Here is a 536,000-nt window from a genome sequence, read left to right on the forward strand (position 1 = left end):
TGTCAGGTTGGATGGTAAACGTTGGTGGACAGCCATTTTCAGGGGCCTGTACCATGAAGCCGGTTTAGGTGGCTAGCCAGCTATGTTTCAGTTTAGTTTCTGCCAACCCTGGGTTTTAGGTACTATGAAAGTAGCTTGGATTTAATCGGAGTTCGTTGCCATGGTATCTTACGCTGCACGGCTAACCTGCTCCAGGGCAGGTTATGTTCTGGATTCAAGATCTCAGACTGAAGTTTGACCAATCAGCTGAGAGCAAAGAAACATATAGGTGACGTAACTTATTCCCAGTGTCTGTTGCAATGACTTCACCTTTTCTTCCAAATTCTGTGACATCTCAGCGCAAATTGTTAGACGAGCACTTCGTAGAGAAAGAGTTTTTAGCATGACAAAATCCCCTTGCCTTTCCTGATAGTTATTTGTATGAAAGATACAGATTTTCCGCGGAAGCAATGTCTTATCTTTGCGAACTTCTTGAGCCGTACATAAATAATTTAACACGTCGAATTCATGCACTTACTGTATCGCAAATATTGCGTTGCGTTTTTTTTTTTTTTTTGCAAGTGGTACACGGTGGGTGACGCTCAGAAGTTCGGGGAAAACACGGTTTGTCGAACCATTCGCAAGGTCGCTCTGCAGGAGTACATGAATAGTTTCATTAATAGTGTTCCCCAGACATTTATCGACCATGTTCATAAAAGAGGGCTTTTATAAAATTGCCGGTAAGATATATTGATAGGGTGACATCACATGAACACATTTTTTTTTTTTTTTTAAGAAAGCAAATTTCACAAATGTACTATAAAATACATGTATTGTATACAACACAATATATATGTATTAAGTAATATGTATATTAAGAATTATTTTAAATCTTTTTTTATTATTATTCTGTTAATCTTATGATAGGATTCCCTAGAGTCATTGCAACATGTATGCAGTCTATTGCTCCAATCTCCACTGCTCTAGGGGAACATGAGGCAGATTATGTTAATAGGAAGTCCTATCACAGCCTTAATGTTCAGGTAGAGATGATGTGAATATGTGAGATGATTATTTTCTGTGATATGAATCTTTAAATTAATAGTAACATAACAGATTTAACAATGATCTACTAAACATTTCATCTGCAGACGACTTGTGGTGGTCATGAACGTATGATCACAAGTTTGGATGCCAAATGGCCTGGCTCCAGTGCTTGACTCAATTTTCCGTGAGTCTTTGTTGTGTCAGCGCTTTGAGGAAAGCAAGTTAAATTTGGTACAGTACAAAACACTTAATTTGAACTGAGATAGAAAAACCTACACAATAACCCCCTATCATGACCCTCAGACAGGGCCACAGCACCGCTTCAATGTGGCCCTCAGTAAAACCAGAGTGAAGATAGAGATGACCTTTGACATCCTAAAGACACATTTCAACTGTTCGGCGCTTCAGAGTTACCAGAGCGGACCACTCAGCTGGTGCAGATGTAGATGCAATCACCATACAATATTACACTTAATAAAAGCACATTGAAACTGCAGATAGGTCTCAAACTGTTTTATTGGTTTTGTGGGATGGGAGGGAGAAAGAGAGCAAGACAAAGTTGCATTCATAAATATTCATACTAAAGTGTTACTTGGTTAAATAAGTTCACATACTGAGATCAGTTTTATCCAGCTGTTTGATCTCCAATTTTTTTTTTTTTTTTTTTTTTTGAGCCTCCTCAGCTCAGTCCAGCTCCTTTAGTGAACAGTCTAGTTCAAGTCTCTTTTAGTGTGCAGTCTAGTTCAAGTCTCCTTTTGTACAGGGCCCTGACTGAGTCTGTTTCCACCTGAAACATAATTCCACCACAAACATGATCATTACAAGTTTTCTGGAGGCTCATCAAATCACAAAAAGTTCCTTGACTTCCTACAAACACAGGACTGACTGTAATTTATGTCAAGGGTTTTAAATCCTTACACATTTCTTCTGAAGCCCATTGAGGTAGAGGCCTCAGTTTCTGGGGCAGGTTGTGAAAAATCCTACAATAAAAGAGATGTGTAAGGGCCAGTCCCTTTTTTTATGCCACACATTCAAATGTTTGCCATAATAAAAAGTCCAGTGCATTCACATCAGCAGTTCTGTCTGAGAACACACAGACAGAGTGTCTTCATTTCCTCCACCCTAATAAATAATAGACTCTGTGTATGTGTGCTGGCTTCAACAGGGACACTGTATTTCCCTCTACTGCAGAACATACAGTCAGCCATATTTAAAACTTTTAAAAAGTAGTAATGTATTGTACATACTTACTTGCTTAGAGGAGCCAGCACCAGGGTCAGATTGTACAGCACCTGTAATCCCATCCATAATCGGCCGTCCCTTATTCCTACTCGGAGCCAACTCCTCCACCACAGTGTATTCTGGTTTACTGAATTTAACTCTTTATTTCTGTTTGCTGCAAACAAGTGTTTGTGATAAAATGTTCACAAAAGTAATAAAAGGTTGTTGTAAATATCACCACTTTGAATTATATTTTTATATTTTGTCTTTATCTGCTGCCAATAACATTTGGATTTGGGGTTGCATCTAAAAATCAATGAATATTAATCTTTCTTACATACATGCACATTTTTTATATATATTATAAAAATAGGCTATAGGCTATATTACACATATAGGCTACACATTTATTTATATATATATATATATATATATATATTATAGGTGGGCATAGATAAATTTTTTTAATCTAGATTAATTTTGAAATTAATCTAGATTAATCTAGATTAAAATGGCTCATTTGAATTCTGCCGAAGGCATTCAGAATATGTGTGCTACCCAAATAATGACTATAAAAGTAAGTCTTTGAGAACGGGTTTCTCAAGCCAGGTGGCGCATTAGACCAGGGGCTCATCTCCTGTTTCCAAAATGCATCACAAACTGCTTGAGAAAGCTGTTCAACTCATAGACTGTAAAAGGTTACTACTGTACTGTTACCGTCCGTAGGCAACATTAGGTAGGCCTATGTTATTATCAACTACTATAGGCTATCAATTAGGGATGGGCGATATGGCCTAAAATCTATATTGTGATATACATTGCAGCCTCTTGCGATAACGATATACAGTATATTATAATAAAACCATTTCAGAACAGATTACACAGACCCATGCTAAACAACTGCTAAATGTATTTTTTTTAAAGGGTGTATGTAGTTTTGAGAACATATATTGAGCAAAACTGTAAGTATACAACATAATTTTGCAGATAAATAAAATGTAAGTACACTAGCTGCAGAGACTTAAGTAGGTCTAATGTTTATTATGGCTTGGAGCTTATGAAACCCTAAATTTAAAATTAGAATATTGTCTAACTGATGTCTTTTCAGTTAAAAAGAAACACAACAACGATTCTTAAAATCGAGATTATGGGCTACACCACTAAGATATATTGGAATGGGAATAATACGCGCGCGCTGGTATTCAGTGATATCATGTTTCGTTTTGAATTTGAGGTGGTCGAACGGATTAGTCGTGTGTTAACTTACCGAACTGTTACCCCACACACTCTGTATATAGTTTGCTGCTGCTCGTCTGACGGCTTAAACCCGAACCAAGTGCAAATAATGGATGTTGCACCGATCTTTTTCACCGTCTTTCACTTTCAGCCGTGTTTACTTAAGATGACGACGAATATGCGTTGCAGCCGGGTTTACCTCGCGGCCGCGGGTAGATTGCGTCATCATAGCTTGTGTAGTATAGAGCCATCTCCCAACCCAACTTGGAGAATAGATTAACGGCGATATTTTTTTTATCGCGCGATAAGAGTCTCGCGTTAACGCAGCACGTTAACGCCGATAACGGCCCACCACTTATATATATACATAATTTTACATAAATATAGAACGTATTTGTTTAACTTACACATTAACAATCAGCAATCTTTCTCCAACAGTCTTCTCTTGCTTTGGCAGCAGAGACCATATTGGTTTGAGCTTGAATACATATTTAAATTCATCGTAATTATGAATGATTATCTCTTGCTCCTCCGCGGAAAAATATATCGCTCTCGCTCTACCCGCGATTGGTTGTTCAGCGTCGACGTCACTCTTTTATGTGCACGCGCGTGTGGAGTAATCATAGCTTTAGGATCAAAGCCTGAGTTGACAGAGAAAGTTGATGAGCTGCATCATGGTACCAATAAAGCCTGATTGCATCGGTTTGGTTTTGTCAACTCAAAACCAATCCTGTAACCCCGAGTTTGTTCAGCTACCTTCATGGTACAGGCCCCAGGTCTCTCCAGAGATGCTCAATTGGGTTTAAGTCAGGGCTCTGGCTGGGCCATTCAAGAACAGTCACGGAGTTGTTGTGAAGCCACTCCTTCGTTATTTTAGCTGTGTGCTTAGGGTCATTGTCTTGTTGGAAGGTGAACCTTCGGCCCAGTCTGAGGTCCAGAGCACTCTGGAGAAGGTTTTCGTCCAGGATATCCCTGTACTTGGCCGCATTCATCTTTCCTTCGATTGCAACCAGTCGTCCTGTCCCTGCAGCTGAAAAACACCCCCACCACCTTGCTTCAGGCCAAAAAGTTCTATCTTGGTCTCATCAGACCAGAGAATCTTATTTATCACCATCTTGGAGTCCTTCAGGTGTGCTTTCATGTGTCTTGCACTGAGGAGAGGCTTCCATCGGTCCACTCTGCCATAAAGCCCCGACTGGTGGATGGCTGCAGTGATGGTTGACTTACTACAACTTTCTCCCATCTCCCGACTGCATCTCTGGAGCTCAGCCACAGTGATCTTTGGGTTCTTCTTTACCTCTCTCACCAAGGCTCTTCTCCCCCGATAGCTCAGTTTGGCCGGACGGCCAGCTCTAGGAAGGGTTCTGGTCGTCCCAAACGTCTGCCATTTAAGGATTATGGAGGCCACTGTGCTCTTAGGAACCTTAAGTGCAGCAGAAATTTTTTTGTAACCTTGGCCAGATCTGTGCCTTGCCACAATTCTGTCTCTGAGCTCTTCAGGCAGTTCCTTTGACCTCATGATTCTCATTTGCTCTGACATGCACTGTGAGCTGTAAGGTCTTATATAGACAGGTGTGTGACTTTCCTAATCAAGTCCAATCATTATAATCAAACACAGCTGGACTCAAATGAAGGTGTAGAACCATCTTAAGGATGATCAGAAGAAATGGAATATAACAAAGAGTGAAAAATGTAAGGGGGTCTGAATACTTTCCGTACCCACTGTGTATGTATATGTGTGTATCTATATATATATATATATATATATATATATATATATATATATATATATATATATATATATCTATATCTATATATATATATATATATATATATATATATATATATATATATATATACATGCATACATACATACACCTAAAGGATTATTAGGAACACCTGTTCAATTTCTCATTAATGCAATTATCTAATCAACCAATCACATGGCAGTTGCTTCAATTTGCAGGAGCTCACCAAAATTGGACAGTTGAAGACTGGAAAAATGTTGCCTGGTGTGATGAGTCTCGATTTCTGTGAGACATTCAGATGGTAGAGTCAGAATTTGGCGTAAACAGAATGAGAATATGGATCCATCATGCCTTGTTACCACTGTGCAGGCTGGTGGTGGTGGTGTAATGGTGTGGGGGATGTTTTCTTGGCACACTTTAGGCCCCTTAGTGCCAATTGGGCATCGTTTAAATGCCACGGCGTACCTGAGCATTGTTTCTGACCATGTCCATCCCTTTATGACCACCATGTACCCATCCTCTGATGGCTACTTCCAGCAGGATAATGCACCATGTCACAAAGCTCGAATCATTTCAAATTGGTTTCTTGAACATGACAATGAGTTCACTGTACTAAAATGGCCCCCACAGTCACCAGATCTCAACCCAATAGAGCATCTTTGGGATGTGGTGGAACGGGAGCTTCGTGCCCTGGATGTGCATCCCACAAATCTCCATCAACTGCAAGATGCTATCCTATCAATATGGGCCAACATTTCTAAAGAATGCTTTCAGCACCTTGTTGAATCAATGCCACGTAGAATTAAGGCAGTTCTGAAGGCGAAAGGGGGTCAAACACAGTATTAGTATGGTGTTCCTAATAATCCTTTAGGTGAGTGTGTATATATGTGTGTATATATATATGTATATGTATGTATGTATGTATGTACACACACATTTACACATACATGACAATAATAATCGCTTAAATACATTAATTGAGCGAATGTCACTCCTGAATCTTTGTGTACATGGCCACTGGTATTCAAAATTCTGAAATTCTGATTTTGCTTAGAAATCCTGCAAAGAGCGATCCCTTTATAATCACTAAAAAGCTGTCACTCCTCTGACACGATCTCAAAAACATTGAAGCTGTCTACACTGCACAATGAATCTCTTTTTTACATAATGCCTACTTTGTTATAATGAGAGGATTCGCAAGCATGCAGAACTCAAGGAAAATTAATACCACAATCATCTAACCTGTTTGGCCAGTGAACACTATCATTTTTTTATTAATTCTAAGAATTAAATGTTATTGTCCGGGGTAGGGTAAATAATTTTCTTACTGTACAGTACTACTCAGAACATGTAGCCAAAATCTGCATGATTTGGGACTCCAGTAAATGAGCATGAACCACAAACAACTGTACATGAGACACAAAGACTTTATTAACTAGACTAAAGACTAATCTAACATATACACACACACATACATACAGTTTAGCAATGGAGAGAGAGCTGAAGCAGAATACAGGAAAGAAAGAAGTTCTAGCATTGTTTTAAATTCAGCAGATCAACAGCCTTGAGCAAACCATCAGTTATCTAACACGCCCTTCTTAAAAGGGGTAGAGAACTGATGAGAGAGAACCAATTTGAGTCAGAAGATCTTTGGTGAATTGAAGACAAGGCTGCAGCCTGGCACAAACTTAGGGTCAGCTTCATCTTCACATCAGACTTTCTCAGAATCAGGCAAAAACTGGGGGATCTTGTGATAAGTGATCTTTTAAAGTGTGATGTCACACCCTCTGGAGCTGAGTGAGCCAATAAGAAGTTGCTTCTTTGGAGGGTAACTTTATGACTCTTTGTTTGTTCTCTAGCAGGACATTAGCATAAGGAATTTTATTGGGTGTTTAAGAGTGTAATAACTTCAGACCAACAACTGTGCAAAGTACAAACGTCTCTCTTTACTGCTTACATGCTATCATGGAAAGTTACAAACCCACACTCGACAGCACAGCACCCTGGGAAACCACTACAAAGACAAGAATCTTCAAGATTCTTATAATACTAATGTGTTAGCAAAATGTAATGTAAATGATCAAATAGGGAACAAAAATTGGAGTTCATAGATACCAAACTTGCTACACATGTGATTTTAGTTAACTGTTTTTAAAGCATTTAAAAAAAAATAAGTTGCCATGTTGTATGAATATCTTAGCATATATATCAAAAGTCCCTCTGTTTTTAAACAAAATTTCATGCATAATTTTTTTAATCAACATTTGAATGTGGGTAAGTTTCATAAAAAAAGCAACATTTTGATAGCCTGACGTCGTCATACTCAGATTTTAGTCAGAATATGAGTCTGATACTGCTCCATTGGGCTGTGATTATGAGGCGTGTTTCAAATGAACCTGGATAGACCTACAACCAATCAGAGCAACGGAGTAAGTGTCGTATGTTCTTCATTCATCTTTCCGATCGACAAATGCCTTGATTGCGGTTCTCTGTTCCAATGTTAAAATTAATGTGCAGTCGATATCTTCTATAACAGACGTGATGGCGGAATCTACACATGATGTTTCATAAACAAAGTTCGGGAGGAGCACGTTCAAATAATCAATCCAATCAACTTGTCATCAAACAATTACCATGTCTACCCTATCTGCATGAGAGGAAGCATATATTTATTCACTCTGTCAACTCACCTAACATTCCTTGACAGTTTTAAGCATCCCTCCACTCACTCTTGGCTTGTTCTTCCACAGCCAGGAATACGGGGGGAGTATTCGGGCCGAATACCGAGCCCGGAGCCCTCTCTTCGGTTAGCACGCCAAATATGCATTTATTCTATCTGACTTATTTGTAAGTGTGAACTCGTGAAATCTCAATTCTCCACCGGCAGTCATATGGAAGAAAAATAGTGTCAAATGTTTTTGAAATAAAAAGCCTGTTGAATTGCACTACTTGAAAAAAAATAGGCATTACATTAACCATGCTTGCATTTTAATGCATTGTATTTTTAGGGCTTGCATTTTTATGGGCTGAAATTCAACATGGTTGAATATTTAAGCTGTGAATATTTCAATTAAAAACATTTCAAACACATTTTCATTATTAAAAAATTCAATAATCCATATTCACATTTAATATTTCACTTCCAAAATATTCAAACTGTTTAAAAATACAACCTATAATATTCAACAGGCATTTTTCGGTCCATTTTATTTTGCTTTGCAAATTCGCTTCTACAAATTCAGTGGTTCAAATTCGACAGTAAATTCAACATAGACATCCAGGAACTGCAGGAAAAGCAGTAGATTGCCGAGCATACTCTCCATCTGCTGTTAGTCGACCTCACCTGCAGGGGGTGCAAAAGCGCGTGTTGTTGACGAAGACCAGCAACAGTTAGAGCAAGCCATTCATTCATAAAACTCATTTACAGCAATGTAAGTGTATTTGTGAAGGCGGTTTTATGTTAAATTCAGTGTCTTCACGGTTACTTTTCCTGTGTAGCCTACATGCATCTTTCTCTACCATGAACGAGATTATAATGTTATTCCCCTATGCGGATGTACAGATCCAATGTTACATTTTTGAAGTTGACATATATTTCTCTTGGTTTTTTAGTTGCCTTAACTTTATATTGTGGCAATGTGCTGCATGCAGGCTATTAGGGTTTCCCTCAATACTTAAGGATTCCCCTGCTGGACATACAAAACTCTTAACGTAGCTAATATAACTAATACAGTGATATTAAAAACCAAACGCAAGTCCAGCTCCAGATGGACTCAGAATAACGCGCAAAGCTTAATGCTGAGCGTTTCCCAGTGATAGACTGGCATAAAGTTGGCTTGACGTTGGACATTCGCACATTTAGGGACCGTCTCAAAAGTGTATACGACTTTGGTATACACGTTTCTAACTTCGATAGCATTTGAATAGAATGACTTACAGTCATAAAACCAACTGTAAAGTGTTCATGTAGTGTCAGGCATAATGCGCACCCTTTGGATTTTTGATTCAAATAAATTAAAGTTTGCTATTGAAGTTAGAAACGTGTATAATGTTGTATGCAACTTTGGAGACGGTACCTAAATGTGCGAATGTCAAGCCAATTTTAAATTTATTAGGCTACATTTAGTCATTTAGCAGACGCTTTTATCCAAAGCGATTTACAGTTCAACTAACAATAGGAGGACAACAATATGCAAGTGCTATGACCCTTCTCAGTTTAAACTAATGCAATACACGTAGGCATAGCTTACTATATACTATACTATATATATATATAGAGAGAGAGAGAAGAGAAAAATAAAGTGTTAGTATTAATTGATCAAGTGTTGATTTTATGCCAGTATATCATGAAACGCACTGCATGAAACTTTGCACGTTAAGTTCATATTCTTATTCCATCTGCTTGCCTGTAGCCTACAGCCTACATCTCCAATAAGGTGCGAGTTTGGTCTTTTATATCACTGTATTAGTCCATAAAGCTACGTTAAAGGTGGTATCAGTGATTTCAGGCCCAAAAATTTTTTTATCACATTCATCTAATCTTTCCTAACGATCCGCTAGCTGCCCGCCCCATAAGCATGCCGTCAAAAAAACGCGTCTCTCTAGGCAGCCTAGGCTCTGAGATCTGCACACAAAAACAAATGGTTTAGCCAAACACTCAAAACCAAAACAAATAGTGTTCCAACCAATCACCGACAGGGGGAGGGTGTTGTGAGGTTTTGTGCTCGTGCACGGCTGCACGCGAAGTCAGAGCTGAAGAAAAAGCTGGCTTATCGTAAACAGTCTTATCAGTCTTCATGTGTCCTGTAACCGGACACCTTTTCTGCCTGTGTGTTAGTTGTGGTTAACTCTAGTTTTCTTGTTGGGTGAGGGATATTATAGATTTTTTGTTAAATATAACAAATAATTGTGTCTGATCTGTCTCAGTCGCTACAGGTTTCACCAGTATGCTGTTATTATAGAGAAAACTGATCCTAGACCAGCAGTTATGATCAGCTCTTTGTTTTAAAAGCAATCAGAAACAGCAGCAGTGGTTTAAGTGAGAAAATCCCTCAAGTCTGTGGCCAGGCCTTGCCCAGATTTACCTTTGTTTTATTGTTCTTTGTTATGTTTTTGCAATACTTCACAGCAGAACAGATGAGAGCAACCAGCTAGCATCAACTTAACTTGTTTTCTTTATTTTTCTCTTCTTCACTGTTCTTACCAACATCCAGTACAATGTATTGTGAACTACATCGCCCTCTACAGGTTAAGCCGTAACTCAATACACAACATATTTCCCCTCTTGTTTAGGAAGCTTACCAGGTAAAGTAAGATTAATATGCCGTCTCTTAAATCTCTTAGACCTCGGCTGTAATATAATGCAAACTTAAATGTTTCCTTATTTATACTTAACATTAGCATCCTTTACTTTCCAATAATTGTATCAATTTAACAGTTATAGCATGCAACATTATGTTGAACTCACTTCTAACAGAAGTGTTAAACTTAAGCGGAATTAAACAACCAATTTCACAAGCAAAACAGCATTCCAATTATAGTTTTCTTCCAGTCACATTTTTCAATGTCACATTTTTTTCTTTTTTTAACTTACATTGTCACTCCCTCTTATTTCCCCCCCAAAGGCCATGAGAAGGATTAATGTACATAATTACTAAGCCATGCAGGCTTCTTCCTGACCCTGGCAGACATCCGCACGTCACCATCCAGCCGTTGTGCAGGTCCCAACTTAGGTACTGGAACATCCAGCATTTGGGCAAGTTCCAGCACAGGTACCGGTACAGAATTGTCAATGGTGTCTGTTACCCTGTCAGGGACCAGAGAGAGATGAGTAGCATTCCAGGTGCGTCCATCTTCCAGTACATACGCATTTGCACCAGCTCTCCGTACCACCCTGGCAGGTCTATGGAACTTTGACAGTCCTTTCTTGACATGGAAGGGTTTCCGTATTCCTACTAGACTTCCCTCTCTGATCTTTGGTACTTGTGCACCTCTCCTCACATCTGTGTAAGCTTTAGATGCATTTTGTTTAGAGATGACACGGTTGCGCAGTTGCTTCTCTGTCAGCAGAGTAGATTTGCTTACTGGACCTTTGTGCGCATTTTCCTGTTGAACATGAGTTCATAAGGTGACACTCCTGTTGTACTGTGTGGAGTTGCACAGTAACTGAGCAAGAAGTCCTGTGTGAATGGTTTCCATGATTTCCTCTCCTGCTCGGCAGTAAGAAGTGTCTCTTTGAGAACGCGGTTCCAGCGTTCAATGGCTCCGTTTGCTTGTGGGTAATACAAAGACACTTTCCTGTGTGTAATGTCCCTCACTGACAGGAATTCTGCGAACTCGCTCGAGGTAAACTGTGTCCCATTATCACTAATGAGTTCTGTGGGTTTGCCGAAGCGGGCAAACACAGTAGACAGGAAGGTGGTGACAGCCGTGGTTGTGATTGAGTGTGTAAAAGCCACCTCCACCTTTGTACACTTTGTATAATAGTCAAACAGTGTCACTGCATAGCGGCAGTCCCAGTTCGCTGACTCGAACGATCCGACGATGTCAACTCCTACTTTCTGCCATGGACCGTCTGGCAGTGAAACTGGCTGAAGTGGAGCAGCGTGCGTCTTAGCACTTTTATCATTCATCTGGCAGGTCACACATGCACTAATGCTGTCCTGTACCCACATGTCCATGCCGGGCCACCAGTATAAGTCACGCAGCCTCTGCTTGGTGCGCACAACACCCTGGTGAGTTTCATGTGCCAGGTCCACCAGCTGTTTTCTCAGGGCCACAGGCACTAGCCGTCGGTGAGGGCCCCTGTATATTGTGTAACATCTTGAACTGAGAGTTCATCTCTCGTAGCAAAGTAGGGTTTGAGCACTGCAGATAGAGACTTTGCTGTTTTAGGCCACCCCTTTTTCATCTGTGCCCTGATGGCAGTAAGCTCTGGGCATGTCTCACATGCCACAGCGAAGTCCTTCACTGAGAGAGCTTTCAGTTCTGTGTCCAGCAGAACTACAAGTTCAGGCTCAGTCACTGGCTCTGCATTCTCTTCTGATGGTAGAGGCAAACGGGAGAGACAGTCAGCAGCATAGTTTTGTGCTCCTGCACGATACACCATGTGATACGTGAAGCAAAGAAGTCTGGCTGACCACCGGGCAATACGCATTCCTGCGCGCCCAAGTCCTTTTGTGTGTAGCAGTGTGGTCAGAGCCTGGTGATCTGTACGCAGTGTAAATCTTGTCTCCCATAAGAAAGTCCTCCACTTTTCCGCTGCCCACACACAGGCTAACGCCTCCTTTTCTACAATGGAATATTTCCGTTCCGCAGGGGTAAGTGAACATGAGGCAAAAGCAACTGTGCGCTCCGTGTTATCAGAGTGCATTTGTGTCAGTATGGCACCCAGACCATAATCAGAAAGCGTCTGTCAACACACTTGTAGGGAGGCTGGGGTCAAAGATGGATAGCGCTGAACTGGTTACAATGCGAGTCTTGACCGTGTCAAAGCTTGACTGTGCTGCTGCCGTCCACTGGAATGTGTCGTCACGCAGGCAGTCTCGCATGGGCTCCGCCAGAGATGCGTAGTTTTGCACAAATTTTGCATACCATGCTGTGAGCCCCAGGAATGAGCACAGTGTGGTGGCGTCGCTAGGTGCTGGAGCAGCTGTAATAGCCTTGAGGTGATCTTTGTCTGGCAGCAAACCCTGGGCTGAGATGGTGTGTCCAAGGAACCGTAGGCTGGTCTGGTTGAAGTGGCATTTTTCATTGTTGAGCTGGAGGCCAGCTTACTTTAGCACAGGAAGCACCATCTGCAGGTTACGATCAAGCTCCTCCTTTCCCGTGCCATAGACTATGACGTCATCCAGATAGTTCTGGACCCCCTTGAGATCTTTCAGCACCAGAGACATCATTTTGGTGAACGCACTTGGGGCTGAACACAGTCCATATGGAACCCGACGAAACCTGAAGAGCCCTTCGTGAGTTATAAATGCAGTCATATCTCTGCTTTCCTCTGCCAGTAACACCTGATGATAAGCATTTGCCAAATCAATGGTGGAGAACACAGTGGCTCCACACATTTCAGAGAAGAGATCATCCATATGGGGAAGTGGGTGACTGTCCATCACTACAGCCTTGTTTGGTTCACGTAAGTTCACGCACATTCTCACTGAACCATTCTTTTGTCGTGTGACAACGATGGGTGATACCCATGGAGATGCGTCAATCCCCTCTGTCACATCCATTTCTAACAGTCTCTCCAATTCAGCAGAGACAGCTTGTTTAACAGAGAGTGGGAGTCTCCGCAGCTTTTGTTGAACAGGCTGGACGTCTTCCCTGACTTTTACACGGTGAATGAAACCTTTAGCAAGACCTAGCTTCTCCCCAGTCACTGATCCGGCTTTGATCTCTCTGATCTCTGTCACTGGGTCCGCAGGTGAGAGCACGATGTTGTTATCAATAGAAAGTCTCAGTGCCCTGAATAAGTCCATTCCCAGCAGAGCTGTGCCTGTCTTCACAACGTACAATGTAGCTGGTACTGTAATGGTCGCATACTGCACTGTAGCTGGCAGGCAACCCAGCACTGGAACATCAGATTTGGTGTAAGTCACTAACCTTTTTTCTGGCTCAGCAAGCGGCACACCACTGAAGTGCGCTCTGTAGAGGTGCTCAGGTATGATTGACACAGCCGATCCCGTATCCACCACTAGCTCCACAGTACGGGAAGTTGCCTTTGCATTTATGGCTACTGTGCATGTAATTTTGTCATCTAGCTGTCCATTTTCTATCATTCGCACCGTATTCATTTCCAGAATAACTACTTCTCCTACCTTGGGCGTGGTTTGCTTGGACTTACATACACGGGCAAAGTGTCCGACCTTATTGCAGTTTCGGCAAGTCACTTTCCTTGCAGGGCAGTCCTGAGCATTTGCCAGGTGAACTGCTGATCCACATCTAAAACAGCTTTGATCCTGTTTCAGTACTGCTGCAGGCTCTGCGGAGTACAGACCCTTTCCAAAAAATAATTCCATTCAAAACGTTAAACTTCCATAGATTATAGATTCAGGGCCCACAACTTAAATGATTTCAAGTATTTAGTTGTTTATTTGCACATAATTTGGGCTTCCAGCTCATAAAACCCACGAAAACAGGATTTCAAAAAATTTGAATATTACATGAAATCACACAGTAATTACACAGTAATGGCGCTTTTCCACTACACAGTACCAGCTCGCCTCAGCTCGCCTCGACTCGGCTCTGTTTGGTTTTCCACTGTGTAAAAGTTGTACCTGTACCTGCTTCCAGGTACTTTTTTTCGTACCACCTCCGGCGAGGTTCTGAGCGAGCTGAGGCGATACTAAAATGTGACGTGAAAACACGGCAGACTGCTATGACGACCAGGTACTATTGTGGAGGTACTATCTGCAATGGAAAACGGAGCGAAAAGCGAGCCGAGCCGAGACGAGTCGAGTTGAGCTGGTACTGGTAATGGAAAAGCGCCATTATACCATGGTCATTGAACCAGGTTTTGGTTCTTTTGGCAGTGTGGGCAGGTGCAAATCCTGCTGGAAAATGAAGGAAGCATGAAGTGCTCTGAAAATGTCCTGGTAGACGGCTGCGTTGACTCTGGATTTAATAAAGCACAGTGGACCAAAGTCCTCTTTTCTGATGAGAGCAAATTTTGCATCTCATTTGGAAACCAAGGTCCCGGGGTCTGGAGGAGGAATGGAGAGGCACACAATCCAAGATGCTTGAAGTCCAGTGTGAAGTTTCCACAGTCTGTGTTGGTTTGGGGAGCCAAGTCATCGGCTGGTCCACTGTGCTGTCCACTCAACGCAGCCGTCTAACAGGACATTTTCAGAACACTTCATGCTTCCTTCAGCAGACAAGCTTTATGGAGATGCTGACTTCATTTTCCAGCAGGATTTGCACCTGCCCACACTGCCAAAAGAACCAAAACCTGGTTTAATGACCATGGTATTACTGTGTGATTTCATGTAATATTCAATTTTTTTTAAATCCTGTTTTCGTGGGTTTTATGAGCTGGAAGCCCAAATTATGTACAAATTAAAAAACGAAATACTTGAAATCGTTTAAGTTGTGGGCCCTGAATCTATAATCTATGGAAGTTTAACGTTTTGAATGGAATTATGGAAATAAATAAACTTTTCCATGATATTCTAATTTTTTGGAAAGGGTCTGTAACTGTTCTTTGCTCTGGTTCTGAATGGGCATTTCGGTCTCGCCTTCACCACGTGCACTGGAGCGTGCGGCTCCGAAGCTAGAGTCTGGGCATGTCCGATGGCTGCTTCCACTTGACACGCCAACTTTACTGCTGTGTCCAGAGTGAGATCTGCCTCAGTTTGTATTAACAGTCTTTCACGTATTTTTACACAGCTAGCATGCTCTATAAGTTGGTCCCGAATCATTTCATCTGTGTTCCCAGCAAACCCGCACGTTGTAGCTAACTCACATAGCGCGCCCACATACTCAGCTACAGTCTCATGCGGTCTCTGTACTCTTTGTCTAAACTTGTGTCGTTCCACCACGACATTTATTGCTGGACTGAAATGTGCACGCAGTGCATCCACTGCTGAATCATAGGTTGTACCTACATTCATGAGTGTATAAAATACACGTTGGCCTTCGGTGCCCAGGCAGTGTAGGAGAATTGCACGTTTCCTCGTGTCGGGCCAGTTGTCCCCCTCCGCGTGAATAGCAAGCAGGTAATTCCCGAACATTTTCATCCACATATCCAACGGAATAGTAGGTTGTCCACTGCATGGCAGGAACAACGCAGGGAGAGGCACACCGGCAGTCGCCATCCTCGTCGCCAAATTTGTTGTTTTTGCAATAATTCACAGCAGAACAGACTAGCATCAACTTAACTTGTTTTCTTTATTTTTCTCTTATTCACTGTTCTTACCAACATCCAGTACAATGTATTGTGAACTACATCGCCCTCTACAGGTTAAGCCGTAACTCAATACACAACATTCTTGTTCTGTTCACTGGTTATTTTATAAATGGATTTTGTTTTCATAAAACTTGGCGGACAATAAATCACATTTAACTGATCTTAATTGTCAAATTGTTTTTATCTCATGCACTGATATAATGATGTAATTTGGGAGTAGGCATTGGTCCACTTATTTTGCCAAGGTCTACTCACTTTAAAATGTAAGGCCTCACCACTGTTGCATACATTGCAAATAAATATCTTCCTCAGTATTTTTGTCCTGTTTTCCAATACAAATTTCTAATCATCTTTACAGTTTTCTTGATTTTTTTTATAACGGTCTTAACATTCTCTAAACGTTAAGTGCAATTGTTTCAACTGTTTTCTGGAACATCAGAACTCTATTGCATGTCTGCAAAATGTATGGAAGTAAAATAATGTCAAATGTTTTTGAAATAAAAAGCCTGTTGAATTGCACTACTTGAAAAAAAAAGGCATTGCATTAACCATGCTTGCATTTTAATGCATTGTATTTTTAGGGCTTGCATTTTTATGGGCTGAAATTCAACATGGTTGAATATTTAAGCTGTGAATATTTCAATTAAAAACATTTCAAACACCTTTTCATTATTAAAAATTCAATAATCCAGATTCACCTTTCATATTTCACTTCCTCAAGGCTATTACAGCTGCTCCAGCACCTAGCGACGCCACCACACTGTGCTCATTCCTGGGGCTCACAGCATGGTATGCAAAATTTGTGCAAAACTACGCATCTCTGGCGGAGCCCATGCGAGACTGCCTGCGTGACGACACATTCCAGTGGACGGCAGCAGCACAGTCAAGCTTTGACACGGTCAAGACTCGCATTGTAACCAGTTCAGCGCTATCCATCTTTGACCCCAGCCTCCCTACAAGTGTGTCGACAGACGCTTTCTGATTATGGTCTGGGTGCCATACTGACACAAATGCACTCTGATAACACGGAGCGCACAGTTGCTTTTGCCTCATGTTCAAAAATACTGTTTAAAAATACAACCAATAATATTCAACAGGCAATTTTCGGTCCATTTTATTTCGCTTTTTCAAATTCGCTTCCACAAATTCAGTGGTTCAAATTCGACAGTAAATTCAACATTGACGTCCAGGAACTGCAGGAAAAGCAGTAGATTGCCGAACATACTCTCCATCTGCTGTTAGTCGACCTCACCATCAGATGGTGCAAAAGCGCTTGTTGTTGACGAAGACATTCATTCATAAAATGAAAATGATTATCTTTCAGTATATGCGGAAAAGATGATAAACACACAAAATCTGTATGTTTCATTCAATAACTTCATTGTTACTTTCCCTGTGTATTCTACATGTCATCAGCTTTCTCTACCATGAACAGGATTATAATCGGTTTCCCTCAATACCTCATACTCGAGGATCCCCCTTCCGTCGGGACAAAACGCTTAACGTAGCTTAATGGACTAATACAGTGATATGAAAGACCAATCTTGCACCTTATTGGGGATGTAGGCTGTAGGCTACTATATAGGCTACAGGCAAGCAGATGGACTCAGAATATAAACTTAACGCGCAAAGTTTCATGCTGAGCGTTTCGTGATATACTGGCATAACAATTTCTCTTCTCTTCTCTTCTCTTCTCTTCTCTTCTCTCTCTCTCTCTCTCTCTCTCTCTATATATATATATATATATATATATAGTATGCCTACGTGTATTGCATTAGCTTAAACTGTCATAGCATTTGCATATTGTTGTCCTATTGTTAGTTTAACTGTAAATCGCTTTGGATAAAAGCGTCTGCTAAATGACTAAATGTAAAATTGGCTTAATTGACATTCGCACATTTAGGGACCGTCTCTAAAGTTGCATACAACATTGGCATACACATTTCTAACTTCAATAGCAAACTTAAATTTATTTGAATAAATATCAAAAATCCAAAGGGTGCGCATTATGCCTGACACTACATGAACACTTTACAGTTGGTTTTATGACTGTAAGTCGTTCTCTTCAAATGCTATCGGAGTTAGAAACGTGTATACCAAAGTCGTATACACTAGTAGAGACGGTCCCTAAATGTGCGATTGTCCAACATCAAGCCATCTTTATGCCAGTCTATCACTGGGAAACGCTCAACAATATAAAGTTAAGGCAACTAAACAACCAAGAGAAAATAATATATGTCAACCTCAAAAATGTAACATTGGATCTGTATATCCGCATCGGGGAATAACATTATAATCTCGTTCACGGTAGAGAAAGATGCATGTAGGTTACACAGGAAAAGTAACCGTGAAGGCACTGAATTTAACATAAAACAGCCATCATAATAATCACAAATACACTTACATTGCTGTAAATGAGTTTTATGAATGAATGACTTGTTCTAACTGTTGCTGGTCTTCGTCAACAACACGCGCTTTTGCACCCCCTGCTGGTGAGGATGACTAACAGCAGATGGAGAGTATGCTCGGCAATCTACTGCTTTTCCTGCAGTTCCTGGACGTCAATGTTGAATTTACTGTCGAATTTGAACCACTGAATTTGTGGACGCGAATTTGCAAAGCGAAATAAAATGGACCGAAAATTGCCTGTTGAATATTATAGGTTGTATTTTTAAACAGTTTGAATATTTTGGAAGTGAAATCTGAAAGGTGAATATGGATTATTGAATTTTTAATAATGAAAAGGTGTTTGAAATGTTTTTTATTGAAATATTCACAGCTTAAATATTCAACCTTGTTGAATTTCAGCCCATAAAAATGCAAGCCCTAAAAATACAATGCATTAAAATGCAAACATGGTTAATGCAATGCCTATTTTTTTTCAAGTAGTGCAATTCAACAGGCTTTTTATTTCAAAAACATTTGACATTATTTTACTTCCATTAAAATGTAGTAACTCACCCAAAACATTTCATTCATGCTTCAAAAAAAACCTAACATGCGTTACTAAATAACAATCTCTGGCACTAAAAAAAAAAAAGAAAAAAAAAAAAAAAAAAAAAAATATATATATATATATATATATATATATATATATATATATATATATATATATATATATATATACAAAAGAAAAAAGAATGGGAGAGAAGTGAGAGACCTCTCACTACAAGTCACAGGTCTTTATACTAACACCTATGGTGAGTTAATTAGGGATTGAATGCACCTGTTGCCCAACTAACATTTGCACTGTGTAGCAGAGCCAGCGGGGGGTAAACAGGCAGGCGTACCTCCCCCACAAAATGTATTCCTCTAAGAAAAAAAAAAAAAAAAAAATGCATTTTCCACCATTGATCCCACTCCACTTGGTTCCTGGTTCCTGCTTCCTGGGCCCTAGGAAACAGGATAGAAAGAGAAGAGAAAAGGGAAAAAGAGGGAGATAACAAAATATACATCCTCATGCTCGGGATAGTATGACATTTTCACTGCCCCGGATGTGGACAGCAATGACATTTTCACTGCCCCGGATGTGTTTAATGTCAAGGGAAAATGGTTGTTAGAAGAGACTCCACCGCATTATCCTCTGATTACGAGCCTTCATTCGGTGTAAAAACACCAAAGGACTATAGTCGGTATAAACCACAATTGAACTTGCAGATGATCCCAGATAGACTTCGAAGTGTTGGATAGCCAAAACAAGAGCAAGCGCCTCCTTTTCCACAACAGAGTAAACTCGCTGATGGACATTGAATTTTTTTGAAAAATAACAGACTGGATGTTCTACTCCATCCTGACTTTTCTGTAGGAGAACAGCTCCAGTGTCACTGGCATCAACAGCTAAACAAAAAGGTTGAGAAAAATCTGGTGCAACAAGCACAGGAGCACTAGCCAACAGTGCTGTGACTCCATGAAATGCCTGTTGAGAAACAGTGGTCCAGTTAAAAGATACTTTTGTACTTATAAGATCGGTCAAGGGTGCTACAATAGATGCTAAGTTTGGGCAAAACCCACGACAATACCCAGCCATTCCCAGAAACCTACGCAATACTTTGCGATTGTAGGCACTGGAAAAGCACAGATGGACTCAAACTTAGCTTCAGTGGGGCGGACATGTCCATTTCCTACTATTTTACCTAAATAGGTGACGGTAGCTTTCCCAAATTTGCATTTTGCCAAATTTAAAGTTAAAGAGGCCTCAGTCAAACGAACAAATAACTCCCTTATTTGGACTAGGTGATCTGACCAAGATGAACTATACAAAACTACATCGTCCAAATAAGCCTCACAGTCAGATAATCCAGACAACACCTTGTTTATAAGCCGCATTTCAAACCCCAAACGGCATAACACGGTATTGGAGAAGTCGTCAGGTGTCACGAATGCAGACAGTTCCCTCTCTCTAGCAGTCAGTGGAACCTGCCAGTACCCTTTTAAAAGGTAAAATTTGCTCACAAACTTTGCAGACCCCACTCTATCCACACAATCATCTATGTGGGGTAAAGGATAGCAGTCGGGCTTAGTGATGGAATTAAGTTTGCGATTGTCTCTACAAAATCTGTAGGATCCATCGGGCTTATTTACAAGGAGACAAGGTGAACTCCAAGCACTAAAGCTGGGCTCAGCCAAGTTGTGAACTAATAAGTAAGTCACCTCAACAAGTCCCGTTTCATAAGGTTTACCCTATTCGCATGCTTCTTAATTGGTAAAGCAGAACCCACATAAATGTCATGTTCAATCACTGTAGTGCAACTAGGCACATCAGAAAACAAGTGAGGAAAAGACTCCACTAACTGAAGAATGTCATTTTTCTCAGACTGAGATAGATGGGGTAAATGATGGGCCAATTTTGGATACATCTCAGAGCTATTCAATCGTCCTTCAATAACCCCTCGAGAAGGAAAGTGAACGCAATCATCCCCCATGCAATTCAAGGAGGAACTCTCTGAAAAGGAAGTCCCCTCCCCACTCAAATGTGAAGAATCATCTAACACAGTGATTACTAACCCCACAGAAGATGCAGGAGGAAAATAAGGCTTTAAAAGATTTATATGGCAAACCTGTACTCCCGTTCTGGGGTTTTCAAAAGATAATTCTGGACCTGCAAAACGGGCTTGAAAAGGATTACTTACCAGTGGCAACAAAGCTAATACTTGGTTTCCAACCTGAAGTTTCCGAGCCACTGCTCGTTTGTTAAACAACCTCTCCATCTTACACTGTGACTTCCCCAGTTTTCTCTGAGCAATTGCTCGAGCCTCATACAGCCGATATCGAAAATTACTCACAAAATCCAAAACATTTTGGGAGGGTTCAGAAGGAATCCAGTTGTCAGCTAGAACCGCAGTAGGACCACGAACTTCATGACCAAATACCAAATAATTTGGACTAAATCCAATGCTCTCCTGAGTAACCTCTCTAACTCCCATAAGCAACCAAGGCAGCCCCTCCTCCCAATCGGACCCAAGCTCTACACAGTATGACCGTAGCAATGACTTCAGGGTCTGATGAAATCTTTCGAGGGCCCCTTGACTCTGAGGGTGATATGCACTGGAAATGTTATGACTGATTTTCAATTGTCGCAAAGCCTTAGCAAACTGACGGCTCATAAAATTAGAGCCCTGGTCAGACTGGATAACTCTAGGAATGCCAAATATTGACATAAAGGAGGTTAAAGCTTTGGGAATAGATTTTGTAGTAATGGGCCTGACAGGGTACGCAGCTGGTAGATAGACACATAACTGTGACTAGATACAAATGACCAGTCTTTGATCTAGGTAAAGGACCTACGCAATCAACTAGCAAATACTCAAATGGTTTTGATATAGCTGGAATAGGTTGGAGAGGAGCCACAGGGATTTTCTGGTTTGGCTTACCAGTGAGTTGGAACACATAACAAGTTCTAATAAACTTTGCCACGTCTCTTTTTAAACCAGGTCAAAAGAACTTGCGTTGCAATCAATCGTATGTTTTCCTCACTCCCAAATGTCCAGCCACACTCTATCATGAGCTAACCCGACCACAGACGGTCTGAATTTAAGAGGAACTACGACTTGAACATAAACCTTAATAATGGGTTCAGATTCACTGAACCACCGTCTAAGCAACATCTCATCTTTTAGGAAGTAGCAAGAGGGTAGCTGAGTCTCAATATCTCCCTCAATACAAACCATTGAGAAGAAAGGTTTAAGAGTTACAACTCCTTTCTCCCGATAGACAGACTCCTCAGAAAAGAAATCAGATGAATCTGAAATGATGTTATCTGCCAAGGTCATACCAAGTGGTTCCCCTTCAACTGTCTCACCATCAACCTGATTTGACACTGTGTTCGATGTACTCACTGGAGGCGTCCACCGATTCCGAAATAACTTTCTACTCTGTTCGCTTGAACCTCTATCAGGACAAGAAACTCTGTGAGTCAGAACAAATTCATCAGCCAACACAGCTGCATTAGCTAATGTAAGAGCCTTCTGCTCATTCAAATAAATAGACACAGACCCTGGTACACAGTTTTTAAATTCTTCCACAAGAATTAACTCCCTTAACTGGTTCAAGGTTTCTACTTTCTGAGACTGACACAACCTTGTAAACGTAATCTCTTTTTCCCGAGCGAATTCAACATATCTTTGTCTTTCAGGTTTTTTATAACTACAAAATCGTTGGCGATAAGCCTCTGGTACTAACTCATACGCTCTCAAAATGGCTATTTTGACTTGTTTAAAATCTACACTCTCTTCTTCAGAAAGAGAAGAAAATACCTCCTGAGCCTTCCCCATCAGAACACACTGCAGAAGTAGAGTCCAGACTTCTTCTGGCCATTTTAGAGAAGAAGCAACTCTTTCAAAATGGGCAAAAATACTTGTCCACATCATGTTCACAAAATGGGGGAACCATCTTAATGTTTCAACCAACATCAAAAGAAGAATGCACAACCTGAACAGATTTTGAAGCTTCAGCTTTTTTTACTTCCAGTTCAAGTTCTAGCTTCCTCATCTCATACTGCCTATGTTCACGTTCACTCTCACGTGCATACTCTAACTTCCTCAACTCAAATTGTGTACGTTCACGCTCCTGTTCAAGCTCAAATTTTTTTAACTGAAAACGTTTTTCCCATTCCCTATCTTCTAATGCTTGAGTACCTTCACACGATAGTCTCTCTGTTTCAAACTGTGTTTCTCTATGGACATTAAATCTCTCTCAACAAGTGGATACACTACCTTACCAAGACTAGCTTCATCTTCTACAACCAGAATTCCCTTGGCTATCAACTGGCTTTTAACAGCCCTTAACAAATCCTCCTTGTGCTTCTTATCATTGCTAGTCAAAATGATAGGATGACTCTCTGCGATTTCTAAAAGTTGTTCTTTGGTGCACCTATCTAGAAACTTCTCAGAAAGTTCTACATTCAATCCCTGAATGTAAGTCATTTTGGACTAGCAAAAAGTTAATAAATTTACCAATATAAATCCAAATAATTCTAATAAACATACCATTTCGTACAGCCTAGCTCAATCACACTAGAAACTCATAAAGATCAAGTGAATTAATAAGCCCAAGACAAAAATCCTGATTTTATTATTCAAATTAATCACACAGACCTTAAAGTCAAATCAACAATTTCAGTATTATAACGAGGAGGATAAATCAATGCACAATTATAATAGGAATATAAAACCCTGTATAACCACTCAATGCAGTGCTAATTTACTCACAGTAAACAACAATCGGTCATACTCAATAGGCTACAACAGCTGTTTCAAACTTATTTGCTAATCATCTATCAGCTCTATTGTCCCCAACACAAGATCTTTGTGTAAACAAATCAAATTTGATATATTAACCGGTCTACACAAACATTCACTTCCTAAATAAATTGGCAAAACTTAGCACATAACCACACACGAAAACATGCGTGTGGTTACTAAATAACAATCTCTGGCACTAAAAATAAATATGGGAAAGAAAAGATTTAGGAGAAAAAAAGAATTCCTGTAATTCCTATTTCATTACAATGGCAGGACATTTTCCAATTTAGGAGACATTACATGTCATAAATGTTTATAGAATATACATGCGTGTGTGCTAGATTTTGATAATTGGATCATTTTGCATGTGATGGCTCACACGATGAAATAATGTTTAAAAGTTGTGAAGAGTTTGACAATTTCACTGAGAATCAACTCCTCAGTTTTGATAAACAAACCATGTGCTTTTAGAGATTGTGCAATGCAGAGTACTTACTCTTTTGCACATGTGCCAAAAACACATGCAATTGCTTAAAGATCCTATGACATGCTGCTTTTTGTAATGCTTTTATATAGGCCTTAGTGGTCCCCTAATACTGTATCTGAAGTCTCTTTCCCGAATTTCAGCTTTGGTGCAGAATTACAGCCACTACGAGCCAGTCCCACAAGCTTTCCTTAGGAAGTGCCATTTCTGTGTCTGTAGCTTTAAATGCTAATGAGGAAGAGAGAGTGGGGCAAGGTGGAGAAGTGGGGGTGTGGCCTTGACCCGCTTGCGGCCACGGTACCATGGGCTAATGTTTACAGTGGATGTATCGCAATGGCTCGTAGACACGCAGTCGTTCAAGTTTTCCAGCTTGACCCAGAATCTGATCCGGATGGAGAAGCACCTGAAGAAGTTACAACTCAGCAGCTACAGCAGGACGTCTCCGAATGGTTAGTTTAAAATATTGTGTCTGGATATGGTTCTTTAGTTGGTTTGTTTATGTATGCTGTTACAGTTATTATCATGTAGCTAACGCTAGCCTACGTTGTTGGCTTTTCATGTTGCTCTGATTTGCTATCGTTCTAAAGCTGTATTAGCATCTATATCAGTAATCTTTGTAGTTTAGAGAAACTCTACTCTGGCTCGTTTTTTTCCAGAGAAAATAAAATTAACCCACTGGTTCTTCAGAGGCTCGGATGAAGGAGCTAAAAAAAGCTCCTAGCGAAGAGTGACTGAGGCTGCATTTACACTTGCCATTAACATGCGATCACCGTGATCCGATCAAGCAGATCTGATCATAAGCTAATCAGGACATGGTGTGTTTACACCTGTCCACATCAAGTAGCTTCTGTATCTGGATAACATATCGGATCTCGCATTCCAAATAAAAAGGATGGCTCCGGTGCAAATTCCACTAGATATTGGAGTTAGACGCCCTCGATGTCTGGAATCCATGAGGTCTCGTACAAGAAAGACCACCTCACCTTCCACCAGGATCGCCTAGCGGGTTTGAGCAGTGAAACATGAAAAGTATTTTGCCTTCTCACTGCTCATTGGAGGAAGACATGAGGTTGAAATCCCAGAGTGCATTGGAAAGGTGTAAGGCCAGTGGCAGGTTTGCGGAGTGAGTTTTGAGCGTATTCAGCCCAGACTACATGCTGGCTCCAGTCAGTTTGATTCTGATGGCAGTACATCCTTAGAAAACATGTGATTTCCTGATTCAAGCTTTCGGTTTGGCCATTGGATTCTGGATGGTACCCTGAAGTGAGGCTTATGGTAACATTGAGTTGTTGGAAGAACGCTTTCCAGACCGAGAAGTGAATTGGGCACCTGGTCAAAGACGATGTCCTCAGGCAGGCCGTAGAAATGAAATACTGTTCAGGAGGAGCAGTCTCTAAGGCTTTGGGTAGCATGGTTAATGGGATAAGTTGACTTGCTTTAGAAAAGGTATCAACCACAGTTAAGATGGTGGTATTGAAAGTGAAAAAAAAAGGTGAAAGTGACATGTGAAGGCCAAGTATGGTAACCTATACGTGGAATTAGTCCTCTGCATTTAACCACACACATTAGGAGCAGAGTAGTGAGTAGTGAACACACACACACTGCAAACCATGACACACCCGGAGCAGTTGGCTGCCATTATACTGTGGGGCCCGTGGAGCATCACTCAAGGGCATCTCAGTCATTTCCTGCCGGTACTAAAACTGAACCAGCAACCTTTGGGTTACTAGTTGGACTTGCTAACCAGTAGGCCACGACTGCCCTGTGATATTGGGAGGTCAGTGATAAAGTCAGTGGCAATGTGAGACCATGGTCATCAGGTCAGGGTATGGGTAATGGTTGAAGGAGTCCGGCAGGTAGTTGTCTGGAGAGCTTGGTTACAGCGCAGGTGTGACAATTATTTATTTATCTGTCTTGGCATACAGTTAGTATGTTCAGTGAGGGAATTTAAGTAAATTAGAATGTCCTCAATGTAAACAATTACCCATCAATTCAACATGTCTCTGAATACGTCACTGATGAAGGATTGGAAGACTGACGGACTGTTGTTCCCATCCGAACGGATTGAACAAATATTCATAGTGCCCACTTCTGGTGGAGAACACCGTCTTCCATTTTTCCCCCTGCAAAACAAAGGCGAAACATACACTACAGATGTTCACATGTTGATTGTTTTTATCATTTTTTTGGGACCAGCTGGAAAGCTTGATGAAATTCTCTGCATTATTTTTCTGTTCTCTCTTGCTTTGTGTGCTTGTTACATGTATCTCTGTAGGTTATTTTATTCCTAGTAGCAACAAAGTGTATACATTTGGTGGTTTTGTGGAATAGGAATATTTCTGGAACCTTTTTTTTTTCTAACTCAGCAGTTGGAGCAGTAAATAAAATATTAATCTAAGTCATAATGGTCCCTCAAGTCTCTAGTTTAGATTTGTCTTTAAATAAGTAAATTAGTTATTATTTATGTAATAGCTGATCCTTTTGTCATTCCCTTATCTGTTAAAAGAGTTAATGATATATCCGCACCTACCTGCTATTCAAGAGATTTTAACACCATTACCTGCCCAGTTTCCTGTATGCTATTTTAAGGCAGAGGTTTCAAAGTCTTTAGTAAATTTGAACTTAAGCATCTTATAATTTGCTGGCACATGTTTATTTAAGTCACCAAGTGCTGAATTAAGTAAATGTATTGCTCTGTGTGCATTATGTATTGAAAAGAGATTGTTTTGTTAATTTAATTATTTGTGTTTTGTTCATTATTACTGTAATTGTTCATTAATATTGAAAAGGCACTTTCCATCCACAGTGCTCCAGATGTTCAAGGGCTGCCATATGAAGTCCAGAGGGCCAAGGAAATCAATCAGATGTTCGGGCCCAAAGGAAGCTCAGATGCATATGATGTCATCTTTGACCTTCACAACACAACCTCAAACATGGGCTCCACGCTCATTCTGGAAAGCTCAACAGACCTCTTCAACCTTCAGATGGTGCATTATATCAAAGTAAGAAAGTAGTTACAATTATACTGTACAATGTTATTAAAACAATTTAGCATTCTATTTTCATAGTAAAAAAAAAAAAAAAGAAAATAAGAGTTTTATTCAGCAAGGACAAAAGTGGCAGTAAAGACGTTTATAATGTTACAAAAGATTTTTATTTTAAATGCTGTCCTTTTGAACTTTCAATTCATCAAAGAATCGTGAAAATTCAGCTTTTTGCCATCACAGGGATAAATTACATTTTAAAATATATTAAAATGTAAAATAGTTATTTTAAATTGTATTATTTTGCAATATTTCTGTTTTTACTGTATGTTTGATCAGATAAATGCAGCCTTGGTGAGAATAAGTGATTACTTTAAAAAAAATCAATCTTACCAACCCAAAACATTTGTTGCATGTATCCTATACTGAGCATTAAATAATTTACCAAAACATACCAATACCAAGATTTTGCTTAATGTCATAAAATAAGAAATTAAGCAAATCATCTTTACACAGACAAGAACTCTTTACTCTTTACAGACATCTTTACTCTTCCCCCCTTACAGAAAACAATGGCCCCCCACACCTGTTCAGTACTGTTAAATGAACACCCACAGCTGAAGTATTCAACCACACGCTCTGTGGCCAAACACCCAATTGGTGAGTACAAAGTCCTGGGATATTCAGCAGCCCAAAATGGACTGTTACCAATATAATTTTATCAACATCAACAAATAGTCATCTTTACACTGCAAAGATGGAAACTACATCTTATGGCGCTTTTCCATTACCAGTACCAGCTCAACTCGACTTGACTCGACTCGCCTCTGCTCGGCTCGCTTTTCGCTCTGTTTTCCATTGCAGATAGTACCTCCACAATAGTACCTGGTCGTCATAGGGACGCCGCAGGAAACTGCCGTGACTTAATCTTCTACGCGAGACACACCCGCTACCCACACACACAGGACAATGGAGGAAATCGAGTGTATGCTGTTTTTGTTTTTGTTTTTGCAGTTTTTTATTCAGGATACTCCGTCTGGCGCGTGCAATGATGACGCAGTGAATAGTGACGATTCTCTCTGACAAATCAGCAGTCTGCCGTGTTTTCACGTCACATTTTAGTATCGCCTCAGCTCGCTCAGAACCTCGCCGGAGGTGGTATGAAAAAAAGTACCTGGAAGCAGGTACAGGTACAACTTTTACACAGTGGAAAACCAAACAAAGCCGAGTCGAGGCGAGGCGAGCTGGTACTGTGTAGTGGAAAAGCGCCATTACATGGAATCTTTATTTGCAAAGATATCATTATGTTATGACTTGTTGAGGCACATGACTATTAACTCATTATTAAGTAAGTAATATGTCATTTTGGTTTTGACATCCACGCTAAGCCATGGATTTCAATATCAAGCAGTTTACAACAAGGATTCCTATGTACATGGGGATGTCAAAATCCATAAACCTAATGCCATTTTACTTAATAATGAGTTAATAGTCATAAAGTCATAACATTATGATATCTTTGCAAATCATTAGCTAATGATTAATTAAAGCAGACAACTAAAAGTTAAAATGCATGGCTTTGACCCATTATGGTTAACACATTAATTTACACTTAGTTAATACTATATGTTGTTAAGGAATAATATATGATTAAATGTTTAATTAATAGCAATTCATATATTACTTTATCTTTATCAGATAGACTCTTTATTTGTGTCTGATGCGGTAATCATTAGTGAATGGTTTTGTTCTTCATGAATCATACATAAACTCATAATTATCTGTGCATTAGTTAAGCATGAATTAATGCTTATTAGTGCACCCTTCTTGTAAAGTGTTACCGTAACAGTTGCACCTCATTTAACATGGTTTTACACTGCTGTCTGTTATCCTATCAGAATAGACCTGTGACCCTTTGTTGGGTTATGACCCATCAGTTGAGAACCACTGACTTATATAGTTGTGTTTCTATTGCAGGTCTTGAGGTAGGCCCTCAGCCACAGGGTGTTTTGAGAAGCAATGTATTTGAGTCCATGAGGACGATACTGAAGCATGCTCTGGACTTCATCGAGCTTTTCAATAGTGGTGAGATCAATGGAAGTTAAGCAGAGATCAGCATGCTATAAAGGGATTTCAAAGGCAACCAGGCTACAATAGGATTATTTCCTATATTTATTATACAATAGTATTATTCTCTAATATAAACCTATAGTAATCATGTGCAATCAGTGACAGTATGGAACCATAATGTTGTGTTTTTCAGATGTGTCACACAATTAGACGAGATATAGCACATTTGAATAATGTGTTTTTCATATCGTTTATAGATGCTTTATGTTTACGTAACTTTCTTTCCCCCATGGCCATCTGTTTCTCTGCCTGTGTGTGGCATTTCAAGACAAACGGTTATACTCTCAGGTCATTGAGTCAGCCAGCACTGATTTAAATATGAACTGACTGACCTCAGCATTTAAAGTCCCCCCAGTCAATCATTTTATCCCTTAAAGGTGCTCTAAGCGATCCCGGGAGTCGTAACTTCTTGTTGACATTCGAATTGTTGTCAAACAAAACGGAGGCTAGCTAGACCCTCCCTCCTCCTCATCCCGTCTCCTCCCTCCCCCCCTTCCGGCATAAAGGAAAGTCAAAATAGTCACTACAAACAAAGTTAAGTTTTACTGATACTTCATTCAATGTGTAATGTCGCCAAGTTAGATAAATGCTTTTATATATTGCAGTACAGAATGCAGAAAAAGAGAAACATTATCTTAATCGTTTCGCCACCTGAGGTTATAACTATAGCTCCCATAAAAGGACGCAATAATAGCAAGATAACGTTAGCTTCGCGTTTCCCAGTGAGCATAAACAACGGCGGCGTAAACAAATTTAGTCAAAGTTGTCAATAGCCTATAAATGAACATTCAAAATCATAACAAACCGTGGGTGAAAACAGTCATTCACACAAATTGTCGCCCTACTGTGAATTTGCTTGATCATTTACAATAGAGATTGATCGCTAGCTGAAACATATATGTTGTATTCACCAAAGTTAACGCTGACTGCATAGTTCTAGCTAATTACATCCTTGTGTTGGTTTTGCGAACATGAACGTCAGTTTAGAAATAAAAATGGATTTACCTGTCCAGCAAAAACAGAGCAACTATGTTGGATTGGAAGCCCTTCTGCCGGCGGAGTTCTCGCCACCTTTCGAAGGTTTTTCCGATGTAAATTCGGGACTTCACGCGTTCCTTATCCTTGTCCCTCTTCTTTGCAATTTGTTCATCGAAACGTCGTCTCTTTGGTCGTGTGTCGGCCATAATTCAAACTTCCCTCTTCATGTTTATCTCTCCTCCACACCCCCTTCATGTGTACGTGCATAAACCCCTCCAATGCTTCTTGTCGGTGATTGGCTGGAGCACTGTTTGTTGTGTTTCGTGGTGTGGGTGAGCCCAGTTTGTTTTTGTTGCCGTTTGTGGAGCCTGTGGTGTCTAGAGAGACCGCGTTTTTTTACAGTGTGTTCGGGGGACAGGCAGCTAGCAGATAGTGAGGAGATGTTTGCTGTATGTGACAAAAAATGTTTGGGCCTAAAAAACACGTCGCATCACTTAGACTAGAGCACCTTTAAAACTCACCTTTGATCACCAAAAGGACATATTTTAAAAAAAAGTATTCCTTGAAAAAAAAAATCGTCATGCCTAATGAAATGAAATTTCATAACTTACTCACACCAGCTCAGAGATTCACTCGTTAATGATCACACGTTGACATGATTGGTTACAAGGTAGTTTGTGGTGGCAGAAACACCAGCAATTTCAAATCACGTTAGACTGTCTTTGGTTCACTGCAGTTTTATGGAGAAAATAATAAATGGTGTTGACTTATGAATTTGCACATGGTTGGTCTCAAAGCATATTTAACACACCACTTATAAACAACATTAAAAGCTTGATTTTCAACACCAGGGGTCTTTAAGCTAGTTTGAAATACAGACTCCTTCTTTAAGCGTTTATCTTCCTCCTTTTTTTCCCTCAACTGTGGAAACATTTAAACAAGGTAATCACATGTACTTTCAGTGTACTGACATGAATACACTTTCTCTGTCTCGCATTAAGCAGGAACATGTTGGGCTAGGCAAGCACAGCTAGTTTCTCTTCTGGTTTCAGAGTTTTTTTTACTTAAATACTTGCTTGCTAGTTGGTTAGTTTCCATGTCAATAGTAGCTTGCTGCCTGGGTTATGTAACATGCTGTGTAAAGGCCACATCGTTGTGGATGAATGTCTCATTGTGAGCTCTCAAACGTGCTTTCCGTTTGCCAGTGTAGATCTGTGTTTGGCCCACTTAAACATAAGCAAAAGAGGAGATCTGCATTATGGAAACTATTAATTAGGGGACTCAGGGATTTGACTGACGCAGGGGCCATCTGTTATGAACACAAGCTAACAGCTAAATGATCCAACTGTTTGAAAAATACATTGTGTTTCTCATATTATACTTTAAGATATTTGGAAAAACTTCAGAATGCACATGGCATTTTCCCACATGGTCATGAGTTTTATCAGCCCATTTTTTTTAGTTTAGACCTGAAAATGACATTTTCAACTTAACCAAGATACTGTATAGTATAAGCCCTATAAATCTATCATATTAGATTGAATGTGACAGTTTTTAAATCTGTACCATACATTGTGCTTTAACCACATAATATGTTCCCCTTTTTTATGTAAAATAGCTTAAAGGGTAACTAAACCAACTTTTTTTAGTTAATGATCTGTAAGACTGGGGCTTTATTAGTGCTGTTCATTGATTCAAGTAGTTTTTTTGACATTTGTGTTTAAAGTGTTTTAATTTTACAAAATATGGTGTAAAAACGTCTGAGTGCTGCCCTCTTCAGGTTGAACAGTGGCTACTGCAGTTGAATTTTCCTATTGGAAGTTTTGGTACCCTCTGACATCAGAGGGTACCACTACCAACTAACCATGCCCTTGCCTGCAGAGAGATACGTCACAGATGCACGCCCCCTCTCCACTGGGCTCTGCCTACTTTTCCAGCATTTTTCAAATATTGCCAGTGGGTGGTGTCAGGCTCTGACCAGGGGTTTAGTTACCCTTTAATAATAATAATTTTGCATCTCTGCGCCACAATGAAAATTATTATTTTCTTAAAGTATCAAGTTTTAGTGTAAATTTCTTCTCTAATGAGAGTAATTTTTTTTCTTTCTTTCTCTTTACATTTTTTTTTATAAATGGCTATATTTATCATTTTGGAATCCCTATCTAATTATATTTGAAATATGTATAATTTATCCTTCAATATTGATTTTAAACATATGGTTTATCCTCACTGTAAGAACCAGTGCTTCACAGTCAAAACAGTAATGTTTAAAATAACTTTTCACAACATTGGTCATTCATGACTGCTCTTTTAAATTAAACTACTTGAAATATGTTTGTTTTTTTTCTTCTTCTGGATATTGAGAAAGTGAAGGGAAATAAAATGGCAACACATAGTCTATCATAATTCCAAAACTCTTTGTTCCAACTTGGAAAGTGCTATTTTTAGTGACCGCATATGTGTCTCCAAAACCTGACAGCCTTACAATGCTGAATGTTCATCGCATGAGTGTAAAATAATACATATTAATATTGACATTTCATGAAGACAGTAAGACAAGATGGAAAAATGTGCTACTCTGAATTTCTCAACAAGTGGACAGAGCAAAACTGGCAAATAGTCTGGCTTATTTACAGAACATTTTTGCTTTTATAACATTTTTAGACCAGCTGGATCCCACTCCCAGCTGAAGGAACCAAAGCTGAAAAAATACACATGACCTAAGCATAATACACGTTTCTAGCTTACATAAGATAGCTACATAAGCCACTGATTAGTAATTAATGGGATAGTTCACCAAAAGTTGTACATTTGGTTACACTTTATTTGAAGGTGTCCTTGTTACAGTATAACTATGCATTTAAGTACTGAGTAATAGTAATTAATTATAGCTGAATTGTTAGGTGAGCATATGGATTACACACTCCTATAGAAGACCTGTCAGTTAATACCTGCAGGCACCTGGTTTTCTTGCAACTGTCGCCTCTGGTTTGCTTAGTTGGGGACACATAATATTCAGCAATATTATTGATTTAACTGTACTGACACTATTGGATGAGAACTGAGCAGGACAATGACATCACTATTTTCCATAGAGCTTCTTTATAGCTGAATTCAACTCATTTTATATTAAAAACACAGTAACTAAACTGAACTGAATGAACACCGAACTGACCTCAGCTGATCACTGACACTTATTTTCTTTTTAAAGCTGCTTTACAGCAGAATTAAATTCTGTTTGCGTTATTTAATGATTATTTTTCAGTTTATCCCTGTAAAGCAGCTTTGGAGATAGATTTTAGCATACCAACAAACTCCTGGACCCAGGCAGCTCAAAACCAAGCCGAATGGAGGGCTGATCTATACAAAGGAAAGGCTCAAGACCATGCCAGCAACCTCCAGTGGCTAAAGGAATGTTAGCTATGCCAGCTAATATATGTTTATATAATCTATTGTGAATTGCATTGTCGCTCGCGACAGAAGTGCCAGGTGTGTGGCTGTAATGAAGCGTTCAACGCTGTAGAGTCCAAGAAACAAAATAGTCTTTAAATTTAAATTCGGAAACTTGGAAATACTCAGAAAATTACAGGAAAAAGCAAAAAAACACAACCACTTTAAACACGACTCATTACAAGGAACAGAGGAAACTAATGGTATAATGGTATAATCCAATCTAATCCAATCTAATTCAATCAGAAACCATAGAAACTAACTAGCAAACAGAAGTCAGGAAAAGCAGCACAGGGAACAGAATGAAAACGAAACCAAAACAGAAGTTGCATGTAGGCTGCATGTAACAAGGACACTGTAAAATAGTGTTACCGAAAATTCTCTCATCATTTACTCACCCTCATACCATGCCCGATGTATTTGACCTTCTTTCTTCAGATACAGTGGGGAGAACAAGTATTTGATACGCTCCAGAAAAATCCAGAAAATCACATTGTATGATTTTTTAAGTAATTCATTTGCATTTTATTGTATGACATAAGTATTTGATACATCAGAAAAGCAGAACTTAATATTTGGTACAGAAACTTTTGTTTGCAATTACAGAGTTCATACGTTTCCTGTAGTTCTTGACCAGGTTTGCACACACTGCAGCAGGGATTTTGCCCCACTCCTCCATACAGACCTTCTCCAGATCCTTCAGGTTTCGGGGCTGTCGCTGGGCAATACGGACTTTCAGCTCCCTCCAAAGATTTTCTATTGGGTTCAGGTCTGGAGACTGGCTAGGCCACTCCAGGACCTTGAGATGCTTCTTACGGAGCCACTCCTTAGTTGCCCTGGCTGTGTGTTTCGGGTCGTTGTCATGCTGAAAGACCCAGCCACGACCCATCTTCAATGCTCTTACTGAGGGAAGGAGGTTGTTGGCCAAGATCTCGTGATACATGGCCCCATCCATCCTCCCCTCAATACGGTGCAGTCGTCCTGTCCCCTTTGCAGAAAAGCATCCCCAAAGAATGATGTTTCCACCTCCATGCTTCACGGTTGGGATGGTGTTCTTGGGGTTGTACTCATCCTTCTTCTTCCTCCAAACACGGCGAGTGGAGTTTAGACCAAAAAGCTCTATTTTTGCCTCATCAGACCACATGACCTTCTCCCATTCCTCCTCTGGATCATCCAGATGGTCATTGGCAAACTTCAGACGGGCCTGGTCATGCGCTGGCTTGAGCAGGGGGACCTTGCGTGCGCTGCAGGATTTTAATCCATGACGGCGTAGTGTGTTACTTGTGGTTTTCTTTGAAACTGTGGTCCCAGCTCTCTTCAGGTCATTGACCAGGTCCTGCCGTGTAGTTCTGGGCTGATACCTTACCTTCCTCATGATCATTGATGCCCCACGAGGTGAGATCTTGCATGGTGCCCCAGACCGAGGGAGATTGACCATCATCTTGAACTTCTTCCATTTTCTAATAATTGCGCCAACAGTTGTTGCCTTCTCACCAAGCTGCTTGCCTATTATCCTGTAGCTCATCCCAGCCTTGTGCAGGTCTACAATTTTATCCCTGATGTCCTTACAAAGCTCTCTGGTCTTGGCCATTGTGGAGAGGTTGGAGTCTGTTTGATTGAGTGTGTGGACAGGTGTCTTTTATACAGGTAACAAGTTCAAACAGGTGCCGTTAATACAGGTAATGAGTGGAGAACAGGAGGGCTTCTTAAAGAAAAAATAAACAGGTCTGTGAGAGCCGGAATTCTTACTGGTCGGTTGGTGATCAAATACTTATGTCATGCAATAAAATGCGAATTAATTATTTAAAAATCATACAATGTGATTTTTGGGATTTTTGTTTTCAGATCCGGTCTCTCACAGTTGAAGTGTACCTATGATAAAAAAAATACAGACCTCTAAATGCTTTGTAAGTAGGAAAACCTGCAAAATCGGCAGTGTATCAAATATTTGTTCTCCCCACTGGTAAACACAAACAAAGATTTTTAGGAAAATCCATCTTTGAGTCCATAAAATGCTACTTAATGCCTGGCTGCTGCCCATTTGACACTTTCAAAACCACACACAGCGATTGTGATGGTAATCCATACAAATCCAGTGGATGAATTATTGTCTTCTGAAGCGAAACACAATTTTTTTTTAAACTTTTAAAAATATAAATCAATGCTTCCGGTCTACTGTCATACAGGCAATCAAGAGGGGGACATTGTGACGCAACATAAATGCAAGTTTGCGTGAGAAGTAACGCGGAAACACAGAGGACCACAATCTATCGCGAACCTCATAACACACTTAGATCACTTGTCACAACGCCACGATAAGTTTTGGTCTTTCATTATATGGACAAAAAAAACTAAACACTTTCAGACATTTTTTTAAATGTTTGTGTTCCACACACTGTAAGAAAGTAAGTCATGGCAGTTTGGAATGACTGCATTTTCCCCAAAGAGTGATGTCTCTTTTTCCTTTTTCCAAGGAGAATCATTTCATTTTCCATGATTTTTTAACCTGTCATAGGTGTGGAGTTTCCTCCATGTACAGTGGAAGTTTTCAGAGTCCAGGAGAGAATGGACTACCCCAGGGACACCAATGGCAACATCACAGCTATGGTGCATCCTCATCTACAGGTATTCTAAATGGACCATCTAGTAAAATACATGCCCTTGAGCGATGTATAAAAGAGTTGCTCTTTATGACAGGGACAGAGAGAGGGGAAACACGTGTAAGAAAATGTGTCCTATGACTCAGATGTTTGCTGTGCTTGTTTTGACTTCCAGTCTTCACTTGTTTTCCACAGTAATGGTCCTGTTCCTTTTCCTTTTTCTTTTTCTTTCTGTGTAGGACTGTGATTGGGAGCCTTTGAACCAGGGTGACCCTATGTTCCTAACTTTCGATGGGAGAACAATCCTTTATGAAGGTGCCAGCACAGTATACCCCACGTTTATTAATGAGGCTGCCTATTATGAGAAACAGCAGGCGTTCATGACCACTTGCGGAGAAATACTGGCTGCCAATGCAATCAGAAAAGCTTTCAAGTAATGTTTTCTCCTAAAAATGCACTGTGAACAACATTTCTTATTTTTGAATAATTATAATACAGTTTTATAACATTTGGTAACACTTTATAATAACGTTCAGTTGTAAGTCATTTATAAGTGGTTAGTTAATGATGAACTAATCATTTACAGAACATTCATAAATGAGTAGCAAGTGATATACTAACATTTTATGTATGTTTTGTAAATTCCGTTACAAGTCATTTACTAGTGATTAGTAAATGATTAACTAATTATTTACGAAACATGACTATGCGTTCATAAATGATTAATAAGTGATATGTTAATTATTGTATGTATGTTTTGTAGATTCAGTTATAAGTCATTTACAATTGATTAGTAAATGATTAACTAATCATTTACAAAACATGAATATGCGTTTCATAAATGTTTAATAAATAATGTTTTTTTTTTTTTTGTAGCAATTAGAGGGTGCAGAAAGTGTTGTAAATGCCTTGAATACACATACAGATAATTTGTAGGTAAGTGTAACATATTTAAAAATGATGAATAGTTTACACTTTAGATTAGGGGATGCAGAAAGTGTTGTAAATGATTTATAACACTTTCTGCATCCCCTAATCTAAAGTGTAAACTATTCATCACTTGTAAATGTGTTAACTATACATTCGTAGATAACATTCATAGACCTTATGCCTTTTTGATTCTTGAAGTGGTAATCTACAAATGATGTGTAACACATTTACAAGTGATGACTAGTTTACACTTTAGATTAGGGGATGCAGAAAGTGTTGTAAATGATTTATTCATGCGTTTACTCATCTATAACAGGTTTTGAACACTGTAGTGTGCACTGCAGTGTAAGTGCTGACTGGTGAGGGTATAGACAGCTGTCTTCTCTGAAACACATGGAGTCTTTAAACACTGTGCACCTGATGTGAGCAAAACATAAAAAAAAATAAAAAAATAACATCATTTATTAAACATTTATGAAACGCATAGTCATGTTTTGTAAATGATTAGTTAGTCATTAACTAATCAATTGTAAATTACTTATAACTGAATCTACAAAACATAGCCTACATAAAATAATGATCATATCACTAATTAATCATTTATGAATGCATAGTCATGTTTTGTAAATGATTAGTTAATCATTAACTAATCAATTGTAAATGACTTGTAACACAGCTTACAAAACATACATAAAATGTTAGTATATCACTTGCTAATCATTTATGAATGTTTTGTAAATGATTAGTTCATCATTAACTAACCACTTATAAATGACTTACAACTGAATGTTATTATAAAGTGTTACCGGGGTGGTAACACTTTTATACAGAAAGGACACATAAAAAACCCAGTTATTTTTAAAATAAATGCAGTTCTTATTATTTGAACTTTCTATTCATCTAAGAAAATGTTTCGTCCTAAACAATGTATCAGGTTTTCCACAAAAATATTACGAAAATGCTGCAAAAGCTGACAATTCAGCTTTGCCATCAAAATAATAAATTACATTTTAAAAGTATTTTAGTAAATCAATCAAAAGTGGGGAGAAAATCACATTATAAAATAAATGTTTTTCTCCAATGCATGTTGGCCGCAATTATTAGCACCCCTAGAAATTCTTATGAGTAAAATATCTCTGAAGTATAGTCCCATTTATATTTTTACCACACCAGGGTGACTAAAACATGAAATTGTCCAGCCATGACTTCCTGTTTCACAGGAGTATAAATTTGAGGTGGCACAAAGGCCAAATTCCCTTAATCATCCATCACAATGTGTAAAACCAAAGAATATAGTTCTGATGTGCAGCAAAAGATTGATGAGTGTCACAAAATAGAAAGTGGCTGTAAGAAAATAGCTAAAGCATTGACAACTCTCATTTTCAACATCAGGGCTATCATTAAAAATTCCAACAGAAGTGGACATGTCTATATTGTGTCTTAATACAGGATAGTTAGAGTGACAAAAGACCCTTCAGGGAGAATCGCTGGAGATCACAGCTGGAGAATGACAGAATTTAGTTGAGTCTTGTGGTCAGACAGCCTCAAAAAAGCCCCTACACCATCACAAGTGGTTTGGGAGGGTTTTAAGAAAAAAATTAAAACTCAAGTATATTCAGTATATATCCAGACACTACTGGAACTTCAAATGGGACCAGGCTCTGTGTTTTTTGGCAGCAAACACAAGATGGGTTTGGTGCACTCAGGGGACAGTTAAAAATACTGCTGATGTGGACCTATTTTTCTGTCAGAGGTCCTGGACATCTTGTTCAGATACATGTCATCATGTATTCTATCAAATACCAACAGATAAAAAATCTAAACCTGACTGCCTCTGCTGGAAATCTTATAATGGGCCATGGCTGGATCTTTCATCAGGACAATGATCCAAAACAAACATAAAAATCAACACAAAAATGGGTTCTAATGAGTGGGGTAAACTGAAGATTAGAGTGCACCAACATGGACCTCGGAATTTGAAGGATGAGTGATTCTGTATGGAAGAATGGTCTCTGATCTTCTGTCAGGTGTTCTTCAACTTCATCAGGGATTATAGGAGAAGATTTAAGAGCTGTTAAATTGGCAAATGGAGGTTGCAAAAAGTATTAAATAAAACAGGGCCAATAAATGTGGCCATGTATTGGAGAAAAACATTTATTTCTTAATGAGATAAAGTGTGTATATATATATACATATATAAAATATAGGCCTATTTGCGTTCTCTCACAAAGATATTTGTATATATAACTATATAAAGATAAAAAAGTTTCTCGGGGAAATGCAAAAGTTCTGTGAGAGAACGCAAAAGCTTTGAAAAATATTTTTCCCTCCCATCCTACACTGTAAAAAAATTCTAACCCTCCCAAATCAAAAATTTCAAGTGACCGATAACATCTAAATTTTTCAATTGGCCCAAGTGCAATTCTTGTTGCAATAGTCTGTTAACATTGGCTCAATGAGAAATAATACGTCAGACTAATTGAAACATTTAGATGTTATCGGTCAGTTGAAATTTTTGACTTGGGGATGTAATTTTTTTTTACAGTGTATATTTTTTCCACCGCCATGTCCCTATAGGGCTCCATACAAATGTATGAATGCAAAGAGCAAATTTGTTTTTTATTTGTAGTCTGAAGATTAAGAGTGATTTTTATTTTTTTTAAAGTGTATTTTCTAACACTTTTAATGATTTTCAAATATAGTGTGTTTTGTACTGAAATTGTTTGATGAAATCCACAGTATGTAGTGATGAATTTATATTCCTAGATTTTTAAAATACTATATAGGTCTACCTCTAGTATATATGTCTGCACAATTCAGATCCTGGTGTAGTATATGTGGAATGCACAAGCTCAGGAAAAGTCTTCACTGCCCTCTAGCCTCTGATCCAACACACTGTTGACTCAAATACTGACCTGAAACAGCCTTAAAACAACCACAAAATAACCTCATAATAAAATTAAAATAAAAGCACTGTGCTTTTACATCATGCATCATGGGGAATTAATATCGAAACGGTGTATTTTGTGCTGTTTGTGATTCAAAAGTCTGTTGTAGTTTAAGTTTTGTAGTTCCTTACTTCATCCTCATTTCAGTGGTGCAACCCAAGTATTGCCTTAATTGAACAGAGTCTGAAAGAAAGAGTTACAGTAGGAACATACAGTTGGAATTGGGGTTTTATATTATATAGAAAGTAGACTGGATTGCTGGATATGTTATAAAATGCTCAGCAGGCATTGGAAGGCTTTGTTTGGCAGAAGTATGATTTCAGAGAAATATGTATTCTGTTTTCACTATGATTTTGTTTTGTGATGTATATGGCCTGTTGAAATTGTTGAAAGGCTCATTGTTGTGCGTTATATTTTGAAATGTGTTTTAAAACATAATATCCTACCTATCTATGCAAGAAATAATATATTCACTTAATTTATCCCAAATTGAAGAAGAATCTTGATTATTTTTAACACATTTACCAATTATTCCATACATTTGATCGCATACTGTCTTCTGTGGTGTCATTAGGTCCTGGTATTAAGTAATGCTTGATGAAGTTCAGTGTTGTCAAAATGTGGAATATAATGTATTTTAATGTAAGCAGTCACAAATGTATTTGTATAGCATGAAGTCTTTTCAGTCTTAATGAGATGTATTGATATGGAGTAAAACATTACAATATACAACCAGAGATTTCAATTTTTTCTCACACAGATCTTCCCAGAAAGAATAATACAGAAAAAAAGTTAAAGGTCTTTATTAAATCTACATGAATGACATTAATGTGATGACAATTACATCTTTTTTTGTTTAGGGTGAACTATCCCTTTAAGGTCCTACAGCTGTGGCCAAAAGTAGGCACTTTGGCAGAGACATAAATGTTGTGTTTTGCAATGTTTGCTGCTTTATTTGTGGTGTTGATTCACATTGTTTTATTGTGCAGAATGATCAGATGCATTTTAAATAATTGCAGAAAGCTTCATTGGCCAAAAAGAGAACTTTATCACAAAAAAAAAAAAAAAAAAAAAAAAAAAAAAGTTTTTGGGCCCTAGCACAAAATAACCAGGTAACATGATTTCACTAATCATATCAACAGAACACGGGAAAGTGTGAACAAGTACTAGTCAAGTGAAGTGGCTAATGAATGTAAGATCATTACATTGACATTTTGGATCCGTGGCCAGGCAACTCCACAGATCTTAATCCAATAGAGAACCTGTTCAATCCCCAAAAGGTGAGTGGACAAGCAAATTGTGATCAACTCTGTGCACTAGTCATCAGCCAGGATTTGGACCATAAGCTGATATCCAGTATGCCAGAGTGAATTGCAGAGGTTATGAAGAAGGGTCAACATTGTAAATGTTGACTCTTTGCATACTGGATGTTTTTGCCATTAAAAGTCTTTAAAACTTATTAAATACTTATCAATGTTTTCCAGTATACCACATAAACATTTGAAAAAATATATCTACAAATTATGAAGCAGCAAAATTTGCAAAACAAGATCTACATCACTGCCAATACTTTTGGCCACAGCTGTACATGTTCTGCTTTTGTTAGATTGACCACTAGAGGGCAGAAGTTCATCATCATCAAATCTCACATGCATAAACTGAAAAATAAAGATGGTGTAGAAACAAATTTCTCTCAAAAATTGCTCGTAAATTTCACAAATAATTACAAACAAACAGCAATTAACAATGATTTAAACAACATTTTGAAGTAGAATCACTGAAACTGTTTTTTTGTTTGTTTTTTTGTAAAACCGACAAGAATAATCTTTGTATATTTACTTTGAAAAATCCTTTTTTACAGTGACTTTTGCCCTCATACTAACCTAAATGATCTGTGGGATGGGCAAATATATGTACTAACATAAAATGGCCATCTAAATCTTTGTTAAATCACCAAATACCAAGCGATTTTATCTCAGATGGGTATTAAAGGGATAGTTCACCCAAAAATGAAAATTCTATCATTGTTTACTCACCCTCAAGTTGTTCCAAACCTGTATGAGTTTCTTTGTTCTGCTGAACACAAAGGAAGATATTTGGAAGAATGTTTGTAACCAAACAGATCTCGGTCCCCATTGACTACCATAGTATATATTTTTTCCTACTATGGAAGTCAATGGGGACCGAGATCTGTTGATTACAAACATTCTTCCAAATATCTTCCTTTGTGTTCAGCAGAACAAAGAAACTCATACAGGTTTGGAACAACTTGAGGGTGAGTAAATGATGACAGAATTTTCATTTTTGGGTGAACTATCCCTTTAAGGTTCATCATGCATGTCACTGTGCCCTTCCTTTTTCAGAAATACCATTCATCAGTTTGCTAGAAAATGTGGAGTGATTTTAATGTGTCAATCACCATGGTAACTGAAGCAAGTTATGTATCATGCATTTACAAGTCACTGTTGATCGGCAAAAGATGAACAGGCTTTTAGTAAAGATGACCTTGGGATTCTGGGATGGAGTAAAATGGAACTGGAACAAACAAACAATGCCTTCTAAAGGTTTCTCTCTTCACCAAATGAAAGCTATAGTGCTGACCTTCCATTGAATAATGGTATGAGCTACTAAAACAATCCTGAATTTACAGGAAGACTTTCTCTCTTTGGCTGCTATTCAAGCAGTAGTTAAATGCATTGATGCATATCAAATAAAAGATGACCTAATCGGGTCTTCAGTTTCTGACACTGTCTGTTGTGATGCTCGATGGCTTTGGTGTAACTACAATAATTGGTGAATAATTGTTAAGAATGCTAACAATTATACCAGATCAAGATGGTTCAGACAGACTGAATCTTTTGCATCAGCTGAAGATGTTATGAGACGAGCCCTCAACTTTTCAGAGGTATGACTGCATTAGCCTTTTTGAATGTTTCTAATGTAACAGACCATTCTTCCTCTGTCCTCCCACCAACTGTCTCATAATTATCATCTTACTCCCAGTTTTTTCCTCCCACACCAAAAACAAGTAATTTTCCTTTTCCCCCAATTATTATTAGTTTTTTATAATGTAGTTTTTCTTTTTCACTCTTTCTTTTTTTTTCATTTCATGTTTCCCTTCATGTGTTACAAACAAATATACAAGCAGTAGTTCAACCAAACATTTTTGTAAAATTATTTACTCACCCTCATGTCATTTTAAACATGCATGACATTCTTTCTTCTGTTGAACTCAACATTGGACCCCTTTGACCTTCATTGGTCCAAAAATATCTTATTTTGTTTTGGACCCGATTGACTTTCTCTGTAAGGACTAAACAATTTAAACATTCTTCAAAATATCTTTTAGCAGAAGAACGAAAGTCAGGTTTGGAATGATAATGAGGGTGAGGAAATGATGACAGAATTTTCATTTTTGGGAGAACTATCCCTTTAAATCCCTTTTGGTTGTTAACCTGTTAAAATGAATAATTATTCAGCGCTTCCGAGTTTTATAATGGCAGTGGATTGCAACCATCAGTTTGAAGCTCAAAATAGTTCATCCATCCATCATAAAAGAACTCCACACGGCTCCAGGGCGTTAATAAAGGCCTTCAGAAGCAAAGCGATGAGTTTGTGCAAAAAAATATTAATATTTAACACGTTACAAAGTAAAATTATAGCTTCTGGCCAGACTGAAATATATCAAACCGATTATTGAGAGCTAGAAATGACTGCAAGTGAGTGGCGACAACCCTTTCCATTAATTTTTTTTTAAGGATAGGAGAAACAGCAGCCATCTTTAGTAAAACTAGAAACAGAGGCAGAAGAAACATATTTTCAAGATGTGAGATAGGAGCAGACATGACAGAAGTACAGTGTTTCAAAAGGAAAGTAGGTGCAGGATCTAATACGCATGAAGAAGAATTAGATTTCTGTATCATTTCACTAATTAAGATGGGGTTGGTCAAAGTTAAGCTATTAGGCCTAAGCGTTTGGATAGACTGAGCTTGCTCACAAATAGAGGTGATCGGTTCATCACCAAAAGTCCCACATAAAGCACCCAGCTTTCCCTGAAAGTGGTGCAAAAAAGAACAGCATAAGTCATCAGATTCTTGTTGACTGCATTATGGGTGCAGTGATTAGCTTGTTTACTACGTTAAATAGTGATTTAGGTCTGTTGTTCGCATTATTAATAATTTTGGAAATATAAGAAGAGGGAGCTGCATTCAAGGCTGTTTTATAATGTTTAACATAGGAATAAATATACAGTTAAACCGGTTTTCCTGAGGAGTTCAAGTTGTCTGCCTCTAGCCTCTTCTTACATGAATGAATGAATGAATGAATGAGGCATTTATATAGCGCTTTCATATGTACTACTGTACACCCAAAGCGCTTTACAATCATATCAGGGGATCTCTCCTCAACCACCACCAGTGTGCAGCATCCACTTGGATGATGCGACGGCAGCCACAGTACAACGGCGCCAGTGCGCTCACCACACACCAGCTATAGGTGGAGAGAGGAGAGAGAGTGATAGCGCCAATTCAATGGAATACATACTGTCTAACTCTTGATGGCTGCTCTGTCAAGTCTTCGTCGTCGGTTAGGAACCTGGGTGTGCTCTCTGATACCAATCTTTCATTTGAAAGTCCCGTTTCTATTATCTGTAAAACCGTATTTTTTCATCTTAAAAATATATCTAAATTACATCATATTCTCTCAATGACAAATGCGGAACAATTTGTTAATGCGTTCATGACATCAAGGCTAGATTATTATGCTATAATGCTATTATGGGTGGTTACCCTGCACGCTTAATTAACAAACTACAGCTGGTCCAAAATGCAGCAGCTAGAGTTCTTACCAGAACCAGGAAATATGACCATATTAGCCCAGTTCTGGCTCCCAATTAAACATTGTATACATTTTAGAATATTGCTGATTACTTACAAAGCACTAAATGATTTAGCTCCCCAGTACTTGAACAAGCTCTTAACACATTAAAGTCCTTCACGTCTATTGTGATCTCAAAATTCCGGCCTGTTGATAATACCTAGAATATCAAAATCGACTGCTGGTGGTAGATCCTTTTCCTATTTAGCACCAAAACTTTGGAACAGTCTTCCTAACATTGTCCGGGAAGCAGACACACTGTCAGTTCAAATATGGACTAAAAACACATCTCTTTGACCTAGCATACACATTATAAACTTCTATAATTCAATGTTAGGCTGCATAGATTAGGTCAGCCGGAACCAGGAACACTTTATTTTTAATTTTTTTTTATAAATGACTCAAAAACATTGATTCCAGTATATCAGCATACAACAACAATGCTTCACAAGACAAATATCACACCTTTAGACAAATTAACAAGTCATAAAAAAATTATTATAATAATAATAAAAAAAAATAAAAAAAGTAAAATAACCTAAAAGATTTCCTCCTTTTTCCTATTTAGACAATTTAATATTCGTATAATTTAGTAAAGATAGTGGGGACATTACAATGGAACCGGGAACACTTCCCATAAATCCTGATGTACTCGTTACATCATAACAAGGATGTCGTCTACGCTAATATTAGTCCCTCTGTTTATCCTGAGGTTCACCGCAGTCTGACGGATCCGGGCCGTATCCAGATCTGATGAAGGACCTGCGCTGCCCTGGACACGACGACAGCACAGTCCTGAAGTGTCGACTAATCTCTCCCCTGTGAAGGCCTCCTTCCCTTCCCTTTACCTCAGTACAGATAAAACGTTGTCAAAATTATTCCAGTTCACATGGCTACGGAAGCGATAAATAATTCTGTATTATACATTTTTAAGGCCAGACAAGTAATTTGTTGAGGTCAATTTGTAAAGAAAGACTACACGCCTGCGCACATATATATTCAAACGTGCATACCTATATACTAAACACGTAGCCTAATATGCATGTGCGTCAGCGTTTTCACAGGTTTGTGTTTTTGAAGTTTGTGCAGAGATAACCTTTTTTTCCCCAAAAATGTTTGGTGTTGTGTCTAAGTTAATAACTAATGATCTTTGCAACGGAAGTGAATCAGTCACAACTAACTTAAGCTGGACAATAACTTTATTCTAGAGCTGCTGTAAAGCCAAACAATCTCTGTCACTGTAATTTCCTATTATCACTGTAAAGCTGCTTTGAAACAATCTATATTGACTTTCACAGCACGTAGCTCAGCATTAAACCACGGAGAGGAGTGGGACAAGGGAACAGACCTAGTCCTAATTAGAGCATGCTCGTCTAAAACGTCGAGTGATTTTAGTGATACAAATCAAATATCTTAGATGGACAGATGAAATCAAAAACATCAGAAATAGCAGACGAAGCCATAAAAGCAACAAACGTATTAGCATTGATTGCACTTTATATGCTTAATATACTGTATACATTACACTATATATATATATATATATATATATATATATATATATATATATGTACAGTATATATAATACTACAATATATAATTATAATATATAATACAATATATATATATATATTGTATATAAATATATATATATATAAATATAAATATATATAATAGTGCTTAACTTCAGAATGTCCAACACAAATACATTTTTCAAGGCATGAAGTTGATAGTCATAGAATGGGACCAAAGGATGCAAAATCTCATGAATTATTCAAATGGATTCCTGTACAGTCTAGCTGAAACTGCGTTTGAATGTCCGGTGCTAATGCATGAGCACACATATTAAACATGTATTCATGGTGTGCTAGTTGCAAGTAAATTGCTAGTAGTATTTTAAATTAAAAAAAATAATAAAAAACAAGTAGCACCTCAAGCTCCTCAAACACTATCTAAAGTGGATTGATCCATGCAGTAGAGCCCTGTGCCCCTACCCGTCTCCGATGGGACGTACGGCTATCAGGACACACATCTCTCATCTTCAGTTTCTCATAGAACTGCTGGAACCCGGCCAATCCAGTTCTCCAGTGACACTATGATACCCATATCAAATTTGTCCTGCACTTCTCTGCTACTGGTATTGACATCGGGGTGAGAAGGGGAATCTGAATGACAAATAGGCTCTGAACAGAAAATGGACCATTAATTAGACTCAACTGGGACATAAATGTCTGACCATCCACAAACTACCTTTAAAGTAATGCATGCAAAGCAGAATATAGGATAATGTCCATTAATTATTAAGATGCAATACACATCTTACAATTGCAAAAACATATGTTTTGTGCAAAAAGGTTTTTCAGAATTTTTTAATATCTTCACTTTAAGAAATAAATGGTTCTTCCAAGAACTTTTCACTAAAAGGTTATTTTGGGGAATCCAAAATGGTTCTTAGGCACTGCGGTGAAAACCCCCTTAATTTTTAAGATTGTAAACTGGAATGATGACACAATTCGAATACAGGCTGTTTTCTTGCAGACTGCATGAAATAAATGCAAAAAAGTGAATCGCTTGTAAAACAATGAAACCCATCTTGCGATCCACACAAAGATTTCTGTGTATGTCTTTCGACTGTCTTTATTACGAAACTTTTGCTCATCATTACTATTGCTCCAACTCCAACATTTATACTTATATGATCATATCATTTCTCATATAGGCCTATTTAGTTAGTGTTATGTTAACAATATTATTATGTTAAATATTATGATTAAGTTGTTCATTTCATTTTGTAATATTTACACTTGCACTTTATGTGTACTATTACTTGTTTACTCAATGTGCACTGTTATTTTACTTATATTGCTTAGTAGCGTAGCCAGAAAAGAGACTTTGGGTGTGCATATGAAAATCTGGGTGTGCCACATTTATTGTCAGATTACTGTGCAAAATTATTAACCATAACCATATACCCATGGCCCACATAACCATAAAACTATATAAAATATAACTATACATTACACCCAGGATCACCAATAACATAGTCATAACATAGTGCCTGTTAGCTGCTTAAAGGGCGAGACGGCGTGGCCTGGCCTTGAAAGCCTCAATTATATCATCCAGGTCCAGTGTCTCTGCAAGTTCTCGTTCAAATGTCAGCAACGAGAGGCTATTTAGTCTTTCTGTGAGCATGGTCGCTCTGTTGCTGGATTTGATTTGGTTCACTGCTGAAAACAAGCGCTCCACAGAACAGCTTGTAACAGGAAATGTGATCAAAACACGCAGTAAACTGTTCATGTTGGGGAAAACGTCCTTCTCACATGAGTCTAAGACTTCAATTAAGGATGGGTACGGGTGACCCCCATCCACCTTTCGTTTGAGCAGTTGCACAAAAACTGTAAATTCAGGAATTTCCACTCTAAGTCCATAGTGCTTGCTTGGTGCCTGTAATATTTCCATCTGGCCAAACGCGTAAGATCCGGGCAGCAAGGAGGCAGCAGCCTTCATTATTCCGTAGGAGTCACTCTGAAAACGGTTGTTTAGTTCCATTAGCTGTCTGTCAAGAATGGAAATCCACAAGGATTTCAAATCTCAGTCACTCCTAATGGGCGCACACCTGCCCACTGTAGAGGTCACATGCGAGTCGGAAAGCCTGGCAGGTAATTTTTTGTTACGTGCACCCACTGTCCCAGTTGTGCACATCGTTCTTCTTCATGACGTCATCAGTAAGCCCAATGATTCTTTCAAATTCCCCATCTGAGTTATTCCTAAATGTAGTAAAAGTTTCTTTTAAACCCTCAATCATGTGGACAGAGTCAGTAACAGAAACAGATAGGGACTGTAGGCCTTTTGTCGCAAATTCACTTGCACTAAACAGCTTAGAAAATGCAACAAGGAGAAAGATGAATCTCTTGGTCTGTATTTGTTGCAAAAGAGACTCTGCATCTATTTTGGTCTGGCCTGAACCTTCTGCAAACTTTCCAATATGACGTCGTACAACTTCAAGACTCGACTCACAGACTCAGATTTTGAACTCCATCTAATATCCGTGGAGCGCACAAGCTCCAGACAGGGTTTGTCGGGGTGTAGCTCTTTTTGGATCTGTAGAAACCGTGCGTGTCTGTTGGCTCCGGTCATGAAATGGTGCAGTGAATTTATAACATCAAAAAAGGTGACCACAGTAGGAGACACTTTTGAGGCAGTTGAAAGAACAAGATTCAGGCGGTGCGAGTGGCAGTGTACATACACTGCATGGGGGAAAGTTTTTTTGAGGAGCACCTGCACCCCAGCTCTCCCACCTGACATGACTGCCGCTCCGTCAAAACTGAAACCCACACACAATTCAGGATCCAACTGCAGCGGTTCTAGTACTTCCAAAATTTTGCCAGCGATGCCAGAGGATGTCATATCATCTGTTGCCACAAATCCGACAGCTCTCTCTCTTAGATTGCCATTAAATATATACCTCACACAGACAGCAATTAGTTCCTTCTTTGAGAGGTCCTTGTACTCATCAGCTAAAATGGCATAATAGGTGTCAGCCTGTGCATGCAATTCTGCTCTGATTTTTCGTTTGAGAAGTGATGCTGCAGTTTCAAGGAGGTCGTTTTGAATATCTGGGCTCATCATTTTTGCATTAGCTGGAAGCTCATCAAGGCGTTGTTTTATCTCAGGGTCATATTTACAAAGCACTTTAAACAACTCCAAAAAGTTTCCTCTGTTAAGACTTTCTGTGTCTTCCTTGTGACCACGCAGTGCAATCCCTTGTTTCGCACAAAAAAGTCAAATGTCAATGATAACTTTGACATGTGCCCGGTTTCTTTCAATCAGGTCAGTAAAATGCTCATGTGTGTCTTTTGTTACCTGATGAATGATGTCACCTTTTCCAGCCCTTTTTATCTCCATGAAACCTTTGTGTCGGGCCACAGCAGCAGCATGAGCTTTACTGGCTTCATGTTTTATACAAAACTGACCAAGATGCCCCCAGTCTCTCAGTCCTGCTTTGCTGAATCTGTCCTCCTTGGCATCAGTGTTAAAGTGGCGACAGGAATGGCAAAAAACAGCATCCATTGTGATACTGTACTCTAACCAAGTGTACCGGTCATACCACTTAGCATAAAAATTCCTCCTCTTTCCACTGACTGTTTGTGTGACTGGAAAAGCACACATTTTTGGCTGACATGCAGGCTCATCTGCTGCAGAAAGGTTTGTAGGCTTAAGCTCTGAGATGGAAGCCATTTCGGTGTCTTCTGATTCAACAGTTTTTTCCGTAGCCAGGAGTGCAGGAGGAGTCACATCTGTTGATGTTGGGCCCGGGGAGGGAGAAACATCCTCATCAGGGGCATGTTCAAGTTCAAAACGGTGCGCAACGTTTTGCTACGGTTTCCGGGTTGAACGTCATGTTTCCTGGAAACGGCGTGCACCGGTGTGCAACGGGGTTTGAGATACGTTTTCTCTTGTTTGGTGGGTGTGTCAGAACTGCAGTCCAATCAGCAGCAACATGTATATAAAACACGGGGTATTAAAGTGAACTTGCACAATGGGTTCAAGGAAAGTAATTTACAAATGTGTTCGATGCAGCTCGGTATACGCAACAACTGAGGATATTAGAAGACATGTTTGTCGTAAGTTTTATTGTAAAAATATAGGATATCAACATAATGATGTAGTTGTTTATATTTTTAGCTTCATTGCAAGTGTATGACATTTGGTATAGAAATAAACAATGGTAATTAAGTGCTTTTCCTAAAAATAAGAAAGAAAATACAGGGTATTAAAACAGTATGACCTACAAATAAAGTCAGTATGTGAGGCTAAATAGATGTATTTTAGTCTGAATTAGGTAAGATGTGTGCTTCCATTTCAGTTTCAGCAATCCCTTCACTCGATTGGGATGTTCTCTTTTGTTCTGGGCGGCAAGTGCAGTAACTGTAACATCGAGCATATTTTGTAGTATTAAACACATATTTATACCGACTTCATCAGGCTCAGAAAATTCTTCACAAAGAACACAAAGAATGAGCCTTCTCAGCTGCCATAGTTGCAACTCTTGCGTCATCAGAACAGTGTGTTCAACCAGGTTCAACGCATCACCGTTTCTGTTTAAAAAACGTTGTGCAACGTTTTGCCGGGGCTGAACGCAGCCCAGGTGTAACGTTAGGCCTTGTGTCCGGCTGTCCATCAAGCCGAGGTTTTTTGCTAAAAAAATTAAGCAGGGAGCTCTGCGACATATTGCTAGCTGTGCAATCAAAAATTCTCTGTTTATATGCGCGGCAAAACATCTCTGGGGAGCTGCTGGGGTCACAGCTGTTTTCTGATTGGTTGGCAGTCCAAATGTCGGCAGATATTTTTTTAACGAAAATAATTTAAAATGTAAATTATATTTTAACATTTTGAGCGTTATGGCACCATATATTGGATTCTTATTTCTGTGCCTCTGAGAGTATGAATTAGAATGTTCAGTGACATCACAGAACTGCCAGATTCAAACTGTGCTTTCGCGCGTTGGCTGGCACTGAGCCAGAGACGGACGCGCTCAGCGCTTGTCATATCACAACTAATATGCAGTGTTTTCAACCACATAATGTTTATTTTATGTTTCAGAGTAATTTAAATACACATAAGTACTAGTAAAACAATACATTTGTAGTTTGTAAAATACACACTGATGTCAGCAAAAAAACTGATCAATCTATTCAAATGTAATGTGCCGACGTTTCATTCATATATCAGACACACATAGCGGAACTATAAAGTTTACTCTATTCTTCTGCCAGTTTAACAGCCACTTACTTTCATGTATTTCGGGAGAAACTGGGGAATTCAGGTGCTGTAAATCCGGCTGACAGGACTCTCTGAACTGCAGCGCTCATCTCGTTATAGATCAAGATAATTTATAAAGGTTTTTAAACGAAGAATCTGAATATGAGATAGTTGACATGGTAAGCAAGTTTGTGAGTATTTTTAATAAAAAAGGAAAAACTAAATAAAACGAATAGCGATACATCTGTTAGTTATTGTGGCGGCGTTGTGTCACGTGACAATCATGACGCGTCGTCATGGAAACAAGGGGTCAGTTAAAATATTTGTAACTTACGCGTGAAAGGGTTGATTTAAAAAAAATATATTTTCTAAGTAAACAACAATAGCCCAAGAAATAAAACATTTTTTATTGAGACTATAAAAAAATTATTCTGCATCCATTTTTAGGTGTGCCAGCCGCCAATGTGGGCTGCACACCCGTGGCTACGCCCAAGCATCTAAACTACATAGGCTACATTTATTTATTTACATTTTAAAAAGTACAACCTGAACCTTGTTTGTCAACCTGAACTGAATTGTTTTTCAATAAGCGAACGCTTATTTACTCAACAGGTGTGGCTTTAATGTTGTGTAAAAAAGCAACCACAGGCTGGGATTTTGCACTTCTTAAATGTAAACGGCCAATGGATCTGATTGGCTCCGTGTCCAGCTGACGTCAAGACTTTTCAATGTAGCGGAAGCTGAAAGTTTTTTCAGTTGTAAACTGATCAGTGGTGTGTGTGTGTGTGTGTGTGTGTGTGTGTGTGAGCGAGAAAGGGAAAATGAGCAGGCGCTACTTCACAACGGGTGTTTGAGGCAGTGAACCCAAGTTGTTTTAGCAGGAACAAGCCATATTCAAGGACTTTCCCTCCCCCTACTCTTTTTGGACAATGTGGGAACAGGCGGAATTTGAGAAGCACTGGAGGAATGAGTTTCCCGACGGGGAAGTGCCCGTGATGAATCTCCACTCGGTGGAGGACATTGAAGCAGAGCTGGAGAAATGCAAAGCCAATCTTAAGGTGTTACAGCAGGCTCTGTCGGAGGAGAAGTTCAAGGTGATTTACCTTCAGACCACCATCGCGCAGAAGAAGAAACGTTATGACATTGAGAAATGTTGGAACAAGGCAGATTCAAAGAAGAACAATACTTGCGGGACAGACAGCAGAGATGAAGTAGAGCCTTTCGCCCGGGACATACTCCGGGTCGGCAAGACAGGTAAGCCCATCCCCCTCCCTCCTCGGAAAAAGCTCGATGTTCAGCAAGAACACCCATCTCCTCGTGACATCTCTCTGTGCGTTGCCGAGCAACGGGACAGCGCTCAGGACAGTGACCACGAGTTCGAGGACGTGGAGCTCAACGTAAACTTCCTGCAAAAAAACATTCTCAACCCAAAGAGTAACATCCGGGACAGTCAACGGCTGAATCCTCGGGTCCGCATGAGTCGAGATCTGGACTCGGATGACGGCAGACTGTCTCCTTCACTGGCGCTCCGCGGCTCTCACGGGTCTGGACGCAGCACACCTGACGGATACCCGAGCTCCGACCATGACGACGACTCCTCTGCAGGTAGGCAAGCAAGCTTAACAACTAAAAATCACCTCTTATCACCTGCAAAGCACCAATTAAGATGCCTTGGAATGTGAAGGAATGTGAACTGCCACTGTTTATCACTTATCATAATTTCAGGCCGGTTTACACTGAATGCCTAAGCAGAGCGAATGCAGTGCAGGTATGACGTCACTTTGTAGGCTAAAGCATGGAAATGAGTTAGCATTTTAGCACTTCCAGTTCCATTGCACCACTCAATTAGCAACACAGTGCATGAGTGTGAATCCTGCGATAACCACCTTTGATCTCGTTAGGTGTCTTATCCACTACGAGAAGAGAGAACTGTCCGTCTTGGCTGCACTTCCTCCCCTCACTGTAACCGCCTACTCTCGCCTACATTTTAGACGAGCAGAAGTGCATCGCAAACGAGCATATTAGAGCATTCGCACTGCATGCCGAGGCAGTCGTTTCGGCGCAGATAAAACAAAACAAATTTCACTATAAAGTCATGAGGTGTTTCACAATCACCATATGACATTCACCACTGTGAAAAAATAATAATAATACACGAAAACACTTCTTTGCTAGGAGTTTTTGCCCAAACTTCAAAGGCCTTTTCAAATAATAAAAACTAGAGGAATATCTCAAACTTTTAAGGGACAGTTCACCCAAAAATTTGAATAACCTCATGATTTACTGACCTTCAAGCCTTCCTAGGTGTATATGACTTTTTTCTTCAGATGAATACAATAGGAGTTATATAAAAAAATCTCCAAGCTTTATAATGGCAGTGAATAAAGGATGATAGCTAAAAAAAAAAGCCCCCATCCATGATAAAAGTCATTCATATGGCTCCATGTAGTTAATAAAGGCCCTCTGAAGCGAAGCGATGCGTTTCTGTAAGAAAAATATCCATATTTATAACTTTATAAACTAAAATAACTAGCTTACAGCAGACGGCCTACGCAAGTCGACTTGTACCAAAAGAGTAACATTTGACGCGATGTAGGAGTAGTGTAAGCTTTGATTCCTCTCGCAGTTCAAACAGATAGGGTTTGGCAACAGACTCAAGCTCCTCTGACGTTTCTCTTTAAAAATTCTCATTTTAGATTTCTAATTCTTGACTGGTGTTTTGTTTTGCTATATCCTCTGCGCTTCCGCGTTCGTCAATGCATCATGTGTCAGGTCAAGGGTTACTCTTGATGCCTACGGCCGTCTGTCGGAAGCTAGTTATTTTAGTTGACAAAGTTTTAAATATGGATATTTAGGCCACATCCACATGAAGCCAGAGCTTTCCCTATCCGATTTTTTTTTTTTTCGTTCAAAAAAAAAATTCCGTAAACACGGCGTCGTCTCAAGAAATATCTGCGTACACACGAAACCACTGAAACTGACTCAAAACGATGTAGTATACATGCCAGACCAGTATGTGGCGCTGTAATTCTGCCACAGACATACACTAAAAACGGAGAAGAAGACTTAAAGCATGCGCATAAACCTTGCGCGCTGTATACTATGGCTGTATACAACAATAATATTAGGCACAGTAGCTTCTTTTTTTCTTTTCTTTTTTCTTTTTTAATCAAGAACTTTGTTGAACAATATGACAAACCATAAATGTAGTTGCTGTGACTTAACGGTGTCTGACTAGTTGACACTTGGTGTGATGACATCATCGTTTCACAAAATGTACGGATTGGCCATACACACGAAAACGCAAGGGCGGCGTTTTCAGATTTATCTACCTTGGGACCCGGTTTCAAAAAATAGCGGTTTCAGTCTCCGAAAACGCCGGATCCGTGTGGACGAAACGCCAATACGATAAAAATGTATACGTATACAGCGAAACGCGTCTCCGTGTGGACGGGCCCTTAATAACCCCCCTTTATTAAACCCCCGTAGCCGTGTGGAGTACTTTTATGAGGGATGGGTGCACTTTTCTTGGCCTTCAAAATCATATCCTCCATTCACTGCCATTATAAAGCTTGGAAGAGCCAGGACATTTTTTGATTTAACTCCGATTCAATTTTTCTGAAAGAAGAAAATCATATACACCTAGGATGGCTTGAGTAAATCATGGGGTAATTAAAATTTTTGGGTGAACTATCCATTTAAGATGACTTTTTTAGGCTTATATACAGCATGTTATCTGTGAGACCGTAGGAGGGGAACACGATCGCATTGCAGCAGAGTATGCTGCCCATCATAAGTCAAAGCACGTGACAGACCGTGGTCAGAGGAGAATACCCGAAAAACATGACAGAATGAATAATACTCGTCCGTAGAGCCAGACCAATATGGATTTTTGGGGACCGATACCGATATTTGGGAATAAAAAAGGTCTGATATCGAACCAAACTAGTTTGCATTGCATGTTCTGTTCTATATTATATTTTAAATACTGTAGCTTAATCTTCACTAATGACTTAATCTTTTTATTTATAACGTTATATAAAAAATTGCTTGATGTGATAAGTGTCACTGGCAAAACCTTATTATCTTCTATTATTAGTCTTATTTCCTCTAGTCTACCAGTGATGGAAGAAGTACTCAGATCTTTTACTAAAGTAAAATTAATAATACCGTAATGAAAATAGGCCTATGTACTTTTACTTAAATACGATTTTAAATATGTAATTGAACATAAGTAGTCAGCAAAATGTACTAAACGTGAAAGTACTCATTATGCAAAATGGCTCTATATAAAGTGTTATAATCTATCTATAAATGACAGAAACGTCTGTCTGAATGTCTGTCTGTATGTCTGTTATTCACATATCTCTCGAACCGTTAGTCCGATTGATTTCAAACTTGACAGGTGTCTTGCATGCGCTTCGTAAGCATGAGTAAGTGGAGTGCCAAGTTTGACGTTGTTTGGATTAGAAATGCGAAATATATCGGTAAATATATCGGTAAAAGAAGCACTTAGAAGCTTGTGGTTTAAAAAATAAACATTCTGACATTAGAGGGTTGTAGCTGAAAGAGTGTTTAAAAATAAACATTCTGACATAAACACTATGGGGCGGTTTCCCGGACAGGGTTTAAATTAAGCCAGGAGTAGGCCTTAATCAAGAATAGTTAATCGTGTCTTAAAAAATTGCTTTCTGTAACACAGATTAAGTACGGATTAGTTACACCTGGACTATGGAGTCCTGAACTAAAATAAACCAGATTAATTTAAAACCAACTGTGCTAACCTGAATTAGCATGATAGAGGTTGCCTGTAAAACATGGAATGAACCAAGAAAAGCTTAAAATTGCATGGAACTGAGAAGCAAATCCAAGGAAACAATGGAATCAGAAAAAGACTGCAATCAAAAAACAATTACTAAACAAGAGAAAATTATTTTAAGCAAGCTAAATAAACTGCACACACCAGCTATGGAATAAAAGAAAATAAATGCTGGAAGTCTGTTTGTAATATATACAAACTACCGTTCAAACGTTTGGGGTCAGTAAGATTGTTAATGTTTTTAAAAGAAGTATCTTCTGCTCACCAAGGCTGCATTTATTTGATAAAAAACAATAAAAAAAACAGTAATATTGTGAAATATTATGACAATTTAAAATGACTGTTTTCTATTTTAATATATATTTAAACTGTAATTTATTCCTGTGATCAAAGCTGAATTTTCAGCATCATTACTCCAGTCTTCAGTGTCACATGATCCTTCAGAAATCATTCTAATATGATTTGATGCTCAAGAAACATTCATTATTATTATCAATGTTGAAAACAGTTGTGTACAAATTTTCAAAATTATAAAAAAAAAATGAATAGAAAGTTCAAAAGAACAGCATTTATTTAAAATAGAATATTTTCTAACATTATAAATGTCTTTACTGTAACTTTTGATCAGTTTAACTCATCCTTGATGAATAAAAGTATTGATTTATTTGTATTTCTTTCCCCCAAAAATAAAAATTAAATTAAAATTCCTACTGACCCCAAACTTTTGAATGGTAGTGTTTAATGTTACAAAAGCTTTAGATTTTAGATAAATACTGTTCTTTTGAACTTTCTATTCATCAAAGAATTTTGAAAAAAATGTGTACACAACTGTTTTCAACATTGCTAATTATAATGAATGTTTCTTGAGCATCAAATCATCATATTAGAGTGATTTGTGAAGGATCATGTGACACTGAATACTGGAGTAATGATGCTGAAAATTCAGCTTTGATCACAGGAATAAATTACATTTTACTGTATATTCACATAGAAAACAGCTGTTTTAAATTGGAATAATATTTCACAATATTACTTTATTACTTTTTTTTTTTTTATCAAATAAATGCAGCCTTGGTGAGCAGAAGAGACTTCTTTTAAAAACATTAAAAATTTTACTGACCCCAAACATTTGAACGGTATATGAAGAGTTCAAATGCAAAAGCCTCTAAGTGCCATCTGAAATTTTCTTCTAGAATGATCATTTTTATCAAGCTTGTATATTTAATTTCAGTAATTTCACTTAAATTACATTTAATAGGTAATTTTCACTGCCATTTAGGTGAAATTACTGAACTTAAATATACGAGCTTGAAAAAAATGATCATTCTAAAAGAAAATTTCAGATGGCACTTAGAGGCTGCTTTTGCATTTGAACTCTTTATATATATATACATATATACATATACACACACACACACACACACACACACACACACACACACACACACACACACACACACACACACACACACACACACACACACACACACACACACACACACACACATTAAATTGTGTGTGTGTGTATCCAAGTAATACACGTGTCCACTTTGAAACACAATGTTAATCTGAAGTTAAACATGCCTCCTGGTAGGTTTAATTTAAGCCTCAATTTTGTCCTGGAGTAACTCTAGTCTTCCTCCAGGAAATCAGCTTATTAAACTCTGGACTAAAATAAATCTAGGACTATTTAAAGCCTTGACTGAGAAAGCAGATTTCTGTTAATCTGGTTTAAAGGGCAATTTTAGTCTAGGATTAGGCTTAATCTCGGTCCGGGAAACCGCCCCTTTGTCAGCTAAACATTAAGTCAGCTACACGCTTTACTTCTTAATATTATATTTTATTCACGGCCATCATTTGTAGTAGCCTATTCACAAACTGTTTGCTCAAGCGTAGCGTTTTTTTGTAGTTCACTGTGTCGCGCTTATTCATTTGTGGAAGTTATGTGAATCTGTAAGTCAGCTACACTGTTTACTTCTGAATATTATATCTTTCTATAAATTACGGGAACGTCTTTCTGTCTGTGTGTGTGTCGGTAAAAGCAGCACACATTGGCTTTTGCCGCTCAAGCCGCTGGCCACTCCCCCTCTCAAAATCGTCAGACCGATAAATCGGTTGGGCTCTACTCATCTGTATTTGCAGTACCAACAAATGCTGTATGAAAGCACAATGTGCGCGTGCTTTTCCCGCTCTGCATACCCACAGCTTCTTCGCTGCCTCCGCTCTGCTTGCGCATCCAGTGTGAAACAGGCTGTGGAAGCGCATGTTGGGTATGTGTGTCAGAGGACATTGCTCAATGAACAGTCATTGCTGAATCTTTCCAAATGGATATCAGGTTACATGTTCTGCTGTTGAACATTTTGATCATAATGTTGGAGATTGAGAGGCATGTTTACTATGGCCTCTGAAATTTTGTGGCAAAATCTATATCTCTGTTTCTCTCGCTTTCGGAGCAGGTTTCGTTCACTAGTGAGGAAATGGAAAACCTGGAGTCAAGAAGTGATTACAGAACTCTATAAATAGGAGAGGGGAAATCTTTGCTACACTGTTGAACTAAATGGCCAAAATTTGTCTGAAACTTTACTCAATATTATTTAGGCCACTTGTTTATAGAACAGTTCTATAAAATTAAAATATCACACTGTCATACTGAATATCAACAAGGGTGTAATAACCAGTGGCCTAGTTCCTAACCAAATCAACACTCTTGCTCTTGTAATATTGTTGTTCTAAAAATCATGTCTAAAAAAAATCGCATCATTGTCATTTGTTGTCCGTATACTGTCACCTGCAATGCACAAGATTTTCTCTTGGACAGTTTAATCATATTCAGAATGTATCAAAATCATCAAGTCTTATGTAATTATCTCACAATAAGGTCAGTTGAGCATCCATAATTTGCTCTCACAACACCTCTGCGGCAAAGAGGAAGAGGCCCCAAATCTGTGATGGATCAGCACGCGGTGCTTTATGAGACAAACTCACATGCTGCTAGTCTTTTACTGGCATTGACCCATCTACGTAAAATTTTATGCATAACTTTTATGTAGGGCTGGGCGATAAAACGATAACGATAATTATCGCGATATAATTTTTCTCGATAAAACGATATCAAGAGTTCGATAAAAGTTCGATAATGTTTATGCGCCAAAAGCGGAACGAAACTCATTTGAACCGCGCGCCACACGGACCATCTATCCGCTCGGCTCAAAGTCTAAACGGCAGTGCAGTGCGAGCTCACTAGATCCGATGCGTTTACTCTGATCGCTCTCGTCACGAGATCCAGTGAGAAGCGCTTGAATTCAGCAAAGAACACAAATGTCTCAGTGATTTAAACCAGTTTAAAGGCAGATGAAACAGCACTGACAAACAGGAGAAACACTGTGCACAACGATACAGTCAGAAGGCTTTTCCGTCTACAAATTCCCATCATTTACCATGGATTTACTGTAACGTTAGCCTAGTAATATTAACTGCACCATGAAATGTGGGATATACATATTGAATTGTATTATGTTATTAATGTAGACAATGTAAATGACTAATGGAATATAATTACAGTATTTAATAATGTATTTAGGCTCCTGTTTTTCATACAAAAACCATAGAAACTATAAAGTTACATTTTGCCATGATGGTGAGGTGCTGTAGGCTATGCCTGGTTTCATCTGTGGTTATCATGATCTAAATGCATGATACTGGATGACCAATGGTTAAGTTTAATAAAACTCAAACAGTCAGAATTACATTTTACCAAATAAAAATTAGCACATGCAGAAACTAAGAAATTAATTGTCCAATAAAGATATTTATTTTGTTAAGGAAAAATGACAAATGTTTGGCTGTTCCACCTCAGATTTGTGAAATGTTCACCTGTTTGGCAAGTGTTTGTCATGATATGTTCACAATTAACGCTCTGGTTTCTACAACTTTCACTTAGGAGCAAAAATCTGCCTTTAAACTTGAAAGAAATAAAGATTTGACTTTTATCGTGATAATTATCGATATCGACTGATATATATATATATTTTTTTTTAATATAAATTACAATTAATTGGGGGAGCATCACAATAAAGAGTTAGCAGATATTAAGCAGACAGTTTACTAATACTCTAATGAGAGTTAGTTGACATGTAGTTGTTGCATGCAAAGTTACTTATAGTTAACAGAATGTTCAAAAGGGACCATTAAAATAAACTGTTACCGATTATTTTTATTATTTGCATTTCACATTTTTCTCTGCTATCCAAGACCACATCAGAACAGACCTGCAACCCATTTTTTTAACATCAACCACTGCCTTTGAGTGTTCATTCTAAAGTGGATTGATAAGAAGCATCCAGGCAAAAACAAATCTGTTTCCGCAGTTTAGTTGATTCAAGTTATACAATCATAACAATGCCATGTTTATTCAGTGTCGCTACATTTATTACATTTAGCATGCACATCACTTGCACAGCTCTGTTAGACTTTGTTCATGATATTTTGGTGGAGGGATCTGGTTCATTTAATATAGGATAATCAGGGACTGGGATTGTGTTGCAGTGGGTCAGAAGGCAAAGAACATCTGGGCCTTTGGAGAGGATGTGTGGAAGAGAGATAGAGATGAAGATAAATGTTAATAATAATAATAATAATATAATAATAATAATAATAGGGAGTGTTGGAGAACCAGTGAAAAATGACCTATTGGAGTGTAATATTGTGCATAAAATTGATATATTGTATCATATATTGTGTCACAATATAGGGCTGCACGATTATGACAAAAATCATAATTGTCGATTATTCCCTTGAAATTGTAATTGCAATTATTAACTACGATTATCATAATTTACATTTGAATGGTGTTTTGAATAGCTTTATGCCATTGTTTGAAGCGACTGCATGCCATTTTGTTATATCAAAATACAAGCTGAAAACACTCTTCCTGAAAAACTTTTTTTTCGCTTTTCTACAGCATTAAGCTTCAAATGTCAAATATATTAATTTATTTATTTAAAGAAACCTTATTTAAAAAACCTTAAGATAAGCTGTAGAAAGAAAAAACACCTCTTAAAGTGTAACTTGCAGGTAAAAATTTTCTCGAAGAAAATGCAATAAACATAAAGATAAGAACCGCCCACCACTGTTTTGTATGTTTTTCATACCAAAATGCTGAATATAATATGAAAAGTTGGTACTTTTTAGTGGTTTTAAGCACTCCCGCTCCCTTCCACTAGGCTGGGCGTGACGTCATAAAAGGAACTCCAAGCCTAGAGTTACTGTAGTCTAATGGCAAGTAGGCTAGCAGTTATATTGAAATAACTCAATTGTAAACTTAATCGTGTGTGCTGGCTTCAAGAGGACCGTGATCCTGCCAGAAATGAGAGTAAGCTATTCGAAAAACAAACGGGTTCAGGCAGCATGCACGCAAAATTAAACCGAACTTTTATTTTGACGGGTTGCCGTGAAGACCTTTGAGTTTCTGTGCGTGTATGATACGACGATAGTTTTTCTCAAATGAAACGGTAAAATGACTCAGAGTGGCTCTTGAGATGAATTTCATCATGTCATCATATCGTGACTGGCAGCAGCTAGACTGAAAACAGCGCGAGCATCACTCGTGCTTCAGTGTGTGTGTGTGAGGTAAATGACACGCGCGTCTGCGCCATTCATTCACACAGAGACAAACAGAACATGCAAGGTTAATATTTAAATAGTATTTCTGCAGTTTAATATACACAGACACTATATCGTGGTATATATCGGCTACAGTGCTCATAGTAATGAAAGTTAGTCTGGAGCCCCGTGCTTAGATAAACATGGAAGCGACTTAACGCAGCTGCCTATTACTGGGTACCGAATATACCCGGTACTACAGAAATGCTGGTACCGTCACATTTTCAGTACCGAAGTACCGGTACTTTGACAACACTAGTTTCCCACCTCCTCAGTCTCCCAGTCGTTCTCTATAATCAAGCCACAAACAGTAGGAGTCTAGCAGAGTATGGTTGCAACTTCCTTTTATGACGTCATCACCCAGTTGCTGTAAAAAACACGCTACCTTTGAAGAAACCCCAATAAATGTTATTTTAACGCATTTTAAGACAGAAATTTTTACATATATACATATTGAGCACTTTAATTTACACATTAATTGGTTGTGGTGGTTAACCTGCAAGTTACACTTTAAGCACACAGAATATTGTAAGTGAACTTGTTGTAATTGCGCCTTTAAACGATTACATAATTGTGGAATCCGTAATTGTATAGGCTATATTACAAAAAAGAAATGGGATGATATGTCATGTCAAGTCACGTCACCTTAATTTATATAGCACTTTTTACAATACAGATTGTTTCAAAGCAGCTTTACAGTGATAGGAAATGAATGCAACAAAGATTGTTTTGGCTGTACAACAGCTCAAGAAGAAAGTCATTGTCTAGCTTAAGTAAGTTTTCAATTGATTCATTTCCGTTGTAAAAATCATTAGTTATTAACTTAGGGGCTGCTTACACAACACCTGTTTTCAACTGAAAACAGAAAACTTTCAATGCGTTTAAGACTGTTATGAAAATGAATGTTGACAAATAAAAATATGACATGAAAACATGTCTATGAAAACATGAACATATGACTAGAAAATATAACACTGCTAGATTATGATGCATCAATGTTCACATCTAAGAAACATCTAAAAGGAATAGCTGCTTGAGATAAAGCTTTAAGTAAATGGTCTCCAGTAAACTGAAGGCCGTTCAATGACATCCTATGAGATTAATAATCAGATATCCTAGATACATAACATAAATTTAACATTACAACTTGCATATGCACAAAAGGACGTGAATGCGCATGTGAACTTGAGCGTGCTTGTTTTTTTTACAGTTTTTACATGGTTTAAAAAGGGAACTCTGGATGCGCTCTTCCCTACAGCACGCTGATACAAAGGCAAATAAAGCACAGAGAATATAAAACATTCTATCACCATCCTGTTCTCGTTATAATGCTATATATGGCGTGTAAATTAGCGCTGCACATCTTGCACTTAATTTTATTTTTCATAATAGAAAGTAATTACAGTCATCACTGCATTTTTGAAGTCATAACGAGAAACAACTTTAAATAAAACAGGTTTACTATTAAAAATGAGAACAAAATAACATTGCTGCATTATTAAAGGCCCACTGAAGTGCCTTGAAACGCCTAGCTTTGTATGATGCGTTAACGTAATATCCACTGAAACAGGAAGCTAAGCGGGACATATTGAATATCCCCTCCCCCTTTTCAAATAGCCAATAGCGTTTAGGTTACCTCACAGACTGCAAGTCGTACTTGACAGCACCATGGAAGGGAATCCGAGCGCTGATGATACGTTGGATTCAATAGTAGGTGTTAATAAATTCTAGCTATTTCATTCTTAAAGGACAAGATCGGTATTTTACACTTAAAGCCCTGTTTTCAGATCGTTTCTTTTTTTTTTTTTTTTATCAAATTTTTATTGAGTTACAGAGTGTTATTATACAGGAACAAAGAGTGTAAATAAGCATCACTCTGAATATATCTCTTTCCCCCCCCCCTCCCACATTCCCAGGGCGACCATAACCCCCCCTCCCCATCTCCCAAATATACAATCAAAGCATACTCGGTTAAAATCAAAATACAAATACAATGAGTAAAAATAAAACATGAAATATAAAAATTATTAAAGAAGCTCCTTAATTTTTATAATGAGATCTGACCAAGATGAAATAGTCCTTTGAGAGGCTCCATGTAATCTTGCCACTGAGAGCTCCATGCTCGCAATGTCCAAAAAGGAATGCATCCAGTGAGTCCACGTTAATGAGTGCGGAGGTTTCCATCGTAAGGCAAGCATTTTCTTAGCCGCAGTAAGTCCACAAAAAAGTGATTTTTTCTGAGTTAAAGAAAAGGTATATGAGGAGTCATCATTTAGAAGCAAAAGTTTCTGGCAGCATGGTATCTCCAATTCCAAAATGTCCTTCAACGTAACGGAAATCTGTCTCCAGAACTCAATGACTTCAGGGCAATCCCAAAACATGTGCATATATGTCCCTATGCATCCAGTAGAGCACAAGTCACACTTAGGAGAGGTGGAAAGCTTCATTAAATGACGCTTCCTGGGAGTAAGATACATCCTGTGAGTCATCTTGAAATGAATCAATTGATGATTAGGATTTTTAGAGACAAGTTTGAGGTTAGCCCATATTGAGACCCAACATATGTCAATACTGTCCTCTGAGTCAGCCCCACAAATATCCCTGTGCCAAATGTCCATCACAGGTAACCTTTTATAAGAAGCTTCTAAAAACTGAAGATACAATGATGAAACTATCCCCCTTGTGTTAGTATATGAAGTAAACAACTTATGCAGAGTGAGACTGGGAATACTAGGGCCCCAAGGAACCCCATATGCGCGCATGGAAGATCTCAAGCGCAGATAAAAGAAAAATGAAGTACCTGGTAGATTATATTCTGCACGTAGCTCATTGAACATGCGTAACCCACTGTCCCCCCACACATCAGCCAAAATATTAATCCCTCTATCACTCCAGTCTGGGAAAACAAAAGGTTTATTGTCCGATAGAAGGCTATGATTATGAAATAATGGAGATTGAGAGTGCCATTTATGATCATTGCCGGAGATCTTTGAAGCCGCCCGCCAGGTAGAAAGAAGATATGCTATTATTGGACCAAAATGTTGTTTTGCGCTCTTTAATGGAATGTTGCAATAAATCAAATCCTGTAATCTATAAGGTAAAGCCAGATTAAGTTCAATTGATTGCCAAGATACAACCGAGCCAGGAGTCAGCCAAACTGTGAGAGGACGTAGTATAAAAGCCCAATGATAAAGCTTAAAGTCCGGTAATGCAAGTCCGCCGGCATCCTTACAACGCTGTAGTGTTAAATACTTTATACGGGGGGACTTGCCATTCCATATAAATTTCTAAACTGATTTTTGCAATTTAGACCAAAAATCTAAGGGTGGTGACAGTGGTATCATAGCAGAAAAAAAATTTATGCGAGGCAAAATGTCCATTTTGATGACAGAAATTCGAGCTTGTAAAGATAGTGGAAGTGATGACCAACGAGTCAGGTCCATCTCTACACGACTATATATACCCTGTAAATTTTTCAGGGCTGTTGTGTGCAGAGATGGAAATATGTCCACACCCAAATATCTAAAGCTAGTTACTATCGGTATAAAAGATGGTAAAACAGAATTGGAGGACGAATTATTTAAATGCATCAAAGAAGATTTGTTCCAATTAATCTTATACCCAGAAAATTTACTAAAACTGTTAAATACTGACAAAATATGATGAATAGACTCAGCAGTATCACTAACATATAAAAGAATGTCATCTGCATATAATGAGATTCTATGAGAGGTATTACTGAAAACTGAAAATTACTGAAAAAGTTATCGCACAGAGTCTCACTGAAAACTAAATCTGGCCTATATAAATTCTGATAGAACTTTTTAAACTCTTGATTAATACCATTGGGTTCACTTATGAGGCCATTAGAAGATTGAATTGCCATAATATTTGAATATCTTTCACTATTTTTTAATCTGAGCGCTAAAAGGTGACTTGGTTTAGCTCCATTGAAATAATAAGTTCTTCTAACTTTGTGCATTATAAACTCAGCTCTGTGCCGTAACAGTGATAAGAGTTCTGTACGCATCACCTTTATTTCGTTCTGAACATCCTCATTGTGAGAGATTTTTTGACAATTCTCCAGCCTATTTATTTTTGTCTCAAGGATGCCTATTTCCTTCAATCTAGATTGATTTAATTGGGAAGCAAAAGAAATAGACAAAGACCGTATGCAACCCTTAATAGCGTCCCAAAGAAAGCGGGGATCATCCACTGAGCCAGTATTTATCTCTATAAACCATCTCAACTCTTTTTTGAGCATTGCACAGAAATCTTTATTTTGTAGCAGTGTGGTATTAAAGCGCCACCGGGATGCTCTAGTAGGTGCAGAAACAAGAGAAATTTAGCTGAAACCACATTATGATCAGATAACGGACATGACTTTATATCAACACTGTGTGCTACTACTGAGTGTGCAGCATTAGATATAAGAATATAATCCAATCTAGAATAGCTTTTATGTCTGGCCGAGTAGAAGGTATACTGTCTTTTTGTAGGATAAAAAATGCGGTATACATCAATTAAATTAAGATCAGACATAAATTTACATAAATCAATAGATGATAAAGATGATGCTGGATAATTCTGTACGCAAGAACGATCAAGAGAGACATCCACTACCGCATTCATATCTGCACCGATGATAAGAAAGCAATCTTGAACGCGCAGTAATGTTGTAGTGAGGACATAAAAAAAATTTGCGTCAAAATGAGGAGGAGCATAAATTGAAATAAAAGCAATTTTTTTACCCGCGATAATTGTTTTAATATATGCTACTCTACCCTCATCACAGCTATATCTTTCTAGAATATTAAATGATATCTGACGTCTTAACACAACCAAAGCCCCCCTAGATTTACTATCCAATGAAGACGAGGCGGCTACAAAATAAAATTTGTTAGAGAACCTCTGAACATCTGATTTTCTTAAATGTGATTCTTGAATAAATGCCAGATCAACCTGCTGTCTATGTAAGTAATCTAAACATGCGGTACGTTTAATGGGACCATTCAACCCATTTACATTCCAGGAGACTATATGAAGTATTTCTGCAGCCATAAATTAACTATAGAATAACAAAGAGACCAAGAATACAATTAACTGGGCATAGAAAAATAACGAGAATGCATCACAGTAATATATACATTTTAAAGGGAGAAATACCCACCCACCCTGGTCGCCACAACCCACAAGAACACACAATTTCCCCAAATATAACAAATAACGCTCTAACAGAGCATCAACTAAAAAAATAAAATAATAAAAAAATAAAAAAACAATCGAGTGAAACATTAACCACCTTATGAACAACGTGACCCCGAGAAAGACGGCAGACAAAATGTCCCCGCTCCCCACTCATTATTAACGGTTAACAAACTAAATGTACTAATATATTTGCGCTCAACAATCATTATGAACAAACAAATGCAGAAAAAGACAGAGGAAACCCCCGAGAGTAGTATAAAGTAATGCCTCTTTACCCTTCCACATTCTCCTGTGAGTCCAAACCATTCAGAAAGTCCTCAACCTCCAAAGGGGACTTGAAAACGTGCTGAGTCGAACCTCGCATTAACTTCAGTTGCGCGGGATACAACAAAAAGGTCTGAAAGCCCATCTTCTGAGACTTATTAGTTACCTCCATGAAAGAACGGCGCCGATTCATAGTGAACGCACTGTAGTCTGCGGCAAACCTGACATCTTTCCCATCCACCTTGATTGGAGATTTCCTAAACGCACGGAGAATTGAATCACGATCCGTATAACGTAGCATCTTCATAATGACCGTGCGTGGTCTGCCGGAGTTGTTGGGAGGGCCGATGCGATGAGCTCTCATGATCTCCGGTTTAACATCGCTCAACGAAGGGAACCAAACAGGTAGAGATCCCGTGATATATGTCGTGAGATTCGCGGCTTCCACGCCTTCAGGGAGATTCATAATACGAACATTATCCCTGCGGCTCCGGTCCTCCAAATCAGCTATCTTTTCCTCCAAGGTCGTCAATCTGGTGGCAGATTTGTCGTAGTTTTTCTCCACTTTGCCGACCCGGCTGTTCAGACTGGAAAATCGATCACGTAGTTCTCTAACCCCATTAGAGCAGGTGGAAAGCTCCGATTGAATAGTCTCCAGCCTGTCCTGCAACGTTTTAAACTGCGACTCTATGAATTGCTGCTGTTTTTCCATAGCCGAGGCAATCATGGCCGCGAGCGAGTCCTCCGTCTTCTCTGCCTCATGCGCCTGATCACGCTGCGTTTGCTTGCCAGCCGATTTTCCTTGACGAGAAGACATACTGCCGATGCCCAAAGTCAAAACATAAAACAAAATGTCGAGCAAATAGCGAATAAACGTGAATATATAAATGAAAATGAGTAGGGTTTGCGGAGTCTAAACACTATGCTGCCATCATGCTCACAGGTCACGTGGCCTCCCCGTTTTCAGATCGTTTCTGATGAAATACAATGGTTAAGATTGAAATGCTGCTGGCCTGAGAATTTTCGGTTTCTGTGGTAGCACCCCCCCACCCCCACAATGGTTGCATAGGTGCACTGGAACAATCCTTCCTAAAATGCATTAAACTTTCGTTTACAAAGACGTGAAACTCACCGAGTGGTCAGGGGTGTTCACTGATATGCTCACACAAAAATCGCTGCAAAAGATGCTTTCCAACAGGTTTTATCGTAGTTTTTGTCCAACTCCACTGACTTGTATAACTCCAAAAACTACGATAAAACCTGTTGGAAAGCATCTTTTGCAGCGGTTTTTGTGTGAGCATATCAGTGAACAGGAAGGATTGTTCCAGTGCACCTATGCAACCATTGTGGAGGTGGGGGGGTGCTACCACAGAAACCGAAAATTCTCGGGCCAGCAGCATTTGTCCAAATTTCAATCTTAAAGGTAGCCTGGTTAAAACCAGACCCTTCTCAGTTGAAACTGAGTGAAGGGTCTGGCGAAGCTATGTAGACAAATCATTTCCAAAGGGGCGTCACCACCCGACGTAGCTCAAGTTCCTTTGGGCGCAATTGGATAGTCATAAAACCAATCAGATCGATGAAGGAGATGACGTATGCTTCGAGTGTTGTTCTTTGCTCCGGTTTTAACGAAAACGGTAAGTTTAAATCGCTCAAAACAGACGCGATAACTGATTCGTTTATATACTGTCTATTATTCGAACAAGTGATGTTCCACGGCGGCATCCATCTTTGTAATGAAATCTCCTTCAGCGTCGCTGCGCTGTCGTCATCATGTAAATCCCTCCCCAAATGTTTCTGATTGGTGCCGCGATTTCGGCGGCACAGAAATGAGTTTGAATGGGCTCTTCTCCAGACTATCCTGGAGAGAGAATTAAAATTTGCCGGAAGTAGTCTGGGTTTTCCCAGGCTATCTTAAAGGGATAGTTCACTTTGAAATAAAATTTTGGTATGTTTTAGCTTACCTCAAGGGCATCCAAGATGTAGGTGTCTTTTTTTCCGCAGTAGTTTCAATTTTGATATTTTTAGGTCAAACCGTTCTTGTCTGTCAGTCAAATAATGCAGGTCTATGGTCACCACCTCAAAGAGCAAGCACAGAGTCCAAATTAAAACAATTCCACATCGTCCAAATTAAACAATTCCCTCAGATCATTTGGACGCGGCTGTGTTCAAGAGATAACAACGATATAAATACTGTTCGTTTTCTCACACAAACCGCTCGTTTCGTGTCTTAGGCCATCAATGTGTACTTATGATGGGGAATTGTTTAATTTGGACGATGTGGAATTGTTTAAATTTGGACTCTGTGCTTGCTCTTTGAGGTGGTGACCATAGACCTGCATTATTTGACTGACAGACAAGAACGGTTTGACCTAAAAATATCAAAATTGAAACTACTGCGGAAAAAAAGACACCTACATCTTGGATGCCCTTGAGGTAAGCTAAAACATACCAACATTTTATTTCAAAGTGAACTATCCCTTTAAAGCCACACTAAGTAGAAATTGTGTTTTTGTCAAACAGCGACCCCTGGAGTCGCTGTGGAATACTTGCACTGTCGTAAATATATTATATTATAACGTTTTTACATGATTGCATCTAAATCACAAGTAAATAGTCTATAGTCTAGGCCTACTGTATAATTTAATTTGTGTTGTTTTTATTGGAATGTAAACATTACAAAATGCCAGATAACATCAATTAAGTTAAATGTACGTCGCATTATTTCATAACATTGGCCGTTATGATGTCATTAGACATGATTATTGCAATTTATCATAATAGTTTGCAAATTGTGCTCGTTTACACCATTTACAACCTCTACGTTAGGCTTATTTATGTCCTGATAATTATGTGAGATATTGAAAGCTGTTCTCATGATAATCGCAGGAATCAACATCAAACGGCGTTGTCTGATATCCGTCAGGACTACGTGATAAATACACCTCACAACACCTGAGTTCAGCTGGCAAACTAATTCGTGAGGCATAGCTATCTGATTTATCAAAACGATTCCATTTACACCTGGTCACATAAATGTATTTTTGCGAAACGGATTTAAATCCGATCTTCAATTCTCGCGCTATATGCAGATTTAATGGAGTGCACGTTACCGAAAGCAACAGACATGAGCTGCATTTTATAGATCATCAGCTAAAATTTCAAAATCAAAGACCGCAATAAGAGACAGCCCTGGTAAGATCATTTCGTTTCAACAACCATATGCATTTACACTTGTCCAGTTTCGTCTGGAATGCGTCTCAGATCTCCTCCTGAAGTGGTTTGAGCGGTCAGATTCAAATCCGTCTCAAATGCGTTTCGGAGGGCATTTAAACCTGGACTTTTCACGATCGGATAGCTATCCGATCTGAGAAAACGCATTAAGTGGCCAGGTGTAAACAACCCCCATGACAAAAACATATGCACGAAAGCCGAAAACAAACGCTGGTTGGCCTCTCACGTCCAAATTTGACGAAGTGGTGGGGGAAGTGACGTATGCCGTAAAGCAGTCGAATTTTGTAGTTCTTTTTGTGCTCTGGTTACTACCCGAACCCCGAAGTTACATAGTGCCAGTAAAAGCGATACAGACCCTGTCAGGCTATGGGAGACGTGTCATTCAACCTATTGTAAGTCGATGTACCATCACAAGGATCTTGGAAATATATTATGAAGGTTGAAAAGTTACATAGTGTTGCTTTAAAGCTCTGTTTTCAGATCGTTTCTGATGAAATACAATGGTTAAGTTGGAAAACGGAATAAAACTTGAGCGTTTGAGCAATCGAACTCACATCTCCAACCCATATTGCTCCGTGATGTGTCAACGGTAGTGATGTCCGGTTCGTGAACGAATCGTTCTTTTTAACCGGTTCTTTTTAGTGAACCGGTCCAACCAGTTTGAACTGAATTGTTCAAAACAGTTCGCCTCTTGAGTCAGTGCTAATCCGCAGTTTTCTAAAGTTACTCGCTTTCGACGTGCCTGACAGTCCCTCCGACTCGAAATAAACCAATATCCCGGAGTTTGTTACTCCAGTAACTCCAACAGTTCACTGAACTGAGACATTTTGTGCTGAGAGAACTGATGAGCTGACACTGAACATGGGTTGACCGAACATACAGGTACAGCCACAGTCGCTTTGGCCAGGTGGTATTTATAGCATAGGGGGCGGGACACTTTAGATTCTAGAGAGCATTTGATTGGAAAGAAGATGTGATGAGAAGCTGAAATCCGTGGTGATGTCAAAAATCTGTGATCCATTTTAGCGGAAATGAAAGACAGTAAGTTATGAATGCTCAAATTTCCCAAATGCAAATTTTTTCATTGTTTTGGAACACAAGCTTATTCATAACCTTAAGGCTAACATATTCATACTAAGAGTCTATTCAAAAGAATATTGTGGTCGATAGTATCAAATGCAGCACTAAGATCCAGTAACACTAATAGAGAGATACAACCACGATCGGATGATAAAAACAAATCAATTGTTACTCTAATGAGAGCAGTCTCAGTACTATGATACAGTCTAAATCCTGACTGGAAATCCTTGCAGAAAAAGGAACATAGTTGTGAGGATACTGCCTTTTCTAGTAGCCTATCTTTGACAGAAAAGGTAGATTCGAGATCGGCCTGTAATTAATACAATTCTTTAGGATCAAGTTGTGTATTTTAATAAGTTTACACTACTAGCAGTTTGTCTGCTGTCTGTTAGCCGTCACGTCACCTCAGCTAATCCTACCTCTTTGCCAATTTTCGGTTATCCGGGAGAGACGCGCTGCCAAGATGTAAACGGCCTGCTCCGCCCACTTTGGGCTTCAAAAATGCTCTTCAGAAACCTACAGGTGACGTCACGGACACTACGTCCATTGTTACAGTCTATGATATAAACACACACAAAAAAAAAAAACTCCTTAGAGGTGAACTACGTGAATAGCCTATTTCAATGTCAGAATGGAAAGGCGATGAGTTTTCTGGTGTACAGTGAAGAAAGTCTTTCAGTCGTCTGTGGTCCCTAAAATTTGCAAATCCAAAATACTTCCACTCTACACCCACATGACGTTGTTGTCTGTGTCAGTTTCTGGCTGCCGTTGATAAAAGTACCGCTAGGTTGCTACATCACGATTCACGATTTACAGTTTAAAAGAGCTTGTGCAGTTTGAAAGAAATGTGTTAGGACAGTTGACAGAGATTGCTTGTAGATGTGGCTACCATATGAGAGTGTCAAAATAAAGGTGCTTTAAAAAATATATATATATCGATTTTTCATACGCTGTTAGTCATTTGATCGATGCATCAATCCATATCAATGTATCGTTACACCCCTATAAGATTTTTGTCATCCTCCAAAATAAAAAGGAAGGTTTTGTTTTTATGAAGCCTGAGAGATTTCTGTCCCTCCATTTGAAGTCAGTTTCCCTAAAACTTAAAGGATCCAAAAAAAGGTCATAAAGGCATCGTACAAATAATCAATCGAGCGGTTTAATCCAAGTCTTCTGAAGAGACACGATTGCTTTATATGATGAACAGATTTGCTAATCATTATTTGTGTAGATTTGTGTGTGTGGCACGCAAGAACAACATGGTTGAGTAAATTTTCATTTTTGGGTGAACAAAAATTTGTTTTGTTTTGTAAAAATTTCCCTTTTACTTTTTGGAATCGTCATTTTGACCTGCTTTGTGATTAGAACTATGGTAGATTGCATTGATCATCTGAATATGCGCTGGAATGGCGCAAAGTGCGGGTGTACTGCATGAGAATTTTTTTTTAAGATTACAGAGTTTCAGTGACGGTAGAGTAAAGCCTAGTTCACACGGCAGGATAATTAAGCCGATTTTAGCCCCGATTCACCCCTTCCGACAATCTTAAGGATGCTCCGATTATCGTAAAATAATCTGATCAAATATTCCTGCCGTGTGTGGTGTGTTAAGACTGCTCTCGTCTGCTCGGAAGGACGTCGAGACCGCTCCGATCTCAAATCGGGGATATCCAACATGTTGGATTTATTTGGCCCGATTTCTTCTCGTGTGTGGTGTCCCCCGAGCACGCAGCCTGTGGACTGTGGAGTGTAGCCAATCAGAAAGCAAGGTGACGAGGCGGCGAGGAAACACCGGGAAATATAATCAAAACAGCCGGCGGCATCGCGCACCAGAAAGTCCGGTGGACGTCAGAGATCATCGCCTTTTCTTTTGATAACGTTTTTTTTTTCGGTTAAAAACAAACTACAAACTATTGCCACTGCATCCTCTTCGTCCGCCATGATTGTTTACTCTGAAGTCACGTTTGATCTCGAGGTATTTTGCGCGATTTCCCGTCTGATCTGGGAATGCTCGGGAGTCAAATCGGTTCGTGTGTGATGTGTTGATTTTGCCGTGTGGCTGTGCACCACACACTGTACGACCAAAACTGTTAGACCTGTGATTTTTTTATCCCCGTGTGTGGGGTCTCTCAGGTTTGGAAAATCGGCCGACAATTTTAAAATCGTCCCGTGTGAACCAGCCTTAAACTACTATAATGCTGAATATAATGTATTGTTTAATGGGGGTGCAATGGGGGAGTATTTGTTGGTCCTGATAATGCCAATTTCTGATTATACCAGTAAAAAGAGGCCTACATTACTTTAAATATATGTAGTCAGTGACAGGGTGCAAGCATATTTGTCTAATAGGGATGTCAGTTTACACAAATTCCCATGATCGATCGTCGTTCAAATTAACGATCAATTAATCGATTAATCGTTAGCCTTTATGCTGCAATATGCGTCTACTGCCAACAACATGAGGGTGTGCAAACCCAAATCATTCACAATGTTTTATTACAATATTGTTCTCTTGTTGAGCAGCACGCACGTGCATGAACCTGCTTAGTTTTATCGATTAAATGTATTATCGACAATGAATCGATTGTTGATTAATCGTTAAAACCCCTAGTGTCTAACAATATTCTGTATTTTAATCATGAATATTTCTATTCTGGTGTCACCATTGCTAAGTCCAAGCCTATTCAAGTCCACCCCAATGTAATACCAAATGTACAATTTTAGTCAACACTACATTTATCGTATCATGAGTTCAGTATTGTGCAATCATGTATTGTACCAAATCGTGATTCGTGACATGAGTGTATGTTTACACCCATACATATGTCATGTTGTGTTATTAGTACACACAACTTTTAGTTTAACCAAGCCCATGTACATTTCTGAGGTTCTTCACTCAGCAATAGCACAGACTGTTCAGTGAATATTTGGTTTGGGAGTTGGTGTCTAGTATCTTTTTTCCAGTCACACCAATACTAAATGTTCTCTGACTTGAATTTTAGGTAGTTTACCATGGGTGTATATGAGCTGTTTAAGGGAAATACCATTTTATAGAGCCACTATTAATCCGATGAAAATCAAGACTTTAGCTACTTATATTAAGTGAGGTTGATTTACCTTGGAAACTGCTGTCTCTATGATGCTTTGAAACAGTCTATTATTAGCCTCAAATTATCGCAATTGGTACAAATGTTTCTGACCTAATTATCAGTCAATTTTATAAAGCCTCAAAGGCTTTTAAAAGGCTGTGTGTAGTTTCAGTTTTGAATAAGATCAGATTCATTCTGTGAAGTTCTTTTATGTCTCAAGTTTGCACCAGTTTTTGTGTGTGTAATGACTCAGTTATAAAGTAGCCAAAAATCTTACAACACAATTTGGTTATTGACATAAACTTAATCAACTTAGTCTATAATTTCTTTGCACTGCTGCCCGGGCAGGATGCAGCTGGATCAGAAAAGAAAATTAGCAAAAAAAAAAAAAAAAAAAAAAAAAATTGTGGTTAGGGTTTGCATAGCCCCCCTTCAGTCTGATTTCCTGTAATGTTTCACTTCCGAGGTCTCACTATCTCTTCACATGAAGACCCCTGCCTGCCTCACAAGTTTAGAGTCTAATATAGATATTATATCATGAAGCTCAGCACATTGCTCTTTTGATGTACATTTTCATTGGCTCATTATAGTGTGATACAGATGACCTCGAGTTTGGTTCCCAACTTGAGGTCCTTTCCCGTTCCTTTGTAATTTTGCTGTTTGAGCATGAAAAAGGTCTGTAAAGTTACAAAGCACAAAGTCCATTCCAAAGGGAGTAATTCTCTATTACCCCTTTTCCACCAGCATGAACCGGGTGCTAGTTCAGAGCTATTGCCAGTTTGGAGTTGGTTCGACTGATGAGCCTTCTAAGAACCAGTTTGCCTTTCCACAGGCTACAGAGCCGCTACAGAGCCAGATCTTACGTCATGAGTATACATCTCATGTTGACCAGCAACGCTAGCGCGATAGCGCCAAGTTCTTACTTCTAGACCAGCAATGTTTTGGTGCTACTTAAGAACTACTTTTCCTGGTTCAGAGCTGGTGCTTTGGGTGTCGAAAGACAAAGAACTGATTTGAAACTAGGCTCTGGAATCAAGATTCGATTCTGCGATTCATGTCCCCCATATTATTCAAAGGCATTACAAAAAATTAGGAAAATAAGACTGCTCAACTCACTTCAAATGTCACATTTAATAACATTTTATTAAAAATTAAATTACATTATCTTCTACACATTAACTGAAGTGCAAAAACTTAGGAGGGTAATGCAAAAACTTTGTCCTTGAACATTCAGGACACAGGACCTCATTACAGGACAGGATGTAATTATTCTCTGAATAGGAGACCTCTCACATGAATGGTGAGCTCCCAGAAATTTACCCACACTTTCAATTTGAAAGAAGATGGAGCGTCGTGTACAACCGGTTGTGATGGTGAAGCCATTTTCACTTGAATTTGCTGTTGAACGCACGACAACAAAGCACCGCAACAAGCGCCACCTTGTGGATGTAATACTCAAATGTAAATTATCAGAGTAATTCAACTTCGAGAAAACCAGTGGAGAAAACCCAAAGGTAAAACAGATAATTTTATAATTAAATAGTGCAATACTTCGCGTTACTGTATCGATATAATTGCGTGCGCAAAATATTGCGATACTGAACAGAATAGATTTTTTCCCCCCACCACTAGTACTGACTTCAACGAGGGGGGTAATAATTCGAAATTCGGCACAACACCAGTACACAAAAAAAAGTGAGGGTACGCTACAGATTAAAAAGTAGAAGTGCCAGTACCGGTACTGGCCCACTTCGAGCACTGGATAAAACATATATAGAAAATAGTAGAGGACACAGAATAAGCTGCTGCGGGAAAGGTGCACGACCCAAGTCCGAAACATGAGAATAGGCCTACTTTGAGTGCTTCAAACAAAAGCAAGCGTTTACCACGACCTGCTTTGATTGATGCGTGTGCTGTTTAATGCTTTTGAGACATGTTTTGCTCAATGCATGACTTACATTTTATGGTTATATCCTCATCTGTGAGTATTAGAAAGTCCTGCGGATATTTCCATTTTGCATAGCCTGACAAAAAGCGTGATATTTTTTCTACTGGCCCAGTCAGGCCAGTGGTTCAAATTTGTACTTGCCCCACAACAAAAAAAGTAATAAATAAAAAAATAAAAGAAAATAGGTCTAAGTATTGTTTCAGTTGTTTTTGATCCATGTAATACACAAGGTTATGACACCAAAAACTACTAGTCTCAAATTTGTAATATTGTTACAGGCAGTCAGTAATAAAATAAGAACAAATAATCAAATTACGAGCAATAGCACAAATAAATCCAACAGATCAAACACAAATGAAACAAACAGTTCTTTTTAGGTTTTTCATGTAGATTTTCAGGTTGGGTACATAAATAGTTATCAAATGTAAAATATCACTGCATAGTCTTCACTGTATAATAGATGAACCCTTATTACAGTTAATCAGTAAAGATCAGTGAGCGAATATTTTCTGTCTTATTTTTTTTTTTTTTTTTACTGAGTACCAAACAGAGATGCGGGTACTTTTGCGTCTACGTGCGCTTGAATATTTAAATTGGCAAGGCTTAAAAATGCGCTAATTATCAATTCCGATCAGGAAAGTGATAGTTCCGTCAACTGGCCCGAGTGTCTTTCACGCTGGTTAGTCCTTATTGTCGAGCCCTCAGTGGCCTATGTAATATAATTACTATGATAAGATGAGTGAATGTTTTCCTCATACCTTATACAAGTTAACATTTTGTGTTTTTATCTTTTTTAATTTCATCATTTTAACTTCTACTTTAAAATTTAAAGTGCAATTTTTCAATGATTCTCAGATGACTCGTCGGATGAATCAGTCTCTCTAAATCCCTCCTTTCCGCGAGCTTACTGTGCTCTGATTGGCTAGATGGCTAGAAATATATACATCAATATTTATTCATACAGACAGGTTGTGATTCTGAGGAGCAAGCAGTACTCTGGGCACTGACCCATCTTTCTAGAGCAAGTGTTTTGCGAATTCCATGTTGAACTACGAGATTTGAGAAGCAGTCATCAGAAAAATAACGTGTATGAGGACGGGTCAAGTTAACATAACGCAGTAGCGGCTCCTGGCTAATGTGTATTTTGAACATTCAAGCACGAAAACCTATTCTAGTAGACCCCAAAAGCAAAATCAAGACTTTGTAAAACGGCATAATATGTAGAAAATGGGATTTCTTTTCATTTAATTGAGTGTAACAATAAGACCTGTTTTAGTCTGTTTTGTAAAAAATGCCTCAGTGAAATACATGATTTTCCCTTCATTTTCCATGTCATATTTTCCTTATGTTAAATGCTTTGCTTGTTGAGGCGTGTTACACAGCTGGTTGAGGAAGAGAATACTCTACACTGCCTGCCAAGCCTGTGCATGAACTTGTGTTTCTCTGTGTGTGAGAGAAAGACATTGGGGGATATGACAGCAACTATAATCAGTGTCTTGTTGTTTACGCAGACAAAAGTCTGTCAAAACAAAACTTGATTTTAAATTGATGTTGAAAAAACACCCGATATTTAAATAAATAAAATACAAAAATAGAAAAGATATTTAACAGATCAACCCACAGTTCAGTTTACAACAAGACATCTTTACCCTCAAACATCTTTTAGATATGCTGTCAAATACTTTGCAAATATTATTTTGCTTTTTTCGCAGTAATATTTCTAATCAAACATAGTTCAGATATAATGGAAGGCAACTGAGATTTTTAAATGCAGCTACAAGAACTACAAGAACAATCAAGCATGAAAGCATATTTATGGAAGTAAAATAATGTCAAATGTTTTTGAAATAAAAAGCTGTTGAATTGCACTACTTGAAAAAAAATAGGCATTGCATTAACCATGCTTGCATTTTAATGCATTGTATTTTTAGTGCTTACATTTTTATGGGCTGAAACTCAACATGGTTGAATATTTAAGCTGTGAATATTTCAATTAAATACATTTCAAACACCTTTTCATTATTAAAAATTCAATAATCCATATTTACCTTTCATATTTCACTTCCAAAATATTCAAACTGTTTAAAAATACAACCAATAATATTCAACAGGCAATTTTCGGTCCATTTTATTTCGCTTTGCAAATTCGCTTCCACAAATTCAGTGGTTCAAATTCGACAGTAATTTCAACAATGACGTCCAGGAACTGCAGGAAAAGCAGTAGATTGCCGAGCATACTCTCCATCTGCTGTTAGTCTACCTCACCAGCAGATGGTGCAAAAGCGCGTGTTGAAGACCAGCAACAGTTAGAACAAGTCATTCATTCATAAAACTCATTTACAGCAATGTAAGTGTATTTGTGATTATTATGACGGCTGTTTTATGTTAAATTCAGTGTCTTCACGGTTACTTTTCCTGTGTAGCCTACATGCATCTTTCTCTACCGTGAACGAGATTATAATGTTATTCCCCGATGCGGATGTACAGATCCAATGTTACATTTTTGAGGTTGACATATATTTCTCTTAGTTGTTTAGTTGCCTTAACTTTATATTGTGGCGATGTGCTGCATGCAGGCTATTAGGGTTTCCCTCAATACTTAAGGATTCCCCTGCTGGACATATACAACGCTTAACGTAGCTTAATGGACTACAGTGATGTAAAAGACCAAACTCGCAGGCAAGCAGATGGACTCAGAATAACGCGCAAAGCTTAATGCTGAGCGTTTCCCAGTGATAGATTGGCATACAGATGGCTTGATGTTGGACATTCGCACATTTAGGGACCGTCTCTAAAGTGTATACGACTTTGGTATACACGTTTCTAACTCCGATAGCATTTGAATAGAACGACTTAGTCATAAAACCAACTGTAAAGTGTTCATTTAGTGTCAGGCATAATGCGCACCCTTTGGATTTTTGATATTTATTCAAATAAATTGAAGTTTGCTATTGAAGTTAGAAACCTGTATGCCAATGTTGTATGCAACTTTAGAGACGGTCCCTAAATGTGCTAATGTCCAATATCAAGCCAATTTTTACATTTAGTCATTTAGCAGACGCTTTTATCCAAAGCGATTTACAGTTAAACTAACAATAGGAGGACAATATGCAAGTGCTGTGACAGTTTAAGCTAATGCAATACACGTATGCATACTATATATATATGAAGAGTTCAGATGCAAAAGCCTCTAAATGCCATCTGAAATTTTCTTATAGAATGATAATTTTTTTATCAAGCTTGTTATTTAAGTTCAGTAATTTCACTTAAATGACAATTAATAGGTAATCTTCATTGCCATTTAAGTGAAATTATTGAATTTAAATATACGAGCTTGATAAAAATGATCATTCTATAAGAAAATTTCAGATGGCATTTAGAGGTTTTTGCATCTGAACTCTTCATATATATATATATATATGTATGTGTTGATTTTATGCCAGTATGTCACGAAACGCTCAGCATGAAACTTTGCGAGTTAAGTTCATATTCTGAGTCCATCTTCTTGCCTGTAGCCTATATAATAGCCTACAGCCTACTTCCCTAATAAGGTGCAAGATTGGTCTTTCATATCACTGTATCAACGGAAGGGAAATCCTTGAGTATGAGGTATTGAGGGAAACCGATTATAATCCTGTTCATGGTAGAGAAAGATGATGACATGTAGAATACACAGGGAAAGTAACAATGAAGTTATTGAATGAAACATAAACACAGCTTTTGTGTGTTTATCATCTTTTCCGCATATACTGACACGGATAATCATTTTCATTTTATGAATGAATGTCTTCGTCAGCAACAAGCGCTTTTGCACCATCTGATGGTGAGGTCGACTAACAGCAGATGGAGAGTATGCTCGGCAATCTACTGCTTTTCCTGCAGTTCCTGGACGTCAATGTTGAATTTACTGTCGAATTTGAACCACTGAATTTGTGGAAGCGAATTTGCAAAGCGAAATAAAATGGACCGAAAATTGCCTGTTGAATATTATTGGTTGTATTTTTAAACAGTTTGAATATTTTGGAAGTGAAATATGAAAGGTAAATATGGATTATTGAATTTTTAATAGTGAAAAGGTGTTTGAAATGTTTTTAATTGAAATATTCACAGCTTAAATATTCAACCATGTTGAATTTCAGCCCATAAAAATGTAAGCACTAAAAATACAATGCATTAAAATGCAAGCATGGTTAATGCAATGCCTATTTTCTTTCAAGTAGTGCAATTCAACAGGCTTTTTATTTCAAAAACATTTGACATTATTCTACTTTCATACATATTCTAGTACAGCCCAAAAACAAAATCAAGACCTCATAATAGGACCCCTTTAAAGAAATAAAAATCATACAAAAAATAAGGTTTGCTAAAAAACAATAAAATTATTCAATATATGAAAATAAAGAATAAACAATTCAATAGAGAAAATTACAGCTCCATATATAAGCAGAGTAATTTTGAATGTTGAACCAATGTGATTTCACTGTGGGCATGGCTACCTAGTGCAAAATGACAGCAATAAGACCAATTGAATGACAAAATGTTGTGTTGCTTGTTAGGAAAAAAAACTCAAATGAACTTGTAAGAGAGACAAGTATTGCTTGTTGTTTTTGTCTTGCATAGTTAGGAGGATGCAATGTAGTTGCATCACAAGACAAGTATATATTAACTACTGCAAAAGTAAATCTAATTCAAACAATCTAGAAAAACTAGTAATCTAGTCAGCCATCCTGATCCACTTGAACCCTAACTGAACCCTTAAACTGATGACCCAAACTAACATGTTTAAGAAAGTTTATTTTTTTTGTCTTGGCGTTTTTAATGTTGACAAATAGTGGTGAATCTAGCTGATGGAATAACTTTCAGGTGTTACCATGGTAATCAGGCTGTCATAAGGAAAGGATATTGAAACTTCTCTTAAGTCCTCTTATGCATGGTGTATGCTGTGTACAGTATGTGAACTGGTGAAGATGGAGTCTGCATTGCAGACCATCTTCACCAGTTCACATACTTTACACACCATACATTATGGTGTGTATGGTGTGTGTATGCATTAGCTTCACTTTGCAGCTCTGCAACTGCAACTAAACCAAAGCAAGTTTAAGATGCATCTCATTTCCTGCTGTGTCATGCCATTGATATACACCATCATCCACACCTCAGTGCAGTTTCTGTGGTATTAAAATGTCTTTTTCTCAGAGGCTCGTCCTCCCTAAACACAGAGAGAACATTGTTATCTCCAGGCCAACACACCACCGGTTAAAAGTAATTCAATGCCTGTTGGATTGTGATAAGCATTCCAAGGAAACACGTTCTGTTGAAATAGGAACCAGATTTATTGATTTAGTGCAGGTTTTCTGTGCATCTGTCACAGCTCTTAGCTATAGTTATCTAAGCTGAATCCTGTTCTATTCACTAGCACTATAAAGGTTGTTTTATTTGCTTTTCCTGCAGTTTTAGTGCTCATTTAATTTAACCCTGTAGTTAGGATAGTAATGTAGCACAAATACAGTAATTGTTACTTTATACAATAGATTGCCTTAAAGCAAGCAGCTCCACAGTATTAAATATAAAAAAAGTGTCATGCAGTCATGTTAAAAACTTTAGAATATAAACTGCTATACTGTGAACCTTAAAAACATCCATAAATACATCCATACATATGTAAGCCCGCCTAAATCGGTCCAATGGCGGTATCCGATAGAACGGGTGAAGGTCTCTGCGCGCATACTGCAGTATACTGTCTTTTCCACGTAGCAAAGTAATTTAGTTCCAATTAAACTTATCTGACTCTGTTTTATCACGACCTCAAATTTGATTAGGCTATTCTTTTCAACTCTTTACTTATATTTTACCAGTGTCGCTTTGAGGTCCTCTCGCCTTGTTTAACGCGTCTCACGATCACAAACTCGCCAGCTTCGGTCACTAAACAGAGGTAATATACCTGAGATGGTCGCATTCACGCTTACACAATCAAAGATACTTTGTTATAGCCCCCGTGGTTTTTGTATACACTTGGATTTAAATTAACGTTTACTTCAGGCACAGGTATTATTATTATTAAGAAGTCGACCAACATTACTTCTCTTATAATAGTTTTGGATTGGCCATGCCGTGGTTTCCCACGTACACTTATCTAAAGTAACATTAAATTAAAACAGAGGCAAGACACACCCAAATTTAGGTTGGTCAAGCAGCATTTTGTTGTCCTAAATGGAAATTCCCTTCTTGTCTTTACAAGACCACGTACACTTGAATTAGTGCCAAATATTAGTCGTCACTAATCTGACACAGATTTTGCGGTAACATACGAATCTGTTTAGTCTTCTTGGGAAAACAATTTCAGAGCAAGTCAGAATGAAATCAAATGTAACAATATATTATGTCGGGTAAATTTATCATGCCAATTTCATAATCAGTTCAAAGATAATAAATACAAAACATAAAATGCTCTGGAATAAAGAGAAAAGATGCAAACCTGACATTAGAAAATACATAATGCTGAGTGTCTTGCCCACACTCTGCATCACTGGCTAATTTGAGCTACAAATCGCCCTGAGCCTCCTGTTGCATTTCTTATAGACAGAAACTTCTTTCACATGGAAACATTTGCTAACAATGGGAATTTTCATTCAGAGTTTACACCTTTTGGGAGCAGAATGCCATTTCCCTGGAAGACACACCCTCTGTGTGCAAGTTATGCTCTAAACTCTTAAGAACTTTATTACCTTTATTACTTCTTTGGGAATGAGACATTTGTACCAGTCGCACTGAGACATTTCAAATGATACCAAACATGTATAATACTGTATGATATTTATTCACATTAAACCATATCCATTTTTGGGTGAATTTTGGTGATCTCAGCATAGCACAGCGCGGGTGAGTTCTCTTTCGCTTGAATGCTTAAATTGGCAAGGCTTGAAAATGCTTGCAAATGATAAACTACTTGCAAAGGCGGGCATTTTGAGATAAATTTGTGTGAATTTGTCCGTTCAAGGGCAAGGAGACGTGAAAGAGAATTAATTTAATAATTTGAACGCTGTCTGAGACGCTGTGAGCTTTCCTGTAGCTCAGTGGTAAGAGCATTGCGTTAACAACGCAAGGTTGTGGGTTCGATCCCAGGGGATTGCACATACCTATGTATAAATGTATAGGATAACGCAATGTAAGTCGCTTTGGATAAAAGCGTCTGCCAAATGCATAAATGTAAATGTAAATGTAAATGAACGGTAGGCGAGGTGCTAGTTTATGATCGGATCCGAAAAAAAATGCACAAGTGTGGTTTCTCGAGAGAGAAATTGCAGGTCATAAGCAAAAGACGCTGCGAAGACATTATACGTCACATCCTGATGTCATGTGTCTTACCGGGATTGTGTGTGAACGCCCGCAAAGATTCCAGAAAATCATTGGCAGTGTGAATGAGCCAAAAACAAACATTCCCGGGAATTTTTTTCCACGGGACACATTATCAGTGTATTTTCGTGAATCTCTGTGTGAAAGGGGCTCATGTTACCTGTACCCAGACCCTATTTATTTGTCAGCAAAGGTCTGCTGGATGACGTGTTTTGACAGCTACATGGCTTTTGCTAAACTATAGATCATACTTCCATAATTCCAGATTAAAAAAGTTCACCTTTCTACTGCATAGCAGTTTAATTAGTTTACATGGTTATAAAAATAAAACCTAAAAATAACAGGTAACGTTCTGGGACTGTTCTCTTTAGGTTATAAAATAAAACCCCAAAATAACGTGCTGAGAACGTTCCCAGAAAACATCTTTGTTTGACCGGTTGTGAACACGTGCAGCAAACACGGCTAGAATTTGGCTTGGTTATAAAAATGAAACCCAAAAATATTTTATTATTATTATTTATTTTTGGTAAATTGTTCAATATTATATTGAGAGCACTTCTTGTTAAACTGTTTACTTTTGTGAGGAAGAAAATACTTCCAAGTAGGCTACAGTATGTCTACCAGTTGTGAAGTTGTGTGAAGTTTTATCATTTTAATTTGCACTACAAAGAGTGTATGTACATTTTATTATTATTATTTATTCATTTTTTGTACATTTCTTAAGAAGCATAATTTACTTTTAGACTTATTGATTGGCCAGTTGTGGCCTGTGCAATAATTATTAAAAGTTCTAAACCATCTATTGTGTTTTATTGTTCCACTATAGTAATGATAATATTTACAATAATGTGTTGAATTGAATAGGTGTCTCTGACATTGTCCCACAGCAACATTAAAATAGTGTAGATTAGTGTGCAATGTTTTATAATAATAATTTATTCTATTTAGTGTCCATTTCATTAATTTAACATATTTAACATTGGGGTTTTATAAAAAACACTTTTATAATGATGTAATTCAGTTACAAACTATTTGTGAGAAGTAACTAGTAACTATAACTAATTACTTTACATTCCCAACACTGGGTAACAGTTTTGCTTATTAAAATAATTTTCAACATCCCCAATATTACATGTGTGGAGTTGTTTTGAAAACGTCCTATGTTGAAAAATATCTTGTTACATATAGTTGAAACTAGAGGTCGACCGATAGTGGATTTTACCGATAACGATAATTAGGTTGGGCCATGCTGGCCGATAACTGATTAATCAACTAAGTTTTTAAAATAGATACTGAAAACAAACATAACACATGAAATAGTGCTGAAGTTTATAAAAAAAATGTGTCTTTTTTTTTTTTTTATGTAACTGTACTTTGTACTTTTTAAATATAAAAAATATTATCATAGTATACCTTGATCATTCACGTTAGTTCATAGTGCATTAATGTTAAGAGATACATTTTAAGAGATTTAAAATGTAAAAATGTATTAGTAAATGTTGAAATTAACAATGAACAATACTGTTATTATCCTTATAGTTATAAAAAAAATGGACTCTTATTGTAGTGTTACCATTTCATATAAAAAGTCTTGCTTAAAGATGACCATCTTTAAATATATTTTCACAGTGTTCCCCTCTTCATCAGTCTCACTTCTGTCTCGAACCAGGTGAAATGGAGAAGTGCTGGACATTTCTGCAAGGCTTGCATCCTGTGTGCTCTAAACAGATGCATTTAACAAAACGCATTGTCTCCCTGTGACCCTGGCATTAGTCTATCAGAGCAGAATTGTTGTTAAAGGGATAGTTCACCCAAAAAAGAAAATTCTGTTATCATTTACTCACCCTCATGTCATTTCAGACCTGTATGTCGGTTGTGATATTTCACTATGTAAGTTGAGGCCATTTGGCCCTCAAAAGTATAGTTAAACAAAAAAACACACACACACACACACACACACACACACACACACACACATGCACACACACACACACACACACACACACACACACACACACACACACACACACACACACACACACACACACACACACACACACACACACACACACACACACACACACACACACACACACACACACACTTTTTTAAAGACATTTTAATTACAAGGACTCAGGAAATGTCCTCATAAACCGAGTTTGAAGGGTTTAAATCGGGCGTGAAGTGTGGTTAGCATTTCCATGCATCTGTTAGTCGAGTTGTCACCCATGAACTGTTTAGATGATAAGTAAGGTCAACTAATTTTTTTATTTTTAGTAGGGGTGCTTCAATTAGCTAAATTAATTTATGAATCACATTTTTTAATTATATAATATTTCCTGAGTTGCACTTATAATTTAGAATTTCCTTGATTTCACCAGTCATCCATCACCACACCTGCTGCTGATCATCACCTCATTTAAACACACACACATAAACCCTCACATTGCCTACTACACTCAGTCTCGTTTTGCACTACCCTGTTTGAACTTACCTGACTACTTACCTTTGATACTTACCTGTGGATCATCCTGTTTTCAAGCCATATTCTGTCTTCATTGTTTCCTGTTGTACCTGCCTGCACCTGCATCAGAAAAGGACTATTGTTATTCAAGATAAGTTGTTTGCAATTCTCAAAAATCGATTGCTCACTGTTGCAATCGTTTATGCACCGTTTTACCTACCAATAAACAACTGTTTTGGAAATTTGTTTCCAAATGTTGTCCTCATTCATTGTTCAGACATTCACATAGTTGAAAATAAACAGCCACTTTCCTAACATTTAGGAAATTTAGGATCATTTAGGATCATTTGGAAGGCAGCTATAGTAATTTTAGTCAAGTAATCCTGTTGTAGTTGTTCTTCTGTCTATTTTTATCTAACGCACTAGAGGGCGTGTCAAAAAGACAATGATGAGGTTGGTATTGATCTGTGTCTGTGCAGGCAGTCTTCTGCTGATGTATTCATCTCTAGCCGCGTTTCCCTTCAAATTGCACAAATTAAAATTGCGAATTGAAAATACACCCAATGGAAACATCAATTTCGCAAAAACTCCCATTTACTGCAAAAAAAGTTTTTACGCTCGCATGAGATGGTTTTTCAGGCAAATCGAAAAATAAATATTTAGCAAAACTGCATTGGAAACAGTTTTTGCGCATTTACAGGCCACCTGATGTAGATGACGCTGTATGTTTGGACATAATACGAGACGGAGTTCTTTATTAAATTCATAAGACAAAAAGAATGACAGGAATACTGGATTCTAAACCTCAAATAAATGCCACAATCAAGACCTCGAAGCGATTTTGGTGTATTTGGCCGAGCAGTGGTTTGGGTGGCTCCAATGTATTCGATTTCTCCAGTACATAAAATAAGTAAGCTTGACCAGAGTTCTTGTGGGGAGAAGAATTTATTGAAGGTTTGTAGTGTAGCAGTCCTTCAGCTGTGATGTTAGCATGTTGCCCTTCAACAATCTTAACCCAAAGTTCTGTCTGTGTGACTGAACTTTATACATGAAGACAAAAGGGCTACAAACAAAGGAAAACTTTTAGGACCTCCCACAGGAGATCGATCTACATTGCAATCTACCCTGAGCAATGTTGTTTCACACCTATCAGTTTCTACGGGCCATATGTCTGTATGGGCCATTTGGTTCACACCTTTACAGACACTGTTTTCAGGTGATTAAATCTAAGTCACAATGTAGATGAATCTGATGACTGAAAATACAAAAACTTTCAGGGAGAAACAGCCAGAAACACCAGCTGCTCCAAGTATAAGGGTCTTTCCTTACCATTAATGCTTGGATAACACGCATACGTCTCCTTCGATTAATAATAATGGCCAGTGCAGTGGCTGGTATATACACCTTCCAACATCTGTCGCCATGATTTTGAGATTTTTAGGGAAATTGGGGTTTTTAAAGAGGTAATGAACTGAAAAATTTAATGGAATCTTTCATCTTAAATCTTTAATCTTTCAATTTTCCCCATGTAGAGCAGCGCCACTTTGGATGACTTCAGCAGTTGTGTCATTATTTATGTTTTTGAGCATCTTGCAATTGAGTGTTGCATTTTATTCAAGTTAACTTAAAAAACGCTTTTAAGACCCATGTGTTCTGTTCATTTAACCATTTTATCCCCAAAAAGGACTGAATGGCACAATAAAACTTAAAAGCCAAGTACAAGCCATTACCATTCAAAATGAATGTATAGAATGCAAATATCTGTATTTATGCTCTTTTGTTCTCAGGCTCAGATTATGTGGGTTTAAATAACAGGAAAAGTAACATTCATTTAAAAAAGTTTCCCATTGCCAAATATAGTGATACTAATGGACTTTTATACATGATTGATTGGACACATTTACATTTACAAATTAAAATGCTGAAATTGTTCTGTTAGGGTGTGGGTTTATTTATAACTAGCTGTATGTAAGAACTATAGAATTTTAGAGAATGTCCCAATTTAGAATTTTAGAGAATGTCCCAATTTAGCTAAGTAAATGTGTGCTTAGGTGAAGTTTTTTGTCATATTTTGTTCACCAGCACTGCAATCCTAATGATGTTTTTGCACTGAGATTCTGCAGAGAATAAATCTTCTAAACAGGAAGAGGGTGGTGTGTGTTTTAGGGACATTATTTACATTGTCTGCAGGCAGGCAAAGCCCACCATCATTTCCTCTTGATTTAGAAAACCTGTACTGATGCTGTAAACTTAAAAAAAAAAAAAAAAAAAAAAAAATCTCAACCTGCCTAATCTGACATTATGAGCAGTTGATATTTATATGCTGTTAGTTATGAATATTGTAACCACTGAAGTTAGAGCTGCCCTCATGAACATGGAAAGATTTTATCTTTTTGAACGCTGTTTGTCTCTCTTTAACCCCTTAAACCCTAAGCGTCCCGCCGGCGGGACGCCACCCCATGAAAAATATTCATAATCAAATTACTAAGCAACCACTGAATGGAACAACACAAAATAGGTATCATTTTAAAGCTTAGAATCTCAGCTTTTTAATGCATCTAATTACTTCGATCAACTCCTAATGATTGCAGAGTTATTCCACTAAATACGAGTGTACCAGTGATGCGCGGGTTGATCCGAAATGAGCGGGTGCCTGCGGTCACCCGCGGTTACCCGCGGTTACGAGTCATCCAAAAATATTTTTAATGATATTCGGGTCGCGGTCGGTCGGGTCGTTTGAAATAAAGATGCCAATTAAACCTTTGTAATTTATATAGTAGTATAGAGAGCATAAGCGGAGTGGAGCGGTGAGAATCTTCGCTCATCGCTCACGGAACTGTCCACCCCTCCGCTCCCCCGCTCAAAGCTACATCAGGCCGCTCCGCTCATTATCGCTCGATCAGCGCTCAACGCAGTTTGATCCGCGCTCCACTCAAATCGCCCCCCGCTCGCTCCAAAAAGGGGAAAAAAAATCTACATGTAGCCTATATCACTGTAGCTTAGACCACAGCCTTACCTCCTAAAGAACTAATGAGCAACAACAACATTTTTCAAATAGAAATGTTTTATTTCAAATGACAAATTAGGCCTATGTAAGAAGGAATATAGCCTACACCAAGTCCTGTAAAATTAAACGAATGAATGGGCCTAATAATATGAATAACAATTATATAAACAAAAATATAGCCTACATAAAAATTTTAAAAGTAAATTTACTATTAGGCCAGAATTTTGATAAGTTAACTTTTGTGCAACGCGCACGATTAAAATTTAAATGCGCTTATATCCATTGTACACACAAACTGCTGTAAAATAAAACGAATAAATGGGCCTAATAATATAAATAAAATTTATATAAACAAAAATATAAAATAAATATACATAAACGTTTTAAAAGTAGGCCTAGGCTAAATGAACTATTAGGACAACATTCTTATAACTGAACTTGTGCGCAGCGCGCAGGATTAAAATTTAAATGGGCTTGTATCAATTGTTTGCATTTTACGCTGTATTTAATTTAGGCTACACTTTAAGTTACCGTATTCAATTTGCTAACCTTTTGCTTTCTTCCCAGCGTGTTCACATATCACACTGCATGTTTTCGAGAGATGTGTCTTTTTAGATTCCAAAATTAATCTTTAGGCCTACTGACTGAAACGATGTCGTTTTCTTCTACCACATAATAGTTAGTTTTACACCTGTATGACTTCTTATTTTCCTTTTTGAAGTAGCCTACTTTTTGAACTCCATTATTGAGCCGAGTTTTGACTGAAAATAGAATCCATCTTGCAGTCATCAACAGTAGACTGAGTCAGGCTTGACTGAGCATGCTTCAGAATCTTGGTGTGCGCGGAGCGGGAAATAGGGCGACGCTCCATCCTTTTAAAAATGCCGCTCTGCGTTCTGTCCAAGATCCGCCCGCTTGCTCCCGCTCCACTCCGCTCACATGCAATTTTCTATGAAATACATAGGCCTACACTTTATTGGCTGAATAACTGGCGCGAAGATGACGCACGAGCTCAGTCTGCAGGTAGAGATGGAGGCGGCAAGAGAAAAGGTGAAGACTGGGGAGTGGAAGCTCCGCAAATACACAAACAGAAAGAGCAAAGTTGCCGAAATAATGAAAGATAATGACCAAAGTGCTGGCTTTGTCATGTGTATTTCTTGCTATGCATTTACTAGCCTACTTTTAAAAAATGCGGGTCAGGAAGCGGGTCGGGTACAATATTTTCTTTCTTTTTTTTTTCGGTCCGAGTTGCGGGCGGGTTAGTTGAAAACGTCGGTCGGGTCCGGGTTGTTTATACATTGACCCGCGCATCACTGGAGTGTACCCGCCGTTGGCGCCACCTAGCTGCAAAATTAATAATCATAATTTTTTTCAAAAATATTACCTGGATCAACTTAAAATAGATGTCATATGAAAGCTTAGAGTCTGAAATTTACAATGAATGTAGCCAATTTGATAAACTCCAATGTAGTGCTGAGTTATTTGCTGATAAATAGAAAAAAAATGTTTTCATAATTTATAAACTACTTTTTTGTACCACATACTGCAATATGTCAAAAACATCATACAGCTCAGATAGTCCTGTGTCATATGTCATTTGAAAGGTCTCAATGAGTAGAATACAACAAGCATAATTGTTCCAGGGTTTTTAATAAACTTGAGCAAGGTTTTTGTAAAATAACCCCTTAAGAGACCCATGTGTAAACCATATATGGATGCTGCATTTTAGACACATTTCCGCTTGTAACTTCATGAAACATGCTCCAATTGTGGAAAATGACACATCATTATTTACAGCAGATGCTTACAATTAAAAAGAGTCCAAACTCACATAATCCATCACTCAGAACTAAAGATATTCCTCATGGAGTTCTAAAACACAAAAAAAACACTGATTCACGTAGCCTAGCAAGGTAGCTTAGACTTGGCCTTTTTACTCGTATCTTCATGAAATATACGCCGATCATGAAAAATTATACATCGTTATTTACAGCAGGAGCTCACGATTACAAAGAGCCCAAACTTAATATATTCCATCAATCAGATCTAAAGATATTTCCTCATGGCGTTCTAAAACAAACAATACCTCAGACGCGCCTATCCTAGTATACACTCATGAAGCACTCGCGTTTGGTTTTCAATTATAACTTCACAAAGCATGCACAGATCGTAGAAAACTGCACATCATTATTTTCAGCAGACTCTCACGATTAAAAAGAGCCCAAACTCATCAAAATCCATCACTCAGATCTAAAGATATTCCTCGTGGGAGTTGTAACACACGAACCACCACCGGCGCGCATAGAGCATTTATTATAGATGTAGCACTTGTCGCGTTTTAACTCATAACTCAATGAAGCATGCATCAATTGTGGAAAATGGCACATCATTATTTACAGCAGATTGTTAAGATTAAAAAGAGCCCAAACTCATCATAATCCATCACTCAGATCTAAAGATATTCCTTATGGCGTTCTAACACAAAAAATAGCACAGGCGGATCTATGAAGTAGCAATAGCAGTGATGCGATGTTGTTTTGCTGTGACGTTTCAGCTCATAACTCAATGAAACATGCATGGATTGTGAAAAATCACACATCTTTATTGACAGCAGATTCTCACGATTACAAAGAGCCCAAACACAACATAATCCATTGCTTTGATCACGAGATATTTCTCACGAAGTGATGCATACTTGGCTAAAAAACAAGTCTCTCATCCTCCCGGGGTGCAAAGTGTTTTCCAGTTTTCCCGGAACCATCCGTGCTCGATTTCAAACGTGGAATAACACAAAATATGTATCATATTAAAGCTTAGAATCTCAGCTTTTTAATGCATCCAACCACTTCGATCAACTCTGAACGAGTGCTGACTAGTCTCTCTCAACCGGAGTGTACCGCCCGCAGACGCCCCACAGACGCCACCTAGCTGCGAAAATATTAATTATCATATTTTTCAAAAATATTGCCTTGATTCAAACAAAATTGGTGTCATTTGAAAGCTTAGAGTCTGAACTTTACAGTGAATGTAGCCAATTCGAAAAACTCCTAAGTACTGCTGAGTTATTTGTTGATAAATATAAAAAAAAAAATCATAATCTATAAAATAGTTTTTTGTACTATGTACTGCAATGTGTCAAAAAACTCATACATCTCATGAAACATTCAAAAATCGTTGAAAATTGCACTTCATTTTTTACAGCATATTAATACAATTAAAATGAGCCCAAAATTAACTTAATCTATTGCTTTTATGACAAGATATTCTTCATGGTGAAACAATTTTAAAAATGCCCATGAGGGGGCGTCAAGGTCTCAACAAAAAGGCTATCTTGGTTCCAAATGCTATAACTTTTGATTGCTTTATCCAATCACCACAAAATTTTATCCAGATGCAGCTCATATGTAGAGGGACTTTCCCAAAAAAGAATTTTCCTTCTACCTTATTTCCTTCCTGAGTTATTCCATGTCAAATAAGAAAGATATGCATTATCATTATAAAAATTATATATATTTTTTGTCTTTTATCAGCAGTTTCTCGGCAGGAGAATGTCCAAATGTAATGTAATGTATATTTTCAAAAAATTTGAAAAGTGTTCTTTCAAACGATACCTACCTTTAGAATCTCCTTGCTATAGTTTTGAAGTTATGAGTCTTTAGTTTTGTGTATGTCACTAAGAAAACTCATTTTTTTTATTGCCTTCCAAATGTGTGAGGACTAAACAAAAAGGCTCCCTTTGTTCCAAGTGCTGTAACTTTGGATTACTTTATGCTATCATCATAAAATAACGATCCAGACGCAGACCACACATAGGGGAACATCACAAAAAAAGAATTATTTTGCCACCGTATTTCCTTCCTGAATTATTGCATTTCAAATAAGAAAGATATGTAAATTATTAAAAAATAATATTTTTATCAGCATTTTCTCAGCATTAGATTGTCCAAAAGTAATAAAAATGTATATTTTCTAAAAATATAAAAAGTTTCCTAACAAATGATATCTACCTTTTGACTCTCCTCTCTATAGTTTTGAAGTTATGAGTCTTTACTTTTTTGTGTGTCACTCAGACAAAAAACTCCAAAAATGGCCTCAGGGTTTAAGGGGTTAAACAACTTTTCAAGGAGATATGAGATTGTATGTGAGGGAGTGGAATGCTGACAGTGCTGTTTGTTCACAGTTACTGTATGTTTGTGTGTTTGCTTGAGTGTTTGTACTCATGAAACTCATTCAAAGTGACGCATATATTGAGGAATAAAATCAATTACTAAATTGCGAATTTTAATATTTAATTTGCATGATATATTTAACATAATACACAACACTGCTAATCTAATGGGAATGGTAAAGGGGATGGTGATTTTACAGAGGGGATGCTTTTTGTAATTTTTTGCAATCCCCCACATCCCCTCCTCAAATCGAGCCCTGAGTATAATTGTTAAAAATGAACATCAATGTACAATACACAAATATCAATGTTCAGGCCAACTGTTAACCTTATTTTATATATCTGGGACTATATTTGCTGCTGGAGGGATGCCACACAATGAATTTACTTTATAAACATGAATGGTTACACTTTATTTTAAGGTGTCATTGTTACAGTGTAATTATATATTTAAGTACTGAATACTGTTAAGCAACTACATGTACTTGCTATAGGGATAGGGTAGGATTAGGATTTGGTTGAGGGTTAGTTGCATGTAATTATGCATAATTAGGGCCCAAGCACCGATGGTGTGAGGACCCTATTGGAATTGTGCCGTTTATTTACTGTTATTACTATGGTAATTACATGTAACATATAACAAGGACACTGTATATATAATATATTATACTATATTTTATAAAAGCAGTAATGCACTCAAGGCCATGTTGCATTTTGATGGCTAATGTGTTTGCTAATAATAGCCTTTAGCTTTGACTAGATTCACAGTTCAGCACATCTTTGAGTGTGCATTTTAGATATAGAAATAGAGCCACAGTGTTGTTTTTCAGATGTCTGGCCTATGATTGGCTTTCTCATCGCTTGATAGGAGGAAGTATTACAACAAGGACATAGTTCACCTTTAAATATTACCAGAATGCTAACACAGTGGCATCACTAGATGGCAGCAGAGTGTTTGTGTGGTCATTGTGCGGTCAGCAGGCTTTGAGTGCATCTGTATAAACTAATGGATTTTAGTTTGTCAGAGAACAGTGTTTGCCCAGCCCCCAGGCAAGGTATGATATTTTGGAAAAATACCAAGTGCTCAGATAGAGCTACCTTGCTCTCCATCTCTCTCTTTATCAGTGTCTGTTACTTTCTCCTTAATAAAAATACACCTTGCATAGTGCAATTTACAAACAAAGGGTTTTTAACTAAACTGTTAGTGTGAAAGCACCCTTAGTCACCCTAATGATATTCATGTTTGATCACTACACTGTGAGATGCTCTATGCACACAAACAGATATCCAACCACCGTATCCACTAGCCAATCAGAGCACAATGCTGTGACCTCAATAGATCAAACTGATTTTGTTTTTTGTACTGAATGTGTGCCAGCACATCCACTCAGAAGGACATGAGTCTTTGTCTCATTCTTTTGAATGAGAAGCCCTCCCGAACTGATCTAGGAACAGCTCTCCTTTCCCACCTGCAGACTGAAGCCTGTCAACATAGCACATGCACTGTAAAATAAATCCAGTATTTAATGTCAAAACATGTCTAGATTACTAGCCCACAATGTGTCATCAGCATATACATTATTTATTTAATGGTTTTGAACTTGTCATGGCTATGTGTTTCAGGAAATGAGAGGCAATTTCTGAGCTCTGTTTACAGTATAGTGATAGAAAGAGATATAAATATATTCAAATAGAAAAAAGTTATTTTAAATTGTCATAATATTTAACAATATTACTGTTTAAAAACGCGTTCTGTGTGGATGGCTCCTTGAATGATCAGATATATTTTATTTTATTTTAATATAGCACAGTTAGCCAGCTATACAGAGAAACTAGTAGCCAGGCAAAACTCTGTCTCTCTCTCCCGGTGCAGACCCCGCTGAACCACGCCCCCCTCGCCACACTTACCGTTCTTATGGTGTGCTCACACCAAAAGCGAAGCGAAAATTCGCATGGATTTCTCGCTTTAGATAACTCGCAGGATTTTTCTTGTTTTTCGTGTCACTCACGCCGTCACCAATAAAAACATTGTGCGATTAGGAGTGTCACGCACATCAACAACAACATTTCTTTCTGCCATTTTTTCCGTCATCAACCATGTTGGAGATAATTACTCTTGCTACACTGTACCTGTTGTGGAACTCCAAAACACAGAGGTGTCTGGGTTAAATGCACTATCCAGAGGCGCACACAACTCCTGCGCCTGGATGACAGCCGTTTCCAGCACTACTTGAGGACTTATCAAAAAGCTTTTAACTGATTGGCTTGCAAGACAACGCATCATGTGAATTTTACGCTCGAGTTGACATTTTCGAGTTGAAATCCGCCCGGCGTGAATTTGCGTCTATTCGTGTCTTTGCATTGACTTTGTATGTAATCTACTTGGGCAAATAATTAAATTCGCGTTTGGTGTGAACACAGCATAAGTCAAAGGAAGTACAGTTCTGAGAAGTGTACAGACCCCCATTCCATACCATACCATTTTTGTTTAAAAGATCTATGGGTGTCCCGTCAGTCATTGGGGCAGAGGGCGACCGACTTTCCCCAGACTGCAGTGCGTTACTGAACTACGAGATCCAGCTCCTTTCAGTGCTCATGAGAGCAGTCTGAAGCTCTCAACACGGAGCAAGTTAATGACTTTGACCACTCAGCAGAATCAAGAGAATCAAATTTTTATTGGCCATTTGTGATTCAACAGGAAGAGGACAAATGTTGCATATGTGTGTGCCCTGTGGTGTGTGTTTGATCTACTATCTACATGCCGTCTATACACTCTGTGAAGTGGGTGTCTGTGTTTTAGTGTTTCACAGGGCCGTTACAACCACAGTGTGCCTCACACAGTATTTAGGTTAGTGGTTAATCAGTTAGTGACTCATTCTTAAAGGGACTGTTCTGCTGCCCCTTTCATCATTCTACATTTTTACATTCAGTAAATGTACATTTCAGTACATCTTGATTATTTGATTTTTTTCCCCCATCATTATGGCCGCACAATATTATGGTACCATATCAGTTATCGGACAATATTGGAAATGTTTTATTTGATCAGTATTGGCCAGTATCGATACTTAAATGTGCACATGGTCATTTCCTCCTTTTTATACATTTAGATTATCTTTACTGTCATCCAATGCTCAATAAAGACAATTTTTTATAAACACTAATATTTTAATAACTAGTGATGCACTGAAATAAATTTTGTGCCGAAACTGAAACTGAAATTAAAGGTTCTATTTAGACAACTGAATACGAATTAATAATTAATTAATTAGTTGAATACAAACATTTAAATGGGCAGCAAAAATGAAATTTTCTTTATTATTTTTTATTTAATAATAAAATGTAAAGATTTTGAAACGCTGGAACTTCAAAAGTATCAATGCACAAAACTTATTGTGGTAGGCACGATACAAATAATATTTAGTGAAGTTTCGTTCACGGAGCATTGCCTAAAAGTTTGATCTTGGTATTTAAAGGGGTCATGGCATGGCTTAAATATGTTTTTATTTTATGTTTTTATATGTTATATGTTTTATATGTTCACTTATAATGTTTATAAAGCTCATTTAAGGCTTGTCAGTAAATAGCCACTGTTATGATTGGCTAATGCCATTGAATAGAAAACGGAATCAACGCCCACTCATGTTTTGAAAACATTATCCATCCATTTACGGACAAAGCATTATGAAATAATTAACTTACGTTTCTTTGCGAACTCTCCATTACACTGTGCCTTGCTGATAAAAAAAAAATGCTCCGAACAAACATGTAATTCTTCAAAGGATTACAGGATGGCATTAAAATAAACCATCCACTTGTTTTCAATGCTGGGATCCTTGAAGTCTGTACAGAGGCTCAAACAAGCTGTTTAAACTGGACACGTCAAAGTGAACGTGCACTTTTTTAGCCTTCTGTTTGTCCTTTTAACAGACTCATGTGCGTGGAGTATCTGTACGTGTACTGTAGGGTAGACAGCATCAGTGATAATGAATTCTATTTGCTTTTTTTGTGACGCTCACAACCAGTGTAGACAAATGTCAGCCTTTGTTGAGATCAGTGATTGAAGTGGAGAAATAATGTGCCGGTACTTCTCTATCAGTAAACTTCTCTCTTTCTTTTTATAAATTTTAACAAAATTTTAAGGCAACCAGGTAGGCAACTTTGTTAAACCAACAAATAAGTTTTACAGTGTGATTGTGTCTTTAATTTCTGTGCATGATGTTAATCTAAAACCACATCCACAATAATACGTTTTAATTTAAAAATGTAATTTTCCAATGAAAACATTTTCTAAAGTGTCTTCACGTTCTCTGTTTTCGCTGGAGGAAAGCTAGTGTGATGTGAACGCAGCGAAAACCTTACAGTGGATGGGAAACTGTCTCGTATTGCTCCTTGCATCACACTACATTATATTGCCAAAAGCTTTCTCATTATAGGGAGATGAGAGCGTCCGTATCTCTTACTATTGGAGAAAGTGTAATGGCTAACTTGGATTACATGAGGCACCTCATATGGTGTAATGGCAGTGACGTCAGTGCCCGCTGTTCAAAGTTTTATGACAGTCAGTTACAGTTTACGTTAATCAGTTTCTTGTGGATTAGCGCGTTGGTTTTGTGAATACATTTTCTATATGTGGTGTTATATCGCTAGTAAACGTACAGTAGGACTGCATTGTTTGTGGAATGTGCTTTACTGCGGGGAAAAAAAGCACACATTTCTTTATTGGTTGCAAGTGCTAGTCACTACAGAGTGCATAAAACTACATTTAAAAGTACACTAAAAACTTAATTGTAATTTAATTAGGGCTGCCCTCGACTACAGATTTTTCTAGTCGACTATTAGTCGTTCATTTAAGTGATTAGTTGACTAAGCGCACGTGTATATTAATAAGCCAAATCATAATAATGAGCTTTAAAAGGGGACCCATTATGCAAAATTCACTTTTACATGTTGTTTGAACATAAATGTGTGTTGGCAGTGTGTGGCACAATCACCCTATAATGATAAAAATCCACCCAGTGCTTAAAAAAAAAAAAAAAAAAAACATAAATCAAAAGAACTGTCTCAGAACAAGCTGTTCGCAGATTCTGGGCAAACTGACGTCACTTTGCACAGGCCCCTCCCACGACTGTTGATGCTACACAGTCTGCCATTGTTTCGACGCTGGAGCAGCTGTAGACAAGAATGTGTCCTAAGCGATTGAGGTGTTTTGTTGTTGGATGTAAGAATGAATATAGCAGTCGTCATTTACTCCCGACATCTGAGCTGCTGAAGACGCAGTGGATTACTTTTGTTTTTGAAGGGAATGCCCCCCCCGTCGACTAAGCCCTAAATTTGCTGGGGCGGCAGTGGCTCAGTGGTTCATGTAGGTTGTCTACAAACCGAAAGGTTGGTGGTTCAATCCCCGGTTCCACCTGACCAAGTGTCGAGGTGTCCATGAGCAAGACACCTAACCCCAGCTGCTCCCGACGAGCTGAATGGCGCCTTGTATGGCTGACACCGCCGTCGGTGTATGAATGAGTGAGTGAATGGGTGAATGTGAGGCTATGTAAAGCGCTTTGGTGGCCATAGGTCTGTGAAAGCGCTATATAAATGCAGTCCATTTACCATTTACCCTTTAAATTTAATACATAATTAATTCATTAAAATTATATGTATTTTTTACCTTAATTCATTAAAAAGCGTTATATCATCATTTAGACTCATCATTCATAAATCATTACAATACAAGTCTAACCTGGCAGCGATAGAAAGAACATTTTTTTATTTTCACTAAGCAACATACAATATGACACAATATTTATAATTAAATTTTCATTTTCTCTTTATTCATTAAAATGCATAGCCTATGCATGCATGCAGTTATAATAGTTATTACAATTCAAGTCTAATCATAACTGGTAAAACCTGAAAGCCAAAGAAAGAAAACATCAGTTTTTACTTTCTTTAGACAATATAGCCTACAATGTCACTCAGTATTACTATTAAATACAATGGTAATGCCGTAAATGAGTCTTAACTGTCTGCCTTCTCTTATAAAATAACCTTTTATCATAGTAAAATCTTCATATCGTTCCCAACAAAAGTATTGTTTAGCGTAAAACATGTTGAAGATTAGTGGACAGGCGTTAAATGATTCATTAAATAAGCTATTTCTTCAAGAAAGCGGTTTATTCAGTGTAGTGAAGCTTCTTCTCCACTGACATCCATTAAAAAAAAACAGCCTGTGGTCTTCACGCAAAACGGTTCCTGCGTACCGCCACAGCCGAGCGTTAAGATCAGCCGTTATGCTTTTTTGGCTTATGCTTAATGAGTGAGTCATTGATTCATTTATGCAAACGATTCGTTCATTCAGAGGCCGTGTGTTGCTCAGATACGCAAAACATTCCTGTGGCTTTGTTTGGAACTATTTTCGTTAGCAATATTGTGTCTAAATTGTAAGTCCTTAAATATTAACTTCTTGTTTATTGAACGATTGTATAAAATCATTATCACATTTGTAATCATGCTGATATTTGCAAAAAAATTGCACTATTCGTGTAATATTGATTTAACTATTAAATTATATAAATATTAAAAACATCTAGAGGTATTTTTGCAGCTTAACTTGAATATTGAGGCCATTCTAAATGCATTTTAATCGATTAAATCACGCAGAGAAAGCGTGTGCTCTAAATGCGCCAGCACACTAGTCTAACCTACTAGACTACATCACGTAGTGTATCTGTGCAACTCTCTGTGTGTTTTTGCAGTGTGAGGGACGCAGCCTACTCAATAATTTCAGATCGCACATCATTAAAACAACAATCACGATATTATCACACCCCTACACTAATCAGATTAATTCAAGTTTCTTTTTTTTCATTAGTCTAGTGTGCAAACTTATTGTTCTTTGTCAAGTCAAGTCAAGTATATTTGTATAGCGCTTTTCACAATACAGATTGTATCAAAGTAGCTTCACAGTATTAAATTAAAATAATACAACAAGGTTTGTTTCAAGTGGAATTTATTGATTGATAAAATTTAATTAAATATCCCCAAAATATCCCCTTTGTAAAGCCCATCTCTATCACAAGCCCCCGTTGTGTTGACGTCCTGGTGGCCTTCATCCAGAAACAAAGAGTTGTGTGTATGTCAGATCCATATTTAATGAACTGCTGCTTATCTCTGCCACGAGTGGCCTCACACACACACACACACACACACACACACACACACACACACACACACACACACACACACACACACACACACACACACACACACACACACACACACACACACACACACACACACACACACACACACACACTTGGCATGAGACAGCACTTTAATTTGGGGTCTTTGGGGGCCTTTCTAAAAGTCTGACTTCAAACGACCTCTGGCGAGACATTAGTGTTTATGAGTTTGTGCACATATAGATCTTGAGTGTTTAAGTGGATACTCTGAGATTCACTGTTTAGTGTTTATGAATCTGTATTGAGCGAGTATACTGTACGTGTATGTGTGTGGATTGTGTTCTTTGTCTTGGGTTTAGCGCTGGCAGCTTGCTGTGAGAGGTTGGGGGGAATCCTCCCAGGACGCCTTTGTGTCCTAATTGAAGTTGTTCAGTCTGGCTTATCACCACCCTTGCCTCTGTGTGTGTATGTGGGGGTGGGGTTTGGGGGGAACAGGGATGTCTTTTTAGGGGTTTGTTATGGGGGTTCCTTGTTGCCCAAGGCATGATGTATTAAGTCTCTCTCTCTCTCTCACTCACTCACTCACTCACTCACTCACTCACTCACTCACTCTCTCTCTCTCTCTCTCTCTCACTCTCTCACTCTCTCACTCTCTCACTCTCTCACTCTCTCACTCTCTCACTCTCTCACTCTCTCACTCTCTCTCTCTCTCTCTCTCACAGAAATTGCTGGTAATAAAACTGAACACTATTTAGATATTATACTACCGTTCTAAAGGTTGGGGGCAGTAAGATATATTTTTTTCAAAGAAATTATTACTTTTCAGCAAGAATGCATTAAATGCAAGATTGCATTAAATCAAAAGTGACAGTAAAGAATTGTACATTGTTACAAAAAAAATTCATCTTCACGTAAATGCTGCTGTTTTGAACTTTATATTCCTCAAATAATCCTGAAAAAATGTTAAGCAGATCATCTGTTTTTAAAATGAATAATAATGATAATAAATATAGCTGCAAGCAGCAATTATCGGGGCCAAGCACAAAGAACATAAGTCATGCCAACATTGCTGGGATCATCAGACCCACTGCAACAATGAGCAATTAAAGACATTTAAAGGGGACATATCATATCACATACACGCAAACTCTACACACACGAGACGCGCGGAACTCTCCGCGCACATACTCATATGAGACGCGCGCGTACACAAACTGTCCACGCACATACTCATATGAGATGCGAGCACACACACACACACACACACACACAAACTCGCGCACATACTCAATGAGACGCGAGCACACACACACACAAACTCTCCGCGCATATACTCATATGAGACGCGAGCACACACACAATACCCTAAAGATGTGGAAAAGTCGATCAAAAGTGTGGCTATAGGCTACATTTCTCCAGGCTCGATGCCAACAGCGCGGGATGCAGTATTTGCGGTAAAATAGCTGCAAACGAAGACCGGTACCACGACAGATATGATGAAGCTCTTGACAGAGCACGGAGTAAACATAAGAGCAGAAAGTTGCTCCGTCTTTGACTGGTAAATGAAGATATACCTTGTTAATCACTCTGACAGTGTTTATATTGCAATAATAACCTACTGAATGTACACTGCCGTTCAAAAATGTGTTGGTTAGTCAGAATTTTTTTTCAGTAAGGATGCATTAAAGTGATCAAAAATGACCTTAAAACATGTGTAATGTTACAAAAGATTTCTGTTTCAAATAAATGCTGTTCTTTTGAAATTTGTATTCATCAAAGAATCATGAAAAAAATTTATCATAGTTTCCAAAATATTAAGCAGCAAACTGTTTTCATATTTCTGAAGGATCATTTGACACTGAAGTAATGATTTTGAAAATTCAGCTTTGACGTCACAGGAATAAATTACATTCTGAAATATATTCAAATAAGATTTTAAATTGTAATACTATTTCACAATGTTACAAGTTCTACTGTAATTTTGATCAAACAAATTCAGCTTTGGTGAGCATGAGCTCTTTATAAAAAAAAATTGTTCCTTTGTGCACTGGTAAGGAGCATGAGTCAAACTGAAAAAATAAAACCAAAGTTTTTCTGAGGTAATGTGTTATGTAATCTTGTTAAAATGGATTTCATAAAATTGGTATCGAAAAAAATGTATCGTTCAGGAACCGGTATCGAAATCAAGGTATCGGTATTGGTATCGACATTTTTTGAACGATACCCAGCCCTAGTAACCAGTTCTAATGCAATGGCAAAAGTTCGAGCAAAGCATGCAAACTGTTCTGTCGTTGGCTGAACAGACGAGCACAACACTATATGACCAAAAAATGGCACAGCTGTCTTGTAAAGACCTCAGGGAACTGTCAACTTGTGTAAAAGTTAAACATGACAGTACATGTAAGTGGATGAGATGAATCAATGTAACTCCACAACAACTACATAAATGATCCACTAACCATTCAGAAATATCCAGGTGCGTCTCAAAGTTGCAACCTCTTCCTGAGTCTCTCTGTAAAGCTGCACTCCAATACTGGTTATTTATGAGATTTTGGATTTGTGAGATTCTCATGTTTTACTCAAAATAAACAAAAATCGGCACGCTGCCACTTCTGCTCTCAAGAATTTATTAAAAAGAACAACGTTTCGCCCCAAAAGGTCTTCGTCAGGCAAGCAACAGTCATAGAAACAATTTATATCAGTGTGAACCATCACACCTGACCTCAGTAGTGAACTAATAATTACCCAATCATCCAATGCAGTAATGACCTGGGGGGGAGTAGCAGCTCATTTGCATTTAAAGGGACACACACAAAAAGGGGAGTGTTTTGCTCACACCCAAATAGGGAAAATTTGACAAGCTATAATAAATGATCTGGGGGGTATTTTGAGCTGAAATTTCATTCTGGGGACACAATAGATTTATATTACATCTTGTGAAAAGGGGCATAATATGTTACCTTTAAGATCATTTTAGGCAAAATACCTGAAAGATCATTAGTAATGTGATTTAATGGTTTAACACTTTTGACCAATAGGTGACGCTGTGACCAAATTGATGTGGTGGGGTCAGAGTAAGGTGAAAATGCATTCGTAAAATATAGCCTTTTATGACAAAATGTATTACTTTTGGTTTGCACAGTGTAATTCACAGAACTCCTGAACTTGAATTTGTTCTCGCGTTATTCGAGAACGGTTTGACAAATCAGCTTTTTCATCAACAATTTCATAACTTTTTGTCGGCATGGTCTGAAGATGATCTGGTTCAACCTTCGGTGCTTGGCCCCTAATAATAATTAATGATTTCTGAAGGGTCACATGACACTAAAGACTGGAGTAATGGCTGCTGCAAATTCAGCTCTGCCTTCACAGGAATAAATTACATTTCAAAATATATTAAAATGGAAAACATTTATGTAATTATACTTCACGATATTACTCTTTTTATTGTTTGACCAAATAAATGCAGCCTTGGTTAGAACAAGAGACTTGTTTCAAAAACATAGACATTTTTACTGACTCCAAACTTTTGAATGGTAGTTTACATACATTAATTAAATTAGTGTTTTAGTGCAGAGGAGAAAATAGCCCATTACCAAAATGGTTAAAATCTTCCAAAATTTTTTTATAAATTTAAACATATAAACACACAATGAGCAGTGTTTTGAATGTTCAGAATATATTTGCAATGATTTGGCGACAAAGTTACTAATAAGAAACATTATAAATATTGCATTAATCAATGTGCTATGCCCCGTAGGTTTTCCTACAGAGTAAAACATCAGACCAGATTCCAGGCTCGTAATAGTGATAGACAGAGATGTTTTTTTTTTTTTTTTTTTTTACTTTTCAATTTTACTTTCTTTTCATTTAATGATACATGTTTAATAGATCTATGAAAAAGTGGAATTAGAGTTGTTAACTTTGATTTATTTAATTTCCATGACTCAATTCAAACTGGCTTGTTTCAGTGAATTGATTCAATGCTCTGATGCAGCGATTTGTTTGTCATCACTCAAGATTTTACACAAGGTCTCTGTGTGGATATATTAAAATGCTTTAGTACAAATATACATGGTTGATGTTTGTTAGTTTGTATTGTCATATTTGTGCATATAAACAAAATGAACAGGTTTTTCTTTATGTATTTTAAAGTAGTTATTTTTAACTTGCTTAAAAAAATGCATAAAGAATGAGATTGAGGATCATCCAAAGGCAAAAAAATAAATAAATGGTATAATTGTTAAATTGCCCAACCCTAACACACACCCAGTGTTTTCTGGAGAGCAGGGAGTTGTTAACACATCAACCCAAATCCCTGTGGAGGAGTTTGGGGTTTAACGAGGAGTTCGAATGAACGGTGTCATCTGTGGTTGCTAGGAAGGTCTTGGTGTTTGCTAGGTATTTGCGTACAGCCCACTCTTAAAGGGATAGTTCACCCAAAAAGCAATATTCTGTCATAATTTACTCAACCTCATGTTGTTCCAAACCTGTAAATCTTTTTTCTTTTGCAGAACAAAAAAAGCTTATTTTCTTCATGTTTTTTTTTTTTTCATTGTTCATCAAATAAAAGTCAGTGGTAACCAAAATGGTTTGGTTACCAACATTCTTCAAAATATTTTTATTTAGTGAAAGAAACCAGAAGAAAGTAAGTCATACAGGTTTGGAACCACATGAGTGTGAGTAAATTATGACAGAATTTTCATTCTTGGGTGAATTATCACTTTAAGTCTTTATGATATTCTGGTCACCAGACATGACTTAAGGCCCCAATATACTCACTGGAGTTCTTTTTCATTCTTCTATGCATTTTCCTCTCAATAACAATATAAACACATAACAAAATGTCAGCGGTGAGAAAACAATTAAGAAAACATCTAATCATAGCAATGTGGACATGTTTGCACAAGCTCTGCAATTCAGCACTTCTGTCAAGTCGCGTCACGTTTATTTATATAGCACTTTATACAATAGATTGCTTTAGACCAAGCAACTTTACAGTATTAAACATGAAAAAAAAAAGTTGCTTTCCATTGAAAATCACAGGTTCAGTTTCTACTTTTAAAGGCCCTGATTTCAAGCGAAATTGAAGAACAAACTGGTGTGATGTCATTTCGAACAGTTCGATTTGTGTTCCTTTTGGGAGTTCAAAACAGATTGCCAAAGCGAACTTTCCGGAAAAGTTTGCTCTAGCTGGTAACCCCCCTTCAAACTACCTTTGGTCCGTGGCGATTATGTAATAGGTAGGTGTGCTCTGAGGCTCCACCTTCTTTGGAGTGGAAATCTTCTCCAGTTAATTTCTTCTGTTCAGTCTCTCGAGGTGAGACATCCGCTTTGACCAACAGAAAAGTGCTTGATTTGACACTAATTTCTGTGTAAGCTTTATATATCGCTACACTGATGACAATATACAATGGACCTTTTTTGCCCATGAATATTTGACAAAATTTAAACTTAAGGCTAACCTTAGTTTAAATTTTTTCTCAAAAAGGTGAAAATCCCCCAAAAAAGGCTGTTTTATGTGAAAATCAAAATCACAAAAAGTTGGGCATTGAGTTACATACTAAATTTATGGTTGTGTGTGTTATGGGAACGTTCATAACCCTGATTATAAACAATAGTAGAATTGTACTTGTCTTAGCAACCACTGTACTATTTAGAGATAAGAGTGAATGAAATTACAAAATTGAGGCAGTGGACTGAAGAAAAGGGGATTGAACGAGCGAGAGAGAGAGATAGAGAAGGGGGAGGAGTGTCTCTCCTTCCCATAGCAACCGTTGGCAGCGAGCGGCTCCAGCCTGTATTACATGTGAGGAGCAGTAGTACGAACTGACACACACTGACAAGTCGATCTCTCCTCAGCAACACATAGCGGCTCTGTATCTCAAACTCAGATATGTCCATTTCCCTCCATAATCACTAAGGAGATCAGACGAATTGTGGTAAAGAGAGAGATAGTGTAAGGGAAGAGATCGGAGCTCTGGAGGAGACGGCAGGCGGGGGGATGGAGCACCTGAGCACTCGCGAGCTGCCCAGGCTCTCCTGGATAGACACTCTCTACAGCAGTATGTATCATTCCTCTTCATTCCAGCATCTCTGCTCGCATGTGAGAGTTGTGCTGAATTTGCCTCTGCTAATAATGTTATCTTTTGCTGTATGTGAATGAGCCTCTCGAGCATGTTGTGTTTGTTGTTTAGTAACTGTTTGTTCTGTGACGTCTGTCAGCCCTTTTTAAACAAGTACAATGATACATGAATATGGTAGTTAAATAGTACCACGGTATCAAAGTACTGTTCAGTGCTGTTCTTATCTTAATAGGTCACTGTGGTATAATACCACTTATGTACTTTTATTTTAAGTAAAAAGTCTCTCTCCGCCATCTTTTTCCCTAGCCATCCCTGTTTTCTCTTGTTTTCTACCTTTTCTTTTTCTTTTCGCATCCTTGTCTTATGTCTTATCTTTCTATGTCTTATCTTTCTATATCATCTCTTTTCCCTTTCTTCCTAATTTCATCCCAGTCTTCCTTCTCTTTTCCCTCTCTTTCCATTTTCTTTTTTCTAGGTTTCCTTTTTATTCCTTTCTTCTTTTACTTTTTCTAGCTTCTCTTTTCCTCCTCTTACCTCTTTTCCTTTCTTCGTTCTCTCATCCCTGTTTTCTCATCATTCTCTACCTTTTGGTTTTCTTCTCTCATCCCTGTCTTCCTTCTTTCCTCACTCTCATCTTTTCCATGCACTTATAAAAAATATACCAAATTTTCATGGTGAACAGTGATTTTATTCCAAATTTGTCTGTGTGAGACCCAAAGTACATGCTCTTCTCATGAATATTCAAATGTTGTGTTGATGGGCTCCTTATCTCTGGGTGGAAGTCATGTAGGCAGAAGCTGTCAGCAGGGGTTTGTGGGTAATGCTAGGCTGAGGAGATGCACTTGTTGTGGTTCAGTCTGCCGTTCATTTGCTCCGGCAGTAAGGTTGAGTTACATAAAGGGCTTTCAGAGAACGTTAAATGGAGGAAAGACTGGCAGAAACGCGCAGATCACACTAGAGAGAGAGGGGAGGGAAGGGAGGGTAAGGGAGGAGAGGGGAGGGAAGGGAGGGAAGGGAGGGTAAGGGAGTGGGAGGGGGGGGGGGGGGTCTGGTGAGGTAGAGCTTGTTTCATTCAATAAAGAGAATGCATTGAGCAGTTAACCAGGAAAAGACTAATCCTCCACAAACACCCCCCACCCCATCATTTCACACTAAATGATATGAGATGTGTAGGCGTTTGTGCATGAATGATGGTGTTTGTTGTTCTGTGTGATAATTTTTTTAATTGTCAATTCGGGAAAAAGGGGCAATCGCCCCACAAGATGTTATTAGTTTCTCCCCTCATCCTCCCCTATTTACACTCTCACATGTTTGTGTGTGTGTGTGTGTGTGTGTTCGTTCTTTGGGCAACTCAGTATTACCATGTCAGTGCTCATATGCTTCAGGACTGAGGGAACTTTTACTTACCATGAATGATTAGTTATATAAAATTAGGTATCTGCATGTTTTGAAAATCATAGTAGAGGTAAAACACTGATTATTGCAATTATACTAAATAGATTATTATAATTATTGACATACCTTTTTTTCATTTTTATTTAGCTTTATTACTTTTCCTTGCACACTGTTGTCCGAAATCGTCTGAAATTTTCGCACATTAAAAAATAAATACGACCTCACGTTGTCAATCAAATTTACACACTGCCTCCGAAACCTTCGTCCGTCATAAAAACATTTGGATCGGGTTCGATTTTTTGCGTTTTTCACATCCATAGCAAGCATTTTGAGAGGTGTCTTGACAATTCAGAGCCACCGAATGACGAATACGAAAAAACTTATTTGAAAATTTCGGACTCAGTGTGCAAGGACCTTTACTCTGCACTTTTGAGTATACTGTGTATAATTATTTTGTATATATAAATACACACATATATGCATGTATATGTATATGTATATATTTAAGAAATATTTGCATGTATATACTGTATATATATTTATACATAATTTATATTATATATATAAATAACAAATCTTAAATATATACTTGCATGTGTGTGTATTTATATATACAAAATAATTATACACAGAACACACACATATATTATGTAAACAAAAACTTTTATTTTGGATGTGATTTAATCGTGATTAATCGTTGCCCAGCACTAATTTCTTTTTAAATTATATTTTAATAAATATGAAATATTTTTATAAATATCATTTGCTTTTGTGCTTTATTTCTTGTTTTGTTTTGTTTCATTTAATACTATTGTTTTTTTCCTCTTGTGAATATAAAACAAATTTTATTCCATTTGCATTTTTATTATTTTACTCTATTTCACTTATTTTTCTCTGCTTTTTTAACTTATTTTTCTCTACTTTGGTAAAACAAATTCATTTTTCTGGTCATGCTTTAAGCACACTTCACCTAATTCAAATAGTGCTCTCTTGCTCTTTTGTTCTCTTAAAATCTCTGAGCCATTTCAGCCCCTGATATGTAGATATTTTCTGTTCAGTCTCTAACAAATTCATTGACAAAGTAACAAGCCTCATTAACCGCTTCTATAACAATAACAGTGTTTCTGGGTTAGCTTTTGACTGATACGGTTTTCATTGTTCCTTGAACCTTTTTTGCTCAGTGCTGAAGGTACGGCCTTATAGTACAGCCAATAAATAATTTATGGGTGTTATTAAACATTAAAAAGCTTTTTGCTTAATAAAAGATGTGCATTTCAAATGACGTGATCTCTCCGTAGGGGCTAATATCAATGTTAGTGAGATTACATTAACAGTGGTATATATTGTATTTGATGTTTTCATAACATGCGAATGGAGGATTCACTTTGCTAGCATTTTTTCTTCCGAAAACATAAAACTCTCTTCATCAGTTTGTTTATCTATTCATTTCAGTCTCTGGAAAGTAAATGGATTCAATCTGGTTATTAAAGCCATATATTCAGTTCATCTCTGGATCTCTCTTCCACCTCCTCACAGCATTTTCTCCAGTTGCCTCGCTGATATCATCTCCTGCCTGCTCTACTGCTCTGTTGTCATGGTTTCCTCTTTTCAGAGTGGTTGAGAGGCAGTAAACTTAGTCAGACATTGATGTGAAGTGTGTGTGTGTTCAGATCCAGCAGCTGTGGTCAAACTCTCTTTGTTAGACTGAATTCGGCTGGTAGAACATGCGTCTCGTGGGATTATTCTCCCTCACTGAGATGATCCCTCCTCCTGTCACTTCCTGTAAATCTGCATCTCTTTTTGAAGTCCTGTTTTGTGTCAGATTCCAGACACACACACACACACACACACACACACACACACACACACACACACACACACACACACACACACACACACACACACACACACACACACACACACACACACACACACACACACACACTATATAGTCCACCTAAAAATATAAATTCTGAATCATTTACTCACCCTCATGTCATTCATTAACCTGCATGACTGACTTTCTTCTGTAAAACATAAAAGAAGATACTTATGTACATAGCTGGATGCCGTCGGTGTGTGTACACAAAATAATGTGTTCAAATGTTGAAGAACTGAACTGAAATCAGATGTGTTTCTGATTTGTTCATATGTTTCTGTAGGCTGCATGAACATTTCAATTTGCTTTCTCACGTCACTAGCTTTAAATATACAACTTCGCTGGCTAACGAATGCATGAAAGTGACCAGCTGGATATAAATTAATGCACACATTTGGGTCAGACTTGCGTGTATTTTTACACACACATTCACATTCTGTCACATTGTTTTAACTGCTTGAGGTACTTATGTTAGCATCCTCTCACCCTTGTTGCCAAACAAACTGCTGTTTTCCACTAGTACAGCATCGACTTGCATTAACTAGTGCAGCATTAACTTGTCTGTTTTAAATCCACATCTGAAGTGTCCCGCTCTGTGCAGCAGTGTCAAATAAAATTCTCTAAAACCAATCAGTATGTCGATCTCTAATCCAAATTCTTCAAAAATATTTTCTTTTGTGTTCAACAGAAGAAAAAATGCATATAGGTTTAGAACAACATGATGGTGAGTAAATGACAGAATTAACATTTTTGGGTGAACTATCCCTTTAAGTCTCTAAGATATTCTGGTCATTGGATGTGGCTCAGGCCAGAGCCATAGAGAGAAAGAGTTGCGACACTCTTTGATGTCGCCACATTGGCTGTCACGTGGTTCATGTAAGCCCCAATAGTTCCAAAACATACACTGGCTGTCATGTTCTTCTATGGGACAGACAGTAGCGATTGCATTATTGAACGGTAAATATCAAATAAAACACACACCCAAGTACTTTTTCAGCTGTTATTGCATTATTGCATTTTGTTAATGTCAGTTTTGCATTTGGAGATAAGTTTTAGGCTATATTTTTGGAGGGAAAAGCTTAGTGTTCATGTTCGCATGGGTAGTAGCACTGGCTTTAGCGGCTCTAACTTAACTTTTCCATATCATTCATCTGATGATGGACGTCTCATGATATTTATTTTAGCACAACTGGGCTGTATTAGGCTATTGATTCCCGTGATTTTTCTTATAAATTCCGATTCAGCCATTAGCCTACCTTCGTGATCACGCAAAGAGGTCTGCCAGTGCCGTGGCGGTCCGTTCAGAATTCGCTTAGAAGCTAGCTCACTTCTTCTGATGAAAGTGGCTACCCCCAGGACCACAATGTGAAACATGATCATGTTAAGACTAAGAATATAATTTTAAGATTAAGCCATACACATATTATCATAACTGTAACAGATTAAAAACGAATTTACGCTTTTATGTTTGGGTCTATAGGTAAGTGCAGAGTGAAGATTTTTCTCTGGGTTAGTGTACAGAGTAGGCTAAGAGTAAGGGTAGCTGTAACTCAATCCAAGTAACTTAAACAATTAACTAACAAAACACTTGTAACTTCTGTTACAGCTATTGAGACATCAATTAAGCATGGCTGATACAAATGAAGGTTTTCAAATAAAATATTTTTTATTAAACAATGACAGAAAACAACGTGTGCTTGTGTGAGTGTGTGTGAACAAGAAAAACAAAAACCAGGGGCAGGTGATCCATGAAACAGACAGGACTGGTGATGGCCATAACAATCCTAGACAACAACCAACATAAAATATAAATAATTACGCTGTGCATGTACAAATGAAGACCAGTATAAGCATCGCAAAGGGCCTCTGATACAATATAGACAGTTGACAATTCAAAAGAGGTCGATATTTCAGAAACTTACGTTACCTCTGGAACAACTCGACGTGCAGCATTCACCACTCAAACTCAGCCAACACGTCACATAATGAAAAGTTAGTATATCCCAAAAATTCAATTAAATAAAAGTTGCTATAAAGGTGGTAGCGGTTCATTACCGAACTAATTAGATGCTACCTTCACAGCTGGCGAAGTCGCGCTAGCTAACTAGCAAGCAGGCAATGCTAGAAAATTGGTTGAAACAACCAAGATAAAATATAAATAATTACGCTGTGCATATACAAATGAAGACCAGTATAAGCATCGCAAAGGGCCTCTGATACAATATAGACAGTTGACAATTCAAAAGAGGTCAATATTTCAGCAACTTACCTCTGGAACAACTCGACGCGCAGCAATGTAAGTGAATGGGGTCCAACGCCCAAATGACAGTGTTTGGAACTAATCCGATCTTCAAATCCCGGAAGTAGGCGGTTAAAAGCGCCGCCATTTTTTACAACGGAGGTCTATGGGAGTGTCGCAACTCTTTCTTTCTATGGCTCTGGCTCAGGCCCCTTCAATTTTATCACTTGGCGGGCAAAAATCGCAATTTTGTGTAGTAACACCTCTTGTAAAAAAGACACATACTTTTAGGTATCATTCAAGCCCATATAATAATCTGAGTAAGATGCACTATATAGCCATCTTTATCAGCCTTTAGGGCATTTTCATATTGTTTGCTTTGTTCTGAAACATGGATTAAAATTGTTGCTATGTTGCAATTTCTTCTTTGTTTAGTTTACTTTTTTCAAGGCAGCATTTCTAAATAGTCCACAATTTGTCATTGTGACAAAGTCACATGCAAGTAATCTCATTGGTCAGAGTGCACTCGTTTATGTTTCGAGATTCCGCGCCTCATGATATCACTCATCTGTCAGAATGGGTAAACAACAGCTTTGCAGGCTTATTGTGGATTTCTTTGTAGCTGTCGTTATATTACTTTATCATTTTGAGCATGAATCAAGCTTTTGTTGGTATTTATGTGTTTTGGACAATATGTTTGTCCGACCAAATTTCAATTAGGCATTTCACTTCGCCTTTAACAAATTTGTTTCAGAGGCACACAGATCTATTGAGCACAGCTGCTCTCGTGACTGTGCATGAGCATTAGACTAGCATGAGAGAGAGGGAACATATCTACTACTACAGGAGGGACATCAGTACATTGACATTTATGTTTTCTCAGCAAACCAGCTTATAAGAGAGTGCACATACTGTGCTAGTGCCATTTACCAAAGCATCTAGTTAAGTGCAGTTCTAAGGATGGATGTCAGGTGTTTGACGAGCACTAGAGTCTGTAATCCTCCAGACTGGAAAGGCTCTTGACAGAAGTTTAAAAGGTGCGCAGGGGTCAAGGGTATAAAAACGTGCATTTAAGCCGAGTTTTTTATAGGCTTGACATGAAACAGATATATAAAATATAACAGTATTAATTTTATTACAGTAGGCTATTAATTTTATTACAGTATTTAACATTTCAAAGACATGAAGACTATGACTATTTTCTATTTGAATATATTTTAATATGCAATTTATTCCTGTGATGGAAAAGCTAAATTTCCAGCAGCCATTTCTCCAGTCTTCAGTGTCACATGATCCTTCAGAATGTGTCAGTTGTGCTGATCTGGTGCTCAAAGAACATTTCTTATTATTAATGTTGAGAACATTTGAAAACAGCACTGCCTCAGTGTTTAGTCGGTGTACTTTGGCCACGTCAGCCTTCATTTTGTTTAAGCTCCGTTTTCATGGATGCCTGTGTGCAGTAAAGTCTTTATAAGAAATGGCTTTCCTTGGTTTTATGTAGAGCTGTAAAGTGGATTGTTGAAGCTGGGAGGGAGTTGCTCTTATGCTCACTCATTCTGCAGAAGAACAAGACACACCATTTCCAGCCAAACATAGTTTTTTAAGAGAGGCATTCATGTATGATGTTTGAGATCAGTGGCACTGGTGTGACTCTCTTGCTGCCCTGATGAGATCTTCAGTTAAGCTCTTCAGGTAAATAAATAAGTTTGCAGTAAACATTCCCCAAAAATGCAGTAGAAGAGTACAGCTATAGATATAAAGATGCAGATATAAATTTGCTCATTAATAAAAACAGTTACATCTGTAAAATAATTGTAACAACTTCATACAAACAATAAAACCACGTATTGCACCTCACTACCAAGTAACTATATTGCTTCTATAGTATTTGTAATGAAAAACAATCACCTAAAGTAATTTAGTGTAAACAAGGGCTCAAAAAATACTATAGCTTAAAAAAAAATAAAAAAATACTGTAATTATATTCCATAACTCTTTTAATACATTTAATGTCTATATTAATAATATAAAAGAAAATGGATATGAATATTCCACATTCCTGCCACAATATCATATTTTCAGTTAGTGTTACTACAGTAAATCGTGGTAAATGTTGGAAACTTTTGGATTGAAAAGCCTTCTTACTGTATTATTGTGGCTAAATGTTTCTCCTGTTTTCCTCGCCAGTGTTGGTGAGAATGTCAGCGCTGTTTTATCTGGCTTTGAACAAATCATTTGATTTGTGTTTGGGAGAACCGAACTAGACCGATTTTCACTGGATCTCACAGCGCTGTTTAGTGGTTGCATGTTTGAGATGGTCAGAGAGGAAATGCATTCGGTCTAAGCTCACACTGTGGTGTGTTTTTAGCCGAGCTGATAAATGTTTCGTGTGGCGTGCAGTGCAAACGAACAGCTCTGTTTAGTTCCACTTTTGCCACGCTTTGCTGTTTAATGTTTCTCATACCACCTACATAGTATGTATTTCATATATGATATTTCTCATATGTATACACATACGCCTATCATCAGTCAGGCAAATTGGCACTGGCACCAGTACAACACGCAATGCTCAGCATTAATTACTTGCTGCATAAACAGTGTATCGAAAACGTATCAAACTTTTGTCATAATTTTATTGTGGAAAATTATATTGTGATGAATATTTTTATCGTTTAAACGCTCAGCCCTACTTAGAGGTAAAAAAAGTTTGAAATATGGAGCCTGCGATATACTATTAGTGAACATCTCGATGCAGCCCACACTGCTGAAAGTGGTATTTAGAGGAGTATGTAAATATTAACTGTGAGGTTTCCTCTCAATAACAAAATAAACGCACAACGAAAATAACAGCAGTGAGCATCTGATCATAGAAACGTTTTTATGTTTGCACAAGCTTTTATTTATATAGCACTTTTACAGTAGATTGCTTTAAAGCAAGCAAGTTTACAGTATTAAACATGAAAAAATAGTGTCAGTTTCACTTTCAATTACAATTATAACTTTTTATTTATTTTTTATAACAATTTTTGATATAAACGTATTTCCATATCAAAGAAAGCAAGGCCTCAGAGCCACACCAACCACATCACCACAGAGCATTGATAGTTCGAAAGTTGTTTAATAGAACTTTTACATAAAGTTTGCTATGGCAAGCTGTTATGAACTCCTGAAGTTAATTCCTAACTAACTTCATTTTGGCCTTTTGTTCGAAATGACGTCACAAGACTTGGAGTGTAGCACACTCGGGGCCCTATCTTGCACCCAGCGCAAGTGACTTTGTACACCGACGCATGTATCATTCCTATTTTGCACCCGCGCAAAGCGGACTTTTCCCTCCACAGAAGCACGTCGGTTAACTAAGAAATACACTTGCGCTCCCGGGGGCGGTTCAGCGCAAAGAGGAGGCGTGTTCCGGCGCAAACGTTCCTTCTTGCTATTTTGCAGGTTTAGAAAACAATTGCGCCACTAACTAGGAAAAAATTGTTTAAAGTCAGTGGCGCGTTGCGCATGTTATTCATAGGCTATTTTAAGGGCGCATGCTTGGCCATAATCAATGTAGCGTGTGCACAACGCGCACTTTGATTCTCTCATCTACACAGAAGCAGCAGTTTTCATTTTTGCAAATCATACATTATTACGATAGATAGATAGATAGATAGATAAACAATTTATTATAAAAGCATACATCTAGCTTACACATTTACCCAAATTAACCGAAGTTAATTTGGGTGGGTTTCTCCATTTCAATGTAACTTCTCTCTTTTACGGCCGTGACGAGAGCGTTGCTCTCCTTGGCTGTGAACCGCTGCTGGCGCGCGCCTGACAAATCCGCCGTTACAATAGCAATCCGCTATGGAAAAAGCGCATCTGCTCTTAAAGGGAATGTGAGATGACGCTCTGATTGGTTTATTTCACGTTACGCCCAAACCACACCTATGAATAATGAAGCTACTTCAGACCAACCCATTTTAGATTTGCGCCTGGCGCAAGAGTCATTTATCCCGCCGGGAAAATAGCAACAGCGCCGAGACCCGCCCACAAAGTTACTTGCGCTTTGCGCTTTGACACTTGCGTTTCAGATCGTTAAAATAGGGCCCAAATGTATGAGCTACTTTAATGATATTTTTACCTCCCCAACCTATTTAATTAATTATTCATAAACAATTAATGTTTTGGGCCTCTAAGACAGAGAGAGAGAGATGATACAGCAATCTAAGAGCTGTTCAGAGGTTAGTGGAGACAGTTGCTCTTACATAATGCTGCAGTGATTTGATAGTGGTGTACTTCCCCTTGAGTATCTTGCTCTGGTCCTGTCCTGCTTTAAATGGGTTAGCGAGTGCAACAGATCCAGCACCTGTTTGGTTTCTGGAAACGCATGAATCCATGGAAAACTATGTTAAGCTTGACACAAAGATATTTACATAATCTTAACTAGGGTTGGGCATCGTTTTGATTTGAACGATTCTGATTCCGATTCCGATTCTTCATTTCGATTTCGGTTCTTTTCGATTCTCGATTCCGATTCTTTGAGGGGTGGAGTCAAAACCTGTCACAGGCTCATTTCACAGAGGAAAATTTTATTTTGATTTAGTTTTAGTTTTGGGAGCTGCAGCCCACGTGGGAGAAAATTAGGAATGCCTCTGCACCAGACCAAAAAACAGATTTATGCAGAACTTGCACCCTGGTCTGGACTCTCTGGACATAACTAACTCAATGTATAAAAGCTCACTTTAAAACACCATTGATTTGTATCATATTCCGGTCGCGGTTTAAAATGGTTTTAAGTAAAAAAAAAAAAGATGTTGAAATATGTTATATTTAGCATTTTATATGCATTTTATAATAGCTACCTTGCTTAGCACGTATACTATAAACATTCTCTATTCATTTTAAAAAAATACCTCATATCACGTTGGTCCACGTGAGATGATTGACAGCTGTACAGCGAATGAGAGAGCACTGATATCATAAACTGACGCGAATCATTTTACAAACATGTGATGATAAATCATTATTTCTCCAAATATGCGCACCATTGGATTAAGAGCCCTGGCGGATGCTGTTTATTGCATGTATGTGAACACAAATAAACCGGAGAAGACGTGAATGACGCTTTATGAGTGATGATTTCTATTCAAAATAACAAACATTACAGATTAATTATTTTGCACTCGATCCTGGCAACGTTACTAACGTTGGTCGCGCAGGGTTGCCTGAGGAGGACGAGACAGTGGACCAGCGCTCAGAGACAGTGGACATATGTCGAACACGCTACACTCCTTGTAAATTTTGTACACCATGCAGGCGTAACGTTAGGTGTTTAGTCATATTTGTAGTGCATCCGCCCGTGCAAGAAATAAGTTTGTCACATGTGTTGCACTCTGCCGACCCAGGCTTTTTTAAGGTGAAATAAAGCCACACTTTTGAGCGCCGCTTACCGTGCTCCATGCCTGCAACAGAACAAGCGGGCGCGGCAAGCACTTCCGGAAATCCAGTGGCCACTATGGAAACCAAAACTTGCGCGTTTGGAACCGATGATCGGAATCGAAAACAAATTTTCTAAACGATTCCAATGGCATCGTTATTTTTTAAAGGGGTGGTATAATGCCCTTTTCACAAGATGTAAAATAAGTCCCTGATGTCCCCCAGAGTGTGTGTGTGAAGTTTTAGCTCAAAATACCCCACAGATATTTTTATAAAGCATGTTAAAATTGTCACTTTTTGAGGGTGAGCAAAAACACACTGTTTTTGTGTCTGTTCCTTTAAATGCAAATGAGCTGCTGCTCCCGGCACAGGGGGCGGAGCTTCAACAGCTTGTGTCCTGAACATTTCAAAAACTTTTAGCCTTTTATGTTCAAACTGGAGTCAGACAATGATGGAGAGACTGAAGAAGTGGTGACAACATGTAGACAACATTTCTGAAAGGTTAGTTGATGAATTTATGTATGTATAGTTATCTTCTAGTCATTGATTAGCATATTCTGTCATGATAATCTATAAATCGTGTTCCGGAGGCGGGGCTTATGTAAATTCTAGGGTTGGTGATGTCACTAACCCGGGAGGAATGTGGTGTAGTCTCTACCAGCCGTTTGTTGTAGTCCTTAAAAAGCAATTTCTTTAAAAGCAAATATCTCCCTTTGCTTTGAACTTTGAGCGTTGTAAGTTTGCAGATGTTGTTTATGATCAAACAGCAACATTACACACTAACTAAAGCTAGAAAAGTCAAATCATAATCAACCACCCCTTTAAACGGTTCCCAGTTGGAACCGGTTCTCGATGCCCAACCCTAATCTTAACATCCTTCTCATTCATTCATGATGTTTCTTTTTCTAATGCAAAATCAAGATTCTGCACAATATTAAAGAAAAATGCAATATGCGATTAACTAGTTAAATAATGGGATATGAGATATTGAATATGATAATGGTTAAATCCATTTGAATTATATTTAAAAATGGAAAATGATACAACAACAGACATTTTTAATGTTCTTTCTGGAAAAAAAAGCATATTGAAGAATTTTGCCAAATGTGTTTGAAACAAAAAGGATGTTGAATTGCACTAATTGAAAAAAATATGCATTGCATTAACTGTGCTGGCATTTTAATGCAAATAAACTGTCAAATCATGTGTAAATATTGCTATTTTTTCTCTACCGCATGAGCTCATATTTATTTTAATATATATTAACAATCTAAAAGCTGTGCATCCTACCTGACAGCTACATGAACACTTTACAGTTGGTGTATAGTTATGACTATAAGTCATTCTCTTCAAATGCTATAGAGCTTGGAACAAAGTATGGTATTTTTTGTGTATACAGGAAATAAAATACTTATTTCTTATATTTACACATGATTTGACAGTTTATTTTATTAAATATCAAGATTCTAAAAGGTGCACTGTGCATTATGCCTGATACCTACCTGAACACTACAGTTGGTTTTATGATTGTATGTCATTCTCTTCAAATGCTATTGAAGTAGAAACGTGTATACCAATGTAACTTTAGAGACGGTTCGCAAATTTGCGAATATCGAAAGTCCAATGTCAAGCCAACTTTATGCCAGTATGTCACTGGTAAACACTTAGCATACAACTTTGCCCGCTATTTTCATGTTCTGAGTCCATCTGCTTGGCTGTAGCCAATTTAATATAGCCTACATCCACTATAGGATGCGAGTTTGGTATTTCATATCACTGTATTAATCCTTTTAGATACTTTAAACATTTTATATGTCCCCACTGCATGGGGGAATCCTGGAGTGTGATGCATTGAGGGAACCCCCACTACTGCAGCACAGTGATAATGGTTGATTATCACAGTGATAGTGATATAAAGTTAAGGAAACTAAACAACCAAGAGAAATATATGTCTACCTCGGATGTAATGTTTGATCTGTACATCAGCATAGGGAATTATAATCTAGTTCACGGTAGAGAAAGCTGCACATATACTCAGGAAAAATGACCATGAAGACATTTAATTAAACGCAAAAACAACTTTTGTGTCTTTATCAGCCTTTCCGCATATATACTGGCCCTAATAATCATCACAAATATTTACCGCTTGCTCCATTTCTGTAAATCAGTTTTTGTGAATGAATGAGCCTCTCTACCCGTTGCTCTGGTCTTTGTCAACACGCACATACACCTACCAGCAGATGGAGATCATACATGGGCACTCTACTGGTATTGCTGCAGTTCCTGGATTTTTGTAGAATTTGAACCACTGAATTTGTGGAAGCAAGTTTGTAAAGTTAAATAAAATGGACCGAAAATTCCCTGTTGAATATAATAGGTTGTATTTTTAAACAGACCAAATATTTTGGAAGTGAAATCTGAAAGGTGAATATGGATTATTGAATTGTTAATAATGAAATTGTGTGTGAAATATTTTTTATTGAAATATTCACAGCTTAAATATACGACTAGGTTGGGACAGGGTTAATGCAATGCATATTTTTTTCAATTAGTGCAATTCAACAAGCTTTTTTGTTTCAAACACATTTAGCATTAATATTCATCCATAAAAGCATGCAGCCCTATCCACAATATTTATCATCATATCATCCAGTCCAATTACCGACCATTAAACATGAACTTGTTTCATGAACACATACAAAATAAACATATACAAGAACGAACGCATACAATATAAAAACACATACAAAATAAACATATACAAGAACGAACACATACAAATAAAAACACATTATTTTCAATATTCACTCTCTCAATACTGTCCTATACAAAGCATACTAAGAACAGCAAATCCCTGCCCAGTTTATGCAATTTTAAATGAACATCAATGAAAATTATTCATGTAGTCCCAATGGAAATGTATTAAATAAAATTGTAAAAATATAAATGGAAGGTAAAATAATTTTTGACTGAAAAGACTCAAAGTGGCTGTTATTTGTGCAGTTCTGAGATTGATTTATTTTAATATGAAATGCATAATTAGATCTCTGAGGTCACTCAGCCCTGGCTCATACACTCTGCCTTTTGGTTCTTTGTCCACCAAGGAGCTTGTGTGTGCATGTGTAGTGTGTGTGTTATCATGGCTGAAGACATGCCCTGCCCTGCCCTTCCCAGCTGGTAACTGAGGGCGCATCTTAACTCTGCTCTCAGATTGTTAACCAATCAGAGCACAGCATTACAGACCACACACCAAACGGCTCAGCCAATTGGACCTCCGGTCTGTCTTTACTCCACCGGGGCATGATGAATGATTCAGGCCAGTCAAGAGGAAGAGAGGAGGATGGAGGGGTGGGGAGGATCTGAGAGCAGCAATGTGGAGTGCTCTCAACGCAGGGGTTATCCTCTCTCTTCTCTTACCTCCTGATCATTCAAGCTTTATATAAGTAATATGTCAGCTCTCTGTTGAGCATACCTAAAAATAATACCTCAAACAAACAGACAAACATAAAAAATATCAAGTACATGGTCTCTTTTGATAGAAAACCTTTCAAATTTTGAAGAAAACAGATTTTGATCATGTTGTTCTTATGTTTCGACACTGCTGAGAAAACCCCAGAAAAAGTGATATAATTTATTGATGCATTTTGTTATTATTCATGCTTGACATGATGACTGTTAGAAAGTAATGTTGTCACAATACTGGAATTTTTAAATTCGATATGATACCTTGAAAAATATTGATATTAGATACCACAAGGAAAACTGCCATGTAGATATTTTTATTATTATTGTATTATTATTTATATCTTTTTGAGCATTTTGGTGCAATATCTTACACACAGCACAGAAAGGGTTTATTTGAAACTTTGAACTAAAGTAAACCGTCAGTAATAAAATAAGAACAAATGAACAAATTGCATATGATAGCACAAATAAATACAATAGAATAAAGAGACATAGGAAATACATTTTAATTTTTTTGTCTTTTGTTCTTTGATTAACATAAAAGGCAGCAGCAAGTATATTAGTGCTATTTACAGAGCATTTCTGTAGGTCTATTTGGTTTTGTTGTGAGTATTTGCAGCTCACGTGCTTTTAAACTGATGAAGCTGTTTTCTTAATTTGTTTTTTCTATTTTCATTTGTTTTCTTCAGTTGCAACGTGTTGAGCTCTCTCGGCCACCATGTAAAAGGAGTATAGGAATAGTTTCAGATATTTCACTATCAATATGTATCTAAATATTTATATTTTTGACAACACTATTAAAAAGTGTTTATGACAGGTCATAAAATCAAGTTTGGGCTTGTTCAGAATCATGTCAACTGGATCAGGGCCAAATTTAGTGTTGATATCTCAAAGCAATCAAAAGTTATGGCATTTGGAACCATGGTAGCCTTTTTATCCAAATTCCAAAAACTTCTCCAAACAAGTGTTTTACATGTAAATGCCACAAAGCATAAAAATATTTATAATTACCTAGAATAAGTAACCAGTATTTAGCTAAGTCTCCGTCAAACATAAAATATCCAGGCTCTGAATATTAAAAAAAGTCACTTAAAGGTACAATATGTAAGAATTTTGCATTAAAATATCCCAAAATCTCAAGGCCAGTGTTATATATTTTGTTAAGTTGATTACTTACAATATCCCAAATGTTTCCAACTATTTTTAAATCGTGAGAAAATTGCGATTTTAACCAAGGAAACGGGGCGTTAGAGCAGGGGGGAGCTGGGAGTTGCCAGTCAATTGCGTCATATCCGCGTCACCCTCGGTTTCCGCTCGTACTGCGTGGAGTCCTGGACAAATGCGGAAGTTGTAGTTGTAGCGTCTATCAAGCTACAAACTTTAGCTTGTTTCTTGCAGTCGTTATGGGACACAATTATTCTTTACCGATTGCAGCTGGTTCTGTCGACAAAGCATGCTTAATTTTATATTTTCCAAATGTAGCATTCGGTAATAGTTATGTTTATGTAAGGAAAGTATTATTGCTTTAGATTTGTGTTTAGTTTATTGACATTGTTTATCACGTCTGGTGTTTATGGCCATGTAAATAAACATAGCATGTGTTATACATAAAGATTAATCAGTATTTTGGCAAATGATGTGGGCATGTTCGAATGTACTTTTACAACAATTGTTTAGAACATGTAAAACTGCGCAGCGTTATCACAACAATGAATTCAACAAATACAGTAACATCTATGAAGTATTAAACCTTACTTTTCTTGCGGTTAATTCATTTTAATGAAATAAAAGTGTGATGAGGTTTAAGAGTCAGGAAGGAAGAAGACGCGTCGTCGTGACTGGGACTCGTACTTTATTAAAATAAAGCAAAACAAACAAAAGCCGTGCACAACGCGCATTCACTGTGGCAACCGCGACGGCACAAAACAGTTAAAAAATGAGAGCTTGGATCCACCGGTTTTCTTCCTCTGCGTCCAATTTTCTCTCCAGTTCCAGCGCGGCTTATAAGCGGTCTCTCCACGCCGATCACTGCAATAAGACACAGGTGCATTTGCACTTGACCTACTTGCTCGTCTCTTTTCTCTCCCATCACAGACCGCGCTGAACCACGCCCCCCTCGCCACAAAAAGCATGTCATTAAACGCAACATTTATAAAAATAGAACTTAGCCTCATCCATGAACATGATTTTTCGATTCCCGTCTGACTGATTTACATCCACGGTGGAGTTTAAAACGACAGTTCCCATCATTCCACGCTCCTTCACATCGTCATCAAGCTACGCCGTTGTTGTTGTTTGGAATGTAGCGCCCTCTAGCGGCAAAAATTCTTGCATATTGTACCTTTAAAATAAATGTTTATTAATGACAAATACGCCAAGGAAGAGACGGCAAGCCACATACATCGGCGCCATCTTCAGATGATGAAGTCATCTTCCGTGATATGTCATGTCACTCCGGGAGGATTTTCTCAAGATCTACGCATCATGTTGTGTTGTGTGTGGGCTCGTTTGAATGAGACAACCTGCTCTAAATAAACCTGTGCGATTTACAATGGTTTACTAATGTTTCATAAAAGTTACAAAGTAGAATGTGGCGCAAAAGCCTGATCTGCATACTGCTTACATACGCATCTGCAGCGACTTTATATGCTTTTACATCATTAAATTGCGATCGGTTCGTGAGATGGGCCAAATTTAGTGACAACCAATCAAGTCATAGAATCTGATTATCGGCCGATACCGATCTGCGGCTGATCGATCGGAGCATCCCTATCCCATACTTGTCATGAGAAGCGTTTATCTCCAAAACAGATGCTTTAAGGCCATTCATGTGGGTTTCTCATGAAAATTTTTTATGGTTTAAGTTAGAAATTGAAGAAATTAGGACCATCTCATTCTTTTTCATCGTCACCTCATTCTTCTTTCTTCTTCTTCACCTTCTCATTCTTCTTCTAATTCTTCTTCACATTTGCATTCTTCTTCTACTTCTTCCTCTTATTCACCCTCACCTTTTCGTTCTTTGTCGTCTTCTTCACCATCTTCTTCTTCTTCTTCTTTATTGGTTAAGCAGCTCTGATGTGTTATTTTATTTATGCAGCAACAGAGCCTAAAACTCATACTTAAACATTTATTCTGCTGCCTTGCAAGATCTGATATTTCCTTCTGGAAATGCAAATCTAGTTTTTCTCCCACCTCCTTTTAATATTTTGAAATTTTGATCTTTCTCGCTTTCTCTGTCATGAACACATACACAAGCAAACACTGTCTTTTCATTGCTGATACAGTTTAGTCATGTTTTAATCATGAGATGTACATTTTAATACATTTAAATTTAGCACTTCTGTTGACTTTATAGAGCTTTTGTGTGCAGATAGTACATCCACATTTCTGTCAGGTTATGCCTTGTTTTTTGAGAGTGGAATGATTGAGCGTTGAATATTTTCGTTTACGCAACTTGTGCTTTTAAGGAGCTCCAGGAAGCACAAATAACAGGGAGTTTGGACGTTTCTGCAGTTTGATTGACTCTGTTCAAGAAGGTCTGTGTGCGGGTCTACATCCATCCACTGCACCCTCATCACTCAGACTGACAGAGATTGATTGACATGTCTGTGTTTTGTACCCAGCTGATATGAAACAAGATTTTATAGCTAAGCAAAATTTATTCTTTTCAGAAAAAAAAATGTGTATGCAGGCGACGTACAGACATTGATTTAATGTGTTCTTCACCATATATAGCAAATGAGAGACGATTCAAACACAATCACTTTGCTTGCACATGAAAAATTCCCACACTCTGTGTGTGTGTGTACAGCTACTGTCAGAAAGACACTCACAGCCTTCACAACACACTAAAACATCCCTGAATTTCCCCTTGGTGAACTGTGTGAAGATGTATTCACTCTTATTAGAATTGCAAACTATCCATTACACTGGGTTCACCGGATGATATTTTGAGGTTTTGGATGAAATTCATGACCGTATTAAATGCCGCTTGTGGAAGAGCTGTCAGCCAGTGACTCCTTAACGTTTATTTTTTGGGAAAAATGCAGGCGGCCTATTACTATAAATCATTAAAGATTAATCGCAATATTAAATAAATAAAAAATCCCATTATAATCGCATCATGAGGATGCATGTAAACGCAATCCTATGAAACATCGTTTATTATGTTTCACATTATAAACATCTACGTTTGAGCAGATATCCACGAACACAGTATTTCACAGTAAACACTCAAACACTGGTCTAAACATTCTAATATTAATCATCTTACAGTGTAAACACTCATACTACTTTTATATCGTACTGTTTATTACAGAGCATAAAAACATCCTCGTGTCGTACATGTATATTTATTTAGCATTGAAATGTTGCCTACCTGTCTATATTTCATATTTCAACATGTTTCCGTCGATTTCACACATTTTAGTCTGGCAATTCAACTAGTACAATGTGAAGTTTATGCAACAATAACACGTTAACTAATGTAAGTAAATTCCTTGTGAATGTAAGTGAATGTAAATGTAAGCTTATTCCTCACAGCGCGCCTTCCAAACTCGATGAAAGGAATGATGAAGCTGATGCTTTGTTTGCTGAGGTAATGGGGAAGTTTACAGGTTTGCTTGCCTCACACATGGACAATTTGCGTGTCAAAGACTGTGCAGCGTGTGGGTGTGGTCACATTAGAAATAATGAGCAAAACTTGAGAAACTGAACCTTGCGTTGGTTTCATACGGATTACATAAACAGAATATTTATTTTTGATATGAATTACTTCATTTAAAAGTAGACACTTCAAGTTTTCTAAGGACTGTGTGGCAAGTATTCGCTGAGTTACAGTTCATTTTCAGACGCATTTCAGAATGGACTTCACTGAGACAGAGACAGCAGAACGTGCATCATGTTTGTTTTCTTTATTTTATGAAAAGCACAACATTTAGTTTTTATTGTGAGTGTACACAAAAGTAGACACTTAACAGTTTCGAATGACAAAAATTTACTAAATTATTTGAGTCTATTTCGCACAAAGAAAAAAAACGAGGCCCGTGGGGGTTAATCATTTTCAATCATTTTCATTGACTTGAACTGTATCCTTCTAAATTGAACTGTATCCTTCTGTATCCTTTTAAATATTCTTCGGTTCCAATTGCAATTCCACTTTGCAAAATAAGTGGCAATCAATATGCTTGTTTTTTGTGTGTGTGTTTTCTTGACCTAACACTGCTTGAAATGTCTTTTTAAACCTCACTCTCAGAAAAAAAGGTACAAAAGCTGTCACTGTGGCGGTACCTTTTCAAAAGGTACACTTTTGTACCTATAGAGTACATATTAGTCCCAAGAATTTCACTTGGGCAAATTGAAAAATGTAGATGTTATCGGTCACTTGAAATTTTTGATTTGGGAGGGTTAGAATTTTTTTACAGTGTAGCATGCACGCGTTTCCCGCGCCTGATTCTTACTGTAAGAAACTGTTCCAGCGGGTGGAGTTTACTGGTAGGCTATACTGAATATTACCTGTCTATACTCCATGACTGATGACACCCAACCCCGAGCGTGAGCCTCTGCGTCATCGTTTCTAAAGTCCTCCGTTTTGACCCGTCTTCACTAAAACGCCCTCCGGAGATTCAAAACGCAAAACGGGGTCGGTAGCGTTTCTAAACTTCTCCGTTTTAGGTCTTCGTTTTTGCCGTTTTAGTCTGGACGGGAGGTGCAAACGTAGCAAAAGGTCTCCGTTTCTGAAACACAGTAGTGTGGATGGGGCCTTAGGCCCTGTTTACACGAGAACGCTCACGGGTGAAAACGTAAAAATATTTTATCAGATGTGCCTTTCGTTTAGACGGCGACGGCGTTTTTGGGGCTTAAAACGCAAAAAAGTTAAACCACCTTCCAGAATGGAAATCTTAAAAACGCTCCACCGTCGCGTTTCCGTCTAAACGGTAAAAACGCAAAAGTCTGCTAGACAGTGAAGGCACCGATCAGTGCTTCACATTGCCACCTAGCCGCCTGGAGTGCATACTACATTGAATTTCACACACTTTTGCGACACCGTATGCACGCAGATTTCCCCCCCCCCCCCATAACACTCGTCTAAACGCAGAATAGAAAGTGATCACTTTTGCGTTTTCTCTTCAGATCGTTTCCGTGTAAACGTAGACCGGCGGCAGAAAACACCCTCTCCGATGGGACAGAAGTCCCGGGAATACACAGGTAACGTCTCGCTAGAGACGTGTGTGGTTGCGCGTGTCGACGCGCTCCGTGAGTTAATAAATATAAGCTATATAGCCTAGTATTTTATTTTTAAACCATGCAGCAAAAAAAATAAAATAAAAAAGCTTGAAAAGAAAAACGTTTTAAACCGTTTAACTGATAGTATTAATCGGTCAATTTTTACTTTCGGTTAACGGTTAAACGGTCAATATGAGCATCCCTATTTGGAAGGTAAAGTTATTTTTAGTCCAGTGATCCTGTATTGCTCTTCTCTCCTCGTCATCTCACTAACACGCAAGTGGGTGGGGCCAAAGACTAACAAGTAAGATTTCCGTTCTGGAACTTACAGGATATCACATAAAAACAATGGTTTAGATTATTCATAAACAGATTTTTTTTTCTTCTTTTTATCTCAGCAGAGAACAAAAATATTGTTACAGTAAACAATATTGATGCATTTCATTCAACTTTTGCTAAAGAAAAAAAACTAAAACAATCAAAAAACCCGAACAAGTGTGTAGCAAGGTTAGATGTTAGGGGAAGAAGGAGGCGGGTACCGGTTCGGCGAACATTCAACAAACTTTAATGATAAAAATAAAACAAATACAAAACGAAAGTAAAGTAAAAGACAGCAGCCCCTCACGGACTACTGCTGTCACATCATATAAAACAAACATCAAATAAAATCCAGGCCTGGCCTCTCTCACTGCTCACTGTCGTCGCTCCTCCTTTTATGCTTCCGCTCCTCCGTGAGAGATATGAGACCTGTGCGTCGCGCAGGTGTCGCTCATTAGCATTCACTGGCCTTGCGCCGTTCTCCCGCGGCCCTCAGCCTCGTCCTGCTCGCCACAAAGTGGTATTGCTGTAAGTGATAGTTTGTTTATGAGACAAACAGTAGTATTATTTAACTTATTTTCTACCTTTATGTGCATTCAAGAATAATGTTTAACATATTTTATGTTAGTGATGTACCAAAATAAATGAAAATATAAGAAATACCAAAACTAAAGTTTATTTAATAAATCAATCAATTAATTATTTAAATTTAGTTTTATATCAAATTGAACTGTATAAAAAAAACTTAAATTGCACAAAAGGCAATTTTTTATAAAATTTGAGTGTTTATAACATTTCAAAAGTCTTGAAATTTTTTCAAATTGAGAATTCAATGTTAATCCAATCCTTGCATCCACACAACTGACATGTTTACTTGTAGCTTATCCATGTTGTGTGCACAAAATAGACACTGACACAGTCAAAACGTGCCATTAGAGAAGCACTTATTAAATGTCACTGTTTCAGTCAAAACTGAAAATTTTAAGTACATGAATTATACAATTTTAAGTAAATTCTATACAACAACCTTAGACTTTAATATATAAGCAAAAATAATACTAAGAGAAAATGTTCACCTTCAGTGCGTTTGTGTAACACTTACATTCATCCTCGGCTCTCTCCACTCCTTTACTCTCATGGGGTTCAGGTGTTTAACGATGCCGTCTGGAGTGCAGTAGAGACACAAGCAGCCAGATGACCTTTCAGATCTTCTCAAATCTTTCTGCATGAGGATCAGCCTCCTCTGCTTGTTTTGTGCAAGCTTGCCAGACCCTGACAGGGTTGCCAAATGCATTAATATTACGAAACGTTTTTTTTTTTCTTTTTTTATATAAATGGCTTTATTATTCTGGTAGTACAGATCAGAAGATCACATGCACAGCATCTTCTTTTGTGTTTGGTTTCAAGTGTGTCACACACGAAGCCTAAACATTTTGATTGCCCCCTGGTGGCTAGCTGCAGTATAGGTCATAACCCCCCACTCTTTCCATATAATCGAATGGGAAGCTCGCCAAACAAAAATTAAAAATAAATTACACTGCCATGATTGACTGCTGTGCTTGCGATTTGAGTTTGCGAGAGCAGGAGAATGGGCAGGACCTTGATGTCGCGGCTCCACCTCAGGATCACTAATGATGTAATCGGCAACGAATCTGTTTTGGCTTCATTTTTTCCTTTTTTTTTTTTTCACGTTGTCCATCTTTTTTACAGTCTATGGCTTGTTTAGTTTAGCCCAACTTTGTGTGCTTGTTACTTCAGGACCACATAAGGGGTAATTAAATTATATTAGAGGTTAATTATAGCAATTAATTGAAGGAATAAGCTAAACTAAAGATTTATTAAGTGGTGATTGCCTGCACAAAACTTAATGCCATGATTTTAGGGTGTTGGCCAAGGCATTGCTATGTCAGAGCTTAGTTTCAGTAGTCATGTCAAAGCAATAACTAAATCAGCATACTATCATCTGAAAAATATTGCAAGAATTAGATGCTTTGTTTCCAGACAAGACTTAGAGAAACTTGTGCATGCTTTCATCACCAGCAGGGTGGATTATTGTAATGGACTCCTCACTGGCCTTCCCAAAAAGACCATAAGACAGTTGCAGCTCATACAGAACGCTGCCGCTAGGATTCTGAGCAGAACCAGAAAATATGAACATATCACACCAGTCCTCAGGTCTTTACACTGGCTCCCAGTTAAACTTAGGATTGATTTTAAAGTATTATTACTGGTATATAAATCATTCAATGGCCTAGGACCTCAATACATTGCAGATATGCTCACTGAATATAAACCCAACAGATCACTCAGATCATTAGGATCATATCAGCTAGAAATACCAAGGGTTCACTCTAAACATGGTGAGTCTGCTTTTAGCTATTATGCCAGCCACAGCTGGAACCAGCTTCCAGAAGAGATCAGATGTGCTCCTACTGTAGTCACATTCAAATCCAGACTCAAAACACATCTGTTTAACTATGCATTTACTGAATGAGCACTGTGCCAATGTTCGTCCGACTGTTTGTACTGTATTTTATTTTTTATTTTTCTAAACTGTTTTAATTATTCTTATTTCTTTTTATTATTTTAATTTCTTCTATGTAAAGCACTTTGAATTGCCATTGTGTATGAAATGTGCTATATAAATAAACTTGCCTTGCCTTGCCTTGCCTATGTGGTTGCTAAGGGGTTCTGAGTGGATGACAACTCTTAGCCAATCTGAGCTGGAAGTTTTACAGCTATTATGTAACTCTGAATGCTATTCATAAACTTCATGAATACCTTTTTTTCTGTAAAACGATGGCGTGTGGTGTGAAACATTACTCATTTGTACAATCACAAGTCACTCTCACAATTTCAAACAGAACCTTGTTAATATCAGCCAGTTAGATAATGTTACCTTGAGGACATGTTTACATCAGCACTATTCAAAACAGACAACCACATGATTTAGGCATAGAAACATATTTACATTATCAAGAATATAAGATTGTTAGAACTTACACTACCTTTCAAAGGTGTGGGGTCGTTAAGAGTTTTTTTTTAAAATGTTTTTTGAAAGAGGTTTCTTATGCTCACCAAGCAATAAAGTAAAAACAATAATATTGTGAAATATCATTGCAATTTAAAATGATAATTTTCAGCAGCCATTACCACAGTCTTCAGTGTCACATGATCCTTAAGAAATAATTCTAATAGGCTGATTTTCTGGTCACGAAACATTTCTTATTAATATCAATGTTCAAAACAGTTGTGCTGCTTAATAGTTTTGTGGAATCTAATAATTTTTAGGTTTATTTGATGAATAGAAAGTTTAAAAGAACAGCATTTATATAAAAAAAAAATACATTATAATTGTCTTCACTGTAACTTTTGATCAATTTAATTTAATCAATTTAATTTAATCAATTTAATGCATTCTTGATGAATATATTGAATTTCTTGAAAAAGATATTGAATATATATAAAAAAAAAAATAAAAAAAACGTATTGACCCCAAACTTTTGAATGGTATAAGATCAGTTCTGTCAACTGGCCTGATAACTATTATTGTTCCATGATTCAATGGAAAGACAAAACGACTAAGATTGAAGGTAGAAATAAAGAGAAAGTGAATGAAATGATGATGTGAGAAAGAGGTTGCTGCTGATTACTCTGTGGAAAATAGATGTCTGTTCTACTAAACAGCTTCTGGCTGCTCATAAGATGCTTCCATGGAGAAGAATTCCAATTTAACGCTGAGATGGTGACACTGATTGGAATTTTCCCTGCCACTAGTGTTGTATCGGGGAGTGTGTGTGTTTTGGCCATTGGCACTGAGTGCTCTCAATACAGTGTTTGTATTGATTACTAAAGTTGTAAATGCATTGATATTTGTGCTCTGCATGGTGTGTGTGTGTGTGTGTGTGTGTATGTGTGTTATGGTTTCATCTTTACAGAAGAGAACAGATGGCAAAACTGTCAGTCGTAAGCCCAGCACTCCGCTTTTTTCTCTCAACCCCTGCTCTCATTTTGTTCCTCTTTTCATAGGCAAGCATCACTATTATGTTTTTTTTATACTGAGGTTTATGGATTTGAACAAACTTTCTTGCAATGTTTCGCTACGGACAGAGAGTTTTACTTAGTTTTCACATACCACACATACACTTAAATCACCATGCAGAGTTTTGTTTTGCTTTTAAGTGATTGGATTTGAGATTTTTGCCTGGTGGAAAATGTAGAGATCTTGTTTTTATCTTCACTCTATTATCTTTATACTGTGGTCCCTTCTCTTTTTTACATCATCCCTCTCTTTTTCTCATTATCTCCTCATTCTTTTCCTAATGATGTCCCCAATGAGACACTGTTATCCCCCTTGTGCCCTCAGTAACCCCTACCAGATGAGACTCTCTGACATACATGCACACACTGATATTAGTCTTGCCTCTTTTTCCACTGGGCTCAAAACAAGAAATTCAGAAAGACAGAGCGAGTGAGAGAGGGTTGCCAAAGATTACATAACGTAATTCTACTGAACAGTTGCACAGAAGTGTTGAGGAAGGATCCTATGATTTTTCTGCTCTCTTTTTTCCCTTCTGACTATATTTTTATCGTGTGTTTTTTGCATACAAAATAACAGGGATAGAAGTATCAGCTGTCAGAAAAATAAAAATAAAAATCACATGCTATCCGTTTTAAGTAGTATTTGATATTAGAATTGTTTTGTCCCAAATTATGTATAGTATGTTGAAAAGAGTTAACCCAAAGGTACCCAAGATGATCTATAATTTTCCGTGGATATCAGAAGTGCAGATCCAGATCCAACAAAAATGAATAAGTGTTAAAAAAACTACGAACATAGTTTACAAACGTCTTTCTACAATGCAGTTGGAAGAATTGTAGCGTAAATTAAATTAACTGAAATGTGGAGTGTGAATATGAGGATGTTAACTCTGACAAGATGATTTCCAGGCCAGTTTTCGGTGACAAGATGCACATAACTATATGCGACCGCGTGTTCTGTTCAAAACGCAAATATAGTATGGCATGTCCCAAAACTTGAAGCTCATACTTGTAGTGTAAGTAGGTAAATTGTGACAAAACAAAATGCAAAACAAAACCTAAATAAAATGCTAAATAAAAATACAAAATTAAAACATATTATAATATTTAAAATACACTTAAATAAATTAAACATTAAGTTAGACTCAAGAGGGCTTGTTCAGAAGGGAACTCTACATAAGGATATCATGAATTAGTTACAATCTGGCAAAAGTATGATCTCAGATCCCATCTGAATTGTGCTGTGGGCTTTACAGCAGTGGGACTAATCATAACTCTGCACTCAGCAAATTAGATTACAGTATTTCTTCAAACACAGCAGAGCCCTGCTGCTGAGATCCATCTATCTTGAGCTCTGTTTAACACATAAGCATAATACAAACAGCAGCAGCCCAACACTGTGTGTGAGGTCGTATAATACGTTACATTTAATTTTGTTCTCTAAAACAAATTTCCTACAAAATTACTTTTAAGTTTGCCACTTTAACATGGGCGCTGTGCATGTGTGTGTTTGTTCCTCATCAATCATAATGTCCGGGCGAAGTCGACTAGGTGGGATGCACGCGTGAGCCAGACACAGATCCTCTCTATCTCTCTCATCACAGTGGAGTAATGAGCCACCGCTCAACATCAGGCTCTAGTTCAGGTTCAGATGCATAAGCCCTAGAGAGGAATCAGGAAACATTTACTTTGAGATATTTAAAGCCGATGTATGGCAGTTATTATATTAAAATACTTTCTAATGTGCAGATGTCTTTCCTTTTAATCTCTTCACTATAGCGTCTTCCCCATTTTCATCTTTAAATATAGTATTACGTTCTACTCTGTTGATGAAAATTTGCTCATGTGGATAATATATTTGTCTCTCTCGTGCTGTCTCTTTCCCTTCCTCCAGAAGACATTTAGCAATTAGTCCTTATGATTACATAAGTAATCATCTTCCTGTCATAATGTCTCTCTTCAGCAGATATGATGGGTGTAGAGCAGGAAGGTAGTCAAAATTATTGAATTCATGACACTAGATTGGAAGATGGGTAGTCTTTTGGAGCATTTAATGTCAAATGAGGGTGTGTTTGTATTCTGTAATTGCTTGAAAGTTAAGATCCTGCATGGGAAAATGGATTTTGGTGTTTGCTAACATTGTTTAGGAGTTTTGGTCTGCAAGATTTTTATATGTCATGATATTTATATCACAAATATTTGTTGTCCTTTTTCCTAGAAAAGAAAGACTATATTTAAATATATACACTACTGTTTAAAGGTTTCAGTTAAGTAAGATTTTTAAAAAAGAAGAAGAAATTATTACTTTTAAACAGCAGGACACACTAAATTGACACTTTATTGTCAGTAAAAACATTTATAATGTTACAAAAGATGCTTCTACTCCGAACCTTCTATTCATTGAAGAAAAAAAAAGAATCAAGGTTTCCACAAAAATATTAAGCAGCACTGTTTTCAACATTGATCATAAGATAGGTTTCTTGAGCATCAAATCAACATATTATTATATCTGAAGGATCATGTGTCACTGAAGACGGAAAATTCAGCTTTGCCATCACAGGAGTAAATGTAATTTTAAAATATATATACAAATATATCAACAGTTATTTTAAATTGTAAAAAATAATAATGTTTCACAATATTACTGTTTACTGTATTTTTGATCAAATTAATACAACCTTGCAGAGCATCTTGAGAGAAAAAAGTAGTGCTTCTGCAAATTTTTTTATGAATTCTGCATTTATGAGTTCAATGAGGCTTATTTTCTTGGCAGCTTTGGGGATGACTAGGTGCCTGTTGGTGAAAGATTTCTAAGGGTTGATTCTATTTTAGGTGCTAGTGCTCATTCAACTCAGTTCTGGCTGGGGGCAGACTTTTGTTTGTTGGCAAGTTTTGTGTACATTGTAGCCTATTCTGCCCAAGGACTGTCCACTTAGATAGCAAGTGAATCTAAAATCAATACTCCCACAGCAGACTGGGGTGCAACAAAGTGGTGTCTCATTCAGATGATGACATAGCTGTCTTTGTGAATGTTGTATAGACAAAAATAAACAAATGACGACTATTTTGCATAGATCTTTTATCAGTAAATTATACGTACTGATGTTTTCATTGCCATTTTAGTGTGCAGTATGTATCAGAGGCTGTGTGAATGGATCGTGGCAGTCTGTTGGTGTGCCATCTGATGCCAGTGTGCCGCTAAAGTTAATTCTGTCTCGGTTTGTTGACAGTAATTTCAGAATATTATGCCTTTATCTTACTCATATTTTCACCACGGAAAATATTCTTTCTGCTTTTCATGAATTTGTACCAGAAATATTGTGTTCCTGTAATTGAAATCAAATGGGTACATTTGATGGAAAGGAACAAAAAGCATATACAAGTAATAACATGACAAGTATGTTTAGTATTAAAAAGTTGTAGTTTTTAGGTTTTGATCAGGTGTTAGAAGTCACTTACACTGGTGTTCCCCAAATAATATTTAAAAGTTGTGTGAAGTAATTTTCACTTGCAAAGTAAAGAGCCCTGAATTAGGAGTCAAGTTGTAATAAATGCTTTAAACTCAATTTAATAAGGAACTATTTTTAGACACCAACACACTCTGACCTAATTAAATACTTATTTTGCAAATTAAGTATTTTTCCACATAATTAGATGTCAGGAATAATAAGAGGTTTATTTACTCTCCATACCGGCTTACAGCGGTCTGAAGTATAGTATGACGTGTACACTGTTAATTATTTGACTGTAAATTTACAGTAAATTACTGGTCACCAGTTGCATAACTTTCACAGTGAGTCACTGTATCATTTTTACAGTAAATAATTGTGAAATGACAGCTGTATACTGTGACTTCACAGTAAATTATGCCGCCTTATTACTGTGTATTTAACTGTGAAATTACAGTTCGTGTCTATCGTATTACTGTAATTTAGCAGTAGGCTGCTACTGTATATAGTTTCTTGGGATGTTTACAGTGTTTTACTCTGTCTATTATAGCGGCCATCTTTAAACCCTCTTGCATGCCTATAAATAGAGCTTTTTTTTTTAGAGCATTCTCATTCAACCAGTGACTGCATTGAAGAATCTCAAGTTGTCACGGCAGCCTGGGCACTCACCATGGAAACAAGCTGTTGATTGACACTGACAGGCTAAACTAACGGGTAGCTGGCTGTCCATCAGGAGGGATCCGTGTGCCTTTGTGTTCGTGCAGTGATCAGGGAAAGGGGAATGTACAAATACTGTGAGGTCATTAGAAGTTTTATCCATGTCATCATGAACATCATAACTCATTACAAAACATGGTGTGTAAAAGTTCTTCAAACCTTGTCCTTTATACTTTACAATAGTTCAAAGGGTTAACATTTATGTATCAACTAACAATGAACTTATACAGCATTTATTAATCTAGGTTGATTTTAATTTATATATTTACTTAAACATTTTAACATCAAGTTGTACAAATGAACGTTTATTAATGAATGAATGATGAACAAACATTAATTAACAATAAACAATAAAAAATTGTTTTTCATTGTTTGTTTATAATACCTAATACATGAACTAATGTTAATTAACCTATTTTATAAATGTTTCTGAGAAAATGACAGTGGAAGAACTTAGGGCCAGATTTAAAAATTTTTGCCAGCGCAAACCCTCTTTTGTTGTTTCTCAGGATTTACAAAAGACATGTAGTGAAAAAGTAGCGCTGAAAAGGTGTGGACACATTTATTTTTGCGACTGGCCTTATTGCATATGTATTTGTAGGGGTTTCCCTTTTTAGATTCAAAATGTATGGGAGGAGAGTATTTAAATGAATCATGCAAGGTGATTTACTAAGGTTTGCGCCAGTCAATTTATTGTTTTTTTTTTAGATTATTTAACGGCCCAAAAAGAAAGTCTTAAACAAGATGCTAATTTGTGCTGCTCTTGATAGATTGCCTTGGTCATTATGGACATGATCCTGCTGTGTCTGCATTCTTTAATCTGCTCGTCGTCAGTAGATTTCACGCTAATTTGCCCTGTTTAGTAAATCTGGCCCTTAATGTGTAGACTTAATTGCATTCTAATACAATACCGTTTAAAGATTTGGGGTCAGGGAAAAAAAAATTCTCGAAAGAATGTCATATTTAGGAATCAGGATGCATTACATTTATGTCAAAAGAGACGGTAAAGGCACTTATATTTTAATAACATATACATTGAGGCTAAGCAGGATGGCTGATATAAAGCTGATATCTGCATATCATCACACTATTTGTGGTGTTCAGGACATTTTTGTCCGGAGAAAATTTTCTTTTTCCCGAAAATACTAGTTAATGTTATGGCATTGGACTGAAAATTAGTGACTTTGTTCACACAGACTATAACAACTTGTCCAAATTTTTTGTCATTTTTTTTCCACTTTTTATGTGTTATTTTTTTCACCTTGTTACACCTGTGGTGTTCCCGGTCAAAAATGACCGGCCTACAAAAAATTGCTTATAACTCACTTGTTATGCTTTTAGAGATGCACCGATTGATCGGCTGGTGACCGGAATTGGCCGATTTTATGCCGGTCAAATGCACTCGGGCGCCGCATGATTAACATCGCGCAACACCAGCATCACACGTGCACGCGGAACACACATGTAGGAAACCTCGTGAATTACGTCCGTTCAGACCGCAAGCGCGTATTTTTTTTCGGCGTGCATGTTAATCACAACGGGAGCAGGAGCAGCGCGTGAGCGTCAAGCAGGAGCGTCGCGAGCAGTGAAGCGCGTGTTTCGGCGCAGAGTCTATTTGCTGCACTGTTCACGCTCAATTAAAGGGAAAGCACACTCTTGATGGACAAAATAGCCTAAATAGGGTTTCACAAAAAAGTACCCAAAATGCACAGAATGTGCGTGTTTTAACAAGAACTGGAGTAGGCTATGTCAGAAAAGAAAACGAAGAACAATATTTATAGAAAATGTACCCATTTAAACTTGTTTTATTATTCAGTTTGTACAAGTGATTGCAATAGGCCTGTGTGTGTGTGCTTTGAGAAATATCTTTATACTGCAAGGCTATATTTATTTAATTTTTTATTTATATATTATTTTATCGCCATTCCCTGTTTTCATACAGACGTTTAGTTTGCTAAATACATGTATAAAAAAAATATTGGATATTGAATGTGAAAAGGAAATGGTTCTTCCATAACACTGCACTTTAGATGTGTGTGAATTACCCACACCTGGAGTAATTTATATAGTTATATTTTATAGCATTTATCTGTTCAAAAAAATATGTACTATGCAAATTGTAAAATGTTCTATTACAGAAAAGATATAAAATAAATATTTGTGTGTGCTGTAAAGTGGTCATAAAAAATAAAATCGGGTATCGGCAGGTCAAACTTAATGAAAAATCGGAAATCGGAATCGGCCCAGAAAATTGTAATCGGTGCATCTCTATATGCTATATTATCACCCAATATTGGATTCAATCTTTTTGTCAACTTGTTCTCTTTCAAGTAGGACTGGTTTTATATTTCTATTTGCATCCGATTTATCGTGGGCCTCATTTATCTGAGAGTAGGCATCTCATTCTTTGAGTAAAAAAAACGTTATTTATGAATAATTTTGGGAATATATTTATTTATTTATTTTTGAAAACTGGTACTGTTGATCACACTAGTGTACTTTAATGTTTCACCAGGAATTTTGTTTTGAAAAAGTTTTATTTTGTAAAAAAATGGCACATAGTCACACTTGTGGTGTTCCCGGTCAAAAAAAATAGCTTACAAAAAATAGCTTATAAATCACTTGTTATGCAATATTATCACCCTATATTGGATTCAATCTTTTTGTCAGCTTGTTCTCTTTCAATTAGGACTGATTTTATATTTCCATTTGCATCTGATTATTCTTATTACTCATTGATCTGAGAGTTGGCATGGTCAAAAATGGTCACAATGGCCGACCATTGAAAGTGAATGGGAGAGACTGAAAATAATAGAACAATTTAGTTTTCAGGAGCATGTTCATTATGTTCATGTACACATATGTGCATGTGTGCTTGCAAACCTCGAGCCATTGGACCTGTGCATGTCGATACATTTATTCACACGATACCCCCCCCCCCCCCCCCCACACACACACACACACACAAAAACACAAACACACACACACACACAAACTGGTTTTAGTCTGCAGTGACCCTGTTTCAAAAGAATCTTTCATGTTATGAAACAAAATGTCATAATATTTTGTCTGAAAACTGTGATGAAACAACGAACATGAAAGAAAGATTCTTTTGACTAAAACCAGTTTGCGTGTGTGTGTGTGTGTGTGTGTGCGTATGTGTGTGTGGTAATGTCAGATGGATAAATGTATATTAGATGCAGTTCAGGGTAGGATCAGGTTTCTGTGAAAAAGAATGCATGTAATACTCAAAATAGTTTGTGTGATGAAACAACGAACATGAAAGAAAGATTCTTTTGACTAAAACCAGTTTGCGTGTGTGTGTGTGTGTGTGCGTATGTGTGTGTGGTAATGTCAGATGGATAAATGTATATTAGATGCAGTTCAGGGTAGGATCAGGTTTCTGTGAAAAAGAATGCATGTAATACTCAAAATAGTTTGTGTGTTTAACCTGTGTGTGTGTGTGTGTTTGGGTATCGTCTGAATAAATGTATCGACATGCACAGGTCCAAGGGCTCGATGTTTGCAAGCACACATGCACATACGTATACATGAACATAATGAACATGCTCCTGAAAGCTAAATTGTTCTGTTATTTTCAGTCTCTCCTATTCACTTTCAATGGTCGGCCATTGTGACCATTTTTGACCATGCCTACTCTCAGATAAATGTGCCATTTTTTACAAAATAAAAGTCTTTCAAAAGTATTTCCAAAACAAACATCCTGGTGAAACATTAAAGTAGACTAGTGTGATTAACAGTACCAATTTCTTAAAAAATGTTTTTTATGTTTCCAAAATTATTCAAAATTAATGCTTTTTTTACTCAAAAAATGAGATGCCTACTCTCAGATCAATGAGGCCCACGATTAATCAGATGCAAATATAAATATAAAACCAGTCCTAATTGAAAGAAATCAAGTTGACAAAAAGATTGAATCCAAGATTGGGTGAAAATATTGCATAACAAGTGGTTTATAAGCTATTATTTATAGGCCGGTCATTTTTGACCGGGAACACCACAAGTGTGACTTTGTGCCATTTTTTTTTACAAAATAAAAGTTTTTCAAAAGTTTTTCAAAACCAACTTCCTGGTAAAACATTTAAGTAGACTAGTGTGATTAACAGTACCAATTTTTTTTTCCTTTTTTTTTTCTTTTTTTCCCCCCCAAAATTATTCAAAAATAATGCTTTTTTTATTAAAAAAATGTGATGCCATTGCCTACTCTCAGATAAATGAGGCCCATGATTAATCAGATGCAAATACAAATATAAAACCAGTCCTAATTGAAAGAAAACAAGTTGACAAAAATATTGAATCCAAGATTGGGTGAAAATATGGTATAATGAGTGATTTATAAGCTATTTTTTTAGACCAGCCATTTTTGGCTGGGAACATCACAGGTGTTATAGGATTTTGAACACCACATGAGGGTTAAGGATATTAAATGACAGATGTATAACATTATGCAAATAGATTTACTTTTATTTCACATAATATTTACTAAAAAAACAGAAATTAATAAGTCGAAAAATTAATTTGACTCAATCTAAAATCAACTCAATCAACAACAAAAAACCAAAATAAACAGATTCTTCAGATACTTTAGATAGAAAATCGTTTAAAAAAATATAAATAAACTCTATTAATATATTGTATAGTGTGAAAAAAAACTATATATGAGAAAAGTGCCATGCTTTATTGAAACATTAGCCTGTTTCGCTCGTAATGGAGTGATCTTGCAGTAGAGATGTTGGACAAAACAATGACAGTCTAAAAAACTTAATGTTAAGGACTGCAAAAATTATAATTTTTTGATTCAGACCAACTGGCTTATGAGTGATTCATGCTGATTTTTGAACCTGACTCAGGTTGAAAAAGTTACTTTGACTTGTGAGGAACTTTTAGCCAACACAAAAGCATTAAAACATTGATTGTGGTAACCATGCATTTGTAATGCATGGCCTCTCACGACTTTAAAAGCATATTATTTTGTGAGGTCATAGGGAACATAGGGAACATAGTGTGACAGTATGTGTGTTATGTGTGTATATGTGTGTTTAATTTCATGCAGTAGTAATCAGCGTTGATGTGGTGTGTTTTAACAGGGCTGTTCAGTGGTAAGAAAGCTTTCATACACAAAGCCTGGACCGCTGACCTTTCCAACCAGCTGTTATTATGGAAAGCAGAACAGTAAATAACTATTACAGACTTTTTGCCATTTACCCATGAACACTTTTGTCTGTTGGAAAATGGCTTACAATCAAATTTTACAGATACACTTCTGACCACTCAAGAAACAGGTGCTGCACTCTACATAATTTCCAAGACATTACAGATGTTGCCTAGAAATCTGTGGATTTTTGTAGCACCTTTTACTTTTAGTGGACAGTTAAAATTTAAACACTAGCATCCACAGAATAGCAGCTACCAAGAACAGCATAACAACTAAGTTTTTGCTGTGGTATTGAAATTTGCCATGTATAGTACACACTGTAAATTTGTGAATCCCCTAGTAAATTTTCATTCTGTGTGTGTACAGAGCACATTCTCGTGTGCTTGGTATGTACTATTTTGCCCAAAGTAATATTATAGCAACCAAAGACTCCTTATGTTCTGTTGTGTATATGCTTGGAAGGCCGCTTCATAAAGCATGCTCTTGCAGTGTTGCCATGTCCTCTTATTATAAGCGTATTTGGGCTTGGCTCATAAAATGAAAAGTTAATGGAATAAAGTACACTATGTAAACATAAAACCATTTGTGAACATAAAACCAACCTTTGCATTTGTGATCGTCGAAACGACAAACAAGCGCTGGAAAAAGTCCTCCGAAAAATGCGCAGCACACAGTTGAATATTTTGGCTGTACTGTTCTGCAACAGTGTTGTAAATAAAGCTTAACCACTGTTTTCTAATTGTGTCCTCTTTTGGAAGGCCAAACAAAGTAGTTTGGCTTTCGCAACCAAAAACACAGCGTCTCCACGACGTGGCGGCACCGGCGGCAACAATAATACAGCCAGAATAAAAGTTACGCCTTCTTTCTTTGCGTATGCATTTGGGTGGGGTTATGAAACTCTGCTCAAATGTAGATTTGTGGGGGCGTGTTTGAATGAAGCGTTTTTGGAAGGCGTGGCTGAGCCTTAACTTTTACAAAGAATATCTCTTTGGCTTTGAGATTGAGCTTTGTAACTCTGCAGATCTTATACATGCACAAACAGCTACATAACACACTAAAGAAAAAGGAAAACAAGAAATCGCATCATATGACCCCTTTAAACCGCACATGCAGAGGAGATCTCTGATGTGCTTTTAAATACGTCATTAACAAATAATGTGGTGTTTGGTTCCATAGACACTGCATAGAATTTTTGTAAATGTGGCTGTCACTACCTGCATTTTTCTGATAATTTGGTTGTAGAATGCGTTCGTTCGTCACTCCCGTAAATTGACTGACCTGAGTGTGAATACAGAACGGGATAATGAATGTGAAAATGGAGCTTTGCAGCACCCTTCTTGGGTGTGGTTAGAGTCCGAGATGTAAAAAGACAAAAGATGGCTGGGCTCGTAACTGCACTACAGTGCAAAGTTGTTATTTATTTACAGTAAGGAGAAAATGAACAAATGCAGCGGTGCAAATATATATTTACAGTGAATACTATTTACAAAAACAAAACAAACAAAAATAAAAAAAAATCCACAATACACAATATAAACAATAAACACAATATAATCAATAAATAGACATATACAGTACATTTACAACGAACAATGGTTTCCGGTTTGCGCCATGCATGGGAAGCATGGTAGCAACGCTATAAAGTTGTACAACAAACAGCATTTGGGCTTGCTGCTACATTCCCGGAAACCATACATCAGATAAAACCGGTAAGACCAACAAAACAGGCAGTAATATGTAAATATATGCGTGTGTGCAATCGTGTGAGTTATGGCAGGAAGATGGATGGGTGGAGGATTGCTACTGAGGGAATGTAAGCGAGTGTAGTGTGTGTGACCAGTGCCGTTCAGCCCTCAGAGCTAGGCCCCACATCAACAGTGGCCATTGGATTTGAGAATTGTTGAATTTCACTGGTATCTGAAATTTTGCTATCGAAACAACCTAATTTATTAGAATACAAAGTTACATGGGCCAAAAACAATGAAAACAAACAAAAAATGTCATGGTGAAAAACAAATGTACTGCCTAATTTGCTGTCAGTAACTAAGTATGAACCACTCTTCATATGCACCTTGGCCTCTTGTTTACCTTGAGTTGTATTTCCATGAATTTAAATAAAACGTTTTCAAAGGTTCCTAGTTGTTACATCCCCCATGTGCGTGTGTGTGCATGTGTTGTTCCTCTGATAAGATGAGGTCTGGTTGGTACTGTGTTCAGTGTACCATGTAAGGTTTAGAATAGCATCCGCATGGCTTTCTTCTTCGAGGCTGTATGTGTCCTGCGATCAATCATTTCACCCCACGGTAAGACGGATAAAGTGTATGATACTGTGCGTGTGTGTGTGTTTAGTACTGTGTTTTTTACATGTCTAAATATGGGCAATTGCATCCATTTGACTCCATTAAATAAGAGTATTTACATTTATAGACTCAATATCCCTTGTTGTTTAGGTTAAATGCTTTAACGGTTTGCCCCCACACTATGTGGGATCTTTGTAAATCTCTTTAAAACATCCTTCATACCATCAAATTTATATTGGATTCTTCTTCCCCATGGATCTGTACCAGTTGGTAAAATCCCATAGTGCAGTCAGTATATGTATAAGGAACCACATGCGACTGCAGTATCTCTCCGCCAAAGCCGCACTTCAGGTTTGCCGATGTACCAATTGATTCTTCTTCTAAGCACATTAACCAGGCGTCAAGGCCAAACAGGATAGTGTGCTGTGTTTTCTGCTTCATGAGTGTAATAATGAGTTTTTGAAAGACGGAAGTATAGATTAAACCTTGATTTGGTGTTTAGTTATATCTAGTAGTATTTGTGCTTTTTTCTTTTGGGAACTATAATATCAAAGGGATTTTGAGACACACCACAAGTAGTATTTTGTAAGTATTTGTTTATTTAGAGTAATTTTTTGTTGTTGTTTATGCTTTAATTGATTTATTTCTTTTTATTTTTTGAATTTCGTGTATATATATATATTCTTTTTGGATATGTATTTTTTTAAATGTGCATTTAGTTTTTAATTTTATTTATTTGTTTTTAGAATTTATTTGTTTTTTTTATTTAGATTTATTATTTAATTAGATTTAATATTGTGACAATTTCAGGACAATCGACTCAATGTATTTTTTTTCATTATTATCAATGTTCTCATTACATTTTCCTTTTTGTTTTAACTCATTACATTTTTTTTACTGTATTTCAGTTAATAAAAGCTATAATATTTTGTTTTGTTTTGTGAATGTGCGTAAAGTAAAGGTATATAATCACAGCAAATACTGCCATTTATTTATACTAATGAGAACAACAGGGAAAACTCTGTTTAACTGTCATGAAAATAATGTCACAATGTAGAAAATGTTAGTGGTCCTAAAATAGACTTTATTTGCTTTAAGTAAGATATGTTTTTCTTCATTTTTTTTACTCCTGAGACACATTTTTGACATTTCATACATATCCCTGTTGCGTAACTGGTAAAGTCTCATGGTCATGGGTTCAATTCAATGAAATGTCATAGAAATATATTTTAGGGTACCTAAATATGAATCATAACTATATAAAATTTGAAGCAAGCAAGATGGCAGTAACATTGGGGCTTTGCATGCACCTCACACAAGATGATTGTGACCTGCTGCAACAGCGGTGAATGGTGGAGTGATTGGCTCTGGGCAGCACAGGTCATTTTGACCCTGTGTGAATGTGCTGTAGGCAAAGTGGATGTGAGAGCCTGTTCAACCCATTTCCTGCTCAGCAGTTAAACCGAGCAGTTATTTCCTCTGCTGTCTTATGACCAGCCCCTAAAAAATTCTCGACACGCATAGACATAAAAGAATTAGAATGTATAACCAACATTTGTTTTGTAGTGTTAATATGAAAGATGAGGTGAAATAAATAAAACAAACACAAATTTCGTGGTGCCTTACGGTATTTGCTTTGTTACTTCGAGTTATTGAAAGACAGACAGTCACTTTGATGTGCCACACAATGTGTGTGTTTTCAAGTGAAAGGAACATGCCATTGTGACCGAGTTGTTACAATTGGTCTGTTCCTCATTTGGTTTTGATTGGGTATCACAAAAACAACCTTAGGGAATGCCATGGTGACAGACGGGCTGGCCCCGCCCCTCGGGGTTGAGTTGTCAAGCAGGTCTTTTGTTTATGTGCCAATGTCTGGCCATGTGGGAGTTTGTGTCATTTTCCATTTTAATGAAGACAAGTCTCCTGTGAATACTACTGAACTCATAAACACTTTAACAGGAGATTTTTGGTTCTCTACGTGAGCCACTTTGTATTTTTTTAAGGTCAGTTTAAGAGGGAATATTCTGGGTTAATATCAATGTAATTTCTTTGAAATTCTATCATGTGTATTCAAAAACTAGATAAACAAACTTTCAAGACAAACTTTAATGTTAGCTTAAAATAACCTGGTCAGAAATTTGTAAGTAGTTTTAAAAGCTTTGCAACCAGATGGATAGACACAGGGATTAAAGTTCTCCGTCGCTACGACGGATTTTCGTTAATTGCAGCAAGTCTATGACGGATTTCCGTCAATTGCAGGGTGCAGTCTGTCCTTAATGTCTTAAATTCACTTTTCATAAATTTAAGGCCGTAAATAGGCTTTCATTTCTCAAATAGTGTAATAAATGTCTTAATTTTAGTTTGAATAGGTCTTAAATTAAGGAAAGACGAGGTGTATTCACCCTGCTGAGCGGGATGTGATCAAAGCCTGGAGTGGAGCAAAAGCACGTTCCTCTCTCCACTCGTGCCGTACCGAACGTAGTACCCCAGAGTGCAGTCTGGACGATGGGGCGGGGCGACACTTTTAGGCGAGGCGACACGTGTCGCTCCGCCCACACCCAATTTAATTGGTTTCTAATACCGCAATCTTATTGGTGTAGACGATTCAGGTCTGAGCATGCGCATTCCTTTAAGTACGATTTTATGAATGATTTGGCCGTATTAAAGAAATATTAAATGCTAACTTTAATCGTAGGCTATATGTCTATCTTGTCGGTTTACCATGGTAATTTTAGTTAAGATCTATTGGCTAATGTTTTATTGTACTTAAGAAACAGAATGGATGAAGTTATTGTTTAAAAACGAACCCAGGCCTACTTCAAGGAGATGTTTTACAAACTCTGGATTTTACGCAAAGGATGATAATTCACTGTAAGAATGTAAAAGCAGCTGATTTAAATTTTTAAAGCACGACCGTTTTTTGTTGTCATTTTTTTAACGAGATGTTGTCCAATGCGTGCATTATTTGGTAGGCTACAAAGTGCAAATAAAATGTTTAATGGCAAACTCACGTTTCTTTGTTAATAAAATGAGGGCCTGTTGGTTCTGTAAATCACTATGTTATAGTTTTAAAGATTCATGTTTTCTATAAGTGTCAACCGTAGGCTACTTCGACTATCTGTTACTGTGACATCAAGCCATTGGGTTTTGTGCGTTGGCTACAATAGAATTAAAACCGTGTAGTGCTGAAATGTGAAAATAAATAAATAAATAAATATGTATTTACTAAAACAGATTTATTATATCGATCTGGGCTTGTATACTATTTGGTAGGCTAGCCTATTATTGTCTTATTTGTCACTGTGGTTTTGCTTTAAAATAAAATAAAACACACTTCGGATTTATCCGATGCTTTACTGATATACAGTGAATTATCATAATTTGTGTAAAATCCCGAGTTTGTGTTTATTCACTGATCCTAATGGAAAAACGAAGAAGCATTTACGAATGATTTGAAATTCCGGAGCCCTGCATGACATGCGGAAAAATATTGTCTAGCCTATATATTTATATATATTAGATATATATCAGCCTATAGAAATGATCTCTCCTTTGATAGCCTATGCTATGCCAGTTATTTCATGCTGTCATGATCATTGCTCACTAAAAGTGGCACTGACTTATCTGCAGGGTAAATTAATAAATATAAGAGTAGGCTATCTAGGCTAAATCTCAAACAGTAATTTATCAGCAACATATTTCGTGATATTGCCTAGCCCTGCTCAATATTAGCCTAAAGCTTACAATATGATTTTTTGTAAAGCTGCTTTGAGACGATGTGAATTGAGCGCTATACGAATACATTCTGACAGTAACTTCATCTAACTTGATTCGTAAATTCAGCAAAATATTATCCAATTGATCATTAGGCTACTGAAATCGGAAATCCCCATGGTTATCATCACTTAATATTTCTGTAGTATGGCCAAACAGCGTCGTAGTTGTAGATCATTCATAAACTCCTACCATAGATTCGTACATAAAGGAATGTGCATGCTCATGCCTCAAGCGTCTACGCCAATAAGATTGCTGTATTATAAACCAATAAAATCGGGTGTGGGCGGAGCGACACGTGTCGCCCCGCCTAAAAGTGTCGCCCCGCCCTGCACTCTGGGGTTACTCCATAGATATCATATAAAGGCTAGATGTCTTAAGGCGGAGTCACTTCCGGCATCACCGGCGGCCATCTTAGGACAGGGCTCTGTGAATTAAGGTGAGTGAGCAGCACGCACACAAATCCTCTTATCTCGCTGAAATCTGGACGGATTTACAAACGGTTTGGTTTTTTACAAACGTTATTAACGTGGCTATAATTCTGAATGCTTAAACATTTTGAACATAATTATTCATATGTATGCAGTATAATAGCTACATCTCTGACATTTATAACAAACCAAACCGTTTGAAAATCGGTAGAAAATTGAGCAAGTTATGGTTATTTAAAAGTACATGCACCATGTTATGAGTGAGCGAGCACCCTGTCTTAAGATGGCCGCCGTGTGCGGATGTCGAGCTCCATTGGCCAGCAGCGCGGACGAGACATCTAGCCTTTATATGATATCTATGGGTTACTCTACCGAACCGAGCCGTACCGTACCATGCAGTGGAAAAGCGCCATAAGCATTCTGTAATCACTTCGCTTACGGTCCACTCCGGGTTTTCAAATACCGCTCACGGAAAGTGCATGTCAGGCTACAGTTGAGCGCTGAGGTAGAGAACTTTCACTCAGGTAGGGCTGGGCGATATAACGATATATTTTTGAAATGCGATATGGAATTAGACCATATCGCCAAGGCCGCCTTAATGCACGGGCTTACCTGGGCTGAAGCCCAGGGGCCTCCCAAGTTCAGGGGCCTCCCATGTTCAGGTTCATGATGAGCTGAAAAGGTCATATTGTTTTAACTTGTCAGATTTTGTCGCTGTATGTCGCTAGTCGCTTGTGGGCGTTGGTAGTGCTGTCGCTCTAATGTTATTGTTATGGTGCGTTCACACCAAACGCGAATAGAGCGTCTGGCGCGAGTGATTTCAGTGTTGTAAAGACGCGTTTACGCGCGTCTAGAGGTCCCGCGGCGCGAATGAGGCGAGACTGCTCGTCTGGCCACATCTATACAAAACACCACCACAAGTGATATTATACAACTATATCATTTTAATTTGACTAGGAATTAGGCTCAAAAGAAACAGTATGCTGTTGGGAGAGTGTTTTTATATCTACCACACAGCAGTGTTCAGGGATTAAATCATTTACTAGATTAACGATCGATCAATCTACAAATTAAACTCACTCATACTGTCATCAATTACTAAAACGTCATCCGAATTTGACAAATAGGCTAATACATTTTCTTGTCCCTAATAGTCAACATAATGCACTGTAAAATGAACTGCAGCAGTGCTAAACTTGCATCATAAAACTACAACACTCGAACTATAAATGTATGAATTAAACTCACTGAGACTGTCGACAGTTTCTTTTCCATGCATCATTTTATTATATCCATGTTTGTGGTTAGTTACAGTCAAATCATATAAAACAGTGAAATCGCCCTTGAACTCTTCGGTCTTGCCGATTCACATGCAATTTCACTCGAGACGGTGACGGGAGCTGAGCTCCACTGAAAGGCTTCTTTCCTATTGGTCGTCGCTCGCGCAAATCGCTTCTCATTTGCATAAAGTTGAAATTTAGTTGCTGTGTGTGGTTGTTAAATAAAGTGTCTTGTGTTTATGTGCTCAGTGATATGTTAATAACAATATTAAAATGAAAAACAATATTAAAAAAAAACACTGTTGTAGGTCTCGAAAGAAACTAATGCATTTTGTGATGTAGATTACCTATAGATAGGCTATTACACTTTTTTTTAAATGAGACTCTTTAAATTGAGGGGATGGGGGGCCTACAAAACCTCTCAGCCCCGGGGCCTAACATTAGGTTAAGGCGGCTCTGCATATCGCATATATCGATATAGTTCAAATTTACGCTGTGATCCTTGCTCCCCGCGCCCCTCTCCCCCGCTCCTCCTTTTCCACTCTGCGTGCGTGTTTAGAGCATGTTATGTTATGAGAGGCGAATAATGAGGTGTAGTCTACGTGATACGCAGGTATACGCCGTATACCCACTAGAAAAGGCCAAGGATTTCCGTATACCCACTTAAAAAAAGCGTGAGGATACGTAAAAACTTCGTTTTGTGTCAGAACTTTCACACTTTCATTCATAAATTCACCCCGTCTGTCTGTGTTTGCGAAGCGACACGGATCGAATCGCGGAATCCAGTCACGGAATTTGGCTACTTTTGAATGAATAAATCAAAAGTAGGTCTGTACAATAAATCAAATCTCGATATGGACTAGTGTCTGTGAATATTAAAGTTAAAAGAGACTGCAATTGTTCTACGCGTCTCTGGGAATGAGCGCTCAATGTGTGCTGTGCTCCACTACACAGTACACACACACACACACACTGAAGCACGCGTGACTCACGCTCGTGGTGTTTTCAGCGTTTCACTGTATTGAGACATGATGTAGGCTACATGTGCACTTCATCGCAGAGCTGCTATGAAAGTCACTTCACGAGAATTTCACCATTTCATTTAATAAAACTATCGTCATTCATTCGTTTCATATACACAGGAACTGTAATGTCTTTACCGACAACCTGTCAAAATAAAAGTTCGGTATAACTTGAAGAAATTATAACAGAAATATATTACTATTGCACAGTAGAGTATACTTCAAGTAGGCCTAATAATAATAATAATACTAGTTTATTAAAACACACAGAAACTCAAATGTGTACAACCCACCAAAATAAAAGTTCGGTCCAACTCAAAGAAATTAGAAAGAAATTGCACAGTAAAATGTATTTTAAAATAATAATAATACAATCTATTAAAACGTTATTTTAAGGGAATATCACACACATTTTTTCAACAGTAAACTTGCCAAAACAATAACACCATTTTTTTTTTTAAATTACAGTATACTCACTACAAAAAACTAGACTACACCACTGATAATGACTATACTTCAGAAAACCCAGCACAATAGGAACTGCCAGGCAGTGACATAAGTGTACGCTGAAATAAAGTTTTTCACCTCAGAAAGACGGACTTTCTTGTCCTGTCAGCCGTTATCCTGTTCTCGTAACGCACACTCTTCAATTGCACGCGCAAATGCGGCTGCGCGCGCTGTTTATCGGCTAAAAGTGTATATAAAGTGCAAAAGAAACTACGAGCATGCAACGCCGTTACGTTGTAAATTACACGAAATAAAAGTAATGCAGGTATGATTTTCATTCTATTCACCAGGAGCAGTTTCCATGTTTCATTAACAGTTATTGTTAATATTGTGTATTCACCATGGTAACTGTCGTTTCCATATTAACCCCAAAATGCCACTATTTTTCTTTGTGTTATTTTTTATATTTTTAAATGACTGTAGTGGCTCATACCAACATTGTATTAACAAAAACTAGTTTGGAACTGCTATTTAATTGCTTTAGCATAATGTTTATTTATTAGTAGGCTACTAGTCTTTACTATTAGTCATATTCTTACAATTTATGTTAAATAAAGGGGAAAAGTACTTGTGTGTGTTAACAAATTTTGTGTAAGCATGTTATAATTTGCCTATATAATATATACGTGTATACGTATGTATATGTATATATATATATATATAGGCAAATCAGAACATGTTTAAACAAAATTTGTTTATATATATATTCAATGTAAACTTTGATAATCATAATTAATAAATCGCAATTACAATTCGAAGGGAATAATCGGCAATTAGGCCTATGATTTTTGTAATAATCGTGCAGCCCTAACTTAGGTGAAGAAACCTGTTTATTATTTATTCATTTGATTTCGCAACTGTTCACTGATACGCCTACTGGCAATATTAAAGCAGTTTAAAACGTATCCCCTTAAAACGCTATTGGTCTTGACTATTTAAAAAGGTATATGACTTGGCCTAAAAAAAAATTTCAGTCAGAAGAATTTTTTTCACTTTAATCCCTGTAGACAGATAGACAGATAGATAGATAGATACTAGATAGATAGATAGATAGATAGATAGATACTAGATAGATAGATAGATACTAGATAGATAGATAGATACACTAGAATGTTTTAGTGTTTTGTTAGGTGTTACTAGCATTTTAAGCATGAAGCTAACATTTTAATACATTGTTAGCAAGTTTTAACATAATACAGTATTACTAGGTGTCGTTATCATGTTTTGGCATGTGGTATGATTTGTCACTATCACTTATGTCACCCCACATTGCAAACTTGCAATACAAATAAATTATTTCTAGTTTTTTTTGTTTTTGTTGCTTCAAAACACTTTTAGTTTGAAAGATCCTTACCAATGGAAGGCTAGCAGGGTTTAAATGCATTATTGTAAACAGTGTGATAATAGCATATTTTAAATGTCTTTGAAATGTATTTCCCATTTAATTTGGAATACATCAACCTGGTTCAGTTAATTCTGTTTTGTGTAACATTTTTGTTAAACGATTATTTAATTTTGTAAACCAAGTAATCAAAAAAGGTGTGCATTAGTTAGCCGTTCAAATTGTTTCTCTGTTTGTTTTTGCTTTGGCTCTTTGCTATTGGCAGAGTTTTAATCAATCACTTTCCCGCCCACCACAGTAGCCTGCGTAATGGTGCATTACAGCATCTCTAAAATGCCCACTCATTTCCCACTATCCCTTTCCATCTTGTCCTACAGAGCCTGTCAATTATACTCAGAAAACATCCTCCATGTTTGGCACAGACAACTAATTGCCACATTTCTATTTTATTTTATTGATTTTCCCAGTAATGTAAACAGTGGCACTTTTAACATCGGTAATGTTCGTTTGAGCAGCCCAACATGGCGACATTAACCAGTGGTGTGAGTTTAGGTGGGACTACCTGTTTTCCGACGATGGAAACCCTATTGTCAAACAATCATTTTTATTTTTGCAGTTCTGATTGGTGCCACTAGTGAAGCAGATATCTTGTTTGACCTTTTAAAGTTGGCATGAAATGAATTTTCTAAATGCATGTTATAGATCTTATTGTAAACAATTCATCCGTGCTTTTATTTAAAAATCAAATAAAAATGTTTTGCCCCTTGTAATGTTTAATAAAAAATATCATAATTAGACCTTCTAGTGAAACGATAGTCTTCTCTCTGGTGACTTATGGAGGATGTCTCCAATCATTTAACCCTTGCAAACTCGCATTTTCATCTTGCCTCCACTTTTGAGTACAAATTACATGTCAAAATCCAATCAACAACTGATGCATAGAACCAAGTCCCCACCCTACATTTTCTCTTTTTCAATAATCTGTTTCACTCGGAATTACGTCACAATATGGAAGAAATGATCGGTCACTACTTCCATTTCATCGTGACTTTACCCATATTAAGTTGTTTTTGTTTCTCTACTTTACACCTCTTCTGTTTTTCCCCACAGACTTCAACTACAACACTGATGGCTATGAGGGAGATACTGCAGAGGACAGGAAGTCTCAGGATGGCTCAGAGACCATGCCCTTTATAGACGAGTCTCCCACCATGTCCCCTCATCTCTGTGCACGGGGACAGGACGGAGAGGCCATCTCACCCACACCACCTGAAGGGCTACTGCCTGGGGTATGACCGTATGTTTGACTGTGTGTGTGTGTTTGTGTTTAGGATTAGAAGAAACAGCCGTTAAACAGTTGGTTAAAAGGATGCCGCTAACATGCTGCCAAAAACCTCTTCAGCGTCTTAAGCAGATTTTTTGTAATAACCGGCTTACTGGTGTTATTGTAAACAAACTTAATGCCAATTAGTGAAATCTATGTTATTTCTATTCATATATTGGATTAAAGACATTAGGTGTCGTGTAAATCTGTCTGTTCAACACACTTTCAAGGCAATTCGGAACTTTTTCATATTTTGGCTGATTGTGCGATCTCATTCATACATTTCCATATGATCTGCTTACACCCCAGTAATGGTTGTTTAGGTGTGGACCTTCATGCTTACTTTTTCTAAAAGTAAGTTTTCTTAACGAAATTCATACAAAATCCTTATGAAATATGGAGCTTTGTATGTGTTCGTGTTCAGCTGTAATGACTGTAGTTTCCATTGATGCTCTTAAGTGATAGTTTATCCAAAAATGTACTCTACCTTTCAAAAGTTTGAGGTCTATACTTTTTAAAAAATCTTTTTGATGGAAGACTCCGATGGCTACCAAGGCTTTGCTTATTTGATCAAAAATATAGGAAATAATATTGTATCGCAATAATATCGCAGTGCAATGTCTGAATCACACACACATTACTTGCTCACAGTGATCAACGAAAGCAGTGCATTAATATAGAACAGTGTTTAAACTGACCAGCCTTTGTTGTAAATGTCAGCTCACAATCAGCCAGCATCACTCTCTTCATTGCTTTCACTCATTGCTGGCTTATTGACATGACAAATAATGGTGTGGTTGTTTTGCCAAATCACTTTCATAGCTTCAGGCAATGAAATAAATGCTTTGTTGAATCCATTCTCACCTGGTGTATCTCAGCATAGCATACTGATTGTAATGCAGTGCCTTAATGTCTAAAACAATAAGAAGCCATGGTTAATGGAACATATCCATGCAAAAAAACTGAATGAAACTACAAGAATACAGAATTATCATTACTATGAAGTCTGCTAATGCTAAAGCTAATTTTTCAATTATAAAATTCCAAATAAAACATGCTAAAAAAAAAGAGACTATTTTAAATATTTTATTCATTTGCCTGCATGTGTAACATAAGAGAACCGTGGAAATGTGAATTTTATTTCATCATTGAAATATTCATTTAAAATCTCAGGGGGTACTTCATGTAGTAAATATTTTACATCAAAGGTGTTTGGCTGACGGAAAAAGAAGTTTAGATAATAAAGATAAAAAATACCCAACCAACTGTCATTTATTTTACACAATGATAGCACAAACACTATTTCTAATCCAAGGGTTAAATATTCAAATATATTCCAATCAGATGGACATGGAGTGGCTATTTCTATAGACTAAATTAATCATTCTGTAATGATGAATGTGTTTGGCCATTTTACAATGTGCAGTTCAGAGATTAAATTGACATTGAGGTGTATGAGTTTGTCACACGTATTTATGCCCATTTTGAACATGCATGACTATTACCATTGTGTGACAGATAATTAGTGTTAAAGTGTTGAAATTGATAGTGATGTGTGTGTGTGACCAGGCTCAAATTTTTACAACAGCATCTCCATCTAGTGGTAGAGCAGATTAAGTGCTTACAGTGTTTTTGCCTTTATAGTTCTGCTCCATTTCTGAACAAATATAGGCTGTGAAACCTGATATAGGAATATCACATATTTGAAAGTTTATTCTATATTGCAATGAAACAAATGCATTGCATGATGAAAACCAGATTATGAAATAAAATATATAATAAATAATACCTAAATTAAATCATTTTGATATTAATCAAATTAAATAAAGTATAAACATTCTATTTTATCTGTTTGACAGTAAAAAATAAAATAAAAAATCCAGCAAACAAGCAAAATAATAAATAAATAAATATAGCCTTAAATTTACTCTAGCATGCCTCAGTAACTATCTATACATGATATAGAAAACAAAGCAGTCACCTGCACCTGTGAGCTTGACTGCAGGTGAAGTCAAGTGTGGAGAAGGACATAGGCAAATGGCTTATTAGAAATGTGCTGTGTTTTTTCTGCCTCCACTCTCGCTTTCATTAGAGCCTCTCAAAGGGTCTGATCATGTGGGCAGTGTTGTGAGGAGCACTGAGAGCCTTATATAACCACTGCACAGAGACATCATCAGAGGCCTGTTTCTACAGACTCGCCTCACAACATCAAATGAATGATAGATGAACTAGTGTACCATTCATTTATATCAGTTCCCATTGATGGTAATGTTTTGTCAACCAGTGTATACAGGTTCTGTGAGAAAAAGAGAAGCCAAAGTATTATGCCATCATTTGCCATCTTGCTTGGTTCTAGTTCCTCTTTTGAGCTCTAGATAAAATCATCAGGGATTCCCTACTGACTTTTGTTCAAGGATTATCATGAATTTTTCAAATGTAAATCCATGATGATGATGATGATTCTTATGCTCATGCAACGTTAACTGAGTTTGTCAGGAAGGTTGATAAATAGTTTGACATGTTGATGAGTGTGATGTGCTTGGGTGTGATCAGTCAAAAATATGGGTGGACAAATTTAAGTCAACCAGACTTTGACCTCACTCTGCTCACACACTGCAAAATGTGTGTGTGCACTGCAAGTAGTCGATCCTAATAGAGTATCACCCAATAAGAGTTACATTTAAATTTAGTCATTTAGCAGACACCTTTGTCCTAAGCGACTTACAAATGAGGACTAAATTAACCGAGTCATCGTGAAGAGGCAAAAACAATGCAAGCAGTGCTCAAAATACAAAGTTCAGGCATTGCTCAGAGTAGCATAAACCAGACAAGGGAGGATTAAAGAAAAAGGGAATATTATTTTTTATATTATTTTTTATGAGGTTAAGTGTTCACGGAAGAGATGAGTTTTCAGCTGTCTTTTGAAAGTTGTCAGGGATTCTGCATTCCGGATGAGGGTGAGATCATCATTCCACCAGCATGGAAGCGTGAATGAGAATGTTTTGGAGAGTGATTTTGTGGCTCTTTGTGATAGCACCACGAGACGTCGCTCGTTGACCGATCGTAGGCTTCTGGTAGGGATGTAGACTCGTAGGAGCGAGTGAAAGTAGGAGGGAGCTGAGCCTGTGGTAGATCTGTAAGCAAGCGCCAATGCCTTGAACTTGATACGAGCAGCGAGTGGTAGCCAGTGCAGAGAGATGAACAGGGGAGTGACGGGGGGCCTTTTGGACTCGTTGAAGACAAGATGAGCTGCAGCATTTTAAATCATTTGTAGAGGTTTAGTTGCACATGATGGAAGTCCAGCCAGAAGAGCATTGCAGTAATCAAGCCTAGAAATGACCAGGGCCTGGACGAGAAGTTGTGTTGCATGCTCAGTTAGGAAAGGCCTGATCTTCCTGATGTTGTGCAGTGCAAACCTGCATGATCGAGCTGTCTTTGTAATTCGGTCTTTGAAGGTCAGCTGGTCATCAAATATTACTCCAAGATTTCTGACTAACCTTGATGGGGTGATTGATGACGAATCTAGCTGGATAGTGAAGTTGTGCTGTAGAGATGGATTGGCAGGGAGGCAGAGAAGCTCAGTCTTTGCCAGGTTGAGCTGCAGGTGATGTTCCTTCATCCATGCCGAGATGTTAGCCAGACAGCTTGTGATACGTGCAGCTACTGTGGGATCATCTGGTTGAAATGAGAGGAAGAGCTGTGTGTCATCAGCATATCAATGGTAAGATAAACCATGTGCCTGTATGATGTGTCCCAGTGATGTGGTGTTAATGGAGAAGAGGAGGGGTCCAAGAACTGAACCCTGAGGAACCCCTGTGGTCAGTTGATGTGCTTTAGATACCTCACCTCTCCATGTGACCCTGAAGGATCTATCTGTGAGATAGGACTCGAACCAGTGGAGTGGAATACCTGTGATGCCCAGTGATGAGAGGGTGGACAGAAGGATCTGATGATTCAGTGTTGAAGGCAGCAGACAGATCCAGGAGAATAAGAACTGATGATTTGGAAGCAGCTTTTGCGATCCGTAGGGCTTCTGTGACCGACAGTAATGCAGTCTCAGTTGAATGCCCTTTCTTGAAGCCAGACTGGTTGACATCTAGCTGGTTGTTCAGGTACAGGAAGGATGATACAAAATAAAAGTTTTAACTTGATTAAATGAACAAATCTATAATTCCATCTCCCCTTAAATATCACATGTGGAAGTGTTGGTGATGGAAACGTGAATTGAGTGTATTTCATTGATGCACTGAGTTTTATTGCTGGGAGTACAGGAGAGCTTTATATCCATTAAAGGAGGAGTTGTGGACCTTTTCTGATCAAGGAAACCCCCTAAAATAAATTTTAATAACTTTTATTAATAACTTTAACAACCATTATTAACTACCTTTGGCCATATCCTAGATTCATCGTGCCGCTGTATTGTTTGATAGAGAGACATTACATAGAGAGATAGATAGATAAATAGATAGATAGATAGATAGATAGAGAGTCTTTATAGCAAAAACATTAACAAAAAATTATATTCTTTAAAAAATATGGTTATGTTCATAAGTTTACATACCCCTTGCCGAATCTGAAAGAAAAAAAATGGTTTAGTACTGCCCTGATCAAGAAAGAAAAAAAATGGTTTAGTACTGCTCTGATCAAGAAAGAAAAAAATTGTTTAGTACTGCCCTGATCAAGAAAAGATATTTACACAAAGTACCACTTGTAACAAAAGATTTCTGTTTCAAATAAATGCTGTTTCTTTGAAGTTTCTATTCATCAAAGAATCCTGGAAAAAAAGCATCATGGTTTCCAAAAAAATATTATAAGCAGCTCACCTACTTTTAACATTGATGATGATAATAACAGATGTTTCTTGAGCACCAAACCAGCATATTATTAACATGATTTCTAAAGGATCATGTGACAATAAAGACTGGAGTAATGGCTGCTTGAAATTCAGCTTTGCCATCACAGGAATAAATTATATTTTTAAATGTATAAAAATAGAATTTTTTTTATTTTAAATGTAGTTATATTTCACAATATTACAGGTTTTACTGTATTTTTGATCAAATAAATACAGCCTGGATGAACATAACAGAATTCTTTCAAAAACATAAAAAAAATCTTAATGACCCAAAACTTTTGAACAGAAGTGTATATTCCAAATGAAAAAATAATAACACACAAAGTATAATGTTCAAAAGATGACATTCTCAATACTGGTGGTGCATGGAGGATTCAGAGTGATTTGTTAGTTAATAGACTTTTGAGTCTGGTTGAGATGGCTAGTAAGTTAATAAGTGCTCCTCTGCCGCCATCTACTGGTTATAGTTGTAATTTCATGGCTTTTTAAATAAGTGTTAGTTTTCCTACATCTATAAACTTTTAGTTTTACAAATCATCATTAAAATAACATTAAAATTGGATAACATTTAGACCTTTGAAGTGCTGGAAAAAGTGTGAAGCACTTTAAAGCCCTTAAAAAGTGCTTGAATTTCACTCTCAAAAGGTTGTACGAATAATAATGTGTATAAATACATGTGAATAATATACATTATTCTATCGTTTATTCTAATATTCATTATTTTCCCAGCGCTATGTAGTAATGGTGTCGCATACTCAAGATCGGCCCAAGAGTACCTGTTCTGAGCTTGCGCTGTGCTGTCTAATATTGGTCCGAGCTTATAAATGGTCCGTGCAGTACAGCTTAAAGGAGTAGCGCAGTTTTGTTTCACTTTCTTTTCATTTGCCATTTTATGTTTCTCATATGCAACAGAAATAGCGGTTCTTATCAGTTGGGCAACGTGGTGGTGTCACCAGTGCGACCTCTAACAAAATTTAGACGCATCGGGGACCATGCACCATTAGGTCGCAGTCTGGAGCCCTGTTTGGGGAACCCAAAATGGTTCTTAGGCATCGCTGTGAAAACCCAGTTTTGGAACCTTTATTTTTAAGAGTGTAGGTTGGCCCTATAGTCTTGAGATTAATCAGTGATTTAACCTGCTATTAAACTCATTCAGGTTTAAGTCATTGTATAATACTTGAATTCAACAGGAACAACCACACAAAAAGTGGTAACAGTATTTTACAGTGTGTAAAACAGTGTGTAGTTACTGTAGTAATAACAATAAATTATGCATAATTACATGCAACTAACCCTAAACCAAACCGCAATCCTAGCCCTAACCCTAACCCTATAGCATATGCATGTTGTTAATTATTATTACACAGTACTTAAATGCATAACACTGTAACACGGATACCATAAAATAAAGTGTAACCCAAAAAGTTCACACTTTATAAAAGGTGTCTTAACTACTATGTACTTGCATAAAAAAGAATGATAAATGTTAGGTACAATGTACTTAAGTATTTGTATTGCAAAACAGTTTTGTAGCTATTGTGGTGGGATAGGGGTAAGGTTAGGGACAGGTTTCGTGGTATGGTTAGGTTTAAAGGTGCCACAAGCGACTTGTCTTTGCACAGCCCTGGTTAACAGTGTAATTATAGATACCTACAGAAATGAATTACATCTGTAATCACATGCAGCTATTTTTTTTTTTTAAATACATGCCTGTACGCAATAATTTCTTTGTATCAAATTATTTATTTAAATGTTAGTACATTTGTAGTTAAAGACACATAAAATAAAGTGGGCATAATAAAGAGAGTTAGAAAATAAGAAAGAGACCTGTTAAGGCCAGAAAGGAAAATGGTGGACAGTCTCTTAACCCAGGGCACCCGGAATTGACACACACCAGGAAGACAGAACTGCGGTCAGGGGGAGGGACGTGATCAGCTCAAGCCTGTGTGTGTGTGTGTGAGAGTGCAGAGGCGGGCCATTCGATGTGTGTGTGTATACGAGAGAGAGGAAGCAAGTAACTCTTTCTGTGTTTGTGTGAGAGGGAGGACATGTTACCGTTTCGGTGAGAGAGAGAAAAAAAACCCTCAGTGGGCAGAAGAGGTAGAATTCCAGTGGAGGCATTGATCTGTCATAGGCGGCTTGTCAAAACTTGAAAGGAAGGAAAGCAGTGAGTGAAACGCAGGAAGAGGAGAAAGAGGGATCAGCCGCCAGCATGGAGGAGGATGAGGATGAGGTGCTTGGTCTTTTGGACAAAGTTCTGGAGGATGAAGATTTGTTTGACAATGAGATGGACTTGGACTGTCCATTTACCCCAATGGAACTCCAGCCGTTTAAGGTGAGAGAGAGACAGGCTGAGCGGTGAAGAGACAAGACAGCACTTTTCTCTTCCTCTGCTGGCTTTTGCTCTGTCTCAATGGCTAAAAATAGTAAGGTGGAAAAGTATTAAAACATTTCACGACGTGGCTTTAGTGTTTGTTCAGTTCCCTTTTGCTTAGTTTGTACCAGTCATATGTAGCAACGGTGAGTCTGTATGGTCTTAATGATCTTTATCCTGTTCTAACACAATTGTCGAGGCAGAAATCACTAAGATTTAGGCAGAAACTGGGCCAGTTTTTTGCACAAATACAGATTTTTATACACCAACTGTTGCTGTGATTTTGACTCTTTGGCATTTAATTTGCTATAGTTTGTTTGATTTGGGATGTTTAGTGTTTCTATAAGAGCATCCATGCTTCCTCAGACTCCACCAGCAGTTACTTCACTTTGTGGCTATCATTAGCACAATCTCATATTCTCTATAGTTGGACACTCACATTCAGGGCACACAGGCCATAAACACACCATTCTCGTAAAGGCACAGTTACCCTAAAATAAAAATTCTGTTAATATTTTCTCACCATCATGCCATTCCAAACCTGTCTGACCTTTTCTTGTTGTTGTTTTTTTTGTTTTTGTTTTTTTACATACGAGAGTGAGTGAGAGTACATTTTGATAGAATTTTCATTAGTTTGGGTGAACTATCCCTTTATAACATTTCTCTCACAATACATTTGGTGCACAGTCAAAAAAATTGTGTAAGTCTGTGCTTCTAAACGGGTTTAGTTTAAGACTGACCTGAATCATGTGAGTTTGAGTTACTGTTGTCCATGTACACAGAAGATGGACAGTATAATGAGTAGGGCTGGACCCGAATATTCGTTCGGTGGGTTGGTATTCGATTTGAAAATTTGACATTCGAATTTTTTTTTTTTCTTTTTTTTTTTTGCACACCTGGCATCCCCCTCGAAACGTAACTTTTAACTTAATTTCGTTTTTCTTTATTTAAATTTCGTTTTTTCTTTATTTAAATTTTTTAATTTTTTTTTGATTTAAATCTACCCTTTACTGTGTCAGTAATTTGTTAGTCAGAAAAATATTAGACTACCTTATTAAAAGTATTGCTTAAGCTAACAGGCTTCCCGCTCGCGTTGTTCTGTAGTTTATTAAACGTTTATTAATTCTGAACGTGTCGCGTCTCGCGTGTCTATCTTGCACCCTTGTGAAGTCAATTGGATGAACGGTTCTCGAAATAATCAAAATGCAAACGGACAGACAGACAGACACATAGAGAATACTGCCTTTATTAGAGAGAAGAATATGTTCAGCCCCCTCTCTCCGAAGCTTCGAATATTCGATGTTCATTACTACCGAAGCTTAAAAAATTTAATTTTTGACCAGCCCTAATAATGAGCTGAAAAAGAAAAAGACATTTTAGCTGTTAAGCAGCACATGTTTTGAATGAGGACCAGGATAAAGAGGAGCAGTTCTTAGTTTACTACATTGTTTATTTTTTAAATTTTGACAATGTTAAGTTGTCAGAATATCCCCCCAAAAAAGCCCACCCCTCAATCTCTCTGATATTTTGGTATATCCATAGATCTCTGCCTCTCTCTCTCTCTCTCTCTTTGTCTCTCTTACATGAACGTTTAAAAGTTTGGGGTCAGTAAGAATGTTTTGGTTACACTTTATTTTAAGGTGACATAGTTACGTTGTACTCAAGTAAGTACTGAGTAATATTAATTAAATTCATGTACTTACTATAGATTTATGGTTACGTTTAGGGTTTGATTTAGGGCATAATAACATAATTAGTTACTTGTAATTATGCATAATGTACTGTTATTACTATAGCAAGTACATGTAGTAAATTGTTACCGATTTTTTTTTTAAATATTTTTTTTTTATACTCACCAAGGCTGCATTTATTTGATCAAAAATACAGTAAAACAGTAATACAGTAAACTACCGTTTAAAATATCTGTTTTTCTGTAAATTACAGAAAATGTAATTTATTCCTTTGATGATAAAGCTGAATTTTCAGCAGCCATTATTCCAGTCTTCAGTGTCACATGATCATTCAGAAATCATTCTAATATGCTGATTTGGTGCTCAAGATTTTTTAAAATTATAATTAATGTTGAAAACAGTTGTTCTGCTTAATATATATATTAGATTCTTTTATTAATGTAAAATTCAAAAGAACATAATTTATTATTAATGTAAAATTCAAAAGAACATAATTTATTTAAAATATAAATTTTATAACAGTGTCTTTACTGTAACTTTTGAACGGACCCAAACTTTTGAACGGTAGTGTATAAAATTGATATTTTATACTTCCCTTTAAGTGGAAGTCAATATTTTATTTTCTCGCATCTTATCAATCTTATTAAAAAGCAAGTTTTTTGTTGTTGTTTTTTTGTTTTGTTTTTTAAAAAGCAAGCACCACTAATACATAGTGTTTCACCTTAATGAAAACTAATCACAACTGCTAATTTTAAATTAACCTTCTATTAGCATTCTATTAGTGTAATAAATGGTGGGCCAAAATGTCAGTGGATCATTACTAATAAAATCCCTAAATTCAGAGGCTGACTTTAGCTTGTTTGTTTCTAGTTTCAGGATATCTTGCAGACTCAAACCTGCATCATATTTGATCACCAAAGCTCAACGTGTGAAGAGCATGTGCATATCCATTGTGTCACAGCTCTCACCAGTTACAGATATTTTGATGTGTTCAGTCAAAATCAGATGATTTTCTCACAGATGAAATTAAGGCTTGCAAATACTTTTTCACAACAATTTTCCATTTCAAATAGGAAAATAAGTGACACTTAGAAGAACTTTCCCAGACTCACTTCAGTCCAACATGGACTTTCATTAATATTGACAATATATTCTGGTAGACGAATGCATTTCTTGGTCTAGCTGTACATTGTCTGTTTAGACAGTCTTGGAACTTCTCAGTCTCTGTAACTTCCTCTTCTGTCATGTTTGCCCATTCTTTGTCTTTCACTAATGACACTAACTGTGTTTATAAATAATTTTCTTCCTGTGTCGTCATTCCTTATCAATATCTTATCGCTATCAGCACTGGGCACCGTAGTCACTGCTATTCATTAAGTAAAAGCTGCTGTGCAACACACACATTCTGAAACTCAACACACATGAATTTAAATCTCTCATTTTAATTTTTTGTTTTTGTTTTTTTGGTCTCCCTAAAATGAAATTTAATGGTCACCAAAATTTGGTAACAACATTCAGTAACACTTTATTTTACAGTGTCCTTGTTATATATGTTACATGTACTTACCATAGTAATAACAGTAAATGATGCATAATTACATGCAACTAAACCCTCAACCAAATAGTAACCCTAAGCCTATAGTAAGTATATGTAGTTGCTTAATATTACTCAATACTTAAATATATAATTACACTGTAACAATGACACAAATAAAGTGTAACCCAACATTATTTTAAAAATATCTGTCATGTTCCACAGAAGAAAGTAAGTTTTGGAACAACGTGAGTGAATAAATGATAACAGAATATACATTTTTGGGTGAACTATCCCCTTTGAGGGTCTTTTAAAGGGTTCTTCAGGGTTTTCACAATCTGATTCAAAAGTAATCCTTTTTTATTCTTTACACGTCCAGTATTATCATCTTCACACAGGATATTCATAACTGTCATAACGAGTCCTGGCCTAACTTTAGTCTGAAACGTGTTCATTTTTCCCCTTCAAGAGAGTCACAGAATAAATAGTGCTCTGGACAAAGGAGGGTTTGTGAGTGAATTATAAGGGCAATGGTGGGGATATTTGGACGCTTTCTTTATGCAGTTAGTCATAAGGGTGGTACTTCCTGTCTTTTCAGATAGAACTGCTGTTTATTCCTTTATGTAATCAAATTTCATGGGTTTCAAGCAGACCCAGTCATGTTTTGATTTATCCTCATATATTTGTGGTGGTTTTGGTGGACAGACATGGTGGGAGAATTTACACATACAGTAATTGTTGCAAAATATTTTTTATGAACTCATAAGCAAGAGCTGCTGTAAATGGAAAGTTCAAAGGGGGATTTGGTTTAAAGGCTTATTTGGAGCAAAAACATGGAAGCAGACATTTGAAAGTTGGATTACACTTGAAGGCTCCTTAAGTTTTCCTCTTTCACTCATATTCACAGGTGTTTGTTCAAATGGCTGGGTTTAGATAGCATGTCTGTGTCTTTGTTTGAACACACAAACACAGAAACAGTTTGAACTTTGTACCTGGATGGGTAAATTCGCAGGGTGTGTCTCTGCCTGAGAAATTTCACGCCAGAGAGAGAAATAAAATCAGAACAGACTAGTAGTAGGAAAAGCTGAACACATGGCTTGATTAACTACAGGTGGTGCAAATTTCTTGAATATCACAACAAAAATTTACCTATGCATATGATTCACTACAGTTCCCAGCTGAAATGAACACTAAAGGCAGTAAAACACAAACAACTTTTATTCCTTTTTACACAAATTATGATTACAGATTCATAATTTGGTTGAAGCCTACAACTGCAGATAAGTACCTGTTTAGGATTCTGTTAAAGTCAGATTTGAGGTTTCCAGACCTAGGTACATGTGTAAGAAATCAAAAGGGATATTAGTTTGAAAAATATTCACTAAGAATCTGTGTACCTCTTGCCAAAAGGGTACAGCCTTTCGGTAGGCCCAGAATAAGTGATAATGTCCAGCACCCTGTTCCTATGTTTTGGTATGTTTTCTGAACAGGGGTAATAAAAAATCTCATTAAGTTTTCCCATCCAAATGCTCTCCAAGTTAACGAGTAAAGGTGGGCATACACTGTGCGATGTCTGTGCGATTTCAGCAAGGTACCCACTGAACGAGTAGATCGCATGCGATGTAAAGCCAAAGCTCAGGATTTATGTGCTCACACTATACGGTCCGTACGTCGAGCTGCGACTTGACTGCTCACACTATACGTGTGAAATATATGCGAATCAGCGCGATAAACCCTCGTGCCGGGTTGCGCCTATAGACCAATATCATGTATCCAGAGATATTTCCAAAACAAGCTATCAATATCAAGATGATTTAGCATTTCCAATTTATGTATTAAATTATTACACTGTAAAAAATGTCTAACCCTCCCAAATCAAAAATTTCAAGTGACCGATAACATCTAAATTTTTCAGTTGGCCCAAGTGAAATGTTTGTTGCAATAGTCTGTTAACATTGGCTCAATGAGAAATAATACGTCAGACTAATTGAAAAATTTAGATGTTATCGGTCACTTGAAATTTTTGACTTGGGGATGTAATTTTTTTTTTTACAGTGTATTAGTATTATTGTATTATTATTATTATTATTATTATTATTATTAGGGAAGGCTACTTTTATTGTTAAAGTGATAGGCTGTTAATTAAATTGCCACGCAATAATTTCATAGCGCATCACCCCATAACCAACGCGCTGTGAGGATAATAAAATATTACATAGAAGCTTACTCCTCCTCATTGAAAATTGTCTAAAACATTTAAGTCGATAACAATGAATTATAGAAATATAATTAATTATTAACCATATATAATATGTCCGAACACTGCAATAATTCATCAATGAAAATTAAAAACAGCTTTATTTCAAAAACATTGTTTAACAAATTAATACAAAGTGTACATCGCAGGTGGCTTGGAAGAAGTGGGTAATGGTTAATCAATTTTGCATCACGAACTGGAGGTAAGCAACAGTAATTTGTAGCTAGTTTGAACTACAGAACTTAAAGATCTCCCTTTTTTTTTCTTTTTTCTTTTTTTTGCTGCAGATGAAACTTCTGTTTTCGCGCAGGCGCAGTGAGTTTAGTGCAGTCTGCTTCAACTGTGCAATGGAGTCACGAGGAGTCACCAAAATTTTAACATGCCAGAAATTCATCCGACCATCCGATTGCCGGTCGGGAGAGGTTAATCGCCTCTCGTTTCCCCCTGTACACTGCACAAACACTGCACGACAAACGACACACGACAAAGCTGAAAATCGGCCCGACCTGAAAAAGAGTTTGACTCGCACGAGTCAGAATTTAGCTCAAAATCGGACGAAAATCGCAGTGTATGCCCGCCTTAAGTTGTCTTCCACTGCATTTTACACATTACTTCCCAGTCATTCTTGTCTATTGCTGTGCCTATTTCCAGATTTGTGTTATTTATTTATCTCTTCTGTCTGCGCCCCCCCTTGTAATTTCATCATATCTATTTCTCATTTGTAGATAACGATAGAAGTCTTGATTTACCAGACTATGTTTCACCTTGAGAGTTTGAAAGTCTGTTAGTTGTCCGTTATGTGTAAATGTAAAGTAAGAGGTGAGGCCTTTCTCTGCCCACTCATTGGATCTTTTGTCATGTCTATTGGGTACAAATTCCGCCACACCATCTTAACATCGCCACTACCTTGGTTAGTTTATTATTTTTTACAAACTTGATGCCAGATCTTAAAAGTTAGTTTTATCCACATATTATCTTTTATCTACCAGGTGAGCCAGTAGTCTCTTATCTGCTACCATGGCTTGTATTGGAGGGCCATTAGTAATGAATTGATTTTCAGTACCAAATCACCTCAAAACACCTTTACCATAGTGTATGATTTGAAAACTAATACATTTTGACATTTGCGTCACATAGCTTTCTCCATCTTTATTGCTTTTCCGCTGTGTAAACTTGCTTGGTAGCTCACCTGGTGAAGCATTGCTCTTGCGATGCAGAGCTCTTTGGTTCAAGTTCTGGGTAACATGGTTCACCAAAATAGCTTGAAGTCATGTACTGTAAAAACAAGGTTAAATGGCTTGGTTGCTTCAGAAAATGTGTTTTTGTCTCACATTTTCTTTCTTAACACTGTCGGTTGCATTAAGTGTAGGGTGGTATGTTATTTTCAAACATAATAGAGCATTAACCTTTTAGCTCCACTTAACGGACATTTCATTTGATTCGAACTGCCGTGATATGTGCATGAACCATCCTAAAATATTTATCTGTTTTGAAGTCAAATTAACACACTTATTAGGGCCACTTGATTTTGAAACTGCCGTAAAATGTGCAAGAGTGAATTAGGTAATCCTAAAATGAAAATTCTCTCATCATTTTCTTACCCTCATGTTGTTCCACACTTGTATTACTTTCTTTCTACTGTGGTGCATAAAATGTAAATTTTTGAAGAATATCCTGTCTAAACTTGTTGCTGCCAAGTTCCAAAATGACAAAATGTTCTTATTACTTACGCACTATTTTACCAATCTTCTAAAGCTATATAGATGAATTGTATGATAACAGGCTGCAATTTAAGTTATTCACTGACAGTCAAAAACAGGTCCACTGTCAATAGTGTAGCAATTAATAAAGCACCACTCACACAGAAATCACTTTTATACCAAGCAGCTTTCTGTTTTCACTGCAGTGCAGTGAATGTCAGGTATAAATACAATAGCATAAGTCATTTGGACCATAATGATTTTGCATCAGTTTTGAAACTTGATAGCCCCAGTGCGTGTTATATGTTTTTAGATTCGCCTGATTCATTTGTATTGTATGTGTTTCTGTTTCAGGGAGACATGGAAAAAGGTCTGGAAATGAAGAAACTGGTTCTGTCTGGTTTCTTGGCCAGTGAAGAAATCTATATTAACCAGCTGGAGGCATTGCTGCTAGTGAGTACTACTGCCACAAATATTGTCACTCACACTTTATGATAATCTTGATGTAGGAACGTCTCAGTTCTTGGTGTGTGGAGTGTTTTAAGTAAGCAATATAACATACTTGAGGTTTGCTGTTGAAGCACAGCCCCTTTAGCTGTGACTGTATTCACAATGCAGCATGCCTAGAGTACCTTATTGCTTTTATAAAATGGTTACCACAATTAAAATGTTAAAGACGAAAATATATGTATTAATGTTACTTTTTTAAATTAAAAATCTTTAAATTCCATCCTTCCAGAAAAAAATGTCTCTGACAGTGACAGTAAACGACAAGAAAATGTTCCTAGATGTAATACCTTATCTGATGGATGACTAGAAACTATTCTCATCTGCACAATATAGGATATTTCCTCACACACATACATATGCTTATTTCTCTGCATGAGAAAACGTTCATTTTGCATCATTTATTTGAAACCAGACCTGTTTGCGGTTCAGCGCAACATAAGAAGTGAAGGTTGCCCAGTATAAACACAGTATAACAGACTACAGTTCTACCTGAAACAGAAAACTTTAAAATACAATTATTTCCTCTGCACTTCGGAAACTGTGGGCTGCTTCCACATATACATACCTACATGTGAAAACATTCCTTGAGAGGGAAGCGTGTGGCCTCAAAAGTAAATGTGAATGTCGCAGACATAATGCCAGCAGAGGTCGGTCTTTAATAAATAAATAAATAAATAAATAAATAAACAGTTGCTTTTGTCGAAATCATATTACATGGAACAGATTTCACAGTATATTGATTGTTTATGTTGCTAATGGTGGTTGCTAAGGGTGTCACGCAGTGACACAGATCTGTTGGGTGAAGCAATCATAGACGTGCTTTATTGTAAATAAAACACACCTATTTACCAATCAGCATCAATTACCCTTGCTGTTTGCAATCTTGTACCTTTAAGACTTTTTTATGTAAATATAGTTATGATTTGCTATCATAAGGAGGAAGGAATTTACCTTTCATAAGAGCAAGGAAAAGTTAGTTTTCCACAATATGGCTGCTTAGAGTGCAGTAAAAAGAGCATGCGTACAGTACACTAAGCCAATCAGGAAGCAGCATTTCCTATTTATAGTAAAAGCTGAAATCTGAAGTCTAGCAGTACTTTGTTCCTCTGCTGTTTGAATGTGTCATTTCCTGTCTTTTTTTATCTGCTGTCCAGTGTATTCTGTGCAACAATGTATTACAGCAGTCAAATATTCAATCAGTTGTGCCAGTGTCTCTCTTGCCATTATTTCTAATCACAATCCACAATCTAATGGGAGTTGAATCAACTGCGGATTTCTAGATTGTTCATTGAATTTGATAAGAGAGGATCCAGAGCAAAAATGAAACCCCCATGATAAACAATGATTTCCTCTCTAAAACCATTAGGAACACACACACACACACACACACACACACACACACACACACACACACACACACACACACACACACACACACACACACACACACACACACACAACACAAACACAAACACAAACAAACAAACAAACAAACAAACAAACAAACACACACACATCCCCTGAAAACCAATGTGAGTATTTGTAGTGTGCTAATTATGCTGGACACACACTGTGCCACCTACTGTTACAGTCTTTTAGGAACACCTGGATATCTCCTGTCTTAGTTTAAGTAAACCTGCTGATGAATTAATTACAACAGATCTGGGGTTTTATGTACTTCTGCTCTCTGCTGCACACTTCCCGTCCAAACATTACACAGTACTTTGGACCCACAAGCGAAATAGCTACAAATACTTTGGCAGAGCATACTGTATATAAATGATCAAGCACACATTTATTTATCTTCTCCAATCATTCCTTGAAATGACAGAGGGGGACATGATTCCTGTCATGCTGATGGCATCCAAATTTGTAATTCATCCAAAATATGTTTGGTGGGGCGGTGGGCATGCTGACTGGCACAGATTGTACAGCTGACCATTTAATTTGAGCAGTGTAACTTTCATACTTGGTTGACTGCATTTTGGTTTGATGATGAACTCGCTGAAATGTCAAGTTAGCAACAGTAGAACATATATGTTGTGTGTGAGCACACGTGTAAGGTACCTGTGCGATCAGTTAGATTTAATAAAATAAAGAAATAAAGAAAACAGATACGAAAGCGTATGCTTTCTGCTGTCTCAGTTTCCGTGAACTTGTTCGTGGAGCATGTTGTTTATGCTGCTAATTATGAATGTATACTTTGTGAATATAAAGGTAAGAATGAAAAGAATGCAAGTAAGAATGTCTCTTTTAAATTCTAATTGTCGTGTTTTCTGTCACCATTTTACATTTTTCCCCTGAAACGCTGAAACTAGTGCTTATATAACATGCCTTGTTTCTGTCACCGTCCAAAGGACTTGAATATGACCTGAGGCATGCTATTGGTTGCCAAGTATAGTCATAACATTCTAACACCGTATTGTTTCACACTGCACACGTTTGGCACTACAAAAGTGGAGCTAACCCCAGGTAAAAAGTGGTGCAAACCGCTTCTAGTGCTTTAATTTGAAATATCTTAATTTATGTTTCTAAGATGAATGAAAGTCATACAGGTTTGGAACGACACGACGGAGAGTAATTGACAGAATTTTTATTTTTGCGTGAACTGTCCCTTTAACAGCATTCTTTCGAATTAAAATGTTTATTGCATCAAATTTTTCAATATTCATCCTGGTGTGAACAGGCTTTAAATCTTTATTCAGAAGGTTGTTAAGAACATGAGAACATAAATCCAGTCAAGTGTGTCCAAACCTTTAACTGGTAGTGTAGCAAGTAGGCATGTGACAGTATCAAATTTTCATGTAACGATAATTGCTATAACTGCAAAGCTTTTATCAGGGTATATATTATATTATCAAGAAGATTATCAAAATTATCAAGAACTTAATTGAATTAAGTTACCAAAAAGTGTTGTCCTCCTAACAGGTTTAATAACTTTTTCATATAACAAAAAGAACATTTAAATACAATAAAAATATACACAAACTTGTATAAAGTAAACAAATGTTTCAGACTGATTAAAGTGCAAAAGAACTATAGAGAACAATAGGTAACACTTTACAGTGAGGCCCTTTAGATTAACATTAGTTAATAACAATGAGCGATATCTACATTTGTTCCAATAGTAGTTATTCTGTGTTTATTATACGTCTGTGTCATACATGATTCTGATTGGTCAATCGCTCCATCCAGCAGTATGTTATCCCCCCATAACAACCGTTAAAAACGAATAACACAGGCTCATCCGGCTAACTGTCACTGAAGTCCGTGCTTTACTCTTGCTAGGAATTTTTTTCCCTTGTCGATGTTTTGCGTTTAGTGAGCTATTAAAATATTAAAACTCAATTCAATATTTTGTGTACAGTTATTTAATTGTCATCCGCTATCGCGGACTCACTCTCTCTTGTTTCATACAAATGCAGCTGCTGCCATTTTGCTACGATTGTTTTGTAATGGATTATAAGATAAAAAACAGGTTTGATTTTAAACAAAAGCAAAAGTTTTGATTAAAACAGTTTCATCTTAAATTAATATGTCTTATCCCCATAATTATTTATGTGGTGAAATTCCATGTTAAAAGTGGTATGACTGCACCATATCCCTTAAATGTCAGTCTAGTTTGAACTTGCCGCTTGCTAGCAACTGCTCTGTCCTTGGAAACTTTGCGTTTAAAGAGTTAATAAAAGATTTAGATTCAGATCTATTTTTCATGTCTAATTATTTAGTTATGTGGCAAGTAGCCGTGTAATAAACGAGATAATGTACATCCAGCCATTTTTTATTGCAGAATAAACCTCTTCAGGGTGATTCAAGCCCCTTTCGCTGATCACCCTGTCAGGGTTTATTCAGGGGACGGAGGAAGATTAATTATAAAAACTAATTATAGTCTTATTAAATAAGCCTAAAATAAAGAACCAATTAAAGGTACAATATGTAAGAATTTTGCATTAAAATATCCCAAAATCTCAAGGCCAGTGTTATATATTTTGTTAAGTTGATTACTTACAATATCCCAAATGTTTCCAACTATTTTTAAATCGTGAGAAAATTGCGATTTTAACCAAGGAAACGGGGCGTTAGAGCAGGGGGGAGCTGGGAGTCGCCAGTCAATTGCGTCATATCCGCGTCACCCTCGGTTTCCGCTCGTACTGCGTGGAGTCCTGGACAAATGCGAAAGTTGTAGTTGTAGCGTCTATCAAGCTACAAACTTTAGCTTGTTTCTTGCAGTCGTTATGGGACACAATTATTCTTTACCGATTGCAGCTGGTTCTGTCGACAAAGCATGCTTAATTTTATATTTTCCAAATGTAGCATTCGGTAATAGTTATGTTTATGTAAGGAAAGTATTATTGCTTTAGATTTGTGTTTAGTTTATTGACATTGTTTATCACGTCTGGTGTTTATGGCCATGTAAATAAACATAGCATGTGTTATACATAAAGATTAATCAGTATTTTGGCAAATGATGTGGGCATGTTCGAATGTACTTTTACAACAATTGTTTAGAACAGTGGTTTTCAAACTGTGGGTCGCGACCCACTTGTGGGTCACACAGTGAGAAAAGGTGGGTCGCACAAAGGCACATAGCTGCAGCTAAATTTACGTTACGATGAGTGAAACAAAACCAGTCCGATTAATGACCAAACGACTATTTTAGCGGCCGCCAAAGTGTTATTTGATCGCTGAGTAATGTAGATGAACTGCTGCGCTTGTGACAGAGTCACAGTGCACATTTAACTGAAAGAACGAGGAGAGATAGTACTCGGTCGCGCGCGCGCTCTCTCTCTCTTCGGAGCCAGGCGAAAGTGTAAAAAATACTTCACCGTCTCCAAACTAAGCGCTGTATTGCTCTCTCTCCCTCGCACATATTAATCAAAATAAATCGACACGGTGGTAAAAGGTCGGAAGACCAAAGTTTCATGTGGAGCATTCGGAGATTTTTTTTTTCTTCCTCAATTACCGCTGGGTGTGAATTGTGCTAAATAAGTTGTTGCCTTATCTTCTCTGAAAAGCGTCCCAGACATTCAGCTGACATAAAACAACACTTCAATTAAACGAAAAAAAACTATCCAGTGATGAAATGTTTTCTGTGTTGACACAAATCTTGGATGTCTATGTCCTAACTGCTGGGATAATCACACAACGCGCACGACATGTCCAATTCGCGAACTAATTACTCATTTGAACGATTCATTTTAATGAATGGACAACTGATCTTTCCAACAGTGAACTCAGGAGACGTCTGAATCAGTAACACTTTACAATAAAGTTCTATTTATTACATAAATTACATAAAAAGTACAGTTTGCTTACTCAAACTTAAGCTTTAAAATAAATAAAACCCCTTGTTTTGTTTTTTTTAAAGCATATGACTACATTTTTCCACACAGTGCTATCAAGAATCGATAAAGAGAATCGTTAAAGAATCGGATCGATAATCAGAATCGTCAGTGGCATTATTATTATTGATAAAATCTTATCATTTCCCATCCCTATGTGAAGACGGTAAAATTATAATCAAACATTAAAGAACATGTTTTTAAAAGTTTTTTTTAAGAGTTAAAAGTTTAAAATATTTTGCTAACATGAAGGCTTGTCACTGTCAGTCTTTTTTTTACATCAGTGCAAAACTAGGGAATGCAGATTAAGACCATCAGCATGCATTGATTAATCCCATGGCATGTAGCAAAAAAAAAGAAAAAAACAAAAATGTGCGACCAAATCATGCTGGTGCGACCAACTGAGAAAGTTGGTAGCACCAGTGCAAGTGGGTCTTGAGATTGATTATACTTGTCTAGGTGGGTCCTAGAACGAAAAAGTTTGGGAACCCCTGGTTTAGAACATGTAAAACTGCGCAGCGTTATCACAACAATGAATTCAACAAATACAGTAACATCTATGAAGTATTAAACCTTACTTTTCTTGCGGTTAATTCATTTTAATGAAATAAAAGTGTGATGAGGTTTAAGAGTCAGGAAGGAAGAAGACGCGTCGTCGTGACTGGGACTCGTACTTTATTAAAATAAAGCAAAACAAACAAAAGCCGCGCACAACGCGCATTCACTGTGGCAACCGCGACGGCACAAAACAGTTCAAAAATGAGAGCTCGGATCCACCGGTTTTCTTCCTCTGCGTCCAATTTTCTCTCCAGTCTCTCTCTCGTTCCAGCGCGGCTTATAAGCGGTCTCTCCACGCCGATCACTGCAATAAGACACAGGTGCATTTGCACTTGACCTACTTGCTCGTCTCTTTTCTCTCCCATCACAGACCGCGCTGAACCACGCCCCCCTCACCACAAAAAGCATGTCATTAAACGCAACATTTATAAAAACAGAACTTAGCCTCATCCATGAACATGATTTTTCGATTCCCGTCTGACTGATTTACATCCACGGTGGAGTTTAAAACGACAGTTCCCATCATTCCACGCTCCTTCACATCGTCATCAAGCTACGCCGTTGTTGTTGTTTGGAATGTAGCGCCCTCTAGCGGCAAAAATTATTGCATATTGTACCTTTAACACACTGACAGCAAAACACAAGACCTGAAATACAAACATGAATAAAAACAAGCTCAAAACGTGACAGTACCCAGCCCTCCCAGAAGTTGCATCCTCGCGCCGTAAAACATCCACAGGGGTGGAAGGGTGGGCACCCTGGAGGCTGACGAGGGGTGGCTTAACAGAACAGGAAGCCTCTAGGGAGGTGCAGGCAGCTCAGGGGCCCAGGGAGGCGCTGGAAGTTGCAGGATCTGACTCTGTTGCCTTGACCCGGTAGCTTGGCCACTATGGCCAGAGACGTATAGCACCCCACACAATTTTCTTGGGAGGAGCTATGGGGTTATAAACTGGAGTGGGCTCTTGGGCTGGAACGGGCTTTTTTAGCTGGAGCGAACTCTGAAGCTGGGTCAGGTGTTGGAGCCATCACTGGACTCTGGTTAGGGGCTGGAGCCATCATTGGACTCGGCTCAGGGACCTGGAGCGGATGAGTGTGTAGCCCAGACACACAATGCCAGAGCCATTATGGTCAGTGCTGCACTCTTTGGGCTTAGCTCTGGAATTTAACTCACTGGAAAAGACTTGGGGATTTCTCTTACTGGAACAGACTCCGGAATTTCTCTCACTGGAACAGACTCAGGAATTTCTCTCACTGGAACAGACTCTGTGGCTGGCATGCTGGTTTCCTCCTCGCTCTCGCCGATGGTAAAAGGGAACCATTGCAGAGGAGTACCCAGTTCACGCACATTCCTCAAATATCCCTCAAGGTCTGTCTCCGGGCAAGCCTCAACGCAGAGACCAGAGCGCGTACAAAAACACACACAAGCTGTCGTCATTGTAATGGACAAGATGTTGCAACTCTAGGAAGGCCTGTGTGTGTCTCTCGAGGGACTGGTTTTAACGGTGCATTATTCTGTCATGGTTGGTTGCAATGAAGTATGAATGCAGTCTCTAAACGCAAGCAGTTTTAGTATTTATTCGCACAGAACCCAGGAACAATAAACAGAGCAGAACAACCTAACCTAACACGACATAGAACTAGGGTTGAGTATCGGTTATTTTTTTTCCAATACCGGTGCCAAATCGATACTTTTAAAACGGTACCGGTGACTGAACCGATACTTTAAAAAAAGAGCCTTAAAATGATGGTAAATGACATTAAAGAGTGGCTTTTTTATTGAAAATAAATTAAATAAAAAGTTCTTAATTTTATATATTACAATTTTAAAGTAAATATATAAATATAAGTAATCTAAATTCAAAACACAACAAATTTACATAACAAATTCACAATAAAACCTAAGCCACCTAACCCAAATATAATAATTTAACACTAAATAACACTAAAGTACTAATTACAGCAAAGTAGTCTGTATTCTTGGTATGCTACAAACCAGCTTTAAATTTCAGCAATTCTTTTCAAATTTTTTTGCCTTCTCTGGCAAAATACGACACCTCTCCTGACTTATTGCATGTCCTGCACAAGGTGAGCATTATTTTAGCATCACCTTAAATGCCGTGATGCTAAACCCCTCATGGAAGAAGAACGCCGTCATGTTAACAACTGTGGCAATGAGCGCTCATCAGGATCAACTGAAGGCTGGATTTTCAAAAGTATGTGAAGTTTGCGGCTCTAGTAAACTTGCACAATGTTCTTGAATGATTAATTTATTAGACGTACGCTGGTCTGTTATTGTAATGACATCGACTTTACATTTTCACACTAAACATGACGCAGAACAAAACAAACTGTGATTGGCTGTGTTACATGTCAGTCAGTCTTTGGCTGATATTTTTATTCTTAAATACATTTAGCCTAAGTGAATGTGTTTTGTCATTTAAGAAACCTTTATAATGATCATGATTCATGTTAGTTCATTGTAGGGGTGGGCGATATGGCAAAAATATCATATCACAATTTTTTTCAGGAAAATCACGATTCACGATTTTAATCACGATTCTTTTTTATGTTGGTTTTACTATTTTGTGACTGAGCATTACAGCCAAACTAATGCCCATATTTTAAAAACAAAGCCTTAGGTAACAAAATATAAAATAAAAAAGAATGGCAGACAGGGGCGAAGATAAAAATATTTGTCATTATTTTCTTTGTTATTAAATATTAAGATCAAAGATACACATTACACATACACAACTTAATATACAAATTAAATAAACAGTGATTTATGTTTTCAGCTACAGTAGGTGTATTTAACAGTAGCATTGAAGAAAGTAATTAAATGAACAAATATGAAAATAAAACAAAACATAGACTTCACTGTATAAATTATACATTGATACTTATTAAAGCTACTATTAAAGTTATCAGTCAAGAAGAGCAGTGAGTGATTTTCTCTTTGCATTTTGTTGTTTTATTAACATTAAAGGGATAGTTCTCCTAAAAATTCAAATTGTCATAATTTACTCTCTCAAGTTGTTTTAAACTCGAATAAGTTTCTTTCTTCTGTTGAAAATAAAAGTTATTTGGAAGAATGTGGGTAACCAAACAGTTGATGTACCCCAGTGACTTCCATAGTATATTTTTCTCCTATGGAAGTCAATGGGGACCAGCTACTGTTTGGATAGCCACATTCTTCAACATATTAATATTAGAAAAATATTAGAAGGAAATTAATACAGGTTTGGAAAAACATTAGAGTGCGTAAATAATGAGATTCTTTTTATTTTTGGGTGAACTATCCCTTTAACCCTCTGGGGACCAAGCTGTTTTTGGGGCCCTTGAGATGTTCTGACATGCTCTGACATTTGTGCTTTTTTCAGTTATTTATAAACATGTTAATGGCAAAGGTGTAAATTCACTCTATATAGCACAAACAGGCCTACCATAATATGCGAGCAACATGTATGTAGATGTTTGTATTTTTAAGAGAATAATGTTTATGCGTGGTTATTTAAAAAAATAAAAATGAAAGTTGCTGAAATAAGACCACAAAACTCATACAAAATATGTGCCCACAAGACTTTTGACTAATGGATGTTTTCTCTTGGAGTTCTAGCTTCAAAATTATGTGAAAATAGTCTTGCTTTATCGTTCACAAAAAAAAAATACATTGATTTAAATGGTGTAAAACAGGTTTTGCTTGGAAAGCCAATATGCGAGGGGGAGGAGTAGTTTACACCTTAGATTACCCAGTCCCACCCACTCTGCATAATGACTCTGCATAATTAGCCATTCATTCAGGTGTGACACTGACTGAGCCACAATGCAAGGACAAAATAGCCTATATATTTAGAAGAAGACTTATATTGACCATTTAAGATTTTGCTTACATCTATCTTGTAAATATGTTTTGCTATTTTATTAAAAAGGTTACAATTACAACAATAATTACAATTTCAGCAATATTTCTGCAAAAAAAGTACTCTTTCTTTGTAAAAATAAAAAAAAAAGATTATAGGCCTACATTTTATCATATGTATTCATTAGTTTGAATATAGCCAACATTGGAACATCTTAGTCTATGACTTTATTTTTGACAAAATAGTATTTTATATATATGAGCAGAAAAGCTTATTTGATGTGACAGTATATTCTACAGTAAAAACTGTACCCAAATCTAGTCAACAAAATGTTGTCTTTCATACTTCGCCTGACTGTAACGCAGTAACTGTAACTGTAAAAGCAGTTTATTCTTTCACACACAGACGCGCGATTCATATTTAGGCTAAACAGTCTTTACAAATATGTACCCTTCATTCATCTCACAGAAACGCTATTCATATTATAGAAACGCGATTCATCTTTTTGTTTACATAAGCCTACAACGTTATTCCATAACGTTATTCCACATTAACACTTGAGAAAGGATAACTTAGCCTACCTCACTCCTCAGCGGGATCTGCTCCTCATATCAGCACGGAAAATTTTCTCCATAAGGTAGGCTATATTATGCCTCTTTGTTTACAGCTGATGTGGGGGCGTTTCACAGACTGAAATGGTTCTCAGAATTTGCGTTTGAATAGCACGCGCTCTCCGGGGCGTGGTCAAATTACTTTTGAATGGCTCCTAATGAGCTCGACTGGAGTCGCTCTCTTTTTATACAGATTACAGAAGCTGATAATATTTGTTTTTTATATAAATTACTTCATTTAAAAGCTGCGATCTCAAGCTTTATGCCCGTGGGTCTGTTTGCCTGTTTGACTGAATTTTCGCGGAGTTATAGATCATTTTCGAACGCGTTTCAAATGGGAGTTTACTGACAGAGAGAAGGCAGAAATAGCATCATGTTAGTTTTTCTTTATTTGTCAAAAAGCAAAACACTTTATTTGTATTGTGAGTATACAGAAAAAAAATAGAAACTGAACAGGATCGATTGATGTATTACACGAAAATGAAAGATCAAAATTAACAGAGCATTTTGTGTTTATTTTTCATTGCTAAAAAAAAAAACGAGCAAAACACGCGGGCGCGTTTTTGGTCCCCAGAGGGTTAAGGACAAGCGGCAGCGTGTTAACTATTACTACTGTCTCTTTAAGAGCTGCGCGCGACGCGTCTAATATACACGCATTTGACAAGCAGATTTTCTCTCAATTTTCTCAAGTTTGCTTTCACTTTAGACATAACCGACTTTGTTTATGTAAACCTTGTGTGTATTTGACAGTATTAGCACAATAAGACCAGTATCCAGGCGTTGGTAGACAGGCTTTTAGTGCATGTGAGCTTAACATGTACGCACTGAGAAACGCACACATTAGAACAGCGCATCAGCACGCAAATTAATTGTTTAACCGACAAGGCATTAAAGCACATGCAAATGATGAACTTTTGTGAACTGCAGTGTCCCGTTCCGCTGCGTTAACATTTTATGTGAATATACGTCGCGTTGTTCTGTATGTTGGGACAGAGGCGCCAGAACAGCAACTGATAGAATGCACGATACTACGATATTTCTTCAAAAGCAGATCGTGGAGACATTTTAATCGTTCACGATCAAAAATCGTCATATCGCACACCCCTAGTTCATTGTTAATCTATAACGCACAATAGGCGCCATGTTAGTAGGCACCGAAGTTCAGAGAATTGTATTTGTCCGATTTAGGCCTACAACACGTCAATTCATCCACTTCTCCCGAAATACATTACAGTTAGTGGCTGGTGAAGTGTGAGAAGAAAAGAGTAAATTTAACAGTAACCTACACAATGTGTATCTAAACATGTCATCAATTTATAATTGAAAGGATTGTTATTGCCGCTTCCATAGACATCAGTGTATTACAAACTATAAATGTTGTTTTGCTAATACTTATGTGTATTTAAATGTCTGAAACCTAAAATAAACCTTATCTGGTGGAAAACACAGAATAGTTGTGAGATATGACAGTGCTGAGCGCATCTGTCTCTGGCTCAGCGCCAGCCAACACACTAACGCAAATTTGAATTTAGAAGTTGATGATCACACGATCTGAACGTTCTAATCACACTGGTGTGAATGATCGTACACGTCAAAGGGTTAACTAGCAATCACATGCAGTGATGATACTTCTTACGTGTAGCGAGTTAGCTCTATGAAATATTAATAATCAATAATAACTGGTTATAATTGATTATTAATATTTGGATCAGTTAATATAATTAACTTAATGTTGTAAATTAATATTACAATCAATTAACCTGTTTGTCCCGTGAACACTCAGGGCCCTATGTTAACGATCTGAAACGCAAGTATCAAGTGCGAAACGCAAGTAACTTTGTGGGCGGGTCTTGGGCGCTGTTGCTATTATACCGGCGGGATAAATGACTCTTGCGCCCGACGCAAATCTAAAATGGGTTGGTCTGAAGTAGCTTCATTATTTATAGGTGTGGTTTAGCGTAACGTGAAATAAACCAATCAGAGCGATATCTCACATTCCCTTTAAGAGCAGGCGCGCTTGTTCTAAAGTGGATTCCTATTATAACGGCGGATTTGCCAGTCGCGCGCAAGCAGCGGTTCACAGCCGAGGAGACCGACGTTCTCGTCAGGGCCGTAAAACACAGAGAAGTGACACTGGGGATGGGAGAAACCCACCCAAATTAGCTTCGGTTAAACAGGCGTATGATAATTTGGGTAAATGTATAAGCTGTATGCTTTTATAATTATCTATCTATCCATCTATCCATCTATCATCTATCTATCATCTATCTATCTATCGTAATATCGTATGATTTGCAAAAATGAAAACTGCTGCTTCTGTGTAGATGACAGAATCAAAGTGTATGCGCGTTGTGCACACACTACATTGATTATGGCCAAGCATACGCCCTTAAAATAGCATATGAATATCATTCGCAACGCGCCACTGACTTTAGACTAGGTTTTTCTTGGCCAGTGGCGGAATTGTTTTCTAAACCTGCAAAATAGCATCAGGGAACGTTTGCGCCGGAACACGCCGCCTCTTTGCGCTGAACCGCCCCGGGGAGCGCAAGTGTATTTCCTAGTTTACCGATGCGCGTCTGTGGAGGGAAAAGTCAGCTGTGCGCGGGTGAAAAATAGGAATGATACATGCGTCAGTGTACAAAGTCAATTGCGCTGGGTGCAAGATAGGGCCCTCAGTGTTAATTGTTTATTAATTCTAAGAAATGTACACTTCCGGGGCATGGAAAATGTCTTTATTACTTTACAGTACTACTAAGAGCACGTAGTCAAGATCTATGATTAGGGACTCCAGATATGAGCTTGAGACACGGACAACTTTACATGTGACATGAACAAGACTTTATTAACTAGACTAAACACGTAAACTACTCTAACATACACATACAAACAGTTTACCAAGGGAAAGAGAGCTGAAACAGATTACAGGAAAGCAAGTTATAGCATTGTTTGAAATTCAGCAGATCAACAGCCTTTGAGCAAACCAGTTTAGTTCTAACACGCCCTTCTTTAAAGCAGGGCTCAGTAGTTTCGGGATTTCTTCGCTGTATTCTCGCTTTTTGCTCGCAGATTTCTCTCTAGAGCTCCCCCCACAGCTTCAGAATAGATATTTGACAACACTGTTGTAAAAACTCGTTGGCGATTCTCAGACACCAGAGGCTAGTAGATCAACGACATCAAAGCAGATGGGACATTCTTTAAAACGTCTTGTTCATTCGGGTTCGAACAGCGTGAGGGAGCGCAATAATGACAGCATTTTAGCAGATTTCTTTTGGCCGTAAAGCAATTGTTTACATCGCGGGACCTGATATCACGCGATACTTCCTGACGCGGCGGCCGGTGGCCCGCCGGCTCAAAGTTGCAAGTGCGGATTTTCTGCTCACTGGCACCAGGGGGGTGCGAAACGACCACCATTCAACCCGAAATAAGTAATATAACCATTCCAATGACTCCGAAGCTGTTCAGTTAATGTAAAAAAGTTACTTAGTTCACCTTTAAAGGGGGTAAGGATACTTAATGTATCAAATAATGAAACTAAGTTTGATACTTGCATGTCTCGCCCATTTGAATTAAACTGTTCTGATGCAATTTGTTGAGGCTCCAGTTGATATTTGCTGATGTGGTCTTGATGAGAGAGAACCATTGGTAGTCAGAGGATCTTTGGTGCATGGAAAGACAAGGCCGCAGCCTGGCACAAGCTTGGGGGTCCTTAGAAACTTCTAGTTCAGCATCATCTTCACATCAGGATTCCAGAAGAGAGTAAGAGAGAGTAAGAGGGCTGTAGTGTTGTCACGATACCAAAATTATTGTTTCGATACCGATACCAAGTCAAGTATTGCGATTTCGATACTTTTTCGATACTTTTCCTGAAAAGGGAGAAACACTCTCAAATATCATTGCTGTGCTTTATTTTAAAACCGGGACAACATTCTAATCATATAACACACTAATAAATTAACATATGAACAGCAGATATATTAAACATTTGAACAAAATATGAAATATAAAAATATAAAAAATAAATTAGAGCAATGACATTCAAGGTAAAAAAAATATATAAATTTAGCAGCATTATCTCATTTATCATAAGAAACATAAGAGCTTTATCTTGATTCTGAACTTTGAATAAAAATATGAACAGCGATTATATTAAACAATGTTTAATATTGGTAACATATGATAAGCCTCATTGGTGATATAGCCTATTTGACATGTGGGGAGAGAGAGATGTGTGGAAGGCCTATACTTCATGTTAAACATAAATATATAGCAGCAAAGACAACGTCGGCAGTGTTGACGGCAAAATAGGCTACAGAATAATTCGTTCTGTATTTGAGAGGTGCAATATTTGAAAATCGATAATATTTTTTTTTAAATGACATTTATTGTATTTATGTCAAAACGTTCAAACATCAAAATGTCATTTATTAATATGTATTCGTGTCAAAATGACATAGAAACATCTTTTCCTACTCTATTTTGCCTGGAAACGCTTCCAACACGCTTGCGTGTCGCGTGAAAAATAGGCGTCGGTTCTATTTGTAGCATGCACACGTTTTCCGCGCGTCTCGAGCTGCGCCCAGACGCGTGTGTCACGCAGGCAGTTAACATGGGAGCCGAAATAAAAACGGACACGACAAGCAGCCAGTGTGTCGCCGGCCTTACAAATCTGGAACGCAGTCATTCTTAGAAGTATCGATCCTAATAAATTAAGGAATCGTGACGTTTTTAATTTCCGATTTACTTTTGAAGTATCGGTGCACCGTGCAACAGAGCAAGGTAGGCAACGTACTTCCATATGTCACTCCTCGCGTCATCTTTTTCTACGAGTCGTGGACCACTAGTGCTCGCACATGCAGCCATCTCGCTGTAGTGTTTTGTCCATGGTTTTGTCACATGACACTGACAGCGGCAGGTTCTTTGCTGCGTGCGTCAGGAAAAAAACACAGACGTCCATAGGGAGGCGTTTTTTTTTTTTTTTTTTAAGTATCGATACTGAAAAATTTAGGTATCGTGACGTTTTTAATTTCCGAGTATCGCGATACTTTTGAAGTATCGGTACACCGTGCAACACTAGAGGGCTGATCTTGTGATCAGTGATTTTTCAAATGTGAAGATGTCACACCCTCTGGAGGTGTGTGAGCCAATAAGAAGATTTCCCTTTGGAGGGAAATTTTACGACCCATTGTGTTCTAGCAGGGCATGAAAATGTAATTTCATTGGTTGTTTAAGGAAAGAATCTTCAAGATTCTTATAATACTAATGTTAGCAAAATACACAAAGTTAGCAAAATGTAATGTAAATTAACAAATGGGGGACGAAGATTGGAGTTTATAGAGACCAAACATGCCACACATGATTTTGGTATACCATATTATGCAAAGTCTGAAACATTAACCCCAATAGAGTTTACAAGAATACATAGGCCAAACCACATAAAAGGAAAATCATGAGATGGGAAAATTAGATACATGCAGTAGCGTAGCCAGGAATCACAATGTAGGTGGGCCCAGAGAAAATCAGGTGGGCACAGCCTAAAAATGCATCTGTTATCAAAATAGTCCAACACAACTAACAACACCTGCTTGAATACACCACAGTTTAATCAGAGCACAAGCATGTATGTCATCATAAGCAGTGTTAACATAACGATAAGAACAGCATTTCCACTGCGCGCGGCCACACCACACACGCGCGCGCATCTGACAGATGCAAAACAACACCATCATCAAATCAGCAGGACAGTAGTGGACAGTGTGTAAAAACAATGCTTGATCATAGTCTGGCTCAGCGGCCACATAAACCACGTTAAATAAACAACATTGACTAGGAAACTGCATAGTAAACGTAGATTGGTTTACTTTTGATGACTAGCTTATAACAGCAGACGACGGGGCTTAGAGTTGAACACTGCAATGATTTCGTTATAGTCCAACGATTCAGTCAATTCTCTTTCAAATGAGAGCAGGGACAAAGAGTCTTTTTGACACGAACTTTAGTAAGTTGCTCTGTTTCATTTTAGTTTAAAATACTTAACTAAACTTCAGTGTCCCTCTGTGAAATGTGCTCGTCGTTGTGAAGGGGGGATGGGCTGTTCGCAATCTGACTGCGAAATGCGATACACGGGCATTTCGTCATCACCATGACAACCAAACAAGAATCAAGAAACATTAAGATTTATTTTTATAGTTTCAAGTATTGTGATAATCGCAACAGAATTCCCTCCTTAGTGTGAACGGGCCTTAAGGCTACCTTGTGAGGCCACTGACTGGATGGGCCTGACTGACAGGTGGGTGGGCCCAGGCCCATCCAGGCCCACCCGTAGCTACGCGAGTGGATACATGTTTACATTTCTCAAGTGGTTATATATAGAATATAAATGATTAACAGGGTTTATTTCTCCTTCTCAGCAAGAATTAAGTGAGCGTCACAGCTCTCTGGAAATTCCTTTTGGGGTCGTAAAACTCTTATCAGTCTCAATGTGTCCTGTAACAGGACACCTGGTTCTGCCAGTGTGTTAGCTTCATTTGTGATGTTAGTTTTGGTGGAAGTTTCATAGGCCTTTGTTGGGAGAGTGAGTTTGCTGGATTATTCATCAAATATAATGAATAATTTGTGTGTGTCTGATTGGTCCAGATCAGGGGTCTCCAACCTTTTTTCATTTGAGAGCTACTTTTTAAAAATGAAGGTGGCCGAGAGCTACTCATGTAATACAATACTTAAATCTCTTAAATAATGTCTCATAACTCTCATATTAACAACTATCCAAACTGTTTTAGACCTAAAAGAGATTTTGTAGGCCTATATATGTCACCCTTAAAGGGTAACTAAACCCTAAACCAACTTTTTTTAGTTAATGATCTGTAAGAATGGGGCTTTATTAGTGCTGTTCATTGATTCAAGTAACTTTTTTGACATTTGGGTATAAAGTGTTTTAATTTTACAATATATGGTGTAAAAACGTCTGAGTGCTGCCCTCTTAAGGTTGAACGGTGGCTACTGCAGTTGAATTTTCCTATTGGATGTTTGCGGTGGCAAGTGACGTAAGCGGTGGCAGGTGACGTAAGCAGGTTCCAGCTCACCACGCCCCTGGTACGAGCTCACCACGCCCTTGGTACGAGCTAGCGTAGATTTATCTGTATTGTACAGTGGGCAGGAGGGTACGTAGGTGTAGTGTTGCTGGTTGCAACAGCACTGCTGGACTGCATAGCTTTCCAGCAGACTTGGAAATTAGGCGCCAGTGTTTGCATGCACTTGGTCTGGAAGACCGTGAGTGTGAAACCTGCATTTTACGCGGGATTGCTTCTCCAACGCAGAAATGGGTTTCTCCACACAGCTCGCGCTGAAAAGCAACACAGTGCCAAACGCTGCTCCTCCTGCATGGACTCCACCACCGCAGCGGCGTCTTGATGTGAGTGATCATATATATTTTAATCACAATTTATGGTTAGGAGAAAGTTAATCCTCTGGGGTCGACAAACGCGTTGGCGCATTTTGCTGGATTTTTTCACATAGCGGCAAAATATGAATATGCCTACAGAGAGCACGCGCTATTGACATCAACTCGATAAAACTCATCAGATGCATGTACTTTTGTCATCTTGCGACCCTGTGAGCAAACTCTCCATTTTAGAGAGTCTGACAGCAGGTCTCAGGTGCACGCCTCCCCGCTCACGGTTCGTCCCCTCTATCTCCGCTGGGGTCTGCCCACTTTTCTAGCATTTTTCAAATATTGCCAGTGGGTGGAGTTGGGCTCTGACCAGGGGTTTAGTTACCCTTTAAATGTCAGAGAAAAGAACAGAATCAGAGATAAAAAAAAAAAAAATATAGAAAATTGTACTTTGCATATTATACTGTAAAAACACATCATTATAGTTGATTTTATGTGCATGATAACTAGAGATGAAATGGCATGAAAATTTCATTTCATGATTATAGTGACCAAAATGATCACGGTTATCACAGAATCCTGTTCAGAAAGTACTAATACTACACAATTAAATCTCAAAAAGATCATAAAGTTTTATGTTGAAAACCAGCAAATAACAAATAAACTTAGCATCAATATGCACTTTTTGTTTACATAAACATTAAAATAATAACATTAAAAATGATGACCAGATTTTAAAGGAGTGTCTTGCAACATGTTATCTACTAACATGTACAAGTTCAAATAATGTTTTGCCAAAAACTTTTTATAAAAAGATAATCCTCGCATATTTCAGCCTTTTAATCAGTTTTATAAAAAGAATGAGTCAAAGATAAATTACTGACATTTACAATGCACATTAGCTTATCTTTAATTATTAATAGTAAAATTCGGTCCGATTTTCCCGTGGCGTCTGTCGTTGCTATGCAACCATGCACTGCGCTCTCCACAACAACAAAGTTTTAGTAGCTAATGGATTTCCACCGCCGAAAAAATTGTTTATTTACGGAGGAGAAAAAAAACACTCGTAGTGTTTGGGTACACTCCCATCCTTCATGTTGACTCGCTGCGCCTGGAAAAAATGAGCGCGTCGCTTCAATTATTTGAAATAACGAACTTGAGCGCGCAAAAGACACGATATGTGAACGGCCCTTGGCGAGCTACCTCCAATCAGGCCACGAGCTACTGGTAGCTCACGAGCGACGTGTTGGAGACCCCTGGTCCAGATGCTACATGTCTGTTTCGGAGAACCAGAGGGCAAATATTTCAACCAACAGCTGAGTGGCACCGAAATGAGGTTTTTGCGTTTTGATTCTGTCCGGTTACATATCAGCAGAATAGTAGAACTGACAATGAACTTAAAGAAAAATAGGGTTTAAATACACAGCAAACAAGAGGGGTCTAATTAACTAGACACACCTGAACAGAACTAAATCAATCAGTAACTATTAGGGATGTAACGATATTCAAACCAAACCGAAAAACCATGATACACCCCCCGCGGTACGTATTGCGATACTCTCATGGCGTACCAAACGCGCCCCACCCCCTGCTGCCCCGCCCAGCCCTAGCCCATTGTTGAGGATGACCTCACTTTACCTTATGTCACAAAACTAATTTTTCTTTCTCAAAAAGCTCTGCTTTTTTTTTTTTTTTTTTTTGATAATAAACAAAGTGTCATTTTCAAATAATGTCCATTTTATCTCGAAATTCAAACAATAAATGCTGCTTTGATGCTCTTTAATGTGATGTGACAGATCGCTATATAGGCGTCTCAGCTTAAGCAGCAGCGTGCACTGAGTGAACCCGATCCTCTTTTCCTAATAAACATGAATGAACATCTGAAGGTGTGTTGAAAGTTACAGTACAACTTACTGAAACATATGATATCTCGTGTAATCAATCAACCAGTGTTTCAATGATGGAAATACATCAGTAAATCAGTTTGTTAACAATATCCCATGTAGCATTACATTTACCTCAGGTAAGTCATTCAGTGTCCACAGCTTGTTAGTCTGCAAGATAAATGAACTTTCGCTAAATATATGCACTATATTAGCCTATATATTCATTATATTTTACTTAACCTGTTAGTGATGTCTTGATTATTTAATGCATGTTTAAAATATCTGTCATGAAAATGATAGCCAATGTGTAAATGATTATATTTAAACAACGAATTGGAGTAAAAACATATAATTACATTTAGAAGTTAATGAAAAACTGCTGTGTAGTTTACATGTTTGCATACAATTTGTTATTTTATTGTTGATTATTATACCTAAAAATAAACAGCAACTGAATTTAGGCTAATAGTTTGGGCTCTGTTGTTAACCTTTAATATTATAGTAATGTGCAAGTAAGGGCTCCCTATATAGTTTTCAGCATTAGCAGAGATTTTTACTCTCTCTTTTAATTATAACTGAATTAATTTAAAGACAGAGACACAATTTGTTTAGTAAACCACTGTTTAATAATAATAATAATAATAAAAAAAAATATTTATCTGTATGTGTGTGTGTTAAGGTACATAAAATTACCGAACCGTACCATACTGTATACTGAACCGTGACGTCAAAACCGAGGTATGTACCTAACCGTCAGTTTTGTGTACCGTTACACCCCTAGTAACCATGGAGACATACAGGCCGGGGACGGAGGAAGACTGAACTAATTAACTCACTGACAGCAAAACACTAGACCAGAAATACAAACATGAATGAAAACAAGCTCAAAACGTGACACCGGCTGGATGTACATTATCCCCTTTCATGTTAGTTAATAAAAATACAACTGTTCATTGTTAGTTCATATTAGTTTAGGTCCATTAAATATAATATTAACAGAGACAATTTTTGATTTTAATAATATATTAGTAAATGTTAAAATTAACATAAACTAAGATTACTAAATGTTAACTAATAAATTAACTAATGTTAACAAATGAAACCTTATTGTAAAATGTTACCGAACAACAATAAAGAATCAGAACATTTTTCAAACAATAGGCTATGGCATGTTTTAGTCCAGACAGTAAAAATGTTTAAGTTTGAAAATAAATAGCCTTTATGTACGTCTTTAAGTATTGAGTATTTAAGTATTTGGCGTTGTGATGAACACCATAACAAATACAAAAGTCTGAATGTATGTTTGAAACATTTACGTAGTGTTCTGAAACCGAAAGTAGCACAGTCTGCTTTGTTTACGTGTTGCCAGGGTAACTGCTGCATTTCTACTGTTCCATAAGCGCCAACTACAGTACTATCAAAGGGTAAATTTGTTTTTGTTTTATTCAGAATCAGCATGTCTCCTTCACTTGTTACGCCATACTTCTAATGCATATTGTTGTTTACATCAGAATGTGCATGTCTCTTTGACGCAGCATACAGGCAGTGTTGTAAATTTTAACTGGTTTATAGAAAAGTATTCTTAAATGCATATTAAAAAAATCGGAATAATTCCTAATAAGGAATTATTCATGGTATTTTGAAATGCCAATGATAACATATCATTTATGTTCACTACAGAACAAGAGCAGAAGTGCTGGCTGTCAGTAAGTTCAGTGCTCCCTGAAGAGTATTGAATCCTTCTGCTCTGGTGACGGCAGACATCATTCCTTTTGATTAGAATTGCAGATACAATGATTTCAAGGCCACTGTAGTAATGATGACATCTCAGTTGATCAAGTGACAGTAAAGACTTTTACTTTTGTTACCAAAGATCTCTATTGAATTTTCTATTCATCAAAAATGTATTATATTTATCATGAAAAAAATTATGATTTCCACTTAAACATTAAGCAGCACAACTGTTTTTAATGTTAATAATTATTAGAAATATTTCTTGAGCACCAAATCAGCATATTTTAATGATTTCTGGAGAATCATGTGACACTGAAGACTGGAGTAATGGGTGCTGAAAATTCAGTTTTGCCATAACAGGAAAAAAGTGCATTTTAAAATATATTAAAATACAAAACACAATTTTTTAATTGTGATAATATTTCACAATATTACTGTTTTTACTTTATTTTTGATCAAATAAATGCAGAATTGGTGAGCATAAGAAGCAAAAGTCCAGAATATTATGAGTATTTTGTTTTGTTCAATTAAATGCTCTCTAGAGTGAGAATGTGCACATTACTTGTATTAACAAGCTGGAAATCATGGTTTGTGTCTGTGACAAAACTAAAGGCTATTGGCAATTTCAAGAGGCGAGCTCTTCGACATGCCCCAACCAAACTTCCTGCTTCAGTCAGAAATGCATCAATACAGGAATACAAAGCTGCAAACATAAAGCAGTTTCATAAGGCAGAGAAGAGCAGCAACTTATAATGAGTCATTCTGATCTGAAAATAACCGTCCTGCACTTTAACACGGTGTTATCAGCCCTGAAGAAAGAAATGAAGGCAAACACTCATGAATACCTGTGTGTGAAATGTTTCTTCTTCTCTCATTTACACTTCATGGTCATGTGCTTTCTTTTTTTAAATTTAGAAAAACACAGAGGGATTGAACCCTGTTCAGTCTGGACAGCATTACCAAAAGCAAAATAAACAAATGTAAATCAACCTATCAATTTACAGGAAGTGGAGAGAGAAATTGACCCACCTGCCAATGTGTACCACTGGATACTACATAGAATCTAAATGCAGTGAAAATAATCCACAATCTAACTTGTGATGCAGTCTCTAATTAAACCACACCATGTTCGTTTGTCTGGCCAGAGGATGACTGGCCCCCTGACTGAGCCTGGTTTCTCCCGAGGATGGAGTTTGGGTTCTTCACTGTCACCTTTTGGCTTGCTTAGTTAGGCACACTTAATATTCTATATTCAATATTCAATACACTGTACTGGATAAGATCTGAACTGAGCTGGACGATGACATCACTGTTTTCTCCACAGCTGCTTTATAGATGAACTGAACTCATTCCATAATTGATGAACTTTACACAGTTATTGAACCAACCTGAGTCAACACTGAAGAGATTTCAACTGAAAAATGACTGTTTACTATTGTCTCTTTAGAGTTGTTTGCATCATTGATCATTATTTTCTTGTTTATCACTGTAAAGCTGCTTTGAAACAATCTGTAATGTATAAAACTGTATATAAATTAAGGTGACTTGACTTGAAAATTAAATTTGGGGGTTTATGGCAATTTAGTACTTCATATGTAAATACATGCAACATGTAGTGAACGTGTATTAATTCAACTCTCTATCTTTCATTCTCTCTCAGCCCATGAAGCCACTTAAAGCTACAGCTACTACATCAAAGCCAGTGCTGACAATGGAGCAGATTGACACTATTTTCTTCATGATCCAAGACATCTTTGAGGTTCATAAGGCGTTTTATGATGCTCTTTTCCCCAACATTCAGCAGTGGGATGAGAAGGTCACTGTTGGACATCTCTTCCAGAAACTGGTGAGTCCACTTGCCAAACACCGTTCAAAGGCCCTAGATGTTATTTCTAAATCGTACAATGACCCATGTAGTTTACACTACCATTTAAAAGTAGCAAGGATGCCTTAAATTGATCAAGTGTGACAATAAAGGCATTTGTAATTTTAGAAAAGATTTCTATTTCTAATAGTCATTTTAACGTTTTATTCTCAAAGAATCCTGAAAAAAATTATCAAGGTTTCCACAAAAATATTAAGCAGCAGAACTGTTTTCAACATTGATAATAATAATACATGTTTCTTAAGCTCCAAATCAGCATATTAGAATGATTTCTGAAGGATCATGTGACACTGAAGACTGGAGTAATGGATACTGAAAATTCAGCTTTGCCATCATAGGAATAAATTACATATTGTCATGTCATTTCGCCTTCGTCGCTTTGTGGTGGTTGGCTGCATAGATGAGAAAGAAATGACCAGTCTTCTGTCTCGTATGGCATGAAACAGGCCAGCTCCTGACAGACCAGTCCATGCTGTGATATTGTTCAACCAGCAAATTCTTGGTCTTCCACGACTTCTAAAACCTTCCACTAACCCTATAATGAGGCTGCATTCAATGGTATCGCCTAGCTGTCTCATTACATGACCAAAATAGTGTAACTTGCGGGATTTAATGTGATTCAGTAGTTCAATCGTTTTTCTAGCCAATTTGTATACCTGCTCAGTTGTGTATCAGTTTTGTCCATTGAAATTGAATTCGTAACAACTTTCTAATGCACTTGTTTTCAAAAGCCTGGATGCACCTTTCTTCCTCCTTCTAATTTAGATTGTATTTGATCCAAAATTACTTAAACAGAACCTTGCTAGTATGTGAAGCCAGTGCAGTAGTTCGATAATTGCCGCACTGAGTCAAATCACCTTTTTTAGGTAGCGGAATGAAACTGATTGTGCATTCTTGTCCATTTTTCTGGCCAAATCCCATGGTCCCACACCTCTGTACAGATCTGTTGCAATCGATAAAGTGTCACATCTTCTCCAAACTTTAAAAGCACTGCTTCTACTTCATCTGGACCCGTTGCTTTCTGGTTAGATAATTGCAGCAGGGCAAGACGGATCTCGACCTTCAAAGGAGGTGGCTCTATTTCTTCAACATTAGTTTTTAAATTAACCTCTTTATCATCGTACAATCCCTCACAATATGCGTTCCATTGCTGAAACACCTTCTCTGGTTCAGTTTGTTTGATGCCATTGACATCTTTGATGGCTACAGTGCGGGGCTGAAAAATCCTGGTAAGTTTTTTCACTGTTTGGAAAACTGATCTGCTGTTGTCCCTCATTGAATTCTCCTCCAGTTCATTGCACAGTGTTTCCAATTCTGCCTGTTTATCCTTTCTCGTTTCCACAATTCATCTTGTATATGTTATTTGGCAAGTTTTTATAGTGCATCAAATCTGTTTTTTACTTCAAGTTGATATTGCTGCTTGAACTCCTCGTTGTTGAGTTTCCTCCGATCAAGAAGTAGTGGTTTTCTACCTGTTTTCTTTCGAAACCTTAATTTGATCACTAGGTTATGGTCAGAGTCACAGTCTGCACTAAGATATGTACATGCATATCATACAACTGACTGTTTCCACTGTTCACTGATCAAAATGTAGTCATTCTGGGCTCTGGTGACCCTATCCGGGCTTCTTCATGTGTATCTGTGTTTATTATGTAGACAGAACAGGGTGTTGGTGATCACCAGATGGTGCTCTGCACTGAAGTTTACCAATACCTGACCCCGTTCATTTCTGTCGCCATGCCCTTACTTTCCTAGAACCTTTTCTTCTGCATTTTCTCCAACTCTGGCATTGAAGTCACCTGTAACTACCAATATATTCTGTTTGGGAGTCTCTACAAGTAATTGCTCTGTCTCATTATAAAACTGTTCATCGTCCTCATCAGGTTTGTCAGCTGTTGCTACTGTATTACTGTTACATTTCTTGGTTTCGAGGGAAATGTAGCAGAGATTAATCTGCTACTCACTGGGTTATAAGATGTCAAACACGGGGTAGTGGAATTATAGACCCATATGGCAACTCCATGATGCTCTCGTTTGTCTGCACCTGCAAACACCACTGCATGTCCATCTACCGTTGTCAAGTGTCCAGAACCTTACCATTTAGTTTATGACAAACCACAGATACTGATGCCCAGTCCAAGCTCTTTTCTGAGTAATGCTAGTAGGGGTGCACCGAAATTTCGGCCGCCGAAAATGGCATTATCGAAAATGAATGTCACCCGCCCCTCCCATCCGTGCGCAAGCGCTTAGGTTTCACTCACGGTCGAGCTGTTATCACGGTTCTGCCTATCAAAGAATGTCAGAGGGCTGTCACTTATTGCTGTCACGCAGCAACTGCAGGTTCTGACACACACACACACACACACACACACACACACACACACACACACACACACACACACACACACACACACACACACACACACACACACACACACACACACACACACACACAGCCTATTTCTGCATAATATAGTGCATAATATGTAGCCTTCAGTAATGTTTTTCATTGATGTTATGGCAGTCCACATTGCTGACTTGTGCGCGTCTCAAGCGCCCTCTTTACGTTCGTCCTACTGCCTGTTTAGTTGTCCGTGGATTTGCCTATATTTGGCGTTGAAAACGGATCAACGCCAAATATAGGCAATTTACTAACGATTCAATGAACACTTATGTCTCAAAAATCAAACAGGATTTTTTCACAAAAGTGACAGGCCTATACGAGAGGACACCAAAGTTGCAATATGTAACATTTGTTCTGCAAAAATCTCCAAAATTGTGGATTTTTTTTGCACAACTTTTAAAAAACTATTTTATTTGATGCAACATAAAACTTGAAGAATAATATTATTTGGTATTATTATTTATATTTTTTGTTAAAAATATTTTATGTTTTGTTATGTAACTGTTAATAAAAGTTTGATTATTATATTGTGATTTTTCATTTCAGATCCATTAAATTCAAGCAATATATATATATATATATATATATACGTTTTTAAAAGAAGCCATTTTCGGCTTCAGTTTCGGTTTTCGGCCAAGTGCATCCTAAATTTTCGGTTTCGGTCTCGGCCCAGAATTTTCATTTCAGTGCATCACTAATTGCTAGTTTGCCAAGCTTGTTGAGACCTCTCACATTCCACAGCCCAATTTAAATACGCTGTCTGCCATTCAATTGGTGTTTGATGTCATCTGGAATTGTTGTTGGTGAGCCAGTAGCACACTATAAATTACATATTAAATGATATTAAAATAGAAAACAGTAATTTTTCTTTTTAATTGAGTAAATTGTAATCATATTTTACAATATTACTGTTTTTACTGTATTTTAATGTAAAAAAGGCTGTGAAGAGCAAAACAAACCTATGCCAAAAAACGTATAAAAGCTTACCTACCCAAAACTTTTACTTGATTGCTGGGGTTTTTTCTTTATACCCTCCTTGAGAATGTACAGCATTATGTATTGATCTATCTTTATATGGGTATATACTGTATGTGGGCTCATATCAAGAAGACAAAATACATCTTGCAGTACTTTGCTAGACTATATAAATACATCTGATAAGAATCATCTTCCTCTGAGACTGAGACAGAGGAGCATCTGTTGAACTTGAGACTGAAATAAACAGTTTAGCAGAGAGGAGATGCCGAGAGGTACTGGCAGAAGAAAATAACAGCTATATTCAGGCTTGTGTGCGAAACCCCCCCAAAAAACCCAGATGTTTCACATGTCTGTTATGGCCATAAATCCTATCAAGGTAGATAGCTGACTAGGTGTGTGTGGAGGATGTGTGTAGTACTGTGTGTCTCATTAACGAACTCAAGATGGGGAGCAGCTCTGTGAGTTCAGACTGCTTCGTTTCTAGGTGTTCTGGTGCAACAAACGTTTAATTGTAATTAAACTTTGTATTCAGTTTAATTTTGTTAATGGATGTTATGCAAATTTATTGTGTGCTTTTGTGAATCTAGGGGCATTTTCTGTGCTGCGTTTAGTGCGTTATGGAAAAATCTAGATTTAAAATACAATACAATTTAAAACTTTGGTGTATGGATGAATAATAATAATTATTATTATTATTATTTTTTTTTTTTTATTTTTTTTTTTTTGAAAGAAGTGTCTTATGCTGACTAAAGCTGCATTTATTTGATCAAAAATACAGTAAAACAATAACATTTGCAAAATAGTATTACAATTTATATTTATCTGTTTTCTTTTTTGATATATGTTAAAATGTAATTGATTCCTGTGATGACAAAGCTGCATTTTCAGCAGCCTTTACTAACATTTCAACATGTTTCTGTCCATGTGTATATATATATATATATATATTAGGGGTGTAACGATTCGTTTTAACAACGATTCGATTCGCGATTCATGGTTGTCGATACGATTCAAGGACGATATTGGTTCATTTAGAACGATACGATCCGAAACGATTCAGTGACTTGAAATCGATTCAGTGACTTTTTAGCCAAAAATTCTTGTAAGGAATCAGGTATCAATTAATTATGGATATAAACAAACAAGTAAACAACAATTAATGTCAAATGCATTCACATTTTATTTTAATAAGTAGGACTGAACGATTATGACAAAAATGATAATTGTCGATTATTCCCTTGATATTGTAATTGTGATTATTAATTACGATTATCACAACATTTAAAGATGTTTTGAATAGTTTGGTCTTGGGACCTATTATAATACATTTGTTTACACAAACATTGTTGACACACAAGTTCTGTACCCCTTTACTTAACATACAAATTTTTTTTTTTAAGAATATGACAAATACTGATAAACAGTAGGCACTTCGAGGTTAAGCTATTAAATAGCAGTCCCAAACTAGTTTTTGTTAATACAATCTTGGTATGAGCCACCACAGTCATATAAAAATATACAAAATAACCAGTAAGTGGCATTTTGTTATGGAAACAAACAACAGTTAGGCTTAGAAGAAGTGGTAAAGAAACATGGAAACTGCTCCTGATAAATAGCAACACACATGACGTACCAATAACGTAATTTATTGGTATTTTACTTTTATTTCTTAACTTACTCATTTACGACGTTGCATTCTCGTACAGTATGTCTTTTGCACTTTAGTGAAGTGATACAGCGCGTGCCGGCGCATTTGCGCGTGCAATTGAAGAGTGCGCACTACTGCAGTATAGCGGCTGAGAGGACAGGAAAGTCCGTTTTTCTGAGGTGAGAGACTTTGCGCTGCTTGACTGTTGTCGCGCTGCTGCTGGCGCGTCACGCATGGCGACGACGTCACAGATAGGCAGACTGAATCGAGTAACGTTTAACGCCTTTATCATTAAAAGTGCAGAGAAAAAACATCCATATAAAGTCTAACGTGCTTAAATCCAATGCGCTATTTCCTAGTATCGATACAATCGATTCATTACCTTTCAAAACGATGTTAGATCGATATATGTCGTAGGAATATAAATCGATACATCGATGTAGTTGATGAATCGTTACATCCCTAATATATATATATATATATATATATATATATATATATATATATATATATATTAGGGCTGGGTATTGACACAAATTTCACAATTCGATTAGATATCGATTAGGATTCGATTCAATATTGATTATTTTGGATATCAGGTACAATACATGGCAAATTTTCTCAAGGGAAACAAATCTCTTAACTATTATTGTAAACTATGGGTGTCAGTTGTAGCCTATGGGCTTCATTAGCCTACCATAATATTGAAGGTAAAAATGAACTGATTTGTATACAAACACTTAAAATAAACTTTTATTTATTTTTATAATAATAAAGTTATATGAAATTATATAAACATTTAAATGGTGGATGTCATAAAAAACGTTCCAGATTTATTCAAACATGCATTAAATATTGAAGAACATTAAAAATTATAATGAATATGTAATATGGTGCTCTATAACCATATTATAATGGACTCTATAACTGTCCCAGCTACTTAGAACTGATAAGTTACAAAAAGAATAAAAGGGGGGGAATATGTAACAGTCATAGCCTGTTACAAGGCAGTTTATCTTTTGTCTGGGGGCTATGTTCATCCTAGCCACTAGGGGTCACTAGTTGCACTCCATGTGTAGAGTTAAAAGGGGAAGTAGCAGAAGGAGAATTATGCCCAATGTGATTTGCCACATGCTGTTGGCCGCTGTCTTTGAAGAATCCTGATTTGGGAAACTGTTTGTTTGCTGCCCAAATGTAAGTAAGGTTATATCATGTTTTGTTTTGTTTTCTTTTGTTTTCTTTGATTTAGTTGGAGACCTGTTTCTTTTAAATAGATTGTTTGTTTATGGATGAGGAGGTGATTTGTTGTATTTCTTTTTCTTGTAGAGGATTTTTGTGCAACGCAAGCAACGCAACGGATTGAAGCGCGCGTCGAGTGAAGACAATGCAGTCAGCGTGCGCGCGAGCCACACAGCCCCGTTCACTGTATCTGCGATCGCCGCGGCAACGAGCACTTTGATCACTTGATTTAAAAAAACACATTTCAGCGCTAGTATCTTATTTAAAAAATGAACTAAATGAATGCTCTGCCAGTTAACTGGAGATGTTTTATTTAGAGAATTGGTAGAATTGGTACATTCAGCGGGGAGGGGGAGACGGGGGAGCTTTACAGGGGGTATGACTTATCTTAATGAGATGTAAATGAGCCCTATTGTCACTCCCAGCAGGAGAGAGAGGTGAGAACAATTGCCAATCTTTAGAAGCAGATTTCTACCATTTCAGGTTTTTTTGAGTGCCTACCTTCAAATGGCCACAACTTCTCCAAATATTATCAGATTTCCATGTGTTACACATCGTTGGAAAGCTTGAATACTACACTTTCAGAATATGTGAATAACTCAAAATGCCCCAGAACCGACTTGTGTCCCTACTTTCCGTGACTGGTCACATATGTCCAGGTTCCACCACAGGAGTCGACTGCATATGACCGGCTAACTTGGAAATGGAGGGTTTGTATTGTTGACAAACCTGACATTCTTTACAATACTTCCAGACGTCTGAGCGTAGTGTAGGCCAATAACAGATATCAACTAACCTCAGTAGAGTCTTAAGTCTACCAAGATGGCCACTTAATGGGTTGTCATGCGCATATTTGAGGAAGTCTTTTCGTAGGCAAGCAGGAATGACTAGCTGTAACTTGGGCCCTTTCTGTCCATCTGGCATACTGCGGAAAAGAAAGTCATTCTTTAACAGGTAATGTATACGTAATGGATTGGGATCTGTGAGTGACCTGGCTTTGTTAGTGAGTTCTTGCATTTCTGGATCATCATTTTGGGATTTGGCAATGTCAGACCATTCTATTGGAAAACTGGAAAAAGTGGTAGATGAGTCCTGCGATTTGACATGGGCTAATAGAGGAAGTGAAGAGACATCCAAGTGACTACGTGAGAGAGTATCGGGCACAATGTTGCAGTGACCTTTTCGATATTTGACACTGAAGTCAAATTCTTGTAGTCGGATGGCCCATCGGGTCAATCTGGAAGACGGCTTCGGGTGGTTAAACACCCACGTGAGAGCCGCATGATCAGTGATTATTTCAAAAGGTCTACCTTCAAGATAGGGCCTCCATTTCTCAACAGCCCATATGACGGCACAACACTCCTTCTCTGAAACTGAATAGGACTTCTCAGCTCCTTGTAGCAGGCGTGAAGCGTAGGCTATTATATGTTCTGCTCCTTCTAACTCTTGCGTGAGGACAGCTCCTAAACCCACTTCGCTAGCATCAGTCTGGACTTTGAAAGGCTTTGTCAAATCAGGGGCCATCAAGACAGGTGCATTGGTCAGATCTTGTTTGATCAATTCAAAAGATTTCTGACATTCCTCAGTCCAAGACCATGTTGCTCCTTTTCTCTTTAAAGCATGCAGTGGTGCAGCCTTCTCAGAAAACCTATTAATAAATCTTTGGTACCATCCTGCAAGACCTAGGAACCGTTGTACCTCCTTCAAGCATTGAGGTATGGGAAATTTAGTAACAGCTTCCACTTTTGCAGGGTCTGTTTGTATTCCGTCACTAGATACCACATGTCCTAAAAACATCAAAGACTTTTGCATGAGGTTACACTTCTGGAGATTGATAGTGAGCCCCGCTTTGTAGAGACAATGAAATATTGCTTGCAGGTGTGTCAAATGCTCTTCTTCCGTCTTCTTCCGAGTACACCACAATGTCATCGATGTACACAAAACAACACTTCCCCCTAAAATCCTTAAGCACTAACTCCATCAATCGTTGAAATGAAGCAGCAGCATTTTTGAGCCCAAAAGGTAAACGGAGAAATTCAAATAAGCCTGACGATGTGACGAAAGCAGTCTTGGAGATGCTTTCAGGTTCCATTTCCACCTGCCAATACCCACTTTTAAGATCTAGGGTACTGAAGATTCCCGCTCCATGGAGAGACTCAAGAATATCCTGTATTTGTGGCATAGGATATGCATCTAAGAAGGTCTTTGAATTCAACCCTCTAAAGTCAACACAGAATCTTTGTCCTCCTCCTTTCTTGGGTACAAGGACAATTGGAGCAGCCCAGGGAGACGTCGAGGGCCGAATCATTTTCTTATCAAGCATCCCCTTTATCTCTTGATCGATGAAAAGCTGTTTTTCAGGAGATACTCTATAGGCTTTCCGGCGGATGGGTACTTCATTAGTGGTTATGATTTGATGTTTCACTATATTTGTGTGACCTATTTCATTGGTACACAGTGTGGGCCAATCTTTCATGAGCTGCTCAAGTCGTGACTTCAATCCTGAAGATGTGTCTGCATTGTCCACTAGTTGATGGATAAGAGAGCGGGTTTCAGATGACTCTTCTGGTATGGGTAAGGCTAGATAGAAGGACAACAAAGCATTGGGAGAATGGACAGGGGTGAATGAAAATACTTCTTCTTGGCATCCATTTGTGGCAGGCAGGGTATATTGGGCTTTATGAAAATCCAGACAAATTCCAGATGACATAAGAAAATCCATTCCTAAGATTATTGGCACAGTAAGATCAACATCCCTCATTATATACAAGGACAGAGCAAACTTTCTCTGCTGTAACTCACCATCACATCTCCACAAACCCAAGGCACTTAAAACTTGTCCATTGGCCTGTTGGAAAGTCTGTCCCCGACTAGAATCCAACTGTTCTCTGTGCTTCAACTGATTCCAACAAGATTCTTGCATTAGAGTCAGTGAACTCCCTGTGTCGATCATGGCCTGGAAATATCTCCCACGGATCACCATCGGTAGGGTCACCATCTTCAAGTTAATCTGAGCAGGGATGTGAACAGGTTGAATAACACGTGTGTTTGAGGGATTTGACTTTGTGTGAATGTCTCTTTCAGTTTGGGTTTTCCGTTTCTGTATATCTGCGTTGGCCTGACTCCAATATTTCTTAGCTTCTTCCAGGTCTCTTTCAATTTGAGTTCCAATCCTCACCAACTCACCTACTTCCTTGACAGTTCCTCTCAGGAGACTGGCGAGGCGAGGGTTGCAATTTCTTAAAATGGACTGGACTATCTCTTTCTCTGTCATCTCCTTTTTCCATCGTAGACACAGGGCTCTGTAATGATAGGCAAAATCACGTATAGACTCTTTGGGGCCTTGCTTCCTCTCCAACAACCGTTTAGCAGCTTCGGTTTCATAGTCGTCGTTTAAGAAAGCTTGAAGAAAAGTTTGCTTGAACTGGTTCCACGTGAAGATGAATCGTCGTTCTGCTAGCCACCAATCCTTAGCTGTACCCTTTAAAACTGAGGTGAGAGAAGCTAAAATCTCATAATCAGTAAGAGGTCTAAGAGCAAGATAATCTTCACAATGTTCAATAAATGAAATGGGGTCATTTTCTTCATCAGAGCCAAACTGTGGGAATTCAACTCTAACAGGAGGACGATATTGAGGAACATGACCATTATCTGGTTTGGCAGGTATAGGAGGTTGAATTTGAGCACTGAAAGGTCTGTGGCGTGGTAAGGTAGGAGTAAACATTGGAGGCACAATAGGAGTAGATCTAAAGGGAGATTGAGATTTTAATTTGGCATCAATTTGCTTATCTCTCCTCTTCAAACAATCCACTACTGACTTGCCCAAATCCTGAATACTCAACTCAAGAATGTTTTTGACTCTTTCACACTCTCGTTCTATTTTATAGTTTAATCTTTCCTCCAAAAAACGGCACTGATCATTACACTCTGCATTTAGGCAGCATAAACTCACTTTTTGTACACAGTCGTGAAGCTCTTCTTCCAGGGTTGTAATACGACGAGTTATTTCATCCATTGACTGAGCCGAGAATTGAGGATCAACTACATCAGGAGGTGGTGGTGGAGGAAGTGAAATGTCCAGCGGGGCCTCAGAGTCGTTATCCTCTTCGGAGTTGATGTACAGTTCACTAAAAGTAGTAATGAGCTCTCGTACAGGATGTGGATCTCTTCGTGTAACAAAAGGTCCAGCAGTGAAATCTGGATTGGGCTCACACTCATCCTCAATAACATCTGAAGAAACTGACATTTTACAGTATAATTTCCTAAATAAAATGTACAAAATATTCTTGAAATTCTTAACTTGCAAAGAGTCCCTGTTCGGGCGCCACTCTATAACTGTCCCAGCTACTTAGAACTGATAAGTTACAAAAAGAATAAAAGGGGGGATCATATTTGCAAAATACCCAAGGAAGGATATAATGTATTTCAAGAAATCAAACAAAGAATAATGGAAAAAAACTGCCAAAAGATCAAACTCATTTCAAACATATATTGAGGCATAGAAAATATTTACATAAGCACATGCTAAACAATCACCAGCCAAGCAAATTGTCCAAATAGCAACCGTAGGTGATCAGAAGAGAATACTGAATCATAAGAGTTAATGATAGATAAGCAGGATGTCAAAAGTCAATTTCCTCAGGATGAGACCAGACTAGTCTGTAGAGTTTAAGTGGTGGTCACATAGATGTCCTTCCTTGGCTAATGGCATTTCTGCCTCCAAAGGGAATCAATGAAATAGGTAATCTGGTAAGTAATCCAGTAGTACCATAATAGCACAAAAATCCTATTTGGCCAGCAAACAAACAGTTTCCCAAATCAGGATTCTTCAAAGACAGCGGCCAACAGCATGTGGCAAATCACATTGGGCATAATTCTCCTTCTGCTACTTCCCCTTTTAACTCTACACATGGAGTGCAACTAGTGACCCCTAGTGGCTAGGATGAACATAGCCCCCAGACAAAAGATAAACTGCCTTGTAACAGGCTATGACTGTTACAATATATTTAACAAAATGCTCCTCTCTAGAGTAAATCTTTCTAGCTGAGTTTATGGTCACTGGATATGTTTTTTTCTGAGGTCAATGTGACGTAACATGACATTGTTTACTAACGTCTTTCCACGGTTGAAACACTGATTGAGCGATTCCATGTGACATGATACGGACTTCGATAAGTTGTACTCTATCTTTTAACATACTTTCAGATGCTCATTCATGTTTATTTTGCGCTGTAACTGGTATTATTAAGGCGGAAGAGAAGATCATGTGCTTCTCTTGAGCTGAGCTGTGCCAGAGCGATCTCACGCCACAGCGCCAAAACGGTAAATGTTTTTGAATTTCATAAGAAAATGGGCGTAATTTGAAGTCTGAGACTTTGTTTCATATCAATAGTAACAAAGCACAAAGATTATTGCGATTTATTGGATGGGATGCAAGCTACAATGTTCCATTTATTCATCAACTGAAAACAGGATGACTAATCGATTCTTGGGATTTAAGAATCGATATCGTTTCGTAAAAATGAGAATCGATCAAAATCGAGAAATCGATATTTTTTACCCAGCCCTATATATATATATATAGACAGAAACATGTTGAAATGGGTTCACATTGTATATATAATATAATATAATATAATATAATATATATATACAGTGCTTGAAGTGGGGGAAAAAAGGTGCCGTACTCTCTTGCATTGGCAAGTAATCATGACATTTGAGATTTCTACTGTGAAAAACAAAACTTGGAGATATTGCTGGTACAACAACAATTTATTGATATTTATTAACAACATAAATGTATTTAAACAAGTTGTGTGTGCGTGTGTGCGTGTGTGCGTGTGTGCGTGCGTGCGTGCGTGCGTGCGTGCGTGCGTGCGTGCGTGCGTGCGTGCGTGCGTGTGTGTGTGTGTGTGAAAACGGAACTACTCCAAGTCTGCAAGTCCAAAAATCCATTTATGGTGAGATTATTATATTTTCATGTCATATTCTGTGTTAATTTTGACCACGAACCATGCACTGTCACTTTAATTCAGCGCGTGCAGCACAGTGAAAATAGACTCGGTGCAGAAATGATCATTGGACTGCTGTATACGCACCGCTCCTGGAACGCATTGCCGGACCGCATCCGAGTGCAGTGTGAAAGCTCTAACCTGTTAACCCTCTGAGGTCTGAGGGGTTTTTGGGGTCCTTGAGATGTTCTGACATGCCCTGACATTTGTGCTTTTTTCAGTTGCTTATAAACATATTAATGGCAAAAAAAAATTACACACTATTTAGCACAAACAGGGCTACCATAATATGTGAGCAACAAGAATGTACATGTCTGCATTTTTGAGAGAATAATGTTTATGCGTGGTTATTGAAAAAACTAAAAACTAAAGTTTCTGAAATAAGGCCATAAAACACATGCTAAATATGTGCCAATAAGACTTTTGTCTAATAGATGTCATTGCCTAGTGTTTTTTCTTCAAAATGATGTGAAAATCATCCTGCCCTTATCATTCACATAACACAATACATTGATTTGAATTTTGCAAAGCACTTTCTGTTTGGAAAGGCAATATGCGGAGTGGGCGTCAACGATCATGCATATTTAGTGGTTCACACCTGAGGAGACAATGGGGCCCGCATACTTAATGACCCTTTCATTCAGGTGAGTCACTGAGCCACAAGAATGCAAGAGCAACAGTTGGAAGCATCTCAATTCTTTTTTATTTTTCCACATATTGTGCTTGCAATTTGGCCTATAATATCCAAGGAAAACATGTCTAGTAATTGTGCAGTTAATTCTCATACTGTATTTTCAGGTTTTGGAATATGTATCCTCTCCCCAAATTTGTCACTAATAAAACACAATAAAAATTATTTAAAGAAAAGGCTTATATTTACCTTTTAATAGTTTGTTTACATCTACCTTGTAAATATATTTTTTTATTAAAAAGGTTACAATTACAACAACAATTCAAGTGTAATCTTTCTTTGTAAAAACTAAAGTATACATTTTATCATACATATTTCAAAGTTAAAAAGGTTACAACAACAATAATTACAATTTCAACAATATTTCAAGTGTACTCTTTCTTTGTAAAAAAAAAGATTATAGGCCTACATTTTATCTATGTATTCATTACTTTGAATATAGCCAACATTGGAACAGCTAACATCTTAGTTGATGACTTTATTTTTGACAAAAATAGTAGGCTATTTTATATATAGAAATTGCTAAACAAAAGCTTATTTGATGTGGCAGTATATTCTACAGTAAAAACTGTACCCAAATCTACTAAACAAAATGTTGTCTTTCATATTTCGCCTGACTGTAACGTTGTGAACGCACCGGAGAAATGCACATTTATTAGGCTACATAGTTTTTTTGTTTTGGATGGTTTTGTTTAGAACCAGCTTTCTGTAAATATATTAAATTTTTTTTAGACATGTGAGGCGAGTAGGCTACGGGTTCATGATGATCTCCAGTTCAGACCTTATGTTGTGATTGCTAGCCTATATTTACTTTAAATCCAGGAAATTTGTTAATGAAAAAATTATTAAAATTAAGATACAATTGATACAAAACGAAATTCGTTTTAAAGAAAGGATTTGTACTTTCTGTTTTGAGGTCTCTGTGAATGTTTGAAAGTATTTTAGTGCTTAGAGCGCTCGCGTCCATAATGGAGAACTGTCACGTAATATTGTTTTTTTCCTCATAAATGCGAACACGAAAAATAAAAGACAAAAGACTTTTAAGTAAAACTTACTCCGAAATTGTGTCCTCGGCGGAATTCGCTCTTCAATATGCTGCCGTTCGTCGTCTGTTACAATCTTCCTCTGAGGAAACAACCCGGTATCGTGCATTCTTCCTCGCTGTCCAGAATCATCTGAAGGGCGTCTTTATTACCGGAGAAGCGTGCCATACTCAAAACGCGATGAACTATCAGTAAGTCTGATAGAAACTGTGTTTTTATGGCATTGATCGGGGGGCGTATACTAGATCACCTAAACTATTTACATGTGAATCGCGCCGGGGGCGGGGCGCCCGCAGCTGATTATAAAGATAATGAGGCAGAAGGAAAAACGGTACCTCTCCTTGCTTTCAAACGGATTACATGAGTTGAAAACATTTGTGTTTTATATAAATTACTTCATTTAAAAGAAGAGATTTCAAGCTTCATAAAGACATAACTCACATGCCTGTGTGAGAAGTATTCGCTGAGTTATGATTCATTTTCGGACGCGTTTCGGAATGGACTACACGGACAGAGAGAAGGCAGAACCTAGCTTCGTGTTTATTTTTCTTTATTTGGCAAAAAGCACCACACTTTGTTTTTATTGTGAGTATACACAAAAATAATACACATTTAACAGAATCGATTGATGTATGAAACTTGCTTGTAATATCAAAGTCAACAGAGCAAAATTAATTTCTTTTGAACTGAACTGAAAAAAATCCAGCAAAACGCGTGGGCGCGTTTCTCGACCTCAGAGGGTTAATATGGGTCCGGGGAAAAGATACGCACCGCATACGCATTGCAAACGGAGTGTATGTGAAATGGGCGTGACACTGACGCTTTTTTGTCAGTGGTAGAGTACCGGCTACATGCGAGAAGTAGCGGTACGCAAGAAAAAGTGCAGGTACGCTTTGGAGTAAAATGCAGAAGTGCGTACCGGTGAGTACCGCCCCACTTCGAGCACTGTATATATATATATATATATATATATATATATATACAGTGAGGAAAATAAGTATTTGAACACCCTGCTATTTTGCAAGTTCTCCCACTTAGAAATCATGAAGGGGTCTGAAATTGTCATCGGAGGTGCATGTCCACTGTGAGAGACATAATCTAAAAAAAAAAATCCAGAAATCACAATGTATGATTTTTTTAACTATTTATTTGTATGATACAGCTGCAAATAAGTATTTGAACACCTGAGAAAATCAATGTTAATATTTGGTACAGTAGCCTTTGTTTGCAATTACAGAGGTCAAACGTTTCCTGTAGTTTTTCACCAGGTTTGCACACACTGCAGGAGGGATTTTGGCCCACTCCTCCACACAGATCTTCTCTAGATCAGTCAGGTTTCTGGGCTGTCGCTGAGAAACACGGAGTTTGAGCTCCCTCCAAAGATTCTCTATTGGGTTTAGGTCTGGAGACTGGCTAGGCCACGCCAGAACCTTGATATGCTTCTTACAGAGCCACTCCTTGGTTATCCTGGCTGTGTGCTTCGGGTCATTGTCATGTTGGAAGACCCAGCCTCGACCCATCTTCAATGCTCTAACTGAGGGAAGGAGGTTGTTCCCCAAAATCTCACAATACATGGCCCCGGTCATCCTCTCCTTAATACAGTGCAGTCGCCCTGTCCCATGTGCAGAAAAACACCCCCAAAGCATGATGCTACCACCCCCTTGCTTCACAGTAGGGATGGTGTTCTTGGGATGGTACTCATCATTCTTCTTCCTCCAAACACGGTTAGTGGAATTATGACCAAAAAGTTCTATTTTGGTCTCATCTGACCACATGACTTTCTCCCATGACTCCTCTGGATCATCCAAATGGTCATTGGCAAACTTAAGACGGGCCTTGACATGTGCTGGTTTAAGCAGGGGAACCTTCCGTGCCATGCATGATTTCAAACCATGACGTCTTAGTGTATTACCAACAGTAACCTTGGAAACGGTGGTCCCAGCTCTTTTCAGGTCATTGACCAGCTCCTCCCGTGTAGTTCTGGGCTGATTTCTCTTTCTTAGGATCATTGAGACCCCACGAGGTGAGATCTTGCATGGAGCCCCAGTCCGAGGGAGATTGACAGTCATGTTTAGCTTCTTCCATTTTCTTATGATTGCTCCAACAGTGGACCTTTTTTCACCAAGCTGCTTGGCAATTTCCCCGTAGCCCTTTCCAGCCTTGTGGAGGTGTACAATTTTGTCTCTAGTGTCTTTGGACAGCTCTTTGGTCTTGGCCATGTTAGTAATTGGATTCTTACTGATTGTATGGGGTGGACAGGTGTCTTTATGCAGCTAACGACCTCAAACAGGTGCATCTAATTTAGGATAATAAATGGAGTGGAGGTGGACATTTTAAAGGCAGACTAACAGGTCTTTGAGGGTCAGAATTCTTGCTTATAGACAGGTGTTCAAATACTTATTTGCAGCTGTATCATACAAATAAATAGTTAAAAAATCATATATTGTGATTTCTGGATTTTTTTTTTTTAGATTATGTCTCTCACAGTGGACATGCACCTACGATGACAATTTCAGACCCCTCCATGATTTCCAAGTGGGAGAACTTGCAAAATAGCAGGGTGTTCAAATACTTATTTTCCTCACTGTATATAGACAGAAACATGTTGAAATGTGAACTATAGACAGGTAGGCAACCTTTCAATGCTAAATTTATATACATGTACGACATTAGGCTTCATGTTTTTACTTTTTAACGTACATTTTAGACTGGCACCAGTTTGACTAGTTGCTACAATGTAAAGTTTATACAACAGTAACATGCTTACTACTATAATGAGTGGAAATGTCTTACCTTAAAAATCTTTCTCATCTTCAAATCGCATTCTTCTAATTCTTCTGAGGTAAATCCAAGGTAAACAGCACAGCACAGACACAACGTGTCTTCCAAACTCAATGAAAAGCAGAGGAGTACTGAAGTCTCTGATTCTTTGTTTTTGATGTGATGGGGCATTTACAGATTCACGTGGACGAAATGCATGTCAATTGCTCTTGCGCGTGGGTGTGGTCACATTAGAGTTAATGAGGACGAGCTTGAGAAACTGTACCTCTCGTTGCTTTCATACGGATTACTTAAACATGAATGATGTATGACACTTATATGTAAGATCAAAATCAACAGAGTATTTTGAGTCTCTTTTGCACTGATAAGAAAAAAAGCGAGCTGGTCATGCCGGCGCGACCGCCGACCCCAGAGGTTTAAATATGATTCTGAATCATTGTATTGATTTCCTTTACAACAGTCAATCACTGTTTGCAGATACCATTCAAATAAAATAAAATGGAAATAAAAACAAAATTCTCTTTGACTTCTCTCATAATTGCCATGAGTTTACCTGCACGTAGCAATAAAGACGCTAGGGCACTTTTTGGCCAACAGTCTTGGACATGCAACATTTATGAGAACAGGTTGGAAAAAGTAGCCTCTTAATTGTCTCCTATAGGGCTCTGCCGGAGCGTTGATCGGTCGCATAGCAGACGGGAAGCGCCGGTCCGCGCCTCGGACATCTCATAGGCAGGCTTATGCACACCGGTCGTGTCACTCTGTACTCGCATTCTCAAGTTCATTGTGGCTGTCCAAAATGGTGAATCTAATAATAATACAGGTTCACTTCAAGAATGAACAAAGTGCTGTCAATAAGTTTGAATAAAGGTATTAAAAAAAAAAAAAAAACTGCGCAAACGGAGATAAAAAAGTGTGACCTATATTGTTTCTCTAGGCCTATATGAGTCACAAAAACAAACCTGTTACTGAAAAATGCATAATACACAATCACCTGTGGTGATGTTGGTAGGCTACGTTCTTGTGTTCGAATTTTAAAGATGTGGCGCTGCACTCCGTTTCTCTCAGTGTGCGACCCTCTTTATGCATTGTTTTGCTAATATTTGAGGCTCCTTTTAGGGGAAGGGCTGTAATAGCATTGCCATGCAAAGTGATAGAACATAATTTATGAATCATAACCCGCCAAATTGAATAGTGTGTTGATATGCATTACTCACCATAGTGGATTTTCACCTGCATTTGGCGGGTTGGCAGTTGTTTTAATTTCAATGACACATCTGAGTTTTCTCCACACACACACACACACACACACACACACACACACACACACACACACACACACACACACGTGCGTGTGATTAGAAAAACATTGTGAGAGTGGTTCAGTTAACAGGCTCTCTATTGTTCTAGAAACTCAGCGAAAGAGGAAAAGAAGCACGAAAGACAAAGCATAAAAGAAAGGAAAAACAAAACAAGGAAAAAGTTTTGTTTTTGAACAGAAGGAAAGGTTTAGGATGAGCAAATTCAGATGGAGTGGATTGGAGGCATAGTTTCTCTCTATTAGTCACCCTTCTCTCTTTCTTTCTCTGTTACTCACTCTCTCTGGCCATCTCTTCACACAAATGCTTCTCTCTTCACATGAAATGTTCCTCTTTTTGCGTCTTGGTGACGTGTATGCGCGTATCAGCTCTTGTCTGTGTTTCACTTGATGAAAAGAGTGCTTGATGCAGGGTTGCTAGGCGACGATGGCACGTCCGTGTGATGTGTTGTGTTCCAGACTTCTCCCGAGCAGTGGGAGAGAGGAGCATGCTGGGATGGAGATTGAGAACATAGGCTCTCATCATGCAGTTCTTTACTCAGGACACAAATATACAGCAATCCATAACTTTACAGAAGTCATGAATCACAACAGAGAAGATGGATCATAAAAGACAATGGGAAGAAGAAAGAGAGAGCAGAGATCAAAGCACAGTTTGAATGACAGTGCTTTAGATCTTTTTGCTTTGTTAAATCTGAAATAGTGGTCAGCCAATATATCGCCATGGCCAGAATATTTAATTCCACAGCTAAACATTTAATTCCACAAACCTTGCAAAGCATTTATGTCATATTCACGGTGAACTGTATGAAAAATTAGTGTTCCCTGGTCTTTATTTAAGAATATATGATTCTGATTTAAAAGATTGCACAGACTTACTGTGTTTAGCACTTTTTATAATTCTATAATTTTATACAGTATAAAATTAAAATTATAAAATTATAATTTTATAAAAAAAATATAAGGCCATAATAGCATTACAGAATTAGTTTTGGTAACGCTTTACAATAAGGTCTCATTTGTTAAATCAAGTAAAGTCATCTTTATTTATATAGCGCTTTTTACAATACAGATTGTTTCAAAGCAGCTTTATAGTGATAACAGGAAAATAATGCAACAAAGTCTGTTTCGGCTGTACAGCAGATCTAGAAGAAAATAGTGTCATAGTCCAGCTTAAGTAAGTTCTGTGATGGTTCATTTTTGTTGTAAAAAAAGTTATTCATTTAGTTCATTTATCAATACAGGAGAAAGGAGAAAACAGTGATGTCATCATCCAGCTCAGTTCAGTTCTCATTTAATGGTGTCAATGCAGGCAGATCAATAATATTGTTGAATATTAAGTGTCCCCAATTAAAGGTACAATATGCAAGAATTTTGCATTAAAATATCCCAAAATCTCAAGGCCAGTGTTATATATTTTGTTAAGTTGATTACTTGCAATATCCCAAATTTTTCCAATTATTTTTAAATCGTGAGAAAATTGCGATTTTAACCAAGGAAACGGGGCGTTAGAGCTGGGGTGAGCTGGGAGTCGCCAGTCAATTGCGTCATATCCGCGTTACCCTCGGTTTCCGCTCGTACTGCGTGGAGTCCTGGACAAATGCGGAAGTTGTAGTTGTAGCGTCTATCAAGCAACAAACGTTAGCTTGTTTCGTGCAGTCGTTATGGAACACAATTATTCTTTACAGACTGCAGATGGTTCTGTCGACAAAGCATGCTTAATTTTATATTTTCCAAATGTAGCATTCGGTAATAGTTATGTTTATGTAAGGAAAGTATTGTGGAGTATTGGGTTTTATTATGAAAAGGGGGTTTTATTATGAAGCGTCTTAACAGGAAGTACCGGAACTACTAGGTGCTCGGGGTCATGTGATTGAATGTGAGTTGGAAAAATGACGCAATAATAAATGCTGTTCAGTTGCTCTACAATGTGTCGCTTGAATCTATGCCCAATAACACGACAAGTATTATTGCTTTAGATTTGTGTTTAGTTTATTGACATTGTTTATCACGTCTGGTGTTTATGGCCATGTAAATAAATATAGCATGTGTTATACATAAAGATTAATCAGTATTTTAGCAAATGATGTGGGTATGTTCGAATGTACTTTTACAATTGTTTAGAACACGTAAAACTGCGCAGCGTTATCACAACAATGAATTCGACATACAATAACATCTATGATAACCAATGTAAGTTAGTATTAAACCTTACTTTTCTTGCGGTTAATTCATTTTAATGAAATAAAAGTGTGATGAGGTTCAAGAGTCAGGAAGGAAGAAGACAGGGGTTAGCGTGACTGGGACTCGTACTTTATTAAAATAAAACAAAACAAAACAAAACAAACAAAAGTCGCGCACAACGCGCATTCACCGTGGCAACCGCGACGGCACAAACGGTTCAAAAATGAGAGCTCGGATCCACCGGTTTTCTTTCTCGGCGTCCAATTTTCTCTCCAGTCTCTCTCTCTCTCGTTCCAGTGCGGCTTATAAGCGGTCTCTCCACGCCGATTACTGCAATAAGACACAGGTGTTCGTCATTTGCACTTGACCTACTCGCTCGTCTCGTCTCGTTTCTCTCTCTCTCCCGTTACAGACCGCGCTGAACGACGCCCCCTCACCACAAAAAGCATGTCATTAAACGCAGCATTTATAAAAATAGAACTTTACCTCATCCATGAACATGATTTTTCGATTCCCGTCTGACTGATTTACATCCAGGGTGGAGTTTAAAACAACAGTTCCCATCATTCCACGCTCCTTCACATCGTCATCAAGCTACGCCGTTGTTGTTGTTTGGAATGTAGCGCCCTCTAGCGGCCAAAAAATCGTGCATATTGTACCTTTAAGCAAGCCAAAAGCCAAAGGCGACAACAGGCGACATTGGCAAGGAACCAAAACTCCATCAGGTGACAGAATAGAGAAAAAACCTTGGGAGAAACCAAGCTGAGTCGGGGGGCCAGTTCTCATTTGGCCAACAAAACAATCTGTGTATGATTATGGTTCAGACAGCCTTACAGGTCAGAAGTCAGATTGGATCAGAACATTCAGAATATTATCCAGTCCCATCTGGTTGAAGGTCGGAGTCATCATGCCGGTATGGAGACGAATTTGTAGAGGATAAGTGCCTATGGCTGTCATGTTGATGAAGCCTTCACAGGGGAGAGTCTAGTTGACACAATTTCTGCTGACACCTTAGGGATGCGTTGTGTTTGTGTCTAGGCGCAGGTTCACCATCTGATCCGGATACGGTCTGGATCCGGCTAACTACATCATATGCGTTGTGGTCGTGTCTAGGCACAGGTCCACCATCTGATCTGAATACGGCCCGGATCTGGATGACTACAGGAAACCTCGGGATAAATGGAGAGACTAATATTAGCCTAGATGCCATTCTTCTTATGATGTAACAAGTACATCGGATGTTATAGGAAGTGTTCCCAGTTCCGGCTGACCTAGTTTATGCAGCCTAACACTCATTAAACTGATTTGAATAATAGAAATTTATAATGTTCTATGTGTGTGCCAGGTTTAAAGAGATGTGTTTTTAGTCTTGATTTAAACTGACAAGAGTGTGTCTGCTTCTCGAATAATGCTAGGAAGACTATTCCAAAGATTAGGTGCTAAATAGGAAAAATTGATTTTGATATTCTAGGTATACATTTTGAGATCGCAGTAGATGTGAAGGACTATAATGCGTTAAGAGCTTGTTTAAGTACTGGGGAGTAGGGATGCGCGGTATACCGGTACTGCAAAAATACCGGTATATATTATATTTCAAACGGTACAATATCATAATTTTGCTCAATTCGGTATTTGATGCGCTGCTGTTTCGAAGTTCACCGCTAGGCGGCAGTGCGCTACCCAAACTGACGCGGGTCACGCAAAACCGGCAAACGTGACAACGGAGGAACACGATGGATCAAACAGATGAAGCTCATTCTACACATACTGTCTATGATTCTACACGCCCGAAATTAATAAATAAAGAGAGCAGTAGGAGTGAAATATAGCATTACTTTGCTTACAAAAGTAATGAGAAAGGTGAAGCAACAGACCTCAATGCACCACTCTACAAACGCTGCTTTAAATTAGCCACGGGAGGCAACACAGTCTGGCTAAGCACTTGTCACTTGCTCATCCTGACTTGTTCAAAGAGTTCAGAGATCGACAGGTGAGCATCATTCAACTGATTTAATTTAGACTTCTATTCACAACACTGATCAGCGCACATACATAAGAGCTTATCAATTAAATATGATACGGTAAACACGAAAGCTCAAATGTGCTTGCATGACACGCTAGAACCAATGAAGTTTAGGTCTCATAATTTTTGCACATTCAAACAATCATATATTAATTGAATTTGAATGAATAAAGAGATTAGTAATATTCATTTTAGTATTAGTGCTAGTAAAATTGCTAGTGTGGCGACCCCTAGGAATCAGCCGAGAGAGAAAGAGTAATAGTAGTAATATGGATATTACTAATATGAATGTTAGAATAACACTTTACAATTAAGCTACATTTGTCAACATTCATTAGGTAACCTGACCTAACTGTATTATAACATGTATTAATCTAGATCAATCAGTAATTATTATTTAAATATACTAATACATGTTTAGCATGTTAACATTAGCCTACTTTATGCAATGCATTAAACTAATATGAACCCAAACAGTACTCAAACCAAGATGAATAAATGCTATAAATGTTGATAATTCTCTGTTGACAGCTAATGGTTAACATGTCATTTCATTATTCTATTATTATTCTATATTAATTTATTATTATAGATATTAACCTATTTTAATTGTATCATTTCAGGTTTTTTCTTTTCTTTCCAAAATCAAAATTTAACCTAGGCTACTGTATGTTCCCTGACTGTTTTTTTTTTTTTTATTTTTTTTTTTTTACATTTTGATACTTTTTGTTTGCATATTCGGTACTGCAGAGTTTCAAGCAGTGTTTTTTAATAAAATAGTTTCAATTCACTTAAATTTTGAGGCCGGTTATTTGTCACCTGTGGTATCGATTTAGTATCGATACCGAGGTATTAGGTTCTGGTATCGTACCGAAACCCAAATTGTGGTATCGAGCCATCCCTACTGGGGAGCTAAACCATTTAGTGCTTTGTAAGTAATCAGCAAGATTTAAAAATGTATACAATGTTTAATTGGGAGCCAATGCGGTGTTGACAGAACCGGGCTAATATAGTCATACTTCCTGGTTCTAGTAAGAACTCTAGCTCCTGCATTTTGGACCAGCTGGAGTTTTGTTTATTAATGGTGCAGGGCATCCACCCAGTAGAGCATTACAATAATCTAGCCTTGAGGTCATGAACGCATGAACTAACTGTTCCGCATTTTCCATTAAAATCATATGTCGTAATTTAGATATATTTTTAAGATGGAAGAATGCGGTTTTACAGATGCTAAAAACGTGGATTTCAAATGAAAGATTGGTACCAAAGAGCACACCCAGGTTCTTAACTGACGACAAAGACTTGACAGAGCAGCCATCAAGTGTTAGACCGTATTCTGGGTTAATACGTGCAGAGGTTTTTAATTTTTTTTATTTAGTAGTAGGAAATTACTAGTCATCCAATTTTTTATATCAGCTATACATTCCGTTAATATTGGAAATTGGAAATTTTAGTTAGGGCACGGACAAATATAGATCTATTTATAGATAGAGTATCATCAGCACAACAGTAAGAAATAATGCCATGCCTCCTAATTCCTAATTTCATGTTATCCCAAGGGTAGCATGCACAGGGTCCTAGTACTGAGCCTTGCGGTACTTCATTCTGAACTTGTGATCGATATGATTGTAACGCAGGATGTTGTTGTGGGAAGAAAGAGGTGGGAACCAGCGAACGTTTAAAGACTTTCAATAAATAAATAAACAAATACAAAACAAAAGGCCGCTCATGGATGACTGCTGCCACATATAATAAAACAGAAACATTTCAGATAGTTCAAAATAGTTCAGGCCTGTCCTCTCTCGACCTTCACTGTCGTTGCTTTAAGTCTATTCAAAAGAATGTTGTGGTCGATGGTATCAAATGCAGCACTAACATCCAGTAACACTAATAGAGAGATACAAACACGATCGGATGATAGAACAAATCATTTGTAACTCTAATGAGAGCAGTCTCAGTACTATGATATGGTCTAAATGCTTACTGGATATCCTCACAGATACTATTTCTTTCTAAAAAGGAACTTAGTTGAGAGGAAACTGCCTTTTCTAGTATTTTTGACAGAAAGGTTAGATTTGAGATCGACCTGTAATTGACTAATTCTCTACGATCAAGTTTTTTTTTAAAGAGGTTTAATAATAGCCAGCTTAAAAGTTTTTGGTACATCCTAATGACAAAGATGAATTAATGATTTTAAGAAAAGGATCTAAGAAGAGAAGTGGTTAATGTATTAATTAACATGAACTAACCATGAGCAATTCATCTGTTACACTATTTATTAATCTTTGTTAATGATAGTTAATAAAAATCTAGTTGTTCATTGTTAGTTCACCGTGCATTAACTAATGTTAACAAATAAAAATTATTTATTTTAGTAATGTATTAGTACATGTTGACATTAACATTAACAATGATTAATAAATGCTGTAGAAATATTGTTCATTCTTGTTCATCTCATGTGAACTAAAGTAGTTAACTAATGAAACCTTATGCAAAGTGTTACCTTAGTTTTGGTTCATTTGGCAGATTTCATGATTTCAATATATATATATTTGGTCTGTGCCTACTTTCGTCTAGCCTACTGACTTTGCTCTCAACAGCGACGACACTGCAACTTAGGGACTGTTCGTTTTTTATTTAAGGGGCCACCGGAGGAGTTTTGAGATCTGTTGTCAAAAAAGACATGACCCTCCCTTTGCCAGCAATACATTTTTCTATGACCCTCCAAAATTATTGTGAAAAAAGGCATGACCCTCCCCGATAATTTATTGATTAGCCTACTTCTGTACAGGTTTGCGCTTGGCAAAGATGTTCAGATAGCCATTGTTTGTTTGTTTTTAAACCATAAACTCTTGCTTTCTCATCTTACTAGGGCTGTACCGATAGACCAAACCTACGATTCGGTTCGTATCACGATTTTTGATTTTAGATTTGAAAAAAATCATGTTTTCGGTGCTGATGCGGTGTGACTCGTTGAACATGTGGGTTGCGCTGCCAACAATGCATCTAAAAGCTGTCACAAAGAACCGGCAAAAGTAATGATTATTAATATGTCAAATATAGCAAGGAGACATTTTAATTGTTTATTAATAAACAAGTGTCGACTGCAAAGATGAAGTTGACGATGCGTCGCGATCTTCTCAGAACGAGCCAGAGAGAAATGCACATTTCATAAGCAGAAAGCAGTCTGTTTTCCTTCGTTTTGAATTGTTCTGTTTAAAAGTAGACATTTCAAGCTTTCTATATATTTCTCAGGTCTCTGAGGCAAGTAGCCTACCTTACGCTGAGTTTCGGTTCATTTATGAGACAAGAGTCCAGTTCACTCGCCCGCGCCTCCGTGTCATGATTATCTATTTTCTACTATATTTACTTATTATTTATTAAATCCAGATGAAACATTGATTAAAATTAAGATACAATTAATAAAAAAACGAAATTCACTTTAAAGAAAGGCTTTGTGCTTTCTGTTTGAGGTCTCTGTGAAATTTCGCTTTCAGAGCAGTCATGTCCGTAATGGAGAACTGACGCCCCATAACATTGTTTTTTTTTTTTTACATAAATGCGAACACGAAAAATAAAATAAAAATAATATTTTATGTTCTGTGGAGGCCGATCTTTATTCATCCGGTGGGTATATATCTTTTGGTTTGCACAGTGTAATTTATAGAATTACTAAAAAATATTTTGCCACATAAAAGTTAAAGATTTTTTTGTGTCACGTCACATGTGTAGGCTATTTACCTCATATTAAATATAAAACGCATGTGTAGACTGATATTTTTCGAATGTCTTGACTCCTTTCAGACGTTTCAAAATATTGGTATTAAATGCATTTTCTGAGAATTTATATTTCAAGTTTTGACTGCAAATGTCACGTCCATAACACTGGAATCGCCCAATTTTAACGAATTTATCCTCAACTAGTTTTTGTGGTGTAGCCTAGGTCTACGTATTTTATTATGTTAACTTAAATAATACTAATAGTAATTTAAAGATGTGGTAGCCCTACATCTTACACATCGTGGAAACAAAATAAGAATGGAAACTAAAATATGGTAGTATCGCGCTACAGCGCACATTCTATCAGCTGCAGTTCTGGCCCCTCAGTCGCAATACTGTAAAACTCGACGTTCACATCACATGTTAATGCAGTGGTAGAGTTACACTCACAGGACACTGTGCACTTATTCGCAATCACAAAAGTTCATTATTTGCTCGTGCTTTAAAGCTTTGCCAGGTAAACATTTATTTGGCATTCTGTTCTGACATGATGCACTTTTTCTAAGCGCAAACTGAAGTGCGCGCGCACTGTCAAACAGCCCAAACTGGATTTTTGTTGGGTCAGACCCATCTGATATCGAAGGGGGGCTGATAACGCGAGATCAACATGGAGCTAAATGGAAACAAATAGCACCAAACAAGCCACTTTGAAATGTTGCTGTTTTCATGAATATAAAAGTTGGGTGACCCTCCCCCTAGACTAAAAAAAGTTGGATGACCCTCCCCTCAACAAAGAATAAAAAGACATGACCCTCCCCTATTTTCCTCCGGTGGCCCCTTCCATAAATACCGAACGGTCCCTTATGACATGGACTTATGCAACTTATGACATGTCTGATAACACTAAGAAACGACCTGCTCCCAGCACAACACAACACAGACTCCAACACAAACTCCACATATTGATAAAAAAACAATAAAACGTTTTTTTTCTGCTGAAGCTCGTATTAAAGGCCAGACGTGAATCAGATGAACTTCGGGTGAAAAAACACGGATCAACATCGGCAGGACATTTGAATCATGGAGAAACCTTATCTACAAACCTAGAATGTACATTTCCTGAAGAAAATGTGAAGTAGTGCTTGCAGTGGCAAAATTCGGCACGGTTGCTAGGGTTCCATACTTATCATGGTACGAGCATGGAGCATTAGTTCAACATCAAGCTGATAAAAGTAGCCTATTATTGAAACGTTGAAACGAGTTTTCAGCATGTTGTGGGATGCTTTCTCCGGTGCGTGACGCGTCTCAGTCTGGCAGGTACCCAAAGTGCTTGCTCATAAATTCGAGCACGCACAAGAGCACGCGCTTGTCAACTTATTGGTTGCAATCTGAAACATCACCGCTAGAGGCCGCTGAAAACTACATACAGCTCCTTTAATGATAAAAAAAAAAGAAAAAGAAAAGAAATCCTCATCTAATTGCGTACAATTATTTAATCACATCACAAATTCAGTTACTTTTTAAGGAAAGAAAACAGGCGGTGCTAACCCTGCTTCTAAATTACAAATGTGAAATGTTCCTTTACCTGGGGTTAAAAGCACTAGTTAAGCACAGTGTGAAAAGCCCTTTTGTGTGTGTACTGCATTTACCACCTTTTTTCCTCTGCTTATTTCTCAGGCCAGTCAGCTCGGTGTGTACAAAGCTTTTGTGGACAATTATAAAGTCGCAGTGGAGACGGCAGAGAAATGCAGCCAGGCCAACATCCAATTTCAGAAGATTTCTGAGGTGAGGTCATCTACCTCCGACCATCCTACACTAGTGTTGTCACGATACTGGAATTTCCAACTTTGAAACGATACCTTGAAAATTATCGATATTCCTAACCATTTTCTAATACCACAGGGAAAACTGCCTCATATACCGCCATACATATAATTTGTTAATTTTGTTATCATTTTTTGATAATTTGGGTCATTGTGTTGCAATTGTTTACACACAGAACAGGGAGGCTTTATTTGAATCGTTGAACTAAATGTTAAAAAAAGAAGAAAAGTAAACAGTAATAAAATATGAGCAAATAAGCAAATTGCAAACGATAGCACAAATAAATACAATAGAAATAAAGAGACAAATGAAATAAACATGGCTTTAAGTTTTTCAGGTGGGTCTAACAGTAGTATTCTGGTAAGAAATAATACAGAAATTAAAGTAATCAAATGTAAAATAACACTGGATAGTCTTCATTGGAAAAATGAAATACAGATTAATGCTTTCAATTAAAGCTACAAAAGTTATTCCGCCAAGAGCAGCAAATGATTTTCTGTTTGTCTTTTGTTCTTTGATTAACATGACAGACAGCAGAAGGTTTATCAGGCTGCTGTGAATTTAAGTACACAGATCCAATATTCTGTTACACAATGCGTTTTCTCTCAACTATTTGCATTCCAAGGGCCCTATACATGGGTTTCTCCCATCCACATGCAATGTCACTTCTCTGTCTTTTACGGCCCTGACGAGAACGTTGGTCTCCTCGGCTGTGAACCTCTCCTGGCGTGCGCCTGGCAAATCTGCCGTAATAGAGCTGGTAAGTCCCGCCCATCCGTAAAACCCCAAGTGGACCTCTAGGTTGAAAAATCGTCAATGCAAGTGAATGGGAGAAAATAATTATTTTCTGGTCCCGTTTGAATTCTGCCATGAATGTGAACATATGTTGTGTGTGAATTTTTTATATAATTTTTCATGTTACGAGTTTGACAGTATATGGTATGATTCTTCGGCTAGCAGTTGTGGAAAAGACATAACGAGAAAGACTACATGTCGCCTATGTGACGTCACCCCATAAAGTTGACTTACCCGTGGTTTTCGCCAACCTCAACGATTTTGTCCTCTCCCTCAAAGAAGGCGGTGAAGTGCACCAAAGACGCAGCCATGTTTAGCGGGATCCGTGAGCTAGTGTCCGTGTGCGAGTGGTGGTGACGTTTCAAACGCGTCGAAAGCAGCGAAGAGTTGTAGTCCACAAAGTGCTCTCACACAAAGTCTAACCGTATCAAACTTCTACCCGCTAAATTGTAGCATTCTTTACACGAAAAATTATATAAAAAATTCACAGACAACATATGTTCAAATTCATGGCACAATTCAAACGGGACCAGAAAATTATTATTTTCTCCCATTCACTTGCATTGTCGATTTTTCAACCTAGAGGTCCAGAGGGGTTAGCGGAAGGGGCGGGACTTACCAGCTCTATAATAGCAATCCGCCATGGAACAAGCGTGCCTGCTTTTAAAGGGAATGTGAGATGACACTCTGATTGGTTTATTGCACATTACGCCCAAACCACACCTATGAGTAATGTAGCTACTTCAGACCAACCCATTTTAGATTTGAGCCGAGATCCGCCCACAAAGTTACTTGCGTTTTGCGTTTGATACTTGCGTTTCAGATCGTTAAAATAGGGCCCCAAATCTCACTGTATTTATCTGAATAATCTGCAAGATGGGCATTTTGACAATTTGGCATGTATTTGACCGTTTAAGTGCAATAAGCCATGAAAAAGGACTTTTTGTACTCTCAAGCTGTTTGAGAGGCTGCTTTATGAGAGTGGTGCACGCGCTTTTGGTGTGAGCACGAAATCTGTGGGAATTACTAAAATTATAATTTGAACAAACATTTAGCAAAAAACACTTAGTTCTTTCAAAAATATATGTGCTCATTAATGTATATTTACTTCTTTCAAGTAATAAAGTATTCTCGTAAGTTTATAATCTGCCATTGAAAGTACATACAGGTGAGGGGTTCGAATGCCGGTCGCCATGTTGCCCCTCCATCTTGAAACTACATTAGCCAAAGAGGGACATACCTGTAAATTCAAGCTTCGCCTTTCGCGCTTTACACTCAGTGACACAGAGACGAATTCGAGGGGGAGATTACTCGCGACTGCCGGCAGATTTGAAAGATTGCTGATGGAGGATCACGCCTGTTTCTGAGGACATGTAGCAGAGTCGCCAAGGAAGCGAAAGAGAGAATTAAAACGTCAATGCGACAGGCAAATCAGCAAGACCAAAGTCAATACTGGAGTAACTTTTCCCAGATGGAAAGAGCTCATGAGGAGCAAAGATTTTAAAACGGACTCCGAAGTTGCCTGCTTTCTTCTCGACAGGTAATTCAGCCTATTTGTGTAAATTCGAAGTTTTATAGTTGCTTGTCTAACCATAGCATGGTTGTGCATAACGCCAGAACGACCTCTAGTATAACTTGCGTTACTTTTCCTCACGTCAATGGTGAAAAAGTATTGTTTACCTTGTAACATAAATCTGTGCTGCGACGGATCACAGGTGATAGTTTTAAAGGCGCAATTGGACGAAGTCGAACTGGAAACCATGTTAATCTTGGAATAATACGGCCACCGTAGGAGTTAAAATGCCCTCGAAATTGAAAGGAACAAACTAATATTCACTGGGTAGTCATATACAATTTCACCGCTAGATGGGGGAAAATATCACACAGTTTAGCTTTAACCCTAAGAATTAGACATGCAAAGTATTACCGTATTTTCCGGACTATAAGTCGCTCCGGAGTATAAGTCGCATCAGTCCAAAAATGCGTCATGACGAGGAAAAAAACATACATAAGTCGCACTGGACTATAAGTCGCATTTATTTAGAAATGGATTTAACAAAATCCAAGACCAATAACAAGTTATTTAAACAAATGTCTGTCTGTTTTAATAACTTAATGTCTAAGTTATTCAGCTACCGGTACACAATAGCACACAGAAAAACAGGCTGAATAGGTGTATGTTAACGTAACACATTAACAGTTAGCTACACAATAGCAGAACATACCCGGGAGGCTGAATAGGCTAAATTAACATAACAAGCCAGCGAGTCCAACAGTTATCGGTAAAGCAAGTTCACCAAGCTCCCGCGATCTCATTCCACGTCACTGAATCCGTTGAATTCTTCATCCTCTGTGTCGCTTCTGAACAACTCCGCCAATTCCGGAGGAAGATGAAGCGCCGTCTCCTCTTCTGCGGGGCTGTCGTCAGACTCGGCATCAGTTCCAGTTATTCCTGCCTTTCTGAATCCCGACAGGATGGTTTCGGTTGTCACTGAAGTCCATGCTGTGTCGATCCATCCAAGGACTTGCTGGAAAGTTGCATGGCGCATCCTCCCGGTTGCCGTGAAGCTGTGCTCTCCATCCACCATCCACTCCTCCCACAGGCGACGCAAGACTGCCTTAAAGCTCCGGTTCACAGAGATGTCGAGTGGCTGGAGTACTTTGGTTAAGCCTCCAGGGATGATGACAGGAATGGAGTTGCAAGCTTTTATTTTATCTTTGAATTGTGGCGTTATGTGCGCTCGCATACTGTCCATCACAAGCAGAGCTTTGCGTGTTTTAAAGAAGCCATCAGGACGCTTAGTGTAGCACTTTGTAAGCCAAATGTTCATCATTTCTTGATTCATCCACCCTTTCTCATTCACGGCCACGACAACTGTGGGGGGAGATTCGTCTTTGGGCATGGTTTTCCGTTTGAAAATGACCATCGGTGGCAATTTCGATCCATCTCCACAACATGCCAGCACCACTGTGAAATGTGATTTCTCATGACCAGTTGTCACTATATTCACACTTTTCTGCCCTTTCTCTGCGACACTTCGGCCCATGGGGATGTCAAATGTGAGGGGGACCTCGTCCATGTTGATAATATGATCCGGTGACACGTTGTGTTCAGTTACCTGCTTTTTAACAAACTCACGGAAACTGTCGACCTTAGCTTGGAAGTCTGCTGGCAGTTTCTGACACAACGTTGTCCGTGCTCTGATAGAGAGGCGGTTGCGTTGCATGAAGCGGTAACACCAAGAAGGTCCGCCTGCAAAGTCATTTATATTCATCTCCTTGGCAACTACCAGGGCGTGGAGACGCAACTGCACCGTTGACAAGCCTCTCCCGGCAGCGCGTTGTTCAAGAACCCATCTGTGGACTCGTTCCTCCAGCTCTGGCCATCTTGCTTTCAGCCCGCGATTAGCTTTCTTTGTTTTCTTCATTACAGTTAAAGTAGCCTCTGCTTTTCGCCAGTCCCTCACAAGTTTCTCACTCACTCCAAACTTTCTTTCTGCTGCTCGATTGCCGTTTTCGGCTGCATATTTTACTACCTGCAGTTTGTAATCTGCAGAATAGGATTTTCTTTTTGGGGGCATTTTGTTTGCGTTCTGTCTTTCTTAGTTGTCTTTAAGTTAATATTTCACTTAACAGTTTTTCAGTTGTTTTCATTTATTTTTTTCAGGGGTAAAACTAGCTGTAGCCTAGAGCGCATAGAGCGCTCTCTCGTGGCTGTAGACGGTAATGTCACCCCCAATTTCGGCAAGTGAGCGATCCTGTGACGAGTAAATCTTGGTAATGTTGATATATAAGTCGCACCTGACTATAAGTCGCAGGACCAGCCAAGGTATGAAAAAAAGTGCGACTTATAGTCCGGAAAATACGGTAAACATCTAGTTTTTCATCTAGATTTTGCTTTGGTATAACAGGCAAAATTAGATAAACTTAAATTGTAAAAGCCTTGCCATATCTAAAGACCCCAAAATACAATTGGGGCTGGACTCTTTTGACCTAGCAACTGCATAGCAACAGGCTTAAACCAAATATCAGCACTATTGCAATGCAAGTGCCCACAACATTGTGGTGGCATGTTCACATCACATCTAGCTATCATCCTCAGCTTGATGGATTTACTCATACACACACATACACAAGCAGCCTTCTGCATCAAATTTCTCTTCATTATTCCATTCAGGATGTATACGTCACATTCTGCTTTCTGAGCCAGACGCGAGCTCTGTATATATGTGCACTTGTGTTGGTGTGTGCTTATAGTAGGCATCTTTTCTGTTGACAGAATCTGAAAGTTAAAGGTCCAAAAGAATCCAAGGACTGCACCACAACCGCCACCATGGAGGGTAAGAGTGTATCTATTGATCTGTGATGTGTGTGTGTGACATGCATGAGCGAACCGTATTTACAGTATGTGAAAGCCTGAATCTGTTTGTATGTGATTTGATGTGCTGATTGATGGTTCATTGCGAGAGTGAATTGTCATGTATGCGTAAGTGAGCTGTGAGCAGTGTCTCTTAAGAATGAGTTCAGCTCTGCATCTTTCTACTTGTGTATGCAGCATCCACAACTCAAGTGTGTGTGTGTGTGTGTGAGGAAGAGTGTGTGCTTGCTCATTCTGAGTGTTTTGGAGTGTGGGAGAGCAGGAGTGTATGAGTCTCTCTCTCTCTCTCTTGCTGTCTTGGCCGTGTTTGTGAGGGATGGATAAAAGGGGCTGCAGAACGAGAAGGAAGTAGTGAGAGAGCATTTAGAGAAGACTGCAGGATCAGTGGAAGTTTGTCATGGAGATTCTTCTAGTTCTCCGGCTGTGTTGTAACTGCACCTATGGTAACTGTATTGCATTTTAATGCTTTGACAAGCTGATGATCTGGATGACTCTCAATTCATGATTGTTGTGTGGTTTGTTTTGTGACTTTTGTTTTAATTGTGTCCATGCTATCTGATCAGAAGGTTAAACGGTTTTAGAGCCTAATTCTGCCGGAGAATGTTATCTAATTTCAGTGCAGCAGGATGTCTGGTAATCGTGCATATACTTTGATATTTGGAGCCTTTACTACAAAAGTTCTTTATTATGTAAAATTATATATTTAGATTAGTAAAATATTCTTTCATACTAAGAGAAAAATGTTTCTTTTAAAATCTGCTCAATGAAAGGTTCTTTTGGGAACCCAAGTTGATCCTTTTATGACATTGCTGTGATGACTCCCTTTTGGAACCTTTATTTTTAAGAATGTTGAAAGATCTTAAGAACAATGGTACTTATAAAACAAATAGTTCCGATTATGACTTCTCGATACAGCATACAGCATTCCAGTCATGCTAAAATACACAATGTAGTAACAACTAAACACACTTTCGCATAGCGACTGTATACCATATACAAGGGGTGTGACGATACAACTTAGCTCACAAGACGATACAGAGGGTATCAACTTATGTACATTATGTATTGTAACAAATACCTGCAGATAGCACCAACTGATTGTTGTTGTTACACTTTACAGCATGATCAAATCCTTGTTTAATATTGGCCAAACAACATTTAATTCAAGTGTCCACCTAATCTTCAATATTTGGCAATTTCTTTACGATAGAAATGCTACAGCCACTGTAATTTCTTTAACAAGAACATGTGGACATCAAAACATGCAAACTCGAGGGTTCAAACTTTTATTTTGAAATTGTGATGAACAACAGTTTGCATATTTAAAAAGATACTGATGTATTCTGTGTTAGTGTAGGTTTATAAATGAGAGCACTACGCTATGCTGGATTATGATTTTTAAAATTGCAATCCGTGGAATGCTCCACTTCCTTGTATTTAATTTAACCAGAATTGAATCGAGGTCTTGTCAAAGCCCTACACTAATTGTCTTGTAATGAATGTTACATAAAGAGATAGTTCACCCAAAAATAAAAAGGTCCCACTTTATATTGTGGCCCTAATACCTGTGAACTTACATGGTAACTACATGTGTACAGAGCATGTAACTACAGTGTAAGTACACATTGGTACATAGTATCTACAGCTGTAATATTTGTGTAACTACACATATGTAACAACCCACAGAATGGTATGTGTAACAGGACATTGGTAACAACACTTTTTCACTTCAGTAAGTACACACGTGTAACAGGAATTATGTAACTACAATTTTGTAACAACAATTTGTATTTACACAAGTTGTTCCACTTCCACATGCAATCTTAAATACTCCAGTTATCAGTTTGGATATAAATGTATTTAATTTCAACCATGTCAGTATGTTAAAAGCAGATTTAGTTTCACAGTGGCAGAGTTTTTTTATTTTTTATTTAAAGGACCAGGGTGTTCTAGTGTTAACCCAGCTGCAGGTACACTAAAGTTTTACTAAAGAATCTGTTACACTGTTGAGTGTAATGTGTATCAATAAACATTGTTTAGCTTTACTGCTTTTTTCTCTTTTTGCAGTCCTCTATACTTTATTTACTGAGAAGTGATCAATGTTTAATACTGGGTAATTTCACCTATGCAATTGTTAAATTACTTTTAAGAGTGAAGTTTCTATGAAATTATAATGCAATGACACTGATGGTACACAGCAATTACCTTAATAATTACACTTTATATTAAGTGGACAGTTCCTGCAGAGTTACCATGTAAGTACACTGTTATTATTGTGTTACACAGATGTTTAGGTTTTGCATATTACACAGTAAGTTGTGACCGTTGTACACTTTATATTAAGTGGACAGTTCCTGAGAAGTTACCATGCAAGTACACTGGTATTGTTACGAACCGCTCCGAGACACAAAGGTTGAGATCCAAATGCAGCTTTATTGTATGGGGCAATCCAGAATCGTAATCAGATGTACAGGCAAGAGTCATACACAGACAGGCAGTCAAAACAAAGAAACAAACAGGCAGGGACCAGAGGCAAGAGAGTAATCCAGGGAACAGGGCAAGATATCCAAAACCAAGAGACAAGAAAACCAGGAGAATGCTCAGAAATGCAGTGTAACACAAACAAGACTTCGCAGGGAATGAATGAATGAATGTACAAGGTATAAATAGGCTGAGACTAACAGGGTAATAAGATACAGGTGAATGCAATCAATGATAATGAGTCCGGGCAGTGAGTTCTGGGAAATGTAGTGTGAGTGAAATATGATAGTCTGGTGTGGAGTGCCCTCTGGTGGCACTCAAGGGCACTCCAGCTGGTGACCGTTACAGGTATCACAAGGGGAAACTGTAGTTCAACATTAGTCCTGCCAGTCATAAATACATGGTATACACATAGGAATCATCATGGTTTCCATAAAGTTTCAGTGTATTCCACACTGGTTACTGCAGAATTTAAGATCGCTTGTGGAAGTGGAACAACTTGTGTAAATACATATTGTTGTTACATATGTGTAGTTACACAAATATTACAGCTGTAGATACTATGTACCAGTGTGTACTTACACTGTAGTTACATACTATGTACTCATGTAGTTACCATGTAAGTTCACTGGTATTAGGGCCACTTAATATAATGTAGGACCAATACAAATTCTGTCATTAATTACTCACCCTTATGTCTTTACAAACCTGTAAGACTTTTGGAAGGACAGAGTCCTTTCTGTCCTTCCATTGACAGCAACGCAACTATCACTTCAAAGCACTTCAAAGAGTTCAGAAAGAGTTCGCAAAACTGACCCATTTGAATTGAGTAGTTTAGTCCAAATTTTCTGAAGATACACGATCGCTTTTTATGATGAACAGATTGAATTTAGGCTTTTATTCACATAAACATCAACTCTCACATCAGTTGTGGTAAACAGAAGCTCAAGTATGCTTGCGAGAACCAATGAGGTTCATTCTCATGTGTTAATGTTATGATCAGGCACACTGGCCACAACATACAATTACCGCAAAGTCAGTTGAACTCATTTGTCTAGGGAATTTATTAAACAATTAAGTAAATTACAAACAAAACAGAAGATAGGAGATTAACTACAACAGAAAAAACACAGGAAGATAAATCACAGGCGTGGTAGCTGAAACACAAGTCTTCCCTCTGCACGGAGTGCCTGATATTTGAAAGGGTGTCTCTCCGCCCACTCGTTACCGATCACACCTGCACACAATAACGAAGGAAAACATACTGCAGAGCAGCCAAACATTAGAAAAGGAAACAGAGCCACCACATGTAGTGGAGGGACGTAACATACCCTCACACCAAAATGGTGACTCCAGTCTCCATAATCATAATATAAGTGACAATACACATAATACCATACACAAACACCCCACCAATAGAGATGTGTGTGACAATCTCAAAACTCAAACCGGTGTTGGACTTCTCCTTGGGCTGGCAGACCTGGAATGACAGTCTTTCTTATGACTGATCGAACGAGACCGAGATCTGGACACACTACGTTCCCTCTGTCTGGAACCAGATCATAAACTGAAGTGACACTCTCCCCACACTGGTAACAGCGGTTGTTGGGTTCAAATTGCCTGCAGCTGGGACGGCCATAACAGGACTTTCTTGACATACCCGTAGACATCTCAACTCTGACAGGGGCTCCACAAAGCACCTTTCCATCCATCCCCTTCATGGCATCCTCTGCATCTCTGGCATCCTCATACTCTACGAAGGCGAAACCTGGAGGTTTCAGGGCGACCCATACACTCCGCAATGGTCCGTAGTAACTAAAGGCCCGTGCCAGCTCACCTTTGGCTGCACCATTGCCAAGGCCACCTACATAGACCTTACAGTTGGTGGCACGAGAGGAACTTCGGGATGAATAAGACATCTTGCACTGTGTGACTCGACGTCCTCGGTTCCACACATTACCATCTGCTAAATCATTGCCCAAAATAAAGGACACGCCAGGAATGGGCAGAGATTCACGAACACCAACTGCAACGCGGCCTGTGACTACACTAGATTTTAAAATAATTTGGTGAAGTGGAACAACAGTAAAGCCCATCTAAAAAGCCACGAACTAATACACTGGTGCCTTTTTTCGTTGTTTCAGACAAAGGCAAAACCCCTTTCAAAATGAATGATTGTGCAGCACCGGTGTCACGCAAAATGCGTACGGGAATGAGAGTATCATCATCAGACAACGACACAAAACCATCACTAAGGAAAGGTTCATAGCCAGTCTTCACGTCGCTTGAAAATTCAAGACAGGGCGAAACAAAATGTGGAGACGCTTTAATCAACCCAAAGCCTTTCGCAGCTTGTTTTTCTTTCAGCACTGGACAGTCTGCCACCAAGTGCCCAGGCTTCTTACAATAGAAACAAGCCTGCTCTGGACTACTGGAAGAATGGACCGCAGCATAACTGGGCTTTGGAGATGAACCTACAGGCTTATATCTATCTTTGAAGATACGGTGGGTCAAAACAAATTCATCTGCCAGGACAGCAGCTTCATGCAAAGAATCGACTTTATGTTCATTAAGGTAAGTAGCTACGACATCGGGCAAGCAGTTTTTAAATTCCTCCACAAGAATTAAAGCTCGCAACTTTGCCTGGCTGTCTACCTCAATTGACGAACACCATCGATCAAACAAAGCCTCTTTCTCACGAGCAAACTCGATATTTGATTTGATTTGATTCAACTTTATTGTCATTACACAAGTACAGGTACAAGGCAACGAAATGCAATTTAGGACCAACCTGAAGTTATTAAGAGATACAGCATAACATGAGGAGAGTTGAGGAGAAAAAAAAAGGCAACCCCCAGACTATGTTCCAATAGGGAGTACAGTTTGGGGACAGTAAAACACCTCAGCACATTTGCACATAATCAGTACACAACATGAACACACAAGACTTGCAACAGGGGAGGGGACAGGGAGGTTGGAGGTAACCCAGCACAGGCAAGCAGCCATCCGGTCCTGCAGCCATTTCGGCGCTGGTCACAGACCCGCCTGTCAGACTGGTGGTAAAAAGCGTCGAAGGCGTGGGATGGGGGCTGGGGGTTGGTGATTGCATATCTGTATCTATGTAAGAGTTTCTGTATGTGTAGGCCTGAAGAGTCGCTACGCCTGGCATCCCAATCTAGGTGCCTCAGTCCGCAGGATGTCATAGCGAAACACAGCAGTTGCCATGGAGACAACCTTGATCAGGTCCCAGACAGAGTCAATAATCAGCAGGTGTCAGTGTGGAGTCGGGGAAGGAACGCAAGAGCGTCTCTTTGCAGTGCTCTCTCCAGAGGGGGTTGTTGTTCCAGCAGCGGCCTCGGCCAAGGCCAGTGCTGATAGAGTGGGGCCGAAAGCAGATAAGATTGTGGTTGTTTGGTCTGGGGACGAGTAGCCGCATTCCAATTTACACAGCTCCTGGTCCGTTTGGGTCTCCGAAACGATCCATTTGCCTTTGCAAAGCTGTGAGCTTCTCCATGATGTTACCCATATTGTGGTTCATAGTCACAGTCTGAGTGCCGACAGCTCTGCCCACTGCTTCAATCATAACGGGCAGCCTTGTGGGGCTTTGGACAGCTGTCACCGTCTTCTTAATTCCTCGATAAACCAGGGCAGTGCCTAATCCAAACAGCAGAAAACCTGTTATCATGGTTCCGAATAGGTAGATATCTTCAACGTCCTCCACGGAAAGAGCCGCCAGACACACGACCCGCCACTTCCCCCACGCGTCCATCGTGTAGCCAGCTGCAAACGTTCCGGCAGGGCAGTCAGGTTCCCCCGAACCCAAGCTTCTCGTCGAGAAGATGGTGTCAATTGCACTGAGAGACCAGTTGATCAATTCCATAATTTCTTAGTTTGGAGAGCAGTGCGGAGAGAGTCTCTCAAAGTACAAGACAGTAACGAGACGAGAGGAGCAAAGCAGGGAAGATAAGGGAGAGGAGGGTAAGAAAATGCGACCGCCTTCGTTGAGAGCCAAAGAGAAGAGGCGATATAAGTCTGATGCTCGGTTTTCTCACATCGGCGAAAGCGCTGTCGGTAAGCTTCTGGGACTAGTTGGTAACATCTAAGAATAGCTGCCTTAACCACACCGTAATCTTTACTTTGCTCAAGTGAAAGTGAAGAATACACTTCTTGTGCCCTACCAGTTAAAACTGACTGAATTTACAAAGTCCATACTTCTTTCGGCCAACTTAAAGTTGACGCAATCTTCTCAAAATGCGGAAAATATTTTTCCACGTCTTTCTCAAGGAACGGTGGTACAAGCCTAATGTTTTTGCACACGTCAAAAGACCCGGTGTGAGTGAGATCAATATTTTCCTGTCTAGCTTTTAAATCTAAGCGTTTCATTTCCAACTCGTTCTCGGAGACTCTTAAACGCAACACTTCTCTTTCATTGTCTAACTCTCTCTCCCGAATAGAAAGCTCTTTCAACCGGATAAAATATCTCATATCAATGGGAGGCAGAACCCTCTTCTCTACCAAAACTGGTAGCAGAGCAGTTTTAATGCTGTGTTTGAGGCGTTTTTTGGAAGCGGACAACTCAATTTCATGATAAGTAGCCAATTCCAAAAGTTGCTCTTTTTTAAGATTATTAAATGCCTCTACAGAAGGGTCTTCAGCAAACTCCTGAGCTATAGACATGATTAATATAACAATCCAAAACAAAACAATACTACAGGCTGCTACACAACTACAAAAAAAACAAAGTGATCAAAATCCCCTAAAATGACGACAAAACTAACATAACACAACCACGCCACAATACTGACAAGTTGAGGAAAAGTTAGAAACACGAATGGGCTAAAACCCCAAAAATCTCTGCAGCCAATAAAAGTCTAAACTCGACCTCAGCCTGTCTAAACACTACTTTATGCAGTGCACTATTAACTCACTAAAGCGACATACAAAATAAGCGAGTACCAAAAGACTGGGAGATTCACTGCTACCCCAACCCCTACTTACCTACCCAAAAAAACTAAACTTAGCCTCACTAGTCTTCAGTGGATCCCCTACCCGGTGTACATTAAACGTTAAGCTCGTGAGGACGTAGCAGACCAATTACGCAGTCTACCACAACCCCCGAAACGTACCGACTAAGGATACCACCAAAAATAACGAAACTAAAATAATAAAGTGGCAGACTCAATGTCTGCCCGGCGACTTACTTATTGAGGTGCACGCTCCTCTACCCAGAAAAAATGATGGTACTCACCAACAAGTCACTCACAACTTCCTACCCGATTCAAAAACGGACGAGCGCCCAAATGTTATGATCAGGCACACTGGCCACAACATACAATTACCGCAAAGTCAGTTGGACTCATTTGTCTAGGGAATTTATTAAACAATTAAGTAAATTACAAACAAAACAGAAGATAGGAGATTAACTACAACAGATTAAAAACAACACAGGAATATAAATCACTGGCGTGGTAGCTGGAACACAAGTCTTCCCTCTGCACGGAGTGCCTGAGATTTTAAAGGGTGTCTCTCCGCCCACTCGTTACGATCACACCTGCACACAATAACGAAGGAAAACATACTGCAGAGCAGCCAAACATTAGAAAAGGAAACAGAGCCACCACATGTAGTGGAGGGACGTAACAGTTACACAGCACGTTTGAGCTTCTGCAAGAACCAATACGGGTTGTTCTCGCGATTCAAGCAGGTTCGGTTGAGCTTCTTGTTTATGTTTTCTGATCAATGTTTAAATGTGAATAAAAAACTAAATTAAAACTGTTCATCATATAAAGTGATCAAGTCTCTTCAGAAAATTTTGACTAAACCACTTACCATATGGATATTAGCTTTACGATCTTTTTGAAGCGTTAAAGTGGTTGTTGCGTAGCTGTCAATGGAGAGTACAGAGTCTCAGATTTCATCAAAAAGATCTACATTTGTGTTCTGAAAGATGAACAAGAGTCTTATTGGTTTGGAACGACAGGCGGGTGAGTAATTAATGACAGAATTTTCATTTTTGGGTGAACTAACCCTTCAAGTTCTATTTTCCGAGTGTGAAAAGGTGGCACGAGATCTCGCCACACTCCTACCATATACTGCTTGCTTGGAGATCAACTAGGGCTGGGCTATGTGGCAAAAAATATGATCACAATATTTGTTCATATTGATCGATATACCAGATTGAAGAGTATCCCGATGATGACTTAAGCCTGGAGAAACCAGAGTTCATTCATTCAATTTTAGAATAGCCTATATTTTATTAACAAAAATAGAATAACATAACTTTTAACTGTTCAAACATGCTTTTTCTTCCTTAAAACATTAGAATTTAGGTTGCCTTGTAACTTGGCAGCAAACATCTCAAATATTTCAAGAGGTACAAACTATACAAAAAAAAAAGAAAGTTCAGTGTTAGATGATAAAAAAAAAAAGAAACTATGGTATTTCACTGGTAGAAATTTTAGCAAAAAGTGCAAAATATAAACCAGACATTTTGCTATTAACACAGATTAACAACAAGACCGTATTTTCATTTTCTCTGTGTCGTCGCTGGGATGGTATCTTTTCAGATGATGGAAAATCTTCTCCAGATGATGGAATTTAGCATCCTTGTCACTGTCACCTTTGGCTTTCTTTGGTGTTCAGGACATTTTTGTCCGGAGAAAATTTTATTTTTCCCGAAAATACTAGTTAATGTTATCGCATTGGACTGAAAATTAGTGACTTTGTTCACACAGACTATAAAACTTTTTTTGTGTTATTTTTTTCACCTTGTTACACCTGTGGTGTTCCCGGTCAAAAATGATCGGCCTACAAAAAATTGCTTATAACTCACTTGTTATGCTATATTATCACCCAATATTGGATTCAATCTTTTTGTCAACTTGTTCTCTTTCAAGTAGGACTGGTTTTATATTTCTATTTGCATCCGATTAATCGTGGGCCTCATTTATCTGAGAGTAGGCATCTCATTCTTTGAGTAAAAAAAACGTTATTTATGAATAATTTTGGGAATTATTTATTTATTTATTTATTTATTTTTGAAAACTGGCACTGTTGATCACACTAGTGTACTTTAATGTTTCACCAGGAATTGTGTTTTGAAAAAGTTTTATTTTGTAAAAAAATGGCACATAGTCACACTTGTGGTGTTCCCGGTGAAAAATGACCAGCCTACAAAAAATAGCTTATAAATCACTTGTTATGCAATATTATCACCCTATATTGGATTCAATCTTTTTGTCAGCTTGTTCTCTTTCAATTAGGACTGATTTTATATTTCCATTTGCATCTGATTATTCTTATTACTCATTGATCTGAGAGTAGGCATGGTCAAAAATGGTCACAATGGCCGACCATTGAAAGTGAATGGGAGAGACTGAAAATAATAGAACAATTTAGTTTTCAGGAGCATGTTCATTATGTTCATGTACACATATGTGCATGTGTGCTTGCAAACCTCGAGCCCTTGGACCTGTGCATGTCGATACATTTATTCACACGACAATCTGTGTTGTATAAAGCGCTCTATAAGTAAATATGACTTGACCTAAATTTGCACTTCAGTTTGTAAAAGCTCAGTGGAAAGATCCTGGGGTCTCATTTATAAAACTGCGTACGATCCTTACTAAAAGTGTGCGTGCGTCGGAATAGTTAAAAGTTAAAAGTTTGAATTCTGACTCAGAACTTGGCTAGTCTGAAAAACTTTTCAGTTCCCTCATTTATGACAGTTGCATCTGAACTGGAGCTATATTTTGTGTTAAAGAGAAGCACTCCAATTCTGCTTTACAGTAGTAGCCAAAAGTGATGTCCTGCCAATCTTCACCCTTTATTCAATTATTAAAAGTGTGTTAAAGAATTTGTAAGCATATTGATTAGTTTGTGCCAGGCTGTAATACAAAGAAAATATGAACTCATGAAAAAACAAGTGAGAACGTCCAAATATGTATAACTTATGTTGTACTCAGTGTATTCTTTTTCCTGTAAGCTTTTTGTTTTTCAACACATTTTTGCATAGTGAAATAAAACCTGTTGCTGTAGTTTACCTTTTTTGCCAAATCATTTTGTCAGATAAATACCTTAACCAAGTTTAGTTTAGTTCTTCCATCATATTTAAAATATAAAATATATATTGAGTATGTGTATATGAAGAGTTCAGATGCAAAAGCCTCTAAGTGCCATCTGAAATTTTCTTCTAAAATGATCATTTTATCAAGCTCGTATATTTAAGTTCAGTAATTTCACTTAAATGTGAATGAAAATTACCTATTAATTGTCATTTAAGTGAAATTACTGAACTTAAATATACGAGCTTGATAAAAATGATCATTTTAGAAGAAAATTTCAGATGGCACTTAGTAGGCTTGGGCGGTATTCGAATTTTGAAACCGTCAAACCGCCTCCCTATTTTACCGGGGTATACGGTATTACCGTGACTAATTAAAAATGACATAATGGGCTCAGACGGCGTCACCAAACTGTTGGCTTGTGCCTACACCGTTCAGAAACTGAATGCCAGATCGGGCAAAAAAACAACAACAAAAAAAATCAAGCCCAACCCCTGCACGTTGTGTCTGAGTCAGGCCGACGGCATTAACTGTTATTATGAGCCGGAGCCCACCATTATTCAACATTATATCTGTGTGCAAAGCCGCCTTAACCTAATGGGAGGCCCTGGGGCTGAGAGGTTTTGTAGGCCCCCCAAATCCCCCCGCCATCCACTCAATTTAGTCTCGTTTTAAAATGGTGTAATCTACATCATAAAATGCATTAGTTTCTTTCAAGACCTGGCAACAACAGTGAGTTTTCCTTCTTTGAGCCAGAAAACACCATAATATTGTTATTAAAATATCACTGAGCCCTCTTGAGCATAAACACAAGACACTTTATTTATCAACAAAGCAACTTTCGTTGACGAAAACCAAAATGTGTGATTTTAAACACTATTATGAAAAACATCATCAACAACCATCACCTGTCTCTGTCTGCACAAACATACTCAATCTGTCTGAACTGATATAACTGATAACTGCAAGAACAGCAACAGATAAATGTAGGAGCCTCTTCTCTGACCTCAGCGGGCCTTTTGAACCAATCACATGACCAGGGTTGGGGAGTAACGGAATACATGTAACCGCGTTATGTAATCAGGATACAAAAATCCAGTAACTGTAATCCGTTACAGTTACGTCAAAAAACGTAGTAATCAGATTATAGTTACATTTTGAAAAAAGAGGGAATACTTTCAGGATTACAATGGTTTCATTTAAAACTAAATAAATAAGTATTTTGGCATAATAACACTATATGAAGCGCTGCTTGATTATACAGTAGTTCCTGATTCTGTTGACAGTAATGACTCACGTGTGCGACCCGGTCGCTGGTGCATGTGCAAATAACAGCTTTCTATAATCTCCTCAGACGCAGATTGAATCACTGCTGCTAGTAGAAACGATGCTGCCAGCGGGTAAAATTGCTTTTAATTCATGGAAATTCCGCTGCTATTTTGGAGAGTAGCTTTTTTAGTACCCAAAATGTCCTTTCTTATCTTTTCTCACGTAACGGGAAGTTCGCTGTCTAGGTAACGTAGGGGAACTCCCACTGCCGACGCCCCAAGTTCAGTCAGACAAATTAAGAAAGATCACGGCTTTAGGCAACATGTAGGCCTATTTTAAAATAAACTAATATGTAGATCGTGTAAAATTTTTAAATGTTGTGTTTTTATTTTTTAGTTAAAAAAGTTAAAAAATAAAACAAAATAATCTGTAATACCATACATTAGCCACTAGATGTCTATAAACTATAAATTACGATAAATTTGTCTGTGTGTGTATTTTGAAAATATTGTACACTGGACCAAATTCTTAATAAATAAAAGGTTTTTTAATATTTTTTTTATAATATTTCTTCTTGCTTGACTTTATTTAATATACGTGACCTTGAAGTAATCCAAAAGTAATCAGTTACATTACTTTCATACTATAGTACTTGGATTACGTTACTGAATACTTTTTTTATGAAGTAATTTGTAACTGTAACGGAATACATTTTTAAAGTAACCCTCCCAAGCCTGCACATGACATGCACCTGCACAGACACAAACACACTCATTTCAGCACCGCCAAATAGTTTGCATGCAAAACAAAACACACTACCTGCTGATGGTGAATAACAGAGCCAATCTCTGGGCACAAACTCTCCATTACTGAGTTTGCGTTTGAAATGCATTTTTGAGAAAAATCTTCTCTGCTGTTTATATTTGCGTTCCGATGCTGACACGTCCGCATTTTTATTTTGACAGACCTTCGGTCCCATTTTTGCCCAATAAGCCCGCACTTGTGGGTCAATATTATTTCCCCAGCGGCCCGGGTCACTGTTATATATGGGTCATCATCTGACTGGTTTGCGGCCTGGTCCTCTCTCTGAGACTCACCCGCACCCCGCTTCTCCTCCCCTCTATTGATGCTGCTGGTGCTGGCAGTCCCCTGCTGTTCCTCGTCCACCTGCGCGGCGGTCGCGGCCTGCACCTCCTCCGCTCCCTCCGGTGTGTGAAGCGATGTTTCTCCAGTGCTGGATGCATCTTCAGTAGCACTAGAAGCTGGTTTAAAAAATCCGGTGAGCTTTGGGATGCTCTTTAGCAGACATTTTTCGCGCAACTCCTTCTTAATAAGGTTTTTTCTTTTCTGGGCACCGCTCTCAAACTTCCGACTCATTTTTTCTTTTCTGATCACCGCTCTCAAACTTCCGACTAAATTAATGACACGGACACACCCAGTAGCGCAGGAAAGGGAGACCACCCCTGGTGGTGGGCTGTCACTTCACCTGTCACGGGGGAGCTGTCTGTCAGTCTGACTGTCTGACTAACATTGTAAGCAACTATATAGACATTCAGATAATAGCTTTAGAGCCTTGAACACGAGAGAAAAAAAACAAAAAAAAAACACCGACCATTGGAGGCCCCTAAACTTGCGAGGCCCCTGGGCTTCAGCCCAGGTAAGCCCGTGCATTAAGGCGGCCTTGTCTGTGTGCGTGCAACAAGCAAGAAGTGCCTTTGTAATCAGGTGACGCGTGTCCATTGATTTTTATTAATAAAACTTTTCTGCAAAGATGGAAGTTGACGATCGCCATCTCTGTAGTGAACGCGCCTATAGAGAGAAATGCACATCATTACACAATCAGAGAGTGGCCTTTTTCTTTTCGTTTTGAATTGTTTCGTTTAAAGAAATTGACGATCGGCATCTGAACGCTATAGAGAGACATGCACATCATGGATTACAGAGAGGTAGGCTAGTCTATTTCTTTTCGTTTTGAATGGTTTCGTTTACTGAAATTGACGATCGCATCTCCGTATGAACGCGCCTAGAGAGAAATGCACATCGTGGATTACTTAGCCTAATCAGTGAGTAGCCTATTGCTTTCGTTTTGAATTGTTTCGTTTAAAGAAACTGACGATCGCCATCTCCGTATGAACGCGCCTAGAGAGAAATGCACACCATTGATTAATCAGACTATATTTCTTTTCGTTTTGAATGGTTTCGTTTACTGAAATTGACGATCGCATCTCCGTATGAACGCGCCTAGAGAGAAATGCACATCGTGGATTACTTAGCCTAATCAGTGAGTAGCCTATTTCTTTCGTTTTGAATTGTTTCGTTTAAAGAAACTGACGATCGCCATCTCCGTATGAACGCGCCTAGAGAGAAATGCACACCATTGATTAATCAGACTATATTTCTTTTCGTTTTGAATGGTTTCGTTTACTGAAATTGACGATCGCATCTCCGTATGAACGCGCCTAGAGAGAAATGCACATCGTGGATTAGCCTACTTAGCCTAATCAGTGAGTAGCATATTTCTTTCGTTTTGAATTGTTTCGTTTAAAGAAATTGACGATCGCCATCTCCGTATGAACGCGCCTAGAGAGAAATGCACACCATTGATTAATCAGACTATATTTCTTTTCGTTTTGAATTGTTTCTTTTAATGAAATTGACGATCGCATCTCTGTATGAACGAGAGAAATGCACATCATGGATTACTTAGCCTAATCAGTGAGTTGCCTATTTCTTTCGTTTTTAATTGTTTCGTTTAAAGAAATTTCAAGCTTTATTTATTTGTCATGTCTGTGAGGCATAGCCTTTTTTATGAGATTTCAATGCAAGTGACAGCGGCATGCTCATCATGTCATGATTATATTAAATCCAGGCGTTTGGTTGATGAAAATTTTATAAAAATTTAGATACAATTTATACAAAACGAAATTCGTTTTAAAGAGGCCTTTTACAAAACTAAATTTATTGAAGTGGTCAAATCGTCTGACACCCGATGCATCCCATCTTATTTGTGCTGTTCACTTTTCATAATCAACAAAGATGGAAAAAATAACATTATAATATTTTAACAAATACGAAACTTAAAGGGACACTTCACCCATTTGCATTAAGCTTTGTATTGTTAGAAACCCAGTCATATATTATAATAAACATGGATTTTTCATTAATTTTTCCCTGAGATGGGAGAAATAAGGATTTAAGTGTTTTACTTCCTGCTTATTATGACGCAAAAATCATCATTTTGCGTCATAATAAGCAGGAAGTCACATTTCATTGAAAAGTGTAGAGACTACAAACACTAGCTCCTCATTATTCCAGGGGGCGGGACCCGCTCATGCTACAGGCCTATTACAGATCAGTGGGTGGGACTTCACTTTCTGAAACTAAAAGCAAAATCCTCCATCTTGTTTGGAAGCTAAGCTAACAGGCACTGTGGAGTCAGCTGTGAAGATATGACAATAGCGGAGGGTAACGTTACTCAATATGATGTAGAAGAAGAGGATTTCAGAAGTCTGATGCTCGAATCAGGTGTTTGTGGCTACCTTTACAAGCCGCATTATAGCGAAGAGCAGCCGAGGCAGAAGACCTGCCTGCCGCGGACGAGAAGCCCAGACTCGCTCGAGTTGGGGCGGACTGGTGGCGCCGGTGATCTTACTATGCAACTACGAACACAGAGATAGAGTCCGTCTGCTGCAAAGAATTTAAACGATGCCAATTTCTCCTGGACGAAATCTCTGAATCAGACGAGGACACGGACGTTTGTGTTGTGAACCACCCTAGTTTCGCACCGCATCTGACTGAACATCCCGGTAACGTTACCATGCAATAATTCACCACTTCGAAAGAAATACAAATGAGGAGTAATTCACTAATGAGTTCGCCAACTAACTAACGTTAGACATTTTGTGTGAAATGAATTTCAAGCTCCGGTGGTAGCTAGCCTTATAGACGGATGAGTGATTCATATGCTGTTCTGGATTAGTGGGAGTGGCTTGCGCAGCTGTGCAATGTGGTGCATTGTGGGAGTTGTTGTCTTTCATACAAATGCGTCCTGAAGTTACTTTCTTTCTTTCCTCGGTCAAGAAGGCACCAAATTCAAAATTTATTTTACATTTCGACTACATATATGACCCACTTTCAATAAAGATCAATGTTCCCATGGGTGAAATGCTCCTTTAATGCGCTTATGTATCCTGGCAGCAGTGAGTGGTCGGTTGTTTCGGAGATGCGACGTTAGAGGTGTTTACATCTCTCGCGGTATTGCCTCGTCAGTATTTACCGCCTCTCCCTTCTCATTTGGTTGGAACCAGAAATATTGCCAAACTGCAACCACACATAAGCATTTTTTAGGCAATAAATAAATTATATATATATATATTATAGGCTATATAAGTGCCGGTAATGACGGTATTGAAACTGATACCGGTGCTATTTTAAGATCCCGCGGTATCCGATATTACCGTAATACCGCCCAACCCTAGCACTTAGAGGCTTTTGCATCTGAACTCTTCATATATACAGTGGTGTGAAAAAGTGTTTGCCCCCTTGGTAAATATGATCAAATATGGCTGTAAAAAATACTTTCGATATTTTATTAAAAAAATTTGCAAAAATCTAACCTTTCATTGAAGTAAAATAATTGAAAGTGGGGGAAACACTTTTTCACACCACTGTATATTAGATGGTTTAATTGAACGTGTAGGGTCATTAAAAACACAAATACCCTCCGGACATCACTTTTGGCCACTACTGTATATTGTTTATACCCAAACAGTTTGTTTTAATGTATATAAGATATGAGATTTATTGTGTGTCGCCATAAATAGAAAGTCCTTGTAATGATATGTGTGCATTTCTCACAATTTCTCCAGTCATCTTTTCCTCAATCCAGCGGGATGGCTATATGGGAAATCAGTAGCTCTCTCAATCTAGAGGGGTTTCTTCTGGGACTGTGTGTGAAGGGCGTCTTGGACTCATTTTGAATGCAAGCCTCTGTGCTGAGATGTGCTTCAAGGTTGTGATTGGATGTCATAACCTATAGGGACTATGTTTCTCAAAAGCATCCCAAAATCACCATAGAAAATGCTGTTAAAGCCCTGCAAACAGTAATGCAAATGAACACTAGCAAATATGAGTAAAGATTGGTTATTTAATTGATAAATGACACTGTAGTTTTCCCTTATAAATCTACTAGTACACCTCACATCTCTCTCCTCCTCCTCAAACATTTCTGTGACCACACTCTATCCACTGTAATCCTTCAGCCTTGCAGAGGCACATGGGAAATATGCCCTGTCAGAGAGCTTCGTTCTTTTGCGTTGTGAAATATAATCTATAATTAGATAAATTGAGTATGAGTGAGTACGGACTGGTGGGAAACATCATCCATTAGAATGAAAGAAAGCAGGACCACCGCAGGAACCCATCATAACCCTGTCAGAAGATGAAGATGTGACCGCAGAGGAGAATGTGGAGAAGTCTCTCACTAGTGCTGTCAAAGAAATGAGAGACAAAGCTCTTTTTCCTGAAGATTGCTCATAGGAGACCCTTATCGGAGTGTGTATGTCAGTATACTTTCCAAAACTGTGTGGAACAGTGCTCCTTGTACCTGACTGGTACTTCTTGGAAGACAATAGTCTGACTTTGATTAGCTGTGTTTTTTTTTAATGAGGTCAACAGAAATTACTGTGTTGAAGTTTTGGCTCAGTGGTTAGTGCAGGGCCATAACCACAATACCTTATTCAGAATATCCAGTATTTTTCAATTAAAGGCTCTTAAAATTGTACCTTAGTGCAATATTGAATTCTGGTTGCATATTGGTGCAAAGCAGTATTGTATTGATTATTTCTTGATAGAAAAAATCTAAACCCCTCATTAAAGTTAGCAAATTTTCCTTTGACTTGCAATCGAATGTTTGTGAAAAATGGATTCATTTGTCCTGGATGCTCATGTTTGTAACAGTGCTCAGAGATGCTATTATCCCTAGTATTTGGCTGCTCAGTCAGCTGTGTAATAGTTTGGGAAAGAGTATTTCTTCTCTCTCTCTCTCTCTCTCTCTCTCTCTCTCTCTCTCTCTCTCTCTCTCTGGGTGTGTTTGAAATTTTGAGCATTTTTATGATTGAAAGTATGATTGTTTTTTAGTTAAAATCTATTAATATCTTATCTTGAAAAATAATATTCCATAACTTGTCACTCTCTAATTAATTCTTTAATGTTTGTCTTTACAGCTCTCCTTTACAAGCCTATTGACCGTGTCACTCGTAGCACTCTTGTCCTGCATGTGAGTTGTTCTCTCTAAAAATATAAACCTCTATTGATTGTACAGTTAGGTTTAAAATCGTAAGGTCACCTCTACTAAGGCAAATGCACAGGCTCGTATTTTTCTGGAGTCACACATGCACACTCAGATGCAATCAGCTGTGACTTTAGGCCTACCATTATTTTAAGCATGATGGAGCTTGCAGTGATTCTAATAAATCTCTATTTGTATTTGTATAAGAATCTATTGAGTCTTATAGTTTAATCAGGTTAATATGAGTTCACTTTCATTGTAAACTCTGTAGAGATTTAACTGCAGTCAGTTTGAAAGAATGTGCACTTTTGATTTCTTACCTTGAAAGGTTGTCTTTAGATGTTCTGAGTATTTGCATATTGTCTGTGATGACATTTTGGAGTTGTGGCGTTTATCTGTAAACCATAGTAAAGTGTGCCATAAAGAGACACTCCAACACTACTAAATTGTACTGTTTAAAGATCATCATATCCATTAAGATTCGAGTATCAACATGTCAGACCTGATTTTTTTATCACGGATCTTAAGGCAAAGGATTACAAATCCAGATGTCAGTAGGAGGTGGTTCAAACCAAAAAATATCTCAACGAGATATATAAAACCTCAACGTGAGGTACTATAACTTTTGATAATGGATAAAAATTCCACCAGTATCTTAGTCCAAAATGTGACTTCCTCATATACACAGCCATTCAAAAGTTTTGTGGTCCGCAAGATTAAAAAAATAAAATACAATCAGGACACATTAATTTGATCACAAGTGACAGTAAAGATTATTTATTGATTATTTTATAATGTTACAAACAATTTATATTTCAAATAAATGCCTTTATTTTGATTAATCAAAGAATCCTATAAAAAATGTATGATGGTTTCCATAAAAATATTAAGTAGAATAACTGTTTTCATCATTGATATACATTTTTTTTTTAATTATTGAACAGCAAATCAGCAAATTATAATGTTTTCTAAAGGATCATGTGACACTGAAGACTGGAGTAATGGCTGCTGAAAATTCAGCTTTGCCATCACAGGCATAAATGACATTTTAAAATATATTAAAATAGAAAACAGTTCTTTTAAATTGCAATAATATTTCACAGTATTCCGGTTCTTACTTTACTTTTTGATCAAATAAATTCAGTCTTTCAAAAAATTTTTAAAGTCTCACCAACCCCAAACTTTTGAACTGTAGTGTAGGTTTATAACTTTTAGCACTTTTATCAATTAGTAGAGGATTATCACTTTAAGAATACACATAAAACTCATGTATGTTGTCTTTTTGTTTTATTATATAAGGACTTGTTGAAACACACCCCTAAAGATCATCCAGACTTCCCATTACTGCAGGATGCTCTGAGAATATCCCAGAACTTCCTTTCCAGCATCAATGAAGAGATTGACCCGCGCAGGACTGCCGTGACCACACCGAAGGGAGAGGTGTGTGACGTTGTGTGTTTGTGCAACTTTGTGTGACACAAGAGAGTATGAAGTATAATGCATTTTGCATATACAGTCCTTTGCTGTAAGTAACGCTTTAAGACGGGTGAGATATCAATGCCTTTTGTAAGAGTGTTTTCAGACCTACTTTATTAATAGCATTTTATTCAGAACCTGGTATGTTTTTTTCTTTTCTTAGTGTTTTGCAAACTGTGGTAAAAGTAAACTCTTTCTGTCATATTTTGACTAATTATTTATCACAACTAACTGTGTGATCCACAGTATATTACTATATTACACAACTAACTGCGTGATCACAACTAACTGTGTTATCACAACTATAATGTAATAATATAATAATATAATATTATTATTATGCAGCTGGGGTACAGGGTACTCCTTAAATTAAAAGAAAAGCAAGTTTTTGTTTGTTTTTTTACCTAAAAAATTTCTCCCTGGCAGTTTAAAGGCATAGTTTACCCAAACATTAATGTAATTTACTCACCTTCATTTCATTCCAGTCTCGTACAAAAGGAGATGTTAGACAGAAAGACTCATTTTCTTTATTGTTTGGAAAAAATATGTAATGAAAGCGACTAGTGACTGAGCCTGTCATTCTGCCCAACATCTCCTATTGCGTTCCACAGAAGTCAGATATACAGGTTTGGAACTATATGAGGGTCAATAAATGACAGAATTTTACAGATGACAGAGACTCACTAGGAATACCAAGTGGGCATATTAGGATGAGCCAGTGTTAGACAACCCTTTTCCTAGAGACACACCAACAGTACAGTGTCTTGGATATCTCACTTATCTTACACACCCATTTTAAGTCTTCGTCTAGCAAGCAGCGTATGAGTTGAATTTAAAACATGTACTGTTTATGTGTCTCAAGGAACATCATTGGAAAACACAGGGTAACCATTAATCATTTATCTCATTCTTCTCAAAATTCACTTAAACTTACCACTGTTCTGGGTTTGTGCCAGCTAAGCAGAGAATGTGCTGTCTGGTACAGTAGTGTGGTTACACAGTGCTGTGCCAGCAACACAAGAATAGCTAAGCTGGGGACAGTATGACAGGGTTGGAGTCCTTTAACACAATCTCTAAAGATAATTAAACAATGACAAAAAAATAATAAATGATTGACCCCAAATTATAGGATATATGCATAAACAACAAGATTACTGTCTTTCCTTTTAAAGTGCTAAACTTTTCTACTGAATAAATTTGTTATTCATTATTTCATTTGTGGCATGGTTGTTGGTGACATGGATGTTTTAGAAACTGCTTATCTACTGGGATTTTCACGCACAACCATCTCTAGGGTTAACAGAGAATTTTCAGAAAAAGGGAAAATATCCAGTGAGCTGTTGATCTGTGGGCAAAAATTCCTTGTTGTTGATGCCAGAGGTCAGAAGAAAATAGCCAGACTGGTTTGAGCTGATAGAAATTCAACAGTAACTCAAATAGCCACTTGTTACAACCGAGGTATGCAGAAGAGCATCTTTGAATACACAACATATAACTTTGACACAGATGGGCTACAGCAGCAGAAGACACACCGGGTGCCACTCCTGTCAGCTAAGAACAGGAAACTGAGGCTTCAATTCACACGAGCTCACCAAAACGTTGCCTGTTCTGATGAGTCTTGATTTCTGGTGCAACATTCAGATGGTATGGTCAGAATATGGCATAAACAACATGAAAACATGGATCCATCCTGCCTTGTATGAATGGCACAGGCTGCTGTTGGTGGTGTAATGGTGTGGGGGATATTTTCTTGGCACACTTTGGGCCCCTTGGTACCAATTGAGCATTATTTAAACGCCACAGCCTACCTGAGTATTGTTGTTGACCATGTCCATCCCTTTATAAGCACAATAATGAGCCATGTCACAAAGCTCCAATCATTTCAAACTGCTTTCACTTTACTCAAATGGCCTCCACAGTCATCAAAATTTCAATCCAATAGAGCACCTTTGGGATGTGGTAGAACGGGAGATTTGCATCATGGATGTGCAGGCGACAAATCTTCATCAACTGCGTGATTCAATTATGTCAAATTCTTGCTCAAGAGAATGATCTATTTAAGTCCACATGTCATTCTAACAGGAAACTGTTCTTATAACCACAGGTCAAGAGCTGTAGTTCCACCCACACAAATTGTAATGCTATTTGCGACTATTTGTTGGAACTGTTTTCTGGAAACACTGAATCGTTGAACTACTTGCGACCATAGTCAGCTATGTCTGCCAACAATGCTTGTAGGAAACGTACCCCTAACAAATAAGAAGATACTCAAAACACAAATGTAGGGAGGCGGAAAGATAGTTTGTAATCATAACTGTATAAAAGCATATAAAAATGTGCTATACCACAACCTACTATGTTCAAGTGTCAAAAAGATTTCTGCCACTGAATTAATTGTGTTTAGTATTAACATGATATCAATATTTCATTTTTTAAATATCACAGGCTCGTCAGCTGGTGAAGGATGGCTTCCTGGTGGAGGTGTCGGAGGGGACACGTAAACTCCGTCATGTCTTCCTCTTCACAGACCTTCTGCTCTGTGCCAAGATGAAAAAGACAGCAGTTGGGTATGAACATGGACAGTTCAAATTGGTGTAGGATTCAGAATTTTCACTCAAAAATGCTCTTAAATTTCACTAAATAATTACAAAGAAATGGCAAGTAACACTTTAAATAAAACAACATTTTGAAGTAGAAATACTGAAATAGTATTTTATTGTAAAATGTATTCCAGTAATCTTTGATTTATTTACAACTTTGAAACCAAATTTTTACAGTTTACACAAACTCACTTTCTCTCTCAGTTATGTATTACCACTACATGCATACATCACACTACAAGCAGTTGTGTGTTTGGTGCTTGTAGATTAAAGGCTGTTTCTCAAAACCAAGAATGCAAAGAACGGACTTGTGTTCTTGGGGAGAACGTTCTTGCTAGTTGTTCTTGGAAGAATGAACTCACAAGGTGATGAGCACACAGAACGCTGCTGACAGTTTGAGACGATGTGTTCTTGCTGGTATTGCGCAATAATACCCCCGCACAGACGCCGTCTCCAGTACCCAAACATAACGCGATTTAAATAACGGTTTAAACGGGTTAAATAACGGGTTTAAATAACCCAAACATAACTCATTCCTCGAATGCCGAAATGAATGCTGGGATATTTCTGCCGTCAAGTTCACACAAGTTACCAACCGCTGCATCCTCGGTAAAATGGACGTGTCAAGAACACTTCCGGGATTTTTAACCGTTCTTGCCAAAATGCAAACTTGTGTATTGGGACAGTACTTGGGCAGCGAATGATGACGTTTCACAAGTTCACAAGAACACAAGTACAGACAAGAACGCATATTGAGAAACGGCCTAAGTGTTTATTTACAAAGGTGCAATATCATTTGTCACTCTGTTGTTGTCATGGTCACTATACAACAACAAAGCTGAACCACACACACACACTATAGGCTGTGCATTTGCACATGAAGATACCTCATGAAACTGATTTCGAACAGGCTTCTGAGACAGCGTAATGGTTTAATGATCTACAACAAAATAGAGCAAGATTTGGGACTAAGCGAATATAAATGTACATTTACACAGAAACTGACGACCAACCACAACTTTCAGATGTCATATATATATATATATATACAGTGATGGGTAGGGGTGGCACGGTTCACAAAACCCACGGTTCGGTTCGTATCACGGTTTTAGGGTCACGGTTTTCGGTTCTGTACGGTTCTTGTTGTTGTTTTTTCTTTTAATCTTTAACACTCCAAAAATTTACTTCAGCATATGATATATAGCTGAATTATCTAATTATTAATTAATTTATTTCATAAATGGGGTGTGTTTGCAAAACGCAGCTTCTCATTTCCCGTGGGCTGTGTCGGACAGTTATTTGTCACCACTTTTTGCCAGGGTTGATATTATGTCCCAGCACGGATGTACCAATACAAATAAATAAAACATTTCCAGTTAACTAGCAAAGTATTCGTTTCGTTCGTTTGTTAAATAAGAAGCAATCTAGCGCTGAAATGTGTTTTTTTTAATCAAGTGATCAAAGTGCTCGTTGCCGTTGCGATCAGTGGCGCTGATACAGTGTTCTCGTGGCTCGCGCACACACCGCAGCGGCCGCACATTCTTCACTCAGACGCGCGCTTCAGTCCGTTGAGGAGACTCTAGGCTACTCTATTCGTTCCGATGAAATCACAAAACAAAATTCATACAAATCTGTCCCTGCTTGATATACAACCGCTGATAAACATAATCGGTTTTGATGAAAAAGAAAAATATATACGAGTGCAGATTAGAACTCAGAACCTTTGACACGCTTGGCAAGTTCTGCCACTGGACCATTAAAGTACATACCGGTACGTGGAACAGTCGATCTATGTAGCCTATTTATTCACGTGAAAAAAACAACATATAGCCTAGTGGAGTTGATCTCATTAAATGTCTAAGTAAACCCAGTGTACTATTTAAATCGATTGCTGGACATTGTAATGTTATTCTACATTTGTCTGATTTATGATTTAGCATTGTATTAGCAGTAGCACGGGCACAAGGCTACATTGCGCATGCGTCGAACCGTGCGAACCGCGCGACGCACACACGCACCGAACCGAGACAAGCGAACCGAACGGTTCGGATGTTTTTTCATGTACCGTGCCACCCCTAGTGATGGGAATTACACTTATAAATAAACGGCGTTACTAACGGCGTTATTTTTTTCAGTAACGAGAAATCAAACTAATTACTGCTTCCTTCATTACAACGCCATTACCGTTACTGTCAATAAAAATGCGGCGTTACTATAATTGAGCTCACTGAAGCGGTTTTCATCCGAGTTGGCTCTCTCTCAGACATAGGAGCTGCAAAGTTTTTTCTCTGGTGTGTGAGTGTGTATGAGGCGCAGACTGGACAAAAGCGAGGCGAATGCCGCGAGCACGCTCGACAGTGCGCGAGAGAGACCGAGTGTGTCCGAGAACGCGCTCGACAGTGCGCGACAGAGACCGAATGTGTCCAAGCATAAATACTTTATTTATAAATAAATTACACATTTCAGCATTAGAATAATCTCTGTAGCATATTGGTATCATATGCAATGTTTTAATTAGTTTATATAACATAAACTCCAAAATAACCTGCAGGGAACGTTCAAACATATTTGTTTGACGGTTGTGAACACGTGCGGCAAACACGACTAGAATTTGGCTAAAATAAATAACATCTGATGATGACGTCCTCTGTAGGTTATAAAAATAAACCACGAAAAGATTATATTGTATTATTATTATTTATGTTGATACATTGTTCAGTATTATATTGAGAGCACTTTTTGTTAAACTTACTATTGTGAGGAAGAAAATACTTCAAGTAGGCTATAGGCTGCAGAATGTCTACCCAGTTGTAAAGGTGTGTCAGTTTTATCATTTTAATTTTATGCACTAGTGTATGTGTATGTATATTTTTATTAGGCTACTATTTATTTATTTTTGGTACATTTCTTAAGAAGCATGATTTATTTTTAGACTTATTTGTTGGCCAGTTGTGGTCTGTGCAATAAATATTAAAAGTTCTAAACCACCTATTGTTTTGTTGTCCCACTATAGTAATGATAATATTTTAATATTTAAGTTAATAGGTGTCTCTCACATTGTCCCACAGCAACATTAAAATAGTGTAGATTAGTGAACAATGTTTTATAATAATAAGATTTTTTACTTTTTTTTAAAGTAACGCAATAGTTACTTTCCCTGGTAATTAGTTACTTTTGTAATGATGTAATTCAGTTACTAACGCAGTTACTTTTTGTGAGAAGTAACTAGTAACTATAACTAATTACTTTTTTAAAGTAACTTACCCAACACTGTATATATATATATATTTTAGCTCAACTGTCATGGAATGGAACACACAGGATTGTGGAATATCATAGGCAGTGAAGGATATATCTATGCTACCTTCAAAAATCGATCAGATATTCAGAAGGTATCTCAGGAGACAGGAAGTGAAGCTAACATTAATTTGGAATTAACCTGGGAATGCATCCTCCGAGGGCAGCATTTTTAAGTTTCAGACGCAGCCATAATCTACTTTGCCTCATATGCTCGGCATTATGGGACATTCAGTTCTGGGTTTTGTTCTCAGCACTGGCAGAGACTGTAAAGTATTCAGCATGTTTTTTCAGACTGAATTAAGCAGGAGATGATTTTAATTGGCATGATGATGAACAGATTATATGCTGCTGCAGAGCCATGTGACAGACAGAGCAGCTGCAGAGCATCACAATCATCTCACAATAAGTGTGCATTATCAAGCTTTTCTGCAGTGGAAACACATTTTGATTCCTGAAGCGTGCGTGTGTGTACTGTATATATTCTCCATAGTATATATTCTCCATAGTGAATGCTTAGATTAATAGCTTACATAAATCTCAACAGAGCCAGGAAGAAAATTATATCATGAAGCACTTAATACACTCAAATTATATACTTAATATGTAAATACATTAAGGTAAATTAATTTAGTTAAAGCAATAAAAAATAACATAATAAATCATGCTTTTATTTTACATTTAAGTATGCTTCTCTCTTTGTGTGTTTGTCAGGAGGCATCAGCAGTATGAGTGTAAATGGTACATCCCTCTGGCTGATCTGAGCTTCCAGACTCTGGATGACACGGACTCTCTCCCTCACGTCCAGACACTCTCTGAGCACGAGATCGAGGAGATGAAGATCAAGATCTCCACCATCAAAAGCGAGATCCAGAAAGAGAAGGTACAATCTAAATGAGGATTTATGATAAAACCTAAGCTAAATATTAAGCTAAATATTAGTGGTGCTTGTTAAGACCTTGCCTATACTTAGGGTTGGAAATTTAGCAAACCCTGTATATATTTACAGTACATACATAATTATTAGGCAAGTTGATATTCTGATCAAATATTTTTTACAATCACATTTTACCAATTGAAAACCACATCATTCTTAATAATTACTATTAAGATTGTATATAATCATTAATCGGCAATGTGTAATTGTTGATGAGGGCTTAAAGTGAAAAACTATGGAGCTAGAATTGTGTCTTTATTACATGCGATCAAATAAATGATCTGAGAGAAAAAAAAAAGTTTGAGAGAAAAAGTTATCGCACTGATAGCAAAAAAGCATTTCATGAGAGAAAAAATGTTCATACCAATAGCAAAAAATAATAATATTTGAGACTAAAAAAAGTTTTGAGAGAAATATTTTCTAATAGAACATAAAAAATAGAACATAAAAAATATATAAATTATTTCTGAGAAAAAAAATCTCTCTCAAAATACTTTGAAAAAACTCTCAAATATATATTTTTTGCTATCAGTGTGAAAACGTTTTCTCAAAAAAAAAAAAAGTGTTCCTCTCAAAACGCTTTTCTTTGCTCTCGATGCAATTTCTTGCTCTCGTGTCAGGATTTTGCTTTTGCTGTGAAAATTGTGTCATGGGCGGGGCCACGTTCCTATTGGCCAGTCGGGTGAGCATCGTCTTGTCTTGGGAGTCGAACTGAATCATTACACCATTGTTCGGTTCACCGGCATAGATGCCGCCTCTGCCTTAGTTGAGCATAATACACATTCATTCATGAATATGAGTGCTATTTTGTTAATGTTTAATCTTCAGTGATGCTGAATTTGCTCAGTCAGCTACCCATCGAGTTGTGTGTGTCATCATCTTACCCATACGCGTAGGTGCTTCAAAATCTAAGTTTTGTCCCCCCCACTATTTCCCAATGTAAGATTTTGTTTTGCATTGCCTGCCTATCTCTGCCCTTTTCGGAGTCTCCAAATGAATCCATTCTGCAACTTTTAAATACATAATTACATTTTTAAAAACGAAATTATAGGCTTAAGTGCAGGGTCCGAAAGTTGGTCGTTTTGTTGCTATGGTTACACACACACACACACACACACACACACACACACACACACACACACCGTTGGCGGTGCGCTCAAAGTCATCTGTCAGTTGTGCAGTTACCCAAAATCTCCTGAATGAAGTTAAAACCCATCATGTCACTGGATGAAATCAAATCGACTAGCAAAAATACAGCAGGCCGCCTTATAAGGATATTATATAGGATATTGTCATTTCGCCGTAAGGTTTTTTATTTTTTAAATAAGAGACGATCTAGGGCTGAAATGTGTTTTTTTTAAATCAGTGATCAAAGTGCTCGTTGCCGCTGCGATCAGTGGCGCGATACAGTGTTTTCTCGTGTGGCTTGCGCACACGCCGCACTGTCTTCACTCGGACGCGCGCTTCAATCCGTTGCGGATACTCTCTATTCGTTCTGGTGAAATAACAAAACATAATGCACACAAACGTGTCCCTGCTTGAAATACAACCACTGATGAACATAATCGGTTTTGATGAGTGAAAAAAACTATACGAGAAAAAAATATATACAAGTGCGGACTTGAACCCAGAACCTCTGACACGCTTGGCGAAAGTTCTACTACTGGACCATTAAGATATACGTTAGTTAGTCACACGAAAATTCTTGGCACTGACAACATATAGTAGGCTACATCCAGTGGTGTAGTCTAGTTTTTTGTAGTGAGTATACTGTAATTCCCCCCACCCCCACCCCGCCTCAACTCAGCCAGTTAAGAGCTACATTTAGCCTTAGATGTTACATGAATATGGTCCCTGAACCACAGGTTTTATCAGCTGACAATTAAAAAAAACAAAACAAATTAAAACATTATACAAATACAAATTTGCTTTTAGAAATGGTTTTCTAATCGTTTTAATAGATTGTATTATTATTATTATTATTATTTTAAAATACATTATACTGTGCAATTTTTTTCTAATTTCTTTGAGTTGGACCGAACTTTTATTTTGGTGGGTTGTACACATTTGAGTTTCAGTGTGTTTTAATAAACTATTATTATTATTAGGCCTACTTGAAGTATACTCTACTGTGCAATAGTAATATATTTCTGTTATAATTTCTTCAAGTTATACCGAACTTATAGTTTTATTAAATGAAATGGTGAAATTCTCGTGAAGTGACTTTCATACCAGCTCTGCGATGAAGTGCACATATGTAGCCTACATCATGTCTCAATACAGTGAAACGCTGAAAGCACCACGAGCGTGAGTCACGCGTGCTTCAGTTTGTGTGTGTGTGTGTGTGTGTGTGTGTGTGTGTGTGTGTGTGTGTGTGTGTGTGTGTGTGTGTGTGTGTGTGTGTGTGTGTGTGTGTGTGTGTGTGTGTGTGTGTGTGTGTGTGTGTGTGTGGAGCACACATTGAGCGCGTAGAACAATTGCAGTCTCTTTTAACTTTAATATTCACAGACATTATAGTCCATATCGAGATTTGATTCATTGTACAGCCCTACTTTTGATTTATTCATTCAAAAATAGCCAAATTCCGTGACAGGATTCCACGATTCTATCCGTGTCGCTTCGCAAACACAGACGGGGTGAATTTATGAATGAAACTGTGTGAAAGTTCTGACACAAAACTAAGTTGTTACGTATCCTCACGCTTTTTTTAAGTGGGTATACGGAAATCCTTGGCCTTTTCTAGTGGGTATACGGCGTATACCTGCGTATCACGTAGACTACACCACTAGCTACATCTCATTAAACGACAACTTAATCCCCATGTAGCCTACTATTTAAATCGATTGCTGGACATTGTAATGTTATTGTACACAGTGGCGTAGACAGGGGAGGGGCCATGGGGGCACTGGCCCCTCCTGAAAACTGATTGGCCCCCCAATGTGCCCCCACCCTTCTACTTGTCTGTCACTTAAAATTTCAAATTATATCTTTCGGCTTGCTTTTGAATAATTAACGGTTCGGCAATGCTATAGTAGTTGTAGAACACAGATTAGTGAGCTTCAGTTTTCCAACTAAAAAAAAGCACATGGTAAGTTGAGCTAATTTATATTCCTTTTTTTTTTAATTAGCGAGTTGTTGCAGCGCTAGGTTTTTGTACCGTCTCCAAAAAGTGAAGAACAGTGTTCGATGTCATTACAATGCTCTGTGGCTGAATGAATGTAAACCATCAGGGTTTTCCTGTGTAGTGATTTTTTTCGGCCGATACGCAACTGATATTGTAAACTATATGCCGAAGCAAATCGTCAGCTATTATGTTTATCTCACGCTTTAAAAATGTATCTTCCACAATTTAAAGCTGTAAATATCAGACGTGGAGGTCAACTTGAGTTACGTGACTGCACGCGAATTTAATGATTTCTAATAAATGAAGAAAATTACTTGACTTTGAATTGAGAACGAATACTCTAAATTAAATCAGTGTCGTACCCACTGATCTATATAATGACATTGTCATTCTATGTCATTCTATATAGATCAGTGGTCGTACCGCATGACTCGATAATGACTTTATAAGAATTGTAATTAAACTTAAAGTTAATAAAAAATGATTGCGACATTAAAATGATTGCGACATTAGCTAATATACAAACTGCAAGCGATGGAAACAGCGGCGCTGGCGCCTCTGATCAGAGTCTACGAGCTGCAGGACGCCGTGCAATCACAAAACAATACAGGAGTAGAGGAGAATCTACGAATATTGTGTGTTTGGATTTAAACTCTTCGAAATGGACCATATTAATAAAAATTATTTTGTTATGCACAATTTGCAACCCAGACATGGTATGTAACGGTCTCTTATGGATAATTTCTCATAATATCTAGATTATGAAGATATTTGATGTTGAGTTTTCTTGCTGTCTGAAACATAAAATAGATGGTGTTTTTCTTCAAATATCTTGTAGTTTTGCAATGTTGTATGGCACAATCTGGCTATTTTTTTGTGTCAAGCAAAGTGAACAATATATAAGATTCATTTAATTTGCATGTAGTTAAACTATACCCTTTTGAAAAAGTAGCTATACCTCTAACAGAAAGTATGGATATATGATAGTATACAATCATATATGCACAAGGCTAATTAGCCTTGGCATATTTAGATTTTGTCTATTCATCAATGCAAATTTACTGCAAATGCTGCTATGCAAATTTAATAGGATGTGGATACAAGTTATTATTGTTGTATTTAACTATTAAAGTTATATTAATTAATTGTGTATTTATTATATGAATAATATACTTATGCATTTGTATAAATTAGGCTGTTCTATTTATTTATTTTTGCCCAAGCATTTAAGGTTGTGAGGATTTGTGTAAAGTTTATATAACCTAATGTTGAGTTTTATTATTTTTGTGAGTTGTACTCTATTCACAGATTGGATTCTTGTATTTATTACAGTTTTTCACTTCTGAAAAGTGAAAAGTGAATACAAACTGAATTTGACTGTTTTTATTTATCGCATTGAATAAATGCCATACAAAAATAAATTAAAAAAAGCTATCACTGTTTATTGAGGATTTTAAAGCTTACTGAACTTTAAATGATTTGGATATAATCTACAGTTTTACATATAAACACAACATAAGATTGGCCCCTCTGTATTAATTGTGGCCCCTCTTGTGCCCCCCAGTTGAAAAAATCCTAGAATCGCCCCTGATTGTACATATATCTGATATTGATATTGCCCCTCTGTATATTCACCAGGCCCACCTATTAATGACGTTCTGTATCCGCCAAAGGAAACATGGAAGTTAAAATACTGAAATAAATACTGATAACATATTTTGAGCATTTAAGTGCTTATATATATATATATATATATATATATATATATATATATATATATATATATATATTCCCTCGAAACCCCCTAGCATTTACTGATTTCCGGCCTAGGAAAATGTACATCACCCTTTATTCAAATGTTATTTTATATGCTTGGAGGAGTCAATTGTTTTATTTGTGATAACGCAATAAAACATGCCAAATTGTGGCTTTTTTTGTTTGTTTTTTGGCCAGGTTGTCATACAAAGAAATGATGTATAACACAAAAAAAAAAAAAAAAAAAAAAACTCTGGGCAGTGGACTTTTATTTTGATGGTGCTGAGAACAGGTTAGCCAGATCCTGAACACACAGCGCTCCTATTCTCTGTCTACATTAATTAACGATCTGTTTAACAGTCCTATCTAATAAAGTAAACGGTATATGAAAAAGGTATGGTGTGATTGCCGAATTGAGTTCTCTTTTGCGTCGTCTTGCGCTTGAAAATGGTTTGATATCACATTAAATGCGCACACAGGAATTGGTTGATAAGCACTTAAAGGGATGCTTCACCTCTGGAAAGATGAATGTGTATTTAAAATGGGTCATTTATTTAGAAGAAATGTGAAATTATTTTTGAATTTAGAGCTTTCTAGACTGAGAAAAGCCAGAATATATATTTTTGGCTTATGTGGATGAAAGACAACAACTCACAGAATGCACTTGCTTCGCTGCCCTAGGAGGCCACTCCCAAGCCATGCCTACCGGTAAGAGAGCGCAGTTTAAAACAACAAGGCTAGGCTACTAGTGGGTCTCCGTGAAGAGTCTGCCCGGGATTTCGAGATCGCCCAAAATGTCCGGGATTCGACTTTTGCGTTCTACAGTCACCATTCATTATGTTTACTGTGGCGAGAAGGATGAGGCTGAGGGCCGTGGGAGAATGATGAGAGGTCGGTGGCGTGATTACTGACACGCACCGTTCTCGTATCTCTCACAGAAGGAGCGGGAATTTTCTTAGCAATGTTAAAATGCACATCAACCGATCACTTCATGTAAACACTACATTCAGATTCACCAATCGGAATGAATTCAGTTAGATTGAAACAAAAGGTGTGCATGTAAACAATGAATGGCGACTGCAGAAAGCAAAAGCCAAATCCTGGACATTTTGGACGATCTCGACGGCCGGACCTGTCCGGGAAAAAGAGGATGGTAACCCCTACTACTCAGCTTTCTCCTACTACTCAGCTTTCTCCACAGAACAAGAGCCTGCTAGCTTAGCTTCCAAAAAAAGATGGCTGACACTATGTGTACATTCTGTGAGTGAGATCCCACCCTCTATGGGCGGGTTGAAAACATGCAGAACAGCCCCTACTACTGGCTGTAGTCTCTAAGCCTCTGGCCAAAAGATACTCAGATGACGCAAAGGAAAGGTGACACCCCGACTCTTAGCCTCGGTAATGTGGCTTACTCCACTGTATGAACGGATTTGTTTATGCTAGCTGTCAATTAGAGAATCGAACGAGTTCCCCTCCAAGAGCGCTCACTTCTGGGATTGTCGGATCTTCTCATCTGGGATTTCCTTCAGCTCTGAGCGATTACTGCACCACAGAGTCATGTAGTCCATAACATTGTCAAGATATAATATAACATCAGCACATTAACGACTGAGGAGTGGAGCTCTGGAGTCTTTAATTAGCTGTGGAAACCTGATAACATAATTTCCACTAAAGCTCATATACACACATTGAGAGGATGATAGCATCGGCCATAATGGAAACTTTCACAGACACAAAAATGCTAATACTAAACATAAAATAGCATTTCCAGAATATCAGCAATATTGCAAAAGTGATATTGATTTTGTACAACATTTCAATAAACTTAATATTAAGTGACATGTTAGGCATATTATTGTCAATACTGACAGTTTTTGCTTTATTTCTCCAATGAAAATTGTTCCAAACAAAGCCACAGCAAAAGAGTTAAGTGTCTCTGAGCAACTCTGTGTTTCATTTCTGAACGATTCGGTTCAGTGATTTAATGACCCATGCATAAGCACAGTCAGTAAGCACTTGCTTTGTTACTGAATGAATCAGCCATTTTGAACGAATCAGCTGAGCGAATGCTTCGACTCAATTTTAGAGAGTAGGGCTGTGTTAGAAATCTCCCCAAACCCTTAGGGCACTATTTAAGGGAACAGCCATTTGTAGTGGTGTCTGAAACCATAGTGGACGTTATCCAGTGCACTCATTCAATTCAATAATGAATCACAATAATGAGTGTACAATCGATGTACACTCAATGGCTAGAGAATACCCACAATGCACTGTGAGGGTCCAAATGTGGGTATAGCATAAAATCATAGAGGTATAAATTCCTTTTAAATTGATTATTAAATTGTTTAATTAAATTTAATAATTGTTCATTTTCTATTGTATTTTTTATAATTATATATTCGCATACAGCTTCAAATAATGTGTTGGACATTAGGGGGATTTGGAAACCTAATGATTCTTTAAAATGATGCTGAAAATGTCCTACCTTTCTATGGACATCCTGAATGTTCAACACTACATGTGTAGCAGTGTTATTTTAGTATTAGTTATGTACTAATATCATTTTTATTAATATGTTTTATTATTCATTTTTTATTATTATTTATGTTTAATTTTTTTTAGTAATGTTATGTTTTTTAAAATATTATTATTATTTAAATTACATTTATTTTTTTATTTTAGTTTATTTCCACTTAGTGCTTCAACTTAAAGTTTAGGATATTTGCCAAGGCAACATTTATAATTTTCCTTTAGTGTGTATGATTCATCTAATAAGGTTGTATACATAGTTTCCATGACTGAGAACTTTTCATTACTATTGGAGCTGCCAGTTTGCTAACTTTCAAATGATTATTAAACAGCAAGCACAAACTATGCAAAAGCGACAGCCCTTCTGTCACGCTCAGTGTCCTAATTCGCTCACTCATTTTCATTCTCTCCTTCAGGTGTGCTATATTAGTGGACTAATGTAAGAAATAGTGAATGAGGGTATAAGGGGCGATTTCGAACACAGCCTGGGTGTGTTTGACCTGAAGGGGCGCTGCGCAGCACCTATTGCTGAATGACATCATAAGTACAGCGAGGATACAGAGCCGTCTGCTCTCTAATCACCATACTTTGATGTCATACGGTCTGCACAGCGCTGCCTCAAGTCAAACACACCTAGGACTTGCTACATCCTATTTCATAATTAAAAGTATCCATCCATCCATCTTCTTCCGCTTATCCGGGGCCGGGTCGCGGGGGCAGCAGTCTAAGGTGGGATGCCCAGACTTCCCTCTCCCTAGACACTTCCTCCAGCTCTTCCGGGGTGACACCGAGGCGCTCCCAGGCCAGCCGGGAGACATGGTCCCTCCAGCGTGTCCTAGGTCTTCCCCGGGGTCTCTTCCCGGTGGGACATGCCCGGAACACCTTCCTGGGAAGGCGTCCAGGAGGCATCTGGAAAAGATGCCCGAGCCACCTCAGCTGGCCCCTCTCGATGTGGAGGAGCAGCGGCTCTACTCTGAGCTCCTCCCGAGTGACCGAGCTTCTCACCCTATCTCTAAGGGATCGCCCAGCCACCCTGCGGAGAAAGCTAATTTCGGCCGCCTGTATCCGGGATCTTGTCCTTTCGGCCATGACCCACAGCTCATGACCATAGGTGAGAGTAGGAACGTAGATTGACCAGTAAATCGAGAGCTTCGCCTTGCGGCTCAGCTCCTTCACCACGACAGACCGGTACAGCGACCGCATTACTGCAGAAGTTCCACCGATCCGTCTGTCAATCTTCCGTTCCATCCTTCCCTCACTCGTGAACAAGACCCCAAGATACTTGAACTCCTCCACTTGAGGCAGGAACTCTCAACCAACCTGAAGCGGGCAAACCACCCTTTTCCGACTGAGAACCATGGCTTCTTATTTGGAGGTGCCGATTCTCATCCCGGCCGCTTCACACTCGGCTGCAAACCGTCTCAGTGCATGCCAAAGGTCCTGGTCTGATGGGGCCAGCACGACAACATCATCCGCAAAGAGCAGAGATGAAATCGTGTGGTCCCCAAACCTGACACCCTCCCGCCCCTGGCTGCGCCTAGAAATTCTGTCCATAGAAATTATGAACAGAACCGGCGACAAAGGGCAGCCCTGCCGGAGTCCAACATGCACCGGGAACAAGTTTGACTTACTGCCGGCAATGCGGACCAAGCTCCTGCTCCGGTTGTACAGGGACCGGAAACCCCTTAGCAAAGGGCCCCGAACCCCATACTCCCAGAGCACCCTCCACAAGATGCTGCGAGGGACACAGTCGAATGCCTTCTCCAAATCCACAAAGCACATGTCGATTGGTTGGGCAAACTCCCATGAACCCTCCAGCACCCTGGAGAGGGTATAGAGCTGGTCCAGTGTTCCACGACTGGGACGAAAACCACACTGTTCCTCCTGAATCCGAGGTTCTACTATCGGCCGTATTCTCCTCTCCAGTACCCTGGCATAGACTTTCCCGGGGAGGCTGAGAAGTGTGATCCCCCTATAGTTGGAGCACATCCTCTGGTCCCCCTTCTGCCAGTGCAAAGGTACTGTCCCCGACTGCCACGCGAGGCTGCAGAGGTGTGTCAGCCAAGACAGCCCCACAACATCCAGAGATTTGAGGTACTCGGGGCGGATCTCATCCACCCCCGGTGCCTTGCCACCGAGGAGTTTCTTGACTACCTCTGTGACTTAAGCCCGGGTGATGGACGAGTCCACCTCCGAGCCCTCAGCCTCAGCTTCCTCAATGGAAGACGTGACGGTGGGATTGAGGAGATCCTCGGAGTATTCCTTCCACCGTCCGATGACATCCCCAGTCGAGGTCAACAGCTGCCCACCTCCACTGTAAACAGCGTTAGTAGGGCACTGCTTCCCCCTCCTGAGGCGCCGGACGGTTTGCCAGAATCTCTTCGAGGCCGACCGGTAGTCCTTCTCCATGGCCTCACCGAACTCCTCCCAAGCCCCGATTTTTTTTTTTGCCTCCCCAACCACCCGGGCTGTAGTTTGCTTGGCCTGTCGGTACCCGTCAGCTGCCTCAGGAGTCCCACAAGCCAGCCAGGCCCGATAGGACCTCCTTCTTCAGCTTTACGGCATCCCTTACTTCCAGTGTCCACCACCGGGTTCGGGGATTGCCGCCTCGACAGGCACTGGAGACCTTACGGCCACAGCTCAGAGTGGCCGCGTTGACAATGGAGGTGGAGAACATGGTCCACTCGGACTCAATATCTCCAGACTCCCTCGGGATCTGGTCGAAGCTCTGCCGGAGGTGGAAGTTGAAGATCTCTCTGACAGGGGATTCGGCCAAACGTTCCCAACAGACCCTCACAGTACGTTTGGGTCTGCCGAGTCTGTCCAGCTTCCTCCCCCGCCATCAGATCCAACTCACCACCAGGTGGTGATCAGTTGACAGCTCCGCCCCTCTCTTCGCCCAAGTGTCCAAGACATACGGCCGGAGGTCAGATGAAACAACCACAAAGTCGATCATCGACCTCCGACCAAGGGTGTCCTGGTGCCATGTGCACTGATGGACACTCTTATGCTTGAACATGGTGTTCGTTTTGGACAAGCTGTAACTAGCACAGAAGTCCAATAACAGAACACCATTCGGGTTCAGATCAGGGGGGCCGTTCCTCCCAATCACGCCCCTCCAGTTGTCACTTTCGCTGCCCACGTGGGCGTTGAAGTCCCCCAGTAGAACGACGGAGTCCCCAGTCGGAGCACTTTCCAGCACCCCTCCCAGAGTCCCCAAGAAGGCCGGGTACTCTACACTGTCGTTTGCGCCTATGGGCCAAAGACCTATCCCGACCCAAAGGCGCAGGGAAGCGACCCTCTCGTTCACCGGGGTGAACTCCAAAACATGGCGGCTGAGAAGCCGTGCGTGAAGGTGATCCCAACTATCTCTAGTCAGAATCTCTGAACCTCACGCACAATCTCAGGCTCCTTCCCTGCCAGAGAGGTGACGTTCCATGTCCCTAGAGCTAGATTCCGTGTCCAGGGATCGGGTTGTCGAGGCCCCCACCTTCGACTACCGCCCGATCCACTAAGCACCGGCCCCTGACGGTCCCTCCTGCAGGTGGTGGGTCCACGGAAGGGCGGCCCCACGTCGCTCCTTCGGGCTGAGCCCGGCCAGAACCCATGGGGGGAGGCCCGACCACCAGGCGCTCGCATACGAGCCCCAACCCCGGGCCTGGCTCCAGGGTGGGGTCCCGGCTGCACCATTCCGGGCGACGTCACGGTCCTCGAATTTATTGGCATCATAAAGGGTTTTTGAACCGCTCTTAGTCTGACCCGTCACCTAGGACCTGTTTGCCTTGGGAGACCCTACCAGGGGCATATAGCCCCAGACAACATAGCTCCTAGGGTCATTCGGGTACTCAAACCCCTCCACCACGGTAAGGTGGCAGTTAAGGAGGAATGATTAAAAGTATCATTTCATATTTTTTTATTAAAACATTGAAACATCATTTCATATTTCTCTATTCAAACTTTTGTTTAAACAGTAGTCTTTTGTAACATTTTTATGCAGTTGTAATTGCAGTGTAAATGCATTTCTTAGCATTACACATTTAGAGCGTGTAAAAAGACCAGAAATCATTCAATTGACTCTGCTGCAAGCAGAGAATCAAAATCAAATATGTATTGTGCACAAGTTTTATTAACTAAATCACGAACACAACTGATCTAAACAAACACACACACACACACACACACACACAATCACACATACATGGGTAAAATGGTAAGTGACAATGAAATCGGAAACGTAAACATGAGGCTATGGAAAAGATTAATTTAACCATGAAATGAACCATCATCTTTTTATTTTCAAAGCCTTGTAAAAGGGTTCACAGCTTCTGACTAAACCGCTGTTTAGTCAGTTATTTGTACAATACTTGCATTGCCGTTGCAGTTGAAGCAGTTTCATAAAGTTCCTTTTCGTAAAGAGTCGATGGCGATTCACCTCTTTTTCCTCTCTTTTAAATCGCTAATTCAAAAGTGAAAGTAAAATGCGCATGTTACTTTTGCTTTAGAATTAGCGCCAATTCAGGTGTGGCAATTGCTTGAATGGTGGGTTCATTATCATTCTTAATGAAAAACACAACAACAAAACGGTACAATGAAAAACTTGCTTAAATAGGCGCTTTTATATTTCGCCTCGAAACCAAATCTTCCCCCATCGTCTTGTCAGTCAAGAGGGAGGCAAAATGGGCGAAGTGAGGTAAAATCTGACTGTTTCTGCTGATCTGTGTTGCGACTCTTGTTCGACTAACGCTGAATTGAGCAGACACATTCAGTTTTTAATTGTAGTGTCTGTTCTCTAACCGAATTAAATGATTTTTTTTTAAAAGGTGGGGGCGGTGCCGCGGTGGGCAAGTGATGTAACGGGTAACATTGGCGACACCGACTCGCAGCAAGCCTACTGTGAAGTTTGCTCTAAAGTTCCACAGAGGTCACACCTTTGGAGTTTTGGCTTGGGAGATCCAGCAGTGTATTTTACTGTGGGCATGGGGTACTTTGTATCCCTGTTTGCACCAAACCCATTTGGTGGGTTTGCTTCCAAAAAGCTATTTTTTTGTTTGTTTCATCTGACCATAGAATCCGGTGCCTTTTGAAGTTCCAATCATGTCTGACAAACAAATATTCTGGAGTTTGTTTTTGGATGAGTGAGAATGAATTTTCTTGAAACCCTCCCAAACAACATGTGGTGATGTGGGTTTTTTGTTTTGTTTTTGTTTTTTTGTTTGTTTTTTGTTTCAACTCCTGTGAAACAAGAAGTCATTGCTATACAATTTCATGTTCCAGGTCACTCTGGTGTGCTTAAAAAAAAGTAGTAGTAAATATTAATGGAAATATACTTCAGAGTTATTTTACTCATAAAAAATTGTGGCCAATGTGTTTTGGGGAAAAATAATGTGATTTATCCCCCACTTTCAATTCTTTTACTTTAATGAAAGGTTAGATTTTTGCACAAAAAAAAAAAAGAAAGATCAAAGGGATAAACAATGCAGATTTAGTTTTACAGCCATCTTTGACCATATTTACCAGGGGTGCCAATAATTCTGACCACAACTGTAAGCGCATGTTTAATGTACTAATATCAGATTGATTTGTGTGTGAACAGAAAGCACAGAAAGGTCAGAGTCGTAACGTGGATCGTCTAAGGAAGAAGATGAATGAGCAGGAGTCGTGTCTGCTGATACACTCCCCCACCATCCCATTCCGCATCCACAACAAACACGGCAAGGTACCGCATCGCACAACCATTTGATTTACAACACTGTTATTTGTGAAAAGATATATTTTTAACACTTGTTACACATGACACATACATGTTTTCTGTTTAAATGTTGTTCTGCTTCTGTTGTTTATAGCTTTCCAATAGGGGGAGCCATTGTTATTCTACTCACTGTCTTTTTCTCTCTCCAGAGCTACCTGTTCCTGCTGTCCTCAGATTATGAGAGGTCAGAATGGAGGGAAAGCATTCAGAAACTGATGAAGAAAGGTAAGAAAATTTGTTATTTTAAAAGAACAGATTAATTCTCCCTTACAATATCAAATCATCATTAAAAAATTACACAATCCATAATTTCTGTATTAGTCTCGCTGTCACTCCAATAATGCTCTCTAAGGTTTAAAACTATTTAAAACTAATAGGTCCACTATAGGGCCTTAGCAAAAATAGCAAGAAGGCAGCAAGATTATTTATTTATAATTATTTACAATAGGTTATAATAAAAATGTATAACTTAAAATTAAATGCAGTGGTGAGATCTCACTTACAATGAGTTTATTTTAGATCCTGTTCCTGCAATCCTCCATTTTTCTGTGTTCACAAAGTGTTCACAAAGCTGTTTACTTTTTTAATAATTATTCTTTTTTTAACACCAGAAAGACCAGTTGCATATAGTAATCTTTTTTGTATGTTTTTTTTTTTTTTCATTAAGAGCCACAAAACATATGTTTCATTTTATGTTTAAATTATTTACCAAAAGTCAATCATTTTCGTCTTTGTCATCCAAGATGTAAGTAATGTGTTGGACATTAGGGGGATTTGGAGTCATAATGATTCTTGAAAATGATCCTGAAAATGTCCTACTTTTCTGTGGACATCCTGAACGTTCAACAATGCATGTGAAGCAGTGCTATTTTAGTATTATTTATATACTAATATAGTTTTTAATCATTTATTTATATATTATTATTATTTATATGTTTAGTTTTAATTTTTATTTTGTTTTAGGAATGTTATGTGCTTGTCATTTTTCGTTTTACTTTATTTCCATTTAGTAATTTTAGTCAGGGATGTGATTTTTCCGGATTTTCCGACCTGAAAATGTGACCTACGTGAATCATGCAGATCTGTATAAAAAAATGGGGGGATGGGGGGGGAGCTTTTACCAGCTGTTACCAGCTGTCACCATGGTAACCCGGGACGGAACCACAATCGCCGTCCCTGCGCAACAGGGCCACACCGGGCGGCACGTCACCATGGTTACAGATGGCAAAGAGATGCATTTTTCCTTCCTTTCCAAGTATCAACAAGGACGTATTTGCGTTCAGCTTGTTCACCTGCTCAATTTCACTGCTGCGCAGTGTGTAACAAAGGTCACTCTCGCGCTACAGTGGTATCGTGACAAGAACATCGCCGGATCGGATGATCTGGTTAACGTTATGTATTATTGCTTGTGTTGTGTCTATATATAACCTGTAAGTTACTAATTTGACTTTGTTGTCGATTGATTAGATGATCGATTTTGATTGATTTTCCACTATGCCAGGATGTTTAAGCTGCATTAACATTAACTTACTTGTATTTGCTAGCTATATTATAATAAGATAGCTAAGTTACTACTAGCCACCCTTCAGGGATGCAAACAGCGTGCTTTTCGGCGCCTCCCGCCTTTTTCAAGTCAGTTTGGGAGACAAATTCATCTGAAGCCTATTTCATAGCTTAATGTGAGGGACAGAAGTCTATTTACATCATTAAAGTTTACGAAAACTCGTTTTCCCTCCTCTGCGGTTGTCAATCATTCTCGAGACAGAGCGTATTTAGGCCACGCCCACACCCAGGGGGAAAACAATCCAACCGTCTCAATTGACTTTGCATTGCGAGAGGCTGCCTCCTTGTCATTTCTTGCTTCTAACAAAAGACAGACAAATGCCTAAAAGCTGCTGTGTGACAAGGTGTACAGCAAACAAGCTAAAAAAAAAAACAGAAATACGTTTTTATTAGCTCTCGACCTCAAAAAACGAGTGTTTAGTACATAAAAGTGGATACAGGCAGTTGAGACAGAGCGTCACGTGTCTCATTACTCTGAGAACTAACCATAGACTGTAAAAAATATGGACAAAGCGTCTGTGACGTCACCCATAGACTTTCTGAAGAACGGGTTTGAAGCCGTTTATGGGGGGTATGGGCGGCGCCATCTTGGAAAATCTTGGGAAATCCTAACCCCGCCCACCTGCTACTCCGGTTATCTCTGTGTATATTTTAGGCAACGAAATATGTTATAAAACACCATACTAACTCTTTTCGTTTTCATTTAAAGAAATCTTAAACATTATAGCCACACAAATGTGGTTCAGGCAACGCATATTGATTATATTCAACTGCACATAACGTTTGCCTATTTATGAAAAATATAATATAAAAATATTAAACATTTTATGGTCCAGGCAATATGTGCATTTGTACTAAACAATAGATTTTGCAGTAAACAACATTACAGATCATCTTCGTTGTATTAAAATGACAAAACTCAACCCAGTCTCTTTTTGTTAAATTTCAGTTTTATCAATATTAGCCATTATAAAAGTATAAGTAAAAGGTATAAGAAGCTATACAAATAAAGCAAACAATTCAGTCAAACATACAAAGTCAGCGCTCTAGTCTAACCATACATCGGTAAAGTTAAATAGCTTATAAAACTATGAAACTTCCCCTCAGCCAAAACGATTGCCCAGGGAAAAAATTATAGATTCACGAGACCAAAAATCGCCCATTAGATATACACAAGACGAATTATATCTCATGTTTAACCACTACAGAGACGCCAGAGTCCGCGGCATTGGCGGCAAACCTCAGAACGACTAGCCGAGGAAAGGCTGCTCCAGGCGGGTACATGAACGCCGAGCGCCCGGTCATCGCTGGATCAACTGGATAACATTTTCATAAATCTTTAAATAAACCACAGATTTGAGCTTTAAACAACTACATTCTCGCCTGAAAAACTCTTAAAACTACATTTCATGATACAGAAACAGTAGTACACCTTGTCACATAGCAGCTTTTAGGCATTATTCTGTATTTTGTTAGAAGCAAGAAATGACAAGGAGGCAGCCTCTCGCAATGTGAAGTCAATGGAGACAGTTGGTTTGTTTTCCCCCTTGGTGGGCGTGGTCTTCAGATTATGACGCGTTGCGCTCTGTCTCGATTCAGTATTCAAACAGCGCGCGCGCCTCTTCCGGTTACAGCAGCGTACATGCACGGTAAAACTCTCTCCAATATGATATTCACATTATAATGCTTGATCTGTAGAGAAAAGGCTGTGGATTTGCATAAAATGACTTTATTTTGTTGGAGTTTGTTGCTGTTTTTAAACGACTCGCTACCGTGTGCCTGTTAGATCACACATCACAAGGACTAAGAATCGGCATCAAACGCACAGTAACTGGAATTTAAAACTGTGAATAAACAAATGATCAATAAACTGTTGGACAGATAGACACTAGGATTTGTGCGCTCGACATTTCTTCGCTTTGTGCCGTGAACTTTTAAATGCGCATTGCGCATACGCGCTTTGTGTGCTCTGTTTTGAAGCGTTTCATATTTTCATGGTTTTGCGCACCGAAAGATTATTAAAAGCCTATATTTTTGTATACCTAGCCTGCACAATACATTTAAAATAAGCATAATTTAATTGTATGTTATTTCTGTGTAGTGTAGTGTAGGCTATATAAAGAGAGAGGTGGTGATGGAGCAGTGGACAAGACACTTGCTTTTGATTACCACTGTTACACATCCACCAAATAAGTTGTTATGTGTCATACTCATGACATAATAAGTTGGATGTTGCACATTAAGCAGTTTAAGTTTGGTTTAAAAAAAAAAGTTAAAAGGTATATTTTATTTTTTAAATTCAAATAAGTTGTTGTCATGTGTCATAAAAAGTTGGATGTTGCACATTTAGCAGTATAGGTTTGGTAAAAAGATATTATTTTTTAAAATTCAAATAAGTTATTGTCATTGTTGTTATAATTATTATTACTACTATCATTATAGAATGGTGTTGATGGCGCAGTCAGTGGATTAGACACTTGGCTTTGATTTCCACTGCGACACATCCACCAAATAAGTTGTCATTTGTCATACTGTACAAAAAAAGTTGCATGTTGCACATCTAGCTATAAAATAAATAAAAAATTATTTTTTTGTTCAAATAAGTTGTTATGGGTCCTGCTTTACTATCCATATAGATCCGCCACCAGTTTGATCGGCGTGTGGGGGGGGTCTCAGTATATTTTCCTGCTTTTTTGTCCTTAGCCAATCACATGCCTGTTTAGTGCTTTAACTGTAGAGCTCTTAACTTTAGAGTTCACTGTGTGTATGTGTGTTTTTAGACCTGCAGGCATGTGTGTTGAGTTCAGTAGAGCTGCAAGTGTTAACCGGCTCCTGCTTCAAACTCAGAACTGTCCACAACATTCCCGTCACCAGCACCAAAGATGGTAAGTGACACATATTTTCACGTTTTTTTCTCTGCTCTCTGATATAGTTATTTCTAGAGGGGTCAAATGTAAATGTTGTCTGAATCTGGGGAGACTAGGGTAAAATATGTCAGTGAAATCAATTTCAGTTTATATCAGATGTCCTGAGATACATTTAGTTTAGTTAGTATTAGTTTTTCATACATCTCATTTGTCTTTGACTTGAGGAGAACTTCAGTACAAAGCTTATTCTCCATTCCAGTGTTTCTTTCCCTTTTGTTTCCAGTTGAATGCCTTCAGCTCTCATCCCAATAGTTTTTATTTATACTCACTTTAAATCACCATTATCACTCACCATTTTCTTCATTCCTCTCTTTCTCTTTCCATCACAGTGCAAAAGTCCAAATGGGATTTTCAGAAATCTAGGTTACAGTTTGGTTCTACTCCACTGATAACCTGTGCAATGTAGATGCTGCTACATTGGCTGGGCAGGGCAGAGTTTCTGAACTTGGTTGTTTGTATTTGTGTGGACTTTTTTTCGATTTGGATGACATTAAATCCATCTGCCATATCAGGCATTTGAGATTTGCTATATAGTATATATTGCCTTATTTGAGTGTATTGTCTATATGCGAATAAAGTTGGAAATAATAAATCCAACTTTATATATAGAGCTGTATTATAATACAGTTTAAATTTTTGTGACGATATAAACAATCATGCACCCAAGATTTGATATATATATCAGGGCCTGAATTTCATTTTGGAAAATGGGGGGGAAATCCCCCCTTAGGTGATTCTTATGGGGGGGGATTTTTAATTTGAGGGGGGAGTCAATGTAATAATAAAAAAAATATATATTTTTTTATTATTACATTTATCTCGCCTAAATGTATGCTCACTCATTGCATTTTTACAATGGGGTAATTTTGTTCTTAAGAATTTACACAACTCAAGGAAGCTTGATTTTAATCTTTGAATTAAATTGAAAAAAGTAGCACAAATAAATACAATAGAATAAAGATACAAATAAAGAGAAATAAAGAGAAAAGTTTTTGCTTAGGTCTAACACTAGTATTCAGAAATACTACAGAGACTGAATAAAGTAATCAAATGTAAAATAACACTGGGTAGTATTTTAGTCCTGACTAAATTAAATACATAGGCTATTAATCCTGATTCCTTAAAATGAAAGCTATGTTTTGTTGTTTTTTGGCAACCAAATTAATGACAGACACATATGGCTGCTGTCACTGTAAGAGCTAGTGCAAGGATCCTGTGTTCATTATATGGTCACGTGTGATTTATGCTTATTTAAGACATAACCAATAAGACAGAGAAGTTTTGCAAGCAAAAGATCGGGACGCAAGAGAGGACGCTGGCGTGAATGTCGCCGCTTCTCACGTCCACGTTCCCCGTTTATAAATTCGCTGATTTAATCCTGTGTTTCTGCAACCGTCAGTTACCTTGTTAACAAGTTGCCTCTATTTAATCTGTTGGCTCCGCAAGTAGCCATCAACTTCAACTTTACTGTGCGATTAGCAGCTAGTCTCCATCAACGTTACCTGGACCATCTCAGCTGACTACTACTACTGGACAAACTGTGGTCTTACCTTTGGACAGGCTACACCGGCTTCACCTCCAGTCCATCTCCGTCGTTACTGCTGACTCTACCTGGAGCGCAGCTTGCGGCTCTGCTAACGTCACTTAGCCAAGCTGGGCGCGCTCCTGGCATGGCTTTCCTTAAATACTCCACAACGGAACTGAAGAAACTCTACTCCTTCATCTCCCCGAGTTGTCTGGATGTCATAAAGTTTCTCCATATTCTGCGTCGTCCTCGTTATGTGCACAGGGCCACCCGACATAAGTTTGTCCACTCGAGTACAACTCCAGCTGTGTCGGGTGTTCGGTGCCACACTTCCGTGTTGCGACGTCATCAGAGCAATCGTCACGCAGAGCTAATCAACCTGTGTCCTCTGGCCTCTGTTGACTCGACTGCTCCCCCTGTTGCTACTTTCAACAACCAGATTGCAACTTTCATGCTCCTGAACACCCGTTCACTGAATAATAAGGCTGGATTAATACACGACATTATCATTGATAAGAAATTGGAGTTCATGTGCCTGACAGAGACATGGCAAGCTCAGCAGGATTTCCTATCACTCAACCATGCCACACCCCCAGGCTATGTTTACATCCAAAAGCCTCGCTGTCAGGGCCGTGGTGGTGGGTTGGCTGTTATTCACCGCTCTGACATCCTTGTTAAGGAGCTCCCCACAAACTCAGCAACTTTTGAATATATTCATTTTGTGTTGGCTGGGGCTGCACAGCTCCAGGTAGTCCTTGTCTACCGCCCTCCAAAAGCTTCCAACACTTTCCTCTCTGAGTTTTCTGAGTTACTCACAGCTGTCTGCCCCATGTCCCCGTCCACCACCATTATGGGAGATTTTAACATCCATGTGGACTCTAGCAGTTGCCCTTTTGCTGCTGAGTTCCTGTCTCTCCTGGACTGTTTCAATGTGTCACAGCATGTGCAGGGTCCCACACATGTCAAAGGGCATACCTTGGACCTGGTGTGTACCTTTGGCTTAACCCCTGTTCACCTCGAGTGCCTTGACCTCGCTGTGTCGGACCACCATGCCGTCCAGTTCTCTGTACCGATGCCACAACCTAAGCACCGTGCTAAACGAACAATCACATTCAGGAACATCAGGCGCGTGTCCATACCCACGCTGTCAAACATGCTTGCAACACACCTTGCCTCGCATCCTACCTGCCATACTGCAGATGGCCTTGTGGAGCACTACAATACCGCCCTCTCTCTGAGCCTGGATGCAGTAGCCCCTCTGAAGACCCGGTCCATCTCCTTCACCCAGCCAGCTCCTTGGTTCACCCCTGAGCTCCGCCTCATGAAAGCGGCTGGGCGGCGGCTTGAAAGACTGCACAAAAAATCTGGCCTTGTTGTCCATCACGAGATCTTCAAAGACCATGTCAGGGACTACAAAAAAGCTCTCTCTCAGGCAAAAACATCATACTACTCCACTCTCATCAATAATCAACAGAACCATCCCAAGCGTCTCTTCTCAACGATTAACCGTCTTCTCCGCCCCCCAGATGCCCCCCAACCCTCTGATGCTGCTGAACTCTGCTCAGAATTCAGCAGGTTTTTTCAGGAAAAGGTGGACACCATTTATCAGCAGCTTCACCAGACAGGAATTCCGTCCATTCCTGCCCATCAACCGCTGGACTTAAACTCAACTGCCTCAGTCCACCCACCACAGTGCTCTCTCTCCTCCTTTGCCGCCCTGGAACACAACCAAGTCATGGACCTGGTGTCTAAAGCTAAGTCCACCTTCTGCAAGCTGGACCCCATGCCTACTACCTTGGTAAAGGCATGTTTGCCTACTCTGTGCCCTGCCATGGCTAGTATCATCAACATCTCGCTGGTACTAGGGGTGGTCCCCACCAGCTTCAAAACTGCTGTGGTGATCCCCACACTGAAAAAGCCTGGCTTGGACCCGGATGATCCCAGCAACCACCGCCCTATATCCAACCTTCCCTTCCTCAGTAAAATTCTGGAAAGAGCTGTGGCGGTTCAGCTACAGCAACACATGTCCCACCATGAGCTTTGTGAACCCTTCCAATCTGGCTTCAGACCCCACCATAGCACCGAGACCGCCCTCATCAAAATCATGAATGACCTCCTTACAGCTGCCGATAATGGCCTCATCAGTCTCCTCATCCTCCTGGACCTCTCTGCGGCTTTTGATACTGTCTCCCACGCCATCCTCCTCAACCGCCTTCATGAATACTTAGGACTCACTGACTCTGCTCTTTCCTGGTTTCAGTCTTACCTCTCCGGTAGGAAACAATACATCACCATCAAAGACTCAAACTCAACCCCTGCTCCAGTCAATCATGGTGTGCCCCAGGGATCGGTACTTGGCCCCCTTCTGTTCACCATTTACATGCTCCCCCTTGGTCAAATCATTCGTCACCATGGACTCAGTTTCCACTGCTATGCTGACGATACACAGCTCTACATAAGCACCAAACCCTCGGCTCAGCTTCCTCCCATATCCCTTGTCGACTGCCTGCATAAAATAAAAACTTGGATGACTGCCAACCTACTCAAACTTAATAATAAGAAGACGGAGCTCTTGGTGGTGGCCCCCCCATCACTGGCTAAGAAGGTTGGTGATCTTTTCCTGGTTGTGGATGGCTATACCATCAGGCCATCCCCAGAGGTACGCAACCTTGGTGTCATCCTGGACCCCATACTCTCACTCCAGGCCCATATCATAACCACCACCAAGTCGGCGTTCTTTCACCTCAAAAACATCTCCAGACTCCGGCCATCACTCTCTGACTCTGTGACTGAAACACTCATCCATGCCTTCATCACATCCCGCTTGGACTACTGCAATGGTGTACTGTATGGACTGCCCAGTAAGACCCTGGATAGACTGCAGTATGTCCAAAACTCAGCTGCCAGGGTCCTGACACGATCGAAGCCATGGCAGCACATCACCCCTACACTCAAGAAGCTTCACTGGCTCCCTGTCAAATCCCGCATTTCATACAAAATTCTGCTCCTAACCTACAAATCACTCCATGGACTTGCACCCCAGTACCTCGCAGATCTCCTCCACCGTTGCTCACAGCCAAGGTCCCTGCGATCCTCTGACAAGGACCAGCTTGCCACTCCTCGCACCAGGCTACGGACCTTTGGTGATAGAGCATTCTGTGTTTCTGCCCCCACCCTCTGGAACAAACTACCTCTCCACATACGTCATGCCCCCACACTGTTGTCCTTCAAAAAGCACCTCAAGGCATACTTGTTCACAGAGGCCTTTGGTCTCTAACTTCCCCCCCCAACCAGTTCCCACCCCTTGTAAAGCGGCCTTGGGTTTCTTGAAAGGCGCTATAAAAGTCAAAGTTATTATTATTATTATTGTAACCGACTGTGTTTAGAGGATACTCACCGAGACCGAAATTGACATAATTTTCACATGTTTTTGACTGTTAAAGCGATATAATCCACGAAAAATAACTTTTGTTACCCACAAGCTGTTTGTGAGGTGACTTTACTCTATGTATGTGTGCAGAGAGAAAAAAACATCTCTCAGACAGCGCGCAAGTACCGAATAGTTTAAAATCACGTGAATGTTTACACTGGTAAGACTTAAAAAGACATGCAAATGGTCGGATTCTGCAAGTGACAATTCCGTCTATCCCGACTCCCGAAACGCGAGTGTATTATCGCCGCCTGCAGCGCTTAACGATTGCCTTGTGCAACACATTTTGAGAGACGAGGGATAGAAGACGCAGCACCGCTGAATCACTCACGCTGTTTGAGAAATTGCGTCTCGCAGACAGTTTTAAAATGACTGATTTGATTTTATAATCTGTGTGGATTCATTTACTAATACAACCTACATGCTTAAGTGAATCAATGTTTGCGGGAATTTCCCGCATTATAAATGGGAGACCTGCGGGAATGATTAAAATTATGCTCAATACCCGCAATCCCGCGCCGAAATTCGAGCCCTGTATATATATTGCTTAATGTGAATATACTGTATATGCAGGTAAAGTAATATATATCCAGCTTTTAATATAATGCTGGGCGAAAAGTAAGGGATAATGTACATCCAGCCGGTTGTTACTGCAGAATAAACCCCGACAGGGTGATCAGGGCTATCAGGTCTTATGTCACACTAAAGGGATTTATTTTATTCTGCGATAACAACTGGCTGGATGTACATTATCCCACTTATTACATGGCTACTTGCCACACACTGTAAGTAAATAATTAGACACGGAGTATTGACTTGAGTTGAAATATTTTATTAGGGCTTTTTAACGCAAAGCTTCCGCGAAGAAAGCAGTTGCTAGCAAGCGGCAAGTTCAAACTAGATGGAGATTTAAGGGATATGGTACAGTCATACCCCTTATCACATGATATTTCACCTCATAAATAATTATGTGGATGAGAGATATTGATTTGAAAATCTTATCTTTCTTATCTTATAATCCATTATATATATATATGTATGTATGTATGTATGTATGTATGTATGTATGTATGTATCTATAATAACTATTTAACTTGAAGAACATCTACAGAAGCACAAACCACTGTGGATTTAAAGCTAAAATGAATGTGTTTACTGTATGTGTGACACAGAAAGACCCCCTCTGATCATCCCCTGAACCCCACAACATCCCTCCTGCTACGAAATTTAAGATGCAGGGAATGAGGTGAAATGAGGAGCATCTGGTGAAGGAATGTAAACCCTGCCACATACACACCCCCATGAACCCCATATACACTCAAAAATACTCTCATTCCTCTGGATACCAGTAGTTTGAGCTGACAAATCAGGATTGTAAGAAGTGTTTGTCTTCATTATGAAAGGAACGGTGACACTGTGAGCCCTTAAAAGGAGGGAACAGTAATCAAATGATGGCTGGCTGCTGTTCAGTGCTTGAGCTTAGAACAGAAAAAGTCCTAGTTATTGCTTTGATGCATCAAAAAAGGACTGGTTAAATGTGGGTTCATGAAACACTATGTTTCGGGATGCTTGTTGTGAATTTAAATTAATTGAGGATGTGAGATACCAACACTAAAATTAATAATTATGAGGCCTTTAAGATCTCTTTATGTTTTTAAACATTTGTTGCTTTTTACTCCAGGTTTGGCAAAATTCTGAATTTAAGAATTGACTCTTAAGTCATGAGTTCAATTTGTACTGAATTGGCTACAACACACGTTGAATTTGAATTGTAATTAAAGGAAGTAGAATTGATTGCATAAAAGTTCAGTAGTGAATACATTATAGGCTAAAGCCTAAAACTTTCAAACTTTGAGCAATAGTTTAAGCTATAAAAATTCGTCTTGACAAACTTTTCTTTTATTGCCTTAAACTTTCTAAAAATTTCAGTTCATTTTAATTTAATTTAATTTCATTAAATAATTTAATAAATATTATGATTAGAATTGCATTTCTACATCCTGTTTGCTCTATTACCTATATTACATTTATAGGTTCAATAATTGACTTGGAATTTAAAACTAAATTAAAATTCAAGAAACCAAGTGGTGCACAACTATGTTTTACTGTAAAGGCCACTTCACATTGCACAGATAGACGGCAACCAACACAGATTACAGTATGACACTTTTCAGACATTCCACAACCCGGCAAATGCTGATCGAACACGTTCAATCGGTGAAATCAAGCATCGACTAACGTCAACAGATGGTAACACACTAATCTGACAAAACCAGATACAGTGTCTGTTGTTATTGGTACAGTCATACCCCTTATTACCTGATATTTCACCTCATAAATAATTATGTGGATGAGAGATATTGATTTGAGATTAAACTTTTTTTTTAAATCTTACCTGTTTCTTATCTTATAATCCATTACAATACTTGCTTTTAAAACACACTTTTTGTGTGAAATCATATTTATTTTGTCCATCAAAAGTGTGGACAAAATAAATTTCACTATTTCTAATTTCATACTCAATTTCTAATGCAGTGCAGCAAATATAGACTCAGTGCCAAAACCCCCTTCACTGCTTCTCACGCGACGCTCCTGCTTGGCGCTCACTTGCTGCTCAGTTTGCCCAGTGTGAATGCACTCATTGGTTAACATGCACGGCATGCCGAAAGAAATTTGCGCCGCTCACGCGTGTGGCCGTAAAGATGACTAAAAAAACATTGATCAACAACATAGAGCACATCAAATGGTAAATGTGAATTTCAAACATTCTTGCTTAACATGCAAGAACAAAACTGTCTTTACACGCTGTAAAGTTGACTCGTCTTTAAAGGTAGATGAGGGGTTTGTGTAGGAAAGGTGTTTCAAAACAGCATTTTTTTGCAATGATGTAGTGATACTATTGGAGCAGAGATGATTTAACTTTTTCTTTAAGGTGAGTCTGAGTTTAATCAAACTGAATGATGAGATTACATTTGATTCTTACTTTTGGACTGGATTATGATCTCATGTCCACAAACACCATCAGGTCCATGATTGTTTACACTCTCTTGTGTTGTTCTGATGAGGCGGTGTAGGTTCAAAGAGCTCTGATACTTCACTTCCTGCTAAATAAACGTAGAGAAAGAGAGACTGCAACTTGAGCACTGCCACCCACTGCTTCTAATATTGATACAATATGACACTCTGTGTGTGTGAGAGAGATTCGGTCAAGGCCACCCTGAAGTGGTCACTGGTTCTGTGATCCTGGAGACCCCTCACGTGTAGCAGGTTTCCTCTCAGGACAAGAGCCTTTAAGTCCATAAGAATTCTCACATTTTCTGGGGCTTATCATAAATATTGTTTTCATTAATCATGTTTTTTTTATTTTTTTTATCCAGTTCACATGATGTTAAACTCTTTTGGAATGGATATCCAAACTCACGGTTTTAGTTAAGGCAGCTGTAGACTCTCAGTTATGTGACACTGTTTTCATTTTCTCTGACATCTGCATTCTTTCCACCAGCACTAATTTGCAGAGTTCTTCATCAATGTTTCCAGTGCAGACCAGCAGACCAGCCTAAGTCAGGGGGCTGTGACTCTTGACTTGATCTGATCTGTATGTAATAGATCTTGCAACTAGTGCATGACATCACAATTATAAAAGCACTGCCCTTCGAAACTTTTAGTCAGTCATATTTCTAGTCAATCTGACTTTACATTACTGACTGATTGGCTTTTTCAGTACTGATAACAATGCTTGTCAGATAGCCTGATATTTACTATCACTAGTCCAGCAGAGAAATGGATCACACAGACAGAAGATATACTATTAGAATAGAACTGTTAAAATTATAACAGACATAAACTCAATTACCAGCTGCTCACATTCTTACTGATGAGCACAGAGAGGGAAACAGAGATTACTAGATACTAGTGCTTTGGGATACACCAGGTGTCGTCTTTCCCTTTGAGAACTGTTGTTCAAAGATGACTAAAGCAAAGAGTTGCACACTTCATAAATTCCCTCTCATTTCCCTCTCAGACACACATACTCTTACTGAGTGTTTCTTGTTTCTTCCAGACGAAGAATCTCCTGGTCTATATGGCTTCCTGCATGTGATCGTCCATAAAGCCATGGGCTTGAAAGAATCTGCCAGTAAGTTAAAGTGTCTTATCCATTTTACATGCCATTAGCAGACTGTGTGTTTTGCTTTTTTCTATTGTGTTGTTTTGTAGAATGTAAGACTAGAACAAACATTTATCCTGCCTAATAGCTCAATAATGTCAATTTCAGTTTCTTATAAAAATAAATTAAAAAAACCTACATTTTACATTTACATTTATGCATTTGGCAGACGCTTTTATCCAAAGCGACTTACATTGTGTTATCCTATACATTTATACATAGGTATAACCTACCTTAGATGTTTTAAAGGAAAATACTGTAGTTCATTTTAATAATAGTTCATTTTAATAGTTAATAAAATAAGAGTATAGTTAACAGCTTTATAAATCAGCATATGTATTATTTTTATTATGAGCATATGTATTATTTTTATTATGCAGAGAACAAGTAATTAGCTGTAGACTGTAACGAGGTATGTTGTGATGGAAAGGAGGAGGCGGGAACCGGCGAACATTTAAACATATTTAATGATAAAAATAAAAATAAAACAAATACAAAACGAAAGTAAAAGACAGCAGCCCCTCACGGACGACTGCTGTCACAATAAAACAGAAACAAAACACAACATAAGTCCAGGCCTGTTCCTCTCTCGCTCACCACTGTCGTCGCTCCTCCTTTTATGCTTCCGCTCCTCCGTGAGAGATGCGAGACCGGTGCGTCGCGCACGTGTCGCTCATTATCAATCACGCCACCGTCCTCGCGCCGTCCTCCCACGGCCCTCGACCTCGTCATGCTCGCCACATAGACATTGTAGTTTTGGCATGTTGGGATGAAAGAGGAAGAGTGTTACTGAGAAACAAATTTTTTTTTCATGTGTTCACATAAGAAGAACTTCCCATCATTTAGCTGTAAACACTATTGCGTATAACTGTAATAATAATAATTAGTTACATTTATATAGCACTTTTCTGGGTACTCAAAGCACTTTACATAGAAGGGGGGAATCTCTCCTCAACCACCACCAATGTGCAGTATCCACCTGGATGATGCGACGGCAGCCATATTGCGCCAGGACGCCCACCACACACCAGCTTACTGGTGGAGAGGAGACAGTGATGAAGCCAATCAGTATATATGGGGATGATTAGGAGGCCATGATGGACAGAGGCCAATGGGCAAATTTGGCCAGGATGCCGGGGTTATACCCCTACTCTTTTTCGAAAGACATTCTGGTATTTTTAATGACCACTGAGAGTCAGAACCTCGGTTTAACGTCTCATGCTTTTTGATAGTATAGTGTCTCTGTCACTATTCTGGGGCATTAGGACCCACACAGACCCCCCCAAGGATTTGTGAAGGATCTTATTGTATTATCAACACAAGGAAGACACAAGTGTAATAAATGGGTTTTATTAACAAAAGGATAGACACGAGTAACTAACAACTACTGAATGGATAAAGTGAAAAACAAAGATTGATAAATGCAAGTGACTGAGTCGGATGTTACTATGGCAGTTATTCTGATTCCGATTCTGCTGATCAAATCCGGTTCTTATCGATTCTTGTTTCCGATTCCAATATTTTTTGGAGAGAAAAAAAAAAGATCTGCCTAGGAAATCGCCTAGTGTTAATCTGCATCACTATTTGTACTTGTTGTGAATACGCAGGCCACAAGAAGTAATTAGGTGGTTTTTTTATATTTTTTATATCACTTTTACTCAGGACATGCTAGCTGGCAACAAAGGATTCCATTCATTGTGCTAAGCTAAGCTGGCGCCGACCCTGTCAAACTAAAACAATGCATGCACTGAGACAAAAATGCATTTGCCCACCTATCTAAATGTAGGAAAGAAAGTGAATAAGCCCTATTTCAAAAAACGGTGGAGTGTTCCTTTAAGAACCACTTTTACTGGTTCAGAGCTGGTGCTTTGGGGGTCGAAAAACGAAGAACCGATTTGAAACTAGGCTCTGGCTCCTTAGAGCTTAGCACATCTTGGAACTGGAACCTTTAACCCTCTGAGGTCTGAGGTGTTTTTGGGGCCCTGGAGGTGTTCTGACATGCTCTGACATTTGTTTTTTTTTTCAGTTATTTATAAACATGTTAATGGCAAAAGTGTAAATTCACTCTATATAACACAAACAGGGCTAGCATAATATCTGATCAACATGCTTGTAAATCTTTGTATTTTTAAGAGAATAATGTTTATGCGTGGTTATTTAAAAAAAATGTCAGCAACTTTCTTTTTTTAAGAACACAAAACACATTCTAAATATGTGCCCACAAGACTCTTGACTAATATATGTTGTCGTTTCTAGTTCTGGCTTCAAAATGATGTGAAATTCATACTGCCTGATCGTTCTCTTAAAACAATACATTGATTTAAACATTGTAAAACAGTTTTTTTTTGTCAGAAGAGGTTTATGCGTGGGAGGGGTAATCGCTCATCAATATTAATGAGATTCAGACCAGGGGTGTGACATAGACACTCCCCCAATGACTAATGGGCCATCAAGAGAGGCAGCCTGAACAAAGAGGAGATTCAAAGGTTTTGTTTTTCACTGTTTTATTGTAATTCCTCTATGAGGAGGAACTAAATGTTTTAAATTTGCAATGTTTTAAACTCAGCTGTGGTCCAGGTTCCCGTGCAGGCAGGAATCTCAGAGTCTGTGGAACCATATCAATGTCAGTCTCTGTTTTCCATGACAGAGTAGACTGCTTGTTGCTTGTCTGAATGTTTGTCTTGGCCCTCTTTGCAACAGGTGTCTGATGATCACCATCACCTTTATAGCTGTAAAACAAACAAACAACTGTGAGCATGTTTATTACACAAAATATAACAACTGCATTTCAATCATGATAAGTAACATTGGCCAGATGCAAAGCCATACAGACACATAATGTTTGTATGGACTATGTAAAACCAGAATATGTAAACAGAATTATACTAATATCTGAAAGAAAGGGAATAAGTGTACTTACTTTTCAGTTGTTCTCAAAACTGAACGACACCTGTCGCGTGCCCTCCCAGTGCGAGTTGCAGGTGAGGGTGAGAGTGATGCTACCACATTCCTATAAAAATAATAATATTAATATTAATAAAGGTTGAACAAAGTACTATGCCAGCACATGCATAACTGATGGACAGTCAGCATTTTGGTAAAACAACAAAAATAAGCTCTTTTATACTAACATTACCAATCACTAATTGTAATATTGTGCATACATAACACCACAATTTTTGCAATTGTGTCTGGTAATTGTGTTTTGCAATTGTGTCTGGCAATCCACACAGGCAGGCACATGTACATTTGTAGCATCACTAAGTATATAAACAAAATTGGTCTAACATCTGTAAAATAGTGGGTAAATATGTACTTACTCCTTCTGATTTCTGTCTGTGTTGCTGCGTGCCCTCTTATTGCGAGTTGCAGTGAGAGGTGAGAGTGAGCAACCTACATCATTCCTTTCAAAAAAAGTTGAAAACTATTATTATCATATAGAGTACTAGTGTTGTCACGGTACCAAAATTTCAGTATTCGGTACCGATACCAGTGAAAATCCACGGTTCTCGGTACCAATTTCGGTACCAAAGCTTAATTTAGATTAAATTTACATAATTATATTAAAGTGTATATCACAAAGATGGAAACTGTAGTATTAAAAACACTTTACAATAAGATTCCATTTGTTAGATAACATTAGATAAAATGACCTAACAAAAAAAACAATAGTTATATACTGTCGCAATTATTCTCCTTTAGGGGTTAATTTAAAAATACATTTTTTAAATCAAAAGTTAACATAATTTCTGTTAACATTATTTAATGCACAATGAATGAAGCGAACAAACATGACCAATCAAGTGTTTTGTATTAAATAACATTCACAAACTTTAATTAATGTTGTAAAAATATATTGTTCACTCAATGTGAATAACGCATTAAGTGATGTTAATGAATGGTATCTTATTGTAGCATTACCAAACTATACAGGAGATAAAATGTTTTATTTGACTTGACTATACTTTTATTTAATCCAAAACTGTATTCATATCTAACTTTAAAAGGGCTTTTTAAACCTGCTAAGAGTTATCCAGCCAAGAATAAGACTAGAACTGCTTTTCTGACGGACTGATATTAATGACGGCTTTTTATTTCTCATCTCCATTAATATATCTAGTAGTAAAGCTAATGCAAGGGCTAGAAATCAATTAATAGGCCTATGTCACACTTCCTCGTCGTCATGGAGAGCGCAGTTCGCACAAGCGTTTGTACTCCCGTGGCGTCTGTCGTTGCTATGCATCCATGAACGCACATGGAAAAGCGAGCGCGCCGCTTCTATTATGAGCGCGCTTTGCCGCGCGCCATTTGAAATAACCATAGACAGTATAAGAAATAACGTATCTGCACGCGCAAAAACATCAGCACCACATCAGCAGCAGCACCGCCGATCGCCATCAGCGCTTTTATGAAGAGGACGCAACTGCACGCGCTTCGGGCATGCACGCGCATCAAGTACCGGGTTTGAGAAAACCTGGTACCGTGACGTTAAAAAAAAATTTGTACCGACTTGGTACCGAAGTACCGGGTCTTTTGACAACACTATAGAGTACTATTCCAGCACATGCACAACTGATGGGCATTAGCATGCTGATAAGATAGCACAAAGAAAAAATATGTAACATTATCAACCAACCTCCAAAAATAAATAAACTCATACAGGCTCATATTGTAATAAGTATATAAACAAAATTGCACAAACATTGGTAAATATGTACTTACTCTTTCTGACGTTCAGCTGTGTTGCTGCGCGCCCTCCGAGTTGCAGATGAAGGGGATGCAGCATTCCTGTTTTAAAAAAAAGTTGAAAACTATTATAACATAAATATTTCAAAGTATATTACCATTAGTCTATATGAATAACTGATGCAAATAATTGTAGACACGTGCTGTAGGCATATATTGTGTGTAATGGGCCATTACGGAGATAGCACAACGCAAACATTAACACATTTGCAATTCATCAGCTGGGCATATTTACACATTTCAGCACATACACACATTTGCAATAGATATTTGCAAGCACTCTTCATTTAAATATAAATTACTCTGAATGGAAAGTATGGAAATGGTCCAACCAGTAAAATCTGTAGCCTACGTTTATTTAAAATAGCTTGTCAACTAATTTCTCTGTACTGTAGGCTAATTGGCCTACGTGTTGTAGCCTAGTCATTAAAATTAAATAAAACAATTTAGTTCATATTTAGGTTTAAATAAAATCATTTTTTTTTTTTTTTTTCATTTATGTTGATTATATGAAAAGTGAAAAGCATGAGTCAGATCATGCGCAATCGCGAGACAAATGGAGTGGGCAGAGAAGATTTTGACCATTTCATTAAGTTTATTTTTTGTATAAAGCCTTTCTTTAAAGTGAATTTCGTTTTGTATTAATTGTATCTTAATTTTAATAGTTGTTTCATCAACCAAATGCCTGTATTTAAAACATAAGAATTAAAAATAGCAGGAACTGGAGGCCTCATAAATGAACCCAAACTCATAAGCTTTGCCTAAAATACCAGAGAAATATATAGAAAGCTCGAAATGTGTTATTTTAAACAAAACTATTAAAAACGAAAGAAAACAGACTGCATGAAGCCTCTCTCCTACTTTATAAAGCATAGCCTAGACAATTTAAATATAATTACTCTGAATGACAAGTATGGAAATGGTCCAACCAGTAAAATATGTAGCCTACGTTTATACAAAATAGCTTGTCAACTAATGCAAGTAAATTTAAAAAGACTTACTCATCCGAAATATCCACGGCTGGATCAAGTCGCTCTGCAAAAATACAAACGTTCGTTGTCAGAGTCCTGTTCTTCTTCTGAGGAAAAAGTGAACTCTTCATTGCTATCCAGGACGAGCTGAAGGGCTGTGTGTCATCTTCCAACGGCGCAGGAAAGTGAGTGAATGAAACTTGCTGGTTTTAAAGCATTTCAGGGGGCTTTTTACCTTATTTTGCATATCACCTCAGCACATTATCTTATGAATAGCGCCCGCTCTGCGAGAGGGCGTGAACTAATTACAGATAATTAGATGAGACGGGAGAAACTGTACTTCTCTTTAGTTTCATACAGATTACATTGCAGGAGAATATTTGTTTTGAATGTGAACTGTTTTATTTTAAAGTAGAAATTTAAAGCTTTCTTTAGACGCATGTTTCATGGTTGTGTGATAAGTATTCGCTGAGTTTTCCAGACTTGTTTCAGAAAGATTTTTGCGGAGACAGAGTGAGCTGAAAGCGCACCCTGTTTATTTTATTTATTTAAAAATAAAAACAAGGTTTTGATGTTAATGTGAGTGTACACAAAAAAAAGAAGACCCTCTATAGTTTATAATCATGTATTTATTTTATTTATATGACCATAAATGACGGATTTTTTTAAGTTTATGTTGCTGCTATGTGAAAAAAATCCAGCAAAACGCGTGGGCGCGTTTCTCGACCTCAGAGGGTTAACAAGAACTACTCTTTGTCTTAGAACCTTTATAAACTCTCCTGAGAAGGAGGTATTTGCAGATTGGCGGCTCTCAGATTCAGCGTTTGATTGGCTGATGCTGTCAGAGGTGGCCACCGTATTGGCCCCTCTTTGGCATGAGGTTCATTTGCATAGCTTAACGTTTACGTTTAGAACAATGTCTTTAAAGTTTTTCCTATGCATAATTCACTGTCAAAACCAATTCCAGATTAACCGAGACATTGTGCTGAAAACATAAAGAACAAACATCATTGGGTAATATTGAACTTTTACCCATGCATTGATGTATACCTTAATAGGTAACTTTGTATATTTTGCATGTACACACACAGCTGGGCTGGGCATACAAGTGGGGCACACTATATCTAGCTGGGAACCTCCCACACTAACTTTGGCTCCTTCCCCACCAGAGAGGTCACATCAATAGTTTCTCCATTGTTTTTAATTTGGTTGTCGTTCGCAATGCTTCATGGATTGTAGTTATTTTCCCTCATTACAGCTGTTAAGTACATGGTCTTGTACCTTTGTCTTTTTATCAGATTTTCGAAGACCTTTTTTCTTCAAATCAAAGTTTCTAATGTTGTGATTCACCTTGTAGCTGGCTGGTTTGGTTCTTTCTGTATATGACTTTAAGACTCTTTAAGATGAAGACTTTTTAAAAATATCTTTGGGGAAAAGGGAATGATAAAATACTTCTGGAACCTAGGCCACTGACAAATTGGGCCAGAACTCGACCTTCCGTTTCGATCCACACCTGCTGAATTTAACATGCATGTAATTAGATCATGTCACTTTTATTCACTAATAAATAATTAACTTAATATAATTAACATTTTAACTTACTTTACTGTTTAAAATGTTTAGCATTGTCTATTGTCTCACGCAATATTTTTAATTTGTTTTAATCTTAAGAATTTTATTAAAAAAAATTGTTTCAATGTATTTCCTCTTTTACTACCAAATAAACTTAATTGTGTAAGTAAAAAGAGTTGTGAAAACAGTTTCATGTTGATTGTAAATCAAGCAGACAAATGCCTCTGCAAAAGATAAAATAAGTACACTGAGGGATTCTTGCACATGGAAACTCCTCTGTTACATAAGTTTCTTCTTAGTATAGATGAAAGTGGCAGAGATGAATCTGTATCTGAAAACTCTCCAATCTCAAGTCCAGTCGGCTCCGTCACACAGGACAAATTACTAAATGTATTGTGTAAAAAAAATTACTCATAACACAAGTCAGCACTGTGGTCACTATGGCTGCCAGGACATAATTGGATAATTTGTCCTGTGGGGGTTTCACTCATGAATATTTGCATATATATTTACACATTATGTCTCTTTGCTTTATGAGGTCAGGGCTCGAATGAAATCGTGTCTATGTAAAGTATGCTAATGTGAATTTGCATAATGGACACATATGGCCAGCAGAGACCATAGATCAGCTCAGATAACAATCAGATGTCTGTTTTAAAGCCCCAATGAATCACACAATGTACTTCCTCAAGACTGATTCAAAAGATACATTGTGTTAGACTGTTTTGAAGTTTTTGGATGCTTGCTTCATTTTTGTTTTTGTTTTTGGTGTTGTGTTGTGGTCATCATGAATATGACAGTGAGAGCAAATGTGTTTTTCAGAAGGATATGCAGATGTTTGAATATCTTTTTTATACCAGGATGTACTTTCTCATTCTCAGCTGCTGATTGAATCCTCCTTTTGGAGTCTTATTAAAGGCCTTTATCCACTCTGACAGGAAACACAGCCAAATCCTCGCTCTGGGCCATTAATGCGAACTGGGTCATTGACATTGGCCTCCTGATACAAAGAGTTTTAGGGGGTAAATACTGACCCAGAATACCAACCACAATTTTAAGTAACACTTAGAGTAAATTAAATATCTTTGCCTTTCTGCAAGTTTCCAACCTCTATTTCTTTTGTTTTCATGGCATCTCCATCTTATAATTTGCATATACTGTTAGGAAACTGGAGTAATGGATGCTGAAAATTCAGCTTTACCATCACAAGATGGCGGCACACAGAAGTGCAGCAGCTTCTCAAGCTCCCTGTTCAACTTTTGTTTCTCATAGAAAAAGTGTGGAAGCAAGTGTATGAGCTAGAGTTCTCAACGGGTCTGGTCAGCCCGACAAACCCGACGGGACCCACGGGTTCGGGTCGAAAATATAAGCAAATGGTTCGGGTCAGACCTCGGCCTTAATCTTTTCAGTGAAAAACAATTTATTAATCATCGCTGCTGTTCACCGTAAAGAAAGTCTGGCTGCTGCGTGCAACGTGCATCATGGAGAGGGGCGGGGGCAGACCTGACGCCGCTGCGTGCACGCCTTTAGCCTGGAGAAGAAGATGGAGTTGGTGAAAAGTAAACTTGCCGCAGGTGAATTCACCATCGCTACTACAGGAGTGGGAAAATCAGAGGACTGGAAAGTGTTTGGAGTGGTGCTGGATTCTGATGGAAATTCTACAGGTTATGTGCAATGCTCAAAATGCAAGGTGCTGATGAAATATGACAGCAAAAAAACTGGGTCTTTTTATTTATTATTGTGTGAAGATTTTTATTTAAGGCATATTTATATAGCCTATTTATATATTTAAAGTTTATTGTTTCAGTTGTTTGTATTGTTTGTATTGTTAAAAGGCGTGAACATTAAAGGTTGATTTGAATTCCCGTCTGCTGGTCATGATAATACGTGTATGAGAAAAAAAAATTCGTTGGCGGCGGCGTCGGGCCGCGGGCCGGGTTCGGGCAGATAATTCATGTTGATGTGTCGGGTTACATCGGGTCTGGGTTTTAAAAGCCACGGGCCGGGTCGGGTCGGGTTGTAATTTTCAGGCCCGTTGAGAACTCTAGTATGAGCTATATTAGTAAGAGCGTGAATGATGTTACCGCTACGAGAATAATTAGTATCCATCTGAATCAGAAACCTTGGATGAATGCTGAGGTTAGAACTCTCTTGAGAGCCTGGGATTCTGCATTCAGGTCTGGTGATACAGCAGCGCTCAGAGCAGCAAGAAGGAAATATACTGCAAGTATTAAAAGAGCCAAGACTGCATATGCTGCAAAGATACAGGGTCATTTTTCTACTAACGACCCTCTGAGAATCAAGGATATGACAGCAGAGACACTGAATGCCCTAGGGATCCATCTCTTCCTGATGCTATCAATAACTTTTATGCTCGTTTTGAAGCCCTTAATACTTCCCCTAGCACCAGACTTGCATTCTCATTGGATGTGCTGCTTCCTAGTGTAACCATAGTGGATGTCAGGAGGTCCCTCCTGAAAGTCAAGCCCTGCAAGGAAGCTGGCCCAGACAGCATTCACGGCCAGGTTCTGAAAGACTTTGCGTTACAGCTATCTGAGGTACTAACTGACATATTTAACATCTCACTCTTTCAAACCAAGGTACCATCATGCTTTAAATCTGCCACCATTATCCCTGTTCCAAAGATTTCAACAGTTTCGTGCCTAAATGACTACAGCCTAGTACAGGGGTCTCCAACCTTTTTTCATTTGAGAGCTACTTTTAAAAAATGAAAGTGGTCGAGAGCTACTCATGTAATACAACACTTAAATATCTTAAATAATGTCTCATAACTCTCATATTAACAACTATCCAAACTGTTTTAGACCTAAAAGAGTTTTTGTTGGCCTATATGTCACCCTTAAATGTCAGTGAAAAGAACAGAATCAGAGATAAAAAAATAAAAAAATAATAGAAAATTGTACTTTGCATATTATACTGTAAAAACACATAATTATAGTTGATTTTATAGTACATGATAACTAGAGATGAAATGGCATGAAAATTTAATTTCATGATTATAGTGACCAAAATGATCACGGTTATCACAGAATCCTGTTCAAAAAGTACTAATATCAATTCACCAAGTTTTATGTCGAAAATCAGCAAATAACAAATAAACTTATATGCACTTTTTGTTTACATAAACATTAAAATAATAAATTAAAAATGATGGCCAGATTTTAAAGGAGTGTTTTGCAACATGTTATCTACTAACATGTAGGCTACAAGTTCAAATAAAGTTTTGACAGAAAAAGGTTTTATAAAAAGAATGAGTCAAAAAAGATAAATCACTGACATTTACAATGCACATTAGCTTATCTTTTATTATTAATAGTAAAATTCGGTCCGATTTTCCTGTTGCGTCTGTCGTTGCTATGCAACCGTGCACTGCGCTCTCCACAATGACAAAGTTTTAGTAGCTAATGGATTTCCACCGCCGAAAAAAATATTTATTCACGGAGAAGAATAAAAACACCCGTAATGTTTGGGTGCACTCCCATCCTTCATGTTAACTCGCTGCGCCTGGAAAAATGAGCGCGTCGTTTCAACTATTTGAAATAACGAACTTGAGCGCGCAAAAGACGCGATATGTGAACAGCCCTTGGCGAGCTACCTCCAATCAGGCCACGAGCTACTGGTAGCTCGCGAGCGACGTGTTGGAGACCCCTGGCCTAGTAGCACTAACTCCGATAGTCATGAAGTGCTTTGAGTGGTTGGTCATGGAACAAATAAAAAAAGGAATCGACTTCAGCATTGACCCCCACCAGTATGCATATAGGGGGAACAGATGTACTGCGGATGCCGTCTCGTATGTTGTACATATGGCCCTCACCCACCTGGAAAATTGGGACTCTTATGTGAGACTGCTTTTTCTTGATTTTAGCTCTGCTTTTAACACAATCATACCACAAAAACTGGTGCACAAGTTGGAGGCACTCGGAATGAGTCCAGCATTATTCAACTGGGTATTGGTCTTCTTTACAAATGGGAGACAGACTCTTAGAATCCACAGTATCACTTCCTCTTCCATTATCCTCAACACTGGCTCTCCCCAGGGGTGTGTATTGAGTCCCCTGCTTTACTCTCTGCTGACCTATGACTGCTCAGCTACGTTTCAAGCAACCACATTGTGAAATTTGTAGATGATATAGCAGTGGACTATGACCTAACTTGGCATACTAATGCCATTAGTATAATAAAGGCGGCCAATCAATGGTTGCACTTCTTGAGGAGGCTCAAGCGGGCTGGTCTGGGCATTACAGTCCTTACATCCTTCTATATGTGTAGGTGGAGAGTCACATCACAATTGAGGATATTTACAGTAGCTGATGCAGGGACAGGGCGGCCAGTATTATCAAGGACTCTTCCCACCCTGCCTATGGACTGTTTGCCCCGCTTCCCTCAGGAAGAAGGTTGCGCTCAATTCTTGTTCTTCTACTTTGCGTGCAACAACATAGATACTTGCATGTGTAATACAGTTTCAATGTTTTTTAAATAACAGTACTATTTAGACTTTTTATGAACAATAATGTCTACTTTATAGATTTTTTAGGTGCAATACTATTTGATTATTTATGTTCTTGTTTATTACTAATTATTGCACTAATTATTGTCTTATTTTTGCATTGTTTATTCTAGTTTTTTTATCGCTTATTATGCTATTTATTGATGACGCTGCTTAAACATACACCTTAGATTCTAATGTTTTTACATTGGTTAAACATTGGTTAATGTTTCATCTTGTGTTTTGACCGGGACCTTAGTAACTTAGTTTCGTTCCTTCATGTAACCGTGAATGGAATGACAATAAAAAATCCTTGAATCCTTGAATAAATTACTTTTTAAAATATTTAAATAAAAAAAACTTTATTTAAAAAAATATATAGTTCACAATATAACTGTTTGTACTGTATTTTTGATCAAATAAATGCAGCCTTGCTGAGTATAATAGACTTCTTTTTTAAAAAAACATTAAAAAAGTCTTACCCCAAACTTTTGAGCAGTAGAGTACTATATGTATAATGTATAATATAGTCAAAAGAATTAACATTAATGTAACAAGAACTGCAAGTAGTTATACGGGGCCAAGCCAGCAACGCAACTTTCTCACCTTCTCTGCCTTCCCTACCTGCCTGCATGCCTTGTCTTGTCTACCCAGATGCAGAAGTTCCATAGTTCAAGTCAAAATCAACTCAAAATGAAGAATTTGTATATAAATGCACCGCATGTTACATTTAATAAGTACGGTTGAGATCATTCTCAGAAAGACACTATGTCTGGAACAGAAGCAACTTTAGAACCACTACCTCTTGCGGTCTGGGCATGTGGCAAACAGGATAGGAACTCACAATCTAAAAGTTTCGGGGGACAAGGAATTTCAGATTGCGCCACTCAGTTGACACTGATTCAGCAGGCTGCCAAGGAGAGCTTTCAGTGTGAGAATGAGCACACAAAAGCATTACTTAGCATGTTAACCAGATTAGCATGCTAAGCTAACTTCATGTTAATTTAGCTTATGGTTAACCTGATAGCTGAAGAGCCACATTAAAGAATGGCAACTGGTTAGCTTGCTAACTAGCATAAGGACACAAACACAGACAGGGGCAAATTTGGAGAGATATTTCTCAGGAACGGTAGTGAGTATCAAAAATCTGTTCAGTCATTTCAGTGCGGCTCAGTCCAAAGATCATCTGAGCTGATTTTGGACAAAATTTAGCAAAATTTGTGGTAGAAGTAGCTTTTTTATTTTATTTTTATTTTTATTTTTTTTAATATGTTGGACAGTCACATTGTTATAAAAATAACAAATGATATATCAAATATGATAAATCAAATTTTGAACAAGGTTTTCCAAAGTTATAACCGTTTTTTTGCAAAAATGAAAACGTACATCTCTGGAACACCATGTGGCGTTGTCTTCAAACGTCTCAGGAACCTTCAGGACATGCGGTCGATGATCCCTACCAAATTTTGTGAAGATATGTCAAATTGTTTAAAAGATATTGCAATTTAATGCAAATTTCAAAATGGCGGACACGTGGTTCGTCCAAACCTGGCAGAATCAGTATCCACGGATTCGGCATGACGCAAAGAATCCATAGACACCTAGATTCTGATTCTGATAAATTGTTCAAAAGTTATTAGCAAAATTAGCCATTTTTCAGATGAGCCATTTTTTCATGACCTGTAGGTGGCGCTATTCCCAAATTTGGCATGGACCCTCAGATGAAGCCAATTTTCTTTTCGATTGATCAAAGTTTGACCGAGATGCAGCCTCTGAACCAATTTTGTGTTGACCTCGTTAAGTTTGCGACGACATAACTTTTGAACGAAGAGGAATAAAAAAAAAATCTGTTTTGTCATGGCTTTGTGGCTCAGTCCAAAGGTCATCTAACTCAATTTTCGTAACAATTGGAGACGATTTGAAGGAGGAGTAGCAAAAAACCTGTACTTAAAAAAAAAATGGCCGGTACTGTAATGAGCGGATTCTTAATGTAAGATGTTGAATGGGATCAGCATGAAGAGCAGAATCAGGTGAACAAATTTTTTATGATGGATCCATTAAAAATAATGGATACAATATCCTAAATATAACAGCATATCTCTATCCCTACATATCCCTCTATAAATGTTCCTAATCTGTACAAAAGAAACTCATCTGCAAGTATACAGTGTTCCTAATCTCTAATCTGTACAAAAGAAACTCATCTGCAAGTATACAGTGTGTGTATACTTGCAGGACCAGCTGCCATATGGCTTTCATCACCAGCTCATTTCATCTGGGAACATCAGCCAGATGATGTGGTTCCTCCCCCAGATTACGGCACTTCCCATTTACCTTTGTGTGGGGCAACCATGAACATTTGGGTCAAATTTAAAACCCTTAACAGTTACACTCTTTGTATAATACAGAAGCATCAGTAGTTATTGTCTTTCTACATGTGCACCATAGTGCCAAACCTCTTAGTTTTATTACTCTGAGATTATTTATTCTTCACTTGTTTTGTCTAATGGAACCTTTCAATGACAACCTCTTGAAGAAGCTTCTCATTCTTCATGGCTGAAGGAATGATGGTGCACTATATCAGTCTTTAAGAGCCCACCTTTATGCCTGAACCCTTTTAAAATCACTGCACGGAAGCACCACTCTCATTGAGGTTCGATGTGGTCACTCAGTGGTCACCGTCTGCAAACCTGAGCACCTTCCCTTACCAATCGTTTCCATTTTTTTTTTATCCTGATTCATGTTTCTTGGATATTTATATGTTTTTATAAATACATTTCCTGTTCTCTGAAAACTAGGTTTCTGTGCCTAGTGCTACTAAAAACTAAAGCCTCATCTGACCATGAGGAGAGATATAGCTGCCCTTATTTCATGTTTTTAGTATTGAGAGCGAGGGCAGTAGGGCTGCAGGAAATGGGCCATTTGTGAAGGATGGTTCTGGTAAAGGTCTTTTCATTTAGGAATTCATCATTTAAGAATGGATTTTTTACTTACTTTTTATTTACACATAATATAAAATCAAAGCTGAGAAAAATATAACAGCAAGAAGGAAGGACGTTCCTACTTGAGTTCAAAAGCTCACAAAAAAGTATTTTGGCCTTAATATAACAAAATGTTAGACAAATATTGTGCATTAGGTGTGTAATTCATGCTTCACATTTATTTTGTTTTATATTTGTGCTGCCCCAGAGAATGATGTGAAATTAAGTAGGCCCATTATAAACTTGTTAAATGTTTTTTTTTTTTTTTTTTTTTGGTAAGCTTTAGCGTTTAACCCATTAACTTATAAATGCATGAACAAAAACAACACTGACACATTTTCAGAATAGCTTTTTATGTTCTGTGGAAGAAAGTAATTCTCAAAATTTTGGAATGACAAGGGTGAGAAACTAAAGGGTTTTACTAAGTATGTTTTAAATCATGTTTTAATAATTATATGGCTTCCGCTAAAGAAAATAGTCCATTCCGCGTCCATAGCAACGCTCTGTTTTTCAAGGTAACGGTGTGTTATACTTCGCAGCGGTCTGTTATCAAGAAATAACAGACCGCATTCTACATTGGAATTCAACTAAGCCAAGTAAAAAATATATATATTTTAACGCAACGCATCAGAAAAAAACAAGGTTAGGAAACAGTAACTGTACGTTCACAACGCCGCCGACTTGAGCTGCAAAGAAGCTCTGGCCGCCCTGTCAAGGACGCTTGTCAAAATGTACGGGGAAGCTTGTTGACGCTTGTTGACAATGACAACGGTTGTTGATAGTGAGTGCGCGCGCGCGCATATCTATTGTAACAGTATACAGTGCACAGTGATATTATTGTGAAAGCCGTGGCAAGAGACAAGCAGCTTCTTACTGTCTATACCTGTGTGCTGCCTATTACAACTTCTGCTTAAACAGGTGGTTCCTATCATTATTGGATTAATTGCACAGTTTAACCATCATAGAGTGAAAGTTTATCATTTGCATGTCAGTTTAACAAGGGCGCGCTTGACAGGGCATATATGAGGGCATATATGCGCGCACTCACTATTAATAATAATAATAATAGTTATTCTCGTCGTCAGAGTCAGACCGATAGCACTCCTTTCACTGGTGACTTTGTGTGTGAGGCCACATAAATGTTACAACGCTGTCATTAAGTTGAAGTTATCACATTATAAAGTACAGTAGGCCTACTCGCTCCAGCCCTGCTCACTCGCTCTGTTTGGTTTCATTACAGTGTGCTCCTTAGCACTGGGAGCTCCCTCTGCTGTCCATAAGGTGCCTCTGCGCACCAGCCATTTCAAACCCAGCCTCCAGTATTTGGGCCACGCCTCCTTATTTGCATACACTCCTCAATCCTCAAATGCCCAATCCTAAATCCCCAAATTCCCAATCCTAAATCCCCAAATCCCCAATCCTAAATCCTAAATGGCTAAATGATTAAATGCCAAATCCTAAATACCAAATTCCCAATCCTAAATCCCTAAATGCCCAATCCTAAATCCTAAATGGCTAAATGACCAAATGCCCAATCCTAAATACAAAATGCCCTATCCTAAATACCAAATGCCCAATCCTAAATACCAAATTAATTTTCGACTTAGACTTTTAGTTTTCGACTGTTAGTTTCAAATTTAGACTTTTAGTTTTCGTTAGACAAATATTGTGCATTAGGTGTGTAATTCATGCTTCACATTTATTTTGTTTTATATTTGTGCTGCCCCAGAGAATGATGTGAAATTAAGTAGGCCCATTATAAACTTGTTAAATGTTTTTTTTTTTGTTTTTTTTTGTTTTTTTTTTGGTAAGCTTTAGCGTTTAACCCATTAACTTATAAATGCATGAACAAAAACAACACTGACACATTTTCAGAATAGCTTTTTATGTTCTGTGGAAGAAAGTAATTCTCAAAATTTTGGAATGACAAGGGTGAGAAACTAAAGGGTTTTACTAAGTATGTTTTAAATCATGTTTTAATAATCTTTTGTTGTGCTTTAAAGTAGTACAATAATTTTGATGTGTTGATTAACATACTAAAGCACATGTAAAGTACTTGTTTACAATTTTAACTGTAGGTATTCAATATTACATTTACAGTGAAAATGTTTTAAATGTACTAAACTTCATAACAAATATGCAATTATGATTATATTTAAAAATGTGACAAAAGTATATTTTAGTTTATCGTAAATGCATATCAGTACATTCATCAGTACACTTTAATCAGATTTTAAAGAAAATAGAAGTAATTATGAAATTACATAAACGTGTACTTAATATCTACCTAAGTGGATTATCTAATCCAGTAGATTAGGTACCTAATCTACCTTTTAGACCAAAAGCCCTCTAAAGTTCTGCTAATTGTGTTTAATATAAATGTTAACTATAATACAAGGGTCTTCAACTGGGGTTCTGCAGTGGTACTGCAGGGGGTCTGCCAATTAATGTTTGATCACAAATAATATTTTGTTAAAAAAATTAAAGCATGGGTAAAAAAACAAACATCCCAAAGTCAAATTTAAATATAAGCACTCTGAAACGAAAGCAAGCACACCCTCAGTTGATACTGTAATAATATAATATTATTTGCAAAACAGATTTGGCAAACACTCACAATTTTTGAATTTGCGCTCTTTCTAGCTTTCGAGGCTAAGTAGAATTAACCATTGAATAAAAGTATTGTTTTTCATGCTGCTAAGAGGACCGATGGCCAATTACACGCTGCAAAGTTTTGGAAATGACATTGACACACAAATATAGGATTCACTCTCGAAATTGCAATTAACAGTGATACTTGCATGGGACAAAAATATGGTATGTCAAAATAGATATGCGTAATGTAGGCTAAATGCAGACTAATAGATTGCTAGAAAAATATTCTTATTAATGTATTTTTGAAATTCTATTCTAATTATTTGTAAAAGTAATGACTTAAATGTCTCACTGTACATTGCTATTGCTATATCAGCACATTACTAGAAAACCCTCACTCGTTTCACATACTCATTCATTGCTTCCATTCTTAATTGTCCATCTCACAGCAAAGTAAAAATGTTAAGGTTTAGTAAACTTTAAGCTAAAGTTCAAGTAAATTTTAAATTGCCCATCTGACTAGTAAAATTAAAATGTGAATTTTTAATAAACTAGCAACTAAAGTTCAGGTAAATATTTAATTGTCCATCTGATTAATTAAAAATGTATGACTCTGCAAAACAACTAATGAATTGTGATTTCGCAACATGTTATTTTATTTATTATGATGCATACATCTCAATTTTAATAATGAAAAGTAATATACAGAGATGCATGTGCAACAACAATAATGTGCATAGTTCTGATCTACTGTCTTAACATAATATAACTTATTCTTAATCACAATATAGTTAGTTTCTATTAATATCGAAGGCTATATGCCTAATATGTTACTCTGTTTGACACATTTTTTTATCGCGGGTCCCTGCTCCATGTCTCTTTCGCCTAAGCCCTGATAAAGACCCCTGCTATAATACATTTTCATTTAATATCAATTAACATGCAATTAAGTGTCCGGAAACATTACATTCAGTTCACACTTAAATATATTATTTACTCTTTTTAAAAATATTCTAAAGTGTACTTATTTTGCACTAGGGGCTAAATTTTTTCCACCATGATTTTATTAACTGAATTGACCCCAAATCAAAAAGCCAGTCTCAAAGAAACCCCTGAAATTCCCACTGATGACATTGTGGTGTCATCTCATTAAACAATCATTCCGGCCATTCTGTGCCAATAAAGCTGGTGTGTTTGCATGCTCATACAGTTTCATTATAAAGAAACACACCCACCCCACATTTTGTAACATACACATTACACACCAGACTATCAATTACCAAAATCGGCACGAATATCTTGTTGTCTGTACCCAGCATAACAGAGGCACAGCTACAATCACAGCGTCCTCCATCCTCCAGTTGTTGACTTTGTTGAATGCCACGCTTAAATTACGTTGCTGTTGGCCGGCTTACGTCACTTCAGACTTTCTACTGGCGGTGCGAATGCAACCAGCAAAAATTTTATTCTTGGGGGACAGCCCTGATGGCTAGTTCCTATAACTACCCAGTGCGAAAGCACCTCATGTGAGCATGTTGCTGTAAAGCCAGGGACACACCAAGCCGACAGTCGGCCGTCGGGCAACGTCAGGGCGTTTTTGAGTGTCGTTGGCTCCAGTCGGATGCTGACTGTTTTTTTTGGGCTGATTCAACATGTAGAATCGGCTTCAGGCAATCGGTGAGAGAGAATCGGTGAGAGAGGTATGAGGTGTTTAATGCCTAAAACCCCCTAAACTGTCTAACAATCTGTAGTGCATGGACTTATTGTGTTAATAGCAATATATTATTAATAATAGCAATATACTGTAATAGAAGTTACACTACCGTTCAAAACGTTGGGGTCAATACGATTTTTTAAACAAGTCTCTTGTACTCACCATGGCTGCATTTTATTTGATAAAAAATACTAATATTAGTATAAAAAAATACTAGTAATGCTGTGAAATATTATTACAATTTAAAAATATATATATATTATTGGATTATAAAATGTAATTTATTCATGTGATGGCAATGCTGATTTTCAACAGCCATTTCTTAGTCACATCATTCTAATATGTTGATTTGCTGCTCAAGAAAAAAATCTTATTATTATCTATGTTGAACACAGTTGTGCTGCTTAATTTATTTTTATTTTTTTAATTTTTTTGGAAACTGATGCATATTTTCTTTGATGAATAGAAAGTTCAAAAGAACAGCTTTGTGTGAAATAGACATTTTAAATGTCTTTACTGTCTCTTTTAATCAGTTTAATGCATCCTTGCTGTATAAAAGTATTTTTAAAATTTTATTTTAGTAGTATTAGTAATTTTAGTTTAAAATATGAATAAAAATAAACATATATGACACTAAACATTATATAATATTAAATAAAATAAAATAAATATAAAATAATTTATATATAAAAAAAAATTCTCCTGCCAAGTAATATAGATTGTTACTCTTACTGTACGGCTGTTTATGGGTATCAAACCTCGGACATCAAATAATATAGAATTCAACTCTTTTGTTTTTGCAGGTGTGTGTATGTAACAACAGCTTTCGAATTACCTTTTTTTATGAATGTTTTTTTTTTTTTTCTCATGAGGTCATTATTATTGTGTTCTCTCTGTAGATATGTACTGTACGCTGGAGGTAGACTCTTTCGGTTACTTCGTCAGTAAGGCCAAAACGCGCGTGTTCAGGGACACAACAGAACCAACGTGGAACGAGGTGAGCTTTGTCATGATAATAAATAAGATTCACCTGACCAATTATTACCATCATGTATCTGTCAATTCATTTATTTGTTTTCCTACAGGAGTTTGAAATAGAGCTGGAGGGCTCTCAGTGTCTGCGGATCCTGTGCTATGAGAAGTGTTACGACAAATCAAAGATCAATAAGGACGATAATGAGATTGTGGACAAGATCATGGGCAAGGGCCAAGTACAGGTAGGACAAAGAGACAAACACATTGTTAAACACGACATGTGTGCAACAGTAAACACTCAGGTCTGAGTAAGACTCCACCAGACTGGTTTAGACCACAAAAGGACATATTTAAATTGTGGTGGTTTCCTGATGTGAGTCATTTCTATTGTTGTCTGGTTAGCGTGTGCTCTGCAGATGGTGTGTTGTGGTGCTTTATTTTTGACATTTGCAGCTTTACTGCCTGAGAACCCATGGCTTACATTTCTTTTTCCTCACATACATGGGAAATGCCCCAATAACACATTAGTGAGTATGTATGTGTTGAGATCAGTGTGTTCACATGCGTTTTGCGGTATGCAGCTTACGTTAGAAATCGTCATAGAATTCCTTTCAAGACGAATTTTTTTGCAGATCCATGACAAAAAAGTTCGTAAACATGCCCTTTTTATTTTACTGGAATAAAGCCTTCATTGATCTTCATTGTTGTGGTAACACTTTGACGACCATGTGAGTCGCTGATGCTACTTTTTTTACTGTCATTATCAAGCCATTTGACCTGTTTTGCTAAGCTTTATGCTTAAACCTCCGTCAAATTCTTCTTCTTAAAGTATTGCATTCTTCTTTTAAATCTGGGGCAGCTTATGTGGGGACTAAAAATGAGGTGGATTTAATTGCACAGGAGGTTTGTTTCTGTTTTCTGTTTGTGTTATTCTCTTGGGATCATAGCCAGAGCTGAATTAACAGCAAAAGAGATGATTTTGTTTTCACAGAGAATGTGGTGTGTATGTCACTCCCATTAGTATGTACAGATATACACGTTACCACCACAAGCTAAACACGCACACACAGCATTACTTCTGCAGACAGAAATACTGATAGTAATGCTATTTTGGGAATAAAGACATTGCAGAGATGCTTGCAAACAAACTCCACAGAATGAGGGAGAAATAATGATTCATAATAATAAAATGACTTTTATTCCCCATATAAAGTATCTAAGGAACAGATGTTTAAAAGCATTGAATATTATTATGGTACTAGCAAAAACAAAATGGGGTGCTCATTGCACAGTTCTTTTGCGGCTATATAGACTGTTGGTCCGTTCCTGGCTGGATTATGGGAGCATAGTTTATAGCTCTGCTAGAAAATCATATTTGCAAATGCTAGATACTGTTCACCATCAAGGATTGAGACTTGCCTTAGGAGTCTTCAGGACTATGGAGGGATTATTGGGTCAGATTTAAAACTAAAAGTCTAAAACGAAAACTAAAAGTCTAAATTTGAAACTAACAGTCGAAAACTAAAAGTCTAAGTCGAAAATTAATTTGGTATTTAGGATTGGGCATTTGGTATTTAGGATAGGGCATTTTGTATTTAGGATTGGGCATTTGGTCATTTAGCCATTTAGGATTTAGGATTTAGGATTGGGCATTTAGGGATTTAGGATTGGGAATTTGGTATTTAGGATTTGGCATTTAATCATTTAGCCATTTAGGATTTAGGATTGGGGATTTGGGGATTTAGGATTGGGAATTTGGGGATTTAGGATTGGGCATTTGAGGATTGAGGAGTGTATGCAAATAAGGAGGCGTGACCCAAATACTGGAGGCTGGGTTTGAAATGGCTGGTGCGCAGAGGCACCTTATGGACAGCAGAGGGAGCTCCCAGTGCTAAGGAGCACACTGTAATGAAACCAAACAGAGCGAGTGAGCAGGGCTGGAGCGAGTAGGCCTACTGTACTTTATAATGTGATAACTTCAACTTAATGACAGCGTTGTAACATTTATGTGGCCTCACACACAAAGTCACCAGTGAAAGGAGTGCTATCGGTCTGACTCTGACGACGAGAATAACTATTATTATTATTATTAATAGTGAGTGCGCGCATATATGCCCTCATATATGCCCTGTCAAGCGCGCCCTTGTTAAACTGACATGCAAATGATAAACTTTCACTCTATGATGGTTAAACTGTGCAATTAATCCAATAATGATAGGAACCACCTGTTTAAGCAGAAGTTGTAATAGGCAGCACACAGGTATAGACAGTAAGAAGCTGCTTGTCTCTTGCCACGGCTTTCACAATAATATCACTGTGCACTGTATACTGTTACAATAGATATGCGCGCGCGCACACTCACTATCAACAACCGTTGTCATTGTCAACAAGCGTCAACAAGCTTCCCCGTACATTTTGACAAGCGTCCTTGACAGGGCGGCCAGAGCTTCTTTGCAGCTCAAGTCGGCGGCGTTGTGAACGTACAGTTACTGTTTCCTAACCTTGTTTTTTTCTGATGCGTTGCGTTAAAATATATATATTTTTTACTTGGCTTAGTTGAATTCCAATGTAGAATGCGGTCTGTTATTTCTTGATAACAGACCGCTGCGAAGTATAACACACTGTTACCTTGAAAAACAGAGCGTTGCTATGGACGCGGAATGGACTATTTTCTTTAGCGGAAGCCATATAATTGTTTTTCAATTAAATTAAACTCCTTTTTAAATCAATATTTTGTGTCAAATTATTTATTTATTTTGTAGGTAGTAAATATATACTATATATTTATATATAGTATATATAAATACTATATTATATGCTTCGCGTCGGGGTCCCGTTCAGCCTGTCGGGGTTGTTATTCGCTATAACAACCGCCTCGCTATACATTATCCCTTACATAAAGTACAGTACTCGCTCCAGCCCTGCTCACTCGCTCTGTTTGGTTTCATTACAGTGTGCTCCTTAGCACTGGGAGCTCCCTCTGCTGTCCATAAGGTGCCTCTGCGCACCAGCAATTTCAAACCCAGCCTCCAGTATTTGGGCCCCGCCTCTTTATTTGCATACACTCCTCAATCCTCAATCCTCAAATGCCCAATCCTAAATCCCCAAATTCCCAATCCTAAATCCTAAATGGCTAAATGATTAAATGCCCAATCCTAAATACCAAATTCCCAATCCTAAATCCCTAAATGCCCAATCCTAAATCCTAAATGCCCAATCCTAAATACCAAATGCCCAATCCTAAATACCAAATTAGTTTTCGACTTAGACTTTTAGTTTCAAATTTAGACTTTTAGTTTTCGTTTAAGACTTTTAGTTTTAGACTTTTAGTTTTCAATCTGACCCAATAATCCCTCCATACAGGACCTCTCAAATGTTTATGAATGACCTCTCAAATCAGTATGAATGAAATTTGGCTGAATGACATCAGCCAGGTTGTCATTGTCAGTTGTGTAGCTTTCTTGCCATTCATTTTATTCTTTTAAATACAACTCCTCTCCTGTGGCCTCATAGGTCCATTGGACGCACACGTCATAATCTCGCCGGAAGTAGTAAGTCATCCAGGTATTTTTTGCCTGCTGTTTTATAAAAACTTTGAATTCAGACATACTACTCTGTAGTGTTAATTTTGTTAACAAAAATTATGATATAAAATGTTCATCGACAACATTTCTTTCCTGACTAAGACGAGACGATGACAAGACAACTTCAACATCATTAAACGATAATTGTTACTATATCAACTTGCAATTGAAAAAAGATGAGATTAAAATGTAGTTCAAAATATCTTTACCAGATTCTTCTTTTGTTTTTGTCAGAGAAAAAGCAAAACAGTGACAAAATATTACAGATAGGGGCTGCGTCCGAAATCGCATACTCTGAGTAGGTACTTATTTAAATAAGTAATTACTTCACTGCCGCTAAAAAAAATGTCTATATAGTATGAATGTACAACATGTGCCATGTTGTCATTATCATGTGACTTAAGGTCCTTTCACACTGGACGCGATTTTGACGCACGAATCATTCGCGCGATGGTTTTATTTTTCGATCAGCTGTTTGAGTAATGAGTGCTTCCACACCGAACGCGAATGCGCAGCGGCGAAAAAACGACTTTTATTTTATTCGCTTCGATGTCGATTTTTTTTTTACTTTTGCGGACAAAATAGGCTTCAGCCAATCACATACTACAAGGACAACGATTTGAAAGACAATGTGTGGCGTAGCATTGCCAACCAACTTGGTTATCTTGACTGAGTTTGTTGTGTGATAGTTTTAGTCATATAGTCCTGTGCTGTGTAGGCTAGCAGGCCAAACTACATTTGGGATAGAAAGCTAACACTATTATCGTCAAAGATAGAGACAGAGACCGTGTTTACTTTGAACACGTAACAAAATGTAGTGAGACTATTTAGGGCTGCTTTTAGTATACTATACATTCTTTGTGTGATATCTACAGTTTCTAGTCGAATGATTTTTAACTTACTTACTTCGAAGTGTCCATGTTTTCTCAGCTGTCGGCGCGATTCGCGCGAAAGTTTGGGAATGTTGAAGCTCTCTGAACGTCACAGACGTCGCAAATTCGCGTCGCGGCTGATGTGAATGGTTTTGATGCGAACTATTCGCACACGAACTATTCGCTTTTTCGTTTCGCTTTTTCGTTACGCATCCGGTGTGAAAGGGCCTTTAAAGGGGTCATATAATGGTACATGCACTTTTACAAGTTGATTGTACTGAAATGTGTGTTGGCAGTGCCTGTACACAACCATCATAAAATGATAAAAATCCATCCAGTGTTTTTTTTTTTTTATCTTCTTATATGTTTTCCCCTCTCTCAAATCAAGCCGGTCGAACGCCCCTCGCACGATTGTTGATTGACAGCAGTGTTTCAACACAGACCCGCCCTCGCTTGTGAGCGAGCTGTCAATCATAGTCCGCGCGTCATTGTTGATACGCTGGAGCACTGTCTATAAGCAGAATGGCGTCTATGCGATTGTGGTGTTCTGTTCTTGGGTGTAATAAGGAACACAGCAGTCATTTTGATGTTCCTAAATCTGAACCGCTAAAGACGCAGTGGCTGAGTTTTGTTTTCGAAGGGAATATTCCCCACGATCAACGTCAATGCTATCATGTTTGCGTGAATCATTTCACACACCAGACTGCTTTATAAACGAGGCTCAGTATAAAGCTGGTTTTGCTAAGAAGCTGCTCCTGAAAAAAGGATCGGTACCAACTATTTGTGTTCCTGCTGCACCTCCAGAAGAAGAAGTGAGTGTAACGTTTTATTAACCTTTATATTAATCTTTATATTAATCTTTGCAAATCGCTAGCACGCTTCACGATGAATGCGGCTAAGGTTTACACTCAGGGTACATTACGGCATGTTTTCTATGTACGACGTTCTCAATATAATTCATAATCCCACGTTTATAATGAACAACGCGTTATGGTTATTGTATTATTGTGTTACAAACGGTGCACGCACAGAACAGAGGGGCGGGGTGAGCAAAGCTCATTATCATTTAAAGACACATGCACTTAAACGGCGTGCTGAAAACAGAGCTGTTTTTGACCAGGTAAAATGAGTGTTTTCTTACAATACTAATGAGAATTTTTAATTAAAGTATATTACAAACTTTTAATTTAGACCCTAAAGAATCATATTAGCTTGTACAAAAATGTAGTAAAGTAAAGTGTAAAGTGTCCATCGTATGCACACTTCAGAATCTCGCCGAAAGAAGTATAAGCATAAGTACTTTTGTGATATATATTAGTACATTCTATATAGTAGGGAAGTATGCAATTTCAGATGCAGCCTGTTTTAACCAGTCTCTACAAGCTTTCATGGTTGCGGTTGCCAGTTGTCAATTGTTTAAATGCCCAATATCAAAGCATTCCTGTTAAAAGGAAATGATTTCTGCCCCATGTCTTACTTAATCTTTGCAATCTGGCAACCATGCGCATGCGCTCTCTCTACACTGAAGAAAAAGTGCAGGTTATCTGAAAACTCAAACAAAGCTGGAGTTTAGCAATCTCATTTGAGGTATTCTTCTCAAATGAAAGTGTCACACAGCCAGTCTGTGTTCCTTCATGAGCCGCTTGTGCTGTTTGCTGCTACTAAATCTGCTATAAAACCTTTTCAATGATGAATTGTAAATCCAAAAATCTCGACTATATTGTTTGCAATTGTGGTTGCCGAATAAATACACTTACAGTATGCAACCTACAATCCAAATCAAGTCTTTTTTGCTGAAGTTTTAATAGAAAAGGTAACACAATTTGGGATTGGAATTGCTATTTAAAGTTTTGAGAGACGTGTCATGTTTTACCAGTTTTCATAATGTAGAGAGTGTTCATTTATATGATAAATAGCCTATTATAAATCAGGAAACTAGATGAAATAAAATCATGTGTATGAGTTGACATTCTATTAATTTGTGAAGAGAAAGTGCAATAATTATGATCAAATGTAAAAATTAATTTCTCAAATGACAACAATTGTTACGATTATAATTATAATTTTGAGCAAAATAATTGTGATTATCACTTTAACCATTATGCAGCATGACGAAAATGTGACTTAAGTTTTCACCGACTAAAACGAGACTAAAATTCCCAGAAGCTTGTTCGAATAAAACTTGACTAAACAAAAACAGGACAAGGTTGACTAAATATGGTAATAAGTAGTACATTTGATACAGGACTAAATAAAAAAATAGCTGACAAAATTATCACTACTACTCAGCTCACATATTGTTTTTTGCCTACTATATAGTGAGTCGCCATATTCGGACATAGGGCTTGTGTTGTGAACCAATACTTTTATACTAAATGAATGTTATAATACTGTGTTACTCAATATAAAAGTAATGAATTATTAACAAACCCCACCCCAGAGTTGATTCTAAAGATGAACATGTCAATCACAGTGCTGATTGCCTACATAACGTTAAAAAACAAATACTAAAACCTTAACCTTAGTATAGCATTGGTAGTACATCTACGCAATCAGATCCATCCATGATATTTCTGACCTCTGAATTGAATCCATGAAGTTTTCTTGACAGCTGCTGCGTGATTACAGAGTTGAGTACAGATTTGAGTTCTTCAGATTGAGTTGCGTCTAATCGTGCTTGAATGGTCCAATGATCGTGCGATGATTGGCACTTGAATGAATGATAGCGTGATCATATACTGTAGTGCAGCCTAAGGATAAAAAAAAAATAAAAAAAGATGCTTTATTAATTGCATTAGATCTTTTTGACGTGTTAAACAAAAAAAAAAACAAAAAAAAAAAGATTGTCAAATTAACGCATTAATTTTGATAGATCTAGTTGGAACAAATGATTGTTTGCGATTCACAATGTGTCATACACTGTAGATTTACTTTGTAGGCCTACCCTATGTTATGGGGAAATGTTTTGGTCCCCATGAGAAAAACGGCTTACAAATCATTCTTGGTGTTTTTTGACAATCTGAAAATGCAGAAAGTGCTCTGTGATGGATAAGTTTAGGGTTAGGATATAGAACATGCAGTTTGTACAGTATAAAACTCATTATGTCTACCCATAAAAAGTGTTTGCGTGCGCGCGCCAAACAACCATCTTATGTTCTCTAGTAAAAGAAAACAAGTCAAGAACCTCTTCAAAGTGAGAAGGTACAGCTGCTCTTATAGAGGTGCACTTCACACTCACCCTTTAGTATATGTGACCTATGGCCCACTTAACTCTCTCCTGGTGTAAAGTATATATTTTTGCTTGGCAAATAAAATATATATTTGATTGCTTGGCCTTCTAGTAGTTAATACCTTCCTTCCTGGACTGGAAGACAAGCCACTTCTGAAACTAAAGCCACTCCTTTCTATACATGTGAGAGGCCTTGTTCATATTTAAGAGCGTGTTGAAACTGGTGGTTAGAAGAGACTTTGTGCAACATACAGGTTGGTACTGAAGCTATTTTAGATTATTTTGAGAGGTTATAACTGAGATATTCCAGTAATATTTCTGTCAATGTGTGACCATGAAACTTTTCGAATTCATTTCCTTTAATTATTTGGGTATGCTAAAGAATTGTATGTCTGAAGTTCAGGACTTCTTTTTAAGCATCTAACACCATGAGTTACACATTTGTAAAACACTTGACATGAATGCATCTGTGGAATGATAATCTGTGCTGGGGATATAATGATGGCACATGCACATACAATGCAGTGTGAGAGGGGTAATGAGTGTGGAGTAGGCTACTTTACACAGCTGTACTCTGGGAAATATACATCACTCAGAGAGAATGAGATACTATTATGACTTCATCAGGTTTATTTAAAGTCAAACTGCACATGTCCGCTAGCCTTATCATATCCCTCTAATGTGATAATGGTATGGTATGGAAATGTGTAGTAGTGAAATATAGAACCATTTTAGTTTAGATTTGCTGTGGGTTTGCACCAAAAAGGATCATCAGCATCAAGTGTCTTCAAGTATGATATCTTTTTGACGTGTAACATGTGACGCAACATTACTCTGCGTTAGCTCAGTGGCTGGTATGAGATACTTGTTATACATTGCAGTAAGCTAGATCGATATTAGAATATCATATTAATGAAAGCTTAGATGACTTTTGTTGGTAAATGGCATGCAATTCATTTTAAAATGTATTGTATGGTAGAGAAAATACTGTATTACTGTTACTACTAATAAAGCTCTTTCTGCTGTGTCTTAGCCACTTGACAAAATATTGTTGTCTCTGAGACATGGTACAAACATGTTACTCGCTGTAAATCAAAAAACAAGAGAGTGTCTTTGGTGTTTCCATGGTTTCTCAAAAGAATAAACCTGGAAATCGAGGGTAATGGGCCGTCACACTGGTTAAAATTTATTTGGAATTAAAGTCCTCATGAAATCAAAATTGACCGTATTTACTTTAACACACAATACTGGTCTTAGGGTGAACAATTAATCCGTGCAAATTAATACACAGAAAAAACTACAGTAGTCAACTTTTTAAGTGGATCAAAAAAGTTTATCAAAGTTGTCCTAAGACAAGAACGGGTATTGTTAAAAATTCATGTATAACTTTGATGAAAGGTTTTGATCCACTTCAATGTTGACTACTGTAGTTTGTCGTGGTACTCTTTAATCAAAATCTGAAAAGTTACTTGCGGTCTGGAATGTTGTCCTTTTCCGATGACGTCAGTTTGACGGCTTGGGATGAAAACGCTTAACCACTCACCTCCAACCATTAGTCTGCTATGAGCGAGAGATGGAGAGGAGTTGTGCTAAAGTAAGACCCCGCCGTTTCACTTGGAAATACATCACAGCATTACAGTAAAATCAGTTGCAACTTCCGGTTCACAGGGACTTTAAACACTGTTGGAAACATTTTGGATAATGTTAAGTCCACAAAGTCAACAAAATATATAACATTGTTAACAGTAAGATTATTTTATGTTTTTGCACCAGGGATGCATTTGTTTAATCAAAAATACAGTAAAACAGTAATATTGTGAAAAATTATTCAAATTTAAAATAATTTTAATATATTTAAAAATGTAATGTCTTTTTTTCTTTTTATTGTAATTCATTTCTGTTATGCCATTACCTTGCCATTTTATTGTAATTCTTTTGTGATGCCATTACTCATTTAAAAAAATCTTACTGAACCCAAACTTGAACAGTGAACAATTTTTTTATTATTATTAAAGCAGTTTTATTTTAAGGCTAGGGATGGACTGTAGAACTTATTTGTTTTATTGAAAAACAATAGAGGTCTATTGCATGACTCCATTTAAAAAAGTAAATGTGTGTGTGCACATTTGTCTGCTCACATTCACTTTCAGTCGACGACACTAGCCACATCAACATGACATTTTCAGCAGCAAATAGAAAACAATTAATCTCTCACATATTCATAACAAACAGTAAATACATATCACATATTGCTGTCTGATTTGATTTGTGAAACTAAGACAACTGCTTTAGTATTTATTAACTGTCATTCATGTGTTAAAGATAGTATTAGATTCTTGCCAGGCACTTTATGTTACAATATACTGTCTTTCTTTCCCGTGATCAGTGATATTGAGGGCTAGGTCAACATCTGGACCAACTTATACTCTAAAAAACACAATCCTCCACACTAATCAGTCTCTTTCATTTAGATTATGTAATGCTGTGATTGTGTTGTCGTCATAAGTATCTGAGCTTGATCTTCTGTTTGAATCTTTCGCTCTGGGCGTCTGTTTTCTTAACTGCTCTGGCTGAGGTGAACTGAGCCAAAATGTTTCCCTTCCCTCCCTGGAGAGGTCCTGATTTATTTAACAATTTTCTGGCCCTAACATGTAAAAATCCTTAAATGGTCACATTGTAGCAACTCCCATCTGATTTTAATGGACCATGTTACTGCAGCCATGTTTTATAGGGAGACGGGAAAGCTTATATTCATCTATATTCTATTCACGTCCACAAGTCAAGTCAAGTCACCTTTATTTATATAGCGTTTTTTACAATACAGATTGCATCAAATCAGCTTCACAGTGATAACATGAAAATAATACAACAAAGTTTGTTTCTAGAAGAAAATTGCATCATCGTCCACCTTAAGTAAGGCAGATCAATAATATTGTTGAATATTAAATGTCCCCAACTAAGCAAGCTAAAAGCCAAGGCAACAGTGGCAAGGAACCAAAACTCCATCAGGTGACAGAATGGAGTAAAAAACCTTGGGAGAACCCAGGCTCAGTCGGGGGCCAGTTCTCATCTGACCAACAAGCGAACAGTGTATGATTATGATCCAGGCAGCATTACAGGTCAGAAGTCAGATTGGATCAGAACATTCAGAATATTTATCCAGTTCCATCTGGTTGGAAGTCGGAGTCATCATGCCGGTATGGAGACGGTGATTGGAGACATGATCATGTTTCTTGCATCAAGTAATTTTTCTACCCACACTAAAAACCACAATACTGTGCAAATCAACAAAATTACAGCCAATCACAACAAGCTCAATGAAAGTGTTTGTTGCTGTCAGCATGATCTCTCCCTGGCACTTGTCGTGGTTAGGACATGGTGTTAGTCCCAGGATTGAGTCCGAAGAAATCATCCATTTATATCACTGAGGCCATTTATTTCAGTACATCTATTTGGCATTGAACCGCTGGGAGTTGATCTTTGACCTCTGGGGTTTTTGTCTGTTATTGTCCATTAAAGAGATTTTTAGTGCTGTTACCCTTTTGTAGAGAGTGAACCAGTCAGCTCTTCTTATTGAAAACTAATCAGTATCTGTCACTGTATGACCAATCAAATGCGAACACTCACATGTTGACATGTCCTGTCCTGTCAAATTGGGGAGCTTATTGAAAAGACACATTACTTAATGTGAACATTTAATGTAACTCCTGCACTTTACACGAATAAGGTGTTATCTATATGTCTATCCATCAGTCTGTCCATCTATCCATCTAAAAATTTGATGTTGAAAGATTTCACTCAGAAATTGCTAGTAAATTTCACAAACAATTAAAATGAAATTACAAGTAACATATTGAATGCTGTCTGTCTGTATATTACTATCTTCTATCTAATAACGTTATTATTAGTATTATGTTAGTTTATCTAATAGATGTTATCTAATTTCTAATAGTACTCTTGGAAAATAAAAACTTGTATTTGTGTCTTTAATGCTTTATAAAAGTTATTGGACACCAATTTGTACGTTATTCCAAAGTACCAGTATGAAAGTTTGTTTTGAGAACAAATTTTGAGGCAAAAAAGGCAAAATGAGCCATCGTCTAACTTTCTAAACCCTTTCATCATATTAAACACAGTGACCTGAGAGTGTTACATCGATGTAGATAGCGATATGATGCTTTGCTGCTTTCTGTAGTGGCTTGTTATATAATGCCACCAATGACAGCCAAAACATTCCACAGGGAGGAAGTGTGTAAGATTGCTTTTATGCATTACTCTTTTGAGAACTCTCCTCACCAGCCTCTTTCTCTCTCCCTCAGGGACTCGTCCTCCTCTTCATCCCTCGCTTTTTATCTATCTCTCCCTAGTCACTATCTTATGGTCTTTTCATGTCTTTTCAGCTTTTTGGCTGTAAAATGTTGTTGAGTGTCCTTGTGGAAACTCTATAATGATCTCTCTGGGTGGGGTTGTATCCCCTGTACTCTCTGTTTTGTCAAACACAATACACTCTGCCCTACATATATGATTTAAAGGGAGCCATATCTTTCTTTAGTAGCATTTTAGCCTTCCCTGATGTCCAATGATGTTATGCTCACTTAAGACATAACCTACTATGATTGCTAGGATACTTTTAATAGCTGTTATTTCATACTTCATAAGATTTTAAACCAATATAAGTTAGCCTTACAAACCTTTTATATATAAAACATAAAATATTTACTTCAAAAGATTGTTTTGGTAAATGAGATCCATTTTTGTGGTTTGTAGGACTGCAGGACACAGACAGACCTATCTCGTTTAAACACAGAAGGCAAAGTGTGTCTTGGTCTTACCCACTTGGTCTTAGTGGGCTTGCGCACTATCAAACACCCGGGTGATGATGGCGTAAATGACTGGTCATATTAGAGCATACGGCATTTGCATCGAACAAAGTTTACAAAGAGTGACTGTTTTCCCCACATTTTATAACCATCGCTGTTGTAACGTATTGGGAAGCCAGAATGTTCCCACACAGGAGATTTATGCAGTGGCTCTATCAGCATCTTGTCTCCTTCGCTTGGCATGCTGAACTGCAACACACTAATACGTGAGGTACTGTGATGTCAGAAATAGATTTACATACTAACAGTTGATTGGACAGCTACTCTCACGTGAAACGCATGCTGAGCGTATCCATTGACAGAAACATACTGTACTGTATATTAGCGGAACTCTGCCTGTCTGTTTTACGTGTTGTTGTTTTTTCTTTTAAACAAACCATATTATAGATTATGAGATTAACCAAGGTGCAAGTAGTGTATTCATAGGTATAATTTACGGATGGGAAATGTCCTCACAACTTTTTGCCAAGGTAGATTTTGTTCCCACCACTTTTTTGAAGCATCTCGCAGCACGGATGTACCTAGTGCAAATTAAACATATTCTGTTTGACTATTGCAGATCATTGATTTCATTCGTTTGTGTTAAGCATCAAGAGACAACCTCACGGGATGTCTGGTGTTATTTTAGACTTTTTAATAGCTCTGGATCTGGTTTATTACAAAATAAATAATAAAAAAAATCTATTACGCATGATTTCTTGGTTTTGCCATCTTCGGGTTGTCTTTGTGGATTTGGTGAGCGTGGATGCACCGTTATTGTTTTTCAGTGGCTATGCTTGCATGCATGGAGCGTGTTGTAATCTGAATACTACAGACAGTCATTAATCATGACCACTCCGTCCATCAAGTTTTTTTGTAATATGTCATGTCTCCTTTGGTTCTCTCATTCTCTCTCAAACATCCTACAATCCCCAGAGGCCCCAGAATCTATCAACACTAACAGATGGGTGTTTTATGGTGCAAGGAGATACATACAGTACGCATACACACACAAACTTTCTGTAGGATGCACATACTAACAAATCGCTGGGACAGATTTGTTTGCATATAAATGGCATCAGTTAGTCTACATGCTATTGTATGTGTTTGAGTCCAATAAAAGAAGCATCACTACTTAGGATTTTCTCCATAATCAAATCTTCCACCTTGTGTATGCCGTACTGATGTTTATGCTCTTTTTTGTCTTTTACATTCTGTCCTCTAGCTTAAGATCTTTTCTGCCTCTTCAGCTGTACAGGTACTGATTGTCTGGTTGTCTCTGCTGGTAAAGAACAATAATAAGTGTGTTCCATTGTCAAATTTTTGCTCTTCGCATCACCAAACTACACTTTGCTATTAGTGTATCCACAGAGACAGCAGCCAATGAACCTGAGGATTCTCTCTAACGTATAGTGAAACACTGGTTCATGTCATTTCAACATGGTGAAATACTACATTGAGGGGGTTGAGCCACACCATATATAATTAAAACACTTTCTATAGAAATCGTCTCTTTGCAAAACATGGATGAAACCACTCAAATGTATTCCTGAAGTGTTATGACAGAAACAACAGCTGGCAGTTTTTATCAACAGAAAGAGCACAAGAACATGAGAACAAAGAAAGAGTGATGGCAGGTGGTTCAATAAAACAATATGTCCCCGTGTTGAAAACATAAATCAGAGAGAGGGCAATGTACCTGCCACCCGCAACCCTGCCCCCACACACTACTCTGGAGACCCCCAGGGAACACACCTCATCTCATACACATCCTTCATCCACACCAAACATTCTCTCACCCTTTCAGTAATGATTTATATACATTCGGGCTCAAAATTACATTTTCGACTAAATTGAGAGAATTTTCAAGCAGTATATATTATACTGCTGTATACTGGTGTGTTTTACATTATTTTCTTATTTTTCTAAAATATATTGTCCCTTTGACAAATAAATAATTTAGATGCTTTCCTCTTGTGGATTTGTGGCAAACAGAACAGGCCACTGTGTCACACAGCATATATCAGATCAAATACACAGTATATACAGAAATACACACACAATCCCTTTCAAAACTTGTCAGTAAGATGGTTTAAATTTTGTTTTTAGTTTTTTTAAAGAAATTAATGCTTTTATACTGCAAGGAAGTATTAAATATATAAAAAAAGTCAGTTAAAAAAACAAACATAATTTTACAACAAATTTCGGTCTCCAATAAATGCTGTTTTTTAACTTTCATCCTGAACATTTTTTTAAACGTTTCCACAAACTATTAAGCAGCACAACTGTTTTCAACATGGATAATAATAAGAAATGTTTCTTGAGCACCAAATCAGCATATTAGAAGTATTTTTGAAGGATCATGTGACACTGAAGACTATAATGGTTGCTGAAAATGTAGCTTAGCCGTCACAGGAATGAATTACATTTTAGTTTACAGAAAACATCTTTTGATGCACAACCTTGGACACATCATCAGTGTTGTTTCCAGGAGTCACTGGGTGTTTCGGGTCTTACAACAGACACCCTCGTCCAGGCGACCCGACCGAGGCTGATCAGACCCCGGCCTGTGTCCAAGTGGCATTCTACTGCCCCCACTGCTCTCCCCTCTTTAACCAGAGCCATCTGGATGCTTTTTCTGCTGCCTCCACATTGTTACCTATGGCTCTTCTTCGGCTAGCACCTATAATGCCCAGCGTACCGTAGGCCTTGCTCAGGGAGTAACTGGCAAATCCCCTACTGCCCACCTCTACTGGCATACACCTGGTCCTCCATCCGTTCCTCTGACAATCCTCCACCAGTTCTTGGTATTTCTCCCTCTTTCTCTCTTGAGCTTCCTCCATCCTCTCCTCCCAGGGCACTGTCAGCTCTAACAAGATTAGATGTTTTGTGGCCTCAGAGACCAAGATGATGTCAGGTCTCAATTTGGACTGGGTGATGTGTGTTGGAATTCTCAGTTGCCTTTCAAGGTCAACTGTCATCACCCAGTCTCGGGCCGTGGAGAGCAAACCTACAGAGCAGTTTTTAAATGTTCTTTCTGGCTTTTGTCCTTCCTTGATGAAGTGAATGGCCTTGGCTGTAGCTTGGGTGTATCGGCTGTCCTTGATCCCCTTACTGATTGCCTCAGCGATGGATTTGAGGACCTGGTCGTGCCTCCATCGATACCGACCCTCACCCAGCACCTTGGAGCAGCTGCTCAGGATGTGTTCTAATGTCCCTGTCTTGGAACAAAGAGGGCATGCAGGTGTTTCTATTCTGCCCCATGTGCACAGGTTGGATGGACTTGGGAGGACATCATAGACCCCCTGAATCAAGAACTTAATTCTCTGGGGGTTCCACTTCCAGATTTCCTTCCAGGTGACACTCCGCTCCATCGCCTGCTCCCACTTCATCCAGGCGCCTTGCTGCCGCATGGCCACTGCTCTGCTGGTTCGCTCTTCCTCGACTGAAGCTCGCACCTCCTCCTGTACCAGCCTCTGCCTCTCCTTTCCGCTGGCAGAGTCATATCGGGTCGCTGTTAGACTCCCAAGTCCGGCTCTGCCTTGCGCAACTGTTCCAAGGATGGCCTTGTGCTTCAGCCGCGTCTCTGCCTGCTGGACTGCCTCGGCTGCCCTCCACTTTCTCCCTGTCCTCACAACAATGCCTGCGCCGGACACTTTGGCATCTCTGGATCCAGAGTACTGCAGGTGTTCCCTTGTCCGTGCAACGATGAACTCCTCCCTGACTGAGCTAAAAGGGAGCCTGAGCTTGTTGGTATTCCCATATAGCCCAATGTTACTAAGGCTACGCGGCAAGCCCAGCCATCTACGCAGATAGCTGCTCACCTTTTGCTCAAAACCTTCCACCACTGTCATGGGGACCTCATAGATAAGCAGAGGCCAGAGGATTCTTGGGAGGATTCCATGCTGGTATACCCAGGCCTTGAATCTTCCAGGGAGCCCAGACTTATCCACTGTTCTTAACCATCCTTCCAGGTCAGCACCGGTTGCCTTGATGGAGTCTCTGTCATTCAGGCTGCAGTTGAAGACCTTTCCAAGGCTCTTCACTGGTCTCTCAGTGACTGACGGGATCTGGTATTCTCCCAGCCTGAAACGGAATCTGTCTGTAACCTTCCCCTTCTTTAGGACCAGAGACCTGGACTTTGCAGGTTTGAAGCTCATGCGTGCCCATGACATGAGTCTCTCCAACCCCTGGAGGATCCACCTTGCTCCTGGTACTGCCGTTGTTGTCACTGTGAGGTCGTCCATGAATGCTCTTATGGGAGGTTGCCTTACTCCAGCCTTGCTGAGGGGGCCTCTGCACTCTGTTTCAGCTGCCTTGACCAGCATATTCATGGCCAACGAAAAGAGGGTCACTGAAATGGTACAGCCAGTGATTATCCCCACCTCCAGCTGGTGCCAGTCAGATGTTAGCTGGCCAGTGGAGACTCTCAAGCTGAACTTGCTGTAATAGTCCAGGATGAGATCTTTCACCTTCTGCGGTACATGGTGTTTCTCCAGTGCGACCTCCACCAGCTTGTGGGGTATTGAGCCATATGCATTGGTGAGGTCCAGCCACAGTACAGCCAGATCCCCTCTGCCTTCTCTTGCTTCTCTGATGAGCTGGGTTACCACGCCCGTGTGTTCCAGACACCCAGGAACTCCTGGTATTCCTCCCTTTTGCACAGACGTATCGATGTACTTATTGCTCAACAGGAAGTTGGAGAGCCTCTTAGCCACGATACTGAAGAAGATTTTACTCTCCACACTGAGCAAGGAGATGACCCGGAACTGGTCGATGTTCTCAGACTTCTCCTCTTTTGGTACGCACACTCCCTCCGCATACCTCCATGGCTGGGCGATCTTCCCTCTCCTCCAGATCACCTTCAGTGCCCTCCAAAGCCGATGTAATAGCTTTGGGCAGTTCTTGTACACCTTATAGGGCACTCCACTTGGGCCTGGTGCTGAGCTTGATCTTGCTCTCCTCACCACTTCCTCCACTTCCCTTAGGCGGGGCTCCTTCAGGTCGAAGTCTGATGAAGGCTCTGGTGGTGTTATCAGCGCATTGCATGGACCCAGCGTTTGTTGTCTGATGGAGTCACTATAGGTGGCCTTGAGGTGGTCGTTTATGGCGTCCTTGGAGCAGGTGAGGTGGCCAGCCCTCTTCTGGCCAAGGAGCTGCTTGGTCAGCTTAAATGGGTTGGCCAAGAATGCTGCCCTCTTCCTGGCTCTCTCCTTCCGCCTCCTTCTGTGGAACTCTGCCCTCCGTAAGGTCAAGAGTTGCTTCCTTAGGATTGCTCCCAGGTCCGCTAGACCGGCTCTCTCGACTTCCCCCGCTAATTTATATTGCCTCTTCAGCAGCCTGAGTTCGTCCCGAAGGCGCTGAATTTTCTTTACTCTGTGGCTTGGAGCATATGCAGATGGAGCTGTCTTGGGTGCCTCAGTTCCAAATCTCTCAGCTGCGATATTCACTATGAGGGTGGTCATCATTCTCAATCGGTTGTCCACGTCACCCTAGGCTGTCCCTTCCAGGACCTGGCTTACATCTTCATCAAATTGTTGCCACTCAACTCTCTTGTGGGATTTGGGCCACTGGATCTTTGGTTGGACCACAGGGGCACAGCCAGTTGTTGTGGCTGCAGTTTGCTGGCTTTGGAGGCCATGTGCATTGTCGGGAGATACTGTCTCTTGGGTTATAGTGGCAGGTGAGCTGCTAGCAGCAGGTATTGGCGACACTAGGAGGCTCTGGGCACTGTGGGTTGCCTCCGGGCCTGGCTCCTCCTGCGTCTTATCAGAAGTCACTTCTGTGCGTTGTGTCGTCGTTGCCGCTGTCAAGCATCTCATCCTGCCTTGATGGATTTTTAAACCCCTCTCGTTCTTGCAGATCCTACCGCAGATGCACTGTATTGACGATGTCGTTATTCCATTATTCTGTGTCGTTGTCCTTGAGTCCGTCCTGTTGGGGTGCTCATCCTCCCCCCCTCTCGGGCACCCCTGGGGGTATCTTTCTTTTGCGGGTTTTGTAGCTTGCTTTTGGGTTCTTCCTTACGGAAGAAGTGGTTTGGGCTGCCAACCCTCTCCACCCCGGGTTGCCGTCTCTCCGGCCGTCATCTGTCTCTCCAGATGTCACCACACTCTTCGCGGTTGTCACCCAGTCTGTTCCTGGTTGTCACTGGTGCTCCCAGAGTATTTCAGTTTACAGAAAACATCTTTTGATGCACAACCTTGGACACATCATCAGTGTTGTTTCCAGGAGTCACTGGGTGTTTCGGGTCTTACAACAGACACCCTCGTCCAGGCGACCCGACCGAGGCTGATCAGACCCCGGCCTGTGTCCAAGTGGCATTCTACTGCCCCCACTGCTCTCCCCTCTTTAACCAGAGCCATCTGGATGCTTTTTCTGCTGCCTCCACATTGTTACCTATGGCTCTTCTTCGGCTAGCACCTATAATGCCTATAATAAAATATATAAAAATATAAAACAGATATTTTTTTAATTGTAATAATATTTCAGAATAATGATGTTTTACTATATTTGTATCAAACAAATGCAGCCTTGGTGAACATAAGAATCGTCTTTCAAACACATTGAAATGTCTTGTTAACACCAAACTTTTGAAATATTGTATTGTATGTTCAGTATAAGTATTATGCCATCTTACTGAGTGAATTTTGGACCTTTCTTTTGAGGAAACGTAGAGCCCAGGGTTATTGAACATGTATTTGTGTATTTTTATTTCACCTTTTTAAATTAAAATAAATTGATTTTATCTTCTTTCTGCTGTCTCCTTCGGACAGTTTGTTCGTGGTATTTCCTGTTTCAAAGTGGAGTTGCTGCATATAAGTGGTGACTGGCACATTCATCCTATATGTGAAGGTTGAGTAACACTGCTTTTTACACGGATGGTGGTTTTCTTGTTGACCCACAAGTCCCAGCTCCCCCTTTTTTCTCTTTTATGTTCTGCTTTCGTTTCAAATAATATTTTAGATCAAATCAAGATATTTGATATTCCAGTCTGAAATGGTTCACCCAAAGGGGGTGTTTTATCATGTATGGATTGTGTTTATGTACACAAAGGCTAAGAAAAGAGTGGGACGTCTGTGTGTGTCCAAACCCCTTTGTATGGCTTTCTACAGGAAACACAGGGCCCTTGAGAGCGCATTTGGACTAAATGTTGTTCTGAATACCAGGGATGGTTGATGCAGAACTGACACGATGAAGCCAAATAGCATTCCTGTCCTTCTCTCTCTTCATGAATAGCAGATGATATTGGTATGAAGGCTTGGTGAATAAAAGCAGTTGTTCTCTCCTGTTTGTGTCACAAAGACTCTCAATTCATATCAGTACTCACGAGAGCAAAAACAATCCATGTACCAAGTGCGCTTCCACTATTGTTTTTGCACCTGTACACTATTTTATGGATATACTTTAAACTTGTAAAGTTGTGAATGCGATTTTCCCAAATTTTCTTCATGCTTATTTGGATTATCAGTTTAATTTTTGGTATTTTAAATCAATGCACATGATTATTGCTAATTTTTTTTTTAGTGCCGAACAAGAGTATCATGCTTTCATCCATCATCTTCTGGAACATTATTTTATGTGGTAGTCGGTGCTACGCTGCATCTTCGTTGTCTTATTTTTTATGTTTTTTGATGGGTGGCAATCAGCGTTAAGATGCAATATTGCCACCTACAGTGTTGGAGTGTCAACTAGATAGTTAGTGCCACTGGATTATCTGCAATATTATGTTGTGTGGTATTAACATATGATTTTTTTTTTTTATATTTATATTTTGTATTACAGTTATCATCAATACCAGTATATTGACACCCACAATTTATATAATTGATATAGAAGACACAGCGTCTTGCATGTGAAGTTGAATTTGTTTTGTTCCTTTTCACATTCTTGCTGGCCTCTGTTAGTTTTTCATGAATATATAGTGAGTTCATACACACATGGCCCTGGGCTGCCATTTCTATTTGCCAACCAGCTAATCAGATTTCCCATTATTAATCGTGCCAGATTTTTGCCCTCAGTGTTATCTGTCTTTTCTCTTTTTGTCCCTTGAGGAACCAGGACAGAACATTTTGAGTCCCTTGCTTTTCCCACTCTTGGGGATCTTGGAGATCCCTTTCTTTTTCTTTTTCTTCTTTCAGCTATTCTTTTCCTTTTCCAATACTTCACTTTCTGGTCAGGCCCTCTGAGCATTTCCTATCTCCTACTCCTAATTTCCTGCTGATACTCTTTTCTATCTCAGTATCTCAGTTTCTCTCTGCATTGGTCAGGCCTGATGTTCTTTGTAGTTATCACCAGAAAGAACCATCACAGAAGATTGTGACCAGACACCCACAACCTTAAAATTAAGCTTAGGTGGGTGGTGTGATGTAGTGGCTAAAATGTATGCTGTTTTCAGGGCATGCTGTAGAAGTAACAATCCTCAGTATTTTAAAGAGAGTGATAAGAGTTTCCATTAAATGTCTGTGGCATTAAAAATGATATGTCGTTATTCCACTTGCTGTCTGTAAACGGGCCAACTTTGAGTAACTTGCTCAGCAAGATTCTCTTCAAACTGACCCTCCACCATGATACAGTACGGGCTTTCGCACCGGAGGAACCTTTTCATAGTTTCTAGAACTATTGGTGGAAGCTCCCGGTTTTTGGCGCGAAATATTAAACGATTTTAATATTTAATGTGATTTTAATTAGAAATGACTGAAATGTTGAACTCAGACTCATAGATAAATGTAAACTAATAGAAGTAAATGGATGTATTGCTCGTAACTAAATCAAATACGTTTGAATCCTTTGACAAATAAAATAATATGAATAAAACACAAATAAACAATAAACAATTAAGTTCACAATAGATACTTAAATTCAAATTAAGGATATAAAATTCAGAATCACAATAGAGCACACGCACTTCAAGAGTTCAAAACCCGGCCAAGGAAAAATAAGATGAAACAGGAAAATAAAGCAAAGTATCTCTTGATTTGGTCTTAATCCAGTTTGTTTACATATTTTTCTTTGACTGCTTTTATTTCCTTAAAGTGTGAGCTTCTAAGGTTATCTTTCACTTAAATTTTTTTTGGGATTATATGAATCTAAATTGTATTTTTAAGAGCTTATGAACACAAAATCAATGTCTCGCGTCGCTCTGAATCTTGTTCTCCCACACACTCTGCTCTCTCTCGTTCTTTCATGCTCTACCTTTGACTTCTTTTGGAGGCTAAGCTAACCTCTGACCTCAACCAATCAAAATTCACTTTGACCAATTCCTTTTTCCAAATGTAACTTTATAATACTACTAGATAAGGTGACTTTAAATCAACATTCTTTTCCTATTAATACTAAAGCAAAATTTATAAAAAAGAAACTACTAGTGACCTAGTCAGTGACCTGGGTTGCATTTTGTTAATTTCTTGGTTTCTATTTTTTCTCTGACTGGCAAACTGGAATTTTCAGATCTGATTTTTAGCTTCATATGTCTAAAACTTTTGCGTCCTAGACTGTATGCAACCACCCAACCGACCGGATGTGATATATTGTGCCTTTTTTTTAATCATGATGATCTTCACAAATGAACACAACTTTTATGAATACTGAAGTCTAAATACTACCCACAGAAGTAAACAACAAAACAAAGACTATAAATAAACTATACAATGGTCACATGGCTTCAACGTCACAGTCACTAAGCTTCCAACAACTCTTGCAGTCTTTATTTAAAAAAAAAAAAAAAAAAACATTTTCCCTGAAAGTTTAAATTAGAAGAGTTTGCAAGAATGTGCTGTGAGGCTGTGAAAGTGGACTAGTGAGTAGATGAGTTTTCCTGTTTGGTGTGATGATGTTTTATGTCCCCAACAACCTCTGTTGTCCCAATTAATCACTTGTTAGCTACTGTCGTTTTCAAAACAGGTAAAAGCTTTGAAAATTACTTGTGTTTTACGGCATTGAATAAAACACATCTTAAACAAAATATCTTGAGCTTGTGTTCACCGCAGACCTTATTTCAGGCAATCAACCAAAAACCCACTGACTTCAGGACGATGGAATCGGAAGTGCTAAAATGCTAACTCGTTTTCAGGTTTTGGCCTACAAAAATGTAATTCCTGCGGTAGTCTTCTGTTTTGTGTGGATATATTAATTTGTTCATTATTAATTTATTTTACCATTGTAATGATGCTTCTTGACCAATTTGAATGTTCTATGTATTATGAGAATATAGAATATAGTGTTGTTTGACCTCGGATGCATGTAAGCCTATTGTAGGAGACCTCCAAAACTAAATTAGGAACCTTTTAAATAGCATAACAGGGACACTTTAATATAATACAGCAGAAGATATCTTTGTTCCTGCAGATGACTGTAATGTGTTTTTTTTATTTTAATGTTACCATTGTGTTAAACTGTGGCTGTTGTCCACATGTGTCTGATCAATGCTGTATGCTCCTCTGAGAACCATCAAACAATCACTTACTTCTGCTACCTCAGCACCAATAGTTGATTTTTAGTGTCAGTAGAGACGTGATTTCAGATGTCAGTATTATTATAGGATTCAAGGAATACACATACATTTTTGTAGATAATAATGTGTGTGTGTGTGTGTGTGTGTGTGTGTGTGTGTGTGTGTGTGTGTGTGTGTGTGTGTGTGTGTGTGTGTGTGTGTGTGTGTGTGTGTGTGTGTGTGTGTGTGTGTGTGTTGCTTGAATTTTTATGTGATTCTCCTGGTCAGTATTCCAGTACACGACTGCGTCAAACTGACAACATCAAACAGTAGTCGAGTCAGCATTTTCATACATGCACTTTCTAATTCATGCATTTCCTGATGCTTATTTATTCAGATGTGCACAGACTGAGTGAGAAGTAGTTTATAGCTCAGCTTCTGGACGGCTTTAGCTGGGCTTTAACTGCCTCTTATCTGTAGCTACAGCCCCAGTGGATGAGTGGGTTAACTATTTAGCCATGAGGCTATTGCTTTAAATCACTTACACAACACATACACACATGCTCAGCCCATAAGATAAGGGCTTAACACAACTGTTAAGACAATGCCCTTTCAAGAAAATGGCGCACACACATGCAGCAGTGTTTTTAGACCTGCCATTTTCCCTCAAGTTTCCCTCTAAGATCAGCTTATTTGGTTGTGTTACACACTCAAATGTAATTTCCTGAGTTAAACCAGCAGGCTGACTGAAAGTTACATTTTGGCTCAGCAGTCTTCTGTAGTTTGAGGTTGATTTGGGTGAATCTCAAATGTCTTGATGATATTTTAACATCGAAAGAAAAAAAAAAAATCATATAAAATGTGTATATACTGTGTATGTGTGTGTATATATATATATATATATATATATATATATATATATATATTTTTTTTTTCAGCTTTTCAACTTTTTCTCTGTTCTTTTTAAGGTATGTGGTGTGTTATGATGAGAATGTTTGTGTGTGATAAGGGTTTGATATGGTGAAGGCTGTTCTCTTCAGATATAAAGACACTCCGTAATGAATCCAGGATTTCAGTCTTGGTGTCGCATGTACATTGCATCGGATGTCACAAAAGTGTATGTCATCCAGAGATATCCAGGGCTTGTTTTCAGTACAGGCGTCTCAAAGCATTTTATTTGTGTGTGTGTGTGCGTGCGCGTGCGTGCGTGTGTAAATATCTTTACTATATGTAGAATTCAGAAACCATTGTTAGCGACACATGAAAATGTAAATGTGCTAAACATTTTCCTCTCAATAGCAATAAACACAACAATAATGACAGCTGTGAGAAAGCAGCAGTTGAGATATGTAGATATGTTTGCACAAGCTCTGCAATTCACTGGCATCATGGCAACAGAAGAGGTAATTAAAATTACACTAGTATGATAGTTTGATTATAAAGCATATTTTAAGTCAAGTCACCTTTTTTTATATAGCGCTTTTTACAATGCAGTTTGTTTCAAAGCAGCTTTACAGTGATAACAGGAAAATAATGCAACAAAGTTTGTTTCTGTTCAGTAATGGTACATTTTTGTTTTAAAAAAGTTTTAAATTTTGTTCATTTATATAAATAGCCACTCTGGAGAAAACAGTGATGTCATCGTCCAGCTCAGTTCAGTTCTTATATAATGGTGGTTTCAATGCAGGTATATCAATAATGTTGAATATTAAATGTCCCCCAACTAAAGCCTGGTTCACACGGGACGATTTTAAAATTGTCGGCCGATTTTCCAAACCTGAGAGACCCCACACACGGGGATAAAAAACCACGGGTCTAACAGTTTTGGTCGTACAGTGTGTGGTGCGCAGCCACACGGCAAAATCACCACATCACACACGAACCGATTTGACTCCCGAGCATTCCCAGATCAGATGGGAAATCGCGCAAAATACCTCGAGATCAAACGTGACTTCAGAGTAAACAATCATGGCGGACGAAGAGGATGCAGTGGCAATAGTTTGTAGTTTGTTTTTAACCGAAAAAAAAAGCAGGAATATCTGATCAGATTATTTTACGATAATCGGAGCATCCTTAAGATTGTCGGAAGGGGTGAATCGGGGCTAAAATCGGCCTAATTATCCTGCCGTGTGAACCAGGCTTAAGCAAGCCAAAAGCCAAAGGCAACAAGTGGCAAGGAACCAAAACTCCATCAGGTGACAGAATGGAGAAAAAAGAAAAGAAGATCTGGCTATGTGATACTATATTTTGATTTAATCCCTTTTCTTTACATGACACATTGACATTACAGTACAGAATAGCTCCTTCAGCATTATCCTTACCCTTTTATAATCATTTGTTTCATGTGTCACAAGAACAGAAGAGAGGCTCTTGGAAGTGCGCGTAAATGTCACATGCTTTTGATTTTCCTGACAAGAATGTCCCCTAAACATAAAAATCAGTCTACAGGCTTTCATAGACAACCTAGGAAGTCAGGGAAGGTCTCCTTTTTTAAAATTTTGTTACAAGCTGTTTTCACATTGGCAATAAAAACAGTGATTAATACATGAAAATACTTACACATAGACCCTTAAAGATATATATTATTTTACAAATTATATATACATATTAAAATATGCATGTACATTTTACTATTATTATTATTTTGTTATTCTTTGCTGTATTGCATGCACTGACACTTTTGTTTCTTGTCTGTGTTTTTGGACATGTGGACCTCTGCAAATGAGTGTATGTTGAATGTTCCTCTAAATGCTGGAAGGGTTGGATTGGTCTCTTTTTGCGCTCAGAAACTCTGATCCAAATGGGTCAAGACCCAAATAAACACTCTGGAGGCACCACAAGACAATCTGTTTAATCAGCTGACTGTAATCTCTCAGGCCTACTACAGAGAACCAAAAACAGAATCAATACACCTTATTATTCCAACATATCACCTAGATCTTGTTATCAGAGACCTTGTGATAATCTCTTGCCATGTGTCAACAACCAGATCTTATAGTAAGTGATGTCATTGTCCAGCTCAGTTCAGTTCTCATACAACAACGTCTGTGCAGTCAGGTCAATAATATTGTTGAATATTAAATAAAAAGGTGATATGAATCGTGATAATGAACCATAAAACATCTCTTTTTTTACACAACTTTGTGAGATATATAAATCTGTTTTATGTGTTTATCTGCATTTTTATGTGTAAATATGTGTAGCAGTGGTGCTATAACAATATTTTAGTGTTGATTTTTAAAGGGGTGTTGGGTGTTTAGTCTGACTAGAATTAGAATATTTTAAAGCATCAATAAAGAGGCTTCTCGGCAGACTGTTTTAGCTATCAAAACATAGCCATTAAAATATAGTTAGTCTCTAGCTAAATATCCAGAGAATTAAGGATGCTAAAACCATCTCTGAGAAGTTGCATCACTAAATTCATCCCTGGTAAAGCACCAGCACTACAAGCATCAAAGTAGAACTTCTATAACAAATTCACTGACTTCAACAGTAAATGTCAAGGACTATTACTGTAGGCTTTCACATTGTCTACTGTGACCTTGTATTGTAATGATCTTGTTACAATACAATCTGTAAATCTATTTTTTGTTTTTGTTTTGTGCTATAAAATTGTGTGCTATTAGGCTACATCTACACTAATCCGGATACATTTGAAAACACATCTTCTTCTCTACATTTTGGCCTTCCATTCAAACTGAGATGACATTTTTTTTCCTGCAAAAAAATAGCTTTTTGAAGACGCTCTTACAAATTCTTTTTCATTCTTTGCTTAGAAGTTGGAAATACCTTTGCAGCGATACACTGTTAACGAACATCTAGACGCCATCCGCGCTGCTGAGAGCAACGTTTAGATGAATATGTACTGTAAATGTACTATACACTTTCCTCTCAATAACAATAAACGCACAACAAAAATGAAAGCTGTGAGAAAGCAGCAGTTGAGAAAGCATCTGATCATATGTGTATGTTTGCACAAGCTCTGCAATTCATTGGCATCATGTCGAAAATTTTGCTTTTTGAAGATTCTCTCCCAAGTGGATATTAGTGTGGACTGTGAAAACATAGGTATTTGAAAACAATGATGCATGTTTAGTCATGTGATGCATATTGTGCCCATAGATATCTGTTTACTGGTATGTGCTATTCACTTTCAGTGTTGCTAAAGATACATGTTACTTTGTACAATCTTAATTTTATATTCCTGCAAAGATGACAGAAAATGTACTTGCAATTGCTGTCCTGCGGCATCAGGACAATTGCATTTTAGACCATAAATGCAGTGGCGATTTAGTGTGACCTGAACGCACATGTAAGTGTGAGATATTTTGCTAATGAAATGATTGTGTCAGAAGAATTGCGTGAGTGCTTTATGTCTGGTCTCTCAGTATCATCTCAGTGAGCTTTTATTACATTTTGCGTTTACGTTTACATTTTACATTTTATTACATAATACGATTTAAGCATCTTCCGATGTTTTAGTGTTAATGAGAAACTTTTGGGAAAACGCAAGTGTGGCCTCAGAGCTTATTAAAATGATGATTTCAAAATTGATTGTATCCGGATTAATGTAGATGTAGTTTTAGTCCATTAAAAAAATATATATATTTATCAGTCATTCTATTGTAGTGCTGTGCTAATAGCATCCATATATTGCTAAAAAAAAATTCTAACATTTGTCTGATGGACCCAAAACCAGCCAACTATACAGGTTTTTCCTTTCCTTTTTTTGTAAAAATTTTTTTTATACAGATTTTCAGATCATTCTTGCATTCTAACTGTGTGACCTCAATGTTATGGACATATCTAATTTCTGTGGAACCCCATGACACAGTCGAGGTCATCTCGGCACACATTCCATTCACACTGCTTATCTTATTAGACTTATTTTGAATGCTGATGTACTCAGCTTGAAATTGAAGCTAAACTTTATCATCTCTACAGATGTTTTATTGTAAAGTAAGAAGTAATTGTTCGTATTACTTGTGGCTGTAAGAAATAATTTATAGTTCCCTGTATTTTACTTCAAAACCCTTGAAACCCTGTTTTCGAGTGGTATATAAGAGTGGTTTTCAACCAGGGGGCAGGGGCCCATTAATGGGCCCCAGCAAACTTTCAACGGGGCCGCAGGATGACTTAAAATAATTTAAATAATTGAATAATTTAATGTTTAATGTTAATGTTTTAATATTAATTAAATTATTAATATTAAAACAATCTAGCTCTAATTTAAAGGGGACATATCTGATAGAAAATCTGATTTTTTTCATTTAAGTGCTGTAATCGGGTCCCCTGTGCATCTACCAACCCAGAAAACGTGAAAAGTGACAACCCAGTAACTGTTTTAGTAAGCCTTTCTCTGCAAGCATGTCAAAAAATAAGACGATCAGATTTCGCTCTCCTTCTCTCTGGGCCTCGTAGTGTTTTTGCGCTGCGCGTCTGTGTTACACGTCACCACGTAGGCTCACTATTGGCCGACGCTGGTCATGTGTGTGATGCGTGATGACGTATAACACAGACGTGCAGCGCAAAAACACTACGAGGTCCAGAGAGAAGGAAATGAATAGTGGAATAAAGTCGTTATTTTTGTTTGTTTTTGCGCACAAAAAGTATTCTCGTCGCTTGATATACTTAAGATTGAGCCACTGTAGTCACTTGGACGATATTAACGATCTCTTTAATAACTTTTCTGGGCCAGCAAGTTTGGGCCACCTAGCAGCCTATGGAGAGTTGATCAGCTCTCAGATTTCATCAAAAATATCTTAATTTGTGTTCCGAAGATGAACGAAGGTCTTACGCGGTTGGAACAACATGAGGGTGAGTAATTACTGACAGAATTTTCATTTTTGGGTGAACTAACCCTTTAACAGAGATTAAGCCAGTAAGTGGCTGGTAATCACACATATTCACATAGAGTTATTGTTGTCCACTGCACACCCACTGTGTAGACACAGAAGCACAGTATATGTTTCATACTTTAGTCTTCTCTTTTCCCGTCCCTTTTTTTTTATTTCTCTCTGCACATCAGTATGTTTCAGACAGAGCATCTGTCAGCCTCCGTACAAACCCCAACCCACAGCTTCGTATATAGATTTCACCTGCAGACATCCCGTTTCAGCATTCATGTCTGTTATTATTAAAGTGCAGGACAGATCGGGCACAGGGGGTCGTTCTTATAAAGTCTTTCTAAATCACTGTTGTCTGTGTCTTTCTCATGAGGGTGAAGGTGGAATTACTCTGTCTAAATGTTGCATCTCATGATGTGTGAGTGGCTTCTTTTTAAAGTTGTTTCCTGGAAGTTTGGGCTCAAGTGATACTTTTGCTATCATTTTTTAAATAATTTGTTATGAAAGCTCATTTCTACCACTGATTAATAACAAAACAAAAGGCAAAATATTTTTCTCACAATTGTGAGATATAAACTTGCAATTGCGAGTTATAAAGACAGAATTTCAGAACATAAAGTTGCAATTGCTAGAAAAAAGGTCAGAATTGCAAGTTTATATCTCATTTCGGAGAAAAAAAAGTCCGAATTGTGAGATAAAAAGTTGCAAATACCTTTTTATTTTTTATTTAGTGGCAGAAACAAGCTTATATACTAAATTTATTTCAAATGAATGCTGTTCTTTTGAACAGCAGTACAGTTTCCACAAAAATATTAACTTTTTAACATTGATAAATAATAATAAATGTTTCTTGTGCAGAAAATTTGCATGTTATAATTATTTCTGAAGGATCACTTGACACTGGAGTAATGGCTGCTGAAAATTCAGTTTTCTATTACAGGAATAAACCGTTTTTTAAACTATGAAAATATATCACAATATTACTGTATTTTTTAGCAAATAAATGCACCCTTGGTGAGCATAAGAGACTTCTTTCAAAAACATTTTAAAAATCTTAACCCTAAAGAGTAGTTGTGTATTTTTGTTTAAATTATCACATTATTATTAATTCACACACACACAAACACACACACACACACACACACATATATATATATATATATATCATTCAACTAATGTGCACATTGTTCTGCACATTATTATCTATACTTTACCTCAAATAGCACTAGCCGCCGTGACTGAAATCTCTCCTCAGTGTAATCATTCAACAGCATGACTTAAGTGTGTTTATATGAGAGAGATAGATAAACACGCAGAATGTGTATAACAATGGTATATGTGTGCTGTGTGCCTGAGGATGGTTCTCTCTCCTCAGCACTTCTGTAATGATGTTAGCGCCATCTGCGGCTCCGTGGAGAAGCTCATTATGTGAATGTATGGCTTGGGTTTTCAGGCTTCATATTGATTGTGTTTAGATGAGCTTTCACATGCTAATGGCTGTGTTTGCTCACTGTGATCACAGATAATGCTTGCTCTCTGTCTGTATCCCACTGTCTGCTGCTCTGCTTCAAATTCTAGTGAGCTGCCTACCTAGACCAGAGGTCGCATTTACTGAATATTTTACGTCATTGAGTTTTTTAGCAGTGACAGAAAAATCTGAAAGCCATCCGTTGTTTTGACAGATAACACTTGGTGATCTATTGTAATTTGTAACTATAATTCCCACCCCTGTCCAGTTGGTGGCGAGTGCACACCAGTATGACAGCAGAGCACGGGTTCAACTTCTCGGACAAAATTAAACCTGCCACGAGAAGTCGTCTATCTGAGGCAAAGTAGCAAAAGCTAATCACAATTGCCTCTGCGTCAGTCTCCCTTGATGCGTTGGATTACGCACAGACGAGCACCCAGTTTAAGTTGATGGAAGGAGGAAGATTTGAGTTCATGCAGATACAGAGCATCAATTGAGTTTAGTTTAGTTAATTTTTTACGGTTTGTTCATATTATAATCGGAATGGTATTTTTTTATTTAATGCATATGTTTGTTTAATAATAAAGTGTTAGGTTAGGTGTAGGGGTAGGGTGTAGGTTTTATTGTCCCAATAATGCGGCATCCATTTATTAATTTTAATAAATATCGCTAAGAAAATACGCTATTTTCACAAGGAAGTAATTTTGTCATTTATGGTGACCAGCGGATACTTGTGATTCATTTTAAAGCTAGATGGCAGGAGAGTTCAAGCTAACTTAACAGAGCAATTCAAGTTGTTTTGTTTTGTTTTGTTTTGTTCGTGATATATATATATATATATATATATATATATATATATCTTATTTTAAAAATAAGGGGACCTCACTAGATTTTGAAACAGAGCCTTTAATTCTCTGCTTCTCTTTCTCTCAGTGGCAGGCAGTTCATGTGCCTGTTCTTTGGAGTGAGACTGAATTATTAATTTCTGAAAAACCTCTGAACTCTGTTTACTGTCTCCATCTGTCTAGAAATAGGTCACCGCACACACACACACGCACCTGTCACATCAACGTCCACTCTTACACACACTCGAGTCACCCCACAGTCAATGTAAAGCATGTCAGAACCAGCACACATCCCCTGAGACCATCTGAGAGGTGCCCGACATGACATGACGTGACATGAACCCCTGCTGTGTACAGTGATCCGTATAGTAGAATTCAACTGATCCGAGATCAGCTGTAAGCTCACATCTCCTCGTATACTTACTGTACCAAACACATGCTCATGGGCTCTTTATTTCCGTTCATACCTCCATCCCTTTGGCAAGAGGTTTACCTCTTCCTGCCTCATCTCGAGGGTTATTGGATTTACTGTGAGAGAAAGAGAGAATGTGAGAGAGTTTCTCCTTTCATTACTCTAGACATAGGGAAGGATGGGAGAAGATGCCCCCTGAAGAACAATGTGGATTTACTTTTAAACTGTAACATATTTAGATATAGGTTTAGCATATGGTGGATGATGATGCATCAGTCAATGTGTTACTATAGGAAATTAATAGAAACATTTAACTTTAGTTGTTATAGCACAAAATGTCACATATTAAAAGAGGTTAAGACGGCGCCCTACCTGGGGTAAGAAGCCCACACCCCACCCCCTGGATAAACTTGCCCAGAGGGTCATCTTCCCCCGACCTACCTTAAAGTGCTGCAGTTAGACACACTGACTGGGTGAGAGTCTGTCAATGGGGGTCTACGATTCTTGGTACTGTTAAACTAGATTGTTAATTGAAAATGCTAAAATAAAATACAAATATTAGATGAAAAACTTGAAATCTTGCCTTGGCAACCAACTGAAATTAAATACGTTAAAATTACTTAAACTAAAACTGAATAAATGAAATCTAAACAGAACAAACAATAAAAATGATAAAATCACATAAAATAACAAAAAAATTTACTAAAACTAAAAGTCATTTTTATATTTAAAAACTTAAATTCAAATAACTAAAAGCTAATTCATATATGAAAAAATACTTCAATATAATAATAAAATAGCTGGTCATTAATGCATGTTTGAATAGATATTGAACAACCCATGGAAATCTCACATGACACAGAATTTTCTTTTTTTCGGACTACAGGAAAAAAATCTGTAGAAAAATGGAAAAGGTACTGAAAAATGTTCACTAAGTTTACAGACATTTTCCTTAATCCTGTAACACAACAGAATACATAATTCAAAATATGGTGAAAACACCTGTGAATAAATCAATATGGAAAATTCATAATAACAGTACATTAGGCCCTTTTTTTACAGACTTTTTTAGAGTGCATGAATGTCTTTTTTTTATGTTATAATTTTTTTTTATATGCTGTTGTATGATATGTGTGTGGATTTTGTCTCTGCTATTAATATTACACATATTCATCATATTGTCAGTGCTGTTATGTGAACAGAAGATTATATTATATTTATCCATTTGTACATTTTAATTCATGCTAAAATATCTCCTAAAATATGCCTCATTTTCTTAATGAAAAAAAAATAATTTCTTTTTTCTTTTTTTTATTATTTATTCTTTCTATTATTTTTTTATTATTATTTTTATTTATTATTTAATTTGATTTTGCGCTTAAGTTTGACCCAGATATTTCTTTATGAGAAGAAATCACAGAGAATCCCCGTACAGAATATTAGGATTCTTAATCATTGCTGTGGAATATCAAATGATACAATATCATCCACATGACGCTCAAATGAGATAAAACTGGGACAATCTGTCGAGTTCAGCGAAAACACTCTCTCACACACACACACAAGACACTACAGTGACATTTCAAAGAATGTGAAAACTGCTTTTGTGTGTCTTCAGATGTGGAGAGTGTGCATTTTGTGTTGTTGTTGTTATTAAGGTCATTGTTAGTCTCTAAAATGATTGCTGCATATCTGATGATGCTTGCATCAGAGCTGTTATTAACCCTCTGAGGTCTGAGGGGTTTTTGGGGTCCTTGAGATGTTCTGACATGCCCTGACATTTGTGCTTTTTTCAGTTGCTTATAAACATATTAATGGCAAAGGTATAATTACACTCTATTTAGCACAAACAGGGCTACCATAATATGTGAGCAACATGCATGTACATGTTTGTATTTTTGAGAGAATAATGTTTATGCATGGTTATTGAAAAAAAAATAAAATAAAGTTACTGAAATAAGGCCACAAAACACATACTAAATATGTGACAATAAGACTTTTGACTAATTGATGTCGTTGCCTAGAGTTTTTTCTTCAAAATGATGTGAAAATCATCCTGCCCTTATCATTCACATAACACAATACATTGATTTAAATCTTGTAAAACACTTTTTGTTTGTAAAGGCAATATGCGCAAGGGGCGTCAACCATTCAACAGCATCATGCATATGTAGTGGTTCACACCTGAGGAGACAATGGGGCCCGCATACTTAATGAGCCATTCATTCAGGTGTGTCACCTATAGCGACAAGAAAGAATGCAAGAGCAATATATATATATATATATATATATATATATATATATATATATATATATATATATATTCTACCAAATTGGTTCACAGTTGGAAACATGTCAATTTTTTTTTTTTTTTTTTTTTTTTCACAAATTTTGCTTGCAAATTGTATAATATCCAAGGAAAACATGTCTAGTAATTGTGCAGTTAATTCTCATACTGTATTTTCAGTTTTGGAATATGTATCCTCTCCCCAATTTTGTCAATAATAAAACACAATAAAAATTATTTAAAGAAAAGGCTTATATTTACCTTTTAAAATTTGTTTACATCTACCTTGTAAATATATATTTTTTTATTAAAAAGGTTACAATTACAACAACAATTGAAGTGTAATCTTTCTTTGTAAAAACTAAAGTATACATTTTATCATACATATTTCAAAGTTAAGGATTCATTACTTCGAATATAGCCTACATTGACAAAACATACTATATTTAACATATTAGCAAAAATTGGCAAACAAAAGCTTATTTGAGGTGGCAGATATTTTACAGTAAAAATGTGTAATCTATCCAAAACTAATCAACGAAATGTTGTCTTTCATTTGTCTGTAACATAGGTCTTTCGTTTTTATTATAAGGAATATAAATGTTAATTTGCAGTTTAATACGTTGCTTATACAAATACATTTTATTTCAACATATTTCAGTCGATTTTTACTCAGTATAGCAAAATAGTTTGCTAAAAGCAGATCATTCATTCACACACAGAAACGCAATTCAAATTTAAACTGTCTTTTTGCGAGTTGTGGTAAACAGCGCATCTCTGCCGTTCATTCATTCACACAGAAACGCGATTTACTTGAGAATGAAAAAAAACTTACTACAGTATTCCATCCGTTGCTCCTCGAAATACCAGCACTTCTGAGGTACGTTTTCCATTAGTATTATTCCTCACAGCGCTGCGAGACAGTGTAGACAAGTAATGATCTGAATAAACTTGATGTGTTTTCTCGAGCTGATATGTGGGCGTTCACAGTTTGTATGGGATCATCTCAGTCATTTGCGTTTGAATAGCGCGCGCTCTCCGTGGGCGGGGCCGATTAAAACGTAATGAGCTGTAATGAGCTCGACTGGAATCGCTCTCTTTTAATTCAGATTTCACAAGATGAGAATATTTGTTTTTTATATAAATTACTTCATTTAAAAGAAGAGAATTCAAGCTTCATGCCTGTGTGTCTGTATGCCTGTTTGACTGAGTATTCATTGAGTTATTGTTCATTTTCGGACGCGTTTCAGAATGGACTTCACTGGCAGAGAGAAGGCAGAACTCGCTTCGTGTTTATTTTTCTTTATTTGGCAAAAAGCACAACACTTTGTTTTTATTGTGAGTATACACAAAAATAATACACATTTAACAGAATCGATTGATGTATGAAACTCCTATGGAAAATCAAAGTCAACAGAGTATTTATGAGTTTCTTTTACACTGATAAAAAAAAAGCGAGCTGGTATCGCCGGCGATACAGCCGACCTCAGGGGGTTAAATAAAAAATATCCACTTGCAGCACGTCAGAGTACGGCTGTTCTGAAAATTGATTTGGTTAAAATGGTTATAGTAGCGCAAACAGTTACCGTGGCAACCTAGCATCATCTAGGGATCTGTCATGGTGCTCTAATACTTTTTCTGCCCCTCAGGTGCTGCACACACACACACATACACACACATATGCAGAAAGAGTTAATGAATGATAACTGTGGGACTGCTTTTGATCTTAAATGGGACATCGGATGCCCCTTTTACAAGATGTAAAATAAGTCTCCAGAGTGTGTATGTGAAGTTTTAGCTCAAAACACACAGATAATACTTTATAGCATGTTAAAATTGCTTTTTTGGGGGGTGAGCAAAAACACTGTGTTTGTGTGTGTCTCTTTAAATGCAAATGAACTGGTACCCCCGGCCCCATTTCTAGAAGAGGGCGGAGCTTCAAGAGCTCATCAAAACAGGACAATCTCGAGCACTGAAAATGTCAAAAACGGTCTGTAGCACTGTTAAGTTAGAACCGGAGTTGGTCAGTCGGACAGTAATGCCTACAGAACCAGAGAATATAACAGGTATAGTTTAGTTTAATTACAGTTATAAACTATGTTGTCATCTTTCTTTAATCCACTATTAGTACAAGCCTGTTGTAGCGGACCCCGTCCGAATGATGGTCGAAACTTTACTGATGAAGTTTATTGTACATCACACAAAAGATTAGCCTAGAAATCTACACGCACCCTAGCGGCAGCAACATTTATTTTGCAGCCAGTGTGGTCTAGCAACTCCCCGTTGACTTTGGAGCTGGAAAAACCAAATTCAGGTCAGGCCAATCACATCATGTATAGCAGGGGTCGGCAAGTAACTTTGGCCGCGGGCCAATATTTTTTTTAGCCAGTAGATGGCGGGCCAGCTACACGGAGTAGGCCTATGGATACAAATTAAATACTCTTATATAGGCCTATAATTGTGGAATATGATTTGTCCGTCACCGTCCGTGGATCATTCATTCAATCTTTTTTTTTCAAATTAAAACCAAAAATAAAAAGATGAAAAACGACTTGTTTTTCCATTATTTATTTCCTGAACTGAAATGAAAAAAACGAATTAGGACGGGTTTTCTGATTTTCTGATTGTGCTCAGATCAAAAATAGAAAAAATGAATTACTGGATTAGACACATTTTTATTTTAATTTTTAATTTTTAATTTAACACCTTATGCATATATCAAGGAAATCATTTTAAACAGATCAAGTACTATTGTGGTAACAGATTACAGCCATTTTAATAAAGGTGTGAATAGCAATCATGCCTCATTCCGTACAGTCCGACTTTTGAATTTTATTCCTTTTTTTTTATTATTACTTATTCGGGGACACACACATACACACCTAAGGTTTAAGGAGGTCTGCGCGGGACTGTTTTTTTTTCTGTCCCGCTCCCACAAGGTTCGCAACCGCTTAAAATATACTCGGTGTTCACCCGCTTTATTTCCCGACCTGACAGGTCCACAAAATTTAGATCTCGTTTCCATAATCTCACATTCAAATGTCTCTAACGGAAAGAAGGAGATTAAGTAGCCTATAATAATTATAAATGCTATACAAAAATTGTGTTCGTGTCAATATAAATAGTAGGCTATTTTAACATTGTACTGTCAGCAGAGAAAAAAAAATGCCACAGAAAAAAAAGAAATATAAATAACATAAATTAAATAGGACAAAGCCTATCACTCAAATTTCTAAGCAACATAAACGAAAATCATATTGCCCTACTGACGAAATGAAGTAGGCTATTTTCTGCCGAACTATTTCAAACATCCTTGCAAAAAAAGAATGTTGTTGACTGACAATGGTTTCAGTACCAAACAGCTCCTCAGAGCTAGGTGTACAGGTGGTCAGAATTAAGTGCGGATACGCGCTGTCAAAAGATGTCGGGAGTGCGAGTGGGCTATTGTCAGTCAGACCGCCCGCTCCGTCCAAAGTACACCAGAGTTCTGACCGCCTTACGTCTTTTGACGCGCGAATGGACACAAAGTGGTCAAGCGTATAACTAGACGCGGCAGGCGCGAATTTGACGCGCTATTCGCGTCCGGTATGAACGCACAGTTATACTTTAAAATGTAATCCCGCGCCGCATGATTCCCTATGGGTGTTTCACACAGTATGCGGCGGTGAAATCGCAGCGCGACTACGGCTTTTCTCAAGTAGTGGAAGAGTTTTGTGGAGCATTTAGGACTACCAAAATAATCCGGCGGGCCAGAAAATATTGCTGGCGGGCCAGTTTTGGCCCGCGGGCCGCCAGTTGCCGTTCCCTGATGTATAGAGTAGGCGGGGCGGGCTTAACATAATGATGACAGAGTTGCAACGGTTCCCTGCTACTTGAAAACAAAGAATGGCTGCTGCTGCTGGCGAACAGCGGTCTTTCGAATCGGCTTTGGCCGCGACTCTGGAGGACTTGGAGTTAAGCTTTTCTTTGAGAAAAGAGCAAAGAACAGCACTTAAGTCATTTTTAAAAAAGGAAGATGTGTTCGGAGTTTTGCCGACTGGATACGGCAACAGTTTAATATACCAACTAGCCTTCTTCTCTGCTCTGATTGGTTGTAGCGCTATCCTATTGCGTGCAGAGGGATTTTGAGAGACAACCGTTTATCCCGCCCCTCAGATTGAGCCGTGCCAATGGTGAGTTGCCAGACCTAACATCTTGATGTAGGTCTGGCTTGCCAGGCTAACAAAAGATAAATAAACTGGTAAACTTTATGTCCATAAAACAAGTCTGATAAACTGTAATAAACTGCGTGCTCTCCCTTTCATTACTGTCGTAACCAGTATCACTCCGGAAACTTTAACCTGGATCACGAACAGTCGGTACTGATCCATCCTTGAGTAACAACTTTTTAGCAAAACCTGTTTTGTATTGTCACTTTGTATTGACCCTCGTTTACAAAGCAGTCTGGTGTAAAAGTATTTGCGTAGACATAAACTAAAATAAAACGAATCATCATGAATAAAACGTCTTCTGCGCCTCTGATGTCAGGAGTATATGAAGACTGTTATGCTCACTCTTACATCAAACAACAAAAACACCTGAGTTGCTTACGAGACATTCTTGTCACCACTCGCTACAGCTGCCTGGAGAAAATGGTGGACTGTATACAACTCGCTCAGGGCGGGGTCTATGCTAATCTATCTAGTCTATGCGGCAGAATCCGTCAGCAGTCGTGGGTGGTCTTATTCAAATAACTAGCTACCTACAGTACGTAGAAACCGGCTGCAAATTGAAACAGCTTGCTAGATGACACGGTTTCAGATTCAGACAGCCCACAACAAACTGGCTACGTGTTTTCTTTCCAGCTTTCCTGAGCTGGCAGACAAATCAGATACCTAACTAAATGCAAAGAAAGCTTTAAAAAAAAAAGTGAAAATTTCATCCGATGTCCCCTTTAAAAACCATCATTAGAGTTTGTTTGATGTAGGACGGGCTCTGCACTCCACACATGAAAGCAGGGTCTGCTAATGCACTCAGAGCCCCCCTCATTCCCTCAGGACACACCTCACAAACCCAACCCTCAGCTCCTCACATGAAAGGCCGGAACCCCTATCCTGCTCTCTGTCCTTGGTTCCTCCTCCCCCTCTCCATCCATTCCGCATCTTTGTGATTCAGACACAGTGTTTCTGTGCAGTAGCAGATCCATGTCCTGATGACTTTTGTGTTACATCTGATGGAATTGATCTGATGGAACAGTGATGATAATATTTTTGTATTTGATGTATACCAAAGTAATGAGTAATCGCTGTATTCATTTATGGTATTTTGCTTAGAATGCTTTAGGCTATTTTAAAGGATACAATGGTATTACCTTTATTGTAGTGCCCCAAATGGTAATTCTTATTTTCTGTGTGACTATTAGCTTATAAAGCATCCAGTACATCCTCACACACCTCACACCCCTTAACCAGCCCCATCCTCTTCTTTCCACATCACCACCATTACACACATCTGTGCAGTTCTACTTGTCATGTTTTCTGCTCTCTTTGTTTGTTCTTATTCCAGTGGCATACGGGTGGCACCTAACCAAAATATTCATATCATCCCACAAAAATAATAGCACAACAGCCTGCTTAATAAGAAGTATTTTATTGTTAAACATGGAAAACACATGGAAATATATGTGAATGTTTAAGGAATATTTGCAATGTTACGCTGTTTTAAAGGGTGAAGACTTGGTTAAATATACTACTATTTAAATCTTTGGAGTAGGGCTGCACGATGTGTCGTTTAAGCATCGATATCACGATGTACGAATCCACTATAGTCACATCGCAGGATGTGCGATGTAGGCTGTCGTAGTTGATCCATTAACCGTACGGGCCAGCTGCTCCCCGGCCCTTTGACGCATGATTCGCGGATTAATTGCACAGCTTAACCATCATAGAGTGAAAGTTTATCATTTGCATGTGTTTTTAAGTACTGTCAGTTTAACAGGGCGCATATAAGAACGAGCAGAGAGAGAGAGCGAGAGAGCCCCGGCCGCACGCGCACGGGCCGCCGGCCTCGCCGTCAGGAAGTATCGCGTAATATCAGGTCTCGCGATGTAACGAATTGCTTGACAGCACTGCACACGTACATGCCCCCATTCAAGCACTGGCTAGCTATAAGCAAAGGGCAACGATAGATTGAGTTATGGCTGAGCCTGTAAAAAAGAAGCAGAAAGCTAGGAAATCTTTGTCGGAGGACCAACGAAAGAGGAAATGGAAGTCAGACTCGAGTAAATATCGGACCGGCTTTTTCAGAATGGGGATAACTGAGAGAAACAGAAGCCTGCAAAACGGATGCTGACCTGGCTGCTGTTGCAAGTATCTTTGGAATAAACTGTGTTTAATATTTAAATTTCAAGTAATTGCTATTGTCTGTAAAGGTTTTTATCATGATCGCTGTCTGTTACGGGCTTACGCTAGATACTATAACTTTGATGTTAGCATTGTCATTAGCAAACACGTTTGATTTCTGTAACGTTAGTTGTTTGGCCGTTCCTCTGTCGGTTTTATTTGTGTAACTTACACTTTTATTTTATGTCACTAAGTCAACGCGTCTGATAATAGGCAATAAACATGTTGCACATATCATGATCGAGCTAGAAAAAACGTTCTGATGTTTTCTTAGACAAGCAAAGGTAAACCATCATTCTACCAGATCTTGCTAATAGACCTTGCTAATTTAACTTTAGACAAATATTAGCCTCCGATATATATATTTTTTATGCTCATGCCCACTCTCCCAAAAACAAACAAATGCGAAAGCAGTAGTTTGCCTCGTTCATATCGTTCGTTCCCGGTAAAAATACTAGTATGCATGACAACACGTTAAAAAAAAAAATCGCCATGAGTTGGAAAGAAAATATTGCTTTACTTGCCTCGGTAGACATAACTGGTTTTGAAATAGCCGGTTCCTCTGCTCAGCTGGGTTGCTCGTGGCGAGGGGGGAGGGACAACAGTTCGTTTTTACGACAGAGTGTTTGAAAGCATTTACTACCAGACACTAGGGGGAGCTTCATAGAGAAAAAACACTCAGACTTGCCTGGTGTCCCTTTAATCAAAATCAATTGACACGATGGTGTTGAACAAAAAAAACTATCCAGTAATAATATGTTTTCTGTGTTGACAAATCTTGTGCGATATCCTAAACTGCCGAGATAATTACACAACGCATCCGTAGACTACACGTCCGATACACGAACTAATGATTCTTTTGAACCGATTCAATTTAATGAATGGTTTAAACAACTGACCTGTCCAACACTGAACTCACGAGACGTCTGAATTGATGTATAAAAAAATCTGTAACACTTTACAATAATGTTCTATTTATTAAACTATTTAACTACATTAGTTAACATTTACTATTAGTAAACTGCACTTCTACAACATTGTTAATTTCAACATTTAGCTATAGCCTACATTATTGAAATCAAAAGTTGTACAGTTTTTGTTAACATAGTTAATGCACTGTGAAGTAACATTACCAAACAATGAACAGCTGTATTTTATAAACTAGGATAAACAAAGATGAATAAATACAGTAACAAAAGTATTGCTTATGGTAAGTTCATGTTAGTTAGTTAAATAATGTTAACAATTCAAACCATATCCTAAAGTTACAAACAAATAATTTACTCTAATTTAAATAATACTCTGATGTTTAAATCATTTAAAATGAGAACGTAAGTGTGCTTACCCCATTTTTGTTTGTTAGAAAAAATTAGATTAGATTTTATATCGAAATATATATCGCAGAAAAATAAAATATCGCAATGTCATTTTTTCCCAATATCGTGCAGCCCTACTTTGGAGTCAAATGTTCCTTGAGCATATTAGAATGATTTGTGAAGGATCATGTAGCACTGAAGACTGAAAAATTAAGATTTACAATTACAGGAATAAATGAAATTTTTAAAACACATTAAACAAGAAAGCAGGCATTTTAAATTGTTATAATGTTGTATTTCACAATATTACTGATTTTACAGTCTTTTTGATCAAATAAGTGCAGCCTTGGTGAGCATTTCTTTGTAAGAGACATTTTTAAATAAACACCATTTTAAATATAATGTCAACTGTTGATGTCTTGTAATTGCTACTACAGTATGTCTGGTAATTGCTATACAGTATGTTTTTGGATGCATGTAAAGCACCATTGTATACAAACATTATTATCTCGTAGAGTTGAGTTCTGTGATTATGAAAACAGTAAGTCAAGTCACCTTTATTTACTGTATATAGCACTTTTAACAATATGAATTGTTTCAAAGCAGCTTTACAGTGATAATAGGAAATTACAGTAACAGAGATTGTTTTGGCTTTACAGCAGCTCTAGGATAAAGTTATTGTCTAGCTAAAGATAGTTTTGATTGATTGATTGATTGATTGGTTGGTTGATTGGTTGATTGATTGATTGATTGATTGATTGATTGATTGATTGATTGATTGATTGATTGATTTATTGATTGATTTATTGATTGATTAGTAAAAGAAGTATGTTTTGGATTACTGTGAAGTGGCATCTGAAAATGGACCAATGTGGTTTAGACATTCGTATTAGACAAGCGTATGTTTACCAGGCCGCCCGTTATGTGTGTGGCTCTGGTCAGAATGCCTCATGCCTCAGAATGACTCAGATGTAGTCACTGACTACGTTTACATGCAGCCAATAACCCGTTCAAAACCGGGATATTAGCAATAACCCGGTCGCGCACGGCCATGTAAACACCGGCAAAAACCCGGATATGCTCATATCCCGGTTTTTAAAAACCCGGATATTATACCTGGGGTACCCCCTTTCTAACCCGAATATTTGGTCATGTAAACGCGTATCGGCATATCCCCATCAAAAGGGACATTGATTTGTGTTCTGCGCATGTTCTATTCGCAAGGAATCTTGGTCTTTTGAGTAGGGACGGTGCATACAGAAACCCGCGTGCAGTATACCGGAAGTAAACAAGAAGTAGAGGTAAACATGGCGAGACGCAGCACAGCACCACACTTTTGGAGCGAGGAGGAAAGCGCAAACAAAGGCGATCGCTATCTGCCCCGAACTTTTCATTATCCGCGTGCTGCTGCTGTTGTTGTTGTCTTTGGATACAGGAAAAAGAATCGGAAATTACGCATATTGCGTCTTAAGGAAGTCCGTACGTCCAGACGCTAACCGTGCGTCGCCGTTTACATCGGGATATTGTAAATTCCATGTATACAGGAGTAACTCTCTCTGCTCACGCATGTAAACGCGTTATTCCGAATGTTTCAGAAACCCAAATAGTGACTCTAACCCGACCATAACCCGGATATTGGCTGCATGTAAACGTAGTCAATGAGTCCATGAATAACTAGTGAGACAAGGTTGTGGACTGAGGTTATGATTGTACCTCTGGTTTAAGTTTATTCGTTGTCACTTATAATAATAGTTTAGGTCATGAGACACTGACGTCATTGTGAGCTTTGCTTTATCCACTGCTGAACATCCACCTGTGGTTATCTCAGCGACAACCTATATAGAATTGTGGGATGCTGAAGCCAATCACCCTCAACCAGTGTAATGGAAAACCACATAGAGCAGGATGTTATCACAATCATGAAAAGAAAGAAAAACGGCTGTGAGATGAAAATCGTTCCCCTCCCTCATGCATTGTTGTTGTAAGTTTCCAGTCTCTGAGAGAGAAGAAAGAGCAAAGCAAGAGAATAGAGTGTCTTCCCTCATCCTAACTCCCTATTTCAGCCTTTAGCTTCACCTGTTTAATGAGCATCACTGTCACTTGTTTCTGAAAAGATGAAAGAGAGAACCCTTCTGAAGCATTTACCACCCCCTTTATATGCTAAAGTCGACTCAATTTATTTATTTATATATTTATTTTGCTCTACTTTCCTGGAGAAGAACAAGGGCATCCTGCACCTACTTTTTATTTTTTGGAGGGTTCACCAGTTTCAGTCCTGGCTCACTTGGTACTATAGGCAAGATAAGACATGAAATATATATATATATATATATATATATATATATATATATATATATATATATATATGGTATATTAGCACGTTAGTATTTTCTCCCCCCCAAAAATTTTAAGCCAGTTATTTATATCTTTTGCTGTAGTGTGTCAGTAGGAAATATCAGTTTACATTTTCAAACATTTCTTTTACCATTAATTAAAATGATTCAGTGAGATTTTTGTATGCACACGGAGTCTGGCAACAGCCGGTATGCTCCACATGGAGATCTGATCTCACCATCATCGAGTCTGTCTGTAATTAGGAGTCTGTCTGTAATTTGCAGGTCGGTTTCTTCAAGCATAATGTTGTTGCTGCAGTTCTTCTAGATTTAGTCTGTCTCAGTTTTTTTCTGTTTCTTCATGTAATCCCAGATGGACATGATGATGATGAGATTAGATCTCTGTTGAGCATACTGGACTTAGGGTGTTTCACACCTGACTTGTTTGGTTCGATTGAATCGAACTCAAGTTCGTTTCCCCCCTTGGTCTTTTGATCTTTTGTGCAGGTGTGAATGCAGCAATCGCACTCGGGTGCGGACCAAACAACCATACCGAGACCCGGCTGAAGAGGTGGTCTCGGTCCGGTTCCAAACAAACTCTGGTACGGTTCGTTTAAGGTGTGACCATGAACCGACCCAATTGCAAAAAGCACTCCGCCTTTTTTGACAGGGTCAGATTTTTACTATGTAATTTGGGGTAATGAAAAGCCTAAAGGGTACATTAATCTGTGATCCGTCCGGACCAGCTGCCACACGGTTCGGCACGCATGTGATTCGCGGATTAACTACTAAATTTAACCATCATAGAGTGAAAGTTTATCATTTGGACATGTTCAAACAATTTTAAACACAAAAGAGTTTAATCTTTTGTGACAGACAGCGCTCGAACACCGAATTGATTCCCCTTTTGCGTTTCCTTGCCCTTGAACGGACGCACATGCACACAAAATTATGTTAGAAACATCCGTCTCGGCAAGTATTTTTTCGGTTATGTCATAGTTGATGTTTGTAATTTTTTTCGGTCCATGCATTCGGTCTTAAAGTGACAGCAGACACCCAATATTCCTACTGTTGTCTGTGTCATTATTAATATTAATAAAATAACAAAATACAACTTTAAGAAAGATGAAACTATATTTAATTTCTTCAGTGAACAAATAGTGTTATTTTACATTTAGGCTTAATCATTCTGTAGCCTACCTAAATACTACTGTTAGACTTTGTAACTTTGTTATTTAGTATTAATCTCTGCTTGTAATTTGTGTATTTGCTCTTATTTTATTACTGACTGTTCCCTTCTTTGTAATAATGTTTGAACTAATAATGTAGAACCGTCTTGCAGCACTTCTTCGTCTTCGCAAAATCCTAATTACAACATCGTATAGATGACATTGTATCATATGATGCTCATTAGTTTCTTCATATTGTGTTTGTAGAGAATAACACCAAATCAGTAAAGGAACAAATATTGCATTACGAAATGTCTCCATGCTGAGCCTGTTTTTCTCCTGCTTGAGAATTCCTGTCCAATGAATGGACGACCTTAGCACACGTGTGGTTTTGTTTACACATTTTGGTTCACTTGCAAAAAGAGCAGTGTGAAAGCGAACCATACCAAAAATCAACATTGTATTTGGTCCGGATCAAAGCAAGTGAACTATCGGACTTTCCTGGTGTGAATGCACCCTTAGACTCAGAGTTGTCAGACAAAAACTACAGCAAAAGATATAAATAACAGGCCAGGCTTAAAACTTTTTTTGGGTGAAAATACTAACGTGCCTAAGAGTTTTGCACAGTACTGTATACTGTTCTAAAGTTTGGGGTTAAGATTTTTCTTGCGTCTTTGAATGAAGATTCTTATGCTCATTAAAGGGATGGTTCAACATCCTTATGCATCGCTTTCTGCCAGGACTTTTACGTGCTTTTCCCAAACCCCTGAAGTGATGTCGACATCTGGGTTAGCAGTAGCATGAGCTGCCAGGCAAGTGTTATTTAAATAAACTCCTGATGTACTTATAAAATTTCCAATGCCTCGTTTTATGAGTACAGAACCTATTTGTACTACTGTATAAGTTTGGTACCATTCTGGGCATTATTAGTGGGGTAATTTATGAGATACATCCTTGGATCTGTTAGCGCCTGCACTAAGCCATCCGGCTGATTTAATAATGTTCAGCCAAGGGAAAAGCTTCTGGGAGGATGTTTGGCTCGAGGTCATGATGCAAAGGACCCTAGGTTGATTTTACTCCGAACCATCCCTTTAAGGCTGTATTCATCTGATCAAAAAAGTCATATTGTGAAATATTATAACAATTTAAAATAATGTTCTTCTATTTTAATTTTTTTTTTTTTTATGTAATTTATTCCTGTAATGGCAAAGATGAATTTTAAGTAGCCATTAAACTAGTCTTTAACCCCCTGAGGTCGGCTGTATCGCCGGCGATACCAGCTCGCTTTTTTTTTTATCAGTGTAAAAGAAACTCATAAATACTCTGTTGACTTTTATTTTCCATAGGAGTTTCATACATCAATCGATTCTGTTAAATGTGTATTATTTTTGTGTATACTCACAATAAAAACAAAGTGTTGTGCTTTTTGCCAAATAAAGAAAAATAAACACGAAGCGAGTTCTGCCTTCTCTCTGCCAGTGAAGTCCATTCTGAAACGCGTCCGAAAATGAACAATAACTCAGCGAATACTCAGTCAAACAGGCATACAGACACACAGGCATGAAGCTTGAATTCTCTTCTTTTAAATGAAGTAATTTATATAAAAAAACAAATATTCTCATCTTGTGAAATCTGTATTAAAAGAGAGCGATTCCAGTCGAGCTCATCTCAGCTCATTACGTTTTAATCGGCCCCGCCCACGGAGAGCGCGCGCTATTCAAACGCAAATGACTGAGACGATCCCATACAAACTGTGAACGCCCACATATCAGCTCGAGAAAACACATCAAGTTTATTCAGATGATCAGTGTACTTGTCTACACTGTCTCGCAGCGCTGTGAGGAATAATACTAATGGAAAACGTACCTCAGAAGTGCTGGTATTTCGAGGAGCAACGGATGGAATACTGTAGTAAGTTTTTTTTCATTCTCAAGTAAATCGCGTTTCTGTGTGAATGAATGAACGGCAGAGATGCGCTGTTTACCACAACTCGCAAAAAGACGGTTTACATTTTAATTGCGTTTCTGTGTGTGAATGAATGATCTGCTTTTAGCAAACTATTTTGCTATACTGAGTAAAAATCGACTGAAATATGTTGAAATAAAATATATTTGTATAAGCAACGTATTAAACTGCAAATTAACATTTATATTCCTTATAATAAAAACGAAAGACCTATGTTACAGACAAATGAAAGACAACATTTCGTTGATTAGTTTTGGATAGATTACACATTTTTACTGTAAAATATCTGCCACCTCAAATAAGCTTTTGTTTGCCAATTTTTGCTAATATGTTAAATATAGTATGTTTTGTCAATGTAGGCTATATTCGAAGTAATGAATCCTTAACTTTGAAATATGTATGATAAAATGTATACTTTAGTTTTTACAAAGAAAGATTACACTTCAATTGTTGTTGTAATTGTAACCTTTTTAATAAAAAAATATATATTTACAAGGTAGATGTAAACAAATTTTAAAAGGTAAATATAAGCCTTTTCTTTAAATAATTTTTATTGTGTTTTATTATTGACAAATTTGGGGAGAGGATACATATTCCAAAACTGAAAATACAGTATGAGAATTAACTGCACAATTACTAGACATGTTTTCCTTGGATATTATACAATTTGCAAGCAAAATTTGTGAAAAAAAAAAAAAAAAAAAAAATTGACATGCTTCCAACTGTGAACCAATTTGGTAGAATATATATATATATATATATATATATATATATATATATATATATATATATTGCTCTTGCATTCTTTCTTGTGGCTATAGATGACACACCTGAATGAATGGCTCATTAAGTATGCGGGCCCCATTGTCTCCTCAGGTGTGAATCACTAAATATGCATGATGCTGTTGAATTGTTGACGCCCCTTGTGCATATTGCCTTTACAAACAAAAAGTGTTTTACAAGATTTAAATCAATGTATTGTGTTATGTGAATGATAAGGGCAGGATGATTTTCACATCATTTTGAAGAAAAAACTCTAGGCAACGACATCAATTAGTCAAAAGTCTCATTGACACATATTTAGTATGTGTTTTGTGGCCTTAGTTCAGAAACTTTAGTTTTTAGTTTTTTCAATAACCATGCATAAACATTATTCTCTCAAAAATACAAACATGTACATGCATGTTGCTCACATATTATGGTAGCCCTGTTTGTGCTAAATATAGTGTAATTATACCTTTGCCATTAATATGTTTATAAGCAACTGAAAAAAGCACAAATGTCAGGGCATGTAAGAACATCTCAAGGACCCCAAAAACCCCTCAGACCCCAGAGGGTTAAAAAGACTTCAGAAATCATTCTAATATGCTAATTTGGTGACCAAGAACAGTTGCTTAATATTTTTTATTTTTGCAGGATTCAGCATTTTTGTGAAGTAGAAATCTTTTGTAAAATAAATCTGTCACTTTTGATCACTTTAATAGGTCCCTGCTGTACTATTTTCCCTGTTTTTTATTTCTATGGAAAAGAGCAGTTTGATAATTAGTCAAAATTCAAAATTGACAATAGGTAGATGATGGCAAAATATTCAGTTTACAGCAAAAGATGGCTAAGCTGTGACTCAAATGAACCGGCTAAATTTGTCATTTCAGGTTACCATGCAAATAATTATTTTTATAGTACTTACATTTTTTTTTTTTTTTTTTTAAGTTTCTTTCAAAATCATTTGGCACTAGTCAAGTCAAGTCATCTTCATTTATATAGCGCTTTTAACAATGTAGATTGTTTCAAAGCAGCTTTACAGAGACAAGCGTATAATTTAAGGTAACAGAGATTGTTTTGGCTTTATAGCGGTTCTTTAATGAAGTTATTTTCAAGCTAAATTTATTTTTGATTGATTTGCTTCCGTCGCAACGATCATTTGTTATTAAAATTTAGGGGCCGCTAAGACGACACCATTCTCTCTACACAGACTTTAAACGCGAACCTGTGAGAAACGCTGATGACATGCGTATTTAGAATCGGTTCTATAGTTATGTGCGTTTGAATATATGTGCGCAGGTTTGGAATTCCCTACAGACCAAGCCTAAACAAAGTACTGGGCTTTCCTTATAAATTTTGATAGAGAATTTTATTTTATTTTGTCACTTCGGGTAGGAACGCGAAACGAAATTTCCCGACAACGCCTTATCTGTAGAGTGGTAAAGGGATCCTCCATAGGGAGAGACTAGTTGGCACTTCAGCACTGCGTTGTCATCGGGTCCAGGTGAAGGTCCTTCATCAGATCTGGATACGGCCTGGATCCGGGAGGCTGCGGGAAAACCTCGAGATAAAAAAGACAGACACTAAAATTAGCGTAGATGCCATTCTTCTCATGATGTAACGAGTACATCAGGATTTATGGGAAGTGTTCCCGGTTCCGGCTGACCTAATCTATGCAGCCTAACATTGAATTATAGAAGTCTATAATGTATTATGTGAATGCTAGGTCAAAGAGATGTGTCTTTAATCTGGCTTTGAACTGACAGAGTGTGTCTGCTTCCCGGACAATGGTAGGAAGACTGTTCCAAAGTTTTGGTGCTAAATATGAGAAGGATCTACCGCCAGCAGTCGATTTTGATATTCTAGGTATTATTAACTGGCCGGAATTTTGAGATCGCAATAGACGTGAAGGATTATAATGCGTTAAGAGCTCGCTCAAGTACTGCAGAGCTAAACCATTTAGTGCTTTGTAAGTAATCAGCAATATTTTTTAATTTATGCGATGTTTAATAGGCAGCCAATGCAGTTTTGACAGAACCGGGCTAATATGGTCATGCTTCCTGGTTCTGGTAAGAACTTGAGCTGCTGCGTTTTGGACCAGCTGTAGTTTGTTAATTAAGCGTGCAGGGCAACCACCCAGTAGAGCATTACAATAATCTAGTCTTGAGGTCATGAACGTATGAACTAATTGTTCCGCATTTGTCAATGAGAGTATATGGCGTAATTTAGATATATTTTTAAGATGGAAAAATGCGGTTTTACAGATACTAGACACGTGACTTTCAAATGAAAGATTGGTATCAAAGAGCACACCCAGGTTCCTAACCGACGACCAGAGCCGCCTTAACCTAATGTTAGGCCCCGGGGCTGAGAGGTTTTGTAGGCCCCCCATCCACTCGATTTATAGAGTCTCATTTTAAAAAAAGTGTAATATCTAGGTAATCTACATCACAAAATGCATTAGTTTCTTTCGAGACCTACAACAGTGAGTTTTCCCTCTTTGAGCCAGAAAACACCATAATATTGTGATTAACATATCACTGAGCCCACTTGAGCATAAACACAAGACACTTTATTTAACAATCACACACAGCAACTAAATTTCAACTTTATGCAAATGAGAAGCGATTTTTGCGAGCGACAACCAATAGGAAAGAAGCCTTTCAGTGGCGCTCAGCTCCCGTCACCGTCTCGAGTGCGCACTGCAAGACAGAAGAGTTCAAGGGCGATTTCACTGTTTTATATGATTTGACTGTAACTTACCACAAACATGGATATAATAAAATGATGCATGGAAAAGAAACTGTCGACAGTCTCAGTGAGTTTCATTCATACATTTATAGATCGAGTGTTGTAGTTTTACGATGCAAGTTTAGCACTGCTGCAGTTCATTTTACAGTTTCCCCTGCATTATGTTGACTATTAGGGACAAGAAAATGTATTATTTGTCAAATTCGGATGACGTTTTAGTAATTTATGACTTTAATTTATAGATTGATCGATCGTTAATCTAGTAAATTATTTAATCCACTGAACACTGCTGTGTGGTAATATAAAAACACTCTCCCGAACAGCATACTGTTTCTTTCGAGCCTAATTCCTAGTCAAATTAAAATAATATAGTTAAAATATGTTTTGTATAGATGTGGCCAGACGAGCAGTCTACCAATAACATTAGAGCGACAGCACTACCAACGCCCACAAGCGACTTCACAGTATAGAGACTAGCGACATACAGCGACAAAATCGGACAAGTTACAAAACAATATGAACTTTTCAGCTCATCATGAACCTGAACATGGGAGGCCCCTGAACTTGGGAGGCCCCTGGGCTTCAGCCCAGGTAAGCCCGTGCATTAAGGCGGCCTTACCGACGACGAAGACTTAACAGAGTCTTAACAGAGTCATCATGCCCCCACTAAGGGGGCATGATGCTTCTGGAGAAGAGATGTACAACAGAGGAAACATTTCTGCTCTTCAAGGTGCTCTCTAAAAAGCATTTGGTAGCATAAAAAAAAAAGAAGAAGAAATAATTAGGGGAAAAATGTAAAAAACAATATTTATGAGTCATATAATTTTTTATAGTATGAGTAATACTAACTTTTAATTTTCTCTAAACCTTTGTGAAATTGTACTTGCATGCCACAAACCTCTGGAGACAGAGAAAAAGAGAGGTGGAAAGCTCAAGCTGCCGAGAACAGCCAATGCATCTTAATTGGTAATTATATCACTGACGTCGCAGCCGTTTCAATCCTCCGGTCTCCTTTCGGCCCATTAAATCTTCTTCCAAGAAGCCCTGAGGCCAAAGCCGTGCCCTCAGATTGTAGGCTATTTAGTATGCTGTACATTGGTCTTTATCTCAAATTCCAATGAAATTTCTAAGTGTTACCTGTTTTTTGTCAGGTCCATGGCTGGTTAACACACCTCTGACATACTGAGTTGTGGTGCTCAAATGGGAAATTCAAGTTTGAATTTGGTGTGTGTTATTTCCCTTTCCCTGTCTTTTTTGTTGCTGCGCTGCTCTCAATAAAATGTGGTAAATGCCAAACCTAAAAATATATGATCTTCAATATCCAAGGACACACAGATGTTTACTGCTCACTATCTGCCTTTAATTCACTCTTTTGTCTTGTGTTAGATTAGATAATACTAAAATCTAAGGCTTTAGCATGAACACATTTCTGTATGCTCATGTCATGATCCTGCTAATGGTGTCTGGTTTTACAGATTACCCATACGTAATGGTCTTTAGCTTTTGCTAGATCAGGTTTTTTAAGCTAAAGACCCCCACAATGTAATGATGACGTAAAATATACAAATATACATTATGTATATTACAGTTAACTTTGTTAATTTGCAGTTAACTTTGACAGCCCAAAAAAAAATTTGAATAAGAAAATCTTTCAAAATAAAATCTTTGCTAACACTTTACATTAAGGTCATATTAGTTAATGCATAAACTAACATTAACTAACAATGAGCAATATATTTGTTACAGTATTTATTTATCTTTGTTAGTTATATTTAATAAAAATACAGCTGTTCATTGTTAGTTCATGTTAGCTCAGGTACAATAAAGCTAGGCTGTGCAGTTTCGTAGAGGCTAGCAATAGCAAGCTAGCTTTGAAAGCATAAAAAGGAAAAAGATCCCACCATCCCTTCAAGAGCTCTTTCCAAAGCCACACCTCTTCCAAAACACATGAACGCGAACAGCCAGAGCAGAGTCTGCAAAGCATCACCAGAGATTGTGTTGGTCGAGGGAGGAACACATCACTTTCAAATTACCTCAAGTCTCAAAGCACAAAACTTCACAATAGTAAAGAACGTAAACAACATATTTACGGTTATTGTTATAACTCAAAGCAGTTTTGTAAAGGTGCGTTCACTCGTCAGAATTAGCGTAATTACAAGATTCTGACTTGAAAAGCGCTGATGACGTGTGATGTCTGCGTGAGTAGGGTGCAGGATATGCAAATATATAGGACGACAGGCAGGTAGGCCATCCTATTATTGTATTCAGACCGAATACAATGATAGGACAAAAACGTTTTGCTCCTGAGACTTCCACAGAAGTCTTTTTAACCCTCTGGGGTCTGAGGGGTTTTTGGGGTCCTTGAGATGTCCTGACATGCCCTGACATTTGTGCTTTGTTGCTTATAAACATATTAATGGCAAAGGTATAATTACACTCTATTTAGCACAAACAGGGCTACCATAATATGTGAGCAACATGCATGTACATGTTTGTATTTTTGAGAGAATAATGTTTATGCATGGTTATTGAAAAAACTAAAAACTAAAGTTTCTGAACTAAGGCCACAAAACACATACTAAATATGTGACAATAAGACTTTTGACTAATGGATGTCGTTGCCTAGAGTTTTTTCTTCAAAATGATGTGAAAATCATCCTGCCCTCATCATTTACATAACACAATACATTGATTTAAATCTTGTAAAACACTTTTTGTTTGTAAAGGCAATATGCGCAAGGGGCGTCAACCATTCAACAGCATCATGCATATGTAGTGGTTCACACCTGAGACGACAATGGGGCCCGCATACTTAATGAGCCATTCATTCAGGTGTGTCACCTATAGCCACAAGAAAGAATGCAAGAGATATATATATATATATATTCTACCAAATTGGTTCACAGTTGGAAGCATGTCAATTTTTTTTTTTTTTTCACAAATTTTGCTTGCAAATTGTATAATATCCAAGGAAAACATGTCTAGTAATTGTGCAGTTAATTCTCATTCTGTATTTTCAGTTTTGGAATATGTATCCTCTCCCCAAATTTGTCAATAATAAAACACAATAATTATAATTATATTTACCTTTTAAAATTTGTTTACATCTACCTTGTAAATATATATTTTTTTATTAAAAAGGTTAAAATTACAACAACAATTGAAGTGTAATCTTTCTTTGTAAAAACTAAAGTATACATTTTATCATACATATTTCAAAGTTAAGGATTCATTATTTCGAATATAGCCTACATTGACAAAACATACTATATTTAACATATTAGCAAAAGCTTATTTGAGGTGGCAGATATTTTACAGTAAAAATGTGTAATCTATCCAAAACTAATAAACGAAATGTTGTCTTTCATTTGTCTGTAACATAGGTCTTTCATTTTTATTATAAGGAATATAAATGTTAATTTGCAGTTTAATACGTTGCTTATACAAATACATTTTATTTCAACATATTTCAGTCGATTTTTACTCAGTATAGCAAAATAGTTTGCTAAAAGCAGATCATTTATTCACACACAGAAACGCAATTCAAATTTAAACCGTCTTTTTGCGAGTTGTGGTAAACAGCGCATCTCTGCCGTTCATTCATTCACACAGAAACGCGATTTACTTGAGAATGAAAAAAAAACTTACTACAGTATTCCATCCGTTGCTCCTCGAAATACCAGCCCTTCTGAGGTACATTTTCCATTATTATTATTCCTCACAGCGCTGCGAGACAGTGTAAACAAGTACACTGATCTGAATAAACTTGATGTGTTTTCTCAAGCTGATATGTGGGCGTTCACCGTTTTTGTGGGATCGTCTCAGTCATTTGCGTTTGAATAGCGCGCGCTCTCCGTGGGCGGGGCAGATTAAAACGTAATGAGCTGAGATGAGAACGACTGACATCTCTCTCTTTTCATAAAGATAACATAAACAGAGAATATTTTTTTAAAATATAAATTACTTCATTTAAAAGAAGAGAATTCAAGCTTCATGCCTGTGTGTCTGTATGCCTGTTTGACTGAGTATTCGCTAAGTTATGGTTCATTTTCGGACGCGTTTCAGAATGGACTTCACTGACAGAGAGAAGGCAGAACTCGCTTCGTGTTTATTTTTCTTTATTTGGCGAAAAGCACAACACTTTGTTTTTATTGTGAGTATACACATAAATAATACACATTTAACAGAATCGATTGATGTATGAAACGTGTTTGTAATATCAAAGTCAACAGAGCAAAATTAATCTCTTTTGAACTGATAAAAAAAAAAGCGAGCTGGTATCGCCGGCGATACAGCCGACCCCAGGGGGTTAATATTTAGACCACTTGTATAATTGATTGCTTATCAGGATGTGAAGTTTCAAACAGTATAACAAGTAACAAAATGTGTTTATGAAAAAAACATTGCCTACTCTGGCTTTAAATAATATTGACAGATACAACTTTTGATTTTAATAATGTTTTACTAAATATTAACTTTAACTAAGATTAATAAATGTTTTAGGAGAATTCAGCATTGTTAGTTTATGTTAACTAATGTACTTATCTAGTGTTAAAGTCCCCCTGTAGTCAGTCATTTTTATCCCTTAAAACTCATCTTTGATCGCCAATATCAAATATGAAAAAGTTTTTTCCTGTGAATTTTTTTTTCTTCATGCCTTAAAATAGCTTAAATGTAACTCGACACCCTTGCTTCATTTAATATATGTGGATCCATGAATATGGTGATTAGCCCCGCCTCCACTCGCTCACACCAGCTCAGAGATTCACTCGGCCAACTTACTGATGTTAACGCTGCACAATGATTTCGCTCTTTACAACATCGGACACATAACGGTAATTAATATGATTAGCCTTTTGTTTGACTATGTTATCAAACAGCTATCTGTTTGATGTTATCTCTCCCCTGGCTGTTAATGATATGCTAAAGCCCGCCGGCATGTTGACGTGATTGGTTACAGAAACACCAGCGATTTCAAACTGCGTTTTTGAGACTGTCATTGGTTCACCACAGTTTTAAAGAGAAATTGACTTATGAATATGCACATGGTTTGTCTTAAAGCATATTAAAAACACCACAGACATATAAAAAACATTAAAAACTTGATTTTCACCACACAGGGACTTTAACAAATGAAACCTTGTTGTAAATTTTTGCCAAACCAACAAGAGCTTGATCATTTTAAATGTCTTTGAATGTTGACTTCAGTCTTGATGTCTCAGCTGGGATAATCCCAAGCCAGATGGACTCTGTACACTTTCTGTGCTAAACAGTTTCTACACTGATTTAATTCAAATTAGCCAAAATATAAAAAAAAAAAAAAAATTACTTGCACACAGCAAGCAGGGAATACATGGAACTTTGTGCAATTTTTGTGTTTGAATTGTGCCGCCGGGTTTTGTGGATGCTGATTCCATGGGGGCCTGAAAAGTATGTTCAGATGACTTCTGGGTAACTGGATGTGCTTATGTGCATGGTGCAGCACTAGTACCATTTTTTTTATTTTTTTTATTTTTTTAAGTACACCCTTTTGATCTTTGCGTACACCAGGCACAGTTCCTGCAGTGCCTGTGAGGCTTTCACAAAGAACTAGTAATACAGTCTTTTTTCCGGTCTTATGCAAGATTTGGATGGAGGAAAGGTGGTATGAGGACAAATGGAAAGAAAGAGAAGAAAAATTACCTGGTAGACACCAATGTGTGCAGCTCCACAGACTAAGCACAAGGACAGAATATGTAGAACAATCCCACACCTGCTTACATAACCAACATATATACTGTGCACCAACACCCACAAGACGCAGCCGCCCCAGGCCAATGAGACACACTGCTGAGATTACAGAAGCAGAGATTGTGCTCTGTAAGAATAGTGTCAGATTATGAAATATGTTTGTCTTCACTGACACACAAACTTCGAGTATTTTTGTCTTTAACTTTGTGTTTATGAATTAGAGAATATGGTGGGTCAGGTCTCAGATGACAGTCACTGACAGGGTTTTTGGGCAAGTGTGAGGAAAACCTGTCCAGGTCATATTTCATGCCAAAGTTAAAACAGAAATCTGAGAATAAATATTTGCCGTATATTTTAGGGCCATACATTTTTTTTTTTTTTTGCATTATTTACACTATTTTATGACAAGACAAGTAAGTATGTTTTCCATCAAATTATTTGTAGTTTTCATTTTTTTAATTTTGATTCTTACTCCCTTTTTTTTTTCTTCTCAGTGATGATTCTCATTACTGTAAATAAAGTACAGTAAAAAAGTATTTAATACAATGATTTTTTATTAAATCAACACTTTAAAGACTGTATAAAAGTTACAATTATGTAGAAATATGAATATAAAATAAATAATTAGATTTTTATTTATTGTCCTCCATTAAAAAATGTGGGGTTGGTAAGATTTTTTAAATTGTTTTTGAAAGAAGTTGTAACAGTAAAAACAGTAATATTGTGAAATATTATTTCAATTTAAAATAACTGTTTTCTATTTTATTACTGTGATGGCAAAAGCTGAATTTTCAGCAGCCATTACTACACATCACGTCACATGATCCTTTAGATATCATTCTAATATGATATTTGGTGCTCAAGAAACATTTCTTATTGTCAGTGTTGAAAACAATTGTTCTGCTTGATAATTCTTTGGAAACCATACATTTAAAGGAAGTGCATTTACTCGAAATAAAATATTTTGTATATTTATCTGATCTGATTGTGGGAGATGTGCTTATTTGTTATAAAAAATAATTCTACAAATAGGCTTTATTTTCTTTATGCAAAAAATAATTTCTTTAAATAAAAGTTCTTTCTTTTGATTTGGGATAAAATGTTCTGATGATACTGGGGTAACTCAGCACACAAAGAACGTAACTCCTTTATGGCTCTGGCTTCCTCTCCCTCCGTCGCGCATCTGGAGACTTAAAAACTGCTTTGTGATAGAATCAGCTCACCCCCTCCCTCTCTCCTTTTCTCCTCCCACTCTTTCTTCCTCTCACTCTCTGTTTTCTGGGGATCAGATGTTGAGGAGAGCGCAGCAGGAGAGAGATGCAGGAGAGCGTTACTTTAACATACACTGAAGGATCTATAGTTCAATTATTAAGCTTGAGAAAAGGCAAAAACATGGCAATGTTTACTTTCCTCCAGAAATGAGCCCTTTATTTCACAGGGTTCATTTTTCTGCTGATTTTTTATTATTTTGTTAATCACTCTGTCCTCAGAGGGCACTTAACACAAGAAGTGAAAATTGTGATCTCCAAGTAAAGGCACAAGGAAAAAAGCGTTTTATTTTATTGTTTATTTTTTTAGAAAAGTGTTTTTTATCCTTTTGCTGTGGAGAATTTGGGAAGAGTTTGATTTTACCTTGGGAATTGTTGTACTGGTGTTCCGGGGGTCAGCACCCCCCTCTCTTTCTCTGTGCGTGGCTGCGAGAGGAACAAAGTCAGGATGACAGAGATCGTGGTGACGGACTGTAATCTGAACTCAGTGTGTGAGCGCGTGGAGCAGCACTGCTGTGTGGACGATCCTTCAGCCATCAAAAAACACACCAACAGCGGCGCCAAACTGTGGGGCCGTGTGCGCAGTAAACTGCTCCGGCAAAAGGTCACTTGCTATTTCATTCTTTCTCCGACTGTTACATCCTCTCTCTGCAGCTTCTGGTCTCATTCTTTTCATCAGTTTTCTGTCTGTTTCCTGGCCTTTAACTCACTGAAAGTCACTGAATTTGACTTTGAATCTGCACTTTGTCATGCTGAATGTCTCAATGCAGAAAGTTGATCCTATAAGTAGTTGGTCTCACTTTATTTGAATTCTTTAACAACTATATACTAACATTTAAATTAATGTGTTAAGTGTGTGTGTATGTGTGTATATATATATAGATATAGATATATGATATATGATATGTGATATAGATATATAGAATAGTAAGTGTTAGTATTAATGGGTCAAATGTTGGAGAAAAGCTCGGGTTGAGTTGGGCAGGTCTTTCCACCAGCTTGGAACAGTCAAGGTAAAGGTCCGTGAAAGTGATTGTGAATATGTGTCTGTGAAAATGAAATTTTTTGTCATTTACATTTATTAATTTCGAGTATTTAGTAATTTATTTGTGATAAACACTTGAAGTGGGCTATTAAAAAAGTGTTATTTATATGTTGAATTATGTTCTTTAAAACATACGCGCAGAAAGCAAGTTGTCTAAGGTAGACCGTTTTTTTGTGTGTTCATTTTTATGTCCTGTTGCCCTTCAGGCTCTTTTATTGTATATGACAGTGTAAACCGCTCAATAACCCTTTTATTTAATGGCTTAATTTATGTCACATAGACCTGTCCGTTGAATTACGATTGCAAGCAGTATCAATAATGTCAAAAATGCAGTCAAATGTTCCAGTCTGTATGCTGTTTAAACGAGTGCCCCCCCCCTCCCACAAAAACAACAACACAGCACCCCCAACCTAAAACATCTTCCTGTGTGCCCCTGTCTTCATCGGACCTGTATTAAATTTCAGAAGATTAATTAAACATTAAATATACATGTTTTTGTGTGTGTGTGTGTGTGTGTGTGTGTGTGTGTGTGTGTGTGTGTGTGTGTGTGTGTGTGTGTGTGTGTGTGTGTGTGTGTGTGTGTGTGTGTGTGTGTGTGTGTGTGTGTGTTTTTCTGGCTGCAGTTAGAGGTTAATTATCACTTTAACCTGCTGTCCTCAGAGCCCCTGGCAGGTATCACCCACCCACTGATGAAGATCAGTTAATCACACATTTACTCTCACACTCACCATTGTATAATCTTTTATTAATAATTACAACACCAGCTATTCTCATGCATTTGCAAAGGCTCTTATAGCTGAGATCCAGAGCATGATTTATAAATAAATCTATGAATCTTTATTCACTGATCCAGAATCAAAATCCATTTTTTTTTCAGACAATGGGAGGTTTTGATGAACACTTATTATAGGTGTACCGTAGTGATTCAGGATAAGACAAAAACACAATGTACTCGATTATTATATAAATTTTATACATTTTGAACAAAACAAAAAAGTTACGGACTGCAGCTCTTTAACTGTCCCTTTTGATTAGTTTAATGCATCCTTGCTGAGTAAGTATTGATTTATTTAATAAATCTTACTGACCTGCTTTAGAGGGAAGGAATGTGTGTCGTTTTGATTATAACTACAGTATTATAACATTGATGGGATTGCACTGGAGAATGGCACATGATCCAATTAATTCTAGCTCAGCATTCACTGCTGCTGAATGATCGTCCTGCTGTGATGAGATCAGTGCCTTCAGACTCTGCTTGGAACATGTGGGAGTAGGTGTGTGTGTGTGTGTGTGTGTGTGTGTGTGTGTGTGTGTGTGCATGTGTGTGAGAGAGAAATTTAGGTGTCTCCACATGGGGTATCTGCCCTGCCAGCACTTTGAGCAGTAATTTATGTGCATAGTTTTTCTGGCTGTAAAAACAAAGCTTTTTAGCCTCTGCTGTACTTATGTGTATCTTCTGCCCAGTCGGGGTTAATCCTCTTCCTGATCCACTGACCCAGGACTGACCGTAGAGACAGACAGATTACAGACAAAGACCCCTTGGCTATGATCCTGTAGCTGTAACACATCATTTTCACTCTACACTCTTAAAAATAAAGGTTTGTTATTGGCATATATGGTTCCATGAAGAACCGTTAACATCCATGTAACCTTTCCTTTAGTTTTTAAGACTAAGAAAAATGGTTCTTCTATGGCATCAATGCAAAACATTTTTTTGTAGCCTTCATTTTTAAGAGTGTAGGATAGAGAATCGCTTTTGGTAGTAATATACAACAAAGCAGGACACTTGTCTTTCCATGTGCTGAGCCCATGCTCTTTTGAAGTGCTCTACCTCTTTTCTTTTTTTCCTCTCCTGTCTGTCTTTCTCTGACTTCCTCTTCTTCTGTTGTTTCAACATCATTCTGTATTGTTTTGTTCTAGTTGCAAATTATATAAAGGAATTCTGCCTGTAAATCACATACATGTACTGTAGGCACCCCCTGCCTTTGTGTTCCCACAGGTACTGACACATAAAGACTGTGTGTCAAAGGTAGACAAAGACATTTACTCATATATATACTCATAATCAGACACAGGTGTAATAGATACACACATAATTGCCACTTACTGCCAATTACATTTATAAACAAACCTCATTTTGCAGCACTTGGAAACGCACTTGTGAATTCTCTCACAGATGGCCAGTCTCATTGACTGAATATTGAATGAGTCTTTGTGGCCAAGAGAGTGTGTGTGTTTATCTGTGTGTGCGTTTCTTTGATATGGTCATGAAGGATCCTAGTGTTGTCTCATGACCTTCTCATAATGTCTGACCTCCAAAAATGTGCTTTTATTAGATAAACATAAACCTTATCAGAACACGCTGCCACTTTAACCCCTCAGACCAGAAACAGGCTGTGTCTGAAAGCACCCCCTATACGCTTATATAAGTGCACTATTTTGGGACAACCATTTGTAGAGGTGTCCGAACCACAGTGGACATTATTGAGTGTGCTCTTTCAATCCCATAATGCTCTACAATAACGAGTGTACAACATATACTCTCAACTGCGCTGAATGAATTCCCAAGTCTCGTCAGATGACGTCCGCAGAACTTCTGACGCACTCAGTGTCTGAATTCGCTCACTATTTTTTATTCACTACTTATGCAATGAAGTAATGTAGGAATGGTGCATTTAAAGGGTGTATGAAGTGATTTCAGATAAAGCCATACTCAATACAGCAAAGGTTCTGAACTGAATGGATTGCAGGTTTGTGGGTCTGTTTGGGGAAGCATGGGTAAAAAAGTGTTAAATGCTAATAATGAAATGAAAATAACAGTATAATCATATATAGTTAGGACAATAATATAAATATGCTCATCACCTTGCTCATGAATATTTGGTTGTCAATATGAAAGGTGACCGTATTTTGGTGCAAATTCATCTGTCACTAGTCAAATTATATAGATGATTGACTGAAAAGAACTTTTGTATTACTGTTCATATTTTTGCTACTGTGTTGGGTCACCACTCGAGGTCCAATGTAAAATCTTAGTCCTGAAGCAAAACCAGTCGAGTATCACTGCTCTTTATGCAAGCACAGATGCGAATACTTTGCTAACCTAATGCTTGTCTGATTCATTTGTACAGTATTTTATGAGCACTTTTTTTCCTTACTGTGACATTAAAGGGATAGTCCACCCAGAATTAAACATTCAGTCATTTACTATATGACTTTCTCTGCAAAACAAAAAAGTGTGGGTCCGAACAACATTGGACCCCATTGACTTTCATTGACTTCTTTTATATTCCACAGAAGAAAGTCTATACAGTTTTGGAACAAATTGGGGGTGAGTAAATTATGACAGAATATTTGTTTTGGGGTGAACTCTTCCTTTAACAAACCTCAGTACTCAAGGAGTGTGTGCTATTGTACTGAATTTGCTAAATTGTTGCCACATGAAAGAGAAAACTGACTGTAGAAGAACACAGTTTACACTAATGCTTGTTATAGTGGCCCTTGTGGCAATTGTTCCTCTTTTGAAAAGAAAGAAAGAACAGAAGGAGGGAGGGTCTGTGTGAAAGAGATGTATTATGCACGAGAAGAAGAATATGTCCCCAGAGATGAACCCATCCTCTGTAACTTCTCTCCAGCCTATACGGCCTCACAAATGGTGCTCCAGGTCTTAACATGCTAATGACTGAAGCACTGATGAACCTTGCTCCTCTTTAAATGCCAGCTATATGCTAATAGATGCTTTTATCACCCACATAAATCTTCTGCTGCCAATGTGAGGGCACCAGAAACCTTTGAGGGGCTACTGAACCCCCACAAGGCCTTGCTTATTGGGCTAATGAAGTGGAGGAGGGTGATGTGATGGTGGTGTCTGAGACTGGACACAACAAATGTTGACCTGCTTGTATTTCTTTTTAGAATAAAGTGCTTTGGCAGTACTGTGGTTCAGTGATGAGCATGGTACTTTGATAAATATCATGGCACTGGATGATTCGGTAACACTTTATTTCATTGTCCTTGTTACATTGTTTTTACATGTGCCTTTCTATAGTAATAAGTAGACTTAAGTAATTAATGCATAATTACAAGCCTTAACCCTATATTAAGTACATGTTGTTAATTAACACCTTACATTAAAGTTCTTATATTCCTATGCAGTGGCATTTACTGTGCATGGTACATGAAACATTTCTACTGTAGCATGTTAAAAATACATAGTAATGCTGGTAGAACACTTTATTTTATAGTTCTGTTCCCCATGTGCATACTATGTACTTATTATAGTAATTACAATAACTGGGTAATAACGAGGTACTATCCCTGAACCTTAGGTAAGTACCCTGTAATTGCATGTACTGTAAAATAAAGAGCGACCGTGATGCTTTTTGGAATTCTTTAACATTGGTATAATTTAAACCTTCTTTCATGTTTTGTATTATGATTTGTGCATTTTACAGAATGGGTCCATGAGGAGTTGTTAAAATTATTCATGGTTCTCTTTTAGCAGATGTTTAGCTTGATTTATGATGCTGTCCTCTTTTAGTTTAACTGGTTTGCATTTATTAGCAACAGAGACATTAGCATCTAATGGTAACTGCCGTAATAAACGTCTGTTTAAAATATATCTTATGCTCCATAACTATCAGGGTATTTACGATAGTTGGGTTTCTCGACTCCTGGGGTTGTTGTTTTTAGTTACTTTAGTTCTATTTTTAGTAGTCACACAAACAAAAACTATTTAATCATGTTTTTTGGACTTCTAGAATCGTGTTCTTTGAAGAACCTTCCCATATATAAAAACGAACTCTGGCAGTACCATGGTAATATATGGTACTTTTATATTCATGAACCATGGTACTTAAATGGTACTCCAAGGTACTTCCAATAATACCATATGACGTTCAAAGAAATAAAAGTAACAGTGCTTTTAACCATTTTGTTTTACCGTTACCATATATGATAATCATTCAATACCATGGTATATATCAAAGTTCTATAGTGATCTGATACTGTCACTGTACCATGGTACTACCACAGTAAATTTTTAAGTATGGTCAAGTGTTGTGTTTACCTTATATGGAAGAGCTTTAAATATGCTATACAATAAAATGTGTATGATGATTGTGAAAGATGTGAGGATGTCATTGATGACCATTGGTTATGAGTCAGCAGATTATTGGCATTTCCTGTGTGATTAAGTTACGTTTACTGAAAGGCCCAGCAGGCCAAGTCTGTGACATCAGCACAGTGAATCAGAACACTAAAGCAAACATCAGCCTGACCTCCACGCCAAACTCTGAATACCACAGTAATTACAGCTTTTCCCACACCACACACTGAACAAACACACACTCCCCTGCAAATGCCAAGATGTTTCCAAAGTGAGAGTTGTAACTACTGGTCTCATGCTACAGAGAGATGTGTGTAGGGTAACTTTGGGTGTCTGGCTTGAGCATGTCATCTGATATTGATGAATAGGATGGTCAGGACATTATGAAACAGTGTGATATTTTACTAAGAGCTTGTTGAACAAAGCTATTTGTGGTTTATTTTAGCATATTTGCTCATTTAGATTCACAATTTAATTGACAATTTAGGGTATATATTTATTTAGCATTGAAAGGTTGCCTGCCTGCCTATATTTCATATTTCAACATGTTTCCGTCTACACATTTTAGTCCGGCACTAGTTCAACTAGTAAAATGTGTACAAGTTTATGTAACAATAACACGTTAACTAATGTAAGTGGGAATAAATTACTTGCCTCCGCTGGATCAATCGAGTTCTTCTTCTACTTCTGAGGTAAATTCCAGGCTTATTCCTCACAGTGCGTCTTCCAAACTCAATGAAAAGCAGAAGAATGATGAAGCTTGATGCTTTGTTTAGAAGTGATGGGGGCATTTATTGGTTAGCGCGGTTCACATGGACAATTAGCATGTAAAAGGCTGTGCAGATTGTGGGTGTGGTCACATTAAAGATAATAAGCAGACCCTTTAGAAACTGTACCTCTCGTTGGTTTCATACGGATTATATAAACAGAGAATATTTGTTTTCGATATGACTTCGTTTTAAAAGTGGCAAGTATTCTCTGAGTTTCAGTAAATTTTTTTAACACGTTTCACAGAGACTGAGATGGCAGAAAGCGCACCCTGTTTGTTTGCTTTATTTTACAAAAGCACAAAGTTTTGTTGCTATTGTGAGTGTACACAAATAAAAGTAGACCCTTAACAACAGTTTCGAATGATGTTTAACATATCTGTATGACAAAAATTGACATACAGTATTTTGAGTCTCTTTCGCACTAAGAAAAAAAACCCGAGGTGGTCAGGGTAACACCCAGGGTGTTAACGCTGGTCCTAAAGCTCTTGCCTGATCATAACCCTTCTTTTTACAGTGATACTCCTCTGACCTTTTTTTATGTTGTAATGTCTCTCAGCCATCTCTTTTTCTACAGTCTTTCTTCAAATCTCCCTCTAGCTCACTTTCTCTCCTTCCCCATCATGAGTGTAGATACGCCCCCTACTGCTTCAAGTGTGTTGTGGTGCTCGGGCTGATCCACTTTGAACAGCGTTTCTCAGAAATTGCTTACTGCACCTTTAAATGTAAATTTAAAATATAGGTCTTGATAGTGTTGTCTGCACTGTTACTGAATCTACAGTACTATGACAAAAAAAAAAGTTTTATTAGTTGTGAGCTTGCCGTCCTGTCTCATAGTTTTATTTTATTGTCCGAACGTACAGAATGAATTTGCGTGAAGTCGGGTACATGAACAACTGACTCAGTATGGATATATAGTATACTGTGTGAATGTGAATATATATATATATATGTATGTGTATATATATATATATACATATACATATACACACACATATATATGGGGCGGCAGTGGTTCAGTGGTTCATGTAGATTGTCTACAAACCGGAAGGTTGGTGGTTCAATCCCCGGTTCCACCTGACCAAGTGTCGAGGTGTCCTTGAGCAAGACACCTAACCCCAGCTGCTCCCGACGAGCTGGATCGCCTTGCATGGCTGACACCTCCGTCGGTGTATGAATGAGTGAGTGAATGGGTGAATGTGAGGCAATATTGTAAAGCGCTTTGGTGGCCATTGGGTCTGTGAAAGCGCTATATAAATGCAGTCCATTTACCATTTACCATGTATGTATGTGTGTGTGTGTGTGTGTGTGTGTGTGTGTGTGTGTGTGTGTGTGTGTATAAAGTTTTTAAAAGAAGTCTCCTATGCTCACCAAGGCTGCATTTCTTTGATAAACAAATACAGTAAAAACAGTAATATTGTGATATTTATCACATTTTAAAATAACTGTTTTCTGTTTTGTGACTCTGGACCACAAAACCACATTTACATTCTGGACATTTTCTGATTTCATTTCATACATCATCTGAAAGCTGAATGAATAACCTTTCCATTGATGTATGGTTAGTTAGGATATGACAATATTTGGACGAGATACAACTATTTGAAAATCTGGAATCTGAGGGTGCCAAAAAATCGAAACATTGAGAAAATCGCCTTTAAAGTTGTCCATTTATGTTCGCGATTGTGCTGCATTCACTTACAAAAATAAATGTTTTATATGTTTACGGTAGGAAATTTACAAAATATCTTCATGGAACATGATCTTTACTTTTTTTGGCATAAAAGAAAAATCGATAATTTTGACCCACACAATGTATTGTTGGCTATTGCCACAAATATACCAGTGCGACTTGTGACTGGTTTTGTGACCCAGGGTCACATATTTTACGTAATTTATTCCTTTGATGGCAAAGCTGGATTTTGAGCAGCCATTACTGTCACATGATCTTTCAGAAATCATTCTAATGTGCTGATTTGGTGTAAAAAATTGTTAGGAATAGAAATAGGGAATGGAAGAGAAGAAAGGGATGGTGACAGGGTTTTAAACTCTACTTAAGGAATGTGAGTTAAATATTTGATTTTACTTTGATCAAACAGAGTTGTGTTTTTGCAACTGAGAAGGTAGACTGAGTATGTTTATTTGAGTGAGTGAGTTTATTACCTAAACAGTCTGGTTGATGTATTTAAAGAATTCTCTTTCTATTCTAGAGAGAGCAGCATAATTGGCCAGTGAGGTCAGTTTTGCTAAACCATGTGCAGTCTGTCAGTCAGCCACTCTTCTCAAAGCTAAAACCAGTGTGTGTGTGTGTGGCTCTACACTGAGGAATAGTATATACACGTATGTAATCAGAGGAGTAGTGAGGCTTTATAGCAATCTTAACAAGGCCTTGTGTGTGCAGCATGCACCTGCTGTATTTGTAACAAATGAACTGATATCATGATCTTCCTCCCTTTGTTCTCTGTAAGGATCCTCCGTGCAGAGTCTCTTTGAGTGTAGAGAGAGCAGAGAGGAGCCGCTCAGAGAACACTGTGTTCCTGCTCTGTACAGCAGCAGGCTGGCAGTACAGAGGGACAAGGGGTGGGCAGGGGGAGGGACACACTGAATGAGAGAGAACGAGAGGAAAGAAGAGAACAGAATGGGGATCTGTATCTCCAAAGTTCAGTCTATGCGCTCTATATTAGTTGTCATAATGTTGTTTTTATATTTATTTTTTGGTAATACTATGGTTGCTGGATATTTACTACGGTAATATCATGTTTATGTCCTGTGGTAATATCATGTTTTTTGACATGTACTATGGTATTATGTTGTTTTTATATTTATCTTGATGATACTATGTTTTCTGGACATTTACCATGGTAATGCCATGTTGTTTTGCACATGGATCATGTTGGTACCTTGGATGTTTGCACCATTGCCATTACCATCATCATTTTAAATAATGTAAATACCATGGTGTTCTCTTCTGATACCATCACTGTACCTACCACAGTACTTTTTTTGGTTACACTTTATTTTAATGTGTTCTTGTTACAGTGTAATTACATAAATAAAAAGTATATTAATTCAAAACATGTACTTACTGTAGGATTAGGTTTAGGGTTTGGTTTATAGTTAGTTGCTTGTAATTATGCATACTTTACTATTAGTACTATAATAAGTATGTGTAACGTAACAAGAACACTGTTAAATAATGTTTTACCTTTTTTTCTTACCGTAAATTTCTGTAATCACTCCCATATTCAAGATAAATCTCCATGTGACTGATATTAGAGGGATTGTTCGAAGTTGTGATGGACCAGAGCTCCTCAGAAACTCATTGATCAGGAAACATAAACCTCATGTTCATGTCAGCAAAGGTCTGTCTTAAATTTAAACCAATTCAGAGCTGAGAAGCTCCCATCTTTGTTTTGTATGTATAATCCCTGAGCGATTAAATGAGGACATTGAAGATACTACTGACTGGTGTATTATCTTGAAGATAGTTGCTCCATGCAGAGAGTGATGAGAACAAAAGTTTTCACTCTGACCTTTACCCCACCTCCATCTTGGTATCCAGGCTGGCTTATAGGGAATCAATTGTGTATGCTGTTGAAATAATCCCATAGCATAGATATTCAGCTTGGACTCTTTCATCCCAAAATTTCCCAGAGGAAAGTGAAAAGTGGTGTTGGTGTGGTGATCCCCCGGGACCTTTAGTAAGAGTTTGGAGGAAAGCACTTGGGAAGATGAGGCGAGTCTTTAAGCCGTTTAGCTGTATTTAGCTGAAGTTTTTTCTAGACATATCATGGAAAATTTGATTCCATATATTTTAATAAAGTACTGTAGGAGATGCCAGAAGGTTAGAGAAAGGCTCAAATAAGGTCATGTGTAGCATGTGAATTTGGGTGCTAAGAGGCTACATTCACAGAAGAATACGGCTTTCAGAAATGTTTGGATTGATAAATATGGTTATGTTCATTAAAAGTTCATGAAGCAGAGTGACATCCGCATGTAACTGAAGTGTTTATCAGTGGGGCAGTGAGATGACTCTCACCTTTTTGTCCTGATAAATTAAGTTATTACAAAAATATACTTAAAATGCAGTTTATACTGGGTTTTGAATATTTTCGAATTCGAATTCAAATAATTACTTTTTTGAGAATTTTCAAATTTTTGTCCATCAAATCAAACGGATGTAGTTCAGAAATTTACTGGGTAAAATAAATAAATGAGTAACAGGGAATGATATCAGAGAGGATCCATGCAGACCATCATGATTGCGTGTCATGGTCAATATGTCTCTAAAATATGAGATAATTTGAGCTAGCTGTGTCCTCCCTATGTTGCCACTGTTGGTCTCAAGCTATCCATTTATTACCCTGCTAATTTAATTGGTGTATACATGTCATATTGGTTTAGTAGGATAATAACAAGGCTCCAACATTCCATAAATATCCAATAAGAATCTCATTATAGCCCTAATATGTGTATATAAACAGCATCAGTAATGATGATTGCCCACTAATTGCATTGAGAGAATTGATTTTAGTGATACAAGCTAATGCAGTTTTATGTGCTTGACAGACCTCATTAGACATTAAATTGTCATTTATGGGAGTTTTGTCAGCATTTGTGCTATTTGTGTTCCCTTATGTTCTTACTTCATGTTGGTTGTTAGTGAAGTTTAATTAAATGCAATACGATTTATAACAGTGATCAGTGGTAGAGAACTGGTTTGAGACATGGTTAAGACTGTCAGGTTGTTTATTATTGTGACTTTCACTTTTGTGCTTGATTGACAGGTTAGTTTAAGAGTTGGGAGGTTCTTCCCTAAAGAGCTCTTCCCATCATCCATCTTGTCTGTGGCATGTAGCTTGGGAAACGTTTGTGTGTGTGTGTGTGAGAGAGAGAGAGAGAGAGAGAGAGAGAGAGAGAGAGAGAGAGAGAGAGTGAGAGTGTGTGACTAAGTTTCTTCTCCTCAGAGAATTGTTTGTTAATGGAAACAGCACAGATATTGCCCAGAGTAGTTCTCCTTATATGTTCAGTAAAGCACCTAAATATCGTAGTGTGAGTTCTTGTGAATTATGCGTAATAGTAAACACTATATATATGACATTAGTGGCTTAATCTTGTAATATAACTGTTTTGTGACTGTTACAAGTTTATTGCGGTAGTGACTCTTATTTCTTGCTTTGTTGATTCATATTGTGTTTATAGTGCTGTGTTACTGTGAAGACCATGTTCATTATAGAGTGTTCAGGTTTGATTCATCCATGCTGGACTCTTATTCAGCAGTGTAGTAGAGTTAACTTTATCACATTTACGGTCTGTATATATTATAACTAGGGGAAAAACTACTGTCCTTTTCCCAGGGTTTTTTTATAGTAAGGACTTCCTGGGAAATTTTTGATGATTTTTCTTTATCAAAAAAAAAAACCCTTAAAGAAAGAGAGAGAGGAAATAGATTAGGAAAAAATAAGGCTCTGTTGTTGGTTTAAAATGGTTGCCTGAAGAGTATGGGTATAGAAACAGACTACTTCTAAATGCAACTACACGGCATGAAGATATTAAGTTATTATAAACATTAACATCATGATTTTCTGGAAAGCTGCTTTGAAACAATGTGTATTGTGAAAACTTCTATACAAATAAATACATTTGAATTTTGACAGTGCAGATGTTTACTGATATATCGCTTAAAAATGTGTAAACCTGAAATACCCTCATTCCCTGATAAACCACATTTGTCCTGAAAGACTAAAAACTGGGGCTGTCTGAGCCTCGGGACAGTTTCCCTTAGGAGGCGATTTATTGGTATTCATTGTTAAAATATTTTTCTGATTTCTTTCACCGACCTTAAAGTGATAGTCCACCCAAAAATGAAAACACTTTAATCATTTACTCACCTTCATGTCATTCAAAACCTGAATGAATTTCTTTCTTCTGATGAACACAAAAGAAGACCGTCCTTTGGATGAGACGTTAAACCAAGGTCCTGACTCTCTGTGGTCACAAAAAATCCCAGGATGTCTAATATAATATATATATATATATATATATATATATATATATATATACCGGTATATATATATACTGTATATACATACATACATATACAGTATATACATATACACAGGGGCGCCACCATCAATTTTGGGCCCTATGAAAGAATATGAGGTTGGGCCCCCTACCGCACCCATTCCATTAATAAAATCGATCTCTGGGGCCCCCAAAAGTGCCTGGGCCCTTAGAATCGTCCTAACTCAAACATTGGTGGTTCAGGAGATTCCCCCTTCTATGTAAAGCGCTTTGAGTGCTGAGAAAAGCGCTATATAAATGTAATGAATTATTATTATTATTATTATTATTAATGGGAACCAAAACTGTTTGGTTACCAACAATCTTCAAAAATATCTTCTTTTTCTCTTTTTCCTTTTATAATGACAGAAAGTCATACACGTGTGGAACAACATGAGGGTGAATAAATGATGAAAGTATTTTCATTTTTGGGTGGACTTTGCATTTAATTTAATAATCCATCAGCACTCATGGTCCGCTGTGGTCTCTTCAGCATTAACATTTGACCTATGACAGTATTCTGTGAGGCCATTGTGTTGAGCAGCAATAATTGCATCAAACATTTTTGGTGCTTAATGATGAAGCAATCCTCACTCTCATTTCTCTTTGTCTCTTTACAGCTGGACCCACAGACCGTGCAGTCCAAAAACTGGCATATGGACGTCATAGAAATGAATGGGGTACTAATATATTTCTCATTAAACATATTGATACTTTTTGCATTATTGCATTACACAAAGTTTCCTGTGACTTATGTGGGATTTATCTCATTACTCATTCCTTCTTAGATTAAAGTGGAGTTTTCCATGAAGTTTACAAGTCGGGACTTAAGTTTGAAGCGGACACCATCAAAGAAACAGAGTGGTGTGTTTGGGGTCAAAATCAGCGTGGTAACAAAGTGAGTGAAATTTGCATAAGCTTCCAAGCTTTAAGGTGATGATACATGTAGTCAATGGCAATGTTGCCGTCAACAGGTAACCAGGTGAGACAACAGGGCCCATGACCGATCTAAAGTATCCAGATAGAAAATGTGTTGCCCAAACTCAATGGGAAAGTGCCAAAGCAACAATTTTCCTGGCAACATTGCTCAAAAAAGTTGTATCATCACCTTTAAAGTCGGAATGAAATGAAAATTCACCCTATCTGTTTTCTAAATGAATGGTGTTGATCTCATTGTGAGTGATTTGTCTGTACATTTGTTTTATTTTTTAATTTACATTTTTTTTATAAAAATTTCATAACTGGACCTTTCTGTGAAAATGACAGACTTCTCTTTGGTGACGTAAGCAGGACTTCTCCAATTATTAGTGCACTTAAACTTCAACCCTGCAAGATCTGACTTCATTTTTGTAGAGACCCGGATTTCTTACTGAACTGCAGGCATACTGGCTATCGGGAGCACCAAAACTTTCCCAGTGGGCCGGTCGAGTAGTGGGCCCATCGCCAAAGCGAGGGAGATATCCCCCATATTAGGTGCTGTGTGTAAAGTGCCCCTATTATGCTATTTTAGAAACTCCTAATTTTGTTTTGGAGGTCTCCTACAACAGGTTTACATGCATCAAAGGTCAAAAAACATTTTTTCTTTTATAATGTACATTGCATATCACCACATTTTTCAGTGATTCTCAAACGACTCGATGGATGAATCAGTCTCTCTAATCCCTCCTTTTCACGAGCTGCTCTGATTGGCCAGATGGCCCAGTCTGTAGTGATTGGTCTACTGCTTAGTGTATTTCGGAAGCTAAAACGCCCATTACCATAATTAAACTTAAGTTCCGTCCTGAGGCTTCCTAAAGCTCACTGATTGTACACACTATAAAGACAGTAATGATGACGTTGATTTTACCATCTCAATCTAAGCATAAGTCTAATGATGAAACATTTGTTAATGTTAGTTATTTAACTCGAACCTCACCATCGCAAGGACGACTTGAGCAGGATGTTTCTCAGTGATACACTACTCAGTTTGAGGTACATTATCAGCTGTTGCAACTGTAATTCCTCATTATCAGCATTACAAGTGCATGTCTGTCAACAAACCGATATGTATATTTCTAATTTATTGAGGTGCACATGCAGGAACTGTATCAATAACAGTGCATACGTTAGCCGAGCACTAACGTGAATGACTGATGTAACAAACATTAGTAAAACTAATTTTATCTTTATCTTTACTCAAAGTTGTAAGAACGACAGACAATCTGCACATTTTGAGGTAATAGTGGCCCACAGCTGATTAGCAGAAGTATTTCAGTAAGACAGTAATAACGTGAGTTAGCTGGTTAGTCGGAAACTTACACAATATAAAACACAAAACTACGATCAGGAACACCCGGTAGAAAATATATAAATCAATAATTATTCATACTTACAGGTTGTGATTCTGAGGAGCAAGCTGGTCCAAATAAACTGGGTACTGTTGAACTCCGTGTTGAACTCAAGTTGTTCGTGGGCAGACAACACATGAGCATTATGCAAATGTATTTTCTAGTGACGTAGAACTGTCACGCATTGGAATTCTAAATATAAACGACTCATTTAGGCGGTTCAGAGTCGATATTTTTTTGGGGGAGACAATGGGCCCTATCATACACCCGCAATGCAGTGCCAGGTGTGACGCAAGTGTGCTTTTCTAGTTTCAGCCTGACGCAGTTATCATTTCCACGTCCTGCGCCACTTTGTTTAAATAGCAAATGCATTTTGCGCCCATTTGTGCGCCCATGGGCGTGCTGGTCTAAAAATGAGGTGTGTTCAGGCGCTTTGTTGGCTCGTTGCTACTTTGAGGCAACTGAAATAGATTTTTTTTTCTTATTTAAAGAGCGCGTTAGTAATGTGCGCCTATAGGCGGGTCCACAACGTGCATACACTCTGCTTATTACACACACACAGGGACAGCAGCACACAAACTTGCCAAATATCAACAGGATTACAATGTAAATGGTGGAATCCGGCTTGTCCGGTAGATGGTTTGCTTGCGCGCTTTAACCTTGCGCACGAGCAGATTCACTTGCGCTCTGGAGATGCGTTCAGTCTTTCTGCTTGCAAATTCCGTCATGTAAATAGCAATTCACCATGGTGCGAGCTTAACTGGCTTTTAAAGGGAATGGGAGATGTGACTCTGGTTGGTTTGTTTCAAGTTACGCCCAAAACACACACCTTACTCATTTAGAGAATAGAGACAGCCCTTTTAGACCATGCGCAGTGCGCGCAGACAGTTTTTCCCATCATTAAACTAGCAAAAGTGGATTCGGACTCGCCCTAATTGCACTTGTGCCCTGCGCTTTAGACCATGCGCTTAGATCGTTAAAATAGGGCCCAATAACTTAATTTATTGTTTAACTTTGCAGAACGTTTACACTCACAGACAGCTATATTACACACTGCATGAAAGGGAGTATTCAAAAAACCATAATAGTGGCACTTTAAATTACAGCGCATACGAAACTGCAAAAAGCAAATACTCCAATAGTGTGACGAAGTGCAAAAGTGACCTGATGCAAAAGTATGATCGAATTTTCGCTTCAAACCTGAATGAATTTCTTTCTTCTGTGAAGCATAAATGAAGATAATTTGAGGATTGTCTGGGTGTTTGTTTGTTTGTTTGTTTGTTTGTTTGTTTGTTTGTTTGTTTGTTTTTGTCCATTCATTAGTAGTCAAGGGTAACCAAAATGGATTCTTCAAAATATTTTCTTTTGTGTTTCACAGAAGAAAGTAAGTCATACAGGTTTGGAATGACATGAGGGAGAGTAAATGATGACAGAATTTAATAGCAGTAAATTTGCTTCATCCTAGCTCAAAATCAATGTTTTACAGTCAAATTAATTTCTATGTGACAAAAATGCAATATTAAGTTTGTTAACTGCATTTACCATGTATTCAATAATATATATCATTTGTTTCTGTTCTTTTTTATTTATTGATTTATTTACTCCAATTTAAGGCCCTATAACCCAGCAAAACATTCACATGGTAACTTGTGGGCCAGATGGGCTGGATTTGTCCAGGGCTGAATTTTATCCCCAGTCCAGCCCTGCTGAACAGCAATATTTGGCATATGGACGTCATTCATAAAAATGCCTGCACAGTTGTTCTCTGTATGTTTAGATTGTTTACATCATGTACATTGATTTTGCCTGTTGTTGTTCCACAGGCGCGAACGATCCAAGGTGCCTTACATTGTGCGGCAGTGCATTGAGGAGGTGGAGAAGAGGGGTATTGATGAAGTTGGCATTTACAGGATCTCTGGAGTGGCCACAGACATCCAGGCTCTCAAAGCTGCGTTTGATGCCAGTAAGAGATTCTTAGCCAATCACACTTCAAACGCTCAAACTAGGATATGACAACTACTATAAATGCAGAAGTACAAAATGAGCCTTAAAATCTAGTTTTTAATGTTGTTTATATGTCTATGGGGTGTTTTCAAGGTACATATTTTACATTCTTATCAGTTCTCCGTTCTTGCTTTCCCTGGGAATCGAACCCATGACTTTGGAGTTGCAAGTGCCAACGCTTTACTATTTGAGCTACAGGAAAGCAGCATGTGTAAGCACAAAACACGTGCAAATTCATCAGTCAACACCATTGCTGTGTACTTTCTTCTTAAGACTGCAGTTTACCAAAGACAGTCTCAAAGACAGCCTCATACCGTCACAAACGTTACCAATCCCGTGAACATGCGGGGCGGGCTTTAGCATGATTAACTATGCTGCGAAGCGGGGGGGGTCTCAAGAGAATCCAGATTCTCCTGGTACATTTGGCAATATAGCGGGTGAATTGTATGTATATAATCTATATTTACGATGTTATGATGAACTATATATTTTAAGTTGTTCAAAGCGTTTCTTAGGATGTTGATTTTTAGAATGCAGCAGTCTGACACTGAGATGCCGAATGGGAATATGGTTTGTGTAAAATTAGCAACACATTATTAACTGTTTGTTAATGTAGTGAAGCCAAATGCTAATCATATCAATTAACATTGTGGGCCCTATCTTGCACCCAGCGCAATTGACTTTGTACACCGACGCATGTATCATTCCTATTTTGCACCCGCGCAAAGCGGACTTTTCCCTCCACAGACGCACGACGGTAAGTTAGGAAATACACTTGCGCTCCCCAGGGCGGTTCAGCGCAAAGAGGAGGCGTGTTCCGGCGCAAACATTCCTTCATGCTATTTTGCAGGTTTAGAAAACAATTGCGCCACTAACCAGGAAAAAATAGTTTAAAGTCAGTGGCGCGTTGCGCATGTTATTCATATGCTATTTTAAGGGTGCATTCTTGGCCATAATCAATGTAGTGTGTGCACAACGCGCACTTTGATTCTCTCATATACACAGAAGCAGCAGTTTTCATTTTTGCAAATCATACATTATTACGATAGATAGATAGATAGATAGATAGATAGATAGATAGATAGATAGATAGATAGATAGATAGATAGATGGATAGATAGATAGATAGATAGATAGACAATTTATTATAAAAGCATACATCTAGCTTACACATTTACCCAAATTATCATACGCCTGTTTAACCGAAGTTAATTTGGGTGGGTTTCTCCATCCCCAATGTCTCTGACGAGAGCGTCGGTCTCCTCGGCTGTGAACCGCTCCTGGCAAATCCGCCGTTATAATAGAAATCCGCTTTAGAACAAGCGCGCCTGCTCTTAAAGGGAATGTGAGATGTCGCTCTGATTGGTTTATTTCACGTTACGCCCAAACCACACCTATGAATAATGAAGCTACTTCAGACCAACCCCTTTTAGATTTGCGCCGGGCGCAAGAGGCATTTATCCCGCCGGGAAAATAGCAACAGCGCCCAAGACCCGCCCACAAAGTTACTTGCGCTTTGCACTTGACACTTGCGTTTCAGATCGTTAAAATAGGGCCCTGTGTGTCCGACGTTGTAGAGAGCGATACATAAAATGCAATAATTCGCTCTTCCACTTCTTCTGAATCAGTTTCTGGTTCAAACATATATGGCTGAATTAAACCAGTATTTCCACTTGCTATTGTGTAGAGTTTACTACAGTAAATATGACAGAGTGAATCAGGTATTCTGAGCTTGTGCGATTGAGTGGAGGCGGGGACTAATATGCATATTCGTGGGTCCATGTATACTAAATGAATCAAGGGTGTAGAGTTACATTCAAGTTATTTTAAGGCATGAAGAAATTCTTTTCATATGAATTTTTGACAAAAACTATTGACTACAGGAGGACTTTAATTTTTCATTTTGTAATGTGGATATGGTGGTATCTTGCAATCTGATTGGTTCTGGGTTGGGGATGGCATGGCAGTTTTCATCAGCATCGCACAGAGTGGCTTTTAATCTGGTGCAAAAAAAAACCCAGATCCCTTCCCTTATTTTTCTCCATTTGCTTTTGCTTTGACTTTTCTTGATGATTTCCCATCAGTCACTTTTTGGTTTCTGTTTACTCTCTCTTTGGTTTTGTGAGGTCTGTGTATTGAGTCTAAAAGCAGCAACAGTGTTGTGGGAAAGGCCATGCAGAGGTCTGACCCCCTCCAGCTGTCAGCTGGCTCAATAAACACACACAGAGTCTGCAGGAAGTATCCAGAGCTGTACCTTCAGCTAACATACATGTGTTACTCACTATTATGTCATATGACATGCCTGGAGCTTATTACTCAGCCTGCATTTGTTATGGTGGCAAATCATTTACATGATTTACTCATGTAATCTCTCTCTCTCTCTCTCTCTCTCTCTCTCTCTCTCTCTCTCTCTCTCTCTCTCTCTCTCTCTCTCTCTCTCTCTCTCTCAGATACCAAAGATATCCTGATGATGTTAAGTGATATGGACATTAATGCTATAGCAGGGACACTGAAATTGTATTTCAGAGAGCTGCCAGAACCTCTTCTCACAGACCGGCTGTACCCGGCCTTCATGGAGGGCATTGGTATGGCTTTTCATCTTCACATTTATTGTTTCGACATCTTAAGAGTATTAAAACACAATTACAGTGTGTGATATGTAGCAAATAGGGTCATTTCGAATGCATATGATTGAGGTGTAATAACATCATCACACTCCTCTTCTTCACAGCTCTATCAGATCCTGCAGCAAAAGAAAACTGCATGATGCATCTGCTGCGGTCACTACCAGACCCAAATCTCATCACTTTCCTCTCCCTACTGGAACACCTGAAGAGGTAAGAGCACACATACAGTGTTTCTTGAGCAGCAGATAAGCATATTAGAATGATTTCTGAAGTGACACTGAATTACAGCTTTGGCACCACAAAATATAGTAAAATAGAGAATTTTTTATATTTTTATTTTTTATTGTAATAATATTTGTGACCCTGGATCACAAGTAGCATGGGTATATTTGTGGCAATAGCCAACAATATATTGTATGGGTCAAAATTATAGATTTTTCTTTTATACCAAAATTAAGATATTAAGTAAAGATCATGTTCCATGAAGATGTTTAGTAAATTTCCTACCGTAAATATATAAAACTTTCATTTTTGTGAGTGAATGCAGCACATCGCAAACATGAATGTAGAACTTTAAAGACGATATTCTCAATGTTTCTAATTTTTTGCACCCTCAGATTCCAGATTTTCGAACAGATTTTCAAATCCTATCCTAAAAAAGCTTATTTATTCAGCTTTCAGATGATGTATAAATCTCAATTTAAAAAAATTGACCCATGTGACTGGTTTTGTGGTTTAGGTCATATTTCCCAATATTACTGTTTTTAACAAATACAGATGATACTCAACCAGATTGCTTTTTTGGCCGCCACGGGTACTGCCGTGGTTGCAGCGGGAAAAATATTCTTAATATGTATTATGTTATTTTCTCCTTGTAATAAAATAAAAAAAATATAGTAATGTGAATTATATAGGCTACACATTTGGAGTATTAAGAGTGATAGCGTAGTTTTCAAATAGGCTACATGATTAGTCTGCATGGAAGTATTAACAGTGATAAGGCATGCCACAGGCGATCTGAGTTCAAGTCCCAGGCTCGAGGTTCAGGCTCTTGGAAATACATCATTATTTTGTGTCAAGTTTAATATTTGTCACAAATGAAAATATACTAATTTATTGATTCGAAACGCTTTCTTAACCTTTATTCATTGTATGTCATTTTTTAGTAAGCTCTGTTTATTTTTAATTGATACTTAATGACAACAACATTTTAAATATTTCCCCTTCAACGATGTTTGCCGACAGCAATAGATTAATAAAATTGTCTAACAGCATTAATTAAGAGCAGAAGTTTTTCTTTGCCTCTCTCTCGGACGCGCTGAATCTCTTTCAGCAAGTTTCTTTGTCTCCTTCGCTGACGTGCTCCCTCTCTCATGTAGGTAATGAAATGAAATGTTTCAGGGAAGAAAGAAACACTTCATATTATATTGTATATAATTATACTGTATATGCCGCTGCGCATCATCCACACCAATTACAAAAACAAACTGTAACAAATGATTTAGCCTTTGTTCCTTAAAAGCCCACGTTCCTCAACAGTTCATGTTAGGTAATGCCAGATTGTTGACAATCATAACACACAGCTGAAACATTCTAAGCCCTTCAAAACCAATTGAAACGCTTAATAAGATTGGATACAATGAGGCATTTATCCTGAAACGAACTTTGCCTTTGCCTGCTCTGTAAGTTAACCCTCTGGGGTCTGAGCTGTTTTCTGGCCCTGGAGGTGTTCTGACATGCTCTGACATTTGTGCTTATTTCTGTTACTTGTGACATTGTCATGGCTAAAGTCTTATTACACTGTATTTAGCACAAACTCTGCTACAATAATATATCAGCAGCATGTGTGTAAAAGTTTGTAGTTTTGAGATAATGACATTTATGCGTGATTTGTGAAAATACAAAAAAAAATTCTCACTGAAATAAGGCCATGAAACCCATACTGATTATTTCTTCACAAGACTTTTGAAAATTGTATCACGTAGCCTAGAATATTTGCTCCAAAACTATGTGAAAATCACCCTGACCGCTCATTCAGATAAGACAATATATTGATTTAAAATTTCGAAGACGTGTTTTGTGTGAAAAAGCCTTATGCGAAGAGGCGTGATCATCTCATTAATATGTAAGGCTTTAACACCTGAGAAAGACAAAGACACTCCCCTAACGGCCTTATTAGGAGCGATCAGGCCCTGTCATTCAGAGCAACCTTGCACAAAGAATGAGGAGATTTAAAAAAGAATGGCTTTTAGATTGTTTGGATTTATTTACAACACAACATAATCCAAAGATACACAACAAATGACAAAAGAGCACATTGAAAACAATGATCCAAAGACAGAGACCTTTGTGCCATTCCTAAAAACATTGTACATACCTTTCATTTCCAAGGTGTTTGATTTTCACTTTACCATGTTCATGTACAGAGACTCATGTGAATGTTGAAGTCAGCAGGACTCAGTTGCATCTGGTCCCTGAAAGAAAAGAAAAAAAGTGAACATACTGGGATCAAGAGAAACTAGGCCTGCACGATTTTGGGAATAAATTTTAGATTTTTCTGGTTAAAATTGCTTTTTAAAATTCACAGAATACACACACACACACACAAATGTTTCCAACAATATATAATATAATGAACTCCATGTTTGTTGTGCCTTGTAGGCACAAGCTATGTGCAGTACTTCATAAAATAATAATAACAATAACCTATAGCAGCCTATAAATCTTCCAAAAGATTTCAGTAACAATGCTAGAGAAAAATATATTGATTATCTTATGTTACTTCAAATGTTTCCATTCGTTATGATGATATGAAATGAGATAATAGTAAAAACATAAAGCCTAATGTTTGGTGCATTTTTCCTTTCAAACGCGATCGCGCTCCAAAATGTGCACAATGTGTATAAAGGTATATGGCTCATAAATGTGTGACAAGTATTCGCTGAGTTTTGTTTCAGTTTATAGACGTGCTCAAGAAAAAAAAGTTTACCGCGATGGAGAGTCAGAACGCACACCCTGTTTATTTTCTTTATTTTACAAAATTACAATGTTTTGATTTGATTGTAAGTGGACACATACAAAAGTAGAAATATCACATTCTTTTTTTTTTATTTCTTTGTTCTGTATGACCATAAATGACGGAGTAATTTAAGTTTATTGTGCTACAATGTGAAGAAAATTCAGCAAAACGCGGGGGGCGCGTTTGCCGACCTCAGAGGGTTAAAACACATCATCAGGCTGGCTATCCGACACTTTTTTACACCTTTGGATTGTCCTACACCACCCCTCCAAATCCCCCATATCTATTAGGAGCGTCTGAGGCTGACTAAAAACAAAGAGAAGTCACGCAAGAACATTTCAGGGTGTCCTGAACCGTGCCCAAGCACGTTTGACCCCAAAATTCTGGTTCGTTTGACTAGTGTGATCACTCCATACTGTGCACAGGCGCGGTTCGCGATTCAGTTGGGCTTGGGTGCGGTACGCTTGTAGTGTGGCCCAACTCTGCTGAGACCCTCAGAGTCAGAGAGCAGTAAGGCCCACATCACGCTGGCCTCCGACATCTGGTCACATGATGTCATTGCATAGATCAGTCCTGACTTACACAGTGAATCCTCATTGTCAAGAGTTTTACAGTGTATGGAAAGGACTCGTGGAGTCTTGCTCAGCATGGATAGATTGTATATTTCTATAATGTGTTGTGGTTTGGTGTGTTTAACAGTTTGAAGATGCACATCAGTGCTCTGCTTATAGCTTTCAGTGTATCATTATTACAGTGAAACTGATGTGGTCTGTGTGCATGCGTGACCTCTTGAAATTCATCAGTGAATTAGGCTTAATTAGCTTAAATGTAGTTTTGAAAGTTTTATATTTAAATAATTTAGTCACACTAATTTGGTCACAATATTTACAAAGTAAATAAATCCACGTGTTAGAAAACTATAGCTCTGTTCCACCTAAAAATCCACCTTTTCTGTCGTTTTATTTATTTAATGGCATAATGCAAACCTCGTGTAATAATCTAAAATACTGGCTAGTACTGTACAGTAAAATGTAAGCACACTTCATGCACTGCGGTCACTTTAATATTTCACTGAAACAGGAGTCAAACAACTGGAACATTAAGCACTTATATGATAAATAATTAGCCAAGTTTAAATATTATAATACTATATTACTATTATTATTATTATTACGAGTAATTTATTTCATTATTTTATCTTCCTTTACAAGTCACCTAAAAATGTCACAATTACACAGAGCAATGTTGCAAAACGTCCCTTTGTGCCACCTGGTGGTGATTTCACGAACAAGTGTTACATGTGACTGGGTTGTATTTAACGCTGTGAATAGGCATTATGTTTGACTACCTACTGTAAATGCAGTCTGGGTGAGTATAAGAGAATTATTTCAAAAACATTAAAGAATCTTACCGACCCCAAACTTCTTATCACAGTGCATTAAACACAGCTATATTCAACTAATTTACTACATGAGGTCAAACCTAAGAGAGGTCTGGATTAAATGTTGTTTACATTGACTCTTTAAAGCCAGACACCTTATATCAACATCAGTTCAGTCACCATCATAAATTCACAGAGTTCTATTTTATTTTAGTACGTGTGAAACTGCTGTCGCAATTCACACAAATCTCTCTGAAACGTCAGGAATTAGCAAGCAAGGCCTCGGGTTTATAAACACTGTCACAAATAATCTCTTTAGAGATGTTATTGCCAACTGTAACTGCCGCCAATTAACACATCACAATCACTGCACATTATGAACACTGCTCATTGTAGACACCTGCTGGCCAACTCTGTACATCACACTTGAGCTACAGTGCATGTGTTGAGTCATCATAAACTGTGAAACATTCAACTTAATGATTGTTTAATGAGATGTGACAGTATTGATGTTTGGTTTCCTCTCATTTTAGGGTGGCAGAGAAGGAGCCGGTTAATAAGATGTCTCTGCATAATTTGGCCACAGTGTTTGGCCCAACTCTGCTGAGACCCTCAGAGTCAGAGAGCAGTAAGGCCCACATCACGCTGGCCTCCGACATCTGGTCACATGATGTCATGGCACAGGTCAGTCCTGACTTACACAGTGAATCCCAGGCACTTTGACTGTTTTGCCCTTTGGTTTGTGCATGACATATTTTAAACTGAACAATCTGCATGAGCCAAAGTCTTAACCAGCCCTGACAGGAGAAGTTTCCATCCTGCAAAAACCTTGCAGGAACCAAATTTTTGTTATATTAACCTCAAATTTTAAACATAACTTCTTAAGACTTGTCGCTTTGTGCCCATCATATTTCTAGCGGTCGCAAGCATCCTTATTATTATCATATTTTAATGATAAAAATAAGTTATGCAAAAAAACATTTTCATTCCATTATACTTTTATTTTTACTTGTATTAATAATGAAACTTTGAGAATAAAGCTCCCCATTTGTCGTCTTTCAAATGATACCACAACTATGCTCATACTCCAAAGGATATAGGGAAGACAACCATTTGAGTTCAGACATGTCATTTTCCTGTTTGGGGCTCAAAGGGGGGTGTGCATCAAGAGGTTAATTAGAAACGTATAAGAAGTTTATGCCCTCTTTCTATTTGCTCTTTAATGCACTGAAAGTTCTAGGGCTTTGTTAATGTTCCCATGTGCTACACTTTATTTTTACCATTTTGTTTTATTAATATATTTTTCTTCATCTATTTACTTTTTATTTTATTTAAAAGATAATAAAGATATTGTTTGATAAGTGAGATCTCTGATTGTAGTCCTTGAAAACCATTATTGTTTTTTGTGCCTGGTTGGAACATATTATTGTGCTCATTCCCTCTTCTTCAGTCAGTACGGGTACTAAACTGATTCTAAACAGATCTAGCATGTTTTTTACTAAAAAGTAGTAGTTTCCAGTTTTTATCAGTTTATTTTAGAATAAACTCACAGTGGTGTTCATGCAGGAGTTGGAGTACCATCTAGTGGTACAGGTGAATAATGCTGACAGTTTTACATAAGTTCATTGTTCATATTATGGTTGAGATTGTTAGAGTCAGGATAGTATAATCTTTGCATCACTGTAGTCATCCTCTCTCTTCCTCCTCTGTCACAGGTTCAGGTATTGCTGTACTACCTGCAGCATCCACCAATATCCTTCGCTGAGCTGAAGAAGAATACACTCTATTTCTCAACTGACGTCTAACCCACAACTTCTGTGCAAAGCCAATGGTCCAGCGGGGGGACACTGAGAGACTGTGCCCGCTCTCCCCTGCATTTGTTGTCTCCAGTCATGTTCATGTGTAAAGGGGGCTTAAGCTTCACTCCAGCACGGAGAAGAACTGCAGCGAGAGGAGGGTGGTCTGGAGCGAGCCCAGGATTCGGTATCACCTTACAGAAATGTACTTATCACACAGGAGCCCTGACAAATACAAACACACTTCCTACCACATTAAATACCCTGTTTACCGTCCCATCTGAAGATTAGTGTCCTGGGATGTTGGTTAGTCAGAGTTGCAGATGCATGCTAGGATGTTGCATCTGTTGTGACGGCTCCTCTAAAGCCCAGTTCAGTGATCCCAAGGCTGGAAGTGAATTGCAATTGCTCTCTTCCCCAAGAGACATTCCAATAAACATCAGCATTTCCATGTTTTATAAATATTATTTGTTTTTGTTTAGTTTCATAAGGTTTTGTGCATGTGATACAAGGGCAGTGAACTGTGTGTGTGTGAGAGAGAGAGCAAATGCATTTGTTCAAAATAAAATCTGCTGCAAGTTTTTCCATATGGGCAAAACACTGAAAATCCCAGACCTTCCTTGTCCAAGTACATCCAGGCCAAAAATTGCCATATTTATTATGAATATATACTGTTAATTGTGCCTGTACAGTCTAGTACACTTCGAGACTCTATAGAGTCCTTCATTTGCGATTTTTGGCCAATTTTGGTTTAATTTTAACTGTCGATATAGACTTGATTATACTTTAGAAGAGAGAAAATAACAGTTAAATGAGCCAGCTTTTGGGACAAGTCATGATATGCAATGTAGTAAGATTATACTTGGAAAATTCTAAACTTTGTCTTGATTTGAGGAAACATTGTCAGGTAACAATGTTAATGTCACCTTTGCAATTTGAAGTGTCTGGTGATGCTTCAGTGTATTCTGTAGAAAGATCTGTGTTAATGCCCTTTATTTGCATGTTCAGCTTGTCAGATAAAAAGTGGGCAGGAAAACACAAAGGTTCATTTTTGTATTATGATTTTATTTAATTATTATTATTATTATTATTATTTTACTCCACTGCTGAAAGCCACTGGCAGAGCAGAGGGAAAAACAAAAAAATCTGGTGACGTACTTCATAAGCACTGTTAGATTGCAAACTATCTGATATTTTAATATAAGATTAAAAGGAAATTAAAAACTGGTGTATTGTATTTCTGTTGGAAAGATATTGAGTATACTGTATTAACAAGGGTAAATGTTGATGTGACTTTCCCCCCGTTTTTAGTCAAATAAATAAAATTGTACCTTGAGCACAGCATGTCTTTTGTTTTATTAAAATACTTGAAAACAGAAATTTAAGTTTAAACTTTGTTACTTTCTGAACTTAAATATGAACTCTTTAGTACCAGGTGGGCATTTTTTGTGGTTGTTTGCACTTTTTGAGGAAAGTGAGTTGAACGGGTATACTCTTGGTTCATTCAGTTACTTCGTTTTTTTAATAATTTTTTATTATATTGTTCATTGTTTATGTCATTAATATCTTTTAACGCCAGAGGGCTCAGGGATAGTGTCAAACGGAAAGCTCTTTTTTTGTTTGCTAAAAAACATAAGTCAGATTTTTGTTTCCTTCCTGTCATTCTACTAAAGATGACTACAAATGGTGGAAATCTCAGTAGGGTAATGATATTTGGAGTTCATATGGCACTGAACACTCTGCTGGAGTAAGCATTTTGAGAAATACATTTGATGGGGACATATTAGGATCAGATTCAGATAGTTTGGGCCACTTTCATTTATTAGTGATTTCACTTAACCAACAAACAATAATTCTGGGAAATATATATGGGTACAATACTTCTCCGGATAATAACTTTTTCTTTGACAAGTTAAATGAGAAACTCACACATTAGTCGAATAAATTCCCTAATGCTTTTTTCATACTAGGAGGAGACTTTAATGTATCAAGTCATAATTATTTGGATAGATATCTGCCAAAGGGGACTGCGTGTCTTAGCCCTGCACTGTTAGGACTAATAAATAAGTGTGAATTGGTGGACAACATTTTGGAGTTTACCTGGGCCAACAAAAATGGCTCAAGGCAATCTCAAATTGATATCAAAATGTATGTCCAATTTTGATTTAAATGTTGGCATTCAATATACCCCTTTGACTGACCATATAACTATCTTTATTGATACCCCTTTAACAGCAAATTATGCACCAGGCCATAGCAAAGCCTCTTTGTGGAAACTTAACAGTTCACTCTTAGAATCACCAGATGTAAACTATAAAATTAAAGAATGAATTGCTAATTATTGGAAAGCAGCCACAATTCAAAATAATTTTTGTACCAATTGGGAGCTTCTAAAATTTGAGATCGGAGTTTATTTAAGGAAAGTTGGAGTAAACTTATCCAAAAAGAGAAGAGTTCTTGAGGACAGCCTGATCATGAAATTATCTCAAACGCATAACTTTAGTTGTCTGTCTTTGGAGGAGAAATCTGAACTTGCAGCTTTGCAAACTAATTTAGATGATTTATACTTATCGAATTGGCTAGGGGTGCTTATAAGATCCAGGAAAAGATGGCTTGAAGAAGGAAAACTTAATTCTGCATATGTCTTTAAGCTTGAAAAACGAAATTTTACCCTTTCAACAATTGAGAAATTATGTGTTGATGGCAAAATTGTAAATGATCCAAAGGATATAGACAATTCCAGTGCCAATTTTTATAAAAATCTTTATAGCTCAAAATGTACAGAGCAGATATCGACTTTGTTTCTGGATACAGTTATTAATGTTAAAGCTATCTCTGAAAGTGATAGAATGTGTTGTGATGGAGTTGTTACTCATGAGGAAGTACAAAGCGCAGTTAAGAGCTTGAAAACAATAAATCCCCAGGATGTGATGGACTTACAGCTGAGCTGTACAAATTATTTGCTGATGAACTTTCTCCTTTTTTAACAAATGTTTTTAAAGAGAGTATTGATAAAGAAGCTTTACCTCCTACGTCAACGCAGGGTATCATCACACTAATTCCTAAACCAAAGAAAGATCTTACCAATTTGGACAATTGGTGACCCATCACACTCCTTAACTACTACAGCTATAACATTTTTGCCATAATATTTGCTAAAAGACTTAAAGAATGTTTGGATATAGATTAGACTCAGTCTGGATTTATGAGAGACCAACACATTATGAATAACATTAGATTAGTTTTAGATTTATTTGATTATAGCAATTTGGTGGAACATAATAGTTTTATTCTTTTCCTGGATTTTTATAAAGCTTTTGATTCAGTAGAACATTTTTTTAAATCAGTGCAAAAGTTTGGTGAATATTTTTGTAAGGCGGTAAGGAATCTATTACAATTACAATCTCTATTGCTAACAAACTCATCAGTCAGTTGGCTGATGATACCACACTTTTTTTGCATGATGCTAACCAAGTTCCATAGCACTAGAATATATCCAGTAATTCTCCAAAGCTCCAGGCTTAGTCTTGAACCTTTCGGAATGTGAATTGATGTCCATCAAAGAGTATAATTTGTCACAAATTTGTAATATTCAAATTAGAGATCAGGTATTATTATAAAAAAAATTAACTAGAAACATGCCATGTAAATCTTAATCCACTAATTGAGAGCACACAGAAAAAACTTTATGGGCCCTATTTTAACGATCTGAAACGCAAGTGTCAAGCGCAAAGCGCAAGTAACTTTGTGGGTGGGTCTCGGCACTGTTGCTATTTTCCCGGCGGGATAAATGACTCTTGCGCCCGACGCAAATCTAAAATGGGTTGGTCTGAAGTAGCTTCATTATTCATAGGTGTGGTTTGGGCGTGAAATAAACCAATCAGAGCGTCATCTCACATTCCCTTTAAGAGCAGACGCGCTTTTTCCATAGTGGATTGCTATTGTAACGGCGGATTTGCCAGGCGCGGTTCACAGCCAAGGAGACCGACGTTCTCGTCACGGCCGTAAAAGAGAGAAGTTACATTGAAATGGAGAAACCCACCCAAATTAACTTCGGTTAAACAGGCGTATGATAATTTGGGTAAATGTGTGCTAGATGTACAGTATGCTTTTATTATCTATCTATCTATCTATCTATCGTAATAATGTATGATTTGCAAAAATGAAAACTGCTGCTTCTGTGTAGATGAGAGAATCAAAGTGCGCGTTGTGCACACGCTACATTGATTATGGCCAAGCATGCGCCCTTAAAATAGCATATGAATAACATGCGCAACGCGCCACTGACTTTAAACTATTTTTTCCTGGTTAGTGGCGCAATTGTTTTCTAAACCTGCAAAATAGCATGAAGGAACGTTTGCGCCGGAACACGCCTCCTCTTTGCGCTGAACCGCCCCCGGGAGCGCAAGTGTATTTCCTAACCTACCGACGTGCTTCTGTGGAGGGAAAAGTCCGCTTTGCGCAGGTGCAAAATAGGAATGATACATGCGTCGGTGTACAAAGTCACTTGCGCTGGGTGCAAGATAGGGCCCAATATATGGCTCCAGCGAGATCTGTCTTTCACACAACAGAAGAGAACAGACAGGTGATAGTAGGAACAAAGTTATTAATATGGATGCAGGGAACAAACACTGGTCGATGGAAGGGTGAATGAGAGGTTCAAGCAGTTGCACTGTGACTTAGCTGGGTGGAATATGATCATCACATGCAGGTGGTTGAAGAATGGTACAGGCTGAACACACACAACGGCTCGGGATCAGACGACAGAAGACTGACATCCGAAGATGGTTAGTCATGTAAGCAAGTCTCAGGCTAGTAACGGGAGCTGCAACAAGAGATGAGTCTGTACATGGTTAGACAAGACCACACAAGGGAGTGCAGGAGAAATGTCTCTTTATAGGGAGTGCTGATGAAGAGGTGCAGGTGCTGATGTAATTAGGTGATGGCTGATGGTGTGCAGGTGGGAAACATGAGGGATGCTGGGAAGTGAAGTGCAGCTGAGGTGACAGAGCTGGTGACCGTGACACTGTCATTAAAGGGAAGAATTTTACTAGCCAAAGCTGAGGGCTTGTCAAGGATAACATACGCTGCTCTTTCTTTGAGTGTCGACACCGCCATTCTTAAAAAAAATTATACAATGCTCCTCAACTTTGTTTGGAAGAATGAAACTCATTTTGTCAGAAAATCTGTACTTATGAACACCATTGAGAAGGGGGATTTAATATTTCTTGATTTTACCACTTTAAACAACACTTTTAAAATAAATTGGATAAAGAAGTTTATTAATAATCTATCTGGAATCTGATCCCTAATGTTATTTTTTCCAAACTAGGGGGTTTAAAATTCTTATTAACCTGTAATTATAACATAATGAAAATCCCTATCCTTATCCCTTTTTCATAGGCAAATGTTATTAGCTTGGTCCCTCATCTTTAAACACAATTTTACATCTCACTCCTATATAATTTGGAATAATAAGGACCTACTGTATAAACATAAATCTCTTTTCTTTGATAGTTGGTTTAAAAATGGAATTATTTTTGTATCTCAACTTTTCAATCGAAATGGTTCAATTTGTAATTATTCTGAGTTCTTGGTAAAGCATGGAATTCCTGTTACTCCAAAAGAGTTTGCAATTGTGGCTGATGAAGTACCACAAGGAGTTCTCATGGTTTTTAAAGGATTTTCTTTTTCATCTCTTTGTCGCTCAGTGGATCTGTGTAAGACATTTGTAGGTAAACAGTGCCTTTCTTCATCTTCAATCAAAATTTGAGTCTTGTTTCAGGAGGAGTCTGTTTCTATGCCATATGTAATTTCTTATGAGAATGGTTTTGTAAGTGACATTCCCTGGAAAAAAAGTTTGGACATTACCTCACAAATACCTGATAACTAACAAAATGAGAGAAATTACCTTTAAGTTAATTCCTAGGTTCTCTTACGAGAGGTACTCTCGTACTGCGTAAGTCTTACGCTAGGGGAAAATCTCTTTTCCGCGAGATACTGAAGCCAAAAATTATCCTTAATTTTGAAATAATGTAAAACGCGTTGCGGCAGCATGCAGACACAGGCGAGACGGCTTGTGCGCCTATTGGCTGCCCTGCGGCAACTGCAGCAGCCTATCGATAAGGCCTTTTCGCTCCAATGCTCAGCTCCAATGGGGGCGCTTCGCGCCCAATACGTCACGTCCCGCCAGAATGGGCGTGGTCTAGGGCTATAAACATAGCTTCGAGAGGCTAGCTCACTGATTTTTCATCTCTTCAGCGAAGCTCTCGCATCGCTGGATCCGGAGAGAAGCCGCGCCGTCTGAAGAAGCCTTTCAGCGGGACGAGTCGACACTCTGAAGCCGCTGGCCGCGCCGCCTTCAGTCGCCTTCCTGCTGCGCTATCCGGCGTTATATCCTTTCTCTGCTACTGTGTTTGTGTATGTGTGTGTGCTCGCCGCCGCGACACACACTCTCATTGCACTAAAAGAGCCGGGCGTCTTTTTCAAGACGCCCCTTTCCTGAGGATCACGCAGCTCTCGCGCTCGCTGACGGCGACCGCCCTCACTGCGAGCCAGTTACTGCCTATGGTGACTCTGAGGACTCACCTGGCATCCTTCTCCGAGACTGCTCCTCCGCCCCCCCCCCAACCCGCAAAGCTCGCCGGTTCGCCCGCTTGCCTTGCCTGCTTGGGGGATGATACCTGCTCTCCCTCTGTTCGAGCCGCGCAAACCGCGCCCGTTCACAGGGGATGTCAGGAGCGGACGGTCACGGGGCTAGCTTTCTCTCTCCCTCTGTTCGAGCCGCGCAAACTGCGCCGTTCACAAGGGAGGCTGGAAGCGGACGATCGGGGTTAGTTTTTCTTTACGTTACAAGAAAGCTACCCTGCCCTTGCGCCCCATTCACGCGTCACTCACCGGCGAAAAGAGAACTCAGTTCCCTGATTAGGCGACTGGAAATATCAATATTGCAGCAAACGAGCCTGTTGTAACACGCACGCTTGCAAGCAAACGCCGAAGAAAACATGTTGACGCTCTCTTATATGCTCACGCATCTATACACCTTTGTGTTCCCCCCTGTGGCTCAGTGGCGGAATCTTAGGTTTTTCGCACGAGAGACCGGGGTTCGAATCCCGGTCTAACGGCAGATATATTATGCCGCCAATGCTTCGCTCTGTCAGTTCCCTGAAAGGCGACTGCAGATGTGCATTTTGCAGCCAACGAGCGCGCTGTACAACCCGCTCGCCTGCACCCAAACACCGTTTCTATGGTTCCCGTGCGTCACTGGCGAAAGGAGAAAAGGGTGTTTTTAGCCCCGCTGCGGCCGGGCCGACCTCCACTCCTGACACATTTCTCATTCCCCTCTTAAGTTCAGGTGACTGGAAATGTCAATATTGCAGTGAGCGAGCCTGTTGTTTTGCACGCACGCCTGCAAACAAACGCCAGCATGTTGACGCTCTTTGATAATACTCGCGCTACTGAATGTCTATGTGTCTTCCTCTGTGGTCCAGTGGTAGATCATCAGGTTTTTGCGCGAGAGATCCGCGATCGAATCCCGGGTCTACCGGCAAAACAAATTTTTGCCGTCAATTCTCGCTCTGGCAGTTCCCTGAAAAGGCGACTGCAGATGTGTATTTTGCAGCCAACGAGCGCGTGGTACAACCCGCTCGCCTGCACCCAAACTCTGTTTCTATGGTTTCCGCCTCTGAAGTTCAGACGACTGGAAATGTCAATATTGCAGTGAACAAGCCTGCTGTAATACACGCACGCCTGCAAACAAACGCCAGCATGTTGACGCTCTCTGTTTCTATGGCAACTTCTCGCTCGTTCAGTTCCAGTAAATGCGACTGTTCCAGTGTATTCTGCAGTAAACAAGTCGGCGAAGCAGCCCGCTTGCCTGCACACAAACGCCGCTTTTATGGCTACCCAGATAAATCCCATAAGAGTGTATTTTCTGGTGTACCGGCCACGGCCGATGGTGTTACGAATGTAGACGAAATGCCCACTGCCCAGTGCTCATTCCTACACACAAACACAGCCCGTCACACAGGGCTCGCGCACATGAAATCGACCCAGGTCGATTGCGCATTAAACGTGGTAAATGTGCCCACTGCCCAGTGCCCACAAACACTACGTTCCGCATATCTCAAGGTTTCTGTAAAAACAAAACCAACGTGCATTCGCTCTGCTCAGGCGGACAATGCTCTCAGTGTTGGAAATGTGCCCACTATCCCGCGCCCACATTCACACATAGACATGACAGGTCCTACGGGACTCGCCCAGCCCTCCCCTCTCGGTTGACCACCGCAAAGGAGTCGAGCGCGGGCAATCTGCCCGCTGTTATCAGCGCGCCCCCTGCCTCGAAGCGCGACGCTTATGTTACAGCACACCGAAGCCCCTCTGTCGCTGAGCGACCAGAGCGCGCTCCGCATTCAGCCCCTAGCCATTCGTGCAGATGCATGGGCAAGGCTACCCGGGGGTTTTGAAGTGGGTGCTAGACATTATAGAAAGAGGCTATTCGCTACAGTTTCGCCGACGCCCTCGCCGCTATGTGACGCGCGTCGAAGCTACGGTAAAAACAGAAGTAGCACCACCTACTTCGAGCCGAAATTTTGAAACTGTTGAGCAAAGGGGCCATAGAGCCTTTATCTCAAGCTCAGAGTGAAGTAGGGCTATACAGCAGATACTTCCTGGTACTGAAAAAAGACGGGGGTCTCAGACCCATACTAGATCTAAGGCAACTGAACAGAGTGCTTGCGAAGCAACAGTTCAGAATGCTCACGACCAGAAAAATCCTCACGCAGATTCGCCGAGGAGATTGGTTTGTGTCAATAGATCTGAAAGACGCATATTTTCAAATACAAATAGCGTCACGTCACAGGCGACGTTTGAGATTCGCCTTTGAGGGCCAGGCATATCAGTGCTCAGTCCTACCGTTCGGCTTGTCTCTAGCCGCTCGCACCCCTCAGACTACAGGGCATGCGAGTATTGAACTACTTGGACGATTGGCTGATTCTAGCTCAATCTCACTCGGTGCTCATAGAGCACAGGACCATTTTGCTCGATCACCTCGAGAATCTGGGTCAATTGGGCGAAGAGTTCTCTGTCTCCCAGACAGATAGTATCTTTTCTGGGCACAGAACTGGACTCGCTGTCTATGATAGCGCGACTGTCACCAGAGCGCGTACTAGACATTCAGCGCGCAGCGAGCTCTTTCCGCTGCGGCGCATCTGTCCCGCTCAAGAAATTTCAGAGGATGCTAGGTCTCATGGCCTCAGCATCATCAGTACTTCAGCTGGGCTTGCTTCGCATGCGCCCGCTACAGTTCTGGCTGAAAGCGCGAGTACCGCGCAGAGCGTGGGCTTCCGGTCTGCTTCGTCTCAAGGTCAATCAGAAATGCATCGCAGCTCTGAAACCTTGGAAAGCAAACGACTTGTACCAATCAGGTGTTAGCCTGGGGACTTCCTCGAGTGTGAAGGTAGTGTCTACGGACGCCTCCACCTTGGGATGGGGAGCACTGCTCAAGGGCAGACCGTTCTTCGGCCAATGGTCAGAACGGGAGAAGCTTCTACACATAAACTGCCTCGAAATGTTGGCAGTAGACAACGCACTGACGCGTTTTTGTCCCTAAATACGAGGACACCACGTCCTGGTCCGCTCGGACAACATGTCAGTGGTGTCCTACATAAATCGCCAGGGCGGCCTCAGGTCCCGAAACCTGCACAGGCTGACAGAACGCCTCCTGGTGTGGGCTCAGCGCAACCTGCTCTCGCCGAGAGCAGCGCATGTGCCAGGGCTCCTAAACGTAGGACCGGACAGACTGTCCAGGAACAATGTTCCGACAGGCGAGTGGCCTCTACACCCACAGACAGTCCAGCTGCTGTGGAAGAAATTCGGCAGAGCGGAAGTAGACCTGTTCGCGTCTCAAGAAAACGCTCACTGTCTGGAATTTTTCTCCAAGAGCAGGGACGCGCTGGCTCACGTATGGCCCCGCCGCCCGCTCTATGCCTTTCCTCCCGTCTCTCTCCTGCCTCAGGTGATAGAACGGATCAGAGAAGGATGCTCAGTGCTACTCGTAGCGCCGTTCTGGAAAAACCAACCCTGGTTCCCAGTTCTGATGCAGCTAGCAAGCACTGCCCCATGGCCAGTGCCAGTGAGGAGGGACCTCCTCTCTCAGGCCAAGGGCTCGTTTTGGCATCCGCGCCCAGAGCTGTGGTCCCTTCATGTTTGGGCCATCAACGGGTACCCGCTGACCTCCCAAGCGGAGTGTTAAACACGATCACGCAGGCTAGAGCTCCGTCTATGCGACGTCTCTATTCCTCGAAATGGTCAGTGTTCTCCAGCTGGTGCACAGCTTGTGGCGTGTCGCCCCTAGACTGTGGGGTGACGGAGGTTCTCTCCTTCCTACAAGAGCTGTTGGACAAGGGCAGGACCCCTTCCACGCTCAAAGTGTATGTGGCGGCCATAGCAGCGTTCTCAAAAACAACGCTGGGTCAGTCAGTAGGAAGGAACGATTTAGTCATCGTCTTCCTTAGAGGAGCTAAGAGACTGAATCCTCCCAGACCTCCCTCAGTCCCTGTATGGAACCTTTCTACAGTGCTGGAAGCCATGAAAGGTGACCCATTTGAGCCTTTACAGACGATTGATCTTAAACACCTGTCTTTCAAGACAGTGTTTCTTCTGGCTCTCGCTTCAGTGAAGCGCACAGGGGACTTACACGCGCTCTCAGTAAGCGCGACGTGTATGGAGTTTGGGCCTAATGACTCAAGAGTTATACTCAAACCTAAGCACGGTTATGTTCCAAAATCCCTCAACACACCGTTTAGGGCGCAGGTCATTCCCTGTCAGCCCTACCGGTCTCTGACGAGGAAGGAGACGCAAGCTTCCTTTGCCCAGTCAGGGCATTAAGAGCTTATGTGTCTCGCACGTCTGTTTTCAGACAGACAGAGCAGCTCTTTGTTTTCACTCTACGGACGTTCTAAGGGACTTGCCGTGTCGAAACAGAGCCTATCCAGTTGGATAGTTGATGCTATAGCGCTGGCTTATACCTCTAAGGGCTTACAGTGCCCATTTGGAGTCAGAGCACACTCCACGAGAGGCGTGGCCTCGTCGTGGGCTTGGTCTAGTGGGATTGCCTTGCAAGATATCTGTATGGCGGCAGGCTGGGCCTCCCCGTCTACATTTATAAGGTTTTATAACCTAGAGGTTCCCGCCTTGCAGGCTAAGCTGCTTTCGGTCTAAAATCGGTACTGTTTGCCCTGATGTGTTCGGGCCAGAATACTGAAACTGCTTGAGCAAATGCTCGCTGTTTGATCGCGCAGCTCTATGGGCAGTGTGTAAGACCCACTATATTCGTCAGTCCAGGCCGGGGGTCGCCCTGACTGTACGACACATCATCAGTATAACTGCTCCTTATAGGATGTTATATTATTACAGGAATGATGCTATTCTAGCCACTCTTTCCTGGGCTCTCTGTGAGTCCCTTATGATCATGTACTATATGAGCCCGGGCACTTGCCCTTGGGACTTTGGTGCTGGATCTTAGCATGCACGGCGTTTTACACTGTTTCCCCTAGCGTAAGACTTACGCAGTACGAGAGTACCTCTTGTAAGAGAACGTACTCGGTTACTAACGTAACCTCGGTTCTCTCTAGAGAGGAAACGAGTACTGCGTATCTTGCCGTGCCTGCACACGCTCTGGTTCGCTTCGGCGATGAAAAACCAGTGAGCTAGCCTCTCGAAGCTATGTTTATAGCCCTAGACCACGCCCATTCTGGCGGGACGTGACGTATTGGGCGCGAAGCGCCCCCATTGGAGCTGACGTCACGAAAAGGCCTTATCGATAGGCTGCTGCAGTTGCCGCAGGGCAGCCAATAGGCGCACAAGCCGTCTCGCCTGTGTCTGCATGCTGCCGCAACGCGTTTTACATTATTTCAAAATTAAGGATAATTTTTGGCTTCAGTATCTCGCGGAAAAGAGATTTTCCCCTAGCGTAAGACTTACGCAGTACTCGTTTCCTCTCTAGAGAGAACCGAGGTTACGTTAGTAACCGAGTACGTTTTACCCAGATAAGTGTTCTCTCAAAAGACTTAAGAATGATATTAATCATTCTGTTCTTTCTGTTTAGAGAAACCTGAAACTACTTTACATTTATTTTGGACCTGCTCTCTCACAGTGACATTTTGGTGTGACATTTGTGATTTTATCAAATGTTATGTGAATCCTAACTTTGAATTTACATATAGAAATGTAATTTTTGGTTTTCATGAATGTGAAAAGAAAAGTGATATTTATTTCATAAACCTTATTTTTTTGTTAGCTAAATTTCACATTCATAAATGTAAATTTTCTAAATGCAATCCTCTTTTTTTAAGATTTAAACTTTAAATGAAAATGTATTTTGAATCTATTGAGTTCTCTAAAAACTTAAAAGCTATAAGAACAGTGGCTGTGTTTAAGGACTTGGCACTTAATCTGTTTAAAATGTTTGATTTTAAAACTCTGATATCATGTTTTATGTGTATAAATGATGTATGAATATTCCCAAACTCTCGGACAGTGCGATCTCTCAATGGTTCTCTGACAGGCTCATCTCAAACAAGCCTATTTTCTTAATGCCTTGTACCATTGAACACGGTGTCACGTGGATGGAATATACATGGAAATGATGACCTTGTGCATAGTAAAACTAGGCGTTGTAAGTACTAAGCCCCATATATGGTTATTTCAGGGAGGAGATGGGGTGGAGACGCATGTACACACAATCTTCCGCTGACTGCCTGGGTTTTGTAAAGGGAATTTTGCGCAGGTTCTGGTGTACGCAGGCTTTTATAAACCTGAAAACATTAGTGCGTACGCACAATTTAGCTTTTGTGCATACGCATTTTTAGGATGAAATCTACGAAAAGTTTTATACATGAGGCCCCAGGCCCCTGAACACGGAAAGAAACCAGGGCACATTTCACTGAAGTCTATGCAGGCATATTGATCATTTGAAACGTGGCTGCAAATTCAGTTTACATTCGCGTTTCCTAATTTTGCATGCACAACATGACAATTCAAATGCTTAAAAATATAACACATATTTCAAAGATGAAAAGTCTTTCAAAGACTGCTCTTAAGCCGCGTTTCCACCGAAATTACCCGGAACAATTTGTCCCAGACCAGTTGCTTTCTGCGTTTACACCACGGTCTAAAGTACCAGGAAGATTATGCAAATTAGTCTGGTGACGTAGAAGTGTGCGCGACTGCTCCTCCCAGTCTGCGATGGACAGTAATCATTTTTTGAGCGACACGTTAATAACAAGTATGGAGGAGGAGATTCAAGCTGTGCTGCTTTTGTTTGTGATGTATTGGTTTACTAACGAGGTAATTAACAAAACGACAGAATTGAGACGAGCACTGATACTAAAGCATATTCAGAAAGCTTGTAATGCTAGATATAAAATTAGACAACGTATGTTATCAGCTATTGCGGATATTGACCATGAAATGGCTGGGATGAACGCGCACCATCGGGCAGAAAGAACAAGATTGGTAAGAAATGAATCCATCAAAATGGACCAGAGTTGTGAATAATGTTATTATCGATTACATCAACTTATTTTTTGCCACTTTTGTGTCTTTTAGATATGCGAGTTCTATCGAATGCGTCATGTTTCGCGCAACCATGCCTCACGACTTTGACACTTTTTTCGGTGGTGGAACAGAAGCTGATTGTTCAGCCAGAGTGAAATCTATATCTAGTGGTGCCAAATGAGACACGTCCAAAGTTCGTCCATCGCTCAGCTCGTAATTGTGTGTTCCTTTTTCCCTTATAATCTGCATAGGGTCACTGAATTTTGATTTCCCTTCCCTGAAATGTACAGGTTTTCTCACCCTTACAAGGTCACCTTCCTTTCAAATCAATTCAATTCACATTTATTTGTATAGTGCTTTTCACAATACAAATCATTTCAAAGCAGCTTTACAGAAAATGCACGAGTCCACATTACAATTTAGAGTGATCTCTTATCAGAGGTAACAGTCTAAGTTATGTATTTCAATGCAATGTTGACAGAACCGGGCTAATATGGTCATATTTCCTGGTTCTAGTGAGAACTCTGGCTGCTGCGTTTTGGACCAACTGGACTTCGTTTATTAAGCATGCAGGGCTCTACCCAGTAGAGCATTACAATAATCTATGCATGAACTAACTGTTCCACGTTTTTCATTGAAAGCATGTCGTAATTTAGATATATTTTTAAGATGGAAGAATGTGGTTTTACAGATTCTAGAAACGTGGCTTTCAAATGAAAGATTGGTATCAAAGAGCACACCCAGGTTCCTAACCGACGACGAAGACTTGATAGAGAAGCCATTAATTGTTAGACAGTATTCTGGGTTAATATGTGCAGAGGGTTTTTGCCCAATAATTAGAATTCAGTTTTTTCAGAATTAAGTAGTAGGAAATTACTAGTCATCTAAATTTTTATATCAGCTATGCATTCCGTTAATTTTGTGAATTGGTGCGTTTCGTCGAGGTGCGAAGAAATATAGAGCTGAGTATCATCAGCATAACAGTGAAAATTAATTCCATGCTTCCTAATGATATTTCCCAAGGGTAGCATGTACAGGGTGAACAGCAATGGTCCTAGTACTGAGCCTTGCGGTAATCCATACTGAACTTTTGATCGATATGACATCTCTTCATTTACTGCTACAAACTGATAACGGTCAGATAAGTATGATTTGAACCATGCTAGTGCAGTTCCACTAATGCCAACATCATTTTCGAGTCTATTCAAAAGAATGTTATGGCCGATAGTGTCAAATGCGGCACTAAGATTGAGCAACACTAATAGAGAGATACAACCACGATCGGATGATAAGAGCAAATCATTTGTGACTCTAATGAGAGCTGTCTCAGTACTATGACATGGTCTAAATCCTGACTGGAAATCCTTGCAGATACCATTTCTTTCCAAAAAGGAACATAGTTGTGAGGATACTGCTTTTTCTATTAATTTAGACTGAAAAGGTAGATTCGAGATCGGCCTGTAATTGACTAATTCTCTAGTATCAAGTTGTGTTTTTTTAATAAAAGGTTTAATAATAGCCAGCTTAAAAGTTTTTGGTACGTATCCTAGTGACAAAGATGAATTAATGATATTAAGAAGACGATCTGTGACCTCTGGAAGCATCTCTTTCAATAGCTTAGAACAAGGTCTATAGGGTCTAACATACATGTTGTTGATTTAGATGATTTAACGAGTTTAGACAATTCTTCCTCTCCTATAGCAATGAATGAATTAAATTTTTCCTCAGGGAGACTACACTGCACTGTCTGATGTGTTACTGTAGTAGACGGTTGCATAGTTATAATTTTGTGCTGTTTGGAAACGTCCTGTGCTACCTTTATTTTTCGTTCATTTAGCCACTGTTTCGAATAAATATCTAGGGTTGTGTTTGTTTTCTTCTAAAAGTGTTGAAAAATAAGCAGATCTTGCCGTTTTTAAGGCCTTTCTGTATGCAATCATGCTTTCTCTCCACGAAATGCGAAAAACGTATAATTTTGTTTTCTTCCAGCTATGCTCCATTTTTCTGGCTGCTCTCTTTAGGGCCTGAGTGTGCTCGTTGTACCACGGTGTTGGACTATTTCCCTTAATCTTCTTTAAGCGCAATGGAGCAACTGTGTCTAAAGTGCTGGAAAAAAGAGAGTCAATAATTTCTGTTGCAACATCGAGTTCTTCTAAGCTATCTGGGATGCTGACGAGATGAAACTGATCAGGAAGATTATTTATAAAGCAATCTTTAGTGGCAGAAGTGATAGTTCTACCATATTTATAACACAGAGTCGGCTTTGCAACCTTGGCTAAATTAATTATACATGATATTAAATAATGATCTGAGATGTTATCGCTCTGCTGCAGAATTTCAACGGCATCAACATTGATTCAATGTGACAATATTAGATCTAAAGTATGATTACGACAATGAGTAGGTCCTGACACGTGTTGTCTAACTCCAATAGAGTTTAGAATGTCTGTAAATGCTAATCCCAATGCATCTTTTTCGTTATCTACATGGATATTAAAATCACCAACAATTAGGACTTTATCTGCAGCCAGTACTCTGATAGAAAAATCAGCAAATTCTTTGATAAAATCTGTATGGTGCCCTGGTGGCCTGTATACAGTAGCCAGTACAACATGTCAAACGGGATTTATCACTTACTCACTAAGAATTATATTTGAAACTAGACTTCTGAGTAATACTGAAGATATTATAAATTACAACAATACCTCCCCCTTTTCCTTTTAAACAAGCCTTGTGTTTATAACTGTAATCTTGAGGGGTGAACTTATTTAAAGTAATGTAATTGTCTGGTTTTACCCAAGTTTCTGTCAAACACAGCACATCTAGGTTATGGTCTGTAATCATATCATTAACAATAGGTGCTTTTGAAGAAAGGGATCGAATATTCAGCAACCCGAGCTTTCTCATTTGTTCATTGCTCATTATATTTGTTTTTTATTTGTTGAACATCAACCACATTTTTACCCTTAAATGGGTTTGGGAGTTTTTTGTATTTCCTAGTTCGGGGAACAGACACAGTCTCTATGTGATGATATCTAGGTGAAAGAGTCTCTATGTGATAGGATTTATTTGACCTCAGTGACCTGAGACAGCTAGCAGACAGTCGGTTTAGCCAGTCTGTCTGCTTCCTGACCTGAACCCCAAGTCATGTTTGAGCTCTAAGACTATGTGCCATATTACTGGAGAGAAGAGCAGCACCATCTCAGGAGGGATGAATACTATCTCTTTTCAACAGGTCAGGTCTGCCCTAAACACTTTTCTAATTATCTATGAACCCTATATTATTTTGTGGACACTTAGACAGACAGCCATTGAGTGAGGACAGTCTACTAATTATCTCATCACTCCTTCCAACAGGAAAGGGGCCAGAGCGAATTACAGTGCCTGACATCATACTTGCAAGTTCACACATCTCTTTAATGTTAATAATTTTAGTGATCTCCGACTGGCGAAGTCGAACATCATTAATGCCAAAGTGAATAATAATCTTAGAGTTGTTATCAGAACGGTAGAGCGGTGTTTTGTCCCGCGACTACAGCGTCTCACGGTCACCCAGTTGCCCTGCTGCACGGGCTCTACAGCCGGAACCAAACAATGTACAGAGTTCACTAAGCTAGTCGCATCCAAAGCAGTATCTAAAGCCCTTGCATTCTTACTATCCTTGATTAAAGTTTGGATGCGTGTCTCTAGTTCTGAAATCTTATCTCCCTCCATTTATCACATGTAAAGCCCTCAGCGCTGACAGAGAAGGCTATACTATACATGTGACATGAAGTGCAAGTGACAATAATAGGAGAAGACATGACATCGAAAAGGCGTGAGCGCGAGAGAGGAAAAAAAGACGGCAAACACGGATGGCAGATTAACAGGCTAGTGGAAGGCTAGCGCGTTTTGCAAGCGATAGTGATTTAGATTAAAGCTACCGAAATCAGATCAATGTGACAGACAAAATTAAACAATATCAGATATCTGGTTGATGAGTATGATATATTTAGCGATATAAACAACAAGAAATGATAGTAAAGAGAGATTCAAAACGGAAAGCTATTCAGAGCTTACAGACGCAAACCACACGGCAGCAAGACAGCGAGGCAGACCAGAGCAATCGATCCACGAGTACAGCGAAAGTAAGGAAAGTAAGGCTTTAACAAGTAAATGGTCCCTTAAACTATTGACTTCAATGACCATAGTTGTCAGGGTACCCAAGAAAAGCAGATGGATGTATTGACATGTGTTAAAGAAGTATATAATTCATTTCTGAAAGCCAGGCTAAATTAGCAAGCATTGTTGCTGCATTCCTGGCCAGACCCTCAGTCCCCTCTCAGATTTTTAATACAGACATTAAAGAATACATGAAAAGAACATTTAAGTAATCACACTGGTAACTTTTATAACAAAGTAAAATCTCATAAGTCTAGAGAAGTCATTCAACTAATTTGATATTTAGAAGGAAAAATATTGATTAATACCTTGATTATAATCACTCATTAGATCTATATTGAAGCAACAGTGGATTCCATAATCTACCCCTTCACAGCATATATATTGAATGCCTTCCTTGAGTTTCGGAATCCTTGCTTTACGCTTTGTGTCCAGGTATGCTTTAATCTTTTGTTGATTTTGCTGGTTTATGTCAAGATTTGTTCTCATGTTGTGTGTGCAAACACATGGCCTGTGTTTTGGGCTATGTGATTGCGTTGTGGTGTTTACCACGCCCCCTTGTTCTCCTCGTTAGTCTTGATTGTTCATCGGTGTCACCTGTGCCCTGGTGATGATGTCTCTTATTTAAGGTCCTTGTGTTTGTTACTCGGTGCTTGTTTGTTTTGTATCTTGTCATCCTGTTCTGTGAGCTGTGTATTCCTGTGATCAGAGTTTGTATCCTGCCTGTTAGTTCTAGTCTCATGTTATTGTCAAGTTTATTAGTCTAGTCCTGTCAATGGTCGTTTGCCCCCTCGAGGGTCTTTGTTTTCTGTCTGTTTAATAAATCCGTGTTGCATTTATTACTGTCTGCGTTTGGGTTCATATCTGTATCCCGTGACAGAACGAACAAGCCATTTTTTGAACCCAGCAGACAATATGTATTTTCCTGCAAGAGGCCAGTCGGAGGACCACGAAGAATGGTGGCTGACGCTAACCACTGATATGAAGGGAGGTAGGACTCCGTTTCCTCCCCAGGGAGAGGAGTCCCTGGAGAGATATGTCCAGAGTGTGGATGAGAAGAGGAGATTCATGCCAGAGATCCTCTTAAACTCCTTTTTCATCGCGGGTCTCAATGCACCTCCTCCTATGTGTGAACGGGAGGGGCTGATCCGACGCCCGTTCAGTGAAGTGGTGAACTGTGTGTGTTGGGGAGAGCGGCAGGGTCCTACTAGGACAGTGACATCTTCATCATTGCCGGTGGTTCCGGAGGGTCGCGTCCTGGCCGTCGCAGCGCTTGGGGACCATGTTCCCTTCACCTCGACTCCCAAAGCACCCGCCGTAGCTGGAAACCTTCGCGGAAAGCGAGGAGGACGGGTGTCGAGGGAGTCTGCATCGGAAGCCGCATCTACTGAGTCAGCTTTGCCTGTAGTGGTCCCTCCACTTGCTGTAACGGTCCCAGTACCGATTACAAATCCGGATGTGGTTTCTGCTCCGCGGTCAAGGAGGAAAGCTTCATGTCCTCCGTCCCAGTTTTTTCCGGGACCCGCATCGACTCTCCAGGCCGCTGCGGCCAGTCCTGTCCACGCTGAGGTAGATGGGAGAAGGACCGAGTCCAGCACTGTCCCAGCTAAGGAGTCCAGGCTTGTCCACGCTGAGGTAGATGGGAAGGTGAACGAGTCCAGCCCTGTCCCAGCTAAGGAGCCCAGTCCGGTCCAAGCTTCAGAACCGTCGGCTACACCGTTTGTCTCAGGGTCACAGTCGTCTGTTTTGTTCCCTGTGGTTCCCCTGGTTACCCCTGCTACTGTGTTACCCCGATCTGTCCTCCCCAAGGCTGTACCTTATGTGTCTCCACCCAGACCTGTTCGGTTTCCTTGCCCTCAACCCTCGGCCATATCCAGTGAGTCTAGGACTGTTGCTTCACCGATCCACTCTGGACCCCTGCCGATTAACTCTTTTGTTCCCCCACCCCCCCTCCCTTGTGTGTTATTTTTATTGAGTCACCCCAATCCTGTTATGTACTCTTGTTTGCCATTGTTGTTAGTAGTTATGTTTTGTTGGTTTGTGTCTGAGTTACAGTCTGTTATGTCTCATGTGGAGCGTCTGGTAGCCTCTCCGTAAGAGGGTGGTTATGTCAAGATTTGTTCTCATGTTGTGTGTGCAAACACATGGCCTGTGTTTTGGGCTATGTGATTGCGTTGTCTTGTGGTGTTTACCACGCCCCCTTGTTCTCCTCGTTAGTCTTGATTGTTCATCGGTGTCACCTGTGCCCTGGTGATGTCTCTTATTTAAGGTCCTTGTGTTTGTTACTCGGTGCTTGTTCGTTTTGTATCTTGTCATCCTGTTCTGTGAGCTGTGTATTCCTGTGATCAGAGTTTGGATCAGAGTCAGGAAATTCCTGTGGTAGCATGAAGTGTAGCTCTGTACGTTTGCAAGAATTCTACAATAAATTATGTCCATGTCCAATTGTGTCGCTCTCTCGCTCTCTCGCTCTCTCGCTCTCTCGCATGGCATCCTTCAGTACCTTATTCCAAAGCTCAACAGCTCCATTTCCTTCCAGATGGTATATAGAGGTGTGAATGTGTCACCGGGTGAAATAGAAGGAACTTTGGGAGCGGAACGAGTTGCCCTGGGGAGAGACTTCCGGTGTGGCACCAGGCCGGTTCCGGTGACATGTCATGGCCGACCGTGTTGACAAGCGGCAGCTGCAGCGGCTAATCAAGCAGCCATTGGAGCGCGTGTCTCCAAGGCGGGATTTAAAAGTGGCGGCTTGAAGATACACGACAGGCAGTGCGGTCGCGATCAAAGTGTGAGTCACGAGAGCAAGAGAGGCAAAAGCGGTGGGGCAGAAGCAGAGACAGGAAGGACAAATTGCGGTTGAGGCGCGGGGCATGATTGAGATCGAGAACGGACAAGAGACTGGCCAGTAGGACTGGGAGAACGGAACGAGCAAAAACATTGCTGGGTATACAGGTTGTCATCGTGAGAGAAGTTAAGTACGCGAACTGCAACTGTGAGAGAAATAACCTCTTGTGGATTGAAGAATAGCAGTCTAGTTACTGTCCTGTGTTGGCCGCTAGTGTGTTCTCTCATTCAGTGTCTTCAAAGCAGACGAGCGATACCCGATCTTTGGATTGTTTGTGCAACCTGATGTCCCCCTTTTGAAGATCAAGACGGTGGATTGGCCGGCCCCGACGAGATGGAGTGAAGGTATCCTTTTCACTGTGAAGTGGTGTGTCATTGCAGTGTCTGAAGATTGAAGTGAGCACGTGTAAAGATTTACAGTGGTTTGACGCATGCACGAGTATGGGAGAATTAAACGCTACCAGCACTCTGAAATCTTTGTCAGGGATCGTCTAGCCCGGTGGGGCGTCAGGAAATAATTCGAACTGCTGTGGGTAAAGCTTTGTACAGGTGTCCCAGTTCATGCCGCTGTGGTAAAGAAAGGAGAAGTTTAGCTCTGTGTGTCGTGGTGAAGATCTGCGTTCTGCCATTGCTGTCCTGGGGATAAGAGAAGACTCAGTTATTAACTGCTGGATTCTGTACTCACCATTGCTGTTCTGTGAACAGAGAGATCCTGCTATCCGTCGCTGCATTCTGCCATCGCTGTCTTGTGGTAAGAGGAGACTCAGTTGTTAACTGCTGGATTCTGTACTCACCATTGCTGTTCTGTGAACAGAGAGATCCCGTTATCCGCCGCTGCATTCTGCCATCGCTGTCTTGTGGTAAGAGGAGACTCAGTTGTTAACTGCTGGATTCTGTACTCACCATTGCTGTTCTGTGAACAGAGAGATCCCGTTATCCGCCGCTGCATTCTGCCATCGCTGTCTTGTGGTAAGAGGAGACTCAGTTGTTAACTGCTGGATTTTGTACTCACCATTGCTGTTCTGTGGACGGAGAGATCCTGTTATCCGCCGCTGCATTCCACTTGATGCTGCCCTGTGAAAGAAAGGTGACACTCAGTTATCTGATGCTGTCCTGTGAAAAAAGAGAGGTAGCGGCTGTCTGCCACTACCTACCTGTAGTTCCTTGTGTCCTGCCCAGCACCTACTGTTGTCTGCTGCGCCTTATCTGACGGTCATTGCTCTCTGCCCACCACATACTGTTGTCTGCTGCTCTTCATTGGAGGTTCCTGGTCCTCTGTCCAACCCACCCCCCCCACTCCCCCCACTGTGGTTCTACAGGCGGAGATACCCAGTCATCCGCTGCTACTTACCTGAAAGCTAACGCCCTTTGTCCCCTCACACTGCTGTTCAGAAAAAGGAGATGACCAACTGCCGGCTGTCCCGAGTCTTCCTTCATTGAAGATTCCTTTGACCTGTTTCAACGAGCGGCCCCTACGAGGAGTCCTGTGTCAGTGACATTTTCTTAAAGTGTTTTTTTTTTTTTTACGTTCAATAAAAAGAATCAAGCTTTTATATCACGTCGTTGTCTGGCCTCGTTGGTGTACTTTGGTGTAGCTCCTCCGGAGTGGTGGTTGTTCTCGGCCCTAGCGGTGACAAATGTGCTTTATCTCTTTCCTGCACGAAATGTTTGAACTCTGATGACAGGAACTGAGGTCCACTGTCTCCAGTGGATTCCCCTTTTGGCTGAAGACTGATCTCAGAAAACTGGTAACAATAGACAGTCACGTGAGGTGCAAATGCAAGCTCTGGCCATTTTGAGTGGTAGTCAAGACAGGTTGCAATTGGGGACTGTATATGCAAATCCATCTTAGGCCACCAATATAAGTCTCAAAGTCGTTTTTTGGTCCTCACAATTCCTTGACCAAACATGAACGTAAGCTAAGTGGCACAATAAGTCTGTGGGTTCCTCTTAGCACATAAGAGTCATGGATAGATAGTTCATGTCTTACTGGGAAGTAAGTGGGCTTCCTCATCAGCAGACAGGGTTTTAGATGTTGAAGGCCAGCTGTTCTCAATATATTGACAAAGTTTGGTGAGCTCAGGGCAGGAGGAGCTTTCAGCAGCAAACTCAGCAACAGGAACAACTGACAGCAGGGAGATGTGGAGATGGCAGCTACAGTCTCTGGTTCAGAATCAAAGTCAGAGTTAATTTCAGTTGCCAATGGCAGATGTGATAGACAATCTGCTACCTGGTTGTCAGCTCCACCTTTGTATTCCATGTCATAATTGAATCAGAGTAGTCTTGCAGACCACCGAGCTACTCTCAGTCCAGCACGTCCCATGCCCTTAGGAGTCAACAGGGTAGTCAGGACTTGGTGATCTGATCTTAATTTGAATTGTATGCCCCACAGATACGTTCACCAATGCTCAATGGCCCAGACACAAGCAAGGGGTTCTTTTTCAACTACAGAGGTGAAACTCCTCTCTGCAGCTGTCAAAGTTCTGGAAGCAAAAGCCACAGTTCATTCAGACATATCTGGATGGATCTGAGTCAGGATACCACCTATGCCATAGTCCGAAGCATCTGTTGTGACAATTGTGGGCAAAGCAGGGTCAAATAAAGCCAATACAGGGCTCTCTGCAATCAGTTCTTTCACTTTCTGGAAACTTCTGTGTGCTTTGGTGGTCCATGTTAAATTTTCGTTTCCTCTGAGCTCTCATACTGCTGCATACTCGGAATAAATTTAGCATACCAAGCAGTGAAACCTAGAAATAATCTTAGTGTGGAAGGAGCTGGGGCATTTTGTATTGCCTCCAAGTGGCTGTTGTCTGGCATCAATCCCTCTTTGGAAATGGTGTGTCCCAGGAATGTGAGTTTCTCCTGGTGGAACTTACATTTCTCTTCATTTAGACGCAAACCTGCCTCTTGCAGTTTGTGCAGCACTGTTTTGAGGTGGGCATCATGACAATTATATCATCCAGATAAAACTGGACACCTGAAACATCTCTGAGAATAGTAGACATCAGTTTTTGAAATGCTGCTGGGGCTGACACGGATCCATAGCATATTCTCTTAAAAACGGAACAGGCCGTTATGTGTTATAAATGCAGTCAGGTCTCTGCTTTCTTAATGTAGTGGAACCTGATGGTACGCATTTGCAAGATTGTGTAAAACATCACAGCGCCTCTCAACTGTGAAAACAGTTCCTTGATGTGTGGAATGGGATAGCAGTCCACAATGATTGCTTTGTTGGGTTCCCTGAGATTCACACATTCTGATATCTTTACTACAAGGGGCGATAAATTGATCAGGCGATAAGGCGAGGCATCTACTCTTTCCATAATGTCTGCCACTAACAGATGGTTCAGCTCCACAGACACAGCATCCCTTACAGAAAAAGGTAGCCTGCAAAAATGTGTCTGTTGCACAGGGACAGCATTTTCACGCAATTTTACTTTATGTACAAAGTTCTTTGCACAGCCAAACCTTGGCGTGGCAGAATGAGACACCTGCTGCACAGGCTGTTTGGAGGTGATTACTTTATTTCCTTTTATGCACAGGTTCAAGAAGGATATTAAGTCCATGCCCTTCAGTGGGTTTTCACTTTTCACAATATATAATGTAGCAGGTACTGAACATTCTCTATGTAGTGCACAAGTCTTAATACATCCAGCACAGGAAGGTCATCTTTTGTCAAGTCAAGTCAAGTCAAGTCATCTTAATTTATATAGTGCTTTTAACAATGTAGATGGTTCCAAAGCAGCTTTACATTGATAATAGGAAATTAAAGTGTTTTGGCTTTATAGCAGCTCTAGAATAAAGTTATTGTCCAGCTAAAGTTAGTTTGATTGATTCACTTCCGTCGCAACGATCATTAGTTATTAACTTAGGGGCCGCTAACACGACACAGTTTTAACAGAAAACTCAAGTTCTTTCTGCGCAAACTTCAAAAACGCGAACCAGTGAGAACGTCGATGGCGTGCACATGCTTATTACGAGTTCAGTCTATAGGTGTGAGCATTTGAATATATGTGCGCAGGCGTGTAGTCCTTCCTTACAAAACAACCCTCAACATACAACTCGTCTGGCCTTAAAATTAATAATACAGATTTTTTATCGCTTCCACGTAGCTACGCGAACCGGAATTATCCCGACAACGCTTTATCTGTAGATAGGTAAAGGGAGGGGAGGGAGGCCTTCACAGGGAAGAGCCTAGTTGACATTTCAGTACTGCGCTGTCGTCGCGTCCAGGCGCAGGTCCCTCATCAGATCTGGATACAGCCTGTATCCGGCGGACTGCGGTAAACCTCGGGATAAAATGGAGACTAATATTAACGTAGACGCCATTCTTCTTATGATGGAACGAGTACATCAGGATTTATGGGAAGTGTTCCCGGTTCCGGCTGACCTAATCTATGCAGCCTAACATTGAATTATAAAAGTCTATAATGTGTTATGTGTATGCTAGGTCAAAGATATGTGTTTTTAGTCGAGCTTTGAACTGACAGAGTGTGTCTGCTTCCCGGACAATGTTTGGAAGACTGTTCCAGAGTTTTGGTGCTAAATAGGAAAAGGATCTACTGCCAGCAGTCGATTTTGATATTCTAGGTATTATCAACTGGCCGGAATTTAGAGATCGCATTAGACGTAAAGGACTATAACGCGTTAAGAGCTCGCTTAAGTACTGCAGAGCTAAACCATTTAGTGCTATGTAAGTAATCAGCAATATTTTTAAATTTATACGATGTTTAATAGGGAGCCAGTGCAGAACTGGGCTAATATGGTCATACTTCCTGGTTCTGGTAAGAACTCTAGCTGCTGCGTTTTGGACCAGCTGTAATTTGTTTATTAAGCGTGCAGGGCAACCACCCATAATAGCATTACAATAATCTAGCCTTGATGTCATGAACACATGGACTAATTGTTCCGCATTTGTCAATGAGAGCATATGACGTAATTTAGATATATTTTTAAGATGGAAAAATGCGGTTTTACAGATACTAGACACGTGACTTTCAATTGAAAGATTGGTATCAAAGAGCACACCCAGGTTCCTAACCGACGACGAAGACTTGACAGGACAGCCATCAAGTGTTAGACAGTATTCTAGATTATTACGTGAGGACGTTTTTTGTCCAATAATTAGAATCTCTTTTTTTTTTTTTTATTAAGTAGAAGGAAATTACTAGTCATCCAATTTTTTATATCACCTATGCAATCCATTAATTTTGTGAATTGGTGCGTTTCGTCAGGGCGTGAAGAAATATAGAGCCGAGTATCATCAGCATAACAGTGAAAACTAATTCCATGCTTCCTAATGATATCTCCCAAGGGTAGCATGTACAGAGTGAAAAGCAACGGTCCTAGTACTGAGCCTTGTGGTACGCCATACTGAACTTGTGATCGATGAGACATCTCTTCATTTACTGCTACAAACTGATAACGGTCAGATAAGTATGATTTAAACCATGCTAATGCAATTCCACTAACATAATTTTCGAGTCTATTCAAAAGAATGTTGTGGTCAATAGTATCAAATGCAGCACTAAGATCGAGTAACACTAATAGAGAGATACAACCAAGATCGGATGATAAGAGCAAATCATTTGTAACTCTAATGAGAGCAGTCTCAGTACTATGGTACGGTCTAAATCCTGACTGAAAATCCTCGCAGATATCATTTCTTTCTAAAAAGGAACATAGTTGTGAGGATACCGCCTTTTCTAGTATCTTTGACAGAAAAGGTAGATTCGAGATCGGCCTATAATTGACTAATTCGGTACGATCAAGTTGCGGTTTTTAACAAGCGGTTTAATCATAGCCAGCTTAAAACTTTTTGGTACGTATCCTAATGACAAAGATGAATTAATGATATTGAATTCATTTTGAATATGTAACAAGACGCACATCAGACTGTTCCAGGGACAGCTCAGAAAAGTACTGCTTATATACACTCTGGCAACAAAGATACAAAAGATCCTGTATCAACAATTAATGATTGCATTGTAGTGCCTGACAATGTGCCCACTTCAATGTTACACACAATTTTGTTTGGAGCAGGAGATGTGCTAGTCATGTACAAAACAGTCAGTTCAGGAGCTTCAATTTCACGGCTGTTCTGTTTCCGTGCAGAGTAATGATACTGGATCTTGGAAGCAGGGATTTGATCCCATCCAAGCATCACAGTGAGTTCAGGCACTGCCATTGAATGATGGGGTCTGTCAGGCTCTTTAAATTCATCACAAAGGTGTTCAGATCCAGGTTATGTGCAGGCCATTTCAGTTTTATCATTTCTATATCAATCCCACTTCTGAAAAAGAAAATTATTAAGTAACTTTGTGTTAATGTTGTGTATGTAATGTAGCATTGCTTAAGCATGTGAGCACACTACACTTGACTTTATCTAATTGATTATCACTGGATTTTTATATGCTTTTTATATGCCATGCTGTAAAATATTTATCAGTTTTTACAGCTATGAACTGTGCTTGATTTGTTTTTTTGTTTTAAACTTTTTCTGTAATGGACTATCCAACAATTCACACCATTGTAAAATCATCCCACACAAGCATATTTAAGATTTTTGACTTAAGACATAGTAACCATTTCAAAGCCCAAAGTAAAAAAAGATAAATAGCAAATTAAACCAATATTTAATCAAAAGCCTTTCAATAAAATTATATTTATCTATATTTATAAAGGGGAGGAGCTATTGATATTGATATGAAGTAGTCTATGCTTAATACCATGAAGATATTAATACATGTATTTCTAGGGCAAAAATAAACCCCAATAGATTTGACTTTAAGCATACATTCCCCTTAAAATAAATAACAAATAAATAAAAGAAATGTAACACGGATCCTAAGCAGATCGCATGCTAATCACTGAAAGAAATGGTTGCATATGAATAAACGTTACTACGAAGTAGGCTTGTTGGCTATATCTTTAGCGGTCAGTCTTTTACCCTCAATGACAGTGAAGGGACCGTGAAAGCCAGCCCTCTTCCCTTCCCTCCTCGCCTTCTCTACTGTCTACCACAGAAGAGTCCTTGCATCCTTGTCTTTTTGCGAGAGATCCTCGAAGACCTTAACATTCTTCTCCATGAGCAAGTCGGAGGTTTGGGCGTCTTTCCAAACTGTGTCCCGCTCGGAACGCGATGAGAACAGGACAATTATGCGACGGGAGGATTTTTCCGCAGCAGAACGAGACCTCAGTCGATGAGCGATGTCAGTTCCGCGGTGCCGTGCAGATCAGCAGCGATGCTTTGGGAAACCTGGCTAAAGAGGTCGATGATCATCTGCGTCACGTTCTCTCCTGATTTCTCTGGAATACCAGTGACACACAGATTCCACCTTCTCTTGTAAGCATCCAAATCGTTATATCTATCACGAAGTTCGATGTTTTCTTTCTCCAGTTTTCTGATTTTCCTTTGCATTTCGTCAGATTTTTCATTAGCTCTCTCGAATTCCATGGTGAACAGGTGAAGTGTTTACTTCACCTGTTCAACGTGGAATTCGAGAGAGCTAATTATCTGTTTAATAGAGTTTTAGTTCTCAATGACGAGAACTCAATGACGAGAGTTCTCCAGTGAGTCCGCGAAAAGGACCGGTGCATGGCGACGGCAGAGGACTATGGCCCCAGGCCTTGTCATCACTGTCGTTTCTGGGTGGGGGAGGGCCCACCAGCGGCTCGCTGGCGGCAGTGGGCCTTGTCCCCGTAATAGCAAAAACCCTCTTGAGTGCGCACTGGCAGGTCGGTACAGTGCACACACATGGAGTCCAAGAAGGCCGCCTCGGCGTGGGCCTGGCCCAGGCAGGCGGCGCAGTACTCATAGGTGTGGGGCAGGTCGATGGGGCCTGCACAAATCCTGCAAAGGTTAGCCATCGGATGCGAGGAAGAAAAGGTAACTAGCCCTCAGGTGCAGCTTCAACAATGACAGCTTGAAGAAAGAGATTCTGATGCAATTGTCGCGCCCATGCATTTTTTACTGCCCGCGAGCCTGTATTTGCATACTTCGCGACAATTAGCCAGCTGTTCCAAGTTGGCGTTAGCCTATAAGATTTCAACAGAAGTGGAGAAGGGAGGAGTTCCCGCAGTGTAGCTACGAGTTACCGCTCTTGAAAGGGAACCGTCTTCTGACGTCACCATCTTGGCCTATTCTATTGTTTTAGAATAAATAAATAAATAAATAAAAATGTTATAACATTTCAGAGAAGAGTTATTCTCAATCTTTTCCACTGGCCAAATATTTAATTAGTGTAGTCAATTAGTATTTAATTTCTTTAAACAAATCAAATTCATGCAATTTTGCTTATAAGGTAAACATATATTTTAGGATGTTTATATATTTTTAATGGAAACAGATAAGCCTTATTTTTTGCAGTGTAAATAATTGTAAGACAAACTGACAAAACATTTTACAAATAAAACGTGCATATTTTACCGTTTCCTACTATCTATTTGTACACGAAACGAATGATCATGCGCCAAGCACTCCTCGCTCTGGTTAAAACATTAAAACACAGCATGCCACAGGAAAAGTGCTCAAAAGCAGCGCATCCACTACAAATATTTATATTTAAATGAATAGCCTACAAAATATTATAACCTCTGGATAATGATTTCATGACATTTCAGTGCTTAACTCCATTTATAAAACGGCATATTTAATTTTGTGCATATGCTGGCCCCAGAACATTCAGTGCAGACATTTTACAGAGGAAATTAAGGTATTAAATAATTCAAATTGAAGAAGAAACTTTTTCTCCTCAATGGTTTGTTTTATTATTATTACATTTTTTTTTGTAGTTATTATTATTATTGGGTTTTTATTCTTTTCTTTTTTAAAGGGTTTAAATAAATTGTCCATGCTCTCCAAGTACCATAGGTGGCGGTAAAAACCAACGGTTTGTTATACAAACTACTGAAGAAGAAGAAGAACGTCAAATGTGAATGGGCTGCGGGAAACACGAACACCACGGTAAGTATCTTTACAGTGTACACGCTGCACGTTAAATCTTTATATATATATTCAGCAGATAATCGGTCAGTTGATGCTTTTAGAATCGGCCGTCGAATCGTCTCGAAGTTTTTGTTTTAGATACAATATCTAGATGTTGATTTTATTGGTTGGTTTATTTCAGGTAGTTTAGATAATTTAAGATAATTTTCCAGTGCTTCTCAAACCTTCCCCATCACTGCAGTTTTGTACAGTCCACTCACCTGCTCATTAGAGCAAAATATGCAGTGGTGGAGACCCCAGGTCAGGACAGGTTTGAGAAGCACCTTACTAGAGAGGACATACTAGATATGAACACTTCTAGTAGTTGTTAAACTCCTGTAATTATATCCACATTACAGTTTTGTAAGATAAATAAGATTCTAAAGACAAGTAATTACATAGTATACTAACGTTATATGATATAAATAATTACAGATCCCAATGAAAAGCTTTCAAAATTGAAAATCATTTACAGGCGTTATCATACAATGACATATGAAACGTGTTTTAGTTTTCAGGTACATTATGGACTCATCCCTGCTTTCTGTTGCTGAGCAGCTTTTGAAAGACCTTCAGAGAACTTACTCTGAGACGAATAAGGGTAAGTCTTAAGCTCAAGCTCACTGATATCAAATCAGCTGGATGAAGCCATTGACTGATGAAACATATTAAGTTACAGAAACATTTTCAGTTCACTAGAAAACTAGTCAACATACATAGTACTACACCCACAATAAGCTGATCACACACACACACACACACACACACACACACAGTGTACAGAAGTCTCTGATCACAAGTGTACATAATGTGCATATATTGTGATTTTTTTTTTTCTAATATAATTCTTTACAAATGATAATATCAAAGTAAATTGTGTAACAAGTCGAGGGGATAATTTTCAGTTCATAATTACAATACAAATGAGTTTTACAGTATTTGGTATGATAATCTAAAACATCTAGACCCTAAAATTTCTGTTTATTTCTAGGTAAAAAGATTTTCAGTGTGGTCTCAGACATAAACATAGCTTAGGCCTAATAATAAATAAGTATCAAGTGAACAGTGAAGTTAGTAAACTTTAACAATAACATTTTGATTGTTTAGTTTAGAAGACAAGAGAGTAGCAATAGCTGCAGTTTCTAATACTGACACAGGGTAGCGCACTAATACCATGGTCTATCAGACAGCAGCATGTCTTTCAAGCACAACTGCTGCAGTTCACAACTGCTTAGAACAGCTAACATGTACTGTGGGGTTGTTTTATTGTGTGTCGTATGGCCTATGGTATTGAGGCTTCCTTTAATATAACATTCAAAATATAGGGACTTCGGTTCAAATATGTCCTAAAGCATCATGTTCCTTAGAACCTAGAACCTTAAAACCTAATGACAATTTGAATCCTTGTATTAAATGTGTCAGAATGTCAATAAGCTCATAAGAGTTTTTGTGAAACCCTTATGTGTGTGCAGACAAGACCTAATGCAGAACATCTGGGTAGGAGTAATGACATTATTCCGCTGGAATTTTGATGTCAAGCAATGCCAGAGAGAAATATCTAGGGAGGATGATTAGAGGAGTAATGATCGCTGTAGTGTGTTTGAGATTGAGATGTAGTTTCAATTTCAATTTGTTTGGGTCTTTCTCCAGAGAACATTGGTGACCAAAGTAAACAACCAAATTAGGATGTTTTGGATGACTGATAATTGGTTATTGTTTCTATGTTTAACATGTACTTAACTATTAAGTAGTTATTTTTTCCAGATGTTGTATTTCATTTACCCATGAACTGGCTGTCCAAAGTTTTGAATAATTAAGATTTTTTTTATGTTTTTGAAAGAAGTCTCTTATACTCACCAAGGTTGAATTTATTTGATCAAAAATACAGTTAACAGTAATATTGTGAAATATTATTAATGTATTTTAAAATGTAATTTGTGACGGCAAAACTGAATTCTCAGTGGCCAATTCAGTCTTCAGTGTCACATGATTCTTCAGAAATCACTGTAATTTGCTAGTTTTTGGTTTTTGTGGAAACAATTTTTTTGCCAGATTCTTTGATGAATAGAAAGTTCAATGCACAGCATTTATTTGAGATGGAAATATTTTGTAGCACATGAGTATACATATGAATCAATTCAACACGTCCTTGAATTTCTATTGTCCTAGACATTTGAATGATAGTTTATCATGAAGAAGCACTACTGTTTTCAACATTGATAATAATAAGAAATGTTTCTTAAGAACCAAGTCAGCATATTAGAATAATTTCTGAAAAATCATGTGATGCTGCTGAAAATTCAGTTTTGCCATAAAAGGAATAAAAGACATTTTAAAATATATAAAATACCAAACAGTTGTTTTAAGTTCAATATCACAATATCACAGTTTTTATTGTATTTTTGTTCAAATAAATGCAGCCTTGGTGAGCAGAAGAGACTATCTAGTCTAAGAGACTAATCTAAATTATTCCAAACTTTTGACCGCCAGTGTATGTTGCTTTTGTGCTTTAAAATCACGCTTGGTGCATTTACATTTCTCAGGTTTATAAAACTTTAACCAGTATATCTCTTTTTTCCCCTCTTTCGTATAGTACCAGATGACCTACTGATAGCGTAAGTAAAAAATGTTTATTCTCCTCTTCCTCTTAAGTTACATTTACAATATTATAAGGTTTGGCCTTAAACTACAGACTGGTATATGTTTTGGGTGCTCTTGACCCGTTGAGTTGAGAAAGGTCAATTGTTGACCTTTGTGTTATTCCACACTGAACACTGTGCAGAAACCAGCTTGTTCCTCTTAACTACCGAATGTACTCGGCACAGGATTTTTCAAGCACACACGCATGTCTTTACATCACTCTCTTTACAGACGTCATTGTCTGAATAAATCATGACTTTAAAAGCGTCCTCAAACCCACAATGATAGTCATCAGGCCACTACAGAGAGAAGCACTAAACCACAGTAATTACTCTTCTGGGATGTAATGTGGGAATCACATTCCTCCATAAATGGTTGTTCACAGATCAGCACTTTTTGCTTTATTGGGTGATTGATTGTGGTTTTAGTGTCATCATCACGCCATATGTTCGCTTATGTATGCTTCTCTACGATTAGAATGTGGTAATAGTGGATACATTTCAGATGATACAATTTCAGGACCAGATTGGCTCACAGGGTAAATTTTCTATGTTTTTGTTTTTGTGAAGACAGGAAAACAGTCCATGCTTTGGGTTAAAAGTTAGTGCTGAGGTTTGTTGCCTCAGCTTCCTGTGTTCTTGTCAGTCTTATCTCACCCAGCATGGTTTCCTGAAGGTAGAGACATGAATTCTCATGTTAACTCTAAAGGCGTTTTCACACCTGGCTCGTTTGGAGCATTGTTCCGTAACCTGATTTGTTGTCTCCCTTAGTTCGGTTAGTTTAGGCATATATGAACATGGCAATCTTGCTCTGATCTGCACCAAAAAAAATCGGTCCGAGATGCCCTGAATGAGTTGGTCTCGGCCTGTTTGAAAACACACTTTGGAGCGGTTTACTTGTGAGATTGAGAAAGCAGTCCAACCCAATGAACCAGGCTTTATCACAGTGTTTGAGTTTTTACTTGCGTTGCGTGAAAAGCAATGAATCGTGGGTTCACCAGAAGCAAACACAAATTGAAATGCTTTTTTGAAATTTAGTCGGACAAACATACAGTGGCCTAAAAGGATGTCCAGAGGGGATTGGTTTGGGGATTTATTTTTTTATGACCCTACAAGTTTGATTAAACCATAAAAATATGAGTATTTTTGAATATTTTAAATATGAGGAAAGAACAAAATGCTAAACTTGGTTAAGGTATTTCTGACAAGGTATTTATCTGACAACTTTTTATTTGGCCAAAAAAGGGGTAAACTGCAGCTACAGGTTTTTATTTTACTATGCAAAAAATACATAGAAAAAGAAAATGCAACATAATCAGGTGCACCATAATCAAAGTGCAACATAATCAGGTATTTATATTTCTTTGGTTCTCTCATTTTTGCACGTTCATAATGTTTTTGTATGACAGCCTGGCCAAAAATTATGTCCACACAATTTTCATTTCATTATCACAAATAAAACAATTGCCTTCAAGCACAACTATGCAATATGCTCACAAAATATTTTAAAAAATGTTTGTCATTTTAAAAAAAGGGTAAAGATGTCAATTTTCCTAGGCTGAAGACGAAGGCTTGATTCATGCTAAAAATGACAAAGTAATATGACGACAGCTACAAACAATAGAGGGTTCCCACAGGAAGTGTCCCACCCTCAGCCAGACTGAGTGTTAAAAAGGCCTGCTGCATGACTGGATTTAATAGGGGAAACTGCGAAAACACAAGTAAAATGAACGATTATCAGTTTAAACTAAAGGTTGGACTCAATATGGTGTTCCTTACAACTTTCCAAAGATTTGCTAAATTTGCTTGTGAATGCTTTATGTAAATACAATATAGGTAGGTCTAAATCCGGGTGATCAGTTATATCAATGTCAGATATATCATTATATTGTCCAGCCCTAAAATGTATTTTTTTTTTTGTCAGTTTATTTAAAAACATCTAATTATGCAGAATATATGATGGTAAATATTTAATTGATGAGTTGTCAATACATTCACGCTAAAAAAACAATGCTGCCGCTCAGTCTTTCTGCCTCACAGTGGGCGTAACCGCAGACACTCCAGCTGACGGTGACGTCATGCGCATACCCTCTATAAGCCCGCAAAGGTGTTGTTTGCCCATCCGGATGGATTACTACGGTGGCCGAGAGAGCTCAACGCGCTACAACTGAAGAAAACGCATGCAAATAGAAAAACACCCGCAAATTAAGAAAACATCTTCATCAGTTTCACAACAAATGTATGCTCCAAATACTCACAACGCAACCAAATACAGGAACACGCTGCAGAAGTTCACAACACAACCAAATACAGAAACGCGCTGCAAAAGTTCACAACACAACCAAATACAGAAACGCGCTGCAAAAGTTCATAACACAACCAAATACAGAAACGCGCTGCAAACAGCACCACAACGGAAATAAGCGACGAACCCGGCTGGGCATGCTTACAGCTCAAAGTCTACTTTATTTTATTATTATTATTTTATTTTTTTGCAAAACATACTGAGATGACATACAACTTTGTATACAATATACAAAATGTATTAATAATATGTTCAATGTCATCAGAATACTGAGAAAAATAAATAAATATAAAAGAGAGAGAAAAAGAACATGAGGGAAATATATTAATCTGTACATCAGTTACATTGTACAAATTTTGTCATATTATGTTTAAATAAGTTTCATAAGAAATGTTAGGTACTGCAGGGTCCAAATATGAGACGGCAAGTTTTAAAGTTGAGACACTCACACACATATAACGCATATTTTAAAAACTTTTTTTGTATAAAATGTTTATTTATTTGCAACAGTTATGTTATCAGAAGTAATAAGATATTTCTGGTAATAACAGCTATTCAGCTGATGGACACCGTGCTGCGTTGTCATGGGAACATCCCAGGTGAAAATAATGAGGAAATTACGTTGTCTTTTGTTGCTCCCTTCATCAAGTGTGTCCCAAACGGCTACATAATGACACACAAGTGCCCTGCTCACTCCAAAGTCCCCACTTCAAGGGCTCTGCCATCTGCCCTTTGAATGGAGTAGGACATAGGGATGCTCACGAGCAATAAGCATGTCACAGCCGGGTTTGTCACTTATTGGGGTCCCCTGGAAACATTTCCATTGTGGTCTGTGCTATTTGCAGCTCGTTGGTTATGTTGTGAACTTTTGCAGCGCGTTTCTGTATTTGGTTGTGTTGTGAACTTTTGCAGCGTGTTTCTGTATTTGGTTGTGTTGTGAAAAATTAGGGGTGTAACGATGTATCAATGTGTAATCAATATATCACGGTACAAACAGATTTGCTGAACAACGCACATACTGCAATTCTGTAATATTTGTAAAACTGAAGTTCTAATATATGTGCATGCGTGACAACAGGGTGAGTAAATAAAGACAGACTTTTAGTTTTTGGATGAACTAACCCTTTAAAGATTGATAAGTCATTTTGACTCGCTTTGCAATTAGAACTCCTAAAAAGTGAAAGCACAAACATCATTTAAATCTCCATATCGCATTTTTAGTTTTAGTAGTAGGATTCAAGTTAATATCAGTTTTCACACGTCAATCTCTGCCTCTAACTCGAAATAGTTCAATCAACCATTGAGACACAAGGATCAACTCAAAATGGCTTTACTTCCAATCTTCAATAAACTTCTTACAGTCTTAAATCTTGCAGTTGTTGATTTTTTTTTTTTTTTACGTCCATTCACCTCCAACAACAGTTATCTAACAGGTTTGATTGTAGTTAGTTTGACTGAAGATAGTTAGCTTTGCAGTTTAAATTCAAATTAGTCTCAAATTAGTTTCAGAGTAGGTTGATAACCTTTAACCCTCTGAGGTCTGAGCTGTTTTCTGGGCGCTGGAGGTGTTCTGACATGCTCTGACATTTTGTGTTTTTTTCTCTTACTAGTGATATTTCCATGGCTAAAGTCTAATTACACTGTATTCAGCACAAACTCTGCTACAATAATATATCAGCAGCATGTATGTAAAAGTTTGTAGTTTTGAGATAATGACATTTATGCGTGGTTTGTGAAAATACAAAAAAAAATTGTCACTGAAATAAGGCCATGAAACCCATACTGATTATTTCTTCACAAGACTTTTGAAAATTGTATGACATAGCCTAGAATATTTGCTCCAAAACTATGTAAAAATCAACCTGACTGCTCATTCAGATAAGACAATATATTGATTTAAAATTTCTAAGACGTGTTTTGTGTGACAAAGCCATATGCGAAGAGGCGTGATCATCTCATGCATATGTAAGCTTTTTACACCTGAGAAAGACAAAGACACTCCCCTAACTGCCCTATTAGGAGCGATCAGGCCCTGTCATTCAGAGCAACCTTGCACAAAGAATGAGGAGATTTAAAAAAGAATGGCTTTTAGATTGTTTGAATTTATTTACAACACAACACAATCCAAAAATACAAATGACAAAAGAGCACATTGAAAACAATGATCCAAAGACAGAGACCTTTGTGCCATTCCTAAAAACATTGTACATACCTTTAATTTCCAAGGTGTTTGATTTTCACTTTACCATGTTCATGTACAGAGACTCATGTGAATGTTGAAGTCAGCAGGACTCAGTTGCATCTGGTCCCTGAAAGAAAAAAAAAAAGAAAAAACTGTGAACATACTGATATCAAGAGAAACTATAGGGCTGCACGATTTTGGGAATAGATTTTAGATTTTTCTGGTTAAAATTTCTTTTTAAAATTCACAGAATACACACACACACACACACACACGTTTCCAACAATATATAATGAACACCAGGTTTGTTGTGCCTTGTAGGCATAGGCTATGCAGTGCTGCATAATAATAACAATAAATTAAATCTTCCAAAAGATTTCAAGAACAACTACGCTAGCGAAAAATATATTGATTATCATATGTTACTTCAAATGTTTCCATTCGTTATGATGATATGAAATGAGATAATAGTAAAAACATAAAGCCTAATGTTTGGTGCATTTTTCCTTTCAAACGCAATCGCGCTCCAAAATATGATACATTCAAACCCACAGCGCGCTCCAAAATATGATACTCAAACCCACAGCGCGCTCCAAAATATGATACATTCAAACCCACAGCGCGCTCCAAAATATGATACTCAAACCCACAGCGCGCTCCAAAATATGATACATTCAAACGCACAGCGCGCTCCAAAATATTAAACGTTATGGTTATACACATCTATGTTTGAGCAGATATCCACAAACAGTATTTAACAGGAAACACGGGTCTAAATAGTATAATATTCACCATATATCTAGCAACAGTTCAACTGCAATTTGAAGTTTATGCAACAATAGGCTACCATAAACTAATAAGTAAGAATTTCTTACCTTACATCTTTCTTGTCTTCAAATCGCGTTCTTCTTCTTCTGAGGTAAATCCAATATAAGCTCAGACGTGTCTTCCAAACTCGACGAAAAGCAGAGACTTGTGAAGTTTTTTGGTGTTTTGTGTTTGAGGTAACGAGGGCGTTCACGTTCCATGTGGAGATTTGCATGTGAATCTCTTTTGCGCGAGTGGGCGTGTCGAATTAAAAAGTAATTAGCAAGCGTTTGAGAAGCTGGACATCCTGTTGGTTTTATACAAATTACTTCAACAGAGAATATTTGTTTTCAGTTTGAATCCGATCATTTAAAAGTACACACTTAAATGTGTATAAAGGTATATGGCTCATAAATGTGTGAGAAGTATTCGCTGAGTTTTGTTTCAGTTTATAGACGTGCTCAAGAAAAAAAAGTTCACCGCGACGGAGAGGCAGAACGCACACCCTGTTTATTTTCTTTATTTTACAAAAGCACAATGTTTTGATTTGATTGTAAGTGGACACATACAAAAGTAGAAATATCACAGATTATTTTTTTATATTTCTTTTTTCTGTATAACCATAAATGACGGAGTAATTTAAGTTTATGTTGCTGCTATGTGAAAAAAATCCAGCAAAACGCGTCGGCGCGTTTCTCGACCTCAGAGGGTTAAGGAAAACAGAATAATACCTAATTACAATCATATACTTAACATCTTGTGCATTAAAACAAGTACACACAATATGAACACTTTAAGTGCACTTAATAGTACATATATTAACTGTATGCACTCTAATTCAACATTATTATACACAATATGAATCAGCAAACTTCTGTTACAACACAAATCGTCTCATCAACACATAAGCAGGTATTTATCTGTGTGTGTATATATATATATATATATATATATATATATATATATATATATATATATATATATATATATATATATATACACATATACACATATACACACATATACATATATTAGTACGACTAATCGCCTGACATCTCTATAAAGAACGGTTGATGGGATTTTGGTGCTTTCAGTTTTAGTGACTTTTCTTGCATTTGTCTTCTCAACACCCGGCCAAAAGCCTGGATGACTCGAGACCACTCTGTTGTCAACATCTCTCACAATATCTTTAGGATCAGCGTTCACCTTGATGACTCTTCCTAACTTGTATTGACTCCTCAAAGCATTCTGGTCTGCGACCCAGTCAATGTCTCCTACAGCGACATTTCTTTCTCTTGTGTGCCACTTGCTCCTTATGAAAAGGTTTGGTCCTGCCAGCTGGCTCCACTTATTTTTTCAATTGATTGATTTCTCCTTGAATGACCCTTAGTCTTTTGTACGGGTATCCTTCGAAATTAAAATCGCCTGGATACTCACGGCTTTGTGTTCGTGCATCTATGGGCCTCTCATCCACCAAGTTTGCTGCCATACACAGAAAAGTCTGGAATTCTCCCCACGTGAAGATACATTCAGCCGCAGATTCTGCCATCCCCTTCCTAGGGGTGAGTTTGCTGGATGAAACTTTCAGGACCACTTGGTTCCATGCCTCCCGGCTTCCTCTTCAAATTCTGGTTTGTCTACTCTTTCCAGAAACTCATAGATCCTTTAGGGCTGACTGTGCTCCCACGACTGTGCTTTTATAAGACAACAAGAAACCCTCAGTGGATTGATCGCTCACAACATATTCGTGAATAGCCCTTGAAGCCATGCAACAATACACAATCCCCCAGATCTTTAGCAGCACCCTTTTTTCACTTCGTCTTTCACTTCATAGGGACCGAATAGATCGTTTTACAAATTCAGAGGGTGCAGCTGGTCCAATTCTTTCAGCCGGGAGATCACTCATGATCTGCAAATGATGGCAAAAAAGTTTGGTGTCACGCTGGATAGCTCCCATTACCGTTTGAATATCCACAAGATGGACCCACTTCTCTACTTCGATCTGCCCATGCTTTTTCAAAGTATTTCCTGAGACGTGTCGCAAAGACTGCACCGCAGATTTCGGCCTTTATGGGATCACCCTGGATCACCAGACCAGCTGTCTCCCGCATTGCCAACTGTGCGATACACCCAGTCGGACGATCTCCAATATTAACTCTGGTTATGGTGTACTCCTCTGTTTATCCCTCTGGTGTATCCCTCCAGAGGAATCCATGGAAATGCATTTCTTGTTCTTCTAGCCATACCGAATTATACATATTTCTGATATCTCCCAAAGCTCCAAAACCCCTTTCCTGAACCTGTGCAGGACGGCTCTGATTGGATTCAACGCATCAGGTCCTTAGAATAGAATCCCTGCCCCTCTCTTAACCATATCGTGAACTTGAGCATGATATACTTTTTTTCCAATCAGGCACTTTCCCAAGCTGGTTTTCCATTCTCAGAAAAGTCGACTCCACTCCACTTCGGTTATACAGAAGAGAGGAAGACTCTTGGATCGATGGGTACTTTGTGTCCCAATGAGGTTGATCACTGTGAGAGTCTGCTTGCACATAAGTCCCCTTCTTATGATCTCCAGCTCTTTCTCCTATGCCAGAGTTACCTCTTTCCCTCCCGGTTGGCAGTTCCATCAGCGGCAGCCTCCGGACTTTGGCTCACATGCTGCTCCGATACTGTCGCTGTCCACTGAAGAAAGTTTTTGCCACTTGCAAGTGTGCTTTTTACATTAACACAGGCCATTTTGTTTCCTTGAGAGGCTTTGGAGATCCATAGTGGTTCACTTTCTCTGAGGACTTCCTCGTACCTGACCGCAGCAGTTCTCATAGATCATGCGAAGTGTGTCTTCGACTCGTGCCCTGTCATGCTTACTGCCTCAAACAAGTCCGGATGAGCTCCACCCTGTCTTTCCAAGCAGGCTGTCCCACAGCCCGAGGTCTACGATTTGCATCCTTTGCAGTGCAAGTTTTCCTTCGCGATGACTGAGAAGTTGTTCTATCTTTTCAGGCCTCATAAGCTCTGCCAAGTCTACTTCTGGAAAGAACCCTTTCAGTCGCTCTGGACTCACACGCATGTGCACTCTTGCAATCTCTTCCAGACCATAACAGACTAACTGGTGAGCCCTTTCTTTTCCCACTGGTGTTCTCACTCGAATTCGGAGAAAATACCTTTTGGTTCTCACATGAGCTCCTATCACCTCCCTAACAAGTTTAGTCAAAGTCAGTTTGCGCTTCATAGTTTTCATAATCGCTGCTGTCAGCAGCTATACTTGCTACTTGATCGCAGTTTTTCTCTGCTGCAGAGATTGGGCCAGTCACTTCGTGCAGTCCATATCTTGACCAGAGATTATCTTGAACCATTCTTTCAACTTCATTCAACTTTGCGTCACACTCACTTGCAGTCTTTCTAATGTCGGCTTCCTATTGCACTGAAAGCACTGCCTCCTTGTCTTTGCTCTCATCAGCCTCCATATCGGCGAGAAGTCCAGTTCTGTCATCATCGTTAGTCTCGAAAACCCTCCTTGAAATGAGCGAAAACTTCTTGAACTCTTCCTTGAGCTCCTCTTCTGTTAGCCTGTGAGCTTCTCTGCTGAGGAAGTTAACTTGTCTAGTGAAACAGATTTTTACTGCAGTCCTTTCTTTTTTTAAGCTGCTCTATTGGTTTTCCCACTGCTTCTTCAGCCATTTTCAACTTATCCACTTGACACTCAAACAGCAGCTACAACTTCCCTGTCTTTCACTTTCCTGCTCCAATGACGCACCGTCTGAGCTTGGCCGTTTTGCACTGACACAAATGTAAACTCCACTGATGTTATGCTGAACGTTAACTGTGTTTGCAAGCTGTGGCTGTCAGCTGTGGTTGTCAGCTGTGGTTATCAACTGTCAGGTTAACATCGGATTTTACACGTCAATTTCTGCCTCTAAATCGAAAAAGAGCTCAATCAACCACGGAACAAGGTTCAACTCAAAATGGCTTTACTTCCAATCTTCAATAAACTTCTTACAGTCTTAAATCTTGCAGTTGTGGATCCAACAACAGTTATCCAACAGGTTTGATTGTAGTTAGTTTGACTGAAGATAGTTAGCTTGGCAGTTTAAGTTCAAGTTAGTCTCAAATGAGTTACCTTTAAAGAAAACAGAATAATACCTAATCACAGTCATATACTTAACATCTTGTGCATTAAGCCAGCAGCCATATCACCCTGTAGCCCAAGACTGGTTGCCCACTGAAGCTAAGCAGGGCTGAGCCTGGTTAGTACCTGGATGGGAGACCTCCTGAGAAAACCAGGTTGCTGCTGGAAGAGGTGTTAGTGAGGCCAGCAGGGGGCGCTCACCCTGTGGTCTGTGTGGGTCCTAATGCCCCAGTATAGTGACGGGGACACTATACTGCCAAAAGAGCACCGTCCTTCGGATGAGACGTTAAACCGAGGTCCTGACTCTCTGTGGTCATTAAAAATCCCAGGATGTCCTTCGAAAAAGAGTAAGGGTGTAACCCCGGCATCCTGGCCAAATTTGCCCAGTGGCCTCTGTCCATCATGGCCTCCTAATCATCCCCATATACTGATTGGCTTCATCACCGTCTCCTCTCCACCAGTAAGCTGGTGTGTGGTGGGCGTTCTGGCGCAATATGGCTGCCGTCGCATCATCCAAGTGGATGCTGCACATTGGTGGTGGTTGAGGAGATTCCCCCCTTCTATGTAAAGCGCTTTGAGGTCTCAGAAAAAGCGCTATATAAATGTAACAAATTATTATTATAATTAAAACAAGTACTCACAATTTGAACACTTTAAGTGCACTTAATAGTACACACATTAACTGCATGCACTCTAATTCAACATTATTATACACAATATGAATCAGGAAACTTCTGTTACAATACAAATCGTCTCAACACAAGCAGGCATTTTTCCAAAAAAATTTAAAAAATAATAATAATATTTTCTGTGTAAGAGATCCAGCGAATGCCTGCAAAGCGTGAGTGTACTGCATCAGACAAAATAAGAGTTTACAGGGGTTCAGTGACCGTAAACTAAAACTACTACAAATTAAATTAAACCACTACATATAATGTTGAATAGAATGTATAAGTGACAGAGTGCAAGCAAGCTCTTCTTTATTTTGGCAAGTATCGCGATAGTTGTGTAACCCGTCCTTTGGATGAGACGTTAAACCGAGGTCCTGACTCTCTTTGGTCATTAGAAATCCCAGGATGTCCTTCGAAAAAGAGTAGGGGTGTTACCCCGGCATCCTGGCCAAATTTGCCCATTGGCCCTTGTCCATCATGGCCTCCTAATCATCCCCATTTACTGATTGGCTTCATCACCACCAGTAAGCTGGTGTGTGGTGGGCTTTCTGGCGCAATATGGCTGCCGTCACATCATCCAGGTGGGTGCTGCACATTGGTGGTGGTTGAGGAGATTCCCCCCTTCCATATGTGAAGCGCTTTGAGGACCCAGAAAAGCGCTATATACATGTAACAAATTATTACCGTGAATTGTAACAAATGTTCCATAAGTGTTTCGTTACACCCCTAGAAGAAATTGCAACATTGTACCAATTTGAATCCCTGTTTTGGAACAAAACAAACAATCTACAGTATATTTTCTCTTGTTCTGTTTCGGTTTCAGATTACGATTTGTGTTTGGCCCATGTGCTCTTCAGGCATTGGACCTGGTGGACCAACGGTCTGTCACATGTGTGTCATCTCCCAGCAGTCGAAAGGCTTTTCAGGTAGGAAGTTTGCTAAATACTACCCAAAAATTTCTGCAACAATATAAAATATCTCAAATTAAGTTTTTCCACACAGCTGCTGAAAAAAACGTATTTTAACTATGTTTGGCTGAAGTTGTGATGATAATTTCGAAGAAGTAATGCATACAAATTTTGGCAACTGAAAATATTTGGCTGAAATGTAAAAAAAAAAAAAAAACAGAATTTGGGTTTTCGGCCAGAAAAGTTTTGGAGGGCCAAAATAATTTACTGAAACAGCGCTTTTCAGGTGACTCATTTTGAATGTCAGCATCTATTTCGTGCACACAACAGGTAAACATCAGCAGTGTGGACGCACTTCACCATGACCAAAAATGATGCTAGACAATTAAAATCTAAAACTGTTTTGTCTGAAATATCGAAAGATGGCTCGCCAAAATAACTTTAATAACTGGTTTATCACCTGTGAACACAACACCCTGCACAGAAGAGTTAAATTACCTAAGTTTTATTACAGAAACTTTATTTTTGGTTTTGGTTTGACTAAACACATTTTTTTGGGTGTTTCAGCTAGTTCCTTACTAGGGCTGGGTATCGTTAAAAAAATGTCGATACCAATACCGATACCTTGATTTCGATACCGGTTCCTGAACGATACTTTTTTCGATACCAATTTTATGAAATCCATTTTAACAAGATTACATAACACATTATATTTTTTCAGTTTGATTCATGCTCCTTAGCCAGTGCACAAAGGAACACATTTTTTTTTAGAAAGAGCTCATGCTCACCAAAGCTGAATTTGTTTGGTCAAAAATACAGTAAAACTTGTAACATTGTGAAATAGTATTACAATTTAAAATCTTATTTGAATATATTTCAAAATGTAATTTATTCCTGTGATGTCAAAGCTGAATTTTCAAAATGAAGTCATTACTGCAGTGTCACATGATCCTACAGAAATATGAAAACAGTTTGCTGCTTAATATTTTGGAAACTATGGTAAATTTTTTCATGATTCTTTGATGAATAAAAAAATCAAAAGAACAGCATTTATTTGAAACATAAATCTTTTGTAACATTACATGTTTTAAGGTCATTTTTGCGCGAGTTTGTGTGTGTGCTCACATCTCATATGAGTATGTGCGGAGAGTTCCGCGCGTCTTGTGTGTTTAGAGTTCACGTGTATGTGCGCAAGCGACTTTAGGTGTGTCGTTGTGCATTTCATATGTATTTGTTTGAGCACTGATTGTTGACGAGTTAACCCCTTAGGTATCGAAATCTGGTACCGAAAAACTAGTCATTTTTCGATACTCGATAGTATCGAGGCAATTCGGTCGGTACCTAAAAAGTATCGAACTCGGTAGGGGTGTGACGATAACCGCATCACCGCAGTATTGCGTTAATGAGATGCTTACCGCGGTGTGAGGTCATCACCGCACTTTTTTTTTTTTTTTTGCTGAAAGTTACAGGAGTGCATATGGTGTGTGATATGAACTATAAACACATTAATATTTGCTTATAATTTACTGTATTCTGCGAGTCCCATGTTCAAGGACTTCTGGAGAAAAAAAAAAAACGCTTCCTGCGCAGTCCGTTAAACATATGGGGGATTTATTTTTTGTGTGTGTCTGATTATTATTAATTAACTGCTAGGTTTCAGTACTTGTGATGTTTACAGATAATGTTCAATTAAATACAAACACAGGCATAAAAGACAAGCATAACGTAAACAGTTGGAGTTAGATTTTAATTGCAAGTAGCGATCACTCTTATGTGGTATAGGCAATAACAGTTGACGGCGCTAGCCGAATGACATTATTCAAAAAATAGCCACGAATCTAATGTCTAAGCCAAATACTGTGTCGCCTTTGAGGCAGGTGACAATTAAGGGGAAGCCGGTGAATTTGGACAAGGCAATATGCCGTATTTGTCGCACAAAAGTATCCGTCTCGCGAGGAAATACCACTAACTTAAGACCACATCTTAGAAAAATTAACCATCCTGTGGCGTTTGCTGGACTTAAATGCAGCACACCTACCTTAGGTCGGCGACACACTGGCTGCGTGGCGTGTCCGTTTTTATTTCGGCTCCCATGTTAACAGGTTAGAGCTTGCACACTGCCTGCGTGAGACGCGCGTCTCAGTTGCGGCACGAGCCGCGTGGAAAACGCGTGCATGCTAGAAATAGAACCAACGCCTATTTTTCACGCAAGCCTGTTGGAAGCGTTTCCTGGCAAAATAGAATAGGAAAAGATGTTTGTATGTCATTATGACATGAATACATATTAATAAATTACATTTTGATGTTTGAAAGTTTAGGTTTTGACATAAACACAGATATAACCGCCAAACCGCGAGATTTGTTGCTTCTTTACCGCGGTAAGAAAAAATCCCATACCGTCACAGCCCTAGAACTCGGTACCCAGCCCTATTCCTTACTAACAGGCATGAAAACTCCTCACCTTTCGGCGAAATTCGCCGTTTTAAAACCAAAATGGGTCACCTACGTGATTTGTACAGATCCGATGAGAAAATATTTATGGGGTGGGAGGGGGGGGGGTCGTGGCCAGCATTTACCCGCTATATCTCTATAGTTACCATAAACTTAGCAGCTTTAAAAAACCAATCATCATTCCTAATGCCGAAACCTGACAGCCAATCCGAGTCAGAGTAGGGCAGAATTGTTTTCAAAGTCTTTAACACCGCGAGTCTGATGACACACTGCCGAACAAAGAACCGCACGTCGGAAAGCAAGCCTGAGGTAAGTTAGCTTACAATGTTAACTGTCCTGTCAGATACAGAGAGCGATGTTGCATGTCATTATTTTTAATTTTGACATAGAAGAGGGCGGGATAATATCGCGAGCGGGCGCCGTGAGCGCTGAGCGAGCAGGAACGAGTAGTGAGTAACTCGATAAAGACGACTGTTGTCGTCGAAAAAGATGGATAATGCAAAAAAGCTGTCGGGGGCTAAACATAGAAAAAGAAAGAGAGGAAAGGAGATGGCATGTCAATTGATGCAACAGCAGCTAAATAAGTGGATGGTGAAAGGCAACAGGTAGGATTTTGTTTTGTGTGACGTCCAGGCATGTAGGCTAATGCCATCGGGACTACCGGGAGATCCCCGGTGGGCTGACGTGTTTTTTTGGGCCGATACATCTCATACTTTTTTGTTTCGTTTTTTGTCTTAACGGCCCATAAAACTCGTACATCGGCGGCCCATTCGTTTTGTTTTGCTTAATTGGCAGCGCTGGGTTAGTGCGTAATTAGTGTGTAATGCATTGGTCAATAAAAAGTCAGCGTTAGTTTTTTTTTTCTGACACCCCATGAAACACGTAGATCAGCGGCCCATTGGTTATTTTCTTGATTGACACTGGGCTAGCCCAATCACACCTTTAATGTGAAGTATAGAAATATACTCTTTCAAGTATAGAAATTAGTACAAAACTAATTATGAAAGTTTCCTTTATTTTTCAGTGCATTTGTTTTACAATATATGGCTATTACTATCATGGGATTAATATTATAACTATTATTATGTAGTAGTAATGTAGACAGACACTGTAACTAAAATAATTTTTCTTTGTTTAATTTGCACCAGATTGATAAATTTAACATTAAAAAGCACAATATATATATATATATATATAAGTTGATTGGATTGGATTTTTTGCTGCCGCATCCTTCTCACCTTTTTTACCCCTGACCTGTTTTCATGCCTGTTACTAGCTAAAATATCAGTCTGCCCTGATTTTAATTATCAAATTATTGCACAGAATATATCATTGGTCAAGAATATTTCTACTCTGAATATTTGTTAGATGTTGATATAATACCAGTATGACACACGTGATCATACAGCCTAAGGGGCATTTTCACATTCCACTGCTCTGCTTTTCCATTGTTTTCCATTCATGTAAATGTGCTAAATAGACGTCTTGGACTGTTGTGCTCACATAGCAAGCAAAACGTCTCGGTTACGTATGGTAACCCTCGTTCCCTGAGTGAGGGAACGGAGATGTCATGTCTTTAGGAGTTACCAACGAATTGGGATCACGCTAGGGAGACCAATTGCCTTAAGCGTACTGCTTGCAACTCTAGGCAGTTGATGTGTCAATGCAGTTGGGGCCCCTTCCACAGACCCAAAACTGCATGCCCGTTGTACGTGGCCCCCCAGCCGTTGGCAGAGGCATCTGTGAAAACCACAGCATGCCTGGACACCTGGACTAAGGGCACTCCAGCCCGTACAAACGCTGGGTCTGACCAAGGGCTGAAGGTTTGGCGACAGTGCAGGGTGATATTCACCCGGAACGTGCCGCTCTGCCACGCCCATCTCGGGACTCGATTGTGAAGCCAGCGCTGAAGCGGTCTCATATGGAGCAGACCGAGCGGCGTTACTGCGGCTGCCATATGCCCCAGGAGCCTCTGAAACTGTTTCAGTGGGACCGCTGTCCTGCCTTGAAAGGACTTGAGGCAGTTGAGCACTGACTGGACGCGCTCCTTCGTGAGGCGCGTGGTCTGACCGACCGAGTCCAACTCCATACCGAGATAAGAGATCCTCTGCGTTGGCAGAGTTTGCTCTTGTCCCAGTTGACCTGAAGCCCCAACTGGCTGAGATGTCGAAGCACCATGTCCCTGTGTTTCGCACAACAGATCCTGCGAGTGAGCTATTATGAGCCACGAGAATGCGAACGCCATGTTCTCTCATTGGAACAATGGCCACCTCCGCGACTTTCGTGAAGACACGGGGTGACAGGGCCAGGCCGAAGGGCCTTGCAGAAGCGACCTTGTACTGATATGCTCGACCCAACGTAGAAACGGTAGAAACGGTCTGTGTCGAGGAAGAATCGAGACATGAAAGTACGCGTCCTTCAGGTCGATCGCTGCAAACCAATCCTGGGGACGGATGCATTCGAAGACGCGTTTCTGCGTCAACATTTTGAACGGGAGCTTGTGCAGGGCCCGATTCAAAACTCGCAAGTCCAGGACTGGCCGTAACCCACCGCCTTTCTTGGGTACAATGAAGTATGGGCTGTAAAACCCTGACCTCATCTCGGCTGGAGGGACTGGCTCGATCGCGTCCTTCGCCAGGAGGACGTCGATCTTCTTCCTCAGGACAGGGGCATCGCAGCTCCGCACATGGGTGAAGCTGAACTTGGGAGGCCGCCGGGTAAATTTTTTCATGATTCTTTGATGAATAAAAAAATCAAAAGAACAGCATTTATTTGAAACATAAATCTTTTGTAACATTACATGTTTTAAGGTCATTTTTGCGCGAGTTTGTGTGTGTGCTCACATCTCATATGAGTATGTGCGGAGAGTTCCGCGCGTCTTGTGTGTTTAGAGTTCACGTGTATGTGCGCAAGCGACTTTAGGTGTGTCGTTGTGCATTTCATATGTATTTGTTTGAGCACTGATTGTTGACGAGTTAACCCCTTAGGTATCGAAATCTGGTACCGAAAAACTAGTCATTTTTCGATACTCGATAGTATCGAGGCAATTCGGTCGGTACCTAAAAAGTATCGAACTCGGTAGGGGTGTGACGATAACCGCATCACCGCAGTATTGCGTTAATGAGATGCTTACCGCGGTGTGAGGTCATCACCGCACTTTTTTTTTTTTTTTTGCTGAAAGTTACAGGAGTGCATATGGTGTGTGATATGAACTATAAACACATTAATATTTGCTTATAATTTACTGTATTCTGCGAGTCCCATGTTCAAGGACTTCTGGAGAAAAAAAAAAAACGCTTCCTGCGCAGTCCGTTAAACATATGGGGGATTTATTTTTTGTGTGTGTCTGATTATTATTAATTAACTGCTAGGTTTCAGTACTTGTGATGTTTACAGATAATGTTCAATTAAATACAAACACAGGCATAAAAGACAAGCATAACGTAAACAGTTGGAGTTAGATTTTAATTGCAAGTAGCGATCACTCTTATGTGGTATAGGCAATAACAGTTGACGGCGCTAGCCGAATGACATTATTCAAAAAATAGCCACGAATCTAATGTCTAAGCCAAATACTGTGTCGCCTTTGAGGCAGGTGACAATTAAGGGGAAGCCGGTGAATTTGGACAAGGCAATATGCCGTATTTGTCGCACAAAAGTATCCGTCTCGCGAGGAAATACCACTAACTTAAGACCACATCTTAGAAAAATTAACCATCCTGTGGCGTTTGCTGGACTTAAATGCAGCACACCTACCTTAGGTCGGCGACACACTGGCTGCGTGGCGTGTCCGTTTTTATTTCGGCTCCCATGTTAACAGGTTAGAGCTTGCACACTGCCTGCGTGAGACGCGCGTCTCAGTTGCGGCACGAGCCGCGTGGAAAACGCGTGCATGCTAGAAATAGAACCAACGCCTATTTTTCACGCAAGCCTGTTGGAAGCGTTTCCTGGCAAAATAGAATAGGAAAAGATGTTTGTATGTCATTATGACATGAATACATATTAATAAATTACATTTTGATGTTTGAAAGTTTAGGTTTTGACATAAACACAGATATAACCGCCAAACCGCGAGATTTGTTGCTTCTTTACCGCGGTAAGAAAAAATCCCATACCGTCACAGCCCTAGAACTCGGTACCCAGCCCTATTCCTTACTAACAGGCATGAAAACTCCTCACCTTTCGGCGAAATTCGCCGTTTTAAAACCAAAATGGGTCACCTACGTGATTTGTACAGATCCGATGAGAAAATATTTATGGGGTGGGAGGGGGGGGGTCGTGGCCAGCATTTACCCGCTATATCTCTATAGTTACCATAAACTTAGCAGCTTTAAAAAACCAATCATCATTCCTAATGCCGAAACCTGACAGCCAATCCGAGTCAGAGTAGGGCAGAATTGTTTTCAAAGTCTTTAACACCGCGAGTCTGATGACACACTGCCGAACAAAGAACCGCACGTCGGAAAGCAAGCCTGAGGTAAGTTAGCTTACAATGTTAACTGTCCTGTCAGATACAGAGAGCGATGTTGCATGTCATTATTTTTAATTTTGACATAGAAGAGGGCGGGATAATATCGCGAGCGGGCGCCGTGAGCGCTGAGCGAGCAGGAACGAGTAGTGAGTAACTCGATAAAGACGACTGTTGTCGTCGAAAAAGATGGATAATGCAAAAAAGCTGTCGGGGGCTAAACATAGAAAAAGAAAGAGAGGAAAGGAGATGGCATGTCAATTGATGCAACAGCAGCTAAATAAGTGGATGGTGAAAGGCAACAGGTAGGATTTTGTTTTGTGTGACGTCCAGGCATGTAGGCTAATGCCATCGGGACTACCGGGAGATCCCCGGTGGGCTGACGTGTTTTTTTGGGCCGATACATCTCATACTTTTTTGTTTCGTTTTTTGTCTTAACGGCCCATAAAACTCGTACATCGGCGGCCCATTCGTTTTGTTTTGCTTAATTGGCAGCGCTGGGTTAGTGCGTAATTAGTGTGTAATGCATTGGTCAATAAAAAGTCAGCGTTAGTTTTTTTTTTCTGACACCCCATGAAACACGTAGATCAGCGGCCCATTGGTTATTTTCTTGATTGACACTGGGCTAGCCCAATCACACCTTTAATGTGAAGTATAGAAATATACTCTTTCAAGTATAGAAATTAGTACAAAACTAATTATGAAAGTTTCCTTTATTTTTCAGTGCATTTGTTTTACAATATATGGCTATTACTATCATGGGATTAATATTATAACTATTATTATGTAGTAGTAATGTAGACAGACACTGTAACTAAAATAATTTTTCTTTGTTTAATTTGCACCAGATTGATAAATTTAACATTAAAAAGCACAATATATATATATATATATATAAGTTGATTGGATTGGATTTTTTGCTGCCGCATCCTTCTCACCTTTTTTACCCCTGACCTGTTTTCATGCCTGTTACTAGCTAAAATATCAGTCTGCCCTGATTTTAATTATCAAATTATTGCACAGAATATATCATTGGTCAAGAATATTTCTACTCTGAATATTTGTTAGATGTTGATATAATACCAGTATGACACACGTGATCATACAGCCTAAGGGGCATTTTCACATTCCACTGCTCTGCTTTTCCATTGTTTTCCATTCATGTAAATGTGCTAAATAGACGTCTTGGACTGTTGTGCTCACATAGCAAGCAAAACGTCTCGGTTACGTATGGTAACCCTCGTTCCCTGAGTGAGGGAACGGAGATGTCATGTCTTTAGGAGTTACCAACGAATTGGGATCACGCTAGGGAGACCAATTGCCTTAAGCGTACTGCTTGCAACTCTAGGCAGTTGATGTGTCAATGCAGTTGGGGCCCCTTCCACAGACCCAAAACTGCATGCCCGTTGTACGTGGCCCCCCAGCCGTTGGCAGAGGCATCTGTGAAAACCACAGCATGCCTGGACACCTGGACTAAGGGCACTCCAGCCCGTACAAACGCTGGGTCTGACCAAGGGCTGAAGGTTTGGCGACAGTGCAGGGTGATATTCACCCGGAACGTGCCGCTCTGCCACGCCCATCTCGGGACTCGATTGTGAAGCCAGCGCTGAAGCGGTCTCATATGGAGCAGACCGAGCGGCGTTACTGCGGCTGCCATATGCCCCAGGAGCCTCTGAAACTGTTTCAGTGGGACCGCTGTCCTGCCTTGAAAGGACTTGAGGCAGTTGAGCACTGACTGGACGCGCTCCTTCGTGAGGCGCGTGGTCTGACCGACCGAGTCCAACTCCATACCGAGATAAGAGATCCTCTGCGTTGGCAGAGTTTGCTCTTGTCCCAGTTGACCTGAAGCCCCAACTGGCTGAGATGTCGAAGCACCATGTCCCTGTGTTTCGCACAACAGATCCTGCGAGTGAGCTATTATGAGCCACGAGAATGCGAACGCCATGTTCTCTCATTGGAACAATGGCCACCTCCGCGACTTTCGTGAAGACACGGGGTGACAGGGCCAGGCCGAAGGGCCTTGCAGAAGCGACCTTGTACTGATATGCTCGACCCAACGTAGAAACGGTAGAAACGGTCTGTGTCGAGGAAGAATCGAGACATGAAAGTACGCGTCCTTCAGGTCGATCGCTGCAAACCAATCCTGGGGACGGATGCATTCGAAGACGCGTTTCTGCGTCAACATTTTGAACGGGAGCTTGTGCAGGGCCCGATTCAAAACTCGCAAGTCCAGGACTGGCCGTAACCCACCGCCTTTCTTGGGTACAATGAAGTATGGGCTGTAAAACCCTGACCTCATCTCGGCTGGAGGGACTGGCTCGATCGCGTCCTTCGCCAGGAGGACGTCGATCTTCTTCCTCAGGACAGGGGCATCGCAGCTCCGCACATGGGTGAAGCTGAACTTGGGAGGCCGCCGGGCAAATTGAATTGCATAGCTGGTACGGGTGAGCCACCGGTACGGCCTCGGAAGTGCTAGCCAGGCTTCGAAAGACCGTACCAGCGAGCCCACCTGGACCACTGGCGTACCCGCGGTGGGGTAGCGAGGTGGAAGGTAGGGACGCGACTCCGGAGGCATTGCAGCGGCCGAGAGTGGGGTCTGGGTGTGCGGCGCAACACCAACCTGCTTCCACCAGGGGGCAGACGGCAGGGAAGGCCCGGAGGCGTTCAGCTGCTCGCTGCCCAGTGGCAAAGGAAGGAGGGGAAACAAGGAGCGAGGCCCAGGGGTGTCGAGTCCAGGTTTTCGAACCTCCTTGCCAAACGGGAGATGAGAGTGATGAGGCCGGGGCGGCGTCACTGCCATCTGAGTGCTGGGGCGAGGGGAATGAGAGCGGCGAGGTGACGAGCCCTCGGTGACGAGCAGCCGGAGGAGCAGCCGCTAAAGGCTGAGCAGCCGCAGCCTGTCTCCGGGGCATGATGTTTAATCATCTCCGACTGCTTCTGAGCGGCGGACAACTGTTGGGCGTAGCTCTCCACCGTGTCGTCGAAGAGGCCACCCTGGGAAATTGGGGAGTTCAGAACCTACTCTTGTCCAACTCCCTCATATCGGCCAGGGTAAGCCAAAGGTGTCGCTCCTGGACCACAAGCGCCACGGCATGCAGGGCAGAAGCAGCTTATCCATACGCACGGTAAGCCTTACCGGTTAGCCCGGAAGAGAACCTACATGCGTGGGAGGGGAGCGTGGGGTTACCCCGCCAGGTGGACGCGGCCTTAAGACACAATTGCATCGCAATCGACCGTTCCACTTGGGGGATGCGGGAGGAGGGAGTCGACCTGTGTCTGGCCGCCAGAGGGGCCGTCCACGATCTCGTCGCTTCCTCATGCACTTCCGAAAAGAAAGAAACCAATCGTCGAGCCGCGAGGGTTCGGGACACGGTGGAGGGTTCCACACAAGCCCGACACTCGCGGCCACCTGGGCAAGCATAGCAGCCACTTCCGGGTCAGGCTCGGAGGGGGCAACGCAGCCGGGTCGTCATCCCCAGAAGATGACAGCTCTCCCTCCGATGCAGCGATCAACATCTGGTCCTCCGGCGGAGCCCCGAAGGAAACGACTGGGACCACACGAGATGGCCCAGCGGTCTCCTGCGGGGGCTCCAATGGCAGCGATGCAGAGGAGCGAGGGGCCCGTGGGGGTCTTTCACCCGGCGGGTCATTCCTCACTTTAATCCTCAGACCACCAATGGGATTAGCCGAAGTAGCCTTTTTCTGGAGTGAACCAGAAGAAGAACTAGATCGGGGAATCTCCCTCGTTTGAGGGTTCTCAGTCTTGATCTCAGCATCGTGAAGTAACAGCCGTTACGATAGCGTGAAGTAACAGCCGTTACTCGGGAGACGTAACACCAACACAGAGAGGTCTCGAAACAGCAGACTTGTTGAGCTTGTAGAATCACTATTCCAAATGCTCTTTCACTCAGAGGACACAACCAGTCGGCTCCGAAGCAGAAAGTGATTTGTGTATGCTCGCGCTTCCGCTTTTTACCCGCACTGGCAGGCAGGACACAGAATGCAAATCCTGCATGCCAATGTCCATTGGCTCGTTTTAGTTTTAATCGAAGGCAATTGGTCTCCCTAGCATGATCCCAATTCGTTGGTAACTCCTACCGACGTGACGTAGGAGTGACCGGACGAAAGGGAACAAACCATTCTTAAAATGCAGCGTTTAAGTTAAAAGAAGTTCAGCTTTTTAAAACTAGATTCTCTGTGTAAATGGCCCCTAAAACTCATTACATTTTCTGAGATTTTAACTAGGATAACCTCATTATATTTTCTGAGATTGTAACAGAGGTGTTTGTGTTGCACATCATACAGTAGAATCCATTTATTTTAATTTTAGGAGAAAACTGGATAATTAAGCTTTTTTTATGCTTTTTTGTTTGACCAAACTGTACTTTTTTGAGTAAAAAAAAAAAGAAGCCAATGTCTGTGCATTTTTTTTGTGCATGAAATTATAGCTATAATACATACATTTGTACATTACATTTGTACATTATATTAGAAAATGTATTTAAGTATAAATCTAAATGATCAATACCTATATAAATGATAAATTATCACATAATATGTGTATTTGTGTAATGTTCTGTGACCTTACAAAACCATGTTTAATATATTTGTTCATTTTGATGTGTGCATTGGTGAATTGCAGCTTTTCTGAAGTACACTTTGATGCTTTTACTTAAGAGTGACTGGATCAGAAGCCGCTGTTGTGCTATCGGTCTCCCCTCCCCCCCCCCCCCCCCCCACTCCACAGCCTACCACGGAAATGTTTGTAGCATTTTTCACAACTGCCATGAGGACTAACTGGTGTTAAAAAAAGGTTGTATGACCCATTAAGGAGTTCACAAATGCTCCGTCAGTCAGAGTGACCTAAATCCCCTTAGTTTGCTATGACCAGTCCATCTCTGATGGTCAGACATCCCAACACCACCCACAGTGAACTCGTCATGTTGAACTCTCAGTTCCTGAGTGTCTAGAATGATCAGCCAATGTCCAGGAGGCAGTTGGTGGGTGGAATTGTCTCAGTTTCCCCATTATTCCTCACGTGACTGACCGTAGATCTCAGCATATGTTTGTTAAACTGGGTTAAGGGTGTCTGTTACTGGGTCTCTACTGCGAGACAGCACAGAAGAAAAGCAAACATTAAGAAAACTATGAACAATATAGTAATAAAAGTTAACGGCCCTTTTTATGACCTGCTGTGATTCAGCTTTGGATAGTCTGTCATTGTTGTCTCTGTGCATTTATAATCTCTATTTGTCATCTGTAATTCTAGGCTTAGTTGTTTCATTTTACAGGAAATAGAAGTATTTTCTGTAATTAAATGTTTTTTTTTGGTATTTTCCAGGAATCATTTGTGTTCTTGTTCAATAATGTGACAACATTGAACATGGTTTTCTTTTTTTTCTCTTTTTTTTCTCCCATTGGAGTACTTGCACAACTACTTCTGCGTTCTAGTTAGTACATATCGGGAGTTTCCGGTTAGAGCGTTCAGTGCACCTACATAAATGAGAATGCAGATTATCACTATGTTTTATGGCTGCCAATTGATTAAAACAATGAATAATGATCTCTGTATTAATTATCTTTTGAGCTCGCTGAAATGTTCCTATAAATATATTTTCTTTCCAACTGTGCATTCTGAATAAGAAATAGGCTAAATATATTTATCCACTAAGCTGCAGCAGCCCTATATGCTGGTCTTCTCATTAACAGTTTTTTTTCTCTTTCTGACATTTCATACCTGTAGGGTTTACATTTTTAAATGAAATTGACTATAAAAGAATTGCTTGTGTGCGCTGGTGTTTATTCCAGTCTTTTTAAATAGTTGAATGAATGAATGCTCGGGAGGTGCCTGTGACGATGTTAAATAGGCTAGGCTATTTAATCAGTAACGCATACAGCGTAGAGGAGAATGACAGTCAACTACTTTGAATATTGTAACATTTTGGGCATAAACATGTAAATAGTGAAAAGATTGACATGACACAGAATGATTAAAATATTTAATACAAATAAATAAATGTTCGTGGTTCGTACTGATGTTATTCATCTGTTCTCATACACTTCAGCGTCACTAGTTTAGACGAACACTGACACCCTGTGGTGAAATAATGCCGTATTTTTAACACCCGCTGCTTTCTCAGATCGGCTTGGGTTGGATTAAAACTCCCGATAAGTTTGGAAAATTCTGCACACAGTAAAAATTGCCAAATATTTTAATCTTATTGCGGACATTCATTTTAGTTGGCGTTTGTTCAACTCATTGACCATCGCACATTGAAAGTAAACATAACCGGAAATAAGTGATTTCCTATTTCCAAACGAAAGTGCGTCACGAAGCTCAGTGCAAGTGGTCCATTTGGGACTCATTACTCATTGAAAAAGGAAGAGATCGGCTGGATCGTATTGCTAGCAGTAATGATTTGTATAACTATTAAACTCAGAGCACAAAATACTAGACTCAAAACGCAAACTGAACAACCGGGAACACATGATGAGAACGACAAATAAATGAAAGAGAAACAGAGCTTAAATACACAGGGCAAACCAATCTAGGAAATAGAGAGCAGGTGCAACTGATAATCAAACGATGTAAAACCATGGAAACAAACTGAACTGAAACCCACCCAAAACAGACAATAAACTAGTTCACAAGTAACATTTAATCTTTTAAAACAATTTTATGTTCTGTCTCTGTTCTGTAAGTGATGCACCAAAATGATTTTTTTTACTTAAACATTTAATTTAGCCAAAAATTGGCATCCACACTGCTGACATGTTTACCTGCTGTAGCTTATCCTCCTTGTGTGTACGAAATAGATGACAGTTACAGTTTTTTACAATCGCTATGACAGTTTTTTCAATACATTTAACAAGTTTTCGAAACTCTTAACGCACCAACACACTGGCTCACACAGCTAAAACACACAATTGGCAAAACGGTTAATTTCATGCTCAAAATCACACATTGTAAACTAAACTCCAACACTAATTTTCAAAATACAATAATACACTAATACAATACACAATGTCTACCAAAACACTGAAAACATGTTTCAAAATCAAATAATTATTCAAAACACTAACACATGTTCTCTTCCAACAGGAACATTTAGAAAAAACACTATCATCAGCTGAAATTACAGAAACTGCATTATTTTATGTGTCAGGTCTGCCCTAATACAATAGACAGTATATTGTATTGATCATAGATTGTGTTTTGCACTGTAGTTTCTTTTGAAGCCTCTCTACATTTTTGTTTTGTTGGGTTTAGTAAATGCATGCATTTTGTTTCTTTTGCTGCAGAAATTCAATACAAAAAATGAATGACCATCTCAGAGTAGCTTTATAGAATGTACAGTTTATGGAAAAAAAAGACAGAGACAGAATTGCTGCAGTAAAGACTTTATTTGCAAAAGGACATTACTGCAAGATATACAAACAGAAAAAGCACCGGAATAATAATAATAAAAACAAAGTAATCTTCTAATCTGCCCGGTCTTCTGCATTTGGCCACATGTTCTCATCCACATCACACCTGATATCTTCTCTGGCAAGGCATCGTGGGAAGAATTTTTTTGCATGCCTTATCCACCCCTGGCAGTGTTCAGCTGTGATGTCTTGGCATGCAGCATCCATTGCATCCAGGAGGGACATTTGGTCATGTGGACGATGGTCAAAAACCTTCCATCTCCAGGCTGAGAAAAACTCCTCAATGGGGTTGAGGAAAGGGGAGTAAGGGGCAAGGAAATGGGACATCATCCTTGGATGGGCGTCAAATCAGGCTGTGACTGCACGGGAATGGTGGAATGCCACATTGTCCCATGTGATCACATATATTGGCAAGTGGTCTCCCACCTGTCCCCTTTCTACCTCTGGCACCAGTCTTTCGTGCAGGTCTTCTAAAAACAGGAGAAGGCGGTCGGTGTTGTAGGGGCAAATCTCACATTTATGCAGGAGTGCACCATTGTTGGAGATTTCGGCGCACATGGTGATGTTGGCTCCTCTCTGGCCCGGCACGGTAACTGTGGCCCTTTTGCCAATTATGTTTCTCCCACGGCGACGCCTTTTCGCCAAGTTGAAGCCAGCCTCGTCAACATAGATAATTTCATGTGGGACTTGATTGGCCTCCAACTCCATGACTCTCTGAACGTAATTAGACACAGTGTATGTAAATGCTGTGCTGTACTGTATATCTACTGTATGTCCTAATGTACTCCAGGTTTATAGAGTAGTTTACTGCAAAACACACTGTGTATAGTACAGTAATGACTGTATTGCATAACCTTACCTGGACGTATTGCTGACGGAGTTCTTTGATGCGCTCACTGTTCCTTTCAAAAGGAACTTTGTATAGCTGTTTCATTCGGACTCTGTGTTTAGCTAGAGTCCGAGAAATGGATGTTATGCTGATTGCTGCAATGTTCCCAAAGACAAGGTTGTCCTCTATAACTCTGGACTGAATGTCCTTCAGTTTTATTTCTTTGTCAGCAATCACCATGTTGACAATAGCAAGTTCCTGTTCTTCACTCAGGAGCTTTCCTCTGCCCCCTGAGGGAGGTAGAAGTTGAATCCTTAGAGGGACAAAATACAGTTACTAAAGACTAAAGGCATACAGTCACTCTAATACTGTAAATGGTAATATTACAGTATTTACACTTTGCTGTAGGAGAAGCAATATCCTACCTGTTGGTTTCTCTGAAAATACGGACAATGGATGCCACTGTGTCCCGGCTGAGATTTGGCTGTACTCGTTCACCAGCCTCTCTGTATATATGATAGCCCGTGGTTTATGACATGGTCAATGATAGTAGCTCTTATTTGATCAGTTACCCTAGCTCTGGTCCTTCTTTGAGCGCCACCACGCATTCTAACTCCTCTCCCTCTACCTTGCCCCACTCCTCTTGCCCCACCCTCTCCCTGCCTTCCAAAAGTATTTTGGCCAAAAATTATGTTTCGGCTGAATATTTTTGGTTTGAATGTTGGTGCTTCTCTACTTCATATGTGTTTCAATTTAAGTTATGTGGAAAATGAATGTTGTAGGCTACTCTATTGTGACACCAAATGCTGAGTTCTGAGAAAAAATTATTATATAATTATTAGAATGAAATATTACAATATCATGATTTTATGAGAGGGATGTATTGAGTACCTTAATATGCAATCTAAAATTATTTTTTAGCTTTAGTGTGAAGATGTGGACAATAATTTTTAGGGTGATTGGAATATTTCCTGCATTTAATCTCATTACTGTGTTATGTTAATATCGGAACAAACTGAATGATTATTATGTAGAGCCGATTGCAACATTTTGAAAACCTAAAGAAAACAAAGCAAGTGAAATTGTTGAGGATGAATGCAGCTGTCTGAAAATGCTGTGCTGAGCAGAGATCGAGGGGGCGCATTACAGAAAGATCATAACTTTAGAATCCTATCTTATCTGTTTGGTAAGCATGGCAATTTCAGTTAGGACCTCATTTAGGACAAAAGCTATTACAAAATGACATTTCTTAAATGGATAATCTTATCTTAACTACAGATAGGAAAAGGGTATTACAGAAGCATCTTAACTCCACAAAAAATCCTAAAAACTGTCTTAACTTTAGGACAACCCCAATGGTGTCCTAACTTCAAAATTATTTGAAAGCCAACTATAAAAATCACACAATAATAGCCCTGTCTGAGAATGACATCGCATTAATGATATAAGATGAAGAACAGCGATGTTTGATGGTGGAAAGACTCAGTGAACACCCAAATGATGTGCTGCACTTTGACAACAAAACTCTGACAAATAATTACAGACTCCTAATAAAAGGATTAGGCTTTGCCTTTTCTACCAAGCTTATCAAAACTTCACTTAATGAAAAGCACCACTTATTTTGTTTCTCCATTCTCCAGTTTTCCCATTTTACTTCATAGCAGCTGTTTGCGTGTCATTGGTTGCTTGGTAACAGAACTGAGAGTTGATTACCAAACTCTTAGATTTCCTAACTATAGATAAGATGAGATTTTGTAAGATAGGATAAGAATCCTAAATCAAGATAAAATCAAGATTTGCTTCTTTAATACGAATTTGTGAAAAATCCTAAATTAACTTGTCAGATCTCTTAACGTAAGATGGAAAGTTTCTGTAATACTTGATAAACACTTCACAGTATTTGGTCTTCTAGTGAAGAGGAACAGCACAACAGCAGAGATATTCAGGCACACAGGAATCTGTGCCCACAGAACTCTTTAGAATGCGCCGTATGTTTGACACATCCCCCAGAAATATTTAGGTCAAACTGTTTATGTTTTAAGCACACTTCAGAGTGTGGTACAACCAGATGTATTTTCCATGGTTAAAGTTTTCTCCGAAATCAGCACCAAATCAGTCCACAGATTTATATTTTATTTTATTTAAACAAATGTGTGTTTGTTTAAGTGTAAGTCTGTGGTGCACTCAGACCACAAATCCAGCTGCATTGCTGTAGCAGACATTCACTGGTGGGTCGTTCTGAGGTGGTAGGAAATGTTTCCGGTTGGTCCAGTTGCCAATATCCTGTCAGTCAGCCTCTCTCTGGGGAAAGAATCTTCATTAATATGTCATTGTGACTGTCATACTCTATTAAGATCAGCTGTGCTTAATAACGTCCTGCCCTGAGGCTGCAGTCCAGCTGCCATAGCGTTCAGTGACCTTCACTTTCAATCTTTGAGTCCTGACCTACAGTAGCGTAGGTGGAGTCAAGAAATAACGTAGACATGGATGTTTTTCTGACACCATGAGGTAGTTTCCGTGTTGATATAAATTTCAAACACTCTACTGTTGCTTACAGTTTCACTGACTGAAATACACTTTTACAACTGTTTGAGTGACCTGTGGAAGACTGGTGCATGTTGGAGAAAACATTTTACACTATATGCTATTTTTGCAGTTTTGTTTAGTTACACTAGTACAGAGGACAGAAATAGAACCGCTTTAAATAACACCCCAGTGTACATTGGGCCATTAACTGATAACAAAAGAAAGAAGAAACATAACTCTTTAAATAAAATAATATTAAATGTGATTCTGGTCCTTTTATTTCTTTTCTCTTTGGGGAGGATACTATTATGGGGAGGATTCTTTTATTTTTCGAGTAAAAACTATTTTAATGTAAAAGTTGACTTCAAAACATTCAAAAGTTTGGACGATATTTTTTTCATATTAAATGTTAAAGTCTATTATGCTCACTAAGGCTGCATTTATTTGATCAAAAATACAGTAAAAAGTAATATTGTGAAATATTATTACGATTGAAAACGTTTTTTTTTTTCTATTTTAATACGTTTTAAAATGGTATTTTATTTATATGGTGGCAAAGCTGAATGGTACTGGTAAGTAACTATATGGTAAGCTTACAGTTAACCAGTTGTCAGTTTTTTGTTTATCATTTATACATTATACTCTTACATTTAAGTTCCAGGCATTTTTCAATGATATAAAAAATCTCGTTTACATGTGATACTTTGCCTCTGATTTTGACTGTCTGCTAAACCATGAATAAGTAAACAGGACATGGGCAGCTTATCCATTGGTCTAATGGTGAAAGTCCCTTCCGCTGCATAATGTAGCTCACACTGGCAGCAGCAGATCAGTCCAGGCTGTTGTGATAATGCTCCACTGACACTAATGACTCTACTGGCCTTTGGGCCGCTAGAAATAATGGCCAGTGTTTGTCACACCAGCCTCACTTTACAAGCCTATGTTGATTTTTGTTGTGCCTTAGTAATGTTTCACTGAAGGACAACTATGGAAAGATAATGCAGGTAGTTTGAAAAGCAAGAGGATTTTGGTATTTTTAAAAGCAAAGTTGTTAGTTGATATTCTGTGTGTTAGACAAGTATATGTTTTAGTGTTAAGAAATGCTCATGTAAATTACACAAGACTTTAAAATCCTCTGTTGCACAAAGACACCACATGGTCACGTCTGGGAAAGTAAAGTTTGAGTAAGACTGCTTGCTTTTGTACAAATTATTTTTTTGTGTGTTATGAAAAACACTCAAGAGGCTCAAATAGGGACACTCGTAAAACAAACGAGATCAAAATCGTACTTTTAAATATTTTAACTACTTTTTTTAATGCACGTTCTTATTCTTATTGTAATTTATCACCCACCCTAATCAGCAGACAGTCAGTTATCATGCGTTTGAACAGATTTGATTCATTAAAAAGGCACGAGAAGCATCCATGGGATGTCAGCATGAAATTAAAACTTGCCTTATTGTGAATGATTCATTGATGCATATTATTCCAAAGAAAAAAAAAGTGTTTATAATCTTCAATCAAAATGTAATTGTTTACCTGCTCCACCTCTGAAACAACCCTCCTTTTTGGCTGTCTTAAAGCATTCCTTTTACTTAAACCCTTCCCCTCCCATCCACCTGACTTCAATCTTGTAACAACCGCTTTTCACAATACAATCTATTCCAGATTGATATAATCCTGTTGTAAATTTTTAACATAACGGACTCACATCATCACTTGAATATCATCAGTAAAGTTCAAAAGAAGATTCAAATCACTGTGCTTGAGATTATGATTGCTCTTGCGGTGAGTGGCGTGGCGACATTCCAGGGAAAAGATTTTTAGGAAAGGCCAAAAATAAACCTAGTGCATTTCTTTCAGCAATTCCTAGAAATCTATTGTTTTTCACTGTTACCCCCCTGCCTCTTTTATATACTCTGTGTGATCTTTACTAGGGATTTCAGACCTTTACTTGACTCATTTCACACGATCTTTTATTTCATGTTTTATGCATATCCATACAGAATGGTAGTATCTCCTGTCTAATCTCTTTTCCCTTCTCCTCTCTCCATGCCCCAGGCAGTTTGGAAGTGTGGGTGATATTCAGAGTAAATTCTTAGTTTAGCTCAACTATGTGACTGTTGGCCCAGTCTATTGTTGAAATGTGTAAAGGGGGCAAATTCACTTTGGATAGTTCACCCAAAAATGAAAATTAGCCCATGATTTACTCACCCTCAAGTCATCCTAGGTGTATATGACATTTTTCTTTCAGACGAATGCAATCTGAGTTATATAAAAAAATGTCCTGGCTCTTCCAAGCTTTATAATTTCTGTTTTGAAGTCCATAAACGTGCATTTATCCCTCATAAAAGTTAACTCCGGGGGGTTAATAAAGGCCTTTTGTAGCGAAGCGATGAGTTTGTGTAAGAAAAATATTCAGATTTAACATGTTACAAAGTAAAAATCTTGTTTCCGGCCAAACGGCCATGCGTCTAAAGCGCAACTTACGCAACTTGTGACGACGAAGTAGCGTAGTGCGTCATGGCGTAGCGTAAATATCAGCAGTACATCGCATTATTCACTTAAGTTGCGCTTAGACTTAAGTCGAATCCGTATGTTTGTTTGCCCGGAAGCTAGTTATTTTACTTTATAAAGTTTTAAATGTGGATATTTTTCTTATAAAAACACATCACTTCGCTTCAGAAGGCCTTTATTAACCCACCGGAGCCGTGTGGTGTTCATTTAACTCTCTCTCCTCTCTCCACCTATAGCTGGTGTGTAGTGAGCGCACTGGCGCCGTTGTACTGTGGCTGCCGTCACATCATCCAAGTGGATGCTGCACACTGGTGGTGGTTGAAGAGAGACCCCCTGATATGATTGTAAAAGCGCTTTGGGTGTACAGTAGTACATATGAAAGCGCTATATAAATGCCTCATTCTATTCTATTCTAAGATGGATGGATGCACTTTTATGGACTTAAAAACAGAAATAGCCATTCACTGCCATTATAAAGCTTGGAAGAGCCAGGACATTTTTTTTTATATAACTCCGACTGTATTCGTCTGAAAGAAGAATGTCATATACACCTAGGATGAATTGAGGGTGAGTAAATCATGGGCTAAATTTCATTTTTAGGTGAACTATCCCTTTAACTGCCACTTTTGAAGCTGTATTTTAGCACATAAACCTCTGCATCTTATTCAGTGACCACCTGCAGTCCAGTTTAAACCAGTCACTATGTCCTGGTATAGTGCCGCCCAATGCATATTTAGATTAAATCATTGTTATTTCAACACACTCCTACTTTGTAAATTAGGCTTATTAGATTGCTGCTTATTCACGAAACTCAACCCTATTTGCCTGGTGTTATTACCACCCACGGAAAGCAGATGGTATATTCAATTAAATTTAACCCTGTAAAGCCTGACATTTAAAAAAAAAAAAGTAAAAAAATAAATAAATTGTCCAGTGAGTGTTCATTTTGAAATATTAGTTACAATATAAAAGTCATTCTTACATTTACCTTACAGAAATCAATAAAGATTTCACAGCAAAAAGACACATGTACCATGACCTGCAAGTGGACATTTAGTGCAATTATACCGTTTATTTGATAAAAATGTGAAATTAGCATATCAAAAATTATAAAGTAGGCTTTATAGGGTTAAAAGAGATGTTTGTTTTTCATTTTCAATAATTAAATGGAGAAGAGTGTTACATGTATGACCAGGCCTATAACCAGACGGGGGTATAGTAGAGAGCACTTTGTCAAGTCAAGTCACCTTTATTTATATAGCGCTTTTCACAAAACAGATTGTTTCAAAGCAGCTTTACATTGATAACAGGAAAATAATGCAACAAAGTTTGTTTCTAGAAGAAAATATCGTAATAGTCCAGCTTAAGTAAGTTCAGTGATGGTTAATTTTTGTTGTAAAAAAGTTATTAATTTAGTTCATTTATATATATATATATATATACAGTGAGGAAAATAAGTATTTGAACACCCTGCTATTTTGCAAGTTCTCCCACTTGGAAATCATGGAGGGGTCTGAAATTGTCATCGTAGGTGCATGTCCACTGTGAGAGACATAATAAAAATAATAAAAAAATCCAGAAATCACAATATATGATTTTTTAACTATTTATTTGTATGATACAGCTGCAAATAAGTATTTGAACACCTGTCTATCAGCTAGAATTCTGACCCTCAAAGACCTGTTAGTCTGCCTTTAAAATGTCCACCTCCACTCCATTTATTATCCTAAATTAGATGCACCTGTTTGAGGTCGTTAGCTGCATAAAGACACCTGTCCACCCCATACAATCAGTAAGAATCCAACTACTAACATGGCCAAGACCAAAGAGCTGTCCAAAGACACTAGAGACAAAATTGTACACCTCCACAAGGCTGGAAAGGGCTACGGGGAAATTGCCAAGCAGCTTGGTGAAAAAAGGTCCACTGTTGGAGCAATCATTAGAAAATGGAAGAAGCTAAACATGACTGTCAATCTCCCTCGGACTGGGGCTCCATGCAAGATCTCACCTCGTGGGGTCTCAATGATCCTAAGAAAGGTGAGAAATCAGCCCAGAACTTCACGGGAGGAGCTGGTCAATGACCTGAAAAGAGCTGGGACCACCGTTTCCAAGGTTACTGTTGGTAATACACTAAGACGTCATGGTTTGAAATCATGCATGGCACGGAAGGTTCCCCTGCTTAAACCAGCACATGTCAAGGCCCGTCTTAAGTTTGCCAATGACCATTTGGATGATCCAGAGGAGTCATGGGAGAAAGTCATGTGGTCAGATGAGACCAAAATATAACTTTTTGGTCATAATTCCACTAAACGTGTTTGGAGGAAGAAGAATGATGAGTACCATCCCAAGAACACCATCCCTACTGTGAAGCATGGGGGTGGTAGCATCCCCCTCCATGACCCCTCCATGATTTCTAAGTGGGAGAACTTGCAAAATAGCAGGGTGTTCAAATACTTATTTTCCTCACTGTATATATATATATATATATATATATATATATATATATATATACACACTCACCTAAAGGATTATTAGGAACACCATACTAATACTGTGTTTGACCCCCTTTCGCCTTCAGAACTGCCTTAATTCTACGTGGCATTGATTCAACAAGGAGCTGAAAGCATTCTTTAGAAATGTTGGCCCATATTGATAGGATAGCATCTTGCAGTTGATGGAGATTTGTGGGATGCACATCCAGGGCACGAAGCTCCCGTTCCACCACATCCCAAAGATTCTCTATTGGGTTGAGATCTGGTGACTGTGGGGGCCATTTTAGTACAGTGAACTCATTGTCATGTTCAAGAAACCAATTTGAAATAATTTGAGCTTTGTGACATGGTGCATTATCCTGCTGGAAGTAGCCATCAGAGGATGGGTACATGGTGGTCATAAAGGGATGGACATGGTCAGAAACAATGCTCAGGTAGGCTGTGGCATTTAAACGATGCCCAATTGGCACTAAGGGGCCTAAAGTGTGCCAAGAAAACATCACCCACACCATTACACCACCACCACCAGCCTGCACAGTGGTAACAAGGCATGATGGATCCCTGTTCTCATTCTGTTTACGCCAAATTCTGACTCTACCATCTGAATGTCTCAACAGAAATCGAGACTCATCAGACCAGGCAACATTTTTCCAGTCTTCAACTGTCTAATTTTGGTGAGCTCGTGCAAATTGTAGCCTCTTTTTCCTATTTGTAGTGGAGATGAGTGGTACCCGGTGGGGTCTTCTGCTGTTGTAGCCCATCCGCCTCAAGGTTGTGCGTGTTGTGGCTTCACAAATGCTTTGCTGCATACTTCGGTTGTAACGAGTGGTTATTTCAGTCAAAGTTGCTCTTCTATCAGCTTGAATCAGTCGGCCCATTCTCCTCTGACCTCTAGCATCAACAAGGCATTTTCGCCCACAGGACTGTCGCATACTGGATGTTTTTCCCTTTTCACACCATTCTTTGTAAACCCTAGAAATGGTTGTGCGTGAAAATCCCAGTAACTGAGCAGATTGTGAAATACTGACATATTCTGACATTCAGTTTGGAGTTCAGGAGATTGTCTTGACCAGGACCACACCCCTAAATGCATTGAAGCAACTGCCATGTGATTGGTTGATTAGATAATTGCATTAATGAGAAATTGAACAGGTGTTCCTAATAATCCTATGGTGGCTGGTGTCTCTATTTTCACGTTCCGTGTAATAGAATCACCAATAACTAGGACACTTTCAACAGGATTCTCAGTGGGTGCGTCACTGAGTTGGGAGAACCTGTTTGATGTTCTAATCGGAACGGAAGAGCTGTGTTTTGTCCCACGACTATGCCTTCTCACAGACACCCAGTTGCCCTGCTGCAAGGGCTCTATAGCCGGAACCGAACAATGTACAGAGTAAAATAGTTTATTTTATCCCTCTATTGAGACTCATTCATTATTTTAATGGATCCTTGCTGAATGAAAGTATCAGTTTCTTTAAAAAAAGACCCCAAGCATTTGATTGGTTGTGTAAATATAATAGTTGGCTTAATTATAATAAACAGAATAATAATCAAAACTACTATTAATTTGATGGGGCCAGTAAGGGACTTAGATAAAGGGAAGGGGGACGCAGGCCCAAAAAAAGGTTGAGAACCACTGTTATACAGGGTCAAGAAAATTCAAATGCACACACCATTAGGGAGCTGATTGTTGTCTCTATATATGTAGATAGAAAATGGCAAGTTACATTTGCTGACAACCAACAATGGCACTTCACAGTGTATTATATAATGCTGAAATTTTTTGTCTAATTTAATGAATCCCGAAAGGCAATGTTCATAATCTGACCTGGCTGAATTTCCAGCATCATCACTCCTAAAACAAATGAGACCAGACTTTTTTGTGTTTGGCTGGCTGTCAGTTGATGGTCTGTCAGAATCTTCCTCTCAAAGCCAAGACAAAGTGTATTGTGAAAAAGACAGGAGTAATGTTCAGTGTGCATTATGAAGGTACTTAGCATATGAAATTAAGCGGTGTGCTTAGTGGTGCACGATATATCGGCCGCCGATATAATATCGGCCGATATGGTCATTTTTTTACTCATCGGTATCGTTCCGATGTCAAAATATGGCCGATGTGAACAGGCCGATATTTGACGTGTGAAGTTGAAGATGAAGTTGACCATGCTGACTCGATCTTAGCAGTAGTGAATGTGCCTGAGATAAATACACATTTCATACAGATGACATAAGCAGAGAACAGTCTGTTTTTTTTTCTTTTTGAATTGTTCTGTTTAAAAATAGACATTTCAAGCTTTCTATATATGTCTCCGGTCTGTGAGGCAGGTAGATTTCGGTTCATTTATGAGACGCGCTCCACTCCCTGATTAAATATTTTCTACTATACTTCTTATTTAATTCAATCCAGGCAATTGGTTGATGAAACATTTATCAAAATTAAGATACAATTAATACAAAACTAAATTAAATTTAAAGACAGGCTTTTTGTGCTTTCTGTTTGAGGTCTCTGTGAAAGTTTTAAAGCAGTGGCGCTTTCAGAGCGCTCACGTCAACTGTCCCGTCCGTAACATTGTAAACGCAGTCCAGTGCGACTTATGTTTTTTTCCTCTTCATGACACATTTTTGACTGATCGTTTTTTGACTCGTAAATATTTGAATATATTGCTTGATATTTCATACCCGTTCGAATTAGATTTTTCTCAAAAGTGACAGCACGTGTGATTTGTGGATTACTGATAAGCGCGTGGAGAAACAGGCGTTTATTGATTCATTCTCAGTGTTGAGAAACGTAGCCTTCATGTGTTACGTTATTGTATTAATAATAACTAAAGTAGCCTACCTAATTATGTTACATATTTATTTTGTATGAAAACTAGCGCGTTCGTTACTTATGGATTAAAAAGTAGGCTACCGTTGTATCAGTGCTGCGCGAGCTCTCGCTCTCACAAACACGGACGCGCGTGCGCACACACAGAGAGAGAAGATAATTGTAAAATGAAAAATTGACGGGCTAAGTTTAAATTTTGTTCTTGCTTGTTTTTTTTCTGTCAAAATATCAGAAAGTATTTTGTATTATCCTCCGTGTTTTTAAAATTTGTTAAATGACGGACGTTTTACTGTTAACACAGCCCATGTCGGAATTGTCTTATAGCCTAGGCTACTTGTTATTATTTTTAGAATGATTCGTTATGCTATTATTGGACTCCTGTCTATTCATTGTCAACTGTTTTCTATAAATATGTTTGTATTGGCTAACATTTATTCAGTTAATGAGTGTCCTGTTTAAAATGTGCAATGTTCAAACGCAAAGACGGCACGTCACAAATAGAAGCCCTTTTCCCTGTGGTATTTTTTAGTATCATATTTGGATATTGGAATAATAAATAAAGTAGCCCATCTTAATTTTACACAATGTTCCTGTTTTTTTTTTTTTTTACTGTTTTCTAAGGGTTTCTTAATTTTAGACAAGTTGACCAGCACACATTACTGTATATGCAATGCAGTATAATGCATGTGTGTCGTATGTGACATATTTTGCACACAGGTAAAGGTGCCCAATATCAGTCATTTCTAAAGTAAAAAAAAAAAATATTATTTGATAATCTCTTTATTTGATAAGCTCTTTATTTGATAATCATTAAAATTTGTTTTCTATACAGAGATATCGGTATCGGCCATAACAGCAATTTTAATATCGGTTATCGGTATCGGCCACAATTTTCACATCGGTGCATCACTAGGTGTGCTGTATCATCCTGTGAGTATTACGTTTTGTCAGCGTCAGTTCTGCTCTCTCCCACTGCGACGGCTCTGGCCTTTGCACTGCTTTCACTCCTGTGGCTCCATGTTTCTAATTATCCTCCCTGTGACTCACCGCAATGAGGTGTCAGTCTTTGACAAAGCGAGGCCTTTTTTCTTCACAGGGCAGAGGAGCAGCTTCACTGCAGGGGATAGATCAGTGTTTGCCTGATAATGGAGTGCGTGGTCTGATGATAAAGTGTGTGGTCTGATGAGTTTTCCGCTACACTAAGATTTATTCATCAAGATAATACCTTCATAAGTTATATTCAGTACTGAGACACTTCAGCTAACACACATGGATAGCAATAAAGGAGCTTATAGAATGTTAAGTTATGATTATATTATGAGAGGACCAGTTTGTAGAAATGCACCTGACTTTAAGATTTCCGTTTCATTTTATGAAAAAATATATTTAAGAGGTCTTGTTTGTTTTTCTGTTGAGTTTTGAGGAAATTGTGGCAGGGGATTCATTTCGGGAAGACAGAAGTAAAGAGATATAAGGAGCACAAAACTTGCACTGCTGTTTATCATACAGTAGGGGAAATAATTATTTGATCCCCTGCTGATTTTGTAAGTTCGCCTACTTACAAAGAAATGTAAAGTCTAGTAAAATAATAAAAAAATCAAGTACTTAAGAAAAATAATATCATTGTTTGTTTTTTTTACTATACAACTGTAAAATATATGGCTACCTTGTTTCATAATTTCAAAACATTAAACTATCAAACTTTTATTTTGGCAGAAAACCACAGGAAGCCCTTAAAGCCCTAAAGCTCTTTGGTTGATAAGTACTTCTCATTACAAGCATGGGAAGATGGTTGTTTCATTTTGCGTTCCCAGATGCATGTTAAAGCGACCCAAACTCTGAGCACATGCAAAGACGGTGGAACAGCATTTACTGTGAAGCGAGACACTGAAACACCGGCGGATCATGAGCTGCTCATGTGGATGAACACAGTGCCACTCTTCAAACTCTTTGAAACACAAATGAAGCAAATGTTTTATTTAATGAAATCACAGCCTTTGTGATTTAAATAAACGCACTAAGCCATATGGCATTTTCGGTTTTATTTCGTTTAATCATGCAGCCCAAGGATTTGGGTGGTGGGGGGATTGTTGAGCTGTATGATTGTATAACAAACAAGAAATATTGAGCTATTTTATTTTAATAAGTTCCCATATTCCAGGATGGTAATGATCCCATATTCACTGCTAAACAAATCATACACATTTCATGACCTTGCCGGTCATCAGATCTACACACTGTTAAATCTCTCTGGGACGTTCCAGAGCGCAGAATGCAAATTAGTTTTCCAACTACTTCATACCTCAAACAACTGGAGGGTTTTCCTCTTGAAAAATGAAGATGTATCCCAGTGCATACAATGTCAGCATTCAAGCTGCTCTGCAAAGTGTGTCCTACTTCTTGTTAGATTTTGTTAGTACTTATTACCCTTTTTTGAGATTTTTCTTTTTTACCCTTTTTCTTACTTTAATGACCAGGGCTGGGTTTCCCGAAACCTTCTTAACGCTACGTCGTTCTTAAGTTACACCTTAAGCTGTACCTTATCATTAATATGTGTTTCCCTAAACGTTCATAGTTAAGTATACCTTCTGTAAGTCATACATTCAGAAGGTTGGTCTGGACCACTCTTAGCTTTACTTTATCACTGTTGCAGGTTTTAATACACCCAGACAGTGTTTAATTAATTCAAGTGTTTTCATGCAAAGAATACAATTGTCATTACACTGATTGTTGTTAGATTTTTAATTATATTATCCAAAGGTATATCAGCTGGCAAACCATTAAAGGCTTAATAGTCTATTTAAAGGGAATGATTGTGGTGGGGAGTTTGCTCAAACTATGGCAGTGATACAGCAAATAGTTGTTCTAAAAGACGGCGCCGTCTGCGGAGGCCAGTGAAAGCATGCTGTCAGTTAAGTCCTATTCGGACACTAAGTGTTTCATGGGCTCGTACGGTATTTTAAACATTTACAGGGGTAAGTCTGTTATTTTATGAGTCCTAATAAATGCAATTTCAACTATTTCTGAAGTGCTTCTTTTATAAAGAACACCGCTTTCTCACATAATGCAGTAAAGCAGCCACTGCATGAGTGAATAATTGATTCTCGAGCCATCGATATCAACCAATTCCGCACCATCGCCACGGACAGCACCTGGTAACGTAAGAAGGTATATCTTAAGCAGCTTCCTAAGGTATGGTTCGGGAAACACGCCTAGAAATGGTATACCTTTAGTTAAGTTATACCTTAAGAGTCTTCGTAGTGCGCTAAGAGACAACATCACACAGTTGCTTCAGGGACTACAGATGACAAATAGCCTGTATGGCTAAATCTGGCACATTTACATGATGGACTTGAGTGCTCATGTTAATTAATGTGCATTGTACCTTTTAAAATAAATACATTCTAAAATCAAATTTAAACGTTATTGGGAAACGCAGCCCAGATCTGTTGACAGACCACTGAAGGCTGTGCAATATCCTTTTGAGTGCAGTTCTGCATTGAGTTTGCAGTAAATGGTTTATTGAAATGTCAAGCTTGATATTCTTATTCTAATTAGTTCTAATTCTTTTATTTGTTTATTTTATCATTGTTTTTTTTATTATTTCATATTGAGAGACTACATTAAATATTTGTTCTCTAAAAATGTGTCACTTTGCAGGACTATTACATGGAACATCCACCCAAGAATGAAAATTCTTTTATCATTTACTTACCCTCATGTCATTCAAAACCTTTATGACTTACTTTCTTCTGTGGAACTGAAAACAATATATTTTGAGACTGGAGCCCAATAACTTCCATTGAATGGACAATAAAACATTCAGATGTTCCTCAAAATATATCATTCCTGTGACTGAGTCTTAGAAGTAGGATCCATGTGCAGTTTATTAATGTCATAAATCAGAAGACAAAAAGACAAAGAAGCTGTCTAATTCTGGCATAGTTTCAATACACAGGAAATCTCAGCAAGGCAATCCGCAAGTATACAGAAATGGGTGAAGAACTTGGGTGAACCTGTGATAGTTACAGCACATAAAACACACACTTTTCCTTAAATACATTTTAATAAAAGCAGAAAAGTCATGGTCACACACACACACACACACACACACACACACACACACACACACACACACACACACACACACACACACACACACACACACACACACACACACACACACACACACACACACAGACACAGACACAGACACAGACACAGACACACAGACACAGACACACAGAGACCTAACAGGGCAATCTGACTGTTTGTCTGCCTGTATTGTTTGGAAGCTGAAATCCTCTAGAGATGCAGCTGTGATGGTGAACTTCAGCATAATACTCATCTCACATTTCAGTTTTGTTTCTCTCTCCGTTATCTCTCCAATAGGTATTAGGTGGATCAGGGCATCTGTACACGTGCTTCACTTCCTGTCACTACTGCCCATGCCCCGCCTTCACTTTCTCTGTGCTTAGGAGGAATGAAAGTCTGATGGTGAGGTCACTTCCTCTTTCTGCTCTCACACACAACCACACAGCTGCATTCACAGACCCCCGAGACCCTTATCCTATTTTTTTATTTCTGCTTGTAGGGCTGATATCAAACCATAAGCAATACGACTGATGGAAATGGATGTTAAAAAATAGTTGACAACTAATATTATTACCAATTAGTTGTCTAGTGATTGTGTCTAAAAAAATTTTTTAACACTTACATTATTTAACATAAAAAGAAAAAATGATTTTTTTTTTTTTTTTTTTTTTTAGAACTGTTAATCAAAGTTAACAATTTAGTCATCAAATACATTTAATTTGTTAGAACTGTTCATCAAAGTTAACAATTTAGTCATCAAATACATTTTTGGTCATCAGATACAATTTGGTCATCAAATACATTTTTAGAATTTAGAAAAACTTTATTGTCTATCACTGGTGATAGAAATTTTTCTTAGGTTAAAAAAAGCTCTTATTCAATACAAATCAACAACACATACAATTCAACAGTAAACATGAACATTCACCTATTATTATTAAAACAGACATCTTCATTTTTTTAAATGGAAACTACAATTCTGCACAATCTGCAACCCACACACATTCACTTGACCTTGTTTAAAATAGTCATTGCTTTGGGCACAAACAAATTCCTATAAGCCGCCTTCCTAGCTAAGGGAGTTCTGAACAGGCAACCTGATGGAAGTAGATGAAAAGAATCATAAAGAGGGTGTGTGGAGTCCGTAATAATAGAAGCTGCTTTCCTCTTTACTGCCATATTATAAAGGTCTGAGAGGTGAAGCTGCGAGATCCCAGTAATCTTAGATGCCTGCTTAATAATTATTGATAATTTTTTCTTATTTTCAGCTGAGAGTAAGCTATACCAAGAAACAATGTTAAAGGCCATGACTGATTCTACAAGTGACCGATACACTGTTGTCAAAATGTCCTGTCTAACATTAAATCCTTTCAACCATCTCAGAAGAAATAAATGCTCAATGTTGTGCAAAGGACAGTCGGCTGTCAATCACAGTACCTAAATATGTAAAGGATTCAACCTGTTCCACTTCCTGTTCCCCTAACCTAAGTGGTTCAGAAAGAGAAAAAGAGATTTTGGATAGACGAAACCCCGCGCAACACAACTCTTTGATTTTACTTTAGGGAACTGTCATGGAACCAGCCAACCATGGATTCAACAAATTGTTTGTACATAATCAGGGACTGTTTATCTGTCATACAAGCCACCAAAGCCATGTCGTCTGCGTATTTCAAAAGTGACATACCCTTAATTCCACACATGATTTTATTTGTGTATATGGAAAATAAAATGGGTGAAAAGACACATCTTTGTGGAACCCCAGTATTTATAGTGATGCTACTAGATTTGTGGTCAAACATCCTAGTAGCAGCTCTACTTTTTTATTCGCTTGCTTTCATTTTAAAGGTCTTTTGTCTAAAGGATACTCTCTTCTTCAGCTCCCTGTTGCTGTGGTTATTTCCAGGGGTTTTATTTGTTTTCTCTTTTCCATTGACTGTCTGTTTCAAAAGGAGACCCCAGTATCTGTTGTCACACAGTTGCATGTGCATCAGCCTGCTTTTGAGCCCAGGGGAAGGGTATGAGACTAAAATTAGTTCTCCAGTCTGAGAAAGAAAATCCAGAGACAACCCCAAAATGCACTGCTTCACTCTGATAGCATGACCTCCCTTTATTATCGAGCTGCAACAAAATATAAATGCATTTTATGCCCATGTGATCTGAGAGGAATGGTTTCCTTGTTTATTTATAGTCCTCTGTGTAATGCAATAGAGTTTAGTTGATGCGCTAGAAAACGTCTTAATGTGATAAACCTGCCTGCTCTGCCAAACCCCAGAAGAACATGATGTGGCATTCTCATCAGATGTGAGTTGGTGGGTTTGTGAGGCTCCATACCGGGGGTCTGAGGTGTAGGGAGAGATTCCAGGTGCAATCAACATGAATGTCAATAATAATGAAAGCCAACTGTTCTTCATTGTATAATGCCGCCACGTTAATACATCCTGTTAAGTGCATGTTTTATTCCCCTTTCAGCTGTTTCATTGTCAATCCTCTTGTTTTGGGCGGCACTAATATTCTCCTTCATTGTGATCCTTGGACTGTTCATCCTGCTAATGCATTTTTAATGACTGCAGTGCCAGTGACTGTAAATTGAGAACAGATGGGTGCTTTGTGCATTTACTATCATTCAATACACACAATACATATTAGTTTGAAACATATCTGACATTTTGCCTATACAGTGTAATTCTTATATAACCAAACTGGTGTAAGAATAGTTCAGTTGAAAAACTTCCATGTTTATTTCTGTTGAACCAAAGCTCTTCTCTTACCATTATTTAGTGCCATTTTATTAAAATGTGTTTTCCATATCTGTGTTCTCTAGTGTAAGCACCTCCTGGCGGCCTGCTTGAGTCAGGCCATGGGTTTGTGCCAGCAGGAGCAGGTCTCAGATCAGCAGATGACCCACATTCTCTCAGGGCAAACTGAGGCCAGCACATAAATAGCTGATCCTGAGGTAGAGAGGGACTCTAATAAGAACTTCTATGCAGCAATTCAGGTATTTATAGCCATTATGGATGAGACTGGACTTTCTTGTAATTTGCCTATGAGATTAAAAGTTTGAAAATTGTTGTGTACTTGCATTAAAACCCAGTGTTTCTTATCAAGATATGATCTTTTGTAGATTATAAAAAATAAATTAATAAAAATGTTGTGAAAGTAAATAAATGAGCAAAGCTGAATCCTAAATAACAGATGTTTGTATATGTGTTCGCAAAATATTGTATCTGTTGCCAGAGAATGTACATCTGTTCATTGAGCATGGTTGCGTTTATTTTTGGAGTTTCCGTTTGTTTGAAGATTCTGCACTCTAAACTGAGTCTCAGCAACAAACAATGAGACTGTGAGGCTCTGCTCTTTCAAATACTTTTCTTTTGGGGTTTTGTTCTTAGATAAGTTGCATTCATAAAATAAATCTGTGAACCATTTATTAAACTGTTGTGTTATATTTTGTCATGCATTCAAAAATGAAAATTAACTCTTTATATTTATTTATGAAAACCGTATTAAAAACTCTGTTGTTGTTGCTATTATTACTGTATTCACACTAATTGAAAAGGTCCAGAGAGTTTTTACAAATGTATACACTCTTAACTATTTCTATTGGCAGCAGAGCATGGGCAAAACATCAGTTTGGAGACTAAAGGGTTTGCTTGTAAGTTTGTAAAATACACCGTTAAGTTATTCATGGTCACTCAGAAAAGAGGAAGACATCATTCAGTCATGCAAATAATAAAATGCTCAAGTAATGCTGAACTATAAATCTTGAAATCGCTATGGCTTAACGTTAGTGATTATGAAAGTGCTGTGATTTGTGGATTACTGATAAGCGCGAGTCTGGAGAAACAGGCGTTTATTTATTCATTCATTCTCAGTGTTGAGAAACGTATGTGTTACGTTATTGTGTTAATTATATCTAAAGTAGCCTACCAAATTATGTTACATATTTATTTTGTACGAAAACTAGCGCGTTAGTTACTTATGGATTAAAAAGTAGGCTACCGTTGTATCAGTTCTGCGCGAGCTCTCTCACAAACACGGACGCGCGCGCGCACACACAGAGAGAGAAGATCATTGTAAAATTAAAATTGACGGGCTAAATTTAAATTTTGTTCTTGCTTGTTTTGTTTTTCTGTCAAAAAGCATTTTGTATTATCCATCCCTGCTTTTAAAATTCGTTAAATGACGGACGTTTACTGTTAACACAGCCCTCATTATATGTCGGATTCGGAACTTATACTTTGTTATTTTTAGAATAAGTGATTAAATATGTTTGTATTGGCTAACATTTATTCAGCTAATGCGTGTCCTGTTTAAAATGTGCAATGTTTAAATGCAAAGACAGCACGTCACAAATAGAAGCCCTTTTCCCTGTGGTATTTAGTATCATATTTGGATATTGGAAAATAAATTAATTAGCCTATCTTAATTGTACACAATGTTCCTATGTTTTATTTAAATTTTTTTACTGTGTTCTAGGGGTTTCTTAATTTTAGACTAGTTGACCAGCACATTATATGCAATGCAATTATATGACGCAACCCCCCCGCCGCCCTAACCGTCGTCGTCGATACGCAAAACATTTTTGCAAGGTTGGCAGGTCTGTATCTGGACATCCGACCTACTTCTAAACACGCATGTCCCCTTTTAGTTCCAAGCCACTACAAGGCAAGGACGACACGTTTACTCACAAAGATAACTTTTTAATGTTGTATTATGAGGCCGACGCATAATGCGCACGCTTACAGCTTTATATTGAGATGGGAAAGAAATTGCACGAACACAGAAACATTCAGGAGCTGGTTTTCAACCTCTGCCCGTGACTTTTATATCAAGCTTCACTATTAGGATACTCACTCGCACGTGCGCTCTCGCTCTCTCGCTGGTTAATTCATTCGAATTCATTAAAAAATATATTAAAGGGCTACTTTATTTCACTTCAGAATTCTAGATCTGAGCTGTAGATAAACTAAAATTATTTCCGGATTGTATGTCTGTTCCATCACATTTTGCGCTGCAAAACATTCATGAGTCATGACAGCTGTTATTTTGTCCATGCTGGCAAATAATCATGACCACCCGACGTGAATTATATAAATGATTTTAATAGCACGGCCATTCAAATGTCTACCATGTGCATAGTAAAATGATCACCAAAAATCGTTTTGGGCAGGAATTAATGTAAACACAGATATCGGATAGCAGTCCTGTCTAAAGTGAATGTAAACAGACGGGCCAAAAAAAAAAAAAACCGGATATGGTCAAAAGATCGGATCTGTGCATTAAGACTTGCAGTATAAATGCAGCCTTTATTTTATTTTTATTTTTTTACAAAAAGGAATAGGCTTGTGTAACGTCTGTTTCACACTGGATGTGCAAGCAGCAGTGGCGTATCCAGGACATTTTTACTGGGGTGGCCAAGATGGGACACAAAACTAGAGTGGGGTGGCCATATATACTATAAAGTAATGTTATGTAAACCTTTAAACTCTTATGAACAATAGAGGATTTTAATAATAGTAACAAAGTGCAAACTTTATTTTTAAATAATGGTACTATTTCATCAAATGTAAGATACAGTCACAGGCCTATTTAGGAAATGTGATTACTATAGTCTGTTATTAATTGCCATAGTGGGGGATATGATTTACTCAATTAACTTGGCCATTAACTTGTCCGAAAATGCATTTGTGTTTATCTGCAAAAAGGTTCACATACACTAGATTGCAGCCTAGGCTACTGTTAATGTAAATATAATGTCAGTGGTTTGTTTTTAAAGTCTACATTAGAGACCTGCGCGGGACGGATTTCTCACTTAATAATTCCTAAAAAGCTGACATCTCAGTTCATCGCCATCTCACAAATCTCTGTTTGTTATTATCAATGAAACTGGCTGCATAATTAATCTTTCATATTATCTACACTTTGTTTGATATAATAGATGATTTGCCAGTATGCAGAATTCAGCACTGAACAAAAAGTCAATTTTGAGCGGTGAGGGGATTCTATCTTAAATGCATCTGATTGGCCATTGCGTTCAAGAAATCAACACATATGTCTGTGATTGGTTACATTGTTCAACGCTGCAAATAGGCCTATGTTATAAATAGAGACTCTGGCCTGTAAATCGTTTCTATTTTGTTTTAGTTGTTCTTGTTACTTTTGTGCAACAGATGAATGACAATTTATTCGTTTTTATTTGTTCAATTTATAGATAATTCTATTTTGCGGGAGTCCCGACTCCCGCGAATCGACACACGAGTGCATTACCGCCCGCGCCCGCACTCGGCCATCAGATCTATATTCCCGTGCCGCACTCTGTTGCGTTGGGTCCCGACCATACCTCTCAATCGACTGATTCCAGCGTTTTTATCGTTGTTGTATTGTTGCAACTGTGTGACCGTCCTCTTGTTTCACGGACCAGCAGCAGCAGGTGCACCGTGCAGCGCGCGTGCTCTTATCTCATGGGTCATCTGACCTGCATGGCCAAACGTCCGCTGAGCAGAAATCAGCTCTCACAGTCTCAGTACGACCGTTAACTGTGTTAGTTAAAAATGTGAAACTGGCCCTAAATCAGTTGATCAGCTGTCATCACTGATTGACAACATTTCTCGTTTCTTGTGTTGACGAACTTGACCTACCTATCAGATCTGGGGTGGCCACAGGGGTGGCCAATGAGCTTTCAGGGGTGGCCCCGACCCCAGGCCACCCCCTAGAATCGCCATTGGCAAGCAGACCGGAGGCAGCACGCTTTCATACTTGTAGTTTTTTTTCACAGCTAAACCGCAAGTTGGTACTAAAAATACAGACGAGTATTGTCCATTCTGTCAGGTTTTTCAGGTGTTCTCCTCTGACATCTGTCATGTGGTTTGATTTATGATGGGCAGCATACTTCAACCAGGTGCTGCGCGATTCATCATGTAGAAAATTATGCCAGAATATCCCAGTAATGGTCGTTGCCAATTAGCTTACGTCAATCAGAGCCTGAGTCTGCACAAAAGTGATCCTGAGGTGGAGCCGCAGCATCAATATATCCTGCTCATATTCCCGCTCCCGCAGACTCAATCACACAGACTCGTAACTTTTTAAGATTGTGATGAATTGAGATATGACAGTTTTTTTGTGATTATAAAGGGAGTGTTTTTCTTTCGAGGCAATATATCCATTAAGAATTTGAATTTGCTACATTAAATTTATTATTCGAATTGGTGTCATGCCAAATCATGCGTACAGTATGCTTACTTTACTGTTCAAATTATAGTGGTTTTGTGAACTTAGACACTTTAATAACAAATTATTTATCTGGAGCTTTTATCCTGGGATGTGTAAGTTTTTGTCAGGCTACACATAACTTGAAAATACTTCATGATATTATATTTAAATGTGTTTTAAAGAAGGAAGGACATCTAGCCTAAGGAGTTTGTTCATGCGCCATCTATACAAAAAGGGAACTTATTTAGTGTAAGTTAAAGGAAAAGTTTGCATTGCTCATTGAAATACAAAACAAATGGAACAAGAAAGAGGAAGAAATATATCAGGTGAAATGTATATCCATGCGATGACATGTCTTGCTGCGTCACTCCACCGATGCTGTTACTGTATATGTCAATTTCACTTTCCATGTTTTGCAGGAGTGCCATATTGTCTAGAAAATATTACTTCCATCATATTTAACTGATGAAAGTAATGGAAAATGCCAATGGAAATTGGAAACCTATATTGTATTGTGTACAATCTACAACCTGCAGTACTTGACAATGACACTGATTGTTACATTTTCTGCCAGTAGACAATGTACTGGCAGAAACAAGATTTCCTATTGTATATTGATTCTGTACATTTACTTATGGTAGCAGAACTTCTTTCAAGATGTAGATAAACTAGTTATTCTAGAGTCTTCTATGCTTCGTTTTTTTTCCCCCCTGTGTGTTTGAGACAAGAATTGGAGAATGTGGTATTTAATAACGAGATATTGAGTAGGTCACACTTTATATTAGGTTTCTTTACTACAGAAAAATTGTTAGGTACAATGTACTTAATGTGTTCAGGTTGTTCTATTGAGGTGGAATACGGGTAAGATTAGGACAGGTTTGGTGAAATGGGTATGTTTAAGGGTGGGTTAAAGGGTAAGGGAAGTGTCAACAGTGTAATTATAGATGTCATTACAGAAATTAATAATAGCTGTAATTACACGCAGTTATTTTTTAATTACAATGTAAAAACGTGTATGTACACAACTGCATTGCATTGTAATGATTAATTAAAAGTTTAATACATCAAAGTGTCAAAGACACTTACTATAGTGGGACAAATATAATTCATTTTGATTTGGGGAACTAAAATATGGTAAACTCTAGCTGATATACTGTAGTGCAAGTCAGACTAGAATCATGGACTTTGTTTCTTTGGCTCAGTTAAAAGTGTGTTTATTTGAACAAAGGCTGCTAGTACACTTTTTCTCACAACACACACATACAGACACACGTTTTCTTTTTGAATAATGGGGCCGCTGATATTTAGCAGCACAGTTGAGCTGAGCTAAAACGGTCCAACTTTCATATGAAGAGGGCACAAAAGATACAAAACAGCTTTTATTAACAAAATAATTCACCATACATAATGTATTTACGTTAAATAACAAGACTCCATTTTTATGCTAAAGGTTTTTGTCGTGAAACTATTTTCCAACATAAAGAGAACATCACAGTGTATGTAGATTAGTGAAAAATACACGTCAAAAACATACACCTTTTAAAGCACAGATTCTTTTTTTTTTTTTGCTCCTCCAATGGCAGGAATAAAATAAAATAAAGTTACACTGGACTGGTTAAAAAAGGCCTTTTGTTTCACTGCTTTCTCCAGACAGTACTTCAGCAAAGGAATAAAACATCAGCTAACAGTTGCAGTGCAGTACAGATTCGTCTCCATTGGAATGTCCAAGATGTCTGGCACACTCCTGTAGTTTAGCCCTTACGAATAGTAATAAATATCTTTATTTTTATATCATTTAGAAGCTACAAAACACAAAAATGAGAGCGTTTTTCTTCCCCTCAATAAATAGAAACATGGTTTGACCGTTGGCACAGCTGTGGATGTGCCAAAGTTTGGGGCGGTTGGAAAAGGCATGTCATTGTCAGGGTCAAACGCATCATTGCATCTGTCAGTTTGAGTTGGGTACCAAAACCAGAGCTGATGAAATTACACACACTGTCTGATTCAGCTGTTTCTAGTGATAAGTAATTTGTTTACACTAAAAGAAAAAGAATGTGACACAATCACAGCCATGATCAATGATTGTTAATATACTGCTACAGTATTTGGACCAATGAGCTTTCATCCTGGACCTAGGGCTACATGACAGAAATAGAAATTAATTGAATGACAAAATGTGTCACTTGGTGGGACAAAACATCTTGTTGCTTTGTTGTATCGCACCTGGACACAGTGTTCAATTCACTCCCAAAACCAAAATCTAATAACATTTCCTTTATTTCAAAATGACTTCTAAATGTGGGCTCATTAACTGGTTATGTTAGACCTTCAACTATGTGTCCTTATTTTTAAAAAGTGTCTTGAACTGATGCTATTAGAACATCTGATAGCCAATAGCTACATTTACATGCACCCAAAGAATTAGTAAGATGAAAATTAATGCATGTAAATATATCTAGTGATGTCAGTTTCTACATTTAAAACAAACACTAATTGACTTTTAGAAATCATCTTATTAAAAACCTGACAATGCAAGAAAACCCCAATTACATGAAATTTGAAATCTGTAAATTTTGATGCCAAAACATAATCAGACATGCACAAAAAGACATTGAACTTTGAATAAACCACCATAAAATGTGCTTAAATTGCACATTGTGCTTAAATTTTGCTGAAATTGCACATTGTGCTTAAATTTTGCTGAAATTGTTTGTAACCAATACTCAAAAGAACAGTTTAAAGCACTGATATGAACTATCACTTGGTCAGGTTTTAACAATATAACCTGACATACATTAGGGCACAATGTAAATGCACTCAATTTTCTTTAAATAACAGGATCTCTTCAGAAGACACCAAATATAAACATTTTATTTATTTATTTTGCCAATTTTACTTGGCAGATATATAGTGGCGAATGAAATAATTGGCGAGGGATGGAGATTGGGACTTAACCTATACAACAGCTCTCAGTTTTTCAATCATTTTATAATCCATATTTGTAATACTTTAATATGTAGCCTAGATGAGCCAGTTGAGGATCAAGTGCCTCTCTCCAAATCTGTGGTTATACTGTAAAGGTGCTTGGTGATTTATAGAACAGTATACAAGTATTGACAGTACAGAGCATTATGAACTATCCAGTTCCAGTGGTGACACTGTAAATCTCTCTCCAGAGGAGACAGTCTTTGCTCCAGGTCAGCTGCTGTTGTTTCAGGCTGGGTAGTTTGTCACAGTCAGACATTCAACAACAAATGTGTTCCTATGGGCTGTGACACATTAGACAGACAACAGAAACATGGACATTCACATCTGGGGACACTAATATAACTGAGCTCCAAATGTCTGAGACCACAGTGAAAATCTGGGATTCAAATCTAATTTTAAGGTTCTAAAATAAAGATTGTTTGTTTTTTCTCAAGCTCCAAAAATTTCTCGTTTGGATATTGTGAGGTTTGAGACGTCACACAGGCAAATCTATTTGCATATGCCTGCCTCCAGAGCAAGACATCGACAAATAGACATCTACACCACCCACTGGCATTCAGTGGTTTAACGGCTGACACTTGCCTTCAAGTGTCGCATCAAAAGCAAATAAAAGCTTATTTGTATACAGTATACAGATGCCTGTTCACTTTCTGACGTACTCCACGCACTTGAGTCTGCAGACAAGAAAACAAATGAAAGAGTTAACGGAAACATAAAGGAACGATTGTTTTGACGCGTCCTGTTCAAACAGCTCATTGTGTAGAGACTTCAGAAGGATGCCAGCATCAGGAACGAGTGGATGGTCTATTTTTAATGGCATTGTGGATCACGTCAGAGGATTATAAGCTTGTTCTGAGAATTTGACTGCATATTTGTAAATGAGGCACAATGTAATGAAGAGCTTGCAAAGAAACTTTTGTTGATGAAGCAGTCATGGATTTGACTGCGGATTATATCGCAAACCACAAGTAAACGATTTCATAATGCTTTGCCTGTAAATGACGGTTTTATATGGATAATGTTTTCAAAACACTTGCCGTTGAGACTGTTTCCTATGCGATGACGTTAGCCAATCATAACCATTGCTGTTTATTGACAAGCCCTAAAGGGGTCATTGGATGCCCATTTTACACAAGTTGGTATGATTCTTTTGGGTCTTCATTTAAAGTTTGTTAGATATTTTGGTTAAAATTCCTCAATGGTTGTGTAAAACAACACCTTTTTTACCTCCTCAAAAACAGCTCTGTTCACAGCGACCCGTTTCGGTGCATGTCTCTTTAAATGAAAATGAGCAACTGCTCACCCCACCCCTCTCTTCCGTGGGGTGTGTGTGTAAAGTTCTGCCTTGGCGGACAGTATACAAATAGCTGAGGGCGGGAATATGCTAATATGGGACAGTCCGTCAGTGGTCGTGGGCGGAGCATGAGTAATATGAAATCATATTGCTCAGAAAATCCAAACGGCTTGATTATTGAGACTGTTTAGGCTTTTTGAGGATTAAAAGGAATGGAAGTGAATGGATTTTTTCCATTGTATGGTGGTTGTGTCCACACACCGCAAAGACACATTTATATGCAAACACCATATAAAAGTGATTTTTGCATCCGATGACCCCTTTAAAGGAGCCGCCCCTTAAAAACGGGTCATTTTCAATAGTTGTCTCAGATTTTTGGACCCCACCTGTGTAGATGTTAGAAAGTAAGAGAGCATAATGGTTATGAAGTAACAGGGCCTCCTTCAAAGTTACATTTATTTGAAATAATATTTATTAGTTTTTATATTATAAAATAAAATGACAAAAATTCAGATTAAGATAATTTGACACTTTCTGTCTTGTAATGCAATACATTTTGAGGTGTGCATTTTGACTATTGAGGTCACTGTACAGTATGTGTATTGAGATTTCTGAGGGAGTAATTTTGGTTTCAGATATGAAATTGAAGTTAACTGAGCTGTGAATTGACCAGTACTGCTATAGTGTAACTCCTTGAAAAACATGCCTTTTAAATAATGAAAAGTCTAAAAGTGTGGTAATTTTTCATCATTGTCTGTGTACATGGTTTTATGATGGATTTTCTTTCTGATATGGCTTCATAAATGTGCCTTTACCCCATGCATATACAGTACAGACTGAGGAGCAGTCTAGTCTCAATCATAAAAAAATAAATAAAAAAAAGTCCTAATACATTCAAGCACTCAGAAACGGTTTCTTTGTGTGCCCTGTTCCACGGTGGTGTAATTCAGCTGATGTGCATTATAATTTCAGATTGATCCTGTGGGCTGTTATACAGACGCAAGATCATTGAAGACTGAACTAAAGCTGCCCAAGATTACTGTTTTATTGTTCTACAGGATCTTCATTTAGGTTTCTCATCTATGTGGTTCAGGTCATTGTTCAGCATTTCCAGAGACCCACTGACAGCTCTTAGCTTTCATTCCTGTGTTAATAGAAACACTTAGCTTGACCTAAGGCCACTGCTCAAGTTTGTTAGTGCTTGGAAATGCAATCTATAAATATTTCCACAGATTTGTAGTGATTGAGTTTTTTTTTTTCAAGCGTGTCCCCAATGCTAAAGGTCTTCATGAATAGTGGCCCACGCTAGACATCATGATTATGACTATGTTGTTTGCAGTTCATTGGCCTGTAAACATTTCTCTCAAAAAATTTTGACAAAGACTTCTATATCAGAGGGTCAATGGTCATTGTAATCTGGTCTCTGTGAATGCTGCTTCCAGTGGAGCTGCGATACAACTCGTCCCGTCGACAAAGGAAATGGCGGTTCAGAATCTTCCTAAAAGTGAATCTGAACTCTTGAATACGGTAGGCGTAGATAATGGGATTGACGGCGGAGTTGGCGTGCGAGAGGATGATGGCAGTGTTCATGATGAAACTGGGTTTCTCCAGCTCGCTGTAGAAGAGAGTGAGGCAGTTCAAGATGTGCACAGGCAGCCAACAGAGAGCGAACAGGCCCACGATGATGGAGAGCGATTTAGCGGCACGAATCTCCCGTTGCAGCAGGCCATGGTGGTGATTCTCGCCATTACTCACGCTGCATTTGAGCTCGATCTGATGTAGCTGTTTACGTGCTACTGTGAAGATCTTGATGTAAATGCCCAACATGATAAGCAGAGGTGGCAGCACACAACCAAAGAAGTTGAAGTACACCATGTAGCTCATGTCCACCACGTTCTCGAAGAAGCACTCGAGGCAGCAGCTTTGCAAGAACCCTGTTTCCATGTCAGCAGCATCACTGCTGTTGCCAGTCTGTATAGAGCAACTTTCGTTTTTGGAGCAGGACAAGTCTTTACGGTTCCAGCCCACAAATGGGATGAGTCCGATGATAAAGGATAAGATCCATAAAATGGCAATGATCTCTCTTGCTCTTTTCCCTGTGACAAGCTCCTTATACCTGTACAGAGAAACAAAGATGAACGAATAAAGACTTAGCAAATTTTGGCTAAACATTTGGCTTGTGGTTGAGTTTATTATATTGTACACTGGGGTCCAAAAGTCTGAGAATACTAGTAAAAATGCTTCTATTTTACATTTAAGTGCATTAGTAAAATAAATACAAAATAGGGATAAACCAAATAATGTTTTAATGCATTAGAACATCTGACCATCTGTACAAAGAGCCACATGATCAATGTCACAAATTCACTTATTTGATTAGTGACCAAGAAATATTGCAGAATATTCATTATTTCTTCTTCGTTTTAGGCCACATTTCTTTTTTTATAAAATCCTAAAACTTTTAAGGCTTAAAACAAATTCCCAGATTCCCTATAATTTTGGATCCCACATTATTACATTCATTTAATAAAATACCAAAATCTTACATTTAAAAATTACATCTCACACTGTAAATTTATTTCCTTATATATTTCACTATTTTTATATTCTACTCTGAAGTTTCAACAAATGTATTGTTCAAAATAAATATACTTACAAACTTTAGTAGTGAACTATACCTGTGGTTACTCTGCTAGAATACTTGTGTGAATTTTGATTTGTAGTGGATGTATGAAGTCGGTTCCAAAAAAAGTAATAATAATTAAAAAAAGACTCAGAAAAGGAAGTTAGTTCTGATAAAAAGCTTGTGAAGCATTTGTTTGTAGCCAGTAGCATTATATTTTGTCTATAGTGTAATGACATTCATGATTGTTTAAGTGTGACTTGAATGTCCAACTACTCCTGTATTTGTATAGATATAGTAAATTTGAGAGGCAGAGAGAGAGGAGAAAAGAGCTTAACATAAACACTAAAGTGACTGATGGCTTCAGCTTTCACTTGGAGGCACTTCATCAGGCATCCTCAGACAGCTCTGATTCTGCTTCTACTGATGGACTAAATGAGTAATACACGAGGTGCATTATTCATCGCACCCACCACCATAACCTTTCTCTGAGAGACCTGGACTGCCACAGCCGTCAGTGGTGCTGCCTCAGTGACAGATAGAGAGGGGGTTGGGAAAGCACAGATAAAACAAGTTTGCCTGCAGATAACTACATTACACTGTAAAAAAAAATTTTTTGGTGATGTAAATACTACTGAAAAAAACAATGTAATTTACATGAAAAAGTTAGTTCAGGCAAGAATTAAAAAAACTAAGTAAATTCCATATCAGTACTTAATTCAAGCGAGTAGAAATGAAAGCGACTCAATAAAATTAAGTAAAAATTACTCAACTTTTCTGATACTGGGGTTCCCATCATGCACTGGACCTTGAATAATTAATGAGGTTCATTTTTCACTGGTTTCCAGCTGTATTTACACTGTTTTATCATTGCTTTTGTTGTCAGGATTAGTAACTTGCCATTTTGTGACATTTCGAGTACATTTTCTGCTCAAAATGACACATTCAAACACAAAAACGATCCATCAAATGTTACCGTCATTGTGTATTGTCTACCAAGTATTGAGGTCTTTGCATTCACATGATGCTTAATATCTGACATGATGTAGTATAAATAACTTAGATAATCTAAGGAAAGCACATACTATAAATGACTGGTATAATTCAATATAATTGTTTGAGTGAAATGTAATGCAAAGGAAATTTCAACTAAATCGATAATAATCAACCTTTTACTAGCCAAGTTGAGATGACTTATTTTCTTTGTTACTTTCACTTAACTAGGTTAAGTAAAGTTTACTTAATTCCATATTCCAAGTAAATTTAACTTAAAGATTTCTAATTAAAGCTACTGATAAATATGTTTAGGTTTTTACTTGGCAAATCTTTGTAAATTTACTAGCATTTTCTGAGTGAAAAAAGTGTCCTAGCTTTTTTCAAGTAAATCCTACTCCAAATTTTTTTCAGTGTATCTTGCACAAGCATTACTGTTACTGTTCCATACATTTAGGGCAGTGTTGTTATTCTTAACTAAAACTAGTTAAGAAGTTTTCGGTTTTTGGTAACCAAAATAAAATATAAATATTAGACGAAAAACGTACTCGGTTACTAACGTAACCTCGGTTCTCTCTAGAGAGGAAACGAGTACTGCGTAAATCTTACGCTAGGGGAAAATCTCTTTTCCGCGAGATACTGAAGCCAAAAATTATCCTTAATTTTGAAATAATGTAAAACGCGTTGCGGCAGCATGCAGACACAGGCGAGACGGCTTGTGCGCCTATTGGCTGCCCTGCGGCAACTGCAGCAGCCTATCGATAAGGCCCACTCGTGACGTCAGCTCCAATGGGGGCGCTTCGCGCCCAATACGTCACGTCCCGCCAGAATGGGCGTGGTCTAGGGCTATAAACATAGCTTCGAGAGGCTAGCTCACTGGTTTTTCATCGCCGAAGCGAACCTAAACGGTGTGTTGAGGGATTTTGGAACATAACCGTGCTTAGGTTTGAGTATAACTCTTGAGTCATTAGGCCCAAACTCCATACACGTCGCGCTTACTGAGAGCGCGTGTAAGTCCCCTGTGCGCTTCACTGAAGCGAGAGCCAGAAGAAACACTGTCTTGAAAGACAGGTGTTTAAGATCAATCGTCTGTAAAGGCTCGAATGGGTCACCTTTCATGGCTTCCAGCACTGTAGAAAGGTTCCATACAGGGACTGAGGGAGGTCTGGGAGGATTCAGTCTCTTAGCTCCTCTAAGGAAGACGATGACTAAATCGTTCCTTCCTACTGACTGACCCAGCGTTGTTTTTGAGAACGCTGCTATGGCCGCCACATACACTTTGAGCGTGGAAGGGGTCCTGCCCTTGTCCAACAGCTCTTGTAGGAAGGAGAGAACCTCCGTCACCCCACAGTCTAGGGGCGACACGCCACGAGCTGTGCACCAGATGGAGAACACTGACCATTTCGAGGAATAGAGACGTCGCATAGACGGAGCTCTAGCCTGCGTGATCGTGTTTAACACTCCGCTTGGGGAGGTCAGCGGGTACCCGTTGATGGCCCAAACATGAAGGGACCACAGCTCTGGGCGCGGATGCCAAAACGAGCCCTTGGCCTGAGAGAGGAGGTCCCTCCTCACTGGCACTGGCCATGGGGCAGTGCTTGCTAGCTGCATCAGAACTGGGAACCAGGGTTGGTTTTTCCAGAACGGCGCTACGAGTAGCACTGAGCATCCTTCTCTGATCCGTTCTATCACCTGAGGCAGGAGAGAGACGGGAGGAAAGGCATAGAGCGGGCGGCGGGGCCATACGTGAGCCAGCGCGTCCCTGCTCTTGGAGAAAAATTCCAGACAGTGAGCGTTTTCTTGAGACGCGAACAGGTCTACTTCCGCTCTGCCGAATTTCTTCCACAGCAGCTGGACTGTCTGTGGGTGTAGAGGCCATTCGCCTGTCGGAACATTGTTCCTGGACAGTCTGTTCGGTCCTACGTTCAGGAGCCCTGGCACATGCGCTGCTCTCGGCGAGAGCAGGTTGCGCTGAGCCCACACCAGGAGGCGTTCTGTCAGCCTGTGCAGGTTTCGGGACCTGAGGCCGCCCTGGCGATTTATGTAGGACACCACTGACATGTTGTCCGAGCGGACCAGGACGTGGTGTCCTCGTATTTAGGGACAAAAACGCGTCCGTGCGTTGTCTACTGCCAACATTTCGAGGCAGTTTATGTGTAGAAGCTTCTCCCGTTCTGACCATTGGCCGAAGAACGGTCTGCCCTTGAGCAGTGCTCCCCATCCCAAGGTGGAGGCGTCCGTAGACACTACCTTCACACTCGAGGAAGTCCCCAGGCTAACACCTGATTGGTACAAGTCGTTTGCTTTCCAAGGTTTCAGAGCTGCGATGCATTTCTGATTGACCTTGAGACGAAGCAGACCGGAAGCCCACGCTCGGCGCGGTACTCGTGCTTTCAGCCAGAACTGTAGCGGGCGCATGCGAAGCAAGCCCAGCTGAAGTACTGATGATGCTGAGGCCATGAGACCTAGCATCCTCTGAAATTTCTTGAGCGGGATAGATGCGCCGCAGCGGAAAGAGCTCGCTGCGCGCTGAATGTCTAGTACGCGCTCTGGTGACAGTCGCGCTATCATAGACAGCGAGTCCAGTTCTGTGCCCAGAAAAGATATTATCTGTCTGGGAGACAGAGAACTCTTCGCCCAATTGACCCAGATTCTCGAGGTGATCGAGCAAAATGGTCCTGTGCTCTATGAGCACCGAGTGAGATTGAGCTAGAATCAGCCAATCGTCCAAGTAGTTCAATACTCGCATGCCCTGTAGTCTGAGGGGTGCGAGCGGCTAGAGACAAGCCGAACGGTAGGACTGAGCACTGATATGCCTGGCCCTCGAAGGCGAATCTCAAACGTCGCCTGTGACGTGACGCTATTTGTATTTGAAAATATGCGTCTTTCAGATCTATTGACACAAACCAATCTCCTCGGCGAATCTGCGTGAGGGTTTTTCTGGTCGTGAGCATTCTGAACTGTTGCTTCGCAAGCACTCTGTTCAGTTGCCTTAGATCTAGTATGGGTCTGAGACCCCCGTCTTTTTTCAGTACCAGGAAGTATCTGCTGTATAGCCCTCCTTCACTCTGAGCTTGAGATAAAGGCTCTATGGCCCCTTTGCTCAACAGTTTCAAAATTTCGGCTCGAAGTAGGTGGTGCTACTTCTGTTTTTACCGTAGCTTCGACGCGCGTCACATAGCGGCGAGGGCGTCGGCGAAACTGTAGCGAATAGCCTCTTTCTATAATGTCTAGCACCCACTTCAAAACCCCCGGGTAGCCTTGCCCATGCATCTGCACGAATGGCTAGGGGCTGAATGCGGAGCGCGCTCTGGTCGCTCAGCGACAGAGGGGCTTCGGTGTGCTGTAACATAAGCGTCGCGCTTCGAGGCAGGGGGCGCGCTGATAACAGCGGGCAGATTGCCCGCGCTCGACTCCTATGCGGTGGTCAACCGAGAGGGGGGGGCTGGGCGAGTCCCGTAGGACCTGTCATGTCTATGTGTGAATGTGGGCGCGGGATAGCGGGCACATTTACAACACTGAGAGCATTGTCCGCCTGAGCAGAGCGAATGCACGTTGGTTTTGTTTTTACAGAAACCTTGAGATATGCGGAACGTAGTGTTTGTGGGCACTGGGCAGTGGGCACATTTACCACGTTTAATGCGCAATCGACCTGGGTCGATTTCATGTGCGCGAGCCCTGTGTGACGGGCTGTGTTTGTGTGTAGGAATGAGCACTGGGCAGTGGGCATTTCGTCTACATTCGTAACACCATCGGCCGTGGCCGGGACACCAGAAAATACACTCTTATGGGATTTATCTGGGTAGCCGTAAAAGCGGCGTTTGTGTGCAGGCAAGCGGGCTGCTTCGCCGACTTGTTTACTGCAGAATACACTGGAACAGTCGCATTTACTGGAACTGAACGAGCGAGAAGTTGCCATAGAAACAGAGAGCGTCAACATGCTGGCATTTGTTTGCAGGCGTGCGTGTATTACAGCAGGCTTGTTCACTGCAATATTGACATTTCCAGTCGTCTGAACTTCAGAGGCGGAAACCATAGAAACAGAGTTTGGGTGCAGGCGAGCGGGTTGTACCACGCGCTCGTTGGCTGCAAAATACACATCTGCAGTCGCCTTTTCAGGGAACTGCCAGAGCGAGAATTGACGGCAAAAATGTGTTTTGCCGGTAGACCCGGGATTCGATCGCGGGTCTCTCGCGCGAAAATCTGATGATCTACCACTGGACCACAGAGGAAGACACATAGACATTCAGTAGCGCGAATATTATCAAAGAGCGTCAACATGCTGGCGTTTGTTTGCAGGCGTGCGTGCAAAACAACAGGCTCGCTCACTGCAATATTGACATTTCCAGTCACCTGAACTTAAGAGGGGAATGAGAAATGTGTCAGGAGTGGAGGTCGGCCCGGCCGCAGCGGGGCTAAAAACACCCTTTTCTCCTTTCGCCAGTGACGCACGGGAACCATAGAAACGGTGTTTGGGTGCAGGCGAGCGGGTTGTACAGCGCGCTCGTTGGCTGCAAAATGCACATCTGCAGTCGCCTTTCAGGGAACTGACAGAGCGAAGCATTGGCGGCATAATATATCTGCCGTTAGACCGGGATTCGAACCCCGGTCTCTCGTGCGAAAAACCTAAGATTCCACCACTGAGCCACAGGGGGGAACACAAAGGTGTGTAGATGCATGAGCATATAAGAGAGCGTCAACATGTTTTCTCGGCGTTTGCTTGCAAGCGTGCGTGTTACAACAGGCTCGTTTGCTGCAATATTGATATTTCCAGTCGCCTAATCAGGGAACTGAGTTCTCTTTTCGCCGGTGAGTGACGCGTGAATGGGGCGCAAGGGCAGGGTAGCTTTCTTGTAACGTAAAGAAAAACTAACCCCGATCGTCCGCTTCCAGCCTCCCTTGTGAACGGCGCAGTTTGCGCGGCTCGAACAGAGGGAGAGAGAAAGCTAGCCCCGTGACCGTCCGCTCCTGACATCCCCTGTGAACGGCGCGGTTTGCGCGGCTCGAACAGAGGGAGAGCAGGTATCATTCCCCAAGCAGGCAAGGCAAGCGGGCGCACCGGCGAGCTTTGCGGGTTGGGGGGGGCGGAGGAGCAGTCTCGGAGAAGGATGCCAGGTGAGTCCTCAGAGTCACCATAGGCAGTAACTGGCTCGCAGTGAGGGCGGTCGCCGTCAGCGAGCGCGAGAGCTGCGTGATCCTCAGGAAAGGGGCGTCTTGAAAAAGACGCCCGGCTCTTTTAGTGCAATGAGAGTGTGTGTCGCGGCGGCGAGCACACACACATACACAAAACACAGTAGCAGAGAAAGGATATAACGCCGGATAGCGCAGCAGGAAGGCGACTGAAGGCGGCGCGGCCAGCGGCTTCAGAGTGTCGACTCGTCCCGCTGAAAGGCTTCTTCAAACGGCGCGGCTTCTCTCCGGATCCAGCGATGCGAGAGCTTCGCTGAAGAGATGAAAAATCAGTGAGCTAGCCTCTCGAAGCTATGTTTATAGCCCTAGACCACGCCCATTCTGGCGGGACGTGACGTATTGGGCGCGAAGCGCCCCCATTGGAGCTGACGTCACGAGTGGGCCTTATCGATAGGCTGCTGCAGTTGCCGCAGGGCAGCCAATAGGCGCACAAGCCGTCTCGCCTGTGTCTGCATGCTGCCGCAACGCGTTTTACATTATTTCAAAATTAAGGATAATTTTTGGCTTCAGTATCTCGCGGAAAATAGATTTTCCCCTAGCGTAAGATTTACGCAGTACGAGAGTACCTCTCGTAAGAGAACTTAAAAACCCAAAGTGAAAATTTGAAATTAGTTGAAATTGCAGTACTAAAATGACTAAAACTGAAAAATAAAGCTGTTCAGAAATATTAACAACAACAAAAAACAATGATAAAAGTACATAAAATGACTAATACTAAAACTGAAATGAAACCTGAATATATATATATATATATATATATATATATATATATACGAATATTAATTAAAAGTACTAGTATAATACTACAATAACACTGGCTTATTGATTTAAACAAACCTCTTACTAATCAAACTTTGATGCATAACTTGTCCTCCAGCATGTGTGCCATATTAAACTGTTATGTACTCAATACTCAAAAAAAAAAAAAAAAAAAAATGCAGCCAAGCAACTGGACTAATGATTTTCATTTGGGAGATAGAACAGTTTTTTTTTTTTTTTATCTCATAGACTTACACGGAAGGAGGAGTCATTTACAGACAAGAACATCATGACAGTGATTTGGGGGTTGGTGTTTTGACTTGGGCTAGTTGTTACCTTTATTTATAAAGTGCTTTATACAATACAGATTGTTTCAAAGCAGATTTACGGTGATAACAGGAAAATTAATCAATAATGCAAACAGTGGGATGGTTCAGCTGAAGTCAGTAAACACCTAGCACACAAAACACCCTAAAAGCGCACTGTGACCACCTTAGCAATTCCTACATGCATCATGGGAAATGGGAAGCTTAGGAATAACACTCAGTCACCCATGTCAGCATCATGGCTTAATGTGTAGTGCATGTGCACTTACTGCAAGGACACTGCTTTGACTTGTAATTCTGCACATTATTTTCTCCATCCTTGGCTTTTTTGTAGTGCATAATTTAAACCATACTATCTAAAATCTTTGTTTGTTTCAGATTCAAGAATACATGATGTAATTGCATTTAGCTCCAAGAGCACAGTCTCCTTTTGTTAGACACTTCTTTCAGCTTTAACACTTTTTTCTATCTCTCAGTGCCAGCTTCCCTTTACTCTTAGGGCACATGAATGGAGGGAAAAGTGGATTAGTTGTGGCATGACAACAACCCGCTGGCATCCCAATCATCCTCTCTCTCTTTCACCCCTTCATTCTATTCCGCACACAAATCCCTCCTCTAACCCTTCCGTTCTTCAGCTGCCTCTCTTCCGCTTTAAACCAAAGATCTCTGCCAACAGGCTCTAGTGTAAGTGAAAACAGTTTACACAATGGCACTAAAGGGAGAAGGTCTCAGCCGCTTTGCTCTTAACAATGTGAGCAGGTGCATTAAAAGAATACTTAGCCCCAAAAACAGATTATGTTGCCAAAGAAAAAAGGCCAGCAGCATTCCAAACTCCAAATAATTTTGATTCCAAACACTCTGTAATTAATGATCATTGGTTAATGGCATTGTCCTAAATTCCCACTGTGACAAAAATCACATTTTTTTTCACACACAAAAAAAAATAAAAATACATTGACCCGTTCATCAACCCACTTTGCTGTAATGGTTCATCAACCCACTTTGCTGTAACTTATATTAACTTACAAATAAGAACAAATAAGAACATTAAATGGATAGATAAATGGATAGATAAAATTATCCAACATTTTTTTTTTTCAATTAGCAAAAAATCACCCTCATGTCGTTCCAACCCTGTATGACTATATATATATATATAGAGGTAGATTATGACAGAATGCAGAACGTACATTTTTGGGTGAAATAACCCTTTAAAGAGAAGCAAGTAAAACAAAACAAAACACACACAGAAAAGCATCTGGCTGTATTAAAAACACATTGTATGATGTGTGAACACATATACCACTGAAAGGGAAAGTCCTGCCATTAACCACCTCTTCTTATGTTAAAACCAGTTAAAACCAATGACTCAGAGGAAAAAGATGCTCCTAACTTATTTCAAGCCTACGCTTACATTTATATAATAGCGGCCTACTGTTTTAGGAAACTTGAACACTATTTAAATCCTTCAGAGGACATGCAGCTAAACAGTCAGCACTGAGATTTTGTGTTTATACGCAGGAAAAGAGATGGAGAGAGACAGATAGATGAGAGCGGAGAATGTGTGCGTGAGAGAAAGACGTGGTGGTCCAGTCTGGTGAATGAAAACCGAAGCGGGAATACTGTTTGGCAGCACTGTGAGGAAACTTGGTTCCTCTTGGATCATCTACTAACAGCGATCATGCCAAAAGCCTGTATTTCCAGTAACTACGGCATAACTAGAAACATACGTTCATCTTGCCCATTAAACAGTGAGAGTCTAACAGTGAGATGACCACCCAGGATCTGAGATGATTTGGAGTGCTCTGAAAGGCTTTCATTAAAGTCACCTACTGTAAGCATTTCCTTATTTTACACCAGGGGCGCCGCTAGACCCTTTTACTAGGGCACGAGCCCTAGTAAAGTTACCTGATAAATCATTGTCTAATGAGATAGGTAACAGTAGATAGATGCGTCTGAAAATAGGCTTTCCTATTTCATAGTTTGAAATATTTAAAACTTGAAGGCTGATCACCAGCTGATACCCACAAATCCTCTTCAATTATACGCCTTTGCCCGCCCACTTGCTGTGCTCCTCCTCCGCTTTTTTTTCTTGTGGAATCCTTGACTGTCAGTCAGACGATTATTCATAATATGACGTTGTAGCTGAGGAAAGGTAACTAGTGCTTATCACTGTGATGATGAGTACCATGTGAATTTGTATTATTTAGTTGAATGAGGAAATTGCGTTGTCCATATCTTTTTTTTTTTTATTAATTAGCTTGTCAAAGGGATAGTACACGCAAAAATGAAAATTTATTTAATTTCTCATCCACGTCTTCCAAACCCGAAAGACTTTCGTTCATCTTCGGAAAAAAATTACAATATTTTTTATGAAATCTGAGAGCTTCCTGTACTCTACATTGACAGCTAACACAACTACCACTTTGACACTTCAAAAAGTTCATAAAGAGATCGCAAAACTAATCCATATTAATTGAGCGGTTTAGTCCAGTAGATAGATGCGTCTGAAAATAGATTCAAATTTTCTGAAGAGACTCAATCACTTTTTATGATGAACAGATTGAATTTAGGCTTTTATTCACATATAAACATACATCAACTCACACATCAGATGTGGTAAATGGAAGCTCAAGCATGTTCGCTTGACATGCAAGAACCAATGAGGTTCCAATGTGTTACGCAGCACGCTTGAGCTTCTGCAAGAACCAATGAGATTCATTCTCATGTGTTACACACACAGCACGTTTGAGCTTCAGCAAGAACCAGTGAGGTTCGTTCTCATGTGTTACACAGCACGTTTGAGCTTCAGCAAGAACCAATGAGGATCATTCTCATGTGTTACACAGCACGTTTGAGCTTCAGCAAGAACCAATGAGGTTCGTTCTCGTGTGTTACACAGCACGTTTGAGCTTCAGCAAGAACCAATGAGGATCATTCTCATGTGTTACACAGCACGTTTGAGCTTCAGCAAGAACCAATGAGGTTCGTTCTCATGTGTTATGCAGCACGTTTGAGCTTCAGCAAGAACCAATGAGGATCATTCTCATGTGTTACACAGCACGTTTGAGCTTCAGCAAGAACCAATGAGGTTCGTTCTCATGTGTTATGCAACACGTTTGAGCTTCTGCAAGAACCAATGAGGATCATTCTCATGTGTTACACAGCACGTTTGAGCTTCAGCAAGAACCAGTGAGGTTCGTTCTCATGTGTTACACAGCACGTTTGAGCTTCAGCAAGAACCAATGAGGATCATTCTCATGTGTTACACAGCACGTTTGAGCTTCAGCAAGAACCAATGAGGTTCGTTCTCGTGTGTTACACAGCACGTTTGAGCTTCAGCAAGAACCAATGAGGTTCGTTCTCATGTGTTACACAGCACGTTTGAGCTTCTGCAAGAACCAATGAGGATCATTCTCATGTGTTACACAGCACGTTTGAGCTTCAGCAAGAACCAATGAGGTTTATTCTCATGTGTTACGCAGCACCTTTAAACTTCAGCAAGAACCAATGAGGTTCGTTCTCATGTGTTAAACAGCACGTTTGAGCTTCAGCAAGAACCAATGAAGTTCATTCTTGTGTTACGCAGCACGTTTGAGCTTCACCAAGAACCAATGAACCTCATTCTCGTGTTACGCAGCACGTTTGAGCTTCAGCAAGAACCAATGAGGTTTGTTCTCTAAACTTCAGCAAGAACCAATGAGGTTTGTTCTCATGTGTTAAACAGCACGTTTGAGCTTCAGCAAGAACCAATGAAGTTCATTCTCGTGTTACGCAGCACGTTTGAGCTTCAGCAAGAACCAATGAGGTTCGTTCTCATGTGTTACACAGCATGTTTCAGCTTCAGCCAGAACCAATGAGGTTTGTTCTCTAAACTTCAGCAAGAACCAATGAGGTTTGTTCTCATGTGTTAAACAGCACGTTTGAGCTTCAGCAGGAACCAATGAAGTTCATTCTCGTGTTACGCAGCACGTTTAAATTTCAGCAAGAACCAATTAGGTTTGTTCTCATGTGTTACGCAGCATGTTTGAGCTTCAGCAAGAACCAATGAGGTTCATTCTCATGTGTTACACAGCACGTTTAAGCTTCAGCAAGAACCAATGAGGTTTATTCTCATTTGTGTTACACAGCATGTTTGAGCTTCAGCAAGAACCAATGAGGTTTATTCTCATGTGTTACGTGGCACATTTAAACTGCAGCAAGAACCAATGAGGTTCGTTCTCATGTGTTACACAGCACGTTTGAGCTTCTGCAAGAACCAATGAGGTTCGTTCTCATGTGTTATGCAGCACGTTTGAGCTTCTGCAAGAACCAATGAGGTTCGTTCTCATGTGTTATGCAGCACGTTTGAGTATCCACAAAAGTTTGTTCTCGTTCGTCAAGCAGGTTCGGTTGAACTTTTGTTTATGTCCGCTGATGTTTAAATGTGAATAAAAGCCTACATTAAATCTGTTCATATAAAGAGACTGTGTCTCTTCAGAAAATGTGGACTTAAAGGTACAATATGTAAAAATGTTGTAATAAAATATTCAAAAACGTTTATGTCCGCTGATGTTTAAATGTGAATAAAATGCCTACATTAAATCTGTTCATATAAAAAGATTGTGTCTCTTCAGAAAATTTGCACTTAAAGGTACAATATGTAATTTTTTGTAATAAAATATTCAAAAACCACTTTCACAGTGTGATATATTTCATGCAGTTGTGTACTTACAGTACACGATCTCAAAAGTTTCCAAGGATTTGTAAATCCAGAGAAATACAATACAATAAATAGAAGCATCATTAGCGTCTTCAATGGGCCGCTATACGTAAGCCGCTAATGAGGAATCTATATATGATATGTATGATACAATATCTCGCAAACCGCTGTTGTGTTGTTCACGATTATAGATTGGCGAGGACAGAAAATCCCAAAAAACCTAAACATAGATCAACTTAGGCAAATAGGCTTTGGGAAAAATGGAGAAATAAAACAAGGATCAATATCGGCATGGCGTTTTCAGGATGGGGAGAGCTTTGTGACAAACTTGGACTTGATCTGTCCATAGAGACTTGTGTGTTTTAAAAGACAGGTAAGGAAATACATGTTATTTATTGTACACGCTTTTTATCAAGTCTGGTGACCAAGTCTATGGCAGTGAAATTAAGTACGTGTTGCACAAAAATATTTGGCCATTACTTGCAAATACTGTGGGTTTGTTCAAATGTACTTTTAGTACTATTGTTTTAAACGTGTAAAACTGTGCAGCATTAACCCACCAAATCATTTGACAAATAGTCACGTATTAGTAACAGGCTAATATAGCATTACATTTCACGTTCCTGGCAGCTAATTCATTATGATGACATAACATAGTGTGATCAAACGTACAGGTAATACAAAAACTAATTTATTAGCTCATATATAATTTATATGATTCGTGAATTCTATACATCTCTGGATGGTGAAAACGACACCTTCATCAAGCTTCATCTTTGTTATTGTTTTGAAAATGCAACCTCTGGCGGCAAAAAAATTACATATTGTAGCTTTAACTACTAAATTCATATGGATTAGTTTTACGATCTCTTTATGAACTTTTTGAAGCGCCAAAGTGGTAGTTAAACTGCAACCAAATAATCCATTAGTAATCCATCGGATTGACGGCTCGGAAAAATTTTGATCGGATTGAAAGGAGTGGTTTATTCCTTTTCTAATCCAATCGAGAGGACATGTAAACACTTGATCGGATTGAAAACTGAAACTGAAAGGACTGTGCATGTGCAATGACGTAGAAATAGCGTAATGATGACTTGACTTGACGAGCTGTTCTTCCTGTTGAATAAAGTGTCATAAAAATGAATTTCCCGTCATTTTAAAATTCTCCTTTTACTCAGCGTCTGTGGAGTGGAGCAGGATAACGTCCCACCAGTCCTTGTTTCGGATTCTCATCCACAGACGACTGGTTTTGGGCGCGGGGAGGGGCATTTTTACATCGTGATAAATATAAGCAGCATGGCACAACGGTTCATATGCTCATTGTCTCCAAATTATGATCAGATATGGATATTAAGTCTGCTGTTTAAAACAAATAAAGATTTGTACAATGTGCGCATGTAAAAAAAACAACAACATTCAAAATCAAATGTCTATAAACAAAGCAAAGAAGAACTATAGTACAGAAAGCTCTCCGATTTTATCAAAAAGATCTTTATTTGTGTTCCAAAGATGAACGAGAGTCTTACGGGTTTGGAACGACATAAGGGTTTGTATTAATTACAGAATTTTTATTTTTGGATGAACTATTCCTTTAACTGCTAAAGGAATACTTGCTTATCTATTCTAATTTGCCATCATTTCATTTGTGGCTTGGTTTAGTCATCATGAGTGAAAGCTTTTTGAAGTGATTGTTTCATTTAGGTAAATAATGGTAATAGGTAGTTAGTTTGCACATGAAAATGCTAGTGAATTCTTTTTTTTTTTCTTTTTTTTTTTTGTCAGGAATTTTTATAACATTAGTAATGATCAAGTGTTGAAAAATGTACATTTTGTATTGATGAAGTTAATTTGGTTAGTAATTGATTGAAATTACCATGGTAAAATAGAGTTTCAATGCATAATGCCTGTGTCCCAGTGATGATCAAATCTAGAAAAGCCCCTGTTCCACACTATCATCCAACACTGTGAATCCAGAGAAACTGCATTACCACAGGACAGTGTTGGCTATGGAAGTGAAACCCAAGCCCTGCAAATTCAATTTCAGTAATTGCTACAGCAATTACATGCACACTTGCTTTGTTTACCAGTCAATATGTAGTTTATTCCTTTCTTTATTCTTTCCAATGATTTCCACTTATTAAGAAGAAATAGGACAGCACGAGCAACACTGAGCAGTGTAGAAAGATGTCAAAATGTGAGCTTCAGATTTGACAACATTTACATTTTTGCTAGTTTAACATTCAAAGAGTAAAAAACAAAAAACCACTGCTTCTTTACCTTGGTCCTTTTACTGCGTGAGACAACCATTCAAATAATTATGTGCAATGCAACGATAAGGAACTATTTATTTATTATGTAGAATATATATTCCTGATTTAACTGTAATTTAGAATTGCCACTTATAAGTGGCGATTTGTCTCTTTGTTTTAGAAAAGTCTCTTTGTCGACCTTTTTTTTCTTCTTTTTAATCCTAATCGTTAAAGTTTGTTGTCATAGCCCTGTCCTTCATCATCAGGGGCTTCTTCTTTGACAACAAACAACCTTCGTTTCAAACGCCCTCATGAGATTAACAGATTAACACAGATTAAGAAAATCAGACCGATATATCCATTTCAGGAAGCCGAGTTTAGCTTCAGTAGCCTACTGTGACTGCGTGTGCCATCTTCGTGCTGTCCTGTGTCATGATAAGTCGTTCAGTGTTTTAACTTTGATAAACTAGATTAACTTTTGCAACGAATTGCAACAGACGCACGAGCATCAAATTGATCCCAGGCAGCTTTATCTCAAAGGTGGTTACTCAATATAACCGCCTTTCAGGAAAGATGATAGTCATTTTTTTGTGTGTTTGAATAAACTAAATAATTGTTACTCGATATAACCGCCTTTTAGGAAAGATGATGGTCATTTTGTTGTGTTTATAAAGATGAATAAACTAAATAATACTAATGAAAAAAGTAGCCTACTGCTGAAAATGCCAAATACATTGAAGAACAGATTCATGCCATGCTGTCACGCGCGGAATGTTGTACACGCGCGTGTAAATGCCAAAGCTTCTTTCAAAACAGCTGTGAAACTGTTTAGGTATATATAGGTAAGGCTTTTAACCATTGTAATTTAAGAACCAAGAGTCATAAATAGGTAGTAATTAATAATTCAGTGACAATGAAAAGGAAATACTAATAAGCGTCAAACACTCACCTCAGGGGGATTTTTACAGCCAGATATCTGTCGATGGCGACCGCAAGAAGACTAAATATTGAACTTTGAGTCAGTACCAGAACAAAACACGCCAGGAAAAGACATCCATAAAAGTCTGAGCGCAGACCAATGCTTATAGTGATGGCAAAAGGGATGGCAAGACAGCCAACCAGAATATCTGCCACGGCTAGTGACACCAGAAAGTAATTGGTGGCGTTCTTGAGAGTGGAGTTGATGGCCACTGCCCAGCACACCAGCACATTACCAGCGATTGACAGTACGGCGATCACCAGCTCTATAGCGATGTACAGAGAATCCATTGCTGCACACTTCACAGAGAAACACCTTTAGACAGTAGGCTAGTTAGGATGTCATGAGTCTGTCTGTCACTCTGTGGTGCTTGCCCACTGGTAAAAGAACAATAATCCACGGATCTCCAAAGTTTGTGATTTGCCAACACGGCCATCTGTTGGTGTAAAAACAACAACATTATTTGCATTAATTCCCTGAAGAGAATGATTTAAAACCATTAGAGGCAGATAAAGATACATTCTATAATTTCTGACAGATTCCTAGGAAGTTCCCACTGACGAGGAGAAAGTTATTACAGAAAGTCACAATAATCTATGGGATTTGGAAGAGGTAGTGTGCAAATACTTACCCTGAAATAATTCAGAGCTGTTTTTATTGTTTGACGTTCCTCTTTAAACTGGTTTGCATCTGTGTCTTGTGGTACATGTTGCAGAAGCAGTAGGGAAGTAATGTGACGCACCGTGAGCGCAACACATGGCTTTTCAAGCAGCTCGCGATAGACAGACAGAGCTCTGACTGTACATCACAGCTCATGGCCACGCCCAACCGCGCGAGCGATGCGCTGACACACACGCACACACACAGAGAGAGAACTGATTTTACATCAGCAATTCTTAAATAAAACACTAATTTAAGTATGTCCGCTGACAACTATGATAAAAATGTTTTATTGAATTGGATGAAGAATAAATCTAGATGTGTCTTTCCTGAAATAAATTATATATAGGGCGGGGGAGACCGACGTTCTGTGGTAGTAGCCTATAACTTTTTGTTTGAGCATCAGGAACTCAGTGGTTGTTTGTTCTAGATCTCTCAAACTGATACACGGTAGCCACATTTGTCTACTACAAATAAAACTCACTTGGACATGTAGGCTGGCTACTACACAATCACAGATGAATGTCAAATTACAAAGAGTTCTGTTGTTGTAACAACCTATACCCTGGGGTGAGTTGTAACAGTGGGGAATGATTGAGAGGTGATTTGCTGAAATAAGATACGTTGTTTTTATATTAAAATGAAAGTCCTAAAATAAATCAAATTAATGTTTTTTTTGTCACTTTAAATTGTTCACTTTATTCAAAAGTGATTATTCTTTATTCTTCAATAAAGTGCTTGCTTAAATTAGATAGTGTGGATTCAACTTTCAAATCCAGAGCAAGAATGATGTCACTAAAGCCTATATTTGCATTATAATCGGTCTTTCTTTGTTAAAATGTAAAACAAGTTCAGATCGCAAAGACCGTACATCTGTTGGAATTTATTATTCAGCCTATCTCTCTATATTTCAAATTAGTTATGTGGTGTACGTTGACATTCTTCCTGACTACTCAGGCTATTAGAAAGTGGTGGATTTCTAATTGGCTGCAATAAGGCAGTCGGACTTGATTGCTTTCACCTATGGGGAGGAGAAGACTTTAGATGGGGGAAACTGCAAGGATTGGTAAATGTGAGATAGTAGAGTTAGGGCTGTCTGCCTTTTAGTGACACCGTAACCTCAGTGCGGAGAGTACTGACTCATTCTCTGTTCTGCTGCTACTGTACATGGCTGATTTCAGGACTGTTTGCTCTGCCAACATGAGACGCTGACAACGCAGACTTTATGTGTCTGTCAATGACTGATGCTGATTGTGAGGAATAATCTTCTCCCTCGCTCTATACACCCTGTGGATGGGTCCCATGTGCTGCCATTGTATTTTGGGAGTATGCTGGCGTGGATTGCAGTTTTGTGTGTGTGTGTGTGTGTGTGTGTGTGTGTGTGTGTGTGTGAATGGGGTGTTTTGTGAATGAATTCATTAGGATTTTAGTTCACTGGCGTGTATTATCACAGTGCTCACCCCCTAGTGTCATTTTCTTGTTGCCTAAATCATTTACAGCATGATATTGTAGTCTACTGCATTGTCTAGATGTCATTTTGTTGGTCACATTTATTTATTTTCTGACATTTGCAAGTATAGCGTAAAAACAAAAGAAAATCTTACACTTCTATTAATGACTTTAATGTCACTTTTTTATTTTATTTTAAGTAGAAATACAACATTTTTATGACAAAAAAATAGAAAAAGTGTGAATGGGGACAAGTGCGTTTGGGCTAAAAAATATATATATAATAGACCAAGTGAACAATTACTTGGTCTAGTGCAAACTCCTAATGCAATGCTGCCTTACACATTCTGTACTGGAAAAAAGGGGGAAACACTTGTTTCACACCATGTTTACTAGCCCTAGTAAAATCTGTTTATCTATTAGATTAGATAGATTCTATTTTTGTCATTATTGACATTTTACATTGATTTAACTCTGTTAACTTAGCCAATAGATGTTTTGTACAAAAAGAGTCTGATTTTCTGAAAATTTAGCTACTAAACGTATTTCTGAGAAGATATGAGTGAAGTGACAATATTGACAATATTGTGTAATTGCTAAAGATTTACAATATGAACTCTGTATTTCTAATTAGTCTGTCTGTAGCGACACACATCTGTTTTACTATTTCAGCACAACTTTTTAAAGGTTTTTAGCAGACCTATAAAAACTGATGCCAGTATGACTCCCAAATTGTAAAAGTGCACCATTTTACTTCTGTAAAAATATTTTTTTTTATATTTTGTGAATGAAAATATTGTAGGACATTTGTCTCTGAGATTCATTTCCAATAAAGGTGATTGTAGCTTTTTAATTCAAACAAGTGGGCAGACTCTCTGTGGTCATTAAAAAAAAATCCCATGGCACTTCTCGTAAAGAGTAGGGGTGTAACCCTGGCCACAATCCACCCACTCTCCCTTGCCAATTATGGCCTCCTCCTAATAATCCCCATCCACTGAATTGGCTCTATCGCTCTCTCTCCTCTCCACCTATAGCTGGTGTGTGGTGAGCGCACTGGCGCCGTTGTACTGTGGCTGCCGCCAAGTGGATGCTGCACACTGGTGGTGGTTGAGGAGAGACCCCGACATGATTGTAAAGCGCTTTGGATGTACAGAAGTACATATGAAAGTGCTATATAAATGCCTCATTCATTCATTCATTCATTCATTCATTCATTCAAGCAAACAATTCGAGCCTATATATGATGACAAAATACTTTATTACCATTATCATCAATTAAACATCTGGTGTTTCAGGCAAACCCGAAAAGTTTCAAATAAAATTAAAAACACACAATCCTTTGCAAATGAAATATTTGAGAGCAAAGAAGTCACTAAATAACATTTCCAAAAAGAAAACGTTATAAAACACAGATGCTGTCTGCTTTTTGTACGTCTGTTGAGAGAATTTTATTATCAATTATCTATGCGCTTGAATGTGGAACTCAGCATTTGTTAGAATTTGGCACAAATTACACTAACTAGCCTAAAGACATTTCTGTGAGAGTATTTTTCAAATATTGATACTTTTTAAGGCTTTGTTTAAATCCTTTCATTAAACTATCCCATGTAATTTAAACAGGCACAAAAGCATTAAACAATCAATAATGGTTGTTTAAAATAGACATAAGAATTCAATCAGACATTGATTTTCTGACATTTTTTTCAGAAAATAATTAACTAGAGTAATAGAGAAATAAGCTTAATGCTTGTTAATGAGGAATATGTAAATGCACATAGACATTGCACACATTGGATAATTGGAACAGTTAAAGTTTCCAATGGTTGTTGTCTCTCTGAGTGTCTCTCAACTTTTCAACAAAACACATAAAACTTAATTTCCATAGTTTGATGCATTTCTATGACATATTACTAGTCTTTAAAATTATTTGTGGGAAAACTAAAATGTTAAAAATACTTTTAAGTATATCAATATATAAGTATGCCAATATATAGATTTAGGTAATAATAATTTATAAAGATGCAGTTGAACTCTTAGCAAAATTTAGCATACAAAAAAAACCTATATACCAGTTTCAGTGCAAGATTGCAAACCATACACTCTGCAAGCAACTTCAAACTTCAAAAACTGAGTAAGGATCATATATGACATGAATTGTAAGGAAAACAGAAGATGTTTGATGCTAGAATGATTTTGTGTATGCATGACTATTGGACTTCTTGCATTTAGAGTGAGAACCTGACTGGTGTGAAAACTACAGAACTGTGTCTGTGTGTATTTAGAAACACTGGCTGTGAAGGAAGAACTGGACCAGGCAAAAAAAAAAAAAAAAAAAAAAAAAAAAAAAAATGCTTCTGTGCCTCTTCTTCTTTCTTCTTCATTTCTTCCAATCACACATTAAGTCTCAAAGTACTTATAGATCTGAGACACATACTGCATTACACTTTGCCAGTCTGGTCTGTCTGTGTGCATCAGCTCATCAATGTCCTACAGAGAGACAGAGAGCAGATGTAGAAGTTTAGATGTAGGAAACACTTTTCATTTTCATGCATGTTTCTTTAACGTGAACATTCAATTTTGTTTATATTATTTTACCTTTTCCTCAGACTTGCATTGTTAAACAAGACAATTCCATCTTAAAATATTATAAAAAATATTATTCTTAAGGTCTATTATTCTCAAGCTTAAGCACCTAAACTAATCATCTTATTAATTATGATGGTCTTAAGAAGGAGTGAAATGAACACCAATGAAAACCCTTTTCATATTTATATTAGATTTATATCAGTAAATCATATCAGTATATCAGACTGTCATTTGCACCAAAACAAACAATTTTGGCCTTAAAGTTTCATCAAGAAGAGCATGCTTGAGATGAAATATGAGGTGTGTGATGTATGAAGAAAAATAAATAAATTAAGGTATAAAACTGGATAAATGTTTTATTTTAATGTATTTTATTGCAGGACACAATTGCATTACATCCACACACACTCCGGCTGAAATCAGGCAGTCTGATCTTAGCCGGAGTTCTCAAATTCTCAGCCAATCTAGAGACATCCACATTATATGTTTGTAGAGTGTGAAAAATCTCTGAGGCTGTGCTCTATTATGCTTGACAATCATCAAGTACCACAGACCTAAAGGAACACTTCACCCAACAAGAACCTTTTCCTCTTCTCAAGAAAGTTTTCTGTGTGCCATCTCTGTGAAAACAACTGCTTGGTTAAAATGGTGGCTATGTCTTTTTATTCATGTCACTATTTCCTCCTAGTGTCTACAGTATGTAGGGTAAAGTGAACTCCAGACTGTGGCATAGTTTCTGTGGGTTTGTAGAAGCCCTGAGAATCATTAAACATTTACAGGTCATTTTAAAAATACCCCATAGGGTATTCCAACTGAGGCATTTGGAAACATTCTTCTGTTTTTTCCCAATCACGTCTCTCTCTCTCTCTTTTAAAAAACCACAACCCCCCCCCCCCCCCCAAAAAAAACCCCACACTGGTTCTTAACCGTAAAGCCTACTATATAAATACCATTTTGATACACACCTTTCTAAGGCCTCTAATCAAAACTTTGCTGAAATTGCTGTACACAATCTACTATGCCTTCCGATTGATTGATCACACTTTTTGGGCAAGTAAAGGGGTTTTTAGTAATTCTTTCCACCTGCAGGTTGGTGTCTTTTTGCTGTGAAATCATGATGGTTACTTTTATAAAGTAATTATAAGAATAATAACTTTTATATTGTTAGTAATATTTCAAGATTAACAACACTCATTGGACTGAAGCAACTTATAGGTTTACTTAATTTATATAAAATTTGAGTATCAAATATGATACCTCAGGCTTTTGAGAAATCTCAATTTTCTCAAAATCTCAATCTTAAAGGTACAATATGCAAGAATTTTTGCCGCTAGAGGGCGCTACATTCCAAACAACAACAACGGCGTAGCTTGATGACGATGTGAAGGAGCGTGGAATGATGGGAACTGTCGTTTTAAACTCCACCGTGGATGTAAATCAGTCAGACGGGAATCGAAAAATCATGTTCATGGATGAGGCTAAGTTCTGTTTTTATAAATGTTGCGTTTAATGACATGCTTTTAGTGGCGAGGCTGGCGTGGTTCAGCGCGGTCTGTGATGGGAGAGAAAAGAGACGAGCAAGTAGGTCAAGTGCAAATGCACCCGTGTCTTATTGCAGTGATCGGCGTGGAGAGACCGCTTATAAGCCGCGCTGGAACGAGAGAGAGACTGGAGAGAAAATTGGACGCAGAGGAAGAAAACCGGTGGATCCGAGCTCTCATTTTTGAACTGTTTTGTGCCGTCGCGGTTGCCACAGTGAATGCGCGTTGTGCGCGGCTTTTGTTTGTTTTGCTTTATTTTAATAAAGTACGAGTCCCAGTCACGACGACGCGTCTTCTTCCTTCCTGACTCTTAAACCTCATCACACTTTTATTTCATTAAAATGAATTAACCGCAAGAAAAGTAAGGTTTAATACTTCATAGATGTTACTGTATTTGTTGAATTCATTGTTGTGATAACGCTGCGCAGTTTTACATGTTCTAAACAATTGTTGTAAAAGTACATTCGAACATGCCCACATCATTTGCCAAAATACTGATTAATCTTTATGTATAACACATGCTATGTTTATTTACATGGCCATAAACACCAGACGTGATAAACAATGTCAATAAACTAAACACAAATCTAAAGCAATAATACTTTCCTTACATAAACATAACTATTACCGAATGCTACATTTGGAAAATATAAAATTAAGCATGCTTTGTCGACAGAACCAGCTGCAATCGGTAAAGAATAATTGTGTCCCATAACGACTGCAAGAAACAAGCTAAAGTTTGTAGCTTGATAGACGCTACAACTACAACTTCCGCATTTGTCCAGGACTCCACGCAGTACGAGCGGAAACCGAGGGTGACGCGGATATGACGCAATTGACTGGCGACTCCCAGCTCCCCCCTGCTCTAACGCCCCGTTTCCTTGGTTAAAATCGCAATTTTCTCACGATTTAAAAATAGTTGGAAACATTTGGGATATTGTAAGTAATCAACTTAACAAAATATATAACACTGGCCTTGAGATTTTGGGATATTTTAATGCAAAATTCTTACATATTGTACCTTTAAGGATCTCACAATCATCATTTGTATTGAATTGCATTATATATTGCACAATAAAAAACTACAGAGCTTTGACAATAAAACTAAGCATTTAAAATCATTTTACTAAAACATAGATAAATACAGACACAAATAAATGTATCATAAACTGATATTTTTATATGCAATAAAAAGGTACTACTGTGTCTCAAAACTCTGGTCAGTTGATAATACCTAGAATATCAAAATCGACTGCGTGCGGTAGATCCTTTTCCTATTTAACACCAAAACTCTGGAACAGTCTTCCTAACATTGTCCGGGAAGCAGACACCCTCTGTCAGTTTAAATCTAGACTAAAAACACATCTCTTTAACCTGGCATACATAAAGAAAATTATACATTCCCATTATTCAAATCAGTTAAATGATTATTAGGCTGCATAAATTAGGTCAGCCGGAACCAGGAACACTTCCTATAACACCCAACGCACTCGTTACATCATAAGAAGAATGGCATCTGTGCTAATGTTAGTCTTTCAGCTTATACCGAGGTTTACTGTAATCAGCTGGATCCGGGCGGTATCCAGACCAGATGGTGGACCTGTGCCTAGACATGACCACAACGCATGATGTTGTCAGCCGGATCTGGGCCGTATCCAGACCAGATGGAGGACCTGCACCTAGACACAACCACAATGCATCCCTGAAGTGTCAGCAGAGATTGTGTCAACTTCTCCACTGTGAAGGCCTCATCAACACGAGAGCCATCGGCACAGATCCTCAACAAACTCGTCTCCATACTGGCGAGACGACTCTGATCTTCAACCACATGGAACTGCATAATATTCTGATTGTTCCAAACCAATCTGACTTCTGACCTGTAATGCTGCCTGAATCATAACTATAAACTGTTCGTTTGTTGGCCAGAGGAGAACTGGCCCCCCGACTCAGTCTGGTTTCTCCCAAGGTTTTTATCTCCATTCTGCCACCTGATGGAGTTTTAGTTCCTTGCCACTGTCGCCTTTTCCCACCTTTGTGCCATTGGCTTGGCTTGCTTAGTTGGGGACATTAAATTTAACATTTAATTTAATATTCAACAATTAATATTGATCTGCCTGCATTGACACTATTATACAAAAACTTAACTGAGCTGGCCGATGACATCACGGTTTACTCCAGACCGGCTATATATATATATATATATATATATATATATGTCATATATATATATATATATATATATATATGAACTAAATTAATAACTTTTTTTAAAACAAAAATGAAACATCCCTGAACTTACTTAAGCTGGACTGTGACGCTATGTTCTTCTGGAAACAAACTTTTTTGCATTATTTTCCTGTTATCTCTGTAAAGCTGCTTTGAAACAATCTGTATTGTAAAAAGTGCTATATAAATAAATGTGACTTGACTTCACTATTATAAATATCTTATTGATTTACATTACAAGCTTTCACAGTTTCACCTTACTTTTTGGCAATGCATGTAAACATCAGCAACTGCACCATATTGCATATTTTTTTCTCAGTTTGGGCCTCTGAATTTTTTTCTATTTTTTTTTACCACCTTGAGTGTGAGCTCCATATTTTCCTATATCATATTATAATAGCCATAAAAGCCTGATGTATCAAATAAGATACTAAACAAAAAACACATATGGCAATTTTTTTTCTAAAGGGTTAAATAAACGGTTTCATTATGTTTTTTTTTTTTTATGTCTATGACTATTCATGTCAGGCTTTACAAGGTTAAGACTGCAGTTATATGTGTTTATATGGGATAGCATTTATGTGCACTCTGCTTCTCTTTCTTGTCTGCCATCTTTAATTCTACCAAACGATTAATAAAATGGAAAATAAAAGAGTCTGTCAGAATATTTAGGTTATAATGTCATCAATTTAAACCAATACACAGACGTTCAGATACAGATCCAAAGCCGTAATCCTCCTTGCACATATTTGCACAAGTCATGCGGGAAAAGGACAAACATAACCTGCTGAGTGCTGTGTCAAGTCAAAATATTGTGTACACTTCTGTAATGAAGTCATAAAAACATTCATCAAACACACCCTCAGGTCAGTAATTAAACAATCAGCACCTAACAAAAAGTGTTATGAGACAATGAGATGTAAAGTAATATAAAAAAAATATATATATAAAAAAAAAGATATTAATAAAAACAGCAGCCACAATCTCTGGACAACTGCTACAAACAAGCTGTCACCTCATATTCTATTCTATTATTCAAACAGTATTTGTATTTGAAGCAATTAAGAAAACAAAATGCACACGATAGTATTTGTATTGTAGATATTGTATCACACCCAGAATGCTGTTATCATCCTTTCTTGCAGAAAGCAGCTGAAAAATTAGTCAAAGCATATGATAGAATATTGTACACTGTTTTCAATAAATGCACTTGACCAAACACAAGAACATTGTAAGATACAGAGCAATCTGTCATCCAAAAGATCACAATGAAAATATAGGATTCTGTAAACCTGGCACAGTAAGTTTTCGAATTTGGAAAATTTGGAGATACAAAACCAAAACAACAACATAAGAAATATGTATGATTCTGCGCTATTTCTACTTAATCATCAGGTATTAGTTAATTAATTAATAAATTGTTCATATAATGTGAAAATAATGTCATAATCATTGATTTTGGGCCCTTTTTCGAGCTGGTCACTGGTGACTATACATGGGAATGTCTAGTGACTTGAGAAAGTTGCAAAAATGTTACATTATGCAAATGAAGAACGACTTTCAAGAAATGATATGAGCTCACATAATCAATCTTTATCAGCTACTGAAAAACATGCATTGAAAAGCATTTCTGAGACTGAGTGGATTGCAAATAGGTTTAAATTATTGAACAGCCTGTAAAATTATCTATTAAATAATTTGTTTTGAAAATTTGTTACAAGCAAACACAAAATTATCGCAGGTGTATTGAATAAACATTACCATATACTGGCTTAACTCTGTGACACTATAAAGTGCAAACCAAACCTACAGAAAAAAAACTGATGTTTGTGACCTCCTGCACTTAAAGGAAATAAAACATAAAAAGATTTTGGGGTGAAATATGACTTGGACATTTATTCATGAGATTCAACCGCCAACTATCACTTGTGGACACTTACTTACTAAAATAAATAAATAAATAACTTCTATTGAAGTTCCTTTAATTTAACTGGGTGTTAAATCAAGGATGGAGAATTCACAGAGCTTGAACTCACACTGAGTGATGTGTCAAGTCAAAATATTGTGTACACTTCTGTAATGAAGTCATAAAAACATTCATCAAACACACCCTCAGGTCAGTAAGGGTAAGATAAACAATCAACACCAAACAAAAAGTGTTCTGAGACAATGAAATGTACAGTAATATGTTTCTTATTTCCCCCGAGTCTTTCTTTTTTACTTTCACTTTCCTAGTCACGTCTATTGGCCCACCTGGTCCCCATGTTCCTGTGACGTCAATGACCAGCTCTCCAATCTGATCGGTGCCCCGTGGCATAAAAGTGGAGAGTAGACGCCACTCGTGAGGCCCTAGATCCTTTGAAACCTTTTTCTGTGTGACAGCCTATATTCTGCATGTGTATAGTGCATCTGTGTATCCCGTGTGTTTAGTAATTGTATGTAACCGGCTTGAGTACAGTCTCATCTCATTTGTTCTACCTCTGTTATTGCATGCTGGTCACATCCAAGGTTGGAGAAAGGGACAGGTAAGAAAGTCGCACAACGTACATTGTGCACTCATAGGTATTTCACTTTGTCAAGTCACCTTTATTTATATAGCACTTTTAACAATACAGATTGTTTCAAAGCAGCTTTACAGAGATAACAGGAAAATAAATCGGCTGTACAGCAGATCTAGAAGAAAATAACTTCATTGTCCAGCTTAAGTAAGTTCAGTGATGGTTCATTTTTGTTGTAAAAAAGTTATTCATTTAGTTAATTTATACAAAACAGTGAAACAGAGAAAACAGCTATGTCATTGTCTAGCTCAGTTCAGTTCTCATAAAATGGTTTTAATGACTTAATTGTTGAATATTAAGTGTCGTCCAACAAAGCCAAAAGCCAAAGGCGACATTGGCAAGGAACCAAAACTCCATCAGGTGACAGAATGGAGATTTGTATTAGATACACTAGTTTAGGGGCGAGCTCCACCTGTTGTATTTTTGCGTTTGGGTAATTAGTGTAGTTCGGGCAGTGCATCGGTGACGCAAACATCCTTTTCATTTCATTCTTTTCTTTTGGCAGTTAAGTTAGAGATTGGGCCGCAAGTTAGTTTGTTTTTGTTTATTTCTTTGATCCCTTTTCCAATCCTCCCCCATTTTCTTACTTTTGTGGTTCCTGTTTGCCATCTGTGTTTTTTTCGTTTTTTTTCATACTGTGTATATATCTATACTGTGTGTATGTAGTATGCATTTTTCTTGTTTAAATCTACTTCCTCATTGTAAATATACCCTATGCTCATGATATATATATATATATTTCACCTTTTGTAAATAAAACACTTGCTTGCAGTTCAGTTCAGCCTTGTTTCTCTCTTGCCTCCTCACCTAGTTGTCTGCAAATGTGTGTTCCTCCCAAATTAATGTTATTAATGTCCTTTACCCCTTGATTGACCACCTGAGGGGTCGTAACAAAAGGAAACAGGCAAAGATGAAGAACTCGGAGAACCAGGAGAAACACAACACACTACAGGAGAAACACAACCACACTAGTACGAGGATGGACAAAGGAAAAGGGAGAACTCGGGTTTTTATGCACAAGGAAAACAAACGAACTAATGAGATAATAAACGGGGCACAGATGAATGAAATGAAACAATAATTAACACAGGAGAACTGTTATAATAAACGAAAATTATAATAACCCTTGATCATAAAGATGGTATATTTCAAATATAAAATTGAAACAGTACCATACTTAAAGTGCAAAAATAATATATAAATAGTAATAAATATATTAAAAGTTTGATGTTATGTATACTTAAAAGAAAATGTACAAGTATACTTGCCCTATTAACAAACATAACTACTTAAAATGTAAACTGTTGAAATATATATGTACATTTTATACAAATTATTCTTTGTTTTTGTTGATGCATTACAGAACACTGATATAGTGGCACACCGGAAATCGACAGCACTTTGCGGCCTTCCCTTGTTGCTAAAAGACAGCGCAGACCACCTGAGGATGTGCCTGGTAATATTTTCATCTGATTTGTTATGCCAAGTATGGTTGTTTATAGTGACAATGTAGCCTTTTTACATTTTCATATGTGTATATATATGTGTGTATCCCTCTTTACAACGTCAGACACAACGGTAATTAATGATTAGCCTTTTGCTTGACTACATTATCAAACAGCTAATAATGTGTTGCTAATGTTACACAAACCAGAGTCGTCAGCTGCCTTCTAAAAATTAGCATCACTAATTCACACCGGACGCGAATAGCGCGTCAAATTCGCGCCTGCCGCGTCTAGTTATACGCTTGACCACTTGGTGTCCATTCGCGCGTCAAGAGCGAAATTGACGCGCGTAAAAACAAAAGTTTAGACATGCATATGCTTAATATATTACTTCTGACTCCCCTCTTTTGTGTTTCTGTAGGACACCGATCCTGATGAGTGATAAAACCTGCACCAAGGGACTCAAAGTTGGTGTCCTCACTGTTGTGGAAGATATATTTATATCATATATATATATATATAGATATATAAAATAAAATAAAATATTTTATTTTTGTTTATTTTATTTGTTGTCATTGAATGAAATGAGTGGATTTTAAAAGTTGTTAGAAAAGCCATATTGATGAAATTGTATTGTCACTTTAAAGAATGTTTTTGAAGGACCAATGTTGTACAGAATAGCATTTAATAAAATCATTGACTCATATTGGATTGATTCTTTTTTAAATAACTTAATAGTTTAGGTTTGAACACCAACTTTAAGTTTGTAAATGCAATAAAACTCAAGTTGAGTAAACTCTGAAAAGTACTGTAGCTGCTTGAAATTAAATGTCTACATTAAGAAAACTCAATATTTATAGTCAACTAAACAAATTAATAGTTTAACTAAGTTTGTTAAACTTAATATATTATGTTGATTGAACATACACACAAGTTTGTACAACTAATTGACCCCTAAGTTGAGAAAACTAAAAAATGTCCTGCAGCTGGTTGCCTTAAACTTTTAAGTTTTCTCAACTTTTTTTTTTTTTTTTTTACAGTGTAGTTGTTTACTCAAAGTTTACTACTGTTACACTTAATGTATGCTTAAAAGTATACTTTTATACACTAAAAAGTGAGCCAATTTAGTCCCAAGTAGTATTGAAGCAGTACACGTACAAGTATATTTCTAGTAGATTGATATTAGTATACTTACTACATAAAGTAGCCTATACTTAAAAATACTTGAAATTTACTACAGTAGACTTAATAAAATGTACTTGAAGTATAGGCTTTTTGTAATGGGTGCAAGTCCAAGATAGCTTGCCATATCAGATGGCTCAATGTAAACAATTTAAAAAAAAAAAGTAGATTATATTACTTCTTGTCTTGTATCTTGTATTAACAAAATCTGCCCAATTACAGAATACTGAAAAACCTGGAAAAACTAAATCTGTTAACATAGACTCACCAGAGAGGGCTTGATACCAATGCTTTCAGCTGCTTGGAAAGCCAGAGTGAGATTTCGTCCCTATGGGGAAAAAACAGCACTCTTTTAACCACTTGACCAATATTAACCATCTTAATATTAATTACAGTAGTGAAAAACAGGTGTCTAAACCCAACTGAATTCTCTAGCAATGCTCTAGATCCACACACGTGGCATTTTAGTAGCCTTGATATTTACAACACAATCTAAGAGGCTTTGTGAATAATTCAAAAGCATAATGTACCATCTCTTCCTGTAATTACTATTATACTTATGGCTGCAATTTGTCACATAAGCTCTGAAGACCGTGGCACATTGCGTGTACGTGGGTGTACCACATGGTTGAATAAACATACAGGGAGGGCAGGGCAGCCATTTATTTGTTATGCATGTTGTACACCTCTCCGTGTGTCGTTTGTTTATGTATTCAGTCAACACTAATCCATAGAAGCATGTAATTTATTACATCTGGCAGGTCAGTCTTGACTGTTAACACACTGTTTAATGTGTCAGGCTCTAAAGATAAAGTGTGGATCTACTGAAGCCTCTTTTACACAGCGCGTTGATCCCGGGAAATTGCCGTAAAATTGCTAGAGTGCCTTCTGTGTGAACGCAAACACGTCCCGGATTGATGCCGGGATCGATGCTGGGATGGGGACCTAGTAACATTGCCGGGATCAGTCCCGGAACGTGCCATGTGTGAACAAAAGCCAGGACCAATGCCGTAACGGGTGTGTCGTAGTGATGCCATCGCACGGGCCTTTCTACAACCTATTCTACAGCATATGGGGAACGAGCCACTCGGCAAATCTAGTGGCGCTACTGGGAGTATGGACTCGTCTTCGTGTAAAAATGACAAAGAGCAGTTATCAGCAGAACTGACATCTAACAGGAGTTATCACATCCTGACATCACGTGTCTTTACGGGATCTTTACGGGATGTGTGTGAATGCACAGATTCCGGAAAATCACTGGCAGTGTGAATGAACCAAAATAAAACGACACATTATCCTTGTATTTTCCGGAATCTCTGTGTGAAAGGGGCTTATGTCACTTAAATAACCAATGTAAGAAATACATGTGTACCTTGTCTTGGCTGATGAGCTCCTGGTAAGGGATGTGTGCAGGCAGATAGGTGTGTAACAGAGCACAGAATGCCAGGCCATCACTCCAGCTGCTGCTGAAGTTTGTCACATCTATATTCTACAAGGACAGAGAAAAAGAAAAGTTTAAAGACACCATGTAATCAAAATAGTTTTGTGCCCTTTAGTGTGTATGTTTGCATTGAGGACATCTGTTTGGCATGTTAGGGATTCACAATCAACCAGCCACTGATCGTTATCAGAAGATATTCATCTCAAACCTGTAACTGGAGACTGAACAATCATGCTTTTTAATTAATGCTATACATAAAAGATTTCAAACATACACGCACACAAACGCACGCACCCAAACTCAGTTTGCTATCTTTGTGGGGACTCTCCATAAGGCATAATGGTTTTTATATTGTACAACTGTATATTCTAACCCTTACACTAACCCTACCCCTAAAACTACCCATCATAGAAAATATTCTGCATTTTTACTTTTTTTTAAAAACAACATCATTTAGTATGTTTATTAATCCCTTTACCTCGTGGTCCCCACAATGTAGGTGATTCCATCTTTTACTACCCTTGTGGGGACATTTGGTCCCCACAATTTAATATAAACCTGCACAAACACACACACGTCTATATGTGGTTTACAGCGACTTGCCATAATCACAATGCTTTTATACTGTACAAACGGAAGCGGCCTGTCCAGCAATGCTGTAAGCCTTGACCGCGAAAGCTCTGAATGTGAGACGTGGGCAACCTCCAATCTCCAAGTACCCTTTGGCCGCCCCGCCATCGAGGGTAGTGAGAGTGGAGGAGGCACTGGAGAGGCTTCGGGCAGAAAAAGGTGCCTTCCACGACTTCGTGACCTCCTCATGCACTTCCAGGAAGAAAGGCACCGGAGTGGGGCGCTGCTGTTTAGCAACACCCACCCAGAGAAAGCAATCATCCAACCTTGAGCGTTCGGGACATAGTGGAGGTTGCAGCTCGAGCCTGAAGCTCGCGACGGACCAGGAAAGCATGGCCGTCAGCTCTGGGTTGATGTTACTCTCCCTGTAGGGGGCAACTCAGCCGAATCTTCATCCCCGGAGGAGTCTAACCCACCCTCCAATGCAGCAATCAACATCTGATCCTCCAGCAGAGCCCAGAATAAGATGCTGGGTTCCCCATGAGAAGGACCAGCACCACCACCCGGAAGCTCCACAGCTTGTGATGCGATAGAGGAGTGGGGGGCCGCGGGGATTGACCCGGTGGGAGAGCCCCCACTGTAACCCTCAGATCACCCAGTGTATCAACCAAAGAAGCCCTCTACTGGGCAGAGGAACTAGACTGGGGGATAACAGAGGGGACTCCACCTCTTTCAAGGTACTGGAGTCTCGATCTCAGCATCGCGATGGTCATCTTCCCGCAGTGGGTACATGACTCATCCACGAATACTGTCCCAGCATGTTTACGGCAGAGACAGTGATCGTGACTGTCAGCAGACAAATGACTGACTGACTGTCATTTAATGACCGCATCCAGAAACACACAGGTGGAATGGCATCTTGAAAAAGCTGCAACGTCACACTAAGACATTAAATCCGATGTCAACTCTTTTAGAGAAAGATGCTCTTTTGTACTGAAGTGCACATGGGAAAGGTCGCCTGCACAGTGTGCAGAAATGCTCTTTTAGAGATTGCACAGCGTGCAAAATTTTCCAGGAAGGTGACCACGGTTGACGCACCGTCACACCAACACCAACGCAATGGTTCTCTATACCACATACTTATTGGTTCTACGTGTCATTCATTTCACGTTATTAATTATAATAGCCCTGTGATCTTATAGCAGGGATCCAGCAGTATTGTGACAATCTGATGGATTTTAAAAGCTTTGTACACAAAAAAGGTTTTAACATTCAGACACACAGACATTAAAGGTTGTATGTGTAAGATTTTTGTAATAAAATATAAAAAAATCATTTGCACAGTGTAATATATTTCCTGTAGTTGTGTTTCAGTTGTGTATTGATATGTGTATGATAATATTGTCAATATCCCAAAAGTTCCCAAAGATTTTTAATTTCAGAGAAATTCCAATTTTAAACGTCCCTGGACATTGTCGCCTGTCAATGACGTAATATCCGAGCTATCCCTGGTTTCCGCTCGTACTGCCATGTAACCATGGCGACAGACGTGGACAACTGCGTTACGTCTAGGCACGCTCATGCTGTTGTTTTGTTCAAACATTATGGACCGTGGCAAGCAGACTTTGGGACAAAAGGATAACTAAAACGAGGATCAATATTAGCGTGGCGTTTTCGAGATGCCGAGAGCTCCACGTCCGTGACTAACTTCGACTTGACGAGACGTCGCTCTTGCATGTACTTTATTAGACAGGTAAGCAAATGTACATAAAACTAATCAATGTTATATAGCTCAACATGATGAAATGTTAGAATATGATCAGAATGTTATTCTAATGTTAATCTAGCTTACTGCTACATACAGCCAACAAACTAACACATAGAATAACATTTAACTTTCAACACACTCAAATGCAGTTTAGTGTGATAGTGTAGACCCAGTGAAACAGCGCTGCGTTACTTCACAAGTTTCATTCGTCTAATAAACTGACTGAGTAGTATTCTGAACTTGCGAGTAGTTCGGTAGAATGAAATGTCCTTATTCCTTTATATCCGTGGGACTCGCTTGTGGCCCTGATATCTGTCTCTCATTAGCAATCACGACCTGCTTCGTACCACAGTCATGTTAAAAAACATGAATGTATTCACTCATCCATAAACATTATTAGATCCATCGGCATGATGAAAAGTTCCATAAATCCGCTTATGCGTCATCAACCTACGCCTTTGTTATTGTAGGAGGTTAGCGACCCCCAGCGGCAAAAAAAACCCAAACATATTGTAGCTTTAAGAATCAGATTATGAATCTCAACCAATGGTGATGATAAAAAAAAGCTTCATGTTGCAGTGCTTGATGGGAGCCACCAAAGTACAAATCTCATCCATGGCTTCCAACATGCATTAGTGTTTTCTTTTATTCTTACTATTTGCTGTTATTTTTGCTGTTGTTCTTTGTTGTGACTTTTTAGTAGCTTTTTTTGTAATGTTCAGAATTTATCTTAATATTTTGTTGATAGTCACCATTGTTGAGATTCATATGATGATTGTTGATGTCTGTGTGTGTCTAAATCACGCAGTTGTTCAAAGTGCGCAACAAAGTGCATAACATATTTTGAAAGTCTGTAATTATCTGTTTGTCACACTGCTGGATCTCATGCTGTAGTGTCACAGAGCTGTAATGTATTCAGACACACCATGGTATATTGCTCATTTAATGCACAACGTGGAAACAAAGCGTGTCTCTGCGGAGTGAATTCAAATCGTCTAATATACAGCTAGCCGTGGATTATCCCCCTTATACCATGGTCATTTGACACACTGACAAGTGAATTAGAAAGACAACAGTCGGGATTTAATTTTGTCCTTCGGGAAATGATGGGATCATAAGATGTTAGACATTGCTAACTATATGGAAAACGATCTAAATGCCAGTTTGCAGTCAGTTGTGGAGGATATATAGCCCCAACCTCTGCTGAGGATATACAGTATGTCATGAAGAGAACAGATGTCGTTTTCAGGGGGAGGGAAGGTAAACTTTTTTGATTAAACAGATTAAACACGAGGGCATATCAATTAAAATAAATAAATAATGATGTGCATGGATAAATAATTTCAAATAAGCACTATGAAATTCTTAAAAAAAATAAGAAGCCCAGTGCCAGGAACAGAACCTGCACAGGAGCGCCCTTTTACAGCTGGTGAGAGCCAGCGGACAAAACTAAAGTCAGAAATATTCATATCTTGTCTAAATGTACACTGTAAAAAATGTTGCTGTAAAATAATGGTAATCTACTGGCAGCTGTGGCTGCCAGCAATGCACTGTTAATTCACAGCCCTTTACCGTTAATTTATAGCTTTCCATTTTTACAGTATGTTACCGTAAAAATACCATGGAAGGTAACTCGTATCATTTGGGAAACCAATTGCTTCAAACAGTTCGAGTTCAAAAACTAGTATTTATACTAATAGTACTGCGAACTTACTTAATTTGAGTACACTGAAAATTAATATCTCTTAATATAAAATTGCAAACACCAAATGTGTAATAGTGAATTCATTAAAAACATGACTTTAAAATCTTTGCAGTTCGTATTTAGCGAACAATAGCACACATGTGCTAAAGTACTTAGCAAGGAGATTGTCACTGCATCAGCAACTACACAGTTACTACTTTTAAATAAAGCAACCGGCAGCATAACGTCAGTATTTCTCTGCTCATCTTTGACTGAAGCACAGGCTCTACTCTCCAGCACAATGGTGACCCACAAAACTCACCATTAAATTAAACTAACAGATCTCTCCTATATCATCTTTTGCAAAAACACATAAAACACTTCAGTTTAATATTTACTCTCCTTATCAGTTATTGACTTTGCATAACTTTTTTCTATGAACTTTTACTAATATTTCAGTGAAATGAACTTCTTTCGTTTAATAAATCTGACGGTTACATTTTACAGTATATTACTGTTTTTCATTGATTTTACGGTAATCTACTGGCAGCTGTTTTTCGACAGTTTTATACCGTAAATTAAAGTTCAGTTGATTACTGTTAAATTATGCTTCACTCTGTTTTTTATTTATTTAACACTTTCAACCCTTTTAACCCCACTGCAAAATCTTCAGTTTTAAATGAACACGACTTGTGTGTCCACACTACAGATTTTTAGAGTAACACCGAAGCAGTGTGTAAGTTAATGATATAATTCAGTGATTAATTAACTGATGATTGAGCATTAGGGATGAGCACCTGATGTTAACAAGCAGAATCACTGAAGGACAGAGGAACAACAAGAAGATAAAAAAGCGAAACACAAGACCTACAAGTGACTTCAGCCACAGAAGACATTAAATCTCTGAAGATCTCAGCAGAGGAGGATTAAACAACTCCAAAAAATAGCATTACCGGCTTCACTTACTAACCAGATTGACTTTATTTATTTTTTATACGTCTACAGAAATTCCTATTGAGAATTAACAGCGGTTTAGATGTTGTTTTGTTTCATTTGATGTTACCATTATGGTGATCTTTATTTGCTTTAGTTGGGCTCTTGACCCTTGACTTTAACATTAATTTTTCTTTAGCTGCTGTAACTGTGTGTTTTTAAGACACATTTGTTGTGGCAAAGCCAACAAAAATTAGATCAGGTGTTGCTGATCTCATAACATAATGTTTGGATCACCGATATCATCCCGTATCTAATCCCTTATAAAAAAATGTGATGTTATAATGCAGCTTAATGTTATATTACAACCAGAGTTTCCGCTAGAAAAAAATGGTGCCGGTCAAAGTGACCGGCAGAGGTTTCGTTTTCCGGACATTTTGATGATATGCCGGTCAAATATCGCCTCTTAATTAGTCAAGTTGAGGAAAACTGGAGGCAGGCTATGTAACTTAAAAAATGACATAATCAGGCCGAATGCAACATGTTTATTATCCTAACTTTCAAATAGACGGAAAAAAAACATTTTCTACTATGGTTCGTTTCTTCATTCGGATCTATTTGCGATCAATTCCATTCTAAACAAACAACGCAGTTTATATGCTTCGTCCTTGTTTCATTATCATTAAGATAATAATTAATAAATGCGCGCATAATTATCAGTGAACTTGATAAATGTTGCAGATATGTTTTGCTATGCATGCACAAACAAATGCCTTTCAACTTATGTGTGCAAAATTCAGAATGAAATGAATGTGCAGCAATTTGTACAAATAGAGAGTCTAGGTCTACTATACGTGTTGTAGCCATTAAATAAGCTCATTTAGTTTAATATTTGTTAAAATATTATAATGTTATTTTTTAATTTATGTTGATTATGAAAAGTGAACCGCACGAGTAAGATAGGATGCGCATTATCGAGAGACATGGAGCGGGTCAGACATGATTTTGACCACTTAATTAAGTTTTGTTTTGTAGAAAGACTTTTTTGAAGTGAATTTCGTTTTGTATAAATTGAATCTTAATTTTAATACTTTATTTTTATCAACCAATTGCCTGGATTTAATAAAATCCTAAATCCTAGCAGACGATAGGCCTAATCATGCAGGCGCCCGCGCGGTCACTTGTATTGCTCGTGAAATGGAGCGCATCTCATCCTAATTTAACGAAACTCAGTATAGGCCTCACAGGCATGAAATATATCTTAAACAATAAATTAAATGAAATTGTAATTGTATTAAAAAAGCAACAAAAAAAATCCGGTTTTATTTTATTTTTTTACCTATGCTAATTAGGCATTAAATTCAGGTAGGCTACTGAGTCGCTGTCCTCAGTGCCCAGAAAAGCGCTGAAACGGAGAGGAAGGGGAACCCGTTTTTATTAATTTTTTATTTTTTGGCTTATTTTAACTGGCCCATCCAGTTTTCTGGAGGCCCACCTACAATCAAAATCCTGGCGCCGCTAGTGCTTCGCAGCGGTCTGTTATCAAGAAATAACAGACCGCATTCCACATTGGAATTCAACCAAGCCATGTAATAATGTTTAATAACTTTCAAACGGTAGAGCCTGTTCCTTTATAACATAGCCAAAGGTCGGTGTATTTTTGCTTTATACATTTTAGGCTTATTCTCAAATTCAGATTGTGTTAGGGGGGCGGGATTATTAGGCAATTTTAATCGGACAATTTGACCGGAGAGATTTAATTTTGTCAGACATTTCATTTTTTTTTCGGTCAATGTCCGGCAATTACCGGACAACGGAAACCCTGATTACAACACTGTGAAACTACAGCAAAAGATCAATCAGTGCTGCACAATCAGTTATGAAGGATGAAGGAAACTCATCATTCTCTAAAAATACTTGAACTATGGTTTCAGGTAGACACACAGACATCAAGAATCAGCCAATGAATCTCAACAATGGTGACAATCAACAAAAAAGATAACATCAAATCTGAACATCACAAAACACGCTACTAAAAGTCAACACAATACGAACAGCAAAAATAAAAGCAAAAAGTAAAAATTAAAGAAAATAACCAGACAATTAATCTGCATAATTTATTCATGCTGCAATGCATGCTGGGAATCATGGACGATTGTTTTGTACTATGCTGGTACCCAAGATGCATTGCAGCATGAAACTTTTGATTGTTACCATTGTTGAGATTCATACACCGATTCTTGATGTCTGTGTGTGTCGGCTGATCTAGAAGTTCTAAATGTTCTGAGAATAAACTTCTTAAAATCCTTCATATTTTCTGGATGTCAAATCACAGTGATACAATAATCAAAAATAACAAAACATCATCCAAATAAATACATTAGACAATAAATGAGATCACTGAATCAGACTACTAGATGATGATTGTGACTGTCAACAAACAGCCATTGTCATCTGATCCTGTTTTCTTTAAGCTTTTTTTGCCATCGCAAATATATTTTAAAGACACAGCTATCGCAGCCAAAAAATAACTTTTGTTCAACGGTCAAGAGCCCAACTAAAGCAATCACTGATCACCATCATGGTAACATCAAATGAAAATAATCTAAACCTCTGTCACCTTTTAATAAGAACTTCAGCAGACGTCTGACAGAAATAAAGTCAATCTGGTTAGTAATAAGTGAAGCTGGTAATGCTGTTTGTGGAGTTGTTTAATCCTCCTCTGCTAAGATATTTTGCTAAGATTTAATGTCTTTTATCTTGATTTCATCTTTTTTTCTGTTCTTCTAGTTCCTCTTTCCTTCAGTGATTCTGATTGTTAACAACAGGTGTTCCTCAGTGTCTCAATTAACTTAGAAAATTAACTGAATTAACTATGAAATGATTCACTCAGTCGATGAAGCTGTGGGTTTAATTACTAAAAAACAGCAATGTTTCCCCCTCATTGCTGAGAAATATAATGTAGCGATTCAGTAGCTAAGCTATTTTATTAATAAAAGTCTTGGGGTCACAGTCAGTAACAAATTTTTGCTCTCTGGAATGTTTCTGTGTATGAGCAGCACAATCTACAATCTTTGTGTGTGTGAGTGATGAGTGTGTGTGTGTGTGTGTGTGTGTGTGTGTGTGTGTCTGCTTCAATGAAAACAGCTCATTAATAATGGTGATTAAACTGACTGGAGCCTGTGTATTAAACGGTTTTAATGTACACCTTTAAGCCAATCAGAATTGAGTATTCAGACTAAATATTTTTAAATCTTACTGACCCCAAACTTTTGAACAATATAAATATGTTTTTAGTTTTTTCTGTCTGTCACTGTATTTTGCAGTAATTTATGTAAATATAAAAAATGCAAATATGAATGCAAGTTATGGGTGGTGACTATCAAACTGCACATACATTTGTGATCATTTGCACTCTCACTACATGCCTTCAGCGTAGAACTCATGACAGACAAATCAGTTCACTGAGCTTAGATACTGTATGTCAGTACATATCAGATCTCCTGCAATAGCTGCACTGTGAAGTCTTCTCTCAAATGCTTAGTTAATTATTGATTTGCATGAATCAAAAGAGAATCAATGAGTCAAATGAAATCAATTGATTCAGGTGATTGGCCGCTGTAGCAGTTTTGAAGCTAGTATTGAATAGAGTACTGGATATTTTTTTCTGGGCAGTGTGACACTGAACAGTGTAGTGTAGTAGTTTTAAGTGTGTCATAATGATCTTTGACAATAATTATTCATATCTGTTTTCTATATTAATATATATTATATATTAATAAAAAAAAAATATTCTCATAGATTTCCATATTTCAGAAAGAAATCATTATGCAGAATCAGAAAGCATGCCATTTATAAAGTTCCACAGATCCCCTGCTTAGTATATATTTGTTTATTAAATATTTTACTTAAAGGGTTAATTCACCCCAAAATAAAAACATCTGTCATAATTTACTCATACTGTTCCAAGCCTGTATGCCTTTTTTCATCTTCAGGACACAAATGAAGATATATATAACATTATCTCATAATTATTGCCCATCCATTGAAAATACAAACAATAAGCAACCAAAATCTTCACTTTATAAGATGAACAGATTTAATTGAGACTTAAAAAAATTTGAGAAAAAATAACCATCTAGGCCAAAACTTCCTGACTGCTGCAGCCCAAACGGCACCACACATATTTTAAGAGAAATAGTGTAGGACATAGAGAATTGTTGTTACAGTAATTAAAATGTTGAGATGGACCTCACACACTCTAGACGACTTCTTATTGTCCTTCACCGGACTTCCTGACACTTCCTGTATGTCCCAGTGCAGTCATTCTTCTTTGTATGAGTGCATGTATGTTTGTAAAAGGACTGAGTTTGGGAACAGGGCAAAGGGCCAGTGGCGGCCCTCTTGGGCTCAGCCCCCACTGGGCCCTCAGAGTTCCAACACTTCACAAACATCTTTTGATTTAGAATCAAATGTTAAATTTAAAGGGAGACCTCAAAAGAATCTCAGCTGGGCCATTGGGGCTGAGTTGAAGAGGGGAGGAGAAGTTCATTAGCCATTTCTCCAGCAGGTCAGAAGTTCTTCAGTAAGGACGTCACCCACAGAGGGACAGTGAGGAGGATGTGAAGAATCCCACCATCTGTGCTACGTGCTGGCTAAGTGGACATGTCCAGACATTTGTAATCAGGTGTGTTTGAGGTGTCCAACAAGTCTTGTGTTTATGTGAAATTTAGAGATTAAAGAAAAATGGAAATGTGAAAAATGTGTAGCATAAAATAAACAAAAAATAATCATATGGAGTATCAGTAAACCTACTGAATCAATTTTAAAGGGATAGATCACCCAAAGATTCAAATTCTGCCATCAGTTACTCACCCTTCACGTTGTTCCCAGCATGCATTACTTTTTTCTTCAGTGAAACATTAAAAAAAGACATCTTAAAGAATGTCTAAGCTGCTCTTTTTCATGGAACCGAAATAGACAGTGACCAGTGGCTGTCAAGCTCCAAAAAGCACAATGAAAATGACTTGTGTGCTATATTTAAATTCTTTTGAAGTCATACAATAGATTTGTGAGAAACACAAAACAGAGAAAGTTATTAAATGAAGACGATTGCGCTTTTTTTGCGCACCATTTTGTTTGCGCTTTTGTTCAATTCAAAACATTCAAAATACATTAGACATGAGACATGCGGAAGCCAATAATGTTTCAAAGAGTACAAGCCCATATTATTTGAAAGTGTTTGGAGGGAAAAACTATTAGCAAATAATGATAGTCTGTTACTCGAAGTTATCCTATGGCGGCATCAGAGACACTATAGCAACATATGGACTACTTTTTATGGTGCTTTTATATCCTTTTTGGATCCTGGCAGCCTGTCTACCATATTGTATGATAAAGAACAGCCTGGACATCTTTTCTATGGACATCCTGTTCGATGGAAGAAAGTCATACATGTTGGAACAACATAAGGGTTTTTTTGGGGTGAACTCTCTTGTGAAAAGGAAGTGTGCTTAATTGTATTGAATGCACACTTGTAGTGTACTTCAAATCTTAAAATTACATTTAAGATACAGTTAATAATTGTAAATACAGTTTATTACCCATACTTGCAGATAATATAATATTGATGAAATAAATCAATTTAAGTGTACTTAAACAAAGTCAATTGTCATGCCTATGTTTTACATCACACAAGTACAAATAATTGTTATAATAATCTTTTGTCATACTTTAAATAAGTACACTTTGATGTGTTGACTAACATACTAAGGGCCAGATTTACTAACAGCCTGCACCAGCGGAAACCCTATTTTGGCATTAAAAAACTACTGTCAGGATTTACTAAAGACACTCAGTGAAAAATTAGCGCTGAAAAGGTGTGGAGAGTTATTTTTGTGGCTGACCTTACTGCATATGCATTTGTAGGAGTTTTCCCTTTAGACGCAAGTATTTAAATGAATCCCGCAATGTTTGCGTTGAATATATAATATTCAATATAAATGTGTAATTACAAATATATTTAAATATATGACATACAAGTTTGAATATAAATGTCATGAAAATATATTTCAGTTTACCATAAATTATTGTCAGTACACTTTAACTACATTTCTAATACAAGATAATTATGAAATTACATATAAAGATGTACTTAAGTGGGTCAAAAGCCGTACAAAATTCAGCTAATTGCAGTTAAAATAAATGTAAATGATTATTCCCTTTACATTTTTTGCAATTAGGTTTCCGAAACATTACATTGTTCACACTATAAAATATTATTATAAGTATTTTATTTCCTTAAGTACTCCTTTTAAAAGTATGCTAAATTGTACTTCTTGCTAAAGTGTAGGGATACCTTTAACAAACTACTTATGTTGACGGCGCTATCACCAACTAATGTCATTACACATAAAAGTCTGTGTACTGATCTAATTCTTAAAAACAAAAATAAATACTCAACTGGTGCCTTTAGTCTCGTTATTTTAGAAGTGAATTGTGAATGATTGCAGTAGTTCAATGCTACATTGCCATTGAAAAAAACATTCAGTGATAATGTAGCATGAAACTATTGCAATCAACCTAAACATACAGAGCTGAATCACTTATTTTAGCATTCTGCTCTTCCATTGATTTTCTAATATCTTCCTCGGACAAAGGACCTGCACAATCATGTAGACTGACATTCCTCACATGCTTGTCCTGTCTCTTATATCACAGGTGACCCTAAGACCATGATTATACACACATACACAGCCAAATAAACACTCATTAGTTTACACAATTCTACACGGACTTCAGGAGGCGATCACGGGTGTGTTTGTGTGTGTGCAGGACAGGAATGCTGGGAGAGAGGCAGAGAAGCACGGAGTCACATCCTGGACAGTCTGAGTGTGCAGGGATGGGGGGTTGGGTGGATAATGTCATCAGAGCAGAAAGAAAGAGCGAGAGGAGGGGTATAAATGTTATAAAAACAGTAGTCTCCATCAGTACACTGGGACCCTGCTTCAAAAAGCAAACACAGAATCCAGGCAGGAAATCACCCTTGCTCTCCTCAAAAGACAACAGGCAGAGAGTGGATGAAATTCAGAGAGAACACAAGCTGGTAGTTTTCCATCAGTTTATACAATATTTGCCCACTGATTTAGCTTACGTTTCAGTTTGTAAAGAAGCCAGATGTATTTTGGGCTTCTGTGGTAGAAATAGAAAGCAAGCTTACTCATGTCAGCGTGTAGCGGTGAGCCTAAATTGTCTTTGACAGTGTAATTGTACATTTAGGGCTGAAACAAGCTGAAACACAGAATTGTTACTGAGGGATTAACTAATATAGACTTAGCGTTTCATAAGCATTTGAGACATGTTCATTCACGTTTAATTGCCTGGTGGGAGACAGCAAACACACACACACACACACACACACACACACACACACACACACACACACACACACACACACACACACACACACACACACACACACACACACACACACACACACACACACACACACACACACACACACACACACACACACACACACACACACACACACGCTTTTCCACTGTCGGGCCAGTAACAATAGCCGTAACAATAGCCTCGGATCTCAAGCACCGAGCCTAAAATCAAGTTGCATTTCCACTGTCGGGCCAGTAGCCCCACAGCGCTACCCTTAAAGCTGCCGTCGGCAAGTCTGGCAGATTGGGTCGATTAGCCAAAATTTTGAATGTTTACAACTCTCATGCCCCTCCCCACTACCAGCGAGCACCCTCCCATCGAGGTCGTGCTCGTCAGTGCGTCACTGTGCGTGTGTACCTGATTTTCTGTGAACGCGTCCGTCTCTTCAGCATCTATCAACACCATGGACTCGGAGGTAGGCTGCCCTGGCTAATCTATCCATAGATAGCAATAACCGAGGAATTGGAAGCTTGTTAGTAGATTTTCTCTCCGCCATCACGCTTCATGCAATCTCCAGGCGAACTTCAGGCGTGGCGTGGCGTGTGCATGTGATATTAACATGCGCGAGTGAGGGGGGATCTGTGGCGTGTGCACGACCTGTGATTGACAGTCAGATCTCACACCCCCCTGCGCTGATTGGACCTGATGAAGCGGGAGCGCTGGATTTTTGCAAAACAAATAACACGCTCCAGGTGGAGTTAGAAGCTCGGTTTTTTTTCTAAAACCACCTTATTTATGTTGTTCTGTCGGAGTATAGTGTCAATTTCACTGAATATGATCAAAAAAATGTTGCCGACGGCAGCTTTAATGCGCATCCACAGAACAACGTTACACAACCCCACCGTTTGACCAGCTGACTAAAAACTAGTCAGCATGACAGAACGTTTGGTCTTTACTTGAAGACTTAAGATTCCTCTTGTCTCACTATACTGTTATCCTTTCAGTCAGAGCAACAGAGGGATCTCATGAGAAGAAAACAGGAGTTATGCCTTATATGAGTTAACCGGAGTCTGTGACATATATGCGGATGCATTAGACAGATAAAACATGAAACCAAATAAATACATGATTATAATAATTTTTGAATTGTCTACGTTCTTCAAGCAGTCTCTACATACATGTGTATTTATTATCGCAATGATTAGCACAAGTAGCCTTAGCATCGCATATAAATATATTTCTGCCTCATACGGTAATCAGAATCCCCATCGGATCAAAAGGAAGTTATTTCAAACATTCGCTGGAGTGTGAAAATTAGTTTTTAGCTGAATATTGTTTGAAAAGTCTTGAATGTTGAAGTTAGCCTTGTAAGACAACCTGTCAGTTGGCCCAAAGGAAGCCCTGATCAAGCCCCGGAAGTGACAGTGGAAACGCGACTGTCCCTGGCATGGACTAGCACGCTCGCTTTGGCCCGACAGTGGAAACGTGGCTATATAAATCAATATCGTGGCCACAAATTAAGAATTTGTGCCTACGACTTATTAATTCATTCACTTATTGCAGTTAAATTGTGGCCATGCTTTACCTCATTTTATTTGTTATGGTCAATAAAATAAAATAAAAGTTGTAATTTGGACTAATAGCAATCATGTAATGTAACTCGACACCCTTGACCCATGAATATACTAATTAGACCCACCTCCAGTCACTCACACAAGCTCAGAGATTCACTCGGCCAACTTACTGAGGTAAACGCTGCAATGGTAACGCTCTTTACAACATCGGACACATAACAGTAATTAATATGATTAGCCTTTTGCTTGACTATGTTATCAAACAGCTAATAATGTGTTGCTAATGTTACACACACCATGTTGCCGTTCGCTGAGTCAGGCAGCTGCGTTCTAACAATCATCAGAAACCTCAGTGGAGAAAGGCATATAGTAACATAACAATCATAACATCGTAACATACATCATACGCCCGCTATATTGCTAAATCTACCTGATTTTTCATATCAGTGGAAAAATATACCGTGATAACCTGGCTTCTCTCGAGACTCCCCTGCTAGTTCGCTGGTAATGCTAAAGCCTGCCGGCATGTTGACGTGATTGGTTACAAGGTAGTTTGTGATGTCAGAAACACCAGTGGTTTCAAACCGCGTTTTTGAGACTGTCTTTGGTTCACCACAGTTTTAAAGAGAAAGAGAATATTCAGCAATGGGGTTGACATATGAATTTACATGTCATTATGGTCTTAAAGCATATTAAAAACCCCACATAGACATATAAACAACGTTAAAAACTTGATTTTCACCACAGGGGGACTTTAACCATTTCCTCACATATTGCCTCTTGGTGCAATTTTTCACTATGCAATATTTTATTGTATAACAATTTTCTATTTATCGCAGTACAATAAGCCAACTACACCATTTTAGCACTTGTCACTTTCTTTTTTATTGCACATACTGTAATGTGCAACATTTATGAACATTTGTTGTCTTTGTCGTTTTATTGTATTGTATTGTATTGTATTGTATTGTATTGTATTGTATTGTGCTGTATAGTATATTGAGTATATAGTATTTTGCACTGTAGAGTAGTGTAGCCTTTAGTGTATAAAACTTGTGTAGCTCTGCACATGGGCATGTATTTGTATTTACCATGAAGGCATCTGGAGGTTGCTCCACCAGTTTCATTGTACATGTACAGTGACAATAAATATCTTACCTATCTATCAAACTTGGTGTGGCTTGATGCACCAAATTTTAACATACGTGTTCAAACCTACATTTGACCCTGTTCCTCTACATAAAGTGATTACATGACTTACATGATTATATGACAGAAAGTTTAAGTTTAAGTTGCGATCTGTTACGGCCTCAGCCTTATGGGTGTTGCCTGTGTATTTTTGTGTGTGTTTGTTTCGTCTTCTAATTGGGGTTTCTTTCTGAGTGTAGGCTCCGCCCTTGCGCACCTGTGGCCCGTTGCTCTGATGGCTCGTGCTGAGCATATAAAGTGGAGTGTGAAGGAGGGTGAGACACGCAACGGTGAACTCCGTGCGTGTCATGATGCCTAGCCGCTGATCAACTCAAGCTGTGTTCTTTGTACTGTGCTACTATTTTGTTCTACTTGTTAGTGTTTATGTCTATGTTGATTTTAGTGTAGAGTAAATGTGTGTTACATGTGGAGAGAGAAAAATTGAGAGACGTGAGTTTGTGCAGTCATTTATTAGTCTTAATAAATGTTTTAAACTGCTCTTTGCCTTGCGTCTCCTTTTATGTTGCTGAACCCTTTCAAAATGAGCATTTTAACAACAGGGGTTCGTAACATAAATGGGGGCTTGTCCGGCATTTGTGGTCCAGGATTTGTGGTCCAGGATCTGTGTCCGAGTAGTAGTAATTTGATTGATCTAATTTGATTCAGGTAATCCATATTCTCTGGTTAGAAAGAGTAAGCCAGCGGGGCTGTGCTTAGCGCCAGTCCTGACGACGGTTTACTATTTATTGTTTTTCTTTATTATTTTAGTTTGTTGTTTTTGGAGGTATTCCGGGGGGAGAGAGCGATCTCTTAATGATTCGTACCCTCTGAAGATTAGGTAGGGTATAGTTAGATTAATGGTTAGGTAGGTAGATCCAGAGAGTGTTGGATTATCCTGATTGCTTTTGCGTTTTCTTTTCTTTAAAGATGGCAAAGTTTGAGTTAAACCAATTTATAGATCAACCTAATGTTGAGGTATTAGAGACATGTCAAAAAAATTATCTGTTTCTTGTTGCTCAACATTATGAGATTTCTATCTCTAGAACACTACGTAAAGCAGAGTTAAAAGCTTGTTTAGTGGCTAGTTTGATTACTAAGGGGGTATTTCCTTCTGAGACTGTTCCCGCAGCGGAGTTGGCGGCACCAGCTGCAGGAAGTTCGCCCTTACGTGTGTCGAGTGGTGTTCCAGTGACTGGATACAGAGGTAGGTCCGTCTTTCTCAATGCCTAGGTTTGAACCTCTTTCGCTTTCCACCGAGGCATCACCAGGTTTGCATTTAGATTCACGTTTAAAGATATGTTTAGCACGGTTACAATTAGAAACTCAGGATAGAGCTCAGGCGAGACAAGATAATTTGAAGCATCAGATTGAAATGTACCGAATTGATGCTGAAACGAAAGTGCGACTGCAAGAGTTAGAGCTGCAGGCTCCTCCAGTACCTAAAAAATCTATTGTTAAAACATCTAGTCTGGAGAGTAATTTCGAGACACCGGCTGGTCCATCAAATTCGGGTATTAATTCTGTGCCGTCTGATACTGCATCTGAGTTTGTAGCGCCGTTTTCGACACATTTTGATGTGGCTAAAAATATCTCTATCATTCCACCCTTCTGTGAGAAGGAAGTTGAAGCGTATTTTCAGGCGTTTGAAAGAGTTGCGGTTGCATTAAGATGGACAAACGAGGTTTGGGCACTAATGTTACAATGTAAACTATCAGGTAAGGCACAAGAGGTGTGTGCATCTCTCTCATTAGAGGAAAGCGTGCAGTACGATGCCGTGAAAACTGCAATTTTACGAGCATATGAATTAGTTCCTGAGCACTATCGACAGCGATTTCGAAAAAAGGTACGTCTCAAACTTATGTCGAATTCGTTTGCGAAAAGGGCATCTTATTTGATCGGTGGATCAAAGCGTGCAAGGTAAGTGATTATGATTCGTTGCGAGAACTGTTGCTAATCGAAGAGTTTAAAAACTGTGTTCCAGAACGTACTGCGTTGTACTTAAACGAACAAAAAGTCAGCACGGTACAACAGGCTGCTGTGTTAGCTGACGAGTATGCATTAAAGCACAAAACTGTGTTTTTTAAGCGTTCGTCTGAGTCTGGGGGTTCCTCGTTAAAAGAGAATGAAAATCTCTCTGATTCGAGAATTAAATGGGTTCCTACCAGTCCGAAGTCTAATAGAGAGTGCGGTTACTGTCATAAAATGGGACATATTATGGCTGTGTTGTATTTTTAAAACGTAAACAAGAGCGACAAGATTCCTCATCTTTTCACCCTCGAGGTTCTGTGTTAGTGAAAACTTTGTTTCCGTCGATTTCAGTTTCTCCTGCGACCCCTGATAGTTGTTTTCAGCCTTTCGTGTTCGATGGATTTGTGTCGTTAAATGAGAAGGTCGAAAGCCGAAAACCTGTAAGAATTCTCTGTGACACTGGAGGGTCTCAGTCCTTTATATTATCAGATATTCTGGATTTTTGTGCTGACTCGGCGTGTAGTACAAGCGCGATTGTGCAGGGTATTGAAATGGGTTTTGTGCCTGTTCCACTTCATCGCGTATACGTTTCTTCTGATTTAGCATCTGGGTGTTTTGAGGTTGCAGTTCGTCCCTCTTTACCTGTGAAAGGTGTTGATTTTATCATGGGAAATGACATAGCTGGAGGTAAGGTAATGCCGGTAGTGCAAGTGGTTGATGTCCCGTGTAATGATTCGCAGGCTGATGCACTTGGATAAAATTTGCCAAATGTGTTTAGTGCTGTGGTGACGCGAGCACAAGCGAATCGTGACATTCAGGAAAGTGATACTCTCGGCGATTCTGTCTTTTCAAAGATTTTGAAAACTGATGTTCTTCCTGACTCTCCAGACTCGTCTAAAACGACTTTAAGGTCATCTGTTTGCTTTGATCTTACCGCTGACTTGTCCGTCTCGCGTGAGATTCTGATTGAAGCTCAGCGAAATGATCTATCATTAGACAAATGTCGTGCGAGTGCTGAAAATGACAAAATGTCGCTGCGTAACCACCAGTTTTACTGGAACGATAATGTGCTCATGCGTAAATGGAGTAGATTGTTAAATCCTGAGCAGCGGGAAGATTGGAATGCGGTGCATCAAATTGTGGTTCCTTTGACATTTTCGGATTCATGTTTTAAGTTTGGCTCATGACCATCCTTGGTCTGGACACCTAGGGATAACTAAGACCTATAACCGGGTGCTCCAGCATTTTTTCTGGCCAGGGTTAAAATCTGATGTCGTGAGGTACTGTACAACATGTCATATTTGTCAGGTCAGTGGAAAACCTAATCAGGTGGTACCGCCTGCTCCTCTCTGTCCTATTCCGGCAGTCGGCGAACCATTCGAGCGCGTTCTAGTTGACTGTGTGGGTCCACTTCCTCGGGCTAAGTCTGGTTGTCAATATTTGTTGACAATCATGTGCGTAGCTACACGTTTTCCAGCGGCCATTCCGTTACGGAACATAACGGCTAAGACGGTAGCTAAAGCTTTAACAAAATTCTTTACAACTTTTAGGGCTACCCGAAAACTGTCCAAACGGATCAGGGTTCAAATTTCGTGTCGCGTGTTTTTCACCCTGAGTCGCAAGGAGCTTTGGAGAGGTGGCACCAAACATTAAAATCTGCGCTGCAGAAGTATTGTATAGAGACTGGGAATGAGTGGGATGATGGAGTTCCATTGGTTTTATTTGCGGTGCATGAGGCGCGACAGGACTCGCTTGGGTTTAGCCCGTCAGAGCTTGTGTTCGGACATAATGTCCGTGGTCCTTTGAAAATGTTAAAGGAGGAATTTCTCTCTAACGGTTCGTCTGCGAAGCCCAACGTCCTTAATTTCGTATCACGTACTCGTGAACGTTTGCACAATGCTTGTACTGTGGCGAAGGAAGCGCTTTCTCTGTCACAAAAGAAAATGAAGAAACATTTCGATAGGAAAGCAGTTGTGCGTAATTTTCTGCCAGGAGAGAAAGTTCTAGTGCTGTTTCCCATTCCTGGATCATCTCTCTCTGCGCGTTTCTCCTGTCCTTACGTGATTAAAAGTAAGTTGAGTGAAACTGACTATATCTTACACACTCCAGAACGGAGGCGAAAAACTCGTTTATGTCACGTGAATATGTTGAAAACCATATTTATGTCGTGTTGAACCAAAAGAGAACACTGAGAATTTGGTCTGTGAACCGGTGACTGAGTTAACCACTGAGCATGTTTCACTGCTAACTTATGCTTTGCCTACCGACACTGAGGATGACAGGTTGAATGTATCCATGGAAGCTTTAAACGGTGGATGTTTTGAAAACTCTGAAGTTTTATCTTCGCTTCCCTATCAACTATCCTATCTATCGCCTGAACAGCGAGAAGACGTAATGAAGCTGATTCCCGAGTTTGTTCAACGACGTTCCTCCCAGTACTAATATCATCCAGCATGACATCGAGGTCGGTAGTGCATTACCAATCAAGCAACATGCTTATCGTTGCCCAATAAGTAAGAGAGAAGCAATGAAAAGTGAGGTTAAGTATTTATTGCAGAATGGTTTCGCTGTTCCTAGTAATAGTCCATGGAGCTCGCCGTGCGTTCTGGTACCAAAGGCTGATGGGTCTTTACGTTTTTGTACTGAAAGGCAAATTCCGTCACTGTGGCTAATGCTTTTCCGTTACCACGAATGGACGATTGCATTGACAGCCTTGGGGGTGCTAAATACATCACTAAGTTAGACCTTTTGAAAGGTTATTGGCAGGTGCCTTTAACCGAGTGCGCTTCTAAGATCTCCGCGTTCGTAACCCCTGATGCTTTTCTGCAGTACACGCGTATGGCATTCGGTTTGCGGAACGCACCAGCAACGTTTCAACGTTTAATGTCTATAGTTTTAGGCGAGGTTCCTAACTGCAATATCTACTTAGATGATGTAGTCATTTATTCGTCTACATGGGCTGAACACATGTTGACCTTACATGACGTGTTTCGCCGATTAGAAGCCGCTTCCTTAACGTTAAATCTAAAAAAAAATGAATTTGTTAAGGCTTCTGTCACCTATTTAGGGAAGCAGTTGGGAAACGGTCAGGTACGGCCATTGGATGGAAAAGTGGCTGCTGTCCTCAGCTACCCAGTACCTACTACGAGGAGAGAACTACGTAGATTCCTGGGGATGGTTGGGTACTACTGGTGCTTTTGTAAAAATTTCTCGAGTGTTGTTGCCTCTTTAACGAAATTGTGTAGTCCTAAAGTTTGTTTCAATTGGACTAATGAGTGCCAGCAGGCATTTCTCTCTGCAAAATCTCTCCTTTGCAGTGCACCTGTACTGTCTGCTCCAGATGTGACTCGTCCATTCCAGCTTGAGGTGGACGCTAGTGCGGTTGGAGTGGGAGCTGTCCTGCTGCAGGAGGGTGCTGACGAAATAGGCCACCCAGTATCTTACTTTTCAGCTAAGTTTAATCGTCATCAGTTGAATTACTCAACGATCGAAAAAGAAACTTTAGCTATGTTGTTAACATTACAACATTTTAACGTTTATGTGGGGTCTAGTTCTTCTCCTGTCGTTGTTTACACGGATCATAATTCGCTGGTTTTTCTGAGCAAAATGTACAACCATAATCAACGATTGATGCGTTGGGTTTTATTTGATCAACCATATAATTTAGAGATCCATCATAAGAGGATCTGACAACGTAGTAGCAGATGCGTTGTCTCGCGGATTAAAGTTCTCTGTGTGATTTCATGCAGAATCAGTTTTTTCCCTTCTAAGGAAGGAAAGAAAAGAAAAAAGAAAAAAAATCTGATTCTTCCTTTAGGGGGAGAAGTGTTACGGCCTCAGCCTTATGGGTGTTGCCTGTGTATTTTCAATGCATTCTCATCCTTGGGCGTCATAATACTGACGCTTTTGACATTTCGTCTACATCGAACGCACATGGCACCCTTTAGCGTCAATATGAGACGCACAGAGCTTTGTTCAGTTATGGGTAGGTTTAGGTGTAGTGTAGGGATAGGGTTAGACCGCTAGGAGGCGCCTTCTGGCCCATTTCTATCTGCGTCTCAATTGACGCTAAAGGGTGCCATGTGCGTTCGATGTAGACGAAATGTCAAAAGCGTCAATATATGACGCCTTGGGATGAGAACGGGCTGGTATTTTTGTGTGTGTTTGTTTCGTCTTCTAATTGGGGTTTCTTTCTGAGTGTAGGCTCCGCCCTTGCACACCTGTGGCCCGTTGCTCTGATGGCTTGTGCTGAGCATATAAGTGGAGTGTGAACTCCGTGCGCGCCATGATCAAGCGGCAACCTCCCCGTCTCTCTCTTGAAACCAACACGGAAGTGAGTTAAACTGCAATTCATTGACTGCCGGCTTGAGGCTGGCTGCAGAAGTGAGTCAAATCTGTATCTCCCCCATGTTAAAATTACCAACTTTACAGCAGAAAAAAAAACATGTTTACAGCCTGGTTCTCTATGTGGCTTTGGTCTATACAGCTAATTTTGCCCTTCATAACAACTGTGAGGGGGGTGAATTTTTTTATAACTCATCCGTTTAGTTGATTAATATTTAAAGTTCTGCATATTAAGGGTGTGTCCACTTTTGAGTGACAGGTGGATTCCCGCTGATGTCAATGCTAGCTTGTTTGTTTGCTGTTAGCCGCGTCACTACTCACTTCACCTCAGCAAATTTTAGCTGCTGAACTTGCCATCTCTGCAGTGTTTGTGCTTTTTTCGGGATTATTTCATACAATTTAATAGACCCATTACTTGGCCCACGGCTTTGGATTCCGTCGTTGTCGTCGAGTATCGTTCGAGAGAACAACCAGCGCTGTATTTCAGTTGTTTTCCTCTGTGAACATGCACTAATGGATGTCTGACAATTTCGTTGGTTTTTGGAGTTTTCAGATTTAAAAACGTCTATAGATATAAAGGCTTGTTTGTTCTGCTCTCACGGAACAGATAGATTATAATATGCTTATGTACCGTCAGATGAAATCCTGCAGGTGTCTGCGCTTTCTCCGTCCATGCAATAAATGCACATCCTTGAATGAGCGCGGATCTTCTAGCGCATTTACTTGAACTTCATAGGTAATATATCTATGGTTTAACCCATTTGAGAGGCGGCCAAAATCAGAATTTAAAATGGACTGAATAAGCTCTCTACGAACTTGACGAGCGATTCCGCGCTGACGGACCATAGACTGTAAAAAAAAAAAGACTGACATGTAACTGTTATGCACATAAATCACTGTCACACACACTCTCTCAGAATAATAGTTAAGTTACTGCATAATACATTTTTAACTAGCAGAATAGGACAGAATCACGATACACAGTCTCACTTGTAGCCATGTCTTTTAATAATATTTCGAAGGGCAAAAACAGGAACTTTTCATTGGCTGTACATCAACAACTGTCACTTTAGCGCGAGGCCCTGTGCAGTCGCAGACTTAGTACTTTCCATAGGGTACTTTCAGTAGCATATAGCATTACCTCCCAAGCCTGAGCTAACTCGATCATGTCTATGGTCATGATGCCTAGCCGCTGATCAACTCAAGCTGTGTTCTTTGTACTGTGCCACTATTTTGTTCTACTTGTTAGTGTTTATGTCTATGTTGATTTTAATGTAGAGTAAATGTGTGTTACATGTGGAGAGAGAAAAATTGAGAGACGTGAGTTTGTGCAGTCATTTATTAGTCTTAATAAATGTTTTAAACTGCTCTTTGCCTTGCGTCTCCTTTTATGTTGCTGAACCCTTTCAAAACGAGCATTTTAACAACAGGGGTTCGTAACAGATCACACTAGACTTTGAGCACGCAAAATTTCTATGGACACTGCAACGGTCGTGATATGACGTCACTCTGCAGATTTTTTTTTTTTTAAACATAAATTCAACATATAACCAAAAAATAATAATGAATCTAGAAAGTAAAAATATACAAATCTACCTCACTTTACTGCAAAAAATGTGCATTGTTTTAATTCAGCCAAGAGGTTGTGCCGTGACTTATCAATCTTCTACTGGTCACACATCTTCACATAATACAAATTCGCAGGTCAGGGTTCGCCAAACTTGAATTTTGGAACAAGCCAAAATGCGAAACTTCTTCGCATGAGCTTGCAATTCTGGTCTTCAGCACTCGTAATGCTATAAATTAAAGTCAATGGAATGAAAAGTGTAGTGTGACCACCCCTTTAAGTGGACTACTTTTGTGGTGTTTGTTAACCTTTTTGGTGCTCACCAGCATCTGTCCTTATTTACTTTCATTGTATGTAGCAGTGCAAATATTTTGCCTAACATCTACTTGTGTGTACCACTGAAGAAAGTCATGCATATTTTAATCAAGAATCAGTCGCCTAGCATCTGCATCTGTATTCTCTTTGCCTTTGTATAGATGGACTATAGGCTGGAAAAGGACAATAAATACAGGTGGTGAATAAAGTTGAGGTAAGAGGGGGCTGTATGATGAATCCGAAAGCTCAGAGGAGAGACACAAATAAACTAGAACTGCAGGGTCAGAGCTCCTCAAATAGTCAACTGCTGTCTGACTGACCACTCCAGACAGCAGAGCCCCGCGTAAGCAGTAACCACCCTCAGACAACCACTGGACCACAAGGAGGTGAGGAAAGGAGTAGAAGTCGGATAAACCAAATTACTTTTGGATAAAGGAAGACGCGTAGGAAGTAGTATTATTTGAGAACGCTGCTTTTGTTATATTTTGAGAATGTTAGAGGTCTGCACTGACAAAAGCAACAGGAGAGGAAGTACAGTGTTTTCAGGCATTGTTTGGTCTCAACAGTCTCCTAAAATGTTCTCAGATTTGCCAAGATATCAAAGTCTGCAATGAAAAGTCATGAACTGAAATATTAAATGATACCAAGGGCATCGATCTATGAGCGATTAACCTCTGAGCAATAAAAACTTCATGAGAAGCAGCACTGTAAGAACATCTGGGTGCTTATTTCCAAGAATATCTATCCTATGAGGACCAAGCCAGGTGTAAGTGTGGATGTGTGAGACAGAAAGAAAAGCAAAGAGAAATAGAGGAAAAAGGCCCCCACTTCCCATGTTCTCTTCCACTATTCCTGGAGGATTACGCCACACATTTCTCTGTATCCTCAAGTCATTTTTTCATCTCTGAATCATGACTGAGGCCCCAGCAGTGCTGTTTTTGTTTGCCTGAGAGAATGAGAAAGATGCTGAGAGGCGGATGTAGGGTGGCGGAGTGCAGGCCTAGCTGATTCCTCTGTTTAAAAGAACCGGCTGACCCCCTGTTTTCATTCCTCATTGTCTCCATCCTGAACAAACAGCTCCAGGGCTGTCTTTTTGTTAGGATTTTTTCAGAAAATAAAAATAAAAATGCAGCTGACCTAAATAAAGTACTTCAAAGAAAGTTTGAGGAAAAAACTGTTTACAGTGTACAGTGGGAAAAAAGATTTTGAGGGAATTAATGTAGTAGGGAATAGGAGAATTTATTTGTGTTAATAAATTATAGCCAAACCATCATGGGACAAGTTATTTTGTTTCTGTATTTTTATTTGGGCTGGATTAATCGATTAATCACATCCAAAACAAAAGTTTGTGTTTAGATAGTATATGTGTGTGTGTACTGTGTATAATTATTTTGTATATATATATAAACACATATGCATGTATATAAAGGAATATTTGCATGTATATACTGTATATTTATACATAATTTATATTATATATAAATAACACATTTTTGTGTGTATTTATATACACAAAAGAATTACACACACACATATATTATGTAAACACAAACTTTTATTTTGGATGCGATTAATCGTTGCCCAACCCTAATTTTTATATTTGTGAACATTATATTTTCCAAGTAACTTTTTTTGTGAAAAAAAAGAAGTTTTTCTGACCTTTGTCTAATTGACAGATTTTGCTTTTAATTCGGTAAGAAATCAAATACATTGCTAAACAATAACCACTAATATCTATAATATTTTTTTTCCTATATTTTATGACAATTGTATGATTGGTTTATGTACAACAAACACTTGTGCATTAAGTCCCCATGGATTATATACAATGTAAAAAAATATACAGTACCTGTCAAAAGTTTGGAAACATTACAATTGTTTAATGTTTTTGTTTTTACTGTATTTTGGATTAAATAAATGTATCCTTGGTGAACAGAAGAGACTTCTTTCAAAAACATTAAAAAGGCTGTCAGTTAGCACTGCATTATTCATATACTTTATTGTCAAATAAATACACTGAGATGGCTTGAAAACACACACATAAATCATGTGTTTATTGTCTTCACATTTCATCAGTCAAAACGTTTCAGCCTTTTTAATTAGCTGCTGCTACAGTGAACAGCTGAATGCCTTTGTCCATATAAGAGATTTCGTGGAAGTCACAAGTTATTACTTCTACAAATCCATTTTTCTGGCTTTGAGTATGAATGAAACATAAATTACACAAGAGTGTTAGTGCTCCATAATGTTCAGATTGCCTCGTTTTGGATAAGAATAAAAGGACAGGTCATGCAAAACCTATCGGTAACACTTTATAATAACTGCATGCTATTAATCATTAGTTAAGCATTAGTAAACAGTTAATTCATCATTTATAAAGTATTAATAGACAGTAATAAACAGTTTATAAATACAGCTATAAATGCTTTATTTCTGATTTATAAGCATATATATCATATGTTTAATAATTGTATTTTCATACTTTATTAATGATCAATTTATCATTTCTAAATGAAATATTGCATTATTTACAAACCAGTTATTTAGGAGTTGTCAGTGTTTCATAAGATCACTTAGAAAGTGTAAGTAAATGATTAATAAACTATTTAAATGTACATTCATAAATATTATTCAGACATATAGTTACTTAGTGTGTTAATAAATGCTTTATTAACATGTATTTCTACTGTAACTCATGGTTAATTTAGGTAGTTATAAAGCATTTAGTAGTGGTCAGTTAACTATTTTTGTGAGCTCATCTAAAGTGAGGATTATTTATGCCTCGCAAAGCATTTACAAAGGATATTTAAAAGCTCAGCCTTCTTCTAAACAGAAAAGGAAACAAGCACAAGCAGTGATACAGAACATAGAAATATTTATTTCACATTTTTTATTTTTTATTTATCAACATTTATTTCTGTTCTGTATCACTTTGTGTTGTGTTATTTATTTTTTTCCGTCCTTCGGATGAGATGTTAAACCGAGATTCTGACTCTCTGTGGTCACAAAAAATCCCATCCTGGCCAAATTTGCCCATTGGCCTCTGTCCATCATGGCCTCCTAATCATCCCTATATACTAATTGGCTTCATAACTCTGTCTCCTCTCCACCAGTAAGCTGGTGTGTGGTGGGCGTTCTGGCGCAATATGGCTGCCATCACATCATTCAGGTGGATGCTGCACATTGGTGGTGGTTGAGGAGATCCCCCCTTCTATGTAAAGTACTTTGAGTGCCGAGAAAAGCGCTATATAAATGTAATAGAAAAATAAGATAACTGAGCCTTTAAATCTTTGTAAATACTTTACGAAGCATAAATAGTCCTCACTTTAGATGAGCTCACAAAAATAGTTAACTGACTACTACTAAATGCTTTATAACTACCTGAATTAACCATGAATTACAGTAGAAATACATGTTAATAAAGTGAAGACTAAAATTTCATCTTTTAATATAATTTCATTATTTAATATTATGTATCTGCATTATTATTCTTTATTAGTATTCATAATCAGTTGTATTATCTTATGGAGTTTAAAATGCATGAGTTAGACTATAATGTGTGCTGAGCAGAGACAGAGTGAGGGGAGCTGGAAGTATATTTTGTATAAAATATATATATTGTATATTTTGCTTAAAGTGCAATGCAACATGTTCACCGAGCAGAGATGTTCCACTAATGATGATACTTCAGTTGGCATGTTCTTTACAAGGAAGGGAATGTTTCAGCTGATGCAAATGTACCACGAATGTATACACAGAGGGATCATTTCTTAATATGGATAGTGGATTGTGCCATGTGTAAGCATGAGGTATACATTCCATTTTAAACATAAACAACATGTTTTTCTACCTTACAAGGAAGTTGCAAATCCCTCAGTGGTGTATATAAGCTCAATCCTTTCTGTACTGACTCAGAGAAACATAGGCATGAGGGGGTGAGGAGGGAGGAGAAACACCAAGAAACATATACAGCTAGCATGATGGGGTGAGGGAACAGAGAAATTTGGAATGAAGACCACCTCTCCTGTAGCCTTATTCTTCTATGCCTGTTTCTCTCCTATGTTTGACACATGTATAAAACTAATAAACAAGAGATCTCTTGGCAAAGTAACTGGTGTAGCTTCCGTGATTCAACAATAAAGGGGAAAAGCATGATTTTTAAATCTACAAAAGCATTTATTAACAAGTAACTATTACTATATGTCTAAATAATACGATGTATGAATATACATTTAAATAGTTTATTAATCGTTTACTTACACTTTCTAAGTGATCTTATGAACCACTGACAACTCCTAAATAACTGGTTTGTAAATAATGCAATACTTTATTTAGAAATGATACATTTATCATTAATAAAGTATGAAAATACAATTATTAAACATATTATAGATATGCTTCTAAATCAAGAATAAAGCATTTAAAGCTGTATTTATAAACTGCTTATTAATGTTTATTAATGCTTTATAAATGATGAATTAACTGTTTACTAATGCTTAACTAATTCTTAACAGCATGCAGTTATTATAAAGTGTTACCAAGACGGTTTATAAACAGTGATTTGGATGGATGATTCATTGGTGTTGCGCACAAACATTTGCATGTGAGTCTGTGTGCTCATTAAGTTTCCATCATTCATACTAACTGTGTCCAACACTACATTATTAAGAGTCATCCATGATCAATTCCTTTCTCAGTGGTTGACATTTTTATGTGGCCTACATGCAGCATAAACTTCTCACATACCGACAAATCCTTAGGGTCCAGAAGTGTCCGAAAAAACTTCTAGAGACACATAACATTACGGCTGGTCGAAAGACATGCGTTTATGAGAGAGTGAGCGGTTCTCTGGTTATTTAAATTAGTGTGTATGCTCATTTGTGGGACGTATGATGCATTGTACTTGATGCATTTCTGTTGCTGAATGTTGCATTCTGTTCAATAAAAACATGGCAATAACAATGAGTTAAAAAAAAGGCATGTGTGATATTTTGACAAGTTGACAACATAAAGCGATACACACGCACACATTTAAGAGTTAAAAAAAATGCATGTGTGATATTTTGACAAGTTGACAACATAAAGCGATACACACGCACACATTTAAGGTCATGTTAAAATGGAATGAAGAAGCATTAAGCATCTACTACCTGCAGACGGGGGACTAGGAAGTAACTCATCAAAAGGACAAGTTAATTAGCCTGTTGTTTGACACATTACAATGACATCAGGACAAATGAGTAATTACTACTAACAAGCATGACTCAAGTGTGACCTTTTTCTCCATTTCATTCCCTATTACTTTATTTTTTCTTAATTGTTTTTGTTGTAACCATTTGAGTTAATTTATTTGGTTTCATATTTTTGTTACACTTTTATGATATTATTTGTTATGATATGACTTTTATGATATGATATTATCATCGTTTTGTTTTAATTTAATCTGTTAATTAAGAAAGAAAATATTGAAAATGGGATACGTCATAAAGGGCGTGGAAATGGATTGAATACAATATGCCGGGAGATATGGCGTGGGCCTGAGATGATTTTTGACATTGTTTTGGCCTTTTCCAAGGCAGCGGAAGCATGGTAGTGGGCTTGTGTTTTTCTACGCACTTAATAAATTTGTTTGAAGTTTTTTCGTTTAGTATAATTTGTACCTAGAAGAAAACAAACAACGCTTGGTGGAATGAAGTGTGTAGCAAAATATCCATATATCTATCTATGAAGTAGGAATTGCATTACACACATAGGAAGAAAAGAAAGAGTGAGAGAAAAATTAAACTGAACAGTCTTTGTAATGGAAAGAAGTCGATTTGGAAAACACCAAGGAGATTGATGATGAGGATCAACTTGGGAAACAACGAGGAAGAACAATGAGAAGTCACAATGAGGAGAAATTAGGTTAACAACAGGTTAGACTCAGCCTCAGACGTCACGCCCATGGACCGTTCGCTGAACGTCTGTTGCATAAGGCGCAAAAAATCAGAAACACTTTGGGAGTTCCGAAGTCATCATCTGATTGGTCGATGGAGGAGACATGTGTGTCGCATTCTTTAACGGTCCGCCTGGAAACAAAGCCATCGTGACACCAAACCGCCTCATGGAAGACGAAAGCTGTTGTATTTACAACTGTGACAATGAGCGCTTATCAGGATCAACTAAACGTTGGATTTTCAAAAGTATATGAAGTTCGCTGCGGTCCTGGTTGGTATTTGGATGTCTCTGACATTCTTGCATCAGCCTGGCTCTTGTGGCACCGGACTGTCAGTAGAAGATGTATGTGTATGTCCCAGACCCTCTCGCTTTTCTCAAACCAGGGGTTTCACAGCTGGTACTTTCAAGGGCTCTTCTGACCAGGGTAAAAGGGGTGGGCTGACGTAGAGAGTTCTATGCATACTCGGCTGAGGACAGAAATTGGTTCCAACTGTGCTTATGGATGTGGCAATATGTCCTTAAGAAGCAGACTATCTCCTGGATCCTCCGCTTCGTCTGTCCCGGGCTTCTCCTGACCAAGGAGATTAACTGCAACGACACCAGATGGCAGGCTTTGGAGAACTGAACTACTTCAAGCAGGATGCAGGAGTAGAAGTCTAATACTGGAAGATCTGTGATGAATTCTACAACCAGGTGTGACCAGGGTTGTCGAGGAACTGGCAGAGGAAGGAGCTTGCCTGTTGGAAGATGTTGGGGAGATTTACAAGTTGGAGGGGATGTAAGTGTGCCCCTTGGGACATCCTAGCAGAGCAGGTTCTACTTGATTACCAATAGCTCCTAGTTGCTGATATCGTAGTTCTGCTAATAGTTTCTTAAAGAGGAAGGCGCATGGATAAAGCTTAGGTGGTTGCCCCTGCCGCTGTGATAGGATAGCTCCAACGTCTGAAGTAGAGGCATCGACTTCAACAATGAATGCTTTAGTCGGATCGGAATGTAACAGGATGGGTGCACTGGTGAAAGTGTCCATTAGACATTGGATGGCTACTGTGGCTTGATGGTTCCAGGACAGAGATTTGGGCTTGGAAGGGAATTCAAAGGGTCCACAATCTGAATGTAGTTTCTAATGAATTGCCTGTAGAAATTAGTTAAACCTAGGAATCTCTGGAGTTCTTTGTCTGGGGAGGTATGGCCCAAGACTGTACTGCTTCAACCTTCCCTGGTCCATTTCACCACCTTGACAACTGATGACGCATGACTGGTCTCGCCAAAGTCACCCAAGAATGATGTCTGCAGTGGAGCTCCGCAGTGTAAGCACACCTAATCTTCCATGCATCGTTGATATTTGGGTGGGTGTGGGAAGATCCACTTGTACTTCCGGTTCAATCTGATTCTGGAGGGCGTGGTGAATGGCTAGTGGTCGGGGAATGCAGTGCTAGATGTTCGCTGACGCAGGACTTCATCCAAACACAGTCTAACCGATAGCTGGATAAAAAGCTTAAGGCCCGTGCCATTGTCATACGTGGAGAGTTGCAGCCACAGGGCAGATTCCAGTCCCTACCAGTAGGCAGTGAGGAGGGTGCCTTATTTCATTCGCTGACCACCTCTTGGGTTCGGACTTAAAGTACATAGTCAGTGATTGAATTCTTTCCTTGCGGATGATTATAACTCGGGTGAGTGTAATGGTTGTGTATGGGTGGCAGGAGAGGGAGAGTCTGGTGCTGCCTTGACACTCCCCTGGAATTGTCATTACATTCATTTCTAATTTAATATATAATATAATAATTAAAAATAATACATACAACATAAATATTATAGTATACTACTAGTAATAACAATATTTACAATATAGTATAATAATTTAATATATCATTTTATACATAATATTTTTTAAATTATAATATTTACAATATAATGTCATAATTAAATATAATAAAATAATATTAAAAAAATTACAGTAATGAACGTGCTTAATTTTCATGAAAGTAATATGGCAAAAAAATATATATCATCTGAGAGTTGGGGTCATACACTGGCCATACAGATCCAAACAAGACAGATGAGAACAATAAAGTAGTTTCCTGATACCTCATTTGAACTGTGCAGGAGATGAGGGTTGTACGTGTTTGTATGTGTATGTGACAATCGATATTCATAGCACTGTACTGATAATGCCTCATTTAATGAGGCTTATACCTATGCAAATGGGAGCAGAACTAAATTAATGTTTTCTAAACCCTCACACACGATCAGTGAGGGTCTTGCAGTTGTGCTCTTCATTACATTAACATGATCCTCCTAGCAGCTACCAGCTGTGATTTGACTGAGGGCAATACATTATTAACATTAATTTGCAGGAATTAGGTGGTGGAGGGAGGCTATGAGTGATATTGATATGAACAGCTTGAATACGAAATTTAAACAAGCTTTGAGGAAAGGCATGATGGAGCATTATACGTGTGTAGGTGTGTGATCGCAGGTGACAATGCTGTCCATCTTAGCGTGTTAGTGGGTAATTAGTTGATCTCTCGCTCTCACAGCTGATGTCTCTTATGACATAAGTTGACCAGTAGCCCTCCTTGACCTTTTCCTCAGCTCATATTAAGCTCAATTTAGAGCATGTGTTCTTGAGCTAACCTTTTCCCAGGTCTGCAATATGAGAAGAGGCCTGTGGCCATTGCTGTTCCCATCAACGCAATTTCCTACACTCTTCTTTTTTTTATTTTATTATTATTACAGGGACAGTGCATATTAATAAACATTTCTGCCAATATGCCAGAGTTAGCCAGAAGGCTATTTTTCATCTGCAGTCCCCGGACAGATGTTAAAAGTCACCCTAAAAGAGAGTACATTTTTTTTTTTTTATTGTACAATACATTTAGTAAGAAATCCTATTATGTTAAAAAATACAGTCGAAATACAGCAAACCAACAATCAAACAAACATCGGACAAAAACATGACATATACACACACACAAGGCAAGAAGCCAGCAGTGGATAGAGCAGGTCTAGAAATGTGTTAATGTTGACAGATCTGAAATTCAAGAAGCCATTTCTTTAAATGGTTCTTAAATGTACAATATGTGTTTAGATTTCTGATGATTAAGGGAATGCGGTTCCATTCAGTAGCAGCTCGAACAGAAAAAGAAGTATGACCAAATACACTTTTTCTAAAGGGAATGACACAATCTCCCCTCGCTGCACCTCTGGTTCTGCTGTGATCAGCTGTACGGATGTTAACAAACTGATGGAGAGGAGGAGATGATAAACCATGAATAATTTTGTATAGAAGACAGATTTGAGTATTTGACCATGTTTTCCCAGCTGAGTAATCTATGTTTTTGTAATATTGGACAATGATGAGAAATAATTGGTTTCTTATCCAGAATTTTAACAGATCGTTTGTAAAGTGACTGCAGAGGTTTCAGAGATGTAACACCAGCTTGTGACCAGATGGGTAAACAGTAAGTGATATGTGATAAGATCATAGAGTGCATGTACAATTTTGCTGCCTGTGTGGACATTTGATGGCGAATGTGTCTAAAATTCATGAGGTTAAATGTGATGCGATTACAGACCCTTTTTACATGCGATGTAAACGACAATTTTGAATCAATCAAAACCCCCAGATATTTGTATTCTGACACGATCTGCAGCCTTTCCCCAGAAACGAAAATATCTGGCTCAACACTAACGTTTTTGTGGGACTTTGTGATAAACATTGCTACTGTTTTTGATGTATTCAGCTGCAGGCAGGATTGTTTCAACCAAGCTGTAATGTTATCCATGGATTAAGTGAGCTTCTCAGCCACCTGAGAGATATTCTTACCATGAACATAGACTACAGTGTCATCAGCATACATCTGCATAGAGACATCAGGACAGACGGACGGAAGGTCATTTATATAAAGTGAGAACAATAGAGGCCCTAAAATAGATCCTTGAGGAAGACCGGTGGACAGACTAAGAGCGGCTGATTTAAAAGACTGGACTCTGACATGTTGGAGACGGTCAGTGAGGTAAGACTCAATCCATTTAAGCGCATCCGTGGAAAAGTTATAACTGCATAGTTTTGCCAGCAAAATTGTATAATTAACAGTGTCAAAAGCCTTCCTGAGATCCAGGAACACCGCACCAACAACCCCACCTCGGTCCAACAGAGCTCTGATGTTTTCAGTAAAGAAGCAAGTCGCAGTCTCGGTGGAGTAATTGGCTCTGAAGCCAAACTGCATAGGGTGGAGGGCAAAGGGTGTGGAATTTAGATGGTTGATAATTTGTTTTGCTATTAGTTTCTCTGCAATCTTAGACACTGTAGGCAATATACTGATGGGTCTGTAGTTTGACATGGAATGAAAAATTGGAGCAACAACAGCTGGTTTCCACATGCTTGGGAAAATATTCTCTGCTGTGGACAATATGAAATGGATAAATAGATGGTTGTTCAGTGCCCAATGGATGAGAAATCACTTGCTCTCAGATGGTAGGAACCAAAAATAAGAAATAATTCATATATATTTTGCGTAAATAAAATAATGCCCATTTTTTAGGACTTCCCTCTGGATTAAATGTAATGCATCCAGATATTTATTTATTTATTTTTAAATCTTATCACTATCAAAATAATGTACAATATATATATTTTTCACATCAATCTACACTCCATACACCATAACGACAAAGCAAAAAAACTGATTTGTGAAAACTGTGGAAAAACTGAAATAAGTACATTGCATAAGTATTTGTACCCTTAACTGAGTACTTAGTTTAATCTTTTTGAGTATGTTGTGACAAGCTTTCCTCTCAAGCTCTGTCAGGTTGAATGGGGTCCGTTGGTGTACAGCCATTTTCAGGTTTCTCTAGAGATGTTCGATTGGGTTCAAGTTCGGGCTCTGGCTGGGTCACAGTCTTGTCACTTAGCTGTGTACTTAGGGTCATTGTCCTGTGAGAAGGTGAACCGTCTGCCCTGTCTGAGGTTCTGAATGCTTCAGATTAGGTTTTCATTAAGGCTATCTCTATATTTTGCTGCGTTGAGCTTTCCTTCTACCCTGACAAGTCCCCCAGTCCCTGCCACTGAAAAACACCCCCACAGCATAATGCTGCTACCACCACACTTTACTGTTGGGATGGCATTGTGCAGGTGATGAGCAGTGCCTGGTTTCCATAATACATGATGCTTGGAACTGAGGTTCATCAGACCAGAGAATCTTGTTTCTCTCAGTCTGAGAGAATCCATCCAAGTGGGTTTTCATGTGTCTTCACTAAAGAGAGGCTTGATTCTGGCCATACTGCAATAAAGCCAAGATAAGTGAAGTGTTGAAGTTATGTTTGTCCTTCTGTATGTTTCTCCCATCTCCATATATGATCATGGAGCTAAACTAGAGTGAACATCAGCTTCTTGGTCACCACTCTAACCAAGGCCCTTCTCAACTGATTGCTCAGTTTGGCAAGGAAGCCAGCTCTAAGAAGAGTTTTGGTTTTTCTAAACTTCTTCCATTAAGGATTAAGCAGGTTAAATGCTACATTTTTAACAGCAGAATTTTTTTTTGTAGTCATCCCCAATTCTGTGTCTTGACCCAACCCTGTCACTGAGCTCTACAGGCAGTTCTTTTGACCTCATGGCTTGGTTTTTGCTCTGATATGCATTTTCAGCTGTTAGACCTTTTTATTGAGAGGTGGTGTGTCTTTCCAAATCATACCCATTCAATTGATTTCGCCACAGATTAACTCCACTTGACGTGTAGTAACATCTACAAGCAAAATTAAAATGCTACTGAGCTAAATTTCAGGTGTCCCAAAAAAGGGTATGAATACTTATGCAATGTAATTATTTCAGTCTTTTTTTATATATATATATAAATTTGCAAAGTTGTAAAAAAAAGTAATTTAAAGAAGTGTAACAATGCAGCAATATAAATAAAATGTGAAAAAATGAGGGGGTACAAATACTACAGCTCTGGAAACAATTAAGAGACCACTGGGAAAAAAAAGAAGAAGCTGTTTCTCTGGATTTATTATTGATGTCTATCTGTTTGAGTAAAATTACATTTTTGAATTTATTCTACAAAATACTGACAACGTTTCTTTCAAATTTCAAATAAAAATATTGTCATTTAGAGCATTTATTTGCAGAAAATGACAACTGGTCAAAATAACAAAAAAAGACTGGGTGTTGTTATGGTGATCCTCCGTCCACACCTTGACTGGCCTGGCTGTATAGATTGGAGCATTGTCCTGTGGGGAAAAAAAAACAATCCTTTGAGTTGGGGAACATTGTCAGAGCAGAAGGAAGCATGTTTTCTTCCAGGATAACCTTGCCTACGTGGCATCAGTTACAAGACAGGCTTCACAAAGACAGATCTGCCTGATCTTCTCTGATGAGTCCAGTTTTCAGCTTTTCCCAACACCTGGTCCTCTAATGGTTAGACAGAGACCTGGAGAGGTCTACAACCCACAGTCTCTCGCACCCACTGTGTAATTTAGTGGAGGATTGGTGATGATCTGGTGGTTCTTCAGTAAAGCTAGAATTGGGCAGATACAGTACGTCTTTGCGAGAATGCATAACTCAAGCCACGTACAAGATTATCCTGAAAGAAAAACTGCTTCCTTCTGCTCTGACAATGTTCTCCAACTCGAAGGATTGTTTTTTTGTGCAAGTCAATGCTCCAATCCACACAGCCAATGTCAAGGTGTGGATAGAGGACCACCAGATCAAGACCCTGTTATGGCCAGCCCAATCTCCAGACCTGAACCCCACGTGAAAAGCTCTGGAATGTAAAAAAAGAGGGTCACCAGCCATTAAATAAAGCCTAGCTGCTTGATTTTTTTCACCAGGAGTAGCGTAGTGTCGCCCAACCAGCAATGTGACCGACTGATAGGGAGCATGCCAATATGCATGAAAGCTGTGATTGGAAATCAGGGTTATTCCAACAATTGATTTCTGAACTCTTCCCAAGTTAAACCATAGTATTGTGTTCTTTAAAAATGAATATAATCTGTTTTCTTTGCATTATTTGAGGTCTGAAAACATCTTATCTTTTTTTCTTTATTTTGACCAGTTGTCATTTTCTGCAAATAAATGCATATAAATTTGGAAATGTTGTCAGTAGTTTGTAGAATGAATAGTCCAAAATATTTATTTTAATCAAATAGATATGTAAGGAATAATTGATGACGGCTCGTTGAACTATTAGAAAAATAATGCACACCCGATGTGGTAACTCAGCCACGACGCGAAGCGAAGTGACCGTTACACCTCGGTGTGCATTATTTTTCAATAATTCAAGGGGCCCGGAGTCAAATATTCCATTTACACTACGGTTACCACACCTCAAAACATTGTTCAGATGATGTATTTCAAGACTTTTGTCAGGTTTTTGTCCTTAAAACAATCTTGTGTGTTGGACTAATTTCTTACGCATCTAATCCCAAGCCTCCGTTGCTAAGTCCAAACGTAATTTTAGAGCTAGTAAAGGAGACTTCAGAAACTGATAGCAGACTAATGCAGTCATTAATGCAGTTATAAAAGAGAGAGAGAGAGAGAGAGAGAGAGAGAGAGAGA

At 38.5% G+C, this 536,000-nt stretch overlaps 6 protein-coding genes and 7 long non-coding RNA genes across 26 annotated transcripts in view; 5 read left to right on the forward strand and 8 right to left on the reverse strand.

The window, feature by feature from the left end:
* The window catches only part of aspa (aspartoacylase), a 52,970-nt gene extending 11,861 nt beyond the window's left edge, over positions 1-41,109 (forward strand). The window contains exons 2-7 of one of the 3 annotated variants that reach the window (XM_082171492.1): positions 24,678-24,806; positions 27,164-27,359; positions 27,908-28,001; positions 29,319-29,426; positions 36,415-36,524; positions 36,739-41,109. In XM_082171492.1, the coding sequence (XP_082027618.1) occupies positions 24,678-24,806; positions 27,164-27,359; positions 27,908-28,001; positions 29,319-29,426; positions 36,415-36,524; positions 36,739-36,936 (835 nt within the window). In that variant the 3' untranslated portion in view covers positions 36,937-41,109. Of the gene's footprint in view, positions 1-24,677; positions 24,807-27,163; positions 27,360-27,907; positions 28,002-29,318; positions 32,059-32,438; positions 34,369-36,414; positions 36,525-36,738 lie in introns of those variants that run through there. The other 2 variants (XR_014206391.1, XM_082171493.1) reach the window with 2 other exon arrangements.
* On the reverse strand, positions 1,525-5,148 carry LOC309499973. Its single transcript, XR_014206395.1, has 2 exons — positions 2,278-5,148; positions 1,525-2,006 (listed from the first exon to the last, which is right to left on the reverse strand). It is a non-coding gene; the product is annotated as an uncharacterized lncRNA (long non-coding RNA).
* An 11,670-nt stretch (positions 41,110-52,779) lies between the features above and the next one.
* abr (ABR activator of RhoGEF and GTPase) lies at positions 52,780-383,324 on the forward strand. 5 transcript variants are annotated; one of them, XM_082171387.1, is made up of 23 exons: positions 52,780-53,619; positions 153,662-153,840; positions 168,641-168,739; positions 191,838-192,023; positions 219,780-219,887; positions 225,001-225,061; positions 243,137-243,189; positions 244,501-244,641; positions 247,123-247,244; positions 251,289-251,457; positions 264,513-264,635; positions 264,818-264,893; positions 269,012-269,116; positions 278,174-278,248; positions 298,264-298,361; positions 298,450-298,581; positions 369,450-369,509; positions 369,618-369,727; positions 372,980-373,119; positions 375,611-375,745; positions 375,892-375,997; positions 380,721-380,871; positions 381,903-383,324. In XM_082171387.1, the coding sequence occupies exons 1-23, from the start codon at positions 52,944-52,946 to the stop codon at positions 381,990-381,992; spliced, it is 3,195 nt and encodes a 1,064-aa protein (XP_082027513.1). In that variant the 5' UTR covers positions 52,780-52,943; the 3' UTR covers positions 381,993-383,324. The 5 variants fall into 5 exon arrangements, with proteins under 5 accessions (XP_082027513.1, XP_082027514.1, XP_082027515.1 ...); XM_082171388.1 differs by lacking the exon at positions 52,780-53,619 and adding an exon at positions 107,045-107,546; XM_082171389.1 differs by lacking the exon at positions 52,780-53,619 and adding an exon at positions 144,050-144,198.
* LOC309499984 lies at positions 58,307-70,100 on the reverse strand. The gene is made up of 3 exons (XR_014206412.1): positions 68,915-70,100; positions 63,002-64,262; positions 58,307-61,885 (listed from the first exon to the last, which is right to left on the reverse strand). It is a non-coding gene; the product is annotated as an uncharacterized lncRNA (long non-coding RNA).
* LOC309499992 lies at positions 127,381-133,097 on the reverse strand. Its single transcript, XR_014206420.1, has 3 exons — positions 131,183-133,097; positions 128,125-130,413; positions 127,381-127,738 (listed from the first exon to the last, which is right to left on the reverse strand). It is a non-coding gene; the product is annotated as an uncharacterized lncRNA (long non-coding RNA).
* Positions 280,766-292,239, reverse strand: LOC309499974. Of its 2 annotated transcripts, XR_014206396.1 has the most exons (4): positions 289,242-292,239; positions 282,804-288,245; positions 281,199-281,597; positions 280,766-281,007 (listed from the first exon to the last, which is right to left on the reverse strand). It is a non-coding gene; the product is annotated as an uncharacterized lncRNA (long non-coding RNA). The 2 variants fall into 2 exon arrangements; XR_014206397.1 differs by having other exon boundaries at positions 280,766-281,597.
* Positions 294,716-297,775, forward strand: LOC309500014. The gene is made up of 2 exons (XR_014206441.1): positions 294,716-296,145; positions 296,220-297,775. It is a non-coding gene; the product is annotated as an uncharacterized lncRNA (long non-coding RNA).
* On the forward strand, positions 356,458-357,966 carry LOC309500012. Its single transcript, XR_014206439.1, has 2 exons — positions 356,458-357,439; positions 357,516-357,966. It is a non-coding gene; the product is annotated as an uncharacterized lncRNA (long non-coding RNA).
* LOC309499994 lies at positions 376,109-380,714 on the reverse strand. Its single transcript, XR_014206422.1, has 2 exons — positions 378,998-380,714; positions 376,109-377,465 (listed from the first exon to the last, which is right to left on the reverse strand). It is a non-coding gene; the product is annotated as an uncharacterized lncRNA (long non-coding RNA).
* A 28,110-nt stretch (positions 383,325-411,434) lies between the features above and the next one.
* On the forward strand, positions 411,435-458,234 carry zswim7 (zinc finger, SWIM-type containing 7). The gene is made up of 6 exons (XM_082171537.1): positions 411,435-411,507; positions 412,040-412,129; positions 414,122-414,143; positions 425,085-425,187; positions 455,100-455,204; positions 457,624-458,234. The coding sequence occupies exons 1-6, from the start codon at positions 411,480-411,482 to the stop codon at positions 457,738-457,740; spliced, it is 465 nt and encodes a 154-aa protein (XP_082027663.1). The 5' UTR covers positions 411,435-411,479; the 3' UTR covers positions 457,741-458,234.
* Positions 439,474-440,779, reverse strand: LOC309499958 (uncharacterized protein). The gene is made up of 3 exons (XM_082171529.1): positions 440,771-440,779; positions 440,376-440,658; positions 439,474-440,230 (listed from the first exon to the last, which is right to left on the reverse strand). Exons 2-3 carry the CDS (start codon positions 440,583-440,585, stop codon positions 439,865-439,867), a joined length of 576 nt encoding a protein of 191 aa, XP_082027655.1. The 5' UTR covers positions 440,586-440,658; positions 440,771-440,779; the 3' UTR covers positions 439,474-439,864.
* Positions 458,235-464,900: 6,666 nt separating the features above from the next.
* On the reverse strand, positions 464,901-485,288 carry adora2b (adenosine A2b receptor). 2 transcript variants are annotated; one of them, XR_014206392.1, is made up of 4 exons: positions 484,746-485,288; positions 484,085-484,550; positions 466,580-468,409; positions 464,901-466,309 (listed from the first exon to the last, which is right to left on the reverse strand). XR_014206392.1 is itself a non-coding variant. In XM_082171494.1 (3 exons), the coding sequence occupies exons 2-3, from the start codon at positions 484,402-484,404 to the stop codon at positions 467,680-467,682; spliced, it is 1,050 nt and encodes a 349-aa protein (XP_082027620.1). In that variant the 5' UTR covers positions 484,405-484,550; positions 484,746-485,288; the 3' UTR covers positions 464,901-467,679. The 2 variants fall into 2 exon arrangements, 1 of the variants encoding a protein (XP_082027620.1); XM_082171494.1 differs by having other exon boundaries at positions 464,901-468,409.
* A 2,174-nt stretch (positions 485,289-487,462) lies between these two features.
* Positions 487,463-536,000, reverse strand: part of specc1 (sperm antigen with calponin homology and coiled-coil domains 1) — a 188,496-nt gene continuing 139,958 nt past the window's right edge. For all 6 annotated transcript variants that reach the window (XM_082171392.1, XM_082171394.1, XM_082171396.1 and 3 more), the window contains 3 exons: positions 499,134-499,250; positions 498,030-498,089; positions 487,463-488,710 (listed from right to left, as the gene is read on the reverse strand). In XM_082171392.1, the coding sequence (XP_082027518.1) occupies positions 488,621-488,710; positions 498,030-498,089; positions 499,134-499,250 (267 nt within the window). In that variant the 3' untranslated portion in view covers positions 487,463-488,620. The remainder of the gene's footprint in view (positions 488,711-498,029; positions 498,090-499,133; positions 499,251-536,000) is intronic.

The sequence above is a fragment of the Leuciscus leuciscus genome (assembly GCF_965113295.1).
Source record: "Leuciscus leuciscus genome assembly, chromosome: 5".
NCBI classification, from domain to species: domain Eukaryota; kingdom Metazoa; phylum Chordata; class Actinopteri; order Cypriniformes; family Leuciscidae; genus Leuciscus; species Leuciscus leuciscus.

Bases quoted from the DNA above. Each gene is read 5' to 3' on its own strand.
- zswim7 (XM_082171537.1), top strand. From the start codon at position 411,480: ATGGGCTGCGGGAAACACGAACACCACG. The intron at 412,130-414,121 runs GTAAGTCTTAAG...TCTTTCGTATAG, and splicing joins TTACTCTGAGACGAATAAGG to TACCAGATGACCTACTGATA. The intron at 455,205-457,623 runs GTGAGGTCACTT...TGTGTTCTCTAG, and splicing joins GGAGGAATGAAAGTCTGATG to TGTAAGCACCTCCTGGCGGC.
- LOC309499958 (XM_082171529.1), bottom strand. From the start codon at position 440,585: ATGGTGATTGCTGACAAAGAAATAAAACTGAAGGACATTCAGTCCAGA. The intron at 440,231-440,375 runs GTAAGGTTATGC...AATTACGTTCAG, and splicing joins TCCGTCAGCAATACGTCCAG to AGAGTCATGGAGTTGGAGGC.
- abr (XM_082171387.1), top strand. From the start codon at position 52,944: ATGTGGGAACAGGCGGAATTTGAGAAGCACTGGAGGAATGAGTTTCCC. The intron at 264,894-269,011 runs GTAAGAAAATTT...GTGTGTTTTTAG, and splicing joins TCAGAAACTGATGAAGAAAG to ACCTGCAGGCATGTGTGTTG. The intron at 298,362-298,449 runs GTGAGCTTTGTC...GTTTTCCTACAG, and splicing joins CAGAACCAACGTGGAACGAG to GAGTTTGAAATAGAGCTGGA.
- adora2b (XM_082171494.1), bottom strand. From the start codon at position 484,404: ATGGATTCTCTGTACATCGCTATAGAGCTGGTGATCGCCGTACTGTCA. The intron at 468,410-484,084 runs GTGAGTGTTTGA...TTCTCTGTACAG, and splicing joins GCTGTAAAAATCCCCCTGAG to GTATAAGGAGCTTGTCACAG.